Genomic DNA, 507,500 nt, shown 5'->3' with positions numbered 1-507,500 from the left:
GATCTTCCTCTCATGTCCACTTTTTCCTTCCTAAAGATTCACTGGCTTCACAGAATCCCAAGCTGGGAGAATCCTGCCTGCAAGCCAGTGTCACCTGAAGTCCAAAATCTAGAATAAGGGTCTTACCAGAACTGGGTCTAATTTTGAACTTTGCCACATAGGCAAGATTAAGGGAAGGAAATGAGCAATTATTAAGCATCTGGTTTTATGCCAAGTGCTTTACAAATATTAGTAATAATAATAATAATTGCTAACAATTTATATAATACTTACTATATGGGCACCTGAATTTACAATTATCTCTTTGAAGAAAAAATCATAAATAAAAATCACTACTCCTTTTGCTTATTTTTGTCACTCAGAAAACTCCAGGATAAGCTCTCTAATAGAATATAAACTATGGGAATTTTATCTTTGTAATTTCAGCACCTAGTCCAGTGCTTGGCCACATGGGTGGCGTTTAATCAGTGATGGTTAGCTGATTGATGAATTTGTGCTTCATTCTCGAAGACCATGACATCATGGAGGTGATGCCTTGACAAGCACATTAAATGGATTTGAGTGAGGGGGTGCTGTGCTAAGTTACCAGTTTCTCCTCCAGAGCTATCTGGGTCCAGTAAACAGATATAAATCAGGAGGATTGGAGATGACCCTCAATGTGAGGCAATCAGGGCTAAGTGACTTGCCCAAGGTCACATAGTTAGCAAGTATCAAATGTCTGACAGACTTAATTTGAACTCAGATCTTCCTGACTCCAGGACTGGTGCTGTATCCACTGTACCACCTATTTACCCCTAAATTTCTATTATATGAGCAAAACAGTCCTACAGAAGTCCTAAAGATATCGATGTATATTGATAGAGGACAGCCCTTGTTTCACTTCATAGGCATAGATAGCCCAACCTGATAGAAGCATTCCAGTACCCAGAACTAAAGAGCCTTGGGAATAGCAATGTTTCCAGTCCAATGGTAGGAAGCAACTCCAGAAGAGATGCAGCCTGAGCAGCTCCTGTAAGGCTTATAGCCACAGCTGTTGAAAACCTAATGAAGACAACTTCTTGTCACCAAAGTCCTTGATTGGCATTGATTTATATTTCAGCATCATAAAGGGACATGATTTTATCAGTGGAAATGACATTAAACATTAGACATTTTACTGTCTTCTTTGCTATTGTACCCTAAAGACCATAGGACTTTTCCATCTGACCTCAAGCTGAAACTTTCCATATGTCTTGCCTTCCCAGTTAGAATGTCATCTCCCTGAGGGCAGGACTGTCTTATTTTGTATTCCATGTTCTTAATAAATTCTTCATTTATTCATTGAGAGAATGCAGAACATGGAGAATGAATAATTATTTCGGTAATCTTTTCCCTCCAATGAGTCCCTCTACATCAGAGTTGCTGAGGATACTAAAGATGGAATACCCCTTTTGAGATAGGGGATAAGGGTCTTGTTGCAAGGTCTGAATAGATAAATTCACTCTCCAGTGTGACTTGTATTTGTGACTGCTCCTATGTGGATAGGGGTTTGAACTTGTTAGACCTGCCTCAGGGACTCTTTCCTGCTGAGGGAGATGGGAGACATTGCTGGAGAATGGAGAGGTGCCTTTGTAAAGAATGAATTCAAGTGTACTGTAGATTCTGATGGATGGTATATAGCCAGGTCCTTTTAGAGCTCTGGGGAATAAGTATTTTTTATGGTATCAACTATGAACCAGGGGCTTTAAAATTATTATCTCATTCAATCCTCACAACACCCCATTTTTCAGTTGAAGTAACTGAGGCAAAGTGATTTTCTAGGGTCACACCATTAGTGAATGTCTGAGGTTGGATTTTAATTAAGATCTTCCAAATTCTTGGTCTAATGCTCTTTATCCACTGTACTACCTAGCTACTTCTTTGTATTCACTTTAAGCTGGGGAGTCTACGCCTCTCTCTCTCTCTCTCTCTCTCTCTCTCTCTCTCTCTCTCTCTCTCTGTGTCTGTATGTAGGTGATGAGAATGGTTCACTCCTCATTTGTAGTCCCCTTCCTCCTTCAGGCTTTTGCTTATTTATGATTTTCTTTTTCTGCCCTTTTCTTTTCACGTACAAATGCTCTGTTATTAATGGACTCTGACAGCTCTGTCATATGTTTCTGGATAAATATATTGCTATAATTAACTTAGAGTTACAATTTGATTTGAAAGACGCTGGATTCCCCCAAGCTGCTGGGGAATGACGGGGCTGTCACTGGGAAGTTTAGTATGGTGGCCTAGGCTGCTGAGTGACCATGTGGAAACTTGAGTGGCACAGGAAGATAGAACTGGAGAGGCAGTGGACCCAGGATAGGGAAAGGAAGAGAGAAATGAGATCTTCCCAGAGATTGAGACAGACCTGAGGCAAAACTGAGAAGTCATTGTGGAGGGATCTGCTGGGAGGTTGCCTGCTGACTGTGGCTAAGGTGCGTGACCACAGATCCCTGCCTCTGGGGCGATCTGCCTCCAGCCTGTGTCTCCTGTGGGTCTCATTGGTTTTCAACTTGCATCAAATGAAGCCCTCTGCAAGCCAGTCCCCTTAAGCTCTAATTTTGGCTCTGCCGGTTCTTGCATCTCTTTGCTCTGATTGTTCATTTGTCCCTTTGCTCATTTCAAATTTATTTACTCACACTGTGCTCTGTGGAGTTTGTTCCCACTCCACAGGGGCTGATGGAGGATGTGGAGAAGACAACCACCAGGGCCTCATGAGTTAGTTTAATTGGGGAGAGAAAACAAAAACTCTCAATTGGAAATAACTCCTAACCAGGGTCATCAAGCGAGTTAACATGTGAAACACTTTGCCAACCTAAATGTACTATAAAAATGCTATATTGATATAAAGGCAGACTATTCTCTGTGTGACCTGGCATGGCACCTATTCTTCTCTGGAAGGTTGGACTAAGTCCAAGAAGGATGACACTTTCATTGTGAAACTTTGTGGAAAGAAGGGTCAGCCAGCCAGCTTACTTGCCACTAGCTGGTACAATGGATGTTGGACCAGGAAGATCTGAATTCAAATAATTCCTCATCACCTTTTAAGTTAGCAATTTATAACCTCTCCCAGACTCAGTTTCCTTGTCTCTAAAATGGGAATAATACATAATAGTACCTATCTCCTAGGGTGGCTATAAAGCTTGTATGAGATAAAATAGGTAAAGCTTTTTGCAAACTTTACAGTTTTATAGTCAATCAGTTAATAAAGTGCTAAGCATTAGGGATACAAAAGTATATCTCTATTTTTAATTCCTTTCCCTATCATCTGTATTTGTTATTGCTTATATTGTCTTAGTCATATATGACTCTTCTCATTTTGTAGATGAGGAAACCAAGGCAAAGAGAGTTAAGTGACTTGTCTAGGTCAGAGTTTTCTTGGCAAAGATACCAGAATGTTTGCTGTTTCCTTCTCCAGCTCATTTTACAGGTGAAGAAATTGAGGCAAAGAGGGTTAAGTGGCTTGCACAGGGTCACACAACTAATAAGTATCTGAGGCTGGATTTGAACTCAGGAAGATGAATCTTCCTAACTTCAAGCCTAATACTTGATTCACTGCATCACCTCACTGCCCCATCGGTATTTATATCTATATGTGTCTATATATCATCTCTTTCTATTTGTATCATCCATATTTATATCTATCTATATCTCATCTCTATTTCATCATCTTTACCTGTCATCTATGTCTATATTTCATCTCTACTTCTGTCTTTAAATTTATATATATATTTATCTATATATTATCTCTATCATCTATATAGCTATCTAAATTTAGATCTCATCTCTATCTCTGTCGTTTCTATCTCTATTTCATCTTTCTCTAATTATCTCTATCTCTACATTTATCAATAGAAAATTATTATTTTTGCTTGGATTATTTTTATTTATATGCTGTATCTACTTATATATATATTCTGTTAGAATTTAAACTCCTTGCAAATAAGGTCTGTTTTATTAATTGCCATTGAACATGGTAGATGCTTACTTGATTGAATATAAATCAGAACCACTGTCCATAGTGCAGTGGGGCTGCTTCCGAAGGTTGTGAGTACCTGGAAATCTTCAGAGAACCATATGTTGGGGATCTTGCAAGAGAGATTTTTGCTCATCTGGTTTGGACCGGATGGCCCTGGATGGCCTCCTTGGTCCTTTCATCTCCGAGATTCTTTGAGTCAGCTACTAGCTATGGAGCCCTAGGGCATGGCTAGTGGTGGGAGAGGTAATAATAATTTTAATTCTTTGCCTTTTGTCTGAGCTTCCTCCATTTGACAAACTGCTTAAAATTTCTTTCACTTAAGCAAACTGCTTTTCCATCTCCGTGGTACCCGATGGATGGCTGATGAGCCTTCAGCAATGGCCTGTGTCTGGGGATGCCGGAGTTAGAGTTACCTCTGCTTGTCGACTCAGGCCTCCTGCCAGCTGGTTTCTATGTCCCAGCGTTCCAGGTTTAATTTTGCTTTATTTCATCGTTGGGGAAATCAAGCACAGAATCACATTTTGGAATAAAACTGGAGGGGAGGTTAGACTGGGGACTCTTCCCACTTGGCCATTTTTTGTTTTTTGAATTTCAGAACAAGAAAAATGAATAAAGCATCTAACTCCATATGGAAGCCTCCAGCAAGAATTTTAAAGGGTCTCCCAGACCCTTATGACCAGGAGTTCATGAACTTGATTGTAAAAAAAAATTTGCATTTTTGTATTCCCTGAATTTTTGCATTTCCTTTAAAAACCTTATGCTGAGAAAGGGTCCATGAGCTTTGATGATGCTTGTCCCTCATTCTTGAAGAAGACCATGACATCAGAGAGGCGGTGCCATGACAAGCACGTGAATTGGATTTGAGTGAGGGGGTGCTGTGCTAAGCCACTAGCCTCATTTTCTCCTCCAGAGTCATCTCTGTGAACAGATATGAATAGGAGGACTGAAGATGGCCCTGGATGTGAGACAGTCTGGGTTAAGTGACTTGCTCAAGGTCCCACAGCTAGTAAGTGTCTAATGTCTGAGGCTGGATTTGAACTCCCATCCTCCTGATTCCAAAACCAGTGCTCTATCCATTGCACCACCTAGCTGCCATGAGTTTTACTAGATTACCAAAGAAGGTCCAAGATCCAAAGAAGCTTAAGTTTCTTAGCCTAGATTTTAGTGCCTTGCCAAATCACCACTTTTTATTATTACTTTCATTTTTTAATATCTTGAATTTATTTATGATAATGTTGTATCTACCCCACTACCCATCCCCATCCCCATCCCCATCCCCAGGACAATATAAACTTATTGAGGGTAGGGGCTGTATAACTTTTGTAGGCTTGGCACTTAACCAATGTTTGTTGATGGATTGGCAACTGAAAGGAAATACCAGATTTCTTTCAAATTTTTTAAATTCCTCCATAGGCTCAAAGACTTTAACCTAATCATTGCTTTAAAATTTTTTTTTTTTTTGCAAGGCAGTGGGGTTAAGTAACTTTCCCAACAACACAACTAGGTAATTATTATGTGTCTGAGACTGATTTTGAACTCAGGACCTCCTGACTCCATGGCTAGGGCTCTATCCACCTAGCTGCCCCAGCCAATAATTTCTAAGAGAACCTCTTGTCAAGGCAACAAGAATTTATCAAGTACCTACTGTGTGCTAGGCTCTGATGTTTCTGTGAAATACTTTGCTCTCAAGGAGTTCATAATTTAATGGTCATGTTCAATTGAAATTTAACAAAAGGATAAACTTAGGCATGTTTCTTCAAACATTTATTAGCAGGGGCATGCTGCTTGTCAATAAATGGGTCAATGGTTTGTCTCCATTTATGCCAAAGACCTTGAGTAGACAGGTCCCCTTTTCTAAATTTGGGGAGTATAGAACAAAGACCAGAATGGTGTAGAACATTGTGGAATAGAAAACATGCTTGGTTGCAAAGCTGAGGTGCAAGAGAGCAATATGATTAGTTAGAAGTTTGGTATGAGGGGCGGCTAGGTGGCGTAGTGGATAAAGCACCGGCCTTGGAGTTAGGAGTACCTGGGTTCAAATCTGGTCTCAGACACATAATAATTACCTAGCTGTGTGGCCTTGGGCAAGCTACTTAACCCCATTTGCCTTGCAAAAAAAAAAACCTAAAAAAAAAAGAAGTTTGGTATGGGGGCTATCAATAGCCCCTCTTCTTTTCTGAGACTAAAAAGTGTTCTTTGTTTGAATCTAGGTGCAAGGGAGCAAATGAGACATCCATGAAGGATGGCATGGTGGTGTAAAAATATTAGGCATGACTCCCTTGGGTTCACATGCATCCTCCAAGGTCAGTGAAATTTCTTGAGACAAGAATAGATCTGTAATTAGCAGGAAAGGTGAATTTTTAGAGCCAACCCATTATAGGCCAACTAAATTAATGAACTAAATATTACCAGACAAAAGCAGTTACAAGACAAAATCAATTGTTTATAAATAAGATCAATAAGAAAATAATATAGGACCAATTCAATCTTCTCCATGGTGACAACATCCACAATACTAAGTACCAACAAGGTATAGACAGAATAAATTGGAGACACTCTTAGAAAGAATTATCAGTAAGAGGGAATCTGGAAAGGTTAGCAATTTGCTGATTTCTCGATTGGTTTTTAAAGGACTTACAGGTAGCACCAGACAAGCGATTCACACTGACTCTGAACCCACAAAGTACAATGAAGAAGCCATCACTCTGGTGTCTCTCTTCTCAAGGGTATTTCCTACTTTAAATGAGGACTGATTCAAGTTTGTGTCATTGGGATCTGAAGCTTTTCTTTTTTTCTTGAGATGGAGAGATGTGATTTTTGTCCTCCTTTCTCAAGGATCGAAATCAAACTGTACTGGTAGGAGAGGATGCTGATGAAAGGTAGATACTATGGAAAGGAATCTGGTTTGGAATGAGAGGATGTGGATTGAAATCCTGCCTCTGATTCTTACTATCTGTATGATGCTGGAAATTGGTTAACTTCCCTATGCCTCCATTTCTTCATCTGTAAAATGGGAATGCTGGACTAGATGGCCTCTGAAGTATCACTGAATTGATGAATGTATATGATCTCGTGGCCCATAGGAGGATTATGAAACTGCTGCCATTTCTAGCCACAGAAGGAACCCAAGGGGACATGTAGTTAAACCCCTTCATTTTACAAAAGAGGAAAATGAGGCTCATAAAGATGGGAAGAGAGTTGTCCAAAGTTACACAAGCAAGAAGCAGTAGAGACAGGATTTAAATTCTGGTCCTTTGGACCAGCACTATTTTCACAGTATCAGACTGTTCCCCAGGATTCCCTCTACAAGATAGCTAAGAAGTCGTCATTCAACCTGTGGTTGGAGATCTCAAATGAAGAGAAGTCCCACAGCCCACTTTTGAACAACTCTAATTGCAAGGAAAATTTTTTTCTCATTACATATAAACTACAATTGCCTCTTTGGACTCTATTTCTGCTGGAGCTAAGCAAAAAAGAAGGACTGAGTCTTTTCCCTCAAGATCTACATTTAAGTACTTGAATTACATGGAGAGCATGGGTTCTAAGCATTCCTCGGAATTCACAATAGGGGGAACCAAAGTGCTATGGAGATCCAGCATTTATCTTGGAAGTTTGATCTGCATTGGCAGGAAACCTTGAAGTTTTCAAGCCCAAGATGCACTTTTCCCCTCCCTAGTAGCAGGTGTTTTTCCATGAATAATGTGGATCATTGCTCAATTCATCCTACCCCGGCCCCTTTCATTTGATTTCTCTCTGCTCTTTTTCCTCCTCCTAAGGCTTGTTTCTACATATTTGGATAATCAGAGGGAGGTGAGAGACAACATGGTTTAATTCTTCCCATCACCAGTTGGTTTCTTTTGTCAATCCCACCTTCCTTTTTTTCTGCCTTCCCTACATCAATCCATTAACCAATCTATTAATATCTAAGTCTATCTATCATCTGTCTATTCATTCATCTATCTACCTACCTACTTATAATCTACTATCATCTTTCGCCATATCTATCTACCTACCTACCTATTTATCCATCCATCCATCCATCCATCCATGTATACATCTATCTGTCTATCTATACATCCTCAGTGAGGAATTTTGAATTCGTGCTATATGAAGACCAGTCAAAAGACCAGGGAATGTTTTGCCTGGTTAAGAGAAGATTATAGTTCCACACAAGTGCCATCTGGAAGTGAAATTAGATTTATTCAATTTGACTTGGTGGGGCAGGAATGTTTCTGTGTCAGAAATAAGAACAGTGGATTGAAGTTGCAATAGTCTTGATGCAAGGGGGAAAAGCTTACAGACAGCGAGAACTACTTCAAAGTGGGATGTAGTGTCTATGGCTCCAACGTGGATGGGTTCTGTCTCCCTGGAGTTCTTCATACAGAGGCTGGTTGGTCATTTGTTGGGGATGGCCAAGATAGCCCCTGAGCATCCATTTTAACTTTAATATTCTATGTTCATAAAGTCCCTACCAGTTGCCCAGGAGTAGGTTCTGTGTTGAAGAAAATGGAGTAGAAATAAATGATGTAGTCCTGGTTATTATTGCCTTTCAATTCTCAGCTGGCCAAGTTTCACCCCATACTTGCCAAATGATTGGCCACGTGTAAGTGTCCCATCTCTGGATGTTCAAACTAAGTGGATCATGTTTATCGACGAGCTCTTAAATTCCAAATCTGATGTCCTTTTCTCCCATCCTTTTGACTTCTCTGAAGTATGTGACACTGTAGACTCTTTCTCTTAGAGTAGATACTCTCCTATCCCTTGATTTTCCTGATATTGTTCTCTCCTGATGGTCCTTATACCTGCTAGAACTCCTCATTTCCTTTGCTGGATTATGATCATTATTCCGCTTTCTCCTTACTTTTGCTTCCCTCAAATGTCTGCTGCAGTGGCAACTCCTTCAGGATGTTTATCTTGATTTCCCATACTCCCTCTAGAAATAACATATTTTGTATTTACTTTACATGTTTGTACTAATCCCTGACCCTTCCCCTTCCCAGTAGAATGCAGGATCATCTAGAGGAGGGGCTGTTTAATTTTTGTCTGTCTCCCTGGCACCTACCATAGTGTCTTGTGCATAGTAAATATTTAACAAACGTTTGTTGAATTGAATGGAATTGGATTAGAAGCTGTGGTTGATAGTTTGGGAATCATCTCCCTAAAGATCTCCAGTGTCTGGATTCATTTCTGTCTTTACCTGTTCATTTCTCAGTGACTCTATTTTAGGATGCTTCTTAGTAGATTCTGGCTGGGTTTATGGCTCTGTATGTGGTTTGGAAAAGTCTTCCTCATCTCAATGCTTTTTTCCCCAAACAAAAAGAAATGCTAATGCTTTTCTGATGGGCTCCCAGAAGCACTAATGAAATAAACATTGGAAACCACTAATGTCCAAATTCCAAATGCATCATAACAATTTAAGGTTTCCTATCTCTAGATGTCCCCCAGGGGAGCAGAATGCCAGCCCAACTAGCAATTTCATGAGTGATGCTGAGCATCCTCCTGGGGAAGTTTATTTTCTAGGATCATGAATCCTTGTTGAATCCCTTAGGCCCAAAGTGTGGACTGTCATCCATCAAGACGTTCCTGGATACCCTGATAGGAGTGAGTAATGGTAGGGAAAGCAAAATCCAGAAGCCGGGCAGGCTGATGTACAGAGGTGAAAGGTAGAATAAGAGCAAGGAGCAATTCATTTTTGTCTTTCTCTCTTAACACTTCCAAGATTCATTTACATGGCAGTAGAAACATTCCAGATTTGGAGCCAGAGGACCTAGGTTCAAATCCTGTTTTTTTGCCACTGACTTGCCATATGACTTTATATGCCTCTTATCCTCTCTGGGCTTCATTCCTTACTATAAAATTAGGGGCTCTAGATGTTCTCTGAGGTCTCTTTTTGTAAATATAATTTCTTATGTCTCTTTTAATTCTAGTGGCTTCCTTCTGTAATTGCCCCTTGAGGGCAGGGACCATCTTTTTATATCCCCATTGTATAGCATAGTGCCAGGCTTAGAGCAGGTGCTTAATGTTTAATGACTGATTGATTGTAGACTAGGTGAATAGATTTAGGTTAGTTTGGATATAGTTTGGTTGCATGAACAAAGTATTCATGAATGGCCCCCAGTATCCTTTCTAAGACTGAGGTTTTATGATTTTATAAAGTGGAGGCAATGCACTATAAGACAAACAGTATTGCTCTGGAGTCAGAGAAAGTGATTCAAATCCCTGTTCTGTTATTTATTTATTACCTTTGTGATCCTGGACAATTCATTTATCCTCCTTGCCCTCAGTTTCCTTATCTGTAAATAAGGGTTAACAATCTGGAGGACCTTGAATGTCTTGCTTATAGACACTTTGAATCTCTCCCAGAAGCTTGTTGATTCATGAGGTTTGATAGCATAACAGAGCTTAGAAGTTTTCTAGTTCCATGATGGAAAATGCCATTCTCATCCAGAGAAAGAATTATGGAAACTGAATATAGATCAAAGTATACTAATCTCACGTTTCTTTTCTTTCTAGTAGCTTTCCCTCTTTTGTTCTGATTCTTCTTTTCCAACATGTCTAATGTGGAAATACAAATAATATTACGTACCATCTATATCAGATTGCTTGCTGTCTTGGGAAGGGAGCAAAATTTGGAGCTTGGGATCTCATAAAAATGAATGTTGATGGGGTTAATGACCAATCTTAATGGATTTACTCATTCCATCAGTGCAACAATCAGGGACAATTTTGGGGTATCTTCGATGGAGAATACCATCTATATCTAAAGAAAGAATTGTGGAGTTTAAACAAAAACCAAAGCCTGTTTGTTACCTTTAATTTTTTTTAAGGTTTTTTTTTTTTTTTTTGGTAAGGCAATGGGGTTAAATGGCTTGCCCAAGGCCACACAGCTAGGTAATTATTAAGTGTCTGAGACTGGATTTGAACTCAGGTACTCCTGATTCCAGGGCCAGTGCTTTATCCACTACACCACCTAGCCACCCCTACCTTTAATTTAAAAAGTTATTATATAATTTTGCTATCTCTTATATTTTATTTTTCCTTTAGGATATGATTTTTCTCTCAACATATTCAATTTTTTTAAGGTTTTTGCAAGGCAATGGGATTAAATGGTTTGCCCAAGGCCACATAGGTAGTTATTAAGTGTCTGAGGCTGGATTTGAACTCACTCCTGACTCCAGGGCAGGTGCTCTATCTACTGCACCCCAACACATTCAATTTTGATCAATGTATACCATGGAAACAATGTAAAGACTAACAGACTGCCTTCTGTGGGGGGTAGGGGGTGGGGGGGAGGGAAGTGAGATTAGGGGGAAAATTGTAAAATTAAAAAACTAAATTTAAAAAATATTTTTTAAAGTAAAAAATGAAAGTTGAAAACTATTTTTACATGTATTTGGATAAAAACATTAGGTGGGGAAAAAAGAACAGAGAAGATGAAAAAATTAAATAGTAATATATAAGAAAGACCCTCATTTTACAGACGAGGAAAATGAGACCCACAGAAAGTGAAAGGTTGGTCCAGTGTCAGAAATGGGATTTGAACCCAAATGTTTTATTGATGTTTTATTTTTACATGACAGAGATTTCCTACTGGATTGGACTCTTCTGGACTTTTCCATCATGTTCCAAGAACTTCATCAGTCCTGGAAATCAGCCTCATTAGTGCCCTCTGCCCTTGGAACTCCATTGATTAAAAACTAGAGAGCATCTCTCCAAACTTCCATTCATGGAGAGAATCCAGGCCAGTCGTCCCTTCATTTATCTCACAATAACTCTTCTCTGATGTGCACTTTGCTCTCCATCGTTACCCCATGTGGATAACTTCCTCCCACTTTCCCTTCCTTTTGTGTATTATCTTTCTTTACTAAATTATGAATTCCTTGAGGATAGGGTCTTTCTTTTTCATTTTTGTACTCTCAGCACAATGATGGCATATAAAGCAAAAACTGGGACTGAAGCTCAGGCTTCATGGGAGCTAAGGAAGCTAAGAGCTGAAGGTGAGGGGAGGAGATACCTATCTTACTGCATTTTTTCCTATTTATATTACTCTGGTCATTGTATATTTTTCAATAAAAATTTATTAGACATAGTCTATGTGCAAAGTACATAAGCAGAGACAGAAACAACAAAAAATCTCTGCCTTTATAAATCTCATGTTCTGTTTTTTTCCCAAAAGGTACATACCCTTTGATCCAGCAATCCTGCTACTGAGTCTGTATCCCAAAGAGATCACAAAAATTGGAAAAAAAGACTATATGTACAAGAATATTCATAGTAGCTCTTTTTGTGATAACAAAGAATTGGAAATTGAGGGGAATGCTCACAAATTGGGGAATGGTTGAACAAGTTTTGGGATATGAAGATGGAAAACCTGGACTTACATGAATTGATGTTGAGTGATGTGAACAGAACCATGAAAACACTGCACATTCTAGTAGCAACATGGTATGATAAACAACTATGATAGACTTAGATCTTCTTTTTCTTTTTTAATTTAATTTAATTTTTAAAACATTTATTATTTATTTATTCTCATTTTGTACAAATAATGTTTTTATACATTAATAAAATATTCTTGTTTAAGAGTAAACAAAATACCCCCTCTCCCCCAAAAATATAGACTCGCTTGAGTGATAAAGTAAAGGGGAAAGAAAAAAATTAAAATAAAAAAAAATAATGGTAATAATTGTAGGTATGGCCAGTTGGCGCAATGGATGGAGCACTAGCTCTCGAGCCAGGAGCACCTGAGTCCATATCCGGCCCCATACACCCAACAATCACCCAACCGTGTGACATGCAAGCCACCCCAACCCCACTGCCCTGCAAAAACCAAAAAAAGAAAAAAAAAGACCCAAAATAAAGTAAAAATAGTAATAATAGTAGGGGTGACTGGGTGGCGGACAGAGCATTGGTCCTTGAGCCAGGAGCACCTGGGTCCAAATCTGGCCTCAGACACCCAAAGATCACCCTGCTATGTGGCCCCAGGCAGGCTACCCAGTCCCATTTGCCCTGCACCCTCCCCCAAATAATAATAATAAAAAATGTGCTTCAGTCTTTGTTCCAACACCAACAACTCTGTCATGGGTGGATCACATTTTTTATGATAAATCCATCACAAAAGTTACTTCCATATTTTTCCACCGTTGCCATTGCTGATCACAACTCCCTCCTTTTGTATTTCTCCACTACCATGTACTCTATTTTCTCTCTCTCCTTTCACTCTGACTCTACTGTAGGGTAGCTGAGTGGCACAGCAGACAGATCCCTGGCCCTGGGGCCAAGAGGCCCTGAGCCCCACTACCACCCCTTACCCAGCATCCACCCAGCCCTATGGTCCTGGACTGTTCATCCAATCCCAGCCCCTTGCAAGAAGTAAAAAAAAAATGTGTTATATCTGACCACTCTCTCCCCATGGTCCATTCTCTCCTCCATCACTCACATTCCCCCTTCCCCCTGTCCCCCCCTCTCCTTCTTACTCCAGATGTCTATACCCCATTGAGTATATATGCTGTTTCCTCTCCTAGCCACCTCTGATGAGAGTGAAGATTCCCTCATTCCCCCTTGCCTTCCCCCTTCCATATCATTGCAATAGCTCATTGTAATAAAGAAAAATCTTATTATATGAAATATCTTGGCCTATTCCCCCTCTCCTTTTTCTTTCTCCCATTCCATTTCCCTTTTTTCTATTGACTCTATTTTTACACCATATTTTATCTTCAAATTCAGCTTTCTCCTGTGCTTCAATTATAAAAGCTCCTTCTACCTGCTCTATTAAATGAGAAGGATCATATGAGTATTATCAGTGTCATTTTTCTATGCAGGAATACATGCAGTTCATCATCAAGTCCCTCATATTTTCCCCCTCTCCTCCAATCTCCATGCTTCACCTGAGTCCTGTATTTGAAGATCAAACCTTCTGTTCAGCTCTGGCCATTCCAACAGGAACATTTGAAATTCCCCTGGTTCATTGAAAGTCCATCTTTTTCCCTGGAAGAGGACATTCATTTTTGTTGGGTAGTTGATTCTCGGTTGCATTCCAAGCTCTTTTGCCTTCCAGTATATTATATTCCAAGCCCTACAAGCTTTTAATGTAGTTGCTGCTAAGTCCTGTGTGATCCTGACTGCAACTCCACGATATTTGAACTGTGTCCTTCTGGCTGCTTGTAATATTTTCTCTTTGACTTGGGAATTCTGGAACTTGGCTATAATATTCCTAGGGGTTGGTTTTTTGGGATCTCTTTCTCAGGGGGATCGGTGGATTTTCTCCATTTCTATTTTGCCCTCTGCTTCTAGGATATCAGGGCAATTTTCCTGTAGTAATTCTTTGAAAATGATGTCAAGGGGGGGCCGCTAGGTGGCACAGTGGATAAAGCACCGGCCCTGGAGTCAGGAGTACTGGGTTCAAATCTGGTCTTAGGCACTTAATAATTACATAGCTGTGTGGCCTTGGGCAAGCCACTTAACCCCATTTGCCTTGCAAAAACCTAAAAAAAGAAAAAAAAAGTAAATGATGTCAAGGCTCTTTTTCTGATCATGACTTTCAGGTATTCCAATAATTTTTAAGTTATCTTTCCTAAATCTGTTTTCCATATCAGTTGTTTTTTTCAATGAGATGTTTCACATTTTCTTCTAATTTTTCATTCTTTTGGTTTTGAAGTAATGAGTCCTGATTTCTTGTAAATTCATCAATCTCCCTGAGTTCTATTCTTTGTCTGAAGGATTTGTTTTCCTCAGAGAGTTTTCTTATCTCTTTTTCCATCTGGCCAGTTTTGCTTTTTAAAGCATTCTTCTCCTCAGTAACTTTTTAAACTGTTTTATTCATTTGACCTAAGCTGGTTTTTAGCATGCTATTTTCTTCAGCATTTTTTTGATTTCCTTGACTAGGCTGCTGACTTCATTTTCATGTTTTTCCTGCATCTCTCTCCTTTCTTTTCCCAGTTTTTCTTCTAACTCCCTCATTTGATTTTCAAAGTCTTTTTTGAGCTCTGTCATAGCCTGAGCCCAATTTCTGTTTTTCTGTTTTTCTTGGAGTCTTTAGATACAGGAGCTTGTGCTTCCTCATCTTCAGACTGAGTGTATTGATCCTTTTTTTGGGATCATAGATAATGTATTTCTCAATGGTGTTCCTCTTGTTTCTCTGCTTGCTCATTTTCCCAGCTTGAGCCTGGTTTTGGGGTGCTTCCTGAGCTTTTGGGACACTCCCACAAGGGTCTCAGTGTGTGAGGCTCTGTCCAGCCTCCTGGTCTGTGAATGACCATAAGCGCCTCTCCTCTGCCATGGGGCTGAGGTGGGGGGAGCCCTGTTGTTCTATGGGGGGGCCTAGACTGCGATCATGATCTGAATCTGGTCAGAGCCCAGAGTCCTGTTCCAGGGGCAGAGGACAGAGCTCTGCAGTCTCTCTCTCTTCACTCCCCTCCCTAGGTTCAATGGGCTCATGCCCTGGGGGCTCCTGCTTACTGGCTCCGCCTGCTTCTGGTTCCTGCCTTGGCCACCCTGCTGGCTGTGTACCCTGAGGGCTGGGATTCATGTGCTTGTTCTGGCAGAGGTCCCCCCACTGTTCCCCCAATTTGTGCCTGGTGCTTCCCAGGGCGTAACTCAGAGAAACTACCCCCCTGCTGTGAGCCACGGCTCCCAGAGCCCTGGGGCTGCCTCTGAGAGGCTGAAGTTCTTTCGCTCTGATGGGCCACCCCTCTGGTGGACCGCCCCTCAGACCCCGGGGAGCAGAGCCTTTCTGCTCTTTTCCAGTTTACCTTGAGTAGGAGAACTGCCTCACTGGGTCCCTCTGTGGGTTCTGTCTCTTGAAAATTTAGTTAAAGTCCTTAGTTTCGAAGATTTATGAGAGAGTGCCTAAGACAGGATCTTGGCTCTGCCCCCTCTTCTCCTTTTTCTAATAAGGTCCTGTGCTTTTTCTTTTTTTTTTCTTTTTTATTTAAGGCAATGAGGTTAGTGACTTGCCCAAGGTTACACAGCTAGGCAATTGACTTAGTTCTTCTTAGCAATTCCATGGTCCAAGACAATTCTAAAAGATCTCTGATGGAAAATGCCATCCATCTTCAGAGAAAGAACTATGGAAAATGAATGTATATCAAAGCATACTATTTTCACTTTTTAAAATGTTTTTTGTTTTTTCTTCTTGTGACTTTACCCATTTTGCTCTGATTCTTCTTTTTATAGCATGCTAATATGGAAGTATGTGTAAACAATTGTTGGGGGGGAGGAAGGGATACAAGAGAGAAAACTTAACCAAAATGAATGTTGAAAATTAGCTTTCTATGGAAATGGGAAAATAAATAAAATTTTAAAAGAGATCTCATGTTCTCGAGTTGGGGGACAGATGGCAGGTGTTTTAGTAAGCTAGGCAGTATAGTACTAAGGGTACTTGACCAGGGGTGCTGAGTGTGAATCCTGACTCTGACATTAAAGTCTATGTGGCCTTGGCCAAATCACTTCTCTGGGTCTCAATTTTTTCATTTGTAAAAATGAGGGGATTGGGCTAAATGACCTTTAAATTTGATAACCACCTCCCATCTTCTGTTCTGTTTTATGAATTTTCTTTATTCCTAGGGCCATGGTGCAACACTAGGGTGACTTATAGTACCCAGAATTTGGAAGAGTTTATTTAAATTCAACAAAGGCACAGAAATGTCAATACCTTACCTCTACCCAACCCTCACCAAGGTATCAGTATTCTCTCACTTTTTAAATAGTCCTAGAATACTTTGGGCCATTTCTCCTTTGCCCCTTTAGGGTTACAGAATAATAGAAAGAAGCTTAGCTCATTTAGTCCAATCCCCTCATTTTTACAAATGAAGAAACTGAGACCCAGAAAAGGGAATTGACCAAGGTCATATAGACTTTAAGTGACAGAGTCAGGATTCACACTATTATGTTACCCTGGTGGTATACCATGGTCCTAGGAACAAAGAGAGCTCATAAAACAGAGCAGAAGCTGGGAGGTGGTTCTCAACAAGAGGAGTGGGTCATACTTCTCCCAGAAATATTTGAAGATTTTGCTCTGGTATTAGCAGTTTGGTGCCCAAAGAGATCACTTTCTGGATAAGAGCAGCTGAAAACCAAAAATAAAAATATAAAACAAGACAACTTTATTTTGGTAGTTTCTTATATCAAATACATACTCCAAAACTGTATTTGGTGGCATCTTGTCCCCTTAGAGGTTGGATTTCTAAGCAATCACTAATTTGCTTTTTGATCCCTTTCACCCTCAAGCACAGTCGAGTTTGGACTGTTTTGGAGAGTCACAGATGGAAATTGTGAGCAGATGGGATGGATGGCTTTCTTTGAACTCTTGGGTCAGGAACAGACTTGCCTTGGAGATAACGGAGCTCCTATTTCTCCTTCTTCATCATGTTTCTCAGTATCTACAACGAAGCATAATGAACCCTTTCATCATATCAATTCTGGAAATCCAAGATTTCCCAAATACTTTTAGAGAGGAGATGAATTTGTTGACCCGGGTAGTCTCCATGTAGGGACAACTCTCCTGCTTTGCTTTCTATTTTTAGGGAGCTTTTCAGTTAAGCAAAATCCCTTTATCTTTGAACTGGAGGGAATCTCAGAAAAAGATACCTTGTATCAGGAATTCTTAATGTTTTCTATGTCCTGAACCCCTTTGGCAGGCAGCCTGGTGAAGCTTAGGGACCCCATCTTGAAACCGTGTTTTATGAATAATATGAAAATGTTTTGCATGTATAATCTATTTCAGTTTGTTTACCATTCAGGGATGGGGTTGGGAAGGGGGAGAAAAGGAGAATGGGATAGAATCTGGATCTTAAAACTGTAAAAAAATCAAAATGTTAAAAAATAGTTTTTATTGTAATAAGGGAGAAAAAATAAAACATTATTAAAAAATTAAAAAGACCCCAAAATAAAAAAATAAAAGGGATAGTTAGGTGGCACAGTGGATAGAGCACTGGCCCTGAAGGCAGGAGGACCTGAGTTCAAATGTGACCTGAGACACTGTGTGACCTTGGGCAAGTCACTTAACCCTAATTGCTTTGCAAAAAACAAAATATTTTAAAAAAATGTATCAGGCTTTCATTAAGAAATTTAAAAAGAACCATGTTTTAAAATGCATAAAATAAAACACACAAGATTACAAAGGAAGTCAATTATATTGAAATGCAGTTATCATACACTTAAAAACTCATGGGACCTGAGGTTAAGAACCATTAATAGTCCTATCTCTATAACACAGCTGACAAGTTCAAATGCCTTAAGGCAGAGAATAGTTTTCCCCATATCTTTTCAAATCTTCCTTTCTTCAGGCTAAACATTTCATCTTGTTCTCATATGGCATAATCTTGAACCCTTTTACCATTTTATGTATTCTCCACTGGATGCCCTCCTGCTCACCCCAGGGAGCAGAGTGAGGAGCAAGGGGATGGATGTGGCAAAGCTCAATTTTGATCTAAGGTCCCTTTAAACCTCAAATCTCTGTCATTTTTGAGCCTCTTTGCCCTCAAAATGACTCAAAAGAAAGGATGAGGTGGTTGGGCATGGTTGATGGTTGATGAAAGGGCTTGGGTATAGAGGTGACACATGTTGGGGTGGGCTGGAGCCAGCTTAAAGTGACTCAAGATAGCCCACTTGTTAAATTTTCAGTGCTAGCATTTGAAATCAGCTGAGATACAAATCATGGCTTGATTTATTGTGTTGTTGACTCTAGACTTAAGGAAATGATGAAGAAAATGGTATGCAGATTAAATTTAAAGTGAGCCCTGTGTACATTCCATTCTGACTGCATTCCCCCCTCCCCACTTTAGACTCGTTTTTAAATATTTACCAGCATACCTCTTAACATAGGAAGACACCTGGATTAGGGGACTGGGGAGGGGAATCTGGCAGGGACAGTGAATTTGAAACCAGAAGGATGGTGTCCCTAATAGCAGAGTCTTCTGTTTGTTTTGCTTCTTCCCCCCCATTCCCCCCCACCCAGAGAATACAATGTTGACCAAATATCAGTACAGTGTTATTTATTATTGATTAGGCACCCTTTTGAAATGGCATCTGTAATTTCATTATTGCATCCTTCTCACTCTGCATAATTTCTTGGTTGCCTCGGGCTAATGCTATTGACTTGAGAGAAGAAATAAATTGGCATGTTTTTGTGAACAGTAGAAAAATGCATTCTGTTTTTAATAGCATCATTTTTGCCAGCTACTAGGGCAACTTAGAGCCCAGCCTGGGGTACATGATGATGACAATATTTAAAGGGGGACCTTGGCAGAGTGGATGGAGGACCAGTCTTGGGATCAGGAAGACCAAATTTCAAGTCTCAACTCCAATACGTGTTGCTCCTGTGATTCTGGCAGAGCACTTAATTTCTTAGTAGGATTCTTTAAGGCCAAACATTATAAAATAGCTGCAGACCAGCTCTGATTAGAGAAGTCCCTAGATGAAAGAAGTTCCAGTTCAAAAAATGACAATTCACTTAACCCCATCTGTAAAATTGGTATCATATTACCACCTACTTTGCAGAAGTGAGATGATTGTCTGACGTTTCACAAATCTTAAAGTGCCCTATAAAATGCTTATTAAGTTATTGTGATTAATTATTATGTATTTATATTGTTATATGGCACAGTGAATACAGTACTGGCCTAGGAGTCAAGAGGACAGGAGTTTGAATCTGGAGGCAGACACTTGACTTGTACTAGCTGTGTGACCTTGAGCAAGTCACTTAACCCTAACTGCCTCGTATCCTGGGCAATCTCCAGTTGTCTTGATTCATATCTGGCCACTGGAGCCAGATGTCTCTGGAGGAGAAAGTGAGGCTTGTGACTTAGTACAACATCCCCCTCACTCAAATTCAATTCATGTGCTTGTCAAGGTATCAGCTCTCTGATGTCGTGGTCTTCTTTGAAAATGAAGGACAAATGTTATTATATATGCCTACTAATGATAATATATTACATATTACATATGCAATATGCAACCTAATACTATTAGTTATACATATTTATTATAATCAACTATTATGTGAATATATTTTAATTATTATTTTATGTGTAAATATATGCATGTCATTATTTTATATGCATATACTGTTACCATATATAAGTACCTTGTTATACACACTTATTACAGTTGGTTCTTATATATGATTATTACATTATCCTTATATTATATTGCTATATTACATGTAACACATTATTTATGTCTTATTATTATGCTGCTCATTTGTTCAGTCACGTCCAACTTTTTTGTGATCTCATGGACCATAAAAAATTCTCCAGGCCCTTATGACTTGAAGGCTTTATTATTTTGTTATGCCTTTTAACAATGTTATCCATGGGGTTTTCTTTCTGGAGTTGTTTGCCATTCCCTTTTCAGGTTTGGCATAGGCAGAGGTTAAGTGACTTACTCAGGGTCACATAGTAAGTTCCTGAAGTTGGACTGGAACTACTCTTTCTGACTCCAGGCTCAGGACTCTATCTGCTATGCCATCTAACTGCCTCAATATTATTTATTGTATATTTGTTATATATTAATATAAGTAGTTATTAATAGTAGTTATAAGAACAGAGAATTCTGTAGTTGGTGAATACCTAAGGCAAGATTGAAATTTTCCCAACTCCATACCTATATCCACTGGCATCACCTAGCACCTGTCTCTGATTTGTCCTCAATGAATAGCTAAGTATATGGAGGCAGTGATGGATAAGTTTGGCAGACTTCTGCATGTGACAGAAGGAAGCTAGGATCACTTTGGGTGGCATGGGTGGTCTGGAGGAGAAACCTTTTGAGAGGGAAGGGGAGGTGGGTAAGAGGAGGGTTGGGAAAGAGCAGTTCCTGAGTAAATGACTCAATAGAAGTATGCCTAGGTGCTAATTCCAGTTCTACTTACTGGATATAGGGAAACCTTTTTGGGACTCAGTTTTCTTATTTGTAAAATGAAGGGACTAGACTATATCATCTCTAAAGTCTTTCCTAGTCCTTAATCCTGGGATGCTAAGTTTAGAGGAGATTGTTTGATACCCATGCACATGTTCATCCTTTTGTGTGCCCATTGGTTAGAGGGCAAACGTCTTCTCTAAAGGTCAGTGGATGGGAAGTATTATGTCTTGATGGTAGTTTTTGCTGACCTCTTTTGTCTCCTCTCATTTAGTAATTGCAGTGGAATGAGACCTAAGGAAGTTTGCCAGTGATCTCCTAGGCAGGTTTAATAAGCTTAAGCTTTAAATATTGACTCCCAGAAGTCAGGGACATCTTGTCATGTTAATACGTCACCTTAGCCCAAAACAACTCCTACTGAATTTCTGGCTATTTGCCACTGATCCCTGGGTTGGAATGATGATTAAAGCAGTTTGATGACTCTCATTATATTTGTCCATTCTCAGCATAAAAGAAGCAAACTCTTTCTCATTCCTTAGGACACCCCCCCCCTCCATTCTCCCCCCTCCCCCAGTCCCTTTGCTGAATCTCCATCTCCCTTTACTTTTCTTGTGTTGGCTAAACCCAGGTCCACTGGGCCTCCTGGACAGCTGGCTGACTTCCATCAGTGCTGAGCTGCCAGGACTGGGGGAGGGAATGGGTACCAGATGGATTACCTTTGGCAAGAGGAACTTCTGGAGGCAAGAAGAGTTGTGGAAATTGAAATATGCCCCCTAATAATTTCTCGGGTTAAGAAAAAAAACACCTAGCTACGTGATGGATTTGCTGAGCATCTCCAAACTAGGCTGAAAATCTTTTGCCTGAAGGCCTGCATAATTGTAAGTCATATTTATTCGAAGAGCACAGCACTACTCATCAAGCATTGTTGGAATACTAAAGGAATATCTGCTCACTACCAGTGAAAAATAGATTGAATTTAAGAGTCTGGGGACCTGGACTGGAATGCTGACTCTATCACTTATGGCTCAGGTGACCCTGAGTAAGTCACTGCCCCTAACTGGGACTCACCTTCATTTCCTCCAACTTAGATGACCTCTAAGGTCCCTTCAGGTCTATGATTCTAGGGAAGGACTGGTTGAGTAAATGAAGATCTTTTAGTTGGGTGAAAAGAAGTCTTAGGGGGATATGTGACAGTTGTACCCAGTTTTCTGAAAGGTTGTCATAGGGAAGAGGGATTAGATTTGCTATTGGTCCTTCAAAGGGGGGTGGGGATAAAGTAGGAGCAATGGGAAGAAGTTGCAGCTAGTCCTGTATAGACTTGTTGAAAGGAGAAATTTCCTAATAGAGAGAGCTTTCAAAAAGTGGAATAAGTTACTTTGAGATGGAGTAAATTTCCTCCTCAATTAAAATCATTAAGCCAAAATTGGATAACCACTTTGGGGATGGATGTGGGTGGGAGCCATAGATTTCTAATTCATTTACATTGGAGGTCCAAATTGTGTTTGCTAGTAGCTCATAATTTCCTAGAATAAATAAGCCTCACATTTATTCTTTTTTTTAGGTTTTTGCAAGGCAATGGGGTTAGGTGGCTTGCCCAAGGCCACACAGCTAGGTAATTATAAAGTGTCTGAGACTGGATTTGAACCCAGGTACTCCTGACTCCAGGGCCAGTGCTTTATCCACTACGCCACCTAGCCACCCCACACATTTATTCTTTAAATGACTTTTCTTAAGAAATGAGAGATTGTGTTTTGTTAGGAGACAGTTGTGAGTTTTAGTTGCAATTCTTGTCTGAAGATCCGGTGATTTCTTACTCTGGTTTAGGGTTCCAAATGGCATGGTTTATACCCAAAAGACCTGACCAATTACAATTTTCCCAACTAAAGATTTAGACTCACAGATCTTAAAGATTAGAGATTATTTTATTTGAACCTGTTCATTTTATAGATGAGGAAACTGTGGCATACTAAGTGGCAGAAATCGATTTTGAATGCAGGTCCTCCACTTCAAATCTAGGTGTCATGTTTGACTCTTCACTTTCACCTTTCTCCCCCCTCCCTCCACATATCCAGTCAATTGACAGGTTCCATTATTTCCACCTTCATTAACTTTTCTTGTATAGAGCTCCTTTTCTCCTCTTGCACTTTGACCTTGCATGTGTAGGCCCTTATTATTTCCTTCCCTCCAGTCCACCTTTCCATAGAGAATATAGTTTTCTACTTCCTGCTGGATGCATTGTAACTGTGTTTAAACTCAGATTTTCCAGGCTTAGCTTTTTAAAGCTCTCCAGGGGCATGGCCAATCTTTGTTCAGTCAATGGCCAGCTACTCTTCTGAGACAATCATAGAACTCCATCATTCTTAAGCTTGGGCTTATGGATTCCTTTGCCAGGCAATCTGGTGAAGCTAAGGGCCTCTTCTCGGAATCATATTTAAATGAATAAAATAAAACATATAGGATTACAATGGAAACCAAATACAGATGTATTTTTTTTTCCTCAACCAAATTCATGGACCCATGTGAAGAACTCTTGTTATAAAGAGATGACAGAGAGAAGACACTTTTTTTTGGTGTTTTATTTATTTATATATTTAATACATTAGTAGTGGGTCATCTGTAGTCATCCTGTTCGAAGATCTGGCCAACAGACTGAGATTGGCTCCAGAGAATAAAGTGAGACTGGTGACTTTACCCAGCCCTTTCTTTCTTACTTGCAAGTCAGGACATTAATTCCTCCTCTTTGAGAACAAAGAAGCAGCAACAACAATGATAATAACAATGGCAGTAATGTTTAGTAAGCTATGTTATCTGCTCCTCTGTGTGTTTTTATCTTGGATAGTTACTCCTTATTATAGTTACTTCCATTAAAATAGCTTTCCTTTCCCTCCCTTTTATTTTAACCCCTCCCTTTACAATTTTTTATGCCATCAAAGATGCATCTCTAGGTGGAAGGAAGGGTGAATATCTTTGGAAAAGAAGGAAATGTGAAAACAAAAGATTTCTTCCAAGTTTTAAAATAAGTGTCTCAATCCTCAGGAATGAGACCATTCTTGGGGGGACTTGCCACATCTAAGGTACTGGGTTGGGCATCTGTGATTGGCAAAAAACCTTGCTGTGTGCAAGCCTCCAGATGCTGGAATGTTCTGTATTCCTTCCTGTCTATACAACTGAGAAGCAGTTTAGTTTTATTTCCTCAACTCCATCTGTAATGAAATGAAAAAGACCGAGGGAGAGACAGAGGAAATTGGTAGACAGAGGAAATGCTCCACTGACCCATCTTCTTGGCCTCCCATTACCGAGGCTCAAGGTTTTATTGTGCTTAGCCGTCAGTGGTGTGAAGAATGGTACTCAGAAGCTGTGCAGGAAGGGACTTCCATAATAACCTATCAAGGCAGGAGGCTTTCTAAAGGTTGTTGGGGCTTTAGGGGAGAGAGTAATGCTGATTATAAAAGATGTTTTCTCCTTGGAGCCACACTAACCCTTGACTCTGTGGATAAACTGCTCCCTAGAACACTACAGTGGATGGACTCCCTGTCCAGAGCCCTCCTGCCTTGTCCTTTTGTAGACAAAACAAATGTTCAAAAGAAGACATGCGAGAGAAAATATATTATTTATATAACTCACATTTCTATAGTGATTCCAGATTTGCAAAGCACTTTCCATGTATTCTCTCACTTGGTTCCCCCTTCCCCCGCCCCAGTGATCCTGGAAATTGGGTACTAAATCATCCACATTTTATAGATGAGAAACTAAAACTGGGCATTGCTAAGTAATTTGCCTAGGATCACAGTTAATGAATGTCTGAAACAGGATTGGAACTCAAGTCCTACTGACTCCAAGTCCAGGACTCTATTCATTCCATCGCCAATATAGCTTACTTTTACAGAGTGAGAAGGCAGAGGATGGAGATCTGAGTCTAGAGTTAAGAAAGACTCCACAAGGGTGTAGTTGAGTGTCACTCTATCTCCGGTCAAGCTCACGAGTCTTTAGGAAATCTTGACTTAGTAGGAGCTAGTATAGACACTGCTCTGTCTATTGAACTCATGGTAACTATGCAAGGATTATGGGAGAATAGTTTTCTTATTGCTATCACCAGACTCTCCTTTCATCATCACTCACTCCTCCTTTGAGGTTTGTTCAATCTAAATTTGTCAGCCAATCTAGATTCTCATAGCTAATATACACCGAGTCTCTCATTTTTCAGTGAGGGTTGTCTCCTATTTTTCCTCTCCCTCTTCCACCTTGAAGAAGACCCCAGAACCACCATGCTCACCTCTAACCTTGTACAGCATCTGACTCTTTGCCCCAGTATGGGTACCTCCCTCCCTTCCTACTCTCTCCCCACCCTTGGATGGGAATGTAAGTTCCTTGAAGGAAGAGATCATCATTCATTCACCTTACATGTTAATGCTCCTTTATAATCCAAACCTCAGTCTCCTTAATTCACGTTATTGCCATTTCCATTCCAGCCTGCACACAGGGATGACCATACCCATGACGTTGTCATCTGCACAAGTCTTCCATTTCCATTCTCAAGAACTCTGAATTTCCTCTGAATTTCATTGTCTTTTTTTAACTTTCTATTTCTCCCTCTGCTTGACTCTTTCTAACTGTACTTTTGGAAAAAAACAACTTTATTCTTCTCAAAATTTTAAATTAATTTATTTATTACATTTTAAGTTCAGAACTGTCTTCCCCCTTCTTTCCCCATCTAACTGTATTCTTTATCCTCACTTGTAACCACCAGCCCTTCTATTCCCTGGTACTATCTAACCAGACCATCACTTCTGCACTGACTATATTCTATTTTTCTTCCCAATCTTGATCCCTTGGTGAACCAATTCATCACCCAAAGTTCCTCTATGAATCCTAAATCCCTGTTTCCTTGTCCTTATACTTATCATGCCCTGCCTGATCCCAAGCCAGGATTATTTCTACATTAGCTTCCTCCTATCTATCTAGGTGTTGCTGAATAGAGCCAGGACAAATCATGAAACCATCCTAATTGAAAGGTGGCTCAGATCAACCTTTGAAAGGATGCTTAGAAAGTACTTTTCTTGTAATCCAAATACCGCTGTAAAGCATTTGAATAATTAATTATAGATCTTATCTGGTCACATAGCGATCCAGGATGGCAGAGAGACCAACATTTCAGTCATTATTTATAAGGATGATGATGATGAGGTCTGTGATGAACTGGATGGTTTCTGAACCTCTGGCCAGTCTTGAAATTCGGTGATTCTGTGATTTAGAGCCTTTCTTTCTGCTTCCTCTTGTGCCTGATTTGTTCCTGCCTTTCCTCCTCTAATCTCTCCTCACACCCCCTACCCCATTTATTTTTCATCCTCCTGATACTTTTCTGACTACGTATTATCCTGATTTGTTTTCCAATGAACTAACCTGCCATGGTCTTTATTGACCAAAATAACAGGTGTTTTGGACCAAGGAGAAAAAATACAATGCCTGTCCTCAAGGAACTTACAGTTTCAGGAGAGAGGGGAGGGGAGGATGAGAATGAGGATCAGTTTGTGTGTTGGTAAAAATGCTCTGTGGTGAGTCAGGTTAGAATAGCCAGGGAGTGGGCTTGGATCCAGGATCACCTGAATTAAAAATCTGCCTCAGAAACTGGGCAAGTCACTTAACCTCTCTATGCCCCAGTTAGTTCTCCTGTAAAATGGGGAAGGCAATAATAGCACCCAACTCATAGTTTTATGACAACCAAATGAATATATACATATATATACATACATACATTTATCTATTTACACACATATACATATATATATATGTAAAGAAAAAGGATTGTTTTTAATTTTATCTTGGGATCCCCAGCACTAATGATGTATATAATAAATATTATACATAAAAAGATATAGAATGCATACACATATATAGAAAAGACTTTATTTTAGAATCCCTAGCACTATGTATTATATATATATAAAAATATATACTAAGGACATATCTATATATACAAGTGTCTATAAATATGAATATAAAAGGATCTACTTTTCATTTTACCGTACCATCCTCAGCACTATATATATATATATATAAATATGTATATAATGCATTTGCAACATACACATACATATAAAATATGTATTAAAAGGGACTGTTCATTTTATTTTAGCATCCTCACCACTATCTATACATAAAAACATAAATGTGTGTATCCATCCATCCCCCCACCCACCCACCCATCCTTCTACCCATCTATCATCCATTCATCCATCCATCCATCCATCCATCCATCCATCCATCCATCCATCCATTAGCCATCCACCCATCTATCCAGTCAGCCATCTCTCCATCTCTCTCTCTCTCTCTCTCTCTCTCTCTCTCTCTCTCTCTCTCTCTCTCTCTCTCTCTCTCCCTCTCTCTCTCTCTCTCTCTCTCTCCTAGGATCTTATTTGCTTGAGGGAACACCAAGGGTAAGGATGAAACTTAGATCTCCTACTTGCAGGTCTTCTAATTCAGATCCAGGCTCTTTCCTAAAATGGAAGAAATTCCTCATAGCAGACTTCTTACAGGAGGCCTGCACTTTAAGAGAATCCAGTAGCTTCAAATCTCGAGCTATTAAAGTGGATAAATAAAACCAACAATAATAAAAAATATTTATGTAACATTTTAAGATCTGAAAAAACATTTTACATATATTATCACATCTGATCCTCACAGCAGCCCTGGGAAATAGGTATTATTATTTCCATTTTCCAGACAAAGAAACAGACAGAGAAAGGTTAAACGACTTGATGAGTATCACACAGCTAGTTAAGAGTCTGAAGCAAGGCTTGAATACAAGTCTTCTTGACTCCTTCTACTTAGTTGCCTAAGATTAATTTTTCAAAACAGGATATATAGGTCTGGGTCTGGAGTCAGGAAGACCTCAGTGAAATCCAACTTCAGACACTTACTATATGTGTTAACCTTGTCTAGTCACTTCACCTCTGTTTACTTAAGAGTTTCCTCATCTATTTTTTTCCAGTGGATTACTGAATACTTTTATTCTGCACATAGAAGCCACTAAAGGATCTGGCCCGTGGGCTTGTTGGCGCTGCATCACAAGTATATGACTGCACATCAACACTGGGGGTGGGGGTGAGAACAGATCATTCTACCCAGTCACAAGATGAGGTCTTCCATAAAAGAACCAAATGATCAGGTACCAGAAGAAGCAGTGAGAACACAGAAAGGTGGAAGAGAGCGGGGTAGAGTTATGGAGCAGAGCCCTCATCCCCAAAACAAAACTGCTCTACTACTTGGTGCTGCCCATTCTTTGGAGGACTTCTACTGAGGCTTCATGGTCATGGAGCTTACTTGGCCCGAAGGTTTCTGAAGTTCCTTCCAGTGAATTTGGCCTTGCTGCCCAGTTCTTCCTCAATTCTGAGAATTTGGTTATACTTGGCCAAACGCTCAGATCGGCATGGGCCCCAGTCTTGATCTGCCCAGTGCAGATACCCACCACCAGGTCTGCAATGAAGGTATATTCAGTCTCTCCAGAACGATGGGAAACCATTACTCCCCACCTATTGGACTGGGCCAGCTTGCACGCCTGGAGAGATTTGGTCACAGAGCCAATGTGGTTCACTTTGAGCAGGAGGCAATTGCAAGCTTTCTCATTCACAGCCTTTTCAATGCACTTGGGATTGGTCACTGTGAGATCATCCCCTGCAACCTGGATGCCTGCAGTTTCAGTAAAATTCTTCCAAGCTTCCCAATCATCCTGGTCAAAGGGATCTTCAATAGACACCACTGGATAGTCCCGGATAAAGCTCTTGTAAAGGTCCCCAAGCTCGGCAGGTGAGATGTATCTGCTGGGATCATCAGGAGACTTGAAGTCCAAGTCATATTTCCCAGACCAGAAGAATTCAGAGGCAGCAACATCCATGCCAATTACAACTTTGTCAGTATAGCCAGCCTTGCCAATCGCTTCCTTCAGCAGCTCCAGAGCTTCTTTATTCTCCAGGATGTTAGGAGCAAAGACACCTTCATCTCCTACACTGGTGGCATCCTGTCCATATTTCTTCTTAATCACATTCTTCAGGTTGTGGTAGACCTCAGCTCCAATGCGCATGGCCTCCTTGAAGTCTGATGCTCCAACAGGGAGGATCATGAACTCTTGCATTGCTAGCTTGTTACCAGCATGGGAGCCACCATTGATCACATTGAAGGCTGGAACTGGCAGGATGACTTCTTCATTGCCTGCGAGATCAGCAATATGGCAGAACAAGGAGACACCTTTCTCTGCAGCCCCAGCCTTACAAACAGCCAGAGACACTCCCAATATGGCATTTGCTCCAAATTTAGATTTATTCTCAGAACCATCCATCTCTATCATCAATTTGTCAATCTTCTCCTGCTCCACAACATTCAGTTTCTTGCTAATCAGGGTTGGGGCAATAGTTTTATTGATGTGCTTAACCTCTTCTGAGATACCTTTCCCCATATAATGGGTCTTATCATTGTCTCGGAGCTCCAGGGCTTCATGGATGCTAGTAGAAGCCCACTGGGCACAGCAGCTCTGAAGAGACCTTTTGAAGTGTAGCGATCAACTTCAACAGTGGGGTTTCCACAAGAGTCAAAGATCTTTCTTGCAATGATTTTCAAAATCCACGTGTTGAATTTCTGGATGGGGCTGGCTCTGCGGGATTCCAAGGAGAGAGGCCGAGGGATCTTTCCTCATCTATTACAGGGGTATAATAACAACATTTCCTTCTCAGTGCATTATGAGGACCAATTACGTATGAACTACTTGGCACAGATCCCGATAGAGTAGATACTATAGATATGGTAGTTAGTATTTTTATATACCACAGGGACCCTTCATGAATTTAAAGCTAGGGGTAAATCGTCAAAGATGATAGATATTCAACTGTTTTTTTTTTTTTTAGGTTTTTGCAAGGCAAATGGGGTTCAGTGGCTTGCCCAAGGCCACACAGCTAGGTCATGATTAAGTGTCTGAGACCAGATTTGAACCCAGGTACTCCTGACTCCAGGGCTGGTGCTCTATCCACTATGCCACCTAGCTGCTCCTATATTCAACTTTTAAAGGCAAACATCTAGTTCTTTTTTCCCTTCCTTTTTCTCTAATTCCACATAAAAATAATTTTCAACATTTTTTTGTCAGATTTTGAATTCCATATTTTCTCTCTCCCTCCATTCCATCTTCCCTCCCCCAAAGAGGGAGTAATCTGATATAAGTTAGACATGTTAAACATATTTCTATATTAGTCATGTGAAAGAAGAATCAGAACAAAGGGGGAAAACATGAGAAAGAAAAAAGAAAACACAAATTAAAAAATGAAAGTGGTATGCTTTGGTCTACCTTCAAATTCCATAGTTCTTTCTTTGGATATGGATGGCCTTTTCCATCACAAGCTCTTTAGAATTGTCTTTAATCATTGTATTTATTATTATTATTATTATTATTATTGTTTAGGTTTTTGCAAGGCAAATGGGGTTAAGTGGCTTGCCCAAGGCCACACAGCTAGGTCATTATTAAGTGTCTGAGGCTGGATTTGAACTCAGGTACTCCTGACTCCAGGGCTCTATCCACTGCACCACCTGGCCACCCCAGATCAATGTATTATTGAGAAGAACTAAGTCTATCATAGCTACATATTATCGCACAATACTACCGTTGTTGTATACAGTGTTTTCTTGTTTCTGCTCACTTAAATCAGCATCAGTTCATGTAAGTCTTTCCAGTAAACAGGGAGTTCTTACAGTTTTATTTCGCTCTCCCCCTCACTCCCAGACTATAAATGCTCACAAGGTCTGATTCACCTCTGTATTTCACAGATACTAACACCAGTCTTTGCCTACATTGTAGGATGGAGGAAATGATGATTGAAATGAGTTTTTGCTTCCTAATCTTGCTTTTCCTCTTTCTTCTTGCTCCCATTAGACTATAAGTTCCTTGAAGGTAGAGATTGTGTTTTTGTGTCTCCCACCCCCCAGGGCTAGTACAGTTAGCTTAACAAATATTTGTTTGAAGGCAATGTGAGATTCGGGACATCTAGGTGGTGAAGTGAGCTGTCCTGAACACTGCAACTGGAGTCAGGAAGACCTGAGTTCACATAGGATCTCAGGCACTTAATAGCTGTATGGCCCTGGGTAAGTCACTTAACTCTGTTTGCCTAAGTTTCTTCATGTGTAAAATGAACTGGAGAAGGAAATGACAAACCACTCCAGTATCTTTGCTAAGAAAACCCCAAATGGGGTCACGAAGAGTCACAAAGAGTTGAACATGACTGAAACGACTAAAGTAACAACAGTGAAGTGATACTCTGTTCTTACACAGCCATATGGGCCAGCCAAATGAGGGTTAACAATGTGAAACGCAAATTTTGCTTCTCCTCTTCCTCCTCCTCCACCTCCTCCTGTTTGTTCCTTCTCCTCCTCTTTCCCCTTTCTTTCTGTTCTCTCCTATATCACCTCCCCCCTTTCTCTTTGTCCTTCCCCCCAACTCTCTTCCCCCCTCTTCGACTCTTTCTCTGCCTCTCTCATCTCTCCCTTTCTCCCCACCCCCACTCCCTGCCTTTCCTTTCTTCGATATCCAGAGTGCATTTATTGTTTCTTTTTCTTGGCTGTTGACTGGAAAAGGAAGGCCATTTGGATGAGAAATGATCATGACTGACTCCTCCAGACAGACTTCCCAGGTTATGAAATGTTCCCCAGGGGGAATGGCTAGCTTTAGAGCAGACACTTTGAGCAATATTTGGAGAGCAGCAAGTCTTACATTAGAATAAACTCCCTGGATCACAGGGCAGCCCCAACAGGATTGAAAATGACCATACAAAAGGAAGAAGGATGACCACAGGAAGCTGTGATTTTTCCATTTATTCTGATGTTTGCTTTGAGAATGACTTTGTTCTTAGCTGGCCTGTAACTAAAGGGTCCAGGGACATGCTCAAGATTTCTATCTAAATAAAAAATGGGCAGAAAGCAAAATGGAAAAATAAAAAGGAGTCTCTACCTCCCATCTCATGCCCCTTTGCCAGACTGAACAGGGCAGCCTGTTGCCACATCCTCCAGCATTCACTTGCTGGGTTGTCCACTTCCCCCTCAACCCTAAGGAGATTTGAGCCATACACTGGGGACGTGGGTCATATCCTCTTCCAACACCTCTGCATTACAGCCAAACTAACTTCTGGACCACCTATGCTGTCCCTTTTACTATCCCTTCCTGCTAAGCTATTGGCTTAATTTTGCCCTAGATAAAAGAATTCCTGGTTATAACTCTGTGACTGTGGGTGTACACATACCCACACAACTATGTAGGCATACATAATATAATATGTAAGTGTGTCTATACAGAGATAAATATATGCATATCTATATAATATTCATATTTATATGTATTTACAGAAGTATGTCTATATTTATATCCATTTTTATATCTACATCTATAGTATCTCCATATCTATTTTTATCTCTCTGCCTCTATCATAATCCATGTAGTGTTTGTAACTGGACCCAATATCTCACTGAGGCAACTCCTGGATGAGGAAAATCTCTTTACTAGTGTAGTTTGGAACCTTCTCTTTAGCTTAGTCTTAGTCAACTGGAGGCACTGAAAGGTGACTTGTTTACAAAGAGGTCAGAGGTAAGATTTGAATTCAGATCTCCCTGGAAAGACAGTGCTGTGTATTTTACACCATTTATATCATGTTTTTTTTGGCAAACAGCAAATGAAAAGTCTCCATTTTTTTTGCCAAAGCCCCTCTGAGAGATGAGAAACCTTCCTTCCACTGTTTTACTTTGATATGTCTAAAACTGGCCAATGATTCTTTCATTGAGTTTACAATCACAGGGTCTTCCCCTATGGCTGTTGTGGATCAGGACTAAGAAAATGAAGCCCTAAAGTGACATTTCTATCATCTGAGGCAGCTTTGTAAGCATGGTGACCTGGAATCAGGACGACTCAAAATCTAACCTCTTAATAGCTGTAACACTAGCAAGATACTTACTAGCTGTGTGATCCTGGGCAAATCATTTTACCATTGCCTGCCTCGATTCCTTCAATTGTAAAACAAGGAGAGTAATAGCTCCTACCTCCCAGGGTTTTTATGAAGTTCAAATGAAAATTTGACAATATTTCTAAAGTGCTTATCACAGGGACTGGCACATAAGAGATACTTAATAAATCTTTCCTTCAATGTCCTTTATTTTGATGAATTTGAATGACAAAATACAGATTGGCACTATAATGGCTAATGGCATTTACTTTAGAAAAATTGTCTTTAATATACAAAGGGGACAAGAAACAAATTCTTAAGAAATGGAGATTGAGGTGCATGTGTAGGTGAGTAGATAGGTGGGTTGTTGTCCTTTGTGTTCAAAGAGGACCATGTCAACATATACATGATGACATGACTTGCATTTTGTGTTCATTATAGTGAGGGGAGTCACTGCCTTTTCTAGACCTGCTTTACCCCTTGGTCTGATTTGATAAGAAATAGGACTTCTGATGATGTCTGGAGATTGTGCAAATCCTTGGTCTTATGGATATGATTTCCTTCCCATATCATCGAGGCACCACTGTGCTCCAGTAACACTGAGCATAACACGATCTTGGTGATTTACTTCTTCTAAAAAAGGAGAGTTGGGGGAAGAGGAGGAGCATAAAGAATCATCTACGTCCAACACAAACAGCTCCCAAGAATAATAGATTTTGAGCTGGGAGAGACTATGAAGGTCCCTGAGTCCAACACTTGTCACCATTTGGCTCCAATGGGTCATAAGATGAGGAAAGCTCCCCAAGAAGGGAAATGAGTAGGAAGGACCATGAGAGTTTCTGTCTGATGGAAGGTTTTCCTTCTGGTCTGTACTCCTGGCCAGAAGATGAGGAAATGGAAGGTGCAGAGAGGTTATTCTTGGTCCAGGGTCTCACAGCTAGTAAGTGAGGTAGGATTCAAACTCAGGACTTCTGAATTTCAGGTAGAACATTCTGAGTATAACCTGAGTCTGTTGGGACTCTGGTGCATGACCTGACTAGAGTTCTTGCTCTGTAGCCTATATGGCTGTTGTTCTCACTCTGAGATTTCCACGGGTACATGAATGTGGTGACTCGAAGCGGGCTGAATGGGGTGATGGATGAACTATATCTGCTTTTCTCCCACGTAGGGTCCTTGCTGCTTCTCTCTCCTTCTGGTCCGCACCCCTGACCAGAATGTAACTTTCACTCTGGGTAGGTTGGCTAACTTATCAGTCACCATCTGACTCCAGTTGGCCAAAAGATGAGGGCAACTCTGTAGGGAGGAGAATGAATAAGGAGGTCCTTGAGAGTTTCTGTATGATGGAAGTTTTCCCCTTCTGGTCTGAACCCTTATCCAGAATATAACTTTCACTCAGGCTAAGATGGCTAACTTGTCAGTCATCATCTGGCTTCAGTAGGCTATAAGATGAGGGCAGCTCCCCAGGGAGGAGAATGTATAGGAAGGACCTTGAAAGTTTCTGTCTGATGGGAGGTTTAGTTTTCAACATCCTCTTTATCTATATCATATACTAACAGAATGTTGTAGTTTAACAAGCCATCACTTTATCTGGTTATGTAAACTCCTCCCATCTCTCAAATAGAAGGTAGGGACAGGTATGTTTTGTCTTTGTATTCCCAGTTCCTTTGATAACTACTATTGATAAATTGGTCAAAGAATATGAACAGGCAGTTTTCAGGTGAAGAAATTAAAATATGGGATAAAAGTGCTTGTAAGAAGGCTATTCATTCTAACAAAGATGAGAAAGTTAGCTTGATTTTCCTGACTCAGTTTCCTCATTTGTAGAATGGGAATGATATTACATGTGCAACCTCATATGGTGGATAGAGAACCAGTTTTCTGAGACAGAATGACCTGGTTTCAAATCCTTCTTTTGCCACTTTTTGGCTGTGTGATGTAGGGCTAGTTACTGAACTCTTTCTTGTCTCAGAAGTCATTCTTTTAATATTTTTAAGTTGCAGTGGAGGTGATGTCCTGCATTGTCAGAGGGAGTGCTCTATACGGGTCCAAATAAAACAAAAACTGAAGCCACTACAGATCCATCCTTTCCTTTACTACAAAAACCACCTTCAGCTTCAGGATGCCCCATCCCTGATTTCCCTCTGATCTAGCTTTTTTCTGAGAGTCTCTGAGAATTAGCATCTCTCATGTCTCATTTTGCAAAGCGAGCCTACCTTTTAATGACAGCTATTGCCAGGCAAGAAGGGAAGGACGGGGGGGGGGCAGTACAGCCAGGCCTGGCTTTTCCAAGAAGCCCCCCTCCCTGTATGAGGAGGCGCCAGCACTGTGTGTGGCAAGGGGGTGAGGGGGTGGAGGGGATCATTTCCTGGCAAGGGAAGGCACTGCAGAGAACAAAGACCTTCCCTCTGCCTTCCTTCCGAGGAGGGGTGGGGGGTGAGAGGTGAGGCATTGGAGAGCCATGAATATAACTGCCAGTTCAAATTTAAACAGCTGCAGGAAATCAATGCCTGGGATGAGCACTTACTTGACAGTTTGTTTCTCTGAAATGGCCATCATAAATTAGCTTTTTTTGCTCCTTTGCATGTTTTCCTTCAAAGGAGGACTTTCAAGTGTCTGCATGCAGGCTTATCCCTGGAAATGATGGTTGTTTCACTAGTGGGAAGAATGATAGAAAAACAGATGAAAAGCTCCAATCATAACAGAACCAGAAGATGGTGGGGAAGTGAGAAATTTTGGAACCCACGTTTTTAATCTTTTCTGGTTTGAGCCTCTAGGTTCAACTTGGGGTGGGGGGGGAGATTCCTAGAATGGATGGTCCCTTTACCCATACAACTGGGTGATGTCATAATGCATAGAGCATGGAGACTGGAGTCAGAAAGATTTATCTTTCTGAATTCAAATCCCAGACATTGGGCTGTGTGACCCTGGGTAAGTCAAATAACCTTATTTGCCTCAATTTCCTTATCTATAGAATGAGTTGGAGAAGGAAATGGCAAACCACTTTAGTGTCTTTGCCAGGAAAACCCCCAAAGAGGTCTCAAAGAGTTGGACATGACTCAACAACAATATGAAGATTTAGGAATAACTCTTTTGTAAATATTTATTATAATGGGGGCAGTGTGGTGCAGTGAAAAGCTCATGGTCTTTGCCGTAAACAAATGCAGGATTTAAACCTTAGCTGTGTGTCCTCTATGAATGTGACTTCAGGCAAGTCATGTACCCTTTCTAAGCCTCAGTTTGCTTAACAATAAAAGGAGGAAAGGTTAGACCAGATGGCACCTAAGGTCCTTTCAACTTCAGTTTTGTCATCTGGGACAATGATTATAATAGTGACAGCATGAAAGAGTAGTCTTCAAATTTTTAGAATCATGTATCCGTTCAGTGGGACAGCTAGGTGGTACTGTGGATATAGTGGCAAGCCTAGAGTCGGAAAGTCTCAAGTTCAAGCCATACCTCAGACACTTATTAGCTTTGTGACCCTGGGCAAGTCACTTAACCCTGACTGCCTCAGTTTCCTTATCTGTAAAATGAGTTAGAGAAGGAAATGACAAACCACTCTAGTATCTTTGCCAAGAAAACCCCAAATGGGATCATGAAGAGTCAGACATGCCTGAAGATGACTGAATAACAAAGTCCCTATCAGTAAAAAAATACTGAACTATACTCATTACTATTATTTGAAAATATATATACATATATACTTGTTTATGTTCTACAGATATGCTTCTGTATTACTGGTATTTTAAGATTAATTTCAAAAATCCATCTCTTGCTCATGAACATTTCAAAAAATTAAATATTTAAATAAATAAATATTAAATGAAAAATTAAAACCATAAATTTAAATGAGTAAATAAAATAAATAATTAAATATAAAAATAAAAATGACAATAAAAAGATAAAATAACGTTTATTCTTCAGTCAATAGGGGAACATTGGAATTTAGACCTCTATATCAGGAAAATCACTTTGGGTGGTTGAATGGAGGGTGGATTTTAACAGGGAGAGACTTGAGACGAGGCAATCAAGTAGAAGTTTTCGCAATCAATAAGCCAGGTCAGAGATGATAAGGGCCTGGACCAAGGTGATGTTCTTGTGAATGGATATTTTTGAGAAATGCTATTGAAATGACACATAGAAATCGACAACAACTGACTGCATTTGTGGAGTAAGTGAAGTCAGGAGTCAGGGAAGATGCCAACTTTGGCTAACCTGGGTAATTGTGTACTATGACTTGACTGTATTAGGGAAGTTTGGAAGAGAGGCAGGCTGGGGAAGAAAACAAAATATGGGATCTGTGATGATTGCCACTCATTTGTCTTAGCTCATCCTATCACATTCATGCTGTTCCACCTCAAAATGAAAAGAGAGGGGTTGTGTTTATTGGGGGGGGGCAGGGGGGAGGTTGTTATTCCAGATTCCAAGTCCTAATAGAAATGAATCACATCAGGTTGTATAATGAGATCCACATTCAACTTTCTAAGACAGTGATTTCTAGAGCAGGCAGGGACCTTCCTCACCATGAGCTCCCTACACTGGTGAACAGTGGGCTGCCAACAAAGTCTCCATTATTACAACATTTTTCATTTTATAAAGCAGTTTAAGGGATTATCTATTTGATCTTCACAACAATCTGGACTTTGGGACTGGATTTAGATTCTAATTCACCCCAGATACTTCCCAGTTGAGGGACTCTGAACAAGTCCCTTAAGCTTTTAAAGCCTCAGTTTCATCATCTGTAAAATAGGGATAATAGTCACATCTATCTCATAGAGTCCTGTGAGGATCAAATGAGATAACATAAAGTTCTTTGAAAACTTTAAAATGCTTCATAAATGTTATTGTCCTCTTTCCTCCCTCCCCTTCCTTTCTCTTCCTTCCTTCCTTCCTTCCTTCCTTCCTTCCTTCCTTCCTTCCTTCCTTCCTTCCTTCCTTCCTTCCATCTCTTCCTCTCTCTCTCTCTCTCTCTCTCTCTCTCTCTCTCTCTCTCTCTCAATGAGGAAACTGAGGCTCATAAAAGTTCTGTCTAGCTTAGCATCATAAAACTTGTAAGTCTGAAGTTTTTACTTGAACCCAGACCTTCCTGATATTAATAGAAAGTTTCCTGGGTGGGGGGTACTGAGAGTGATTTGTCCATTTTCTTGCATAGATTTTAGGCAGGACTTGAACCCTAAATGAAACCCTTGATTTCAAGGTTAATGTCTACTAACTCTAAAATAGCTATAAGAAACAATTTCAGGTATAAGACATTGGAAGTATAATTGGGTAGTAAGGGAGGCCAGAGAGAAGACACTTCCCCAAGGTCATAGAGGAAGTGCAAGGTAGAACTGATATGCCAACCCCACTCTGCTATCTCCAGATCCATCTCTCTGTCCACCCCACCAGGCCAGCTGTCGCCACAGCTGCTTCTCTGCACTTCAGCCACTTTGTAAAGTCTCTGGCTCATAGAGATGGAAGAGCTAATTCTGGTTTGGTTTTCATCCCGGAGCTTTCTGTCCCTTTAATGCAGCATTAATGATTTAAGTCACACTGCAAAATGAATGCACAGGCCCCTTGGTCACGGTTGAGTTTGCGGCCGCTTTGGCAGCACGCATGTGGAAGGATCCATGCATGGATGCAGGCTCTTGTTAGGGGACAGGGTGAGGGGGGGAAGGGGAGAGGGATTGGTTGGACAAGGGAGAAAAGGATGGAATATTTCCTATCCTGGAGATTTCACCATACCCTTGAAACTCAGAATTGGAAGTAATCCAGACACCATCCAGCCCAACGTGTAGCTGAACATACATCCCCTCCAAGTCATCCATTATCATCTTGAAGGTTTCCAGAGTAAGGTATCCTATCCCACTTTCTGAGAAGTCCCTCATTGAAAGGGAAGCCGTTCCTCTAGTGCTCCCCCATTTTTTGTTTTATTTTCTCTATTTCTACCCTTTCCTCTATCCCTTCCTCTCAATTTCTTAGTTCTAGACTCTGGAATTGAATTTTACTTCTGACATTCACTGCCTGTGTGTCTTTGGATAAGTCACTCTGGAGTTCAATTTTACTTCTAACACTGCCTGTGTGACCTTGGATAAATCACTCACCAAACTTCCTCATCTGTAAAATGAGAGGATTGGACCAGATGAGCTATGCTCCTTTAGAAGCTCGGATCTTATGATTTCTCTCTCCTTAGATCAACCTTTTGAGATTTTTCTCTGGTTTCTCTCAGATCCTGGTTGATATCACACCTTCTTCAAGAAGCTTTTCCCATCCTTCACTTAATTCTGTTTATTATTTCTAAGTTATCCTACCTATAGCTTGCTTGTGCATCATTGTTTTCTTGTTGTCTTTCCCATTTGACTATGTGCATCCTTATAAAGGAGCTGACCATTTCCTCTTTCTATCTCCAACGCTCTATATACTATGGATGTGATTCAAATTTCTCAAGGACAAGGAATTTTTTTTTGTCTTTAGAATACTAAGGCATATTACTACACCTGACCCTTAGTCAGTAGATCCTTAATTAAATGCTAATTGATTGATTAATTATGTTACCTGTCCCTCCCCTCTCCAAGTCTTTTTTCTCCAAGTTATCAGCTTTCTCTAGTGCCTTCCACAATAGGGTTGTGATGTTTGTCTTTCATTCTGGAAGAAACCATGACATCAGGGAGGTGACACCATGATAAGCACATGAATTGGATTTAAGTGAGGGGATGCTATGGTAAGTCACCATCCTTATTTTCTTCTCCAGAGTCATCTTGGTCCAGTGGCCAGATAGGAATCAGGATGACTGGAGATGGTCCTGAATGCAAGATAAGCAGGGTTAAGTGACTTGCCCAAGGTCACACAGCTAGTAAGCATCAAGTGACTGAGACCAGATTCGGACTTCAGTCCTCCTGACTCCAAGGCCAGTGCTCTATTCACCCCCCACTCAAATCTAATTCATGTACTTGTCACTTCCCTGGTGTCATGGTCTTTTTAAGGATAAATGTCATCATTACAGTAGGGTTAAAAGAAGGAAGAATATATATTTTTTTCTCTTGGATGGTTTGGGATGGGTTCATTCATTCTCCCAGAGAAAGACTACTTAAGTGAACCTAGGAGAGGCATGGACATGTTCCTTAGGAAAAAAAAAACAGACAGTAGTCAGAATCCATCAATGAGTCTTGCTCTTCAATTGATTTCAAATTAAATTTTGTTTCTTTCATCCAAGTCAATACTTAGGAACAAGTTCTAATCAGGAGAGCTATTGGGGAGAGTCACTTGCTCAGCACCGTCAATGTGGGCTCCATGTTTGATTTTCTGTACTTGGGCATCTTTTTTCTTTTAATCATGATTTAAAACTTTACCCTGTGCTATTGGAAATGCCATTAATTAGCCCTTTCAACTCTTACAGGAATGCTTAATTATACATTTCTTTTCTTTGGTTTCTCTGCCCAGGGTAAATTCTTTTTCGCCCCCCTCCCTCCCTTCTTCCTTCAGTAGCCCACAAAGTGCGCCACCAGTCAATAGCCAAATTATGAGAAGTGTAATTTCCTTTACAGACTTAATGAGCTGATGAGTAAATAGCTGTCAGGTCATCGGACACAACTATTGATTGTGGTCGCCTGCCCGGCCGGCTCATTTCCCTCCTGCCGAGCATGACAGCCCCATGGTGAATCTTCCATGGAGGGCAGGAGACGCAGGCTTTCCTTCTCTTCACTTAGACTTCTGCCTGGACCCAGTTCTCCAGTCTTCCACTCCCCCTTCAGAGCTGCCAGAGTTTTATGGGCTCCTTCCCTGCCAAGCTCATGCTTATAGATCTGGCTTTGTGGACCAGTTAGAATCAGAGCTTCTTCCCCAGCCCTCGATCCTTGCTCCCAAAGGTTAATATCTAACACAAAATCCTCTAAAGTGGAGAGACCATAAGGTAAGGGACAGACTGGGTTCTTCCACATATGGAGAGAGGACGTGGTCCTTATGGTTTGATAGGAGCTTTTTGGAGGGGCTCATAAGAGAGTAAATGACTTGCCCAAAGTCACACAGCTAGTAAGTGTCTAAGGCAGGATTTGAACTAAGGTTTTCTAGATTCTGAGGCTTAGAGTTTATCCTTTATATCACGTACTCTCCCCAGCCCTTCACACAATCCTCCCCTCTTTCTAACAAGCCTATTATTATTGAGAGTATCAGCATCCTTCCACTGATTCAGGCTTGCAATGTAGGTGTCATGCTTGACCCCTTCCTTTGACTTTCTAATATCTATATATTATCTAACATCCAATCATTTCCCAAGGTTTCTCATTCCTATCTTTGCAACATCTCTCAGATATACTCCCTTCTCTCTTCTGATACTACTGCTGCCCTTTTTTCACTGGAGAGTCGGACTTGGATCAGAAACCTGAACTTAGAAGCAGGAATCCAAGAAAGCTAGAAAGCTGGACTGTGAGTCAGGAACTCAGGAACCCAGAAGAGGTGATCTTGGAATAAGGGATCAGAAAATCTTAACTTAGGGTCAGAAACCTAGGAGAATAGGAGAGTGGGACTTTTAATCAGGAACTCAGGAGAGCTGAAAAGCCAAACTTGGAGTCAGGAACCCAGGAGAGCAATCTTGGAGTCAGGAACTCAGGAAGGCTTGGAAGTCAGGAACCCAGGAGAGTTGATCTTGGAATCAAGAACTCAGGAAGGTCTGGGAATCAGGAAACCAGGAGAACTGATCTTGAAATCAGGAACCCAGGAAAGTTTAGGAGTCAGGAATCCAGGAGAACTGATTTTGGAGTCAGGAGCTCAGGAAAAATTAACTTGGAGTCAGGAACCTAGGAGAATTGGAGAGAGGGACTTATAATCAGGAACCCAGGAATATTGGACTTGGAGTCAGAATTGGGCTTGGAAGCCCCGGGAGTCAGGAACCCAGGAAGAAGAGACATCAAGAACTGAGGGAATTCTCGATTTCTAGTTATAAACAAGAGTTCCTTACAGATGGAGATTGTGACTTGCTGGATTTCTGATGTCTGGATCATTGCAAACACCATTTGGTTGGTCTCCCTGCTTCAAATCTCTCCCCTCTTCTAGTCACTCTACTGCAACATTGATATTCCTAAAGTACAAGACTGGCCATTTCAGCCTTCCCTGCCTCTGTTATTCTATCAAATGCAACGGTTTCTATCACTTTAGGATCAAATATATAATTCTCTGATTGGAGTTCAAAGTTTGTCACTTATCCCCTCTACCCCTGTCTTGACCTCTGTCCTATCTCAAAGACTTATGTGAACCATTTCCACTTAACTGAGGCAAATTCATCTTGAATTGGGGATCTGACTTCAAATACTCCCTTTGATATTTATCATCTAGGTGGGTAAGTCACTTCCTCCTCTCTGAGCCTCAATTTTCTCATCTGTAAAATGAATGAGTTGAATAGACAATCTCCTCCAGCTTTTGATCGATGACCCACTTTTCCTTTGGAATCAATGGTCTGATCTGTAAAATGGGGGTGAGAATTATAGCCTTAAAGAGGTAGAATCATTTCCCCAGAGTTGGGACTATGCTTTGAGGCCTCTCTACCATAAGTGATTCGGCTACTTTAGAGATGGTGGGCATCATCCTCAATGAATTCTGGAAAGTCGTCACAAATCACAAATGGCCATCTTCTGATGTAGGGGGTAGATGTAGAGACATCTAAAATCCATTCAACCTTAGGGGAGCTCAGTGCAACCTCTCATTGGACAGATGCAAAATTTGTAGGGGGAGTTTTCTCATTTGGGAGTGCCTTTGATCAATGATTTTAACAATAGAGGTCTAGTTCCCATCCCTGTCCTTAGTTCTAGGCACTTAATAGACACTTAAATATCATTGAATCAATGTTCTTTGAATGTTTTTTGACTGGTTTGTCTGACCTTGAGTAACATGGAACTTATGACCTAGAGATTGCAGTGTTCTCCCTGTATCTCCTTGGCTGTACTGCCTGTGGGCAACTCAGATCAGGGGTTCTTGACCTTGGATCCATAAATTTGATTTCTAAGAAATTATTTTGATAATTATTTCAATGTAATTGGTTTCTTTGGAATTTCAATATATTTTACGCATTTAAAGAATCTTATTCTGAGAAGAGGGTCAGTGCTTCACTAAACTTCCAGAGAGGGCCATGACACAAAAAATGATAATAATCTCTTATTAGACAGACAGCTCAGAAAAAAAATCTTGCTGACCAACAGGGCCTTGGAGGAGGAAACTTAGTCCTGAACAAGTTTCTAAAAAGTAAATAGTTTGGCTAATCACAATCTTTACTGGACAGGTGCCCAACCTCAGTCACTCAGTCCTTCCCATGAGATCTTTGGATGCTGAGTCCCTCACCTTTGATAGCTGATCTTTCACCTTATCTTTTGGTGGGAGAATTAGCTCCTTCTGAGCTCTTTCTAGTCATTGTGTACTTCTTCATCCTTTTTTCAGCTTCTCTATTTGTGCTGTCTTCCTGGTGCAGTGGATAGAGCATCAGGACTTGAATCAGGACTTGAGTTTAAATCTGGTCTCAGATATTTAGTACTTACTGGCTGTGTGACCTTGGGTATATCACTTACCTTCAATTGCCTCTCTGATTCATATCTGGTCACTGGATCCATATGGCTTTGGAGGAGGAAATGAGACTGGTGATTTAACAAAGTTCTGCCCTCACTCAAATCCAATTTATGTGTATGTCATGGCATCACCTCCCTGAAGTCATGATTCTCTTCAAGAATGAAGGACACATATTAGAATGCAAGCTCTTTGAGGGAAGGGACGGTGTAGTTTGTTTATATTTGCATCCCTAGTGCTGAACACAATGTCTGGCAGATAGAAAGTGCTTAATACTTTCTTTGCTATATCTCTCATCTTTCTTTCTATATCCCTTTTCTTTTTCCCATTTCACCTCTTCCACTTCTCTCTCTCTCCTCTGTCTGCCTCTGTTTCTCCTCTTGCTGTTTCTGTCTGTCTTTGTTTCTTCTCTCTCTCTCTCTCTCTCTCTCTCTCTCTCTCTCTCTCTCTCTCTCCTGTTTCCTTTCTTTCCCTTTCATCTTTTCCTTCCTTCCTTCCTTCCTTCCTTCCTTCCTTCCTTCCTTCCTTCCTTAAGCTGAAGAATCTGGAGAGTAGATAAAGGCAGAGATAAGAAGGAAGTGTTCTACGATAATGAGTCTCTGCTTGAGCAGCTTCTCCCACAAAAATGGAAGATGGTGTGTCAAATTATCAAGTTCAATAGAGGGCAAGTAAAAGAATAATTGGAAACTAATCTGGGGGCCAGCTAGGTGGTGTGGTAGATAGAGCATTTGTCCTGGAGTCAGGAGGACCTGGATTCAAATCCAGTCTCAAACACATAATAATTACCTAGTTGTGTGACCCTGGGCAAGTCACTTAACCCCATTGCCTTGCCAAAAAAAAAAGTAAAAAAAAAAGAAACTAATCTGGAAGAGAAGGTGAAGATCATACTATAGAGAACCTTAACGGATAGATTAAGAAATCTGTATCTCATCTTTAGAGACATTAGGGAGCTCTGGAAGGCTTTTGAGCTGAGGAATGACATGGTCAGAACAGTTATTTAAGAATCTATTAATAGGAAGGAGTTTAGAGCATGAAGAATGGTATTACTCCGTGTGTGTATATACAGTCTTCCCTCCTTGAGAGGCCCTACCTACTTAGCTTCCAGGATCCACCAGAGAAATCACTGGTAAGTCTTCTCCTAGTGCTGTTGGAGCAGCCAGTTTGTCCAGGAACTGGATCAGTTTTGCAGGAGCTCTCTGGGAGTCATCAACACAGCACTGTGGGTCTGCTCAGGATCAACTACATTATAAATCGTAGGGGAGGGTTGGGTTGCTAAAAATTTTTTTTAGCCTTTTTTCAAATGTAGAATTTTTCTAGTTCAGCACTTTCCCTCTGTTTTACATTCATTTAAACAATTTTTGCTATCTACTGACTGTCACCCCCTCCCCAGCTTTTCCTCCAGCACTCTCTCCCTCACAAGCTTCTTGAGTTACATCATGCTGACTCTAGGGTCCAATGCCTTTTTTTTAAAATGTGCCTCTGTATGTATTTCTCTCTAGGACAGTATATACACACAGCAGCACATCTTGGGAATTATTACAGGAGAGATCACAGGAGCATAGATTTAGAGCTGGAAGGGACTTAAAAGTCTAACCGGTCTAATTCCTTCATTTTACAGATGAAGAAACTGAGGCTTAGGGTAGTGGAGTGGCTTGCCTGACATGCCAGATGTCTTCTAGCATGCTGAATCTAGGTTATCTCTGGGGAGTCTTTGAGAAATCTGAAAGGGCAGTATCATGAGACAGTGGAGGGCAGTGTAAGAGGCTGAGAGTCAGCATGGAGGGGGATTGTATAGCCTGAGAGCTGGAAAGTCCTCCTGCCTCATCTAGTCCAACCTGCAGCTGATCCAGGATCCTTTCTGCTACATCCCTGATGAGTAGTCATACAGCCTTAGCTTGAATTCCTCCAGCAATGGAGAACTCATTACCTCCCACAGTAGCTGATTCTACTTGTGGATAGCTCTTATTGCTAACAATTTTTCCTTTACCTTGAGCTGGACTTGAACTTTGGCTCATTCATTTGTATTCTCCCCTCAGAGGCCAAGCAGATCAAGTCTAATCCCTTAGGACAGTTCTTCAAATAATTCATAGGCTCACAATTTTAGAACTGTATGGGGTGTTACACAGATCATTGAATCTAGCCCTTTTACCAATGAGAAAACTGGTCTTATGACTCCAGATCCTGAAGATAGGTCCCACATCTTCCCTGATTTTTCTCTTCTTCAAAATGATTCTTTTTAAAAAATATTTAACTCATTATTAATTTATTTCAAGCATTCTTTTCTTTTTAAATTTTGAGTTTCAATTTTTCTCTCTCCCTTCCCCACCCACTGAGAAGGCAAGCAGTATATCAATAATATATCTGAAATCATGTGGAATATGTTTCTATATTATCCATCTTTCAAAGAAAAATAAAGTGAGAAAATTATATTTTCAATTTGCACTCAGAGTTCATCAGTTTGCTCTCTGGAGGTGGATAGCATTTTTCATCGTGCGTCCTTTAGAATTGTCTTAGATCATTGTACTGATCAGAGTAGCCAAGTCTTTCACAATTGATCATTATCACAACATTGCATGCACAATGATCATGTTTTTCTCACTTCATATAGGTATTGTTTTGTTTTTTTCTAAAATCACACTTTTATCATCTCTTATAGAACAACTGCATTCTATCACAATCATATGCCAGAATTTATTTAGCCATTTCCCAGTTGATGGACATTCTCTCAACTTCCAATTCTTTGCCACCACAATAAGAGCTGCTACTAACATTTTTGTATGTATTGATTTTTTCCTTTTCTCTTTGATTTCTTTGGGATTAAAGTCCTAGTAGTGATATTGTTAGGTCAAAGGTAATGTACAACTTTTATGCACAATTTTCCAGTCCTTTTGGGTATAGTTCCAAATTATTCTTCAGAATGCTTAAACCAGTTAACTACTGCACCAAAAATTCATTTATGTACCTATTTCCCCCTCATTTCCTCTAGCATTTGTAGTTTCTGAGAGGTGTGTGATGTTGCACATCAGACTTAAATTTTAATTTGTACTTCTCTAATCAGTAGTGATTAAGAACATTTTTTTCATATGACTACAGACAGCTTTGATTTTTTCTTTTGAAAACTCCCTGTTTATATCCTTTAACATTTATCAACTGGTCTATACTTGGTATATATTTAAGAAAGACTTTTATCAGAGAAACTCACTGCAAAAATTTTTGATATTCTTTCATTATCTATGGTACCTTTTAGAAAAATGTAGTTTCCTTGATTATCATTTTTAATTAGGTCTATTTTTGCTATAGATTTATCTGAGATCATGAATACCTTTTTTGAAACTTAGCTAAAGTATATTATATTCTGTTCTGGTCCTTTATTTTAACTTGATGTGTTTCTTTCTGTTTCAAGTGTTTTTCTTGTCAACAACTTTTTATTGGATTATGGTTTCTTATCCATTCTACTATCTTTTTCCATTTTAACGGTGAGTTCATCCCATTTATATTCACAGTTTTGATTATTGTATATTTCCTTTCATTCCATTTTCTTCTATTTTTTTTCCTTTTTCTCTCTCTATCTGATCCCTCCTCAAAAGTCTATATTGCTTCTAACCACCACCTCCCTTAATCTACCCTTCCTTTCCTTCATCTGATTCTCATATGAGATAAGTAGTGTTACTCTGGTAAAGCTCACTGAGAAACTCCACAGGAAGGAAGAAAGTATTTATTACCTGCCTAGCATGTTACAGCATTATCTTATTCGGCCCTTTCTACCCAAACTTGATATATAGGTCAAGGGAAGAGAAACTATTTTCTATTTATATAGAAAACTATTTCGATAGTTTTACTTAGCTTACTATGTTTTACTTAGCTTACTTAGTTTACATAGCTTACTATGTGCATTTGACATTGTGACAAATGTTTTTAAAATATCTCATTTGATTCTTACAACAATCTTATGAGGTAGTTTCTATAATTATCTCTACTATATGGTTGTTCAGTTGGTGCCGCTGTGTCCAATGCTTCATGACCCCATTTGGGGTTTTCTTAGCAGAGATATTGGAGTGACTTGCCATTTCCTTCTCCAGTTCATTTTACAGAAGAAGAAATTGAGGCAAACAGGGTGAAGTGACTTGCCCAGGGTCCCACAGCTAGTAAGAGTGTGAAGCCAGATTTGAATTCAGGGAGATCAGTCTTCCTAACTTTAGGTCTGGTGCTCTACTCACTGTACCACTAGCTGCCCAATATCTCTATTTTACAGAACGGAGACAGGCAGAGGTGAAGTGACTTGTCCAGGGTCACACAACTAGTAAATATCTGAGACCAGATTTGAACTAAGATCTTCCTGACTCCAGGCCCATCTTCCCCCGTTCCATCCACTGAGCCACCTCATTGCTTCTAGGCACCTCTAGGAATGGGTGATAATTTCCCAAGCAATTCTGGTAACAGGGTTTGCTCTTAATAAATTTACAGATAGAAGGGAATCTTTGAGGTCATCCAACTAAAGGTCTTTATTTTAGGAGTGAGGAACCTAATTCTCATAGTAAGAGAGTGACTTGTCCAAGGTCTCACAGGTACTAAGTTCTAGAAAAGGGATTTATACAAGGGTTCTCTGACCTCAAATTCAGGCTATTTTCTGCTATAGGCTTGTAATGGTGGATAGACAAAAATGAATAGCACTGGTCCAAGTGTCCATTTAGGCTCCTTCTGGGAAATTCACCAGAAGATTCTTTTAATATATTTGTTCCATTATGACTCAGTTTCTAGCAGTTCCAGGCATTGTTCTGTGTAATCATAGCTCCTATTCCTATCTGAAGTTTTCAAAACACTTCCCATGCATAGCCCAGGATCTCATAGACTGTGCTTAGGAATAGCGTCTCAACAGCTTGGGTTCCTATTTTGCATGGGGTCCTGACCTTCCCAGCTGCTTCTCTCCATTCTTCCCTTATCTGAACCTCTCCTATCCTCAGAGAGGATACTCCTCCCAAAATCAGCAGTCAGGTGAAGGCCACCCCATAGCCAACTTTGTCCCCCTTCCTCCTTTCCTGGAGCAACCTCTTGTCTGGACACAAAAATAGGTTCTAAACTTAATTACAGACTTTCCTGGAAGTTCAAACTGCTGATCTGGCTTCTCTGACAGAATACTGAAGATTTAATTTTCAGATACCTGAGGAACGAGTCAGGAGGCAGTCTCTGTCAGGTATAGGGGGACATCTGAGTTGGGTGAGGGAGGAGGGACAATGGTATCATGTCTCTCCTGCTGGCAGGAGACATCTGAGAAGGCTGAGCAGCGTTTGGATTGGGAGGATGCTCTCAGAAGGAGAGAATGTGTCAGACTCCTATTTTCCAGCATCTCTATAGCTGAATTGGAAGAAGTGCCAGAGGCTAATATAGTTCTACCTGATAGAGAATTTCCACTCTGACTCCAATACCTCCAGGGATGGGAAGTCCACTAACTTTTGGAGAAGCTCATTTCACTTCTGGAAGGCTTTAGATGCTGGAAAGATTTTTCTTATATGGAACTTACATGGAACTCTTAAGAATTGCTTCTACTTCAGCCCTCTGGAAACAACCAGAATATAATCAAATTCTTCTATCTGGCAGCCCTTAAAATACTTGCTTAATAGTGAGCATTTATACACGGTACTTTAAGGTTTACATATTATCTCATTTGATCCTCATGACAACTCTAGGAGGTAGGGGTCATTATTTTCCACATTTTACAGGTAAAGAAACTGAGGCTTAGACATTTACTTGATGTGTGACTCTGGGCAAGTCACTTAACTGCTGTCTGCCTCAGTTTCCTCATCAAGAAAATGAAGATAATAAGAGCAATGAACCCCCAGGGTTGCTGTGAAGATCAAATGAGATAATATTTGTAAACTTTAAAGTTTTTCATAATATTAATTAATTAGTAATAAAATAGTATTGCTATTATTGTCATTGTTGTTATGATTATTGTTATGATGATTATTATTATTCAGCACCCAACTCTACCCACTCCACCACTTAATTGTGTCACGGTCATCAAGTGTCTAAATTCTAACCCAAATCTATTCACATTCAGAACTGGGAAGAACTCTACTCGCCTTGGTGAGTGAGTTATAGTCAGATCCAGTATACTATTGGGGAAGTTCTAAGCTTTCTCTGGTTCTTAAATAATGAGAATTTTCCATCCCAAAGTCTTGTCTCTCTCTCTGGGTACCTGCCCTCATGTTGGTTGGCTAAAGAATGTCATTGGATGAGCTCTCAACTCCTAGAAATGCTACCTCCTTCTTTAGCTTGCTATATTTCATCAAACTGTAATCACTTTACTTTGGAATAATGGAGTAGGTCATTCATGGCAATAGACAGATGTGTCTAATTGGAGAGAGTGTTTTTACGCTTCATAAAATCAAAAAAGTAACAATGCAATATACAATGGGATGTACCATAAATGTCTCCCAGATCCAGGAAGCTTCTAACCAGTCTATAAGTGGTCTCTATAGGAGTTTTAGGGCATAGTTGCAGTTTCTTGGTTTAAAGTTCAGCTACTATTTAGAGTGGCAGGGGCCCCTAGTTCAGGAGGCAACAAAACCGCCACACATAGGAATTAGGAAAACTTCCCAATACAACCAGAGAAGATAAAGATTCACCATGTTACAATAGAAATTCTACTTTCTTCAGCAGAGGATTTGAGTTTTTATGTGACCTGAAGCAAGTCACCCAAAGGAAGACTCCCTAGATCTTCATTTTCCTCATCTGGCCTCTGACATCACCTCCTGCTCCTGACTCTTATGACTCTCTGCACCTCCAGTTGAGTGTCCCAGGGAACTGTCCCATCCTAATACTTTTCATCAATCATTTGGATAAAGGTGTAGGAGGCACACTTAAATCTTGGAATGATGCAGAATGAGGAAGGATGGCAAGCGCACTAGGTAAAAGCACACGATCTAAAAAGATTGTGACAGACTAGATTGTTGGGATAATAATATGAGAGGATTGGAGGGTTGATGTGGAGATCAAGGACGATTTGAACTCATTTGAAGTAGGCACACACATGTCAATTAATGTAAAGTATTTTGCAAACCTTAAAGTGGTCTATAAATATTAGCTATTAGGTCAGAGATAAACTAGAAAATACCCAAAGGCACTTGAATTGAAGGTATATGAGGATTACTTAAAGAAACTGGGGATGGCTACGACAGAGAAGAAAAGATTGGGGGGAGGGGGATAGGACATGATAGCAGCATTCAAATATTGAAGGACTATCATGTGGAAGGATGATTTGATTGGTTTTGTGTAGCCCCAGGATAAGTGGAGGGATGTTACAGAGAAGTCAATTCAAGTTTGATGGAAGAGAAAACTTCCTAGTGAATGGAGCTACCCAATAGTGGGGTGAGCTTCTTGGGGGTGGGGTAAACTCCCCATTGCTCTGGCTCTTCAGAATGAATCTAGATGGCCAGTGATAGTTATATTCTAGTGGGAATTCCTTATCAGTTATGGGTTGGTCCAGATAATCAATGAGGTCTCTCTCAAAGCTAAGATTCTCTGATTTTATGATTCTTTCCCTGGTTCAGAGGGATTTCTTAAGTCTCTGACCTCTTTAATGAGACCTAATGTATGCACAGACCCTGGTACCCTACCATCCCCATGAAGGGAGCTAAAGTTGGTATGTAAATTCTTAGCCCTTATATCATTTTTCCTCTATACAGGTCTTCATCTGCACATAGAGTATAGTCTTAAAAGTGGCCATCATCCCTGAACATCTCCATCATTTCTTGAATCATTCTTGGCTATCTCTGAGGTTTCTCTGGATGGACTGAGCCAGCTGGCAGAGGAAAGTCAGACAGTCTCAAGCTCCCCTCTTCAGTCAGTCAAGTCTTAATAGCAAACATGTTGATAAGATGCTCCTAATCTCCATGACATGTTTTTAGATACTTTGAATTAAATGGACTGTCTTCCTTCCCTGGTGAAGTTCTCCTCAAGCCTGCTTGCTAAATATGAGAGACTCCTTAGGGACTGAGTCATGGCCCACAACTCCCTTTCACTCTACTCCTGGCCTGTGCCAGTTTGCAACCAATCATATAATTCAGTCACCTTGCACAGAATCTTTTCCCTCTTTTCCTTGGGTCACTATGGCATAGAGTTGGATTGGGAAGCTGTATGACCTTGGGCAAATTATTTAACTTTTCTGGGTCTCAGTTCCCCATCTATAAAATGAAGTGGTTTTACCAGCTGATTTCTAAGATCCCTCCCAGTTCTAAATATGTGACCCTATGAGACCCAAATTTCATTTCCTCCCATAATGAATACCAATCTCTCATTTACAGACATAACTCTGACCTCAGAGGATTAGCTCCCTAGTGGTTAATGAAGGTTTGTTTTTAGAGAAGACAAAAGTCTAATTTGAGAAATGAATGAGGACATTGGCTGCTTTCCCTCCCAGTTTAATTAAGAAACAAAACCCAAATGAGAATAGCATGTGTTTCTATTCTAGTCTTATAATAATAGTGCTAAGCAGAATGGAGGCACAGGAACAGGAGCCCTCAGGTGAGAATACTGTCCTCATGTAGAGATTCATAGACCCCATCTAATGTTTCTAGAACTCTCAATATGTAACACAGGACTTCAGGAAAGCCATCATCCTCTGATACCAATCTTACAAGCAGCTTCAGAAAGAGGGAAATATCCCTAATTTCTCCATCTCCTTCTTGGAATGATATTTTTGGAAGCTTATTTCCTACCAGGAGAGACCATTGGAGTGAGAATAAGAAAACCTGAGTTTAATTCCAATTTTTCTAGGTTAGTAGCTCTGTGACCTTGAGCAAATTACTTAAATTTTTATTCAATTCCTACTTCACCTCATTCATTTCAATGAAATAAACATTTAAGAAATGCGAATTGTGCAATGCAGACCTTTGTTATCCATTCTCATTGCCTTTTTCTTGTCCGGAGTCCTCTTATGCTAGCCTTTTCTCCACTTTATCTGGACCATTCTTTTTATTATTATTTTTAAAAAATTTTATTTATTTAAGGCAATAGGATTAAGTGACTTGCCCAAGGTCACATAGCAAGGTAATTATTAAGTGTCTGAGGACAGATCTGAACTCAGGTCCTCCTGACTCCAGGACCATTGTGCTACCTAGCTGCCCTGGGCCATTCTTTATAAGAACTATCATCTAATGTGCTGCAGTGGAAGCATTGATTCACTTTGGTCTTGAACTCCCTGCCTTGAACACAAGACTTGGCAAAACATTTCAGCACTTTAATGTAGCTATCAGCTTACTGATTTGCTTTTCCCCCTTCAAGGATGCAGACTGAAACTCACTCATGTCTGTCCATCTTGTGAGATTCTTCCCATAAATTTCTGTAGGAAGTCTATTTCATATGCCAAGAACTTTTTGTAGATCTCTATAGATTTTCTGTAGATCTCTTAGGCAGTTGGTGGTGCAGGAGAATCCAATCTCAGAAGCTTACTAGCTATGTGACCCTGGACAAGTCACTTAGCCATTGATTCCTCAGTTTCTTTCTTTTTTTAAGTGCTTTAAAAATTTTATTTATTTTTCCAATTATATGTGAAAATTATTTTACATTTTTTTGGTAAAGTTTTCTCCTCTAGGATAGCAAATAATCTCTTATAAGTTCTACATATGCATGTATATGTATGGTGACATCACATATATTTCCATATTAGTCATGCTGTGAAAGAAGAATCATAAAAAAGGAAAAACTATGAGAAGGAAAAAGAAAAAACAGATTTTGAAAGGTGAAACTAATATGCTTTGATCTGCATTCAGATTCCATAGTTTTTTCCTCTGGATGTAGAGGGCATTTTCCATGGCAGGTCAGCCTCAATTTCCAAAACTGTAAAATGGTCTTATGACAATATCTACCTAATGGAGTTATAAAGCTAATCTAATGAGGTATATTTGTAAAGTGCTTCATCTAGTGCTGGAGAGTAAGTATTTTGTAAATTCCTACCTTTTCCCTTCTCTTCTTAACTGTGCATTTTTGGTCAACAAACAAGCACCTGTTAGGTACTGTGTTCCAGGCGGTGTGCTAGGTCCTGGGAATACACAGACAAAGAATGAAAGATTATTTTAACAAATAACAAAACCCTCAGGGAGCTTACATTCTAGGGGGTGTGGAGAAAAGAGATAAAAAGTCAGTATGTGTAGAATAAATACAAAATAGACTCAAAATAGGCTCCATGGACCTGGAGGCAAGAGGACCTGAGTTCAAGTGAACTTGGGCAAGTCATTTAACCTCTACTTGCCTAATCTACAGTGGAAAGAAATGATAAACCACTCCAGTATCTTTGCCAAGAAAACTCAAATGGGGCCATGATAGGTCAGACTGAATGTACAATAGTAGGGTACTAGCAATTGAGTGCAACCAAGAGAGTTTTCCTGTAGAAGGTGATCCTTGAGTTTTATCTTTTTTTTTTTTTTGCAAGGCAGTGGGATTAAGTGACTCACCCAAGGCCACACAGCTAGGGAATTATTAAGTGTCTGAGGTCCGATTTGAATTCAGGTCCTCCTGACTCCAGGGCCAGTGCTCTATCCACTGTGCCACCTAGCTATCCCCCGAGTTTTACCTCGAAGGAAAAGAGGGATTCTAGGAGGGAGAACTTAGACGAGAGGGCATTCCAAAGCATGAAGCTCATCACCTCAAAGACATAGGGTTAGGAGATGCGAGGCCACATTTGAGCAATAGAAAAAAGGCTGCTTTGAACAGGGGGATTTACTGGAAGAGGAGGAAGGTTTAGGAAGGCGGATAGGAGCAACCTTGGAAAGGGCTTTAAAACTAAATGGAGGAATTTTTTTTGTATCAGTGAAGCACATGGACTGTCCCTTTGGCATTCCATGCTCTCCCTGCACGGCCAGGCTTCCTTTTTCTCCCTTTCAGTTTTTTCTCATCAAGCACTCACTGGAGAATTAGAGTTTGTTAACCCCCACCATGCACATCTCCATTTCCTTTTGGGTGAGCTGTAGGATCTTAAGTGACCTTGGAGTCCCGTGCCTCACAAGCAGACCACCTCCCTGGTTTTATCTCCACTAACCTGTGTTCTCCGTTGGTGGCCATAACAACTCTACACTTGACAGTGTTGACAGGTGCATTATGTCTCCAAGAATAAGAGAACAAGGAGAGAGCATGGTAGGCAGCTCCCTGAATCCAGACTCAACACTCTACCTTCTGAGCCACCTCTGATTGATGTCAAGTGTTTCAATCGTGTCTGACTCTTTGTGATGCCATTTGGGGTTTTTCTTGGCAAAGATACGGGAATTGTTTACCATTTCCTTCTCCAGCTCATTTTACAGAGACAGAAACTGAGGCAAACGGGGTGAAGTGCCTCAGGGTCACACAGCTGGTAAGTGTCTGAGTTTGGACAAAACTCAGGTTTTCCTGACCTCCAGCACCAGCACTCTGTCTCTCCACGGTGCCACTTGGTTGCTTCTTGGAAATGCATTGTAATTTATGTGAAATGGAGAGGCAGTGTATTATTTGGCAGCTAGGTGGTGCTGTAGATAGAATGAAAGACTTGGAATCCAGGAATACCTCCAATTTGTCTCATACTCTGGTTGTGAGACCCTAGCCAAGTCATATTCCCTCTTTATATATTTTCTCACCCGTAAAATGGGGATGGTAATAATAGCACCTATTTCCCAGGTTGTTGTGAGGGTGAATGAGGCACTCGATAAATGCTAGTTATCATTACTATTGATATTAGTTTGTACAGGGCAGCTAGGTGGTGCAGTGGTTAAAGCACTGGCCTTGAAAGCAGAGAACCTGAGTTCAAATCTGTGTGACCTTGGGCAAGTCACTTCATTCTGCCTGTCTTTCATCCAGGGCCATCTCCAGTCATCCTGATTTATATCTGACCGCTGGACCCCGATAGCTCTGGAGGAGAAAGTGAGGCTGGTGACTTAGCCCACCCCCACTCAAATGCACAATTCATGTTCTTGTCATAGTATCACTTCCCTGATCCTTTTCGAGAATGAAGGACAAATCACGACAAAAATAACAATGATTTGATATACCTGGCATTCAAAGGACACAGCATTAGAAACAATAGCAACCTTGGCTTGAGCTTGTATGAGTGCTGACCGGTCAATGGCAACAGTCCTTCAAGATTAAATCCTCCCCCATTTCTTAAAAAAATTGGAGGGGCAATCTTCACTGGTCTTGGAAACTTGTAGAATTTCAGACCTCTGGATTTGATGCTTCCTTGAATAGCTATTGGGTTGGTTGAGTTCTGAAAATCTGAAAAAAGGGGGAATTATAGAATTATGGAAATAGAACCTAGAGAGACATCAGAGTCCATCTAGCTCAAATCCCTCATTCAGGTCAGTCAAGGCTTTAGTAAGTTCTTCTTTTGTGGCACTGTGACAAACAAACAACTACAAATGAAAAAAAAAGAGAGACAGTTCCTGCCCTCAGGAGACTTACATTCTATTGGAGGAAAAAAACAAAAAAGGGAATTGGGGAGCAGGATAAATGAGAGGTACTCACTTGGGGGCAGGACCTGAAGAAAAATGAAGGATGAAGGATAGATAACCTGTACCTTCCTTCACAATGGAGATTGTGGGGAGGAATTCACTAATGGGATGAGAAAGATGGAGAGGCAGACAGATGTTCTGGGATGGGAAGGCCAAAGGGGATGAGGGACTCTTCCCTCAAAAAAGGATAAGGGATTTTCCAGGATGAGGACACAGCAGAGACATGATGGCAATCTGTAAGTCAGCACCAGGGTCAAGAAAGAAATGAATGATAAGGGTCTTTTAGTAGTATCTGAACCCAGGACTTCTTGTCTCTAGTCTAAAGTCCCATCCATATGTTTGCCAGACTCCATCTGCATCCCTGCCTTCTGAAGCTCTGGCAGGAGCCAGTGCAGTGGCCAAGAAGTGGGGGAAGTATTGTTTTCTCTGGAACGAGTTGAGCAGTTTCCCATTTTTCATGCTCTTTGGGGGATAGACTTGTCGTTCTCCTTGAAAATAAATTTCCAGGAAGGGACAGGTGAACTTTCCCTGAGTGTCCCTCTGTTGCTCATAAAAAGTCTGGGAACGTCATTACAGCATCTGAGGGAGAGATGATGGATGTGTTCTGCTCTATCTCTGAATCAGGAAGCAGAGGATGAAGCATGGTCTCTCTGATGGGGAAAGAAAAGAACCTTTTGGGCCCATGTGTGGTTTGTCCTGAGGCCTCTCACACCTCACAGTTATCCATTTTAACAAAGAGTTCACCTTCCTCATCACTACTTCCTGGAACTTGCATTTTGAAGCTTTGACTCAGTTTCCAATTTCCCATTTCTTAATTCTCCTAGTACCTTTGCCTGAAATTAATTATTTTTCATTTATTTTGCATATATTTTGATGTGTTATCTAGCCTAGACCCTTCCTTTTACAGAAAAGGAAACTGTGACCTAGGGACACAGAATGACGTATCTAAGGTCATGTCAGTGGCAGAATTTGAATTTAGATTTTCTAATTCTGTATCTAGTTCACTACCCATTGCATTTGACTGCTGTCCATCTCTAAGGGATCTTCTTAGAATCATACTCATATTACCAAGTATTAGAACAGCAATTAGAGTGTGGCATGGAACATAGAGTGCTAGACTCTGACCCAGAAAGTCCTGAGCTTAGTTGCCATGCCACTGGGCAAAGTTGTTTATTCTTTGTGTGTGTGTGTGTGTGTGTGTGTGTGTGTGTGTGTGTGTGCATGCATGTATGTGTAGCAATGGGGGTAAATGACGTGTTCAAGGTTACACAGCTAGTATCAACTGTATGTGGCTGGATTTGAACTCAAGTCATCCTGACTTCAGAACTGATGCTCTATTCACCTAGCTGTCCCTGGGCAAATCATTTCAATTCTCTTAGCCTCAGTTTCCTCATCTTTAAAATAGGGATAATAATGATAGCTACCTCCAGGGATTGTTATGAAATTGGATGCGATATTATTTATCTGTAAATAACTTTGCAAAATTTTACGTGCTACATCATCATCGTTACAATTAACAATAATAATTAGTATTCATATAGCTACTACTATGTCCCAAACAGTGTGCTAAACACTTTACAAATATAGCTCATTTGAGTTAATATACACGTTAGCTATTATTATTGGGGCAGCTAGGTGGTGCCGTAGTGGATCGTGCACTGAGTTGGAATCAGGAAGACTCATTTTTTTTGAGTTCAAATCTAATCTCAGATACTGCTAGCTGTGTGACCCCGAGCAAGTCACTTAACTCTGCCCTAATTTCTTTAAGCTGTAAAATGAGCTGGAGAAGGAAATGGTAAACTACTCCAATCTGTGCCAAGAAGACTCCAAAGGGGGTCATGGAGAGTTGGATACAACTGAAAGGACTGAATAGCAATAAACAACAGAAGTGTTACCTAGCAGAGCCATAATTACATCATTAATAACTCTTGGCATACCATTGGCTTATGGTATATGGCAGTGCTAATGAGAGTCCAAGGATGTAGGGAATGATGTCTTTGGATAGACTCTGGGATGTCAGTTCTATGAGGGGTAGGCAGAGCCCTTATAATGGATCCCATGATCCTGATGTAGGGAAGGATGCTACAAGGCGGGAATAGACTGAGGCTAACTCACTGCAACTTTTGCAGTCTCCCCAACTACTAGTGTTTTCCTCTCTTAGATTAACTTCATCTACCCTTAACTATATCTTCTATGTACCTAGTTATTCACATTGTTTCTCTCATTAGAATATCAGCCCCTTGTGGGCAGGACAGATATGGAACTTTTTTTATTCTTAGTACAGTAACCAGTAATCCAGTAAGCCCTTAATAAATGCTTAATGATTGACTGATTTTGTATAAGAAAGTCCTCAGGATGCCACCTTTGATTGTATTGTGTTTGGCTTTACCTTTCCATGGTAAATCTTTTTACTCAAAGGTGTTGGGGAGGAGTGACACAACACCTTTAGGACAGGGTATACTAAAACTGGGTAAAGGAGCAGGGACAGAAAGCTAAATGACAAAGAGACAATAATCTTAGGATCATCTACAGAGAGGAAATACCCTCCTCAAATGTTTGAGTCCTGCAGTGAGACCCTAGTTGCCTCACCCAACTCATTATATAAATAAGGCTTAGAGATACAGTAATGGATGTGTCCATCTTGGTCTTCCCAACTATTTAGGTGTCACAGGAAACCACTTTTGCTTTATTAACAACAGGACCTGTGGGATTTTTAAAGAGTTTTAATCCACATATGTAGAGAAATACCTTACATTGGACTTCATATAATCACTGATAACCATGCTTTTTTTCACCACATCTATCCTGACGCCATCTGTCTTGGGTCTTGGCATTGACATTGGACCTGCCAATCAAAGGTAGCAAATGTGGCATGAAATATATTGATTGGGTGACATAATTTTCCCTTATGATGACTAGAATGAGCAGACATAAAACTTGTCTTTACTGTAAGTAAGCACAACATTTCCTAAAACAATTACAATTCATTTTCTGATGATAATTAAATTACAGGAAGGTGGAAGGGCTGGGAGTAGCATCTTTTTTTTTTTAACAAGAAAGAAAAATGCTTTTCCCATCTTTTTCTATACTTCTCCCTTAAAATGTGAAACCTAAACATTTCAATAGGTTACAGGAGGATGCATTAGCTGAGAAGTGGGGGCTTTTAAGCTTTCACCCACCCCTAACTCAATAGATTGTTTTTTTTCCATAACCAAGTGGAGTCACTGTGTCTAGAAGATGCCTTTATCTGTCTCTCTCTTTTTATTTTTTTTCTTCATAGTAGATGAAAGGAAAAAATGGAGAATTTTGAATGGAGCATTCAGTTTACTAATGTAGAGGGGGTCAGGTAATGTTCTCTGAGTGGGACAGTCTTTAAAGCACAACATTTAGAGTTGGAGGATCCAAATCTTTCAGATATCTGACCTACTAAGTGATGAACCTTTAAGAAGTCCACTGGGTTTCTGGTTCCTCTCCTATAAAATGAAGGCCTGGAAGAGATGAGCATCCAAGCTGTGTCTCTTGCATTTTTAAGTTTTTGTCTATGTAAGGTCTATGTAAGGTTGCCCTACCCTGTGAAGCAGGACAGACAAGGATTATTAGTTTGGGGAAGCTGAGTGGCACAATGGATTGAGCCTAGTCTGGCGTCAGGAAGACTCATCTTCCTAAGTTTAAATTCAACTTCAGACACTAACTAGCAGGGTGATCCTGGAAAAGTCACTTAACCCTGTTTACCCCAGTTTCCTCATATGCCAAATGAGCTAGATAAAGAAATGACATTTTTCTGTCTTTACAAAGAAATTCTCAAATAGGGTCATGAAGAATCAGACTGAGCTAAATAACAACAAACAGAAACTGAGGTTGTGGGGTTTGGGAGGAAGAAATTGTTTACCCAGTCACATGGTACCAAAGGCAGGATTTGAATTTAAATTTCTCATGATTCCCCTTTTTCATTCTCCTGGTTTTTGGTTTATTTGCAAGGAGTCAGATTTGATATAAGGGAAAAATGGTTTAATGAGAGCTATTAAAAAGTGCTTCTTAGGAGAAAGGCGGGGGACAATGACTGTGGAATGCTGAACTTATTGCCAGATGAATTCATTTGCATTGGTTGATGGAATTCAGAGTCAGAATCACAGAATTTCAGCACTTCTGATGGAAAGCATCTCCAGCCTGCATCTACTCTAATTCATGTCCCATACCATCATACCATTCCCTGATTCATATCCTATAATCATTCCCTCATCATACCTTTTAGTTTCTTATGGAAGATGGTCAAAGTGGGAGGAACACTGTATCCCCTGAAATTCCACCCTCTATTTTTGGATTGCTCTAATTGTTGTGAAATTTTTGCTTCTTCCCAGTTTACATTTTGTCTCTTGACACCTTTTAGTGAGATATGAGGAGGGGAAAATGTATTGAAAGAACAGTAATTAAACAGCCCTCTCCCTCAAGACATTTATATTTTTGGTTCACAGTTTTGAGGAGGCAATTTGGGTTAAGTGATTTGCCCAGTCATATAACTAGTAAAGAAAAAAGTCTAAGGAGCAAACAGAGCAGTGACCCTGGTGTCAGGAGGACCTGAGTTCAAATCCGGCCTCAGACAATAATTACTTGGCTGCGTGACCTTGGGCAAGTCACCTAACCCTATTACCTTGCAAAAAACCAAAAAAAAGGTCTAAGGCCAAATTTGAACTCAGATTCTTCTGACTCCAAGGCTGGTGCTTCATCTATTGAGTCATCTAGCTTCCCCTGATAAAAATTTTTTGAAAAGTGCTAGCAGCATTATATGGACATCTTAAGCATCATTAAAAGAGTGATAGTGTCTGGGTCTAGGGGAGAAGAAAGCCACTAGCTCAGTCAGATCCCAATTAAATTGTTCCTATCATTCTCAGCAGCCCAATTTAGGAAGGTTATGGATAATCTTGAAAGCATCCAGAGGATGCTTCATCTACCAAGATGGTAAAGAGCTCTATGCCACATGAAGTCCAGTGGCAGGAACTTGGCAAATTTAGCTTTGATAAGACTCAGAGCAAACATTATTATCATGTTCCAATAGTCAGAGGACTCAAAAACAGAGAAGAGGTATTGAATTGTTCTGTTTGTCCACAGAGGGTAGAACCTAGAGCAAAGCACTGTGGTACAGGGGAAAGAATGTCGGATTTGAAGTCAAGGACTTGAGTTTGAATCACAACTTGGCCAAATGCTATATGGGTGACCTTTGACAAATTTTAGTTTTTCTGAGACTCACTCCTCAACCTCAATATATGGAGTTTGGTTTGGATGCCCTTGAAAGACTTTTATCTTGAGGGCTGTAATCCATAGTTGAAAGGATCAGATTTAAGTTTGAAAGAGGGGGAGAAAAAGCTTTTTAAAAATTCAAGCTGTCCCAAAGTGGAATGACCTATCTAGGGATGGGGGGGCAGGTTCTGAACTCCTTGTCCCTGGAATTCTTTAGGCACAGGCTAGTTAGCTGGTCACTTTTCTTGTTGAATGTGACATGGTAAAGGGTGGGTTTTTGTTCAGAACCGGACTAGAAGGCTACTGTGGTCATTTCTGATAGTCTGTGTTGCTGAAATGAGTTGTGGTTTTTTCCAGGAAGGGTTGCAGGACAGTGAGTCATCTGTCTGTCCCAGAAATCCCCCCAAATCAATGATTAGAGATGGTGAGGAGCTAATTTCCACAGTGGGCCTGTTTCTGTTCCAGCCAATACCTAAGTGCAGACGTTTCTGGTGGCGTGAGTTTTCATTTCTCCTTGGTACATCTAATTTGTTTCTCTCTGAAATTAATTTCTCTCCACCCAGGAGCGCTTGATCTCATCAAGTTAGGAGACCCACTTAGGAGACTGAATGTGGATTGTCAGCCAAGGATAATTTCTTGAGTAGTTTCACTGAGGACTCCTACCTCCCTCTAAGCTCTTTAAACCCTTTTTCCATTTGCAAGAGGTTTTTGAATTTTAAGACCTTTAAGTAGACTCATTCTCTCTGTTTCATTCTTATCATGCCTGAGTCCTTCCCCTGTCTTATTGTCTACTGAGAAGTAGATTTTTGACATTTAGGGACCCTCCTTCTCTCTTGTCCCCTGCCTATTTCCCCCTTCCATCATCCCTCACTCTTCCCTTTCTTCTCCTTCAGGATTCACCTAAGGTTCCACCTCCAATAAGAAGCCATCCCAGTTTCCCAAGTTTTCAATGATCTCTCCATTCTCCAATTGATCTTGTCTTTAGCAGACAATGTATATAGTTTATTTCTAATTAGCCTACGACAGTCTTTGGAAGCAGGAGCTTTTTTGACTTTTCTCTCTCTACTCAACAGAGGATTGTTACCAGTAGGTATTTAATGACATTACTTGAGGAAAAGAACGACTGAAGAGAAGTGGGCAAAGGTGGCCAACTTCTTTCACTTCTCTAGCCCCCATTGCTCTTGCTTCTTATATAGAATAGATGAGCATGATGGGGAAAGATTAATATAATTTCCTTGCTGTAATGTCATTTGTCTCCTTTTCAGTTTGAGGAAGTCGAGCCCTAGGGAGATTTGCCAAGACAGAGAATATAATAAGACCTAAAAACAAAAATGATTTTCTGACAACAAACTAGATGACAGTTGAATTGAGTTAGACTCAGGGGAAAGAGTAAAGGAGAGAGTAATTCAGAGAAGAGAGAAAGTAGAAGAGCCCAACAGAACGTAGATTCTAACTCAATTCAGTTCACTTCAATTCAATAGGCCTGTAGTATGCCTGGACCGAGACCTGGAAATTGTGTTATTGATGAGGATGCAAAGACAATAATACAGCAATTCCAGAAGATTCCACAGGGAAGAATTTCTCTTAGTTAAGCCTCTATGAATATAGAGATTTATAAAGCCTAGCTGAATGGGAGAACTTCTTAGTCATTGGTTAAGATGTTTAGATTTCTCGGCAGGGGATATGAAGGTGGTATCATAGCTGAGGACCACAGCTAAGGTTACAGTGGAAAATGACAATCTAGGCTGAAAGATTATTCTAGAAGAACTGTAGCTCTCCCTGCAGGGAGTGGCTTATTAACCATAGCATCTTTCAGGTTCATCTATTCTATTTAGTAGCAAGAGCAAGGTCTTGGGCTAGAGAAGGTTGAAGAGGTTGGTCATCTTTTTCCCACTTCTTTTCAGGAGCTGTTTTCCTCAAGTAATGTCATTAAATACCTACTAGGTCTCAAGCCCTATATTGGATAGACTATTAGATGAATCTGAAGGTAGATGGATAATAGATGATCCACTGAACATGATGCCTAATAGGGATAAATTGAGATGCCCATTAGGGAGCATTTCGAACTGGAAACAGGTCCATTAGAGAATGGTATGATGACATTAGATGAACACATCAACAGATTTCTTGCCTCAGGAGTAAGAGATATTCCTTCATTCATGTGTCATTGCCATATATGTACCCAGGACATATTCTATCCACATTCACTCCTCATGTGTGGATACTTTATACATATTTTTTTATCATGCTCACAAATCTCATTGAATATGCAACTATCTATAGGAGAGTCAAGTGAAGGTTTATAGGGAGAATGTTCTATTACTTTATTGTATGGCTTTTTAATTAAATGTTGTCGCCAACTAAATGTGTCCTTTAGCTGAGTAGCAAAAGTAAACACATTGGATTGAGTCTCATGAATTATGATTTGGAGAGCAGTCTCTTAAAATGTCTAGAACTGGAGATAGCTTTCAGGGTGCTCATGGGTAAATAGAACTCTGGGTATGGTAAAATCCTTAAGAAGAATCACTTTTTAGAAGGATTCTGGTTCACAATGGTTCTGTTGATGAGCTCTTGCTTGGATGGGTCTACTGGATAATTGTGAAAGGTCATAAAGGTCATAAAGGTCATAAAGCAGTGACTTGGTTCCCGCCTTCAAGATACTTCAAAGAACTCTGACACTTTGCCACAAATACTTGCTCATTTAGTCAGTATTCTGTTAGGCAATGATAATATTATGATGCTGTTCCCAGGAACCTCCTTTTACCATCATTGGCTCATATTTGGAGCTGGAAGTGAACTTGGAGTTTATAAATTATAGGGAGAAGGAAAAGGGGAAAGGAACAAGTCCAACAAGACCAGAAATTGCTTTAGAATTGCTTAACAAATACTATCTTATTTTATCCTCACAGTTGCCTTGAGAAGTAGCTGCTGTTACTACTTTTATTTTGTAGCTGAAGAAACTAAAGCACTCAGCATTTATGAGATGTGCCCAGAGTTATACAACTAGTAAATATCTGAGGCTGGATTTGAACTCAGGTCTTCCTGACTCCAGCATTCTATCCATTGCCAATAGCTACCTCAAGGGATCCATATATCTGGCAGCTGAAGGTCATCTCATTCAAACCCTTCATTTTAGAGATAGTAGAAAGGGAGGCAGACAAAGATTAAATGATTTTCCCGAGATGAAATTTGAAGCAAGTGGCAGAGTTAAGGTGTGAAGGAAGCCATTCAATTCACTCTCTGGCTGGTCATCCATAAGGGTACTTGTCTGCTGGTTGGAGTGTGGTTAGTGAGATCTTGCCTTAAGAAGATTGTTGCCCAAGGAACAGTTTCTGCTTTCCTAGGAAGCACCATGACCTTAGGATATACACTTCACTCCATCAGCCAGAAACGTCTATGTAACTATTCATGTGTCTTATATCATAGAAAAAAACACTAGACTGGGAGCCAAAACCTGTCTCTGCTACTATATGACCTGATTGACCTTGGCAAATGGAATGAACATTTCTTGAACTTCTATTTCTTCATTTGTAAAATGGAGGGATTGGATTAGGTGATTGTTATCATGCTTTCCAAATCCAACCACTCTCTTCTCCAACTCCTACCTCTTGGCAGATTGGATTATGTTGAGGATCCAAGTGGAGAAGACAGTCCCTGCCTTCAGGAAGATGCATTAACTTATCTTTCTGATCTTATTATATATATTTTATTTATATAATTAAGCATTGCAAGTCTTAGTTCATTTGAACACTGCTTCTGCCAGAAGTTTTTTTTCCATTTCTTCTTAATCATTGTGCATACTCTTTAGTCTACCCTCACTTCATACTATTTATAGTTTGTTTGGTCATAGTTGGTTGAGTGTTGTCTCCCCATTAGACTATCAGCTCCGTGAGAGCAAGGACTGCTTTTCCCTTTCTTTGTGCCCTCAGTGCTTTCAGGGCTTACAGTGCTTGGGCGCATAGTAGGTGATTAATAAATGCTAGTGGATTGACTACTGTGTTTTACTCACACCATGATCCAGCCCGACTAGTTTTTCTTGTTGTTCTTCATAATACTTCTTATATATCCTGGCTGTTCCCTGTGCTTGAAATACTCTCCCTTCTCACCTCTTTTTCTGCAGCCACAATTTTCTTTAAGGCTCAGTTCAAGGATCATCCTTTATCTGCTAGTGACTTCTCCCATCCCCAATCACCTTGTATCTGTTACACAGACACAGACACACACACACACACACACACAATGTTCTCTGACTGAACCATAAGATTCTTTTGAATAATGACTGTTTTCTTCTTTCTTTGTTTTTTCTCTTTTTGTTTCTTTGTTTCTTTGTTTCTTTGTTTCTTTCTCTTTCTTTCTTTCTTTCTTATTTCTTCCTTCCTTCCTTCCTTCCCTCCCTCCCTCTCTCCTTCCTTCCTTCCTCCCTCCCTTCCTTCCTTCCTTCCTTCCTTCCTTCCTTCCTTCCTTCCTTCCTTCCTTCCTTCCTTCCTTCCTCTCTCTTTCTTCCCTTTTATCCTCAGAGCTTGTATATAGTAGGGGTTTAATAGCCATTTGCCACTTCATTGATTGATCCTTCTGCATTTTGGACTTAAGCCCTCCGACCTCTTGTTCTTTCAACTTTTCTGCTATCTTCCCTCCCCCTTCTCCCAATGCCCCCAATGCCACACAGTCCATCTCAGATTTATGACTTCTCCAGAGAGCCCAAGGCCTTACTGCATGCTCCAGATCAGACAGAGAGATCTTTCTTGTTTCTTTTTTTTTTATTAAACTTGCAACCTCTGTAGAGGGTGGGGGTCCTTCTCCCTCATCCCCAGCCCTCATGCTTCTGGGGAACAGTCTGAAATTCAGAGAAGAGTTTGATGTGATATGCCAAAAGACTGTTCATTCCCTGCACACCCAGCTCCCATTCCAAAGAATGTTTCTGTGGGCGACAGTCTGTCTCGACAAGGGCACATGTGGATACAATTCTGTCTCCCTGCTGTCCAAATGCAGCTTCTAATATTCCCTTTTTGACCTCACTGTCTGGATTGTTAGCAAATGGATTTCCCGCACAGCTTCTCCTGTCCTTCCCAGGTCCCCAGAAAGGTTTAGCTTTGGACTTTATCATGTCTTGTTGAGAAAACAGAAAAACCTTGAAGAAAGAGTAGAAGAAAGACCTGTTTCCCCTTCTCTGAAGGGCTCTAAATAAGAAGGAAAAATCATAGATTATATTGTTTTGCATATACTTCCCCTCACTTTCCCCAAACCAGGCTGCTGTATGTTATCTTCAGGGCTCTAAGGGCACTTAGAGAGGTCAGGGCTGTCTCTTCTCTAATGTCATTGGTTCAAACCCCCCTCTTCATTTTAGGTGCCAGTGACAAGCCCCCTAGTTCTATTGAACCACTTGAAATTAATGATATTTTACAAAGGGATGGGTACTTTGAAGAGAACACAAAAACAAAAATTAAAGCATTTTTGTCTGTAAACTTTCCTTGGTCTCTGGGAAGAGTAGATTTTGATTTAGTACACTTACTATGGATCCTGCTGTGGTCTTGTGCTTTTCCCCTTATGCCATACTGTTCTGTGATCGTGGCTTTCTTTTCTCCTGACTCGTGACTCTTCCTCTCCCATTTCTTCCCAGATCGGACTTTGGAGCTAGTCACTGACCACAATAGAGTCATTCATTTACCTGTATTGCCTTCAAAATACCTCCTGAGCAAGGAGACTCTGGGTGCCTCTAGGAGAGTTCTCCAGGTTCCCCTTCTATTTGCTAATATTGTATGTTCAGCCAGTGCACTATTTTCTTCTTTCTTTCTTTCTTTCTTTCTTTCTTTCTTTCTTTCTTTCTTTCTTTCTTTCTTTCTTTCTTTCTTTCTTTCTTTCTTCTTCCTTCCTTCCTTCCTTCCTTCCTTCCTTCCTTCCTTCCTTCCTTCCTTCCTTCCTTCCTTCCTTCCTTCCTTCCTTTCTTCCTTCCTTTCTTTCTTTCTTTCTTTCTTTCTTTCTTTCTTTCTTTCTTTCTTTCTTTCTTTCTTTCTTTCTTTTCCTTTCTTCTTCTTCTTCTTCTTCTTCTTCTTCTTCTTCTTCTTTTCTCTCTCTCTCTCTCTCTCTCTCTCTCTCTCTCTCTCTCTCTCTCTCTCTTTCTTTCCTTTCAAGTTTTCCTTTCCTCGAAGAGAATCCTTCGGCCATATTATGACACTATTCTTGCTAAAAAAAAACTGACTGGACACTTCTCTGCATCTCCCTCATTTCTAGAGAACATTCTATTGTCCTGCTCAGGCTTTTCCCTTCTGTTTTTGAACATTTATTTTCTTTTAAAGTATAAGGGAGAAAAGAATATCTAGATTTTTTTTTGAAGTCAGAATGAGCATTTCCTATGGCTTACACTATAACACTGGTTTCCTGATTGTCCTCTGTATATGACACTTCACTTCCCAAATAAGGGCATTTTTTCTGTCTGTCCCCTGCTCTGGAATGCTTCTTTCATATCTAAGCTAAAATTTCACCTTCTGCTGAAGTCTTTCCCCAACCCTGACCCCTCTCCATGCCAGTGCATCTCCATCTCCAATTTATCTTTTCTACAGTTTGTCCATTTTTATTTATATGTTGTCTCCCCCATCAAACTGAGTTTTCTGATAGCAGGTCAGTTTTTGCTTTTCTTTGCATCCTTAGTGCTTAGTAAAGTGCTCAACATACAGCAGGTGTTTAATTGGCTGATGGACTGCCTGGCTCTGGGAGCTCTCTGCCAGGTCCTTTTGCAGGTTGACTCTGACTTCTGGGGGCTTCTCAGACCCTAGGGCTCTCCTTATACCAAGTCTCCTTCTGTATTCTTTTCCTATTCCCCAAACCTCCCAAGTGGTGTCTCAACACCTTTATAGGTTGGGCTTCAGAGTTACTTGTTTAGTTTCATTTCCTTCTTTTTCTCAAAGTGGTTTTGGATTTGGTATTTGAATCAGATAATTGTCTCTTAGCCCCAGAGAAAAACACGTCTAATACACAGGGACAGAGTTCCCAGATACTCCAAAAATTCTGCATATTGTGGTGGGGGTATTGTCCTCCTTTTTTCTTGGAGAATCTCTATACTTAACATCCATTAAACTAATTGTAGTTATTATCGGTGTAAATTCCCCCAGTGCAGGAAAATAGTCCCCATTACCTATAATTCTTTTGCTTCTTTTTATCTTTATTCTTTTTTCTAAGCTTTTAAGGTGATACCTAGAAGAAGCTTTCTATCTGCCAATTTGTAAGGTTTCTCTTAAAATTACTCTTCGAAGTTCTAGTTAGTGAGTGACAGTATAAATTTTTCCTGGTGATTACTGCTTGAGAATGCCCAGCGTGGTGGGCCCCAGTTAATAAATCTTTATTACTAGTTTTTGCTTTTTCCTGTGCCCTCTGCTTTAACAAGACCAAAGACTGTCAGAGCTGAATGATTTGACTCAGCCTACCACCTGTAATATTTCTTGCCACCCAGTTCTTAGAAGGTCCCATGAAAAATTTCAAATCTGGGAAGGGTGAAGAGGTAGGTTAGTAGAATGCTAAAATAGATGGAGCTCTAAATTTGGAAGGAAATGATCTAAAGTCGATGTGAGAATACCTTGCATTTCTTCCCTCCCTCTAATTTGTGCCTCAAGAAAAACCACTCTGAGTATGAATTGCTTTGTGAGTCAGTATCCTCTCAACTCCTTAGCTCTTGAGTCTCCCCTGGTGTGTTCACTTTACCTATCAACAAGAAAATGCATTAGTTCAAATAAAAAAGCTATTGATTAGCATCGCACATAAAAACGACTAGAATTGGTTTCTACTCACTGCCCGCCATCATGCATGCATAGAATCATTGTCGCATAAGTCATACCACTGTCATAGAGACATGCCAAGTGCTGTATAGTCAGGCTAACTGCATGGAAGACACATTTGGATAGCTATATGGGAGAGTGTCCATAAGGCTGGAGTAATGCATCTTCTACACTATAGAGATCACAACGACCTCTGGAGATCTTGCCTTGTAGTACTGTTCTACTCTCCATTGGTTGGTAGTTCTTTGCTAACTGTGTTCATTGTTGGCTGAGATGACCAGACACTCCATAACCAGTGGAAGTTGGATGCCTACCTAAGGGGGCATCATAAAGTAACTTCCAGTGGATAGTAGCAGTTTGGCAACTTTGGGAATCTGAGTTGTCCTGGCCATTTGTATATTCTTCCCACATGTATTCATCTATACATTTATTCCTTCCATTTGTATGTCCTTGTCACATAGACTCTTGAAAAAAATTTTTTTTTGGTTTTTGCAAGACAATGGGGTTAATTAGCTTGCCCAAGGTCACACAGGTAGGTCATTATTAAGCGTCTGAGGCAGGATTTGAACTCAGGTTCTTCTGACTCCAAAGCTGATGCTCTATCCACTGTACCACCTAATTGGCCCATCACAAAGACTCTTGACATGTTTTCCTTTGCAGATTCCCTGGCCATATATGTGTTCTCTAAGCATTCTTTTGGTATGCTTATGTGTGCATTATCAAATTATCTCCTATGCTGTTTGATTAAATGTCTTTTCTTTTGAACTACTGAACCTGTGACAGGTTGGCAGAAGTAAAACTTTGATAGGTGTTTTTTTTTGGCAAGGCAATAGCTTTAAGTGACTCACCCAAGGTCACTCAGCTAGGAAATTAGTCTAATTTGAACTCAGGTCCTCCTGACTCCAGGGTGAGTGCTCTATCCATTGCATCACCTAGCTGCTCCCGATAGGTGATTTTGAGTAAATATTGAACTAAATAGTTCTTTGAACCTCTTCTAAGTGGGTTCACCTGTGAGTAGGAGCCTGGGTGCCACAAAGACGGAATTCTTGTCCTCAGACGAGTTGAATAAAATTGCCTCATTCCAACTCTGAGATTTTTTTTATTCTAGATTTGAAACCTGTCTCTGCTACACAAGTAGATTTTGGGCAAGTCACTTAATTTCTCTAGAGCTCAATCTCTTTCTAGGTAAAAAGAAAAGGTTGCATGAGACAATCCCTCAAGGTCACTTCTAGCAGTAAACCTATGGATGCAACCCTTTAGGAATGCTGTGGAAGGGAAATGATGGCATTGGAGATGGTGGTAAAAAAAAGGGACTAGAGTTGACTTGTAGAGAGAGAGGGGGGAAATTTAGTTTGTTTTTTTTTTAAGCTTCTTAGCAAGAGTGGCGATGCATCAGATGGATGTAAATGCCTAACATGAAATTATAGTCATGCTGCTGAGCACTGTTGAATAACCAAAACAGATTGGATGAACTCTGACATAAATTCATTCTCTCCAGTCTTAGCTGGTTCCTCACCTTCTACTCAACAGTCCTTCCATTGATCTCTTACTGACTTCTCATTGTTTGTCTTCCATTAGCTGAGTCACATGTCCTCTCTTCTCTAAGTTTCCTTGGAGATGCCTACGTCTTCTACTTTTTGGAGAAGATTGAAACCATCTGACATGCATTCCCTTAATTCTCTGCCTCTCTGTGTTTTTTCTCATGCTTTTTTCCCTTCTGCCTTGTTTCAGAGAAATAAATATCCTTTCTTTGGAGGCACTAATCCATTTAACTATCTGGTCCTGCACTGAGAACCAAGAAAAATCTGGGTTTGAATCCTGCTGCTCTTGATACTCCCTAGCTGTGTGAGCTTAGGCAAATCACCTAAATTCTCTGAATTTTATATCCTCAAGTTTCAAAAGAGGAGGCTGAATTACATGGTCTAGAAGGTATCTTCCAGTTTTGCAACTAGGATAGTATCTTTAGTAACTGCCTGGCAGAATTGTTGTGGGGATCAGAGTCATAAATCTAGAACAAGAAGGAACCCCTAAATACAGTTTATATTACAGATGAACATAATAAGATGTAGAGATGTGAACTGACACATCCAATGTCACACACACACACACACACACACACACACACACACACACACAAAACATCCAAGGTAGGATATGAACTCAGCTCCTTTGATAACTGAGGAATTATTCTTTTCAATGCACCAGTTTCTCAGCTGTTATTAGTGTTAGTACTTTCCTTCTGTCAATGAGTTCTAATTTAACCTATTTTTACCTTGTTTGAATATATTTATTTGCATGTTGTTGATCCTTTTAGACTGTGAACTCCTTGTGAGAAGGGATTTTTTTAAAAAATTTATATTTCTAGTACTTAGTATATTAGATAGTAGGTATTTAATAAATGTTTGCTAACTTGCCTATCTCATTGATTTTCCCAATAACCTTAGGAGGCTATTATTCTCTCTCTCTCTCTCTCTCTCTGAATCCAGACTTTGGAGAGCTGAAATGATCTGTCCAAGTACACAGAATGAGCAATCTGATCTTCCTCACTCCCATCCAGCCCTCTTTTCTATTATCTGATATTGCTTTGAAGTTCACCAGAGTTGGAATTCTCAGGTTTGTCTGTGTGGCCCCACATACATGGGCTAACTTGAAACTATTCTTCTGGGATGGGAAGCGGGAAAACTCCTGGGGGGTGGTGGTGGAGCCAAGATGGCAACAGGAGAGGATCCTCTCTTAGGTGCTCTCTCTTAAAACTTGTAAACTAAGGACTCTAACTAAATTTTTAACAGGCAGAATCCATAGAGGGATCCAGTGAGGCAGTTCTCCAACCCAAGGTAACCTGGAAAAGAGTGGAAAGGCTCCACTCCCTGGGGTTGGAGGGGTAGCCCACCAGAGGGAAGGAACTCCAGCCTCCTGGAGGCAGCCCCAGGGTGCTGGGAGCCACGGCTATCAGCAGTGAGGGCAGTTTCCTGACTACACCCCGGGGAGCACCAGGCACAACTTTGGGGATCAACAGGGGTACCTCTGCCAGAGTGAGCACGTGAAGCCCAGCCCTCAGGGCACACAGCCAGCAGCGCCAAGATCCAGGAACCAGAAGTGGAAGCCAGTAAGTAGGATCCCCCAGGGCATGAATGCTGAGCCTGGGGAAGGGAGTGGAGAGAAAGACTGCTGAACTTTGTCCTCTGTCCCTGGAACAGGACTCTGGGACTCTGACCATATTCAGATCCTGATCACAGTCTAGGACCCCATAGAACAGCAGCCCCCCCCCCCCCCCACCTCAGCCCCATGGCAGAGGGGTGTGCTTGTGGTCATTCACAGACCAGGAGGGAAGACAGAGCCTCACACATGGAGATCCTTGTGGGGGGGGTGTCCCAATAATACTCAAAAGCTCAGGAAGCACCCCAAAACCATGCACAGGATGGAGAAATGAGTAAACAGAGAAAAAAGAGGAACACAGTTGAAAATATATTGTCTATGATTCCAAGAAGGATCAAAACACTCAATCTGAAGATGAGGAAGTACAAGCTCCTGCATGTAAAGACTCCAAGAAAAACAGAAATTGGGCTCAGGCTATGACAGAGCTCAAAAAAGACTTTGAAAATCAAGTGAGGGAGATAGAAGAAAAATTTGGAAAAGAAATGAGAGAGATGCAGGAAAAACATGGAAATCAAGTCAGCAGCTTAGTCAAGGAGATCCAAAAAATGCTGAAGAAAATAACATGTTAAAAACCAGCTTAGGTCAAATGGATAAAACAGTTCAAAAGTTATTGAGGAGAAGAACGCTTTAAAAAGCAAAACTGGCCAGATGGGAAAAGAGATAAGAAAGCTCTCTGAGGAAAACAAAGCCTTCAGATCTAGAATGGAACTGAGGGAGGTTGCTGATTTTACGATAAATCAGGACACGATACTTCAAAACCAAAAGAATGAAAAATTAGAAGAAAATGTGAAACATCTCAATGAAAAAACAATTGATATGGAAAACAGATTCAGGAAAGATAATTTAAAAGTTACTGGAATACCTGAAAGTCATGATCAGGAAAAGAGCCTTGACATCGTTTTCAAAGAATTCCTACAGGAAAATTGCCTAGATATCCTAGAAGCAGAGGGCAAAATAGAAATGGAGAGAATCCACCGATCTCCCTGAGAAAGAGATCCAAAAAAAAAAAAACAACCCCCAGGAATATTATGGCCAAGTTCCAGAACTCTCAAGTCAAAGAGAAAATATTACAAGCAGCCACAAGGACACAATTCAAATATTGTGGAGCTGCAGTCAGGATCACACAGGACTTAGCGGCAACTACATTAAAAGCTCATAGGCCTTGGAATATAATATTTTGCCGGAAGGCAAAAGAGCTTGGAATGTAACCAAGAATCAACTACCCAGCAAAACTGAACATCCTCTTCCAGGGAAAAAGATGGACTTTCAATGAACCAGGGGAATTTCAGATGTTCCTGTTGGAATGGCCAGAGCTGAACAGAAGGTTTGATCTTCAAATACAGGACTCAGGTGAAGCATAGAGATTAGAGGAGAAGGGGAAAATATGAGGGATTTAATGATCATGAACTACATGTATTCCTGCATAGAAAAATGATGCTGATAATACTCATATAAAACTTCTCATTTAACAGAGCAGGTAGAAGGAGCTTTTATAGATGAAGCACAGAAATTTGAATATATAATGTGGTGTAAAATGGAGTTAATAGATAAAAGGGAAATGTAATGGGAGAAAGAAAAAGGAGAGGAGGAATAGGCCAAGATATTTCATATAATAAGATTTTTCTTTATTACAATGAGCTATTGCAAGGATATGGAAGGGGGAGAAGGCAAGGGGGAATGAGGGAATCTTTGCTCTCATCAGAGGTGGCTAGGAAAGGAAACAGCATATATGCTCAATGGGGTATAGACATCTGGAGTAAGAACCAGAGAAGGGGGACAAGGAGAAGGGGGTAATATGAGTGATAGAGGAGAGAATGGACCATGGGGGGAAAGTGGTCAGTTATAACATATTTTCTTTTTTACTTCGTGCAAGGGGCTGGGATTGGATGGCCTGTCCAGGACCATAGGGCCAGGCGGATGCTGGGCCTAAGGGGTGTTATGTGGGCTCAGGGCCTCTTGGCCCCAGGGCCAGGGATCTGTCTACTGTGCCACTCAGCTACCCTACAGCAGAGACAGAGTGAAAGGAGAGAGAAAATATAGTACATGGTAGTGGAGAAGTACAAATGGAGGGAGTTGCGATCAGTAATGGCAACAGTAGAAAAATATGGAAGTAGCTTTTGTGATGGATTTATCATAAAGAATATGCTCCACCCACGACAGAGCTGGTGGTGTTGGAGCACAGACTGAAGCACATTTATTATTATTATTATTTTTTTTGGGGGGGGGGAGTTGCAGGGCAAATGGGGCTGGATGTCCTGCCTGGGGCTGCACAGCTGGGTGATTGTTGGCTGTCTGAGGCTGGATTTGGACCCAGTTGCTCCTGGCTCAGGGGCCAGTGCTCTGTCCACCACCCAGCTGCCCCTAATATTATTATTATTACTATTTTATTTTATTTTGGGTCTTTTTTTTTTTGTTTTTTTCAGGGAAATGGGTTTGGGGTGGCTTGCATGGGGTCACATAGCTGCTTGATTGTTGGGTGTTTGGAGCTGGATTTGGGCTCAGGTGCTCCGTCCACTGAGCAACCTGGCCATACCTACTACTATTATTATTATTATTATTACTTTTTTAATTTTAATTTTAAATTTTTTCTCCCCTTTGCTTTATCGCTCATGTGGGTCTATATTTTTTTGGGGGGGAGGGAGTATTATGTTTGCTCTTAAACAAGAATATTTTAGTAATGTATAAAAAACATTATTTGTACAAAATAAGAATAAATAAATAAATGAGAAAAAAAGGAAAAAACCCTCCTCCCCCAGTCTCATGACTACCAGAACCTTAGAACAGTAGAATTAATTGTGAAATCATTCCTGTCCAACAAACTTCAGCAGCAACCCCCATCTCAATTATGTTGGATAAAAGATGTTTCTTGCCCCAGTAGAGCCATCACTCACTGACAGAAGAAATAAAGTACTTGTCAGAGGGTATTAACACAGATAAGTCATTTAATTTAATTTTAAAATTACCACTGGGTGTTTAAAAGAGCAAATCCAAACAGCAAACACGGAGGCGACTCATACTTCCAATAGCACTTAGCTATATGACTTATCAAGGTTGTCAGTTTAATTGGCTCTGAATTTTCTAGGAATCCATCTCATATCGATAAGGGGGATGGACTTGGCCTATGTGGGAAGAAGAAACAGGCCAAATCAACTGGGTGGCAGGCACAGGTATCCCAGAGGAAGCTATCTCTGGATACTGACTTCCCTTTAGGGATGGAAAGAAGACTTGGAAGAACCATGAAACTCATTATAGTTCCCTGGGGGGGGGGGGGGCGTAGGGAAGGGGACAGAAGATGCTTCCATCTCTTTCTTAAGACATAGTTTCAGACATGGTCTGATCCTTCCTCATGGAATATCTGGGCAGTGAATAGAGCCTTGTACTTTTAAATTTTCAGTCAACTCATCTACAAACATTTATTATACATCTAATATGCTTATTATGCATTGTGTCTTGCTATATTAGACCCTGGGGCTGAACCAGTAATTCCATCAATGTAGGGAACTTACTTTAAAAATGCAGATCAGAGGATAATGTATCTTCAGGTGTCATTTGGGAATGGATGACCCATGTTTTTTAGTATGGATATTACTATATTTGTCATTTATTTGTGACCTTACCTATGATTATTTCTTCCCATTAGAGCTGTCTCACTAATAATTCCATTTGCTCTGGCTCTCCAATTGCTTCTGAACTTTACAGAATGTATAATACAATAAATAACTGCTCATACTTTTTTCCTTTAAAAAATGCATATCAACAACTTGGCTTCAAATTCTAGCTTTAGAGAGTTATCTGGGGAAATGAGAGGCTCAATGATATACTCGTGGTCACCCATCTAGTGTTGGAGGTAGGTTCTGAACTTGGATTTTTATTGACTCCAAGTCCAACACTAGGGATGTTGGGTAGAGATGGTGGAGATATCCCAGGACCTTGAACCTTGAACCCTTGGGAATAACAGTCCCCATTACAGATCCTGAATCCAACTTAGCCTCTGCATCCATAAATGAAGGGACCATCACTTGGAGAAGAGGTGCACCATCATCAACTGCTGACTAGTTCCCCAACATACACACACACACACACACACACACACACACACACACACAAACACACACATGTATAAGCCCACCACCCCCTAGACCTTGGGTCCTGCTTTAAGCCCAACCGTTGCAGTCATTATTTCTGTGGCCATGTGGCATGGTCATTGCTTCTTCAGATGCTGAAACCATAACTACTAAATAGAAGAAAAAGAAATTTCTTGCCACCAAAAGACCTTATAGTACCATCAAAGAGTTCAGCATCAGAAATGGATATGATTTATCAGTGGAAATGATAATAAGGAAATTCTTTATCATCTAGGTTGTTCTTCAGCTTAAAGACCTTAAGAGCAGGGACTGTCTTTCTTTTCTATTTGTATTTACAGGATATTGCATAGTGATCTATCTGCTCATAGTAAGCAGCTAGGTGGCACAGTGGCTAGAACACTGGCCTTGGATTCAGGATGGGTGTTCAAATCTGGCCCCACATATTTGCCACTTACTTGGGCAAGCCACTTAACCTTGCTTGCCTCACATCCTGGGCCATCTCCAGTAGTCCTGATTCACATCTGACCATGGGCCCAAGATGACTCTGGAGAAGAAAGTGAGGTTGGTGACTTAGCACAGCATCCCTCACTCAAATCCATCTCATGTGCTTGTCATGGCATCACCTCCTTGATGTCGTAGTCTTCTTCAAAAATGAAGGACAAACAAGGACAACCTAGCAAGCGGCTAGGTAGTGCCATAGTGCATAGAATGCTGAGCTTGGAACTAGGAAGACTCCTCTTCCTGAGTTCCAATGTGACTTTGGAGACTTACTAGCTGTGTGACCCTGGGCAAGTCACTTATCCCCTTTTACCTCAGTTTTCTCATCTGTAAAAATGAGTTAGAGAAAGAAATGGCAAGTCATTCCTGTATCTTTTTTCCAAGAAAATTCTAAAATGGTCCATGAAGAGTAGGACACAACTAAAATAATCAAACAATTAAAATATTTAACAATTATTTTCTCATCCATCCATCCATCCATCCATCCATCCATCCATCCATCCATCCATCTATCCAGCTTTCCAGTGATCTAAGAGTTGGGCCCAGATTTAGGAAGATTTGAGTTCAAATCTGTCTATATCATCTTGGACAATTTACTTATCACCTGGCCTCAGTTTTCTCAAATGTAAACTAAGTATAATAATAGCAATCACCTCTTAGGGTTGCTGGGGTAATTGGGGTAATATTCGTAAAACATTTGACTCAGTGATTGACATAGACATTTAATAAATGCTGATTCCCTTCTCCTTTCTTCATTTATTGATCCATTCATTTATTCATTCTACAAAGCTAAGATGCCTCTAAGGCATGATGTCATGGAACCATTTGGCAGACTACTGAAGTCAATGGGTTCCTTCTTAGAATAATGCTCATAAATTCATAAAATAAAACACAGGATTACAAAGAAAACCATTGCAGTAAGATGGCCAAGTGGAGAAAGTGCCAGACCTGGAGACAGGAAGACGAGTTCAAGCTCAGCTTTAGATGTTGATTAGCTGTCTGACCTGGGGGTAATCATTATATCTCATTTTCCTCATCCATTAAATGGGATAGCTATAATAGGACCTACTTTCCAGTATTGTTGTGAGGATCAAATGATATGATAATTGTAAAATACTTAGGATAGTGCCAGGTGCACTGCTATAGTGAAAGAGAGTTTATCAAAATATAGGAGATATAATAATAGATATAATATGAAATAAAATTAAATAATATAATATAATATAGTCCATATAATAGTTTATAAAAATATAATATTTCATATATAATACAAAATACTAGACAATACATTATTACATAAAGGAGAGTTTTTCACACATAATATATAATAGATATAATATATGACACATATAATATATCTCATGTAATAGATAACATATTTCATGAAATAAAAGTACATATAATATATACTATATGATGCTATAATTTTATATATAACATAAAACTATGAAAACACAACAAATCCTTGGATCCACGTAAAAGAACTCTTCTCTGAGGGTCTTCTATATCAGATGAGTCTCTAAGTTGCCATGTTTTAGGAGGATCCCTGTGATGGGGCTGCTCTGATGGGTGAACTCAAGGAGGGAGGCAGGATAGGAAGGTCCTAGGTCTGGACTTGACCCTGTCATTTTGGAGTCAGGGTCAGCTCTCTCCCCTTTAGCCCATGGCCTTGACCATCTGCATTCAGATTTCCTGTACCCAGAGGGAAACTGGGCTTCATTTTACCATCTTGTTCCCATTTATCTTTGAAAACACACAAAAATCAATGCTCCAAATTCTTCTTTGGACTGAACTTAAAACTCGCTCCCAGGCAAAACTGGAATTCATTACGGTAGCCTGTCTGTGGAAGTGCTTTGGATTCCCGCTGGCTGCTTCCTCCCTAACAACCTACTTTGCTTTGGAAGCTGCAGTGCTAGTCATTCCTCACATTTCTTCCACTTACTGAAAAATTAGACCATATTTCATCAGGGCCTCCTTTCACAGGACCCTTCCTCCCTTCCCCTTTTTATTACTCCCCTTCCCATGTTAGCATGCACACATGCAGATATGCACCCACACATGCACACAAAATCACAGAATCTTTTCATGATCTTTCCATCTTCCTACACTGATTCATCTACCTCTCAGTTCAATTGACTACAGTTCTACTTAGCTTGACAGGCCCTCTCCATTTTTCTGGATATATAAGATGATGGAATCTGGAGTTGGAGGGGCTCTCAGAGATTTTCCAGCCCAATACTTTTGTTTTATAAATGAAACTATATTTGGGGACTGGGCAAGTCCCTGATCCTTTCTGTGTATCAGTTTTCCATCTGTAAAATGAGAAGACTGGATTAGATGATCTCTAAGGTCCCTCCCAACTCTGTGATGCTATTATTACCCTATCTAGGCCACAATTCTTACTTAGCTTTTAATAACTGGGTAATTCATTACAAACTGAGATTTGGAAAAGACCTTTACTTAAAAAGGTCAAGGTCATCCACCTCATCCAGGCCATCTCTATTCATCCTGTTCTAAATCTTGCCCCTGGACCCAGATGACTCTAGAGAAGAGAATGAGGCTGATGACTTTGTATAGCCCGGTCTCACTTAAATCCAGTTTACTTGCAAATCAAGACATCATCATCCTGAAATCTTTGGTCCTCTTCCAAAATGAAGGACAAACAGCAACATTGAGAATGCCTTAATTTGCTCATCTGAAGTTCCTTGAAATCTTGAATTTGAGAAATTAATAATAATAATGACAATAACTTTGATATAGAGTTTTAAGATTTGCACAACTCTATAATTTGAGAATTAAAATACTCTGGGTGTGTTGTTTTTTCAATTGTTTTTCAGTCATTTTTGTGACTCTTTTTGTGGTTTTCTTGGAAAAAATACTGGAGGGATTTGCCATTTCCTTCTCCAGCTAACTTAAAGTTTAAGGAAACTGAAGTAGACAGTGTTAATGGACTTGCCCAGGGTCACACAATTAAAAAGTATCTGGGGTTGAATTTGAACTTAAGAGTATGAGTCTTCCTGACTCTAGGCCTCATACTTTATAGATTTTTACCACCTAGCTGCCCAATACTAGGAAGTTACTGTTATTTCCATTTTATAGATGAGGAAACCAAGACTGACGAAAATTAAGTGACTTGTCTAGGATCATGTGGTTAGTAAATATTTGAGACAGGATTTGAATTCAGATTTCTTTCTCTATAGAGTGAAAGCCTTATTCATGGGTCACCTAGTTTCCTTGTTAACTAACACAGGCTTGGAGTTCCAAAGAGACAAATTTGGATTTGAAGTCAAGATAATCCTCTTAAAATAGAACTTTCCCAAAGTAGGCTATATTGAGGCTTGAGTTTAGGACTAGTATCCATTGTCTTCTGATCACCAATCCAAGCTTCTTAGCATTGTACCCCCCTCCCCCCTACTTCTCTAACTTTTTCCTGGGAATCCAGGTCGGAGGAGTTTGTGGGAATTCTCTGGAATAAATTATGACTCGTGAAGTCAGACATTAGAGGGGTTGGGGAGGACTAGTTCATCAAAAGCTTGTCATTGGGAGAGAAAGGAAGAGACAGTGAGCTGAATGAGGAAAGAGAGGAGAGGAGGGAACAGGCCTGTTTTTAATGTGCTAATCAAACCCTCCCTCCACTTCCCAAAACCTTTAAGTGGCTCCCTGGTGTCTAATAAGATAAAGTGTTCACCCTGCCCTTTAAGTCCCACCCTCTCTTAATTGGCTTGACCTTATTTTACATCAATCAGTCAATCAACAAACATTCATTAAGTAGCTTCCCTGGGGAAGCAAAGAAAAAAATTTTATAATCTCTACTTTTGGATTGTGCTTCAACATTTTGACCATTTGGATAATTTTGCCCCCCTCTTCTCATCTTGCTTTCTCCTTACTCTTTGTTTTGGCTCCCTTTCTCTCCCATATCAGGCATTTATCCCCCACTTCAACCTCCATTTCACCCATTTAAAACCTTTTTTATTTGAAAAATTATTTTATTCTGAATTTCACAAGCATAAAAACTCCAAATACAAAACAGAGGATAAAAGAGAATTATATGCAAAACCATGACTCTTTATTATGTATATTAAAATATATGATAAATTCAACATACTACTTTCAAAACTGATCTGTTTGTATTTCCTTCCAAATTTGCTTCTCTTCTGTTCTGCTCACATTAGTCAAAGCTTCAGTGATCTGCTTTCCTTTCTTTCCTTCTTTTCATTTTTGGATAATGCCATAGTCAGCTCCCATCTGCCCACTAATCCCTTTATTCTCTTCTCTACCATGAAAAAATAGGGAAACCACAATTCTTGTAACAAAGAGTAAGTAAAATCAATCTATGCCTTCTTTTCCTTTAAAGTCCAATCCTGATGCTACTAGAGAATGTCATTCCTGGGCCATTTTGGTGAAAGCAACCTCTATCCTTTGATTTCTTCCACTATAGTATATGGAATGTGTGCATATTTATAGACAATGCAAAATTTTGTTGACCTGAAAGACAAACATCTAAGAAGTGATATGAAGACACCCTCAAGGTCTCTCTTAAGCACTTTGGAATTGACTGTATGACAGGAAAAAGGGAGACACTAGGCACAGGACCATCTAGCATGGTGGGTCTTCATCAGAGAGGGTTCTGCCTTCTATGAGCAAAATGGAATTGAAGTATCTCAAAAGAAATATGAGATGCACAAATTTAGAGAATCTACCTCAGATGTTCACATGCCCAACCTGTGGTAGAGTATTCCAAATTTCTGAATAAGACACATTTTAATTAGATTCTAACACAGTGGTCATTTTGGTCCTGTTTGAGAACGAAGGACAAAAATGAACTCAGCATGAAGGCAGCTACATGGTTTGATGGATAAATATTAGAGTCAAGAAGACTTGAGTTTGAATCTGACCTCAGGCATTGGTTAGTTTTGTGATTCTGGACAAATATCTAGACCTTTTAGCCTCAGTTTCCCCATTTGTAAAATGGGAATAATGACAGCATCAGCCTCACAGGGTTGTTTTGAAAATCAAATGAGATAAGATATGGAAAATGCTTTCCAAACCAAAAACCCTTCTAGTTACTATTTCTGTTTTGCCTGGACCTGTCCATATTTATGCCATTTCCCCCAATGTTATAGTTATTTGCTTATATATCTTTCTCCAATTAAATAGCAAACTCTTTGAAAGCAGATTTAGGGTTTTATCGACTTATTTCCTATCCCTAGCACAAAGCAGAGGCAGAAGGGTATGGCAGATACAGAGCCGTCATTAGAACCAGGATGACTGGGATTCAAGTCTCACCTCTGACACATACTGGGCAAGATTCCTAATTCCTCAATGCAGTGGACAACTCTCTAAGTTGGAGATAAGATGCTGATCTGTGTTAGCAGAAAGAAATCCTCGTTCAGTGCTTCTCTATACCAAAGGAGACTCAGATCTATTCTCTATTCCAGTATTAAAGACAGAGTCTGACATACAGAAAGCACTTGTAGGTATTGGTGATGTAAAAAATGTTTGTCCTTCAGTTTTGAAGATAAAGGATTCAACAAGTGAATTAGATGTAGAAAGAATCTTAAGTAGTCCTTTGATCCAACTTCCATAGGCTTCAGTGGCTCAGCTGTCCATCTGTGAAAATAGGTCCTTTCATCTCATCACACAGAATGGTAACAAACAAGGGAGATATCCTTGACAAAAACAAGATTTAGACACTTCCTGAAGCCCTGTTAAGAGAATAGGGCTCTAAAAGGGAAACAGGATAAAGTGGATAATGTTAATTTTTCTTTTTCTTTCCTGGGTAAAGACACCAAAATGGAGAGGTCAGGATGAGTGTGGTGGACAGAGACCTGCTTGGAACAAAGTTGAAAAAGAGGAGGAGCTTAAGACTGAAAAGGAGGCTTGGATCCCTCCCCAGCTACAAATGACTTCCGCTTCATTGATATATAGCTATCATGTCTATTTTGTACACAGAGAGAGAAGAGAGTAGCTTGGAATAAGAGCTGGTCTGGAGGTGGAAAGTAGAAAGATTTGGATTCGAATCCTCCCTCTGACTCATGCTGGCTATGGGCGGGTCACTCAACCTCCTAGTGCTCTAGGGCACTCTCTAAGGCTGTAAGTTGTAGAGACGTTGCCCCTACCCCCACCATGGTGGATGGAGTTTCCCAAGTTGGGAGTTGCCAAAACCAAGGAAAACACAGATCTAGTTTTTATTCCTAGATGCACCGAATGATAGACAATGTGGAATTGTAGATAAAAACTCAGAACTGGCCTCTGAGTCATCATCATCAAGAACAACAACAGTAGTAGTAGTAGTAGTGGTGGTGGTAGTAGTAGTGGTAGCAGTAGAAGTAATAATAGTGGTAGTAGTGGTAGTAGTAGTAGTAGTGGTAGTAGTAGTAGTAGTAATAGTGGTAGTAGTAGTGGTAGCAGTAGAAGTAATAATAGTGGTAGTAGTAGTAGTAGTAGTAGTAGCAGTAGTAGTAGTAGTAGTAGTGGTAGTAGTAGTAGTAGTGGTAGTAGTAGTAGTAGTAATAGTGGTAGTAGTAGTGGTAGCAGTAGAAGTAATAATAGTGGTAGTAGTGGTAGTAGTAGTAGTAGTGGTAGTAGTAGTAGTAGTAATAGTGGTAGTAGTAGTGGTAGCAGTAGAAGTAATAATAGTGGTAGTAGTGGTAGTAGTAGTAGTAGTGGTAGCAGTAGAAGTAATAATAGTGGTAGTAGTGGTAGTAGTAGTAGTAGTGGTAGTAGTAGTAGTAGTAATAGTGGTAGTAGTAGTGGTAGCAGTAGAAGTAATAATAGTGGTAGTAGTGGTAGTAGTAGTAGTAGTGGTAGCAGTAGAAGTAATAATAGTGGTAGTAGTAGTGGTAGTAGTAGAAGTAATAATAGTGGTAGTAGTAGTGGTAGTAGTAGTAGTGGTAGCAGTAGAAGTAATAATAGTGGTAGTAGTAGTGGTAGTAGTAGAAGTAATAATAGTGGTAGTAGTAGTGGTGGTAGTAATAGTAGTAGTGGTAGTAATAGTAGTAGTAGTGGTAGTAGTAGTAGTAGTAATAGTAGAAGTAGTAGAAGTAGTAGTAAGTAGTAGTAATGATGGTGATAGTTAACACTTACATAGTACTTTAAAAATCTGAAAAATCTTTTAGGGCAACTAAGTGGTGCGGTGGATACAGAGCAGGCCCTGAGAGTATGGACTTCAGATACTTCTTGGTTTTGTGACCCTGGGCAAGTCACTTAACCTCAATTGCTACCAAAAAAACCCTTTTACAAATATTATAGCATTTTATTCTTTCAACAACCCTGGAAGGTGGGTTCTATCATTAGCCCCATTTTACAGATGAAGACACAGAACCTGACAACAGTTAAATGATTTGCCCAGGATCACATAACAAAAAAATATTTGAGGCAGGTTTCCCAATCTAGTACTCTGACCACTATGCCATTTAGTGCCCAGAAAGACCTAGGTTCAAATTCTGCTTCATACACACCGACACTAGGAGCCTGGGCAGTCACTTATACTCTCTGAACTCGAGAGACCTGCCTGACTAAGTTTCAGAGAGGGCACTCACCTCCATTTTTAGAGGGAGTTGAAATGGCAGGTCTAAACATGCGCATGTTAACAATAATATTTGTTCTTCATTTTTGAAGATGATAACATCAGGGAGGTGATGCCATGACAGTAATGAATTGAATTGGGGGAGGGCTGTGCTAAGTCACCAGCCTCACTTTCTCCTCCAGAGTCATCTGGGTCCAGTGGCCAGATAGGAATCAGATACCTGGAGATAGCCTTAGATGTGGGGTAATCAGGGTTAATTTGCCCAGGGTCACACAGCTAGTAAGAGTCAAATGTTTGAGAGTGGATTTGAACTCCCAGGCTCCTGTCTCAAGGCCAGTGCTCTATCCACTGCACTACTTAGCTGCCGTGTTGCACATGTTATTTTCCTCCACAGAATATGGGCTTTTTGAGATCATTTTTTTAATTGTAATTCCCCAAATCTAGAAAAGTGTCTGGCACACAGTAGGCAATTACTAAATGCTCATTGGTTTATTGGCGTCAGATGGCAGAGTATCTTGATTACCAATATTAAGACTGAGTTTATGCTTTACTCCATAGGCAATGGGCAGTCATTGAAGATTTTTTTTTAGTTAGAGAAGTGGTACTAAATTCTACAAGTCTATGATCATGGCTGTGAACTAGTAAGGTTAGAAGGAGAGTGGAGATAGAATCAAAAGGGCTTGTCAAGTGACTGGATGTGTTTGTTTTGGTCAGATTGTTTCTGGAGCAACCCAGTTCTGAACACTATGATTGAAGAAGAAGGGTGGAGACCACCCAGAGGAGGTAGCCAGGGTGGTGAAAGGCATGAGTGCACCTCATATTAAAAGTGATTGAAGGTCCTGGCATGTTTAGCCTGGAGAAAACTTGAGACAAAACTGGCAGGGAGAGAGAGATAATAACCAGATTCAACTATCTGAAGACCAGTCATATGGAGGGGGGACTAGAATATTCTGTTTGAGACCAAAGGACAGAACCAGGAGCAGAGGAAGGAAGTGACAGAGATCAGTCTAGGCTGGTTTTCAGAAAAACTTTCCTAATAAGTAATGAGCCATCTCAAAGTGGACTGAACTCTCTTGGAAGGCAGTGATCCTTTTTCCTTGGAGGTTTTCAACCAGAGGTTGGAAACTACTTGTCAGGGATCTTAGAGGAGTATTCCTTTTGTGTTTTGTGTTTGTGTTTGAGATTCTTTGCAACTCTCAATTTCTGTGCTTCTGTGAAGGGTAGGGAGGAGTCAAAAGTTGCAATCATAGGTGATTGGGATTAGAGTAGAGAGAATTGGGGGGCTGTTTTTGGTGAGAACACAATGAGTTAGGTTTTTGACATGTTGACTCTGAAGTTACTCCAATTCTCTGATGCCTCATTAACTAATTAATCAATGCACATGCACATCTTCTATGTGCCAGATACTAGGAATACAAAGAGAGAAAATGAAGCAGGGCTTGTCCTTAAAGACCCTGCATTCCACAGAATAAGATGACATGCATTCACAAAGTGTATACAGAACACCGACAAAAATAAAGACAAGGAGGGGCAGCTAGGTGGCGCAGTGGATAAAGCACCAGCCCTGGAGTCAGGAGTACCTGGGTTCAAATCCCATCTCAGACACTTAATAATTACCTAGCTGTGTGGCCTTGGGCAAGCCACTTAACCCCGTTTGCCTTGCAAAAACCTTAAAAAAAAAAAAAAGACAAGGCACTATACGGAGCAGTGGGTAGTGTGCCGACCCTAGGGTCAGGGGGACCTAAGTTCAAATACAGGCTCAGACACTTACTACTTGTGTGATCCTGCACAAACTACTTGAACCTTGTTTGCCTTAATTTCCTCATCTGTAAAATTCACTGCAGTGCCTCTGCCAAGAAAATTCCAAATGGGATCACAAGAGTCAGACACAACTGAATCAACTCCCCAACAGTTTTGGAAAAGACCATACTGGGGAGAGGGGATCTGGAAGTGATTCATAAAGAAGGTGCCAAATGAGCCATCTTAAAGGAAACAAAGGATTTTAAGGGGGGATAGAGATGGAGTAGAAGTGCATTGTCAGTCGAAGTCAATGCAAAGTCCTGGAAGTGACAGATGGAGTCACTGATACATGTGAGGAATAACAAGAAAGTCAGTCACAGGTGACTCTTCGGGATGCCATTTGGGGGTTTTCTTGACAAAAATGCTGGAGTCAATTGTCATTTCCTTTTCCAGCTCATTTTACAGATGGGGAAACTGAGGCAAATGAAAATTTAAGTGACTTGTCTAGGGTCACAAAACTAGTAAGTATCTAAGTGGAAGGCACCCTGTCTAGTGAGGCATAAGCCCTTCTAGGTCCTACAAGGCTGGAGAGGCTTCAATCCTGAGTCCAGCAACAGTCTGCTTGCCTGTTGTCCAGTGGTCAGTCTAGCCAAAGTTTAAGTGGCTCACTTCCCAGTTGGCTGTAGGGAGAGGCATTTCTTCATGCACAGCTGCTCTCTCAGATCATCTATACAGCATAAGAGGGGGTGGTGATCCGTTATCAGTGGAAGGAGCATTCATCCTGATAAAATCACAGATTTTTAAAGCACTGAAATCAGTGTGATGGGCTGGGGAGGGAGCCAAGTGGAGAAGCAGACCTGGTACTCAGGAGAGAAATTCTGAAAACCTCTAAGATTTCATGCTTCTGATTCTGTGAGAGATGGAGATGGGAGAAGGGAGGGATGCTGAGAAATAAAAGGATTCACAACTTCGATGCCAAAGTTTCCAGAGATTTTGACTGACGTGTTTAACTTACAATAGACTAAAAAGAATAGCATGCTATATACAATAAAAAATCTAGATTTAGTAATAATAGCCAATATTTATATAGCATCTCTATGTGACAATCACTCTGTTATTTCAGTTAAGCCTCATAACAATCCTGGGAAGTAGGTCCTATTATTATCTCCATTTCATGAATGAGAAAACTGAGGAAAAGAGAGATATTAAGTGTTTTGTCTAGAACTAGTAAGTAACAAAGCTAGAACCCAAGGGTCTGGATCCACACTCAGTGTTCGTTTCTATTGTACTACCTTGGCTTTGTCTAGGATGCTAATTATTGAAGTGTCCTTCATGTGTCTCCACCCCCTCCAAAGCCATAGATGAGATGAAGAGCATTTCAGCAAAAGCTCATTCAGTAACTTGGGGTGGAACTTTTGCCCCAGTTAAGTTTTGGGCATGGACCTCACAATACAGGGAAATGCTCCCTTGGGCTGAACCCCAATGGACTGCTGCCAATTTAGGAAGACCCTGGGTAAGTTATTCTAGTAGCACATCTCAGCAGTGAACCCTGCTGCCTCATTCTTCCCATGGAGAGCGATAAACAAAATTCCATTTCCTAATCTGACAGCGAAGGGCAAAGTGACTTAGAGAGTTTAATTACTTTTTTTAAAAACCCCTAATGTAGATGGTTGCTATGACAACACAGCCTAGATCTATGGCCTGTGGTTGGTGGTTCAGAAGTAACAGTCTATCCCTGACTCTGGCCTTGGTCCTGTGGCAAGAAATACAGTTCCTGATTTCCAGTCATGTTCCCTTGGAGTGTCTCTAATGCACTCTTCATGGACCTTCTGCACTCTGTGAGCTGGTGGCTACCAAAGAAGAGAGGCAACCTGATTCTCCTAAGATGAATGAGGGATTATATCAACAATATTACTGTTCACCTAGTATCCAATAAATAAAAATTTAACTCAATAAACATTTATTAAGGATGCAACACACAGTGCTATGGTTCTAAGGAAACATAAAAAAGTGACCCAGACTTATCCCTTCAGGGACTTCCCATCTACAGTGGACATATGGCAGGCACATAGTTAAGTTTAATGCATGGTGGACTGTGATGGGGACCAAGGAAAGATTCGGGGGAAGTGTGCTGGGGATATTTAAGGAATGAGGAATTCAGTTGGGGAGAATCAGGGAAGTATAGACACTTAGTTGGACTTCAGAAGAGAGAAAAGTCATGCCAAGTTCAACATGAAGAGGGAAGGCGCTTCAGGTATGGGGTTGGAGGGTGCAAATACAGGGAGACCCCAGATGGTCAGAGAGATTGTGGAGGGATTTGAATAGTAGGCTAAGGAATCCTGAAACATAGGAACATATGAACATAGATCTAGAAGGAAGAGATCTTAGGGATCATCTAGTTCAATCCCTCATTTTTACATAGGGGAAACAGACCCATAGGCCCACCCTGCTTTTGGATTTATTTAGTGTATTATTTTCCGCTACTAGCTTGTAGCCTCCTTGAGGGCAGGAACTGTATTTCTTTTTAATATATATGTATATACATATATAAGTATGTCTATGTGTGTGTGTGTGTGTGTGTGTGTGTATAGGACTTAATATATTGCTTGAGACATAGTGCATATTGGATAATTTATTTATTTTGAGTGGAAGCTACCCTGGCCAGTGAGGCATAAGCCCTTCTAAGGTCCTACAATGTTGGAAAGGCCTCAGTCTTGAGCTCAGCAACAATCTGCTTGCCTGTTGTCCAATGGTCAGTCTAGCCAAGGTTTAAGAGGCTCATCCCCCAGCTGACCGTAGGGTGAGACATCTCTTCATGCAGAACTGCTCTCTCAGATCACATAGTTAAAAAGTGACAAAGCCAGGATTCCAAAGAAATGGCCCCCAAATTTGAACTTTTAATTTGTAACTTGTGAACACCAGAGAGTCACTGAAACCATTAACTGACATGGTACAAGTTGTTCACAGATTATTTTGTCAGCCTTGTGAAGGATGAATGGGAGAACAGAGAGATTGGGGGCTGGTAAGCTGTTACAGTAGTCCGGGAGAGAAGGAATGAGAACCTGGATTAGAATAGTGAGTGAAGAAAGAGAAGAATGGAGATGAATGTGAGAGCTGCTTTGACAGTAGCACATTAGGATTGGCTATTGGTTGGATTTGGGGCATGAGCAGGAGGGAAGAGACCAAGAGGACTCCTAAGTTTTGATTCTGAGTGACTGGGATCATCATGGTGATGCCAATAAAAGAGAAATTCTAAACTGAATATTTGAGTCAAGAGTGGGATGTAGTAACTGAGAAAGCAAATATGATCTCAGGATGCTCTATGAGGAATGCTAACCAGGACTAGCAGGAGATACTTCTGCTTTGCTTCACTGGTCAGATTAAATCTGGAATGTAATGTAGATTTCTAGGTGGCACATTTTAGGAAAGACAAAAATAAGCTGAGGGGAAGCCAGTACAGTGAAGCTAATGCTAGAAATAATATGGATATTAGCTTTTGTTGGGTATTTAAAGACTGTTTTGTGAAAGAGAAATTAGATTTAATTTGCTTGGCCCTAAAGAGCAGATCTAGGAGCAAATTAAATGTTTGGAGGACAGGAGGGAACAAACATTCAATAAATATCGACTATTTACCAGACACTATGCAGTGTATTTTTAAAATGATGTTTATACTTTGTTCTTGAAGAAGACCATGACATTAGGGAGCTGTTGTCATGGCATTGAATTGGATTTGAGCAAGGGGTGCTGTGCTAGGTCACCAAACTCACTTTCTCCTCCAGAGCCATCTGGGTCTAGTGGTCAGCTATGAATCAGGATGACTGGAGATGGCCCTGGATGTGAGGCAATTAGGGCTAAGTGACTTGCCCAAGGTCACACAGCTTGTGTTTGTCAGTGTCTGAGTGTCTGAAGACAGATTTGAACTCAGGACCTCCTGACTCCAGAGTTGGCGCTCTCTTCACTGCGCCACCTAGTTGTTCACTTTCAAATATCCAGCCTAGAGTGCTGTGCTTGGAATCAGGAAGAACTGTGTTCACATCCTGCACTGTGTGATCTTGGTCAAGTCATTTATCCTCTCTGTGCCTCAGTTTCTTTATATGTAAAATGGGAATAATAGATATTATTTGGCAGAGATCAAATGAGATAATATATGTAAAGTTCTTTGCAAACCTTAAATCACTATGTAAATGCTAGCTATTATAATTTAAAAAATATTTTTAGTAATAAGAAATATCTAAAATAAGAGTTCCAGTGCAGCTAGATGGCACAGTGGGTGGATTGAGCACTGGCCCTGGAGTCAAGAGGATCTGAGTTCAAATCCAGCCTCTGACATTTGTAATTACCTAACTGTGTAATCTTGGGTAAGTCACTTAGTTCCATTGCCTTGCAGAAGAAAACAAAACAAAACAAAAAAAGAGTATTGAGTTCCCCCATCACTGTCAGTCTTCAAGTAGGGAATGGAGATTCTAAAGGGAATTCTTGGCCAGGTATGGACTAGATGAGATGGCCACTGAGTGCTTTGAGATTTGATTCTCTTATGAGTGACGGAAACACTCATAAACACATAGCACGGTCTACCTGTGTGGGGTAAGTGTGCAGAGCTTGCTGGTAATAGCAACAATATTAACTCACACCAAATGCATAACAAGAACATTATTAATTTCAAGGACCTGTGATTTTACTGGACCTGGTGTTCCTCCATCGATGCAGAGCACGACCTCTTTATGCCTCAGTAAGCATGCTTCATGAGCTTTTATGGCTAGAAAAATTAATCTCTCATGAGCTTAACTTTCTGGTATTGAACTTCCTCTCATTCCTTGAAGCTGGTCTTAGAACAACATATACAAACTCCCTCGATGGGCTTGTTCTTGGAGCCTTTTCAGTCGGACAGACTTCCAACAGGGACTCAAATGCTTTGACTCCAAGTCATGTACTCAGTTGGTAATAGGGAGCCACTGAAGGCTTTTTGAGCAGAATACTAATGTTGCCAGAGCTGTGAACTAGGAAGATTGTTTGTCAGCTGTGTGAAGGGTGGGAGAAGAGAAACTGGAGGTAGGGAGGTTTTACCATGGTCCAGGGGGGAGAGAGAGAGAGAGAGAGAGAGAGAGATTAAACTAGGTAAGCAGCCAAGAGAGTACTTGGAATCAGGAAGGTGTTCAAATCCTGCTGCAGATACTTCCTAACTGTGTTTAATTGGGCTCTCCCTACTACAGTATGACATATCCATCATACTTCTTTAAAAAGTTTATTTTCTACTCATCCTATCAGCTATTCCAAACCTTCATGCTTTTCCAAGCCCCATACATCATCAACCCTACTCTCAGTTTATGGCCTTATCTCATACTTATTGGAAAAAAAATTGAGGTTATTTTCTGAGAGCTCCCTTTTCTCCTTTCTTCCTCATCTCACATCACTCAGATGTCCTCCTCCACCATTTTCTCTTTCATTCATCTCACATGAAAGGTGACCTTTCTCCTTGTCAAGACAAACCCTTTATCATGCATCCTTGACCCCATTCCATCAGTTTCTCCAGTAGTTTGCCTTTTCATCATTCCTACTGACTCATTTTCAATCCATCTTTGTCTACTGGCTGCTTTCATATTGCCTACAAACATGTCCATGTCTCCCCCATCCTTAAAAAATAAACCTCTCTCAATCCAAACATCCCTGCTAGATATTGTCTTAGGAGTTTTCTCTCAAAATTAATTTCTTTGAGAAACCTGCCTACCATTCATTTCTCTATTATCTCTTTTCTCACTCTTTTTTTTTAAGATTTTTTTTTCAAGGCAGTGGAGTTTAGTGGCTTGCCCAAGGCCTCACAGCTAGGTAATTATTAAGTGTCTGAGGCCGGATTTGAACCCAGGTACTCCTGACTCCAAGGCTGGTGCTCTATTCACTGTACCACCCAGCTGCCCCCTCTCTCACTCTTAAAAAACATCTTCTGTCATATGACTTCTAAAATCATTTTTCAACAGAAACTACTCTTTCTAAGACTATCAATGGTCTCTTAACTGATACATCTAATGACCTTTTCTCAGTCTTCATCCTTTTTGACCATTGATATTGTGGATCACCCCTTTCTCCTCGATACTCTCTTCCCTAAGGTTTCATGACACTGTTCTCTCTTGGTTCTTTGCTTATCTATCTGACTGCTCACAGCTGCCCAAATGATCCTTGTGGAGACCCAACCTTGCCATTCATCTACTCAGCAAACTCTCATGGCTCTCTGTTTTTTCTAAATGATCAAATATAATATTTGACCATTTTAGTCCTTAAAACCTAGCTTCTTCCTCCATTTCCAGTATTCTTACCTTTCACTAGCCTCTACATACTCTAGATCCAAAGTCACTGGTGTTCTTGTTGTTCCTTGCATGTGTTACTCCATTTCTTCACTTTACTTCATACTTTTTAATCAACTGCCTTCCATGCTTGCAATTATTTCTCTAGCTTCCTTCAAGGCACAACTCCACAATTCCATTCTGCAAGAGTTCTCTCTCTGTGTTTCTCTGCCTTTGCCTCCTCTCTCTGTCTCTATCTGTCTCTCCTCTCTCTCTCTCTCTCTCTCTCTCTCTCTCTCTCTTGCACTCTTTCTCTTCTTTCTCTTTCTTTCAACTCTCTGAGTCTGTTTCTCATTCTCATTGTATCTCTGTTTTGTATCTGTCTCTCCTTTTCTTCCTCCTTGATTTTTATGCATTCTCTCTGAGATTATCTCCCATATGCTCTCTCTGTGTATATATATATATATATATATATGTAGAGTTGTAGTTGTTTGCATATCATTAGATTGTGGGCTCTTTGAGAGCAAGGTTCATGTTTTTGTCTTTATTTATATCCTTGGTACTTAGAACTGTGCCTAGCCCTTAGTAAGCCCTTAATAAATAAATAAAATGGCTGACTAACCAATATGTTGACTGAGCGATGGTCCCTGAGGTCCTTTCTAACACTGAGGCTCTGTTATTAAGTTATTCTGAGATTGTGTTCTGCAGCATAGACCTTGAGAACCCTGGGTCACCTCTATTCACAGAATCCGAAAATTTGAGAGTCAGAAGAAATCTAAATGGCCTCTAGTTCAACACACATATGAAGGGAATCTCTATTATAACACATCCAACAAGTGGTCATCATCCAGTCACTGTTTGAAAACCTTCAACGAGGTAGAATCCATTACTGGTTGAGGCAGCCAATTCTCTTTTTGAAAAGCTCTAATTATCAAAAAGTTGTTCCAGATATGAAACTCAAATAGTCTTCTTGGAACTTCCTCCCCACCTCTTGGTTCTGTCCTCTGGGGATAAACAGAACAATGCTAGCACCTCCTCCACAGATTAACTCCTTAGATATTTGAAGCCATCTTCATGTTTCATGAAGCAATTTGGTATTCTTTTCTCAGGGATAAAAATATCTATTTCCCTCTACTAATACTCATATGATATAGACTTAAGGTCCTTCACCACACTTGTTTAATATGTATATATATATATATATACATATTCTTAATTTTTCAGTTTCCTTAAACTGAGTTTCCCAGAATTGAACCTCATACTTCAGAAAAGGTCTGATGAAGTCAGAGTAAAGTGGGTCCCTATCCTACCTACTAGACTCTCTCAATATAAACTCAAGGTCATAGTAGTGGTTGTTGGCCATCACATCATACTGCTGACTCATGAATTTGAAGTCCATTAAAATCACCAGATCCTTCTTAGAAGAGTCACTGAGTCACAATGCCTCTTATCTTTTTAATTTTAATATTTTTAGGTTTTTGCAAGGCAAATGGGTTAAGTGGCTTTCCCAAGGCCATACAACTAGGTAATTATTAAGTGTCTGAGGCTGGATTTGAACTCAGTTACTCCTGACTCCAGAGCCAGTGCTCTATCCACTGCGCCACCTAGCTGCCCCTCTTATCTTTTTTAAAAGATATTTTATTCATTTATTTTTTCAAGTACAAGCAAAAATAGTTTTCAACTTTTTTTTAGGTTTTGAATTTTCTCCCTTCCTCCATCCACTCCCCTTGACAGAAAGCAATCTAATAAAGGTTATACATGTATAGTTATGTTAAATATATTCATATTAGTCATGTTAAGAAGAATCAAATTAATTAACTAATTAATTAATTAAAAGAAGAATCAAATAAAAAAAGGAGGAAATCATTAGAGGGGGACAACATAATACATAAGACAACTTTTAAAAATTGAATATAGTAAGTTTTGTTCTGCATTTAAATGATGCCTCCTTTATTTTATACTTGTGAAGTTGATTTTTTGTACCCATCTAAGATTTTACATTTATCCTTATTAGATTTCGTTTTATTAGATTCATCCCAATATACTAGTATGTCAAGATCCTTTTGGATACATATGTAATCATTTTCTGTCTTAACTTTCCTTCCCAACTTTGCAGTTTCCTTTTCTGGCACATTTTATAGATGAGGAAACTGAGGCAGGCAGGAGTAAGTGACTAGTCTGGGGTCACATAGCCAGTAAGTGTATGAGTCCAGATTATGGCAAATGAGATGAATAAGTATCCCAATTCTGTTTTCATCTAAGTGACTGATAAAAATGTTAATGAACAAAGGGTCAAACTCAGATCCTTTGGAGTAACCTATTGGAGACCTCTTGCCAATCCATGATGTGATACCAGAGGAGGACATCACTGGAGGTGTATGTTGATTAATTAGTGTATAATAAAATCTGATACAAAAGGCAGTATGATATATTGGTAGAAGGCTGCTTTCTGAGTAAATCTGACATGGGTTCAGCTTCCAACCATGACAGACATTGAATTTCATCTAATCTTTTAGTGCCACAGGAAATTTTCTAGGACTATAAATTGTAAAATGATTGATAATCTCCATTGATCATAGATTAAGAGATAGAATGGGATCTCAATGGGTATTTGATACAAACTAATTATAGATGAGAAAACTGAGAGCCAGGGAAATTAAAGGACTTGTTTAAGGTCATACAATTAGAAAGCATCAGAAATAGGATTCTAACCCATGTCTTCTGATCCTGTAATCTTGCTCATAAATGGCTCTTTGTTTATAAAAACAGAGCAAAACATCTCCAAAATTCCTTTTGTATTTGTTATTTAAATTTTTTTTTTTTTAGCTTTTGCTAGGCTATGAGGTTAAGTGACTTTTTCAAACATCTACTATCAAGTATCTGATGCTGGATTTGAACTCAGGTCTTTTGACTGCAGGGCTGGTGTTCTATTCACTATGCTATCTAGCTAACCCAGTTAGGTTTTTTTAAAGCACTGAAATAGGAGTCAGAAAAGATCTAGGTTCAAGAACTACTTATGACCAAATCATTTAATCTCTGTAAGTGTGTTTTCTCATTTGTAAAACAGGTATCACAATATTTGAGATACATATCTAATATAGTACTTTTGTAAGAATGACATGGTATAATGTATGCAAAAAGCTTTGGAATCAACCAATCTATCAACATTTATTAAGCAACTATTAGTGTCATTAGGTGGATAAAGTACTGGACCTGGAGTCAGGAAGACTCCCTGAGTTCAAATCTGGCCTTATTAACACTTATTAGCTGTGTAATCCTGGATAAGTCATTTAATTCAACTTGCCTCAGTTTTATTATTTGTAAAATGAATTGGAGAAGGAAATGGTGAACCATTCCAGCATCTTTGCCAAGAAAACCCCAATTGAACTTTTGAAGAGTTGGATACATTTGGACAATAGGGACATTGGGAAGAGAAAGAGGGATTTTGGGGAATGGCAATGAGTTGTGTCTTTGACATGTTGAATTTAAGATATCCATGGGAAGCCACTTAGAGATGTCCATTAGGTAGTTGGAGATATGAAACTTCATTTCAGTAGATTAGAGGCAGAGGTTTATCTGAGAATCACTTGCATAGAAGTCATAATCAGTCCATGGAAACTGATGAGATCAACAAGTTATAGTATATAGAGGAAGAAGAGATGATGATGATGATGATGATGATGATGATGATGAAGATGTTCTTGGTTTTCAAAGAAAACCATGACATCATGGAGGTGATTCCATGGCATGCATGTGAATTGGATTTGAGTGAGGGAAGCTGTGCTAAGTCACCAGCCCCACTTTCTCCTCCAGAACCATCTGGGTCCAGTAGCCAGATGTGAATCAGGATGACTGGAGATGACCCTTGATGTGAAGCAATCAGGGTTAAGTGACTTGCCCAAGGTCACACAGTGTCTGAGGCCAGAGTCACACTTCTATTCACCTGACTTCAAGGCTCTATCCACTGTACCACCTAACTGCCCGACGGAGAAGAAGAAGGTCCAGAATAGAGGACTGGGGAACATTTGTGGTTAGTAAATATGACTTGGATGAGGACCCAGCAAAGGAGACTGAGGACTGGTTTGACAAGTAGGAGGAGAACCAGAAAAGTGATGCTGTGATCCGTTCATGGTTGCCTAGGTAATTAATAAGTGGCCGAACAGAATTTAAAGCTAGGTTCTAGGCAGCTAGTTGGTGCTATAGTGTACAGAGCTGTAGACCTGGAGTCAGGAAGACTCATCTTCCTGGGGTCAAATCTAACCTCAAGTTACTCATTAACCGTGTGACACTAAATAAGTCACTTAGCTCTCTTGCCTCAGTTCCTTATCTGTAAAGTGAACCAGAGAAGGAAATAGCAAAGCAAAACCAATATTTTTGCCTGCTTCCTCTGGAAATCTTAGATGAGATTTCACATGTTGGGGACTGAGTGGCTTCCTCAGATGGGGTCACAAAGAGTCAGACCTGGCTGAAACAGCTCAACAGCCACAACTTCCTGAAATTCAGTTCTGCCTCACCATTGTTTGTCAAAATGTTGCCCTTTGTAAAACGGGCATTGTCAGGTTTTAAAGCGTTTTTCTGTGCATGGTCAGGACCCCAATCCCATTTTATCTCATTGGATCTAGCTCATCTGCTCAAAGCCAAATGAATATTTATTAAACACGTTATGTGTCAAGCTCTGAGATGTGTGCACAGAAACAAAATAAATAAAAAAACAAAATAAATAACATAAAAAATGAACCCAGGGACTGTCCTCAAGGAGCTTAGAGCTCCCTGCCTATTAAGACATCAAAAGCATCAGGACATCTGACTTCTTTCTCTGTGTTGTCTCCTCTATCTGGTCATCAGCTTGAGCTGTATTAGACTAATACAGAGACAGATGGGATTTTTTTTGGCTTTTTTTGCCTTGTATTTCCTGGAATTGACATTAATGGCATCAAAGGCCAGAGGCTGAGAAAACATAGAGATGAGTGATAGTGCCAGGGGACATCTGAGGATGGGCAAGAGTGGCAGGACAGGAGCTGGGCTGCTGAGAGGGTCCTCAGAGGCCATGATCTCATCAGTGAAATCACCCCTCCTCAGTTTCTGGGTTCTGTTGAAATCAAACCCAGTTTCTGCAGGGGAGATGCCTAATCCTACCTCCACAAATGTATGGGTATATATATGTGTGAAAATAATTCTTGTGGTTGAATCACTTGCTTTCAGTTGAAAGATAGAATAATTGAGAGGATTTTATTGCATTTTGGACCACAAACCTCTGGGTGTTTTCCACTGGTTCTGGTGAGGCTGGACAAGTATACCCAGCTTGCTTCCCCAGGTGGGTGCTGCCAGCCTGTCCTTCAAAAAAGAAACAAATGGACCATGGACATTGATTTCAGTTGGAAGAGATAATCAGGACTCTGGAGAGGAAACACTAGTTTCCATGCTGTTAGAGTTGGCAAGGGTGCTTGGGCCTTGCTTATACTTTGTCAAAACAGTCTAAGAAGCTCATCAAGCTCTGGGGGTACACAGCATATGGGGGATTGGGGGTGTTGCTGGCAGACATTAGGAAGGCCCAACCAGCATCTGTGCATCTCCATAACTGGTGATTTAAAGGCCTGCTTCCTCTGGAAATCTTAGATGAGATTTCACATGTTGGGGACTGAGTGGCTTCCCAGAGGCACATTAGGTAGCAAGTTGGCACCCTGTGGATGATGTCTGTTAGCAGCTGGGTGTGGTCAGGAGGTTAGGCAGGATGGGAAAATGGAACTTAAAGGGCCTTTTGACTGTGTCTGGACCAATTTCCCCAAAGATAATAAGTTAGCACTTATATGAACTATTGAGAAAGTGTGGTTTAATGATTAGAAAGCTAGCCATAGACCTTGGAAGACCTGGTTCAAGTCTGATGTCCAACATATATTGCTTTGTGATTCCCGGGGAAGTAATTTAACCTTACAGTACCCCAAGGCAATTCCCTCAGATGACATTTTGTAGTGAAAATTGTGATTTTCATTGGTAGAAGGAGTTTCCTCACTTTCCAATAAATTGGAAATTGAAGGTCTAGTCTCTATCACTCTTCCTCATGTTGTCTAGAATCCTAGAGAGAGAACTAGAAGGAATCTCAAAGGCCATTTTGCAAAGGAGGAAACTGAGACTCAAGAAAAGAAGTGGTAGCAAGAGGCAGAGCTGGGATTTGAACCCAGGCTTTTCTGACACCAAATGCAATACTTTAATACCTTATTGCCCTATAAGTTCAATTCTTGCATAAAAATAAGAGTTAACATTTATAGAGTGATTTAATATTTAATAAGGTTTTATCTAAAAGACACACAACTGAGGTAGACGTTATTGGTTGTTTGTACCGCTTTTTGCATTTGTGTTCGACTCTCCATTACCCCATTTGGGGTTTTCTTGGCAAAGCTACTTGGATGGTTTGATATTTCCTTCTCCAGCTTATTTCACAAATAAGGAACCTGAGTCAAGGACTCTTAAGTAATTTGTTTAGGGTCACACAGCTAATAAGTGAGCTCGACTGGAACTCAGGAAGATGAGTTTTCCTGACTCCAGTCTAGCTTTCGGTGCACTATGCCCCCGCCTAGAGAAAGTGACAGGAACTTGTTCCAATTGGCCATCCTAACTTTCTTTAGGACAATGTTTAATTGAGGTAGCTTGAAGATTCCCAAGGTGCTCACTATTTAAACAGAAAAAAGAAGAATGGAAGTAGATGTGGTTTAGGGAAGAGAGATTACTGAGCTCCAATTGCAGTTTCCTTTAGCTGTATGATCCTGAGAAAATTAGTCATCTTCTCTGGTCTTTAAATTCTATCTCTCTATGATTTGGATAATTATTTTCATCTTTCTCATGGGGGTTGCTGTGAGTATCAAATCTATCTGAAAGTTTGTCAGCAAGACAAGAGATTAACTCAGATGGCACTACTCAGAGAAGTGGGTGGGAGTTGTAGAGAGATAGTGGTAGAATGTGTATAATGGCAAGTCTTCTTCACAATGACAGCTGTCCCAAAGTGAGCTGGGCCACCTTGGAAAGCAGTGCCTTCTCATAGTGAGTTGGGTCTGACTCGGACCACTCCCTTGCTTGTATCACCCAATAGTTAATTAAAAGAGATTTACTTAGCTACAACATAGAAATGATATAGCCTTCAATTTGGATAGCTGTGCTGCCTCCCTGGCAGCTAGCAGTGGATAGAGTGCCAGTCCAAGAATGAAGAAAACCTGAGTCAAATCCAGTCTCAGTCACTTCCTAACTGTGTTACCCTCAACAAGCTACTTAACCCTGTTTGCCTCCGTTTCCTCACCTGTAAAATGAGCTGGAGAATGAAATGGCAAACCACTCCAGTATCTTTGCAAAGAAAACCCCAAATGGGGTCAGGGAGAGTCAGATATGGGTGAAAACTTACTGAACAACAAAAACGTCAAAGAGACAACATAATGGCTCCTAAGATCCACTGAGTTTCCTTCTCTAGCATTAGGGGATTGTGAATTTAGCTTAGGAAACTTTTGTTTTTTGATTTTTGCAAGGCAATGGGGTTAAGTGACTTGCCCACACAGCTAGGTAATTATTAAGTGTCTGAGGCTGAATTTGAACTCAGGTCCTCCTGACTCCAGGGCTGGTACTCTATCCACTGCACCACCTAGCTGCCCAGGAAACATTTCTAATACCTTGGCAGAAGTTGGACTCTCTTTAAAGTTTTGTAAATATAACTTTATATTTATATCTAACTCTAATTCCTGGTTCTTTGTGGATGAGGAAAACTGTAGTTTACTGGAAACATTTGGGTAATGGAACAGTAGATTGTATTATAGCATATGTGGAGAGATGGGAATTGGGAAGGGAAGTTGGAGAAAGAGCCAATCTTTTCTTGGCACTTCCATCCAGAGGCAGCTAAGTTGAAAGCACTCTTAGATAGAGTGCTAGACTGGAGTCAGAAGACCTGAGTTCAAATCATCTGCCTTTCTGGGTTGTGAGGATTCAATGAAATAATAATTATGAAGACAACACACAGGGTGTCCTTCCTCAGCCTAGGTCTTCCTCTCTGAGATACTTGTAGTGCCAAAGCCACAGTTCCAATCCTCACCTAGCTCCATACTTGTTCCAGCATCTTGAATCCAAATACTCAGAATCTCTTCATTTCTGGATCATGAAGTAGCTTCTCCCTTTGGTACAAGTAGCTTAGAGCATGACCCAGATCTGAATACAATGGCCTTGATTGATTCAAAGAGGGGTGCAGCCCTTGCTCACATTCTGATTCATTCTAACAAGAAGTATTTTCACCTTGCAAAATGGGATGGTTCAACTCATCCTTTGCAAGGGGAGAGGGAAAAGTAGCCTAAGTGCATGGCAAGGGGTGAGATCCATTTTAACTGGATCTTTAAATGATGATGTTTGTCCTTTGTTCTCAAAGAGGACCATGCTATTAAGGAGGTGAGGCCATGACAAGCATATGGATTGGATTTGAGTAAGGGAGGACTGTGCTAAATCACCAGCCTCACTTTCTCCTCCAGAGCCATCTGGGTCCAGAGGCCAGATAGGAATCAGAACAATTAACAGATGGCCCTGGATGTGAAGCAATCAGGGTTAAATGACTTGCCCAAGGTCATACAATAAGTGTTAAATGTCTGATGCTGGATTTGAACTCTTGTCTTCCTGACTCCAAGGTCAGTATTCTAATCACTATGCAATCTAATAGCCTCTAGGCTGAATGACTGTTTGTTGGGGGTAATGAAATATGGAGGAGACATAAAAAACAGAGAGGGAGAAGAAAAGAAAGGAAAAAAGGAAAGAGGGAGAGAGAGGGTGATGGAAAGAGTAAGAGAGAGAGAAAGAGAAGGTGGGAGGGATAGAGGGAAAGGGAGGGAGGGAGGGAGAGAGAGAGAGGGAGAGAGAGAGAGAGAGATTTCTTTGTAGATATGGAGTTAAACAAGATGGCCTTCAAAGACTTTTCCAATAATATTCTATGATTATGAGAAAAAAATTTAAAACCCTATGTTTTATGAATATGAAACTATTATAATCATTTCTCCAGAAAAAGTGGAGAACTGAATAATATTCTGGTCATTGATGGAGCCATTTCATGTGGGTCTACATGCCAGGATGTGTGTGTGTGTGTGTGTGTGTGTGTGTGTGTGTGTGTGTGTGTGTGTGTGTGTGTGTGTGAAGGGGCAACTTGCCAAGGCAGGGAGCTCAATCAGAACTCAGACTGGGATAGAGAGAGGTGGGGCTTCCTGAGCCCCATTAACCTCCCACCTGCCCTTCTCCCCTTCTCTCCTCGAGCAACTGGCACCAGAGTCACATCCCATCCATAATTCATGCTTTGAAACTGAGAAGTGACTGGAATTTTCCATCTGTCTGGATTTTGCCATTTGCTTTTTCTGTGACTACTTCTGCCAGAAGGAGTAAGCATGATAATTTGACTTAATGATAATTCATTAATGAGGAAGATATGACAGCCATTGCCAGTGGCAATTCACTCTTCTGAGGAAGCATTTAGGGACCACCATGTTGAGAGGAGAGATGGCAACTTCTTCTGCTAGGGTAGAAAGGAAAGGCTATTATAGGCTGATAGATCCAGAGCTGGAAGAGACCTTGGTACCTAGATACTTCATGTTTCAGATGAAGAAACTGAGGCCCTGGGATAACCAGCAGTCTCTCAACAACAAGCATTTAGATAATAGAACACTGGAATACAAGATCCCTGAAAACCGGAATGTTTAATTTGTTTCTTGCTATATCCACTGCTTAGGACAGTGCTTATAGTAAGCATAGTAATCTTGCTGATTGATTATTAGTCCCTTAGTAAAGATTTATTGAATGGAATTCAAGTGAAGGCCTAGTTTGGGTTCCATTATTTCTTGGATGGGGTCAGTGGTGCAACAAGTAATGTAGGGTTAGAGTAAGGCAGTTGGGAGAGAAAGGCAGAATGCTGCACCTTCCTTAGAACCAGGGAACTCTTGATGTTAGAGCTGAAAGTCTCTTCCAGCCCCCCCCCCCCCCCCATCTCCCCTTTATATTTGCATCACCTGGGACAGGTACAGAGTAAGTGCTTAATAAACCCTATTGAATTGGCAAAAACCTCCCCAAATCCCCCAAACTTGTTGAATGGTGAAACCTGTTCTAACATGGCTTGTTATGAGAATCAATCTTCTACAAACATTGCATAAATGTCTTCTGCAATTTCCAGTAGATCTGTGAGTTCATTGCTGTGAAGCAGATTGCAACCTATTCCTGCTCACCCATCATGAGAGACTTTTGTCTCCTAAAAATCTGCCTTAAATTCATAAAGGGAACCTTGCATCATTCTGGGGACCACCCTCTCAATATCCTCCTATAACATGGGCATCAATGGTCAGCTCTTATTCCTGTTATTCTCCTCCCCTCCTCTCCCCTTCCTTCCCCTCCCCTCCCCTCCCCTCTTCTCCCCTCCTTTCTCCTTTCTCCTCTCCTCTCCTCTCCTCTCCTCTCCTCTCCTCTCCTCTCCTCTCCTCTCCTCTCCTCTCCTCTCCTCTCCTCTCCTCTCCTCTCCTCTCCTCTCCTCTCCTCCTCCTCTCTCCTCCTCTCCCCTTTCTGCCTCCTAGTCAGGGCTGGAGAAAGAGGTTATCTTGTCTCCTTTTCTTCCCCCACCCCATGGTTCCTGTGGATTTTCTTCCTGATGATAAGCTGGTTTGGAGGGTGTAAGCAAAGACAACCAAGGAAGATCTGGCCATCATGTTTGGCAAATTCCCCTCTCCTTTATCAGTTAGCACTTGAAGATTTATTCCAATATGCTTGGTAATACTTCTTACTCAGCTAGCAGGGATCCATTTTTAGCTCGGCATTATAAAACTCTTCATAACATTATCTCATTTACCTTGCCAGTCTTATTTCTTATGGCTACTCTTCATATATTCTCCATCCCATTCAAACGCCTACTAGCTATCCCCTATAGATGATTTCCATTTCCCAACTCCATGCTTTCATCCAGGGGATCACCTGTGCTTAGAATCCACTCCTTTTTCACCCTTTTCTCAGAATCCTGAGTCTCCTTCAAAGCTTGGGTGTCATCTCCTACATAGGACCTTTTCTGATGCTTGAGATTTTTAGAATGCTCTCCCTCTTGATATTTCTTGATGCAACGGTGTATCTCCTTTGCATTTACTGTGTTCATCTTGTAACTATTTTCCTTTTTCCCCTTCCCTCCTCTAGGTTCTTCCCCAAATAGAATGGAAGCTTCTTGAAGTCCCGAATACTTTAGATTTACAAGCCTAAATTCTTAAGTCTTTGGATCCTTAGCCTTGAGCATGACACCTTGCACATAGTAGAACCTTGATGACTGTGTGCCACATTGAATTGAACCAGGATAGTGAATGTCTTGAGTCCATGTCATATTGGAATCTGTGGAAGGACTTTGGAAGGTTTTGTTCCAAGAAGAGAGCCCTGGGGGGGGGGGGCACGTGATAGCTGGGTCCCAGTGTTTGAAGGACCAGCATGGAAATGAGGTACTAGACTTGTTCTTCTTGACCCCCAAGAGCCAAGAATGGAAGAAGTTGGATTAGACTTGAAGTCAGACAATGCTTCTTACCAAGGAGAACTGCCCATAATGGAAAGGGCTGCCTTGAGAGGACAGGAGTTCACCCTCCTTAGAGGTCTTCAAGGCTGCATGATTGCTTGTTGGGAATGTGGCAGTGGAAATTCTTTTCATCCATGAATTGAACTTTCTGGCTACTGAGATGCCTTCCATTCTCAATTTCTATGATCCTATGAATTTCTCTTAATCCCCACTACTGTGTTCTAGAACATGGAAAAGAAAGAGAACTACTTACATATATTCAGAACATGGGGAGAAAAAGAGTGTCAGGGAGCATTCAGTGCTATGTCTGGTTCATCTGTGATCATGCCAACCAGGGGAGAGCCACTGGGATATTAATGACCCCACTCTGGGCCATGCTGCCTCTGAAGCCATGTGGGATTGCACAATTTATGTCCCCATTTTCCATTCACCGCTGCCAACGATAGAAGACAGATGGTATTTTCAAAGAGATGGTATTGATTTTCCTTCTGCTTCTCAATGAGAGAAGCCATTTATCTCTTTTTAAAGGACGTGGGATCAGAAAGAATCTGCATTGAATATCATAAAGCATGGGTGTTTTGCAAATGAAATAGCATCACAAAAGTCATAGTAGTAAGTATAGGGAGTCTGGCAATGGCAGTGGAGGTGGTGGTAGTGATGACAGTGAAGAGGCAGGTGATAAGAGAAAGGTAATTAAATGACCAAACCCCACTAATGCTTGTTTCCTCATCACAGATGCAAGGTGGTTTTCAGTTTGCCGTTTTCTGAGTCCAGAAAAAACCAAAGATGGAAGACTCACCTTGGAAATCCTTAAGGAATTTCTGTTCCTTGTTTGGAAGCTATTGTTGTTTGTCCTTCATTCTGGAAGAGGACCATGACATCAGGAAGGTGAAGTCATGACTTCTATTTGGAAGCAATTGTGAACTTGGATGCCCTTCCTTTGGGCAGGGTACTTGAGTATTGATTACCTCCTCATCATCCTGAACTGCTTCTCCAAACTTCCTAGCTAAAGCCTTCATTTCCCATAAGTTGCAAGGTTTGGGATTGATTCCACAAATATGTTCCCAAGTGGCCTCTTGTAAATACCCCATCCCCATCCCCACTTTTAGTTTCTTTTTGTGTATTATCTCTCCCCATTTGATGTAATTTCTTTGAGATCAGGTACTGTCTTTCTTTTTTTCCTATTCATATCCCCTGTACTTAAGACTGTACTAATTACACAGCAGGTATTTCAAAAAATGCTTATTTATTAGTGCTGTTCAGTCATTCCAGTCATGTCCATGTCCTTCCTTTATGATCCCATTTGGGGGTTTCTTGGCAAAACTATTGAAGCAGTTTGCTATTTCCTTCTCCGGCTCATTTTACAGATGAGGCAAATAGGGTTGCATTTATTTGTTTTTATTTTTTTTTGCAAGGCAAATGGGGTTAAGTGGCTTGCCCAAGGCCACACAGCCAGGTAATTATTAAGTGTCTGAGACCGGATTTGAACCCAGGTACTCCTGACTCTAGGGTCGGTGCTTTATCTACTACACCACCTAGCTGCCCCTAGGGTTACCTTTAGACATAGGCCTATGAAGTGTCAGAAGTTAAAACTGAACTCATGAGGTTGACTCTTTCTAATTCCAAGTCCAGTGCTCCCTCCACTTTGCACTTAGCTACCCTTTCTGGACTATAACTATGACTAGATACTAGAAAACATAGCTATTTATTATCTAAAATACCTCAGTCAAACTGGTCCCAAAGGCAGGTTCTGTGGCTGATGAGCTGTACTCCATCTGGTGGTGGTGGTAGCAATATGGCAGAGATAGAGTGAACTCAGAGCTTCGCCATAACTGCAAGATATCCTAGGAAGACAGAACTGGAGTAAAAACAAGAAACTTTAGCATTCATTTAGCCCAAATCCTCTAATTTATTTTATTTTTATATTAAATTACTTTTCCAATAAGCAAAAATCTCTTCTTCTTTCATTCCCTCTTCTCTTTGGAAAAAAGAAAAGCCTTGTAATAAATTTCTATAGTCAAAAAGATAAATGCTCATATTGGCCATATCCAGAAATTTGTGTCTCATTCTGCATTCTGAATCCATCAGTTGTCTGTCAAGAAGTGGGTAGCATAACTTTATCATGAAAGCAGTTAGGGCTGCCTGGGGTCAGGGCAGCTAAGAAGTGCTGTGGTTAAAGTACTGGACCTGAAGTTGGAAGGATCTGAGTTCCAATACAGGTTCAGACACTTATCAGATGATTTTTTTTACCCTATTTACTCTAGGTAAATCACTTCACTTCTAACTGCCTTAATTTCCTCAAAATGAGGATCATATCATGTGTATTTCAAGGATGCTGTAAAGATAAATGAAATGACATTTGTAAAGTCCTTTACAAGCCTCAAAGAACCATAGAATTGGTAGTTATCATTTCTCTGAAATTGTGATTGGTCATTGTCTTCTTAAGTATTTAGGTCATTGTCTTCACAGTGATGTTATTGTATAAATTATTCTCCTGGTTTTACTTATTTTACTTTAACCTCTTTATTTTACAGATAAGGATGGTCATACAAGTAAATAAAAGAATACTAGATTTAGAGAACAAAGTCTTGGATTCAAATTCTGCCTCTGACACAATACTGCCTGGGTATCACTTCATATCCCTTACCTAAAGTCAAGTTAAATTATTAAAGCATTTATGAAATATCTACTTGATGCCAGCCACTGTGTTAGGTGATTGGAATACAAAACTGAAAGTGAGACAAGAATTGTCTTCAGGGAGGCGGCTAGCTGGCTCAGTGGATAAAGTACCGGCCTTGGAGTCAGGAGTACCTGGGTTCAAATCCGGTCTCAGACACTTAATAATTACCTAGCTGTGTGGCCTTGGGCAAGTCACTTAATCCCACTGCCTTGCAAAAAAAAACAAATAAAAAAAAGAATTGTCTTCAAGGAGCTTATTTTCCATTTGGACCTCAGCATCTTTTTCTATAAAACAAGGGGATTGGAGTAGATTAGTTTTGAGGTCACTTCCAACTCTAGAGCTTTTATACCATTCCCTAAAATGCATTTCAGAGTTCATCAGGTTAAGTGACTCTTGGAAGAAGCTACCAGACGGAGGAGTAACTGATGGGTTTCTAATCTATACTTTCTCCAAATGTAAGGAATTTGTCAGTAATTGTGTTATCTGATAGTAACTTCACGTTTGGGCTGTAAAGTATTTCCCTCATTGATTTCTTCCAGGTGATCTTCTCTGATTCATCTACCCCTACCCTATATCTCCTTCACTCTACATTCCTCAGTATCTCTTGATTGTATAATTTTTTTATTATCATATTTTTCTTTTCAATTTTCCAGTTGCTTCCTTTGTATTTTCTATTTCCTCAACCTGATGGGGAACACAAAAATAGTCTGAGTCCTTATTTTTATCTCTGTTCCTCCCACTTTGCCTAGTTTGGTCCTCTATGTACAAGATGTATTAAATAAAATACTTGTGTACAATGGATCTGCTAGATGCAAGGCCATGTGGAATAACCAACAGCTAAGAGAAGCAGGGTTAATCAAAACCCAGGACATGTTGTGAGTTCTCTCCAGAACCTCCAGTCATAAATAAAGTTCTATGAAAACCTTTGTTGAGACAGACCTCATAATTCATCTTCATTCTGGTATCTCAGTCATCCATTTAAAATCATCTTTGGCCATTCCACTCAGGGCTGGGCAGAGGAGATGGTCCCCTGGGAAACCAGTGACTAATGGTAGCCTCAGCTCCCAAGAAGAAAGATATTAAAACACCAGCTGGGTCTGGGCTTAAGATTGGGATAGAGTTTTAGCTTTTTAATTTCTCTCCCCCCCCCCACCAGAGTATTTGGAAAGAATGCTCCAAAGTTAGATAGGAAGGAAAGTGAAGGGAAGGAACATTTATTAAATGTTTACTATGTGCTAGGGACTACTCTAAATGCTTTATAAATATTTCATTTGATCCTTAGAACAACCTTAGAGATAGGTGATTCCAAGGTCAAATAGGTATTTTTCATGGTATATTTTCAGGTCTGGCTAGTGAGCTCCTCCTTACTACCTTTATCAGACCCATAGAGGAGAGACTTAAAACCTTGAAATTTGGGTTTTAACCCTACCTCTCACACACTTAGCAGTTGTGTGACCATGAGCAAGTCACCCAACTCCCTTGAACTTCAACTAATAGATAAGTCAATAAGCATTGTTTTTCAGTCATGTCTAAATCTTCCATTTGGGGTTTTCTTGGCAAAGATACTAAAATGGTTTGCTATTTATTTTTTTAATTCATTTTACAGAGGAGGAAACTGAGGCTAGCAGGGTGAAGTTACTTACTCAGAGTCTTATAGAGAGTAAATATCCAAGGCCAAATTTGAACTCAGATCTTCTGACTCCAGAGCTGGTGCTCTAACCACCATTCTACCTATGGGTCAGACTCTACAGTAGATACTTAATATATAAATGAATCTGTTTTCTCATCAGTTTGGGGAATCCCTTCATGGATACAGATCACAACTCATCCCTGCTTGCCCATCCTATGAAATTCTTCTGCATGTTCTTCTCTAAGTTCCCCACAAGCCATTATCCAACTTGCTGAAGGACCTCCTTGATTTCCTCCTGACATTTCAAGGATATTGGGGAGTTAGGGCTGTTTACCTAACATGGACAGGGACAGCCCATCCTTTCTTCCTATAATCCATTTCTTTGATGCCACATTTCACCTCTGTTCTTCAAAATTCACCCTTGATTATGTTACAGCATGACCATATACAACCATACAGCTCTCTATTACCATCTGTGGGATATTCATTTTTATTTTTTAGAGATAGCTGTATTCCATATCTTGCTGTCAAATATCAGGATTATTGTCATTTAAAAGATGGACCATTGTTTCCAGAAGGACCTTGGGGGGGTCATTAAAGGAGTTTTTCAATTTTCCCCAAAACAAATCCCCTGTTCTTTTCCTCCTGCTCTTTTCCAGTCTCAACTCATCCTGCTACACTTTTTTTGTGCTGCATATTCTGTGTTTTTGAGCTCTATAGGTCTATCCAAATACTTTTAATCTTCTGGACAGTAAGTTTTTTTCATCCACTTGGTCTCTCCTGTGTAGTTGGTCAAACTAAACTCTGCTGAGTAGTTACACATCCCTTCTGGGAAGTTCTGCAGGATTCTGGGCCTTGATACATTTAATATAATGTCTTCTGCACATAAGAGCACCTGGAGGTTCTCATCATCCACTATTTCAGAACTGGTGAAGATGTGATTGATTCATCATTGAAGAGACTGCTTATTCCTTTTGTTGTTACCATTCAATTGTTTCAGTCACTTCTAACTCTCTGTGACCTTATTTTGGGGTTTTTCTTGGCAAAGATACCGGACTGATTTACTATTTCCTTCTCCAGTACATTTTATAGATGAAGAAACCAAGGCAAAGTTAAGTGACTTTTCAGGGTGACAGTTTTTTTTAGGTTTTTTTGCAAGGCAAATGGGGTTAAGTGGCTTGCCCAAGGCCACATAGCTAGGTAATTATTAAGTGTCTGAGACCGGATTTGAACCCAGGTACTCCTGACTCCAAGGCTGGTGTTTTATCCACTGCGCCACCTAGCTGCCCCTCAGGGTGACACTGTTAAGAAATGTCTGAGACCAAAATTGAACTCGGGAAGAAGTCTTCCTGATTCCAGGCCCATGCTCTATACACTATGGCACCTCTTACCTGCCTCTTTTAGCAGGAGTTACACCTAATTAATACACCTAATTAGAACAATAAATTAAATTAGGAAGTTACAAGATGGTGGCTTTTTCCATACTTCTGATCTTTCACTTCCCATCCCTACCCTAGAGACAATCCTCCCCCATCTGAACTCTTTCCTGGCCCAGCCCTGCCTTGGTTCTCCAGCATGGTGCAATGGATGTAGTTAGAGAGTCTGGGTTCAAAACCAAGCTCAGATACTTACTAGTTTGACTTTGGGCAAGTTAACATTTCTGGACCATAGTGACCTCATCTGTACAGTAAATTGAATGGACTCTGAGGCTCCTTCCAGTTCTAGGGTTTAGGATCCCATAAGTCTCAGGTGGAAGCTTCCCCAGCAAGGGCAGAGCCTCTCCCAAGGAAGCAGTGTTCTGGAGTCTCTGTCTTGCTTCCACTGGGATCTTGTATTCTGAGTCTTGAGTCTCTTTCTCTCCAAGAGCTTCCATTTTATGCCATATTCCCCCCCCTCCCCTCAATTAATTTCCTAAAAATGGGTTTGAAGGTATTTTTCATGGCACTCACTTCAGGGGCTAGATTTAGAGTTATGACTCTGTTCTTAACTCTGTTTCTATCTTTTTTAGGTTTTAACAAGGCAAATGGGGTTAAGTGACTTGCCCAAGGCCACATGGCTAGGTAATTATTAAGTGTCTGAGGCTGAGTTTGAACTGTCTGAGGTCAGATTTGAACTCAGGTACTCCTGACTCCAGGGCTGGTGCTCTATCCACTGCATCACCTAGCCACCCCTGTTTCAATCTTCTTGTGTGATTTTCAACAAGTCACCATTCCTTCCTGGGCCTCCATAAAACAAGAGGTTGCATTAGATGAACTTCCTGGCATAATATTAAATTTTATTTAACCAAGAGAGTTGGAGGAATATAATTAAAGAAGAACCAAGCTCCAAGTACATCCTGTGTGATTGTTTTTATCCCTCATCTCCCCCTCTTCCACCTATAAAATCATTCAGCTCCAGCTTATTAAGATCATTATCTGGGTCTGGTGATCACACAGTTCCATGTTACACATGATGGGAAGAAAAGTATTTGTACTCCCAACAAGGAGCTATTTCTGGATGACAAATACCATCAACCCAGTGTGCTTTCTCTTTGGGAGGGTCTGCTAATGTGACCACCTGCCAGTGCTTGGACTTTGGGCAAGGGCCTGCTTGCAAGCCTCCTGTTGTCCCAGAGCTGCAGGAGCTTTGAGAGATACTAAATAAAGGCTCATGGAATCAGTCAGCAGGAAAGGACCCTCCCATCTCCTTTATTCCACATCCCTCCCCTCTACTCTGGGCAGAGACCTTTTGCACAGCATCCCAGTTGCTTGCTTGGGTTTCTTCTCTCCTTAATCAAAAATGGAGTCTTCTTACATGATGGCCTTTAGGACATATCCCAAATGGAGGTCTTCCTTTCTTCTTATTCCTTCTCTCCTCTTTAAGCCAGCTAGCTTCTCCTCTGGATGGTTGGTTGGTTATTGTTCTTTGTTCTCAGAAGATCAAATGACATCACTGTGTTGGAGTCAAGGTACATACAATATGTTTGTGGCTGATCAGACCAATATGAGCTAACAAGGCTTCTATGGACCACAGGTTGTATACAAAAATAGTCTGTATGAACATTTGGAGTGGGGATATTTCTAAATTTTTCATATTTTATGTTTCTTTTGAACTCCTTTATTCATGGAGTACAGTGTCATCTTTGATGAGGACAGGCCATGTAGGGTGGTCTCATACCACTGTCTCCCAAGTCTCACCATTGGTTCCAAACTTCTTCAGAGAGACCCTGAGAGTGTCCTTGGATCACTTTTTCTGAGCTCCCTGTGAGTGTTTGCCTTGCATGAGTTCTCTAAAATTGTCCTCTAGGTAGACTTGCGCTTGACATTTGAGCAATGTGACCAGTTCATCACAGCCATTCTCTTTAGTAGCATTTGAAGGTTAAAATACAGATCCAGTTTCTTTTTTTTAAAAAGAAAGATTTTATTTATTTTGAGTTTTATAATTTTTTTCCCTAATCTTGCTTCCCTCCCCTTACCCCACAGAAGGCAGTCTGTTAGTCTTTACATTGTTTCCCGTGGTATACACTGATCCAAATTGAATGTGATGAGAGAGAAATCATACCCTTAAGGAGGAAAAATAAAGTATAAGAGATAGCAAAATTACATAATAAGAACAGTTTTTTTCCTAAATTGAAGGTAATAGTCTTTGGTCTTTGTTCAAAGTCCATAATTCTTTCTCTGGATACAGATGGTATTCTCCATCACAGATAGCCCGAAATTGTCCCTGATTGTTGCACTGATGGAATGAGCAAATCCATCAAGGTTGATCATCACCTCTGGTTCTGCTCATCTCACTCAGCTTCAGTTCATGCAAATCCTTCCAGGCTTCCCTGAATTCCCATCCCTCCTGGTTTCTAATAAGCCATTCCCCAGTTGAAGGACATTCCTTAATTTCCAGTTCTTTGCCACCACAAACAGGGCTGATATGAATATTTTTGTACAAGTTTTTACCATTTTTTATAATCTCTTTGGGGTATAGAGCCAGTGGTGGTATTGCTGGATCAAAGGGTATGCACATGTTTATTGCCCTTTGGGTGTAATTCCAAATTGCTCTCCAGAAAGGTTGGATGAGTTCACAGCTCCACCAACAATTCATTAGTGTCCCAGATTTCCCACATCCCTTCCAACATTGAACATTGTCCTTTATGGTCATATTGGCCACTATGAGAGGTGTGAGGTGGTACCTCAGAGATGCTTTAATTTGCATTTCTCTAACAAGTAGTGATTTAGAGCAATTTTTCATATGACTATGGATCGCTTTGATTTCCTCATCTGTAAATTGCCTTTGCATATCATTTGACCATTTGTCAATTGGGCAATGCATTGTTTTCTTGAAAATTTGACTCAGTTCTCTGTATATTTTAGAAATGATTCCTTTGTCAGAAATACTAGTTATAAAAATTGTTTTCCAGTTTACTACATTTCTTTTGATTTTAGTTATAGTGGTTTTGTCTGTGCAAAAGCTTTTTAATTTAATGTAGTCAAAATTATGCAGTTTGTTTTTATTGATGTTCTTCATCTTTCCCTTGGTCATAAACTGCTTCCCTTTCCATAGATCTGACAGGTAAACTACTCCTTGATTTTCTAGTTTGCTTATAATATTGTTTTTTTATGTCTAAATCCTGTATCCATTTTGATCTTATCTTGATGTAGGGTGTGAGGTGTTGGTCTAATCCAAGTTCCTTCCATACTAACTTCCAGTTTTCCCAACAGTTTTATTGAAGAGAGAGTTCTTATCCCAATAGCTGGACTCTTTGGGCTTATCAAACAGCAGATTACTATAATTATTTCCTGCTATTGCACCTAGTCTATTCCACTGGTCCACCACTCTATTACTTTTTAAAAAATGTTATAAAATTATATTTATATTATTTTTGTACAAATGATTTTTATACATTAATAAAATATTCTTGTTCAAGAGTAAACATAATACCCCTCCCCCAAAATATAGACCCTAATGAGCAATAAAGAAGAAAAAATAAAAATTGAAGTTAAAAAAATAATAATAGGGGCATCTAGGTGGCACAGTGGATGAAGCACCGGTCCTGGAGTCAGGAGCACCCGAGCCCAAATCTGACCCCAGATACCCAACAATCACCCAGCTGTGTGACCCTGGACAAGCCACCCCAACCCCATTGTCCTGCAAAAACCAAAAAAAAAAAAACCCCAAAATAAAATAAAATGATGATAATGATGATGATAATAATGATGATAATAATAATAATAATAATGATGATAATGATGATGATGATGATGATGATGATGATGATGATAGGGGTGGCCAAGCGGCACAGTGGACAGAGCAATGGCCTTGGAGCCAGGAGCACCCGGGCTCAAATCTGGCCTTGGACACTCAACATTCACTCAGGTGTGCAGCCTTGGGCAAGCCACCTAACCCCATCTGCCCCGCAAATGCTCCCCTTCAAATAATAATAATAATAACAATAATAATAATAATAATAATAATAATAATAATAATAATGATAGTGTTCCATCACTACCAGCTCTGTTGCAGGTGGATCACTTTCTTTAGGATAAGTCCATTACAAAAACTACTTCCATATTTTTCCATGTTGCCATTGCTGATCACAGCTCCCTCCATTCGTACTTCCCCACTACCATACACTATGCTTTCTCTCTCCTTTCACTCTGTCCCTCTTCTTAAATGTGCTCCAGGGTAACTGAGTGGTGCAGCAGACTGATCACTGGCCCTGGGGCCAAGGCCCAGCAACCACCCAGCCCTGTGGTCCTGGACAGGCCATCCAATCCCAGCCCCTTGCAAGAAGTAAAAAAGAAAATGTGTTAAATCTGACCACTCCCCATGGTCCTCCATGAGGGTCCTCCACCCTTTCCTCCATCACTCACATCCCCCCATCCCCCCATCCCGCTGTCCCCCTTCTTTCCTTCTTACTCTAGATGTCTATACCCAAGTGAGTATAAATATTGTTTCGTCTTTGAGCCACCTCTGATGAGAGGGAAGCTTTCTTCATTCCCCCTCACCTTCCCCCCTTCCATATCATTGCAATAGCTCATTATAATAAAAAATTTTATTATATGAAATATCTTAGCCTATTCCACCTCTCCTTTCTCTTACTCCCATTACATTTCTCTTTTATCCATTGACTCCATTTTTACAATATATTATATCTTCAAATTCAGCTCTCTCCTGTGCTTCATTTATAAAAGCTCCTTCTACCTGCTCTATTAAATGACAAGTTTCTTATGAGTATTATCAGTATCCTTTTTCTATGCAGGAATACATGCAGTTCATCATCATTAAGACCCTCATATTTTCCCCTTCTCCTCCACTCTCTATGCTTCACCTGAGTCCTGTATTTGAAGATCAAACTTTCTGTTCAACTCTAGCCATTTTAACAGGAACATATGAAATTTCCCTAGTTCATTGAAAGTCTATCTTTTTCCCTGGAAGAGAACGTTCAGTTTTGGTGGGGAATTGATTCTCGGTTGCATTCTGAGCTCTTTTGCCTTCTGGAATATTATATTCCAAGCCCTATGAGCCTTTAATGTAGTTGCTGCTAAGTCCTGTGTGATCCTGACTGCAGCTCCATGATATTTGAATTGTGCCCTTCTGGCTGCTTGTAATACTTTCTCTTTGATTTGGGAGTTCTGGAACTTGGCTATAATGTTCCTGGGGGTTGTTGTTTTTTGGATCTCTTTCTGGGGGAGATCAGTGGATTCTCTCAGTTTCTATTTTGCCCTCTGCTTCTAGGATATCTGGGCAATTTTCCTGTAGGAAATCTTTAAAAATGATGTCAAGGCTCTTTTCCTGATCATGACTTTCAGGTATCCCAATAATTTTTAAATTATCTTTCTTGAATCTGTTTTCCATATCAGTTGTTTTTTCAATGAGATGTTTCACATTTTCTTCTAATTTTTCATTCTTTTGGTTTTGAAGTATTGTATCTTGACTTCTCATAAAGTCAGAAGCTTTCTTCAGCTCCAGTCTAGATCTGAAGGCTTTGTTTTCCTCAGAGAGCTTTCTTATCTCCTTTTCCATCTGGCCCATTATTCTTTTTAATGCATTCTTCTCCTCAACAACTTTTTGACCTGTTTTATCCATTTGACTTAAGCTGGTTTTTAACATGTTATTTTCTTCAGCATTTTTTGCTCTCCTTGACTAAGCTGCCGACTTCTTTTTCATGTTTTTCCTGCATCTCTCTCATTTCTTTCCCCAATTTTTCTTCTATCTCCCTCACTTGATTTTCAAAATTTTTTTTGAGTTCTGTCATAGCTTGAACCCAATTTTTGTTTTTTTTGGAGTTTTTAGATGCAGGAGCTTGTACTTCCTCATCTTCAGATTGAGTATTTTGATCCTTCTTGGAATCATAGACATTGTATTTTCCAATTGGTATTCCTCTTTTTTCTCTGTTTGCTCATTTCCCAGCTTGTGCCTGGTTTTGGGATGCTTCCTGAGCACACAAGGATCTCTGTTTGTGAGGCTCTGTCTTCCCTCCTGGTTTGTGAGTGACCGCAAGTGCACCTCTCTGCCATGGGGCTGAAGTGGGGGGGTGCTGTTCTATGGGGGGTCTAGACTATGATAAGGATCTGAATGTGGTCAGAGCCCAGAGTCCTGTTCCAGGTATAGAGGACAGACTTTGTAAGTCTCTCTCCACTCCCCTACCTAGGTTGAGTACTCAAGGCTCAGTTGCCTGGGGGCTCCTGCTTACCAGTTCAACCTGCTTCCCTTTCCTGGATCTGGGCTGCTATGGCCAGGCTGCTTGCTGAATGCCCTGAGGGCTGGGCTTCACTCTGGCAGAGCCCTCCCCCACCCATCTCCAAATTGTGCCCAGTGCTGGTGGGGGGGGAGGTCAGGAAACTGCCCTTGCTGTCATGAGCTACTGCTCCCAGGCACCCTGGAGCTGCCTCTGGGAGGTTGAACTTCCTTATCTCTGGTGGGCCACCTCTCTAACCCCGTGGAGTGGAGCCTTTCCATTGATTTCTAGGTTACCTTGGGCTGTAGAATTGCCTCACTGGATCCCTCTGTGGGTTCTGGTTCTAGAAAATTTAGTTAGAATCCTTATTTTATGAGTTTTGAAATATTAGAGAGAGGGCAGTTAAGAGAGGCTCTTCTCCTGTTGCCATCTTATCTCTGCCCCCTCACCACTCAATTTCTTAGCCAATACCAGACCCAGACAGTTTTGATGACTGATGGTTTATAATATAATTTTAGATTACAGATCCAGTTTCAATGACAGTGTATGAATTTGAGAAATATAGTGTGACATGGTAGATGACAATGACCAGAGTCAGGTAAACCTGTCTCTGAGACTGATAATCATGTGACTCAGGACAAGTCACTTAACATAGCCTGAAGACCTGCACCTAGTATGAGCTTATTGAATAAAAATACTTCAGGACTTAGTGAGTTTGTAAATTGAAGAGAAGGTGCTAACCTTCATTGGTAGATGGAAGAAATCCCTATTCTGGGGATAAGTGCAGTCCTGATTCTCATCTCAAAAGTGAGATTTACCAAGAAGAATGATGGGATAAACAGGCAATATAATATATTATAAACATCGATATCCAAAGATGGACTGGAACAAATGTGTGATCAAAAAAGGAGAGTTGGATTCATATCAGGACTATGGGATGACCTCTGGACAGTTTGCATGCCATGGTAGCCTCATGATGTTGGGAAAGATGGAAGAAGATCCCCTGCACATTGGATGATCCCTCTACTAAGTGCTAAACATTATCTTATTTGCCCCTCACAACCCTGGGAAGTAGGTGCTATTATCTCCATTTTACAGAGGCAAACTGCAGTTAAATGACTTAGTCAGGATCACACAGATAGTAAATGTCTGAGGCTGAGTTTCATCTTGGGTTGTCCTGCCTCCTCACATTCTATTTCACTGTACCATTAGCTGTCCCAGTGGCTAACCTGGGGAGGTCACATATAAGTTGATATAGGATGAGGAGGCAAATGTTTGAGAGGGATTTGCAGACCTGGAAGACATTTCTAGGTCCATAGAATCACAGAACCATTTCAGCAGTAGCGTAAATGTAAATTCACTTCAATTTAACAAATTACAGGTTATATTTAGGTTAAAAAATCAGCTTTGCAAAGGAAACATTACTAAATGCTGGTTCATTTGAAAAAAAAGATTGTAGGGAAACATTAATTAATCAACATTCAATCAGTCAATAAACTTTCATTAAGTGCCTCATGTATTCCCGACACTGTGCTAGGTCCTGGTTTTAGTGAACTGCTGATATGAGTCTGTCATATGACAGGATCAGACAAGGGCTGGAGTCTGCTTATTGTTCAGTTTTCAATATGAATATTTAAATCTTGGAAATTGGCTGATACAAATTGGGGCTTGATCTGTTGTTTGCTGATTGAGATTTTTTAAAAATGATAGACAAAATATGAATTGTACAGTTTGTATTTAAAAGCATATCGAAGGTATGTTCCCCCTCCTCTGTCCTCCATGAGAGCCGATTGTTAAACATTTACCAGCAGCCCCTTCAGTGTAGTCAAAAAAGCTATTACAATGTCAGACTTGATTGAGGTGACCTTGATGGGGGGAGGTGATGACCAACTGCCATATACCTTGATTAGACTTCACCTGAAATATTGTGGATAATCTAGGACCTACAGTTCAGGAAGGACATTGATAAACTAGATTAGGGGTGGGTCTTTTCTGCCAAGGACCATTTGGATATTTATAATATCATTCACCTGCTATATTTGGTCAAATGTTTAATTAATTTACTCTCAAAGGCCCCTAGATTTATTGAATTTTGAGTCCTGCATATGGTTGCACCAATCCAAATGATTTTATGGGTCTCATGGCCAGACATTCCCCACCCTTGGGTTATGATATGCCATATGAGATTCTGCTGGAGGAATAGGAGATGATTAACCCAGAGAAGAAAGACTCAAAGGAGAGGGAACATGATGGTGTCTAATAATAAATAGTATTTACATTGTACTTTAAAATTTGATAAGTGTTTTACATAAATGTTATCTCATTAGATCCTATGAGTTAGGTGCTATTACTATTAAAAATGAGGAAATTAAGGCTAAAAAAGATCATATGACTTGTTCATAAACAGCTAACAAGTATCTGAGGCTAGAGTTTTGAACTCAGGTATTCCTGATCCAGGTCCCGTACTCTAACCACTTTGCTCTTTAATATTTGAAGAGTCATTTAATGAAGTTGCATATGGGTGGTAGAATGGTTCTAGAGTTGGGAAGACCTAAATTCAAATCTAATCTCAGTTGTGTGACCCTGGGCAACTCACTTATCCCTCAATTTCCTCATCTGTAAAATGAGTTGGAGAAGAGAATGACAAATCACTCCAGTAACTCTGCCAAGAAAACCCCTAATGGGGTCACAGAGATCTGGACATGATTGCATTGACTGAACAACGGCAACCACCAGTCATTAAATGTGTTCAGTTGATCCTAGAGGCAGAAGCAGGCCAACGAAGGGGAACTCTCCACCTTATGAGGTAGCCCATCCTCTTGTTAGAAAGTTCTAATTGTTAGGAAGTTATTCCTGGGATCCTGACCTCTTTGCAATGTTTCCCAATTGGAGAGAGTGGGACCATGGCAGGCTAAATGTGAGACAACAAGAATGGCAGTCTTTTGGAGCATAAATAAACCTTAAATGCTAAGAAGTAACTAGGGCATAATTCCCTATAATGTTGAGCCAGCTGGTACAGTCCCAAGGCTGCAGTGAATTATATTTCATCATAAGGGAGTGGGATGGCTGCAGCCATGGATGAGCTCAGGGAATCTGTGCATGCTGTGGAATCTCTTCTGGACAGTATGATCCCAATTCAGTCTACTGACCTCTGCAGATGCATTAAAAAAGCCAAACAAACATGAATTTCTCTCTTGTTCCAGTAGGAAGACTCAATTTTTTAAAAAGAGTTCTTGCTTTACTGTCTCTTGAGTCACAGGCATGAAAGCTGTATGGAGGGATTAGCTGAATCCCAGGAGGATGGAGGTTGGATTTTCCCATCCCCCAAAGGGGTCCTGTTACCCAAAGGCTCCCAATGTTCTGGGATTTCTTATTAAGAAAGAGGCAGTATAGCAAATGTGCTGTCTTCTTCAACTGGATATCAAGTTCCTGATGTTGGAATGTTTCATTTTTGTCTTTGTAACCTCAGGGAGTTCCACAGAGCTTGGCACATGTTAATCTTAATAATATATAAAATATAATAATATATGGTGTTAATAACTTAATAAGGGGTTTTGAATTGAGTTGTACTGATGGCCCCAGTAGGTTAGAGGAGAAGGAGAGGGTTGACTGTTGAATCATAAATAGATTTCTTTTCTGCTGGGTAGGGTCTAATATGCTATTTTTGTCTTCTATCTTCTATTGCCTCTGTCCTTTTTTGGGAAGTTGATTGATTGTTTGTTGACTGATGGATAAAGTGCAGAAGGCAAAGCCAGGATACCTTTTGTTCACCATTTGCCTCTGGCATCTATTAGCTATGTAACCATGAGTTACAGAAATATTCTGTGGTCATCTGCAAAATTGGTTTGATAATGCCTTTAGCAGCAAAATCACAGGGTTATTATGATAAATGAAATTCTGTCTGCAAAGTGTTTTGTAAACTTTCTAACCTATATAAATGTAAATTATGATTATTTTATCACAGGAAATCAAAAGAAAGGGAAAGAGGTAAGAGGTTGTGGGGCAGCTTGGGTAAAACATGCTTTCTGTGCCCCAGTTTCTCAGTCTGACAAATGGGAACATGTAGCCTTGCCCTGTCTCTCTTTTTTTAAAATTCTTTTTAGGCTTTTGCAAGGCAAATGGGGTTAAGTGGCTTGCCCAAGGCCACACAGCTAGGTAATTATTAAGTGTCTGAGGTCGGATTTGAACTCAGGTCCTCCTGACTCCAGGGCCTGTACTCTATCCAGCCCTGCCTCTCTTACAGAGGTTTCTATGAAGATCTGAGTGATCATGGTTAGGGATAAAGGCTTGGACTGATATGAGAGGTGTCATGGCCAGACTTGCATTTTAGGAAGATAAATATATTATCTGAGTGGAAGATGGACTTGAGTGGGAAAAGGCTTGAGGTAATATGCTATTGAAATAGCCCAGGAGTGAGATGATAAGGACCTGGACCACAGGAGTGGCTGTGTCAGGGAAGGGAAGAGACAATATACCAGAGATGCCATAGAGGTGGAAACAGCAGACATTGGCCACAAATGGGTTATGAAGAGTGAGAGAAGATAGGAAGATGAAGATGGTCCATAAGTTGCAAGCTTAGTTGCCTAGGAGAATGGTGGTACCCTCGATGATAATAGGGAAGTTAGAAAAAGGGAATGATAATGTATCTTTTTGGGCAAAGATAATGAATTTGAATTTGGATACATTGAGGTTATGATTTTATGAGGCATTCAGTTTAAGTTGTTCAATAATACCATTGGAGATGCAAGATTGAAGGTCAAGAAGAAAGTTAGTTGGACAAATATATCTGAGAATCATCTTCACTCAGATGATAGTTGAATCCATAGGAGAAGAGAAGAAGATCCAGGACAGAGCACTATAAGATACCCATAACTTGAATGAAAATCCAGCAGAGGAGATTGAGAAGGAGTTGTTGGAGACATAGGGAAGAGAACCAGGCAAGAGTAGTATCACAGAAACCTAAAGAGAAGAGAATATTAAGAAGAGGGGGATCAATGATGTTCAAAGAGATTCAGAAGGCTAAAGATGTAGAAAAAAGTCATTAGATTTGGTAAATTTGGAGAAAGCAGTTCCAGTTGAATGGTGAGTTTGAAGTCTGACTTCAGTGAGAACGGTATAGAGGCACCTATTACTGCTAGTTTTCTGGAAAGGTTTAGACACAAAAGACAAGGAAGATATGGTACAATAGCTAGCAGGGATGGATAAATGAAGAGGTTTTTTGAGGATGGAGACATGGGTATATTTATAAGATAGGAAACAATAGAAGAGAAGTGAGAGAGTGGGCATGATAGAAGGGAAAATTTCAAAGGTTGAGTCACAGTAGGGCAAAATCTCTAATGGGATCAGGATCAAGGGATTTGAGAGAAGAAGACAGTTTAGAGTTGAATAATTTCACCCAGGGTTTAAAATGGGGAAGAGAAGACAATTTAGCCAGTACAGGCTATATAACGTAGGAAAGAATCAAGGGAGGAGGTTTTTAGGGAAGAGAGAGAGAAAGAAAAAGAAAAAGAGATTGAGAGAAAGAGCAGGAAGGAAGGAGAAGGAGGTAGAGAGGGAGGGAGGGAAACAGAGGAAGAGATAGAGACAGAGACAGAGAGAGACAGACAGGGAGAGATAGAGACAAAGAGACAGAGAGAGTGAGGAACAGAGAGACAAAAAAGGAGAGAGAAACAGAGAAAAAGACAGAAAAACAGAGACAAAGACAAGAGACAGAGGGGGAAGAGAGAGAGAACCAGGTAATGAACTCCTTGAGGAAAGAAGAATGTCATGGAGACGACAACAACCACCAGAATTTGGATTGAGTGTTGAATTTGGATTGAGTGATTCTCAGTGGAGGAGGGGGAGTAAGTGATGGAGGGAGAGGGAAAGACTGGAAGTAGCAATGGGGAACCAGTAGTATTCTATCTTCCCTGTGGGTCTGGAGGGATACAATCAGTGAGGAAAAAGGTGGTTAAGTTGACTGGGTCATTTTGAGGGGATGGGGCTAAAAATGAGGGCCTAAAATGAAAGAAGGAAAGCAAAAGTTTTAAGCTAAAAAGTAATTTATTACCATTGGAGCAGGCATAAATACAGGCAGAGTGGAAAGGATGCAGAGTTCTAGAAGGGGACATTGGTAGGGTTGGACTGAGGGGCATGGGAATAAGGGCTCAGTCAGTGGGGAACCAAGAATGGTGTTTGAACAATGGCATCCAGGGTTCAGAATCACACTGGTACAGGGAAAAAATGATGTGGTAGGCATATGTTGAGGAATGAATTCACATCTGATTCCACTGAGGAATGATTTCAAAAAGCTTGATATTATCTAAAGAGATACAGTCTGGGAATGGGGTATGAATGTGTAGATGGAAACTGGGAATGGGAGAAATGGTTTACTAGTTTGGGGAGGGGCCCAAGGCAACCACTGTAAGTTTTGGTGACTGGAAAGAGTATTTCATGTGCAATCCCACATTACAAGTATTATCTTACTTAATTCTCATGATTATCCTATAGGTATTGTTATTATCTCTATTTTGCAGTTGAGGAAACTGAGGTAAAAAAGATTAAGTGACTTGCCAAAGGTCACTCCGTTGGTAAGTATCTGAGTCTAGATTTGAACTTGGGTCTTCTTGATTCCAGTCCCAGGACTCTATCCACCCTGGATGGTCTGGAAGCCCTCCTGGGGAAGGTATAGACTGGATGCCCAGTCTATTGCCTTGATCCTAATGACAATACTGGGAAGTAGGGACTTCTATTATCTTAATTAAAGGTGAGGAAATTGAGGCAAATAGAGGTTGAGAGATGCTCAGCTTCACATCATCAATAAATATCTGAGCCTGGATTTGACCTCAGGTCTTCAGGATTTTTTGCCCAACTTTGTATTCACTGTGCCACTTCTCTTGAACTGAATAATATTGAACTGACCCCAGAAGAGTTGGGGGTGGGGGTCAGAGCTGGACTTCATCTCTGTCAGATAGCAAGTTGTCTGTAGCCACTGTTTCTGTCCTCCACCTCTCTTTCCTTCCTCTCCACCTATTTCTCTTCCCAGAGGCTTCCCTCTGCTTCCTCCTCACCACCCAGATTTATTTTCTCCAAACTTTAACTTCTTGTTGGTCTTTTTCCGGTTCCCCCAACTCACAGCCTTCTTCCACATCCCTTCTTCCTATGAAGGAGCTCTTATACCCTGGCCAAGGCAGTTGAGCAGTGGTTTCTGTGGCCTGACTGTGTCTCCCCTCACAAAGTGACCTGAAGAATTAGGGTCTTGATTATACAGACCTTGCTAAGACCAGGACCTACAGTCTGATTCCCATATCATGCTGCCATTTTAACAGATGCTAGGTAGTTGACTGCTTTTGACATGTGGATCCAGGTTTGGGTTCAAATTCCGCTTTCCTGCTTGGCTATGTTTGGGCCACGTCACCTCCCCTGGATCACAGCTTCTGCAACTATAAAGTGAAAGATTTACAAGGAGCCCTCTCTGGTCTCTTAGATCTCTAGCCATGATTCTAGAATATACTATGATAGTACAGTAGAAAGAAGACTGGGTCTGAAATCAGAAAACTGGCTTTGAATCCCATCTATTTCACTCACCAAATGATTTTGGGCAAATTCGTTCTCTCTCTGCATCTCAGTTTCCTCATTTGTAAAATAAAGTGGTTAGATTAGATGAGCTTGGAGATCCCTTCCAGCTCTTAACTCCTATCACGCTTAGAATAATGAGCTGACATCATGGAAGACTTTGTACTTGGGTAGAAAGAACATTAGATTTGACATCCAGAGATCTGAGTTCAGATTATGCCTCAGGCATTCCCAACTATGTGACCCTGGGCAAGTCACGTTTTTTTCTTTCTCTTTCTGTAAAATAGGGAAAATAATCCTTGTCTTACCTTTCTCAGAGAAAGTGCTGTGTAAACCTCAAAGCTCTATAGAAATTCTAGTTAATACTGTTCTTAGAGAAGTAAGCAAGTTGCTATTGGAGTTGGGTAACAGGACATGGGTTTGAAACCCAATCTGGCCACTCATTAACTGTAGGACTCTGGACAATTCCCTTTACCTCTCTGAGCCTCAGTTTACTCTTCTGTAAAATGAGAGGGAATAGCTCTAAGGTTCTTTCCTGGCTTTAACAATCCACGATTTTTGTCGATGAGAGCTGTTAACCATTTTCATAAATGTTCTCCACGATAGCCTCTTTTGGTTTTCAATTACTGTCTTTGTTTCATTTTCTGCCAAGGAAATAATAAGAACAAAGGAGATGCCTCTTCCCAGGCTAGTCAGGAATTTTATCTTCCAACTGGGCAGCTGATGTATCAGGAAGGTATTCCTCATGATGGAAGGGGGATAAATCATTGGCTGTCCTGGTCTTTCCTGGGGTTCCTGACATACCCAGCTGTCCTTGGGCCAGATAGCCTGGTCACAGGGACTCTGGAAGTTGGCAGATATCTGTCAATATTAAAGTCAATATTATTGATGATACCCATGTTAAGAAGGATCCTGCTGGTAGAACATTGCTTATATATATCTAGACTCTACAACTTTCTATCTGTGTGATTATGGATAAGTCATTTCCTCTTTCGGAGACTCGGTTTCTCTTGCAAAATGAGGTCCCTTTAAGCTTTACATGTACAATCTTAGGGTCCTACAAATTTGTCACCTTTTCCCATTCTTGAAGAACATCAGCATTTGACCCACTTCAACATGCATTTATTTGGCACCTACTCTGGGTAGGGGAGGAGACGCCAGCAGCAACACCATAGACAAGTGTTGTTGGGTTTTGAACTAAGTTCTAGGGATGTAAAGAAAGGCAAAAACACAGTCTCTGCTTTCCAAGGAGTTTATGTTGTAATAGAGACAGCCTGACACAGTTGTTAAAGTTAGTCTTGGAGTGAGGAAGACCTGGGTTCAAATCCTGAGTCTGGTACATTCTTATGATATGACCTTGGGCAAGTTATTCAAAGCCCGCCCCCCCCCCCCCCCCCCCCGATTCTCTGGGACTCTTAGTGACAGACATTAGGACTTTCATACACTGATGCAGTCAAAGATTTGGAGGCATCCCCAAATGTTCAGGATACCTTTCACTGGGGGTCTATCCTCCTGGAAGGGAATCCACCCTGCCCTCTCCTGTTCCTGATGACGGAGGTGCTGGTCTACTGGTACTAGAAGCCAGTCAGTTGCCATTAGCTATAAATGGAGATTCATCAGGGCAGTGAATATTTTTATTAGGAGAAATTAAATTCCAATACACATTATTTCTAGCAAGAGCCAGGGAAGAAAAAAAATCCAGTTTACTGCCTTTAATCAAAAGCATCTGCTCTGTTAACAGCTTCTCCCAGAGCTCTGGTTATGGGCTTGGTTATGAATGAACTTGTTGAAATAGGCACCATGTACATATTCAGACTTGATTTAGGAGGGAACTATTGGATGAATCGGGTCTCTGATGCTTTGTCTCATTTTTTTCCCCCTGTGGCCATAGATCATAGGATCAATTGGGAAAGAGATGGAATGGAATGAAGTTTTCTAGTTCAATTCCTTCCTTTTCCAGATGAGGAAACTGAGGCCCAGAGGGCTCTGGTAACTTGCACAGGGTCAGGAAGACATGAGTTCAAATCCTGCCTCAGACACGAGTAGCTGTGTGACCCTGGACAAATTGTTAACTTCTCTGTGCTTCATTTCTCTCTGATTCACAGGAACGTTATGATCCTCAATAGGAAATGGTAGATATAAAGTGTATTATAAACTTTTAAAGTGCTATATGTAAATGTTGGTTATTGTTGCTGTTAACGTTGCTGGAGCTATGTGGCTTAGTGGGTAGTGTGTTGGACTTGGGATCCGAAAGATCTGAATTCATAATTCTCTCCTCTCCCCACCCTCCCCCTGACTTATAGTTTTGTTGATGTTGATGGTCAATTATTGCATCTTTGTGACACGCTTTGGCACAGATATTGGAGTGGTTTATCATTTTCTTTTCCTGCTCATTTTATAGATGAGGAAACTGAGACAAGAAGAAATAAATGTCTTGACCAGGATCATACAGCTAGAAAATGTCTGAAGCAGGTTTTGAATTCAGGTCCTCCTGACTCCAGGGCTGATACTTCATCCACTGCTCCACCTCCAACCCTCTATTACTGTGTAAACCTGGGAAAGTCACTTAATCGCTGTTTGCCTCAGTCTCCTCATCTGGAAAATGGGGATAATAATATCACTTTCCTCACAGAATTGTGGTGGAGCATAAAGGAGTTACATGTAAGGTGTTCTGCAAATTTTAAAGCTCGGTATAAGTGTCATCTCTAACAATGTAATCTAACACAAATCCCTTCTATAAACATGCCCTACAATGGCCATCCAGCTTTTGACTAGAGATCTTTAATGAGGGGGAATCCAGGTCACTTTTAGAGAGATCTCATTGTTGGGGAAGTTCTCTTTACATCAAAATGAAATCTTTCTCTCCCTTGCTTCTATTAATGTTTCTTAATTTCCCTCTTTGAGGCCAAGTAGAATAAATCATTTCTTTTCTTAGTAATAGCTCTTTCACTATTTGTAGAAAATTATCAGATTTTCCCTGTTTTCTGCTCTCCAGTGCCATTGACCAATCTTCAAATGACAGTCTCTAGTGCTCCCACCATTTTTGTTGTCTGACTTGGGATGCCCTCAAGCTTGTCAATGTCATTTCTAAAATGTGGTATCCAGAACTGAGGACAATGTTCTTAATGTGCTCTAATAATGGCAGAATGATACTTAGTTTGTTGGACCCCATGCCCACCTGATGGCAACCTAAGAAGTCATGAGCTTTTTGGCAATTAGCTTGAAGTTACATTTCACTAAAGTGTTTCATATAAATTATTGACTGTCAATGGTTGTGAAGTTGACTTTTTTGTCAAAGGTAGGATTTTACATTTGTCCCTGTTTAATTTTATTTTTGATGCGACTTATCTTTCAGATATTTTGGCATCCTGAACCTTGAATTCTCTTGAGATTTTTTTTAATATTCTGAGTCCATCATCCAATGTGGGAGCTATCCCTCCCAGCTTCCTGTCATCTGCAAACTGTATAAGCATGTCATACAGACCAGGGCTAAATACAGATTCTAAGGACTTTCCAATAGAAACCATCCTCTAAGTTGACAGTAGCCCAACAATGACCTCTTTTGGGGTCCAGACATTCAACCATTTTTCTATCCATCTAATTGTGCTATCATCCTCAAATCTGTCATTTTGTCCATAAGGGCAGCCTTGGTCAAATGCTATACCCAAATCCAGACTTGCTATTTCTGTGACATTCTTTGATCTAGTAGTCTTCTTACTCTATTTTCTTGTGTTTTCAATGTTCTAACCACTGGATTCAGCCCTCTGCAGGTGCTTAGTAAACTGTTGTTTTAATAACTGATGTTGAAAGAATAAAACCCATGAGTGTCTTCTATAGTCCATGTGTTAGGTTGGATCATGGTCTCTTGTGACTCATTGGAGTTATAACTGTTTAGCAAACAGTCCCTGGGGATAATTATCTTTGCTTATTTCTAATAGGATAATTGGATCACTGATTTAGAGCTGGAAGCCTCCTTAAAGGTCATCTAGTGCTATCAATTGAGGAATTGCTATAAAAATGATTGCTTATGAATTCAGTAGAATATTACTATGCCCTAAGAACTGCTGAATAGGAATAGTTCAGAGAAGCATGGGAAGACATGCAAACTGACATTGCTGTGGAAGGTGGTCAGCTAGGTGATGCAGTGTTAGAGAACTGGGTTTGGAATCTGGAAGACATCTTTGTGAGTTCAAGTTTGGCCTCAGGCATTTTCTAGCTTTGTGACTCTGGGTAAGTCACTTAGTCCTATTTACCTCAGCTTTCTTATCTGTAAAATGAACTGGGGAAGGAAGTAGGAAATCTGTACCCAGAAGACCCCAAAATGGGGTCATGAAGAAACAAACTTACCTGAATAGCAAAACTCACAGCAGAAAGAGCATTTACTCTGAGTAATAGGATCTGGGTTCCTATTCTGTTGCTGATGCTTCCTATATTACCGTGGGTCTTACTTGGGCCTCAGTTTCCTCATCTGGAAAACGAGGGGAGCTGGCTTCAATGGTCTCTGAGTTCTCTTCTGTCTCTAGAACTAGGATCCAATGATAAGAAGCAGAAGGCTTCTCTGAAGCAGAGTGATTTAAACAGAATGAGGAAAACAATATAGACAATAATCTCGGTTGGTTGGTTGGTTCTTGTCCTTCATTGTCCAACCTGTGGGAGAGCATTCTGAGCTCATATGGGTTTGATCAACCACAGTCAAACATACTGTCATTTGGCTCAAACACAGTTATATCAGTTTGGTCTTCTATAATCTCAGTAGTGTAAATGGGAAGATCTAAAAAAGGGATGACTTGGTTGGGGAGGGGTAGGAAGGGATATGCTTTGAAATGAAAGTGATACAAAAACCAAAGAGGTAAATAATAATTAAAATAAATTTTTAAAAGACCATCTGGTCCAATTCCTCCCTTTTTATTTTGCAGAGGAGGAAACTGAGGACCAAGAAAGGGAAATGTTTGCTCACTTACAGATTATTTTAAATTCATTTCTCTTTCCACTATGCTTTTCATGGAAGTATCAGAGAAATGGATAGGGCCATACCATGCACCACACCCTTACCTTCTCTTCAAGGCAAGCTTTGTGGCCTGGCATAGAGCAGGCTCAGTGAATTTCAAGCTTGGAGGGACTCTACTTCCTGACAGGATGTGAAGTTTATTAAGATTTTGAGAAGCAATTTCCAAGATGTCAGGCAACCTGTCAGGTCTTGTGAGGACATCCAACCAGCCAGCTTTAGCCTGACTGCCAATTGACTTTATGAATCGTAAATAGGGAAGATGAGGGCCCATTTTTACATCAGGTGGAGCTGCAGGTATTTTCGATATTGTCAAAGATGTTTTTAGCACAGATGAAGTACATTTCACGTGACAAATTTATGGAAATTTATTCTTGCCTCATTTAAGAGGCTGCTGGTTAAGGATAACCCTGACCAGTTGCCTAGTCCCCAAGGAGCCAGCCACAGACTGAATGAGAGTTTGGGGTTCATGAGGATCTTTGAAGGTTTCTCTCTTCCTTAATAAAATGAAATTTTATGCCTCAGCTTAGGCATAAGTTCCAGAGAAAGAATATTTTCATATTAAGATCAGCCTGGATCCATATCTTCATGGCAAAGGAAAAGGGCAGAGCTGGGACAGAACATAGTTAGACTCCACAATAGAGACAATTTAGATAAACCAGACCATCTTCTTCACCTAAGGAGTCTGGGCAAGTCACTTAACCCTGTTTGCCTCAGTTTCCTTATCTGCAAAATGAGCTAGAGGAGAAATTGCAAACCACTCCAACATCTTTGTTAAGAACATCCCAAATGGCCTAATGAAGCATCGGACTTAACTGAACACCAAAAATGACAGCAGAAAGAAGACAGGATTAGAATCAAGAGGTAGAAGATATAGAGAAGCAGATAACAGCTTGATACAAAGAAATTTCCTAACAATTAGAAATATTACCCAAGTGGGGGTAGACTGCCTTGAGAGTCAAAGTTCCCTTGCTGGAGGTCTTCATTTAAAATGAAGATTAAATCACTTTTTGTTGTTATTCAGATAAGGATTGCATTGGGTCCCTTTCAAGTCTGTTTTCTGTGACTTAAAAAAAATTGTGCTTTGAGCACTTAACATGATACCTTGCGAATAGCAGGCATTTAGACATATATTTGTTGGACTGAATTGCAATTAATAGGATTCTAATTCATTTACAAGGACTAGAAGGATAAGGAAATTGAGGAAACCGAGGCCTAAATGATTTGCCCAAGGTCATACAGTTAGTTTCTGATTCTGGATTTGAACTCAGGTCTTTCTGTCTCCAGGGCCAGTGCTTCATCTTCTGTGCAATCTAAGTGACCTTGGGCATTAGTTATCTTGCAGTCCTTTGCCACTGACTAGCATAATCCTGGGCTGGTCTCTTATCTTTTTGGAGACTCAGTTTCTTTAGCTATAAAATTGAGAGTTGTAACCTCTAAGGTCCTGTGTAGTTCTAAAATTAAGCCTTTTTTTTCCAGAAAAGAGAGTTATTGCTTTCTTATTTTACTTCTCTGGTCCTCAGTTTACTAGTCTATAAAATCAAAATGATGAATGGTGTTTTCTATGTATGGTTTGAGAACCCTTTGAGGGTTATGCCAATGGGCTAAGGTTTTCATGATAAAAACTTTTAAATGAATAATTATAGAACATGAAAGGGGTTCACAGAACAAAAAAATTAGAAACCACTTAACTAGAAGTCTATAAAATTCCATCCTGTTCTAAATAAGAATAGCTCATGTTCATACATGCTCTTAGTTTTATTAAGTCCTTCATGTGCCTCATTTCATTTGATCCTTATAGCAACCCTAGGAGGTAGCTGTGGTTATTTCCCCCATTTTACAGATGAGAAAGCTGAGACTTGGGTGAAGTGATAGTATCACACAGCTTTATATCATGTAGTATGTATCCAAGCTTGGACTTCTAGACCTTAGGACCAAGACGCTATTTACTATATCATGTTACTTCCCAAGATATTTCTCATAGAGCAAATGGTTCTATGAGTCTCTTTTAGCCTCGGTTTCCCAATCCATAAAATGAGAAGTGGGGGTTCAGACCAGCTGATAATATTCTGACTGGACTTGTGATTTCCCCCAAATAGGACCTTTTTTTTAGCAAAAGATTCAGGAGCCACCATCTTGACTCCACCATGGAAACCTGACTTATTTTCATCAATGTATGTTTGTACTGTTTGAATTTTAGGATTAGAGTTTCCTGGGGACATTGAGAGGTTAAGTGATACACACAACCTGTATGGGTCAGAGGCAGGGTTTGAATCCAGATCTTTCTGATTCCAAAACTGCTTTCTATCTACTATGCCAGGCTGCCTCTGACATTTATACTTTCTTTTAAAGATTACAAAAGTGGCTTTATATATGTTACCTTCTTTGTTCTTCATAGCAATCTTATATTGAAGTCTGATCATATCACCCCTTCCCTGCCACTTCCCTCCCCATTCAATAAACTCCAGCAGCTCTCTATCACCTTCAGGATCAAATATAAAACCATCCATCTGGCAAACCAAAACCCTTTATAATTTGCCCTCCTCTGCCCCTTTCTAGACTTAACATCCTTCCTTTTCCTTCACACACACACATATTCCTTGATATGGTGACACTAGCTGTTCTTTATACATGGTGCTCCTTCTCCTGACACTGAGCTTTTTTATTGACTATCCTCTCTCCTCCTTCCCCACCCCATAACTGGAATACTTTCCTTCCTCACTCATGTCTCCTAAATTCTATAGTTTCCTTCAAGTCTCAGCTAAAGCCTCACTTCCTACAAGACACCTCTGCAGAATTGCCTTAATGTTTAGTGCTTTCCCTCCTAGATTATCTCCAATTTATGTTGTCTCTATATTGCACGTTGTCTACCCCATTAAACTATGAGCTCTTTGAGAGCACAACCTGTTTTTTGCCTTTCATCATGTACCTTTTGCTTAGTACAGTGTCTTAGAGTAGGCACTTAAGAAAAAGTGGTTGTCTTGACCTTAGGTTAGGTTCTACTAGTATTGCTATTCCCATTTTACAGATGAGGACACAGGCTTTAACAGATGGCTTGCTCATGGTCACATAATTAGGATTCTTTCCTCCTCAGATATTGTCATTGAGCTAACCCAATCACCAAAATGTCATAGTGCTCTTCCCCTCCAGACAAATCTCCTCTTTGAGAATCCCCAAGATGGCTCACTTCTCTGTTTGATATGAATAGAGCAGATAACTGTTTTCTTGGGATGGATGATGGCTTCCTGATCCTCACTGGGTAAACATGGAAGGCCATCACACAATTTCCTGCTAAAATTTCCTGTAATTTTTGGCCACTCTGTTTGCTAGATGCTCGTCAATTCTCTTTGCCTTTAAAAAATGAAATCAGAAACCCCAGATGAAGCAATACCTTGCTTCCCCCCACCCCCAGAACAACTCTGTTCCCTTTGTCTTTAAAAAACAAACAAACCTGTCTGGACTTTCAATGTTTTTAGGGATTTATCAGTAGGAAGAGCTTCTGTGGAGTGTTCTTCAGCCTGTTCCATACCTTTGTCTTCTTTCTTCTCTTCCCCCTTTTCTTTTCATATTTGTATTCCGGTTATATTTTTCTCTCCCTTTTCCCATTCCTTGATACTCATTTTCCCATCTGAGAACATGCCCTCAGGATTGTCCCATCCCTTCAGTCTTTGGACTTTCTTACCCCTACTCCACACACAGACACTCATACATATGTGCATTTATATACACATACACACATATATGCATATTCATATACAATCACACATATCTATATCTGGCTCTTTTCCTATCTTATTCCTTCTTTCATGTAGTCTCTGATCTATTTTACACAAGATGCTTCCTGTCTATTTTTTCACCAACTGTCCTGCTTGTCTGGAAAGCTCTCCCTTTTTAACTCTCTTCCTGGCTTCCCCGGCTGTCTTGAAGATTCAGCTCAAATCCCATCTTCTACAGGAAGCCTTCCCAGTCTTGCCAACTTTCAGTGCCTTCTCAGATTACTATCCCTCTTTGTATATAGGTTGTATTTACCTAATTTCATGTGGCTTTTCCCCCATTAGAATGTAAGCTCCTTGAGGGCAGGGACTATATTTTTGCCTTTTTTTTTTATCCTTAGTGCTTAATGCCTGGTGAACAGTGGATATTTAATAAATCTTAGTAGATTGGTGGACATACTCATGTTTATCTATGTGAGTTTAGTTCAGTGTATGTTCAACTGAGTACTTGCCCAACTTGTTCTGATCTGCCTTAAACTGTTATTTCTCCAAAGGGAGTATTTTTCCCTACCCTCCCCTCTCCAAAAAGTGCCACATGCAGACTGGCACTAAATAAAGGCTTTCCCCCCATAATGATGGTCAAATTCTGTCTTTTAATTTGATGCAAAAAAAAAAAAAATCAGCTTTGAATAACCACTGCCCATTGTCCTGGGAATCTGGACATGTGGAAAGTTCTGGAGGAAATCTTTCCATGTCTGCCACACCCAAAGTGCTCTTCCTCCTGGTTAGGGCTGCTGCCCGCAGTGCCCATGTCTGGGAGGGCACACTGTCATTGATGGGTGAGGAGGGGGCAGAACAATTTCCCCAAACATGAGCCCCCTGTATATAGTCACTGACCAATTGCTTCCTGGTCTCAGACTCAAGAAGGGCCAGAGTGGCTGGTGACCTTCTGACTCCTTCTTGCTTGTGTCCTCTGGTCAGAATGAGTATTTGTGTGTGTGTGTGTGTGTGTGTGTGTGTGTGTGTGTGTGTGTGTGTGGACTGATTCATTCATCCCTTAGAAGCAGAGCCTATTCCTCTGTATCTGGTGGCTCAAGAAATCCAAAGAGCAAGAGGAAATTGACTGGATTCCTGGCTCCATCCCTGGGACCCCAGAGGGCGGAGGGGGCCCACAGATGCCATAGCCTTGGAGGATCTGTACCCTGGGATGGGGGCTCTGGATCCCAAACAGACCCCCAGACTGCCACCTTTAAGAGGGACCAGGGTGTAAATTCTACGTGGATTTATTTACATGTTGGGGCATGAACACAAGAAGTCCATACATGCTGAAGAGGTGGCTGCCTCCCAGTGCTGGGTGCTGTCCAAGGTGGCTCAAATTGGAAATAGAGTAGAAAAGGCACATGATTCTTTATCAGAGGAGTTGTGCACCAATCCAGTAATTTAAAGCTGAGGAATCATCTGTCCAAAGAGGGGTCTCTTGGTTTGGTTCCCTTTGGACTCCATATAGGGGCAAGAGGGGTTTCCGTCACTCTACAGGAACATGGCTGATGGGAAGCCCAATGGTTGGTCTTGGGCCAGAGAGAGTGAATGAGACAGCCTCTTCCTTCTTGGTGTCCATGGAAGGAGAGTACAGGATCAGTGGGGACCCCAGGCTTGGTGATCCAATCCTTAGTAAGTCACCCTTGTCTCCTTCCCATAGTTTTTCTCACTACCAGATCTGGGAAGAAAAAAAGTGAGGAGGTTATCCTCTCATGAGGAGCGTGAAAAGGGTCCTCATCAGTGTCGCCCATGTTTGATCCAGTTTCTAATCATCCATTTTTGTCCGGAGCACCTTTGCACTACCAATCGAAGTCCAAAGTTTGCCTCCTTGGACATCTCTACTTCCAGACACCGTCCTGTGTCTCTGCTCACGATGGGGCCATTCTGGGGTGAGGAGAGGAGATAGAAAGGAAATGAGGTTAATGAGGAGGACCTCAGGTGATTCCCTTCCTGAAGGAGGTATATACACATTGTGGTGGTGGTCTCAGCTTCTTGGGAATAAAGGCAAGTATAAATGGATGATTTATGCTATTACTCCCCTGCTTCTCACTCTCTTTAGGATACTATGTTCATAGTCCCATACTTAGGATTCCTTCCACCTCAGAGATTCTCACTAACTCTATTATGAACTAACTTTACCAACAAAATTCCATGGTCCTCTCCCCGCAGATAAACCACTTTCTTGAGAATCTCCAACATGGTTCTTTCCTTCCTGTGTTTGATATGAAGAGTGTAGGTAACTATTTCCACATCTGGAAACTATGAAGAGACCTTGGGGGGGGGGAAGGGAGTCTCCCACCTTAACTCTAATGCTATTATTTATGCTCAATTACACCCTCTTAGACCAGCTATCTTGGATTCATGTTGACCTCAACCATATCAGCTTGGGAACATGGAAAGCTCAGAATATAGGAAATAGACTTGTTCCAATTGGTCCAGATGTCAGAACCAGGAGCAAAGAGACTTGAAGTCAGGAACAATGTCCTCGGGTGGCTAGGTAGCACAGTGGATAGAGCATCAGCTCTGGAGTCAGGAATACCTGACTCAAACACTTAATAATTAGCTAGCTGTATGGCCTTGGGCAAGCCACTTAACCCCATTTGCCTTGCAAAAACCTTAAAAAAAAGGAACAATGTCCTCTCTATGGGAGCTATGCACTTCCCAAAGATGTGTGGGTCTTCTCTCCTTAACTGTCTTCAAAAGAAGTTGGGTAAACACTCATCAGGTATATTACTGGGGGAGGGTGTCCTTTTGTGCATGGGTTAGGTTAGATGACCAATGAGTCCCTTCCAATTTTCAAATTGTAGGATTTCATGATGTTATTATGAGGGGGCATGCCACAGTGGAAAAAGTGCTGGATTGGGGGAGCTCCTAGTGCTCTCCCCCCGACCTCCACCATCTCAACTCTCACCTGAGTGAAGTCCCAGAGCCTCTGGGCAGGACGGGACACATCCTCACATTTCTTCAGGGTGGGTGTCCGACCTTTCCCATCATCGATGAGACACTTGGAATCTGGCAGGAATGCAGTGGAACCAAGGGGTCCCAGCTGGAGCAGACCCTCAGCACTGTAGCGTACCAGCTTGGGGAGGGAAGAATGAGAGAGAGAGAGAGAGAGAGAGAGAGAGAGAGAGAGAGAGAGAGAGAGAGAGAGAGAGAGAGAGATTAAATCCACCCATTGTGAAAAGTCCACCCCAGGGAGGCAGGACCATTTTCCTTTTCTTTCAGTGGATGCCAAATATTACTTGATCACTTCAGAATTAGAGCATCTCAGAGTTAAAAGGGAACTCATAGATCATCTAGTCTAATCTGTCTATGAATAAGACCTATGATTAGTAGGTGAGGGAAATCCCTCTATCAGTGCAAGCTGGCATCTCTCTAATTTCATCTTCAGCAGCAGCAGCAGTACTTACATTTAAATGTTCCAGGTTGAATACTTTATAACTTTATAACTATTATCTCAGTTGATCCTCACAACAATCCTGTTAGTAGGTGCTATTATGCCCATCCTATTGGAAGCCGTTGCAAATAGAGGTTAAGTGACTTGGCACACAACTAAGTGTTTGAGGATAGATTTGAACTCAGCTCTTCCTTTTCCCAGATATAGTACTCTATCCATTGTCACCCATTTAATATTCTTTTTTTCATTTTAAAGATTTCATTTATTTTGAGTTTTACAATTTTCCCCTAATCTTACTTCCCTCCCCCACCCCCCACAGAAGACAATTTGCTAGTCTTTACATTGTTCCCATGGTATACATTGATCCAAATTGAATGTGATGAGAGAAATCATATCCTTAAGGAAGAAAAATAAAGTATAAAAGATAGCAAGATTACACAATAAGATATCAATTTTTTTCAAATTAAAGGTAATAGTCCTTAGTCTTTGTTCAAACTCCACAATTCTTTCTCTGGATACTGATGGTATTCTCTATTGCAGACAGCCCCAAATTGTCCCTGATTATTGCACTGATGGAATGAGTGAGTCCATCAAGGTTGATCATCACCCCCATGTTGCTGTTAGGATGTACAGTGTTTTTCTGGTTCTGCTCATCTTTCTCAGCACCAGTTCATGTAAATCCCTCCAGGCTTCCCTGAATTCCCATCCTTCCTGATTTCTAATAGAACAATAGTGTTCGATGACATACATCTACCACAGTTTGCTAAACCATTCCTCAACTGAAGGACATTTATTTGATTTCCAGTTCTTTGCCACCACAAACAGGGCTGCTATGAATATTTTTGTACAAGTGATGTTTTTACGCTTTTTCATCATCTTTTCAGGGTATATGTCCAGTAGTGGTATTGCTGGATCAAAGAGTATGCACATTTTTTGATGCCCTTTGGGTATAATTCCAAATTGCTCTCCAGAAAGGTTGGATGAGTTTGCAGCTCCACCAACAATGCATTCCCACATCCCTTCCAACATTGATCATTGTCCTTTCTGGTCATATTGGCCACTCCGAGAGGTGTGAGGTGGTACCTCAGAGATACTTTAATTTGCATTTCTCTTATAAGTAATGATTTAGAGCAATTTTTCATATGACTATGGATCACTTTGATTTCTTCATCTGTAAATTGCCTTTGCATATCCTTTGATCATTTGTCAATTGGGGAATGACTTGTTTTTTTAAAAAAATTGACTCAGTTCTCTGTATATTTTAGAAATGAGTCCCTTGTCAAAAATACTAGTTGTAAAGATTGTTTCCCAGTTTACTACATTTCTTTTGGTTACAGTGGTTTTGTCTGTGCAAGAGCTTTCTAATTTAATGTAATTAAAATCATTTAGTTTGTTTTTAGTGATGTTCTCCATCTCTCTTTCTTGGTCATAAACTGCTTCCCTTTCTGTAGATCTGACAGGTAAACTACTTCTTGATCTTCTAGTTTGCTTATAATCTTGTTTTTTATTCTAAATCCTGTATCCATTTGGGTCTTATCTTGGTAAAGGGTGTGAGGTGTTGGTCTAAGAGAAGTTTCTTCCATACTAACTTCCAATTTTCCTAGGAGCTTTTATTGAAGAGAGAGTTTTTCTCCCAATAGCTGTACTCTTTGGGTTTATCAAACAGCAGATTACTATAATCATCTCGTGCTTTTACACCTAGTCTATTCCACTGGTCCACCACTCTATTTCTTAGCCAATACCAGGCAATTTTGATGACTGATGCTTTATAATATAATTTTAGATCAGGTTGGGCTAAGCCACCTTCTTTTGCACTTTTTTTTTCATTGTATCCCTTGAAATTCTCGACTTTTTATTTCTCCATATGAATTTATTTACAACCTTTTCTAGCTCATTAAAGTAATTTTTTGGAATTTTGATTGGCAGAGCACTAAATAGGTAGTTTAGTTTTGGTAGAATTGTCCTTTTTATTATATTAGCTCGACCTATCCATGAGCAGTTGATGTTTGCCCAGTTATTTAATCTGATTTTATTTGTGTGAGAAGTGTTTTGTAATTGTTTTAAAAAAAAGTTTCTTAGCCTGCTTTAACAAATAGATTCCCAAGTATTTTATATTTTCAGCAGTTACTTTGAATGGGATTTCTCTTTCTAGCTTTTCCTGCTGTATCTTGCTAATCATATATAGAAAAGTTGAGGATTTATGAGGGTTTATTTCCTACAACTTTGCTAAAGTTGCTATTTGTTTCCAGTAGTTTTTAGATGATTTTTTGGGATTCTCTAGGTATACCATCATGTCATCTGCAAAGAGTGAGAGTTTTTGCCTCTTCCTTCAATTTTTTTTTCTTCTCTTACTGCTGAAGCTGACATTTCTAATACAATATTGAAAAATAGTGGTGATAATGGGCACCCTTGTTTCACCCCTGCTCTTATTGGGAATGCCTCTAGCCTATCCCCATTGAATAAAATGCTTGTTGATGGTTTCAGATAGATACTGCTTATTATTCTGAGGAACAATCCATTTATTCCTACACTCTCTATTGTTTTTAGTAGGAATGGGTGCTGTATTTTGTCAAAAACTTTTTCAGCATCTACTGATCTAATCATATGATTTCTGATAGGTTTGTTATTGATATAATTAATTATACTAACAGTTTTCCTAATATTGAACCAACCCTGCATTCCTGGGATAAATCCTACTTGGTCATAACTTATTATCTTAGCGATAACTTGTTGTAATTGTTTTGCTAAGATTTTATTTAAGATTTTTGCATCTATATTCATCAGGGAGATAGGTCTATAATTTTCTTTCTCTGTTTTAACTCTTCCTGGTTTAGGTATCAGCACCATATTGGTGTTATAGAAAGAGTTAGGCAGAGTTCCATCTTTACCTGCTTTTCCAAAGAGTTTATATAGAATTGTAACCAATTGTTCCTTAAATGTTTGATAGAATTCACTTGTGAATCCATCAGGACTTAGAGATTTTTTTTCTTAGGGAGTTCAATGATGGCTTGTTGAATTTCTTTTTTCTGAGATAGGTTTGTTTATGTATTTAATGTCCTCCTCATTTAACCTGGGAAACATATTTTTGTAAATATTCATCCATTTCAAATTGTCAAATTTTTTGGCATAGAGTTGGGCAAAATAATTCCAAGTTATTACTTTAATTTCTTCCTCATTGGTGGTGAGTTCACCTTTTTCATTTGTGATACTAGCAATTTGGTTTTCTTCTTTCTTCTTTTTCAATCAAATTGACCAGAGGTTTATCAATTTTATTGATTTTGTCATAAAACCAAGTCTTGGTTTTATTTGTTAATTCAATGGGTTTTTTTGCTTTCGATTTTGTTAATTTCTCCTTTAATTTTTAGAATTTCTAATTTAATATTCAATTGGGGGTTTTTAATTTGTTCTTCCTCTAATTTTTTAGTTGCACATTTAGTTCATTGATTTCCTCTTTCTCTAATTTATTCATGTAAGTATTTAGAGACATACTATATCCCCTGACAGCTGCTTTGAGTGAATACCATAGGTTTTGGTATGTTGTTTCATTTTTATCGTTATCTAGATGAAATAATTAATTCTTTCTATAATTTGTTGTTTGATTCATTCATTTTTTAAAATATGGTTATTCATTTTCCAATTAATTTTGGGTCTATATCTCCCTGATCCAATATTGCATATGATTTTTATTGCATTATGATCTGAGAAAGATGTGTTCACTATTTCTGCTTTTCTGCAATTGATCATTAGGTTCTTATGCCCTAATACAAAAGTCAATTTTTGTGAAAGTGCCATGGAGTGTAGAAAAAAAAGTATTTAATATTCTTTAAAAAATTTTTTCTTGGGCAGCTAGGTGGCGTAGTGGATAAAGCACTGGCCTTGGAGTCAGGAGTATCTGGGTTCAAATCCTGTCTCAGACACTTAATAATTACCTAACTGTGTGGCCTTGGGCAAGCTACTTAACCCCATTTGCCTTGCAAAAACCTAAAAAAAATTTTTTTTCTTAGGGGTGGCTAGGTGGTGCAGTGGATAGAGCACCAGTCCTGGAGTCAGGAGTATCTGAGTTCAAATCCGGTCTCAGACTTAATAATTACCTAGCTGTGTGGCCTTGGGCAAGCCACTTAACCCCATTTGCCTTGCAAAAACCTAAAAAAAATTTTTTTTCTTTGGTAAGGCAGTGGGGTTAAGTGACCTGCCCAAGGTCATACAGCTAGGTAATTATTAAGAGTCTGAGGCTGGATCTGAATTCAGGTCCTACCAACTCCAAGGCTGGTGCTCCATCCCCTGTGCCACCCAGTCGCCCCCCCCATTTAATATTCTTAATGTGTTTCCTAAAATATTGAGAGTTGAAATGACTTGTCCAGGGTCATAAAACTAGTTCATATCAGAGGCAGGAATTGAACTCAGGTCTTCCCAGTTTCCTACCTTCAATTATGTATTCATTATGTCCCCTTTAAAAAAAAACCTGATAGCTAATATATTATATTATATTATATTATATTAATTATATAATTTTTACATATATAATTTTATTTGGTTTTGACAACTTCATGTGGTTTGTGTTATTATTATTATTTCCATCTTCCAGATGAGGATGACTGAGGGTAGTTAAGAGATCTTGCCATTTAAATTAAATCAAAGGTCAATAATTATTGAATAAAAAGAATGACGGTAGGGTAATATGGTAGAAAGAGCAATGGATTGGGATTCAGAAGACCTGAGTCCAATTGTGGTTTTTCTACTTACAATCTGAATGACTTTGAGCTAGTCACTCCTTGGACTCATTTCTAAAATAAGATTAGACTAAATCATCTCTGAGGTCCCTTCCAGCTCTAACATTGTGATCCTCTTAGGTATTTTAAGGTCAATTTTTTTTGCCAGTTTGCAATGCTTGGACAGTTAGTGAATTCTCTCTTTTTTTTATATTTTAATGCTTTGCATTGAGCACCCGGTGTGGTCAATGAGAAGATTACTGGTTCTGGCATCCTAAGACCCTAGTTCAAATATGACTTTTTCTGTTTAGCACCTGAGTGACTTAACATCCACAAGCTGCAGTTCCCCTTTGTAAATAGGTAAAGAAACTAGTTGACTTCTGAGAGTTTGGGAGCTAGGTGGAGTAACAGATTAGTTAGTTGGTCAGTCAGTCAATAAACTGTGTTCATAGGAAAAGAGGAGTATGTTTTGTTGGCTTCCTTTGAATGTCCCAGCACTTTTCACTAGGAAAACATGGAGCCCCATCAGTATGTGAGTCAGACCAGGCCTCTAGGGGACAAGATGTTATCTGGCATCATGTCTTGGCCTTAATAACTCTGCTAGAGGTTATGGAAAGCCACGGCAATATTCACTTTTTATAAGAGCAGGTTATTGCAAAATCAATCAGTGTGACATATACACCCAGGTATCTAAATAATAATAATATTATTATTAATAATAAACATAGGTAGTTTATGAGGTGAGGAACAGGAGATTAATTCAACAGCATCCCCTCCCGCTCAGATCCAGGCATAAGTGATTTAGCCTCCAATCTAATTTGTGTGTGTGTGTGTGTGTGTGTGTGTGTGTGTGTGTGTGTGTGTGTGTATGGTTAGGCAGGTTCAGACTTGCCCAGTATCTTGGTAAGTGCTATCGGCTTTAATTAAAGGCTTCCAAACGGCAGTCATTAATTTTACTGTGTGCTTAAAAATTAACCATGCTTTCCCTGGCTCAGAGCTTTTGACTGAATTGGCTGAATGGCCTAGGATTTTTAGATCCTTGGCTTGGGCTCCATTAGGATAAACCAGTTATCAGATATAGGGCAGTAAGCTGGCACTGTGGGTAAACACCAGGTCTGGTGTCAGGAAGACTCATCTTCTTGAGTTCAAATCCAGCCTCAGACACTAACTAACTGTGTGATCCTGGGCAAGTCACTTAACACCATTTGCCTCAATTTTCTCATCTGTAAAATAAGTTGGAGGAAGAAGTAGCAAACCCCTTCAGTGTCTGCCAAGAAAACCCTAAATGGGGTCACCACGAGTCAGAAATGATTAAACCACAACAACCTTCTGAAATCTTGGCTGGCATATTGGGAATTGAGGTGAAGTAAGGAAAATCTCAGTATAATTTATAATCAGAGGATCTAGGTTTGAATCCCAACACTGCCTCTGGGATTCCTTAATTGTAAAATAAGGGGAAAGGAAGGAAACATGTTTTTATTATCATCTGCTATCAGCAAGAAAAGAATTCTTTGAGACAAAAGTCAGTATCACTGATGGAGAGGTTGAAGTGAAACTGGGATCATCTAGCCCAGCCTTCTCATCTTACAGGTGGGGAAGGGAGGTTTAGGGAAATTAAGCAACTTGTTCAAGGTCACAGAACTAGTGACAAAGTCACTGAACCCAAATTCTGTGACTCTTGAGTCACTCTAGAGTCAGAGAAGTTGGGTTCAAATATCACCTTTGTTTGACCTTGGCCAAGACTTTTTTTCTCTGCAAAACTTTGATAGTGCTTCTAATAGTCAGTCAACAAATACTCATTAAGTGTTTACTACATGTCTGGCATACTGCTAAGTGCTGGTAATAAAAATTCCAAAACAAACAAAATAGTCCCTTGCTTTTAAGGACCTCATAGTTCAAAGTATCAAGCAAAGGATAAGTAAACAACCAGGGAATGGTGGATGAAATTTATTTGTTCCAATGAAGCAGGGAATGTGGAGTGCTCAGAGCTTGGCTAGATATTGAAGATGCCAAGGTCATCCATTGCATCCTGGACATCACCAGCCATCTTGACTTTTTCTTACTGCTGGACGTTGAAGACTCAGGGAGAGAGAGTGTGTTACAATTTCATCCAACTCTGCCTCACTTAAATCCAATTCATAATCAAGTCAAGAATCCCCTGTGATGTCATCGGTCCTCTTCAAACATGAAGGACAAACAACAACACCCAAGATATATGACACTAACATTAAGGAGCACTTGGAAAGCCTTCTTGTAAAAGTTGGGACTTTAGTTGAGCCTTCAGAGAAGTCAAAGAATTTAAGAAGCAGAGATAAGGAGGGAGAGGCTGTTCAATGGCCAGCCAGTGAAACTGTTCAGTCAGAGATAGATTGTTTTGTGGAAAGGATAACGAGGAGGTCACTGTCACTGGATCACTGACAATGTGGGGGAGTATAAGGTGTTAGAAGACTGAAAACATAGGAAGAAGCTAGATTGTGAAGTCAAACATAGGATTTTTAAATTTGATCCTAGAGGTGATAGGGAACCACCTAAGGTTAGTTGTGTTAGTGGAGTGACAGGGTTGGACCTATACTTTGAAAAATCACTTAGAGAAAAAAATGAAGAATGAACTGGAGTGAGAAAACATGAGGTAGGGAGATCAAGTCGAAGGTTACTGCAAGTAGTTTGGGCATAAGGTGAAAAAGGTATGGAACAGGATGGTGGTAATGTCAGAGGACAGAAGGGAGGAATGTACACAAAGATATTACGAAGATCACAGGATTTGACCTGTGATTGGATATAAGGGAGGAGAGAAAGAGAGAGAGAGAGAGAGAGAGAGAGAGAGAGAGAGAGAGAGAGAGAGAGAGAAACTCACAGACCCCACAGATTGAGACAAAGCCAAAGAGGAGATTTTGAGCCTGGGTGATTGGAAGGGTGCTATTACCTTCAACAATAATAGAAAAATTAGAATGTGGGAAGGGTTTGGAGAGAAAGATATTAATTCTGTTTTTGATGTGTGGAATTTAAGATGTTTATAAGACACCCAGTACAAAATATTCAATAGACAATTAAAGATAGGAGACTGGAGGCGAGGAGAGAGGATTGAGCTGGATAAATAGATTTGGGAATCATCTGCATAGAAATGGTAATTATTATTAATGTCACTAGTTAACATTTATTATTTGTCAGGAACTATGCTAAGCACTTTACAATTATTTCTCATTTGATCCTAACAGCTAGGGTAAACTGAGTAAGTTGAGGCAACTAGAGATTTCTTTTAAACAATTTGTCCAGGATCACATAGCCAATAAATGTCTGAAGTTGGATTTGAACTCAGGTCTTCCTGACTCTACACCTAGTGCTCTATCCAATGCACTAGTCGTCCCTAATTGATTCTATGGAAGCCGAGATCACCGAAGAAACAAACAGTATAGAAAGAAAAGAGAACAGAAGGGTAGAGCCCTCATAGGTAAGAGGAAAGAACTGGCTGAAGATATCACAAAAAAAAAGGAGAAGGAATGATCAAGCAGGAGAGAATCAGAAGAGAGCAATGTCATGAAAACCTAAAGAAGAGAGAATCCTGGAGAAAAGGGTGGTTAGCAAGGTCAGAAGCTGCAGAGAGGTCAAGAAAGATGAGGATAGAGAAAAGGCCACTAGAGTTGGTGATTAAAAATTCTGCAAGTTCAAGGGAGATCTTCATCTCAGAGGATGGCTGAACCCTTGTACTCATGAACCATGGAAGACTCCTCACTGGGACCAACTTCAGGGGCTAGAACTTCATGATGAGGTGCTTTTCTGGTTCCTAAGTTCACATGGATAGGGTCTGAGACAGACCTACAAATTCCCCTCCAATTGTGGAAAACATTACTGCAAACTCTAATGACTTGGAGCTAAAGCTAGTCTGGCTTCCATCTGTTCTGGTCTGTAGGGAGAGAGGAAGAGAGTTAAATGCAGAGACTGACTTGCTGGGTTGGTGGAGAAATGTAATTTTCACCCAGAAAATCAGCAATGATTGTGTCTTATTGCTGTTACAAAACAGATTATACATAGCTTTGGAAATGGGCCATTATTTTTACAGTTTACTGAATGTGGTTGCCTGCTCTCTAGGAGTGCATTAAGAATGTAGGTAGGCACTGAGAAAAAAGTTTAGGATTTCTATTCATACTTGTTCTGACCCACAATTCAACTTGATTCAATGCAATCCAACAGGCATGTATTAAACACTTATTATGCATCAGGTACTATCCTAGTCATTGGAGATGTTATTGTTCAGTTGTTTCCAGTTGAGTCAACTCTTCGTGACTCCATTTGGGGTTTTCTTGGCAAAAATACTGGAATGAATTGCCATTTCCTTCTCCAACTCATCTTGCAGATGAGGAAAATGAGGCAAATAGGGTAAAGTGACTTACCCAGGGTCACACAGCTAGTACAGGTCTGAGACCATATTTGATTATTTTTCCTTGGCAAAGCTACTGGAGTGGTTAAGCCATCACCTTCTCTAGCTCATTTTACAGATGAGGACATTGATTTGTGCAGGGTCACACAACTAGACTGTGTTTCTGGGGTCAGGGAAATGAGACTTCCTAACTCCAGGCCCAAATGAACACTTCCCCAGTCCTTTAGGACTTTACAATCTACTTAGAGAAACATTATGGGAATAGATATGAGAGAGTACAAAGCATATACAAAATAAATTCTAAGTAATCCTCTCCCAAGATGAGGGAGAGAAGGGACAGGCCATGTATGCTAACTACTGAGGAAGCTAAATTGACTTCTAGCTTGGAGTCAGAAGACTTGAGTTCCAAACTTGTTTCAGAAACTTCTAGCTGTGTGACCCTGGGCAAGTCACTTAATCTGCCTGCTTTAGTTTGCCTATAAAATGAGGATAGTAAAGGCACTTCTCTTTCTGGATTTTTATGAGAATCAAATGAGATAATATTTATAATGCTCTTTGAAAAGTTATGTGCAGAGCTAGATAAATGCAAGCTATTATTGCTGTGTGATGATAATCAAAGGCTTCATATTGGAAGTGGTCTTCCATGGAGCATGGGATTCTGAGAAGACACGGGATTTCATTCCTGGCATGGAAGATGGTATATTGGTGGGAGAGGGAATATATCATATAAGGGAGAGGGAACAGTTGGGCTGGAATATTTGTATGAAGACTGATAATAGGATGATCATGATGATGATGATGAACCTTCTAAGTATGTCACTTAAAAAGATTAAAACTGTGATTCAATAGGCAAAAGGGTACCTATGAGGAAGCTCCTTCACCAAAGAAGGTTGGCATCTGCTCTGCCAATTTGTTCCTTAGAGAGTTCCCTGAGGGACTGGTGGGAACTCTTGCCTGAAGTCACAAGACAATCTGCAGCAAAGGCAAAGTTTGAAGCCTGTGTTTTCCTGACTCTTGAGTGCAGCTTACTCATTATTAATACGGTGCTACCACTCATGTAGGAGATTCTATTTCACTTAATACTTGCACATTCAATATTGGATTTATTATTGCTAAGAAAATAATAATGCGGCAGCTAAGTGACGCAGTGGATAGAGCATCGACCCTGGAGTCAGGAGTACCTGAGTTCAAATCCAGCCTAAGACACTTAATAATTACCTAGCTGTGTGACCTTGGGCAAGTCACTTAACCCCATTTGCCTTGCAAAAAACCTAAAAATAAAGAAAATAATAATAATAGACCAGCTAGGTGGTACCATAGTGGATAGAGTACAAGGCCTGGAGTCAGCTTCCTGAGTTCAAATCTGGCCTCAGACCCCTACTAGCTGTGTGACTCTGGCCAAGTCACTTCACCCTGTTTACTTTAGTTTTCTCATCTGGAAAATGAGCTGGAAGAAAGTGGCAAACCACTCCAGTACCATTGTCAAAAAGAATCCCAGATGGGGTTATAAAGAGTGGGATGTGACTGAAATAATAACTGACACATAGTGCTTTCAGACTAATTAAGTCCCCTTCCTCCTAATAAAATTATGAGTTCCACTAAGGGATACATATTAAGAGGTATCATGTGTGGTAGAAAAGAGAACCTGGATTTGAATCCCAGCTCTGCTACTTTCTACCTGTGTGACCTTGGACAAATCTCTATCCATCTCTGAGCTTCATTTTACTTATGTGTAAAGAGAGAGAGGGTTGGATCTGATAATCTCCAGGGACTCTTGCAGCTTGAAATGCATGATTTGTCCTAGGCCAAAAACTAAATAGGCCAAGGCAGGGCTAAAACTTCTGTCCTCTGAATCTCAGTGGGATGGTCATTCTGCTTGGTCCAGTTTTGTGATGTAACTAGAAATGCAAGTTCCCAGAGGGTAGGGACTGTTTTGTTTTTTGGCCTTTGCCCCCGCCCCCAATCTCTTATAGTAGGAACATAATAGGAATTTAATAAATACTGGTGATTCATTTTTGTTTGACATTGTTATCCTCATTTAGCAGATGGGAAAACAAAGAACAATACAGAAAGTTGGTATATAGTGAGGGCAGGGATTTAGGTTTCATGACTTTCAATCCAGCTCTTTCCACTAATATGGTATTTCAAGTCAGTCCTGGGATCCCTTTGAGAGAATATATATATATATATATATATATATATATATATATATATATACACATATATGTATATATATACATATATACACATATATATGTATATATATACATATACACACATATATATATATACATAGATATAGATAGAAATAGATATAGATATTTCACATGTCTATCTACCATATCCCTCTGACATTATTGATTACAATAAATATGACTTAAGTCTAGGTGAGAAAAGGACAATATCATAAGTTGAAGGTGTTTACTTAATTCTAGTACATTCCATTTATTGGATCTATAGGACCACACCAGTACAACTAGGGCTTTATCCTAAAGGATAGACATTGTGTGGGTATGCTTTCTCTTTGAGAAGGTTCTCTTCCTCATTCCCTTGCATGGCCCCAAGCCAATGACTCTCTTCAAGGGTTCTGTCATCATCATGTCCCCTTTTCCAGGGAGCCAACCCCCTAAATATGAACAAGTAGTTCAGTAGCTTTCTATCTATAGCCTTGAGGCTTCCAAATAGTCACAATTCCACTTCACAGAGAAATTTCAATCAAGACTGAAATTGAGAACTCAGTCTACATTTTTAAAATGAAGGACCTGCCACCTCTTCAGCATCAGAGTTGAGATGAGACAATGGGGACTGAAGCTCTAAATTGCTATTAGTTTCAAATCAAGGCAGTTGATGGGCCCTTGGACATTTCAAGAATCAGCAGTGATGCTTCAGGGCTTCCATTTTCTAATGAGTGGCTTATATCACACAGCAGAGGAAACCGAGATCCAGAGGCATCTGTCGTATTACACCCGTGGCTGAGCCTTGAGCACCAAGGGACCGACAAGAGGTGATGCTTTTTGAAAAGTGGATTATGAAGTATCTGAGTGATGAAGCTAAAAAGCAAACTAATTTCCCAGCGTATGGCCTAGTTTGGTACTTGGCCCATGGAAGGTATCTGGTTGAATGGACACCAACAATTATGGAAAGTGATTTAGATACAGCCTTTTAGTGTTGGCAAAACAATAAAAAAAGTTTTGATAAATTACATATAATTGCATTTACCATTTGATTCTTACAACAGTTATCCCCATTTCACAGATAAGGAAACCGAGGCAGACATCAGTTAAATGACTTACCCAGGGTAACACAGCTAAGAAGGGTTGAGGCCAAATTTGAATTCAGCTCTCCAGGTCCAGTGTTCTGCTTTACCCACATAAGACGTATAAGGGAGAAGCTGGAAGTCCTGAATGGGATGGGTTAAATTCTATTGCCTACACTATTAGTGCAACAAATATTTATCAAGCCCCTTCAATGTCACAGCTAATGCGATGTAATACCCTGAAAATAAAGTTACTGGGACTCTGCAGCGCCTGCATTCTCATTGGTCATGGAAGCAATAACTGTCTAGGCCTTGGCTGGGTCTAATTTATTAGAGCTAAAAACAGTGTCACGAATGTCCAGAAGAACAATTTGCAAATTAATTTTGTTTCTTTTTTCCAAGGCAAACCCCACATATAAACAAGCTCAACTTTGATTCTAGTCATCAGTAAATAATGGTAATAATAATACCATAATAATAGAGCATTTTAAGATTTAAAAATTCTCTCCCTAGTAAATGCAAGGAATTTTGCCTCTCACCAATTTTTTATGTGTTTTTTTTGATTTGGGAGCTAGGCTTAGCCAAGACATTTGAGTGCTGACAGCTTTGCAAACATCAGCATAACTGCTGAAGGTCCTACTGGTTCTTCCTACTGGGACCTTTTATCTCTTAGCTTTCACACAGGGATTCCAAAACTCAAATGACTGATTTTTTTGCAAAAACAATACTTGCCCTTGATGTGATGGGGTGCCTATGTTTCTCAGAAGCTTGGTTTTCATGATTTAATGACAATTTTGTCAAATAATCTTGATTAGACACCCATGTCGGGCTTACTCCCATTTTCAGAATCAACAATCTGGAGAAAATTAAGACTCATCTCACAGATTTCTACTTGGAGAGAGGTTTAATGAACTGAGCTCTAAAAGCCTCTTGGTCTCTGGGATCATACTGGGAAACCAATCCCAATCTTTGCCAGTAAAATTTATGCACATTTAATCCATACTTAGCCATGAACACTTGAATAGTCTTTGATGCTGAATAAAGTGATAGTATAGGATGGGAGACAAATGACTCTTGCAAAGTCTCTCTTAAGAGTTATTATATTCTTCCAATTCTTTGATACCACAGAGATCAAAGGCAAAGAAAGGCTACAGTCTGTCTATCCATCAGTCTATCTATCATCTCTCTCTCTCTCTCTCTCTCTGTCTTCTAGTCTTTTCTCTACACACACACATAAACACAAACCCATATGAAAAGGTGTAGTTATCTATCTATATAGATATATCTATTTGTGCTTTTGTGAACAAATGACTCTCTAAATGTCTCTATATATCTATATAGAAATGCCTATAATGCACATATATACAAAACTCTCTGCAGTTGTACATATATATATTTATGTATACACAGATAGCTATATCTACATCTACATCTATATCTATATAGATATCTATATATCTATATCAATATTGATATCATCTATATCTATATCTTTATCTATATCCATATCCATATCCATATGCATATCTATATCTAATCTACATCTACATCTATATCTATATCTATATCTACATCTACATCTATATCTATATCTATATCCATATCCATATCCATGCCTATGCCTATATCTATATCTATATCTATATCTATATCTATATCCATATCCATGCCTATGCCTATATCTATATCTATATATATATCTAATCTATATCTATCTCTATATCTATATCTATCTGTATCTGTATCTGTATCTATATCTATATCTATCTATATCTATATCATCGATATCTACATCTACATCTACATCTACATCTACATCTATCTCTATCTCTATATCTATCTATATCTATATCTGTATCTGTATCTGTATCTATATCTATATCTATATCTATCTATATCTATATCTATCTATATCTATATCATCGATATCTACATCTACATCTACATCTACATCTACATCTACATCTATATCTATATCTATCTATATCTATATCTGTATCTGTATCTATATCTATATCATCGATATCTACATCTACATCTACATCTACATCGATATCGATATCTATATCGATATCTATATCGATATCTATATCTATGTCTATCTCTATCTGTATCTGTATCTATATCTATATCTATCTATATCTATATCATCGATATCTACATCTACATCTACATCTACATCTACATCTATATCTATATCTATATCTATCTATATCTATATCTGTATCTGTATCTATATCTATCTATATCTATATCATCGATATCTACATCTACATCTACATCGATATCAATATCGATATCTATATCTATATCTATATCTATCTGTATCTGTATCTGTATCTGTATCTATATCTATATCTATCTATATCTATATCATCGATATCTACATCTACATCTACATCTACATCTACATCTACACCTACATCTACATCTACATCTATATCTATATCTATATCTATATCTATATCTATATCTATATCTATATCTATATCTATATCTATATCTATATCTATATCTATATCTATATCTATATCTATATCTATATCTATATCTATATCTATATCTATATCTATATCTATATCTATATCTATACAGGTACCCAGACACCTATGTATCTATAGATTCATATGCATATATATGTATTCATTCTATGTTTTTGACTTCTGTAGTATAATGTCCATAATGGAATTTTAAGGTTGAAAATGTGAATAGTTTAATAACTTTAAAGAGAGACTTTGTAAGGATCGCTCATCACTCACACTGTCCCTTCATTTGGGATCTATCTATCTATCTATCTATCTATCTATCTATCTATCTATCTATTTATTTTATACATACATATGCTTTAAGTTTATATCAAAATATTCATAGTAGAAGTTTTTCCTGGTAGCATAAAATGGAAAGAAAGTTTAGCACACACTGAAAGGGAATGACTGAATGAATCATGGCAGAGGATGTTATTGTGAACAAGAAACAAAGAATATGAAGAATTCAGAGAAACTTGGGAAGACAAATTTGAACTGATGCAGAGGGAAGAGAGCAGAATTTGTAGAGAAATACATTGAGTACACAATACAAAGTCTGACTGCAACAATGTAAATCCATCCATCCATCCATTCATTCCTCAATCCATCCATCCATCCATCCATCCATCCATCCATCCATCCATCCATCCATCTGTCCATCCACTCGATGTTGAATTCAGATAAAAAGCAGTGAATGACTGAGTGGCATGATGGAAAGAGTGCTTTGGAGTTGGAGGAACTACATTCAAATCAAGGCTGGGTCATTCATTGCCTGTGTGCCCTTGATCATATTACGACTTCTCTCTGGCCCAATTTTCCTTAAAACAACTTCCATTTTAAATCTATTTCTAGATGGTATCTATTATTAGATATCACTTCCCTTCTTGCACTCTACTATCTAACTTAACTTGCCTTCTCTCTGTTCATCCATGCCACTCCATCTTTCTTCCCCATGATGTCTCCTGGATGTTTCCTATGCCTGGAAAGGATTTTTTTCCTTACCACTGCCTCACTGAGGTTCTCTTTTCCTTTAAGACACAGTTCAAGCACTCTCATCTCCATAAACCCTTTCTTGATCCCTTCAACTGCTACTGTTCTTCATCCCTCCCTGACTATTTTGTATATATTTGCATTTATTAACTTTATGTTTACACTATATTTTTAATATGAACTTCTTGTCTACCCCAATAGAATGCAAATAGATGTTTCACTCCTTGTTTAGAACAGTGCCCCATATGCAGTAGGAGCCTAAAAATACTTTAAGAGCTTCTGATTCCTACCAGATTTTAATCTATGATCCCATGAAAGATGAAGAAACATCCTTTTCTTCTCTTGGTAGGGAGATAGGGGGCGATGAGCACTGAATATTGGGTATGCTACTGGATCCTATCATGGTGCAAAATTGTTTCACATACCGATTTTTTTGTGATGGGGAGGGTTCTATAGGCAGGGGTCAAGAATGGAAATACTGGGAAATGCTTGTGTTGTCAAAACAAACAAAAAACTCCAACTGAAAACAAAGGCTGTAATCATTCTTTTACCAAAAGATTATTCATTTATTATAAGGAGAGCTTGAAGGTCCATAGATTTAAAGTTCAAAAATTAAATGAGGTAGCATGTAAAATGGGGTTGTTAGTGCCCAATTTCCCCTTGTGGAATCATCACAACTTGCCAGTCTTAAAGTGATGTATAAATGTTAGCTAATATTATAATATTGTAATAATAGTAAGGATACAACATAATGTAATTATCATGTAAATATCATTTATAATTATCACTATATTATAATATAATTATTACTATGTAATAATATATTATTATATAATACATTATTGCTATATAATATTATTATAAAATCTCCTCTAGCTATATTATATTTATAGCCATTTCTAACTATATCAATACACCTAATATTATATTAATATTGCACTAAATATTAATATTGTATTGTACTATTTAATATAATACTATAACATTCTATTGTTATATATAATGCAATAACTTTATATTGTATCCTTATAATATTACTATATCTAGAAGAGAGGTTACAATTTAACTAACTTAATATCCTTATTTTAAAGATGAACAATGCTGTCCAGAAAAGGGTCATAACTTGACCAAGGTTCTTCAGTAGAACTGCGATATAGATCCAGGTTCTCTGATTCTCAATCTTTTCAGTACCACACAAATCATAGTGATAATTCCAGGATTTCTTCCACTTACTTCCAGCTCTGCTCTTGGGGGAATCAGTCAGAACTTGGAGAATCTCTCACCCCTCTCTTCTCAGCACCCCATGTCCTTCCCCATCTGGAAGGAATGGGCAATGTGCCAATGGCTACTTACATATGCACTCATGGTTCTTCAGAGGATAAACCCTTTCCTATCGCTAAGAGCTGTTTGGCTGCTGACATCCTGCTAAGTGAAAGTAGCTTTTAATCTCCACTTCCTAGCACTCAGGATTCTGCCCAGACTAATTTTCAATCAAGAAAGACAAAGTGTGAGACTGTCCACCTGTTTATAGACCTGCCAAAGGCATCAGCTGTGAAGATGGAGTTTGACAGACTGGCATTAAACACTGGCCATGTTGCCCCTCTGCCCTCCAGGAGTGTTTGAAAAGAAATTTTCTCAGCAGAGCCTTCGACTTAAATAAAAACTGACCAAAATGTGAAGAAAAGGAGAAAAAAACATTCAATGTTTCCCTTTTGCCTGGAGGCATCCATTCCTTGAAGTATGACATTCTTTGCTATGGCTGGTATATGTATGTGTACCTGTGAGAATCCCCTCTGTCTATAACAGAGGTTAAACAGCCTCTGTCTTAAAGTTTTCAGCAAGGGGGACACAGTCCCTTCCCAAGCAGCTCATTCCCCTTTTGTTCATCTCTACATGTTAGGAAAACTTTCCTGATGTCCAGTCTGAATTTTTTCCCAAGCCCCTCTCTTCTCACCTCCTGCTGCTACAGGTGACTAGGTGACTCATTGGCTAGAGCACTGGGCTTGAAGTTAGGAGGAACTGGGTTCAGAAATGGCTTCCTAGTTGTATGGCCCTGGGCAAGTCACTTAACCTGTATCTGCCACAATTTCTTCATCTGTAAAATGGAGATAATAATAATAATAGCAACCTACTTTCCAGAATTGTTATAAGGACTGAAAGAGATAATATTGATTAGGAGATTAATATAGTGCCTAATATATAGTAGGTGCTTAATAAATGCTCAATCCCTTCCTTCCTCTAGATGTATCCTTTGGGGCCAAATGGGACACTGTTATTCTCTTTCCCACACAATAAGCCTTTGAATAATGTAAGAGGACTATCAATTCTCCTTCTACCAGGCTCCCCATGAGGTTTCTCTTCTTCATTCCAAGCAATCACATGTACTATACACATGGCATTCCAGCTAAAGAAGATATACTCTAACTAGGAGGGGCTGATGACTGATTTACCTGATTGGAACAATGCTTGGTATCTGTTGGGAATTTCTTAAATTTATGCAACTCATACCACCGGGCCTTGAAGGTGCAAGGATGAGAACAGAACCACTAGTAATCAATGCTGTGTGAATCTGCCTTTCAAAGAAGCTTCAAACCTTCATCTGGTATGATTTTTAAAAAGACTTGAACCATAGGTTCCTATGGAATCTAATGCTCTCACTTTACAGATAGAAAAAACTGAGGTTCAAAGCAGGTAAGTGACTTACCCAGGGATCAATCACATAGTTTATAGGTGTGTTTGAAACAGGAATTCAACTCTGAGAATCTAGATATAGAACTTTACATACTTTAACATTTTTGCCTTATCTTTTGGTTAGAGAAGATTACAAAATCTTTGCTTTGAAGATGGCTGGGACCTTTGAAGTCATTACTTCCACTCCCCTCAATTTATGATTGAGGAAACTGATTCAGAAAGGTCAAGTAATTTGATCAAGGTCAGGATTCAGATCCAGATACTCCTGGTTCCAAGTCACAATTCCACATTTGCCCACATCCCTCTTTGTCCACTAGAAACCTTCCTCAAGGCAGAAAAATAGCTAGAACCTAAAGTCAGGAAAATTTTCACAAGTGAAAATTCAGTTATTTCAAGTAAGGCTGATCTCAGACCAATGACAGATATTTCCTTTCCTTTTTTAAAAATGTCTCCCAATCCTTAGACTTAGGACTAATGCAGCTATGGCCCTCACACTGAATTAATTGTGTAATGGGTAGGGAAGAAGATACAAGTTTTCCAGCCGTGTAATCATTAATAAACTTAGAGTCAATGAACGACTCCAAGTCATGTTTATCTGCAAAAAATACCCAACTTAGATAAAGCAGCTCTTCTCTGATAGGCTAAGCACCATTCAGGCCACTGTAAAATGCCAATGAGAAAGAGCCAAAGAATGTTCAGTAGGAAGATCTGGTGGATTAATTCTCCCATCAGCCACTCTTGCTCAGGTGGAGATCAGTCTCGGGCAATGAGCACATTCCTCTTTAGGGAGAAATAATGAAGCTTCAGAGAGCCCAGAAGAGACCAGTGAGCCTTCATATGAAATTGGAGTAGCTGAACTCTAAGGGCATTTTGCCCAAAGGAATAATGATTGTATAGAGAGGGGTTTAAGATGCAATAATCCCCCTTATCTTGGAGTTTCCAGCAGAGCAGTTGGAGAGAAGGTTGTTTTATATTTGAAGATGGGCTATGTTCAGAGAGGATGGAGAATATGTTACCTCTTCTCAGCATAGCATGCCTAAGCCTCTGGGTTCTTTGCTTCCAGAGGTAGAGACCTTGAAAGATGAAATGAATGAATGGTTCAAGAGGGAAGAGGCCATGTCTGTTATATATAGCAGGGAGCTTCCAGGAAGACCTTCCCCATGAAATTATTTTTCTTCTTTCCAACTTTATCCCATCCCCAAATCCTAATTGAAGCCCCATGTTTCTCTTAAAGTTTCATCCCATGAGGGCTTTTGCTGGCAAAGTGTTAGAGAATATGTAAAAATCCAGCAAACTCCTACTGAAAGCATCACTTACTCACTTCTCTCCTCATGTGAACTGGCTTGAAAGTGGAGTAACTTGGACAGATTCAAAGCAAGCTATAAAGCTAAGTTCCTTAGTCAATCAATAGCCAACAAACATTTAAGAGCCTACTATGTGTCAGACACTCTGCAAAGGGCCAGGAATAGAAAGAAAGGTCAAAACAACTGAGTCTGCTCTCAAGGAACCCATAATATAATAGGAGAGACACTTTGTCCATGGGAGGGCACTGGAGAGGGGCAGGGCAGTATGATGTGTCTGTGTGTGTGTGTGTGTGTGTGTGTGTTTGTGAATTTGAGCTCATTTTTAAAGGAAGTCAGAGAAGATAGGAGGGAAAAGTGAAGAAAGGTGGATCCTAGACTTGGGGATAGTCAATGAATATGCACATATCCTTCCCTTTTGTACTCTTCCCTTCCTTTCCCTTCCATTCCCTCTCCTTTCCTTTTTCTTTTCCTTTTCCCCTTCCTACAAAAGTTTTCCTTGCCATTATCTTCTTACAGTTTGGGAGATAGTATCATGTGTAAGGAACATGAAATATTGGTAATAAAGAGTAAGGAAATTGGAAACATGGGAAGGAGTCAGACTGTGAAAAATTTTATATCTCCAGTGGAGGATTTTATATTTTATCCTGGAAGTGATGGAGAACCACTAGAATTTTTTGAGTAAGATCATGATGTGGTCCAACTGGTGGCTTAGAAAAATCATATCACTTGTGTGGAGAATGGATTGGAGTGGGAGAAACTTAAGACAGGAAGACCAGCTAGTAGGTCATTGCAATCATTTAGGTGAGAGGAAAGGGGACATAGATGAGAAATGTGAAAGTAGAAATGACATGATTTTGCAATAGATTGGAGAAATGGGTTGAATTTGAGAGAGGAGCTGAAAAAAGACATCAAGATTGCAAGCTTTCATGACTGTGAAAAAGGTAGTGATTTCAGCAGTAAAAGGAAAGTTTCAGATGTGAATGTTTGAAGATAATGTTGAATTTGAGATGCCTACTAGGTGGTTGGTGATATGGCACTAAGGAAAAAAAATAGAGCTGAATATAGTCTTTGGATAGTTTTAAGCTTCAATAATGGAAAACTATGTATAGGTCTGAAAATCATTTGCAAAGAGATGATAGTTCAATCAATGAGAGCTGATGAGATCACCATTAGGGAGAGTAGAGAACAGGTTTAACCTTTTTGGTGTCATGGACCCTGTCAGCGGTCTGAAGAAATCTATGGATTCCTTTTTATAATCAAGTTTTTAAATATATAAAAGACATATGATTACAAATGAAAGCAATTTTATTGAGACACAGTTATCAAAATATGTTTAAAAAACCCAGTGTCACAGATTAAGATCCCCTGTTATAATGGGAAAAGAAAAAATGATCTGAGGTAGATCACTGTATGCCCAAGAAGAGCCAGCTAAGGACACTGAAAAAGAATGGTCAGATAGATGGGAGAGGTCAATGTCACAATAACCCAGATGACAGGGAGTATCCAGGAAGAGGACCAATGGTAGTATCATCTCATAGTTGCTTGCATGTTGACGCTTCCATTAGAATATGAGCTCCTGAAGGTACACACCATGTTTTTGCCTGTCTTTTGTATCCCTGGCCCTTTGAATAGAGCCTGGACAATAAAAGAGCCTAATAAGGGTTTGTGGAGTGACTGTCCAAAGCTGCAGAGAGATTAAGAAGAATGAGAAATGAGAAAAAGTCACTAGATTTGGCAATTAGATCATTAGCAACTTTGGAGAAAGAAGCTTCAGCTGAATGTACTTGGCAGGATTTGGTTTGACAACAAGCCACAGAATGGGGGAGTTTTATGAAAACAAGAAGACTTCAGTCTATCCCAATTGCATTATTATTTATATTGTCTCTTGGAAGAACCTGAAGCATGGAGATTACAGAGGTTCATTCTAACAGAACTTGAACCTGTAACCTTCTGGTTTGTAGAAAAAAATGGCTCCTCTCCTGCTGTAGAATTGTCCACACGAGTTTTGACAGGCTCCATAAATTGGATTTCTTCAAGGGCAGCTCATTTGCATCTAATTTAGCGATTCCATTTTGTTATCACAATCAAAGGCTATTCAGCTAAAATTCACTGGGAAAGTGTCAGTCAAGTATCTCTTAATGAGACCACTAAAGGTGGAAGAAGGGAAGGGAAGTCAGATGCTTCTCTACTTTGTTGTAATAAGGTTTGACCCATCAGTGCAGAGCAGTTAACCACAGTGAGCCCCATTTACGCTCTGCAGACCTCGTCATGTTGCTCTGCAGTGGTACAAATGACGATTCTAAGCCGATCTGTCGGGCTGGACTGTCATTAACCGTCTTGTCTGGGATAAGGTCAGAATCTTTCTCTGTATTTGTTCATTAATGCAGCCTGGATTTAGATAACACGTCAATAGAGTCCAAAAAGACATATGGGGCATGGGGTGGGATATTGAAGTCTTATGCTTAATTTAAATAATATCCAAATCTCATTAAAAATAAGGGCCATTATTGAAAACATGAAGTGGGGGAGGGTTGGGGAAGAAAATTCTTTTTTAAAATCCAGTCACTTGGAAATATTGAAGTCTGTTCATGAATTGGGAACAGTGAGGTCTCTCTCTGTCTCCTAAAAAAATGGAAAATTAGCAAGAAGGACACCAGAGGCAATAAAGCCACAGGGAGCCGGAGCACCCTATTAAAGAAAAATGATAGAACAGGAATGTTCATTAAATTTCAGTCTTGAACCCCCCAGATCAATGTGGGAAGCTGTTGGTTTCTAGGGAAGAGAGAAAGAGAGAGAGAGAGAGAGAGAGAGAGAGAGAGAGAGAGAGAGAATGCTGTGATTGATGCTTACCCCCTCCCCCCAAGAGCAATATGCCCATAGAAATCTTTCTGGGGAGATGTTTTTGAGGGTCATCTGCATGGGCAGGGACCTCCACTTCAGTATGGCTCTTCCCCAAAGGGGTCATATTTTCCTCTAAGGTTTCAACTTTCACTAGGAAAATCATGATGAGAGCATCAAGAGATCTCTTAGGTGTTCCAGCAGACCCACCAAGGACCCCCCCCTCCTCAATTAGTAAATCTATAAACAGAAGAGAAGCAGTAAGGAATGGAAAGGGTTGGGAATTTCTTGCCTTGGGCTTGAATCTGAGCTCTGTCATCTGTATGATCTTACATTTCACCTTGCTGGACCTCAGTTTTCTCATCTGTAAAATGGAGGGGTTGAACTAGATGATCTCTGAGAACCCTTCTGATTTTATATTTCTGGTTCCATGTTTTCTTCTTGTTTTGACCATTGTGTGCAGTGCCCTATGTAAAGGTTCTGGGAAGCACTACACACCTCATACCTGAACAAGAATAGGAAGAAGCCTAGTGCAGTGAAAGAGAATTGGAATCTGGAACCATATTTCAACCATATTTCAAGATTGATTTGTTATTAGAGGAGTGGTCTCACATTTTTAGAGGTGTGGTCCAACAATCCTTGAGGTATGGTCCTACAATCCCAGTTTCTGAGGGATCATTAGTCAACCCTCACTTGAAAACATACATGAGGGGGAGGGAAGCGGGAAGGGGGGAACCCACAGACTACTATGGCAGCCGGTTCTACTTCCCCTAAGTGTTAGGAACTTTTTTCTCAAATCTCAAAGGGCAAATTCTTTCTCATTGTTTCTAATTGTGGCCTCTGAGGACAAGAAGATATGGTCAACTCTTTAAATATTTGAGGACAGTTATTAAGTCACCCCTTTCTTTTTTTCTTTGGACTTACCATCCCATTGTATTTCTTCAACTGCCCCTCACATGCATAATGTTAATGATAAGTCACATTTATAGGGTGTTTCTAAAATGCTTCACAGACATAATCTCATTTGGTATTTGCAACAATCTAGTGCGGCAGGAGCTATAATTGTTATCATCATCATTGTCATCACTATTATTATTATTTGGTTCATATTTGAGGACAAATGGAAACATGGCAGAGTAGATAGAAAATTGAACATGAAGCTGGGATGATGATTCAAGACCCTCCAAGGACACATAACTGACAAGCCCCTTAACTTCTTAGTGCTCCAGAAAGCATCCTAAGACTCTAGTGGGGGCTCAGAGCTTTCACTGTAATACAAGTGACTTGCCACTGTCATGGAGAAGGGAATTTTCTATCACTAAAATACTGCATCTGTTCAATCTGCAATGATAGTATATTCTTTGTTGTTCCCCCTCCGTGCACTGAACCATAAGAAGCTGTTTACCTTATCTAGCCCTAGTTTTGTTTCTACATCACAGCTTGCGTTCATTTTATTGTTAAAACCAAATCCAGACTTCTCCCCAAGGCCAACCTTCAGCCACAGCAGACTGTGCCCATCTCGTGTCCTTTCTTTAATTTCTGCCCTATGGTCCCACTGGCAAATGGGGTGGGTGTGCTTACCTGTGATGACATCCCATGGCAAGGGTATAGGATTGCTCTATCATCATCTTCTGCTCCCTGGTCCAAGCAGTAACCACTGGCCTTGCTGTTTCTCACCTACACCCAGGAGCCAAAGGAGAAATTATATTACTAGCCTGTTCTGTCCTCAGGTCTGAGGCTAAGGATTGGGCATACCAGTGAATGAACGAATTATTGAACAAATAAATGAAAATGCATTCATTGAATACAATGAAATATTGAAATGAAATAAAATGCCTTCTATACATCAAGCACTATACTATTTACTGGAGACAAGAATTCAAAAGTGAGAATGCTCTTGTTTTCAAAGAGCTAATAATATTCTAATTGGGAGGGTCTGTGTATGACAGTATGTATGGGGTAGTAGTGATCATTGAGGAAACAGGAATGGATGAATGGAGTCAGGGCAATCCACTATCATATTTTTGACAATAGCTGTGAGTAGATAGAATGCTGGGCCTGGAGTCAAGAAGACCTGAGTTCAAATCCAGCCTCAGACACTCCCTAGCTGTGTGATCTTGGGCAAATCACCTCATCCTGCTTGCCTCAGTTTCCTCATTTGCAAAAATGAGCTGAAGAAGGAAATGCAAATCATTTCATATTTCTGCCAAGAAAATCCCAAATGAGATCATGAAGAGTTGGACACGACTGAAAAATGACTAAACAACTTCCAGACTCTATTAACTATATCATGTAGCCTCCCAAACTCCAGATCTTACTTAATCTTCCCCAGGAAACCAGTTCCTAAATGTTGTCAATTCTACCTTAAAGAAACTATTGATTTTAAATAGAAAAGCTCCTTGCTTATTCCTCTCATGGTGCTGAAACCAAAAAGAAAAAAAGACCCAGAAAATAAACCAGTAATGGTTTTATGTATTCTGTGCCAGAGAGAGCCAAAATAGATAGTCCTGGGCTTCTAGCAAGGAACCCTTAGGTTCAAATCTTGCCTATGACACACTTAATAGTCTTGTGAACCTGGGTAAGTCCCTTAACCCCCGGGCGCCTCTGGCATCTTCAAAGAGCTCTCTAAATCACTGATAAATTGCAATCTCTATTGGAGAGGTAATCTTTACAAGTGAGAGTCAAAGTCATAGTTCCTCAATGCATGGCAGATTTCTTTAGGACAGAAGTTCTTGATTTGGGATCCACTGAGAATTTGGGGTCTGAATTTGGATGGGGAAAGCAATTCATCTTTATTTTCACTAATTTCTAATTGAGATTTAGCATTTCTTTTAATTATGTAAAAATATTATTCAGGAAAAAGGAATCACAGGCTTTACCAGATATCCAAAGGGTTCATAACACAAAAGTAAATAATAATAATTATTAATAATATCTAGTATATATATATAGTATTTTAAGATTTATGATGCACTTTGCATGTTCTCTCATTTTATACTCACAATCACCATAGAAGTTAAGTGTTATTATCATATCACTTTACAGATGAGGAAACTGAGGCAGAGGTTATGTGACTTACCCAAGGTCACACAATTAGGTGTCATAAACATAAAAAAGGCAAAAAAGAAGGCCAAAAACATTGCTGTAGAGCGTTTATTGTCATTGTGCACATTTCTTAGAAGGAGAAGGGATGTTTTTTACTCCTCTGGGATTGATTTGTTGGCATGTTTGGGGTAACAGGGGCCAGAAAGACAATAAAAATTCATACTCTGGTAGTAGTACTTTCAGATTTAAAAGGTGTTTTTTCTCATACCACCTTGTGAAGGAGGGAGATACTAAAGAAGAAAGGACAGGGAGGGTAACTTTGCCCAAGGGAGGATACATACCAAATATGGGAAGTCAGTTTTTCAGCAAGGTACCTACCTCTCCATAGGTGATGGTATTGTTATAAATCCTCATCTCAGGGTACACGTTCTCCAGATACCACTTGAAACTGCGACACTGGAGCCTCTGACGCAAAGCAAGGCGCTCGGACACATCCCCAAAATCTACGCCTGGGTTCTGTGAAATGGGAATTGAGACACAGGTGTCCTGTATGCTGACCACAAAAGTCACACGATTCCCTTTAACTAGGGTCAAAGACCTGAGACATCATCTCCTTTGACCATTTCTCTTTATAGATGGGTTAAAGTGGCTTGCCCAAATTAAATATTGCCTTGCTAGTCCTCTCATTTCTTGACCTTTTGGTTATTCCTCTCACTCTCTTGGCATTGGACAGATAGGAATGGTGGCTAACCAATTAAGTGGCAAATGTCAACGTTAATTGGCTAATCTTGACATCATCCAAGAGGGATGATTGAGAACTGGAAGGATGCTTCCATTCCCAGCACATGATTTGAAGTGATAACAGGTCTTTTTAATCTATTCCAGTTATTCCAGTTGATATTCATTATTCCCCTCTCTGACCATGTGCTACATACTGTTTCTTCTGGACTGTGGAACTTGATCATCCATGCATGAGGCATGGCTATGAGGTAGAAGGATTGAAAGTTGAATTTTTACACTCACATCAGTGCTACCTGTTCCCTTCTAAGGAATTCCCTTGGCGTATTACATATTTATTTCAACAAGATTGCGAGAGATCAGGACAAAACTCCTCTTTGGAAATTGTCTTTAGAGGTGGCAACATATTCTTTATAAGCTCCCCAGTGATAGCAAATCCTCCTCCAAAGCTGGGATTGATCATTTTGGAACACGGACTCAAATCTGATAAGCAAGGTTCTATCTGAAGACTTTATTGTGGTATGGAAGGATCCTATGAATCAATCAGTAAGAATTTTTTCAGTATCCATTATGTGCTGGGCTACTGTAGACAGATAAAAACAAGTCCCTGCCCTCAGGAAGCTTACATTCTTTTGGGGGAGACAGCATGTACTGATAATAGTTTATACAAGATAGATATTCTTGAAGGCTATGACATCAAGGAACAAGATGTGTTAGGCTCTCCCAGGATGAAAAGGGTTGGAGTATAGTCTTAGAAAATCTAAATCAGCTTTCCTTGGATCAATGTGTGGAGAGACTTGTCACCAGCATGCTGCTTATTTGGTAATGGATTATTTGTCCATGGCAACCCCTGAAACAAAGGTGGGGGTGTTAAGGCTAGACTGATTTTCTTATGTGACTCGTACTAGCTCCTCAAGCCAAGTCCCTAAGAGAAGTAGATTCTACACATATTTTTGACAAAGAGGCACTAATGGAATAAATGTAAAGTTTCTTTGAAAAACAGAACTCACCTGGATGCATATATTCTCATGTGTTCTATGAAAATCTCTCCCTACCTGATTTTAATAAAGGCTAATATTTATATAGTGCTTTACATATTCTTTCATTATTTTTACAACCCTACAAGGTGGCCACTACTACTACTGCTACTACTACTACTACTACTACTACTGCTATTACTACAATAATAATAATAATAATAATTATTATTATTATTGTATTTTACCTATGAGAAAACTGAGACTGGGAAAGATTGAATGCTTTGTCTGAGGTCACACCTAATAAGTGTTTGAGGCAATATTCGAACTCAGATCATCTTGGTTCCAAATCCAGCAGTCTAGCCAGTGCTAGACTGACTGTGCTAGTTAGTTATAGCACAAAATACAAGGTGTGATTAGGATTGCATGATGTGCTTCTCTGAGATCCCCCCTGCCCCTTGCAGAATAGCCGACCACAGGGTTTGACACCAGTAGGGGCTTTCTGAAGGGTGATATCCTTTGAAGACAGATGGCCTCCATTAGAAACCTTCCTTCTCTTCATGGAATGGAGGGGACCCTGGGTTTCCAAAGACTGCTGGTAAAATTCAAGCTCTAGCCAGGTCTAACCAGGATGGGAAGAGTTTGAGTAGAATCTGGTGATGGACAGATGACTTTTGTCCAAAGTGAGAGTCGAGCTCCTAACTCATTTCAGAGAGACTCATTGCTAGGTTTGCCTTAGGGTGATGAATTCTCTGGTCTCAGCAACTCATGAAGCTGACTTTAAGTCATGGAGGGGGTTGCAATCTGCAATAGTAGAGGAAATACCCTCCAAAGCCCCATTTGAAGTATTTACCATATTCCTTAAACAGAAAGGAATTGGATGACAGTGTAATATAACTGAAAGAATGCTAGTTTTAGAGGCAGTAGGGCTAGGGTTCTAATTTTGACTCTGCCATTTAGAAGCTGTGTGGTCTTGGATTCTCTGGGATACTGCAAAATGAAGGAATGGGGCAAGATGACCTCTAAAATCCCTTGCACCCCTCTATCTGTGAGAAACTTTTAGAAGCCTATGACCTATAGGGAGGCAGGATGCCTGCCTAAATGAGTCTCAGCTGAATGAACATCAGTTGCATTGCAGGAGGAGAGGCCCTGTTTAACTGGAAAATTCACTGCAATACAGCATAGACAATGTGGCATTATGAAGAGAGAGCTCAGCTTGGAGTCAGGAAAACTCGGATTCAAATTTTGTCTCTGATCCTTCCTAGTTGTATAACCTTGGGCAAGTCACAATCTCTCTGGCCCCTGAGAAATTCTTATTTACCTATTTAAATAAAATAATACTAAGTCAGAAAATGGAGATGGCCTTGGTTGAAGGAAGTCCAACCCTGAGAGATCCCTCTAAATTTGAGTCACTAACTCTTAAGAAACAAGTACAAAAAAAAATCCTTCATTTTGTTCAGTCATTTTAGTCACGTCTGACTCTTTGGGACTCCATTAGGGTTATTTTGGCAAAGATAATGGAGTGGTTTGCCATGTTCTTCTCTGGTTCATTTTACGGATGAGGAAACTGAGGTAAACTAGGTTAAATGATTGACTGTCACATAGTCAGTAAGTGTCTGAGGCCAGATTTGAACTCAGGAAGATGAGGACTACAGACCTAGAACTCTATCCACTGTGCCACCTCGCTACCCCAAATCCTCAATAAAATGTTTGTCCTTCATTTTTGAAGAAGACCATAACACCATGACAAGCACATGAATTGGATTTGAGTGAGGGCCCTTTGGATTCAGTGTCATATAGGAATCAAGGTGACTGGAGATGACCCTGGATACGAGGCAATTAGAGTTAAGTGACTTGCAAGGTCACACAGCTAGGTAATTATCAAGTGTCTGAGGCCAGATTTCAACTCTCGTCCTCCTGACTCCAAGGCCAGTGCTCTATCCACTGCGCCACCTCCCTGCCCAGTCCTCCATAAAAAATCCATATTTTAGTTACACATGTTTGCAACTTCACAGTGTAGTCTTTGGGAGAGGCATTTCATTGTATGGGTGTACATCAATTCTGTATATTCCTCATAGGGGTTCTGAACATGGGAAGGAGGCTTGAGCTTTGGCTGGTACCTGAAGGGGCAATTCCCAGATTCCTGATCCCTCAGGGTTGACAATTCTCCCAGCTAGGCATGAGCATAAGGACATCTTCTAATAGAGGGCTGGGGAGCCCAGCAGGCCTTAGGCACACAGAACTCGGTGGGTCAGGAATCTTCATTCTTTAAGCACTGTCCGACCAACCAGAGATCATAAATTCCTACTGGAGTATTAATGGGAATGCCACCATGTTATACACTGTCTGAATCAGTCCATTTTATGGCAAACAAGGCTTTATGGGTTCTGCCGCTCTCTCTTTTCCATCTTTGCTCATGGGTGAGGGCAGTTTCTGACTGCATGCCTTTGTCATTTTGTTCGGAAAACTCCCAGAGCCAAAAGCGTGCAGACAAAAGGAAATCATGTTTTCCACTCCTCTTCAGAATTTCCCGGCTAGCTTGTTTGGCATCAAGCAGCCAGAGCTTTGTCCTAGAGTGTGGCTGTATTGATTGCCTCTGCCTCGCCTTTCCTTATGATCCCTATTTTGCTGAGAACAGTAAGAAGACCTCCAGTTCTAACTGGGCTTTGGATTCACTGGCCAGTTCTCTCCAGACTTTCTAAGGGGGGTGAGAAATTGAGGAGTTACTTCAATTGTCTCATCTTTCAGATGCAGAAACTGAGACCTGGAGTAAGTCACACTGGGGATAAGTAGATGAGTCATGTTTAAACATAGGTCTTACAGCGCCATGACATTCTGTCCTGCAAAGGGCAGAGGGACAGAAAAAGGGGAAGAAAAAAAGATGCTATTTTAAATAAAAAGAGTCACCTCACTGCTCTGAGGGCTAATGCTCCTGATTCCAATTTATCATCTGTCTCTTTTCCTCTTTCAATCTCTTTCTCTCTTTTACTCACCATATCTCTTTCTTTATCTCTTCCTATCTATCTTTCTTTCCATCTGTCTCTTCCTTCCTTCCTTTCTCTCTCCTTTCCTTCTTCCCTCCCTCCTTTCCTTCCTCTCTCTTTCTTTCTTTTTCTCTCTTTCCCTCCTTCTCTTCCTCCAACTCTCTCTTCCTTCCTTTCTTTCTTTTCCTTCCTTCCTTCCTTCCTTCCTTCCTTCCTTCCTTCCTTCCTTCCTTCCTTCCTTCCTTCCTTCCTTCCTTCCTTCCTTTCTTTCTTTCTTCCTTCCTTCCTTCCTTCCTAGTTATTTCTATTACATTTTAAATTCTGAACTGTCTTCCTTCTCCACCCTGCACTAGAGAATACCATATTTTTACACACACACACACGAAACTATACTTTACATACTTCTATTTATCGTTTTTTTCTTTATCCATCTGTCCTTTTCTGATTACATCAGTCTCTATCTCATTTTCCTCTTTACATCTGCATCTTTCCTTATCTTTGTCTCTTTCTCTTCTTTTTCTGTCTGTCTCTTCATCTCTATTTCTGTGTTTTGATCAGCATCTTTCCATCTCTACATCTCTCTCTGTCCCTGTCTGTATCTGTTTTTCTCTTACACACACACACACACACACACACACACACACACACACACACACACAGAGACTGATTCTCAGAGTTGAAAGGAAACTCAGGGTTAATTTATATTTACACACATACACATAAAGACATACAATACATGAATACACACACACACCTCTACAAGACAACACATTTTCTGTATATATATCTATATTCTATATTTATATCTATATATATTTCTATATATAGTATGGAAATTCCCTCTACCACATTCATCCCAGATAAGTGGTCATTTATGCTTTGATTGAAGACCTCTAGTTGAGGTATGGCATGGAGAGAGAGGTTCCTACTATTTCCAGAGGATACCTAATCCAGTCTGCAATAGCTTCAATCAAAGTCACACCTAGGATGGAGCAAGTGGGGCTTTGTTTTGGGTGAGAGAATTTAGACAATACAAAATTTTTTTAAAATGTATAACCTCAGAATCTCAACTTAGGATCTCTTTTAGTCTCTACACTAGCACAGGACCATGAACCCAGGAAACACTTAATAAATGATTGTGGATTGGTTAGCTTAAACCAGAAATGATCAAACCATATCTCTATTACTAACACTCACCTCTGAACTTCCGTAACTTATTCCCTCCTCCTCCTCCTCCTCCTCCTCAGTATTATTAAGTATTTTTGAATTATTAACTATTGAATTACAAAGTTGATTTGAAGGCACACTTCATGCTGCTTGCCCTGGGCACCAAAGTTGCTAGTTATAGATAAAAATATTTTCTCTTTATTTTTCATGTTTATTGTTTTCTCACTTCTACCCATTACTTTTAATTCTGGAGTTGGCTGCTCTGAGAGGGCTCTCCAAAATTGAAGATAATTCACTGTTTGCCTTAATTTCCCAGCTGTTGAATGATTAGGACCCTCTGCATTAGTTCTGGTAAATGGAGAAGAAAAGAAGTAGGTGATTGAGATAGTTCCTGGAGGTAACAGAACCCATCTTCAACTCAGCTTGAGGATGGCTTAGATGTTTGATTTGCCTCCCCCTCCCTCAACCCTCTCCATCTTCTGCCTGTCCACTGGGTGCTCACCGTCATGGGGATGTTCCAGGCCATGTACACGTGGGACTTGAAGTCATCCATCCATACTTCTGCGGCTCTGAGGGCATTTCTCTTTGCATAGTAATCAATGTCGTTATTGTAGGGTTTCTTTGTGCGTTCAATATGGGCCACACGGGAACAAGGCAGGACCTCCATGCTTCCCCCACACTGCCAGACCTGGGGAGAGAGGATGGAGACCTGGGTTGTGAACATGGCCAGGAAACCCTGCATCAGGGAGGGTAGAAACCCTTTTTTTTTTTTTTTTTTGTTATACAGTGACCCTACAGTACACTAAGGATGCCAATGAGCTTGCATAGTAGGAAGGAAGCCAGTTGATTCTTTCAGATGTATTATTTGGACTAATTTAGACTTTAATAACTGTTAACCAATGTAACCTAACTCCATTAATTAATAATCATTTATTAAACACCTCTTATGTGCTGAATATTAAAATAAATCCTGGGAATAACATGAAGACAAAAATAAAGATAGTCCCTGCCCTCAAGGAGCTTACAGTCTGTTGGGCAGACCAAATGAATATTGGTAAATATAGTAAAAATGTATAAAACTTCAAGAGGGAATTGAGATCTAGAAGTTTGTTCAAGTGGTTAGTAGAAGAAACAGAATTTGAACCCAGCACTTCAGACTCCAAATCGAGCTGCCTTGACAACATTGTGCTTCTCAGGATGTCGTCACCCCAGCATGTGGATCTCAACCTCATGATTCCCAGGCTTTCTTTGATTCAGAGAAGCCCAGGAGACACTGAACTTCTTTGAGGAAGTGGGCATTATAGCTAGGTTAAACCTAGGTCATGCCCTACCTGCTTCCCAGGAAGAAGTGAGAACAAGAGCCATCTCATATTCTTAAATACTTTCTTGGGGAGAAGATTCTACAATTTTTCTAGCACATTTCTACTAATGTCTAAGAATTCTGGATGCCCACCTCTGATGAGTCATTTCCCCACTCAAAGACCTTTCATAACTTTCTCCTTCCTGTTAAATAAGGTTCAGACTCCCCAGGATAATATATTTTTTTTGGTTTTTTTTTGCAAGACAAACAGGGTTAAGTGGCTTGCCCAAGGCCACACAGCTAGGTCATTATTAAGTGTCTGAGGCCGGATTTGAACCCAGGTACTCCTGACTCCAGGGCTGGTGCTTTATCCACTGCGCCACCTAGTCGCCCCTCCCCAGGATAATATTAAAGTGGCAACAGGGGGCAATGAATTTGGAGTCAGAAAACCTGCTACTAATTACCCCTAGGAATGGCAAAGTTAGTGCATCAGAGAGTTTGAGTTCTCTCACCTGAAGAATGAGGGCACTGGGCTAGATGATCTTGAGATCCCTTCCAGGTTTTAATTCTGTGACCTTCTACAATCAGGCTCCACTGAACCCTAGCAGAGGCAGTGGAGTAAGCAATTTCCTTCTTTCTCCTCAACATAATCATTCTATGACTCAATATTTTTTTTTGCGTTTTTCTATGACTCAATATTTTTTTTTTGCATTTTTCTATGACTCAATATTCCAGACAAACTAGATGCCTCACAATCCCCAAATTCATGTTATCTTTTCCTGTCTTTAAAACTTTGACTCCTCTGGTTCATTCTTCTCAGAATTATTGGGTCCTCATCTTTGCCTGTTGGACCTATGTATCCTATGAAGGCTGGCTGCTAAGTCCCCAGCCTCACTTTCTCCTCTAGAGCCAACTGGATCCAGTGGCCAGATATGAATTAGGATGACTGGAGATGGCCCTGGATGTGAGGCAATTGGGGTGTAGTGACTTGCCCAAGGTCACATGGCTATTAAGTGAGATCAAATTTGAACTCAGGCCTTCCTGTCTTCAGGGCTGGTACTTAACCCACTGTGCCATCTAGAGACCTCCAAGGCACTTAAGAAATGCTTGTTGGGGGCAGCTAGGTGGTGCAGTGGATAAAGCACCAGCCCTGGAGTCAGGAGTATCTGGGTTCAAATCCGGTCTCAGACACTTAATAATTACCTAGCTGTGTGGCCTTGGGCAAGCCACTTAACCCCGTTTGCCTTGCAAAAAAACCTAAAAAAAAAAAAAGAAATGCTTGTTGACTGACTGACTAGTTATTAAATGCTAGCTCTCTGAGATCCTCTAATAGGAACTATATGTCAACAGGAATTTCTTCTGTAATAGATATTTTCTTTTTTTAAAGTTTTTTTGATATTTTCTAATAATGTACTAATATGAACTGCATTAAAGAAAATTAAAAAAAATAAATAAAATTGGGGTTGCTAGGTAGTGCAGTAGATAGCGCACTGGCCCTGGATTCAGAGGACATGAGTTCAAATCCGGCCTCGGACACTTAATAATTACATAGCTGTATGACCTTGGGCAAGTCCCTTAACCCTGCTGCTTTGCAAAAACCAAAAAATAAAAATAAAAATAAAGAAAAAAACACACCACATTCATTCTCTAAGACACATCATCTTTGTTGTTGTTTGGTCATTTTAGTCATGTCTGACTCTTTGTGATCCCATTGGGGTTTTCTTGGCAAAGGTATAGGAATGGCTTGCCATTTCTTTCTCTGGCTCATTTTACAGCTGAAGAAACTGAGGCAAACAGGATTAAGTGACAACTAGTATATGTCTGAGGTCAGATTTGAACCCATCCTGACTCCAGGCTTGGCACCTAGCTGCCCATTATATCATTTTTATGTGGTCCAAATCAATGAATCTTGACCGTATGTTCAAAGGTAATATTTATGTGTATCTGTGTATGCATGCACATCTTTCTAGCAGGCCTGTTAACCCGAGAGCTGTGAGTCAATAATAGCTGACGTTTATATAGCTGTTTCACAACAATCCCATTAACTTGGTACTACAGGTCTTATTTTCCCCATTTTACAGATGAGTTACCCAAGTTCAGAATGATTTGCTCAGGGTCACAGAGTTAATAATGGTCATTACTGGGGGAAAGATTTGAACTCATGTCTGGCCTGACTCTGGGTCCATTGCTCTCTCCAGTACATTATTCTTCTCTTGCCTCTTTCCCTATAGAATAAACAATTTTTGATGTGAAAGGACAATGAATGCAGAATACAGTATCACTATTTCCGACCCAGTTCAACCAGACTGGAATTCTCCCTGCAGTCCGCAACACATTTCTCTTCTCTGCGTGATAGTTAATGACCTTGTAATTTTTTATATATTTTGATACCAGGGACCAATACATTATCTGAGTGGCAGAGTTATTTCCTTCTAAGCTCCCTGGGAGATTGATGCTTATGCAAAACGGAGAATTTAAAAGGCTCTAAAACCAGAGCTTTAAGGGAAACAGTTTAACCCCTCCATAAATTCCTGGCAAACACTGGTAATAATTTTTTCCCTGATGCAACCCATGGGGACCCAGGCACCCAATTCAGAGCAGAACAGGACAAAGGGAAGGAACAGGACAAATGGTCATCTTCAATTTAAGGTAATGTATATTGTACAATGGATTCCATCTTAAATATGATTTTGATTGGAGGACCCTGGATCACTTATCTAGACTCCAAAAGGAACTTAGATATCATCAGGGTATCTCCAGAAGGTTTTTGAGGCCTTAACACTTGGGAGCAGGTTGTTGGGCAGCTGGAGTAATCATCCCCAGGCCTCTTTGCTGAATAGAGGGAGAACTGAGTTACCTATCAAGTGAGAAAATATATAACAAATTAATCTATTATTGATATCTTTTCCATTATATTCTCTTATCTATATTATTTCCTATTATATTCTATTGTTATTCAGTAATTTTTGGTCATTGTTTGACTCTTCATGACCCCATTTGGGATTTTCTTGCCAAAAATACTGGAGACATTTGCCATTTCCTTTTCCAGTACATTTTGCATTTGAGGAAATGAGGTAAATGGAGTGAAGTGACTGGATACTAAGAATGCAAAGACAAAAAAGAATCAGTCCCTGCCCTTGGGAAGTTTACATTCCACTTAATGAACAGTAGGAGGTGGCATGTTGTGGTGAAGAACCACCAACAGACTGCTGTTTATTGGAGAAATGATTAGAGGAGTGTTAGTGGATTCCAATTTTAACCTGAGTCATTAGTAGATCTAACAATCAAGAGTTCTTGGGCTATATTAAGAGATATGAAGTTTTGCTGAAAACTATCTTTGCAAGTAATTGAAAAAATAAAATAAACTAGCATTTTATGAGAGAGAGAGAGAGAGAGAGAGAGAGAGAGAGAGAGAGAAGGGTAATGTACTATGTGCTGGTCAGACTAAAATAAAGTCTTACACTGAGTTGTAGGCATCACATTTTAGGAAGGGTATTGATGCATTGGAGAGTGACTAAAGAAAGGTGATCAAGATGGTGAAGAGCCTTGGAGCTTAGGCAAAGGAAAATAAATGCAAAGACTGTATAGGATGTAAAAGACTGCAAAGGATTTATAGCCTGCAGGACAGAAGATGGGGCTCGAGAGTAAGATTCAAGATTGGATGGGCTGTCCTGAGAAGAATTTGGTTTGCACCACTTTCCCTACTGAGAAGAACCAGTAGCAATGAGGGGTCATTGCAGAAAAGCAAATAGGTTTGATGCAAAGAACATGACAATTGGTGCTGTCCCAAAGTCAAAGTAGCTTCCCTCTCAGTCTTTAAGCCCAAGGCATATGACTTTTTTCAGGCATGTTGTCTTTTTACATAGTTTTGTTTTTAGAGACAGTTTAGAGGAAGCAGCATCCAAGGTCCTCCCAATTCTGAACTTTGATCTGATATCAACTTAAAACTGAAAATTAAATAGAATTTAAACTAAAAACAATAATAATATATTGAAAACATGAATATCTACATTTACTGGAAGGAGATAGGCAGGTGTGAACAGTAGCTTAAATAAGTGATTTTTATTTCTGTTTAGAAGAAGTGGTCCCAATCCATTTTTTCTTCTGCACAGAGCTCAGCATCAAAACTGGGTGTTTGAGAGTGAGATTATGAATTGTAACATCTGACTGCCCTAGGCTCTACTGAGGCATGTTATGAGACAGGCATGTTTGAGATCCAGACAAGGCTGAAGGGGAGTCCTGTTTTCAATTACAGATGCAGAGGAAGCAGCTGCTAATGCAGTGTAGGAAAGAGAGATTTTCAGAGTCATTAGTGACGGTGTGTTTACAGCTAGGAGATGGTTGGATGGACTTCATGAGAACAGGGCTGACAAATGGGGGCTGGATTTTTACTGCAAAATTTATTACTTGCTTATAATTGTCTCTATTGATTTCCTGTGTGGCTGGTTTACTTAACATGAGAGGAAGAGTTAAAAGGCAGAGATCTTGGGTTCAAATTTTATTTCTGCCTCTTACTAGACATTGGATATGGGACAAGACAGTTAACATCTCCAAGGTTCCTCAAGTACAAAATGAAGGCAATGGATGAGATAAGGTTCTTTGAAGTTCTCAAGAGATGCACTCCCTGAGGACAGGGGCTGCTCTTCTCCTTTTCTTGACTCCCATGTCCAGTTACAGAACAGCCAGAACATCCCTCCAGTATAACACTTGGCTTTCTTAAGTTGCTTAGGTCAAGTAGCCAGAGGGTTGGAACTTACCCTCATGGCTTCTGAGTTTATTGAATGGCTCAGGGGCAGCTAGGTGGTACAGTGCAAGAAAGCACTGGGTTTGGAATCAGGAGGACTCATCTTTATGAGTTCAAAGTCAGCCTCATAGACTTCCCACTCTGTGGCAGAAATATACTATGGGGAAGTTAGAACTTAGTTCAGACTATATGTGCTTTGTATTTACTTACTGGTATATCCTCTTGTCACAGTGAATAGAATACAGGACTTGAAACCACAAAGACTCATCTTCCTGAGTTCAAATCCAGCCTCAGATATTTCTGAGTTGTGTGACCCTGGGCAAATCACTTCATCCTGTTTGCCTCAGTTTCCTCATCTGTAAAAAGAGCTGGTGATGAAATGGCAAACGACTCCAATATCTTTGCCAAGAAAATCCCCAAATGGGACCATAAAGTCATATATAACTGGAATGATATAACAAATGCTAGATATAGGGTGGCTAGGTGGCACAGTGGATAGAGCACCAGACCTGGAGTCAGGAGTACCTGAGTTCAAATCCGGCCTCAGACACTTAATAATTACTTAGCTGTGTGGCCTTGGGCAAGCCACTTAACCCCATCTGCCTTGCAAAAACTTAAAAAAACCCCAGAACCAACCAAACAAACAAAAAAACACCCCAAATACCTGGTCTTTGCTTGTGCTTGGAATGTACACCTTCCTCACCTCTACCTCCTAGGATACCATTCTTTCTTCAGGAAAAGGGTCTTCAGGAAACCTCTTCTGATTTCACCAAGGGCTATTATCTTCCTATATAAGTCTCCTTGTTGAACCACTCTATATTTAATTTGTCTATTTTTTTTCTGTTTATACATACATCTTTATTTATCTTCACCATTTCTGTGGTGTTTCCTTTTCATGTATTTGGATCCCCAGTGCCTGGGATATATTAGGAGCTTAATAAATGTTTGTTGATTGTTGACTGATTGATTGGTATCAAACTCAACCTAGAAATAGATCCTGTTGGCTCCTTTTGATCTGGAAAACCACAAATTAATATTCTATTTTAGTTTATTCATATTGTTAAACATTTCCCAATTACATCTCAATCTGGTTCTGGCCTGTGGGCACTGGGAAAGCTTTGCAACCCATATTCTACTCTCTTCCCTCCTCCCAGGGAGTTTGACCCTGGGAAGTAGGACTGTTTAATTTAAAATATGAGGGACCTGAAGCCTAGAAAACAGAAGCATCTTGCCCAAGGTTACAAAGGTAAGAAGTTGCAGCATGGGAATTGGAACCCAAGTCCTTTGTCTATAAATCTAGTGCCTTTCTCACTATAGTGTGGCATCCTTTCCCTCTTGGAATAAAGGCATGGATTTATTGACCTCCTCCATCAGCCCTTCTGTGTTTCTAAGCCATAAGGTAATGGATGTTCAAGCTCAAGATGTTAAACCATGAAGTTATCAATGACTTTTGTTGAGAACTGGGGGGGGGCTGTTTTAAGGACAAGAAAGATTAATTTGGAATTGTTCTCATTATTATTATTATTATTATTATTTTTTATTTTTATTTTTATAGTTCCTGCAATCTCCAAAGATCTTTGATCTAGGCTAAACTGAATGGAAGTTCTGAAAGCTAAAATGAGAGGGAGAGGGGGATTCTCTAGAAGCTGACCCAGGGTCCAAGTTCTTCTGTCCCCTAGTGATGTGTCTTGGAGACCCCCACTGTGTTGGATAAAAGTCTATCTTCTCCCTCACCCCACTGGGAGAAGCAGCAGGTTTGTTAGGCTTGGAAATGAATTTTCATTTTATATCTAATTCACTGGAAAACTCTCAGGAGAAAAGTGCCTTGCTTTGTCTGTAGCCAAGAGAAGCCAATCACCGTATTCAATCAAACCTCAGTATTAGGCAGATATCTTTTCCCCCACTTCTTCCTCCCCTCAAAAATCTAGGAGGTCATTCCTTTTTCCTCCTAGGGAAAAATTCCTAACCCAAAGAGCCAAACTTGTTAACTGAATGGCCCTGATGAGAATCAGTCTGATAAGAATCGTTCTTCTTTCCCATGCCAGGAAAGCAGTTCTTGGTCTCTGTTGGTATTGGAGGAACAGAGGTTATGCCCAAGACCTGAGACAATAAAGGCACCTAGCTTGCTCTCTCTCTCCTCCACTTGACAAAAATGATTTTGCATTTCTATTGTATATACTTTGTTTTTGGTCCATTAAGAGAAAGTAAAGTCTAGTGGATAGTGGATAGTGATGGGCAGTTAGAAGGTACACAAGCCCTGAAGTCAGGAAGACCTGAGTTCAAATCCAGAATCAAACACTTACTAGCTATGTGACCTTGGGCAAGTCATTTAACCTTAGTTGCCTTGCAACCAGTCATCCTGATTCATATCTGGCCACTGGACTCAGATGGAACCTGAGGAGAAAGTGAGGCTGGGGACTTATCACAGCATCCCCTCCTTCAAATTCAGTTCATTTGCTTGTCATGGCATCACTTCTCTGATGTCATGGTCTTCAAGAATAAATGACAAACAGCCTCATCAGTGGATAGAGAATCAACCTTGAAGCCAGGGAAGACTTGAGTTGAGTTTCATCTCTGATGCACACTGGCCGTGGGACCCTGGGTAAGACTCTAACCTCTCCATGCTCTGGAGAACTCTCTACAACCAGAAGTTAAAGAGAAGGAATTGATTGGCTGATTGGATAGGAGTTTCTTTATTGGGGTTTTTGACTATGAGTAAAATTTCAGGTGCAGTCTTTATCTTTATTTTGTATTTGCTTATGTAAATACTTATTTCCTCTCCCCACCATCAATAGAGCATGAGATCCATGAAAGCAGGGTCTTTTTCTTTTCTGTCTGTTTATTTCTGTGTTACAATGCCTATATCACAATGCCCAGTTCTTAGACCTGCAAGGTGCGTTAGGATTTTCTAGTTCAACTCTCTCATTTTATTGGACAGCAAACGGAGGTCCAGAGAGGTTAAATGTGATCCAGGGTTACATGAGTTATAATCAGTAAAAGTCTCTTTTGAACCTACCTTCTTCCTGCTAATTAATGTGGTCATTCCTCTTTAAATAAATACATAGATGAATGGATGAATGTTGACTGCTTCATGGGACCAAGGAAGCAGTTCTCCAAAGGGGAAGCCTATCAATCTCTAGGTCTTTATTATGGAATGGACACCCCATATTCCTTTCCCGGGCTTATTCTGATAAAATCTCAGAATCAGAGGCCTTCGAGTTCATTCTATCCCTTCCCCACTTTACAATTGAGAAAACTGAAGTTGGAAGGGGTTAAATGATTTGCCCAGTTTCACATAGCCATTATCTGAGGTAGGATTTGAACTCAAATCTTCCCAACTCTAAGCCCTTTATTCACTGTACTATAATACTACTTCTAAGAAGATGCTTTACCTTCTCCAAAGAGAAGGAACTTAATAAATACAATACATCAGAACCAGGATGGATATACCATGGGTGCCCACCCATCAAGGACTCATTGACTGAAAGTGATGCTTTCAAGGTCATGCTCTCAAGAACTCTCACTTAGCCCCCCCCCCCCCGCCCCCACAAGACAGTCCTGAGAACTATGTGGAACAGAGGAGGCAGACTGGATTTGGACCTGGAGGATACAGTTCTCTTGCTTACTACCTCCTACCTCTGTGACCCTGGACAAGTGACTTATTCTCTGAGCTTGATTGTAGGTGTTGTGCTTAAAAGCCTTCTACTGTGGGAACGGCCAGGAGCCATGAGTGGATGCTGAGGAAATGCAGTTAGATTGCATGTTGGAGCACAGTTAGGTTGCCTAAGGAGATGGTAGGGTACTCTCCCTTGCACATCTTCAAGCAGAGACTCTCTAAGGAATTCCTATACATGTGTGGGTCAGACTAGAGTCTGAGATTCCACGACAAGAAGCTACAGATTGCTAGAAAGATTTAGAGAGAGTGTGTCCCCCTCTGCACCACATAGACTCTTGTTCTGGTGGAAAAATATCTAGAGAGGCTAAGTATGATGGACATGCTACAAATAGGCTCCATAGACTAAGAAACGAGTGCCTATGAAAATAGTAATTAGGTAATGGCTAAATGAATGAAGAGTTATTTATTAAGTACCCACTACATGGTAGATAGAGATAAGTACTGGAGATGCAATTACCAAAATGAGATACTTCTGCTTTCAAAGAAATTGCTTTCTAATAGAAGAAATCACACATATCAGAGTGAGTGGCAGTTGAATAGGGGCACTTTGGCCTGAGGGGTTACAGAGGTGGTAAGTTGATGAATAAATGAATAAATAAACATTTATTTATTTAGTGCCAACGATATGACAAGTCAGGGCTAGGTAGAATAAATGCATTTACAAAAGGGAGACACTTCTTGTCTTCAGAAAGTTTCCATTCTAATAAAGGAAAATAAGGCAGTTAGATGGTGAAATGTATAGAGTAATGGATCTTGAGTCAGGAAGACTCATGTTCCTGAGTTCAAATCTGGTCTCAGATACTTCCTAGCTGTGTGACCCTGGGCAAGCCACTTAACCCTGTGAGCCTCAGTTTCTGTGTCTGTCAAATGAGCTGAAGAAGGAAATGGCAAACACTGGCATCTTTATCAAGAAAACTCCAAGTGGAGTCACAAAAGTCAGGCACTTAACTGTTGTTAATATAACTGAACAAAAGAAAATAAAAACAATAGTATGATATTCCTGGAGGGGCACTTTCCTTGATCTGGGTAGTTGGTGATTTAAAATTCCTTCTGTGTGCTAGGCACTGTGGATACAAAAATAAGAGTTGGCTTTTTTCCCCTAAATTATAAGCTCTTTGAGGGCAGGGACTGCTTTTGCCTCTTTTTGTATTCCTCTAGCTCTTAGTAGAGTATATAGTAGACACTTAATAAATGTTTATTGCTTGGTTGATCTTAGGAGGAAACAACACATCTAGTGGTTCAGAGGTCTAGGGAGTCAAAGAGAATGTGGACTATGGCAGTTAACTATTCCATTCTTTCTAGGAAAAATGGTTAGTTTTAATTTGGTTATTCAGGCCAAGAGGTAAAAAAGCAGTAAGAGGGACAGTTAGGTTAGGTGGTGCATTGGCCCTGGAGTCAAATATGGCCTCGGATGCTTAATAATTACCTAGCTGTGTGACCTTGGGCAAGTCACTTAACCCCACTGCCTTGCAAAAACAAAAAACAAAAAAAAGCAATATGGATAGGGGCAGAGTAAGTAAGAGTAAGGCAGATGGAAAGGTGCCCTGATAAGGCCTGGGTTCCTTTTGAGTGACTGGATGCAATAGGAGGCAGGGTTGGAGGCTGGCTAGATGTAATTGTTTAGGTGGGTTTTTGCCCATTCGAGTGCCCACCTCCCCTAGGAAGTTCCTGGACTAGGTCAGTCTTGGATATATTTAACTTTAGAGGCAGAGAAATTCCTGCTGCATGTTCTAGGTAATGGTAATTCAGTGAGTGGTGGGAAGCCAGGAGCTGAATGTGCCACTCATTTACTGAGACTTGAGGAATTTATTGCCTAAAGTCAGTCTGCCTATACTGAGACTTTAAAACAGTAGCAGGAAAGCATTCTTTGCTCACATTGTTAATCTGCAAGGGTACGGGTAGCCAGGCGTATGGGCAGCTCGGTCTGGACTCAAGTGTCCAAGACTGTCTCCAAATGGATGGCATCGTTTCAGGGTCAGGATGCTTGCAAGAGGCAGAGAGGATGGGAACAGTAGATGCTATTTCTGGCTCCCTCTGCCTAAATCCCAGAGCTTCTGGCCCAAGGCTGTGAACTTGTTTGTCATGTTCCCTGGCATCTCAGGATCTGCTCTGGGGCTCTGCCGGATGCCCACTGCCCCAGCCCCAGGGAAATTTAGAGGCAATTGGGTTGCTGGGCAGGAACGAAGCTGCTTTATTTCAATGTGGCTCTTGTGTCAGGGAGCCCAGCTGTAAAGATTGATTGCTAGGTTTGACCTGACTTACCAGCTCGCATCATTTCTCTTGTGTGAAAAATACCATTGTTGAATAGACCAGGGCGGAGGAAAGAGTAGTAGGTTTGATAAGAGCAGGGTCTGGAGGGGGTGTGAATGCCAGGCATCCTATGGAATGTTAAACTCACCCCTTCTGACTGTTAACCAGGAAAGGGAATAAACATTTGTTGTTCTGGTGTTTCAGTTGTATCTGGCTCTTTGAGACTCCATTTGTAGTTTTCTTGGCCAAGATATTGGAGTGGTTTGCCATTTCCTTCTCCAGTTCCTTTTACAGCTAAGGAAATGGAGGCAAACGGGATTATGAGACTTTCCAGGTTTATATAACAAGTATGAGTTGGAGGCCAGATTTAAATTCAGGTCTTCCTGACTCCAAGTCCAATTCTGTATGCACTTTGGGATCACTTAGCCTTTAATAAATGATAGTTGATTGACTATTCAAAAATTAGTTAGTTGAAAAGGTACTAAAGATACTTCATTTTGAACTCCTGCAGGTGAGATCAACAGAATCATGAAATTTCCAAGTTGTTATGTCCTTCAGAAGTCATCTAGCAGAACTTGTAGCTGACCAAGACCCCTTTAAATCCGGGACTTCATAACCAGATTAAAATGAACTTGGGAAAAATTTTAACAAGAAAAGTAAAAATACAATATATTTATATGTGGTTTTCTAAAAGAAAATGCAGACACAGGGATCTTTCTGTGGGTTTCGGTGGCCTCTGTTTGTATTTTAATTTGACACTGCTGATCCAACCTCTTTGAATCCTTGAGAAGGAAAACTCTCCTTCCTGAGACAAACCTATTACACTGGTGGATAACTTTAATGATATGGAAGTCTCTCCTCATGTCAAGATTAAGTCTCCCCCTTTGTAACTTCTATTCATTGTTCCATTAAATTCTCTCTCTCTCTCTCTCTCTCTCTCTCTGTGTATGTATATGTATATGTATATGTATATGTATATATATATGTGTATGTATATATATATATATATATATATATATATATATATATATATATGTATATATATTTGTATGGATTCACTTTGCTATGTACCCAATTGTTAACATATTGTCTTTCCCATTGGAACCTAACCTTCTTGAGGGCAAAAGGCGTGTTTTTGCCTTTTTTTAATATTCTCAGATCTTAGCACAGTCCATTGTAAATTGAATCTATATACCAGCAAGCATTTACTAAGTCCATATTACATGCCAGTTGCCATGCTAAGCTCTGGAGCTACAGAAAAAGGGCTAAAAGGAGTCTTTGTTCTCACAGAATAAAGACACATAATAAACATGTTTGTTGATCTGAATTCCTCAATCTGAATTCTTTATGCTATGGTGCTTCTCTGTTCTTCCTTTACAATTTAGAAAAACGAGGGTCAGAGAGATAAAATGACTTGTTTAAAGTAACTTAGCTTATGATGGAGACAGGTTTCATGACTCCTCTCTTTTCATTATACCAACTGCTTTTCAAGATGGCGGTTATTGGTCAATTGGTTTTGATAACACTATTGACTGACCTGATATCGACTGACAATCTGGATAACCAGTGTGACAAGGGACATAACTATGTTGGATTCATAGCTATGTTGGAGTCATTTACCTTTTGTTTTTAATTCTCCAGTGATTTAACACAACAAATTTCCTTGGCAGTAATCTAAAGAGCCCCAGTTTCTTTTGATGCTTTGGAAATATGGACACTCCCAAATACTGAGTGTCTTCCTTTGCAGTTCATAAGAACAACATTTGATATTTCCAAGGGGTTTTAAGGTTGATAAAATGTTTTCTTTAATAATGTGCTATGAGATATACAACATAAATTTTATTAGTCCCATTTTATAGATGAGGGAACTGAGACCAAAGGAGGTTAATTGACTTGTCAATGGTTCCTCAACTAGTATAGATTTAGAACTGGAAGGAACCTAAGAGGCCATTTGGTATAATGCTTTCATTTTACAGATGAAGAAACTAAGACACAGTGAGGATAAAAATGACATTTTATGGGTAAATATTAGAGTTTGGAACTCCAACCTGAATTCCCTGATTCCAAGTCTGATACTCTGCTCACCATGGCCCTTTGAGTTAATAGTACAAGAGTGGAGTGGAGTTCCAGTCAGAACCGAGTATCTCCAAAGAAAGCTCTGTCCAGTGTGTATATAACCCTCCTGCTCACAAAGATGAAGTCAGAATCTCCATCATGTGTCTCTTATTTGAACCATCTTGGCAGGTATGTATGTATATGTGTGTTTGTGAGTGTATATGTGTGTGTGTGTGTGTGTGTGTGTGTGTGTGTGTGTGTGTGTGTGTCTGAAGACCAACTCTGTAGAACATGGCATAAATTTTCACTTTTTTCTATGTGGTGCTGATTGATTTTTATTCTTTTTTCTTATAAAAATTCTTTATTATATGACATATCTCTCTAGAAGGATGGGAGGAAGAATACAGAGGAAAATTTAGATGATGTAAAAACAAAACATTTCAATAACACGGATTTAAAATAAAAGAAATGCTCCATGCCCTCAAGAAGCTTACATTCTTCTAGAGATGGACAACTCCAATCCATCTCTACATAGCTGGTGATGAAATGTCCTCCAGATCTCTTCCCTCTTCCCCTTTAAGGACTTAAAAGCTAGGCTAACCCTCCTGACTTTTTACTAAAGGTGGGGGCTATGGTTATGCCCCCGTCAGAGATTCTCGATTCTGAATGACAGGCTGTTTAATTTTCCTGAATTGCTTCTCTCTTCCCTCTTTTAAAAAAAATTCTTTGTTTTGGAGATGGCTCTCTGAGTAGGAGACTGAGGAAGAGGAGAGATATATTTGGAAATGGAGGAAATATAAAAATATTGATCCTTTTTTTAAATGCTAAGGTGAGGAATTTGTCTTTTACTCTGGGTGTCCATAAAGCATCCATTTACTCATGCCATGGGATGATAAACAGACCCACAATACCAACTCTGGGCTGTCAAAAAGAAACATGAGAAACTGACTATGTGAGAGCGATTTGGTATGTCCCAATTCTGGTCCTGGGGAACATCTTGGATTTGGTTTGACCAGTATTGGCAGCAGAGGGTAAGCACATAGTGATTCAGAACCAGATCTAGGATAGATAAGGGAGAGCACATGGGGGTGGGTGTGAAGCAACTGGAGTATCCTAGCATCATGAATGGAGGACTTCATGACTCTTTGGAGTCATGAAGACCCGAGTTTGTGTTCTTTCTTTGACATATAGTCTATGTGGTCCTGATGAAGTCATTTAACATTTCTCTGCATTGGGCACTTCTCTCAAACTATGAATTACTGAGGAGCTGCCATTCTGCACTGGCAGAAGGAATTTCACTGATGAAATCATAGGTCAAGGAAAGAAAAACATAAATATACAGTTTTAATGTCAAACGATCCTCCTTTCTCTAGAGTTACATAAGGTTTTTCTGAGAGGATGATAGTCACTTATGGAGATATAATTTTCATTTTTTCTTTTCTAATTAAATTCCTTTTTTAATTGTGAACTTATCACCAATAAACATTTCCACATAGAAAAAGAGCAAGAAAGAGGATCACATAAGAAACTGTAAACTTCTATTACAGGAGAAAGCATCTGTAGTGGGTGCCTCTACTCACTCGCCTCACTATCTCTTCCAAACTCTCTGCCAACTGGCTTCATTAATTCACCCAAACTGCTTTTTCTCTCTCTCTTTTTAATTGTCAAATTGAATGGCCCTTTTCAATCTCTATTATTCTTCACCTCTCTGCAGTCTTTGGCAGAGTCAATACCCTTTTCTGGATGTTTTCCCCGTTCTGACAATCCTCTCTGCTAAGTCTCCTCCTCCTCCTCAATCTTCTCGATTAGATCTTCATCATCTAACTGCTGATCTCCTCCAACATTCTGTCTAGGGCAAATATTATTTCTATGCAGATGGTTCAGAGTTATTTAACTTGTATTTTCTTCTGACTTCTGGCCTTGTCTATTTGCACACTTCAAATTGGTTGTCTTGTTGAAACTGGATGTGTCTAAAATTGAACTCATGATCTTTCCCCCAAAACCCTTCCCACTTCTCAACTTTCCTATTGCTTTTGAGAACACTATCATTGTTCCAGTCACTCAGACTTAAAACTTTGTTATCCTTAGCTCCTCATTCATACGTACCCCTCCTCTTCATCCAATAAGATGCTAAGTCTTATTTCTACCTCCATAACATCTCTCAAATACACTCCTGTCTCTTTCCTCTGACACTCTCACAACTTTTGGAGCAGCTCTCAGCACCTCCTTCCTGGACTACTTCAATAGTCTATTCTTTGGGTTGGTCTTCCTGCCTCAGGCCTCTCCTCACTCCAGTCCATCTTGTGCTCAGTTAATTATATGATCTTCCAAAAGTACAAGTCTGAGGAGGAGCCAAGATGGTAGAGAAAAGGCAGGAAATTGCCTAAGCTCATTCTAATTTTCCTGAAACAATTTTAAATCAAGATTCAAAATGAATCTGGGAGTGACAGAACTCACAAGAGGATGAAGTGAGAAAAATTTTCCAACCCAAGATAACTTAGAAGGACTACATGAAAGGTCTATCTCACTGGGGGAAAAGGGTAGAGCAACCCAGCATATGTGGTATCTGGGCAGGTCAATGGGAAGCTCCTGGTCCTAGCACAGATCAGCAACTGAGGCCTCATATCTTGGTTTGGCTAGCTGTACAGCAGCCTAGCTATAGAACAGCAAGCAATACAGTAGGCCAGCTGTAAGGTCTCTAGCCCCAATGTAGCAGATTAGGCTTGACAGGCTTGGCAGACCTGGAGCCCCTGGCACAGCCTTCTATACTAAGCTGAGTGATCACAGCACAACTGTAAACTGCCAGCTGTGGAGGCCCCAGCACAAAAAGTCCCCTGGACCCCAGGACAAGAAGCTTAGGACAATGCCCCTGTACTCCAGAAATCATGAAAAAAAGTCAATATCCTAGAAAAAGAAAACAACTTAAAAAGTAGAATTGGCCATATGGAAAAGGAGGTACAAAACTTACAGAAGAAACCAAATCCTTAAAAGCAGAATTGGCCAAATGGAAAAGGAGAAAATAATCTCTTAAAAATTAGAATTGGGTAAGTTGATACTACTGAATCTATGAAGCTTCAAAAATCTATCAAATGAAAACAAAAGAATGAAAAAAGGGAAGAAAATATAAAATAACTTTTGGAAGAATGACTAATTTGGAAAATAGATACAAAAGCAACAATTTAAGAATTATTGGGCTACCTGAAAGTCATGATCAAAAAAGGACCTGGATAGCATTTTTTTTAAAGAACTTAGCAAGGAAAACTACCCTGACGTTCTAGAACCAGAGGTAAAATAGTAATTGAAAGACTTCACTGATCACCTCCTGAAAGAGATCTTCAAATAAAAACTCCCCAGGAACATTATAGCTAAATTTCAGAACTTTCAGGTTAAGGAGAAAATACTGCAAGCAGTCAGGTGAGAAGTCACAGTCAGGATTACATAAGATTTAGCAACTTCTACATTAAAGGATGAGAAGGTTTGGAATATGTTTTTTTCACATTACCACAATAGTCTTGTTGTAAAAGTAAGCATAATCCCCCCTTTCCCCACAAAGACAGGGAAACCTCAAGAAAAATAAGTGTCCAGGAAAAAAGTACTTAAGTCTGTATTTAGAGACTATGAGTTCTGTCTTTGGGATGGATCACACTCTTTATCATAAATCCATCAGAGAAGTTACTTCAATATTTTTTCCTATAGTTCCTATTGCTAGCTGTATTTCCCTCCATCCTATTCCTCCCCATTCCCATTTATTCTCTTCTTTCTCTCCTTTCACCTTTGTATCTGACCACTCCCTGTGACTTATCTATATATGCTACTTCCCTGCTGTGTCTTATACATGCTCCTTCTAATTGCTTTCTTATTTATAAATGAGAAAGTTAATGAGTTATCAGTATCAACTTCTTTTGCAAGAATACCTGCAGTTCAATATCATTAAATCCCTCATAATTTGTCCTTCACATCCACCCTCTCTATGCTTCATCTGAGTCCTGTACTTGAAGATCTAACTCTCTGTTTAGCTCTCGTAGTTTTAACAGGAAAGTTTGAAAGTCCCCTATTTCATTGAATGTTCATCTTTTCCCCTGAAAGAGTATGTTCAGTTTTGCTGGGTATTTTATTTTTGGTTATAATCCAAGCTCTATTGCCTTCCAGAATATCACATTCTAAGTCCTATGAGTCATTAATGTAGACATTGCTAAATCCTGTGTAATCCTGATTGAAGCTTCATGATATTTGAAATGCTTCTTTCTGGCTGCTTGTAATATTTTCTCCTTGACCTGTGAGTCGAAGAATCTGGTTATACTATTCCTGGGAGTTTTTGTGGTGGGGTATCTCTTTCAGGAAGTGATTGGTGGATTCCCTCAATGTATACTTTACCTTCTGCTTCTAGGATAGCGGGGCAATTTTTCTGGAGAATTTCTTTTTCTGGTCATGACTTTTAGATTATCTAACCTGGATGTTTTCCAGGTCAGTTGTTTTTCCAATGAGATATTTCATATTTTCTTTCAGTTTTTCATTCTTTTGGCTTTTTTTTATTGTTTCTTAATTTCTCACAAAGTCATCAGCTTTCCTTAGGTATTTTCCACATATGAAGGAATTATTTTCTTCAGAGAGCTTTTTTGAAATCTCCTTTTCCATCTGATCAATTCTGCTTTTTAAGGTAGTCTTCCCCTCTTTGACTTTTTGGACTGCTTTTTCCATTTGACCTAAACTGGTTTTTAAGATGTTATTTTCTTCAGTATTTTTTTGTATCTTCTTCATCAAGCTGCTGACTTGGTTTTCCTTCCCAATTTTTCTTCTGCCTTCCTTACTTGATTTTTGAAATCTTTTTGCACTCTTCCAAAGCATGAGACAAATCATATTTTTCTTGGAGGCTTTGGATACAGAATCTCTGTCTTTGTGATCTTCTGAGTGTGCATTTTGATCCTCCGTGGAACTGGAGTACTTGTTTATGGTCAGAGATTCTTTTTCTTCTGTTGTTTGCTCGTTTCCCCAGCCTATGACTTGATTTTAACTCTTTGTTAATGTGGGGCTCTGCTTCCAGGGTAGAGGACACATTTTCCCAAGTTTTTGAGGGTTTTGCAGTTATTTTCAGGGAAACTCCCCCTTCCTCCAGGGACCTCAATTCCTTCAAGGTCTTATGAGAGACTCTGACTGCTCTCCTGGTCTGTGCTCTGTTTTGTGGATAACCACAAGCACTCCCCTCTACCCTGAAACTATGAGGAGAGTCTCTGCTCTGCTATGGCAGTATGGGGCTCAAGACTGCAACCTGGACCTAGGTATGGTCAAAGCAACAGAGTCCTGCCCCAGGGAATAGCAGAAAGACCTCTTCAGTCTTCTCTAACTTCCTTATCATCCCTGGACTGAGCACTCTGGAAGCAGTTGCTGAGTCACTCCACCAGTTTGCTTCTGATTCCAGGGCCAGGGCTGTGCTGAGACCTGAGCTGGCCTGGGCTCCATGCTCACTCTGGTGTGTCAGAAGTTTCCCATTGACCTTCCAAGTTGTTCTTGGTAATCCCTGGGCTGAGAGGTCTGGAAACTGCTGCCATGGACCCAGGAACCTTGCAGGCTGTTCCTGAATGGCTGGAGTCAGTTCACTTTGGCACAGTCATCATGGCCCAGACTGTGCTGTGACCCTTTCCAACCCTGGTGAGACTGACCCTTTTCATGGATCTTCCAAGTTATCTGGGGCCAGAAAATTGCTTCACAAAGTCTTACTGTGGTTTCTGTTACTTCAAAACTTTATTAGAGTCATAATTTAAAGGCATTTGGGTAGTCTGGGGAGAACTTCTGGAATTTCCTGCCTTCACTCTACTACCTTGGCTCCCCCCCCCCCAACCAGGAGCTAGTATTACAATCAAGAATCATCTGCCCAGCAAAACTGAACATAATCTTTCAAGGAAAAATGGACATTAAACAAATCAGGGAACTTTCAAGCATTCCTCATGAAATGACCAGAGCTGAAGAGAAATTTTGATTTTAAGTACAGGACTCAAGAGTAAAGGTAATTAGGAAAGAAAAAAAATAAGTTATATAATAAAGTTAAACTCTTTATATAACTATAGGGGAAGATGATACTTGTAACTCTTAAGAACTGTTTCTTTAGGGGCTTCTAGGTGGTACAGTGGATAGAGCACTGGCTTTGGAGTCAGGAGGACCTGAGTTCAAATCTGACCTCAGACACTTAATAATTGCCTTAGCTATGTGGCCTTGGGCAAGTCACTTAACCCCATTGCCTTGCTAAAAACAAAAAAAACCAAAAAAAGAATTGTTTCTTTACTAGGGCAGTTAAAAGAAGTATGCAAAGACAGAGGGAAGGTATAAAATTACCTTTGTTATAAAAAAAAAGGGTTGAGAAAGAGAATTACATTGGATGAAGAGTAAAAAGGAGAGGCAGAATAGGGAAAATTGAAGAGACACAAAGATCTATTATAGTAGAGGAAAAGAGAGGAGGGAAGTTGAGCATGGTTTGAACTTTATTCCTCATCAAATTTGACCCAAAGAGGGACTGTAATATACACTTAATTTGGTTTAGAAATTTCTTACCTTATAGCAGGGGTGGAGAACATTTTCTGCCTAAGGTCAGTTGGATATTTATAACATCATTCACCTACTATATTTGGTCAAAGATTTAATTCATTCACCCCTCAAAAGCTCCAAGATTTATTGAATTTTGAATCCTGCTTATGGTAGCCATGGCAGAACCAGATAATGGGCCTTATACAGCCCACTACCTAGAGGTTCACTGCCCTTGCCTTATAGGGAAAGAGGAGAGGAGGGGTCTAAGAAAGGGTGGAAATAATAGGGGGAAGGTAAATTGAAGAAGAGGTAGTCACGAAAGTGCAAATTTTCCTATGTCAATCCCCTTCCTCATCCAGTCAACTTTAATGCTTTCCTATTACCTTTAGCATCAAATATAAAATTGTCTAAATCTCAAAGTCCTTTATAACTTGGCCCCTTCCTATTTTTCTAATCTTCTTATACCTTCCTTATTCCCTGCTGTGTACTCTCTATTCCATTGACACCTGCCTCCTTGCTGTTTCTTACAGACAATACTTCATCTCTCAGTTCTGACCATTTTCCTGGATATCCTCCATGCCTACAATTCTCTCTCTTTTCATCTCTATCTTCTGACTTCTCTTGTTCCTTCAAGTCTCTGCTAAAGTTTCACCTTCTGCAATAAGTCTTTCCCAGTGCTCCTTAATTTTCAAGTCTTCTTCCTAAGATTATCCCCATTCTGTTCTCTTTATATCTTTTCTGTACACAATTGTTTACTGTTATTTCCCCAATTAGGTTGTGAGCTCCTTTAGAGCTGGGACTATTTTTTGTCTTTCTTTATATCCCCTGAGCTAAGAATAGTTCATGGAAGATTATAAGCATGTCATAAATCTTTGTCAACTGACTTAAACTCACTGTGACCCAGTTTCCTCATCCATAAAATAAAGGGAAGAGGTCTCTTTGTTCCCTTCCAGCTCAGTTTATGATTCCTTACATAATTATGTATTTCTCCCAATAGAAAATAAGTTCCCTGAGGAGAGGACAAAGACTCTTTAAACTTTTATTTTTGTATTCCTCTCTAGTGCTTGAGACATAGTAAATGCTTAGTAAATGTTTGTTGTTTAGTAACTTAACCATGATCCATCATGAGTGATTAAGTGGGATTTGAATCCATGTCTCCTGATTCCAAGTCCAACATACTATCCATGATGCTATGATACATTGTCTGTCAGGGAATTATCTTGAATGAAAACTCCACATCTATGACATCTCCTCTGTCTCCCTCCTCTTTCCTGTCTTGTTTTCTGTGGCTGCTGCCAGTGTGATCAGAGAGCTGGCTTTCTGGGGCCATTTGAAATAGGATATACAGTAAAAGCAATTACTGTGGGGTCTCTGCCTCTACCCATCACCTGTACTGTACAGAGATCTGGAAAAAAAATGTGCCTATACATCATTTTTATGAAGGCACTTTTCTGGACTCTCAGTTACTTTAATTTTGCCCTGGAGCATCCCTGCCACAAGGAATAGGAAACTCAATCCTCTCATCTGTCTGGTCCTGGATTTTGCAATGATCTCTCTCCATATTCTCTTTCCAGAGGCCTATCGAGTACATATAAAGTCAACAAGCAACCCAGGACTCTGGGGAGCCTCTGTCAGCAGCTGGCCCTTTGTCCCCAAGACCAATATTATAAGAGCATGTTACTGCCCCCACTCTCCTGGCTTTCATTTCTGACATGGAGGCCAAATGACCACTTGCCAGAGAGACAATCATTTTTCAGTTGTGTTGACTCTTTGTGACCCCATTTGGAGTTTTTCTGGCAAAGATATTGGAGTGCTCTGTTATTTCCTCCTCCAGATCATTTTAGAAATGAGGAGACCAGGACAGAGAAGGTGACTTGCCCAGGGGCACACAGCTAGTAAGTGTCTGAAGGTGGATTTGAACCCAGACAGAAGAATCCTGTTTCTCAGACCTGTGCTCTATCCACTATTCCACCTAGTTGACCTTGTCAAAGATAGTATAGTAGCGATTCCTATTCAGGCAAAAGCAAGATCAGATGCCATTTGAGCTCTTTACCAAGTATGAGATCTTGTGATTTCCTGTCGTATATTGTTATATCATTGTGGTATTCTCAGTAAGGGAATTCCTACTATTGTGCCACATCTTAACCCATCTAAATTAGAAAGTTGCAAAGGATAAAAAAAATGTTAAATATCTTCCTCAAGGATAAACACAATAGGTGATAGAGGATTCAGATCCAGATCTTTGTGATTTCAAGTCTGGCACTCTAGCTATGGGATCTTGGAATATTTTTACTCCCTTACCTCTCCCAAATTAAGAAACTTAGCCTCTCCTGGTTTCATTTACCCCTCTGTAAAATCAGGGCATTGGACTGAGCTCCTTTTAACTCTAAATCCTTGACTTTATATTGATTATGCCATATGGATTCTCTTAATTTCATATCTGACCCAATAACCTTTATCTGAAAAACAGCCCAAAATATCTTCTCAAGGTTTTAGTCCTTGTGATTTTCTTTCCACTTCTCTCCAGATTTCACACTCTCTCCCATTTTTTAAAAGTGAAGACAACCCTTTCCATCCTTCCAAGGTCAAAACAAATGCTAGCCTCCTCAGGAAACCACCTCTGTTTAAGTAGGAACAGGGTGATATTTGGTTTTGTATCACATGGACATTATGTTATTACCATTACTGCTGCTACTAGCTATCTACTAGCAAGCTGGCTAGTTTTCACATAGCCCTCTAAATATTTTCAAATTTGATACAACACCCCAGAGATAAAGATGCCATGATTATAGCCATTTTAAGATGCAGAAACTAAGGTAGACAGAGGGTAAATTACTTTTCCAGTATCATATAGCTATGAAGTGTTTGAGGTTGGATTTGAACTGAGATTTTCCTGATTTCTGTTTCAGTTCTCTATCCATTGTGGTACCTAGCTATAGAATGACAAATGTCCCTTGACTTTTTTTCCCCATCTGTCCTTCTGACTCCAATATTTAAATATGAGTCACTCACTCTTCTCTATTTTGTTCCTTTGGGCTGTGAACAGCTCTGCACTGCATATAGGAGACAAGTTATCTTGCATGGAAATTTATTCTAGGAGGGCAAATATGAGGTCATTTGAAACTAGGAACTACAAGACAGGATAAGGATTTTCACAGAATGCGAGAGCCTGAAGGGTTAGACCTATGAAATTATCCAACCCATATTCTTTATTTTTGATGTTGTTCAGGCATTTTTCAGTTGAGTCTAACCCTTTGTGACCTGATTTGGGATTTGCTTAACGGAGATACTGGAGGGGTTTGTTATTTACTTCTCCAGCTATTTTTATAGATGAGGAATCTGAGGTAAACAGGGTTAAGTGACTTGCCCAGGGGCACAAAGCTAGAAATTGTCTGAAGTCAGATTCAACCTCAAGAAATTAAGTTTGCTAGATTCCAGGCCTGGCACTCTATCCACCATGCCACCTAATCTCAGAGATGGAAAGGGACTTGTCCAAGGTCACATAACTACTAAGTGGTAGATTCAGGACTTGAATCCAGAATTTTGAAATCCATCATCAGTCATTTATCTTCTACATAATACTGCTCTATATTTTTGGGAAGTGGGAAACAGTAAAAATGTATGAGAAGAGGACAGTGATGTGGGATAGTCATAGATATTTTACTTAAGTTGTTACATGGTTGTATGGTGGAAAGAACTTTTACTCTGAAGTCAGAGGAATTAGGTTCAACCACCACCTCTAACTTAGACTATTTACGTAATTGAACAAGCCATCTCATTTCCCTGTGCCTCAGTTTCTCTGTAAAATGAAGGGATTGCATTAAGTGGCCTCTAAAGACCTCATCTAGCTCTATATTGATGATTCTATACACACACACACACACACACACACACACACACACAAACACACACACATTTTAAATTATAGGAGTTTTCTATTTGAAGTTTGGCCTAAGCAGGTAAGAGCACATACTTAGAGTGATGAGAGGTCACCAGAAAGAATGATATGATAATTCTTTCATCTTTCTCCCACTAAATATGCTCCCTCAGATGTTCCTAGAATACTATTCCTGGGGGGCATCTAGGTGGCGCAGTGAATAGAGCACGGGCTCTGGAATCAGGAGGACCTGAGTTCAAATCCAATTTCAGACACTTAAGAATTACCTAGCTGTGTGGTCTTGGGCAAGCCACTTAACCCCATTGCCTTGCAAACCCCCCCCCCAAAAAAAAACTAAAAAGAATACTATGCCTGGATGTCTCCTCTAGTCTTAACATATTGTAGCTTATAATATATTTGAGAGAGTACCTAGCAAATCCCTGTAGTAGAATGTAAGCATCCTTTGAGATAGTGTTGCGTTTATTTTTGCATCACCAAAACTAAGCACATAGTAAGCAGTAAATAAATGTTTGTATGATTGACTTCCTGAGAATTAACCTCCATTGGACCAAGTTAAATTCCAGCCTCTGCTCTTCATTTTTATTTTGTCTGAGGAATAGAATTAATTTTGAGAACAGGACAGGGATTCCTGCCAATTAGTATGGCTGGTGGGTCAGGAATAAAGAAACTGTCTTTATGACAGAGGTGACACACTCTTTCAAGATATGAAGTTGTCTGTGTTCTATAACCATGGTATCAGGTACTTTCCAAGTTATCTGTCACAAATAGAATATTTTTTACTCCCTTACCTCCCCCATGAGCCCAATGCCAGTGGTGAGGATAATGCTTCATGGATTCTTTGGTTATTGGAAAGCCCCAGGTTGGAAGATTCAGCATCTCTCAAGTATATGGAAACTATAAGAATCTTAGATCCTAGAACATCAGAAGTGGAAGAGACTTTAGAGGTCATTTAATCTATGTTCTTTGTTGAGTAGATGGAGAAACTGAAGTTAAGAAAAGTTAAGTGAATTACCTCCAGTCATATAGCTTGTAAATATAAATATGTATATAGATGAATGGAAAACCCAGTCTTTTGATTTCCAGTTCAGTGTGATTCTCATCACACCTTATTGCTTCTGCCACATCTGAAACAGGTATTTGCATTGTTTCTTCAGTTCATCATCTGTAGGGAGGAATCATAGGTAGCATAGAATAGTGGATACAGGGCTGGCTTGTGGAAGTTCTGCTTTGATTTAACCTCTCAGAGTCTCCCAATTCTACAAAATAAAATTAGAAATGTTGCCAATCTCTAACGGTGAAGGAAATTTCCACATTAGGAGATCAGTGGACATGACAAACAAAACATGATTTGGAGCTAGAAGGCATATAAGATAGTATAGATTCCAGTCTTCTTTTTACTATGAGGTATCTAATGAGGCATAGAGAGGAAAGTGACTTGCTCAAGGTCAAATAGGTAATAAGTAACCTAACTGAGACTGGAATCCAGGACTTCTGATTATAACTTAGTGCTCTTTACATGATCATGGAGAGCTATGTTTAAAAGTCATTTCATTTCAACACTGGTGTTTGGATATTTCATAGATCATCTCTAGCTAAACACCACAGTTTTGCACATTCATCTCTCTATATGTCCTTTTCCATGTTCATCTGTTTTTTTCACCAGCCAAGGAATACTTCTGATAAATTCTCAGTGGCAATGATTAATCTCTTGGTAGAGTTGGATTCTCTCTGCAACTTTTATATAAACAAGAATTTTTTCTAGGGAAGAGAGCATTTATTTTCTAACTGCCTGTTAGAAAGTGGGCTATGGAAGTGAGACCAGCCTAAGGCAGCAAAATCTGCTCTCATTGACAAAAAAAATTAAAAACCACTTATTTCTATAGCTGTCCCTTCTGCTCCATCTCTGGAATATTTCACCATCAATATGAGCTGCCATGCAATAAGTAGATCTGGAATTTAGAATTGTTATGCCACCTGAACAAATTTTCTTATTTTGAAAAAGGGATGTTAAATAACAGAAAAGCAAGAAAGAGAATTGGGTGTGTGTGTGGGGGAACAGGTGATTTTCTTTTGGGTATCCTTATTGTAGTCTATTGGGATCTCTCCATATAGTGCCACAGAATTGTGACTGCCCCTGGTAGATGGATGACTCTCAGCACTGCAGCAGACACAGGAATATTATGAAACCTTGGAGAAGGAAAGGAACTTCAGGTCATGTTAGCAGTGACTTAATGAATTCAATCTCTGTTCAAGAACATTGCTAACCTAGCAATCTGCATCTCAGATCAACTCTTTCAGAACCGGACAGTTCCCCAGTTCAACGCAGTAACTTGGTGTCAGGGCACTTATAGTGTCTTGAAGAGGGAATACTAAACTGGATATAATGCTAGTTAAGGTATTATTCTTACTGAGTCCTTCATTAACTCTTTATATGACATTGGGTGTGGCCCTTGGTCATTCCATGCTGATATTTATGATTATAGCTGCCTTTGGGATTGGGAGCCTTGAAACCATACTCTAGACTTAAAAGTACAAGCTGCTTGATAAAGACAGGAGAGGTGTGGCATTGTATCCAGGGCACAATGCTTATTCCTCTTGCTAGGATGTGAGTTTAGTCATAGCCTAAACACTGAAAATTTTAATCATGCGGCCCTCCATTGCTGATAGAGCTAAAACACACTCTCTGTTCTAGGGCTAGGCAAATTGACTATTTTCTGTTCCTCTCACACATAATAACATTCTTCATCTTCTTGCTTTTTTGCACAGGCTGGCTCCTATTTTGGAATTATTTTCCAACTTACCTCCAGATTTTGAAGGCTTAATTTTCAAAGGCTTAGTTCAAGTTTCTTGGTTTCCTTTTTGTTGTTAGTATTCTTCATCATGCAATAATTTTACATATACATATAGTATTTATTTCTTTGCTTGCATGTTGTTATCTCTCCAGTTAAATGCCTTGAGAGCAAGGACATTTATTGTCATTCTTGTATAACCAAGTGACTGACATAGAGTAGTCATTTCAACAAATTGAATTGATTTGGTTCAATATTTATATGAAAAAAGAGGGGTGGAGAATGTCTTTAATTTCTTCAGCTCCTTAAAATGCTCAGTCACTCTTTGCCCCTCCAGTGAATATACTTATAAGACCCAAGATTCTTAGAGTCTGTGAATTTTTTTCCTTTTTTTGATAATTATTTTGTAAATCTGATGCACTTCCTCAAAGAATTCATCACACTCACACAAAGGTTAAGCATTCTTGTTTTAGAAAAGGAGAAAAATGATTCCTAGAGGCAGAGGTATAAAGATAGAGAGCATTCCAGGTGTGTGCAAAGATATACCCTGGAGGGGAAATGCATGAATCCCCTGAGCCATCATTGCTGGCAGGAAGTGGTTTAGTGAAAATTTTTTCTTACTCTGAAATGTGTGAGGGAAGAGTTCTTCAACATACATGCAAGGAAGCAGGCCTATCTTAGGTTTCCTGTGCTTGCTATGGTGGCTTTTGCAATCAGGTATGTTCCAAAGAAGGCAAAATAAGGGATAGCTACATTTGTAAAAGGTCTTTATTTATTCAAATCTGTGATAACTTGGCCCTGCAAACTCTATGTCCTGAACTCACAAGATTTTCAAAATAATGGATCATTTAGTGATTATAAGGGGGTAACTAAAGATCCTGAGAGGGTTGAGAAATAATATCCCCAAAAGGGCCAAAGGGGCAAATTCAAGATGGTGGAATACAGGCCAGCACCCACATGAATTCTTCCAACATCCCCCCTCCAAAAATCTTTAAAATAATGGCATCAAATCAAATTTTGGAGTCACAGAACCAATAAAAGGTTAGAGAGAGACACATTTTTTCCTAGCAATTGAAGAGGTCCACAAGATAGGTCTGTAACACTTGAGAAAGCACAGGCTCTGAGAATGAGAGAAACAGTAGAGAGGGTCTTGGGGACAGCTCCAGCAGCAGAAGCTTGCTTTAGGAGCTCTCAGCTCAGAGATAATAAGGGGGTTGGAAAATTGGTCAGAGATTACAGGGGATGCTTTACTAGAACTTGGGGCAGCTGGTACTGTCTGAAAACTTGCTTATAAGCAGTTCTAAGCTCCAGTTCCAGGATGGAGAGGAGTACTTGTAATCAGCCACAATAGATAAAGCCCTATCACAGTCCAGAGCACAGACCATGAGAAGAGTAACCATACCTCTATGCAGGTAATATCACCTTAAAAGCACATAAGACCTTCAGAGCACTAAAACTAATTCTGAAAATAGAAGCACAAAAAAGCCTAAACCTTAGCATAAAGTTCAAAGTGAAGAAATAGAATGGGAAAATGAGCAAACAAGAAAAAGAACTTGACCCTTAAAAAAACCTATTATGGTGACAGAGAAGACCAAGACATAAATATAAAAATGGCCAGAAAGAAAAATGTTAGCTGGATTCAAACCCCAAAAGAATTCTTAAAGAAGCTTTTTTAAATGGTAGAGGGAAAATTGTAAAAAGAAATGAGAGTGATGCAAGAATATTATGAAAATAGAATTAACAGCTTCTTTAAAAAGTCATAAAAATGCTGAAAAAAAATCCATCTAAAAACAGAATTGAGGGGGCAGCTAGGTGGCAGCAGTGGATAGAGCACTGGCCCTGGAGTCAGGAGTATCTGAGTTCAAATTCAGTCTCAGACACTTAATAATTACCTAGCTGTGTGGCCTTGGGCAAGTCACTTAACCCCATTTGCCTTGCAAAACCCTAAAAAACCACAATTGACCTGATGGTAAAAGAGGCACAAAAATTTCCTAAAAAAAGGATAATTAAAAAGCAGAACAAACCAAGAGGAAAGGAAGTACAAAAATTCACTGAGGAAAAGAACTCCTTAAAAAGCAGAGCTGGTCAAATGGAAAAAAGAGGTGTAGAAATTCATTCAAGAAAATATTTAAAAATTATACTTGGGCAAATGGAAACTAATGATTTCATCTAAGGAAACAAAACAAAGTCAAAAGAATGAAAGATAGAAGAATATTAATTATCTCATCAGAAAAATCATTGATTTAGAAAATAGATTGAGAAAAGCTAATTTAGGAAGCCTTTTCCTACCTGAAAGCCATTATAAATAAAAGGATACTAGACTCATATTTCAAGAAATTATCAAGGAAAGCTGTTGATATCTTAGATCCAGAGTGTAAAATAGAGATTGTAAGAATTCACTGATCACCTCCTGAAAGAGATTCCAAAATGAAAACACCCAGAAACATAGTCAAATTTCAGAGTTATCAGGTCAAGGAGAAAATATTTTAAGTAGCCAGAAAGAAACAATTCAAATATCATGGAGCCACAGTCAGGTTCACAAAAAATTAAGCAAATTCCATGTTAAAGATGAAAGGGCTTGGAATATAATATTCCAGAAGGAAAAGGAGATAGAATTACAATCAAGAATAACCTATCAGGGGCGGCTAGGTGGTACAGTGGATAGAGCACCCTGGAGTCAGGAATACCTGAGTTCAAATGTGGCCTCAGACACTTAATAATTACCTAGCTGTGTGGCCTTGGGCAAGCCACTTAACCCCATTGCCTAGCAAAAACCTAAAAAAAAAAAAAGAATAACCTATCCATCAATGAGTATAAATCTTTCCAGGAAAATAAATGGACTCTTATTAAAATATAGGGCTTACAAGTATTTCTGATGAAAATATCAGAGTTAAATAGAAAATGTGACATTCAAATATAAAAACAATCATAATGGACTCAATGGTGTTATATGTTTATATTCCTATATACCAAAATGATACATGTAATTACTAAGAAGTTTAGCATAATTAGGGCAGTTAGGAGTCTGAATAGACTCCTTCTGCATAGACTGCATGGGAGTGAGTTGAGTATGTTGGAAAGAACTCTAAAAAAAGAATATGGGGATAAGAAAAAGGGATGTACTGGGAAGGGGGAAGGGAGGAGTAGAATGCACAAATTTTGTCACATAAAGGAGATACATAAGAAAGAGTTTTTATAGTGGAGAGTAAAATAGGGGAAGTGGTAGACAATGCTTGGCCCTCACTCTTATCAGAACTGGTTTTAAAGGGAAGAATACACACACACACACACACACACACAAACTCTCTCTCTCTCTCTCTCTCTCTCTCTCTCTCTCTATATATATATATATATATATATATATATATATACATTCAAATGAGTATCTTAATCCATCTTAACAAATAGGAAGATAGGAGAAGATATTAAGAGACATTGGGAATGGGTTAATAAGGGGGAGGGAAGATGGGGGAGGAACAGGATAAGAAAAGAGAGAAGAATAGAGGGAAATGGGATGGTGGGAACTATACGGGTAGTGATCATAACTTTGAATGTGAATGAGTTGGAATGGAAGTGGATGGCAGAATGGATTGCAAACCAGAATTCAACAATAGTTTGTAGAAAAGAGACACATTTGGGACAAAAAAACATGTTTAAAGTTGAAATGAAGGGCTAGAGCAGAGTCTATATTCTCCAATTGAGGGGGAAAAGGATGGGGTGACAATCAAAGCAAAAATGAAAATAGGTATAATTAAAAGAGACAATTAAGGAAACTATATATTACTAAATGGAATCATAGACAATAATTTTGTATCAAAAATTTTACAGCAAGCTTCATTTCTCAAACATATCCATCTGAAATTATGTCAAAAGGGCTATAAAAATGTGCACACCCTTTGGTCCAGCAGTAACACTACTATATTTAAACTTCAAAGAGGTCAAAGATAAAAAAGAAAGACCTATATGTATAAAAGTATTTATATAGTTACTATTTTTGAGCTGACAAAAAATTGTAAATTGAGGGGATGCTCTTTAATTCAGAAATGACTGAACAAGTTGTGTAGCATATGATTGTGATAGAGTATAATTGTGCTTTAAGAAATAATGGGGGAGGATGACTTCAGCGAAAAAAACATGTTTCCCTTCTCAATGGATGAAGGAAAGGTGGGAGGGGGAGAATCTGGGCCTCAAAATTTAAAAAAAGAAAAGAATTTTTAAAATATACAAATAAAAAAATTTAAAATACCCTCTTAATTATAAAACTTATTAAAAAAGAACTCTTGGTCTACAACAATGTTTTAATTGCTAGGTGAAACTATAATTTGCTAGGTGAAACTAGGTGAATCTTTGGAAACTTGAGGTTAGGAAATGGATGAGGGTAGCTGCTCATTATTACAATGATCTCAGCTGGGAGTGAACAGAAAAACATCTTATAAAGAAAAAACTTTCAGCTATTTTAGGGAGTAGAGTTGGGCAATTTGGGTTCAAGACTTCAGACAAATCACCTAACTTCTCCAATTTTCAGTTTTCTCATCAATGAGAGCATTGTATGAGCCTTTCATATCCCTTCTCACTCCAAATCTATGATATAACTTGAGTTAAAATCATGACTCTGTTATGTACCATTTTTGTGACCTTGGGTAAATCACTTAACCTCTCTAGATTTCAGTGACCTACTGTGTAAAATAAAGTCATTGAACTAATTGAACTCTGAGGCCCCTTCTAGCTCCCCATCTATGATCTTCAGCGGATTAAAAAAAACTATGAATTTGTCTTGAGTCAGACAGTCATATGGTTGCTTTGCAGTGACTTTAGGGGAAGCAGAAATAATTAGATTCCATCAGTGATCTGCCCTCAGTGTTCAAAGTCTCTCTTATACAATTTGTAAGTGACACAGCTGAGGTTTTAGTAACAACTAATGCCTGGCACTCTAAGTCTCAAATTTATTGGCTCTTTCCACTGGAAGTATGCAACCACATCCACAGTGATTAACTTGGGGCAAAACAGAGAGGCAGTGACAAGACTATTGTTTCAGTATCTCATTTCTCTTATCCAAGTTTAGGGATGAAAAGAATTTTCTATAAATCAGTGTTGGCTTTGTGAAGCAGAGATGGAGTCAGAAAACTCATATTTGGTTGGTATCTATGCCAAAAGATGAGGGAACTTTATACTTTAAATCCCTTTCTTTTTCCTGGTCCTGACTGTCTGGTTCTAGGGGTTAGTCTTACAGGTCTGACAAGGTAGATCGAATGCAATTATGGAATCAGGAAGATGGGGTTATAATTTTCTCTGTGACCATGGGCAAGTAACTGAATCTTTCTGATAATCAGTTTCCTCATCCATAAAAAAGAGGATAATAGGATTTTTCAGGACCTATCTCATGGGATTGTTATAAGACTCAAATGAGATAATGAATGCAAAACACTTTCAAAATTGTAAAGTGGCACATATTAAGCACTTGATAAATTCTTGTGGATTGATCTAGATTGCATCAGTTTTTTTTTAGGCTGCCATTTTTTTCCAGCATGCATCCCTTGAATTTTCCAAGGGTTAGGGTCTCTAGCAATTCTTTCAGCAATGGACAATTCCAGATCCCAGTTACCTGCTTTAATAAAATGGGTCTCAACCACTCATTCATATTATACTTTTCTTTGTCTCTTTGTTACTTTGCACTCAACACTAGGTTTTGATGGATTAAACCCTATACAGAATGTGTGTGTGCGTGTGTGTGTGTGTGTGTGTGTGTGTGTGTGTGTGTGTGTGTGTGTGTGTGAGTGAGAGAGAGAGAGAGAGAGAGAGAGAGAGAGAGAGAGAGAGAGAGAGAGCAGAACATATGAGGGATGGGAGAGGAAGATATGGAGAGGAAAAAGGAGAGAGAGACGGATAGTCAAGACAGAGAAGCAGACAGAGAGATAGAGACTGAGACGGAGTGAAACACATAGACTAGTGGGAAGGAGAGAGAAAGAAATGAAAGGCAGACAGATAGGTGGGAGAAAGAAAGATAATGAATGCAATGGTTCATTCCTATGTATCACTCCATCAGATGAGATATATGTGCCAGAGCAAGTGTGTGATTAACACTTCAGACTGTTCCTGTAAGAAGGTCATTTACAGGAAAGATCATTCACAGACTAGGATTTTAAAATGTAGTTAATTTTAAAAATTTAAACAAAAAACTTTTTTTGTCTGGTCTTTGTCTCCACAGAATCTAGCACAGTGCCAGCTACATACTAGATATAGAATGAATGAATGATTCTTTTCTCAACAATGAGATTTGGGCTACAGTCAATCAACACACATATGTAAATATATAATATATAAAGATACATATATACATATGTGTGTATCAGCTATGTATGTCCTTATTATTTTTGAATTTCTTTTTGGAGGGGAGGCAATTGACTTAAGTGACTTGCCTAAATCACAAAGCTAGTAAATCTAGATTTGAACTCAAGTCCTTCTGACTCCAGGGCAGGTGCTCTATCCACTGTGCTACTTAGTTGCTTCTTATTCTATCATCATTATAGGAAACACTGGAATGACATATCCCAGGATGTTTGATAGCTGTCTTTTAACCTCTTAGACCATGATACAGAATTGCACTCCTTGTTCCTAAAGCCTTCTTTCTCTCTATGGACAAGCAAATAACTCAGAAAATCTGGGTGCCATGACTGCTGATTTGGAAATTCCTCTTTCTCTGGAAAGATAATGATAGGGCATGCTCCCAATCCGCCTTCATTCCCACAGTCACCCTGATGTTGCCACTACCCAATCTGCTCCTTATGAGGATGGGGATCTTTTGTCTGAGATTATCTTTAGGTTTGAGGGTTCATAAAAGGACTACATGGATTGGTCATGAGGAATAATAACAAAGGTAACATGAGAAAATTCAATATTTAATATCAATTCATCCTCTGCTCAATTTTCATGAGGCTTTGTAGAGTTCAAGCAATTACTAACTATAAAGTACAATGAAGAACCCTACCAAGTGTAAGGCACTATAATAGGTCTAGGGAAACAAGACAATACAACAATAAAAACAATCTTGGTCCTCAAGGAGTTAACATTCTGCTGGGAGAAAAGGGTTCAGATATGGTTGGAAGAGATGCTCGCTGAAGATCCTTCCAACTTTGACATGATGAGATACTGTGTAACTGTAGGACTGAGGATGAAAGAATCCAGTGATGGAGCTTTAAATGACAGGGGGAACTGGAACCATAACACAGGTCTCTTGACCCCCATTCTGGCTTTTATTGTGTCCACAATGAAACATACACAAGAGGATGTTTCAACACCAGTTCAGATCCATTTAATAAATCCCTCTCAATCATCAGAATGGAATTCCACTTTCAATCCAGGATGCAATAAGATTTTAGCAATGTGACTTGGGGAATGTTAGATCATAGGGCCAGGAATTTGGAGGTCATTTGATCCAACCTACTTTTTTTTTTTACAGATGAAACTGAGATTCAGAAAGTTCATAAGATCTAGAGTGGGAAGACATCACAGAAGCCTCTTCTGTTTGACCCCATATTTCCCCTCCTATTTTATAGATGGGAAACTGAGGAAAGTAAGATGACTTAGCCAAGGCCACAAAGGTAGTTAGCATCAAAAATAAAACTTTAAATTCAACTTTTTTTAAAAAAAATGTAGAACCATTGCTCTTTTCATATTGTGCCATGCTTACTTTGTCAGGTTGTCACAGGTTTTAAGTTAATCCAAATCCCTCATTTTACAAATGACTTAAGTGTATTTAATGCCTCATTTTCTGGATTTTTGGAAATCAAATGTCAACTTGACTTTCAGATCAAATACCTGCCTCAGAGTATTTGACCAATACCTAAACTCCCCAGTTTCCATACAAATTATTTCTACATTATTCCTGTGCTGCTGTTTCTCTCTCATCATACCACAATGTAGTAACTTCATTCTTTTTTTTTCTGATTTCCAAGGGCAGGACAGCCTGGAAGTATACTTTGGCTATATTTGACCTTAGAAAGATGAGTTTTATTCTCTAATCTCACCCAGATTCAATTCATGAATTTTTGTTAAGAAAAAAAAGTCTGAAAACATTTACACAATTCCAACAAATACTTGAAGTTTAGTCATGGCTTCCATAAACTAGGCTAAGACACTGAAAAATGTCTCTATGTTCATTTCCAACCATTTTCTTATTATTCCTTTTCCTGGAAAGGCTTTGAACTTAGCATATTTTAAAAATAATTTGGGCTGGGATATGATAATTGTCTTCAAATATTTGAAGGATTGGCATATGGAAAAATAATTCTAGATTATTTGCCCCCTAAAGAACTAGGAGCAATGAATAGAAATTGGAAAGAGGCAAATTAAGGTTTGATTTTGGGGAAAACTTTCAAATCATTGGAACTGTCCAAAAAATAGAGTCCATTGTCTCAGAAAGTAGTGTGTTCTTTACTGGAGAACAAATTGATCGTCAAAAAAAATGACCATTTGTCAATTATGTTCTAGAAACTAGAGGGCATTCAATTTTGGTTGATAGCTGAATTAGATGGTTGCTAGGAAACCTAATTTTAATATTCTGTTATTTTATGATTAACATCTCAAATTTGTTACTGATAGGATGCTCAGAGACTGATAAAGGTTTTCCTATCTGCAAAATATGAACTGTCTTTCCCTCCCAACTCCTATTTTGGAAGCAGCACTGTGAAAAGAGGAAGTAGATATGTTTTATTTGGCCTCAGAAGGAAGAATCAGTGGGTGAAAGTCAATTTACACTGGATGTCAGAAAAATTTTTTTCTACCAATTAGAGCTGTCCATAAGTGAAAAAAGTCTGCTTCAAGCATGATGTGTTTTCATTCACTTGCAAAAAAAGTCCAGATAAACTCTTGTTGGTATTGTCAAGTCTTCGTCCACTTTCTGGCTCTGATTCTCTGGTTCTATTATGTGTAGTGAGGCTTGATCTTTTCAACTCCAAGGAACGAGATATTTTGGTGTCCCCGTTTCTGCCCCATTTTCCAGCTTCTTTTAGGTTTTGTCTTCCTGCATTGGATTGTAAGCTCCTCTGAGGGCAAGGAATGACTTTCTTTTTATTTATATCATTATTGCTTAGCATACTACCTCCCACATATTAGGCACCTAATATGTTTACTGAAATGAATTGAATAATATGTTTCTCATTCTTCTAAGAATTAGCTGAAGAAACATACCCCTCTGCAAACTTCCAGGTATTGCTTATAGTTGTTTCCTGATCTGGAATGTCTGTCATGGCAATTCCCCAAAAGATACTGAATAGGAGGTACGTATTCCCCAAAGCATATTTCAGAGCTGCAGATAGAGTAGCATGAGATGAAAGTCCAATTTCTGCTCTCTATAAAGGAATAGTAGTAGTTGTCTTGTGATCTTGAAGAAGACCATGGCAGCAGGAAAGTTATGTCATGATGTACATAAGATTGAGTAAAGTGAGCGGGTTTGTGCAAAGAAGTCACTCTCACTTTCCCAGTGATCTGCTATAGGAAGATCAAGACAGGAGATTTTGACCTTTTAGAGTCAGGTCTTTGGTGATATGGTATCATCAAGTGACAAACTTTTGAGAGAAGGGAAAGCTAATCTGTCACTCAGTGGTTTATTCTAGTCTGCTTTGTACCCATATTCCCCTGCCCTCCCCCCCAGAATCCAAAATCTTTGGTTTCCTGGAAACTGCCCAGTGAGTCATAGTAATAACACATTTGGGAGGAATTTAGTGTTTCACCTTCCAGTCCTTCAATTGGAAAGAAAAAGTTGAGGGAGATGGTGTATTAGGTTTAGAGTTGGCCCATCAGGAAGACCTAGGTTCAAGACCCACCTTTGACACATCCTGGTTTTGTGACAAGTCACATATAAGCAAGTGCCCACAAAACTTTTGGGGACTGTGAATTATAGAGTAGGTGCCAACTTGCATTAGTGGTGAGAGTTTCCTGACCTAGGGGTTCATTGAACTGATGAAATCACAAATAAAAAAGGTGAAGCAACAGAAACTTGCCCTTTCTTTACTTCTCATCCTTGAATCGTAAAAGACTAATAACATATTGAGTTATTTTCCTAAATTCCCAAGTTAGAAATCAATATGACCAGACCATCTGTGCAATTTTCGGAGCTGTCTCTGCTCTTAGCTCAAAGGAAGATAAAGTTCTAGACTCCTTTCTAGGCATTTTCTTTCATGGCTAGGGTTGAGAAATACCAAGTGTAGGTCTTTGATGCCCTAGAAATCATCTCTAGCCAAGAGCCTATTTTTGGACAAAGGGGAAAAAAAAAGAAAACTACTGTCTTAAGTGACCACTTGGGGAGAATTTGTCTATCTACTTAAAGTGGTGGAAAAAAACCCACATTTGATTTTAAAAGAAATATAATCACATGATCAGAAAGTATCAGATCTGGAAGGGATCTTAGAAAACAGAACATCAGAGCTGGGAAAGAACTAAGACTAGAAAATGTCAAGTGAAGCATAGAATGTAAGAGATGGGAGGGATCTTAGAACATGAATGTTAGAACTAGGAGGGAGCTGAGGACACAGAATGGTAGTACCTTGAGGGACCTTAGGATCTAGTCATATCATTTTATAGCCAAGAAAACTGAAGCCTAGAAAGGGACAAAATAAAGTAGGAGGGAGAAAGGGCAATAGTATGTAAGTGACGCCTCTTAATTGCCAGGCACAAGGCTGTGTGTGTGTGTGTGTGTGTGTGTGTGTGTGTGTGTTACTAGGTCTGGACTCACTTTCCATTCTCACATACTTCCTAGCTGTGTGACCCTGTGTAAGTCACTTAATCCTGTTTGCCTCAGTTTCCCCATCTTTAAAATGAGCTGGAGAAGGAAATGACAACATTCCAATATCTCTGTCAAGAAAACTTAAAATGGTAAATAAAGAGTTGGGCATGACTTGAACAACGACAACAAAAAAGGGGAGAATAAAAGCACCTACTTCAGAAGACTGTACAGAGACTCAAAGGAGTTAATGAATGGAAAGTTCTTTGCAAACCTTAATATGCTACAGTTCTTGGCACAGTATTTGATACAGAGGAAATGCTCAGTAAATCTTATTGACTTGATTTGAGCTGCCTCCCTGGAGCAGCTGGTGGCACTCACTCAGTCACTCATTTAACATCTATTAAGCATTTTCTAGGTGCTAACCCTGTTCTAAGCCCCAGAGATGGATAAGAAAATGGACAAAATACAATCCCTGACCTTAGGGAGCTCACAGTCTAATGGAAGTGACCACACACACACACACACACACACACACACACACACACTCACACTCACCAAGTTATATACAGAATAAATAGGAATCAATCCACAGGGAGAAGGCTGTAGAATTAAGAGGGATTGGGGGGGGGAGGTTTCCAGTAGAAGATTAGATTTTAGTAGGTAATTAAAGAACAAGGGAGGTTAATAATTAAAGAAGAAAATCACAATGGATAGAGAACTGAATTGTGTGACCTTGGACAAATCACTTAACTTCTCTCTGCCTCATTTTCCTCAAGAGTAAAATGGAGATCATACTAACACCTACCTCTCAGGATTGTTGTGAGGAAATGAGAAAACAGTTGTAAAAAAGTGCTCTATCCACTGAATCACCCAGTTGCCTGGAGTGGAGGCATAGATGTTTCAGTTTCCTCATTTGTGAGCTGGAGAAGGAAATGGCAAACATCTCTGCCAACAAAGGAAGAGTCAGGAAGAGTTAGACTTGACTGAAAAGGTAAAGAGTGAGGAGAAAAGGAGAGAATGCTCAATACAGAGTTTTGGAGACACCCACAGTTAGTCTGTGATGAGACCACAGCATGGTTTGGATGAAGATCTAGGAAAGTTGCCTGAAATTGGACAGACCATGAGGACCAGGATAGAGCAGTCAAGAAAACCTAGAAAGGCAAGACTATCCAAGAGGAGAAGGTGATTGCCAGTGTCAAAGGTTGCAGAGAGGTGTAGAAGGATGAGAACTGAGAAAAGGCTATTGGATTTGGCAGGTAAGAGATTGTTGGCAACTTTGAAAAGATCATGTTCAATTGAATGATGATGGTGATGAGATCAGAAGCTTAGAGCAAAGTAAGAGAGAAGAAAGTGAGAGGAGAGGAGAACATATGTTGGCAACAGCTTTCTCATGGAGTTAAGGGCAGGAGAGGATTTTAGCTACTGAGAATGGCAAGATCAAAGGAAGGATTGTTTCTTTTTGAGTCTTTATATCTTTTTTTTTTGCAAGGAAAACGGGCTTAAGTGGCTTGCCCAAGGCCACACAGCTAGGTAATTATTAAGTGTCTGAAACCGGATTTGAACCCAGGTACTCCTGACTCCAGGGCTGGTGCTTTATCCACTACGCCACCTAGCCGCCCCTAGTCTTTATATCTTACCCAGTGTCTACTGCAGTTCTTAGAACATAGTAGATACTTGATAAATGAACTGTTTGTGGATTATTTTATCACTATCTGATTTTCTTCTGGAATTTTTATAGAGTAAATTTGATGATGAACAGCGCAACCATTCAGGTACAACGAATGGTAATCAACACCTGCTTAATAATGCTGAGGGACTGGACAGAAAACAGGAATATATTCAATGAACATTTATGGGACAAAACCTGTAGCTAAGATGATGTACTGCATGCTATGAAGTCCACAAAATCAATACTTTACAGTATTGAGTTCTTGCCCATATACGACCAAATCTTGGATTTCAAGGTGGAAGATCTCAGTAGCCCAGTTTGGCTGTTTACTATCTATGTGACCTTGGATAATGGATACCATTATCACTTGGACAAGTCATTTTCCCTCTATGGACCTCAGTTTCTTCATCAGTAAAATAAGGTGGGATGGAATTTGATGATATCTAGAGTATCTTCCTGGCTAATTTCTATGATCTCATTTGAGTCTTGTTGCTGCATTATTGAGTCACATTACTACACCTGTAAAAGAAAACTTCTACCTTCAGCTGTGGAGTTTTCTGCACCCCCAAATATTTTTGGGGTACTAGATACTTAGGATCATTTTAAGACTTGATCACAGAGCACCTGGGATGTTGGATCTCACTAAATAACTATACTCTTGCTCCAGAGACAGAGACATTTTAGTGGGAATCCACAGTAAATGGAATATATGAGAATTCTTTGCTCTATAATGGCATACCAATTTATCATAAATGACTCATTTATAATGAAAACTTAATCCTTAACAATAATCCTAAATGCATAAGGCTCACAATTATTCTAATAAAGAGGATTACAATGGATTACAATCACTACATATACTAAGCCTACCTGGGCCTGCCAGGACAAGAAAGTACATGAACTCTCAATTCCTAGCAGAGAGAGGAAGAGGAGGAGGGAGGAAGGGGAGAGAGAGAGAGAGAGAGAGAGAGAGAGAGAGAGAGAGAGAGAGAGAGAGTGAGTCTAAACCATCAAACCTCTATCTAGGATAGAGAAGATCCAGGAGAACAAAGAGACTGGGAAAACAGCCTACTGAATTCTAAAATTTTCAAGTTCGAAGGGATCTCAGTGGGCTTCTGGTCCAGACCATATCTTAAAAAGGAATCTTGACAATAACATCATTTATAAGTGTTCAACTCTGAGTTACATAGGGAGAAAGCACCATCCTTGGTGACAGCACTTTTTACTTTTATGTACCTTTAAACATTGAACCTGGGCAGCTAAGTGGCACCAAAGGGCTAGTCCTGGAGTTAGGAAGGCTCTTCTTCCTGAGTTCAAATTCAGTCTTAGATACTTACTAATTGGATGACCCTGGGCAAGTCACTTAACTCTAACTGACTTTGTTCCTCATCTGTAAAATGAACCAAAGAAGGAAATGTCAAATCATTCCAGCATTTTTGCCAAAAAACCCCAAATGGGGTCATGAAGAGTCAGACATGATTGAAATGACAACTAATTCCCCAGTCAGAAGACTTGGTCTGCTACTTTCTACTTGTGGAACTATGGACAAGTTCCTTCCTCAGATTGACCTCAAAATGAGGGTGTTTGGCTAGACTTAGGGTTTTTGGCTGTGGCTGTGGGTGTGTTTATGGATCCCTTCTCAGAACTCCATCCTTAAATATATAAAATTAGAAATATATTGAAATAGTTAACAAAATATTTTAAGGAGCCAAGTCCATGGTTAAGAAGCTCTAGATAGTACAATCTCTCAGGCATCATTTGGTTTTTAAACCTCTAATCCTATCAACATGGCACTTCTGAGTGGCAGTATTGTTCAAATATTGTTTAAACAATTGTTCAAATTGTTCAAAGGAAAGAATATTTATTTATTTTTATTTATTTTTTTATAAATTTAATTTTTTTTTAAACAAGGCAATGGGGTTAAAGCGGCTTGACCAAGGTCACACAGATAGGTAATTATTAAGGGTCTGAGATCAGATTTGAGCTCAGGTCTTCCTGAATCCAGGGCCGGTGCTCTCTCTACTGTGCCACCTAGCTTCCCTGGAAAGAATATTTATTAATATTTATTACTTGTAGGTGCAACTAAGTGGCACAGTGGATAGAGTACTCGCCCTGGAGGCAAGAGGACCTGAGTTCATATCCAGCCTCAGACCCTTAATAATTACCTAGCTGTGTGACTTTGGGCAAGCCACTTAACCCCATTGCCTTGCCAAAAAAACCCAATTAAAAACAGATACTTATTGGTTGTAGGGTTGTAGGTAAGCCACTAAACCTGTTTCAGCATCATCTTAAAATGGGCTAATAATAGAGCATGATACTTTCTTCCCCAAATTGCTGGGAGGAATCAAGGAAGCAATGGACATAAAATCTGAAATGCTATGTAAAACTTAGTTATTTTTGTTATAGGACAGTCTTTAAGAATTGGCTAAGATATAGGATAGCAACCCTCACCTTCCTCCCCGCTTTCAACTTCAATTCATAAAATTGGATAGAGTTGACTTGGAATCTGGAATCCTGGTTTTCAATTACCTCTCGGAAATTTACTGTGTGACCATGGACAGTTAGGTCTTGATTAGAGTGAATAATAAATTCCAAGAAGAGGAAGCATTATTTAAATTTGTTCTACACATTTCCATTGCACTGGAACCAATATTTTACATAATTATAACTTTGAATAAATGGAATTGGAATACATGTTTGTTATTAACATTATTCCTTATTCACAACTAATTGGGATCTAACCATAATCTTTCTGTAACTGTAGCAATTGGGTGATAGAGCACTGAGACAGGAAGACTTGAATTCAAATCTAGACTCAGGTACTTAATAGATCAACCCTGGTTTAACCTTTTTGCCTCAATTTCCTCATCTTAAAATGGGGATAATAACAGAACCTACCTCCAAGGATTGTTGTGAGGATCAAATGAAACAATAATTGTAAAGCCCTTAGCCCATTATATTTGCTCATAATGTTATGTAAATGTTAGCAGCAGCTGCTACTACTACCACTATTACTACCACCACCACCACCACTATCACCCCCACGACCACCACTATTACTACTATTACCATTACCATTACCACTACCATTACTATCACTAAATTACTACTACTGCTACTATTACTACTACCATTATTACTACTACTACACCACTACTAACACTACTATTACCACTGCCACTACTTTATCACTAATATTATTACCATTACCATTAAACTATTACTATCACTACTTCTACTACTACCACTATTACTACTCACTAATACTACAACTACCACCATCACCATCACACTACTATTAAAACTACCACTACCACTACCATTACTACCATGAAACTACTACTACTACTACTACTACTACTACTACTACTACTACTACTACTACTTATACTGCTATTACCATCACTACCATCATCAATATTGTCATTGTTAACATTCTTATTATTTTCTGAATCTCAGTTTCCTCATCTGCAAAGTGGGCAAAATATGACCTAAAGTGTATATATATATATATATATATATATATATATATATATATATATATATATATATATATATATATATATATTTCCATACACACAAATATAATTTTATTTTTTCCCAAATATATGGTTAAACAATTTTGAACATTTTATTAAAGTTTTGAGTTCCAAATTCTATCCCTCCCTCCCTCCCTTCTCCAACCCTGAAACAACATATAAAAATCATTTTTTAAAATGTGAAGCACTATATGTCACACAAATTACAAATTATTTGAGAGAGCTGGCTATGAAAGCACCTAATCCCATCAAAGTTGGCATCTGTAAAATGGGAATGATAGTACTTTTAGAACCACCTTCCCAGAATTGTTGAGGCTCAAATGAGATAATGTGTATACAGTGCCCTGCATCCTTTAAAGAATGATAGGAATGTAAGCTATTGCTCATTATTGAATGTAAGCTCCTGGAAGGGATTGCTTCATTCTCTTTGTATCCCTAGCATCTAGCACATTTCCTAATCTATAGGAGGATTTAATCAAGGCTTGTGATTGGTTAGTTATTTCTGCTTTTAGAATCTTATGATTTTTCTTAAATTTTCCATCTTTTTAAAATACAAAGTGCTAGCTTGGGGAAACTGGGTTGAGGCTTGCTGGTGTTTAGAAACCGTGAAGGAAACGCTTTTAATACAGAACCAAATGGTGCTCCATTTCTCTACTAGGAGTAAGATTTTTTTATTTTTTTTTTAACAAGGAAAATCACCTGCTTGATTTCCTCTTGACCTTTATAAAACCTAATAGACAAGACTGATTCATTTTTCACTTAATGGGCTCCAGGTCTTTCCTCATTAGTAGATGAGTGGTTCATCTTCATACCAGCTCAGAAAGATACATTGGCTCTGAGACTCAGAGTTACTCCTCTAATTGGGGTGAATTGATCAGAAAGCCTTCCTGTGTCACCTGAGTTATCGCCTAATCAAAGACAGCATGGAGATGGAATGCTGCCTATTATAGGGTGGGGAGGAGACTCTTCTGGGACCCAGTAATGGGACCCATTGTTTTCTGTCTACTATGAGGAGAGGTGGAATAAAGCAAAGAATCACAGACTTTAGACCTAGAAGGGTCCTCAGAGTCATCCCTTCATTTTAAGATGAGGAAACTGAGGTCCTTGGGAGTATACACAACTTGCCCAAAGTAATCTTAATAATCAGTGACTTTTGACTCTAAGTCTCCCTATCAGTCCATCAACCAACAAAAAAGCTTTTAATTTAGCATTTACTATGGGCTAGATAGTATGTTTCAGAGTTGGTGCTCTTTCCATTGGTCATTGTCATTGCTTTGTTGTTTAGACAACACATTTCAGTCATATCCAACTCTTTGTAGGCCCTTTTGAGTTTGTCATGCCAAAGATACTGGAGTGGTTTGCTATTCTTCTCTGGTTCAATTTACAGATGAGGAAACTGAGATAAATAGGGTTAATTGATTTTACCAAGGTCACCCAGCTGGTCTGAGTTTGAGACTCACTTTGAACTCAGCATGATGAGTCTTTCTGACTCCAGGTCTGGTGCTCTGTGCTCCCTGATACTACATGGCTGCCCCTATATGGCTTTAGGAACATTAATTAAAAGTTTGGAGAGTCCCAGGCTCAATATTCATTCTAGATTTAGAGGTAGAAGAGTCCTTAAGGACCATGTAGTCCAATATCTCTATTTTACATATGAGGAAACTGAGGCAAAGAAAGGTTAGATGAGTTGTTCAAGGACATATAAATTTTGTCATAGAATTAGAATTTAAATTTAAGTTGATGGGGTGGCTAGGTGGCGCAGTGGATAGAGAGCCACTGGCCCTGGAATTAGGAGTACCTGAGTTCAAATCCGACCTCAGACACTTAATAATTACCTAGGTGTGGCCTTGGGCAAGCCACTTAACCCCATTTGCCTTGCAAAAAAAAACTCTAAAAAAAATTTAAGCTGAGGTAGTATTTGAATGAGGTCTTCTAAGGACAAATGTAGGCTTCTTTCTATTATAATAAGCTTCCCCTCCAACTAGCCTGTGATTATCGACATTTGCTGTGTAGGGGCCCAGAGATAGATGAATGGATGGATGATTAAAGGAATGAGTGAATAAACAAGCAAATAAATAAATTATTTTTATTGAATTAGAATTTCTACAACAGTCCTCTTGCATAGTAATTCGGATATTATTTCCATTTTACAAATGGGGAAATTAAGGCTTAGGTAGATAAAAGTGATTTGCTCATGGACACAGAGAGTGCATGCAGAGCTGCAATTGAGAATTTCTATAAATTCAATGGAGGGTGGCTTAGTGATGATGGTGAAGACCAATTCCTAGAGAAAATGACCTGTTATTGCTTTGGGGAGTTGAGGAAGGCAGGTATACTTTAGGAGATATAGTTTGATTATAAATGTCATTTGTGGGGTAGAGGGAAATCATGTGTCCATTGGTCTTCGGGTAAATAAAGGGCTGTAAAGAGTGAGGAGTAGGGACAGAGGTATTTGGACCCCTAAAGGGAGGGAATACATCTCTCCAGATGTTAGATTTGAGGGAAAAGTCCCCCTAGATGGAACTCTAGTAAGCGTCAGAGGGAAAATGTGAAAATGACTTCAGAAGTTTCCATGTCCAGCATTGTCCTATGCTGTCACAGAAATAAAAAGATGCCAATATATTTTTGCCTTTTCCAGCTGAACCAGGCTATCTCATCCTCTGATCAAAAGGTCAACAGGTGATCCTCAGGGAGAGCAGGGAGTGCAGATGCTGCCGGGGTCTGAAGATCAGATAGCTATCCAGGCATGGAAGAGAATGAGAGGGGCTGAAGAGATGACACAAACACTCCATTAAAAAAGCATTTGATTCATTAGAAAAGAGTACAAGAAAGCTGAGTGGTTTGGCAAAGAGGATTCTTATCTTGGCCTGGAGTGGTTTCCACTTATTTACTCATAAGCCTTTCTTGTGAGGGTTGGCTGAGAATCCTCCATATTAAATTTTGAGAAGCAACTAGGTTTGGGGTCATGAAATCCTTGGATTATAAAGACCCTATGACATGGCTAGGATCTCACTGGATTTTAAATCTAGAGCTGAAATGGAAGCTACAGATTACTGAGTCCAGTTCCTCCTTTTATAGATGAGGAAACTGAGACCTCAGAGGGAGGATTTGCACCCAGGTCTTCCTGGATTCCATAAAGTATCACTAAATAAGTTTGTTTTATTCATTATATTTGGATTCAATGATTCCATTTCACAGACTCATAACAAGGTCATTCAAACCAAAGTCTGAAAGCTATTAAAGAGGAAGCCAGTATTTAAACCCAGAATACTAGATTGGAATCTCTTGAGTCAGAAAAGGAGAGCAAATCACTCCAAGATCTTTGGAAAGGAAACCTCAAAAGGGGCAACAGAGTTGGACACGACTGAAATGATTAAACAGCAAAACAACAATGACCAATGGAAAAAGCACCAACTCTGAAACATACTATATAGCACATAGTAAATGTTTAATAAAAGCTCTTTTTGGTGGTTTATAGACTGATAGGAAGATTAGATTCAAAGGACACTATTAATATGACTTTGGACAAGGTATATATGTATGTATATATACATACATATACATATACATATACATATACATATATATATATATGTATATATATATATATATATATATACTTTTTTTAAGATGATTTTTTGGGCTTGGACCATCTTGGACAGAAGCATTCCCAGGCTTAACTGTGTTTGGAAGCACCCAGCCCCTTCCTGCTGTGCAGGCAGCCTCATTTACTGGCCTCTATTACGTAACCAGATTTTATAAACTGCCCTTCTCTAAAGCCCTGTGCTGAAGGAGACATCCATCACCTCCCTCCCTTCATGGCTGCTCTCCTGCATGCCAGAGAAACTTCTAGAGGAGAAATCTCTTAGAGAGTATTTGTTGACTTTCTCCTAGTGAGGGAAAATGTCTCTGGAAGCAAGTTCCCTGATGCAGAAATACCAATGAGAGAAGCAGGTTGTCCTGGTGCCAGTGGCTAGGATGCGCCATGGAAAGCAACAGAGGTGAAGGCATTTTTCAACAGAGATCTTTCCTCGCTTCCTAGGCATGTGGGCAGCTGACAGCTCCCAAGCTGAGTAGTGAAGACTCCTGATATTTAGAAGATAGGGCCAGTCATTTGGCTGGTGCTAAAAATGCATTTAAATGAGTTTCCTGTGGCTTTATTCATTCCTAAGCCCAGCTGAAAATTGTTCTGAGTTAGAATCAGGTAGTTCTGCCCAAAAAACACCATCAACAACCCTGTCTCGGTATGACATGGCCTCGCTCTGTTACCCAGGCTGGCCATAAATCCGTATTATACGCTTTTTTGCAGAGCAGTATTTATCTTGGTGGGTTAGCACCCCCTCAGCCACTGGAGAATTCATTAGCAGCCTGCCATCCTCACCCAGGGAGGCCATAAATTAGAACTCTGCCTCTGGATGGGGAGGGGAAGAACACGTCTGGATTTTCTAGCCCCGCAGGTTGGTTTAATCATAATTCTATAACTGACATCAAAGAGCTTCTGAGGACTTATTGAGATGCTGTCTCCTTGCCCGTGTGTTAAGCTACTGCAGAACAAGGATGGGGATTGCCCATGCAGAGACTTGTGACTTAGGAGAATCAAATGAGCTAATATTTGTAAAGTACTTAGCAGCATTTGGCACACAGTAGGCACTTAATGATTTTTCCCTTACCCTTATTCTCCTTCCCTTAACTCTTGGGGATACTTTATACTTGTCACAGAAGAAAGAACTTTGGTTCTGGGGTCAATGGACCCGAGTTCAAATCTTGGCTATGATGCTTACTTGAAACCTGTATGACCCTGAACATAACAGTGAATCACCTTGATTCTAAGGTTCCTCAGCTATAAAAGATGGTACAGTTGGTAGAGTACCAGCTTTGAAGTCAGGAGGAACTGCATCATCTAAATCTGGCCTCAGACACTTAGTAGCTTGTGACTAGCTCAGGCAAGTCACCTAACCCTGATTGCCTCAAATCCAGGACTATCTCCAGTCATCCTAATTCATATCTGGACCCAGATAGCTCTGGAGGAGAAAGTGAGACTGGTAATTTACCACAGCTTCCCCTCACCCAAATCCAATTCATGTGCTTGTCATGGCATCACCTCCCTGGTGTCATGGTCTTCTTTAAGTTCAAAGGACAAACATCAAATGGAAAGATTAGACTCCATGGCCTCTGTGGTCCCTTCTAGCTCTGGAACTCTATGACTCTATGAACACTGTTTTCATCAAAAATGGTAGCTAAGATCATGCAGAGACTGTCCCCACTATGACAAGAAGGTGACCTTTCAATGCCATCATTGTGCTGAACATGTCCAGTGGTGACATTTCTATGGATGCAGAGTGTCCACGCTACAGGTTGACCTTTTTTAAAATCCATTGTGGTGACAGTAATATAAATCTGTCATGTTCACTGTGTAATAAGGTTGATCTTTCTAGGAACTGATAGCCCAATTATGCATGGGTTGACCATTCCATGAATCCATTGTTTTGACCGTAGACACTGGTGGCCTCTCCAGGAACTCAATAAATCTATTATGTAATGGAATAGTCATTCTAGGAAGATAGTATATCTGTATTTAGGAAAACAGGTTCATTACTCCTATAAATCGAGTAGCAATTGTCTTTTCCTAAAGTGCAGAATTACCCATGTCTCTATTTTCCTCAAGAAGCCTCAATGGCTCCCCTTTCTCTTTACATTAAAATATTCCTCTATGATATTGAAAGTCATCCTAAAGGCTTACATACTGTCTTTCCAGACTGATTGATTACACATTATATTTCTGTAGACTGTTCTCTAGACTCCAGAAAGTAATGGTCTGTTCAGTGTTCTCTATTCACACCATTCTATCTCCCCCTTGTCTGAAGTGGTCTTCCTTCTTCCTTCCAGTTCTTGGATTCTTTTTATACCTTCAAGGTTCCACCTAAGTGCCATCTCTTTTTGAAGCTTTTTCTGATTCTCTTACTTGCTAGTATCTCTCTAACCCCATTAATTGGTATTTGATTTTTTTGTCCAGATTTATCCATGTATAACTTCCTAGAAGAAGGTAAATTAAGATGGTTTTAATTTTTTATTTGCATACTCAGAGTATAACACAGAGGCTTGCATATATTAGGCACTAAATAAATACTTGTCCATTAATTGATTGATTGATTAATTACCAACTCAGTAGGTGGCATTTTGAATTAAGTGCTGCTCACCTCAGGAATAAGCCAAGATCTTTGGCTAGACAACAGTGAATTCCAAACACATTCTTTCCATTCATTAGAGAGGAGAAAGGGACCATGGCTCAGTCACAAAGGCAATTGGCCTGTCATTTTGTTGATCAGTTTTCTTAAAACCTCCAGAATTGTTCATTTTTACAATGTTATGACATAAATTGTCCTCCTGGTTCTGCTCACTTCTCTCTGTATCTGTTCATACAAATCTCAGGTTTCTCTGAAACTTTCCATTGTTTTCTAGAGAGCCATAGCAATCCATTATATTCATAAACCATAACCAACTCCAAAGGAATGACGGCAAATAATACCTACCTCCTGTCAGAGGGTAATGGGCTAAATGGGTTAAATGAAATACACATTTAAGATCTTTATGAGAACTGATTTTCTTTAACTATGTCTGTTTGTTACAAAGTTTTATTTTTTCCATTTTTCTTTTCCAGGAGAAGGGGGAGAAAATAATGCTCGATAACTGAAAACTTTTTAAATGTTTAAAAAACAAAGGCAGTGGGTCATCACTATAACTGAAAACCAGAAATGGCTACATGAGTTGCACCTTTCCCTACCACCACGTTTAAGTTGTCTCCCTCAGTTCTGGCGGTTCAGTGAATTAGCTGAAGGTGGTGATTTTGTGCCAGAGGAAAGTAAGGTCTCCAAATGAATATTAAGGAGAGGGCTGTTCTGCTGACTTGACCTGAAAACCTGCCAAGCTTAACCTCCAAACTTTCCTCCTGTCTCCACTCAATGTAGCACAGTCTTGGGTTTGCAGGGAAGTTCAAGAAGTCTGGGTACAAAGAGAAGTGCCTACAACGTGACCCTACCTCCAGTACTGCAGTGATGAGCACCCCCTCACTTCATCTTCCTCCCAAAGCTAGGCCCCTGAGCAATGGAGCAGATGTGGAGGCCACATACACAATTTTGTACTATTAGATGCAACTTTTACTGATTTCTCAAGGGGCTTGAGTTCACTTCACTTCTATCAATAAACATGTATTAAAGGCTTTCCATGTACAGCTAATGACCCAAGAAGTTCTAAACTTTCTCCAATATGGCTCCAGGAAGTGTGGTGCAATGGCCAAGAAATCAGGACTTTGATTCAGAGGGCCTGCGTTGGAATCTTGGTTCTGCTAGTTCAAATACCTTAGTAAGTCCAAAATGAGGGAACGGGTGGAAATGAACCATACCATCCTTACTGCCTCCAGTGCTAGCCTCCTAGTGCTGTGGGAGAATGTAAAGAATACCGTATCTGGAATCAGAAGATTTGGGTTCAGATCCTTCTTGACACTAACTAGCTGTATGACCCTGAGCAAGGCAGTTCAACTTTCTGAAATTCTATTTTCTAGGGGTTTAGCCTAGATAAAATCCTTTCCAGATGTAAATCTATGAACCATTTATATCGTGGAGACATTATCTGTTGGGAGATCTTTCCTGGCCTCTGTTATATACACCTGTGTGACCTTGAATAACTTATATAACCTCCCTAGGTCTCAGTTTCCTCATCAGTACAATGGGGGCTTTAGACTAAGTAATCATTGAGTTATCCTTCCCATTCTAAATCCTAAATACAAATAAAGGGTAGACATAGAAATAGTGACTGGAGTTCAGAGAAGGAAGGTAGTTCCAGAGGTTATGTAACCTATATAGTAGAATTAGGGAAAGTTCCTAGGAAGAAGCAAGACTTTAAATAGTGTTTATTTCTTTTCTGCTGGTATTCTCCCCCCTTAACAAATATTCCAGAACACTGGTAGCTTTTCTCATCACCCCCTACCAGGTAGTGCTTGGTACATAGTAAGTGCTTAATAAGTGATTATTGATCGACTTAAAGCACTTTCATCATATCTCTGTCCATCCCCATTCAGTAGATTATAAACTTCTAGAGAGCAAGGGCTATTTTGTTTCTGTTTTTATATTTCCATTGCTTTCCATATGGAGCAGAGCAGACACATTGTGAATGCTTACTGAATTCAATGAGTGAGGACTATCATTATAGACATCAGTTATTGTACTCTTGTCTAGACCAGAGCTCAGGTGGCAATAGGACACATGAAGTTAGGGATGGCCAAGGCCCAGAGACTAGATCGACATACTGGCAGAAAATAGGCATTGTCCTTAATACTGCTCAATTCAGTCCAAAGCCATCCCTTACCCTTATGGCCAAGGAAACTGCTACACAAAGGCCAAGGTGGAAGGGAAGGGAAAGAACATTAGCTTGGAATGGAAGGAACTGAAGCTGAATTCCCAGCCATGACACTGCTCATCAGTGCATTCTCAGTCAAGTCAGTTCATCTTTCTGGGATTCAGGAGGTTGGACTAGATGACTTTTATTGTCCTTTCCATTCTAAATCGATAATCCTGTGATAGAATTTCTTCTGTGCTTTGAGATCGAGGGAAAGATAGTCAAAAGCATAATCCATCTACATGTAGGCCTGCTGCCTATATTGAACAGATGTCCCTGGGATGCACCTGGGTTTGAGGAGTAAGTCTATCCCAGGGCTTGAGTCAACTGACACCAGTGGGTCCAAAGGAATCCTTTGCCAACACAATATGAGTCAATCCAAAAAACATTTATTAAGTGTTTTCTGGATGTAAAAACTGTCCTTGGTTCTGTGTGGACACAAATGAAAGTCTCTGATCATTTCTTATTCTCCTTTGGGGGCTGCAGTATGTGGTAGTTAGAGGAGGAAGCAGCATAGCAAAATGGAACGCACATGAGAAAAGTGGCTTTATGCACATTTTCTCATTTGATCCTCACAACTAATATTGTGATAATAGATGATGATGATATTATGATGGCTTGTTTTTTGAAGAAAGCCATGACACTAGGAGATGATGCCATGACAAACAAGAGAATTGGATTTGATTGAGGGACTGTGCTGTCACCAACCTCACTTTCACCTCCAGAGCCATCTGGGTCCAGTGGTCGGATAAGAATTAGGATGACTGGAGATGGCCCCAGATGTGAGGCAATCAGGGTTAAGTGATTGCCCAAGGTCATAGAGCTAGCAAGTGTTAAGTGTCTGAGGCCACATTTGAACTCATGTCCTCCTGACCCTCGGGTTGGTGCACTATCCATTGCACCTAGCTGCCCTACACAATATTAATATAATCATGTATCATTTCTCCCCATTTTATAGAGGTAAAAACTGCATTTGAGAGAGATGTAGTGATTTACTACACAGGTGCTAAGGGTCTGAGTTGAGAATGGAAACCGTGTATGCCTAACTCGGAGTCTAGTTGTCTATCCATTAGATTTTTGGCCTCTATATTAGAACTAGGAATTTTCAGATGCAGGGGTGTGGACTGAGTGTATTTCCTAGCAGCCTACTCATAAGTGTAGAGGCAGGAGGAAGTCTGAGCTCAGGGAACAGTAAATACACCAACTTGGAATGAATGGAGGGGAATTATAGACATCCAGATTAAAAAAAACTGAGGCCAAGTTGGAGAGTCTTGTCTTTTATTCTAGAGGTAAAGGGAGATTATTTTGACAACTATGTGGTGGAGTAATTAGAGGAGGATTTTGGAAGCTGGGAGTTCAATGGTCCATGCAAAAGGGGAGGGGGAAAGGAAAAGAGAAGGAAATAAGCATTTCTAATATATATATATATATATATATACTGGATCTGGCATTATATTAAAATTTTCATGAATATTATTTAATTTGAACTTTACAACAACACTGAGAGGGAGGTGCTATTTGTTTTTCATCACAACTAGGGAAATTGAGGCAAATAGAGGTTAAGTAAGTTGTCCAAGGCCATACTGTCAGCAAATATAGTCACATTTGAATTTAGGTCTTATAAACTGCAGGCCCAACTGTATCATTGTATTATGTTACTGCTTCTAGAGAAAGAAGTGATAAGAACATGGACTGGAAGAGTAGTCATGGAGACAGTTATGTGGTTTGGTGGATAGAGTGCTGATTCTGGAGTCTGTGAGTTCAAATTCAGCCTCAGACCTTGACTAGCTGGGTGAACTTGGGCAAGTCACTTCACTTTTGTCTGCCCCATTTTCCTCATTTGTACAATGGGGATAGCTATATCTTTGCCTCACAAGGGATGTTGTGCGAATCAAATGGGATACTAATTACAAAGTACCTGTCATATAGCAGGTGCTCTAAAAATGTTGGCTATTATTTTTATTGTATAATCGAGAAAGGGACAGCTATGAGGTATGTTGTAGAAGTATAATTGATATGACAGCAATTATTAGACTAGGTTGAGGAATAGAGAGTGAAGACTTGAGTTTGACTTGAGTTCTGAAATTGTGTGAATGGAAGGGTGAAAGAAATTGAATTTTAATTTGGTCATGCTGAGTTTAAAATGTTTGTGGGACATTAGGTGGAGATGTCCTCAGCAACCTGGAGGAATAACATAGTCAAGTCCATTTCTGATTGCAAGGAAATTTCTGAGGCTTTCAAGAGTTAAATTTGACCTCATAAGCATTAACAAGGTATAATGGAATGAAATCTATCCCTCCTAAGTCTCCCTTACTTAAAATGAAACAGGAGAGGCAGAATCAGAGGTAGTGTAGAATCAAATAATAAGGTATATACTCATGTGAGGGAATACATCCAATGGGGAGTAAAACATGACAGAATAACTTGGAGGAGGGAACTTAATTGATTTTGCCATTCAAGTATACTATATACCACTGAGCCAGAAAGAAGAAATAGATGAAGAATCTGGGAAACAGACCCAAGACTGGAGCATAATGATGGGGGACTTCATTGATTCTGACAAACTACCCCACCTTCCTCCTCTCTTCTTGGGAGCCAACACCAGAGGGACATTGGTAAACTGGAGAGTGTAAAGAAAAGGGTAATTAGTATGGCAAGGGTCTTTGGATACATGAGATATTAGGATTAGTCAAATAACTGGCATGAATAGTCTTAAAAAAAGACTGAGGGGATATGATAGCTATATTAAAACATTTGAAGAGTTGACAAGTGGAAGAGAGACCAGTTTTGAGAACAATAGACACAAGGCACAAGGAAGCTGGATGATAAAGACAAAATTACCTACCCATGAAGGCTGTGCCAAGGCAGAATAGACTGCCTGGAAAGGTGCCGAGATACGGTCTTCAAGCAAGAGGCAAGATTACCCCTTATGTGATATATAACAGTAGGGATTTCTTTTTTAAGTGCTAAACCTAATGGATGATGAATCCCTTTAGCTTTCAAGTTCTATGATTGAGAGTCTTCAAAGAGAGACTGAGAAAAACTTGATTATTTGGGGAAAGGCTTCAAAATGCTTTTATTTCCTCCTCTCATCAAGTCTGATAAGAGGCAGCAAGTCCTCCAGACTTCCAGAATGAAAACAGAACAGAGGAAGTTGATAAATGGGAAACTGGGAGATGAGTAAAAAGAGGAGAAAACAAGGACAGATACAAGATATTAAGAAAGATGAAAGCCAGTGAAAGGGACAGAGCTGGCCTTGGGGGAAAGATAAGAAAGAGCTAAGAAGATAAATAAAACAAATCAATTCTCAAGTTATGAGACTTTTTCTTTATCAGGCTGAATCTGAACTTTGTTCTAAAGTGAACTTCAAAAAATAAATTCACAAGGAGATCTAAATTCTAGCATAGTCCTGTCCTTTACTGCTTGGTTTCCTTACCTATGTTTAATAAAAGCACTGAAGACCAGGAAGGTGATAGTTCCACAAACTTCTGTCCTGGTCCCACCACATCTGAAAAATTGCCTTTCAGTTCTGGGTGTCCCATTTCAGAAATGACACTGATAAACTCGATAGCACCAGTCCAATTCCGTCCTATCTGATTCAATCCTGCAATTCCTGATGGCTCTTCTAGCTCTGTGATTCTGTGATCCTGGAATGGGGGTGAAATTGGTGATCTTTAAATCTCCTTCCATGACATTCTAGGTTCCAGTGCCAGTTTCTAATAGAGTGATGTCATTCTGGTCTTCCTTGATAACAAAGGACAAGAACCAATTGACCAACCAATTCATATGACTGATCCTACATTCTGTAGGAGTTTGTTGCCCATGAGGAGAGACAATATGGCCCACAGGAGAGAGAATATTTGACTTGAAGTCAATGCTTTTGTTGTTGTTTAGTCATTTTCAGTCATTTCCAAGTCTTCAAGACCCCATTTGGGCTTTTCTTGGTGGAGATACTGGAATACTTTTCTTTTTCCTTCACCAGCTCATTTTACAGATGAGGAATCTGAGGCAAACAGGGTGAAGTGACTTGTCCAGGGTCACACAGGTCTGAAGATAGATTTGAACACATGTCTTTCTGACTCTGGGCCTAACATCCTATTTACTGTTCCACCTAACTGCTAAATTCAAAGACTGCTTTAGCCACTTAATTGTTATGTGATCATGAAAATCACATTACATCTCAGAGCCTCAGTTTTACAAGCCTATGGATATGTGATTTGCTGTGTCTATCTGGATTCTGGGATGCTGCAATGTATATAGACATAAAGATACCTCAGTCCTACCTTTGAAATAAGAGGTTAGTTAAGCTCAACCTTTTTTGTTGGAGAACAAAAGTTGCTAAGACATTATGGATAGGAAGAAACCATAAAAATATGAGAAGACTTCCATGAAGGGAGGTAGAGGAATAATAATAATTGATATTTTATAACTCTTTAATAGTTTACCCAATCATTGAATGCTCTCAACAACCTTGAAAACTCAGTCAAGGGTAATGTTCTCCATTTTTCAGATAAGAATACTGAGGCTGGGCGATGTTAAATAATTTTTCCAAATACAGCTAATTAAGTCTCAGTCTTCAAGATGCTTGAAGGTAGGTATGTGTTGTACTTTTCTTTATCTTTCCAGTTTTTCATTCTGTGCCTGAGTATTGTTTTTGTTGTTTCCCTGCTTAAGTAAATTTTCCAATATTTCCACCAACCATAAGATGATATCTCTGCCAATTTCAAGTGTAATTGCTTTTTTTTATTTTTGTTGGCCTGATTTTGTGTTTGCTTTCATTGTTGGTTTCTAAGTTTAGGATAAGCAAGTATTTTTACCAAAGCACCCTTTATTTCTATTGAATAGCAGGGCCAGCTTCTTTTCTAGGTTCTGAAGAGCACCCAGTTCTTTTGTAAGGTAATGTTGACTGATCAGACCTCCTTAATTTGGGGGCTGAGTTATATAGAAAAACCTACTAAGCTGTGATATATTAACACTTGGCATTATCTTGCTTTGCCTCTTTGGCAATTCAATTAGTTTATTGTTTCCCTTTCCCTCAATCATAAGACTGCCTGCTGTAGTGAGTATATTCTAGATTTAGAGTTAGAAGGCCTGAGTTCAAATGTGATCTCAAACATTTACTAGTGGTGTAACCCTAGGCAAGACATGTAATCTCTCTCAGTTTCAATTTTCTCATCTGTAAAAACAGGGATAAATATATCAGACATTTACTTGCTGTGTGACCCTAGGCAAATCACTTAATTTACCCCAGCTTCATCTGCAAAAATGGACTGATGTGAGGAACAGAGAAAATACTTGTAAAGTGTTTTGAAAGCTTTATCATGTAGAGGTGATTCTTGAAAATGGAAGGAAATCAGAGATGCCAAAGGTGATGGGAGAGGAGGAAATACATTTCAAGTGTGAGGGACTGAGTATGTAAAGGTATGAGATGTTGGAGACAGGTCATGAAGAGTTTTAAATAACAACCAGAGGAATTTGTATTTGACCTTGGAGATAATAGGAAGCTAATGGAGTTGATTGAGTATCAAGGTCAGTCCTGCACTTTAGGAAAATCACTTCGATAGTTTCATGGAAATGGATTGAGAGCAAAGGAGTTCAATTAGGAACCTCTTGGAGAGAGATGAGAAGGGCTTGCACTAGAGCAGCGGCTCTGGGAGTAGAGAGAAGGGTATGGAAGGGAGAGAAGATACATGCAACTGACTGGATGAAAGCAGGAAGGGAGAATGAGGAATCAGGGATGTCTCAGAAGTCTTGGAAACTAGGTGACTGGAAGAGTGATGGTGTCTTCTACAGAAACAAACATTTGATGGAGGGCTGAGTTTGGGGGAGAGTTAATGAGTTCTATTTTGGACATGCTGTTTCAGATGCAATAGCACTCCCACTTCAAAACCTTCAAGAAGCAGTTGGTTTAGCACAGCTGGAGTTGAGGTGAGAGACTAGATCTAGAAATATTAATAATCATAATAATAGCTTTGTTGTTTGTAGACTACTTCACAAATATTATCTCATACTCACAACCTTGGAAGGGAAGTGCTATTCTTATCTTCATTTTATAACTGAGGAAACAGAAGCAAAGGTTAGGTAACTTGTCCAGGGTCACACAAGCTATCTGAGATCAGATTTGAACTCATATTTTAATGACTCTAGTTTCAGTTTCTTATTTGGAAGCCATCTGCAGAGAGATGATAATTAAATTTATGGGAGTTAATGAAGTAACTTTTGAGGGTATAAAGGTTCTCCTAGGACATGGTCTTGGACAGGGAGATACTAGACTACCTGAAGTTTATCTAATTCTGAGATTCTTATGACCCTATGATCAGGGTAGTTATTCAGTCAGTCAGTCAACAAACATCAATAAAGTTCATACCATGTAAATGACATTGCTTTAAGCACTGGAAAAGGTAAAAAAAACTCCAACAACCCAATCCTTGCCTTTCAGAAGTTTACATTCTAATAGGGAAGACAGCAAGCACATAAATTGGCACATATAAGATATATTTGTCTTTGTCCTTCATCCTCAAAATGAACAATGACATCGTGGAACTGATGCCATGACAGGCAAGTGAATTGGATTTAAGAGATAGGAGACTGTGCAAAGGCACCATGCTTACTTTCTCCTCTGGATCCATCTGGAACTAGTGGTCAGATATAGAATAGAATGAGTGGAGGTGGCCCCGATTTAATGGAGGACGTTGGTAATTTTTAAGTTAAGATCTTTCCCAAGTATGAGTTTGATAAACACTCATTCAGTGATTAAGGATAGTTAACAAAGAGGCAAAGAATAGCCTTTTTTTACCTAATCCCCTCTTCCCCACCAAAATCAGTTTGGGAAGTGAAGACCCACAGGGTTTCTGACCAAAACAAAAATAATTGTTTTTTATATATTCACCTTTTCAATCAGTGATCAAACAATGACTCTGTGGGCTTAGGGTGGGACCTGTTGTTGGCCAGGCAATGAGAGCCAGAGTGTTTTGAGTTTAACGCATGAAAGAAATCTTAAGAAATCTAATCTTTAGACTCCAAGATACAAGATATATATACAGAGCAGATGGAAGGTAATCTCAGAGGAGAAGGTACTAGCAGAGGGGGAGGACTGGGAAAGACCACCTACAGGAGAGGGAATTTGAGAATAGGAATGGAAAAACTACAAGATGGAATATGGATGACATATAGTGCTGGGGCATGAGGGGATGGGGAAGAGTCAAGGCACATTGAGTTTGGAGTCAAGAAGACTTGGGTTTGCCTTCTATTTCCAAGACTTACTAGCTCTGTGGCACTAGGCATGTCACTTGAATTCAGTGAGACTCAGTTTCCTCATCTATAAAATTGATATAATAATAGTAGACTCTTTACAAGAGTTTTTGTGAGGATCAAATGAAATTATATAATATATATATATATATATATATATATATATATATATATGATGCCTCATAAAAGTTGAAATAGTATTATGTTGTTACTCCAAATTTTCACTTTAAGAGCAGGCTACACTGAATTCTTTTCCAACAGGGCATTCTGGCATCCCTAGATTTTCAAAGCCTCTTGATCAGGTGCTGGAAAAGCAATGAACAATAAGGCTTTAATGAAGTAATCAGTAGCTTTTGCAGCTGCTTCTGGAGACCAGATGGTAGGACCCCAGGCATCATGGATTGGAGAAAAACACCCCTTTCGAAAGCAGTCAGGGGGACTGCCTTTGGAGTTTAGCTTTCAAAGATATCCTTTCTACCTTCTGAAGCCATTGAAATGGAGCCACTGGAGAAGAGAGGAGTCCCCATTAAATCAACCCCCTGAGTTGGCCTTGTGTTCAGCTATAAAAGAACTACAGGGTACAGGTATTGGAAGAAAACTCCACTTGAGTCAGAATATTTTGGCTGGCATAAGACTAGGCATTTATGCTAGACACTAACTATTGCTCAGGGAGCTTTGGAATTCCTGGTGAAATCATCCACGTCCTTCTCCTTTTCCATTCATAGTTGCTAAGACTGGACAATTCTACATCTCTCACATCCATTCTCTCTCTCTGTTTTAACCTTTATTGAAATTTTATTTAATTACATGCAACATTGGTCCATTTGCAAGTTTTTGAGTTCCACAATTTTTTTCACATCCATTTTCTTCCCATTTCACTCACCTCTTGCCTCTGCTACTGAAATCTCCAAATGAGTCCCCTTTTCCAGTCTTTTCCCTTTCCAGTTCATTCTGCTGCCAAAGAGATTTACATTGAGGATAAGATTGCTTCTTTTTGTATCTCTAACTCAGCACAGTGTCTTCTCTTTGGTTAAGGATGTCCAATTGATCCTACATGTAGCTTGCTTTGAATGTATTTGTTTGTATGTTTTCTTTCCCATTAGATTATAAGCTCCTTGGGGGCAGCCAGGTGGTGCAGTGGACAGAGCACCAGCCCTGGAGTCAGGAGGACCTGAGTTCAAATGTGACCTCAGACACTTAATACTTAACTGTGTGACCTTGGGCAAGCGACTTAAACCCATTGCCTTGCCAAAACAAAACAAAAAAAGATTGTAAGCAACTTGTGAGCAAGGACTGTCTTTTGTCTCTTTTTGCATCCCTAGCTCTTAGCATAATGCCTGACACACGGTAGGAGCTTAACAAATATTTATTGATTGGCACATATTAGGCACTTAATAGATGTTTATTGACTAGGCCACTCCTCTAATCAAGAAACTTAGTAAGAGATTTCCTATTTTCTGCATGATCAAATACAAACTTCCCTAGGACTTAAAGTGCCACACAATTGGGCTCCAGTCTTCCTTTCCAAGCTGGGTACATCCTTCTTACTCTAAATTTCAATCAAACTGTTCCACTTGCAGCTTCTCCTTATGTGACACTTCATTCTCTCATTTTGCTACCCCTGCACAGGCTGCCTATCTCCCCTTCTCAGTCTTATGCCTCTTCACTCCTTAGTATTCCCATCTCCCTTCAAGGTTCAACTCAAGCTCCACCTTATTCCAGTCATAACTTGAACCCCTCAGCTGTTAGTGATTTTCCCAACCCGGAAAAAAAACCTACCTTGTATTTCCTTTACTTATTTATTTTATCTGTAAACATATTGCTTATCTACCTCCAAAAGAACATATCCAGAATTAGCATTTATAAAAAGTTTACTATACCACTGAGAAAACTGAGGCAGGTAAAGGTTAAATGACTTGCCTAGGGTCACACAGTTAATGTTTAAAGATTGTTAGAATTTTATAAATTTCATAAAACTTTACCTTCAAGGTAATATTTTTTTTAGGGTTTTTTTTTTTTTTTTTTGGTAAGGCAAACGGGGTTAAGTGGCTTGCCCAAGGCCACACAGCTAGGTAATTATTAAGTGTCTGAGACCAGATTTGAACCCAGGTACTCCTGACTCCAGGGCCGCCACCTAGCTGCCCCTACCTTCAAGGTAATATTATTACCTCCAATTTACCAATGAAGAAACTGAGGCACACAAGAACCTTGCCCAGGATCACATAGCTAAAAAGTGACTGAGGCTGGATTGACTTTCTGGACAACCTGATTTCAAGTCTCAGTGTTCTATCCACTGGTCCATGTTGCTGGCTACAGTGCCACTTACAGAGGAGGAAATTGAGGCAGGCAGTGATCAAATGCCTGGGTCACACAGCTAGTACATTTCTGATGAAGAATTTTAACTTGGATTTTTGTGACTCCAGGACACGCTCTCTATCCTTATTTGACTGTAGGCTCCTTGAGAGGAAGGACCTCTCTTTTCCTTTTCTTTGTATCTCCAGCACTTCAAACATTATCTGACTTGTCATAGGCACTTGACAATTGACTATTTCTCCAGCTCCTAATATAAGAATGTAAACTCTCTGAGGGCATCAGTCTCCAATGACGACTACCATTTGCCTAGTAATTTAGGGTTTGCAATGTGTTGAAATAGAAATACTGATCCTTACAACAATCCTGACAGATATTATTATTATTATGTCCCTTTTGCAGACAAGGAAACTGAGGCAGAAAGTGACTTGCCCAATCTGAGGCACGATTTGAAGTATCTTTTTTTTCCTTTTGTCCTTGGATTCTCAACAGATGCTTGTTTAATTGGGAGATTAACCTACTGGCATCTGGCTGGAAGCCCCAGCCCCTTCTTCCCCTCTTGGAGAGCCTGAGACATCTAGTTTGCCTTCCATTGGGGAGGAAGTAATTTCTGGAAGTAAAATTGAACTACTCAGCTTAAAGATAGCATGAGCAGGCATGTTCTGCTTTCTGCCTTATGGTCCAATGCAAGATGCAATTTAATAAAACAATTCCCCAGGAACCTTATTTGGGCACTGTCTCCTGCTTTCTTTTGTATTTATTTCAGTTGATGAGCAGCCCAACAAACACCCTAGATAGATTTAGATTTTGGCAAAAACCTTGATCTGATCTCCACACATTGTTCTTGAAGAAAAAAAATTGGAGTAAAGGCAGTTGTTTTTCAGTCCTGTCCAATTCTTCATGACCCCATTAAAGGTTTTCTTGACAGAGATACTGGAGTGATTTACTATTTTCTTTCCCCTCTTGTTTTATAGAGGAGGAAACCGAAGCAAGCAGGGTTAAACGACTTACCCGGGGTAACACAGGTAAAAGTGTCTGAAGCCAGATTTGGACTCACAAGGGTGAGTTTTCTTAACTCTAAATCCAACATTCTCTCCATTGTGTCACCTATCTGCCCAGTAGAACTTAGTCATAAACATAATTTTCTTTTTTTTAGGTTTTCGCAAGGCAAATGGGGTTAAGTGGCTTGCCCAAGGCCACACAGCTAGGTAATTATTAAGTGTCTGAGACCGGATTTGAACCCAGGTACTCCTGACTCCAGGGCCGCCACCTAGCTTTATCCACTACGCCACCTAGCGCCCTATAAGCACAATTTTCTTAATCCAGAAGTGGGTAGGTGATCAAATGTAAAGGGTAATTATTATCAGTAATCTGATCTCAGCCTTGTAGGCAGTGGGATAAGCCAGAGGCTGGAACTCGGTCCTGTTTTGTCACATTTCTAAGTGATTAGGCTATAAGGTTGGATGATGTTTTATCAGATTGTTGAACTACCACAAACCTGAGAAGGATGACTAACCATCTAGAGAATACTTTTAGGATCCTCAAAGATCTTGAAACTCTAGAGAACTGGTCAAATTATATTAGAGAATGTTATTAAATTAAGAGCTAAATGTAAAGTTTTGTAGTTGGATTAAAAAAATTCAGTTCCACAAATCCAAGGGAGGCATGATTAAACCAACTTGTCCTTCAGTTGTTTCAGTATCATGTCTGATTTTTCATGACCCCTATTTAGAGTTTTCTTGGCAAAGATAATGGAGTGATTTTCCATTTCTTTCTTCGATTAATTTTGCTGATAAAGATACTGAGTCAAACAGGGTGAGGTGACTTACCCAGGGTCACACAGCTATTAAGAGTCAGAGGTCAAATTTAAACTTATTCATGAAACAAGTGGAAACAGAAGCTGCATTCAGAGGAGCATCGAGAGCTTCCAGGAGTCAGGGAATGGTCCAAGTATACTCCGGTTTAATAAGATTGTTATTGGGATTGGTTTGTTGCTAAGTAATTTCTTAGTCACGTCTGACTCCCTGTTACTCCATTAGGGTTTTTTTGGTAGAGATTCTAGAGTGTTTTGCATTTTCTTTCTCTAGCTCATTTTACAGATGAGGAAACTGAGGCAAACAGAATGAAGGTCACCAAACTGGTAAGTATCTGAGATTGGATTTGAACTCACAAAGATGAATCTTCCTGACTCCAGGCCTCTATGTGTTTTGGCACCACCTAGCTGCCAGCTACCTGGATTACTGTATTCGATTCTGAATGCTACTTTTTAAGAAGGACATCAATCATTTAGTGAGTGTCAGAACACTAAACTTTATCTTGAGATAAAGTCAAGCAAAGATCATTTGAAAGAACTGAGACTCCTGAACAATTCAATTCACTTCAATTTTACAAGTCAGGTTTATTTACTATATGCTGGTTAATATTTGCTTATACTAATCACATGGTTGGTGCAGAGGAACAGAGATAAAACTTCAGAATTCCTTCCTTCAAAGAGCTTACATTCTGCTGGGCAGGTGTTCTTAACCTGGGGCTATGGACTAGTTTTTTTTTTTTTTTTTTTTGCAAGGCAGTGGGGTTAAGTGGCTTGCCCAAGGCCACACGGCTAGGTAATTATCAAGTGTCTGAGGCCGCATTTGAACTCAGGTACTCCTGACTCCAGGGCCGGTGCTCCATCCACCTCGCCACCTAGCCACCCCCCTCCTAGATTCTAATAGAACAATAGTGTTCCATCACACACATATAGCACTTAATAATTGCCTAGATGTGTGACCTTGGGCAAGTCACTTAACCCCATTGCCTTAAATAAATTTTTTTAAAAAGAGGGACTCTGTGTGTGTGTGTGTGTGTGTGTGTGTGTGTGTGTGTGAGAGAGAGAGAGAGAGAGAGAGAGAGAGAGAGAGAGAGAGAGAGAGAGAGAAATCAGAACCAGAAGAATTAAATGGTTTTCTTTAAGAGTTCAGATCTGGGGGTGGCTAGGTGGTCCAGTGGATAGAGCACCGGCCCTGGAGTCAGGAGTACCTGGGTTCAAATCCGGCCTCAGACACTTAATAACTACCTAGCCGTGTGGCCTTGCACAAGCCACTTAACCCCATTTGCTTTGCAAAAACCTAAAAAAAAAAAAAGAGTTCAGATCTGTTCTATGTTCCTTGGCCTGTTATCACCATTTATGTCTAAGGAAGTGCTTTTGTTCCTGCTTCTTTAGTAAATATTGCCTAGCATAGCTGAAAAAGTACTATATTAGGAGCCAGGTGTCCTGGGTTCAAATCGAGTCTCTGCCAGATACTCCCTTTTTGTCCTTCCTCTGGGCCTTCATTTCTTCCTGTCTAAACTTGAGCTCCTCAGCCCGGGTGCCTCCGGCTTCTCAGGGTGGTGACTCTGGGCTTCTGGGGATCTGACTGGACCAGCCTCAGGTCTCTCTGCTGGGGGGCCACTGCATCCCAAAGGGGCTTGTGTGCCAGCTCCGTTGTGCCCATGCTGGGCCCTCCAACTCCTCTCAGCAGTAGCAGTTCAAGGTCAAACAGGACTTTAAAATATGAGCACATGTCAGGGTTTGCCAGGGCATTGATCTTGCCTATTTCCCATGAATAAATTAGCCTTGACAGGTGCAGTAAATTGTCGAGGCTACCACGTTCCAACAGTTAATGTTAGAGAAGGACAAGGAAGCAGAGACTTGCGCAGACGGGGCTGTTCATGTCCTTTTAAGTAACAGAGATAAGAGACGAGGAGCTCAAACCATCAGGGTATCCTGCTAAGCAGCAAGTCAGATGGAGCTGAGCTGAAGGGGGGCAGATTTCCTTGTTTGAGACAGTCTGGTTTTGAGTGACTTTGAATCCACCCTTCTTTGGGCCAAATCCTGTCCAAACTGCCCCATCCTCTGCATTGAGAGGCAGGTTCCGAGATAATCAGCCCTGGAGAGAAAGTCTCATTTCTGGGTAGTACCATATTTCCACTGTTCCCTTATTTGTTGATAAGGGTATCGCTTCCCTTTCCCCTGGCAGAGCGAAGGAAACTCTCCCTAGACCAGAGCTCCAAGGGGAAGGTGTACTTGGTCAGGTGACTTACTAAATCCTGGAGACAAAGGGGACTTTGCATTTTTCTGCTGGAGATAAATAACTGGAGCTCTAAAGTGAGTCCAAAATGGACTGGTTTACAAGGTTAGCCCCATACAGGTGAATAACTTAGGATCATAAAAACAAATCAGATTTTTTTCATGAGGCAACAGCAGCTTTTTCCCATGCTTGGACCAAGACAATTCAATGATCATTTATTAAGCACGTACTATATGTTAAGGCTGAGCAGCCTAGAAATATCTTGTAGGTACCATTTTTTGCATATTGTCTCTTCCATTAAACCATGATCTCCTTGAAGGCAGAGACCATGATTTTGCCTCTGTATTCTCCAGCACTTAGCACCATGCCTTAGAGTCATTGTTCAAAGGATGCTTATTGACTGACTGGAGATGCAGAGACAAATTATGTATCTCTATATTTATAACACCCATGTAAATGAGCAAATACAAGGGAGCGGCTCATATGTTTAGGCTACCTGGGCCAACCCCTTCATTTTAAAGATGGAGAAACAGGTAAGTTAGGTAATTTATGCAAGGAAACATAGGTAAGAAGTATCAAAGTTAAGCTTTACACTTAGCTCTTTTCTTTGGTTCCAGAGGCAGACCTTGTTTCATCTGTGCAAAGTCATCTGGAGTGGGTATTCTTTTGTCAATTCATTTAAATGCAGCCTTCTCCATGAAGACTTTCTGAGTTTTCTCCTTAGTTATTATGACTTCCCTGAAATTGCGTTTGCATGTGTCTTCCATATATTTTCCCATATAGATGCCATCTCCTTGCCCTGTGATGAAAAGTAAGCTCCCTGAGGGCAGGCACTCTTTGCCTTTTTGTTTTTATTTTCTTGATGCCTTTCCCAATATCTGGCATACAGATAATGAAATAGAATTGATGTGAAAAAAAATCTGGGAAATGAGGCTGGTGCCAGATTGTGGAGAACCTTGAAGAGGGGAATGGCACATGGGCAGCGGACACAGAAGTCACACTTGACTGACTTTCTCTAGGAGAGCTTTGATATCTTCCAGTCCATTTATCCTTATTGGTTATGGCTGCCTCATGGTGGGGGCTAATAACTAAATAGAGACATTCATCCTCATGACAATATAAAGTACTCATGAATGTATTAAAGGGAAATAAATGACAATAAAAAGAAAATAAACAAAAAAAGAAGTTCAGTTTTTTTTTAGAAACAGAAACAAAGTCTCATTGCCTATACTGTTGGAGGAATGGGTGCCACACAGAATTGTGGAAAGAATGTTGGCTGACTCTGGAGTCATAGGCCCTGGGTTCAAATCCCATATATGATAATTACTTTCTATGTGATCTTGGGTAAGTCATTTCCCTTTTCATCTGTAAAATGAGGGGGCTGGACTAAAAGTGCTCTGGGATCTCTTCTAGTTTCAGATCTCTGACCCTATGAACACAGTCCCCTGATCTAGGGACTCTGACCTATCCTTTCCTTTTCAGAAAATCATTTTCTACAGTGAAGTTAGAGCAATAAGCACATTCAGGCAGGACAAATAGCAAGTGACTTTTTGGGGAAGGGAGGGAAGCTGGAATCTCCATAGGCTTGGAAAACTGGTTCACCAAACTACTACATGAAATAATAATGAGCTCAATTATAGAGTACATTAATGTCTTTTTTTTTTTTTGCTCATTCATTTCAATCATATCCAAATCTTCATGATCCCATTTGAAGTTTTCTTGGCAAAGATTTTAGAGTGGTTTGCCATTTTCTACTCCAGTTCATTGATAGAAGCAGAAACTGAGGCAAACAGGGCTAAGTGACTTGCCCAGGGTCACACAGCTAAGTTTCTAAGGCTGGATTTGAACTCAGATTTTTCTGACTCCAGACCTTATGCTCTGACTACTGTGCATGTTTCCTTCTTTAATATCTACAAAGAATTTTATAAATATCATCTCATTTGGTTCTTACAATAATCCTGGGAGGTAGGTGCTATTATTTTTCTCATTTTACAGATGAGGAAACTGAGGCACATGGGAATACTTGCTCTGCCCAGGGTTACAGAGCTGGTAATCAATTATTAGTAAGGATCCCAGCCTCTCTGCTACTTAATCATCTAGGGTTGAATTTGAACTCAGAGTCCAGTAGTCTACCTGTTATGCTATAGCCTCTAGTAAAAACCAAGTGATTTTCATCTCCATTTTCTATGACATCATCTTCTCAATCACAGCCTAAGCCACAGCCCTTGGTGAACCCAATCAATGACTCTAGGGTACACGGTCATCCTAAAGATCCAAGGTCAAACTTGAAATACATTGGCTCCATCTGTGAATCTGAGGTTCTACCAACTCCTGGGTCTGTCCATGGCAGCTGCTTAAGAGGTTTATGCAGGAAACATTGGAAGGAGGAGAGTTTGAGGACCCTGGTCCCTTCTACCTTGTCTTCCCTTATCTTCCCATACTGTCTAATCAAGTCATCAGACATTATTAAGCTCTAATTATGTGCAAGTATTATGTTAAGGACTGGGGATACAAAGAAAAGCAAAAACACTTTCCTTATGTTCCAGAAACTTACATTCTAATGAGGGAGAAGAGTAACTAATTATATATATATATATATATATATATATATATATATGCATATGTATAATATTTATTAGATGTAACTAGGTATGTTTATGAACGATATGGAGTAGATGGAAGACATTCTGAGAGGGGAAGGCATTAATAGATATGTTGGATACATGAATGGATGGATGCATGGAACCAGCAAAGATGAAATTTCCCAATCTGTAAAAAAAAAATGGTTGACTCAATGACCTCAAAGATCCTTTCCTATTCTAAATTTCTGATCCTTCAACCTTAGGTGAAACCTTATATTTCTTACACTTAAGGGAAAATTCTTAGTCTGATATTGAAACCCTTCCTACTTCCCCCATCCTGACTCCAACTTTGCATTTCCACTGGTCATCCTTTCTGCCTAGAATGCTCTCAGTCCTCACCTCTGCCTCCCCGCTTCTCTGGTTGCCTTCAAATCCCAATTTTCTACAAAAAGTCTTTTCTGATTTCTCCTTAATGCTGGTATTTTCCCTCTGCTGATTTCACACATAGCTTTGCTTATACCAAGTTGCTTGCAAGCTGTCTCCCTCATCAGACTGTGAGTTCCTTGAAAGCAGGTACTGTCTTAGGGCCGCTAGGCGGCGCAGTGGATAGAGCACTATCCACTTAGGACCTGAGTTCAAATCCGACCTCAGACACTTAATGATTACCTAGCTGTGTGGCCTTGGACAAGCCACTTAACCCCATTTGCCTTGCAAAAACTAAAAAAAAAGCAGGTACTGTCTTTTGCCTCTCTTTGTACCACTAGTGGTACAAGATCTTAGTAGTCACTTGATAAATGCATACTGTATGCATTCATATTCTTCTGCAAAGAATAACCCCCCCCCCACCCCTCTCCCAGTCACTCTGATCTCCTGACTGCTTTTGAGTATACAAAAGAACACCTTCAACTCCAAGCTATAATTTAGGCTCAGTTGCAGTCCATGAAATCTTTCTATTTCTCCCCCCTTTCAAATTCTGTCCCTCCATCCAGACTCAGCTCAAGGACTGTCTTCCCCAGGAAGCCTTTGCTTCTTATTTTAGTGCCCTTCTCTGAAGGGCAATTGTAGTATTATAGACATGATCCAGAATCTCTTTATAAGTAACTACTTTTTTCGTGGTCATTAGTACAGTGAAAGCTAAAGTTAGGTCTGAAGTCAGAAGATGTGAATTTGAATCACAGAAATGCTAGAATTATAGAATTCCAGGACTGAGAGTTTATTGACTCTTAGTCCAATCTATTCTCCCCCCCCCAAAATAAGCCTAATTGCAAAATACTTTTTAAAATGGTCCTCCCCTCTTGGCCCAAAGACATCTAGAGAGGTGAAGGAGCACACTAGCCCCTATGGTCATCCCAACTTTAGCATCCACTGACCATTTAATGGATATTTTAGGATCAAATCTGTGATTTCCTTCACCTTGGGGATGGGGGTCCCAATCATAGAGCTCCAAACATCAGCTTCTCTGTAACTTGGAATCATAGATATAGAGCTGGTCATCTTGTACAATCCTTTCATTTTTACAGATGAGGAAACCTAGAAAGAACCTAGAACTTCTAGAAAGGGTAAGCAATTTGCTTAAAGTCATACATTTAACAAGTAACATGGAAGGCACTTAAACCAGGTCTCTCCGATGCTTAGGGGTCTTTCCACCCCTAGCTGGATAATGTGGCACAAATCACTTTAATCTTACTAAGCAGCACGATTCTCATCTGTAATATGGGCATAATAACGCATGTTCTGTGCCTCCCAGAATTATTTCAAGGAATATGTTTTTTTAAACTTTAAAATGATATAAAAATGGGAGTTATTTTGCAAATGATGTATCTCCTCATCCCCCCCCACAAGAGTTCAGTAAATTATTAGAAAGTGTCTTATTGATTGGCTGACAGATCTATCAATAATCTCTTATTATGGTTGCATTATGTAATAGTAAATAATTTCCAATATAAATGTTTGAAGGACATCTGTGATTTCCTGAACCTTGGGGATGGGGAGTCCCAATCATAGAACTCCAAATATCAGCCTCTCTGTAACTTATTAGACAGAAGTAGAATTAGGATATGCAGAGGAGAACTTGTCCAGAGTTACATGGTTAGTCCTCAATCACTCAACAAACATTTATGTATTTTATTTTAGGTTTTTGCAAGGCAATGGGGTTAAATGGCTTGCCCAAGGCCACACAGCTAGGCAATTATTAAGTGTCTGAGATCAGATTTGAACTCGGGTCCTTCTGACTCCAGGGCCAGTGCTTTATCCATTGCGCCACCTAGCCGCCCCACATTTATATATTTCTAAAGTGCTGTCATTATCCTAGGCTCTGGGCATCCTGACAAAAGTAAAACAATTTCTGCCCTCAAGAAGCCTACCATCCAGCTGAGACGACGATACACATTTGCCACAAATATAAACATAATGTTTTCACACACAAACATATATTTGCTCCAGATCTACATCTGTCTGTGTATCTATCTATCTAGAAATACCTGGTTATTTAGATAAATATGGGAGCAAATATACATGTTCATATATGTGTATATATCTGGGAAAGATAACTATCTGGGTAAATAGATGTAGGATATATGCACACATATGTATGTGTGCATCTGTGTATATAAATCACCTTGATGGAGGCAGCTAGGTGGCACAGTGGATAGAGCACAGGCCCTGGAGTCAGGAGGACCCGAGTTCAAATTTGACCTCAGACACTTAATAATTGCCTAGCTGTGTGACCTTGGGCAAGTCACTTAACCCCATTGTCTTAAATAAAAGTTTTAAAAATCACCTTGAATTTATTGTGTGCGTGTAGAAATATAATAAATATATCCATATATATATTTCTTACAATAAATATAAGTTAATTTTTTGAGAAGAAGCACTAAAGGTTGAGGATGATCAGGAAAGGTCTTATGTAAACAGTGACACCTAAGTCTTTTATTTTTTTAGGTTTTTGCAAGGCAATGAGGTTAAGTGGCTTGCCCAAGGCCACACAGCTAAGTCATTATTAAGTGTCTGAGGTCGGATTTGAACTCAGGTCCTCCTGACTCCAGGGCCGGTGTTCTATCCACTGTGCCACCTAGCTGCCCCTGACACCTAAATCTTGAAGAAAATTAGTGACATCAGACTTTCAGATATCAGAAGTCAATGCAAATGCACCAGAGATGGGACCATCCAGTTTGGATGTACCATATGAGAAGTGAAGGATTGAGTTACTTACTGCTAAGGTAGGCTGGGGCCTAGTTAAGAAGGTATTTTTAACAAGCCAGAATAAAATAATTTAAATTGAATCTTTGAATCAGTAACTATAAGGTGCCCACCTCAAGCCCAGGTCTTCCAAACTGCAAGGCCAGGTGTTCTATCTACTTCTCATCACTGTGCCTCTATTAAGATCATTTTCAGTGGGTATAAAAATCCAACCTCAAAGTATTTTTTCACTAGACATGCAAATGTACCAGTTTATTACCGCTCTGATGATCCTGTTATTTAACATGCACCGAACAGCCCACCTAACACAGCTCACAGATGTAGCCACCGATGCACTTTGGATTTTGTGCTGCATTGGTGAAGGCTAATCTGCTATCAGCAAAAAGACCATATGTCACACTCAATAGGCCTCTCATTGTGTCTTGCGTCTTCCTGATCTAAATTGGAAATGGAGAAACGCTTTGCCAGGGGTAGCTGATGCTTCACTAGGATCTCAGAGACTCGAGATTCTGTGCATATATTAAAATGCTGACAGTTTTACTGATTTGCTTGCATTTGCCTTCTTGCGGAAGCTTTTGTCTGTAACTCCAAAGCTTTGTCAAACACAGATCTCGGTTAGGGAGCTGGGTGGGGGGTGGGGGGTGAGAACTCAACTGCTCACTTTTCAGATTACTATTAACTCCTTCAAGACCAAAGTCTGGTGAGTCTCTGGAGGGCAGTATTATATATTAGAAATATCCCTGGGGGTGGCTAGGTGGCACAGTGGATAAAGCACCGGCCCTGGAGTCAGGAGTACCTGGGTTCAAATCCGGTCTCAGACACTTAATAATTACCTAGCTGTGTGGCTCTGGGCAAGCCACTTAACACCATTTGCCTTGCAAAATCCTAAAAAAAAAAAATTCCTGGATCTGGGTGGGTGGGGGGGGGGGCTGAGACCTGAATTTGAGTCATTGGACCAGAGATTAGAACTGGAAGAGGCTTTGGAGACCACTGAGTTGAACTCCCATTTTTATAAAGAGAGAAAAAGAGACCTTAAGGTTAAAAGTCTTGTCCAAGGTCACAGCTAAAATCCCGCCTTCTTTAAGAAGGTTTTTTTGAGAGCTTATTTAATGCTAGCACCTTCCTTTGATATTGAAAATTTATATATATATATATATATATTATATTTCAATCTAATTCACATATTGTTCAGTCATTTTCAGTTGTGTTCCAAGCCTTTGTGACCCCATTTGGAATTTTCTGGCAAAGATACTGGAGTGGTTCTCCGGCTCATTTTACAGATGGGGAGACTGAGGCAACAGGATGAAGCAACTTGCCCAAGATCACACAGCTAGAAGTATCTGAGGGTGGATATGAACTCAGGAAGATAAGGTTTCCCACTCCAGGCCCAACACTGTGCAATATGGAACCACCTAGCAGCCTAATCTATATGTATATTTTGTAGGGATCTAGTTAATGCATGTAAGCAGTTGAGGGCAGTGACTATGCTTTTGCCTTTCTTTGTATTTCCAGAACTAACACAATATCTGGTATAGAGTAAGAGCCTAATAAAGACTTGTTTACTGACTGACAGAGCCAGTAAGCATCTGCATCAGGATTTGAACCCAAGTCTTCCTTCCTTGAAGTTCCTGCTCTTTGCACTAGGGCAGGCCTCCCCTCTCTAAACTATGCTTCTGCTGTTTTTCAGTTTGTATGCCAGTGGACAAATCACTTCATCTCTCTAAAATTCAAGTTGCAAATCCATAAAATGGGGATAATATCTATAGAAGCAACCTCACTCAGGGCTCTTCTGAGGCACAAATAAGTTAATATATTTAATGGGCTTTGCAACCTTTAAAGTATAATATAAATGTCAATGGGGATATGTTAACAATGCCAACCACTCAGGGGGTTTCTGAGAAAAACTCCTTGTAAATCTTAGAGAGCCAATGAGATGGCAGAAGGTGGAGAAATGAGACTTCACTGGCATAGGGCACTTACAGACAAGGAAGTTCCTTCTAACTATACAGGTCAGCACCTTCTTTGCAACTTGAGAGCCGCCAGATGCATTGAGAGATGAAGTCATTTGTTCATGGTCATACAGCCAATCAGAGATGGGAATACAGGGTTTCCATGGGAACTCTTATTATTCCTCACCTCAGTTCTCTCATCCACAGGATCATGGCTTTAGAGACCATCCAGTCCAACCTCCCCATTTTACAGATGAGGAAACAGATGACCAAGAATGTACAGACTTGCCTTAGTTGTTGTCATTTGTTGTTCAGTCACGGAGGAATGTTTTAATTTGGAGAGTCATAGGGATGAAGAATAGATTGACAATGGCACAGATTGACACAGCCTTTCTGGCTGGACTGTCAATATTGATTTAATTAAGCTTCTACAACTGGAAAAGTGGGGAGGTCAGGGTTGGGGGAGGCAGTTTTGGGGGCAAATCTTAAGTAGGCTTGATGTTGGGGCAACTAGGTGGTGCAGTGGATAAAGCACCAGCCCTGGGGTCACAAGGGCCTGAATTCAAATCCAGCCTCAGACACTTAATAATTACCTAGCTGTGAGACCTTGGGCAAGTCACTTAACCCCATTGCCTTGCAAAACCAATAAAAATAAGAAAGTTTAAAAAGAAGGCTTGATGTTTGGCCTGAGGATGCTGTGGCAGAGCTGGGCTGGAGTAAGCCTAGATATAGTAGGTTTTGGGAGACCTTTACCAAACAGACAGTGGTGGCTTCAGGGCAGATCTTGGATTCTGGGGCTTCATCTCTGGTCCTTTCTGAGAGTTGGTTGGTGTGAGGATGAATAGGGAGAAGAATCTATGCAAGTTGGTTCCTCAGGAACAGTTAAGTAAGGATCACATTATCTGAAGCTCCCTGAGGATAGACAGTGTTGTTATTCATGGATTTACCAGAAAATGGTTCTGCCTTAGGAATGAGTCAATATATATATATATATATATATATGTTAGAACACATAGATACACATAAACATACAGGTATATAGCTATCTCTCTGCCTGTCCATCTACCTATCTATCTAGCCTGGAGTCAGGAAGATCCAAGTCCAAATCCAACCTCAGACACTTAGTAGCAGGGTGACCCTAAGCAAGTCACTTAACCCTCAGGAGAAGGAAATGACAGAGTTGCTAAGGAAATTCCAAAATGGGGTCATGAAGAGTAAGATGTGTATGATATAAAATGAGAAATCTGATAGAGTTCCTGATGGTTCTTGCTATTCAAGAAAAGAATCTGTTTAATATTTTTGTCTTTAGGTCTCTACACAATGCCTAATATATTCCTAAACACTTGTAGCTCAATTAGATGATTGAAGGTTTTACCCAGTGAAAGTAGACATTCAGCTTGACTCTAGTAGGAGGAATGAGGGTGCCTGGGGTGGAAGTTTCAGAAAGAAAGATTTAGATTTGTTGTCAGGAGAAACTTCCTTAAAGTGAAAGCTGTTCCATTCCAGTGGAATGGAATAATGGAAAAAGTGAGGTCCCAATGACTCCAGTCTTCAAGCAAAGACTTGAATCTGCTGTAGAGGAAACCCTTGTGCTGAGATGACCCCCAAACCCCTGTTCAAATATGAAAACTGCCTTTCTCTGAAGGTATTCACTTTGTTGTCACTGAGTTGCTTCCATTGGACTCTTCATAATCCCATTTGGAATTTTCTTGGCAATGATATTGGAGTAGTTTGTCACTTCCTTATGGATTTGAACTCAGGTCTTCTTGACTCCAGGGCCAGCACTCTATCCATTGTACTATCTAGCTTTCTGGAAGGCATTAATAGTAACAATAATAATGATAGTAACACTTTAATGTTCGAGAAATGCTTTACAAATATTATCTCATTTGTTCCTCACATCATCTCTGGAAAGTATTAATTAATTAATTATTAATATGCCCATTTTTACAGCTGATAAAATTGAGGCTGAAGTTGCAAGCCACTTGTCATCCCAGGGGATGACCATTTGAAGATGTGTGCTCTCCCTTGGCAAATCCATGCAAGGCCAGGTCAGCTCAGGAGTGTGGAGAAGTCAACACGTCTCCCCAAATTGGGCTGAATGATTTTTTACTAAGAAGAGGGGAAAATAGAAATGTTTTCCTTTAAATATAATAGTTCTTGAAAGGTCTCTGCCTCCTACTTTATCTAAAGTTCCCATTTACATAGGACTGGCCTTTTCTGGCATGAAAATCTCATACAATTCTGCAGTGCTCCAGGGAAGGATTACAAAAACTCTTTAAAGTGGATGAGTAAATACACACTTGTCAATACAAGTCTGCATAACACCATCGGCTCTGGACAGTTCCAGCTTTTCCTCAATAGAGAGTACTGCACCACCTCCATGCATGTTTTATAGTCCAAATCTTGACTGGGCCACCATCTTCCCCTCCTGCCTCCCCAATCTGCCAATGAACATTTTGTAAGTATAATAATAGACCTTACAGTGCCTAGCACATAGGTCATTATTACTGTTATTAGTATATTTGATTGTTAGACAAATTCAGCCGGGGTGGGAGAAGGAAGTGTGGATGGAAATAAGCACTTATTATTTGGGAGCTACTGTAGCTTTGGGGGGCAGGGAATGACTCCATCAGATCTATGCTTTGGCAATATTGATCTGGCAGCTTTGTGAAGAGAGGTGCTCTTGCTACCTGGGGAGGTAGCTCAGTTGTTTCTAGCTGCCGAAGGTAAAACATGCTGGTATAACCCTCTAAATTGTGTTGCCCTGAAATGAAGACTCAGTTATCCCACTTGAGCTACTGTTCTGTGTGTGCCCATTCTCATGCTTGTAGACACACACACTTTCTCTCTCTCTCTCTCTCTCTCTCTCTCTCTCTCTCTCTGTCACACACACACTCTCTCTATCACACACACAACACACACACACACACACAAACACACAAAACTTTCCTCCCCAATATGGAAGAGTTTTCTTTCTGATCTGTCAACAGAACTAAGGCAATGGCCCCCTTCCTTTTAAGTTCTGGGGCAGGAAGCCAAGAAACATTAACCTATCTGTTGCATAGGAAACACAAGGCAAAGTGAGGCTGTTTGTTGCCCAGGTTCCAGGATGAAGGAGAAAATTCCATTCATAAGCCCATAGGTAACTTTGTAGAAAGTGATAATTTCCCCCAACTTCTGGGGAATTGGTCTTATAAGCTAGATTGGTCCTTTATCTTCTACTCTTGGTCCCCTACATGTGGAGTGTATTCAGAAGCAGCAGCCGTGTCGAATGGAAGGTGAGGACTCAGGGATGTGACAGCCACCATGATCAAAGGACCTTGCTTCTTGGCAGCCCTGGCATTGCAGCTTTAGCTGAGGTTTCAGCTTCAAGTTCAGCCCTCTGATCAGTCCTGTGCATATGAGCAAGTGCATGATAGAAAGTGTTCTAGTTTGCAGGCACCATGTAATGTTTACGCCAAATGGGCAGATGCTCTTCTTTGAATGATTTCCAAAGTTCCTTCTTTTGAGAGAGCCTTTAACATCACCCGCAAGCTAAGCTTCCATCAGTGTGGCCATTTCATGCTAGAATACCATCGGATAACGTTTATGATGCTGCTTTTTGATGAAGCACTCCACTCTATTCAAGGTTACCGAGACTTCCAATAGCAGCTCATCCTGTAGAATATACATCATCTTTACAGTGACACCCTTGGTTCCCTCCAACTCATAACGCCATTCAGAGTTCAAAATTACAATGCTGCCTTTCATAGAGCATTCAGCTCACTTGCTTTGGGGTTGTTAGAAGACGATGAAAATGGCTCCAGAAAGAGCATCTGCCCGTTCGTTGTGATAATACATCAGTTCATTGCAATCTCTCTCTGTGTCTGATTATTCACCAGTAAAATTCTGGTTGAGATAGAGTCTCAGACAAGGTTGAGCTCACCCATTCTATTCTTGGCTTCAGGAATTCATCTGCCCCTGAAGCCTACAGCTAGATCTTTTCATGTCTTTTGTAGCCCCCTCCCCAGCTGGCAATGATGAATCTTCATGGTTTATGGAAGCAATATATGCAAGAGGAACAGACCCAATGGCAACAAAACCAGGAGGGGACTGCTGGAGCACCTTTGGGGTATGGGTGATGCTATTTGCAAATGCTTACCCACATCAATTTACCAATAATCTCCACCCCACCCCCACATCAACAGAGAAGCAAGAAAAAAATAACTTCCAGTGCGACAACCTGGCCTGAACTAGAAGGAGAGGGTACAGTTTTTTATACAAGTTTCCAGAAGATGCCTTAGGTGGAAATTATATGCTTATTAGTATAAGCCTAGGAGTAGGAGAGAGCTCTGTCATCGTTAGCTTTCCCAGGGTAGAAAAAATGTACCACTGTAGTTACTACTTATATCTTAGGCAGAATGTGTCCAGATTACCATTGGTTATGGTGGTGTTCTCTTTGGTATACAGGTCTACTGTGCAAAATTGGACGAGAAGTATGCTAGTGTGGACTTGGCTTGATTTCAGTCATTTTTAAGGGGGTGGAGAAATTTACACTTGGATGTTGATATACCAGCAAAAGTAATGTGATAGTAATTCAGAAGTATTCACATCTGGACAAAATGGAGTGTGTGCTCATATGGTGGTGATACAGATTGATTTATATTTGTATATCAACAGATATAAATATCCATGTATTTACACATGGATATCAATGCAGCAGATTGGGGTGGGCTAAGAACATTCTCATGGTATAAGTATATTTATTCATATCTAAGGAGTATGATACTTTATGTATGTGTGTGGGTATATGCGGGGTGGATAGAGGTATATGATTGTGACATGGTTGTATTTCTATATGGATGTGTGAGCAAAAATTGAAGGAGGGAATCCTATTAGAATTTGTGGCCAAGAGGAAAACATGAGGGGCAGCTAGGTGGCATAGTGGATAGAGTGCCAGGTCTGGAGTCAGGAAGACCTGAATTCAAATCCTGACTAGTTATATGACTTTGGGCAAATTACTTTCTCCTGTTTGTCTCAGTTTCCCCTTCTGTAACATGAGCTAGAGAAGAAAATGGTTTCACTCCAGTATCTCTGCCAAGAAAACCTCAAATGGGATCACAAAGACTCAACAAAGAAACAACTAAAATGACTGAAAATAGCATCAAAGAAAGCATGGAGCAAACAAAGGAGTAGGAAAGGACTTAGTTTATTCTGCCCAGCCTCTAATTAGTTGAATAGTTTGCACAAAGAGGCTGCCTATAAGTTATTTTAATAAAGAGCAGTGGATAGTAGGTCACAGGAGACAGAAGATTCAAACCCCATCCCCCATGCCTAGAAACCAGGAGACTGTGATTTTATTTAAATAGACATTTCTTTTCTCTTCTTATGTAAAAAAGGAAGGAATTGAGAGGAGAGGGAGAGAGAGACAGAGACAGAGATTCAGACCAACATGCAGAAACAGAGAGACAGAGAAACACACAGAGAAATAAGAGAGAGACACACACAGACAGAGACAGGAGAAAGACAAAGGTGGGGGTAGAGATAGACAGAGACAAAGAGAAGGACAGAGACAGAGAGAGGGAGAGACAGACAGAGGAAAGAGACAGAGATAAAGAAGTGAGAGACAGAGAAGGAGAGAGAGAGAGAGAGAGAGAGAGAGAGAGAGAGAGAGAGAGAGAGGAGACCCCCCCCCCAGCAAGATTCTGAACTTGCAGGAGAGAGAGGAGTGAGAAGAGAAAGGGAAAAGAGAGAAACCTTTTCTTGTTTGCTCAAAACAACGAAATTAAAACTCAAATCTTTCTCTCCTTCTTAGCTGGCTCCCTCACTACTTACCATCTTGTGATCCACCCAGGAATGAAGGGATTGTCTAAAACCTGTCACAGGATATGGACCAGTAGGGAAGGAAGATACAAGGGATGAGAGAAAATAAAAACAAAAATAAAACTTCTCCTTACCAAGCCTTAATACCACTGCTTACATTATTCTTTCCCCAAGGGAATCACTGATAGTCAGGATTCACATGATATAATCTTTCTCCTTCTTGGGGGATTGTTTATCAGCAAAATCCCTTTGCTTATTCTGGAGCCTCCCATTTGGAAAGATAATTTTCCTCTCTGTAGAGTCTCCCTTTGCTGCTTATTTAAATTCCCTCAAAGTCTGCCCCCTCCAAACACTGAAAGGAAAAATATTTGCTTGTGAGATTACTTGGTCAAGGCAGAAAAGCAATAACTATTTTTATTTTTAAAAAACAGATGGGAAGTAGGTATTCTGGCAGATCTGAGGACACAAAAAGGAGAAGAAAATAAACCCTACCCTCAAGGAACTTATATTCTACTGGAGAGATAAGCATATACATAGATAAATATAATACTAGGAAGGAAGAAAAGCAAAGCAAAAAATAAATGTGACAAAAATACTCTAGGAATATATTAATATTCCATTATATTATATATCATATATAATTGTTACATATTACTTTACATTATAATATATTACATTGTGACATTATATTGCATTTTATTATATCATAGTATGCATACTATATCATATATTATAGTATACTTGGGAATAAGGAGGACAAGAGTTTGAATCCACCCTCAGACACGTGCTACTAACTAGCTGTATGACATTGCAAAAGTCACTTAACTCTGAGAAGGGCATCTCCAGTTATCCTGATTCATATCAGGCCACTGGACCCAGATGACTCTGGAGGAGATAGTGAGCTTGGTGATTTAGCACAGGACCCCTCACTCAAATCCACTCAAGTGCTTGTCATGGCATCAGCTCCCTGATGTCATGGTCTTCTTCAAGAGTGAAGAACAAACATCATCAGCGTGTTATATTATACTATTTACTTTGTACAATATTAAATTATACTATATCATTATATTATATACACTAAATATATTATACTATATAATTAAGATATACTTAGGAATATTGATGTGGCTAAGGGTTAGTTATGGTGAGCTGGAGTTCTCAAAAGTTCACAATTTTGTTCACAAAATTCTCACGATTTTTCACAAGATCTAGTTTAGTCTGTAAAATGCATTAAATGTATTTGCCTCCCCCCATGAATGGCCAACGTGCTCTATGTTTTCCTGCTCACAACAGAAGATTTCTATAGAATACTGTAGTCTTATAAAAAGTATCCCATTCTTTCTCCCATCACAGAGATGGGAAATGAAGGCTAGCAAAAGGATGCTTTAGCTTTCTAAGGTACTGGGTCGAAAGGAGATCTTTTCAGGTTATTACTTCAATTATGGAGATGTGGATGATAAACTGCATTATAGAGATGATCGGTCAACCAATCAATTAATTAACAAGCATTTATTAGGTACTTACTAAATGTGAGATACCATGCTTAAACTGAGGGGACAAAGGAAAAAGAGAGTCCTGGCCTTCAGGGAGTTTATATTCTAATGGAAAAGACAACTTTAATCAACCAATAAGCATTGCTGTGTCAGACTCTAGGGTATGCCCTGGGACTGAAAGGCAGAATTGAAATAGTCTCTGAGCCCATACTCTAAAGGGGATGACAATCCATCTATACATTTCTTCCTAGAAGATTAATATTGAGTAGACAGAAGGTAACCTTTAAGGGACAACCCTCAAGGTTTGCTGCAGAGAGAAGGTGGCATTGGACTGAAGCTTGCAGGAAGCCAGGGGCCATTGTATACCAAACCCTGGGTCATTTTCTACTCTTCCTCAAAGTTTCAGCAGTTGGCTTACAGTCCTTTTCAATTCCCTAGTTTCTGCCCTAAATCCCTGCCCTGTCTATCTGTCTCTGTCTGTCTCTTCTCTGTCGGTCTCTCTCTCTTCTGTCTGTCTCTCTCCATCTCTGTCTGTCTCCCCTGTCTGTCTCTCTCCCCTCTCTCTCTGTCTCTCCCCTCTTTGTCTTTCTCCTGTCTCTGTCTGTGTGTTTCTCTCTCCTCTCTGTCTCTTGTTTCTCTCTGTGTATGTTTCTCTGTCTGACACAATCTGTCTCTGATTCACTCTCCTTTCAAGATTTCAGTTCCTTCCTATTTTTGTATAAGAAGAAAAAAGAAATGTCTATTTTAACAAAATCACAGTCTCCTGGTTTCTAGGCATGGGAGGGGGGTTTGGGGTATGTGTTTCAAGCATAGAAGAAGCAGGCATATGATAATCCCTACCCTGGATGGGGCCTCAAGGATGAGGCAGGATGGTTGTCCAGCTTGGATGCTTTTTCTTTTGCCCTTCCAGGAGTTTGAGAACTGGTTTCTATGATACCTACCAGCTCAAGGTAAGAGGCAGTGAGTGACCAGAGGGCTGCCCTCAGAACCAGGAAGATGTAGGTTTAAGCCCTGCCTCTGACCTATACTGGATGTAGGATACTAATTTCTCAGACCTTCAGGTAGCTTTCCAAAGATTATAAATTGTAGATTTGAATTGGGAAAGAGAATTTCCTTACTGGGGTTTTTCTATATTGAAGCAATCACAAACATGAAAAATCGATACAGACAAAAGAAAAGGAGAAACCAGAGTTTTGAGCTGAATCTTGAAGGAAGCCAGGAATTTGTACAGGGGTGAGAAAAATGAGTATGAAGAGTCTGGGGGGGGCAGTCTATACAAAGACAAGGATATGAAAGATGGAATATCAGATATGAAGACCAGGAAGTAGTCCAGACTTGGAGTTAGGAAAGATCTGGGTTCAATTCCCACTTTTTAAAACACAGTGGACTGTAACTAATTCATTGTATCTGAACCTTAGTTTCAGTATCTGTAAAATGGGGATATTAAGACTTACATTCCTACTCACTGGATAGTTGAAAATAAAGTGATTTCTAAACTTTAAAGAGCCATTAAAATGAGAATTGTCATGCTCCTTCTTCTTCTCTGATATTAGGTTGGTCTTTTTCAATGTGTGTTAACCCTTCCACCATCATTAAGAACAGCCATCATTCTGCCTAAGAATGAGACTGGTGAGGAATGTATAACATGTTTCATATCCCTGATGTGCTGGGAAGTAAATAAACTATAATCCATTAGAAAGAACTATTGATTTTTGTTTCCTGAATGATTTAAGCTTAATAGGTTCATAACTTGGACCCATTACTAAAATGAATTCAGAGACTGTCTTGGCACCACTTTGCTGTGTTTATGAGCTGAGGATGCTCCCCATTAAGTGCATTTGCTCTTGGTATCCCTGGTGTTTTCATGTGGATAGGGAGGAGGCTCCATGGAAACGTTCCTATTGCTGAATGAGTCCTATAGTGTTTTCTGTGTCAGCAGCAACTGTAAGCATGATCTGTCCCAAGACAAGACCCAAGCTCAGAATTTGGAGGTGGGCAGAACTGGTTTGCTGGTCTCACCTACCCACCAGATAACCTGGAGGAGGAAGAGGAAGAGTAACATTTTCAGGTCACAGCTGATCCATACCCTTGACCTCTGCCAGAAGTCAATCAATAAACATTTATTAAACACTAAATCTGAGAAATGCACTGTGCTAAATGCTGGGAATTCAAAGAAAGGTAAAAGATATTCCCAGCTTTCAATGGGAAAGATAATGTGCAAACCACTATGTATACACAAGCTATAGACAGGCTATTCTGGGGATAATCAGCAAAAGGGAACCAAGAGGCAGCAGGGTACCACTTCTACCCCATGCCCAATTCCTGCCTGATAGGGTGAGCAGGCAAGACTAAGACCTAACAACCTTGATTCTCTCTTTTTAAACTATTTAAATATTTTATTTGTTTTCCAATTATGTACAATAGTAGTTTCTGTCTTTTTAGTAAGGTTTTGAATTTTACAATTTTCCCTCCCTCCCCCTTCCCCCCCAATAGAAGGCAGTCTGATCATCTTTACATTGTTTCCATGCTATGTAACAACCTTGATTCTTGACCAAGAAATAATACAAGTTGGAATTTAATTTTTGATCTGCCACTCATTATTACCCCTATAGTTAATAATGTTTTACCATCCATTTCTTTCCCTAAATCCATGTTAATCAATCATTAGCTACATAGGAGAAAACTATTTCCATTACCCATATTCTTTTCTCTCAGTACCCCAATCCTATAAGAGCTGTCCTCTAGAATTCTAGTTCTAATATAATCCTTTCTTCTGGACTTTTCATCTACCAGCCTTCACTGAAACCTGGCTTCCCTTAATAACACTACATCCTTGGTTCTACTCTGCACCACTACTGCATCTTCATCCACACTTACCAACACACTAGTCCTGGAGAGGAAGTTGGGATATACCTTGCTTCCCATTGCCATTTTCAGACTCTACCTTTACTACATCAGTGAGCATCCTCTCTTCATTTGAAGAGCACCATATTTTAAAATTCCTACCAATTTATATTACAGAAGCCATTGTATACCAAACCCTGGGGAAGTTTCTCCTCTTCCTCAAGGCTTCAGCAATTGGCTTACAATCTTTTTCAATTCCCCAGTTTCTGCCCTAATACTCAGGCACTTCATTATTCATGTTGATGCTTCCCTCAATCTCTCCCAACTCCCAGTTCTACAATCTTTTTACATTCCATGTCTTATTCCATTATACTCTGTTCTACCTCAGTCATACATACACGTTCATGGACTGGACCTCACTATTAACCACAAGCTTTCCACTTTTTTTAAATTAAAAAAAACTCTGAAATTCCTGTAACTGACCATAACTTGCCATCATTCCAACTTGCCCTACCTATGCCTTATCCTTCCCAAACTCATTCTTTGCCCTCATTGAGTTCCCAAATCCCTCCATTCTTTAGGACTTTCCCTCAATATTACTTAGGGTCTGATCTTACTTTCTTTTTTCTCCAGTCCTTACTCTATATTCCTCCCCAACACCCATTCTCTTTTTCCCAGAATGAGTTTCTTCTCGACCCTCCATTTTGAAAAGGAACTCAGGTTAGCCTACTTTCAATACCCTCATGTCTCTGTTCTTGACTTAATAGACGTCAAAACCATGCCACTGTATCATATATCTTCATTTCTTTCCCCCCAACTTCCTCTCCCAATTTTCAGCTTTCTTTTGAATGTTATGTTCCTCTATTAGAATGTAATTTCTCTGAGGTCAGGAGTGTGTCCCCCCCTTCTCCCTTCTCTCTCTCTGTCTCTGTCTCTCTCTCTCTCTCTCTCTCTCTCTCTCTCTCTCTCTCTCTCTCTCTCTCTCTCTCTCTCTCTCTCTGTCTGTGTGTTTCTCTCTCTCTCTCTCTCTCATCTGTTTTTTATTTGTATCACCAGTACTTAGCACAGTTCCTGGGACACAGTTAGCATTTAAAAATATTTTACTTCTTCATCTTTCCCTCCCTCCTTTCCTCCCTTCATTATGTTTTCCTCTTTATCTTCTTTCTTTCCTTCCTTTCTTCCTTTCTTTCTTCCTTCCTTCCTTCCTTCCTTCCTTCCTTCCTTCCTTCCTTCTCTTTCTTTCTCTTTCTCTTTTTCTTTCTCTCTCTTTCTCTTTCTTTCTTTCTTTCTTTCTTTCTTTCTTTCTCCCTCCCTTCTTCCTTCCTTCCTTCCTTCCTTCCTTTCTTTCTTTCTTTCTTTCTTTCTTTCTTTCTTTCTTTCTTTCTTTCTTTCTTTCTTTCTTTCTTTCCTTCATTCTTTCTATCAATTCACTTTTACCCTGTCCTTTACCCTTAAATCCTATTCCTCCTTGTTCTAGCAACCCTTTATTCCTTGCCAAATCTCAGCCTTGGATTATTCTCTCCATTAACTGTTCCCCTTCTTCTCCAGTGCTGCTAAAAAAGAGCTAGAGGAAGTCACACAATTGTGCTAATTGGATATATTATGAACTCCTGTTCTCCAACATCAATTGAGTTCTCACCTCTGTGAGACAATCCTTTTGTTTTTCCTAATTGACTTCTTTTATCAGTTCCCACAAAAGCTTTTCACATATCTTTTCTATTGTCTTCCACTTCTCTTTTCTTCCTCTTTCTTTCTCTATCATTTTTATTGCTCTCCTGAAAAATTAAGACTATCTGACAAGAGTTCCCTCTTTTTTCACTCAGCTCATCTCAAATTCCCTTGACATCATTCTAATTCTCTTCTCCTTTTCTTTCATCTCTGACAGATGGCTCTTCTCTTTGACAAAACCATCCCTTCTACACGTATCCTTGATTTCCTTCTTTCTCCTTCCTCTTCCTTTTCTCTTATGCCTTCCTTTCTTTCCTCTCACATCTTAGCCTATTTCTTTCCTTCTCCAAAAGTTCCACTTACCTGGGCAAAATCTTTTTTCCTACGTTTAAGCTTTAAAAAATTCTATGCATTATCCTTATTATTTCTATGATTTTTTGCTTCAGGATCTAATGAATATCCTTCAATATTCTCCACAAATCTCAATAATCTCCCCCTTCATCTTCAACCTCTCCTTAATGACTGTTCCTTCTCTAATACCCTTAAATGTGCCCAATCTCGTTGATCTTTAAAAATCCTTTTCTAGACCCTAACATCCCTTATTTTATCCTTCTAGATCTTCCTTTCCTCTCTCAATCAAAATGCTGGGGGGGGGGGGAACAAAACCTTCCTACACTTGTTGTCTTCACCTCTTCTATCTCTTTTCTGTTAATGAGTTGGAAGGATACACCAAGACCAAGTACAGAAATACTTATGCCAAGGTAATGTGTTCAAGCAAGAAGGCACAAAGCATATAGGGATATGTATACTGACATTGAGTTGTGGACCCATTGTTCTCCCTAGGCTTCTGATACATCAGGTTCTGCAGCTTCCAAAGCACATTGTCACTGGCTCCAAGGGTTCAGTGATTACAATTATATGGTCACTTATCTGGGTTGCCACCTATCCCAAGTAAATCATGGTGTGAGTGATTATCCTCTGGCTGCAGGCAACTAATAATTGCTACCACTTCGATTCAGGCTCTCATTAACTCCTTTTTAAAGTATTTCAACAGCTTTCCAATAGGTCTCCCTGCTTCAAATCTCTCCCCACTTCAGCCCATCTTGCACAAAACTGCCAAAGTGATTTTCTGTAAGCTCTGATTGGACCATGTCATTCTTTCCTCAATCAACTGATGGCTTCTATTGCCTCTAGAATCAAGTATAGTCTTTCTCTCTTGTTTAGCTTTTTTTTTAGGTTTTTGCAAGGCAAATGGAGTTAAGTGGCTTGCCCAAGGCCACACAGCTAGGTCATTATTAAGTGTCTGAGACCGGATTTGAACCCAGGTACTCCTGACTCCAGGGCCGGTGCTTCATCCACTGCGCCACCTAGCCGCCACCTAGCTGCCGCTCCCCCGCCTTGTTTAGCTTTTAAGGTCCTTCATAACTTTGTTCTAAGTTCTCTTTCCAGACCCATTTCTTTCTTTTCCTGCAATCTGTAATCTAGCTAAACACACCACCTTTATGTTCCTCTCATGTGAATTAGTTATCAGAAGGTTAATCAAAACAAAACATATATAAGAGGGTATATATTCAACTCCTCCCTTGGTTTCATTATCTATATGACCACAGGCAAGCCAGTTAACCCTTTGGAACCTCAATTTCCACCTTTATAAAATGGGAGGGGTTAACAAATATATTTTATATATTCCTTTCCCCCAACTGAATGTAAACTGTTGAAGACAGAGGCTATTTAGTTAGGTTTTTTGACTTTCTCTTTAGATCCCCATGCTTAGCCACAGTGCCTGTCCCAAAGTAGACACTCCTTAAATGGTTGCTAAATCTATGAAATTCAAGCCAGATTCCCCAGTTAGTTGTTATGTGAACTGGTAGAATGAATGCTGAGCTGGGAATCAAGAGACCTGATTCTAGATTGTTTTTGCCCTTGACCAAGTTAGCTTTGTGACTAAGTAATCTCCATTCTGAATCCCTTAGGTTCCTCATCAGCAAAAGGAGGGCAGACTAGGTGATCTCTCAAATTCCCTTCCAGCTCCTTCAGGTTAGAATGGATTTATCATGACTTGAAAAAGACACAGAAGCTGGTCTGGCCTCAGCATGTGGTACTTGATTTCTGGAGGAAGTTTGGCTCTCACGTGGACCAGGAGAAACTGGTGGACAAACTACATCACCAACCCTAAACCAGAGAGTTCTTGGAAAGTACCAGGCTCATCAACAAGTGTCTGTCTCTTGAAAATATGCAGCAAGCAGCAGTGATGGCTTCTTCCCATGGATGGCAGGCAATGGCTCTGATCATAGGCTACCCATTTGCTTGATTCGGTGACAGAAATTGCTCAGGAGCCCTTGCTTCCCTTACTCAGCTGCCTTGGAGAGTTTTCTGGTCATGTAGAAAGAATTTCAGACAACTCTGAACCTCCTTGGGGAGGGCAAACACCTGGACCTGACCAGTTTCTTTTGTCTCCATAGGTACAAAGACATCTCAGTCACTTTTTGATTCTGATCTCATTGGCTGGCCCAGATGGCAACTCTGGCTATGTGGCAAGAGGCAGCTAGGTGGCACAGTAGGCTATGAATTAGGAGTCTGGGAGATCTGAGTTCAAATCTTAACTTGGATAATACGAGTTATGTGACTCTGGATATCATCCACCCTTTCCCATCTGCAGTCTCCTCATCTGTAAAATGTTCATAATAAGAGCATCTATCTCCCAAGATTGTTGCTAAGATCAAACGAGAAAGCATAAACAAAGTGTTTTGTGGACTCTACATTAAATGTGAATTATTATTGTGGTTTAATTATCTCATTATTGTCTACCTTGGGTCTGCTGTAACCCCTCCTACCTGAAATTTCCAGCATTCATTATTTCTCTGAAAGTCAAGATAGGATCATTGTTTTCTATTGGAATGAACATGGCACAGTGGAAACAGAATCTGATCTGGGGTCATTAGGCAAGGGTTCAAATATTTCCCATTGAAACTTATTACCTAAATAACTTTGGGCAAGGCAATTAAACTCTCTTGACCACAATTTCCTCATCCACAAAATGAGAGATCCTTACAGCTAGAAGGGACCTTAGAAGGCCAACTCATCTAACCCACTCATTTGAGATATGGAAAGTAAAGTAAAATGACACATGGAAGTGCCTTGCTCAAGGTCACATAGCTAGCACATACCAGAGGTGAGTTTTGAATCTAGCTCTTTTTTGCTTTCAATGGCATCTATAATGAAAGGATCTATAATGAAAAATGCTATCCACCTCTCAAGAGAGAACTGATAAATTCTGAATGCAGATTGAAGCATATTTTTCAACTTTATTTTTCTTGTTTTATTTTTGTCTGTTTTATTTTTTACAACATAGCCAAGATGAAAATATGTTTTGCATGACTTCTCATGCGTAATTGATATCAATTTGCTTGACTTCTCAAGAAGGGGGAAGCCGAAAGGAAGGAAAGAATTTGGAACTCAAAATTTTAAACAAATGAATGTTAAACATTTTTATATGTAACTGGGAATTATTTAATGAAATTAAAAAAACTCTTAAAATGTATAATAAAAAGGTTTTTTTAAGTTGAAAAAGTTTTTTTTGAAGAGTTGATAATTAAACATTTATATTTGCCACCATATCCCTGGATTTATTCAATGATAAAAAAAAAAAAACTAGTCAATGGTAGAGTCAGGATTCACATTCAGATGTTTTTATCATTTATCAGGTTAATTAGTTGTCTCTTTGAAAGTTATAAGTAGTCTCACTTGAGGATTCGGGGGTAGATCCAAGGGATCAAGTCCATGGTTAGAAATGACCAGCTATATCAAGAAAGGGATTTTTTTTTACCTCTTGTCTTCTATCTCTACTAATCTCTCCATCCCATAGCTTTCTCCTCATTCTTCATCCTACTTCTCTGTTCATTTTCTCAGACTGCTAAATAGACCTGAGTCCACAGGTATTCTGAAAGAACCCGGACTAAGAATCCTTAAACCAAAATATTGCATGAAACAATGAAGAGTAAAATGAGCAGAATCAAGAGAATGTTGTAAACAGCAACCATAAATTTTTCTTACTTGGAGGAACTAAGTCATTTGAAGTATTAGAAATACTCAATCAACTACAAAAGACCCAGGAAGCAAGATCTGTCTCCAAAGAAGTGATAAATAGCAGTATGTTTAGAATGCTTTTCTATATACATATATTCATATTTGTGTATAATGGCTGTCAGATGTATAGAATGCTCCCCAATTGAGGAGGAAGAGAAAAATAAAAGAGTGCTCAACAGGGAATAAAAGAAAATTTAGAAGGAAGCATAGAAATCTGAGTAACCTTGGAAATGTTGTAGTATTTCTATAATTTTTCAAAACAGTTAATGTGCAATGTAAATTCATTGTTTTATAGTGAATACTCTTTTTACATTTACTGTGCACATGGAAATGTTGGGGGGGGTTTGTTTCTTTTTATGTATTTAGGTTCAAAATGAATCTTGGAATGGGAAGTCTGGTCTTCACAGTCTTAATGGAACTCATTCACAGGAAAATTTTTTTAAAACTCATAGAAACACATCAGTATATGCCCCACAGCCTACTGAAAATGTCACTGAGATAATCTTCCTTCCCAAATAAAAGAATTCCCTCTGAAGCATTCATGATATTTAGCCTGGGTACATCCTGTGACAGGGAGCTCACTACCTCATAATGTATTGGATTCATTTCTTAACTGTTCTAATTGCTACAAAACCCTTTCACATAGTGATCCAAAATCTAACTCTTTAGTACACCCACACTTTGGGCCCATTCAACCTCCCTAACCCCCTGGACTCAACATCTAGTCCATCTTCCATGTGAGAGCCCTCCCAAAGGGGATTCACATAGAATGACATTCTGGTTCCACTACATATCTTATTTTTCCAAGAATGCATTTCTCTGGGAAGCCTGGATTTTGGACCTGCACTTCAAAGATGGGTCTGGCTAACTCCTGTACTTACCCTCATTCCTAACTCGATGTTTTCTCCACCGTACACTTCCATGCCTGGGTCAAGCAGGCCGATGTCTCCGAAATACTCCCGGTCCACCACAAATGAGCAGCCAATCATGGCAGGAGTCCTAATGGGAAATGGTGAGAAACAGTGGTTGAAAATCCTGGGAAGTCATATTGCTAACAAGTCTCTGAGGCAGGGTTCCTGAGGACAGTGCGGGACCAGGACAACCAGGGCAACAACAAGAAACTAGAGCAGGATTATCCTCAAGAATGCTATTCTTAAAGACCAATGTATATTAGGCAAGAGATCAGTGGAGAAGATTCTGTAAAAAATTTAGTATAGACAGAAAACCCAACAAAATATAACTTGATGGCTAAAATTATGCCTCAAACATCCACTATCTTTTATGGAAAGACAGTATTATGCACCTATTAAAAGTACAGACCTCAAAATATCCAGAACTCAACAAATTAACTACCAAGACAAGATCGTTTTCACAAACCAAACTGTTACCCACAATTACCCACATATAATATTGATTCATAAAAGCAAAAATTAATGCATTTTAACAGATGTTACGATTTCAAATATTCATAACCTCCAAGCTACATAGGATGAAAAGTTTTCAAAGCATGAAAACCTGGCCAGGGAGATCAAAGGCTGGGATCATTGTAGTGGATAGACTGGAATCAAGAAGGCAAGTTCAAATCTTACCTAGGGTGCTTACCAGCTGGGTGACTTTGGGCAAGTTCACGTAACCACTTTGTGCCTTGGTTTTCTCAATTGTAAAATGGGAATAACAGCTCCTACTCCTTAGGGCTTTTGAGATCATCAAATGAGATAATATTTGTAAAGTGATTTGGAAACACTTAAAACACTATACTACTAATTAATATTATTTCTTTTGTCTTGTCTACTATTGGAGTTGCACCGAGGATGCTTCCAGTGAGACTCAAATAATTAGTTTATATCGTAATATTTTAGCATCAGAGAAGTGCCATGGTTGTTGTTGTGGTTGTTTGTCCTACCAGAATGAAAAAGACCATGACATCAGGGAGTGATGTCATGACAAGCCTATGAATTGGATGTGAGTGAGGAGGTGCTGCGCTAAGTCACTAGCCTCACTTTCTCTTCCAGAGTCATCTGGTTCAGTGGACAGAGATGCATCAGGATGACTGGAGGTGACCCTGGATGTGAGTCAATCAAGATTAGGTGACTTGCCCAAGGTCACACAGCTAGCACATGTCTGAGGTCACATTTGAACTCAGGTCCTCTCTGACTGGCAAAGATTCAAATCCTTTCTCTGCCGTGTGACTCTGGGCAAGTCAGATAGTACCATAGTGAGCTGAATCTGGAGTCAGGAAGAATTGAGTTTGAATATTGCCTCAGACACATATTAGCTGTATGACCCTGAGCAAGTCACTTAACTTTTTCTGCCTTGGTTCCTTCAGCTGTAAAAAGGGGACACAAATGCTAGCTACCTCCCAAGGTTGTAGGATAAAGTGAGATAAAATGTGTAAACCTTAAAGTGTTCTATAATCCTAATTGCTATCATCATCATCATCATCATCATTTCTCTTGTTCTGTCTGCTACTGAAGTTGTTCCAAGGATGTTTTCAATAAGCCTACAGGGGATGAGTTTGTATATTGGAAAGCTAGGTTATGAAGTGGGCCTAGAATCAGGAATACATGAGTTCAGTTATGGCTTCAGACACTTCCCTATCTGCAAAATGGGAAGAATAATAATAAGATCTACCTTAAAAGGTTGTTGTTTGGATCAAACGTGTTAAATAGAAGATGCTTTACAAAACTCAAAGTGACATCAAAATGCTGCATACCATTACTCTTATCTAATGACAAAAAGAGATTTTGTCTTGTGGAACACGAAATATAAAGAACTTATAGCAGGATAGTGACTTGTTCTACAATTGTTTGATATGAGATGAGAAAAGTAAGATAATAAAGAAATAAGAATGATACATCAGAAGCCCGAAATACAGTAATAGACATAACAAATTCCCCCCCAATAATAAATATATTTTTCAAAATATCCCAAAGAATTCAACAAAGAAATTGAACTGGAATCATATGATTATCACTGAAAAATGAAGTCACTCACAACTACTGGAATATAACATCGATCCCTAATAATCTAAGAACAATTGGGCTGATTGATGCCTTCACCCCCTTAAATACTCATCATCTCCTAGCTATGTGAAACAGAGAATTTTCAGAATACAGATTGAGGAGAACTAGAAATCAAATCCATGCGGCTACAGAAATAGACACATTTCATTATTCCCATCATCCTGCATGCTACTGGAGATGTACCAAGGATGCTTTCAGGGAGCTTGCAGAAGATGGACTTACACTCATTACTAGTTCTTTTATCCAATTGCAAAGGGGAATTAATTTTGTTATACACCTATGGTGTGGTCCACAGAATATTAAATATCAAAATGTGACTGTAGAATAGCAACTTGTAAGAGGACTGTTTCTATCTGAATGTCCTTGTAAAAGATGAATAAGATGAATGTATAGCAATACAAGTATAATTTTACATGATGCTTTGTGGTTTTCAAAATACTTTACAAATATTATCCCATGTGAGCATCAGGAAACCCTGTGAAGGAGAGACTTTGGACGTAATGGTCACTCCTTTGCAGAGGAGGAAGTTAAGGATGGGACAATTGAAGAGTTTTGCCCTAATTATAGAACAACTGAATTTTTAAAATTATTCAATCCTCATTGAATCAGCAAATTTCAGAGCTGGAAAGACTTCAGTGACAGTGTAGTCCAATGCATAGCTGAATAAAAATAATAATATCTGATATATTCATAGTACTATAAAGTTTGAAAATTGCTCTCATAATAGGAATTAATATTTTTGTAGCCTTTATAGGTTTTCAGGATGCTTTTTACCCTTATTATCTCATTTGAGCCTTCTGATACCTTGGGAGGCAGGTGCTGTTGTTATTCCCACAGTAGATAACCTGGAGTCAGGACCTGAGTTCTAATCTGAACTTGGAGACTTGCTAGCCAAGTGATTCTAGGAAAGTTGGTGAAACCAAGTTGCCTAGGTTTTCTCCTTTATAAATGAGCTGGAGAAGGAAATGGTAAACCACTTCAGCATCTTTGCCAAACAAAACTCCAAATGCGGTCACCAAGAGTCTGGCATGACTGAAATGACTGCATGTTGAGGAAACTGAGATTAAATGACTTCCCCAGAGTCACCAAGTTAGGAAGTGTCTGAGACTGGATTTGAACCCAAGTCTTATGATGACTATCTAGCATTCTACTCTGCCTTCTTTCTACTTATTGAACCGCTTAGCTCATTTGTTCATCTCATCATCCATGTGAGGTAAAATCCCATTTAACAAATGAGGAAATTACCTAGCTGTGTGTCCCTTAGGTAAGTCGCAACCCCATTGCCCTGCAAAAATAAAAATAAAAAATCAAAATGAGGAATCAGAAGCTGATAGAGGTTAAGAGACTAGCCCAGGGTTACATAGCTAGTCAGTGGTGTCTGAGGCAGGATTGGAAGCCAGGTCTCCCCGACTGCAATGCCAGAACTCTTTATCTACTAACCTTTACAAAATCCTTGTCAAGTGGTCATCCAATGTTTATTCAAAGATTTCTAATGATGAGAATCACACTACCACCCAAAGCAGCCTATGCCACTTTGGGACAGTCCTCATTGATAGAAAGTTTTCATTATTTCTGCCTGTACAACTCCCAAACAATCATTAAAGGCAGCGTTTTATAGTGGAAAGTGTAAGCTGAGAAACACCAGGCAAGCCTCTTATCTTCCTTGTGCCTCAGTTTCTACATCTGTAAAATGAAGGAATGGGATTCAAGCAATTTCTGAGATAACTTTGAGTTCTAAATTCTTTAATTTTTATGATCTCTTCTGAATAATTCCAAGGGAAAATATCATTCAAATGCATTGCTAGACCGAGTGAATAACATATAACTGAGGCAACCAGATTTTTAGTGGATACTGGAGCAGGATGCTGGCAGTCTAAAAATGATCCAAACAGGAGGGCCTTCAGTAGCCAAACCAATGATTCGCAATTCAGCTGGTGTTGATGGCCAGCTCATGCCAGGAACATTGGGGTTCTCAGGGTGATGAGGTTGCTAAAAGAACAAAGCTCCATCACTTCCCTGGTTTTTGTGCTGTTCTCTCCTGCCCCAATCTTGTGGTCATTGAGGACATACATTTGTGTTGACCAACTCGTCTTGTAAATTCCCTCATCAATTCTCCACATTAAATCTCTCCATGTTGAAAATAATGGCAGAAAATTGGTCTTGACCATAATTTAGGGAAAGCCATTCTGTACCCGACAACTGGGAAGTCAGGAGTAAATGCCCATCAATTGTCTAAGAATAACAGGGGCATTAAAAAGCGATTACCCTTTTATTTGTGCAAGGATCCAATTTGTTCTGTCATTAGATTTTGGCCGCAAAACTCACACTAATGAAATTTTAATACTGTCTTTGATTTTTAATAGCAGGGTTTTACTGGTTAAGTTATATTTCATCAACATACAACAGGCGTTCCTCTTTTCTTTTTTTTTTTTAATAATCTCAGGGTGATCTCTGATGAATTGAAATGCCAAATCCCCTGCCAAGACTATTACAGCCAGTAATGATTTTTTTATTATTGCTCAGAGCTCCAAAATAAACTTAAAATAAATTCATAAAGCAACGGAGGCTGAATCAGCTGGCACAGCATTTATATGCATCAGAAATACCCACTGTGATTAAAGGGCTGGTAACTGACAGCTCTGGATGACAAGGGCTGATGCCTCATGCCAGTTAGGAAGGTTCAAGGTAGATATAGAGAGTGTTTATCAAGTATGTTCTATGTGCAAGACATTGTGCTTGGTAATGGGGACACGAGAACAAGAAATTTTTCCTATTCTCTAGGAACTTTGATTTTCCTTTTTCCTTTCCTGTTCCTTTTCTTCCCCTTTCTCTTTCCTTTCCCTTTCCCCTTTCCCATTCCTTTCCCTCTCTCTTCTCCTTCCCCCTTTCCCTTTCCTTTTCCCCTTCTCCTTCCCTTTCCTTTCTCTTCCCCTTCCTTTCCTTTTTCTTTTCTTTCCATTTCTTTACCCCCTCTCTTTCCCTTCCCTTCCCTTTCCACTTTCCTTCTCTTTCCTTCCCCTTTCCCTTCCCTTCCCTTCCTTCTCCCTTCCCTTTTCTTTTTTCTTTCCTTTCCTTACCCTTCCCTTTCCACTTTCCCTTTCCCCTTCTATTTTCCTTTTTTTCTTTTCCTTTCCAATTCCTTTTCTCTTTCCCTTTTCTTCCCCTTTTTTCCTTTTTTCCTTACCCTTCCCTTTCTACTTTCTCTTTTCCCTTCTATTTTACCTTTTCCTTTCCCTTTTCTTTCCTTTTTCTTTTCCCTTTCCATTTCCCCTTTTCTCTGTTCCTTCTCTCCAGCTTTGTATACTGTATTTTTCATATAAAGGTGACTTACTAAATGTTTGTTGAATTGAATTAGAAGGCTCAGGAAGGTCCCTGTGGGAGCTATCTGAGTGATGTCTCAGGTTCATTAATAGGACACAAAAGCTTAATGACCTTACAAAGGCTGTGGAGAAAAATCACTGGGTAGGTACTGATAGATTCTGGGTCTCATATTTTGGTTTAGGGCTCTAACCCTTCTTGGGAGGCTATATATCCTTTTTTGCTAAACTGTATTTGGCTTAGAGCCTTAGGTTTCATCCTGTCTCATGTATCTCCCTTTCTCCCTCTTCCCACCCTGTTTCTTTTTCTCCCCATTCTTTGTCTATCTTCTTTCTCTTCTGTCTTTTTCTCTCCATTTTTCTTCTCTCTTCCCTCTTCCCTTCTCCCTCCACTCTTTGTCTTCCTCTGCCTCTCTTCACTCACTCTTTATCTTCTGTTCTCTCTTAGAATGCTTTCCTTTGCATCTCTCTATTCTCTATCTCTTTTTTCTTTCTCTTTGCTTTCCTTTTTTCCTCCTCCTTTCTCCCTCTACTTTTGTCTTCCTTTGCCTCTTCACTCACCTCTTTATCTTCTTCTCTTAGAATGCCTCCCTTTGTGTCTTTCTACTCTTTTTATTTCCCTTTTCTCTTTCTCTCTTTTCCCCTCCTCCTTTCTCTTCTTCCCCTTTCTCTTACATTCTCAATTCACCAAGTGAATAAGGGGGAACCCTAGTTCCTCCTTTGTGCTAAGTAGGATATAGTAATACGAGTAATTTCTACTCTAAAGCAATTTACATTCCTCTTGTGTGGATGATGCAACAGAGATTGATAAATAAATACAACAAAGTTACATAAAATCATTTCAAGTTTGAGAGGTTAGTAACAACTGAGGGAGATGAGGAAAGGTTGCATGAAAGAAGGCAGCAACTGAGCTGTGCTTTAGAGGATGCTTTGGAGGCATTATCTGAAAAGGCAGTAAATTCTAGAAAGAGATGGGAAATAAGGAAGCATAATTTATAGGGAGAAGTAAGGGAGAAGAAAGGATGACTCTATAGTCACAAAGCCAGGTGACTGGAAGGACCTTATACCCTCGACAGACATAAAGAATTAGGGGGTAGGGGTTGTTTGGGGAAAATGTAGCAAGTTCTGTTTCAGAGATGTTGATTTTGAAATGACAGTAAGACTAGGTGGAGATGTTTAGCAGGTAGTTGACAACTGGGTCTGGAATTTAAGATGCTTTAGGGCTAGATATATAGATTTGGGAGTCATCTGTATAGAGACCATGGCTGGAAGCTGGGGAAGTCACCATGGATTAGAATGTAGAAAAATAAGAGAAGGGCCAAGAAAGAACCTCTCTCCTCCTCCCTCTTCCTTCTCTACATTTCCCCTTTCATCCCTCTCTTATATCCTCCTTTCAATGTCTTTTTTTAGGGTTTTGCAAGGCAAATGGGGTTAAGTGGCTTGCCCAAGGCCACACAGTTAGGTAATTATTGGATTTGAATTCAGGTCCTCCTGACTCCAGGGCCGGTGCTCTATCCACTGCGCCACCTAGCTACCCCTCAATGTCTTTTTGAATTTGGTCTTTTGTTCTCATTCTTCTTTCTCATACCATCTCTTTCCCCCTTTATTCCCCCTTTATGTCTCTTTTCCCATCACTCATGTTCTTTCTCACTTTAGCACCCCCTTCTCTCTTCGCTTCTTTCAACTCCTCTTTATCTCTTACCCCTTTCTTTCTCACTCTCTCTCCATCACTCCTTTCTCTCTCCCCCTAATATCCCCTTTTGTCTTCCTCCCCTTTCTTTCTTATTCTTCCCTCTTTCCCTTCACTCCTCCTTTCTCCCTTTTCTTTTCCTTCCCTCACCTTCCCTTTCTCTCTTTCCCCCTCACTGCCTCTTTCCCCAATGTTCCATTTGTCTGTTTCCCCATTCCTCTTCACTTTCCCCTTTCTCTCATCCTTCTCTTCTTCCCTCATCTGCCCTTCCTCTCTTCCCCCTTACTCCCTTCTCTTTCTCCTTACTCTCCCTTCTTCTCCCTTTTCCCTTCACTCCCCTTTTCTTTTTTCCTTCACTCTTTCATCTTTACCTCTTACTCCCCCTTTTTCTCTTCTCTTTTTTCTTCTCCCATTCCCCTTTCTTTCTTTCTCCCTCAATCCTTCTTTCCTCCTAGTGCCCCTTTTCCCTTCTCTCTTGTCCTCTCTTTACCCCTTCACTCCTTACTCCTGATCCCTTACTCTCCCTTTTCCCCCTCATTCCTCTTCACTCCCTTTTTCTCTTCTCCCCCCTTATTCCTTCCTTATTTTCTCTCACTTCCCCCTTTCTTTGTTCCCTCTCTCTTTTCTTTCTCCGTCCTACCTCCCTTCTCTCCTCCCATACTTTCTCTTTCTACCCCCTCCCTGTAAAGGTTAAGGCTGATGTAGTTTCAGTACAAGTCAATGGTAGGAACCAGTCTCCCTTGGGCATGAACAGGTAGTGTTGGCTTTGGCTTTCCCAGGGCCCTTGGGGAGGGATGGTGCAGGCTAGGCTTTTGGCCAAGAGTTTGATAGTGTTTCTTATCTGTGCCTCAGCAGCCTTCACTTATCTAGCCAAGCCAGGGAGCAATCTCGGGATTTGGAGGCAGACATATAGAGGTGAGAAATCTGCAGCCCTAGTTTTATCTTCCAGAAAAACCCTGGAGAGTCACATTCCCCAAACCAGGTCTTGGGGAGGGGGAGGATGAGAAGGAAGGAAGAGCAGACCTTGAGTCCCAGACCAGAATTGTCCTTTCACAGGAGCATTGGAGAATAGAAGGACTCCCCAGCTTTCCAGAACGCTGAGTGCTGTTGGCTCACTAATAAACCAATTATGTTTGCTAACGCTTCAGCCAAAAGGAGAAATTCAAAACTGTCCAGACTGTCAATGGCCTAGTCCTGCAGCAACCCCCTGCCCCCCATAATCTAAAAGGGAAGAAGGAGTTCTTGTTTCCTCTCCCTTTTCATCTTCCTCTTTCCCTCCCTCTCCTTCTTCCTCTTTCTTTCCCCCCTCCTTCCTTCTTCCTTCTTTCTATTTTTCCCTCTTCCTATTTTTCCTTCTCTCTCCTCCTTCTTCCTTTTCTCTAATGCCTTTCTTTCTCTCCTTCCAAATGTTAGTCTATTTCTTTCCTCCTCCTCCTCCTTACTGGGGCAAATCTTTTTTCCTAAGTTCAAGCTTTAAAAGTTCTTTGCATTATCATTTTTTTTTTTTTACTTCAGGACCTAATGAATAGTAATAAAATAAAATCCCTGAAGCCAAAAGGCAAATAGCCTGTTTCAATATAGAGGACTTAAGCCCCAGCTGAAATTCCTACTTTTACAAAGACTAGGGGAGAAGATAGATGAAAATTCAAAGAACAATTCTCCTGGTTATCTCTGCTCCTCAATAAACAAAAAAAAAAACTCTTCATGGGCACAATGACAAACTTAGGACAATTCATTGCATCTTGCATATAGACTTGCCCATATTGTTGAATTATTGCTTGACATCTTTGGGTCAGAGTCTGTGTCTGTACAATGAGAGACAGGCCTAGATTAGGGTTCTTGATGTCCTAGGTTTTGTGTCTTAGGTCCCTTTGACAGTCTGGTGAAGTCTTTGTTTCTCCTCTCAGAATAGTGTTTCCAAATTCACATAACAAAATACATAGAAAACAAAGGATATCTAAATAGTTATCAAAATATGTATTTTAAAAGTTCATGAACCCCAGATCCATTTGGGGTTTTTTGTTTTGTTTTGTTTTTTCTGACAAAGGCACTGAAGTGGTTTGCCATTTCCTTCTCCAGCTCATTGTATAAACCAGGAAAATGAGGCAAATAGAGTTAAGTGATTTGTCCAGGGTCACATAGCTAGTAGAGTTTAAGACTAGAATGGAACACATAAAAAAGGAATTTTCTGATCCCAGACCTGACACTCTATCCACTGTGACATCTAATTGTCTCCAAGTTAGGTGAATTCTAAATTTTCTCCTAGATATAAATGTATTTAACAATAATAAATTCAAAGTCACAGATTTAGAGCTGGAGGGATGAGCTCAGAGCTCATCTGGTCAAACCTCTCATTTTGGAAATTCAGGACAATGAACCCAGAGAAGTCTCTGGCTCACTGTTAAGAGTACTGTACTTGGAGACTGGCTGACAAGAGTTCAAATCCCACTTCTGCTATATGACCTTGAACAAGCCATTTAACTTTTCAGTTTTCTCATTTGTAAAATGGAAATAATAATGGTGTTGACTTCCCAGGGTTGTTGTGAATATCAAATGAGATAATGTACATAAAAAGCTTTCCAAATCTTGGAGCATTGTTTAAATATTAGCTATTATTGTTAAATAAACAGTAGCAGAAGCAAGATTTGGATCTCCACTCTCTGTCTACACACACATGTTCTTTACAATGCCACTCATATGAGGGCAAATCAGCTCTGCTACTAACTTGATGTAGCTTAAAGTTTGGAGGAGTAACTTTGCCTCTCTGGGCCTCAACTAAAATGAATAATAATACTAACTTGTAATTTTTAAGCTGCGCAGGAATATGAGATATTAAATGAATATATTTAAACAAATTTATATTTAATAATACAAAATATATTAAATATATAAATGTATAAAATAACTATGTATATAATATAAAAATATACTATCATAGCTAATCTAACTTGCTGGTGCCAAATACTGGAGATGTGAAACTGATCACTCCATGTCTTAGTATTACCTTCAAAGAATACCATTTTCAGAATTCTATCTTTGGTGCTTTCAGGCTGGTATTAGGGCACAGTAGAAGGTATAATAGGATCCGTGTTTAAATCCTGGTTTTGCCACTTATTACCTATGTGATCTGATTCAATTTATCTCTACTCGGTGGGTCTCAGTTTCCTCATATGTAATACAAGGTTGTTGGAATAGTTAACTTCTGAGGTCCCTCAGATCTGGATCTGTGAAACAGGATGACCTTGATTTATGATTCTGAAAATTTCAGAATCTAACTGCATTATGTAAGCAATAGAAGTAGATTTATTAAAAATACAGTTTTGAAATATCAACGGGAATGAAATTGTAACATTAGCTTCAATAACCTATCCCACAGGGACTGTAGGTTCTATTCTTATATCCTTAAAATGGAATCAAACCTTAAGAGTCTAATAGCTTAACTGTCATTCTAGAGAGATTTAATTGTGATGGCTGAAGAGAGAATGTGAAAAGACCAAGAAAAAGGATTAAGAGAACATTTCCTGAGAGAATGAGCTTTAATCCTTATCTTATAATGAAACAAGAAGAGAATTCTTGAGAAAGAACTCTAATTAGTATCCTGAGGGAAATGAATGGTGGGACTGTGCTTCCAGAATTGAAAAAGCAGTTGTAGTGATGATTAAAAACAATTTTGGCCATGATCTGATGCTCACAGCTAACATATTGTAAATCATTTGTATCTTTGTTGCATGGTTTGCTATACCATTAATAAAATAAAGAATGAAGAATATAATCAATATATTCTTATATTACTCTTAAACATCAATATTCTTGATATTTAAACTTAGGAGATTGGGAGTTTGATTATATATATCATATATTTAGTGTGATTATATTTTAATATATTCAGTGATCTCATATATATTTATTTACACATTTTATGTGTGTATTCAATAATGAACATACATGTTTATATATTATGTATAATATGTGTGTATATTCATACATAGGCACACATATATACAGTGTTCCAAAAGCTATGTGGGTCAATAAAAACATAGTAAACACCATTCATATGAAGATACTGTGCTAAACACTAAGGATTCTAAGACAGACAAGAGCCAGTCTCTGCTTTCAAGAGGCTTGTGGTTTAATGGGGATACAGGAAAATAACTTTGAATATACAAGATATAGACAGAATGAACTGAAGATAAAGTATAACTTATAACTTTAATGGCTTTTTATTTTAATTTGAATAGCTTTATCATTTTAATAGCCTCTATATGAGAAAGAGAGAGAGAGGCTAGGTGATGGCTCCTGAAGCAAAGAGGACTCATCTTCGTGAGTTCAAATCTGACTTCAGACACTTACTATCTGTGTGACCTTGGGTAAATCCCTTAATCCTGTTTGCCTCAGTTTCCTTGTCCATAAAAATGAACTGGAGAAGGAAATGGCAAATCACTTTGATGTTTCTCCAAAAATAATAACAATATGAGAGAGAAAGAAAAACACTTAAGTATTGTGAACTATAGACAAAGAAAGAGAAAGAGAGAGATAGTGGAACAGTGAGATGAAACACAAGGGAAAATGAGTTATCTCCACTTAATTAAAAAAGTAAAATTGCAAAAAGCTCTTGACACACCAGAACTGTGAACTGAATCTAATAAGATGATTTTTAATAGGAAGAAATGCAAGGTTTTATGTTTGAGTTCAAAAGGTCAACTTCCTAAGTACTAAGTAGGAGAGATATGGTTAGACAATAATTTGTCTGAAAAAGATTCCTGGATTTTAATATATTGCAAGCATAACCCTGAATCAACATTAAGAGGCAAAGTATCCAGGAGTAGGTTGGTTTCTTGTTTTCTCCTGCCTCAGTCAGGCTATACCCAGACTTTTGTATCTAGTTCTGGGTTCCGCTCTTTGGGAAGAACACTGATAGACTAAAGAGAATACAGAGGAGGATTTGGGATGGTGAAGGACTTGAAGATCATCTCACATAAGACTTATTGGAAGAAAACTAGGAATGGTTAGCCTGAAGCAGAAGGGGCTTGGGTAGAGTGGGATAGGGGCAGGAAAGAGACTGGATTGCTAACTCTTAAGTGTTTGAAAAACTGTTACTTGTGAGAGGGATTAGATGGGTTCTGTTTGGCCTCAGAAAATAGATCTGAGGAAAATGGAAATTGCAAAAAGGTAAATGTTAAGTTTAATATAATAATAAGATTAAAAAATAACTTGGCATTTATAACATATTCACTTATAATAATGAATTACTATTTATAATTATTAATAAAAGAAAAATGAAAATTATCAAAATAATGTGCAATGATTATAAGAATATATTTATAATATCTAAGATAATAATCATCATAATGTAACATTTATATGTTTTAAGATTTAAAAAACTATAAATTTCACATTTTATTTTTATAATAACCCAGTGATGTAGTTGTTATAACTATCCCCATTTTATAGATGAGGAAATCAAAGGATATGAAATGGCTTGTTCAGGTTACATAGTTAAATGATGTCTAAGGTTGGATTTGAAATCAGATCTTCCCGACTTTGAGCCCAACCCTCTATTTAATGTGCTATCTACTACCTGATGTCAGAAAAGACCTATAAAAATTTTTCTGAAGCAGAATAGGCTACTTTCGGGGGAAGTTTTGAATCTTTGAACTAAGTTAGGATGATCATTTGTAGGATACTTGGGAGGCAGCATAGTGAATAGATAGTGTTGGGCCTGTGGTCACAAAGACTCAAGTCTAGATTATACCTTAGACACTTCTTAACTGTGTGACTCTTTCTGAGAATATCATTTAACTTTGCTTAGCCTCAGTATATGCATCTATAAAATGAGGTTAGTAATAATAATAATAATAAATAATAACAATAATAATAATTAATACCTCCCTCACAAGACTGCTCTGAGATCAAATGAGATACCATATGTGAAGTATGTTCTAACTCTTCAAGCTACAATCATGTTGACTAGTATTATTTACATAGGGAGTAGTGATGACCCCAAGTGTCCCTCCAAACTCGGAGATGTGAACATAAGAGACAGATTCTAGAAGTTAATTCCAAATAGTCTGCCCCTGTCTTCCATCTCTCCCTACCTACTGCTTCTTTCTCTGTTAAAGGCATAACCAAACCTCATCCTCTACCCCCAATCCTCTCTGCTTCATATGAAACATCCCTAATTCTTTCACATAATTCTTAGATGGAATGTCTCTATCCCACCACCACCCCTGACACTAGAGCCAGGTACCTTCATTCTTACTCCTGCCCTCAGCTTTCCTGCTCCCTTTTGTGTAATGCCTTCTTTCATTAGAATGTAAGCTCCTTGAGGGTAGGGACTGGGCTTTTGGCTTCTATTTGTATCCCTGTGCATAGAACAGTGTCTGATTGTTTCTTCCTTCCTACAGCAGAAAGATCTTTACTGATTCTTCCCTCTCTGTCAAGTTTTCATCCTATATCCCTCTCCCCTTTCACAACCAAACTCCTGGAAAAAGCTGCCTCTAACTCATTCCTTCCCCTTCTCTTCTCTTATTTCTCAGCCTTTTGTAATCTAGCTTCTGATCCCCCTCCCTCAGTTGAAACTGCTCTCTCAAGGTTATCAATGAGATTTTAATAGCTAAATCTAACAGGGTTTTTTTTGCCTGTTCTACAGCATTTGACAATGTTCATACTTTTCCTACCCCACTCTCTTCTGAATATCCTCCATCAAATTTTTATGGCATTATGCTCATTTGTTCAGTTATTTCAGTCCAATTCATTGTGATCCCATTTGGAGTTTTCTTGGCAAAGATAAAGTGGTTTACTATTTCCTTCTCTAGTTCATTTTACAGATGAGGAAACTAAGGCAAACTGGATAAAGTGATTTGCTCAGATTCACATAGCTAGTATTTATCTCAGTTTTACTGCTACTCATCTGGCTATTTTTCAGTTTCTTTGCTATTCAATGTCCCAACCCTTGTTTGATGTTGTATCTACCTTCTAAGTCATCTTTGACCTTCACTTCTCTATGTACTCTTTCTTAGGAATATTATTGTCTTCCAAGGGTTTGACTATTAACTCTATGCAGATGATTTTCAAGTCTATCCATCCAAGCCTCATATCTTTCCCTGAGCTTCAGGCCCACATTGATGAGTGCATTTTATATATTTGCTCTGAGTGATTCTATAGAAATCTCAAACATAGCATACCTCCAAACAGAACTTATTATTTACATTCCTCAGATTCATTTCTCTTTCTAATTTCCCTATATCTCTTTTTTTGATAGGGCAAGGTCACCCAGCTGGTAAGTATTAAGGGTCTGAGGTTGGATTTGATCTCAGGTCCTCCTGACTCCAGGGCAGGTGGTCTATCCACTGCACCACCTAGCTACTCCCTTCCCTATATCTCTTAAGGTCATCCTTCTAGTCATTTAGGTTCACAATTTTTGTGTCATCCTTGATTCCTTATTGTCTACATTTTCAATCAGTTGCCAGGTCTTGTCAATTTTGCCTCCACCAAGGTATTTTGCATTTTCCCCTTCCATCTATTCCTATGGTGATCAACCTAATTCAAGTATTTGTCATTCTTCATCTGGAATTTTGTCTCCATGATTCAAGCCTCACTCCTCATGGCTGCACAAGTTGTAGTATAAGATTATAATGGAATACTACTGTGCTATAAGGAATGATGAACAGGCAGACTTCAGAAAAATAGGGAAAGACATATGAACTGATGCAAAGTAAAGTAAGAAGAACAAGGAGATTGCTGTGCACAGTAGTCGCAATACTATAAGATGATCAACTGTGAATGACATAACTCTTCTCAGCAATACAATAATCCAAGACAATTCCAAAGGACTCATGATAAAACATTCCACCTACTACTGCACTGGCCCCCCAGAGTAAGAATTGATTGAGTCAAAGCATACTTTTTTTTTCACTTTCTGTATTTGTGTGTGTGTGTGTGTTCTTTTGTTCTGTCTTTTTTTTCACAACATGACAAATTTGGAATCAGGTTGTGAAGGGCTTGAAGTGTGCAAGAATGGTTTTGCATGATTGATCATATATAATCTATATCAAATTGCTTACCATATCAGGGAGGGAAAATAGAGAAAACTGAAACTAAAATTTTTTTAAATTAATGTTAAAATTATATTTACATGTAACTGGGAAAAAACAAAATATTGTTTTTAAAAAGTCTCTCCCCTCTCCAGTCCATCTTCTACAACAGCCACCAAAATGATATTAATAAAGCACAGAGCCAATCATAAAACTCTCTTGAGTAATCAACAGCTTCTTGTTGTCCCTGGCATGTGAAGCTTTTTATAACCTAATTCCAATCTACCTTTCAATTTTTTTTGTACACAGTACCCTTTGTACACTCTCATTGCTCCTGTGACATGATGGCTCATCTTCCACTTCTATGTCTGGAATGCTCCCTGTTCTCCCCTCTGCCTCATGGAATCCAAAGCTTCCTTGAAGGTTCAGTTCTGGTACCACTTCCTAAATGGAGCCTTTTAAGAAGAGTTCCCAGTTTTTAGACCCCATCCACTCATATATAATTTGCATTTACTCATCTGGATATGTATTATTTTTCCCTAGGTTGATTATAAGCTCTTTGAGGACAATCACTATTTCATTTTTGTCTTTGTAATTCCCTATCAGACATTGTACTAATAGTCAGATGGACTTAAATGTTTATTGAATTCCTTCTCCTTGCCTGGAAACTTCCTGTTCCTCACCAAGACCTTGTTTCTTCCTTAAAATGGGAAAAGGCTCTGTGGACCTGTGGAAGATGATGGCTTCCCTGCTGTCAATCACCAAGTTTTTGCTAAAGTCTGCCAGGTTGGGTACAGTGGATCAAACTCAAGGTCAGAGTCAGGAAGACTCACCTTCCTGAATTCAACTCTGGCCTCAAATACTTACTAGCTGGGTGACCCTGGGCAAGTCACTTGACTCTGCCTAAGTTTCTTCATCTAAAAAAATGAACTGGCATTCCACTCCAGTATCTCTACCAAGAAAACTAGAAATGAGGTCACTAAGAGTCAGACATAAATGAAAAAATGGATACCATTTCTCATTTTCCTTTGTTTGTTATAAGATTTTCAAATATCAAAACCTGCATTTTATGATCAGATAAGTAAGTTCCACTGTGAGAGGAAAAGATAACTTTATTCAAACTCTCCTTCCCCTCTTCCAATAAGCCTTTGGGGGGGGGGTAATCAGCTTACTTCCTTGCCATGAATGAGTTTTCACAGAAGTTTTATTGCAAAGCCAGTAACATTTCAGGCAGCTGAATGGAGCAGGGGATGGAATGCTGGGCCTTGAGACCGGAAGATCTGAGTTCAAATTTTGACTAAGATACCTGCTAGATGTGTATCCCTGAGTAAATCACTTAAGCTTGATTGCCTCCAAAAAAAATTCTGTGAACTCTTAGAAGGCTATCGAATGCCCCACCTGGACTCACCGGATAGGCGCAGACTCATCCCCTCGGTCCAGCCAGTCCTGAGGCGGGATGATGTACATGCACCAGAGACCCCAGTTGTAGCCATGGGCAGCATTGGCGTATTGCTGTACCTCGAAAGTATTGTACTTGATGTTGTCAATGGCGGGCAAGATTATTCTCCTTCGGTCCTCTTTGATGCGGGTTAGGGCTGGCTCTGCCCTGAAAGAAACAAAAGCCCAAGAGGGATCACTTTGGGAGCCCCCAAAACAGACCCCTAAGCCAGGTATATTGTAAAACAGGCTAGATCAGACCATGGCTGCTATCTGTTGTGGCTTCCCCAGAGGGTGATGAAGGAAGGAAGTATACTCTTCCTTTAGGGAGTTTGAAGTTGTGAGATGTCTCTGAGCAGCAACGTAGATAGGAGAGCTGACCAAGAAGACCTGGGTTCGAGTCTTGTTTCTGACACAGGCTGACAGTGTGATTCTGGGTTAAGATTTTCCCAGTACTCTAAGCAATTCAATAAGAAGCTTATCATCTCAAAGTCTAAGATGTTAAGGTTCTGAGCTGTGTGGGAGAAGGGAACTCTTCACCAGAATCTCTAATCACATTTTTCCATGATTTTATCAGTGATGGGAGCTCACACTGGAAAACTACATGGGTAGAAGGAATTTTTATACCAGATATTTCCCTTATCAATGAAGTTATAGTCACTCTCCCTCCTTCCATAAAGAGATGTCTATATATATATATATATATATATAATAAATATTTACCTCATATGCACATATATTTGTAACTATGTATTGTAACTCTTTTTAGGTCTCTGATACATATTCTCAGAATGAAAGAGGAAGGGAAGGATAAAGGGAAGGAGGAAAGGAAGATGATTCCCTAATGGTCTAAGTCATTGTCCTTCCCCTTTTCCGCACTTAGACTATATCCTACTTCTAGGTTCAGAGAGGACAAGCACAAGCCTTTACAGAACCCATGGCACAAGTGGATCCCCTCCCCAATCCTTGATACAGAAAACACTAAACCCTCCTTGAGGATTCTGGCTATCCTCTGGGCTGTATCTTCATTACAAACAAGAGACGTAGGGCTGATAATCTCAGTCAGTATTCCCTCTAACTACATAGAGGTGGGAGAATGACATTTCTATTCTCTCTGACACTATCATTCCCAGCGTAGGCATACTTTACTTAACTCCCTATTATAACACACTATACCATCACTATTCAGCAATTCCCCAACAGGATTGCAGAGCAGAGACACTTGAAGGGAGGGACTCCTTAAGGGAGTCCATTGGACCATTCAGGAAGATGAATCATCTCAGGGCTCTCCTTGCACTTGTGTGATATGTGCATTGGCCTGGACCTACCTGTCTGAAGGCAGATGAGGAGCCAGTCATCCAGTGCCCCACAGTCAGGGAATATGGGCCCATTCCTTTAACTGGCACAACTTAACCCTGAATAACTGGGGAATTCTATGAGTTAGGGCAGTTTTTCCTCACCAGCCAGCCAGCTAGCTCAAGGCAATCATCTCATTAAATTGTCCCCACTTGCCCCTAGCCCTTTCTGCAAATCATACTTGAATACAACATCTTTTCCTGAGGATGGTTACCAGGAAATCAGACTTAATTGGGGGGAGAAATCCAGGTAGCTCCAATGAAGAGTTTTAATTAAGACTCCAGGGCTTAAATTCAAAAGGAGTTCACCCCAAGGCAGTATATAGTTAGCCATCTTCCCTGGCAGATTGAAAATTTCCTCTTTCTCCTTCCTTCCTAAAATCTTGTGTAACCTCTTTCTCAAAACTCATTGGTATGGGACTCTCTCCTTATTGATGGAGATCAATTGTGTGGGGAATTTGTGGGGCAGAGTTGGCAAGAGCTCCAATATTCCTTAGTCAGTCCATTTTTGGGACTCTGCAAGTGTCTAGTCCCTTCTGGCATTTCTGACTTCCTACTTTGAGAAGAAAGATGAACAAGACAAACCTCACTTCAGGTTGCTGAAGTAAAAGACTCAGGGAAAACAAAGGAGGAACTATCATTCTCCATCATGTTCCTATCAGTTTGCAACTTTTTCCTTTGAATGAGATCTTGGACTCTCAGTTATGTTATTTGATATATATTCTCTTATGTTTGCATTCTCTCATTATCAAATTACTTCCAAATTGGATAAATAGATTTCTTTGCTATTTACTATGTGTGTTCATTGTGGAATTGGTGGGAAAGAGAACTAGTCTTGGATAAATCACTTGGCAAATGATAAGACGTTAGATTGAACCCAATCATATTCCCTGGGATAATATTTATTTTATTTTATTTTATTTTTTTAGGTTTTTGCAAGGCAAATGGGGTTAAGTGGCTTGCCCAAGGCCACACAGCTAGGTAATTATTAAGTGTCTGAGACTGGATTTGAACCCAGATACTCCTGACTCCAAGGCCTGTGCTTTATCCACTACACCACCTAGCTGCCCCTCCAGAATAATATTTAAAGAAGAAGATAAAATTTTAGCTTTGTACCCCTTCTCTCTGAGAACAGAGTGGCCTCTGTCCCCAACTACTGATTCTTCTTCCTGGTAATAATGAAAATCTTCTTGGAGAAGTATAGGGGAAGTGGGTGGAGGAAGTCCAGAGAGGTCTACTCTGCTCCCTTTGAATTACACAAAGAAAACTTATTTATCCAAAATGGTAGGAAAATAGAAATCAGAGAAGTTATGTGTAGGAAAATATATATCAGATAATATAGAGTGAAGGAACTCTTCATTGGGAGTGAGATAACTCAATTCAGCCAAGAAAGTGAGTCCAGGATCTCACCAAAAGGGGAAAATCCCCAAAGTCTTGAGTGTAGCAAGATGAGGATAGAGGCATGATGGAGACTTCCAGTTCCTCCCATGTTTTCCCAGAGTCTTTTTCCTTCAGTACCCTGAAGGAGGGTTGGTCTTATCCATCTTCCTTCTTGAAGCTAGAGATGAGAAAAACTAGAAAGGACTAGAAACTTGAAGAGTCCCAAAGTGGACTGAAGAAGACTGGAGCTCTTCCAGTCTCACTAACTCTGCCCAACAAATGCCCTATGGGGAATTAATCTCCACCAATAAGGAGAGAATTCCATACTAATGAACTTTGGAAAAGGGGTTAGAATTATTTTAAAATCCAACCAAGAATTAAATGAGATAATGTGTGCAAAAAACTTTGCCAACTTTAAAGTATGATATAAATGTTTGATATTATCATTTTTCATAAAATTTGGTTTTATATAACATTCATATCCAACAATAGCCCTCCTTCTGTCCTCCTTGCCTTGTAAAAACAGCTCAGTAAAGGAAGCAATGCATCAAGGCTAACATTATAAATGGTGTTTCACACTCATAGTCTCCCACCTGTACAAAAAAGAGAAGAAAGAAGGAAAGAGAGGAAGGAAGGAAGGAAGGAAGGAAGGAAGGAAGGAAGGAAGGAAGGAAGGAAGGAAGGAAGGAAGGAAGGAAAGAAAGAAAGAAAGAAAGAAAGGAAGAAAGAAAGAAAGAAAGAAAGAAAGAAAGAAAGAAAGAAAGAAAGAAAGAAAGAAAAGAAGGAAGGAAGGAAGGAAGGAAGAGAAGGGAAGGAGGAAATAAGGAAGAAGGGAGAAAAAAGGAAAAGGAAGAAGAGAGAAAAAGGAGGAAGGAAGGAAGAAAAAAAGGAAGGAAGGAAAATGTTTCTCCTTTCTCTCCAGTTCCCTTTTTTAAAGCCTCTTATTCCAGGGTCTTGTCACTTTGTTCATGAACTAATGCTCTAACTTACTTATTGGTCTTTTTGCTTCCTGTCTCTCCATTCTTTGATCTCACTCTATTCAGCTGCTAAGGAAATATTCCTGAAATTTAAGTCTCGTTAGGTTACCTTTCTGTTCAAACATCTTCATTAGTTCCCTATTTCCAGATTACAGTACATACCTCTCAGTCTGACATATAAAACTCTCCAGAGTCTGACTCCAGCCCTCCTTTATGGAATAATTTCTCATTACTCCCTGTTTCATGCATTCTCCATTTTAGTCAAATTGACCTATTGGCTTTTCCTGGAATTTGATATTCTTTCTCCCATTTTGTTACCTTCACAAAGAAGGTCTTACAGGTCTGAAATGCACTTAATTATTTACAATTAATTAAATAACAATTAATTTTTAAATAATTTCTTAATAGTACTGGGAGGCAGGTAATGAGTATAGGCCTCAACTTCATTTTGATAAATGGCAGACTGAGGCTCTGAAAGGTTCAATAAATCATGGACTTGGCTTCAGGGATGCTGTGTCTAGAATATATTATGCATAATATCAAAATAATAATTAATTATACATTAATTGATAATAAACATATTTGAATTTATTAAAGCATTAAACATTTTAAAAATACTAAGCTCTGTCTAAGGGCTAAAGTTCCAAATATGATGGTGAAGATATTCTTTGCCCTTAAGTAGCTTATAGCCCAATGGAAGAAACTATATATTATTTACTCACAGATATAGATAAATTACAGGATAATCATTTGTTGCTCTTCAGTGTTGAAGACCATGACATCAGCAATGTGATGCCATGACAAGCATATAAATTGGATTTGAGTGAGGTAGGGGGCAGACTGGGCTAAGTCACCAGCCTCACTTTCTCCTTTAGAGCCATTCAGGGTTAAGTGACTTGCCCAAGGTCATACAACTAATGTGTCAGGTATCTAAGGTTGATTTGAACTCAGTTCCTCCTGCCTCCAGGGCCAGTTCTCTGGTAATTGCACCACCAAGCTGCCCTTTCTCCAAACCTATGAATGTAAAAAGTGTGCATTATTTAAGTGTAAATATGTTATGTACATATCATATGATTTGAGATACATATGTATATGTTGGTGAATTTATGTGTTAGTCTGTGTCTAGAAAGGATATCATAGGTCCCTCTATTCTAACCTTCTGAAATTATAGATGAGGAAACTGAAGCTCAGGGAAATTTGATAATCTTCCCAGGCTTACAAACATAGGAAACAAGGCAAGATTTGAGCCCAGAACCTATGATTCTAAAGCCAACTCTCTTTCTACTGTCTCTTGTTGCTTCTTATTAAAACCTTGGCTATGAATCCTTCTCTGATAAACAGCCAGAAATCAGCTTCTGTTCCTCTTAAATCTTATATCTTTGTACCATGTCTAAGGTACTTCTGAAATTGAACTTGAGGTAATTTGTAGTGTGTAGTGAGTGGATAGAAAGCTAGTGTCAGTCAAAAGGACCTGGGTCTGGTCTCATCTCTGACAAATACTGACTGAATGACCCTGGGCAAGTCTCAACCTCTTTGCCTCAGTTTCCTCAAGTGTAAAAAGGGAGTAATCAGAGGCCCTATCTTCCAGGGTTGTCATGAGGAACAAATGAGGTAAAATTTATAAAGCACTTAACCCATCTGCCCGCTACTTTGCCAAGTTGGCACTTAATAAATGGTTGTTTCTTTCCTTCCTATAGCCAGATTTGTATTGATAGGTCTAGTTCCACACAGAGTTCAGTTCCCCTTTTTTCTAAATTATTTATCTCTGTGTCTTTCAAATGAGATTGAGGGTTCTTTGAAACCAGGACCAATGTGTTACTAGTGGATAGAGAGGGTAGTATGAGAAAATCTTCCACATATTTGAAAGGATTGTCTCATAAGTAAGGGTAACATTTGTTCCATTTAGTCCACAATGTCGATGTGTGGAAGTGAGAGAGGGCGAAAATTGACCTGAAGGTAACAAAAACACCTACCTATCAAACAATCAGAACTTGGTACAAGTGCCTGGCTTGCTTTGAAGGGTGGTGAGCAGCTCCCTCTCAGGAGAGGGTCTTCAAAGTGAGGCTAGGTGACGCTTGGTGAAGATTTGGTAGAGCCCTTGTCAATGAGGTGGCTAGAATATAGGAATCAGGGAAATCTGAGTTTGAATCCAACCTGAGACTCCTGTTTCCTGTGACCCTGGGCAAATCACTTAATCACAGTTTCCTCCTCTGTAAATATGGATAATAAGAGCACCCACCTCACCCTGTGAGGATCAAATGAGATGATGTATAAAGAGCATTTTGCAAAACTTAAAAAGTTCTGTGTAAATTCTAGCTATGGGAGATTCATAGCCAGGGGCAAGTTGAACAAAATGATCTCTTGAGATATCTTTGCACCCTGAGATTCTATGATTATTCAACTGTGTATCTCCCATTCCAAGACCTCAAAATATTTATTATTTGACTAAAAAAGAAAAGGCTGCTGATAGGGATGCACATGTCTAGAATATAGTAGCTTGACAATTTACAATTTTTCTCTTAACAGTCTTGTGAGGCAGGTAATTAGAGCAGGGCTCACCCTCATTTTGATAAATGGCAAACTGAGCTAGCTTTGGCCTTGGGGATATTATCAAGAGCACATTTGGGTTTTAAGGACATTGAAAAACTGGAAAAGGGAAAAGCATAATGGTGAGGGGGGGGGAGTCTTCAGATTGTGCCTCAGTAGGTCTGCTTGAGGATATAGAGCCTAGAGAAGAAAAGATTCAGGGACATGAGAGTTGTCTTCAAGTATGAGACTGGTAGTTCAGGGGATAAAGCTAGAGTAAGGAAGACTTCAGTTCAAATCCAGCTTCGGAATTTCAATCAATCAAATTAAGTGCCTATGCACAGGCACTATGCAAAGCTATGGGGGCTGGGAATACAAAAAGAGGCAAAAAAGTATTCCCAGATCTCAAGGATCTTATCTGCTAGGGGAGATAACATGCAAACAAATGAATACAAAGTACGCAATCCATAGGATAAATAGGAAAAATTAACAGAGGAAGGCACTAGAATTAAGACAAGTTGGAGAAGACTTAGCAGTGTGTCCCTGTGCAAGTCACTTAATCTCTGTCTACCTTAGTTTCCCCGATTGTAAAATAGAGACATTTAAAAAACACCTATCTCCCAGGGTTGTGAGGATCAATTATCCTGATCCATATCTGGCCACTGGACCCAGGAGGCTCTGGAGGAGAAAGGGAGGTTGGTGACTTAGCACAGCATCCCCTCACTCAAATCCAATTCACTTGCTTGTCATGGCATCACCTCCCTGATGTCATGGTCTTCTTTGAGAAAGGACAAATTTCATCAGCAATATAATGTAAATGCTATCCGTTGTTGCTGTTTAATTGTTTCAGTTGTATTCAACTGTTCATGAGGCCATTTGGGGTTTTCTTGGGGAAAAAAAGTTTGCTGTTTCCTACTCTAGCTCATTTTACAGACAAATCGGGTTAAGTGGCATGCCAGGATCACACATCAATATGCATGTGAGGTCAGATTTGAACTGACCTGCTGCACTAGGCCACCTAGTTGCTTTATTGTTATTATTTTTGTTATTTAAGTTCTGTTATATGGGAGAGAGAGTAAATTCATTCTGTCCCATGTCTGAGGTATAGAGGGAAGACATGGTAATAATGCCTGGAAGATCGAAGGGCAAATTTCAGTTGGTTATATAGTAAAAACTTCTTGCTAGTGAAAGCTACCCCAAGGCAGACTAAGAGGTAGTGAGCTCCCCATGATTGGAGGTCTTCAAGCAGAAACCAGATGGTCACTTCTAGAGGGGATTCATGTTCAGGTTCATGTTGGACTCAATGACTCCAGAGCCTCAACTCTAAGATAATGTGAGTGACTGTGCAGATGAAGAAGAAAGAAAAAGGATGAGGGGAGATGGTAGAAGAAAGGAACAGAGGGAGAAGAGGAAAGAGACAGGCTGGAGAGCACAAAGGGAAGATGAGAAAAAGAATTGGAGAGAAAGGGGGAATGGGAGCAACATCCCTGCTTTAGATAAAAAAGCCACTTGAGTCTGCCCTGTGCTTTAGAAGAGGGATGACCCTGATGGGTTGTTTCAGTGACAGACACTTACTTAGTAGCTTCAGAGCTATTTCAGGACACTTCTCTAACTTAATGGCCTCTCTCAGTGTCCAATCACTCACTGCAAACCTCCCTCTTCTGCTGTTTTCTCCCACATTCCATCATCATTGGAGTCACTGTGTGTTTCCTTGAGATTCTGTATGACATTTTCCCCCTTACGGATCACAGCCCCTGCTAGCTCAGATAGGATATTTTGGCCAAGGATTTAGGGATGGGGGCCCCAGGAGGAGAAAGAGAACTATTCAGGCTTTTAGCCAGACTCAACTCCATTCCTTCTATGCCCTCTCTTCATCTTCACCCCTTAGAACCCAAGGCTTCTTTGGAGTTCTTAGAACCCCAGGTTTCTTTGGAGCTCTTAGAACCCCATGTTTCCTTGGAAACTTAGAACTCAGACTTCTTTAAAGCCCTTAGAACCCCATATTTCTTTGGAGTCCTTAGAACCCTGGGTTTCTTTGGAGATCCAGTTCTGGTGCACCTCCAGATCTTTCCTGATTGCTTCACTTCCAGTTTTTACTGTCCTCCATGAAATGAACCAAAAAAGTTCTACTTAAAAGAAATTTCCTTTGTACATATTTTATATTGATGTACACATTCTATACTGCTTTCCTGTAGAATAAAAGTTCTTGGAAGGCAAATACAGTTTTGATTTTGTCTTTGAGAGAGTGTGGTGTAATAGGCAAGGTGCTGATCTTGGAGTAAGTTAACCTGAATTTAAATCCAGTTAAACATTCACTAGTTGCATGGCCTTTGGCAAGTCAGACAGCTTCTCTATGCCTTAGTTTCCTCTTCTGTTAAAATGAGAGGATTGGATTTGAAGGCTTCTAAGTTACTTTCCATTTTTAAATTTGTGAGGTGATACATTCTCTTCAGTCACTTTCTGGGCAAAAGTGGACTCCTTTCTCTCTTTTGCTTCTTTTCTGATTGGAATAAAGGAGGATTAGATCCCTGGTTGTGACAGAAAGTGAAAAACCAAAGAATTATAAACCTTAGGATTTGGAGGGATTCAGAGAAATCAAATCTATCCACCTGACTTCTGACAGAACCAAACAGATCCATCCATTCATCTATCCATTTATTCAGTAACTTACTCATTCATTCATTCATTAGGTATTTCATAAATATACTGAAAATAGGACATTGTCCCAAAATAAAGATAATTCTTCTCAGTCTCACTGCCCACACTCTAGTCTAGAGAAAGAGATGAAAAATTAGCTTGAGGTCAACCAATTCTTGCCCTGACAGCCATAGTCTTACTTCACCTGGGCAAGTCTCTTAATCTTTGTCAACCTCAGTTTCCTTAATTGTAAAATAGAGATAATAAAAACATCTACCTCCCAGGTTGTGGTAAGGATCAAAGGCATGGTATTTGTAAAGTTAATTGCAAAGCACTATGTAAACAACTAGCTATTATTATGTATCTGAAGTTCTATCCTATGGAAGAAAGATTAACTCAGTGGTGGGATTCTGCTGGTTCACACTGGTTCAGCAGAACCAATATCTAATTTTATGTTGAGTTCAACAAAAGGGTGGTTAAGATGGCACTTGTAATCAGGGTTCCCTCTAAGGTGGGCACCTGGGCGGCCGCCCAAACGTGGAAATCACAAATTTACATTCCTTACTCTTTTTTAATGTTCATCAGTGCAATAGCATTTTCGAAGTACCTGTAGTAATGTTCATTCCATCCATAGGTGAAAAAAATTGGTGGAACTATGCCTGTAATATTTATTAATTAATTAATTTCTTAAAACTCATTGTACCTTTGATGAAATACTACATTTTAATTCCCTCATTTTTATTACTTCAGTAAAACAAACAAATAACATAAAGAGAAAAATACCAAACTACCAGGGGGTGACAAGCTATCATTTATTTTCTCTTTGTATCCTCCCCCCAAATTCCCCCAAGATACTGTGAATGAGCTGGTATTTCCTGAATAGTGAAACAAATAGGAAGCTGGGACACAATGAGCCAACAGAGATATAGATTTCAAGGGTTATCTTATAGCCCATTTCAGAAGCCATGGAAGTATAGGAAAGAAGATTTAGACTAGGTAGAATGAGTTTTGGTTCTGCATATGTTCCCATATTGGCTGCTGTGGTCATGTGGCTGCTTTTGCTCCAAAAGGATACATTTGCTTACAGCAAATAATATAATCTAGCTTTGTGTTCATCTTTCATTGCTCTTATTTGAGTATTAAATGCATGAAATATTACACTACCTTTTGGTTTATCTTTTAAAACGGTCATTAGGGCAGAGAACCAATTGTTAATTTCTTTGAATCCCATCACTGGATTAAATGTATTCTATTTAAATGCTGGTTAAGTCCTTTACTCTAGTTAAACAAAATCCTTCATGCTACAATTTAAACCTCCTGTTCTGCACCCTGTCACTGGAGGGGAGGTGATCATCTGCTTAAATATAGCAGGAAAAAAAATCATCAAATCTTGGGATTCCCCTCAACCCCCCCCCGCCATTTACTAATCTAATCTTTCTTCTTCCAAGTTGTGTTCTCTGAGATCTTGATATAGACTCACAGAATCTCAGATTCTCCCCAGTGGATTCCAGAGATCACCTTGTCCTGCCTGGACCTGGATGACACTGTGGACAAGAGTCATCTTCTCTCCACCTCAAGGCTTCCAGTGAAAGGAAACCCCACACCTCCAGAGGCAACTCAATCCATTTTGTAATAGATCTTAGTGTTTGCCTTTCTTCCCTGGTTTTTTCAAGACAGTGGGGTTCCCCAAGGTCACACAGTTAGGTAATTATTAAGTGTCTGAGGCCAGATTTGAACTCAGGGTCTCCTGACTCCGGGGTAGGTGCTCTATCCACTGTGTCACCTAGCCACCCCATAGATCTTAGTGTTTGGAAGGTTTTCTGACCTCAAACTGTCATCTGCTCAACTCTTTTAACCTTAAGTAGAACAAAGTCTAAAACCCCTTCCACATGGAAACCCAGTTCTTTCAACCATTTTTTTCTGTGTCATGGGCTTCTTCACCATTCTGATAGCACTCTACTGTCAAACAGAGAATTGTTAAAGACCTTAGCTCAAAAAGACCAAGGTCTCCCACTACATCTGGAGCCATTCTCTAGTGGTCCTGATCCATATCTGGCCACTGGACCCATATGGCTCCAGAGGAGGAAAGTGAGACTGGTGACTTTGCATAGCTCTCCCTCACTTAAGTCCAATTCACTTACATGTCATAACATCACCTCCCTGTTGTCATGGCCCTCTTCAAAAATGAAGGGACAACAAACAACAAATGACAACACAGTTTTCAACATTCATTATCTTCCCTCTCCTCAGTACAGTGCCACAAAGTAAGAACTACAGGTTTTATAAACCCATTTTCAAAGGAGGAAAACTGATTATTACATAGCTAAGAGCTCATTTGAATGGTAGGCTTCTGGCTCCAAGTTCAGTATTCAGCTGGACTTGGAGCCTAGAAAAGCCATAAAGTTCAGCCAAAAGCGAGAGGGGGAAACAATTATCCAGATTCCACCAGTGGAAGGAGGGTCCCATCACAAGGGTGAACAGATGGTAGTTCTCACAGGGTGCTAAGTATTGTCCCAATATCATCTGATGCTGCCTTCACTTCTTATTTCCAAGTCTGGCATTCCATCCTATCCCCCCTGTCTGATGTGACCTGGGCCTCCTTCCTGGGGACCTTCAGAGAGACTATGTAGATGGACCCAAGAGCCGTTTTGCTTTTTCTGTATCAGTAGCTTTATCAATTCCAAATGGCAAGCCCCTCCTGCAGACTGTGAGGAAAGACATGCAGGTTTCCCCTCTCTTCAAATTGGACAGAGAGCCAGGTTATGAAAAGACTCTCTAGTTTCCAGAGACATCACTTCAGTAGCCCAGCCTTTGTATATGGTGGCTTATTTCTAGGGGGGGCCTGAACTCCTAAAAGAAGATTATACCTATCCCAGATAATTAGAGCAAGAAGGACCTCAGAGACTAACCTAAACTTACTCTACAAATCATACTGGGCACCAAGGTAAGGACATGCTTACATGGTGTTGGACAGATGCCAGCAGCTAGAAAAGTCAGTCACATGTGTAGATATGTCGATGTGACATTTTGTCTGACTGATATGTTTCCCAGTGTCATCTCTGTTGCTTCAGGGAGATTAGAACATCCATGAAGCTAGAATTTTAAGATCTAGATGGATTTTTTCTTTCAATTTTCAAAGCACCCCTATATATCCATTATCATATTTAATTTTCTTGGCTAAGATACTCGAGTGGTTTGCCATTTCCTTCTCCAACTCATTTTACAGATGAGGAAATTGAGGCAAACAAAGTAAAGTAACTTGGCCAGGGTCAGACAGATAGCAATCATCTGAGGTCAAATTTGAATTCATCATCTTGACTCCAGACCAGGAGCTCTAGCCACTGTACCACCTCGCTGCCCTGATGAAATGATATTTCTCTATATAAATAACTTCAGTGGCTCTTCATTGACTCAAAGATAAAATGCAAACTGTTTAGCTTAGCATTTCAATCCTTTCACAAATTGCTTCCTGCCTACCAAGCTAGTTCTATTTCGCAAACCCCCTTTCATGCTATCATCATACTGATTTAATAGAGGAGGAAACTGAGGCACAGAGAAATTAAATCACTTGCCCAGGCTCACACAGCTAGTAAGCAGCAGTGGGGGATTCCAGTGCCTGATTAGTGATGCTTCTATGACTCCAAGGTGCATCCTCATCCACCATTTCACCTACATGCAGAAAAATTCTGGTTCAATTTTGGTCACCCTCAAAGCCCAGAATAATGAGCTCTGCATTGTAGCATGAAGTTCAGGCTGCGAACTGACCTTGTTTGGACTTTGTTTGAAAAAAACAAAAAGTTTGCCCAGGATGTAAAGATGTTTGTCCTTTGTTTTTCAAGGAAGATCATGATCTCAGGGAGGTGATGAATTAGATGTGAGTTAGGGAGTGCTGTGCTAAGTCACCATCCTCACTTTCTCCTCCAGAGCCATCTGGTTCCAGTGGGCAGATATGAATCAGGATGACTGGAGATGGCCCTGGATCCGAAGCAACCAGTGTTAAGTGACTTGCCTGAGGTCACACAGCTAGTAAGAATTTGAGGCTGGATTTTAATTCAGATCAGTTAGATGGCACTCAAGCTATGTGGGATACTATTGTAGTCCATAAATGTGTCTCGATCAATCTCTCTGTTTCAGTCTGCTTCCTATAAAGTTGCTGAATGGTATTTACCTGCCTTGAAGCAATGTGAGGGAGGATTAATTAATTAATGTTTGTAAAGTGCTTCAGAGACCAAAAAGCTTCGTGTAAATGCCAGGCGACTAATGAATCTGGAGCCTCCTGTGCTGCAGCTCCAGGATAAGGGCTCTGTTTGCGGGTGGATAAAAACAGCTTCTCAGTCGCGAAAATTAAAATTACACAATTTTAAAAATTGCATTTTGACATGGAAGATTAACTGCACTCTCTGGGCCCCAGTGCCATCTGCCATCACTGGATTCTGAGGCTTAGGGAAGGAGGAGCTTCCTGGGGCTGAAGAGCCCGGCAAGGGAAATGGAAAGAGGGGAAACTGAGGCTCTCCCCATTGCAAGCATCAGGGCTGGGGAGATGGTCTGCAAAAGAACAAATATGAATAAACCCAATGACTGGGTCAAGACCCTTAGCTTGCAGAGTATTCAATTTGGAGTTGGCTGTGTCTAAAATACACAAAAGGGAAGATAAGTCCCCAAACAAAGGCTTTTCAGAAACCTCTGGACCAAATCCCAGTTACGTTGTGAGAAGCCGACTTCTGATTTTTGTCTTTGATCTCTCTGGCAAAAGAACAGATGCTATTGGAACTAAAAATAATGAATGAAAGCTCAGCTTTCAGAGCCTAGGTCAGGAGGAGTTATTGGCAAATACTCCTGGGCAAAACATTCTCTGAGTCTGAGTCAGCTCCTTGAATCCAAAGGACCAAACACCCAGTTCTTACTGGGTCAATTTGGTTGTCATTCACTTGGGACCCAAGGTCCTTAAACAAGATACTTCACTGATGCTTTTATCCCTTCCTATATTCTTCTTTCTCATCTTTTTTTCTCCTCTTTTTGTACTTTGTCCTCTTCTCCCTTTCACTTCCCTCTTTTTTCTTTCCCTCCTTCCCATTCTTCTTATCCCCCTCTGCATCTTCCTTTTCCACCTCCTTCTATTTCTTCTTTCTCCCTTCCTTTTCTCTCATCTCCCTCCTCTTTATCTTCCTCTTTCTTCTCTTCCTCTGCAGGCTTTTTTTCTTCCTCCCTTTCTTTACTCTCATTCTTTCTTCTCTTCATCCTTCTTTCTTTCTCACCCCTTTCTCTTTTTCCACTTCCCCATTTCTTCCTACTGATCTGCTTCCATATTTTCTTCCTTTTCCTTCCCTTTTCCTTCTTTCCTTTTTCCCTCATTTTTTGCTCTTCCCTTTTCCTTTTCCTGTCTTTTCCCTCTTCTTCTGTCTCCTGATTTTCTATTCTTTCTCTTTTTCTGATTTTTCCCTCTTTTTCTCCCTCTTTCTCCTCTTTCCCTCTCTTCTCCCTTTCTATTTATCCCTCTTCTTTTTCTCTTTTTTTCTTTATCTCTCTCTTCTTTCTCCCTTTCTATTTATCCCCCTTTCTCTTTCTCTTTTTTCTTAATTTTCTTCTCCTTCACTTATCAAAAGGGAAGAAATACTTTTTAGCTGGCAGGGTCTCATTCAGAAGTCTAGTTTCCTGCACTGTCAGTTCTGCAGGTCTGAACAATGACTTCATCTATATTCCAGCTTTTCATTAAAAAAAGCAAAAATCTGATGAGAATCCAACTTTTTTTCCAAGCATGTCAGGGGAAAAAAATTGAAATAAAACAGAGCCAAGGTGTCCATCCCCCTAGTTAAGGTTCCTTTGAGATTAAGAATGAATGGCCTAATAAGTGTGGCTCTAATCCAAGTAAACCCTCCCATCCCTGCTTTGGGGAGGGGAGCTCAGAATAATTTCCTCTCCCAGTGTTTTTGTGTGCTTATACAAGAGGAACAAGACACGATCCTAAAGAGCTTGTATTGTTTGCAGCCGAAGTACAATAACTAGAAATCTCTGGGCAGGTTCCGGCAGCTTCCCTACCTCAGTATGTCTAGAGAGAATTCCATCCCCTGAGCTATTCTGTTCCTCCACTGTTGAGACAATTTTATTTCTGAGTCTATTGGACTACGGAAATGGCCTACAAATGTGATGATACATGCAAGGCCACGTGATCCCTCAGAAGAAGGGCCGGATATTCAGAAATCTTTGGTTCCATCACGAAAGCTTACCAGCCAGTGTTGAATTCCACATGAGCATCAAAGAAACCCACGATGGGTGAGGTTGCTGCTTTCCAGCCCTGGATCCGAGCTCGGATGAGCCCTTCCCTCTTAGTGTTGCGGACTATTTTCACCAGTCCTGGGTATCTCTTATTTACATACTGGTCCAGATTAAATTTCAGCTCCACTGAAAACAGGACAGAGTGACAGGGTTCAAAATGAAAGAAGTGGGAGGGAGCAAATCCATGTTGGTCACTTGTGTTAAAGGGAGAATAAGACAATGAAGTCTAAGCTGATACAATATCATACAATACAATGTGATACAATAGAACACCATGCAACACAATTTTTTTTGTTTTTCATTTAATGCCATACAATATTATAAGCACTGCTTAGGTCCATTATAAGCACAAAATCTGGCAGAGCATAACTAACTTATCATTTTCCCCTAGAAGCTTTTCTGTGTGATGATTTTCTTTTGTTGGTTTTTGCAAAGCAGGAGGGTAAAGTGACTTGCTCAAGGTCACACAGCTAGGTAATTTTTAAGTGTCTGAGGCTGGATTTGAACTCAGATCCTCCTGACTCCAGGACCAGTGCTCTATCCACTGTGCTACCTACCTAGGCTTCTCTAGAAGCCTTTCTAGATTAACCTTAATATTATTTTATTTAGGTTTTTGCAAGGCAAATGGGGTTAAGTGGCTTGCCCAAGGTCACACAGCTAGGTAATTTTTAAATGTCTGAGGCTAGATTTGAACTCAGGTACTCTTGACTCCAGGGCCGGTGCTCTATCCACTGTGTCACCTAGCTGCCCCATAACCTTAATATTATTAAGAGAAATAATGTTGCAAGGCAGAGATTTCACCTGAATAACAAGTTGAATTCAAGCTCTGTCTCCGATACAGGTTGTCTGTGTGACTCTGGACAACTCACTTAGCTTCTCTCTAGGCAACTTCCTAAAACTGTAGTTTTTGGAGAAGATGTCGATCTGCATGAGCAGAGGGAATTTCCTCACCTAGGATTTTCTTATAACAATGAAATCCCAGATCCTGTCCTTATACCTACTAGGAAACTTTACCCTGCATTCCTTCAATACTCTCTTTTTCAGTTTGTAGAATAACATCTAGAAGTCACAGTGAATAGCCTTTTGAACTTGTAGGAAAGACCTGGGTTCAAATTTTACCTCTGACAGTGTCATTTGACCTCTATGTGCTTCAGGCATATTTCTAAGGCTTATTAGGCATAATAACAGCTAATAACACATGTATCTGGAGTTGACCTCAATGGTATTGGAGATCAGGTTATTATTTATAGAAACATAACAAAGATTGTAATGGGTGCCACCAAGAATTCCCATATCCTTTGTGTATGTGGGGAATAATAGCAACTATTAAATGATCTCCCCAAAGTCACACAGCCTTAAAATAAATGACATGAGGCATATTCACTTTTGCATCATTTGATACACATCTAATCTATCTTTCCAAATGGGATATGAGATCCCCAAAGGAAGGAATCATGTCTTCTGAGCCTCCTATCTCCTCCCAGCATGAGTAAGCAAGGACTCAGCCCTGTTTGGGACCCTTAATAAAGGGTCTGTTAATTCACAGAGGATCATGGCTCAATTAGAGTTTGGAAGGGACCTGTCTATTTGAGATTGTGTATTTAAGTCAGAGACACTTTACAGTTAGAGGAATTGTAGGATTTAGAAGTCATATTCTAGGTCATCCAGGCCAGCTATCCCTATTTTTACAGATAACTGAGGCTTATAAAGGTGTGATGACTTACTCAAGGTCAAATAGCTAGCAAGTATCAGAGCTGAAATGTGAGCTTAATTTAATTTACTTAAAATTAATTCAATTTAAGAAACATTTTCACCAGATCCAGATCTCATAATTCCAAATCCAGAGCCATTTAGAAACCATGTTATCAACCTTTTCATTTGATAGAGAAGGAAACTGTGGATCAGAGAAAGACCCACAATCTCTGCCCAAATTTGTTTAATGGCAAGGCTGGCATTAGAACCCAGGTCTCTTGATCCCCAGACCAGGATTCTTTTCCCCATTTTGAAGACATTTCTTGTTTTCATCTCCTGCTCTGTTTAGCTTTCTTTCCTCATATGTCCCAGATGAAGGAAATTCTAAGTCCCTAAGAAGTTCAATGAATGGAAGCCCCACCATAGGACAGAACAGGAATGCACCCAGCTATTACTGAGACTTTCTTCCTGTCCTGAACTCAGTGGCATCTGAGTAGGAAAGATCCTGGGGATCTATAATGTGACTCTACACTCTCTTTTGCTAAGAAAACAAAAAAGCCACTACTTGTTGTCTCAAGACTCACCATTATCACTGTTGTCATCCACCAGGATGATCTCTTTGAGCAGGTGAGATGGGGTGTGGTTGACAACACTGTGGACCGAACGAAGGATAACAGATAGAGCTTCATTGACAAAAATGAAGACCACGGAAATCTGGGGCAGGTCCTCGGAATATATCATGTGTTTGCACCTGAAGAAGACAAGGTGAGGAGGGAAGAAAATTGGGAAAAGGGTAGAGGAGACAAAGGGATAATAGAGCTGAAAGGCACCATAGAGGTCATCTAGTGCAACTCCTTCATTGTACAGAGGAAAAAACTAAGGTTTAGAAAGATTAAATGATTAGTCCAAAGTCACATAGCCTACTTAACCAGGGAATCATATGCATAAAGCTGGAATGGATCTTAGATGAAATCTAGTACAATTCCTTCGTTTCCCAAAGAGTGAAAAATGACACTTGGGAAAAAGTAGTAACTTGTCTAGTCACACAGGTAGCAAGTAGCACTCAGAATTTGAAACCAGATCTTGAAACTCCAAATCCAGTTCTCTTTCTGTTGTACCAGTGGAAGCAGCTGACTATATATGCTTTTTTATACTCCTTCCTCTTAGTCTAAATGATATTCACAATGATCTCTACTCGGCTCTTAAGGGCAGCTAGGTGGCACCATATTGCAAAGAGTGCTGGGCCTAAGTCAAGAAGACTCTTCATGAGTTCAATTTTGACCTCAGACATTTATTGACTGACTTTAGATAAGTCTGCCTCAGTTGCTTCTCCTGTAAAACTGAGCTGGAGAAGGAAATAGTAAGCTACTTCAGTATCTTTGGCAAGAAAATCTCAAATGGGGTTACAAAGAGTAAGACACAGCAGATATAAAACAACTTGGCTTCATGCTTAATACTGGAGAAATGATGATGATGATGATGATGATGATGATGATGATGTCTGTCCATCCTTGAAGAAGACCATAACATCAGGGAGGTGATGCCATGATATCAAAGAGGCAATGCTATAGGACACACATGAACTGAATTTGAGTGGGGGGGGGTTATGCTAAAGCACCAGCCTCACTTTCTCCTCCAAAGCCATCTGGGTCCAGTGGCCAGATTTGGATCAGGACAACTGGAGATGCCCCTGGACACCAGGCAATCAGGCTTAAGTGACTTGCCCAAGGTCACACAGGTAATAAGTATCTGAGGCCAGATTGAACTCAGGTCCTCCTGACTTCTGGGCCAGCACTCTACCCACTGTGCCATCTTTGCTGTCCTTTCTATTGTACTGAGGAAATAAGGGAAGGAAGAATTGTAGTATTCAATCCCAGTCCCCAGGAAACTCATAGTCTAACCAGAGACATACAGCTACTTTAATAATCTGTGATTTTATCATTTTGGATATCCTTTTCACTGACACAGATGGCAACTTCTCTATATCTGAGGAGACAGTCTTGAAAAATTATTTGAGACTAGAAAATTAGTTTTTCTGAGGCCAACCAACTAATGAGTATCTACAAACTTGGCCAAACTGATCTTTCTCTGCAGAGGTAAGGTCTTGGAAGTCATTCTAATTTGGGAAGACCTCCTAAAATATTGGTTCTTTTTGCATAGCCTTTAAGAACTCAGAGACCCTTATGTATCGATCAATAAACATATATTAAGGGACTATTAGGTATTAGACTTGACTTTAGGACACCCTGGCCAAGATCCCCCGAGAGTCCCATACAACTAACGGAGACAAGTCACCCAGCAGGTACCACTGCTGTGTCTTAGGCCAATGAAGTTCTCTGTCCCGGAGACCCCCTGCCCTCTGCCGCCAAAGTGCCCGATGCTGTTCTAAGGGCTGAGGATAGGAGATTTTAAACTGGAAGGGACATGGGGGAGCTCCATGATTTTTACTGATGACGAAACTGAGACACACAGAAGACACAGAGAATCATAGACACCGCCCCCTCCACCAGGCCTGGCACTCTTGGCAGCCCCTCTCCTGGGGGTTGACCCAGAGGTTCAGAGGATAGAGCCCTGAATGCCGACTCCCTTCCCTTCCCTTTCCCTGCAGGCAGGAAGACCGGAGTTCAAATCCAGTCTCAGCCACTTCCTAGCTCTGTCACCCTGGGCAGGTCACGTCCCCTCCGCCTGCCTCGACTTCCTTCGTTGTAAAGAGGAGGGTCTGAGAGCCTCATCTCCCCGTGCTGGGGGAGGCTCGGAGGAGAGGCTACTTGTAAAGCCCTCCATACAGCGCCTGGCGTGCCGTAGGCGCTTAATGATTGCTTGGCCCTTCCCTGCGGGTTGTGTAGACAGGCGGCGCGGGCCGGGCCTCCCGAGGCTGCGGGGTGACCCTGGGCCAGTCCCCCGCCCTCAGCAGCAGAGAAGGCGCCCAGGTGGGCGCAGAGCTCGGGCGGAGCCCAGCCCCAGACAGACTAGCGGCTCCCCGAGGGCCGGCCTGGCTTCCCCGGCGCCTGTGTGCGCTTGCCGGGAGGCGCCCGGCCGGAGAAGGGGCCAGGGCTCCTCCCGGGGTCCGAGCCGGGCGGCGTTTGCAGTCGGGGCCTCCCGGCTCAGCCCGCAGGCCCTCAGCCGGCCCCGGAGCTGCCCGCCCTGGCCCGGCCCCGGGGCTGCCCGCCCTGGCCCGGCCCCGGGGCTGCCCGCCCTGGCCCTCCGGTGTGCGCCCCCCGGCTCGGGGGCTCCCGTCCGACTACCCCGAGGCTGCTCTGCATTCGGAGGGGTTTCCGAGTAGCACTGGGGGGGGGGGGGGTCTGGCCAAAGCTGCTGGGGGAGGAGGAGGGGAAGCGGGGGGTGGGGAACGGAAGGATGCGGGGAAGGAGGAGGCTGAAAAGTCTGGGCCCAGTCCCAGCTGGCCTCCTCTCACCTCCCCAGCAGGACACCCGCAGGTGTCTCCTAAAAATAGCCAGGCACCTGCGGCGTCAGACCGCCCCATCGGCCGGGCCCTCCCTCAGCTACCTGGCAGTCTTTCCAGGGTTTTCATTTGCTCGCTTTTCTCTTTTTCCACAGAGAGCATTAAGCCTGCCTTCTTGGCCCATGAGGACGGCTCTCTCCAACCTACCTGCCCGCAAGGAGCTTCTGAGCCCCCCGCGGTTCAAGGGGGACCACTCCAGGTCCTGCTTTCAGGGTTTGGGCTCCCAGCTCAGCCTGCCCTGGGGATGAGCATGATGGTTTGATGGGAGTACGGGGTTTGGGGTCAGGAGGCTTGAGTCTGAACCCCAGGCCTCTGACAAATTCATTTCCCTTCACAGCAGCAAACTTTTATTAAATACCAACTATGTATCAGACACTGTGTTTGGGATCTGGGGTACAGAGTTAAACATCAAATGGTCCCTGACTTCAAGAATCCCAAGTTCTGGGGTTATGTGTGGGAGAGAAGCCAGAGTTTATGGTGCCTGGGAAAGAGCACTGCCTCTGAACTGGGTTCAAATTTGGCCTCTGGCACTCATTAGCTGTCTGACTGTGGTCAAGTCATGGTGCCACTCTGGATCTCAGTTTTCTTATTTGTATAATCAGCCAATTGAACCACATGGACACTAAGGTTTCTTCCAGTTTTTGGCTTTTTGAACATCTATGTGACAGAAAATGTATGCCAAGGTACCTTCAAGAGGGAAAGAAAGTTAGTCATCGGGTGGGGTGGTGGTTAGCAAAGCCCCTCTTTGTTAGACTTCATGGCCCCTTTAAAATCCCTTCAAGCCTAAAATCTATGATCCTAGACTTTAGTTTTTCTTTTTCATGGAATCTACTTTTGGTACAGGTGATCAAGGACTAGTCATTCTGATTTCTTGTCAAATTTCAGCAGTACAGTTTTTTTCTTTGTTTCTTTCTTTGTTTCTTTCCCTTCTTCTCCTTCTCCTTCTTCTTCTCCTTCTTCTTCTTCTTCTCTTCTTCTTCTTCTCCTCTTCCTCCTCCTTTTGCTCCCTCTCATTCATCTTCTTCATCAATTTCTCCTTTTTTCTTTCATTCTCATCATCTTCATTATCTTCTCCTTCATCCATCATTATTCCTTCCTTCTTTCCTCCTCCCCCTCCTTATCTTCATCCTCTTCTTTCTTTTTCTTGTTGTCATCTTTCTCCTCCTCCTCATCGTCCTTCTCTCCTACTCCTCCCCCTCATGCTTTTTTTTCTCACTCCCATGCTCTATCCATTTAGCTCACTTCCTTTGGAGACTGTTTTTTGGTATATATCAGATTCATATATAGTTGTTTACGTTATCTCTCCCATTAGACTGTGAGCTCCTAGCAAATACAGTTTTTCTTTTGTTTTTCTTTGTATCCTCAGCATTTAACACAGGGTCTGACATATGGTAGGCATGAAAGAAATGCTTATTAACCTGACTGACTTCATATATCCATGGACCAGTTTGGGGTCCTGTGAGTCAAACAATCTCAGTAAATATTTATTGATGATAAAGGAGGATGAATTTGAATGACCCTGTCTGAGGTTATGGTAAAAATGGCTCACTGTAGGAAATGTCAGTGGTTTTTTTCTGAACCTTTCTGGTCAACTTGTGCTCCCTCATCTCTGCATTTCTTTGCTCCTCTGGGACCTCACCTAGAGTACTTAGAACTCACTTGATGTCAGCTCATCAAAGAGTTCACAAACAGTGAATTGTTTGGTCTTATCATTCCACTGAAAATTGAACCTTTTGGAGTCTTATAAAACAGGCCCAAGGCACCGGCTATATCTTTATACTGTAGGATGCTATTTACTTATAGGAGAGAGTTATTAGAGAATAACTGATTAAATGAGGCATTACTTATCAGAGACCTGATAACAGTTGATCATCTGTATCAACGTTAGCATCCCTCTAAACTGGCATGACAAAGATTTCCCTCTTCCTTTCTGACACTCATAGTTGGAGTGTCAGTCAATGAGGAGATGACAATGATGATGATGTTTGTCCACATAATGAGAATTTGGAATTATACACCAAAAAGAGAAGACTATAACATCAGGGAGGTGATGCCATGGCATACATGTGAATTGGATTTGAGTCGATCGATGGTGGGGGAGATGCTGTGCAAAGTAATCAACCTCACTTTCTCCTCCTGAGCCATCTGGGTCCAATGGTCAAATATAGATCAGGACAACTGGAGATGGTTCTGGATGTCAGGCAGTTAGAGTTAAATGACTTGCCCAAGATCACACAGCTAGTAATCGTCTAACTGCCCAATAAGAATGGTTTAATCATCTACTATGTGCTATGTGCAACACCAGAATAAGTGTTGGTGATAGAAAGGAAGGCACACAAACAAATAGTCCCTACTTTCAAGAAGCTCACTGTCAAATGGAAAATATAACATGCAAACACCTAAAATGCATAATATAGTCAGGATGAAAAGGAAACCTTCGATAAGAAGACAATCCCCTTATAGACCAAAATATTTGAAGCAGTATTGTTTGTGATAGCAAACAATTGGAAATAAAACAGATGCCCATCAACAGGGAATAAATAGCCAAACAAATTATGATACATGAATGTAATTGAATAATTCTGGGCTGGAAGAAATAATGGAAATTTGGAATTATACACCAAAAAATCTAAATATCTAAAAATCTTTAGTCAAACAAAACCTGTGTTAGGCTTATACCCACAAGAGATCAAAGAAAGGGGAAAAGGTCCTTTATGTACAAAATTATTTATAGCAACTCTTTTTTTCTGGGGTGGCAAAAAAGCCAATGACTAAGAGAATGTCTACAATTGAGGAATAGTTGGATAAGTTGTGTATATGAGTGGGATGAGGCAGCTAGGTATAACAGTAGATAGAATGCTGAATTTAAATCTGGGCCTCTGCACTAGCTCTGTGACCCTGAGCATGTCGCTTAACTTTCGCCTGTCTTGCCTCTTCTGTTAAAATGTGGATAACAGCACCTACATTCCAGAGTTTTTGTGAGGATCAAATCAGATAATTATAAAATACTTAGCATAGTGCCTGTCACTAGTAAGTACTGTATAAGTGTTAGCTATAATTATTGTTGTAATAATGTAAAAAATGAAGAAATAGATGCATTAAAAGAGTCATAGAAAGACTTATATGAACTGATACAAAGTGAAGTCAGCAGAACCAGAGAAATAATTTATATCATATCAAAATAAAAAAAACAAAAAAATTTTGAAGTCTTTTATAAATCAATGGAGAATGAGAACATTGTTTTTCTTTTGGTTTTTGCAATGCAATGGGGTTAAGTGACTTGACCAAGATCATTTGGCTAGGTATAGTATCTAAGGCTGAATTTGAACTCAGGTCTTCCTGACTCCAGGACTGATGCTTTATCCACTGTGCCACCTAGCTGCTCCCAAGAGAATCATTTTTACATTGATAACCACATTAAATACTAAAGAACTTTGAAAGTTGTAGGAACTATGATTAATTGATTCATGATTCCAAAGGATTGATGAAATAAGCTATCCATTAATAGATAAACATTTTGAATATAGAATGAGCCATATATATGTTTCTATATTTGTAATACATACATAAATATATGAATAAATATATATATATATATACACAGTCACTGAAGGAATTTGTTTTGTTTAACTACATATAAAAATTTTGCTTGTTTTCAATGGTTTGGGGAGTAGGAGGGAGAGAAGAGATTTCTCAATATTTAAAAATAGAGCTGGGGATGCTATAGATAAAAAAATTCAATTTTAGTTGCAGTCACTGTATTATTAGATTTACTAAGGTACTTTTTTGCAAGACACTTCTCATGAATCAAAAAAATCTATAAATGTTTAAAGCATAAAAAAATAAAATGGAACGTAACCCCCCCCCCAAAAAAAAACTTTGGAGGTGGAATTTCAGCTGGGGCTTGAAGGAAGCTAGAGGAACCAGGAGAAATGCCTTAGGAGAACTTGTTTGCATCTAGGACTGGAAGGTGCTATTCTTGTCCATGAATTCCCTCTATAAGGTAACCAACAAGTCATCCCCCCATCTTTGGCTTGAAAGCCCCCAATGTGTGTGTGGGGAGATACGATGTAGAGAAATGCCCCTACCTCCCAAGGAAATCCATTTCATTTTAAGACAGTTCTGGTTAAAGTTTTTGAAGTGGGTCTCTCAGACCCTTGCCTTCTTTCTAATTCTTCCCTCTGAGGTCAAATGGAACATGCCCAGTCTCTTATGGAGCTATTCTCTCAATACTTTAAAGACACTTCATTTCTGACTTAACATGAACTAAAGCTGGGTGAAGTGAGCAGAATAAGAAGACATTGTACACTGGAACAGCAACATCGTGAGATGATCACTATGATAGACTTAACTCTAATCAGCAACCCAATGATCCAAAACAATTGCAAAAGACTTGCAATGGAAAATGTTATCCATAAGCAGAAAAGGAACTATGAAGTCTGAATACAGATCAAAGCACATTATTTTCACTTTTTTTCCTTTTTCTTGGTTTTCCCCTTCTGTTAAGGTTCTTCTTTCATAACATGACTAATGTAAAAATATGTTTAACATGATCACACATGGATAACCTATATTAGATTGCTGTCTTGGGGAGTGGGAAGACAAATCTGGAACTCAAAATCTTACAAAAATGAATGCTGAAAAACTGTCTTAACTTGTAATTGGAAAAAATAAAATGCAATAATAAATGCACAATAGAAACTTCATTTCCAAACTAATGGAAATCACTAGATCTAATAATCTCTTGGAAAGGTCCTTTGGCAAATTTCATTTGCCTTCACAGGTCATCAAGGCATACTAGGCTACATTAAACCAAAAAGTCCTTCAAGAGAAGTCAAAAGGTGAGAATTTCTTATTGATGACCTTGGAAATAGGTGATACAGGTCTGAAGTCAATATTTCTTCTTTTCTGGCCAGGACTTGATGGCTAGAGGGAAAAGACCCAGAGAAAGCAGTCTTTAGATACAAATCTGGGGAGAAGAAAACCCAAATTATGACTTCCAATTAGGAAACCAGGCTCCATCACAAGCGGGACTGCAGCATTGGGCTTCCCAACTGGAACAGACCCAGCATCTATCCTCTAGAGAGATAAACTGCAACAGAAGTAGGGGAGGAGGTAGATGGTGATGCACAAAAAAAATCTCAAGAGATTAGGATTTGGGGAGAAGAAAATGTGGATTTTCACCTAAATCAACTGCATTGACTGATTTGCAAAACAGAATTCTAATTCTAGATACCACAGCATTATATGGACAATGGAAAGCTAGAAGTGTCCAGAGGAAGGCAAGCAGGACAGTGAAATCCTTGAGTCCACATCATGTAAGAACGAGATGAAGAAACTGGGAATGTTTAGTCTGAAGAGGCAGAAATGATAGCTGTCTTCAAGCATTTGAAAGGAAAAGAGAGAAGACTTGTTTTCCTTGGTCCCAGAGGGTAGAACTAGGAACAAAGTTGGGATTGTGAAAAGATGTTAAGAGGTTGATTTAGCTTCAATATCAGTAAAAAAAAAAAAAACCTTTCCAACAATAAAAACTTTCCAAAAGTGGAGTGGAGATAAGGAGTCCCCCCCCCCAGGGGGGATCTTCCAGCAGAAGCTAGGTGCCCATTTGTCAAATATATTATATTGGGGATTCCTTTCTGGTATGTGTTGAATTAGATGGCTGTTGAAATTTCATATTCTATGATTGTGATTCTGTAATGGAGATGAATTTATTAAGGAGTAAATAAAGTTGGGACTGAGCAACATTGGACATTGGGTTGAGTTGGCTGGCATGGTAAATTGAAGACAACAATATGATTGGCCTTGGACTGATGATCAAACCCATCTCAACACTCCTACTCACCATTGATAAGATAATTATGTGCTTTTTCATATAATAAACATTATCTCATGACCGTATCTCATGCTGTCATGAAAATGGTAAGGTTCAAAGATGTTAGCTTTAAGGGACCTACTCATATAGACACTCTGTGATTCTGGCTCTAACTTTATTCTTCCTCCTACCCATTCCATATCTTCTTTTCCTCTTTTACGATGCTAGAGATTCAGAATTGTGCCATTCAATGTGTCACCTCTGCCAGGGCTCTGACATCAATTTTTCCCCAAGTCCTAGAATCACTCCACAGAGGTCACTACAAAGTTTTAGCATGTACTTCATCTTACTGGACATTGTTTAATGAGCTTATCTTCACATGTTGCCTCAATTCTCACTCTCTCCCTTTTACTTAGTCATGGTTCACCTGGGGATGATCTGAAGTTCCAAAATTTATTCTGAAATCCCCCAAGGACCTTCACCCTAAAACATCTCCAACCACTCTCCATAAGCTACGTTCACTCATTCTCTGACTTAGATTATTTGTCTCAGTACCAACTCAATCATTCAAACTAAATATAAAGTTCTCATGAAGTATACTCAATATAATAACAAGCAAATAGAGGTCAGTTTTTTACCATAGATGTGTGAGAAGTTGTTGTGACTCCAGTCTTGGAGACATAGGGAAACTCCAATGGGATAGGTGGGGCTGGAGAGAGAGTAGAAGAAGAGGGAGAAGAAGGATGGAGGAGGGAGGGAGAAGAAAAAGGGTGGGGGAGAGACAGAGAATGAGAAAGACAAAAATAGAGACAGAGACAAAGAGATAAAGAAATACACACAGAGAGACAGTAACAGAGATAAAGATAGAGACAGGAGAGAGAACTGGGAGTATTAATTATGGATGAGAGAAGACTTAGGGTGGGTGGAGCCTTTGAGAATTTGAAAGACTGTCCTAAGGAGAGAGATTAGCATTATTTTGCCTTGTCCCAAGGCCAGATCTGGAGAAATGAGTGGAAGTTATCCAGAGACAGATTGACACTTGGTGCCAGGAAATGCTTCCTACCATGTAGAGCTGCCCCAAAGGAGCCTAGGATGCTTTAGAAGGTGGAAAGTTCTCCCTTAGTGGGGGCCCCCAAGTACAGACTATCTGACCTCTTGGCAGAGGGAATTCCTCTTGGTATGAAATGGACCAGATATTTGGCAAGGTCCCTTCCATCTCTCAAAATCTGTAATGCAGTGAAATGTTGAAATTAGGAACTTCAAAAAATAGTTGTATAGTAAATACCCACAATAACCTTCATCTATATTTCCTCTCTTCTATTCTCTTCCATTTGGGTCAGTCTTTTGTGCCAGAGACTTCAGATGAGAAGAAATCAGTCTTGTCTTGCCAGGGAAGAGAATGGAAATTTTCCCTAGATCAAAATTGAAACCCTCTAAAGAATCCGGGGTGTTATTTCTTTATTTCTTTATTTATGTTTAATGGGAGAAGAAATTATTCTGATTCCAAAAATAAATAAAATAAAATAATTCCATTTTAACCAGCTTTAATAATGACATGTTAACAAGCCAATGTGTCAAGAAACATTCTGAACACAGATTATTAAACAGCCAACTCTCCAACATCCACTATAAGGTACTGTCAGGGCGGGTAGAGGGGCTCTACAGTCGAAGCGTCTCATGAATATAAAGACCTTTTGCTCTACAGTTTGAAGAAATGGTACATAAAGAATCAAAGCTAGGAGGAATAATTGTGAAAAAGAATGTGGTAAAAATAGCTCATACACGTGACTTGGTATCCACCTTTCCCTGCACTCAAGCCATGAGAACTTCAGTCTTTTGCTAAGATTGAAAAGACTTTACGGGAGAGTCAAATGAGGCAGGTTCTTTCATTTGATGAGGTTTTGTAGATACCTATATAGGAGATATCTGAGGAAGCATGAAGGAGGAAGCAGGTGCAACTTTGATTATAGAACTAAGCAAAGAGGGAAAAACCATTGTTTAAATCCAATCTCCTTATTTTAGAGGAGGAAATGAAAGACTAGGAAGGCCTCACTGACTTGCTCAAGGTCACACAAGTAACAACTATGACAGGTGGGATTTGAACTCAGATATTTTGACTCCAGAGGCACTGCTCTTTCTCTGTTCATAGAACTGTCATTTTCAAGCTAGAAGGGACCTCAGAGATCATCTTACTCAATCACTTCATGTTATGGATCTTACAGATGAGGGAGTTGAGGTCCAGGGATGATAAGTGACTTAGGATCATAGACTGACAGTGGGAAGGATCTTCAGTGGTCATCTAGATAAAGTTTGGAGAAACTGAGGCTCAAGAAAGTTAATTGACAAAAGTCATATTGGTAATAGGTGTTAGAAATGAAATTTGAAGATAGATCCTTGATCCAGGATTATTGGCTATGGTCCATACCATCTCCTTCACTTCACTGTACCAAGCTCGATTCAATCCACCAATTGGTACAGCCACTGTCTCTTCAAAATGAGGGAAACTTGTTGACTGGTTCCTGCCATCCTGCACCCCCTCCCTCACTGAAGTGGCTGATATCTCTAAATAGGACAGGGGAGGGCAGGAGTACCACCAGGGACCCTCAGCCATGGTGGCAAAAGGGAGTCCAGGATGGTCTTGCTGGAGGCTACTTTTTGGACTTTACCCATCTTCAGACTGATCTGTCATTAGTTTGATGGTCTCACCCCCTATCTCAGAGCAGTTCAGCAAAGACAAAGAGGACCCTATGGTTATAAAGAATGGCAAGGTTATCTGTTCAGGCTTGTTTCATTATTTTCCCACCTCTGAGATGGTTGGAAATGAAGAAGAATTCTGCCCAAGATTACAGTAAAAAATAATTCACACTCACAAACTGGAAACATTCTTTCTCAGGGACTAGAGGAAAAAAATAAACTTTTTTATTTGTTGTGGGGCTGTTAGGATTGAGTATGGAAGTGAGAAGGCAAGAGATGGGAAGGGCTAATTAACTAGTGAACTGGAAGTTTAAATCTTGGAAGACTACCCTAGAATGACAGTCTTATAAAAAACCTTGACTGTTGAGGGGTGTTTGTGCCTTACCTCCAAACACCCTTTCCAAGCCATATAACATACATTAATAACACTTTTAGAGGAATGAATAATATCTATTTCTCTCTGTTGTGTGTCTCTGGTTCTCTCTCTTTCATTTGTGTGTATGTTTGTGTGTGTGTGTGTGTGTGTGTGTGTGTGTGTGTGTGTGTGTGTGTGTGTAGGAGAAATTTCTGCTCAAAAACCTCCTGGATCTCCCAATTGTTTTTAGGATAGAATTCCAATAGCCCACCTTGACAGTGAAGAAAGATTACTTTGGTAACTGAGCAGAGATTAAACAGGAGAGGGAAGAAACTTAAGTCAAAGAAACTAACCATGAGATAAGAAGGGTTTAAATTAAAACATTGAGCAAGATAGATAGATGAGTAAGTCAATTAATGAAGAGACAGATGGATGAATAGAATTATAGTTGAATTAACAAACAAAGAAGGACTTCCTTGGAAAATTCCAGGATGGAGATTGGTGTGGAAGTCAAGGACAGTGGTGCCTATGTATGAAAAATCCTACATCTCTAGAATGAAACTGAAAGAATGAACTGAAGGCAGTAGAGATGTCAGTGATTCCTAGGTTCTAGACTCTAGTGGTTCTGAGGAAATAAAACTGGAGGGGAAGATGGCATTAGGGTGGAGTAAGAAGCACTGACCCTGTTTGTGTCTTGTTTTATTTTGAAAACAAGTGGAGCTTTGGCTGCTTCTTCCAATGAGTTGCTTATAAAGAATACCTGTAGCCAAGATGGTTTTACAGGCCAACTGGGAAATGAATTAGAGGGGTGACTGCTTTATAGTACACCCACAGCCATGAAGGATGTCCTCCAGGGGATGGAGTGCCAAGGACAAATGGACAAGGGCACACGATATGGCCATCCTGCCATGAGCCATCAGTCATCCTGTGCAGCCACTGTGCCTGGAGAGGGATTATACAATTTAGTATCAGGGCTTTGAGTCTGTGAATTGTAACAGTCCCTGGGACGTTCAAGTGTCAAGTGGACAAATATTTATTAAATGATTCTACTATATGTTAGGCAAGGCAGTTAGCTGATACCGTAGATCGAGTGTAGGACCTGGGGTCAGGAAGATGCCTCTTTGAAAGTCTAAACCCAGCCACAAACACTTACGAGCTGTGTGACACTGGGCAAGTCACCTAACCCTGTTGCCTCAGTTTCCTCATCTATAAAAATGAGCTAGAGAAGAAAATGGTGAACCACTACACTATAATTGCCAAGAAAACCCCAATGGAGTTCATGAAAAGTAATGAAAAGTAAATAACACTTCATAACTCAACAATAACCAAAAAATATGTCAGCCATTATGCTAAGGACTGAGAATATATAGAATGGAGGGGATTGCAGGCCTTGCTCTCAAGGAGCACACCTGTTGTCTAAACAATAACATGTAAACAATTATGTACAAACAAAAGATATATACAGCACAGGATGAACTGGAGATGATTTCAGAGAAGACAAAAGCATGGAGAAGGAGCTGGGAAACCAATTCCTGTCCAAAGTAGAACTGTAACCAAGACTTGAAGGAAACTAAGGAAGTAGGAGGTGAAGATGAGAAAAGGAAAAAAAAAAAGGCATTGGAGACATCCAGAGAAAATGCAAATAAGAGATGAAGAGTGTGGTTCTGTGACCAAAAGTAAGCAGACTGGGTGTCACTGTGTCAAAGTGTATTGAGGGCAATAAAGTATAAGAAGACTAGAGTGGTGTGTGTCTATGTGTGTGTGTGTGTGTGTGTGTGTGTGTGTGCGCGCGCGCGCGCACGCGTGTAAGGTTACAAGGACTTTGAAGGCCAAACAGAGAACTTTATATCTGATCCTGGTGGTAATGGAAACCACCGGAATTTCTTGAGTAGATAGGGATGGGAGCATGTGACATTGTCATACCTGTGCTTTAGGAAGATCACTTTTGATAGCTAGGTGGATAGAGGATGGATTGTAACTGGGAGAGACTTTTAGGCAGGACAAACACTTTTAGTTATTTTTGTGATTGCTTCTGACTCTTTGTGAATTCATTTGGGATTTTCTTGGCAAAGAAATTGAAGAGGTTTACCTTTTCCTTCTCCAACTCATTTTACAGATGAAGGAATTGAGACAAATAGGATTAAGTGACTTGCCCAGGCACAGACAACTTTTACGTATTTTAGGCTAGATTTGAGCGCAGGAAAAGTAGCTTTCCTGACTCCTGGCTGAAGTCAGGATGACTCCATCATCTAGCTGTCCCAGATCAACTAATGGACTAAAAAACCATAAGCAAAGAATGATGAATATCTAAACCAGGGTGGTAAAAGTGTCAGAAGAGAGAAGGGAATATATGTATAGGGTGTTTTGAAGGTAGTAATATCAGGAGTTTCCAACAACTTGTATATGGCAGTTGAGAGAATGAGGAGTAAAGGATGACATCTAAGTTTCCAAGCCTTCATGCCAAAGAAGAAGGTGGTCCCCTTTACAATAATGAGGAAGTTAGAAAGAAGAAAATTTTGGGGGAAAGGAAATTAGTTATCTTAGACATGTTGAGTTTCAGGTATAAATGGGAAATCTAGTTTGATATATCCCATAGAAAACTGAAGATGTGGGAATGGAGGTCAGTTAATGCAAATTAATTAAAATCTTCAATGGTTTTAGGAGAGATACCTGGGGCACTAAGAAGTGAAGAATTTACTTCACATAGTAAAGGGTCCCATAGCCTATATATGTCAGAGGCAGGATTTGAACACAGGTCTTTTCGACTCTGAGAGAAGTTCTCTCCTCTTGAGCTAAATTTAAGTGTTAAGTGAAGTCCAATCTCTGACTCAAAAAGCAATCCAGTTGGACAACTATCCTCTCATTCTTGAAGCTCCATTCAGTGTGAGGATACTTGAACCTCATGAGGCTGCTCCTCATCTCTGCCTCTTAGAATCCTTGACTTCTTTCAATATTTAACTCATATGGGGTGTCTAGGTGGTGCAGTGGATAGAGCACCGGTCTTGGAGCCCGGAGTACCTAAGTTCAAATCCAGCCTCAGACACTTAATAATTGCCTAGCTGTGTGGCCTTGGGCAAGTCACTTAACCCCATTGCCTTGCAAAAACCTAAAAAAAAATTAACTCATACTCATCTTTTTTTTCTGTAGGAGGCTTTTCCCACTTTCCCTGCTGCCCATTCCCTTCCCTTTTGGGGGATGGGGTGGGGTTTTCAAGGCAAAGATGTTTTGCTCACAGCTAGTGAGTATCAAGTGTCTGAGGCTGGATTTGAATTCAGGTCTTTCTGACTCCAGGGCAAATGCCCTATCCACTGCACCACCTAGCTGCTCCTTCTTCCCCTTCTAAAGTTATCTTGTAAAATTATAATTATGGCAGCTAGCATTTATATAATGCTTTTAAAGTTTGCAATGTGTTTTATAAATCTTATCTCATTTAGCCACACAAAATCCCTGGGATATAGGTGCTAAAATAGGTCTCCATTTTAAAGAGGAAACTGAGGCAGACAGAGGTCAAGGGATTTGCCTGGGGTAACATGGTTACTATTGATTTAAAATCTGAACAAGAAAGAGTCTGAGGTACAAAATTTTTGAGTATATTTTATGTCCAAGACTGGTAATTACAACCAAATAAATTCTACTGACACCTTGGTCAGAGGACAAATGACAGATTTACAGAACTCATTTTTATAACAGAAAAAGAGGAATTATAGTTAAGTCACAGAAATCTTGAGAAACTAATTTTGAACAATTCAATTGGACAAGATTGGTCACTTGACATGTGGTTAGGCTAGGTACCTGATGAAGCAAATTGAGTGTATTTTTCTCCAAAAATACACATTGAAGTGTTGGCATGTCAGAGGCATGAGGGGGATTTTCTAGGGGGTGTCATCTATTAAATAGAGTATTCTACTGGATTTGGACCTACGTCTATCACCCTGACTGTCAAAGTGAGATTGCCTTAGAAATCTTGTTCTCTAGCCAGACATTTGAGGCTAGGAATACTGCTTTTATAATACAGATGGATTAACTAACATAATTTCTGCAGTTCTGGAAAGAGGAGCTTCCTTCAGGGAGCTAAAGAAGAACGGGACTTAGCCACTTAAACTAAAAAAGGGAAATTAACCTTTAGAAAAAGCATTATAGTATTTAGCTTAATTCAGTGAATACTTATTCCTACAAAGATATATGTGTATTCTAAATTACCCACTAATAGAATTGCAAGTCTGAAACTGATTTTTAACTCATTTTTTCCTGACTCCATGGTCAGTGTTTTACCCTGTGTTACCTGGCTGTCTACTGGCCTATAAGTATCCTGTATAAATGTGCATGTATGTATTTATGCATGCACGTGTATGTCTAGGATCATCTCCAGTCATCCTGATCCATATTTGGCCACTGGACCCAGATGACTCTGGAGGAGAAAGTGAGGCTGGTGACTTAGCATAGCCCCCCCCCCCCTCAAATCGAATTCATGAGCATGGCATCACCTTCCTGATGTCATGGTCTTCCTCGAGAACGGAGGAAAAACATCATCATGTATCTATTTATATCTATGTTGTCTCCTGTGTTTGAATGGCCATTTCTTGGGGAAAAGGATTATTTTTGCCTTTCTTTTCATCTCTAGGGCTCAGCCCATTGGCTAGCACATTGTTGAGTCATTGTTGTGTCTGACTCTTGGTGATCTCATTTAGGGTTTTCTTGGCAAAGACATTGGAGTGGTTTGTCATTTCCTTCTCCAGTTCATTTTACAGATAAGGAAATAGAGGTAAAAGGGGTGAATGGCTTACCCAGGATCATACAGTTAGCAAGTATCTGAGGTCAGACTGGAACTCAGGAAGATGAGTCTTCCTGAATTCACTCTAACCACTGTACCATGACCCCATGACTATGTGACTAGTACATAGTGCTTAATAAAGACTTGTTGACTAATTGATTGATTCTCTGGGTTAATCTCTCTGACTTTCTTGATGTCTATATTATTGGGTGGCAGCAATTTATCAAACTGCTACAAATCCGTGCTGTCCAGGTTCCAGGAAGACCTGAGTTAATAGAGAACCATTTCTATTTGCATGGAAAAAAACATTTTTTTGTTTGTCTGTTATGCTTTGGAGGCATGAGGTTTGGAGACACGTTGCCACTACTCATGACCAAACTTGCTGATGACCTATCACTTCTGAGAACCAGTCAGACAGTGAGCATTTATTAAGCACCTACTATTTGCCAAGCATGGTGATGCCTTTTATATTAATTAGCATTCATATTGGTGTTATAACAATAAAGAGATACATAAATAGAACTATATCTCCAGATTAATCCCAGTTCCTTTGCAAATTGGAACATGTAGGGTCTGGGTCTTCTCATTCTGTGTTGACAAAGACCTGGGGGCTGAGTGGGTGCCCAGACATGGCCAATTGTGGACTTGTGGTGGTGATAGTCATAGGGTTCCAAGACTCTCCAAGTGGACACACTCCCGATTGTAACATCACTCTGCAGTGGATTCACTTGCCTAATGAATTCATTCATCAGTATTTTACCTGTGTATTGTACATGAGACATGCAGGGAAGAGAAGAAAGATTGAAGAGGAAATGCCTCACTGCTTGACAGATGGACTCCTTGCTAGTGGTCTGAGAAATGGCTGGAGGAGGCCTGGATTTAATGACCTTCAGTCCATTCAGAAATAGGAATTCTTTTTTTTTTAAATTTTCCTTCAGTGTAGGTCATCTGAGTCAATGATCCAGTACCCAGTTCCACCTCCCAGTCCAGTCTTCTTCTCTATTAGAAGAATAAATCAAACAAGTATTTATTGAACATCTCCTATGTGTCAGATGCTGTCCAAGGAAGGAAGCATTTATTAAGTTCCTGTTATGTTCCAGACAATATGTATATATATATATTTAATATTATATTTGATATTTACTATAACCCTTAGAAGGAGGTAATAGCCCCAGTTTATAGTCGAGGAAACTGAAGCAGACAGGGGTAAGTGACTTGCCCTCCTAGTCTAAGAAAAGAATAATAAAATATTAGTGATAGTTGGTATTTATAGAGGACCTTAATGTTTGCTTAACAAAAATTATCTCATGTTATTCTCACAATAATTCTGGGGGGGAGGAATGATTTCCCCCATTTACAGCTGAGAAAACTAAGGCAGATAGTAATGAAATGTCTTGCGTTTCCCTCCCTCCTCAGTCCAAGACCCTGGAGATAAAAAAGGATAATGATAATAGTAGCTGACATTACAAATATCATCCTATTCTCACAACAATCCTAGGATAGAAGTAATAGTATTGGCCCCATTTTATAGATAAGGAAATTGAGGCAGAGAGAGTTAAGTGAATTGCCCAGGGTCATACAGCTAGTATATATTTGAATTCATATTTGAATTCAGGTCCTTCCTGACTCCAAGTCAGTACTTATGAGTACTACTCATGGTGCTACTTAGCTGTCTTTGGAAAAATTATTATATATGAGGCACTGTGCTAAATGAAGAAGATATAAAGAGAAGAGCCAAAACAGTCTTTTCCCTCAGAGAACTCATTTAAATGGGGAAGACAGCATATTTAAATCAGAACATAGAAGATATGGAGAAAAGGTAGCTTTGAAGGCAATGGCACCAGCAACAGGAATATCTGGAAATGCCTCTTTTCCGAAGTTACCCTTAACTAGAGCTTTAAAGAAAGCTGGGGATTCCCAGATTATCATGAACATTTCCAGTCCAATCTGACAAACATTTATTCAGAGGTTGAGAAAAAGCATTCCAGTACTTGGAATAGCCAAGGCAAAGATATGGAGATGAAAGAATTGAAATGACATGTTCAGACTTTTTCTTCTAGAAAGATCACTTTGGATGCTTTATGGAGGATGCATTTGGAAGAAGAAATATTTGAGGAGGAGTGATAATAAGGAGGTGGTTTCAACAACCCAAATGAAAGGAGAAGAGAGGAGAGGAAAAGAGAGGAAAGGAGAGAAAAAGATTTGAAGTGAGAAGTGATGAGACCTGAATGGGTGGTGATTGTGTGAATGACGAGAAGGAAACAAGTATAACGGATACTATGGTGGTAAGGTCAACAAGTCTTAGTAGGTTGATTATGGGTTGAGAGAGAGTGAAGAGATGATAATGACTCCAGTGTTGTGAACCTGGATGACTGGAAGATAGTGATGTCCTTTAAAATAGAGAAGTTAAAGAGAGGTGTGGGATTTTTAGGGGGAGGGGAAGATGATGAGTTTTCTTTTGGACATGTTGAGGTTGAAGTGCTTATGGGTTATTGGGTGGGAATATTCAATAGACAACAGGTGATGTGGGCCCTTTAGCTCAGGAGTAAGATTGAAGATGGATATATAGACCTGGGAGTCTTTTGTGTTGAGATCACAGTTGAACTCAAGCAAACTGATTAAGATTCTCTGTCCAATCTTACAAGTATTCATTAACTGCTTACTATATTTGGGGCACAATGTTAAGCCTCAGGAATACAAAGACAGATAAGTAAACTAGCTCCTGCCTTTATGGAACTTTTCTTCTCTAATTGCTCTCCTAACTTGCCTTGATAATTGGGATTGTTAGCTACAGGAATCAAGACTGAACCTGAGATTTCATTAGGGAACTCTCGACATTGGAGCAAGTAAATTAACCATTCTATACCTCAGTTTCCTGTAAAATAGGGTAAATAATAAAATCTACCTCCCTCAAAACATCTTTGGGAGATAGACATTATTATTATTATCATCTCTACTTTATAGGTAATGAAACATAGGCCACAGAGTGGTTGAGTTACTTGCCCAGTACAATATAATTAGAAAGTGTCTGAGACCTGATTTGAACTTGTCTTCCTATTTCCAGTTCTGCAATTTTTAGTCTAAAAGTGGTAACATGTCTAGGGTCATATAGCCAATAAGTGTCCGAAGCAGAACTTTGATCCAGATCTTGCTAGATCTGGGGCCAGCTCTCTATCCACATGTCAACTAGTATCATCAAAGGCTTTTGTGATTGCAAGAGAGCTAGATAGCTTAGTAGATACAATCCCTGAACTGGAGTCAAGAAGTCCTGAGTTCAAATTAGTCACAGACACTTAGGAGGTCACTTCATCCTGTTTGCCTCAGTTTCCTCATCTGTAAAATGAGTGGAAAAGGAAATGACAAGCCACTCCAGTGCTTCTGCCAAGAAAGCCCCAAACGGGGCCACAAGGCATCTGAACAATTAACAACATACTGGCAAAGTACTCAGTTTACACTTTAACATCTGACCCTCACAACTTTCCAGGTGAGCAGCTATTGAAGCTATGATAAAGGATGAAGAAATGGAGATTAAAGGAAGTTAAGTGACTTTTACAGGGTCACACAGCCCATAAATGTCAGCAGTGGGATTTGAATGCAGATATCTCCTGATTCCAAATCCAACCCTCTTTCTCCTCTAGTCTTCTCTGTTACCTGCCAGGCTTTCCTGGCAACAGAGAGTTAGGAGAAGGAAAACAAACCGTTAAACTGTAGTTCTGGAATAACTCAGTTTAAGAGTAACCACAGGGCTTTTCTTTGAACTTATATAGCACAGTTTCTGTCAGACAGAAAATAAAGCTAGTTTATGGTATTTGGAAGGAATTACAGTTCGGCACAGAGAGAGCTGTTTGGCAAGCCAGCTCATAAAGTACTCTGATTTGTGCTCGGAAGGGGGGCTTCAGGGCCCTTGTGTTTACATCCTAGATCTGGTGTTGAACAAGACACAAGACTTGGGAGGGGTGACTGGGTCAGGGGGAGGAGCAGCCCTCTGATGAGCAGGGTATCACAAGCCTTCCTTCCAGGGGAATACCATAGCTTTCGAACATTCTGAAATTCCAAGACATCAAAACCTATTGGGTTGACTGCGTGTAGGTGTCATTTTAACCAACTCTACTCCATTTCTTTTTCTTTCAGACTTTCCAGGGAATTTGTCAACTTAATTGAATTCAGCGTGCATTTATTGGGTGCTTACTGTTTATAAGGCACTGTTCAAGGACCTGAGGAGAATTCCCTAATTAAAATATGAAATTTCTGAGGGCAAGAAATTGTATTTTTGTCTTAGCACAGTACTTAGCATGTGGTGAGAGTTTAATAAATGATTTTTTATTTCATTCATAAACCCACCTACTCATTCATCCAACTAGATCCCTGAGGGACCTCTGAAATCATCTGGTTCAACCATTTCATTTTACAAATAAAGAAATTGAGGCCTAGGAAAATCAAATGACTTTCCCAAGGACATACAGGTCAATAGAGGTGGAATTTGAACCCAGGTCCAAAAAGCCATAGTGATGTAAATACAAAGATACAATTTGACATAATTTCTATCCTCTAGAAATTTATATTTTAACTGTCAAATTACAATCATTTCTTTTTTTTGGCTCAGTTCAATTTGAATCCATTCAACAAACATTAAATGCCTATTATATGCAACTTGCTAGGCAGAAAAGTTGCAAATACAAAAGAAAAAAATCCTTACCCTTGAGAAGCTTATAGTCTTTGCCAAAGAAATCTACAACATGACATTTCTAAGTCAGAATTCATCTCATTCCTCCCCAAACACATCCCTCTACTGATCTTTCAGTTACCATTGAGAGTGTCCACTGTCTTCATCTCTTAGTTTACCAGAATCAAAATTTTAGTGTCATCCTCAACTTTTCACTCCCATTGATCATTCTACATGTATAATCAGTTGCCAATTCAATCCCTTCTCTCCTCAGATCTCTTGAAGATGTATCCTCTTTTCCATTCATAAGGTCACTACCCTAATTTAAGCCTTCTTTACATTTTCTCTGTACTATTGTAATAACCTCCCAAATGATCTCTCTACCTCAAACATCTGTCCATTCTAATCCATCTTCTGCATAGCTGCCAGAGTTAGTTTTCTAAAGCATGGATCTGACTGTGTCACCCCTCAATCCCCGAACAGTTCTATTGATCCCCATTGCCTCGGGGATCAAATACAAGTAAATATAATTTCTTCTCTATTATTTACAGCTCTTCATAACTGGTCCTTCCCCACTTTTCAAGTTTTCTTGAACATTGCATCCTTTGCTCTTTTGGCTATTTGCTGGTCCACATACACAAAAGTCCATCTACCATGATGACTTTTCATTGGTTGTTTTCCTCATATCAGACAGAATGCATTCCTTTCTTAAATCTGCTCTTGACCTACCAATGCCATCATTAGTCCTACACCCCAAAGACATCAACAAAAGAGAGAAAGAACCCATATATTAAATATATACTTTCTGATTAGACTAAGTTCAGTTTGTTTAGACATTCCTGACTCTTCATGACCCCAATTTGGGATTGTCTTGGCAGAGATACTGGAGTTGTTTGCCATTTTACATATGAGGAAACTAAGACAGAGTAAAGTGACTTGCCCAGGGTCACACAGCTTGTGGGTATCTGAGGCCAGATTTGAAGGAGTCTTCCTGTCTCCTGGACTGGCATTCCTTGCACTATAGCATCACCTAGCTGCCTCAAATTCAAGTGTTACCTTCTGAAGAAAACTTTTTCTGACTCCTCAAAATACTAGTGTGCTATTTCTTAAACCCTCCTTATGGTCATTTTGCATATAATATGCATAATCCTATATGTATACATTTTGTCTCTCCCATTAGAATGTAAACACTTTGAGCACAGGGTCATGTGTCCTATTATTACAAGTACTAAGCACAGTCTCAAATGGTGAATGCTTCCTAAATGATGATCAACTGCAAATTGCTCTCTGTGTGACCTTGGGAAAGTCACTTCCCCTCCTCTGGGTCTCCATTTCCTCATCTGCAAAATGAGTCAATTGGACTAGATGACCTCTAAGATCTCTTCTAGCTCTACATTTATGATTTTATGATTCTCTTAATACTAACTCTTAAATCTATGATCCTACATCAAAGACAGATACTGTCCAATGTACCAGTGTTTTCCTTTAATGATTTCCTGAAATTCAACTGCAAATAGAAATTTCTCTTCCCTGGTCTTTCAATCATTACCGCTTTACTCTATCTTCCCAAGCTATCTTCTCTAGAGAGGAATCCCAGGCCTCAGGAATACATATATATAGAAGTTCCTCAGATATCACATGTTAATTGACCTGGAGAATCAACAGGGTGGTTGATTTATCTTTACCTTTGAGTATCAGAATTTTCTTGCCTAGGAGGGTAGTAAAGCTAATGATGCCATGACATCATTCAGAGGGCCAGAGTGATCTTGAACAACTCCCTTCTCTTTTATGAACCTCAGTTTCTTCATCTATAAAATGAGGGTGTTGGACTAGATGGCCTTCAGTGTTTCCTCCATTTCTAGATCTATGTTCTTTTATTTTATGTCTTTGTATTTTTTTAGGATTCATACCTTTGATATTTCAAGGAATTGTGCAATTCCTTTCATTGATACAGGTTTCAACCCCTTTGTAGCTTAGTAGGTGGGCTTTGACTTCTTATGACCAAAAATTATATCACCCTGTGGGCATCTTGATTTTAAGTATTTCTGAATTTAGTCTCAGAAAATAGACAGTGAACCATTCAATTCAATGCAACAAGCAGTTATTAAATACCTTCTATGTACAAGGTGAGAGATGGGCTGACCCAGTGGATAGTATAGCCATCCATCTGGAAGATGTAAATATAAGTCCATCTCTGTCATAAAGAGGCTGTGTGACATTGGATGAGTCACTTAAATGATGTGTGACTTAGACAACTCTATCAATATGGGAGCTGCTCAGTATTTTTTAACAGGAGGATCTTTCTTATGTGAATTAAATCATGGATCTAGATCCCTTTCATCCACACCCAAACAAAAAATATATGGTCTGGAACTAGGTGCTGAAGATACAGACAGAAATTAAACTCTTTATCGTACATTCCATGCATACGTCCACCACTGAGACTTGAAGCCCTATCATTTGGGGCTGATCTGCCAAAATCAGTATGAACTCCTGACTCCAGCCTCATCTTTACCCACAATGAGACATTGGAGTTGTATCTTGATGTATTTAATCATAGCAAGATTCCAAAATTTCAGTGCTGGAAGAGAGGCCAAAGGCCATCCAGATCAACCAATACTTTAAAAATGTTCTCTACAAAATCAAGACAATACCATCTAGCTACTTTTTGAGAATTTTCACTGAGATGAAACCTAGGAACTCCCAAGTCAACCAATTGCACACTGGGGCAGCTCCAATTATTCGTTATTTTTTCATGAAAACAAGTTTAATATGAATCTTCACACATTTCATCCATTGCTCCTAGTTCTATCCTCTGGGGACAAATAGAAAAAAAAGTGTGATCTCCTTTTCATGGGAGAGTCCAGCTGATATACCCCACTCCTCTGTCCTGTACTTCCCTTCTCCAGAATAGTTATTGCCAGGTCCTTCAGTCAATCTTTTTATGGTATGACTGAGTTCCTCTCCAGCTCAGTTTTTCTCCTCTATATTATCTCAATGGTTTTCCTAAATCAGGACACCTAATACTTGAGATGAGCCCTGACCAGGTATATAGGAAAGTGGAACTTCCTTGGTCCTTAGTTAATTTTTAGTAGGAGGTTGCTGAATAAGTAAATGAATAAATTTGGGAATACTCATGCCCTGCTTGTTCTGAGCACAGAATGTTTAGGATCAGCTGAAATATCTCAGAGAACCCCCCACAAACTTCCTGTCTGAGAAAGTAAAGCTAATTATTGTCAATAATTCTGGCTTTCAATTTGGCTTTGATAGTTCCTGGATCTACTGTGCAAGAGATGAGTCAGGCTTTCTGGAACATGCCTGTGGCAACATATCCTCTTCTTTTCTAAAGGTGTGATGGGAAAATAGATCACTGGGGAAAGCATCAGTTTTCAGATCACCTCTCTCCTTCTGAGATGAATCTTTTCCCCATCACCTTCTTCATACTCTTTCCTGATTGTTAGTCTGCATTGGTTTTATCAATCTGCATGCAGGGGTCTCAGAACTATGGACTCATGCCATGGATTCTGAAAACAAATTCTTTCAAGGGCAACTTCTGAACACATTCTGAACACATTCCTCTCTTGTACCCTGAGAAGTTGAGATATGACTTATCTGATGGCAAGGGGCTTAGATATCTGGTAAGAAAGGAAGTAGACAACTAGGTAGTACAACTGGGCTTGGAATCAGGAAGACTATTTTTATAAGTTCAAATCTAGCCTCAGATGCTGGCTGTTCTACTAAACTCTGTTTGCCTCAGTTTCCTCATCTGTCAAGTGAGCTAGAGAAGGAGATGGCAAACTACTTCACTGTCTTTGCCAAGAAAACTTCAAATGTGGTCACAAAGAGTTTGGCATAATTGAAGTGACCGAACAACAATAGAACTAAGGAATTGGGGTCCTACAGATGACCTCTGATATCCCTTCGGACTCTATAAGCTTATGATTGCTATGATAATCAATTATAGATGAAAGGCACCTAAGAGGTCAACATCAAATCCAATCTACTCATTGTAAAGGTGAGGAAACGGTGGCCTAAAGAGTTTGCCTGACATGCCCAAATTCACAGGTCACAGAGACCCTTTGACCCCAAGTCCAGTACTCTTATTCTCCTTCCTCAATCAATCAACAAGTATTCATTAAGTTCTTACTATTCAAGCACTGTGCTAGGGACTGGGGTGTAGAGAAACATGATAAGTTCCTGCCCTCAAGGAGTTTATAGTCCATCCGAGAAGAGAACATTTAAGGTGGGAAGACTGTGGAAGGAGTGAGTGCAAATTTTGTAGAATGAAAGATCATAAACAACACCAATGACAACGATAATAGTTAACATTTCTATGATGTTTGAGAATTTGTGAAGTGTTTTATAAATAATATCCAATTTGATCCTATAACAGCTCTCATTTAGCAATTTAAGACTCTGGAGAGTCGCTTTACATTTGTAAACTCATTTAATCCTCATAAAACCCTGGAGGAGAGGTGTTATTATTATTCCTAGTTTGCAGATGGGGAAACTGGGGTAAGCAATGATTAAGTCACATGCCCAGAGTAACTTGGGTGGTAAGTATTAAAAGGTTGAATTATAGTAGAATGAAAACTCCTTAGAGACAAAGACTATTTAATTATTGTTCTTGTATTCCCAGTTTTCTCAACTGAAAAACCAGGGAGTTCATTGACATGACTTCTAAAGACCCTTACAATTCTAAAAAATCCATAATAATCTTCTCTTGGGGAACTTTCAGGCTCTAAGGTTCTAGTGTAGTACAGTGGGTGAGAATGTTGGACTATGAAGTCAACTCACAGAACCACAGAACTTCAGGGTTGGAATTGATTGAGAGTCCATTCATTCCAACTTATGCCTGAGGAAGAAAACCCTGCAATGATGATCAGCAAGCAGTCACCCAACAATCTGAGGACCTTTTCCGAGGGAGGACTCATGACTTCCCTAGGAAACTAGTCTACTTTAATACAATTTTTGTGAAGGATTCTCTCCTCCGTTGGAATAAAAATCTATCTCTCGGTGATGTCTCCTGTTTCTCCTAGTGCTGCCATCAGGGACCAAGCTAAGCAAACCTAATCCATCTTCCATATCGCAATCCTTTGAATACTTCCAGACAGGTAGAATTTGTCTTCTTAATTTTCTCATCCTTAGGTGAAACAACCCCAAGTTTTTCAACTGCCTCTCATGACACATGGAATCTAGTTTTCTCACTATCCTGGTGAAGCTCCTAATTTGTCTATATTATTCCTAAAATAAGGCAGCCTTGATTTTAAATTGCGTTCTGAATGTGGTCTGAATAGGGTAGAATTTTTAGACCCTACATTTCTCTTAATGTAACCTAGTTAGCGTTTTTGGGTAGCCATGTCACTCTATTGAGTCGTATTAACCTGGTAGTTCATTGTCCCACTTCAACCCTTAAAGAGCTCTTTCTGGGACATAACTATCCAACCACATTTCTAAAGACCTCATTTGTGATGATGTTGATATTTTGAAACCAAGTGTAAAACTCTATTGTTAAATTTCATCATGCTAAATCTTTTTTTTAAGCCTGTCCACATCTCTTGATCAGACATGGGATGGGTCAAATGGTTCCTTCCACCATAATGATTTATGTTATTATGTAATTCTTTGCATCTTGATTCTTTTTCCATATTTTAGTTTTACAATTACATGAAAAATTTTTTTTAACAAGGCAGTGAGGTTAAGTGATTTGCCCAAGGTCACACAGCAAAGTAATTAATAAGTATTATTAATTTATTATTATTAATAAGTATTATTACTTATTAATAAGTAATTAATAATTTGAATTCAGGTCCTCCTGACTTCAGGGCCAATGCTCTAACCACTGTGACACCTGGCTTATAAAATGTTTTTTGACATGTTTTTTTTTTAAATTTTGAGTTCTAAACTCTCTCTCTTCCTCTTTTCCCCCATCTCTGAGATGACAAGCAATTTTATATAGGTTAGTTGTGTATAGTCATACAAAACATTTTCATATTAGTCATGTTGCTGAAAGAAAACACAGGTAAAGAAAAAAATAAAGAATACTTTGCATCTTATCCCAGCTTCATACTTTATGAAATTTGACAAACATATTTTTATACATTCATAAAATGTTAAATACAAAACATAAAAGACAATTTCCTGAGTCACTCCATTAAAAAATTTCTTTTAAATTTACATCCACCAATTAATGATTACTCTTTGTGACCAGTCATTCAAATGGCTTGAATTTCACATTACTGAAATAACCCATGTCTCTCCTTCTTGTTCTAAAGAATTTCATGAGAGATTTTCTCAGATATTTCCCCTTTGGATTTGTGTTTCCTTCATTGTAGGGAGTGCCTGATAAGGAACTTCTCTCTGACAAAGCATATGTATAGATCTTCAATAACTTCCATTCTTAGAGAGAACTGCTAGTCAAAAAAGGAAATTAAGTTAATCTGGTATAAACAGTTATGAAGCTATGCTGATTTTTATTAATCACTGTTTCCTTTTCTAAATTTTCATAAGTCAACCTTTGGATAATGTGTTCTAGAATTTTGATCAAGAATAAAACTCAAACTCATTGGTATTTGCTGACTTTCCACTTTTCACTTTTTAAAAAAAGAATTGGCTTAACATTTTGCCTTTTTCCAGTATTTTGGCACTTTCCCTATTCCCTTTTGATGGTCAGAATCAGGTCCAGAATAACTATTCTTCTTGCTTCCTGCACCTTTGAAGGATGAAATTATCTTTAAAGTAAGTCAAGCAACAAGCAACTCAACCATCTTAACTCTTCTTTTGGAGTGGAAGGAACTCCAGTAGATATCTAGAAAACTGGAGTCCCTATCAATGCAATTTTACATTTCTGTGAGAGGTTTGGGATCTATTTCCTCTTCCAATTTCTTTTTTATGTCCAGGTAATCAGAAATATCTTTCCCCAATAATATTGCTGCTGTTTCTTCTGTTAATCCTCACCCAGTTGTTTTCCTTCTCAAGTTCCAGAATTTTCCCCAAACAAGAACACCCTTATAAATTGCTATTCTACTCCTTTCCATTGTCTTCTCTTTCATTGTCTTTTGACTCAAGTCTCTCCCCTCTCTAGTCCATCCTTCACACAAGTGAACAAGTGATATTTTTAAGGCATAGATCTAACCTTGTCCTTCCCCTGTTCAAGAAATTCCAGTGTATTCCTATGGTGTCCATGTTCAAACTCTTATTTGGTATTGAAAACTCTTTATAACCTGGCTTCAAACCACCATTCCATAGAAGTTCCACATTCTCTTCTTCATATACTATAACCCAACCAAACTGGTCTCACCTGAGACTTATGTGTCTCCTTCTTCCTGACCTCTGAACCTTTTAGAATTCTGAATTTTTTTCAAATGCACTGTTTACATGACCTTTTCCCTTATCCCTTCCTCTCTCCCAAGTGTCATCTCTTTGAAATTATCTTGTATTCATTTGATGGATATGTTTTGTAGAAACTTGTAATATGTTGTATTCCTTATAGAACACAAGGGTTGGTCTATTCTTGTCTTTCCATGCCCAGCATTAACATACCCTCTGACACATTACTTAACAAATATTTATTGAGTGATTGACTTTGAATATGGGATAACCTTCTTTAGAGGTAATAAAGTAGCACGAACCCAGGAACAAGAAGACCTGAGTTCAAATCCGGCCTAAGACACTTACTAGCACTGTGTCCCTGGGAAAATCATTTAACCTCTCACTGACTCAGTTTCCTCAACTGTAAAATGAGGATAATAATTATACCAACCTCCTATGGTCATTGTAAAGATCAAATGAGATGATATTGGTAAACTTAACTCAGTGCTTGATGATAAATACTTAATTCCTTTCTTTCCTTCTTTCCCTGTCTGACTCAGAGCCTAGCTACAGCAAAGATGTATCTTTAACATCAAAGTTTTCTGATTCTTGTTAAAACCTCCAGGTCACTGTTCTTATTAGCTGTACATGGAGCACGTATAGAGAGGGATCTGAGGCTGTTGGCTTTGTTCTTATAGATTATCTCCCATAAGTCTTCTCTTGTGCTGTTTTCCCTTTGTTGTACCTGCATCCCTCTATGGTATGGGGCTTTAGCAGATTTAGGTGGGTAACTTCCTACTCCCCCCCTCCTTCTCTATTCAGTTTAAATCCCTTTTGATCAGCTTTGCAAGACTCCAGGAAAATATGATTTTGCTACCTCTAGCCAAGAACCCATCATTCCTATATTTTAAGCTGTTGTCCAGAAATCCAAATTCTTTTCTTAGCCAGCTAACTTTTTTCTTCCCAGTGCTGTCACTTTTTAGTCTTGTACCTCCCGTCTTCAATCAGCATCAGTGATGTGCACTACCTGTGGCCCCAAGGAAATTTATTTATTATTTTGAGCAGGATTTCATACTCCATGGTAATATATCTTGGGTACTTTCTGACATATCATTTGTCCTCACATGGACCAAAAAGAATGGACAGTGTTAATGGATGGGTTCAACAGGTCATAAGAATTTCTCTGCATTCAAATTCTGCCTCAGATGCTTATTAGTTATGTGATACTGGGCAACCTCCCTGGGCTGTAGTTTCATCATCTGTAAAATGAAGGAGCTGGACAAAGTGGTCCCAAGGTCTTTTTGAACTCTCTCTCTCTCTATGATTCTAAAATCTGCTAACCCATAGGGGAGGCAATACTCTGGAAAGAAGCAGCATGATGAAGTGGGTAGAATGCTTTACTTGGAGACAGAAAGACTTGGGTTCAAATCTTGCATTTACCAGCTGGGTAAGTCATTTTTTCTCTCCAAGGAATGCATAAAATGGAGATAACCATACCTTGTTTATCTCATCCAGAAAATGAGGCTAGTAATACTTTAGAAGGTTGGAAAGCTTAAAGTTTAATGTTATATAACATAATTTGTACATTCGAAAATTTTCTACAAACATGTATTTTGTTTCTCATTATACCCTTTGTATTCAAGTATCTACTGTCTTAAGGATGTTTGGCTTGGAAACAAGATTACTCAGGACTCAAGAGTGTGTATGTGTGTGTGTGTATGTAGGTGTGTATGTGTCTATGAGCATGAGAGCTGTCTTCAAGTATTTGATGGATTGCTGTGTGAAATATGGATTTGATTTGTTTTGTTGTACCCCAGAGGGTAGGACTAGAAGCAAAGGTGAAAGACCCAAAGAAGAAGACTTAATTTTGACATCAGACAAAATTTCTCAATAGCATAGTTGCTGTTGTTTTGTTGATTTGTTGTGTCTGACTCTTTGTGACCCCATTTGGGATTTTCTTGGCAGAGATATCAGAGTGGTTTGCTATTTCCTTCTCTAGCTCATTTTATGGATGAGGAAACTGAGGCAAATAGGGGTAAGTGACTTGCCCGGGTTCACCCAACTAGTAAGTGTATGAGGTCATATTTGAACTCAAGTTTTCCTGACTCTATGACCGGGGTTCTATCCACTGCACCACCTTGTTGCTCTCCAAATAATGAGAACTTTCCAAAAGTGGAGTCCATAGTAATATATCTTGGGTTCTTTCTGACATGACTTCATCACGCTGCTTCTTTCAAGAATTGAAAGGTTCTCCTTCTTCAGACATCTCTAGGTAGAGACTGAATGAGCACTTGTTGGCTATACTATGGGAATTCTTTTGGGGGGGATTAAGTAATGGGTTGAACAAGAGGACTGCTGAGATCCTGCCTCAGTTTGAAACTCTAGAATTCTGTATCCTGTGAGTTTGTGAACTACTTGAGGGCAGGGACTGTCTTTTGCCTCTTTTTTGCATCCTCAGAGCTTAGCACAGTGACTAGAGCAAAGTAGGCTTCTAATAAATGTGTTATATTAGCAAATACAAGTTATAGACAGATAACCATAATATAGAACAGAATGTAATACAAGCCAAAAGTCATATGTAGAGATGGTGCTTTAGGGAAATTTGAGGAGGTCAAAAATACTTTCAGTTGATGAGGATCAAGGGAGCCTTTAAGAAAAATGAGACACCTAAGACTTGAAAGAAGAGAAGAGTTCTGAATGGTAAAGATCAGGAAGGAATGCATCTTAGAGGTGTAATCTGGCCTGTGTAAATGCATAAAGAAGAAACACCAAGTTGAGATGAGAGAATGGCTAGTTAGGTTGGACTGTAGAGTATGTGGATAGAACTAGCAATGCCAGAAATAGCAAACATGTGTGTGAGTATGCATACATGCACATACAGACACACATATAGACACACACACACATGTATCTTTAAGGTTTGAAAAGCATTTTACATGCTGTTTCATTTGTTCCTTGAGAGGGAGGTGCTCTTATTATCCTCATTTTACTAATGGAAACTTGTTCAAAGTCATGTCTTTAGTATCTAAGACAGGATTGTGAGTTTGGGTCTTCCTGATCCCAAGTCCTGAGCTACACTCACTATCCACCTCACTGGAAGAGATATGCTGTAAAGCTGGAAATGTAAGTTGGGATCTGACAATAGATGGCCTGGGTCTGAGTTCTTACTATCAGATGGAAAGCAAAGAAGCAGAGGGAACTTTGAATAAATCCTTTAATATCTCTGGTACCTACACAATAAGAGCAAAAACCTTCCTCTCCTGCTTTCATGGTGAGGTTCACCAGGATCCAGCAAGATTATATCGGGGAGGAGCAGCAAGGTGGGGAAGTGGACAAGAGCACTGGTTCTGTAGTCAGGAAGACCTCAGATCTGAGCTCAGACACTTAATATTCCCTTAGCTATGTGACCTTGGGCGAGTCACTTAAACCCACTGCCTAGCAAAAAACAAAAGGAAAAAAATCATATTGGGAAAATTCTGAAAAGCTCATAGAATCTGAAGTATCACCCAGTTTCCACCCAAACATGAGATAGTTTACTGCTACCTACTGAGAGATAGATATGACTCCCAATCAGATGAGATGATGCTGAGCATAAGGCTGTGGGGACTTGCACCCCTAACTCCACTCTGGGAGTTCTATGTAGAAAAAGGACATCTTGAAAGGCCAGGGAGAGAAAAAGACTTTTAATCAAAACTTTGAGGGTTCCACTTGCAATCATGTTTGGAATTCTGCTCTATCATTTTTCTAACCTCAGGGACTTGAATTACTAGAAACCATTAAGAGAAAAATTCCTTTATTTGAGGTAAGTTTTTCTATCTCCCCCTCTCTCCCTCAGTCTCTGTCTCTCTATCTCTCTGTCTCTGTCTCTTTCTCTGCCTCTGTCTCTGCTTCTCTCTCTCTCTCTCTCTCTCTCTCTCTCTCTCTCTCTCTCTTTCTCTCTGTCTTTCTGTCTCTGCCTCTCTCTCTCTCTCTCTCTCTCTCTCTCTATTTGTCTCCCTCTGTCTTTCTCTTTCTGTCTCTGTCTCTCTCTCTGTCTCTGTCTCTCTCCGCCGTCGCTGTCTCTCTGTCTCTCTCTCTCTTTGTCTCTCCCCCTCTCCCCCCTCCCCGTCTCTGTCTGTCTCTCAGTTTGAACTGAAAACTTATCTTGTTGGCAGCTAACAAGTTATTTACTTTGGTGTATGTCTTGCTATGTTCTAATCTGTAGCACTCCCCCAATTTCTGTTTGCTTCTCTGCTCAGATAAATGAATTTCGGATGGTTTTTTTAGTAGCTCCTGCAGGCTTGGGATGGGCTAGCTGGAGAGTGGAGGCTAAAAGTATCCTTTAAATGTGACCAGGAATGACTTGACTTGAACCAAAACTGAGGACTTGATCAGTCAGACTGGTGCCTCTAGTCCAGAGATATTTGAGAGTGACAGATGGCTATTATTGTAGCCTATTACTTGTCTTGGAGATTGGAGGAGAGTTCTATCTTGGGTCTTGCCTACCTTTTCTTAGTTATTGTACTTAGGGTATAATCATTGTTTTTATTTTTTTTACTCTATGCAAAGATTTTGTTCATCCTGGTCATCTTCAAGTTATGTCCATATATTTAGATACCCCAAAACTTACATTTTTCTTTTAGGTTCCAGACTGTTTATGATAGAAGGAGCCTTAAAAATCATGAAGTCTGACCTCTTCTGATTGACCCTATTTTACAGATTCTGTGCAAATATAAATCATAAGGATTCTAAGACTCCAGTATCTGTACTGAGCCAAATTTTCCATTTTTATTAATACCTTCTCCACTTTGTAGATAGATGGATATCCTTGAGATCTCACTAATTTAGCTTAGAGGAAAGAACACTGGATGCGGAGTTGAATCTAGCTTCTTTGGGCTTCTCTTTCCTCACTTTTAAAAGGAAGAGGTTGGACCAGATAACCAGTTCTAAATCTATGACCATATGGCTTGGGGAAAGATTGGTATATGCTCTTCTGTAGTATGGTTTCTCTTTACCCTCAACTCAAAAACCTCTTGTGGCAGAACCAGAAGAACCTTATAGAAACTAACAGCAACAACATGGGATGATGATCAACCATGATGGATTTGTTCATTCCATCAGCATAATAATTAGGGACAATTTTAGGGGATCTGTGATAGAGAATCCTATCTGTATCCAGAGAAGAAATTGTGTGAAGACCAAAGCTTATTATCTTCAATTTTTAAAAGTTGTCTTTTGTATTATGTAATTCTGCTGTGTCTAATGTTTTCTTTCTTCTTTTTGGATCTGATTCTTCTCTCCCAATAGGTTCAATTTTGATTGATGCTTATCATAGATACAAATTTAAAGCCCATATCAGATTGCCTTCTGTTGGGGGGAGAGGGGAGGGAAAGGAGGGAGGGAGAAAAGTGTAAAACTCAAAACCTTGCAGAAAAAATGATTGGTAGAAACTACTATTGTGTGTAATTGGAAAACAGATATAATATTTATATAAAAATAATAATTAAAAAAGCCTCTCATGGCTCAGATGAGATCACAGAATCATACACTTAGACCTCACAAGAGACTTGTGAGATTATTTAGATCAGTTTTACAGATGCAGAAGTTGAGGGTCAGAGAGGGACTTACCCCAGATCACACTGGGGTTACTACCTTAATAAAATCTAACTCATGCCAATTCAACAAATACTTAGTAAGCACCTAGTAAGTGTGGAGGGGCACTCCTGGAGAAACAAGGGCAAGTCTCTTGGCCAGGGTCACCCAGCTAGTAAGCTTCTGAGTTCATTTTTGAACTCAAGTCCCCCAACTCCATTGCCGGGGCTTTATCCACTGCACCACCTAGTTGCTCTCTAAAAAAGAAATAAAATAATTCATGTCTTCAAAACCTTATAATTTGTTAAGGCCATACCATAGATATACATCTAAGCAAATATGAAATAATTTCAAGAGAGAGAAAGTTTAATTGACAGCTAGGATTTGAACCCTTGCTGTTGGGGTTCCAGCAATCTTGGAAGTATAGGCTACCTATTTCCACATTATTCACACCCACAACCAGTATATCTATGCTTATTAAAGTTGACAGCCAAGCTGTTTTTAAACTAAACAATTAATATGCAGGAAGATGCTACAAACATGTAACGAGGGGGAAATTACTGCATTTGAATAGAGGATGGTTTTGGGAAAAGGTCATTCATTTTTACGATTCTCTTTAATTTGAGCTTGCCAATCCTCCCCTCGCCCTCCCAGGGGCCAGTCTGAATCGTCAAGATCTATGTGATAGGCTTTGTGGCATAATTAAAGTGGCTGCTTAATTAGAAAAGAGATTCTTATGCTAAACAAAGGGAAATCAATAATGGATCTTGGGGGAGGTGGAGAGGAAAAACTTTAATTTGATATCAGAAATTGCTGAGAGTTGGGGTTCTGACAGCAATCTCCGGCACCTGCAGAAGACCTGGTGCTTCTATCTGACCTGTGGTTTTGTCAGATAGCATCAGGAAGGGGCAGCTAGGTGGCTCAGTAGATAGAGCACCATCCTTGGAGTCAGGAGGACCTGAGTTCAAATCCAGCCTCAGACACTTAATAATGACCTTGCTCTGTGACCTCAGGCAAGTCACTTAACTCCATTGCCTTTCAAAAACAAACAAAAAAGTATCAGGAAGACAGTTACTATGGGAATGCTGGGGTTATTGGGGATTCCCTTGACTTCCAGAACCTGAATCCTCTGATTCACCATTTAAGTCAATCACACCCTATACCCAACAAAGTGAACTCAGTGTGAAAATGAATCTTTATCCAGAAGATCCATGGGATTATAAGAAATGGAAAGGACCATAGGGAATCATCCTTCCAATCTTGTAAGTAGTCTAAACTACACCAGATCAGTCTATATAATGTATCAAACTCAGATAGAAATGGATCCCTGCAGACTGAGTATTGACTTAGAAAACTACAAATTAACATTATCTATGTTGTATTCTTAAATATTTCCCAATTACCTTTTAATCTGGCATGCAGGAGTTCGATGCCTCTGATGTGGGCAATGAGGAGTCATGTAGTCTTTGCTTGAAGGACAATACACTGCCTCACTCCGCTTAAGGACCCATACTAGCCTCTGCTTAGCTACCTAGGGGATTTTTCAAAAAGTCTGGATCTGATTTGCCACCCCCTCCACCTTCCCACCAGGGAATTCCAGTGACTCACTATTACCTCCAAGAGCAATTTATACACTTCTCTGTTTGGAAGTCCTTTGTAACTTGACCTTTCCCTCCCTTTCCACTTCTCATACTTCTCTATAATCTAGCTATAACTGATCTAATTTGGTGTTGAATTGTTTTTCAATCACATCCAACTCTTCATGACCCTATTTCGGTTTTTCTTGACAGAAATACTAGAATGGTTTGCCATTTCCTTCTTCAACTCTTTTTTCCAGATGGGGAAACTAGGGCAGACAGGGTGAAGTGACTTGCTCTGAGTCACACAGCTACTAAATATTCTAAGACTGGATTTGAACTCAGGAAGTTGAGTCTTCCTGACTCTAGGACCACCTAGAAGTTCCTTACTTGTACCACTTATAGTTCATTAATCATCACACACCATCACCCATTCCTGTCTTCCCCCAGGCCCACAATGTCCTGTTCCCTCATCTCTCTTTTAGTTTGCCTTGCTTGCTTCAGATCTCAACTCAGATCCAACCTTCTGTAGGAACCCTTTCCTCATTCCTGCCTGAGGCTAATGCCTTTCTCTTTCAGCTGATTTTCATACATTGTTGGCATTATTGTTCAGTTGTGTCAACTCTATGAACTTTGTCTACTGCATTTTCTTGGCAAAAATACTGGAGTGCTTTGCCATTTTCTTCAGTGACCTTTGAATTCTCTCTAAAGATATGTAGATAGATAAAGGTATAGATATTTTGTATGTACATAATAATTTGCATGTTGTCTCTCCCACTCCCCCAATTTGCTTTTGAATTCCTTGCTATTTAGATGATGTTTTTGCCCTTTTTTGGGGGGGGAAGTATCTCTAGTGCTTTGGTACATTGTCTGCTTAATAAATATTTTCTGACACAGTAATTGATGGAAATTTTCTCTCATATCAAATCCCAGTCTACTTTGTAACATTTCATGAAATGCTTCTAGTTTTATTTTCTGAGGGCAAACAGAACCAAAATTATATATGTTTTACCTGACTGTCTTTCAGTGATCTCAGAGAACTGCCATGTCCCTGCTAAGCCTTCCCTTCTCTAGAATAAATGTCCCCAGTTCCATCAAATGATTCTTATAAATGGTACCACCAATGGTGGATGGATTGTTGAGACTAGAGTCAGAAAATTATTGATGTTTTTTCAGCTGTTTTTTAATCATGTCCAACTTTTCATGATCTTATATGGGGTTTTCTCAGCAAAGATACTGAAATGGTTAGTTATTTTCTTCTCCAGTTCTATTTTACAGATGAGGAAATTGAGGCAGAGTTAAGGGATTAGGGTCAGAAAGACCTGAGTTCACATCCTGCTAGTTAGCTATACTGCACTTTAGAGTTTTCAAAGTCATTTACTAATATGAATTTATTAGTCACCTAATATATAGAAGCAGAGTGGTATAAGCAAAAGAACAACATTCTTTTAAGAATTTGAGGGAATGGGGCAGCTAGGTGATGCAGTGAATAAGAGAACCAGCCCTGGAGCCAGGAGGACCTAAGTTCAAATCTGGCCTCAGACACTTAATAATTACCTAGCTGTGTGACCTTCACATCCTGCTAGTTAGCTATACTTCACTTTAGAGTTTTCAAAGTCATTTACTAATATTATCTTACCCAGTTCAGCATGAATTTATTAGTCACCTAATATATAGAGGCAGAGTGGTATAAGCAAAAGAACAACATTCTTTTAAGAATTTGAGGGAATGGGGCAGCTAGGTGATGCAGTGAATAAGAGAACCAGCCCTGGAGCCAGGAGGACCTAAGTTCAAATCTGGCCTCAGACACTTAATAATTACCTAGCTGTGTGACCTTGGGCAAGTCACTTAACCCCACTGACAAAATGAAAATATTTTAAAATTTAAAAAAAAGAATTTGAGGGAATAAGTCATTTTGACTATTATAAATCCCAAATAACCTACAAAGGACATAAGAAGGAAGACACTATCCTTATCCAGAGAAAGAATTGATGAATAGAAGTTTGACTACTTTACACATATATTTTGCATATATGTATATATAAACACACATGACATTTGTCCTTCATTCTTGAAGAAGGCCACTGACATCAGGGAGGCAATGCCATGACAACCCCCTCAATTGAATTTGAGTGTGTGTTGTGGGGTTGTGCTAGGTCATCAGCCTCATTTTCTTCTCTGCAGCCATCTAGGTCCAGTGGCCAGATATGAATCAGGACGACTGGAGATAGTCCTGGATGTGAGGCAATCAGGTTAAGTGACTAGCCCAAGGTCACACAGCTAGTAAGTGTCTGAGGTTGGATTTGAACTCAGGTTCTCCTGACTCTAGGGCTGGTGCTCTATCCACTGTGCAACTTAAATATACATATATGTTTATTTTTTTTTACATGCTTAAATATTTGTGTCTAATGGTAACCATCTCGGGGGGAAGGAAAAAAAGAAGAAAATAACTTTATTATAGATTTAAAAGGAATAGTAAGTTGTATAAATCAGATTTGTAGCTTCTTGTACAATCATCTCTTTTTTATTATACTATATTATGCCAATGTTTGTTTTATTCCATAAATTAAAAATAAAATCAATAATTTGTTTTAAAAAAAAGAACAGAAACTTTGGGGTCAATGGATCTGGGTTCATCTCCTGACTTTGGCCAAGTCACTTAGTATCAGTTGCTTTATCTGTAAAATGCAGAGTTGGATTGGGCACCCCCTGAAGTTCCTTCTAGATAAAGAATGCCATTTTTTTATAGTTTCTTTTTGAATTCTTATTACTATCATTTAATGATTGGCCATGAGGACTCACACACACTCTACTTACAGAAACACAAAGCTTGGGCCCTTCTCCATGCTCTACCTCAGTTGACATCTTGACTTGACCTCATCCAACCCTCTGTCCCCAGGGAACCCTGTGTGGGACCTCAGCCTGAACTGCTAGTGGACTTCTTGGGTTTCTAAGATGGGCAGTAGCCTCTTGTTTCCTGTTTCTTGCATTGTACCCCATTTAAAACACTTGAGAAACCTTTAAAAATGAGTAAGCTCAGACTGAGAAAGAGAGGGAAGTATTAATTACCCTTCAATTCCCCAGAGATCCAATTCTTTCGCTGCTACGATGAAGTATTTACAGCCACGGAAACCACACTCCTCGGGTGAAAAAGGAGACAGAATTAATGAGTCTCCTCCTCCACTCTAGAATGTGGTGTGTGTGTGTGTGTGTGTGTGTGTGTGTGTGTGTGTTTTAATTTTGATCCTGAGGGTAGAATATTTGACTCCTTTCAACATGAATACATTATCTCATTTACATGATGTTTTCCAAAGACAAACAGTTCTGGGTGGGTCATCAGGGGAGTGCTCCTTTTGGCTGATGGAGAGATGGAGACACTACATTGAATAACCCTGTTGCTACCAAGGTTATTGATCAACTACCTCTGGGCATCAAGCAACCAATCACACACCGATCAGGGAGATGAAAGGTCCTCACTCAGTGGTCACTATTTCATTAAAAAATCTCATGCTGTTGGATGGCTGAGGCTCTTGTGAGCTTTTCTTTTGGTGGGGCATGGAGTGTAAGATACATCCCATCAAGTTTTATTAATTCTTGGCACAGATGATCCTGGAAGTTTTGAAAAAGTTACACCCACCCAAAACATTGAATACGGTTTCTTCCGGGCTTCCCTTATTTAAGAGAATGGTATGGGGCAGCTAGGTGGTGCAGTGGATAGAGCACCAGCCCTGGAGTTCAAATCCAGCTTCAGACACTTAATAATTACCTAGCTGTGTGACCTTGGGCAAGTTACTTAACCCTATTGCCTTGCAAAACACTTCAAAAAAGAGAGAAAGACAGGACACCTTGGTAAATTGAAACTATTTTGGGAGACTGATTCAGAAGGAAGGCTTGAGGAAGATGGCAAGAAAGCATGCCAGTCAATAGTCAATGCCATTCCATTTAGTTCTTCAAATAATTAAATACTTGACCTAAATAGACTCAAGAGAGATATGAATTTAAGTCTTGTCTCCTCTATTTATTACTTGGGAAACCTTAGATAATATGTTTGAGTTCTCCAGACCTCAGCTTATTGTCTGTTAAATAAGAGTAATAATAATAATAATTATTATTATTACTTAAGTAGTGCTTTAAGTTGAGAAAATCATTTTATGTGTTAACTTCACAACATTTTCATCCTTATTTTATAGAAGAGAAAACTGAGGCACAGAGAAACTAAATCACTTGCCCAGAGTAACATAACTCAGAAGTATTTAAGACTGGATTTGAACTCAGGTCTTTTGTCTCCATGATTCTTAATGTCCCTTCCCTTGCAATATAATATCTCTTAAGTATTTTGCAAACCTTAAAGCACATTATAAATGTCATCTGTTATCAACTAGTTCTCATCCCTTTTGTGGGGTCTGCTAAGTGGTACAATGGTTAGAGTGCTGGCTTAGAGTTAAGACAACCTGAATTAAAATCTGACTTCAGACACTAGTTGCATGACCTTGAACAAGTCACTTAAACCTGTTTGCCTTAGTTTCCTCATCTGCTAAATAAGATGGAGGAGGAGATGGCAAAATACTCCAATATCTTTGTCAAGAAAACCCCAAAAGGGGTCAGACTCAGCTGAAATGGCTGAACAACAAGATGGAAATGCTTCCAAGATAGGTTACTAGTCTACTTCTATTCCTTTATGTTGAACATCATATGTACTAGGACTTAGCTGGAGAAAATAAATGCTTTCTTAGTTGAGTAAAAGTATTGTACTTTGGAGGTTGATGGCATCCTTGGAACAGCAGCTATGATGATGGGGCTATTCCCATATGATATGTATTTCCTTCACTATAATTCTAAGAAGATGAAACCAAAAAAACAGCAGTTCAGAGTCTAATAGGCTGGAGCCACACAAATTAGTGCAGAATGTTCAAGATCCAAAGACAAAATTCTCTAGGAAATTTAAGAAGGGAGTTTCCCTTTTCGGCTTTGGCAGGGATGTGGAGGAGCAGGGACTTTGGACTGTGGGGATGGGGGTGATGGGTTCCTAGAAGAGGTGATATCTGAACTGAGCCAGGAAGAAAGAGACAGATATTGAAATATGGAAAGAAGAAGAGTTCAAATCAAGAATGGGAAATGGATTGTAGAATATGAAGAGCTGGGAAGAAACAGGACAAGTAACTAGATAGTCTTATGATTATCACAGGTTAATAATGAATAAATGTTGTAATTGATCATTAATACTATTAATAATAAAGCATGAATTTATTTTGATGAATTTACATTTTTTCTATAGGCAATAGGAAACCATTGATGATATTTGACATGGGAGTGAAATGATCAGATGTGTTTTAGTGAGATTATTTGAGCAGCTGTGTTGAACACTGATTATTGGTTTAAAGCCTAGAGGCAGGGGGACCAGTTGAAGTCCTTTGCTCGTCCTTTACTTGAGAGACAGTTTGGTATTGTATCTGGACATAGGAAGTATTCACCAAGTATTATCCAAGACTTGAACTTAGAAAACTCTACATTCAGATACCAGTTAACTGGACCATGCGATCCTCCAAAGGTCCCAGACAGCCTAGAAGAGATTGCGCTGATCTTATTTTTTAATCTAATTTTGCTTTTTAGAGAAAAAAAACCAAACCTGTCCCCTGTGTGACTAAGGGGAGTCCAGAGAATGCCAACTTGGGATTCATTTTCTAAACTGCATTTTGCAGATTTGGAGTTTTATTGCAGGCACGTGGGCAGCCATTTCAAAAGGATAATTTTCTGTAATTAATTCTGTTTGGCACTAGGAGAGTGTCCTGGGAGCTGCTGCAGCAGGTTCTGCACAGACAGCCTTAATGCTGAAAGGAAGAGACCTGGGCTAAGTAAGAGGCAGGGGACCGAGAAAAGAGTAGTTTCCACAAGCAGGGAGGGAGCCAGGCCTAGGTTAGAGTGGTCAGGCCATAGCCAGAGCTCAGGTCAGCTCTGCTGTCTATTGTTTTCCTCAGAACCAAATTCATTCCCTGCTCCATTTCCACATATTCAATCTCTCACACATCCTAAAATCCTTCTCAGTCTTAATTTTTTTTTACTTCTCTTCTGTAAGCACCAAGCTACTAAAGAATAGAACACAGAACAAGTTTATTGTATATAACAAAGGATAAAGAAAGAACTCATATACAAACCCATAGATTATCAGGAGTCCTTTTCCCTCTGGTGGCCTCATCTTTCCCAGGTATCTATATAGTCACTCAATCACAGATTATTACCCTGAAGCCTCCAAGAACAAAGAACTCAAGATTAATATTGCTGGGGAAGTTGCAAGACTCACTGCTCTATTGAGTCTATCTCTAATGTCTCAAGGTTTCCCAGGGGGTTATATAGTCTTTCTAATCATCTCCCACCCCAACCTCAGAGGGGAAAGAATGCAGTTCTGATAAAGTCAATACCCCTCCTCTAGATCTGTACAAAGCAAAATGACTCCCAGAACAAGGAAAGGTCAAACTCTTTGGATTTATTCCTCCTGTGAATCATTTTTCTTGGTTTCTGTTCCTTTCTGAAGTTCTTGAAGTCAGGTCTCCCTATTGTGCTGACCTTTCTTCCCTCTGTGGTATTCCATTGTCTTGGTCCCACTGTCTCCAACTCTTCCAGGTTCCCCACCTGCCATCTTATATTTTCTTTCTACACTATGTATGGGACTCTTTTTTAATCACCTTGTGACCTTGAAGCTCCATCCACTTTGTTCCCAATGCAATCCATTTCTAAAGGCATGCTAGGGACCACCAAGTGTTACAGTTCTTTGTAAATGATGTGGGCCAGTCCAACATGTCTCCATGATAGTCAGAACATTTCCATCTATTGGTTACTTGGGTCTATATCCCCATTTGGTTGGTTGTTGTCTTTTGTTGTCAAAGAAGACTAAAATGACACCACTATGTTAGAGAGGAGTTACAGTGTGTCCAACTGTGGCTAATCAGACCAATTTGAATTTGAAATATTCTACCATAAACGAGCACAGATAGTCCATGGGAACACATGGGGTAGATAATCTAAACTTATGTATCTCAAGTTTCCCAATTAAATGACCATAGGACCAACCCTTGTTCAACTGGCAAGCTACCTGTCTTTTCTAAGGAATGGTCCCAGACTTTTCTCCTAATAAAGTTAGAATGACTGAATTCCATTTATTCCATCCTTTCTTCAGTATGCAGAAACTATTGTTCTCTCCACATAGGCTCCCAGTTAATGCTTCTTTCTGAGTCTTTTTGAGGAAGTAAAAATTACACTAATATGTGTATGCATATGCTCATATATATATTCTTTGTACATGTGTGGACAGCTAGACGGTACAGTGGATAGAGAACTGGACTTGGAATCAGGAAGCCTCATCTTTATGAGTTCAAATCTGATCTCAGATATTTATTAGCTGTGCAACTCTGGACAAGTCACTTAATCCTCAGTTTCATCATCTGCAAAATGAATTGGAGAAGAAAATGACAAACTACTCCAATAGTTTTCCTGAGAAAATCCCAAATGGCATCAGGAAAATTCAGATATTTCAGAGTCCACCTTCGGTACTTTTTTCACCAAACAATGCTATCCTCAAATATGTTGCCTAAGGGCACACAGCTGATAAGTAGAAAAGCTGAAATTAGAATTCAATTTATTACTATTTGTTCATAAGATGTGCATTGGAGGAAAAGAAAATCAATTTTTGTTCGTCAAAAAAAATGGAAAAAATTGAACACCTATCTTCTGACACTGAGTTCATTATTTTTAGACTATGCTTACTCCTTTGCATAACAGGGTTTATCCTACCTTCCCTAACTAAGTCCTAGAATTTCAGAGAAATCCAAATGAGGTCATGGGCAAAATTGTTCTTTGTAAAGTATAAACACATGAAACAGACTCCTTGGAATAGTACACTCATAGACTGAAAGCTTGTAGGAACTTTGATAACCATCTAGTCAAAGTCACTCATTATACAGATGAGCAAACTGGCCAGGGATATTGTTAGTGCCCAAGGACACATGGGTAGTAAGCATCAGAGGCAAGTTTTGAACTCAACTCCTCTGGCTACAGAGTCAGCATTCTTTTCAACATAACCCTATTCACCCTCTTCTTTGAAAAATGATCCATGAGATTTGGAAACTTGGACAGGATCCCCATGTTGTCAGTGATCCCCAGGACTGTGGTTTTGTCATCACTCAATCTCTCCTGAGCTTTGGGCTCCTGCCCAGGAAACACTGCCAACCAAAGCTCCTCTTTCCTCCCAGTTTCCATCTCCTGGTTCTGGTTTCCAACTATTTAAACCAATGGAAGGAATTTTACTGAACCTGCCTCCCACTCCCTCCCAGAGCCCAGAAACATGCATGGTTAAACTTTATTAAAGTGCTTTTGAACCCGCTTAATAAGGTACTTTATTTGAGTTTCATCTCCCTTAAGGAACCCCAGGGAGGCTTTCAAGCAGGAGATAATTATCAGAAATTAGTGAACGATTCAGACGTGTGGTGAGGAGGTAAGATTCACGGCCATTGCCACTGCATGGTAATCTTATCTTCCTGATTCATGACTCTTTATCATTAAGAGTATAATCATAACTCATGGTTCAGTAGCATTTCAAGGTCCACAAAGTGTTTTCATCACAACTACCCTATAAGGTAGCTGGAATCAATATTACAACCTCCATTTTATAAAAGAAGAAACTGAAGTTCTGAAAGACTAAATGTCTGACCAGTAGATTGGGTATCAAAGGACTTGAGCTTGAATCCCACCTTTGCCACTTAACAATATGATGTTCTTGGACACAGTTTCTCTATGGCCTCATTTTCTCAACTGAAAAATGGACTCTCAGGTCCCTCCTAGCTCTTAATCTAAGACCCTTTGATCTTGCCTTTCCCAGAATTAGACAATCAAAAGATAATTAAGTCAGGTTCCAGGTCTCTTCACTCCAAGTCCAACATTATTATGATTATGATTATGATTATGATTATTATGATACATGGAAAAATTCAAATATTTTGATACTTTGTTGTGTCCATAATCTTATCAGTATCAAGGCATCATTATGGTTCATAGTCCCTCCATTTTACAATTACATTTAAACTTGTGTACAAAAATATGTATGTGTGTATGTATGTATATATAATATGTGTGTATGAGTATAACATATTATATATATATATATTTATAATATATACCTACACATATATAATACATGGGCATTTATGTATGGCATATATACATGGATATTTGTATATACTCAATGTAGTCTTGGGTGTATTAACATCTCAAGGGAAGGCAGGGGTTGGTCATCAAGAAACAATCCTGTTTCTCGACACAGGATTAAAACATCTTTTCTGATGATACTTGTCTAGGATAATGTCTTCAATACGGTTTATTTTGTATAAGCAGAACTATAACTAACATAGGGTAGATGGGGTTCTATCCTGGGGCAACAACATGAAGGGGCATGCTTTCTCCTCTCAGCAATTACCACCCTCCCAATGTCTTCCAGCCCTCATTACTGCCCAGCTAATCATCCCTGGACTTTCCCCTCCAAACCGCACAAGGGTTTACATTAGTAGGCTCACCCAGTCACACTATTCTCTCTGTCACCCATTAAAGTATTTTTGCCCCAGGCAGAAACATTTCTGGATTTGGGTTTTAGAGCAAATCATCTGCTTTGGGAACAAATTGCAACCAATTTGTGCCCACTAGGCAACTTGTCATTATCTTTGATAATTTGGCATTTCACATCTTTTGGAATTGCATTTCATTAGGACTTGCTGCTATTTATTGGGCATGTTGGTATTAAATAATATTTAACAGTTTAATAATTTAATAAAATAACAATTGAATAATTGAATAAAACAACTTAATAATATTTAAAGAACCCATCAAATTAATTATGGCAGTGAACACAATTGAGATTGAACATAAAATTCTCCCTGTATAATCTGCCCATCTCCACCCCTTTTTTTATATACCTTCTCCTCCTGCTCTACTCCCTGCCCTCCATACTCTTTAATTCAGTGACATTGCCTCCCCTCCATACTCTGTGCATTTTCAGTTTGCCAACAGGCCTGGAATTCTCTACTTTCTCATCTCCATCTCTTGGTTTCCTTCAGATCTTAATTAAATTTCCATCTTCTGCAAAAAGTCTTTCCTAATCTGATGTGATCAGCTCAGTCTTCTCTTCCACCTCTTCTATTTTGGACCCAGATTATTCTCATAGTTCCTGGACAAGATACATGTATCAATGGACTAACTTGATGAACTGCGCATTCAACTACATGCCATAGTTGAGTTTACATGATGCATCCACTTTGTTTTTCCAGTGTAGATGTTTATGCTGATGTCTTTTATCGCTATAGATTTGGCCAAGGTTTATAGTGCTAATAAGACTTGGTAGGAATTAGAACAACCCCATTCTTTGGGGGTTTTTTGGACTTACACAGCCCAGCATCATATATAACACTATCAAATATATTTAGAAAATATGCCTTATAACATTTTGCATGATATAACACTGAATGCAGTCACCTGTCATTTTTAGATATTAGATAAGAATGACACAGAATCACAGACTCTGTGGTCATCTAGTCACTCAATATCCTTTACAATATCAACAAGTGATCTTTCAGCAGAGTTGTAAGTAATAATTTTGGCACCTGAGGCAAACTTTGAAAAAATAGAAAAAATAGGCCTTTGAATCAACTTTTTCAGAGAGAGAGAGAGAGAGAGAGAGAGAGAGAGAGAGAGAGAGAGAGTCCAAGACAACAAGGCTCTAGAGAGAGCTAGAAATCCCAAAACATAAAATTCTGGAAGTGGGGAGGAGACCCTAAATACCATAGATCATCCCTTGGAATGATTTCACTGAGGAGGAAAGAATACTGCTGAGCTGATCCAGGATGGTATTTATCAGCTTCCTATTTTCAGTTATTATACTTGCTAACTAAATGCAAAGCTCAATTATTCTTTATCTGCTGACAGAGAGCATAAATGCTGTCTACATCTGCTAAATGTAGGTGCCCTGGATAAAGTTCTGGTCATCATGTCCTAGTTTCAGAGTTAGCCTCTGCTCAAAGATGTCCAAAGATAGGGAGGTCGTGGCCTCTTGGGACCACTCACCTGACTTTGGCACAGTTCTAATTGTCAGCAATGTTACTGCAAGTCTAAATTTTACCCCAAACTCCTAGGTCTATTCTCCAGGGATGAGCAGAACTTTCTATGCTAAGAAATGTTAAGATCTCATTCCTTCAAAACTGATAAACATCCTAACTGATAGACTGTGAAAGAACTGAGATGAATTTAGAAAAAGAAGAGGAAAATAATGTAATTGAAGAATAAAAATAATCATTAAAGAAAACAGAAAGAAGGATGTTCAGAAGGAGAGCTTAGGAATTAGCAAGTTGAATTTATTTTGTACTTTTAAAAATATAACCTATCTAGACACAGTTAAGATAATGGACTGGGGGGGGTGCAGCTAGGTGGCACAGGGAATAAAGCACTGGCCCTGGAGTCAGGAGTACCTGGGTTCAAATCCGGTCTCAGACATTTAATAATTACCTAGCTGTGTGGCCTTGGGTGAGCCACTTTACACCATTTGCCTTGCAAAAGCCTTAAAAAAAAAGATAATAGACTGGGGGGCAACCAGCTGATTTTTCCCAATATTCTTCACATAACCTTATTTTCCCCCCAAAACAACTTTAAAAGTCAAATTTTGGAGCAGCTGAGCCAACAAAAATCAGGGTGAAGCATTTTTCCAGCATTAGAAAATTTAAAAGGTTAGCAAAAGAAATCTAACACCTGGATGAAAACCTGTCCAGAGACCATATATGTAGCAATGTCAATAAAAGCGGCTGCAGCTTTGGAAGCTCTCAACTCAGATATGGTAAGAGGAGTCAGAAAACTGGTCAAAGAGTACACTGGACAAGATACAGGGCCCTTTATGGCACTGGATACAACTGATACTGTAGGGAGCTCTACTGACCACACATGGTTCTAAGTTGCAGTTCCAGGGCAGAGAGGAGTACAGGTGGTCACAAAGGAGCAGGGACCTGGTCACAGTTCCAAAGTATAGAGAAGCATTGTACTTGTGACTTTAGGGGACCAGGGGCCCTTTGTAAATAAAGAACAGAGTGAAGATCAGGAGAGCAATAACCATTCCTCTCCCAGGATCACAGCACCTCGAAAGGACATAAAACTTGCAGAACTTCAGAACTAGCTCTGAAAACAATAGCAGTTAAAAATCTAAAGCTTGGGACAGTGTCTCCACATCCCTAGGTGAAAAAAGCTCAACTTGAACATCAATTTCAAAGACAAGAAATATTCTAGGAAAAATGAACAAATAACAATAAAAAGAATTTGAGCATAGAAAGAAAGTTATTCTGGTGGAAGGAAAGACTGAAGAATAAACTTAGAAGAAAAAATGTGAAGAGGGAAGTTAGGTGGCACAATGGATAGAGTTTGGGAGGACCTGAGTTGGGAGGACCTGAGTTCCAACCCTGACTCAAACACCTAGTTGTGTGACCTTGGGCAAGTCACTTACTCCCATTGCCTTGCAAAAAAAAAAAAACAACCAAAATGTGAAAATAGCTACCAAAAAGCCTCACATAAAATGCTCATTAGACCCAAACACAATAGGAATTCCTGGAAGAGTTAAAGGAAGAGATGTGGCTGGTAAAAGAAAAATGGAGAAGGAAAGGAGAGTGATGCAAAAAAAGTTATGAAAAGAGAATTAATAGTTTGGTAAATGAGGCAAAAAATTCTCTGAGGAAAGGAACTCTTTAAAAAGCAGAATTTGTCAAATGGAAAAGAAAATACAAATGTTCACTGGAGAAAATGATTCCTTAAAAATTAGAACTGGGCAAATGAAAGTTAATAATTCCATAAAACATCAACAATAAAACAACAAAACAAAATAAAAAGAATGAAAAAATAGAAGAAAATGTGAAATATGTCAAACTGATCTGGAAAATAGATCAGGAAGAAATAGTTTTAAGAATTATTGGTTGACTTGAAAGTCATAATTAAAACAAAGAGCCTAGATTAATATTTTAAGAAATTAACAAGAAAAACTGCCCCATTATCTTAGACCCAGAGGGTAAAATAGAGATGGAAAGAATCCATCCTTGGAAAGAGATGCAAAAATGAAAACTCCCAAATTCCAAAACTTTCGTGTCAAGGAGAAGCAGTAAAAAAGAAACAACTCAAATATTATGGAGTCACACATAGAATCACATAAGATTTAGTAACTTCCTCATTAAAGGAGCAGAGGATTTGGAATTTGATATGGAAGGCAAAGGAGCCAGGATTACAATCAAGAATAAACTAACCAACTAAATTGAGTGCAATCATTCTGGGATAAAATTAATATTTAATGAAAGAAAGGACTTTCAAGCATTCCTGATGAAAAGAACAAAGCTGAATAGAAAATTTGGTATTTGAACAGAAGACTAAAAAGTAACATAAATAAGTAAATATAAAAGAGTAACTATAAGGGATTCAATAAGGTTAAACTGCTTACATTCCTCTATGGAAAGATGATACATATAACTATATAGACAGAGGGCAAGTGTATGAGTTGGTTATGTTGGATGTTTTCCAAAGCGCTGGGACAAGGGGGATGGGAGAGGGAGAATGGGGAAACTTTCTCATTTAAAAGAAGTACACATAGAAGACCTTTTACAATGGAAATGGGTATTTATTAAGCAATAGTTGAACCTCATTCTTATGGGAATTGGTTCAAAGAGGGAAGAGTACACACACACACACACACACATATAAAACACAATAGGGAAACATGTGGGGAAGGTAATAAGATAAAAGAGGGGGTGAGAAAAGGAAGAACAAATTAAGGGAAATAGTGGCTAGAAGCAAAATACATTTTTTGAGAAGGGACAAGAGACAGAAATGGAGAGAGACAGACAGAGAGAGAGAGAGAGAGAGAGAGAGAGAGAGAGAGAGAGAGACAGAGAGAGAGACAGACAGACAGACAGACAGAAAGAGACAGAAAGAGACAGAAAGAGGGACAGAGACAGATAGAAAGAAAGAGAGAGAGAGAGAGACAGAGACACAGAGAGAGGGATGAAAATGAAATGGAGATTAATACACAGTAATGAATGTGATTGGGATGAGCTCATCCATAAAATAGAAGCAGATAGCAGAATGGTTTAGAAACCAGAATTCAAAAATGTTGTGTACAAGAGACACACTTGAATAAGAAGGAGGCACAGAGAGTTTCAGATAAAGGGCTCTAGCAGAATCTAATAGACTTCAGTTGAAGTAGAAAAGACAGGGATAACAATCAAGATCTCAGACAAATCTAAAGCAAAAATAGATCCTCTTAGAAGAAATAATAAGAGAAACTATATTATTCTAAAAAAAATTACAGACAATGAAGTTTTTTTACAGCAAGTTTCTCTAATAAAGGTCCTATTTTTCAAATATATACTGAATATAGAACTGAGTCGAATTAATAAAGATATAATTGATAATTAAAACTATCTATAGTCATGAAATCACTATTGATTTGAGAATTGAAAACTAAAACAACTCTTAGATAACACCTCACACCTATCAGAAATGGCAAATGCTAAAGGGGATGAGAGAAAAACAGGTGAACAAATAAACTGATGATGCAATAGTGAAGTGATCCAAGCATTTTAGAGAGCAATTTGGAGCTATGCTCAAAGGGTTATAAAACTGAGAATACACTTTGACACAGCAATACAAATACTAGGTCTGTATGACAAAGAGTTCAGGGAAAAAAGAAAAAGGGCCAAATGAAACATAGATATTTACAGCAGCTCTTTTAGTGATGGCAAAGAATTGGAAATCAAGGGGATACCCTTTAATTGGGGGAATGGCTGAACAAGTCGTGACAATGCGATTATAATGGAATATAACTGTACTATTAAAAATGATAAGGGGCTGCTAGATGGTGTAGTGGATAAAGCACCGGCCCTGGAGTCAGGAGTACCTGGGTTCAAATCCAGTCTCAGACACTTAATAATTACCTAGCTGTGTGGCCTTAGGCAAGCCACTTAACCCTATTTGCCTTGCAAAAACCTAAAAAAAAATGATAGGGGGACTTCTGGCCAAGATGGCGGAGAGAAGACAGGCACAGTTCTAAAGTCTCCTGATCTTTCCCCATCTATGTTATGAAGCAAACCTCTTAACAGAAATCTGATCCACAAAACCCAAAAAAGAAAATTCAGGAGAAGAACATCCACCTCAGGATCTGTCTTCTGCAGTTGTGGTTGAGTCCCCGTGCAGAGGGTGGATCAGCCACAGATCAACCTGATTAGTGGCAGGGTTGGAGCCAGGAAAACCTGAGGGCTTGAGAGACAGATTGTCTTGATCAGTGGCGGGGCTACAGCCTGGTCAACTGTTGGGGTTTGGGTCAGCTAGGGAGCATGAGGCATTGGTGTTGGCACTGTCTGGAGTTTGTCGACTGGGCTGGGGGGAGAGTTCTGGTGTGGGAGAACTGTGGACATCATCCCTGGGCTCCTCTGGTCTGAGGAACTCTGAGTCCACGCCTCCATTTTGACTGAAGCTTCTTCCCAGAACAAACACAATTATAGACTACCTCTGTCCCAGGCTAAGGCCAAGCCGCAGAAGCAGCTCAGCTAACTTTAGGGAGAGGGATGACCTCACCCCAGGGTATAGTTTACCATTAATTGAAGATAAAAATATTTAACAGCTTCAATCACTCCCTCCAGGCCAAGGGAGAAGGCCTCAATCAAGGTCACAGACACTCCAGAGAAAGCAACCAGCACCCCCTAATGGCCAGTTGGAGATATTACACTCAGTGAGTAAAGCCTCGAAAGGATCCCGACACCAAACCTCTGTGAACCAGCCCTTCCCCAATTCAAGGTCTTAGCAAAATGAAGAAAGGTCAGTAGAAAGGAGGATCTATAGAAAAATTCTTGGAAGGAAAAGACCTTAACTGAGAGAGACCTAGAACCTTTGAGGAGAATATGATCTGGTCTCCAGCACAGAAAGACTTCCTTGAAGAAATAAGGAAGCTTAAAAATCAATTGGAAAATTTGGGAAAAGAACCCAAAAGAAGATTAAAACCTTGTAATAAGAAAACAAATCATTGAAAAATACAATTGGACAAATACAAAATGAGAATTATTCTCAGATCCTCAAATGGACAAATATAAAATGAGAATAATTCTCTCAGATCTTCAATTGGGCAAATGTAAAAAGCAAATAATTCTCTCAAAACCTCAATTGGTCAAATGGAAAGCTCTTTCAAAATAGAATTGATCAATTGGAAAAGGAGTTGCAAAAGGTAAATGAAGGAAACTTCTCTATAAAAAAAAGGAATGGAGTTTGCAGAAACTAATGACTTCATGAGACAGTAAGAGACTGTTAAATAAAACCAAAAAATAGAAAAAAAGAGAAGAAAATGTAAAATACCTCATCAGCAAAATCACTGACCTCAAGAATAGATCGAGGAGGAGCAACCTGAGAATTATTGGTCTTACTGAAAACATTGAAGAGAAAAAAAGCCTGGACTTAATATTACAGAATCTAGTGATGGAAAATTGCCCTGATATCATGGAACCAGAGGGCAAAATAGTTATTGAAAGAATACATCAATCCTCTCCAGAAAGAGATACTAAAATGAAAGCACCAAGGAATGTTGTGGTCAAATTCCAGAACTATCAGATAAAAGAGAAAATCCTGCAAGCAGCCAGAAAGAAACACTTTAAATACCAAGGATTCACAGTAAGGATTATGAAGGACCTGGCTGCATCAACATTAAGGGATTGAAGGGCCTGGAACAAGATATTCTGATGAGCAAGGGAGCTTGGAATGCAGCCAAGAATCCACTATCCTGCAAAGCTGAGCCTTCTTTTTCAGGGGAAAAGATGGACATTTAATGAAATGGAAGAATTCCAAAAATTACTGATGAAAAGACTAGAGCTAAATAGAAAATTTGAACATCAAACAGGAGGTTCAAGAGACACATGAAAAGAAAAAAAAAGGGTAAAGAAAAAAAAACTGCTATCCAATAAGATGAAACTGGCTATGTCCCAGCATGGGAAAAAGATTCTCATAACTCTTGAGAACTGTAACTCTAACAGAGAGAATATACCTAGCCAGAAGTGATGGATACTCAGGATTCATTTATGTGACTGCTATGCAGTGGAATTAAACTGGCTATAACCCTACTTGGGAGAAAGGCTCTAATAACTCTCAAGATAGAGACAGCTAGGTTCTGAAATGGATAGAGCACTGGCCCTGGAGTCAGGAATACCTGAGTTCATATCCGGCCTCAGACACTTAATAATTACCTAGCTGTGTGGTCTTGGGCAAGCCACTTAACCCCACTGCCTAGCAAAAGCCTAAAAAAATAAAAAAAAATAAAAATAATAAAAATAATAACTCTCAAGAATTGTAACTCTATTAGATAAATGTACTCAGCTAGAAGTGATGGATACTCAGAATTTTCTGACTCAGAATAATTTAAAAACACCTCCTTAAAAAGGGGAACAGGAAGGAGATGGGAGGAGGAAGGGGATTGAATGGGGTGAATACCATTACATTAAGAGGTACAAAATACCTATGGTAATAAAGGGGAAGAAGGGAGGAGATGAGAAACATCTTAATCTTCTTCTCATCAGACTTGGCTTAAAGTTAGCTTATAAACACACTCAACTTAAAAAAAATCTAACCTTTCAAGTAGTAAAAGGGGGAAAGGGGAAAAGGGGAGGTGGGATGGAGACAGGGAGAGGGAGAAAAAAGAGGAAGTAACAGAAGAAAGGAAAGGGGAAAGGGGAAAGGGGAAATGGGAAAGAAAGGGGAGGGGTGGACATAGGAGGGCAAACACACTGAAGGGGGTAGTATTCAGAAACAAAATACTGGGGAATACGAATAAGGGGAGGTAAGGTAGCATGGAGTGCAATAAAGAGTTAGTAATTATAACTTTGCATGAGAATGGGATAAATTCTCCCTTAAAACATAAGCAAATAGCAGAGTGGATTAAAAAACAGAATCCTACAATATACTGCTTACAAGAAACTCATTTGAAGCAGAGATATACATATAGAATAAAGGTAAAAGGTTGAAGCAAAATATATTTTGCTTCAGCTGAAGTGAAAAAAAGCAGTGGTTGTAATCCTTATCTCAGACAAAGCAGCTGCAAAAGTAGATAGTATTAAAAGAGATAAGGAAGGAAACTTTATCCTCCTAAAAGGTACATAGACAATAAAGTTATTTCAATACTGAATATGTATGCACCCAATGGGATAGCATCCAAATTCTTAGAGGAGAAGCTGAAAGAGCTATAGGAAGACATAGACAGCAAAACTCTACTAGTGGGAGACCTCAACCTCCCACTCTCAGATCTAGATAAATCGAATCATAAAATAAGCATGAAAAAAGTTAAGGAGGTAAATAGATTGTTAGAAAAACTAGATATGATAGACTTATGGAGGAAATAGAATAGAATAGAATAGAATAGAATAGAATAGAATGTACCTTTTTCTCTTCAGTACATGGCACTTATACAAAAATTGACCATGTGTTAGGGCACAAAAACCTAATGATCAACTGCAGAATGGCAGAAATAGTGAATACATAGTTCTCAGATCACAATGCAATAAAAATCATATGCAATATTGGGCCAGGGAGATATAGACCCAGAACTAATTGGAACTAAATAACTTCATTTTAAAGAATGAGTGGATAAAACAACAAATTATAGAAAGAATTATTTCATCCTAGATAATGACAATAATGAAACAACATACCAAAACTTATGGGATTCACTCAAAGCAGCTGTCAGGGGATATATTATATCTTTAAAAGCTTACATGAATAAATTAGAGAAAGAGGAAATCAATGAACTAAATATGCAACTAAATATTAGAGAAAGAACAAATTAAAAATCGCAATTAAATACCAAATTAGAAATTCTAAAAATTAAAAGAGAAATTAATAAAAATGAAAACAAAAAACTATTGAATTAATAAATAAAACCAAGAGTTGGTTTTATAAAAAAACCAATAAAATTGAAAAACTGTTCAATTTGATTAACAAAAAGAAAGAAGAAAACCAAATAGCTAGTATCGAAAATGAATAAAGTGAACTCACCACCAATGAGGAGGAAATTAAAGTAATAATTTGGAATTATTTTGCCCAAGTATATGCCAATAAATTTCAATCTAAGTGAAATGGATGAATATGTTGCCCAGGTTAAATGAAGAGGAGATTAAATTCCTAAACAACCCCATCTCAGGAAAAGAAATTCAACAAGTCATCATTGGACTGCCTAAGAAAAAATCTCCAGGGCCTGATGGATCCACAAATGAATTCTACCAAACATTTAAGGAACAATTGGTTCCATTTCTAAATAAACTCTTTGGAAAAATAGGGGAAGACAGAACTCTGCCTAACTCTTTCTATGAAACCAATATGGTGCTAAGTCAGGAAGAGTTAAAACAGAGAAAGAAAATTGTAGACCAATCTCCATGATGAATATAGATGCAAAAATCTTAAAAAAAAATCTTATCAAAACTATTACAACAAGTTATCACTAGGATAATACATTTTGTCCAAGTAGGATTCATCCCAGGAATGCAGGGTTGGTTCAATATTAGGAAAACTGTTAGTATAATTAATTATATCAACAACAAACTTATCAGAAATTATATGATTATATCAATAGATGCTGAAAAAGTTTTTGACAAAATACAGCACCCATTCCTATTAAAAACACTAGAGAGTGTAGGAATAAATGGACTATTCCTTAGAATAATAAGCAGTATTCATTTGAAACCATCAACAAGCATTTTATTCAATGGGGAGAGGCTAGATCAGGGGTGAAATGTTAGCCTCAGCAATAAGAGAAGAAAAAGAAATTGAAGGAATTAGAATTGGGAAGGAGGAGACAAATCTCTCACTCTTTGCAGATGATATGATGGTATACCTAGAGAATCCCAAGAAATCATCCAAGAAACTAGTGGAAACAATTAGCAATTTTAGCAAAGTTGCAGGATATAAAATAAACCCTCATAAATCCTCAACTTTTCTATGTATGACTAGCAAGATACAGCAGGAAGAGCTAGAAAGAGAAATCCTATTCAAAGTACCCTCAGACAGTGTAAAATACTTGGGAGTCTATTTGCCAAGACAGACTCAGAAACTTTTGAAAATAATTATAAAACACTTCTCACACAAATTAAATCAGATTTAAATAACTGGACAAATGTCAACTACTCATGGATATGTCAAACTAATATAATAAAAAAGACAATTCTGCCAAAACTAAACTACCTGTTTAGTGCCCTACCAATCAAAATTCCAAAAATTACTTCAATGAGTTAGAAAAAGTTGTAAGTAAATTCATATGGAGAAATAAAAAGTCAAGAATTTCCAGGGATTTAATGAAAAAAGTTCAAAAGAAGGTGGCTTAGCCCTACCTGATCTAAAATTATATTATAAAGCATCAGTCATCAAAACTGTCTGATACTGGCTAAGAAATAGAGTGGTGGATCAGTGGAATAGACTAGGTGCAATAGCAGGAAACAATTATAGTAATCTGTTGTTTGATAAACCCAAAGAGTCCAGCTATTGGGATAAAAACTCTCTCTTTGATGAAAACTGCTGGGAAAGTTGGAAGTTAGTATGGAAGAAACTTAGATTAGATCAAAACCTCACACTTTATACCAAGATAAGATCCAAATGGATACAGGATTTAGACATAAAAAACATTACTATAAGTGAACTAAAAGATCAAGGACTAGTTTACCTAGGGAAGCAGTTTATGACTAAGGAAGAGATGGAGAACATCACTAAAAACAAACTAGATGATTTCGATTACATTAAATTTAAAAGCTTTTGCACAGACAAAACCACTATAACCAAGATCAAAAGAAATGCAATAAACTGGGAAACAATCTCTACAACTAATATTTCTGACAAAGGACTCATTTCTAAGATATATAGAGAACTGAGTCAAATTTAAAATAAAAAAGCTGTTCCCCAATTGATAAATGGTCAAAGGATATACAAAGGCAATTTACAGATAAGGAGATCAAAGCAATCCATAGTCATATGAAAAATTGCTCTAAATCATTACTTATTAGAGAAATGCAAATTAAAGCTTCTCTGAGGTACCACCTCACACCTCTCAGACTGGCCAATATGACCAGAAAGGATAATAATCATTGTTGGAAGAGTTGTGGGAAATTTGGGACACTATTACATTGTTGGTGGAGTTGTGAACTCAACCAACATTTCTGGAGAGAAATTTGGAACAACACCCAAAGGGCAACAAAAATGTGCATACCCTTTGATACAGTAATACCACTACTGGGTCTATACCCTGAAGACTTGATGAAAAAAGGGTAAAAAATATCACTTGTACAAAAATATTCATAGCAGTCCTGTTTGTGGTGGCAAAGAATTGGAAATCAAATAAATGTCCTTCAATTGGGGAATGGCTTAGCATAGTTTAAACTGTGGTATATGTATGTCATGGAGCACTGTTGTTCAATTAGAAACCAGGAGGGATGGGAATTCAGGGAAGCCTGGAGGCATTTGCATGAACTGATACTGAGTGAGATGAGCAGAACCAGAAAAACACTGTACACCCTAACATCAACATGGGGGTGATGTTCAATCTTGAAGGACTCTCTCATTCCATCAATGCAACAATTAGGGACAATTTGGGGCTCTCTGCAATGGAGAATGCCATCTGTATCCAGGGAAAGAACTATGGAGTTTGAACAAAGACCAAGGACTATTACATTTAATTCAGAAAAAAACTTTAATCTTATTGTCTGATTTTGCTATCTCTTATACTTTATGTTTCTTCCTTGAGGATATGATTTCTCTCTCATCACGTGCAATTTGGATCAATGTATACCATGGAAACAATGTAACAACTGACAAATTGCCTTCTGTGGGGGGTGGGGGGAGGGAAGTAAGATTAGGGGAAAATTGTAAAACTCAAAATAAATAAAATCTTTAAAAAAAAAGAAAAAATTATAGGGAGGTAGTTTCAGGAAAAAATAACATGGCAAGAACTATATGAACTGATGCATAGTGAAATGAGAAGAAAGGGGAGATCATTATACACAGTAAAATCAATGTTGTAATGATGATCAATTATGAAAGATTTAACTACTCTGACCAATAATAAAATGGTCCAATATAGCTCCAAAGATTCATGATAAAAAATGCTATCCAGCTTCAAAAAGATGGCTAATGAACTGAGAGCAAATTGGAGTATAATTTTGTAACTTTTTATTTTTTTACTTTTTTTGAAATTATAGCTAATTGTTTTGCATGATTTCACTCATATTACTGGTATAATGCTTGCCTTCTCAGTGGATGTTGGAGTGGTTGATAGGATGAAAGAGAATTTGGAACTCAAAATTTACAAAATGAATGCTAAAATAATTTAATACATTTTAAAAGGCAAAAAATATATAAAACCTGTTGGCAAAACAAACTCAAAAATTCATATACAACCTTCTTTTGCTGCTCTTTGCATATAAAATTGGGGAGGTAGATGGTACAGTGACAAGAATGCTAGGTCTGGGGTCAGGAAGATTCATCTTTTGTGAATACAAATTTGACCTCAAATATTTACTAGCTGTCTGACCCTGGGAAAGCCAATTAACCCTCTTTGTCTCTGTTTCCTCATCTATAAAATGAGCTAGAGAAAGAAAAGGCAAAGCACTCCAGCCAAAGTAGCCAAGAAAATCCCTCATGAGGTCACAAAGCCATGACTGAAATGAAGAAACAACACCTTGGAAACTATATCTGTGGTTGTAAAGTTAGAAATAATTCAAAATAAAACAAAAAATTAAATTTAAGAAAAAGAGGCAAATGTGACTGGCTAGATGTGAGAGCTATAATCAGCTCTGGCACAGGGTCAGAACAGTGAGGGATATCAAAAAAGACTTGACAAATTCCCAACACTCAGGAAGCTTACAATTTGTTTGAAGAATAATGTACCAACATAAGAAACAGGCTAAGTAATTCAAGGCCCCCAAATTCAAGGCCAGTAATTAAAGGCCCCAAAAATGGAATGGACAACTTCAATAATTACTTATCCTAATAGAAAATAAGACCTTTGGAGGCAAACACTTTCTTCTCTTTTTTCCTTCCTTCCTTCCTTCCTTCCTTCCTTCCTTCCTTCCTTCCTTCCTTCCTTCCTTCCTCCTTTCTTTACCTCACTCTCTTCCTCTTTCCATCCTTCCTTCCTTCTTCTTTCCTCCCTTTCTCCCTTCTTTACCTCCATCTCTCTTTCCTTCCTTCCCCCTACCTTTCTGCTTCCCTTCCTTTCCCCCTTTTCCTTTCATTGTCATGCATTCTCCCTTTCTTTCTTTTCCCCAGCATCTAGTTCAGAATTCAACACATAGTAGATGTTTAATAAACACTTGTCTGACTGATCATTTAAGGAAATGGAGATAATGGTGTCTGGAGTAGTCAGAGTAGACTTCCAAGAAAAGAGGGACTTGAGCTAGACCTTGAACAATGGGTATAATTTGGTGAAGGAAAAAGTCAATAGAAAAGTATTCCAGCAAGGGAAAATATCATACATAGTGACAGAAATGGGAGAGGACATGGAAGAACTATGGAAACAGAGTTATCTTTCCAGGCTGCCCCACTAGTCTGAGTTCCACCAATTGGTACTGGAAATTCAACTAGTAGAATACCATCTGATATGAAAGCAAGAACCCTTAAGGGCTTATTGCTGTCTGTTATGTCTTTTCTCCCTCCCCCCCTTGGCCCTCCCCAAGCCTGGGAGCAAAGTCTATGATTCCCACTTACTTTTTGGGTCTGTAGTCTGGAATGCTCCTGTCCAGGGAGATCCGATCACTCAGCTGGGCATTGTAACCATACTCTTCATATTTGGTTTCAGACTCATGGCTGTCATCTCGAAGTGTAGCTGCCATGCCACCCTGGCCTAGTCCTCCTGGACCTTCCACCAGACCCATGGGCTTGGCTAGACCTAAAGAGGGAAGACAAGAATGAATCCCAGAAATCAGTACTCTGTCTGCCTTCACCCATTAGAGATGACAAAGGAACAGAACTTTGAAAAAGAGAAAACTAGATAATGTGGTATATGGAGGGAAAGGCAATGGATTTGAAGAAATCTTCTTGCCAGGATCTGTATTTGGATCTGGGCTCTACTCCTCATTACTTGAGTACCCTGGGCAAATCACTATCCTTCGCTGGATCTCAGTTTTCCCATTTATAAAATAAATGGATTGGGTCCAATTACCTCTAAGCTTCCTCCTTCTAGATTTAAGAGACAAAGGAACAAGCATTTATTAATAGCCTACTGCATGCCAGTCACTGTACTGAGCATTTTATTGATATGCCTATGATCAATTTCTACATAGGCATTTAATTTTTTTGAATTTTCAACTAGAAAAGCATTAAGAGAAATATTCATATCCAAAGATTAGAAAATACATAGCCTATTTTAAAGCATTATTAAATTTAATGTAATGATAAAGTGAATATCCAATTTCTAATAATTAGATCCTAATATCTAATAATTTCTAGTCTATAAGTGCCTATAATTTGCAAGATACTAGAGGCTATGACTACAAAGGAAAAAAATGAAAAAGTCCTTGCCTTCAAGGAGTTTACATTTTATCAAGAGAGATAATTTGTTTATAAACACACAGACACACAGACACACAGACACACACACACACACACACACATATATATATATATATATATATATATATATATATATATATATATATGGTAAGATATATTGGGGTTTTTTTAACTGGACCTGGAATTTCATTGGCAAAGGGAACCATCAGTGAGGAAATTCCACTGAACCAGTGTAAATCATGCTCTGGTCTTTGAGAGATGCCTGTGAACACTGTCGGGATCAATAATGTGTCCAGGACCACAAAACCAGTATGTAGCAGAGAACTGAAGAGTTTCAAGTGAAGTCTGAGAAATCTCAAATACCCACTGAAAATGAGAAATTGGGTCCAACCAAAAATATTACATTTTTTCTTAGCCTTGAACATAGGATTCAAGAGACTGATACTGAACAATCCTGTCTCTCATAAGAGACAACAATGTGAATGTTCATTTCTGACTATTAGTGGTGAGCTGAGCACTTTCCAATTCATGTAAAACCATTGAATATCATAGCTAGAAGGGAACTTAGAAAACATCCAGTTCAATTTGGATGCAAGTAAACCATTCTACAATATATCTGTCAACTAGCATTTAGCCTTTGCCTGAAGAGCCCAATACCCTTTGGGACAACTCTTGGTAGGAAGTTTTTTTGATTGTCTAAATCTGCTTCTTTGCATTTTCCACACTTACTTTTAGGTCCATCCTCTCATCCAAGCAGAACAAGGCTAAACACTTTTCTAAATGACAGACTATCAAATACCTGAAAACAGCTATAATATCTCTAACAACTCTTCTCTTTTCCAGTTTAAACACCCCCACCCCGTTTCCTCAAATAGGGTCTCATATGGCATCAACAAAAGACTCCCCCCTCACCATCTTAATTTCCCTCCTTTGGAAAATTTCAAACTGCTCAATATCCTTTTCAAAAATGGACCCCAGGAACTATATGGAATTTTTTAGATTTACATTCAGAATTTTTTAAATGAAAGAGTTGGAAAAGATCTTATATTCACACAGTGGCACACACTGTCTGAAAGAGAGTAAGCAAGAACTCAAATTTCCTAAACACTCTTGAGAAGAAATTTGGGACTAGGGAAGTAATGAGTTGCCTTGTTTAGGCCCTAAAGGAACCATTGTCAGAATGACTACTGGGAGGCAATTCAGGTAACTCATGGAACACTGGCTGAGTAGTTGGAAGGAAGAGGCTGGATGTAAGGAAAAATTGAGCCAAAGATGAATGTCTCTGCTTCCCCACTCCCTCTGTGTATATTTTAACCTTGCAATCAAATCAGATCTGTCACTTACTCCCAGTTTGTAGGATGTTTGCATTTTACCAAGTTCACGGATTTTTTTTCAATGTCCTTCTTCAAATATGCCAGCTGATTCTTCATTTAAATATACACACATCCATACACTGCTTAATGTTTATATGAAGTTTGGGGAGGTTACATTTGGTGGAGAGCAGAATAATTATAGGACATGCAAATCACTCCCACTTCTCATTCATTTTTCGTTTAAATATTGGGAAAATGTAATTACACTATTTTCACATCTGTCTCTATTTGTATTTACATCTTCCATAAAATGAAGCCCCGAGTAATACATTTTCAAATTATGACTGCTACGCAACCTAGACCAGAGAGGAAGGGGAGGAGAAGAGAACAAATTTTCCCTTTGGAGAACTGGGCATCATGAGAATTCCTACTCTGTTGGAAATCACTGTGTAAATTCTTCAGTTATATGTCTCTCAGTGTTATAGTAGTATTTCTAACAAATTGCCTCATCATGGGGTCCAGATTCTTGAAAGTTACATTTGAAGATCTCTGCAATCAACTCCCTCTTTCCTATTCAATGCTGCCTTCTATAACTGAGTATTCCCTCTTTTTCCATCTAGGCTAATCCTCATATTCCCCTTAATTAGATTTTCTACTTCCTTCAAGATTCTGCTTTTGATGTCCCTACTACCTGAAAAACTCCTCCCTTCTTCCCACTTTTAGAAATCTTCCTTCAATTCAGTGCTTTCCCCAACATACAGTAATAATAATGATGAAAGTGAAGATAATGACAAAGGGCAGCTAGGTGGTGCAGTGGATAGAGCACTGGCCTTGGAGTCAGGAGGACAGGAATTTTGAATCTGGCCTTAGACACTTGACTGTGTGATCTTGGGCAAGTCACTTAATCCTGATTATCCCATATCCAGGGCCATCTCCAGTCATTTTGACTCATATGTGGCCACTGTGCCCAGATGATGCTGGAGGAGAAAGTGAGACTGGTGACTTAGTACAGCATACCCTCACTCAAATCCAATTCTTGTGATTGTCATGGTGTTACCTCTTTGATGGCATAGTCTTTTTCAAAAATGAAGGATAAGCATTATAATGACACAATATAATAATTTGAGATTTATAGCCAAATTGGTCTTGCTTTTCCTTGCATATCATATTCCATCTCCTGTCTAATTTGGAGCAGAGTCTAATTTGGACTCTCACTAATTATCCAACATACAAAGACCCTTATTTTTAGTTTGTTGGCTGAGTTTACCTCCAAGGATGGAATCTACCACCAAGCCTCATCCTCTCCCCATATCTTGATTAGAGAAAGTATCCAGAGAAACTTCCACAAACTTCTCATCTGCCTCTTGCCAAAACCTGCTGAATTCTGTAACAATGACTATTAGGTTTTAGTGAGTCTTCATCACACTTTCCTTAAGCAGGTTGACATATTAGAGATTGAACTCCTTTCTGGAAAATGTTAGGTACAGGGAAGAAACTGAACCATCTCTCCAAACATAAGCAATACTGGAATCCCCCAAATCCTGAATCAGGATGGGTTAATATTTTCCTGAGCCTCTGAAAGTACAAACGGATAGAAATGAAATGTTGTATGGTGCCCAAAACTAAACAAAAGCTCATCCAATATGTCTCTAGACTGCACACTCAATAAAATAATCTGTCTTGTCCAGGTATGGTGGCACAAACCTGTAATTCCTGCTATTGGGAAGCAAGAGGCTTATGAATCACTTAAGATTTGGAGTTCAAAGTTGCAGTAGGATTAAACTAATTAGGTGTCTAATAATTTTGATACCAATATAGTGAATTCCCAGGAATAGGGGGCCACCAGACTGCCTAAGAAGGGGGCAAATTAGTCCAACTTGGAAATAAATCAGGTCACAGCTCCCAAGCTGATTAGAAGTGGAATCAAGTCTGTGAGTAACTGCTATAGTTGTAGCTTGTATGAGATAAAACAATGTCACCCAAATTCATAATCCTTCTTATGTACTTTGTACTGGACAACAGTATTGATGAAGTATTATGAAGTAGATGCTTAACCAACCCATTTGAAATGGGAAATTCACCCAACTTCTGCCAGGTATTATCCCACAGAACACTAAATATGTTGCTCACTAGGTTTCTTGGAAGCATTTAAAACTTTGAAATAAATGAATGAATAAGTGAAAAAATAATTAAACATCAGGCCCCAACCTAAGCTTGGGCAATAGCAACACAGTCAATGAAGCAATCCACAAACACTAAATGAGTACCCATAGGAAACAATTGGAAATAATTAGTAGAGGGAAATCACTAGAATTAAAAAAGATTGTGAAAAGTTTCCTGAAGAGGTGGGATTTTCCCAAAGGCAGTGAGAGATGACTCTATGAATAAAGTGCCAGACTTGGAATTAAGAAGGTTCATCTTCAGAGTTCAAATCCAGTCTCAGATACATACTAGCTATGTGATCCTAGTGAGCCACTGACCCTTGTTACCTCAGTTTCATCATCTTTTTGTTGTACTATGTTAGGTGATGAGTAGATCATCAAGAGACAAGTTGGCTATACTGCATTGTCAAAAATTGTAATTGCATTGTGCTGATGACTGGAACATGAGAGACAGGTTAGTCATGCTGTATTGTAATAAATTTGTGGCCAAAATGACCATACTAGTGTTCTTTCTGGCTCTGCTGAAGCACCGTGGTACCTCAGTGATATGGGAGAGACCCTTATCCTAAATGCTAAGGACTCCCACAGCATCCAGGCCATTATCAGAAGTATTATTTCTTAATAGATCGGTCTTGGAGTGACGAAGGTTCTAGAAAAGGCAGTGTGAAGGCTATCTTTGCACAGCATTCCCTTCACTATAATCAACATAATGTGCATGTAATACCATCATTCATTTGATGTCATAGTCTTCTTCAATTATGAAGGACAGCAATCATCACTGCATTGGATTATGGAAATAACTTGTTTTATTCCATAAATTAAAAAAATAAATGAATTAAAAAAGAATAGTGTAAACTTGAATACCTGTGGCAACTTTATGGTATTTATTATGCATACTAAGTAGTTCTTAGATGTATATTTTAATAGGGGAAGACACCACAAACAAGGGGGTGGTGGCCAGGGAGGAGAGTTTTAGACAAGGAAGTCAGAGGTTCCATAAGGGAATTGATTAATATATCCTCTCCAGCAATGGCAGTGCCAACTTGATTACTGTTCTCAGAGCTAGAATTAGAAAACTCTGGCAAAGCTGAACCAACTCTATAAAATAATTACCTAATTTTGCTCAACAAAGAGAGATTATACAAAGGGAATTGCCAAACACATGGACTCTAAGGGCATAGTAAGTCTACAGTGAACATGCCACTAACCACATGTACTATTAGAGAAAACTATTAGCCCTACAAGGAACACAGGAATCCATCAAAATGACTTCTATATAATGAAAATAGAATTTCTATCCACATTCCTAAAATACAGTGCATATATATTCCCGAGAAGAAGGCTTTGAATTATAATTGATACCAGTAATAGGTATACTAGCACCTTACTTCACAAGAGACTTTCCAACTTGTAAAAAGAGAGAGACAAAGAGACAGAGAGACTGAGATAGACATAGAGATACAGAGACACAGAAAGACAGAATCAGAGATACAGAGAGACAGAGATGGAGAGACAGAGTCAAAATCAGAGATAGAGGCAGAGAGGTATAGAGACAGAGGACAGAGGAACAGAAAGAGAGAGAGAGAGAGAGAGAGAGAGAGAGAGAGAGAGAGAGAGAGAGAGAGAGAGAGAGAGGGAGGAGAAGGGAGGGGGAGAGGTGCTAGATGGGGAAAGGGGCAAGGGCAGGTTATTTTACTCCTCCCCCAATAACTAAAAAATATGATGGCACCCAGGAGGCAGAGCTGAAAACATTTCATACTCCAGATGAAGACCTAGTCAAGACTTAAACAACTAATGAACTGTGTTTGTTTTTTAAATATAAATGCATATGTTTAATGAGAATCTTGAAGACTAAGACATATCCAAAGCAACATAATTCAACAGACATTTATTTAGTGTTTGTCAGGTGTATCAGACTGGAGATACAAGGGTATAAGAAGGGATGATTGAGAGAACCCCTGGTTGATTAGATGATTCCCTTAATCAGCTTGATGAGATTACAGAGTAAGGGACCTGTTAGAAGGAGACACCTGTCATGGAACTAGACACCTGCCCAGATCTCTTGCTTGTAGGGTACAAGGACCCTTCTAATTGGTCTGTCTAATTGATGATTAGTGACTATATCCGGGACAGACGTTTGTCAGAGAAAACTTCTCCCTCTAACATCTATAGGAATCAGCTATGGAAATGTATCCCATCACCCCCCTTCTCTCAGATTGGAGAAAAGCAAGTGGAACATTTTCTCCCTGATGTCATTGGTCACTCATAGCAGCATGGCAATAGGAGACAACATACTTGTCCAGAAGAGACTGAGACTGGGGCCTCTAGATCTCCTCATACCTGGCTGTTTTCTTCTACCTGGCTGTATCCTTTTCTGAGCACAGATCTATAACTAATAGCCCTGAAATGTGGGAGTTATTGCAAGGGTAATCCTGAAATAAAGAGGTCCTGAGTTAAAGAGTTGGATACTAATCACCCAGTGGGAGGAAATATCTCCAAGTGGGTGTTCTAAGAGGAGAAATAAATAGATCTTAGAACCTAAGAAGAACCTGGGCAGAAGATGATGACTTTGCTGACTCTTCCAGATAACTCCTATGAACTATTGGGACTGATCTGGTCCAAGATGACTAGTCAATTTATATTCAGCAGATCCACCAAGATTCTTTATCTTTTGGAGAATAATGTGTATGTGATTATGTTTGTTTCAAACTTGTGCTTATTATTTTATGTGAGGCTGTTTGTTTTTATTCATGCATAATTATGATGACTTTGTGCCTTATACACTTTAGAAGAGGGAGTGGGTGGATAATAAAAAACTGTCCTATACCTAATCCCCATATTAAATACTGCAATATACATAAACAGTAGCTTAACTTCAGTTTAAATATTTTTCTAAAGAAATATAGGTGGTACTATTGCTACACCAAAGAAATATTGACTCATTAGGTTTCTTGTCTGGTCCTGACTGCACCTTCCTCAGTTTTAGATGTTCCCTCTTCTATCTTCCTAGGTAATGTTGTAGTTGGCATTTGATAACAACAAATCCCTTTTGGGGGATCCATGGGATTCTGGATAGAACCTAGAATTATAGTCCTAAATAGGGCTAGCCTAGACAAAAATGAGAACAGTGCCTCTCCTCAAAGAACTGACTTTTCTTATTTTCTAAATTCATAAGATGACTCCTTCCTATTTTTCACTCTTCTTACATTTTACTCTCCACCATATATGTTCTCTGTGATCCAATTACTCAAACCTCCTTACTGTCCTTCAAACATAAAATTCGTTCTCTAGACTCTCAGCATTTTCACTGAATATTTCCCATACCTGGAATTCTATCTTTCCTCATCTCCATCTCCTGGCTTTCCTGGAGTGTTTCCCTCAAGTTTCACCTAAAGTTGCACATTATGCAGGAAGCTTTTCTTAATTCTTGTTTATGCAGGAAGCTTTTCTTAATTCTCATTTATGCATTCCTTCTGTTGATTATCCTGTATGTCTCTTTTTTGTACTTAGATATTTGTATGTTCCCTGCCTCATTAGATTGTAAACTTCTGGAAGGAAGGGACTCATTGATTTTCTTATAGCCTCATCACTTAGAATAGTGATTGACACAAATAGATACTTAATGCTTGTTAAATATTGACATGATATTCCACAAGAAAATCAGTTGAAAGAAATGGTAATTTTTAGTTTGAAAAAGAAAAGACTTGGGTGATAATGGTTGGTATATATAATAGCTTCTTTTGTAGAGAGAGGGTCATGAGGAAGAGGAAGGAAATTTCTTTGCCAACTGCAGAAGCATAAATAGAAATATTGAATAGAAGTTTAAGAGAGACAATGTTAGAATTAATGTAAAGGATGGGGAGGAGCCTTCTTAACAAGACTGTGCAAGGTGGAATCACTTTGCCTTAAGAGATGCAAGATTCCTCCTTGGAGGTCTTCAATCAAAGGTTGAATTTTCAGAGTAGATTGTAGAAAGGATTCTAGATGGCCATTCAAATGAGTCAAGTCTATAATTATCTGACTGCAGACACTTAGGTGGGCCATGACAGGAACAATTTTTTCCTGAAATCACTGTCAAAAGCATTCTATATGTACAAGACTCACCCATACTGAAAGTGTTGACCCATCTGCCATCCATCTAACCTAGGGTTGCCTTTCCTCAAAATCCAATATGGCAAAAAGCTTAGAGAGAAAAAATTTGAACATTTCCTATACTACACTGTGTCTCAAAATCTCTACCTCTGTACCAGCCTAATCTTTGTTCAAAATTCACCTGGCATCATCATTATTGGGCATGATGTGGAAAGCTGGCAGGAGTCAGAAACTCATCTGTATCCTTAGTGAGTTAATGGCCCAGAAATCACTTCCCCTCCTTGGAAACTGGGAAAATGGATCATTGTAGCCACAGGTAGGAGGGGTGCTGGTTCATTACTGAATCTTCCTCCCATCCCTATTCCATAATCAGGGTTAACCTTCCAAGGAGAGAAGGACATCTTAGTTTTCAAGGAGGATCCCCAGGGAAGGTGAATCTTTCAAGGCTAGATTATGGTCAGTGGTTCCTAGAGTCATTTGTATATCTGGGACTGTTCAACCACTCTGGAAATTATCTAAGATGTTTACTCCTAATCAATAGCTCCAACAATAACCTTTGCCTAGACCTGGTATTGGGGAGTTATTTATTTACTCAATCTGTCAGCAAGCACAGATTGCTAACTGCTGGGGAAAGAAAAGACAAAAAGGAAATAGTCCTAGTCTACCCAAGGCATTTATATTCTTTGGGAAAGACAAAACTTAAGTTGTTAAGTAAGTAAACACATAAGTAAATAGAAAACAAAAACCAGGTAACTTTTCATAGGAAGCAATAGCAGTCAGGAGGAAAAGATGTAGATGTCTCTTAAGCTAAAGATATGATTTAGGCAAGTAGGTGGCACAGTAGAAACTCAGATGCATGTCTAATCCATGACAAATCACTTCCCTTCTTCCAGTCTCAGTTTTCTCATCTGTTAAATGGGGATAAGTCCCCTTCTAAGGGGACTATGAGAATCAATTGAGATATTTGTAAAGCATTTGTGAACCTTAAAGGGTTATATAACTTCTGCCTACTATTAAGTAAGATGAGCCTTGAAGGAATCTAGGAATTCTAAAAAAGTAGAGATGAGGAGGGAGTAGATTCAAAGCATGGAAAATAGCCTAGGCAAAGGTTCAAACATGGGAGATGAAAGATCTTGTGTGAGAAGCATCAAGAAACCAGTTTGACTGGATCACAGAGTATGTAAAGAGGAATAATATATAATACATCAGAAAAAGTAGGTTGGAATCAAATTCTGAAGGACTCTAAATATCAAAAAGAGAAGTTTGTATTTGACCCTAATGGTTGGGGAAATAGACAACATTGACTGAGTTTCAAATGGTTTTATGGAAAGCACACTTTCCATGGGAATGGGGAATTTGATGTGTGGATTATATGGAATTACAGAGTTAACCCTATTGAGAGTAGTAGCAATCACTACAATATGTGACCCCATAATACCACTGGGTATTATACTAATTTATATAATCTAATCTTAATTGGACTCTCACTGCAGCAAGGCAATCTTTTCCCTCCCTAACTGATTCTGTATCCCAATAGTTCCCAACCTTTTCATCTCTCTTCAAACCTTTCTTCCAGTCTTGCATTTATTTCATATATCTCTGAAAAACTAGAGGCCATTCACTCTAACTTTCTTCTTCATCTTCTCCCATTTCACACTTTCCTGGAATTATTTCTAGCTATCTTATCCTTTACCCCAATCTCTGATGAAGTGATAGCCCATTTCCTTGAATCTCAACTTTCTATATGTATCTTTGATCCCATTCCTTCTCTTGTTAGCAGAAGATACTCCTTATTCTTATCCCTCCTTTCTCTCTCTCTCTCTCTCTCTCTCTCTCTCTCTCTCTCTCTCTCTCTCTCTCTTTCTCTCCTCTTGTTCCTTTTCTCTTTCCAAGTCTTTTCCACCTTTAAAAATAGGAAAACACAAACCAACTAAAAACCACACTCCCTAATTGTCTTCCTGCATATCATTTCTCCATTTTCCTTTCCTTTTTAGCCCCAATATTTAACATTTCATAGAAAACCCTTTATTGTGACATTCTACAAGAAGACAAGTCAAAGGAATTGTAAAAGCTTAGTCTAGAGAAGAAAACTTAGTTAAAAATCTGTCTATATCCAATGCTCTATTTCATCTCCTTGCTCTCTCCTCTATGTCCTTTGCCATCTGGTTTCTGATGTGGTCTGGTTTCTCATCATTCAAGAGTAACTGCTCTCTATGGAAGTTAAAAATGATCACAAATTGAGAAACTTAATATCACTTTCGCTGTCAACATATTCTTTTAGTATTTAGCAGCATATTGATCATCATTCCTTCCCTGATATTCTCTGTTCTTTGGGTTTTGTGACATTGAACGTCAGCTAACATCTTTGAGCCTCAGTTTCTTCATCCATAAAATGAAGGGATAGTACTTGATGGTCTCTAAGGAAACTTTCAGGTCTAATTCTATGACCTGAATTTTATGACTTATGATCCTATGACTCTGAGTCTCCTATATGAGCTCTCATCTCTGGGTTTCATTACACTTTTCATTCTTGGTTCTCCTCCTATCCATCTGGTGGTTACTTTTAATCTCCTTTGTTGAGAGTGCATCACTAAATGTGAGTGCACTATAAGGTTCTATCATTTTTTCTCTCAATGATCTCATCAGCTTCCATGAGTTAAACTATTACCTCCATACAGAACTTCCATATCCATATATCTAGTCCTGATCTTTCTCCTGAGCTATATCATAAATCTCTGAGTGTACATTTCAAAAGGAGGTCCCGTAGACATCTGAAAATCAACATATCTCAACTAAATTCACTAGCTTTCTTCCCATACTCTCCCCTCTTCTGAGATTCTCTGTTATAGTCAAGGGCACCACCATCCTCTTGGTTATCTAAGATCCTAACCTTAAGTTTTTGCTCACACTGACTCAATATATCCAATCAGTTGTTAAAACTCTCTCTCTCTCTCTCTCTCTCTCTCTCTCTCTCTATATATATATATATATATATATATATATATATATATATATACATATATCTTATACATATATTTCTATGCAAGCATATATATAATTTATAACCATGTTGACACACATATTAGGCATAAATCTTCTTTAATCTGTTTTTTTCTTTATATGATCAATGTTTAGCACGATGTCTGATCATGGTAAATGGGGATAGGGGCTAGATTCATGATTTCATTAGTATAGAAAATCTTGGGCACTTTCCCTGTAATTTGTCATCTTATAAAGAAATAAGATGACTTGCATAGGACTGTATAGCCAGTCTCTGTCAGAGATGGGTTTGAACACAGATTTTCTTGAGCCTGAGGTCAGTTCTCCATTACTTATGCCATGTTTATTGATTTATTATTCCAAAGCCAGTATCCTTTCATCTGAAACACAGGGGCCATAGCTCCTCCAGACTTCCACCCTCATTCCAAATCTGTTCTGGGATAGTCAAAGTAGTGGTATTTGCGTGTGTGTGTGTGTGTGTGTGTGTGTGTGTGTGTGTGTGTATTTGTTTATTGAGGAGGGGGCTGAGGTGGCAGCAGCTGAGATCCTTTGGTGTGGCTAGCAATTTAAACCACCACCGAAGATGCTGTTGGATTGAGATAAGAAGCCAAGACTGAATCCCAGCAGGTTGCAGGTATTTTAACCATTTTCTAGGAGTGAGGACGATCTTAAATGGCTCCATAGCTTTTAAAACCCACAGATTTGATTTTATTTTTAAAGAATGTCATCACACATCGGTGCTTCCCTACAGGATTTCCGGAGCTCTTATCTTCCTACTGCTTTCTGGCATCCTTGGGGTTGGTTGGTATTTCATTTCATAAAAGAATGGCTTCTAAAGAGGTAAGATTTCTTTGTGCCACCAGCAAAAGAGGGAAGATAAAGAAAGGCGGGGGCTCATAAAGATTGGCCAGGAATTTATCAGGGAGTTCTAAGGACTCATTAGACTAATAGGGACCCAGTTACCCCTGTTGATGCCTTTTTTCCCCTTAGGAGAAGAATTCTAACGGTGTTTGAGAGACATCCTCTGAAACTCGAAGAGGCAGGCAGCGTCGACTGCATCTCGATCAGCCAAATATTTCAGCAACCATCTGGATTGTTTGGTTTTTCACACCCTATCAGTCAGTCACTCTTTCAGAACTATTCCATGGTTGGAAGTTATAGGATACTATACCCTATGAAGAATGGAGGTGGAGACTCACCCACAGGGAATGGAGAGGTATACAGCAGGTGGAAGCAAGCCACCACACATCTCAAAAGGAGAAATTATGTGGGAGAAGTAAAGCAGTAGATGCCAGAAGAGAAATGGAAATGGAAAAAATATGATCTATTCAGAGACTGCAAGGTGGCACAGTGGATAGTTCACATTTGACTTCAGATTCTTATTAACTGTGGGAGCTTGGGTCCACAGTCACTTAACCTCAGTCTTCCCTTCTGTAAAAAGGGGATAAGAATAGTACCTACCTATAGGATTATTGTGAGGATCAAATGAGATAATGTTTCTACAATGTTTAGCACAATGACTGATGCATGGTAGGTGCTCAATATTTGTTTCCTTCTTTCTTCCCCTAAAGGGAATAAGCGTGTATGTAGTGTCTACCAAGTACCAGGAAGTAGATTGAGTACTTTAAAAATATTATCTCATTTGATCCTCACAATGACTATTATTCTATTTTACAGTTGAGAAAAATGAGGCAGATGGAGGTTAAATGATTTGCCCAGGGTTAAAGAGTTTCTAAGTGTCTGAGGCAGGATTTGAACTCAGATCTTCTATACTTTAGACCTGGCACTCTATCCACTGTGCCACAATATCCAGATAGCAAAAGGACCTTGATTGACAACTTATCAGTTTTGTTGGTCAATTATTCAATCAACAGGATTGATAAAGTCCCTATTAGAGTCCAAGTGTTGATGTTCATTCAATGGGAAAAGAACATAAAAAAAGGTCTTCCTGAACTCCCTACAAATACATAATAACATATGGATGAGAGTCATGTGGGAGAGTAGTAGAGATGGTCCTTAGGAGCATAGACATCAGAGCTGGAAGGGATCTTAAAGGCCATTGAGTACAATACCACTCATTCTTGACCAAGACACAGAGAAGTTGTTTCTTTCCAAGGATCACAGAGCTAGTAAATGTCAAAGTCAGGCTCAACCAACTCCAAGTCCAGTGGTCTACCCGGAGGAAATACCCACTTCAATGGCATTGTACATTTATCACCGTGCTTCAATTAGCCAACAAATAGATCTGGAGAGAACCTATGTAGTGTATTGGTTTCTGTTGGGGTGCCATGTTTTACAAAGTACTTTGATGAGCTTAGGTGCTTACAGAGAGGGATGACCAGAATGGTGAGCAAATATTTCATATAAGAATAGAATGAGGGGGACAGTTAGGTGGCACAGTAGATAGAGCACTGACCCTGGAGTCAGGAGGACCTGAGTTCAGATCTGGCTTCAGACACTTAACAATTACCTAGCTATGTGACCTTGGGCAAATAACTTAATCCCATTGCCTTACAAAAAAAATTAAGAATAGAATGAACTAGAATTGAAAGAATATGTTTACCTCAAAGAAGAAATCTAAGGGGATCATTGTAACTGTTTTCAAGTATCTGACTGACCATAATGTGAAAGACAGATTTAACTTTTTTCTGTTTGACCCCAGAGGACAGAATAAGGACAAAGGGATGGAAATTTATGGGAAACAAGATTTTAATATGAGGTCAGAAAAAAGTATTGTGAACAAACACAAGAACAAGTGAATAAATGAATGAAACAATTTATTAATCACTTACCATGTGCCAGACAATATAATATTGCAATACCAAATACCAAGCAAGATAGTCCTTGTATTTAATATTATAAAGGAGTAATGGCTAAGGAAGAACATCTTGTCTTGAGATGTCATATGGAAAGGCCTAAAGCCAAGGGGAAGTTGAGTCCTAACAAGCGAGTAGTCTGTAGCAAAGTGGAATAGACTTACCTGAGAGATTGTGAGTTCCCCATTATAGGAAGTTCTCAAATAGAAGCTGAGCCCCTACTTGCCTAAGATATGGTCAAAAGCATTCTTAAATCAGGTAGAAACTGGACTGTAGAACATCTAAGTTCCCTTCTTCCTTGAATATCAGAGTATTCTAGGATTTTCTGAGTACCTACTATGTACTGATCATTGACTTTTAGGACTGTGAGGAGAGAGGAAAGTAGATGTCTCTTCTAAGGAAGACAAGATTCATATGCAATGTATAAAGACCAAAACAGCAGAACCACATAGTTCCCATCGCCCATCCCCACACTTCATTTCCATGTTAATGATACAGATGGATATGGATCCAGAAATACTGGGGTTGCATGTGAGAATAGACTTGTGAAGCTAGGTTTGGATGTAAGAAAATACATACATATATGTGGGTGCATACACCTATATGTATGTGTGTATACAATTACAGACTTGAAAAAAAGCATCCATGAGGCACAATAGATTGGATTTAGTCAGGAAGACCAGAGTTCAAGGAATAAGAAAGAGTTAGAATTTCTATAGAATTTTGAAGTTTGCAAAATGGTTTTATATTCATTATCTCATTTGAGTTTCACAATAATCACTGAATGGCTGAGAAAAGTGAGACTAAGAGAGTCTGAGAGCTATTCCCAGTGTCACACAACTCGTAAGTAAGTGTCCAAAGCAAGATTTCAACTCAGAGGAGGTCCAGTCCTTATCTGAGTAAACATTTAGCTGCCTTGATTATTTTGTGATCTTGAACAACTACTTTAACCTCCACCTGCCTCAAGGAACTCTCTGGGACTTAGTTTTGTTGGTGGATGAATCAAACCGGGGGAAGGAATTCCTATATTGAAAGTACCAAAGGTTCAATGGCAACAAAAACAACAAATCACAGTTCCTTCCCTTATTTGTGTATTTCTCAGAATAACATAGACTGGCATCTACATCGAGAACATTACTGCAGTTAAATTCCCTCCTGTGAATACCTTTTACCCGCATCATTATCTCCCCAGTGGGTCTATACCATTTAGCCATACTCCCCCTTCCCCCACCATTACTTTGGTCTTTAGGGACAAAATAAAAAGAATCATATCATCTTTCCTGATTGAAATGTTGACTTCCTGCTCCAGACAGAATCAATACTATTGCACCCCAGAGTAAAATGTAAGTGTGAGGATGGTGAGAAATTCACAAGCATATTTCAGACTTTTCCTATAATAGGGAAGGGAGCTCTCCAGGCAAACCACATGAATTCAAAGAAAGAGAATTTCATTCTTTCTTCTCTCTATATTGTGTGTCTAATTTGTGTATGTATGAAAAATTAGTCCTGGGGCTCAAGATGCACTCACTAGACTGAAAATCTCATCAATCCATCTATCAAAGTGCCATTTATTTAAACTTCAGTAGTCTCATCTATAAAATGGGCATATTAATTGCCCTACAATCCTTACAGGATCATTGTAAAAAAATTGTTGTGAAAACTTGAAGGTACTGTAGACATGGGAGCTCTTATTATGTATTCTAGTTTAATCTCAACCCTCTAGGACTCATCAATTGTTCTTAGATCAAAGGTTTACAACTAAAACCTTAGCTCTACAATTGGGAAGCAGCACTGTGAAAGGGGAAAGACTAGTTGTCAGAGGTCTGATTCCCGTCTCTGTCACCAGCTGAGTGACTTGACCAAATGAGGGGATATATAAATGGTTAATTCTGATATAGGCTTGGAGTGACTGAAATAATATTTTTATATATGAAATAGTCACTAAATAAGTTTAGCTATGTCTATTAAAGCCATGATTAAATTTTTAATAAAGCATTTTTTAAAAGTGTGTGTGGGGGGGATGATACCCAATCTCTAATGTCCTTCTCCTAAATCTATGATACCAAGAAGGTGTTTCTGATCTCTTTTTGCCTCTCTGTGGACTAAAGTCAGATGATCAGTTGTCAGTGAACAATAAATATGCAGCTATCTTCTTTCAGGTACTATACTAAGAATCCAATGAATCAAATCTCTATACTTGAGAAAGAGATTGTGATTCAACTCCTTAATGAGGGATGGGGAGAGGGGAGATGTGAAGTGATAGGCTCCCAGATTTTGAGCTAAAATGAACCTTAAAGGTCATTTTCTCTAACTTCCTCATCTTATAAAGGATGAGATTTAGTGGCTCACCCAGGATCACATAGATGATAAGCAGAAGAACTGGGACTCCAACCCAAGCCAGGCATGGGGGCTTTTGTGCATCTCCAATCTCAGAAGAAGGCTCTCGGCATTGGCAGCTCTTCTGGTGACATTTGGGGAGCAGATGGAATGGCATATGTGGTGGAGAACTGCCCTACCTCCTTCCCTCACCACTCTGTCTCCTTTTATCCCCAACCCTCAGCATTAAACAATAGATGCATTTTTAAATTCAGTCCCCATCAATTTTTTATCCTTAGACCCCATGTGGCATATTGAATGTTCCATGTCCTGAAAAACAGCTGTGACCATATATACCTTGTCAACAGGACCTTCTAAACCCCAATCCCTCTAGTAGGTTTGTTTCTAAGAGAGAACTCCATTGTCATCTACTGTGTTATTTTCTCTTGGGATGCCCCTCTTCTTCCTCCCCAAATGGTTTTGATTACTTCCCCTAAACCAAAAGTACATTTCTTTCTCTGACTGCTGAGAGTTATCGGTGGATAAGATGAAAAGGCAGTACTTCCTTATGGAAGGGAATTATTTCTTGGAAGTCACCACAGGGACTCCACTACTCTTAACTCTAATATTCTTGATCCCATTACCTACACAAATGTGCCTGTTTCACCAAAGATTCTAGACTCAAAATTCTGAAACCAGCCAGACAATGCCACCTTAGGTACCCAGGAAGACCTGGCTTTGAATCCTGCCTCCTGTATTTAAAATGACCCTCAGCAATTCACTTAACTTTTTATTATCAACTTCAGTTTCCTCATCTATAATATTGAGATGGTAATAATAACAGATAGATGGTGCAGTGGATAGAGGATTGAACCTGGGGGTATGGAGACCCGAGTTCAAATCCAGCCTCAGGCACTTACTAGCTGAGCAAGTCACTTCATCCTGTTTGTCTCAATTTCCTCATCTATAAAATGAGCTGGAGGAGGAAATGACAAACCACTCCAGCATCTTTATCAAGGAAACCCCAAATGGGGACATGACAGAACAATGACAACAACTTCATAGAGTTGCTGTGAGGATAAAATGAGATGATTGTAATAACTAACAAAACTATTTAAGTTATATCACTTGATCTTCATAACAATTCTATGAAGGCGGGGTTATTATCATTCTCATTTTACATAAAAGGAAACTGAGACTAAAAGTTAATTGATTTCCCCAGGGTCATAAATCTAAGAAGAAGCTGAGGTAGGATTCAAAGTCAGTTCTGACTGGAAATCTAGTGCTCTATCTACAATACCATTCATGTACATTTATACATCACATTGTTAACCCCGCAGCACTATAAATAAAGTTAATCATTATTATTTTGTCATCATTGTTATTCTAACCATGCTTGAAAGATCCTTCATCTTTCAAGACAAGGTTTGCTTCCCCTCCAGTCAGAGATCTCTGCATTTTACCTGTTGCAGCAAAAGATATACCTTCCATTCTGACTTGTCATATGAATTCACTGGACTATAAACTCTGGGAGGGCAGAAATTCCCTTTCTTTTTTATAGAAACAGTATAAGAAATGTACTCAGGTACTCAGAAATGCTTGTCACAAATTAGCTAGTGGGTCTAAAGCATATGGGGACGTCCGAGAATCATACCGAGATGTCCTAGAATCATAGCTGAGAACTTTACCTTGAAGCATGCTGGACCTAGAGGCATGCCCATAGCAAATACAGGTCCTCCCCATTCTCACACCTTATAGAGTCTAAATAAATATTTGTGGATTGATTGTTTCTATGTGTCTTTCACAGAAACTAAGGCCAGAGTATTAACCTCTTTAAGAGTCAGAAAAGAGTGTAGGAGAAAAGTTAAATCCCTAGTCTTCATTATTGTGTTTAACACATGGATAGGATGGTATGGATTGGGTGAAAAGAATTCAAGCTAAACCTAGATGAAAGTTTAACAGTCATCCAATCCAAGGTACTCATTTGTAGAGATTTAGGGTACAACAATTAAGGCCTTTTCTTATCCACAGTCAGGGGATGAGTAAATAGCCACACCAGGATCAGAACTCAGGTTCTGGAATTTGAAGTGATTTTGTACTGTGCCTTGTCATAATGGAAATGCAGAAGGCTTCCCTTGCTTGATCCTTCTTCATTGTCATTCTTGACCTGAGTCTTCTATGTCCTCATCTATAAAATAAATCAGGGGTGGCTAGGTGGCACAGTGGATAGAGCACTAGCCCTGGAGTCAGGAGGACCTGAGTTCAAATCCAACCTCAAACACTTAATAATTACCTAGCTGTGTGGCCTTGGGCAAGCCACTTAACCCCATTGCCTTGCAAAAAACAAACAAACAAATAAGCAAACAAACAAACAGATAAATGAATGAATGAATGAATAAAATAAAATAAAATAAAAAAAATTGGCTGACTACTGAGTGATTTTCATTGAATCTTCTAGTTCTGAAATCTTATGAGTCTCTCACTATGTTCAAAACCTACATAACCTGGGCATAGCCCTTTCCCTTGACATAGAAAAAAATCACAGATCCAGCAGGTTCCTGACATCCTGGCTAGGAGCAGACAGCTGGCTCAGTACATATATTTGACTTCATTGGTGCTTAGAAACAATGCCCCAAACCATCTGTGAGTGAGACAGGTAATAAAGTATGTTTAATTGTTGGGATAAATCTAATAGGGCACCTGGGAATCAGGGAGGAAGGAGACATACTCCCATACAGATTCCAGTGCTGGGGGTCTTGCATGGGCTTAAGAACCATCCATCTTTTGGCTTCAATGAATTTGCCATCTGCAGAGTCTCTTAATCTAGCTCCTTTGGCTCAGACATGAACTTGTCACATTGAAAATAATGATGACAATATATTTTGTTTAAAAAACAAAGGAGTCAGGTAGTCAGGAAAATACTGGGGTCATCTATGACTCTGCCCTCCCCATCACCCCCATGTCCAGTTAGTTTTGTCTATAATGATAGCATTCTTTCTCCTCACACAGCCTCCAGCCTAGCGCAAACCTCCATCCCTTCTCTGTGTTATTGAAATGGGCTCTTAATTAATCATCCCCCTTCCAGCCTTTTGCTTCCCAATCTATTCTCCACACAGCTTCCAAGTCTCTCTTCTTTCTACTCAGAAATCTCCAGTGTCTCCCCATTGCTTCTAAGATAAAGTACAAAATCCTTAGCCTGGCATTTAAAGTCTTCCATGATCTAACTCCACTCCCCCCCCCCCCCCCAGCTTTCTTTATTTTTTCTTTCCATTCCTTTTGAAATACTCTCCTTCCCGTTCCCATTGGCTTACTACTTGTTCTCTGGGTACAGCATTCCAATTCTAGCCCCCACACCAAGCTGTGGCTAATCTTTCCCCATGACTGGAAAGTGAGCCCTCCTTCCTCTGCCTCAGGATTTCTCTGGGCTGTTTCGCTCCAGAATCACACCTCTCATGGGTCCCTTCTGGATTGCTTCAATTACTCTTCCTTGATTCAGATTCTCATCATTTATCCTCTAAATTATTGAAACAGCTCCCTCATTGATCTCTCTGCCTTAAGTCTTTGCCCACTCTGGGTCTTTCTGAACAATGCCATCCAAATAACTTCCCTCATATTCATCTCAGACCAAATTACTTCCTGACTCAAGTCACTCCAGTAGCACCTAATGCTCAAAAAAAAAAAAATCTAAGCTCCTTATTCAGCTTCAAAATCCCAACATGACCTGAACCACTCTGTCTTTCCAGACTCATTGGATGCTATTCTTCCTGCATTTGGCAATCCAATTCAAATGGCCTTCTCTACTCTCCAGTGTTCTTTCTCTCAAAATTCCTTCTCTCATCTTTTCCTCTTCATAGGCCACCCTCATGATTGCAACACATTCTCTCATGGAGTCCCTGTCTTAGTTAACATGCAGCTCAGGGGCGATTTCAGCTACTTTGTGTGCATATATATATACTTCATATACACTATACACATAAAATATATTTGTATATCTGTATATATATGCATTGTACATATAGTATAATGTATAAATAGCAAGTATTATTCACAGATGTATATACAGATATGGTGTTATATCTGTATGTTATATATGGTATTATAAATATATAAAACTACATCTATAGTCAAACATGTATAATATAAATATGTAAACATACAGCTATAGTCATACCTCTGTATTATAAATAGGTAAGCACACAGCTATATTCATACATGAAATATATAAACATACATCTATAGCCATACAGAAAATATATAAACATACATCTATAGTCATACATGAAATATATAAACCTATATTTATAGTCATACATGTATATTAAAGATGTAAACACACAGCTATATTCATGCATGAAATATATTACATGTACCTATAGTCATATATGTATATTAAAAATATAATCACACAGCCATATACATACATGAAATATATAAACAAGAATTTATATTCATACATGAAATGTACAAACATACATTTATAGTGATATATGTATATTATAAATATGTAAGCATGCAGCTATATTCATACATGAAATATATAAAAATATGGCTATAGTCATACATGAAATATATACCCATACATCTATAGCCATACATGTGTAATATATATATATGTATGTAAACACACAGCTATAGTCATACATGAAATATATAAACATATATCTATAGTCATACACATATATTATAAATAGATAAACCTAAATCTATTTTCATACATGAAAAAACATACAACTATAGTCATGCGTGTGTGTTATAAATATGTAAACATGCAGCTGTATTCATGAATGGACTGATGCAGATGTACTTGACTGCATGTATATATATATATGGATAAGCATGTCTATACATATAATGTATACATAAATACATAGTGAATATAGATACATAGTTCAATGCATATTGGACATAGACATTTATTTACTTTATATTCTCTCCCATTAGAACATAATGTCCTTGAAAGTAGGGCTTGTTCCATTCATTGTATTTGTATCTCAAGTCTTTCATGTAGTAGAGAAGCAATAAATACTTGTTGATTGATTGACGCTTTCTTCGGTTTATCTTACAGAGACTATGGAGACAGTTATTGTTTCTTTAAAAGCCAGATAAGAGTGTTGGGGTTAAAAACTGAGTGAGGTTTTAGAGTTGACAGTTAAGAAACATCATGATTGGGAAGCATCTCTTCCTACTGAGTAAGCAATAAGGTCTGAGTTTGTGATGTCTATGCGTGTATGTCCTGAGATTTTTATGAAAAATGTATCCTACATGTGTTTTCCCCTATGGAGTCTGTGATCCATAAAGATCTAGGAACAATCTTGCTATGAAAAGGCGAGGATAGCATTCTTTCTGGTGAGAGCTCTTTAAAAGCTTTATTTTACAGTGAAATCCTATAAAAATAATTTAATAAAGAGAATTTGATGAAGAATATAGGAAGCACTAGTAGTATAGTGTGTTTTGTTTCGTGTTTCATGGAAGATGGAAAAAAGGACTAATTCTAAAATACATGCGTATAGATATACATTCATATATCAATATTTAAAAGACTTTCGTTATTATTTATAAGTTGAATGATTTGTTTCCAAAGAAGCAAAGAGGCATCAACTATATTTACAGATGACCCTGGCAGTGATGGTTGTCATAGCCAAACTATTCTGAATAGTGATATGTGTTAAATAAATTTTGTGATTTAAATATATATTTAAATATAGCTAAATAAGAGTAATTACTAGTGGAAATGTGGGTCTCTTTAGTTCACTAAAGAATTAATATTTAATGAATTTGAGTAGGAGCTCGAGTTAATTAGTTAATTGAGACAAGATTACAAATTTATTAATGAGAAATAAATTATCCAGCATACCCCTAGATTGCTATAGAGCTTGGGATTCATAAATTAAATATATAGCAATGAGTCAAGTGGCAAGCTAAGGTTGGGTTCCCTGCAGGAGGGTAGAGCCATTCTCCAGAAGTCCTACAATCTGACACGTGTGGGGCACCTTCGGTCAAAACTGTTACACTTTGCAATTTTTTATCTGGATACATGGAAGTTGAGGAGCATGGTAGAGTAGACAGAATACTGGACTTGGAATCGGGAAGACTTGACTCCAAGGTTCAAATACTTCCTAAGACATTTATTGCCTGCATGTCCTTGAACAATCCCTTAAGGGGGAAGGGAAAGAAGATGAAGATGTAAGACATTGTGCTAAGCTTGAAGAAACTGAGGCAAATCAGGGTTATCTGACTTGCCCAGGATTACACAGATAGTGAGGCTAGATTTGAACTCACGTCCTTCTGATTTCTAGTCCAGTGTATAATACGCCTTTCCTCCTAGTTGCCTTTAAACTTGTAAGCTTCTAGTGTAAACTTGTGATTAGGGACTGTCTCCTTTTCAATTTTGTATCCCTAGCCTAGGATAGACTCTTAATACATTTTTGTCAAACTAAATTGAATTTTGTCCAACAAAAGCCTGTGGTTTGGAATAGCCAGCTTTATTGGCCAACACTGACAGTTAGGTTTGGAAATAATTTCCCTCACAGTTGGAGTTTCCGAGAACATGTGAAAATCTTCTGAGTTCCCCTGTCAGGTGAAGATTCTTAAAGGTTACTTGGTGGGGTGAGCCGCCTGATCTCGAGCCACTCTATGATGACCTTGCCCTATATTTACATCAGCTGCTTTCTCTGTTCTGATGAAAAGGCACATTTCCCCTTCTTTGTCCTCTCCTGTGTCCCAATGTGGATAGCATCACTCTCAGGATTGCTGATTGAGAGTCCATCCTGACCCGTCCATGAGAATACTTCCTTGGCTTGTGACTGAGAGCTACAGAAGACTTTTGCTAATAGACCCGGAATAAATCCATCACTTCCCAGGTGCCTGGGTGATCTTCCTGATCCAATAACTCTTGCCTGGATATCCGGGAGGGACCACTTGAGCCCTTTCTACTTTCACCCAGAGCCTCTTCACAAGAACTGGAAACAGGCATCTTACTGGTCATTTAGTCTGTCCTCATTTTATAGATCAGGAAACTGAGGTCCTGGGAGAAGTGACATTCCCAAGGTCACACAGGTAGTAAGTAGCAATGCCAGGATTCAAACCCAGTCCTCCGACTCCAAAAACCAATGCCTTTTTTTAAAACTTTTGTCATGTTTCCTCTCTGTTCTTATGTAGGAATTCCACGTATAACATACCCACCATGCTGGATCCTGTCACTAGTTGGTGCATTCTTCCCAGATGCTCAAAAGTTGGGGGATGGTCTCAGACTGTCCACCTTAATTCTCCTCCTGGCTCTGTTTCTGACTTTCCAAACTCACACACTATTACCCAATGGTTACTTTCCCCCTTTTTTGGTTTCCCTTGTGATATCCCCATTACATTAGGAAGCTCCTTGAAGATGGGATGGTTTTCTTTGACTGTTATTCAGGACCTGGGACAGGGCTTGACACATTAGTGAGAAAACTTAGTAAATTCAAATTGCCTTGCCCTGCTTATTCTTGATTAAATTATCCTCTACCCTTTCCTTATCTGAAAAATTATGAGGATGGAATAGATGACCTCTAAAACCTCTTCCAATTCTAGATTTATGGCTATATATCCCTAAGAGTCAGAACCAAGATTCAAGCCCCAGGGCAGGATACATTTGTGATAGTTTTTTCTCTGGGCAAAGCTAATTGGCCTCTATGGAGTTAAAACCTATGACCTTAGCTTCAATAGCACTATCCTCTACCCAAACAACTCAGCAAAACACCCAAAGGAGGGAGGGCATTTGGGTATAAAGTGGAATTCTTAGAATTGTATCTTGCTTTTAGCCTGACCCCAACTCTCACTTATGTCCTCATTGTAAGACATAGTCAGATTCCCTGGTGTGAGTTCTGCTGGCAAAACTATCCTGTTTCTGATAGGGTGATGTGACCTGGAAAAAGCGAAGTTTACATCTAAGGAAACCACCTATTATAGATTCAGTATCTCCTCCTCATCTTCAAAATCACTGTTTTAATTGTGAGGCCCACTTAATACTTTTTGTGAAAGATCATTTGAAGTCTCTCTCTCCTGCAAGTGGAAGGAATTTGTTTTTGCTAATTACAACACTGCTGAGAAGATGTAGATGATGCTGAAGTAACCAAGAGTAGGTGCAAAAGATATCAATGACCCTATGACATCAACTCAGAACATGGAATAGACCATGACTCCAGAGACAAAGGACTGGGTCTCGAATTCTGATTGTGTCCTTTACTACCTGGGTAACCTTGGGGAAATTGCTTAATATCTCTCATGGCCTCAGTTTTCTTATTTCAAGTGGCCTAATGATGGGGGATGAGGGATTGGGGATGGATTAGATTATTTTCCAACATCCCGTCTACCACTAAACCTATGATTCTATAGAAAGAGTAATTAAAAGGAGAATTATGCAGGTTGAGGACAAAAAACCATGACATTTGGCTTCTGGGCAGCCAGACTAGTAGGTTTGGGTTAAAGTCTAGAGCCTCCACAACCAAAAGAATAGAGAGCAAAGCCATTAGTCATCGTTCAGACTAAAAAATCTACACAACGACAGTAGGGGCAGGGAAGGGATTAGTAGTGGATAGGACATAGTACCATAGTGATGTATTTGGATCTGTACCAATAATCTTGCCCTCTAGTGAAAGAGAGAGAAGGGAAAATGATGCTCTACCTGAGGGAGGGTGACCCTGCCTTAGAGTTGTAAAGCCCTTGCTGGGGAGGCTTCCACCTGAAGTGGAGGAAGCACTGAAGCACTCATCTGGAAGTGTAATGATCATTTCTTTCACATTAATAACCAATAGTTTAATATTGGGAGATTCAGAAGTTTTTCCCTTTTATTTCTCTACTAGGTCAAATTGAGTCCCTGGAGAATAGGGCTGATAATGAGATTGGATTTTAACATTCTCCTATTTCTTGTTCAGACCACAACCCAACTAGGGAATATTAGTTCTGATTAAAGAGTAAAAATAATTTAATCTGGGAGAATTCTGGCTCATTGTGTCCTACTCAGGTTTGGGTGTGTGGAGGGGAGTGGGTTACATTCTTCGTCTGGAGTGTCCAGGATGAGGATGGTCTCAGTGACATATACCCACAGTTCTATCCCCCTAACCACTCATTAGAATAGCACCACCTCTCCTTATAATATTCATTCATTAATTATTAACCAATCAGAGTTGAATGACATTTGTTGGGAATACCCACTCTTCCATAGGCATGTAATCAAAATAGGTCAGCATCTTTGGTTCATAAGAGATGACTAAATGACCAAACTTTTATTATTTAACTGCCATAATAAATAAAATGATTGATTATCCAGAAAATTATGTATTTCAAACTTTTTATACACAATATCCGGTAGTTTCTTAGTTTTAACTAAATATTGTTGCTAACCAGGGATAAGCATTGTCATTCTCAGGCTACTGAAGGACAGGTTCTATCTCTTGACACCCTGAGATGAAGCTCCTTTATCTCTCCTCTGGTGAAGAATAACTTTAAATATGAATTGCTTAGCCCTGTTAATCAGTCAATAAGGTTTAAGTGCTAAACAGTGGAGCTAAAAAGAAAGACAAAAGATAGCCCTTTCCCTATAGAACAATTTCCTTACAGATCATTGCTGCTAAGAAAGTGGTGATCAATATCTATATCATCTATATCTGTTTATACCTTTACTATAATCTTTACCTGTACTTCTATTTATATTATTATATCATTTATAGCATACCTATATGAACTATATTTATATAAACTAAACCTAGATTATCTATATTGAACTCTATATAATCTATACTTATATTATCTATATCATCTACATACTGATACCATCTCTATCTATATAATTCATATATACCTATATATATGCATATATGTCTATATCTATATCTATGTCTATGTCTATGTCTATCTCTATCATGTCTATGTCTATGTTTATGTCTACCTCTATCTTTCTGTCTCTATCTCTATCATCTCATGTCTGTCTATCTTTATGTCTATCTCTATCTATCTCTATCTCTACCTCTACCTCTACCTCTATCTCTATATCTCTATCTCTATCTTTATGTCTATGCCTATGTCTATGTCTATGTCTATGTCTATGTCTATCTCTCTATCTCTATCTCTCTCTCACTATCTCTATGTCTATGTCTATGTCTATCTCTATATCTATATCCTCTGTATCTATATTTCTACATCTATATCTATACAAATACCTATTTGTTATTTTTGTTTGATTGTGTCCAATTCTTTGTGACTCCATTAGCGATTTTTCTTGGTAAAGATACTGAAATAGCTTTTCATTTACTTCTTCGGCTCATTTTACACATGAGGAAACTGGGTTAAGTGACTTGTTCAAGGTCACACAGGTAGTAAGTGTCTGAGGGTGGATCTGAACTCTCAAGGATGAATCTTCTTGACTCCAGGCCTGGCATTTTATCCAACATACCACTTAGCTACCTACCAATACTGAAAGCTCTATCTATATTAAAACCTATATCATCTATATTCATATTCACACCTACACCTATATGTATATCATCTGTATCTATTTCTGTTCCATATTTCTCTGTCTTTAGGACCTTTCCTTCATTCTTTGACTTTCCAGGATATCAGCCTAGTACTAGTAGGGCTATCTCTTATTTAGTTGGGAACAGTCTCTCTCTTTTTAGCCATTCTATTGTGTCTTTTTTCCCCAGAAAAGAGCTGGTGCCAGTTGTCTCCTCCTGCCAGTCTTCCCCCCTCCCATGGATAGGCAACAGTGCTGGTGGCAGTTTCCTTCAGATGTGCTCCCTGTCAGATGCTGTATGTCCATTGGGATGGTCTCTGTGTGCTTTGTACTGGTGTCTTTCCTGGAAATGCCTGGACAGGATGCCTTAGAGTGGGTGTTTGAAGTCTTTCCTCAGATGTAGCTTTCATCTCCTTTTTGCTCCTAGTCTTCAACTGCTCATGTTTAGAGCCCACCTCTGTTTTTCTCTGTTCTAATGATTATTTAGCTTTCTTGGCAAGGAGCTCTCATACAATGTGACTCCCTGAATTGTGTATTCTGTTTCTTTTTTTCCCTTTTCTTACATATGCATGAAGCAGCAGGGTACAGTCGTTTGAGACCCAGCCTTGGGGTCTAAAAGACCTGGATTAAATTCCTACTTCAAACATACATTGGTTGTGTGACCTTGAGCAAATCATTTACCTTCTTAGTGGCCCAGGAAATTTCGATTCTCATTTGATCTCTAATACAACCCCACTTGGTAGGTCATGATATCAATAGCCAGTGTGATTTCATGGTTGTATGAATTCCTTCCAATGATCTGTTCACAACCTGCTTACAGCTTAATGGAGGAGTCCCCAAGGAGACTCGGGGGGAAAGTGATTTGTCTGTGGTCACACAACTAGTTAAGCATTAGAAGTAAGATTCGAAGTCAGGTCTCTCCTGATGCTATGTCAAGAGTTCTTTCCACTATACTGGTAAAGTATTTATTAGCCATGTGACCCTAGGCAAGTCACTTAACTTCTATGTTTTCAGTTTCTTTTCTTTTTTGTAAAATGGGGGTAATAATAGAGCCTATATTTGTATATACTTTGGCAATCGTAAAGCACTATATAAATACTAGCTATTATGTAGTAGAAATAACAGCAGAAGTAGCAGTAGTGGTAGTAGTAGTAGTAGTAGAAGTAGTAGTAATAGTAAAAGGAGGAGGAAGAGGAGTAGAAGCAGTTATAGTAGTAGAAGTATATTAGTAGTGGTAGTAGTAGCAGTATTAGTAGTAGTAGTAGTAGTGGTAGTAATAATAGTAGAAATGGTAGAAGTAGTAGCAATGGTAGTAGTAGTAGTAGTAGTAGTAGTAGTAGTAGTAGTAGTAGTAGTAGTAGTGTAGCCTGCATAGATATCTATAATATTAAGGGAGTTTGAAAATGGAATGGAGCCAGAGGACCAGGATACAAAAAATTGCTTCTGTCCTTTCACTTATTACCTATGTGACCTTGAGAAAAATCACTTATGTTTCCTGAGATTTAGCTTCCTCATCTATAAAATGTGTAGATTATGGAAATGTTCTGCATGATTGCACATATATGACCTATATCAGATTGCTCACTGACTTAGGGAGGAGGTAGTAAGAAAAGCAGGGACAGGATTTGGAACTCAAAACTTAAAAAAAGTTTGAATGTTAAAAATTGTTTTTATATGTAATGGGGAAGAAGGAGACATTATAAAAATGAGCAGGTTAGAATCAACAATGTTGAAGGTTCCTTCTGGCTCCATGATTCTATCATAAGTACAAAATAGAGTATGATGAGTGAGCAAGAGAAAAATCTAAATAAACTACTATTATGGTCTGAGGGAGGAACACAGCCACTCTTCCTTAGGTAGGAGGAGGAATCAAGGAAATGCTTCATGATGAAGTGAAATTGAAACCAGACCTTGAAAAGAAGGTTAGCATGTTGATAAGAAGAGAAACATATTTGTTTGTTTGTGTGTGTGTGTGTGTGTGTGTGTGTGTGTGTGTGTGTGTGTGTGTGTGAAGGATGGAGGGAGAGGCATTCCAGGTACAGAAGATGGGATATCATCTTACATAAATGAGTAGATTGTATATTCCATGAGGAGCACTTTCATTTTTTAATTACCTTTGCATTTCCCTGAGTCATTAATGCAGGATTTGGGTAGAAAAGGAGCTTAACAATGACTGGAAATGAATGAATGAAATAATAACAAAAGATCAGCAGACTTTGCGGTGTTTATCACTTTCATTATACATTTGTCTCTTCACAATTCCCACCTATTGTTTCAGCACTGCTCCCTGAGGTCAAACTGAACAAATCTAGTCACTTCACATGATATTTATCTCTCACATTTTCTGTTCTAAGGGCTCTCCCTTAGAACCCTGACATTCTAGGTTCTAAAGGCCCTCTCAACTCTAATATTCTATGTTCAAAGGAATGTCCATCTCTTTCATTCTGGGTTCTGAAGCCCCCACTCCCCCACCCCGGCTCTGGTATTGTGTTCTAAGGGCCCTCCCAGCTCTGACTCCTGTGCTCTAAAGCCCCCCCCCCCAGTCTGATATTCTGGGTTCTTAGAACCTTTCCAGTTCTGATATTTTGCACCCTAGGGCCCCACCTAGTACTGAAATCATGTGTTCAAAAAGACCCTTCCAGTTCTGATTTTCTGTATCCTAGGGCTCCTGTCAGCTCTGATAACTTGTGTTATATCCAATTTGCATTCTTATTCAACCCTTTCCTCCTCCATCTTTCCATGACCATTAATTTTCATGGAAAGTGAGTCTCTTGTTTCTAAATCATTTTTTCCCACTATCTTCTAAGTATATGCTTAAGATCGACTGGATGCCTAGGAAGCCCTGGGCCCTCTTTGATTGCTTCAGAAAAGCCTTTCTCTAAATAGTTTGGAGGGTCCCGCCAGGTCAGGAGCCAGCAGACCTAAAAAGAAAAGGGCTCAGCTGGATTCAAATGCCAAGACTCAGCAATGCCCATTGAGTGACAACATTTCCAAATGAAATTTCTCTCCCCCCAGGGGGGCTGGAAATCATAGGAAATACATGGAGAATTCTAAACTGTAAATAGCTACAAATGTCTGTCTGAAAGTGAAAGGAGGCAGACCCCAGGGGGGCACAGCAATCCACCTCACGGTTTTCACCCAGAGCCTTATTGAAAGCTTGTAATACAGCAGTCCATAGCAGCCTGCAGTGAGAGGGGTTTTGGAAATCACCCCACCAGTGATTTCTCAGAGTGATTATCGAGAGACTTAAGCTATGTCCCAGCTGAGGAATGCATGATTCATTGGAGAATACAGAATTGAGAATAGATGGAGAATGAGCTCGCAGAATTTAAATGTAGTCTGCCAGAGGTAGAAGGAATTTTAGAGACAGTCTGGTCATTTATATAAATGAACCTGAAGCTCAGAGATGAAGAGCGATATGTCCAAAGCCATATAGCGATAGTTCTTGAACCCATGCATTTTTCGGGTAAATGCATATTTTTACTCTAATAAAGATTTTAATAAGACAGGATACTATACAAATTGGCAGCTTAGAAATTGAATACTGTGGTTTGTTACAATGATGCAGGTCATTTTCTTTTGACAATGAACTCAATTTTTTTGCCATAATAGATGCTTCTTGGAGAAAATTCATCTTGAAGAATGACTTTGACTTGGTTGGGAATATCTCCGTTAAAGATATTGTTATGGAGCAACTAGAAGGCACAGTGGATAGACCCCATGGCCCTGAAGTCAGGAGGACCTGAGTCTCCATCTGGCCTTAGACTCTTACTAGCGGTGTGACCCTAAGGAGGTCACTTAACTCTGCCTTAAAAAAAAATAAGGAAAGACATTGTTAGTGATAGACGGTAGAGTTAGAATGGAACTTGGATTACATATTTTCTGGTGTGGAAATTTGTATAACCTTTTTCATTTCTATGATGGTTCAATTTCATGAACACTATTATATTAAAAGCATTTTAGGAATTGTGTTAGTTAGAAAACAAACTAGCCTTACTATTTTACCTGGGATAAATAATAGAACAAAATGTCTAATAAGGACAGGTATGTCACAAATAAAAAGGATATATTTAGAAATTTGAATAATCCTCAAAGCTCATTTATGCAAAAAGATTCCATCTCCTCCCCAGGCAAATACTTAAATAGAAATTAAAAGTAGAAAATAGGTTTCATTTCCTGTCTCTCCCTACCCAAAGAAAAACTATTCAAATTAGCAAGGAATCGAAAGAGAATGAAGAAATATTTACCTGAAAAGAGGTAAGATGCATATCTCTGGACTCCCCATTCATATTATTGAAATATCCCAGAATCTCAGAGTTGGGGTTATTTAAATCCAGTCCATACCTGACCCAGAATCCCCTCTATTACTTTTCTGACAAGTAGTCATCTTTGTTTGAAGACAATCCAGTGATGGGAAACTCACTACCTATCATGCAAGCCCATTCTCACTTTAGATAGCTTGAATTGTTAGGAAGTTTTTCCTTAAATTGAATTTAAATTTTTTCTTGATTTCAACCCACCTTCTCCAACTTCTGCCTCTGGGATTAAGAGGAACAAAATGAACATCTCTTCTATGGGATGGCTTTTCTTTTTTTATTATTATTATTTTTTATTTATCTGAGGCAATGGGGCTAAGTGACTTTCCCAAGGGTACACAGCTACACATTTATTAAGTATCTGAGGCCAAATTTGAACTCAGGTCCTCCTGACTCCCGGGCCAATGCTCTATCCACTGCACCACCCCAGAATGGCTTTTCAAATATAGGAAGTTAGCTACAATGTCCCCTTAAATATCCTGCTTATCCTCTTTGGCACATATTCTATCTTGTAACTATCCCTCCCAAAATGTGACACTCTTAGATTCCTATGCAATATTCCAGTTGTGATCTGAGCAAGGGGATTAACATTTCTGTCCTTCTGGACACTTTGCTTTCTTAATGTAATAGCAGCTTCCCTGCCCCCCCCCCCCATCAGTGCACCATATGGTACTGTTGACTCATAATGAGCTTGCAGTCCATTTCACCCATTTTCAGGTAAACCACCTTCTAGTTACACTTCTGCCATATTGTAGTTTTCAGGTTGATATTTTGGTACACAAGTGTAAAATAGCACATTATTTCTATTAAAGCTTGTTTTTGAAAATGTATTTGTTCTTATTATTTTTATAGTCATCATTTTCAGACTTCCCTCCTCATTTCTCCACCAGTAAATCTTCCCTTGCAACAAAAAAAAGAATAGTCAAGCAAAAGTCAGCTCTCCCACTGAGCACTCGAGGTCACATTCCATACCCATAAGTCCTCCATTCTATCACATCACAACAGATCTTGTCCATCCTTTGTTCATCAAACTTCTTTTGATTCCTGACTCAAGCATATGGATTTGTTTGGTCCTCATCACCATGAATAACCATGCCTAGCAGTAAACCCATGAAGCCTCCCACCACCCACACTTCCCTCTGTATACCACTGAGGTGTACATTATGGGCCTGAGTAAACTTAGAATCTGAGGCAATACAGCAGTATAATGAGGTCTATAGTTGGAACATTGCAGAGTGTTGGAGTTGGAATTAGGAAATTTTGTTGTTGTTCAATTGCGTCAAACTCTTTGTGACCCCCCTTTGGGATTTTCTTGGCAAAGATACTACAGTGGTTTGCCATTTCCTATTCCAGCTTATATATAGATGAGGAACTGAGGCAAATACAGTAAGTGACTTGCCCAGGGTCACCCGGTAATAGGGATCTGAGGCAAGATTTGAACTCTAATATCATCTATATCAGTACCAATACCTATTTGTTTTTTGTTGTTGTTTGGTTGTGCCCAATTCTTTGTGACTCCATTTGGGATTTTCTTGGCAGAGATACTGGAGTAATTTGCCATTTACTTCTTCAGTTCATTTTATAGATTGGAAAACTGAGGCAAACAGAGTTAAGTGACCTGTTCAAGGTCACACAGCTAATAAGTGTCTGAGGCTGGATCTAAACTCACAAGGATGAATCTTCCTGACTCCAGTCCTGGCAATTTATACAATAGACCACTTAGCTGCCTGCCAATAACTATAGCTCTATCTATATTAAAACATATCTCAAAGATATATCTATATCTTTATTTGCAATGGGATTTGGAATCTAGCCTCAAATACTTGAAATGTACCAGCTGAGTGACCTTGAGCAAAAAACTTAACCCTGATTGCCTCGTATCCAGGACCATTCCAGTCGTCCTGATTCATTTCTGAACACGGGCTCCAGATAGACCTGGAGGAGAAAGTGAGGCTGGTGGCACTCCCTTCACTCAAATCAAATTCATGTACTTGTCATGGCATCATGGAGTCATGGTCTTCTTTCAGGAAGAAAGATAAATATAATCGTGAATAGTAGTAATAGTAGTAGTAGTAGTAGTAGTAGTAGTAGTAACAATGACCAATATGAACAGCATATGAAAAAGCAGAGATATCACCTTGCTGACACAAAGGACTATATATTCAAAGCTATGGTTTTCCAGTTGTAATGTATAGGATGTGACTTGAATTATAAGGAAAGCTGATTATCACAGAATCAATGTTTTCTAATTGTAGTGATGGAGAAGAGTTTTGAGAGTCCTTTGGACAAGAAGGAGGTCAAACCAGTCAATATTTAAAGAAATTAATTCAGAATATTCACTGGAAGATCAAATGCTGAAGTTGAAGCTTGGTCACTTTGACCACTTCTTAAGAAGATGGGACTAATTGGAAAAGACCCAGACGCTAGGAAAGATAGAAGGCAAAAGGAAAACAAGAATAGCAGAAAATGAGACTGGATAGATGAATTTGGACAGATTTTAAGAGAAGGTGATTATTCGAGGACCTGGTACATTAGAGTCCATGAGGTCATGAAGAGTCAGACATGACTAAATGACTGAACAACTAACAAGTAGTAATGGTGTACTAGTAGTAATGTTGGTAGCCGTAGTTGTATTTGCTTACAAGAGTTATAGAACGGATGAACATCAGTTGAAGAAGACAAGCAGTAGATAAAGGTTTCTTGCCGAAGGCAGGGTCTGAGTTGAATCTTGAAGGGAATCAGAGAAACCAAGAAAGAGAAAAAATGGGCCAGTTTACACAAAGGCAAGAAGGTGAGAGATTGAGGCTCATGTTGAAGGAGCTGCTAGGAATGATATACTCGGGTTGTAGAGTATGTGGATGTGAGTCAAGGGAAGGTGTTAGATTATAAAGAGCTTTAATGATTAATGAGTAGCTCATATTAAATCCTGGGGAGGAGCGCTGAGGTTCATGGAGTAGTAAGGATTTATTGATTCATCTCTGCGTAATCCCATAGCTTTGCTCACTCCTTTTTACTTACCTGGTGCATAGTGGGGACAGCTAGGTGGTACAATGAATAGAGCACTGGTCTTGGAGTCAGGAGGACAGGAGCTTGAAACCAGCCTCAGACAATTGCTACCCACTAGCTAGCTGTGTGACTTTGGGCAAGTCTCTTAACCCTGACTGCCTCGCATTCAGGACCATCTCCAGGAGTCCTGATTCATAAGGCATATGATCACTAGACCCAGATGGCTCAAGAAGAGAAAGGAGGTTGGTGACTTAGCTCAGATCCCCCCCTCCCTCAAAGGCAATTCATAAGCTTGTTATGGCATCACCTCACTGATGTTGTGGTCTTCTTTAAGAATGAAGGGCAAAACATCATCATCATCATCATTCTCTCCTCTCCTGCCTAAAGCCCAGGCCAGGAAGAAGCAATATAATATGGTAGAAAGAACTTTGGCCATTAATAGTCAAAAACCTTGCAACTTATCAGTTCTGTGGCTTAGTTCAAATGATTTTACAACTATTGATTCTAGTTTTCATTTGTGAAATGAAGTGGGGGAGGGGAGGGATAGCAGTATCTAAGAATTTGGAGAAGACAGAAGCCATATTGATCTGAGGAGGATGAGAAGACTTCCTGGAGGAAGGGGCTTTTGAAAGTTGGGTAGAATACAGATAGACAGAAGAGAAGAAGACAGAAGAGAAAGAGAAAGAAATTCTAAGCAAGGTGAGAGACAAGGTAACTAGAGATTGCTGATATACAAAAGTAAATAAATTTTTACTTAGCTGTGTGGCCTTGGGCAAGCCACTTAACCCCATTGCCTTGCAAAAAAACACGTAAAAAAAGTAAACAAGCAAACAAACAAAAAATCAACTCAGTAAAAACATCCAAAGGAGAGAGGGACCTGGTTGGAAAGAGCCAGAGACCTATTGGTCAGTGGTGAGTTAAGGAGATTAGGTTGGACAGAATGGATTGTGGAGGGCCTTGAAAGTCTCCATCTAGAAAAGTAAAGGAAACACAAAGACGATACTTTGAAAACAAGTCCATAGATCTTGGGGATGAAAGAACCCTTAGCAAATATATGACATGTCCCTGTCATCTTGCAGAAGAGGAAGCTGAGGCTCAGAAAAAAGAAAGTGTTTGGGGCAGCTATGTGGCACAATGAATAGAGTGCTGGCCTTGGAGTCAGGAGGACCTGAGTTCAAATCCAGCCTCAGACACTTAATAATTTCCTAGCTGTGTGACCTTGGGAAAGTCACTTAACTCCCATTGCCTTGCGACCTCCCCCCCAAAAAAAAAACAAACAAAAAGAAAAAGGAAATGATTTTTCCAAGTACACTACAGAGCCAGGATTTGAATCCATGCCTTTGAGAATGAGAACCGTGTGTGTGTGTGTGTGTGTGTGTGTGTGTGTGTGTGTGTGTGTGTGAGAGAGAGAGAGAGAGAGAGAGAGAGAGAGAGAGAGAGAGAGGAAAAGATCAAAGGAGATGATCTACTTCCAGCCTTGTTCTTCATCTTGGACATGCCTTCTACCAAAGACCCTCTCTCGTGATTGATAAGTCCCTACCCAACCTACCTACCATTTTTCAGGAAGAACTCTTGAGTTTCTTCACCTCCTTGATAGCACTTCAGTTCCCTCCTCTTGTCCCCCACCCCTGGCATATCTTCACCAATTAGAATGCAGGCTTCTTTAGGATAGCAACTGTCTTTTTTTTTTTTTTTTTGCCTATATTTATATTCCCAGAGCTTAGCACACACATTAAGTAGGTACCTAATAAATGTTTGTTCCCTTATTCATAAGGGTCATTTGAAAGAGCTGGGGATGTTTACCTCTGAGAAGAGATTTATTTGGGGGGGGGGGGGGAAGGAAGATCATGATAACAGTTTTAAGTATTGGGTAGGTTTCTAATGGAAAAGAGAATTAGATTTTTCCTTCTATACCCCCAGAGAGTAAAACCAGGAGAGACTTTTAGGTTTGGTTTAAGGAAAGATTTTATAACAATCAGGGAAAGCCAGGGTAGAAGGGATTCTCCATTATTGAAGGTCTTTAAGCAAAGACTGGATGACTTCTTGGGGATATTGTAGAGAGTTCACTCATTCAGGGTCAGTTTGAACTAGCTGGTCTCTGAAGTTCCTTCCATTCCAATTAATTGGTAATTAATAAACATTTATTAAGTTCCTACTGTTTGACAGGCACTGTCCAAGCATTGGGGTAAATGGCAGAAGGCAACACCTGTCCTCAAGAAAGTTGCAATCCACTGAGTCAGTCAGCAAGGATTTATTAGGTGGTAGCTCCCATTCTAATGGAAGAGATGACATATAAAATAACTGTATTTAGATGATTTATACAAAGTGAAGTAAAGGAAATTCTAGAGAGTAGTCATTAGGAATGGCAAAGGAGAGAAGGAGGAAGCCAGAAAGACCTTTTGCAGAAGGCAGGATTTAAGCTGAGCCTAGAAGGAAACTAGACAAGGTAAAAATGAAGAGGAAGAGGAAGAGCAATTCAGGAATAGGGGATAACAAAGACTTGGAGGTGAAGAGTCCCTGATCCACCCCACCATTTTGCATAAGGACATTACCTGATGCACATAGACACACATACAAACACATGAATATACATATATGTATTATATATATGAGATATTTAATAAAAACTGTTCTTAATAAAGTATGTTCTTTTTTTTTTTTTTTAGGTTTTTGCAAGGCAAACAGGGTTAAGTGGCTTGCCCAAGGCCACACAGCTAGATCATTATTAAGTGTCTGAGACCAGATTTGAACCCAGGTACTCCTGACTCCAGGGCCAGTACTTTATCCACTGTGCCACCTAGCCGCCCCTAAAGTATGTTCTTAATAAAAACCAGTATAGTTGAGTCATAGAGAACTCATGAAGGGAAGTCAAGTGAAAGGGAGATGACAAAAAAAGTAGGAAGGGTGCAGATTATGAATAGCTTTAAATGCCAAACAGGTCCCTATATTTTTTATCCTGGAGATCATAGGAGTGGAGTTTATCGGGCAGGGGGATGGGGGGGTGAAGTGAAGCAATACCTGGTCAGACTTGCAGTTTTGAAAAATCACTTTGGCAGCTGAGGGGTGGATAGATGAGAGCAGAGAGACTTGTGGTTGGGAGATCAACTAGAGAACTGCTATAATAGTCTAGGAAAAGAGAGATGAGGACCTGAACCAGAGTGAGATTCTGAGCACTTAATAAATGTTTGCTGGATTTAATTGAGTCCTGCAACTGAGTCATTTTGGGGGGAATAAAAATTCAGAATTATTGCAGCCATCCAATAGAACCCAAGCCAAGAAAATTACTTCCCTGGCCACATACCCCAGGGCCTGAGCGCCCATTGGATGAGGTCCAATGTCCCTGTTGATGAACACCCACTCCTTCCACTTCAATATCCCCTCTTAGCTTTACTTTCCACTTAGCCAGCCTACTCTTTCCCACAAATAATACCTGAGGTCTGTGGGCAGCTGTGATTTTTCTACTTCAAGTGAAGGCGGCTTTCAGTTACCGGGTTCTCTTTAGTCACTGATTCCAATCTGGCACAGCAACTTCAACCAAAATGTGCTTTGAGAAAAGAAAACAGGCCAGGCGTTGCCAGAACCCACTGGGAGGGGAGCAGAGCACCTGGCAATCTGAATGGGGGAGGTGAGGTATGGAAGGAGCCCTTGACAGAGAATGAAAAGCAAGCAGAGAGGTGAAAAATGACTTGGACCACTCAATTGCCAAGCTCTTTTCCCCATCTCTTGTTGGAGTGCTATCCTGATGTCTCCTCTCTCCCCAACCCTCCTCACCTAAAAGACTATAGAATTTAGGAGAGCCTTTAGCAGAACAGCAGAGGAAGACTTGAGGATCTATGGATCAGTAGCTTCTGAGCCCCCATTGTGATAGACTCATTGGATGATAGCACAGGGAGAGTATCCTCAGACTGTAAGGAGAGACCCATAGCCTTTAATAATAGCACTTAAATCTCTGCAGGTTTGATTGTCTAACTACAGCATAAGGTTAGAGAAATGAAATGAGTGCCAGATTTGAAGAAAGAAGAGTTGGGTTAAAACCCTGCCCTTCCCCCCCCACTATCTAGGTGACCTTAGGCAAATCTTTGAGTGTCTGCAAGCCTTAGTTTCCACATCTGTAAAATACACAGATTGAAATAAATGTTCTATTGAGTCTCTTCTAGCTTTAATTTATGAACCTTAGTTGAGAGGTTGAAAGATAGGGACAAATCAGAAGACTCATTTGTCTCTGTGTTCCCATGTCCTTGACTAATCCACCTCAGTCAATGAAAACCACAGGCAACATGAAATCTCTTCCCCACACACACACACATACTCCATTCAGCTCTCTCTCTCCACCCTGTCTAAATGTAGACCCGTTTAATGGACCTGGCTATTAATTTTGATGATTGCAGAGTGAAGATAAAAATGAGAGACCCTGGTTTGCCTTCACTGATAATGTCTCTCTTTGCTTCAGTTTTATCTACTCTCTCCAAAAATAACAGCTAATTTCATTATGGACAGATCTTTTAAAATCCCCTAGGGACTCAGACCAATAACGGATTGTCAATAGCAAGAAAGACTGACTGCCCTTCTGAAACTATGAAGTCATGAATATTTCTTGGACCCGGCAATACCTGTAATATATATTCTCCCTGAGACTAATATAGTGTTTGATAAATCTTCATGCATAATACTTGTGTTCAACTTATATGAATATTTATGGAACCAAAGCAAGGGAGATAAGGAATAACTGGAAATATTGGCCAGAAATGTATTTTCAGGCCTCTTCAAGGGTTCACATCTTAAGGCACATCTAGAATTCACTCTAGGGTAGAGTTGATTCTTTGCAATAGTAAAACACCTCAATCTGCCACAAATTAGAGTTTAATGACCCTTAGTGGAAGCTCCTTCTACCCAGAATCAATGAATAAAACTTGGTTATGACATAGGATTCATAGAATGAGAATAGGACTCTCACTTATGTCCTCTACTGTCAGTAGCCCCCAGGATAATGGGCTGTCGGCATGCTGGGATCTGAGGACAGTTTGATTTCTTTGTTTTCTTCCATTCTGCTACAGCTTAGGTCAGCACAAATGGTAACTCTAGTGTCCTATAGGTAAACATTGCTCCTGCCTCGTCCAAGAGGAATCTATATGCACCAATAGACTTAGAAAATGGGGAGAAATAAAAAGTTGGTTTCATTGGACCCATACTAAGAATCATTACAAAAGCATTGCCGTATAGTAGATGATAGAAGGAAGTCATGTATCAAATTCCAGCCGTGACCCTGGATCATTATGGAATGATCTGTCCAATGGGAAGCAGAGAGAGAAACACTAAGGAGAAATATGAACATTATAGATAGATAGAGATAGAGAGATAGATATATAGATTATATAGATATAGATATAGATATAGATATAGATATAGATATAGATATAGATATAGATATAGATATAGATATAGATACAGATATAGATATAGATATAGATACAGATATAGATATAGATATAGATATAGATATGAGAGAGAGAGAATTTTAAGGATAATGACCCCTTGTACAAGAGCCTAATTCCTGAAAATGATGATTGTCCTCCATTTTTCAAAGAAAACCATGACATCAGGGAACTGATGCCATGATAGGTAAGCAAATTGGATTTGAGTGCGGAGGTGCTGTGCTAAGTCACCAGCCTCATTTTCTCCTCTAGTGGCCAGATATGAGTCAGGATGACATTCATGTATATCTAATTCATACTCAAGAAAAGAACTTCCAGGAACCAGTAGTTTTATCAAATGTATGTCCTAAATGAGTACCTCACTACCATTATACTCCATAGTTGAGCCTACTCTTCTCATAGTGATGTGCAATTAGGGAAGAGTCTACTCCAGCCTTGGGGGTGACTGTTTAAAACTAGCTATTTATACATAACATCTTTTTTTTTAGTTTTTTGCAAGGCAAATGGGGTTAAGTGGCTTGGCAAGCCCACACAGCTAGGTAATTATTAAGTGTCTGAGACAGGATTTGAACCCAGGTACTCCTGACTCCAAGGCCAGTGCTTTATCCACTGTGCCACCTAGCCACCCCTATACATAACATCTTAGCAAATATATCCCCTATGCCTAAAATCTAATATATGTCTTCTGGCTCGCTTAAATGAGAAGAACACAGGTTGGGGTTCATAAGTGACTATAAAACATTTCAGCCCCTGAAGGTTAAACCTAGAACCATGAGAAGACTAGTAGTAGTAGTAGCAGCTGCCATCTGGGGATTCAGCTAGTCAAGGTGAGTAGCACTTGGGGGTTTGGCTAGGGAAGGGGAAGAGTGATTTAGCTATAATGCCACAAAGGTAATCATTCACACTTTGCTGTGATCTCTTGATGTTTTTTTCTGAGTATTCTCACCATCATATTCATCTTCTGGTTTAGATAAGATTCAAAAGAAAGTATTTTGTGAGGAGTCAGGAAGAGCTAAATATAAATTCTGCTTCTAGCCAATGCTTGCTGTGTGACCCACCCTGGGTAAGTCGTTTAACCTCAATGCTCTAGAAAACTTTCTAAGACTAGAAGTGACCAACCTGCATTGATTAAGAGTTTTCTCACCTGAGCATTTCGTACCATAATGGCCCAGACCCTTTATTTTGAAATGTACATATTGTCTCCCCAATTATAATGTAAGCACATTAATGGTACATTTTTGCAATGGATAGAATCAGGAACGTTTAAATCTTGCTTCAGATACTCATCAGTTCTGTCATCTTGGGCAAGTCATTTCACCTAGGTCTGTCTCAGTTTCCTTGATTGTAAAATGGGGATAATAACATCACCTCCTTCCTAAGGATTTGTGAAGATTAAAAAGAGATAAAAAAATAAATGTCAGTTTTTATTAGTAGTATTATCAGAACTACAACAATAAACTACTATTGCTACTACTCCTACTCCTACTCCTCCTACTCCTACTACTATTACTCCTACTACCACCACTACTACTACTACCCCACCACCACTACTACTACTACTACTACTACCACTACTGCTACTACTACTACTACTACTACCACTACCACTATTATTACCACTACTACCATCATCTTTCTATCTCCTGTACCTCATATTTTAATGATTATGAATTGATTAATTCTAACACATTGCAAATATATGCATGCATCTTTTGGAATGATCTGTCCAATGGGAAGCAGAGAGAGAAAACACTTATGCATCTTATGCTACTGCTTTTCTGTATTGTTTCTCATTTTTTTATTTCCTACTAGTCCATTTTTTATTTCCTACTAGGTCCTTGCATATAATATAAAGGCTTACCATTTCAAATTTCTTCTTCCCACAACCTGAAGACAACACAGATTTAGGACTAAAAGAGACCTTCGAGGTTATCTGGTCCAGTTCCTTCATTTTGCACCTAACAAAGTAGAGGTTAAGTGACTTACCTAGGGTCATATAACTGGGAAGTGTCTGAGATAGCACTGGACATGATCAAGTCTTCCTAACTCTGGGTCCAGTGCCCTAAACATTATGAAGCACAACTCTTCTCCTCTATCAGTTAGTCACATAATAACAAGTCTTTACCAAACCTTTCAGCGTTTGTTCAGCCCAGGCCTCTACCCACTCAATGTTAGATAAGATAAAGGAAGCAAGGATCCCTGGCCTCCAGATGCTAGTTAGGAGGTAGTTTTGCATGGTTTGACTTTAAAGCCCATCTTCTTAGAAACTATGTGACCTTGGGAAAGTTATTTTAAACTCACTAGCCTCAGTTTCCTTGTCTATAAAATGGAACATGTCCCTCCCTCAAGTCTCAAAGGAGATAATTTACACCTAAATTCATGCAGATATTATTATTGAGGAGAAAAGACATATACATGGAATATTAAGATTTTACATAATATATATATAATATACAATAATAGGAAGAAAGTAAAACATGAAAGCTTTCCTCTAATAAAACCTATATAATATAAAAAAAAAAAACAGAGATCCAAGAAATAAATACAGGAATAGAAAAGAAAGTAGAGAAAGACCTCCTGGTGCTTGATTTTCTTGGGGTCCTGATTTCCACAGACATATCAGTACTCCACACTGGACTCATGTGTCAAACCTCTCATGGTTTTCTACCTGCTGCTTCTCTTGTCACTGAACCCAAAGATGGATAGGACCTAAGTCTGCCATTAACAGTCAGTAAAAATCCCACTTCCTTAGTGATCACTCTATTGTTTAGGGTTTTTTTGTCCCTGGCTCTATCTTTCTTTGGCTAGGCAATTTGGTTAAGTGACTTGTCCAGGATCACAGATATCAAATATCTGAAGTCAGATCTGAACTCTCGCAAAATCAGTAAAAATAGAACCAGTATCAGCTCTCTTCTCTTTCCCACCCCCAACTCCTCAAAAATAATTGAAAAAACAATGAAGAAAAGGAGCAGAAAATAACTGACTCCAGGGTCAACATTCTAACCACTGTGCCACTTAGCAGCAGCGCCACCTCCCCCCCCCCCCGACTTCTTTTAGGGTCAGGGACTGTGATCCTAGCAGGACTTGAACTCGCAAAACAGACCCAGCTGAGGTTATCTCCGCCAGGACTCATCACACAAGGCAGCCTGCCAAGCCTAGGGGCTAGGGCCTTCAGCCTCCTCTGACTGGGGTTTTCAGCCTCTCTTTATTTGACTAAAGTCATAGCTGGCATCCCATTCCAGGGCTGCTCTTATGTGACATGTGAGACATAAGCTGGGTGGCAGAGTGTACAATGTGTTTGACTTAGAGTCTGTAAGTCCTGTGTTCAAATTCTGATATAGTAGCTAGCCATGTGACCCTGAATAAGTCACTTTATTGCCTTTATTTTCAGGTTTTTCATCTATTAAATGGGGAAAATAATGGAATATACTTACAGGATTGTTATGAGGATCAATGGATAGAATAAAGGATACAATAAAGCAGAGTGTTGGTATGTTCTATTACTACTACTACTACTACTACTACTACTACTACTACTACTACTACTGCTGCTGCTGCTACTGCTACCACCCTCTCTATACTTTATTTCCTGACCTCCAGAGAGGGGCTGCCTGTCTGTCACTGATGAGATGCAGACTTGCTGAGACCTGAGATGAGGCCATGAGCAAACAGGAGGGGAATGGTCAGAGAAAAACTCCAGTGGAAGTGGGTAGAAGAGGAGGGGAAGGTCTCTGATGGTTGATCTATGTCACTTTGGCAGAAACTGCAATTTTTGGCTTCCCACTCCCTTGTCACCTCGCTTCTGGCTGCAATAAATTAATGCTAAAGGTGTCTGAGTCAGACAAAAATCAGCCAAAATATAACCAGCATCAGTTCTCCTCCCTTCCCCACCCCTAACTCCTCAATTTAAAAAAAAAACAGAGAAGAATAGGAGCAGAAAATAAACTTTTCTTTTAATTAGTCAGATAATGTGTCAGATTTACATTATCAGCTACAAGGGAGGATTGATCTCAAGCTCTGCTAGGTTTTTTTAAGGTTTTTCTAAATCTATCTGGCAGCCCAGTGCAGACCTAAGGCAGGCCAGTTTTATTGCATAAGCCAGTTGGGAGGGCAACCTTCATCTGGCAGTTTTGTTCTGAGCCCAGGGATTGGTCCCAGGTCTCTTTTTTTTTCCAAGCTCATATTTCTGGGCTCCATCCAACGCAGGAAGAAGCTGCCTCTGTGAGCCCTGAGGAAGAGTGGGAGGATTATTCCGATGAAATCAACTCAAACTTCAGAGAAGATAGCGTCCCTGGATTCCCATCTGATGGGAGAACAGCCCCCACTTACCTCCACAGCCAGCTGGGCTAACAGCTTGGTCCATTGGATGGTGATCAGACTGGATGGGGGGGGGGGAGGAGACATGACTTCATGTATTTAAAAGGTTAATGTGGAAGAGGGACCAGATTTATTCCATGTCCCTAAAGGATGTGACTAGAAGCAAAAGGTAGAAGTTGCAGAGAGATTTAGTCTTGGTGACAGGGATAATAATAATAATAATAATAATAATGATGATGATGATGATGATGATGATGATGATAAAAATATCCATTTCAAGTTCAAAAATGCTTTACAAATATTATCTCATTTGCTTCTCACAACTGCCCTGGGAGGTAGTTGCTATTACTAACTCCATTTTACAGATAAGTTAAGCTGAGGCAAAAAGAGATTAAAGGACTTGAACAGGATCATACAGTTAAGGAAGGGTCTGAGTCTAAATTTGAACTCAGTTTTTTCTGATTCCTAACCCAGTGTTCCATCCAGGGTACCATCTAACTTCTTCTTCAAACAAAGGAATGGTTCAGGGGATAGAGCACTGGCTCTAGAGTTAGAAGGACCTGAGTTCAAATCTAGCCTCAGATACTTGATTCTCACCAGCATTGTGACTTTGGACAAGTCACTTAATTTCATTGTCTTACAAAAACCAAGGGGAAAAAAAGTAGGAATAGCAGATAGGAACTTTTTCCTCACTTAATATTGCAAAGGAAAAGGGATTTCTGTATGGACTAGATGGTGTCTGAAGTTCTTTATCCCCTTGATGGTGAGTCTCTTGATGATGATGATGATGATGATGATGATGATGATGTTTGTCCTTCATTCTTTTTTTTTAGTTTTTTTCAAGGCAAATGGGGTTAAGTGGTTTGCCTAAGGCCACACAACTAGGTAATTATTAAATGTCTGAGACCAGATTTGAACCCAGGTACTCCCGACTCCAGGGCTGGTGCTTTATCCACTGAGCCACCTAGCCGTGCCTTGTCCTTCATTCTTGAAGAAGACCATGACATTAAAGAAGTGATGCTAAGCCACCATGTAAATTGGATTTGAATAAAGGGGTGCTGTGCTATGCTACCAGACTCACTTTCTCTTCCAGAGTCATCTGGGACCAGTGGCCGGGTATGAGCCAGGACAATTGGAGATGGTCCTAGATGCAATCAGAGTAAAACCAAGATCACATAGCTAGTGAGGATCTGAGGCTGGAGCTGACCTCAAGTCCTCCTGTCTTCAGGGCTGGCACTCTATGCACTGCACCATCCCAATGTGATTCTATTATAGAGAAAGGAACTGACAAATGCTCCCAGACCTGGTCCAACTTGGCCTGGGAGATTCACTTCAGTCTTATTTCTCTTCTCCTTTCCCTCCACCCCTCCAAGATCAAGAATTGGACTGGCTGGGGGAGGGGCATGGGGGGGAGTCTGCTATCTCACACACATGCCTCCACTCATCTCTTTTGGCTCTGAATCACTCACTGCCATGTGTCAGACAGTGGCTGCACAGGAAGCCAATTTGACTGAATTCAGTTACAAACAAAAATAACCATTGAATTCAATAATAGCAATCAGATTTTATCCATTTTTATACATACAGAGAAAGAGAGAATGCAAGCTCTGTCGGGTCCTACCATACTGGAAAAACTTCAAGCAGGGGCCTGGTGACAGACTTGATGTCTGTCATCTGAGACCCATCCTCCCTAAATCTGGAGACACTCATTTCTGGGTGGGCGGCATACGGAGAATGGAATTTTCAGGCTCAACAACTCTATAAGACCAGCCTCTAAAGGGTAGAATTTTTAACTTTTTTTATATATCTAATAAAGCTTACAACCCCCTTCTCAAAATAAGGTTTGTAAATTCATTAAATAAAGCACATGGAATTATGTAGGGAACCAATTAGACTGAAATATAGTTAACAAAATATTTTTAAAAACAAATTTACCAATCCCAGGTAAAGAATCCCTGTGGATAACTTCAAAGGCCTCTTTTAGCCCTAAATTCTCTAAAATTTATTTAATCTATTGGTGTTTCTAAATTTCTTACCCTATTAGACATAACTTTATAAAGTCAAGATCTCTCGCTGTCCAAGGCCATCTCCAGTCATCCTCAAATATCTGACCACTAGACCCATGGCAGAATGAAGGACAAACAGCAATAACAGCAACCACAATTTATCCTGTTCTCTACCACAGGTGGTGTTCCTAGCCTCTTCCTTCTTCCTTCTTCCTCTCCAAGCTTCCTGCTGATTAGACTAAGAAAGTGTTCTTTCTATCAAAAAGAAATGCTCTCTTGGGGCATGCCCAAGAGGGAAGGGGCTGTGGCTTTGAGAACTACTTCTGGAAATTAAGTCAGCCCCACTCCTCATATCTACTTCCCAGTATTTTCTCCATTATTAGTCTATTTGACATTCATTATAGACCTACAATTAAATCCCCCATTCTTCCTTGGAGCTCTCCTTTTAAATGTTCCAAATTCTCCAAAATTAGAGGATTCATTGGCTTGAGACTGGAGAGGCAACACATCATAGTTGTTGGAGTCAGGAAGACTTGGGTTTGAATCCTGCCTTAGACCTAGTTCCATGCCCCTCAAGCGAAGCCCCTCTCTGTCTCAGTTTCTCATTTGGACTTGATAACCACGAATGTCATTTCTACTTCTTAATCTATATTCTCATGAGCTCAGGCTAAATGTTTGACTGGACCTCTTCATCTAATTCCTTTGCAGGGTCTTCTCAGTTTGGTACCATTCTTGCATGTACTTTAAAAAAAATTATTTAAGGCAATTGGTTAAAGTGGCTTGCCCAAGGTCATGCAGCAAGTTAATATTTAAGTATCTGAGGTTGGATTTGAACTCAGGTCCTCCTGACTCCAGGTCCAGTGTTCTATCCACTATGCCACTTGGCTGCCCCTCTTTCATATGCTTTTAAATTAATCCGGGGGTACCTAACTCTCTAAGGAACCTATGAATATATTTCAGGAAGTCTATAGATTTGTTTTCTTTGTCATATTTCATTAACTCTATTTTTTAAATTTTAAAAAATCTTTTAAGTTAAAATATTATTTTTTGATCAATAAAAATTGATTCTCCTACCTCCCTACTCCATTGGCAAAAAAAAAAAAATCCTGGTAGCAAATATGCATATTCAAGCAAAACAAATTCTCTCATTGACTTTGCTCAAAAATATGTTTTATTCAGCACTCTTAAATCCATAACCTCTCTATAGAAGATTCATAGCTTGCTTCATCATCAGTCTTCAGTTTTTCTTTGTAACCTCTATATTTTATTCAAATTTTTTTAAAAAATCAAAAATTTTAAAAATTGTAATTAAATTAATTAAATTTTTAAAGATTTAAAAACATTATAAAGAAAGTTTCACCAGTTTGCCAAAGTGTTGTTTGGCAAAAGAAAGTTAGACACCCCTGAATCTGGGAGAAAGGATTACCTGGGACCAAGGGTATGGGAATAGGGTATTTGAGATTCATAGATGTATTGAGCAGGTAAAGGAGCATCATTGGTTTTCCAATGGAGATTGCTGAAAAGGGATTTGAGTTGGTCCTTTCACTTCTAAAATCTCATTATTTCCCTGGAGTTCAGCCATGTCCTCAATGCCTGAAATTGCATTTCTTTAAAGAAAAAAGAATATGGATACTAGACTTGCCACTACCTTTATTTACAGAAAAATAAAATATTATTGACTCAAGCATCTAAATTTCCCCCTCACTGAGCTGCAGGTCTGGCCTAGTCTGAAGCCCTTGGTCCAAATCATCAACAAACAGGCCCTGCCCCCTGCCCACATTCTCACTGCCAAATACATTCAGACTCATGAGTGGCACAGTTGTAATCACTGGGGAAATCTGACCCAGAAAGAAATGGAAAAGTGAGAAAAGGAAATTGCTACTAGTGGGTAAGATAAGATAAATAAAAACTGGCAGCCAGACTCTTTCTCTCTCTGAACACAGAACCAGACTCTCTCCAGGTGCCTGTCTGAACCCCTCCTCCCTGTGCCACCTTTGAGCCAGTCACTTAGATTTTGTTGTCCCTCAGTTTTCCCATCCATAACAGGAAATGATTTCTACATAGTCTCTGAGGTTCCCTCCAGTCCTAGGATGATGGCCCTATGATCTTTCTCTTTAAGAACTCTAAATGTTAGACATCTTTTTAAAAAAAATAAATTTTAAGGGCAGCTAGGTGGTGCAGTGGATAGAGCACCAGCCCTGGAGTCAGGAGGACCTGAGTTCAAATCCAACCTCAGACACTTAATAATTGCCTAGCTGTGTGGCCTTGGGCAAGCCACTTAACCCCATTTGCCTTGCAAAAAAAAACAAACTAAAAAAATTTTTTATTGATATACTTTGTTTTTACATAATCTACATTTCTTCTATGAGGCAAGACCCATCTAACTTCAGAGCTAAATGGGACTTTGGGGACCATTCGGTCCAACCTTCTTCTCTAGTGTAAGAATAATTTCTACAATAGTTATAGACTGACCTCTACTTAAATACTTTCAGTATTGGGGAGCTCATTAGCTAGTGAAGAAGTCTATTTCATTGAGAGATGGTTTTGGGGGCAATTGGGTGGCACAGTGGATAGAGCACTGGCCCTGGAGTCAGAAGTACCTGAATTCAAATCTGGCCTCAGACACTTAATAATAACCTAGCTATATGACCTTGGGCGAGTCACTTAACCCCATTACCTTATAAAAACAAAACCAAAAACAACAACCAAAAAAAAAAAGATAGATGGCTTTGGATGTTAGAGGTGTCTTATGTTCAGTTGAACTTAAATTGTACCTTCTCCATGAACTCTTTCTGGCTTTCCCCTCTCTTTTATTCCAGCTACTAATATCTTCCTTCTAAAAATGGCTATGCGTTTATTGTGTATATATATTTTAAAGGCATAACTCTATATGTACATCTTTCCTACTGGAATAAAATATAAGTTCATTGAGGGGAAGACTAATTCTATTTTGTCTTTGCTTCTCATTGTGCAACTAGTTGGAGCTCTATTGATTTATTGATTGAGACAAAATCTATCGCTCTCTGAGCTTACAACTATAACCAGGGCTCTGTCAAGAGCTCAGAATTTAAAGAACACTATAGTGTAGAGGGCTTAGCATTAAGAAGAAAGAAAAATTAATGAAAATTGAAAGCATCAGCTCCCCCCTTTCTCCTATTTGAGTTGCAATCTATTAACCCTACTGTCAAATCTTGGAAATCACAGAATGACATCTACTTGACTAGTCTCTTGGGAATTGGAAAGATTCATTTTTATCAAGATTAGTCAATATTCTTTATTTTACTCAACTGTTATGTATGTGGTCTTTATCCCTAATTGAACTGTCCATGTACATATGTGCTTCATGTATGACTATGTAAGGCAGCTATGGTATAGAAGCAAGAAATCAAGGTTTAAATTCTGGCTTTTTCATTTAGTATTTGCATTACTGTAAACAAATCCCTTCCCTTGGACTCTGTTTTCCTCATCGGCAAAATGAGAGATTGTTTCAATTCAAAGCCTTCTATTTATTCTCATCTGTGAAATGGAATCATAGAGTTACAAAGGTCAGGAGTTGATCGCATTCATTTTTAAGTCAAATCAGTCTGTCACCAGAATCATTGAGTACTAGTGTTGGGTATTTTGGATTTTTATTATTATTAATTAATTAACTAATTCATTAATAATTAATTTTAAAAGTACACTATTTCTCTCAATTAATCAATTATTCTCATCTCAGTTCACCAAATATGTATTTAATGAACTGGAGGAACCTTTCCCTACTCATCAGCAGTTGCTCATTTCTTTCAATATGTCAACCCCCCCAACATCTAGTAGAATTCACTCAATGTTAAAGTAACTGACTATACAATTTGTCAATAAATGTAAAAAATAAAAATATATTTAATAATTGTTTAACTGTGAAAAAGATACTATCACAATAACTACAAATGACTTATTTTTGGTAGCCCAGTTCTACCATTCAGTTCACTTAAGATGCCAAACAAAATCTCTTTTCAAGAATTCTTCTCACCCTCTTCACAAGATAAAAGTTAAAAGTTACTATTAAAAAGAAAACCTCTTTATGTTCTTTCTCCTGCCTTTCCAGCTTTTCCTCTCTGATGCAGGAAAATAGTCTCTTAAGCCTCTCTTAAGTCATCAGTCTTAATAATCTTTTTTCAACTTCACTCTTCATAAAAATTATCTTTACCTGACTTTATAAAATAGAAGACAGTTCTACATAGATCTAAAATTTTCATCACCCCCTTTTCTGTGTTATCTCCTTAATTTTTCTCCAAACTCCTCCTTTAATTCTCTTAGGTCTCAAAAAACCTGCCAGCCTCAACTGCCAAATCTTAGGCAGTCCATTTGACTCTTAAAGTCACAAGTACAGAAACCATCATACAGCAACTATGGTCTCTATAGGAGAGGTTGTTGAAACATATATTATATCTCCATTATGTCAAGAAAAAATTTCAGTCCTATGAAAATCATCTGAGGGTATATAAAAATACACATTAATATTAAATTCAATACACTTATAAATTACCACTTGACAGGCTATTTTAAATAATGAGAAAAAGAATACAGAACTATCAATAGCAATTCCAATAACTATTGGAGCCAATAACTAGAGAATCATAATACATGCAAAACATATCAAGAAGTGCAAAAAACAACATTACATATAATTCAATAATGAATTCTATGAAGCTGAACGAACAACTGTGTCTCTTTTTTCTCCTACAACATCATTTAGCCTATTTATCGGTTGGATGGTTCTAATTCTATTGTGACCAATGGATCTTGCCTCATGTTTTCCTAGGTTGGTTGATGTTATAAGCTTGCTACTGGTAGTTTTAAAATGTGTGACTTGTCTTTTTTTATCCTGGGAAATTGTACAACTGAGATTCTAGGCAAGAAATATACTCCCTTTGCCCTCCACAGGGTCCTCCTTGGTCTGAGACAAAGTAATTGGTTTTCTATGTGGTATCTGCTTTACTCAAAGCAGTATCTTTCTTGGACATTCTCTATCCCATTGAGGAAACAAACTAGAGTTCAACATTCTTGAATTCCTGTACGAACATAGTTTGGGGATATGTAGGTGGCACAATGGATAGGGTTCCAAGATCTGAAATCTGGCAGACCTGAAAACAAATCTAGCCCCAGACACTTACTAGCTATGTGGACTTAAAGTCACAACCTCTGTCTACCTCAGTTTTCTCATTTGTAAAATGGAGCTAAAAGCACCTAGTTCTCAGAGTGATTAGGACCAAATGAGATAACAATTGTACTGTACACTGTCTAGCACAGAAATTTTATCAATTATTGCTAACATCTTCATCATTATCATCGAAAACAGTTCTGCTTTTGAGATTGTATCTAATTTTTTTTTTGAGACTAGACCTCATGCTTATCTAATTCAGCCACCGTAAAGAGTTTTGATTCCACTACTGATCAGCCAGGAAACTAACTTATTCTGTTTTTCTGACTGGTCCCATTTCACCCCTCCTTAGGAAGCCTGTTGGCTCTCCACTCCTCATATGTGTTCACCATATTAGTGTGCAGCTTAGTGTGGGCATCTGATCAGCTCTAGTGTTACTGAAGCTCATATCTCCCAAACTCAAGAAATACTCCAGTCTTAGCCTTGAAGTAGACAATGTAGGTATGAACTATCTTGCCCTGATGGTTATATCTTGATGACTGTATTCTTCAAATTACTGTGATTTAAGATGAGATCAGGGTTAGTATTTTCTAGCTTCTTGATGGCTTCCATCCCTGGTTCCACCCACCCCATGTTGATTATTTGAAATTCTATTTTTCACTCACACCAACTTTACTTTCCTCTTCTGAATGCATTTATTCTTCGATAAATCAAATAAAAATAAAAAAACTAAATAAAATTAAAATAAAGCAATTCAACAATCCCTCTTCATCTAAGCCACAATCACAAGAGAAAATAATTCTACTTCTTTCCTTGTAGACTGTGCTGGTGGTAATCATGATCATATAAAAGATTGTTTATTGTTTTCCTGGTATTCTTCAAAAATGGGGTCATTTTGTCTTATATAAGTATTCTGCATTGGAATGACAGCAACTTTCATCTTACCATCTTGTTTGTCAATTTAGTTTTGGTTCTCTTGAGTCAAGGAAATCAGAGTTCAAATTTGATTTCAAACATTTCATAGCTGTGTGACCCTGGACAAGTCACTTGTCGTGTTGGCCTAGCTGCAAGCTAGGCAGTTCAATGGATAGAGCATTAGGTTCAGTCCGGAGTTAAGACCCAGGTTCAAATTCAACCTCAGACATATCTGACTCTGAGCAAGTCACTTAACTTCTGTTTGCTTTAATCTACTGGATAAGGAAAAGGCAAACCACTCTAGTATCTTGGTAAAGAAAAACCCATGGACATTATGGTCTACAGGGTCATGACTAAAGAGCAAAATTTTCCAAACTTCATGAGAATACTGGGAATGCAAAACAAAACAAAACAAAACAAAAAACAAAAGCCCCAAATTAATGAATGAAACAATCCCTCCTTCCATGGAACTCAATGATATTTGTCCTTCATTGTCCAAAAGGATCATGACATTAGGGGAGGCGATGCCATGACAATCATGTGAAATGGATTTGAGTGAGGGTGTGCTGTGCTAAGTCACCAGCTTCACTCTCTCCTCCAGATCCATCTGGGTCCAGTGGCCAGATAAGAATCAGGATAACTGGAGATGGTCCTGGATGTGAGGCAATCAGGGTTAAGTGACTTGACCAAAGTCACATAGCTACTAAGGCTGGATTTGAACTGCCATCCCCTTGACTCCAAGGCCAGTGCTCTATCCATGGAACTTATATCCCAGGACAAGAATTAATTAATATATAGAAAATAAGTGTAAAGGGAATAAACACATGTCCCAAAAATCTTATTGCAGTTCTAAGTTTTATTAATGCAGCAAACTTATAAAAGTTTTTTTGAAAATTTAACACTGAAATTTATTTTACAATTTTATAGTTTTGTGAATTTTGAATAATAAATTTTAAAATTTAATTTAACAAGATATAGCACCCTAACATTCTGCATTGTCTATACACGAGTTTCTACCTGACATCATACTGACAGAACCATAGAGTATATTTTTCATGCTTGGCCACCTTGGTCACCTGATCTGTCTTTATTAGACCATTTTTATGGGGATCATGTTAAAAATGTGTATACATCAAACCCTGTTCTCTGAACCTAATCTTAATCTTAATGTTACTATTCCACATAAAAGGTGAAGCCAAGATGGCAGTAGGAGAAGAGCCTCTCTGAGGTGCTCTCTTCAAAATATTTCCAAAACCTTAAAATTATGACTCTAACTAAATTTTTGAGAGACAGAACCCACAGAAAGATCCAGTGAGGCAATTCTCCAGCCCAAGGTAACCTGGAAAATAGTGGAAAAACCTGTTCCATGGGCTTGGAGGGGTGGCCATGCCAGAGCAAAGGAATTTCAGCCACCTGGGAATAGCCCCAGGGTGCATGGGAATAGCTCCAGGGCTCCTGGGAACAGCCCCAGAACACCTGGGAGAGGATACTCCCAGCAGCAGAAGCAGTTTCCTGACCTGCACCCCAGGGAGCACCAAGCACAACTTGGAAGATCAGCAGGGAGACCTCTGCCAGAGCAAGCATGAAGTGGCACTCAGCACAGCAGCCATGGCAAACCAGATCCAGAAAATGAAAGCAGGCCTGTGCTGCTGCCCGGGAGGAGCCTCCAGGAAGCTGCTCCTTGAGTGCTCAGCCCACCGAAGGTTAAGGGAGTGGAAGGAGACACCTGAGGTCTGTCATCTGTCCCTGGAACAGGACTCTGGGGCTCTTACCACATTCAGACCCTGGTCCCAGTCTAGACCCCCATAGAGCAGGGACCCCTCCCCTCACAGCCTGGTGGCAGAGGGGTGAGCTTGTGGTCATTCACAGACCAGGAGAGTAGTCAGAGCCTCACAAATTGAGGTCCTTGTGGGGGTGTCCCAATAATACTCAAAAGCTGAGGAAGCGTCCCAAAACCAGGCACAGACTGGGGAAATGAGTAAACAGAAAAAAAAGAACTTGACCATAGACAATTACTTTAGTCCCATGGAGGATCTAAATACTCAATCTGAAGATGATAAAGTCTAAGCTTCTGCATCTAAAGACTCCAAGAAATATAGAAGTTGGGCTCGGGCAATGACAGAGATCAAAAAAGATTTTGAAAATCAAGTAAGGCAGCTAGAAGAAAAATTGGGAAAAGAAGTGAGAGAGATGCAGGAAAAACATGAAAACAAAGTCAGCAGCTTAGTCAAGGAGATCCAAAAAAAATGCTGAAGAGAATAACGTTAAAAAAATAGCTTAGGTCAAATGGATAAAACACTTCAAAAAGTTATTGAGGAGGGGCGGCTGGGTGGCACAGTGGATAAAGCACCGGCTCTGGAGTCAGGAGTACCTGGGTTCAAATCCAGTCTCAGACACTTAATAATTACCTAGCTGTGTGGCCTTGGGCAAGCCACTTAACCCCATTGCCTTTCAAAAACCTTTAAAAAAAAGAAGTTATTGAGGAGAAGAATGCTTTAAAAATCAGAATTGACCAGATGGAAAAAGAGATAAGAAAGCTATCTGAGGAAAACAAATCCTTCAGATGTAGAATGGAGCTAAAGGAAGCTGATGACTTTGTGAGAAATTGAGACACAATAGTTCAACACCAAAAGAATGAAAAATTAGAAGAAAATGTGAAATATCTCATTGAAAAAACAACTGATTTGGAAAACAGATTCAGGAAAGATAATATAAAAATTATTGGGATACCTGAAAGTCATGATCAGGAAAAGATCCTTGACCTCAATTTTTAAAAATTCCTACAGGAAAATTTCGCTGATATTCTAGAAGCAGAGGGCAAAATAGAAATTGAGAGAATCCACCAATCTCCCCAAAAAGAGATTCCCCCTCCCAAACAAAACAACTGAGGAATATTATAGCCAAGTTCCATAACTCCAAAGTCAAAGAGAAAATATTACAAGCAGCCAGAAGGGCACAATTCAAATATCATGGAGCTGAAGTCAGGATCATATAGGACTTAGCAACATCTACATTATGGGCTTGTACAGCTTGGAATATAATATTCCAGAAGGCAAAGGAGCTTGGGATGCAACCAAGAATCAACTACCCAGCAAAACTAGGGGAAAGATCCTCTTCCAGGGGAAGAGATGGACTTTTATTGAAACAAGGGAATTTCAAATGTTCCTGTTGAAACGACCAGAGCTGAACATGTAGTTTGACTGTCAAGTATGGGACTCAGGTGAAGTATAGAGAGGGTGGATGAGAAGGATAAATTATTAGGGATTTAATAATGATGAACTGCATGTATTCCTGCATGGGAAGATGATACTGATAATACTCATATGAACCTCATTTAATAGAGCAGGTAGAAGGAGCTTTTATAGATGAGGCAAAGGAGAGAGTTGAATTTGAAGATATAATATATTGTAAAAATGGAGTCAATGGGTGAAAGGGAAATTATAGGGAGTAAGAGAAAGGAGTAGGCTAAGATATTTCATATAAAAGATATTTCATGGAGCTTTTGCAATGGTATGGAAGGGGGAAGGGGGAAATGAGGGAACCTTCATTCTCATCAGAAATGGCTCAGAGAGGAAGCAGCATACACACTTAATAGGGTATGGACATCTAGAGGGTAAAGGAAAGAAGGGGGACAGGGAAGGGAGGGGGTGTGGGTGATAGTGGAGAGGGTAGATCATAGGAGAGGATAGTCAGATATAACACATTTTCTTTTTTACTTTTTGCAAGATGCTGGGATTGGGTGGCCTGTCTGGGACCATGGGATTAGGTGGTTGCTGGGTCTCTGGGGTGGGATCCTCTTGGGTCCTCTTGGCCCCAGGGCCAGTGCTCTGTCTGCTGTGCCACTCAGCTGCCCCACAGCATATTTTTGAAGAGGGACAGAGTGGAAGGAGAGAGAAAAATATAATAGATGGTAGTGGGGAGGAATGGATGGAGGGAATTACAACTGTGGAAAAATATGGAAGTAACTTTTTTTCTTTTTTAAAAATTTTATTTATTTAAGACAATGGGGTTAAGAGTGACTTGCCCAAGGTCACACAGGTAGGTAATTATTAAGTATCTGAGGCCAGATTTGAACCCAGGTCCTCCTGACTACAGGGCTGGTGCTCTATTCACTGGGCCACTGAGCTGCCCTCTTGGAAGTAACTTCTATGATGGATTTATGATAAAGAAAGTGATCCACCTAAGACAGAGCTGATGTATCAGAGCTGATGGTATCAGAAGAGACTGAAACACATTTTTTTCTTTTTCTTTTACTTTATTTCTTATGGGGTTTTATATTTTGTGGGGGAGGGGGTATTATGTTTACTCTTAAACAAGAATATTTTAGTAATGTGTAAATAAAAAAATACATAAAACCTTTAAAAAAAAAGATTCCACATATAACCCTTTCAATCTCTGAAGAAAAACTGATGAAAGTCTTCCCAGCATCCAAAAATCACCTAGAGTGATGTATAGCACAAGACAGGGATTATATTGAATGTACTAAGAAATATACTGCTATATTAAACTATATGTAATTATCCTTACAAGTGTGGTTGTGAAGTTTGTAGCATTTATTGTTCTAAAGATATTACAGCTTAAAAGTACACTAAGACTTTTGGAACAGCCTGTAAAAACAATAGAGGATAGTTTGGCAATGAGGTCACTAGCGGATGGAGGAGATTAAGGAAGACTTCTTGTAAGAGGAGGGTGCCTGAACTATGTCTAGAGGGAATCCAAAAGGTAGAGGGAGTAGATTCCAGACTTGTTGGTTGTTCACTGCAAAAGCAATGGAGGAGGAGCAATGAGGAGCCAGTTTGTCTGGACCCTAATACATGAAAAGAGAGTAGCACATTATGAGGTTGCAAAGATGGGTTTGGGTTAGGTTGTGAGAGGTTTTAAAAAACTAAAGACAGGCTTATTATAAGAAAAGTTCTTTGTAGAGATTTTAATGATATAGTGTTGTTGTTCAGTTATTTTTCAATCCTGTCTGACCCTTTTTGACCCCATTTGGATTTTCTTGGCAGGGATACTGGAGTTGTTTGTCATTTCTTTCTCAAATTCATTTTACAAATGAGGAAACTGAGGTAAGCAGTATTAAGTGACTTGCCCAAGGTCACACAACTAGTAAGTATCTGAAGCCACATTTGAACTCAGGTCTGTGCTTCCACAAATTTTATGCACATGCATACACACACACACATACACACACACACACACATATATACATATATACACATAGAAACAAATATATATAGACACATACTTATGTGTATCTATATATGTGTATGTGAATATGTATATATGCCTATCTATACATACACATAAACAGCTACATAGATAACACATATAGTACTCATAAACTAACTATATGAGCAATTATTATTACATATTCACCAACAATCTCCTCTAATATTTCTTCATGGTAAGGAATTGACTTGAGGTAATTTTTTTCATTTTAAATTATAACTGTATATTTTTTTCAAAATGTATTTAATATTGGGGCAGCTAGGTGGTGCAATAAAATACAATGTTTGTCCTTCATTTTCAGAGAAGATCACAGCATTGGGGGAGTGATACCATGACAAGCAAATGAATTGGATTTGAGTGAGAGAGTGCTATGCTAAGTCACCAGCCTCACTTTCTCCTCTGGTGCCATCTGGGTCCAGTGGCCAGATATGAATCAGCCGACTTGAGATGGCCTAAGATTGAGGCAATCAGGGTAAAGTGACTTGGTCAAGGTCACAGAGTTAGTACAATTCAAGTATCTGAGGTCAAATGAGAACTCCTGTCCTCCTAACTCCAAGGCCAGTGTTCTATCCATTGCACCACCTAGAGTACCAGCCCTGGAATCAGTAGGACTTGAGTTCAAAACTGACCTCAAACAGTCTGGGCAAGTCACTTAACCCCATTGCCCCACCAAAAAGAAGAAAGAAAGAAAGAAAGAAAGAAAGAAAGAAAGAAAGAAAGAAAGAAAGAAAGAAAGAAAGAAAGAAAGAAAGAAAGAAAGAGAGAAAGAGAGAAAGAGAAAGAGAGAGAGAAAGAAAGAGAAAGAGAAAGAGAGAAAGAAAGAAAGAGAGAAAGAGAGAAAGACAAAAGAGAGAAAGAAAGGAAGGAAGGAAGAAAGAAAGAAAGAAAGAAAGAAAGAAAGAAAGAAAGAAAGAAAGAAAGAAAGAAGAAAGGAAGGAAGAAAGGAAGAAAGAAAGAGAAAGAAAGGAAGGAAGGAAGGAAGGAAGGAAGGAAGAAAAAGGAAGGAAGGAAGGAAGAAAAAGGAAGGAAGGAAGGAAGGAAGAAAAAGAAAATTTATTGAATATTGAATTTTGTTTATTGACCTATAAATAGCATTTTCATTTCATTTATCCCTTTGTATACTGAAAATCTGGCAGTGTCTGGCACACTATAAGTGATTAATAAATGCATGTTGATCAACTGATACCTTTTGTCTTTTTATCACCTTCATCTTAAAATATGTTCCTCTCCTCTCCCCCACCCAATGACCCACCTCTTGTAACCAAGAATTTTTAAAAAGAAAGGGAAAAGAGCAATTCAGCAAAACTGGACAACACATCAACCAAGTTTGACAACATAATGCAATGTTTTATATTCCTGGTCTCCAATCTATGCAAAGAAAAAAGGAGGTATACTATCTTAGCTCTTCTCTGATAGCAAGCCTAGACTTGAACTTTGCCATTCAAAAAGAAACAGAGAAATTCCAGAGATGTAGCTTTGAAATCAATGCCTTTTAAGATTCCTTCCAATTTGGTGGTTCTGTAGCATTTGGACTTAGAAAACCTCGATTTAAATTTGCTGCCATTGACTTGCTGTGTGACCTTATTTCCTCTCTCTGAGGGCCACTTCCTGGTCTTTAAATTGAATCATAATGACCAAAATATTCAACTTATAGAAACCAATATTTCCTTGGAATTTCTAAAACTACATGAATAGGAGAGTATCATAGCAGAATGGATAGAGTTCTGGACCTCAAGAGGACATGAGTTCATATACTAACTCAAATAATAGTAGCTTACTAATGTGACCCTGGATAAGTGACAACCTCTATCTGCCTCAATTTCCTCATCTGTAAAATAAGGAGAATAATAACATTTATCTCCCAGAGTTGCTGTGAGGGTCAAATGAGATAAGATTCGTAAAGAACTCTGCAAATCTTCAATCATTATATAAATGCCATTATCCCCCCTCATCTGTGGGCTGAGTCAGAATTAGTGTGCAGCTATAACTGTTCACTGGGGCTCAAAAGATTTAACGTGCATTTCTATTCTGGGGAAAAAATATGGGATTGAGAATATCTCATGTGTTCAATGAAGGATAAAATACAAGTTTATTACCTGTCCTATACAGTCCTACATAATCTAGCTTCCACTTACCTTTCTGATTTTATTTCATGTTCTTGCCTTTCACATATCTGCTGCTCCAAATTAGCCTTCTATTTGTTCTATATTGCCAAGGATCTGCTGGTAAATATTTAACAACCAGCTCTCTGGGCAGGAGTGAGATGGAAAGACTGTGTACAGAACACATTGTAAAAGTTTCATATGCCTTATTAGAATTTCTCCATCGCTTTCAATAGAAAGTATAGCAGAATAATAAACAGAAATAATAAATCAAGCCATGGTTTGTAGCATTTGCTAATTTTTCAAAGTGCACGTGCTCATACTAAAGATTTAGCAGTTGGTTCTCATTGAGCTGTCTCAGAACTCTCTTGTAGCCAACACTGTATTTTCCACCTCCGTGTCTTTCTTCAGGCAGTCCCCAGGCTAGGAATGTACTCCTTTCTCTTCTTCTTATAGAGTTCCTGACCTCCTAGAGGTCACCTCCTACATGAAATCTTTCTAGATCTCTCCAATTAGAAACATTCTTTCCTTAAATTACTTTGCAATGTCTTTCACTTACTTGGAGAGAGGGATGGGGAAGAGAGAGCTGGGAGAGAAGGAAAAAGAAAGAGAGGCAGGGAGGGGGAGGGGAAGGGGAGGGGGAGGGGAAGGGGGAGGGGAGGGGGAGGGAGAGGGGAGGGAGAGGGGGAAAAAATTAGAGTTCTTCTGAAAAAAAATCTAAGCTCCTTGAAGGCAAGTGGCATTTTTGTCTTTGAATCTTCAGCACCCAGGACAATGACTTGTGTTTAGTAGGTACTTAATAAGTGTTTTTCTTTAATTGAGCTGAATTAAATGGAAGGAAAGTTCAAGGAGGATACAGCAAAATGGTTTTGGATTTGGAGTCAGAAAACCTGGGCTAAATCTGTATGACTTTAGGGAAATAATTTCTCCCCAGACTCAGTCCCTTAGCTCCAAACTGAAGGACCAGATGCCTTTTAAGTTCCTTCCAGCTCTTGAAGCTATAATCCTATGATCTGCATATTTCTAAATACTGATCTCTTTCCTACCAGTTAGATAACCCAGGATCCTTTAAGACCTCATCAGCATCTGTTCCATGCAATGGGCAGAACATGGACTGGACATCAGGAGATCTCTGCTCCATCTCTGCCACAAACTGACTTGTCCTCTATGAAATTCATGTTCCTTATCTGTCAAATGGGTATAATCAACCTATCCCAAAGAGAGTTTGGTAAGGTAGTGGATAGGAAAGTGCTTTCAAAATATCAATTGTATGCAAATATAAAATAATGTTGTCTGAGTCTAGTTTTCCAAGGCAATGTGGTATAGGAGAGAGTTCTAGACTTGAAAAATGGGAGGTCTGGGATCAATTCCTGACTTTTTAAACTATGCGATTCTGGGTAAGTCACTTAAACTTTCTTTGCCTCAGCTGCCTTGTATGAAAAATGGAATAATGGTAAGTCACATTCATAAGCCCTTAGGTTTTGAAAAGCATTTTTATGGACATTACATCTCATTTGTGCCCCATGGCAGCCCTATGAGATAGATGCCAACATTTTTCCTGAAGGGTTTTCTTTGTATTTCCTAGCATTTAGCATGGCTTCTATAGGGTAATATAGCTAGTGGGTATCTGAGATTAGATTTGAACTCAGGAAGATGAGTCTTCTTGACTCCAGGTCCAGTACTCAATCCAGTGCTCCACCTAGCTGCTCATTAGACAAATAGGAAGTGCCTAATAAAACTCTATTGTTTGACTAATTGACTAGTCCAAGGTCATGCAGCAACAGTATACAAGGAATGATTTAGGCACATATCTATTTGACTCCAAGTACTGTACTCTATGTCACCAACAGATATTGGGGAGCAGTGAAGAGAGTACTGGATCTGAAATTTTAAAAATCCAGATTTGAAATTCAACACAGACTCTTCCTACCTGAGTAAACTAACACAAATCTTTTAACTTCTGTAGGTCCCAGCTATAAAGTGAGGGGAATGATGAATAATGTCCAAGTCCCCTTGGGCTCTGAATCTCTAATCCTATGAGAGGAAGGGGATATTAATACCTTAACATGAGATAGAAGCATCAGTTAGTATTACTTGGGTGGCATGATATGGTCAATCCCCTCTAATGAAGAGGATTTTGTGAGTTTGCTCTGACAACACAGTGTGGAAACTGAGTATTACATAATTCTGCCTTTGTTATCTCCTTGGCCAGGAACCTGCACACTGGTTGGAGCATGACATCTCCCATTTCCAAAATGCTTTGGAGAAATCATTATCTATTTCCATGGGACCAGCTTGGAAATCCATTTCTCACAATTCCCTGCCAGCGTGGGAACGGTAAGCTACTTGCAAGCTCTCCAGTATGACTCCTCTGGGGATATGGTGGCAGGGGGGACCTATGGGATGGGTGTGTGGTGGGATATAAAGTTGATTTTCTAGGAAAGCAGTTCAATGACACATCACAATGGCTCCACTCTTTCTCTCTCTTTCTCTCTCTCTCTCTCTTTTTGCCTCTACACTGTGAGATAAATGCATCTCTTAAGTACCTTTTAAACCATCCAGCAAATGAGTTTTTACATTCTGGGAATGATAATTAAGATTGGAAATTGTTGAGAGTCGGTTAACACAGATGATCCTCAAAGGCAGACTTTCCAAGGAAGCCCCAAGTTTTGACAGTCTGAAGTCCCACATAGTTGGAGTAAAGCTCAAGATGACAGTAATGGTCATCATAAATTCAGTGGCCATCCCCATAGGCTACAAAATCCTCTTGGAAAGTCTGTTTTCTCTTGTACTTTGAAATAAGAGAGAACTATGACAAAGCCAGTCCTGGGATTTGAGATTCAAAAAATCTCAGAGTGAAAAGGGACCTCAGAGGCCATCTGGTTCTATCTATAACTGACCAGCAATTCCCAACAGAACATCCAAAAATGGGAGTGTTTTCTTAAAGTAATGGATTAGATATTACCTACCAAGGCAGCCCTCTTCCGATTTGGAAAGCTCTAATTATTAGAAAGTCTCTGAAATGCTCAATCATTGCTCCTCCTTCAGCCCTCAAGGGTCACATGGAACAGGATAATCCCTCTTCAAGGAGACAAAGACAACCCTTCCAGTCTTTGAATGTCATTATCTCGGGCTTCTCAAGGTGCAAAACTATAGAATCTCAGCAATGAAAGGAACTTGAAAGTTCATTTGTAGCCTAGCCACCTGCAAGAAGAGGGCTCTGCAATAGTAAGATACAATAATTGAAAGAACTGCTAAGCATAGTGGTCATAGGAGATCCTCAGAATAGCCGAGTTGGGAGGGTCCTCAGAGCTCATCAAGACCAATCTGAGGCCAAGATGGCGGAAAGAAGACAGGCACAGTTCTAAAGTCTCCTGATCTCTTCCCCATCTATTACATGAAACAAACCTCTTAAAAGAAATCTGAACCAGGAAACCCAGAAAGAAAAGCCAGGAGAGGAAAATCTACCTCAGGATTTGTTTCCCGCAGCAGCCTTGGTTGAGTACCAGCAGGTGAGTCTGAGCTCCCAGGGAAGATCAGCCAGACCAACAGCTGAATTGGAACCGGGAGTCTGAGGGCCCGAGAGCCGGACCTGCTGGAGCAGCGGTGGGGCTGGACGAAGGGGGCTTGGGTCCGCAGGGAAGCAGAGGCGCTGGTGTTGGGGCTGTCCCCCTGGAGCTTGGGGAAGGGGCTGTGGGGAGAGGTCTGGTGCAGGACAGCTGCGGACACCATCCCTGGGCTCCTCAAGTCTGAGAAACTCTGAGCCCACGCCTCCATTGCACTGAGGCCTTCTCCCAAACAAATGCAAATTATTTCTGCCTCAGGCCCAGGGGTGTGAGCAAAAGAACCAGCCCAGCTGAGGAATCACCTCAGGCCAGGGTAAAGCCCACCATTGATTGAAGGCAAAAGAATTCAATAGCTCCAATTCCCTCCCTCAAGCAAAGGGAGAAGGCCTCACAACCAAGGTCACAGACACCCCAGAGAGGGCAACCAGTTCCTCCTACTGGCCAGCCAGAGAAACTGCACTCAGTAAAGCCTTTAGAGATCCCAAGCCCAGGTGAACCAGCCCCACCCAACTCAAGGTCTTAGCATAATGAAGAAGGGTCAGCAGAAAGGTGGATCCATAGAAAAATTCCTGGAAGGGAAAGACCCCAACCCAGAGAGACCTGGAACCTCTGAGGAGAATACCATCTGGTCTCCAGCACAGAAAGACTTCCTTGAAGAAATAAGGAAGGAGTTTAAAAATCAACTGGAAAATTTGGGGGAGACAATTAATACCATGCAAAATGAGAATAATTCTCTCAGATCCTCAAATGAGCAAATGCAAAAAGAAATTAATTCTCTCAAAACCTCAATTGGTCAAATGGAAAGCTCTTTCAAAAGTAGAGTCGACCAATTGGAAAAGGTTAATGAAGAAAACTCCTCCCCCCAAAAAATAATGGAGTCTACAGAAACTAATGACTCCACGAGACAGCAAGAGTCAGTTAAACAAAATAAAAAAATAGAAAAAATAGAAGCAAATGTGAAATACCTCATCAACAAAACCACTGACCTCGAGAACAGATCGAGGAGGGGAAACCTGAAAATTATAGGACTTCCTGAAAACATTGAAGAGAAAAAAAGCCTGGACTTAATATTACAGGATCTAGTGATGGAAAACTGCCCTGACATCATGGAATCGGAGGGCAAAGTAGTTATTGAAAGAGTACATCGATCCCCACCAGAAAAAGATCCTAAAAGGAAAACACCAAGGAATGTTGTGGCCAAACTCCAGAACTATCAGATAAAAGAGAAAATCCTGCAAGCAGCCAGAAAGAAACAATTTAAATATCAAGGAGCCACAGTAAGGATCACGCAGGACCTGGCTGCATCAACTTTAAGGGATCTAAGGGCCTGGGACGAGATATTTCAAAGAGCATGGGAGCTTGGAATGCAGCCAAGAATCTACTTTCTTGCAAAGCTGAGCCTTGTCTTCCAGGGAAAAAGATGGACATTTAACGAAATGGAAGAATTCCAAAAATTTCTGATGAAAAGACCAGAGCTAAACAGAAAATTTGGATATCAAACAGGAGGTTCAAGAGACACATGAAAAGGTAAAAAAAAAAAGCGGTGGGGGGCGGTAAAAGGAAAAAAATGCAATCCAGCAAGTTGAAACTGCTATATCCCAGCATGGGGGGTGGGGGTAGAGACTCTCATAAATCCTGAGAATCCTGAGAAATGTAACTCTAACAGAGAGAATATACCTAGCCAGAAATGCTGGACATCCATGACCTATCCATGAGACTGATATCTAATGGGATGTAACTGGCTTTAACTCCACCGGGGAGAAAGACTCTAATAACTCTCAGGAATTTGGACTCTATTCAACAGAATATACTGAACTAGAAGGGTCAGACACTCAGAATTCTCTATGAGTTAGATAGAATGATCTAAAAAAAATACACTACCTCCCTAAAAAGGGGGACAGGAAAGAGACGGGAGGAGGGAGGGGATTGAATGGGACAAATCTCATTACACTAAGAGGTACAAAAAACCTATGGTAATAGAGGGGAAGAAGGGAGTAGAAGAGAAACACCTGAATCTTCTTCTCATCAGACTTGGCTTAAAGTCAACCTACACATACTCAGTTAACTTATAAAACATCTAACCTTTCAAGAAGTAAAAGGGGAAAAAGGGAGGGAGGACAGAGAAAGGGAAGGGGAGTGGAGGAAATAAGGGGAAATAAAAAAGGAAGGGAAGGGAACAGGGAAAGGGGAAAGAAAGGGGAGGGAGAGATATAGGAGGGCAAACACACTGAAGGGGGTGGTATTCAAAAACAAAATACTGGGGAATATGGATAAAGGGGGGGGAAGGGGGAAAATACAAATAGAGGGAAGATAGCACAGAGGGCAATAAAGAATTAGTAATCATAACCTTAAATGTGAATGGGATGAACTCTCCCTTAAAACGTAAGCAAATAGCAGAGTGGATTAAAAACCACAATCCTACAATATGCTGCTTACAAGAAACTCATTTGAAGCAGAGAGATACAATAGAGTAAAGGTAAAAGGTTGGAGCAAAATATATTTTGCTTCAGCTGAAGTAAAAAAAGCAGGGGTAGCAATCCTTATCTCAGACAAAGCAGCAGCAAAAATAGATAGCGTTAAAAGAGATAAGGAAGGAAACTTTATCCTCCTAAAAGGTACCATAAACAATAAAGTCATTTCAATATTGAATATATATGCACCCAAATTCTTAGAGGAGAAGCTGAAAGAATTACAGGAAGACATAGACAGCAAAACTCTACTAGCAGGAGACCTCAACCTCCCACTATCAGATCTAGATAAATCAAATCATAAAACAAACAAGAAAGAAATTAGGGAGGTAAATAGATTGTTAGAAAAATTAGATATGGCAGAGTTATGGAGGAAACTGAATGGGAATAGGAAGGAATATACCTTTTTCTCTGCAGTACATGGAACTTATACAAAAATTGACCATGTACTAGGACATAAAAACCTAATGATCAACTGCAGAAAGGCAGAAATAGTGAATATATCTTTCTCAGATCACAATGCAATAAAAGTCATATGCAATACTGGGCCAAGGAGATATAGACTCAGAGCAAATTGGAAACTGAATAACCTCATCTTAAAAAATGAGTGTACCAAAAAACAAATTATAGAAAGAATTAACCATTTTATCCTAGATAATGATAATAATGAAACAACATACCAAAACCTATAGGATTCATTCAAAGCAACTCTCAGGGGATATATTATAGCTCTAAATGCTTATATGAATAAATTGGAGAAAGAGGAAATCAATGAACTAAACATGCAACTAAAAAAATTAGAGAAAGAACAAATCAAAAATCCCCAAATACCAAATTAGAAATTTTAAAAATCAAAGGAGAAATTAATAAAATTGAAAGCAAAAAAAAACTATTGAATTAATAAATAAAACCAAAAGTTGGTATTATGAAAAAACCAATAAAATTGATAAACCTCTGGTCAATTTGATTAAAAAAAAAGAAAGAAGAAAACCAAATTGCTAGTATTATAAATGAAAAAAGTGAACTCACCACCAATGAGGAGGAAATTAAAGTAATAATTCGAAATTATTTTGCCCAACTTTATGCCAATAAATTTGATAATCTAAGTGAAATGGATGAATATTTACAAAAATATAAGTTGCCCAGGTTAAATGAAGAAGAGATTAAATACCTGAACAACCCTATCTCAGAAAAAGAAATTCAACAAGCCATTAGTGAACTCCCTAAAAAAAAATCTCCAGGGCCTGATGGATTCACAAGTGAATTCTACCAAACATTTAAGGAACAATTGGTTCCAATCCTATATAAACTCTTTGGAAAAATAGGGAAAGATGGAACTCTGCCTAACTCTTTCTATGAAACCAATATGGTACTGCTACCTAAACCAGGAAGAGTTAAAACAGAGAAAGAAAATTATAGACCTATTTCCCTCATGAATATAGATGCAAAAATCCTAAATAAAATCTTAGCAAAACGACTACAACAAGTCATCACTAGGATAATACATTATGATCAAGTAGGATTTATTCCAGGAATGCAGGGTTGGTTCAATATTAGGAAAACTGTTAGTATACTCAATTATATCAATAACAAACCTATCAGAAACCATATGATCATATCAATAGATGCTGAAAAAGCTTTTGGCAAAATATAGCATCCATTCCTATTAAAAACACTAGAGAGTGTAGGAATAAATGGACTGTTCCTTAAAATAATGAGCAGTATCTATCTGAAACCATCAAGAAGCATTATACTCAATGGGGAGAGGCTAGAGGCATTCCCAATAAGATCAGGGGTTAAACAAGGTTGCCCATTATCACCACTACTATTCAATATTATATTAGAAATGTTAGCATCAGCAATTAGAGAAGAAAAAGAAATTAAAGGAATTAGAATTGGGAAGGAAGAGACAAAACTCTCACTATTCGCAGATGACATGATGGTCTACCTAGAGAATCCCAAGAAATCATCTAAAAAAACTACTGGAAACAATTAGCAATTTTAGCAAAGTTGCAGGTTATAAAATAAACCCCCATAAATCCTCAACTTTCCTATATATGACTAGAAAGAAACAGCAGGAAGAGCTAGAAAGAGAAATTCCATTCAAAGTACCCTCAGACAGTGTAAAATACTTGGGAGTCTATTTGCCAAGACAGACTCAGAATTTTTTTGAAAACAATTATAAAACACTTCTCACACAAATTAAATCAGATTTAAATAACTGGGCAAATATCAACTGCTCATGGATAGGTAGAGCTAATATAATAAAAATGACAATTCTACCAAAACTAAACTATTTGTTTAGTGCCCTACCAATCAAAATTCCAAAAAATTACTTTAATGAGCTAGAAAAAATTGTAAGTAAATTCATATGGAGAAATAAAAAGTCAAGAATTGCCAGGAGCTTAATGAAAAAAATGCAAATGAAGGTGGCTTAGCACTACCAGATCTAAAATTATATTATAAAGCATCAGTCATCAAAACTGTTTGGTATTGGCTAAGAAATAGAGTGGTGGACCAGTGGAATAGACTAGGTGTAAAAGCAGAAGAGGATTATAGTAATGCTGTTTGATAAACCCAAAGAGTCAGGCCACTGGGATAAAAACTCCCTCTGATAAAAACTGCTGGGATAATTGGAAGTTAGTATGGAAGAAACTTAGATTAGACCAACACTTCACACCCTTTACCAAGATAAGATACAAATGGTTACAGGACATAGACATAAAAAACAATACTACAAGCAAATTAGAAGATCAAGGACTAGTCTACCTGTCAGATCTATGGAAAGGGGAACAGTTTATGACTAAGGAAGAGTCGGAGAACATCACCAACAACCAATTAGATGATTTCGATTACAATAAATTAATAAGCTTTTGCACAGACAAAACCAATGTAACCAAGATCAAAAGAAAAGTAGTAAATTGGGAAACCATCTTTACAACTAATGATTCTGACAAAGGACTCGTTTCTAAAATATACAGAGAACTGAGTCATATTTTTAAAACAAAAAGCCATTCCCCAATTGACAAATGGTCAAAGGATATGCAAAGGCAATTTACAGATGAGGAGATCAAAGCAATCCATAGCCATATGAAAAAATGCTCTAAATCATTAATTATTAGAGAAATGCAAATTAAAGCTTCGTTGAGGTACCACCTCACACCTCTCAGATTGGCCAGTATGACCAGGAAGGATAATGATCATTGTTGGAAGGGATGTGGGAAATCTGGGACACTATTACACTGTTGGTGGAGCTGTGAACTCATCCAACCCTTCTGGAGAGCTATCTGGAACTATGCCCAAAGGGCAACAAAAATGTGCATACCCTTTGACCCAGCAATACCACTACTGGGTCTATACCCTGAAGAGATGAGGAAAAAGGGTAAAAACATTACTTGTACAAAAATATTTATAGCAGCCCTGTTTGTGGTGGCAAAGAATTGGAAATCAAGTAAATGTCCTTCAATTGGGGAATGGTTTAGCAAACTGTGGTATATGTATGTCATGGAATACTATTGTTCTATTAGAAATCAGGAGGGACAGGATTTCAGGGAAACCTGGAGGGATTTGCATGAACTGATGCTGAATGAGATGAGCAGAACCAGAAAAATACTGTACACCCTAACAGCAACATGGGAGTGATGTTCAACCTTGAAGGACTTGCTCATTCCATCAGCGCAACAATTGGGAACAATTTTTGGCTGTCTGCAAAGGAGAGTACCATCTGTATCCAGATAAGGAGCTGTGTAGTTTGAACAAAGTACAAGGACTATTCCCTTTAATTCGGAAAAAAAAAACCCAGATGTCTTATGGTTTGATCTGCTTACCTCTGAGAATTCTGTTCTCTTTAAGGATATGATTTCTCTCTCATCACACCCAATTTGGATCGAGGTACAACATGGAAACAAAGTAAAGACTGACACAGTGCTATCTGTGGGGTGGGGGGTGGGGGGAGGGAAGCAAGATTGGGGGAAAACTGTAAAACTCAAATAATATCTTTAATAAAAATTTAAAAAAAAAGACCAATCTGAGGTTGGCCAAGAATCTTCTCTCCAGCAGCCCTGGCAAATTTTTCAGCCTCTGCTTAAAGATCTCCAGTTAAGGGGAACTATCTCCCAAGGCAACCTATTCCATTTTGTTCCTAAGTTTTTCTTCTCATCAATTCTAAATCAACCTCTCCTTTCTTGCAAAGGGGTCTTTTATTCATCAGGTAAAGTATCGCTGTTCCTTGCCATCTCAACAGAATCTTAGAATTCTGAGGACATCAGTTATGTAAATGCAGAAAGATTTATTTTTACCCAGTTTCTTGTGAACAAAGGATAAAGTACCCTTTCAAAAATAGCACCAAGCCTTTGGGATATGCAGATGGCCCAGGAGAATTGTACAAGTCATCTCTTTGCTTTTGCCCTCCATAGAAGGGAAGGGAATTATGGGTGGTGTAGTAGTGTGGGGAGAAATCTGAATTTTTGAGAGAGAGGAACTACTTGAATCTGCTGTTTATTCCATGTGTCCTTGGATACAACACTAGACCTCAGTGTCCTCATCTGCAAAATGAGGCTGATAGGCAAGACAGCTAATCTATATCTATGATCCCATGACCTTAATTTTAAATCCATGATCCTTTGAATCAATTTTTAGGAACATCAATGTTCATTTTTTTGGTAGCCTCCAAATGGACCCTTCTATGTCAAGTTCACTTCCTCCATTCAAAGGTCACACTGGAAAATATCTATTTAAGTCTAACCTTCAAGTAACTTGAAACTTTTGAACCCAGAAAAAGCAGGCAATCAAACCAGGACCACCAGTGGGGAGAACAGGCAGATGCTTTCTTTCTGGGGGAAGGCAGAGACCCAGAGATTCTGCTTCCCATGGTTGGAGACCCCTAAGATGTTGGTGGGAAGATGCTATACCACCAGGACCTTGGGCAAATTACTTCCTTAGTCTAAGCCTGCAGGTTCTTCCTTCATACAATAGGAATCAGGCCATCTGGTACCTACCTATTTTATCTCAGAATTCATAATAGCTATGTGCCAGTGATACTTGTTTCTTCACACTTGGAATCCAAGGAGATTACTGGGTGGGTGGAATTAGTTCCCTTTTAGCCAACAGCTTTGGGGGAGGGAGATGAAAGAGGACTTAAAGTTGCTCCCCCCCCAAAAAAAAAACCCTTCAAAATATCACATCAGAGCTAGAAGGGACCTCAGAGGTCAGTTAGCCCAAACTCCCCATTTTGCAGATAGAAAAAATATATCCTAGTGGATAAAGCACTGGCCCTGGAGTCAGGAGTACCTGGGTTCAAATCCAGTCTCAGACACTTAATAATTACCTAGCTGTGTGGCCTTGGGCAAGCCACTTAATCCCATTTGCCTTGCAAAAACCTAAATAAAATAAAATAAAATAAAAAGTATATCCAAGGGTTGTTCAATGTTACACAGGCAGTCAATAAATGAGGTGGGATTTGAAGTCTCATCCTCTGACTCTGAAGTCAATTATCTCTCCTTTGTAGCATGTTTCAGAACCTTCATTTTATAAGAAAAGAAACTGGGGGCTTAAGATGGGAAAGAATTCAGCCTGAAATCACAGAGAAAGACTTATATAGCCCTTATTGAACTGAGACTGAGCTGATGTGGGATAATTGGTAGCCAAATCTCAAGAGTTTACTATGAGGCCAGCATCCTTATTTTACAGAAAGGGAGACAAAGGTGCAGGGTTCTTGGCAGAACAGGGAATAGAAAGGACCATGACCCTTTCAGAGCAGCAGCCCCCAGCCTCCTGACTAGGACAAGCAGTGAGCAGGGTCCACAGAGAGGGCAGATGCTATTCATAGTCCCATGTCAAGCTCATCACTCCACTTCCCTTGGCAGGAAAGTTTGAGAAACTACCAGGGGCAATCACTTTAAGGAACAAAAGGCTCCCAGGAACAGGAGAAGTAGAGGAAAGGATGATTCTTCAGCAAGGACTCAGGGTCTGACACCCTCTTCTATTTCATTCCTTCTGAAGTTCCTTCTCCAAAATCCTTCCAACAAAATAACCAGTGTTGCAAAGCAGTCCCTAGCTTGTAGACTTCAGGAAATATGTCCCCCTTCTACCAAATCACCTAGTTAGTGCTGTGAATAGAATGCTGGAAGTCAAAAAAACCTGAATTCAAATCCTCTCATACACTTACTGGCTGTGTGATCCTAGTCAATCATTTAATTGCTCTCTGCCTCAGTTTCCTCATCTATAAAATAGAGCTAATAGTAGCACCTATATCTCTAAGGGTTGTTGTGAGGAAAAATGAAATAAGACTTGAAAAGCACTTCAGCAAACTTTAAAGCTCTATGTAAATGCTAGCCCTTATTATTATTATTATTATTATTATTATTATTATTATTAGTTGTAGTAGTAGTAGTTGTAGTAGTAGTAGTTGTAGTAGTAGTAGTAGTAGTAGTAGTAGTAGTAGTAGTAGTAGTAGTAGTAGTAGTAGTAAGATAAAGCTCTTCTCCTGACTCTTAAAGCAGAAAGAGTAGCCATTCTAAAGTCAAAGATTAAGGATTCAAATCTTTTCTCTTAGTCCTTGGGTTACTCCAAGCAAGTTATTTCTCCTTTGGCCCTCAGTTTTTTGGTCTGTAAAAATGAGGGAATTGCACTTCATGGTCTCTATGGTCTTTGAGGTCATGTTCAGTTTTAGGTTTAAGAACCTGTGAGCCCACTCCCAGGACTCTAGGATATGGGAGAGTTTGAAAAGTTGGGAGAGGCAAAAATTCTAGAATGAGAAAAGATTCCAAGGAGAAGGGAAGCAAAATCAACCCCCATTCCCCAAAGGATGAACTACCAACCAGGTCTGAGATGTGGTCTCCTTTCTGTGTTTTGAGTGGTCAGTGCTTGAACATCACGGAACCTGTCTGATGGCACCTTAATCAGAATTATGCCTCCTTCCCTGCATCAGGCTTTGCCAGCTAATTGAAACCTCAGCACTCTCTCCTGGCTGAGAAACTGGAGCTTGGGGTCTGGGCGATCACTGGTAGTTCTTTTAACCTGTACAGATTGTAACTCCTCTCCAATGAGACACAGTTTTCTGGAGTCAACAGAATTAATCAATCTTGTGATAAGCTTCTTGGCATGTACCCACATCTTTCCCTAGACAGGGTCCCACAGTGCAAAGTATTCACAGCTCTGAATGATTTAGCCCTCATATGGCAATGCCTTTGAGACTCTGAGATCATTTTGGTACCATGAGGAAGTTTCAGAGACTTATCTGACAGTGAATCATTCATTTACTTAAGGAAAAGCTCAAAGAGGTCCCAATTCAAATGACCAATTATAAGTAACAATGGTCTCCTGAAGCCAAGGGCAATGTCCCCACTTATTAGTGTGACTCTACTGATTGAAGTAGAGAAATGGGGGGGACACTATTGGTAGAATGGAGAAAAGCACACATCATCTTACTTGGGTGCCTAGAACTTGGGGAGGCTGAGGAGAGGTTTGTTGAGTGAGATTAGAAAGTAAATCCCAAAACTCTTTATCTTGGTGTTGATTACTAGGAGTCCAGCATAATGGATAGAGTACTGGACTTGGAGTTGGAAAAAATCTGGTTACAATTACCACCCCAGATTCCTACTAGTTATGTGACTGTGCCCTAGTCACTTCATCTCTCTGGGCCTCCATTTCCTCAACTAGAAATGACAGGGTTGGAGCTAATGGCCTTATAGTTATTCCCAACTTAAATCTATGATCTTATGAATCAGTGGAGAGAGACAATGGAAACAATGAAGGCAATTGCAGTAGTATGGTCTTCTGCCCTTCTCATTCTCAAGGAACCAAAGGTTATGCCCTAATGAGAACTTAATTAGTTTTTAATATCTATAGGAAATCAATAGCAAAAACATCAATTGTAATATCAGTAGAGAAACGGGTGGTGAGAATTAGTATCTCTTATCAAAGTCATTTCATAAGAGTTTCCAAGAAGCATTGAGAGAGTCATTCCTCTGGTATAGTGAACTTGAGGACAAGATAAATCTGGGTTTGAATGAATGAATTTTTTCAAAGTATTTATTAAGCACCTTACAACGTGTGAAACTCTGGACTAAGTACTGGGAATAAAAACAGAAAAGTAAGACAATCCCTGCTCTCAAGAAGCTCACATTCTTAGGTTGGAATCTTGGACTTTCTAGCTGTGTGATTACAGATAAGTCATATAAGCTCTTTGGTCCCATCTGCGATGCCTTGCCTCATTCCATTTGCCTTCTCTTCTTTTCTCTATTCAGGGAACCATCTCCTTGATATCTGGCCTGCTTTTCAGTTTGCCTACTTCTATTGTTTCTTCCATTAGAATGTAAACTTCCTGAGGGCAAGACTGTTTTTTTGCTTATATTTGTATTGTCATTATTTAATCACAGAATTTTAAATGCTCAATAAATGGTCTAGCTCCATCTATTTAATTATCTATATCTATCTAATAATCTATCAGTCTCTATGTGCCTAATAATTGATCAGTTTCTACCTGTTCATCTAATTATCTCTTCATGTCTCTCTAATAATCAATGTCTATCTAAGAATCTATTGATCTCTGTCTAGCTAACAATTTATAAGAGTCTATCATCTATCTATCTATCTATCTATCTATCTATCTATCTATCTATCTATCTTCCTTATTTGGGGAAATCCTGACCCTATCTCCACCCCATTCCTCATATTCCTTTAGTTTATTTAGACATTATACAGACATCTATTGGATGATCTGCTCCTAGCATTTATAACTAGAAGGGGCCTGACAACATTCTCATTTTTTTAATTATATAAATATTTTGTCTTCCAATTATATACAATGATATTTTCTACCTATCATTTCTGTAAGGTTTTGAATTTTACAATTTCCTCCCCCCCTTCCCCCCCCCCATAGAAGGCTGTCTGATAACCTTACATTGTTTCCATGCTATGCATTGATCAAAATTGAATGTGCTGGGGCTGCTAGGTGGCATAGTGGATAAAGCACCAGTCCTGGAGTCAGGAGGACCTGAGCTCAAATCTGACCTCAGATATGATTGCCTAGCTGTGTGGCCTTAGGCAAGCAACTTGACCCCATTACCTTGCAAAAAAAACCCTTAAAAATTGAATGTGTTGAGAGGAAAAAACATATCCTTGGGAAAGAAATATAATATTAGAGATAGCAAAATTATGTAGTACATAAGACAACTTTTTTAAAAAAAATTGAAGGTAATAATCCTTGGTCTTCATTTAAACTCCACAGCTCCTTCTCTGGGTACAGATGGTATTCTCCATCAGAGATTCCCTAAAATTGTCCCTGATTATTGTACTGATGGAATGAGCAAGTCCATTAAGGTTGATCATCATCCCCATGTTGCTGTTAAGGTGTACAATGTTCTTCTGGTTTTGCTCATCTCGTTCAGCCTCAATTCATGCAAGTTTTTCCAAGCTTTTCTGAAATCCCATCCCTCCTAGATTCTTTTTTTTAAGTTTTTTTTTTGCAAGGCAATGGAGTTAAGTGGCTTGCCCAAGGCCACACAGCTAGGTAATTATTAAGTGTCTGAGGATGGATTTGAACTCAGTTACTCCTGACTCCAGGACTGGTGCTCTATCCACTGCACCACCTAGCTGCCCCCCTCCTAGATTCTAACAATAGTGTTCCATCACACACACACACACAGCACAATTTGTTCAGCCATTTCCCCAATTTATGGATATCCCCTCAATTTCCAATTTTTTGCCACTATAAATAGAGCTGCTATGAATATTTTTGTACATGTGGGTTTTTTGTTTTGTTTTGTTTTTTCAGGGTGATGGGGTTAAGTGATTTGCCCAAGATCACACAGCTAGGCAATTATTAATTGTCTGAGGCTGGATTTGAATTCAGGTCCTCCTGACTCTAGGGCTAGTGCTCTATCCACTGAACTACCTAGCTGCCCCTACTTGTGGGGTTTTTACCCTTTTTTCATGATCTCTTCAAGATATAGACCCAGTAATGGTATTACTGGATCAAAGGGTATGCACACTTTTATTGCCCTTTGGTCATAATTCCAAATTGCTCTCTGGAAAGGTTGGATGGGTTTACAGCTCCATCAACAAACATCCTCATTCACAGAGAGGGAAAGTATCAAAAGGTTGTGAAAGGTTGTACATGATAGAGGATCTCTTTGGGTGAAGGCAAAATAGAAAACTGTTTGTAATTAACTATATCGTCTATCCAAATGGCTATCTATCTAACGATAATCAATCAGCTGTTATTTATCAATCACCCACTATGTGTCAGGACTATGATAGGCTCTGGGGTTATAATGATAGACATGAAACAAGCCTGCCTACATGAAACTTAGAGTCTACCAGTAGATACAACATGCACAAATAAACATAATTAAAATAAGTTCAGACATAACATATATATATATATATATATATATATATATATATATACCAAATAAATACAAATATATTTTAAGAAGGCACTAGCAGCTAGGTGGAATCAGAATGGAAGACACAGAATAAGATTTAGGGGTGCCCTAAAGAGCTAGCTTGCCCCAAAGGGACAAGAATTACCACTGACCTTTTCCCTTCCCATAATGGCCTATGAATATATGAGTGAATTGACACTCCTGTAACTGTAAAGGAGGGAGGTCCTTTTGTGGAAGGTTCAATGATATTTCTAAGGTGAGAGAGAGAGACAGAGAGAGAGAGAGAGAGAGAAGGTATGCTGGCACAGCTAACTGATACTCCATGCATGCCCACACATGTAATCTTGTTGTGATAGTCACATGAGATAATGTACACAGGACCATAGATCTAGAGATCAGGGCCATCAAATCCAAATCTCTGAGTTTACATATGAAGAAACTGAGACCCAGAGATGAACAGTAACTTGCCCGTGGCAAGTAAACAGCAGAGGTAGCTTAAACTCAAATCCTTTGTCCAGTCAGCCTTCTTTTCCCTACACCTTCAAGTGCCATGCAAATGAGATAAAATTTGTAAAGCATTTAACACAGTATCTGGGACAGAGTAGACATTTAATAAATGTTGATTCCCTTTCTGCCTCCCTCCCACACAAATGCCAGTTTTTATTATAACAATTGGAGCCCTGAGCTATTTTCTTTATGATGACACCTTGGGATTCTTAAATTCTGATGACCAGCCAGGAGAAAAAAGACTGAAAAAAATTAGGCCTTGGAAGGCTTACATGGGGGAAGGATGAAGGCAAAGATTGATAAAGTGTATATGGAACTACTCCATGTCCTTGGCTAAGCAATTAAGAGAATGAAATTCCCTTAGGTATATGGAAAACTTTCCAATGAAGTTGACTTCTGATCCCAAGTCAAATAAATTGAAAATCTTTTCAGAGATTAACTTCTCACAGAAAACTGACAAGGAAACTCCTTAAGGATCAGGCATATTTACCTTTTTTACAAACAAAATAATCTCTAAGGATAGTCAGCAAGATGACCACTACAGGACTATAAACTCAGTAGGTAATCTATAAGAATCTATAGACGGACTGGTGATGAAAATCAAAAGCCTTCCCCATTTGGAGAAGTCCTGACCCTATGGCCACCCAGTTCCTCATATCTTCTTAGACACTATTTTTAGACATTTATTTAGATATTATTTAGACATTATCTCTTTGTTAGATGGCCTGTTCATAGCATTTAGAATTGAAAGGGACTGAGAGTATTTTTATTTTACAGAGGGGGAAGCCTCAAAGAGGTTGTGACAATATTGTACAAGTAATAAAAATAAAGCCAGCTTTCAATATTGGATTTTCCAATGTAGAAATTAACTACAGATTTTGACCCATTCTATATCCAGATTATTCTCTGGAGTTCTTTCAAGTCATACTCTACCAGCCCCCAACCAGATGAGCCTTCTCCTTTCCCTAATCCTTTTCTGCTACTCCTTTTTCTTCTGTCTCCATTTCTTTTCCCTCTCTCCCTTCTTGTATCTTGGGGTCCCATAAACTCTGAGATTTCAGGATTCATTGCTTCTGCGTGGATGCCCAGAACCGAATAATATTCATTAATGGCTCCAACTTGGAAGAAGGGCTCTAAAGGATTACAGGAATCTGTACTTGATCCTGGACTAATTAATATTTTCAATAATGAGTTGGATAAAGGCAGAAATATCATGTCCATCAAATTTACAGGTGACACAAAGCTTGGAGGAACATGTTGGCTGACAGAATCGGAATCTAAAAAGATCTCAACAAGCCATAAAGTGGGGCCAAATAGAATAAAATGAAATTGAATAGAGACAAATTTAAAGGCATGCATTTAGATTGAAATGAAAATGCCTTCTTATTTTCAAGATAGGGAAAAAAGTATGGTTAAATAGTGATTCATCTGGAAAAAACTAGGAATTTCTTGATGTGGATTAATAGTGCAATAAAGAAACCTCAAAACTGATGAGGTCTTAGTCTGAATTGAGAGGCATAGAAAAAGGGAGTTTTCGGGAAAAGGGAGATGGTAGTCCTATTGTATTATGTACTAGCCAGACAAACTTTGGAATATTATGCTCTATTCTGAGCACCAAATTTTAGGAAAAGTATCGATCAGTTAAAGGATGGCAACCTTAGAATAATGAAGGGCCTCATGCTCATGATACATAAAGGTCATTTGCAGTAATATTTAGCCTAGATAAGCCTCAAGGGGATAGTCTTCCAATGTTTGAAGGGTTGTCATATGAAACCAGGATTAGAATTATTCAGTTTGACCATGGAGGAAAGAATTAGGAACAATGGGTGGAAGTTGCTAAAGGAAGATTTAGGCAATGTCAGGGAAAAACTTCCGAGTGCTCAGGGCTGCCCCAAAGGGAATAGACTACCTTGGGAAGGAAGAGTTTTGGCATTATTGTACCTGGTTGGATGTACCTGATGAGGATGTCACAGAGAGGATTTTTCTTCAGGTCCCAGTCAGATTACACAGCCTCAAACACACTCTTCATTTAGAAAGAAATTGTTGAATTGGGTCAACTGCCTCCATGAGTTTCTGGCTGGTTGTTGGCTTCCTGCCTTGGCTGGCACTATTCAGGAGTTTGGGGTCCCTTTCTTCTAATTATAGCATTAGTGGCAGCCTTACCCCCTATAATGTTCTTCTCTAGAGTTTCCCAATAGGACTCTGCTACTTACCAGATAAGTGACCTTGGATAAGTCACTTCTCCTTATTGGTGTCTGAGCATTTTTATTTGTAAAATGAACCATTGGACTAAATCCTGGGTGGGTAGCATAGGTCTGCAGGCCAAATGGAGCACAATTGGCCTAACTTCAGGATACAGTCTGACATTTTTAGCAAAAATATTTTTATTTCACTAGATAACATTAGGTTATCAAAAAGACTGTTATAACCTGTATTAAGTTTAAATGATCTTTCTTAATCCTAGCAGATTGGTTAACAGTTGTGTAAAAAAAATGCCACTCATACATGCATATATATATATATATATATATATATATATATATGTATATATACATATATATATATTGTATGTATATATACATATATATATATATATATATATATATATATATATATATATATATATATTATATATATATATTATGTGGTCCACTACTGAACAATTTTCTCTTCCCAGTGATGATATATTCTGTGGTTCATTTTCCCTTCTCTTATATTCAATAAATTATGTTCAAATAAATAAATTAAGTTCAATTAGCAAATGGGGATCACAAATGTTGCAGCTTCTTCTAGTCTAATCCCTTCATTTTACAGAAGAAATAGTCATAGAACTTTCTTGAGGTCACAGGGTTACAGGGACAGTGAAGGTAGGATTCAAACTCAAGTTAACTTCAAATTTAGTGATTTTTTTTTTTTACAGTGCCACAACTATTCCAATACTCATACAAATCTAGCTTTCAGGATTATTGAGAAGAAAGGTCTTTGTGAATCTTTCAGGGATATAGAACTCAGACAATCAATTAGCATTTATAAAATACTTCCTATGTCTTGGACAATGTGCTAAGTGCATACAAAGTAAAAACAAATTCTAAGGTTTGCTGAGTTTGTGGATTTAACCAGGAGGAAGGTTCTCAAATGTCTGAATTTTATTGCCTTTTGGTGATAGGTCCTGGTTAATATTGGGGCAGAGGGAAGGAGCAAAAGGTTTGTCTCATTGTCTGGTTGGGAATCCCCAGCCATGACACAGAAGAATCAAAAGTTAAAATGAAGCAGAGATGTGAGAAATCTAGTGCATTATTCAATGGAGCTCCTAGAGAGCAGGGACTGATTTTGCCTTTCTTTGTATCTTTAGCCTTTGGAGCAATGTCTTGCCTATTGTAGGTGCTTGTTGAATATTTGGTGGCCTGGAAATTAATATTCTCATCTTCTTTTTAGTCCACAGAAATATCTTATTGGTTTGGTCTACTCTATTCACCCACAACCACACTGAACATGCAATCTGCAAGTTTTTTGCCCCACATGCATACAAAGGTAGCATGAACTAATGAAGTAATCCTAATAACATCTAGCATTTACATCATACTTCATGGTTTGTAAATCACTTTACTAAGTTGTGATCCTCACAATAATCCTGTGAATGGATGCTATTATTGTGAGATAGCTTACATTGCAAGTTGCTGCCTTAAACATTTAGGCTTGATATCAGTAAAAGACTTCCTAACAAGGAGTTATTTACAAATGGAAAGGGCTACAATGGAAACTAGTGGGCCGACATTTATTAGAACTCTTAAGATAAGTTGGATGGCCCCTTTCTGGGTCTGTTGTATTATTTCTCTGATATGAGTTGGGCATATCTTTGAGATGAGCAAGGACAGGCCACTCTACCCTTTGGACAAAATTGATGACATTGGAAATTGGGAGAGCCTTTTCTGCTATCTTCTTCAAATAGCTCACATTTACAGTTTATTTAAAATAGCCCTCAAAAGAATACTTGTATAGAATTATATTTCTATTTTTTACAAATGAGAAACCTGAGACAGGAAGCTGAAATGAGATTATCTAGTTAATAAATGGAAAAGATAGGACTCTATCTGACTTTGAGTCCATTGCCATTCCTACCACACCAGACTTCCTAGATCAATATGCCCTTCTCTAGTCATAATTCTCCTATATCCTTATTGGAATGTAAGCTCCTTGAAGGACAAAGCTATTTCTCTTTTTTCTAGGACATAGTAAGTGCAAAACTACTGCTTTTCATTGATTTGCTCTTTAATTGAATAACTGTCTGACTCATTCATTCATTCATTCATTCATTCATTCATTTGTTCATATCACACTCATCATCCCAAGGAAAACTTCTCTCACACTGAAAGAGCTAGAGTCTTCCTGGACACCAGCTTTCTCCAAGAAAGGTTTCTAACAGAGAAGATACTAAGAAGGAAAATAAACAAGGAATGGTATTTCTTTCCTACTCTTTTAGGTCTAAGATTCGACCCACTTAAAAGTACTTCGGGAAACCCTAAGGTTGTGATTTCCTCCTTACTGATTCCAAAAATTCTATAAATTTGGCAGCCCTGACTCCTCTAAGAAGTCCTCCATGACTAAGACAATTAACATCAGATTTCTTTTTTCCCTGACCTCTAATAACCACACTTTTCCCATATTAAATTGTAAGCTTCCTTGTGGTGCTTTCGCTGCATTAATCTCAATTATCCAGTCATATACTGTGGGTGCCTTGATGGCAGCTATGACATCAATAAGTTTGAAGGGACTGTGGTGACTTTCTAGTTCACCCCTTTATTTTACAAATGATGAATCTGAGACTCAAGGAGTCTGTGAGTTACAGGATCCCCTCTAAGAAAGGATCCAAAACAAGATCTTCCTGACTCCAAGTTCATAGTTCTCTCATAGGAACATGGATTTAAAGTTGGAAGGAAACCTTAGTGTTCAGTTGGATCAACCCTTACATTATGCAGATTAGGAGAAAAATGGCCAGGAGACTAAAAAGGAACTTGTCCATGGCAAATAGGTAGTAAGGGGAAAAAATCAGGTTTGAACTTAGGTCATTTGATTCTAAATCCAGCATCCTTTTCATTAAACTGTACTAAATCAAGGACTCACAGGTTTTTAAAAGTTGAATCAAGGGGTAGCTAGGTGGTGCAGTGGATAGAGCACCAGCCCTGGAGTCAGGAGGACCTGAGTTTAAATACAACCTCATTTGCTTAATAATTACCTAGCTGTGTGGCCTTGGGCAAGTCACTTAACCCACCCCATTTGCCTTGCAAAAAAATGAATAAAAAAATCTATTTCCTAGATGGTGTGTGAGTACTGTTTTTTAGTCCTTTCTCTCTGTGTGTGTGGGTGTGTACTGTGTCTTTATTCTTTTCTATGTTTTTATGCTTTTCTGTTGTGAAGAATATCTTGGCATATATGAAAACTTCCTTCATTGACTTCTTGTATGTATATGCCCATGAGATCTCTGGATCAATGGGTATGTATTTTAGTAGCTTTAAGGCATTCCAAATTGCTTTCTAGAATGACTGGACCAATTCACAGCTCTACCAACAGGGTATGCTTGTCTTCATATGGATGCTCTAATAATATTTCGAGCCTTTGAGATTCCTGCTAATTTTCAGAGTGTCAGAGGAAATCCGAGACTAACATACATCTCTCTTATTATTAGTTACATGGAGTAATCTTTGCTATTATTTTTAATAGTTTGTAATTCTTTTGAAAACTTTCCTTCCATATCTTTTATTAAACTATTTATTGGGGGAATGACTCATTGTCTTAAATATTTATCTTGATTTTTTTAAATGCATTTGATAATCGAATTTTATTAAGATATTCATTGGGTTTTGCAGACACTACCACTGGAGTCTTGTCTGCTACATATCAATGCCACTGACACTATTTCCACTGTCTCCTCCACTATTGCCCCCACTCCAGCCATTCATGGCCAAGTCCAACCCATAATGTACTCCGACCTCACTATTGATAGATTTGCTTTCCAGCTAGGTGCAGACTCTAATTGAAAGACCATAGTTCTCTGAACACTGAAAAGAATGGATTTGGTAACAAGAGATCTTGATTTTACAGAGTCATTACTGGGTTTATGTGCTAGCATGATGATTTCACACACCATAATGTAACTAGTGACTAGTCTATCTATTGAGAAAAAAAGTGTGGATGAGGCTTCATTCTGAAGTTCACTAGCACTCACATTTTGTCTAGGATACACCCAACTATCAGTTTTCCACAAATAGATAATAGATAATAAAAGTTGTTAATATTGATTAGTTAGATGGAAAGAATGTGATGATCTTTGGCTAGGTGAAAGAAGACATGAATATTATGGAAACCATAGAATATTTTGATCCCAGTATGGCAAGACCAGGGAGAAAAAATAATCATTGCTGTCTTCAGACAATTCTCATAAGTTTTGTTTTTTGAAGTGTTGGTCTTTTTTTTTTGTTTTTGCAAGGTAGTGGAGTTAAGTGACTTGCCCAGGGTCATACAGCTAGGTAATTATTAAGTGTCTGAGGTTGGATTTGAACTCAGGTCCTCCTGACTCCAGGGCCAGTACTCTATCCTGAAATGTTGGTCTTAAGCACAAAATAATTCCCCTGTAGCTAGGGAGAAAACTTTCCCATTCCCACTCTGGTCTATTGTCAAAACCTGTAATTCTTTGTGTTCTCACTTGTTTCAATTCTCTTTGGATTTCATTTCCCCCTTTCTTCCACATCTCAGAATTAAGATGAGCATTATGAATTTTTTAAAATGAAGTGAACAAAAACAAAAGATAGTCAATGAAAAAAATTTCTTAAACAGGTTTTCCTTTATAGCTTAGCTGCATTGATTTTGTTCATGTAAGAGCATTTCAGCTTTATGTAACAAGGATGATCTGTTTTATCTTTTGAGATCCCTTCTTCCCTCATGTCATTTAGTATTTCCCCATACATAGCTATGATAGGTGGTAATATCCATTTTCTTCTATGTTTAATGATGTGAATTTTTATATTTAGGTCATTTTTTCTTTTAGGGCTTAAAGGAGGTGGAAATGCAATTGTTGCACCATTATGGGATGTGAATGTGATCTTCCCCACAAAGGTTTCATCCTGGTTGAGGTAAGTCAAGGTATAGGTGACCCTAAAGGCATAGGTGCCCCTAATGAAGGGAACTGAGAGAAGAGAGCTCTACCTGTTTGCTTCCTTAATACTTTTTACAGAGTAACCATCCAAACAATTACCTGAATTCTTATGATTTCTTAAAAGAAGCCCTATGTGCTTACTAAAGAAAGAAAAGATTTTGCTGCTCCCTCACTCTTGTACAATGCCAATAGTTTCTTCTTATTAGGAAAATAGAGCCAAATATCTGGGAGTTTTTTGTCATCATACACCTTGGGTCCCTATCACCTTGAAGAATGAGGGAGGGAAGCCCTTAGCAGCCGAGCACCAGTTATCATGATGTTATACAACCCCAGCATGTTGCCAATGTTTTTATATAATCCTCTAGTTCTCCCCATAAAACAGCTCATAACATCCTGGCAAATAGATTTCAATGGAGCTGCATGCTCTTACAGGGATGTGCTGTTCTGCGGTGATGAGTCACATTGATGAAATAGCCAAGATTAAGCTTCGACTCAACTTTTCCCTGTTTCCCCTATCCTCTTTTTCTTTCTCTCCCCCCCCCCCAACCTGGAGGAATAGGACAGAAGAGCCATAAGGCTCATTGCTAAATCACTTCAAAAGGAAAATCACGAGTTGTGTGTATGATGAGAAAGAGCTTATGAAATAAGGATGATGCCCTATGCTCTCTCAAAGAGAATTTTGGAAGACCACATAAAGATTTAAACAGCCCAGCATGCAGGTATGGGGGGTATTTCAGAGATCTGAGTGAAAATCCTGTTCTAAGACTTCTGGGTAAATGAGCCCACCAAGAGTTCCTGCCCTGACTTAACTAGAAACACCAAGGATTCCTGCCCAGTCCTAACCAGGACAGCAGGGGTTCTTAATATTTTTGCTGTGCATCATGGACCACTTTGACAGTCTGGCAAAGCTTATGGACAGTATTTCAGAATAATATTCTTAAATGTATAAAACAAAATACATAGGGATATGAAGGAAACAGCATATTGGAATACAGTTATCAAAATAGTTCGGGTTTTTTTTTATTTAGTTCATAGATTTTAAGGTAAGAGCCTCTGTTCTGAGGTTTCCAGTACCCTTAGCAGAACCAATAAGGTTTCAAGTCCCTGCCCTCTAGTGGCCCAGTAAAAATTCTGACCCCTTCCCTAATCAGATTCACTAAATGGGTCCATTAAAGGTTCTAGAACTATTTTAACTAGACTCACCCACAGTTCCTGCCTTTCTCTACCTGGACCCATATAAATTCCCATCCAACTGTTACCCAGGGTTACTACCCTGGCCAAACTGAACCCACTGAAGGTTCCTACAGAGGTTTAGTGATTTCCAATAAAGATTTCTCTATAGGTCAAATAAAATCCTTCAAGGGCTTCTGCTTTGACTTAATTAGTCACAGGGTAGGTTTTTGTCTTATCTAAATATATCCAACATGAGTTCTTGCCTTGGCCTTCCTAGACCCTTTAATACAGGAGCTCTAGACCTTAAAGGAATTATAAAGAGATTTGATAGGATCCATGGAATTAAAAAAAAAACCTGAGAATTTTTTCTTTAGAACTAATTTCTTTATATTTTTATATATTTTATTTTATACAGTTAAAGATATTATTCTGAGAAGGGGTCCCTAGACTCCACCAATCAGCCAAATGAGTTCATGAAACAAAGAGGGTTAAAAATCCTGCCCTAAGTGGTCCTGCTCTCCCCTTCAGAAGGAAATGCAATATATGTAGATGGTAGATTCAAAATCTGATTTCTCCACAAGAGTGTATGACCTTGAGCAAACAACTTCATCTTTGTGGGCCTTTGTTTTCTGATCTGCAAAAGGAGGGGGGGGGGGGGTTGAACTAGATAGCCTCTGAGTTCTCTTCCAGCTGTAAGAATAGGATCCTCTATTTCCTGGGCTCCAACAGAGAAAGTATCATGGCAAGTTCTAGATTAGAAGTCTCTGCCTCCCCAGGGGGAGCTCTGAGACAGGCTCCCTCCTACATGGCTCTGTTGCTATTACTGCATGGGGGGAAACTTGCAGGTAGCAGACTGATTGTGTATAAACAAAAGACAGCCCTTTTCAGTCTTTCCAGAGCTGTCACTATAGAAAACTACTAATAGTACACACACACACACACACACACACACACACACACACACACACACACCCCACAACTTTCTTTCTTCTCTGATGCCTCAGTGCATCTCAGAAGCAGTAGCCTAGCCCACCTCCAGCACCAAATCTATGCCAGGGTCCCTTTCCTTTCCTGCAGTACAAAGTGGAGGAAGTTCAGGTTTCCATCATATGGCCTTCCTTAGGTGTGAATTACAGTGACACTAATATAGATTTATCTTCCAGACTGAAGTTCCCCTGACCAATCGATGGAAGAAAGTTCAATGTCATTTTAAAGCCGAGTTTAGAATGGATGTTTCAAGGGCCCTGGAGCTTCAAGCCACTACTACCAAAGTAGCTTCATCTCGGGGCCTGCCTGAAAGTAATAATGTGCCAATCACCCACTCCGAAGCTGTGACTTTCAGTTTGCTCTCCTCATAGTCAACCAGGAGTCGCCAGGCTTCGAGCATTTTTTATTGAAGGTTTTCCCGATATGGCTCACGGAGAGGGCAGTTTGCAAAGGGATGGGGAAGGAGCCTACGGCCATGGAGAGCAGCATTTTCATTTGGGGGGGGGGGGGAAATCAAAGTGAATTCGAAGACCAGTTCTAAACCCGGGCAGCCCGAAAAGCGATGGCTGCCTGGCCTCTCCGTTCCGTTGGCGTGGCTCTGAACCGGCTCTCCTTCCCTTTTTGTTTCGCTCCCCCTCTTCCACTTCCCGACTTCATCCTTTCTTTTCAAGGAAGGGAAGAAGAGAGTAACTTGTTTCCCAGCCTTTCGCCTTTCAGCTGCTGACCAGGAAACAGCCCCTTCCTTCCCCAGACAACGTCATTCCCTGCTGGGAAGACTCTAAGGGAACCGTCTCAAAAGTTCAGACAAGATGCCAATTTGGAGTAAGCCCTGTCTCAATATTTATTGAGTAAATCGATGAAGGGTGCACATCCCAAGCAGAGCCCTGACAGGCGCAGAAGCTAGGAAGCCAGGTCCTCCGTCCACCCACACCCCTTCCCAGAGGAGGATTCCCCGGGTTGGGAAGGGCTCCAAAGGCCGAGGGAAGTCTGCTGTTGCTCCCCTCGGACAGAGACCCGACCCCACCAATGCCCTGGGAGCCGCCCCTGGTTCCTCTTCCCCAAGAACACGGGCGGGACAGTGCTCCCGCGCCCCCTCGGGGTGACGGGGGGCTCTCCGCGGGCGCCCAGCCCCCTCCCCGTGCCTCCCTGCCGCCGGCCTCACCATTGAGCTGGTTGTAGACCACCTCCTCCAGGTGGTCGAGGCGTTGCAGGATAGCCTCCCGGTCCAGGATCACCCCCGCCCTGGCGTGCCGGCTGCGCACCCGGCGGTCGGCGCTGCGCACGATCTGCACCAGCTCCTGGGAGCGGTCCTGCAGCCGGCAGTACACGGAGAAGAGGATGATGCCCACGAACACCAGGATGTTCACCGTCAGCAAAGTTTTGATTTTCCTGGCCACCGCCATGAACGCGGCTGGGGCGGGCGGGGGCCGCTTCAGCCGCGGGGCATGCCCGCCCGGCCAGCCGCCCCGGGCACCATGGGCAGGCGCCGGAGCCCGCGCCGCGCCCGCCGCCCGCGGGGGAGCCCGGACGCGCCGGGCCGGGGCCGGGCCGGGAGCTGTCCGCTTCAGCACCGCGGCTCCGCGCCGCTCCGGCCCCCGCCTCTGGCCCTCGGCCGCGGGCGGCGCCGCTACAGCCGCCGGGCCGCCCGGCCGCCGCTGCCCGGCCCCGAGCTCAGGGCGCGGGGCGCAGCGCGGGGCGCAGCCGGCATCCTCCGGAGGGGCGCAGCCTAGCCCGCAGCCCCGGGGAGAGCAGGACCACCGGGGCGGGGGCCCGAGGCCGGGCAGCGGGGCGCGGGGCGGGCCCGGGGCCACTGGGCTGCGCGGAAGCCTCCGGGGCCGGGCGGGCCGGGGCCGGGGCCGGGGCCGAAGGGAGAGCAGCGAGGGCGAGGCGGCGGGCTGGCCGGCTCCGCGCGCTCTCAGCCTCTGCCGGCTCCAGCCCGCCCCACGGCCACGGCGCCGATGCGGAGTGACGCGGCAGCTCGGCACTCATCAGCATGCACACGGCGGAGCCCCTCGGCCTCGGCCTCCTCCCAGTCCCCGCCCCTCCCCGGCCCGGCCCGGCCCTGCCCGCGGGGTTCCCGGGGGCACCCGGGCGGCCGGGCGGGCCTGGGCGGGGGGCGAGGCCGGCCCCAGCCCGGTGCAGCGAGTTCCCGCCGCTCTGCTGCCCGTGGACGGTGCGGGCTGGACACGCTCAGCCGGGCTTCTGAAGCCAAAGGCATCTAAGGACGTGGGAAACACCCTCCCGGGCAGCCAGCCCCCGGTCCTGCCCGTCCTGCCTCCAGCACCCGGAGAGCTCCAGGTGAGGGGCACGTCTGGCCTGCCCTGAGGCTCAAGGGACAAAAGGGAAGAGGCGAGACCAGTCTGTGCCAGGGCCTTTCGCGACCCTAGCCCCCTTGCCTCCTCCCCTTCAGCGTGGTTGCAGCCCCGTCTGTGGGGTGTATGCGAGTCTGTGGGGGACTTAGGTAGTCACATGCTTCTGTCCGGCCCCTCAACCCCCTGTCCCATCCCTCACTTGTCTGGGACGTCTTTGAATAATCCCGAGAGAAAGATACCCCCTCGAGAGGTACCTCTATGTGCGACCTTATTCTGGGGAGAGGAGGAGTGAGATGGAGTCCGGCAGGGACCTGCCCCCGGAACTTACTCTAGGAATCAACAGCACTGGATCTAGGCAAAGGGCAAAGTTGCCCATGTTGAGGACACAACAGAGTACCTGAAGCTGCAACTAAACCCCAAGTTCCTTCCTCTCAGCCTCAGGAAGGAAATGGAGGAGCTTTGGTTAACGGAAATGTCATTCCCTGCTTCTCCTCTTCCTAAGAATATAGAGAAATGACTTTATTATAAGGACCCCCCCCCCCAAATGGTTTCCTCCCAGTAATATGTTGGAACCCTCAACTGCCTGAAGTATTCATTAGGGATGGGGGGGGGGGCACACTGTTTCCATTCCACTGATGCTTTCTACATTGACAAATTGTGTTTCCTAATACTCTCCTCAGGAAATATCCATTTGTTTCCTCTTCTTTTTAATACGCTGACTGCCCAAATCCGTCTTGTTAGATGTGTTTAAATAATTCAGACTATTGTTGCAATATCCATTGATGTGGGCATGACCAACTGAAGAAGCAGCTTTCCATTGTTATCATCAGTACTCAAGGGATCAACGCAAACATAGCAATCCTATTTAAACTCAGAATTGAAAGAACAAAAATTCTACCTGTCTTATATCAGACTTTTATTAGATGTGATGCTATTTGGAGGTAGGGCTGAATTAGCAAGTATGTACATCAGGGTTCTGTGGGTTCAGGATAGTATTCATTAGTATTTATGTAACATGATAAGATTTGCAAACTTAAGCCTCAGAACAAACCTGGGAGCTAAGTGCTACCAGTACCCCAATTTTGTAAATGAGGGACCCCAGGCTGACAGACATTAATAGTCACATAGCCATCAAGTCTGTGTAACAAGATTTGAACTGTCTCCCCTAGTCTTCTCACTGGGAGTCCAGGCTCACAAACCAGTTGACCAGGGTAAATATTTGTGAAGTTAATTCCATGATTGTAATCAACTGAGTGGGAAAGTATTGACTAAATCTATCTTCTTCCTGAGAAATGGAATGTGTATAGGCAGGGTGAGAGAAATTTAATTATATTATCACTTACTGGCAGATACAACTGACCAAAGAAGGCAGGGCGTATTTGTCTTGAACAAACAAATGGCTGGAGTTGACGAAAGAAATTTGGACATTAACCTCTATTGGATCTTTAGCTTTAAGACAAATACATGCAAGTCTGTCAAATACCTCTCTATGCTGAACCTTGTTTTTTCTATGACTGTTCTTGTAGTCTAATTATACAGGAATTCTACAGCATGAGCAGAAACTTTCCTGATCTTTTCAACTCAGTGCTTTTCTCTCTTTTGAAACAACTCTGTATAACATTGCATATGCTGTGTTTTTTCATCTACTTACATGTTATTTGAGTCAGCATAGCACAGGGGATAGGAGCTCACCTCAGAGTCAGGAAGGTGAGGATTCAAGTTCTCACTTTAACACATCTTATCTATGTAATGCAAAGTAAGTCAGTGTCTAGCAATTTCTCTAAGAACATAAGTTGAGGGGCAGCTAGGTGGTGCAGTGGATAGAGCACTGGCCTTGGAGTCAGGAGTACCTGAGTTCAAATCCAGCCTCAGACACTTAATAATTACCTAGTTGTATGGCCTTGGGCAAGTCACTTAACCCCATTGCCTTGCAAAAACTTTAAAAAAAGAACATAAGTTGGATAGATGGTGCTAACCTGAAGTGGCAGAGTGAAATTCATCACTGGGAAAGGGATAGGGAAATTTTGGGTCCAGTCTCCATCTCTATTCATGTCTTATATCCCTTCACTTGAAAATAAATTCCTAGAAGTCAGGGATTTAGTTTCTCTTTATTTTCCCAATATCTAACATGGGTATAAGCTAGTCGGGGGGCTACTTATATATTCTTTGTTTATTTGGGGGAAGCGTGATTTCATTAGTATAGGAGAATCTGTGAGACTGGCACATAATAAACACTTAAAATATATATATATATATATATATGATATATATATATGATATATATATAGATATATATATATATATGTATATATATTTGTTGACTTCCTGATATCCAGGGATTATGCGACTTCTCCAGGGCCACAAAGCCTATACTTGTCAAAGATAGGTTTTGAACTCATGTCTTTCTGACTCCAAGCTGTCCCTCTTTCCATAACTATAATGTCTCTCATCTTGAACAAGATAATTCAGTGCTATGGTCTCTAATAGACATATGGTCACATTATACTATGCCTCTTACATTTTTATTTGTGAAGGATTTTCTCCCTGTCACTTCCCAGTCACTTCACATGCTTACATCTTTGATTGACGGTAGTAACCAGGGTGCCACCCAACCCCCTAGGCCCATTGTAGTTGTAGGTGTGGTATTCTGAACAAAAAATAAGGGATATATTTTCCATTTTGTAGTTAGGGAATACCAAAAATAAAATAACTAGGGAACATGCTGTGAATAAGATCACATAGATTTGGAGTTGGAAAGAATCTTATAGGTTATCTATTCCTACTTCATCAAACCATTTATAGATGAGGATGCTGGATCCCAGAGAGTTTAGCACGCAAATCCCCATTTCCAAGTATCTGATTAGCCTTCTCAAGCTAGGATCATTAGAGGATTATAGTCAAGAGGGAAGAGAAGGAAGAGTCCACTGACCCAAGAGCTGATCCTCAAGTAGAATTTTTAGATTCTAGAGATAGAGCTGAAGGGACCCTAGAGGTCACCAAGTCCTACCCCCTCAATTTACAGAAGAGGAAAAATGAATCATAGGGAGTCTAAAGTCTTTCTCAGGTACACTCAGCTAGTAGTGTCTAAGGCATGATTTGAAACCAAGTCTTTCCAACCCCAAACCCAGTGCTCTATCCACTATGGTTGCTCAAATAATTTGAAGAAAGAGACAAGGAATTCATATAGTCAGTGCTGGTGGTCTGAATCACCTTGGTAAAAAAAAGGAAAGAATAATGTGAAAAGAGAATCCCCAACTCTTTGGAGCAATACACTTCAAAGTCTTCGGTCTCATAAATCCAAGACAATCAGGTTTCTCTTTCTTGATGACAGGGAACTAAATTTGATTACTGGTGAATCCAACAATTAAATGACCTAGATCTGGTTATCAATTTAGAAATTACTGAAGCCAGCTCCAAAGTTTCATTGTAGCCTACAGGAAACTCTAGGTTCTTAAAGGCTATGCTAATAGAGCTCAAACTTTTATCATATCAAGATGGAAAATCTTTGAATTTCAAAATGATGATAGACTGTGCATCTGTTGACCAAGTACATAAATAAGAGGGAAGAGATCCTAAGCAGTAGCTGATCAATCAATCAAAAAGCATTTATTAAGCATCTAATATGAAACAGAAACTGCTAAATTTGGGGGAATTTTATATATATGTATTTATATATAGGCATATATATATATATATATATATATATATGTGAATATGATTATTCCTACCTCAAGAAATTTGTATTTGTCTCCAAGGAGACCTACACATGTATAGGCATATAGAGAATAAATAAAAGGTAGGTAAATACAAGGCAATTAGAGGCAGGAGGACTAGCAGTTTCAGGGATAAGAAAAGACTTTGAGTAGTGAATGATTCTGCTGAGTCTAAAAAGAAGTGAAGAATTCTATAGAATGGAGTTAAGGAAGGAAAACATCCTAGACTTAAAGGAATAGGCAGTGTGAAGGTATGGAGAAAAAGAGTGCCATGTATGAGGAACAGAGGAAAGACCAATATGACTAGGCCAAGGCATGTGTGAAGAGGGGAAATAGTGCATTAGAAGGTGGGAAAAAGAGGTTTGGGTCAGGCTGTGAAGTTTTAAATGCCAAACAAAAGAGTTTATATTTTTTTCTAAAGGTGATGGGAAACTATTTATTGGATAGTGGACTGTACTTAAGGAGAATTTCTTTAGAAGTTTGTACTGACTGCGGATTAAAGATGGAGGAAATTTGAACAAGGAGACTTCAAGAGATGATGAGAGTCCAGACTAAAGTGGTGGCTGTGTGAGTAGTAAGAAGAAGATGAATATTAGAAAGATACCATGGAGGCAGAAATGGCAAAATTTGGCAACTAATTGGGGCAGGGCGATGGAAGAGGAAAGAGTCAAGTAGCATGCTGAGTATATCAACTTGGGGGATTGGACTAATGTTGATGCCTTCACAGAAAGGGAAGTTATATGGCATAGCTACGCTTGGAGGAGAAGGCCTGAGTATAAATCCTATTTTGATCATTTACTAGCTATGCCACTGAGCAAATTATTTAACCTTTCTGAGTCTCAGTTGCCTCAACTGAACCTCAAAGAGTTATTTGAATCAAATAAGACAGTAGATGAAGCAAATATGAGAGCTTTATGCAAATACTAGCTATTAGTATTTTCTGTTCTAATTGTTCATTTTTCAAATAAGGAAACTGAGGTTCAGAAAGACTATATGACTTGCCCTAGGTCACATAGATAGAAAGAAACAGAGGAGTAATTTGAATTCCAAACCAGGTCCAAACTCTCCAGACACAGTGGTACTAAGGCACATTTTAGTGTTACTGTCAGTAAAATGAACTGGGCCACAGAGGAAGGGATCAAGGATGGGAAGGATAGAAACCAAGGTCAAATGACAGATACTACAAGCAGACCTTCCATTCTATAGAAGCAAAGAACCTTGGGTAGACACTAAAGAGAAATTTGCTGCCTCCCAGTGTTCTTAAATTTCCAGTGTTTTGTCTCCCAGTTTGAGGTGGGTTTTGGGGATATGTGTGCTTTTAAATGAAAATAATTGTATTTCAAAAGTGGATTGAAAACAGTAAGTGCTTCTCACTCCTTTTCCCACCCTGCTTATGATATGGAATCTGAAAATTTCTTCCTTTCTTCAAATTATGAACCCTTAGCTCATACCCAGGCCCTGGGGTGGACACATTCACAAGTTTACAAATACAATTAGACAACCTCATCAGTGGCAGGCCGCCCATAATAGTCAACAAATTAATAGCCCTCCCCTACTGGCCTCCCCAGTGACAGAATGCAAAACACATTCAGCAGCTGTACCACAGCATCAGGCAGGACTCCCAGCTCCCAATGACTTCTTTCTAAAAACCTCATTTTCCTTTTATTATAATGGAAATGAAATCTGTATCTATTTCAGATTGGCTTGAACATTTGCAATCTGCATTCATCTCTCCTTTGCCCCAACAGGTCCCCTACAAGAAAAAAATTCCTCTCTATCCTCAGGAGAATATAAACTCCATGAAGGTAGGGTCAGTGTACTTCCAATGACCAGGGCATTGCCATTTACATTTTAGAGGCATTTAATAAATGCTGACCTGAAGTAAATTGAATGTTACCATCCCTCTCCAGGTCAAAAAGGTAAAAAGATCATGATTTCCATTCCAAAACCTTCCAAGTCAAATCAATGCATTTATAAATAGCCTACTAAGTGACAGACATAGTGCTAAGTGCTAGGGACCAGACAGAGATAGCATTTCATCTGGAAAAAAAAAAGATCTGGGGCAGTTTGTGGGCTCTAGGTTAAATATGAATCAAAATTTGTCATGCAGTAGTTGAAAAGTTAATATAATCTTAGACTGTACTGAGAAGGATAGAGTCCAGGACTAGAGAGGTGATGGAACCTTTGGACTCTGTCCTGGTCAGACGTCTGTATCATGATGTTCAGTTCTTGGCACCATAGTTTAAGAAAGACATTGATAAGTATCTGGAAGAGGACAGCTAGGATGGCAAAGATCCATGCCATATAAAGAATAGATAAAGAATTGGAGGATGCTCAATCCAGAGAAAAGAAGATGTAGTGGGAATGAGACAACTGACTCCAAATATCTGAAGAGCTACTGTGGAAGAGAAAATCAAATTGCTTTGCTTGTCCTTGGAGGCAGAAATTGGAATAATAGGTAGAAACTAAAGAAATAGATTTAAGTTCCATGTAAAGAAGAGAAATTTTTAAAAAAAAGAAAAAAACTTCCTGATAATTAAAGGAAGGATTTTTTTTGGAAGCAATTAAGGTTGTGTCTTGCCCAGAATCAACCAGCTAGTAAGTGTCTGAGGTCAGATTTGAACTCAGGTTCTGCCTCAACCAGTGCTCTATCCACTATGCAACCTAACAGCCCCTTAATGTAATGATTCCTAATCTTTGTTTCATGGAACTGTCTGTTGATTATCTCAGATTTACCCTGTGTATATTTTGCTTGTATGTAGTTGGTTACATGTTGTCTTTCCCACTAGCTTGTGAGCTCCTCAAAGGCAAGAAGTGTCTTCTACCTTTCCCTGTATTTTCAGTCTTGGAACAGTATTTCACATAAAATAGGCAGTCAATGCTTATGGATTGATTTTTAGTAGTCTGGTTGAAATTTCTGGACCCCTTCTGAGAATAAGGTTTTTAATTGCATGATGATGTTTGTCCTTTGTTCTCAAAGAAGACCGTGACATCAGGGAGGTGATACCAAGACAAGCACTTGAATTGCATTTAGGTGAGGGGGGGATGCTGTGCTAAGTGACCAACCTCACTTTCTCCTCCAGTGCCATCTGGGTCCAAAGGCCAGATATGAATCAGGACAACTGGCGATGGCCCTGGATGAGAGGCAATCAGTTAAGTGACTCGTCCAAGATCACACAGCTAGTGTCAATTGTCTGAGACTGGATTCTAATTCCCATCCTCCTGACTCCAAGGTCAGAGTTCTATCAACTACATCACCTAACTACCATTTAATTAATTGCATTTAGATAAAAATATATAGGATTAAAAAGGACACCACTTATGTTGAAATACAATTACCAAAATATTTTTAGAAAAAAACAAGTTCATGATCCCCATGTTAAGAACCCTTTGACTTGGAGTTATCCCAAAGTGGAATGGGCTGTGAGAAAGTTGGTGGATTGCCCGCCTCAGTGGCGATTAAGAGAGAAGTCATATGACCACATACTGAAGATGCTGTGGAGGAAGTCCTTGTTTTGGTACAGGTAACACTAGATGTCATCTGACATCCTACCAATTCTTGGATTCTAGAATTCGAGGAGGATTTTAAGATGCAAGATGAGTCAGTTGGAGTTTTGCATTTGGGGAAGTTACTGTTTCTCACTAGGAGGTATAACTCTTTCCGCTCTGGTGTCAAATAATAGTCTTAACTCTCTCCAGTCACCTACACAGACAATTCAGATGTGATCAGCCTATGAAAATAAGCACAATAGGAATACTAACAAGATAGAGGCTCCAAGAAATTGCTCAGTTTTTCTTGTATGAATATGGCTCTGCTGTCTTTTGCTCCTTTTAATCTCCTCAAGCTTTTATTATCCTTTCCAGAGACTAGGATCACTGTCCTCCCTACTAATGTCCCTTGGGTGAGGGGCTTTTAGTGTCAGTAGCTTGTAAAAAGGTTTGTCAGGAATGCTGGCTAATTCTTAAGCTGAGCCAAGTGTTAAATGACAGCGTTGTGAACATACTTGCAGGAGGCAATGGATCCACAGTCTGCCTCTTTGAGTACTAGCTCTGGGGCTCAGTGATAGGGAGCCCACCAGGGAAAATGAGAATATTCAGGTTTGAGGCAATAAAGTGTAAGTTACTTCTTTTCTTTCTAAGTGGGGGGAAGGAGGAAAAGAGTCAATGGGGGAAGGAAGATGAGAATAGAAGGAAAGAGAAAAGGAAAGGAAATAGGGAAGGATAGGGAAGAAAATGGAAAGGAGGGGGGAAGTAGGACAAGGGAAGAGGAAGGGAAAACACAAAGAGGGAAGGAAAGGGGCAAAGTAGGGATGGAAAGAGGAAAAGAGAAAGGAAAGGAAGACATGGAAAGAAGATAAGACTTGGGAGGGCAGGGCAGGGCAGGGCAGGGCAGGGCAGGGGAGGGGAGGGGAGGGGAGGGAAGAAAAAGAAGGGAAAGGGGTCCTGATCACTGTCATCATCCATATGAAGCTCTCTAAGATGAAGATGTGAGTTCAAATCCTAGATCTACCACTTAGTAGTTGTACAACCTTGGGTAAATCATTTAAACTCTCTGTGCTTCATATTCCTCATCTATAAAATGAAGGGGTTGGACAAGATGGTCTTACTGCAGTTAAGTCTATGATCCTCATCTTTGAGAACTGCATTCACCTTCAGTTTGACCAAGGTCCAGACATCCAAGAAGCTACATATAATTATCCAAACCCCACATTTGTGCATGTGCACACAGATGTATCTGAACATATATAGACATTTGTATTCATTCATCTTCCTGTTGGAGAGGTCAGTATGTATAAGAAAGGGGCATCTTGGAAAAGCATGCACTAGAGTAGAGTTAGGCAAAAAAAGCTTTAGACCTTCAAAATATGATGCAATGAAAATATCTGAGGACTGAAAATCAGGAGATCAAGTTTGCCTCTTAACTGTGTGTCTTGGACACCTTGTTTCACTTCATAGAGCCTCAGTTTATCCATATTTAAAAAGAGGGAGTTGAACTAGATAAATTCTAAGTAATCTCTGATATTCTAAATTCTAAGAGCCTTCCATCTCTGACATTCTTGATTCTAAGGATCCTTCTAGCTCTGATATTTTGGGTTCCAAGTGTCCTCCCAACTCTAACATTCTTTCTCTAAGGGTCCTCCCAGCTCTGAAATTCTGGGTTCTGGACACTTCCCAGCCCTGACATTCCTGTTCTAAGGATAATTCCAGTTCTGACATCCTGTGTCTTAAAGAATCTTCCAGTTCTGACATTACATGTTCTAAGAGTTTTCCCAATTCTGACTTTGAAGATTTCTATGCCACTTAAGAGAACATGAGTTCCTTAAGAGGAGAAAGAAAAACACTTTGTCTTTCGTTTCTTAGAGTTTTCTTTGTCTGCCTCTGGGTACAGTCTAATCTTTGTAGATCTTGGGAATTGAACAAATTTCATGATCTGAAAGTTAGAGGTGGTCAGGAGAGGGTTTGGGAGTATAATCACATACTTCCAGGATCTAATCCCTTCCATTCTGCCCTTCCTCTCATACAGCCTCATCTTTCCCCCATGTCATTCTCTGTCCAGTTTTCCTGTGCTTCTTCTGTCCCCTTTTCCCTCCCACTTCTGGTGCTGAGAACTGTAATCAAACCAATACTGCAATTGGCTTTTGAAAAGACCTGTGATTTGATTGCTCTATTGCTCCACCCACCATCTCTGTAGCTTATTCCTAAGTCCCTACATTGGTGTCATTCTCTATTTTCTCCAGAATAGTAAGACCCTTGAGGGCAGGGACTGTGTCTCTTTTCAATTTCTATCTCTAGGGCTTAGTGGAGCCTTAGTAAGCACTCTAATAAATTCTTTGCTTTCATTCATTCATTCATTCATGGTACTAGGTGAACACTTTTGGTGGCAAAATGGATAGACTTATAAACCTGGCATCAAGTTCTAGCCACTTAATAGCTGTATGAACTGAGCCTGTTTTTCTCCATCTATAAATGGGAATAACAATATATTGAAGCATGGCATACTGTTTTAGTAGCTTAAAATAGCACTAAGACTTTTGGGACACCTGCTATAATTCCAGTTCAGTGCAATGAATATCAAGGACTTTCTCTATGCTAAGGACTGTGTTGAATGCTTGGAATACAAAAATAAAAATATTCTAGGATCACAAGATCTTGTATTTAGTGCTTATCAATATCTTATTAGAAATCTGATTCAATTCTTTCTTTTTACAGGAAGCTGCATCCCAAAGAGTTAAGGGACTTACCCTAGGTCATGTAGGTAGAAAATTGAAGGATTGGTATTCACTCTGACTTGAAATTCTCAACTCTTTCCACCACACTAAGTTCTAACAAATCAAAATTATAGATGAAATATCCTAACAGAGGTGATGAACTTAAGATGTAGATGACATACATTTTTGGAAGTGACTGATGAGGGAATTTTCTATGCTTGTGGCTACATCATACTTTGAGGGTTATTTTTTTTTTCGTTTGAAAGAGAAAAAAGAATGGGGGAAGGGAAAAATAAAATATTTGTTATTTGAAAAAATGAAGTTGAAATTATTTTTTTTTCTGTTTTTTAAGGGACCTGCCCAAGGTCACACAGATAAGTGAGTAGTGTCTGAGACCAGATTTGAACTCAGGTCTTCCTGACTCCAGGGCCAGTACTCTATCCACTGTGTCACCCAGCTAACCCCTAAAATGACTTTTAAAAGTAAATAGTTCTCCAAAGTTCAAGGACTATTCCATTTAATTTAGAAAAAAACAGATATCTTATTGTCTGATCTTGCTATCTCTTATACTTTATGTTTCTTCCCTTAAGGATATGATTTTTCTCTCATCCCACTCAATTTGGATCAATGTATACCATGGAAACAATGTAAAGACTGACAGATTGCTTTCTGTGGGGGTAGGGTGGGGGGAGGGATGTAAGATTGGGGAAAAAATGTAAAACTCAAAATAAATAAAATCTTTTTTTAAAAAAAAAGGAAATAGTTCTCTCTAAAAAGCTAACAAAATTGATTGTTTGTTGTTTGTCCTTCATGCCTGAAGAAGACCAAAATGACATCACTATGTTAGAGTCAAGATACTGTGTGACTGACTGGCTGATCAGACCAAGATGAATTCAAAAGGCTCTACCACAGGTTGCACTTAAAAAGTCTATATGAACATTTAGAATAGAGATGTCTCTAAATTTGTACATCTCACTTTTCTTTTGAGCTATTGCAATTCTTTTTTTTTTGTTCATAGGGCAAGCACCTTCTTTGATGTGGGTGCATCATATTGGATGATACCGTGCCATTTTCTCCCATGTCTCCCAATTGATAGCAAATTTCTTTGAAGAGATCTTGAGAGAATCCTTGTATTATTTTTTCTGAATAACATGTGAATACCTGCCTGTATGAGTTCTCCATAAAAGAGTCTTTCAGGCAGACCTACATTTGCCTAAATATATTCAAGCATCATGGTCAGCCCATTGGAGTTGTATTCTTCAGAAGAGTTTGAATGCTTGTCAGTTTAGATCAAGAAAGGATCTTATTGTCTGGCATCTTACCCTGCTAGGTGATTTTCAGAATCTTCCTAAGACAATTCAAATGGAAGTGATTCAATTTCCTGGCTTGGCACTGGTATATTGTCTTGATTTCAAAGATTTACAACAAGGAAGTAAGCTCTGTAGACCTCCAATTTGGTAGGTAGCCTAAAAACCTCTTCTTTCCACTCTTCCTTTTGTAACCTTCCCTGAGCTAAATCTGGCAATACATGCGACCACATCATCATTTATCAAAGATGATATTGCTGATTGTGCATGTATAATCTATGTCAGAGTACTTGTTCTCTTGGGGAGAAAGAAGGGAGGAAAAGGAGAGAGGGAGAAAAATGTGGAACCCAAAATCTTACAAAAATGAATGTTGAAAATTAACTTTACATGCAATTTAAATTTTAAAAAAGATGATATCTCATTCTCAAAGACTGGGAGGAGAGTCACATCATTGTAAAAATAGGGATAGAAGGAGAGATGCTTGGTATGGTACAAGGCAAAGAACAATTGGACCCAGGTTCAAATCCTTACTCTGTCAGTTAAAACATATCTCTTCCCCTTTGGTTCTCAGTTTCCTCATATGTAAAATGAATGGACTGAATTTAATGGCCTCTAAGTTTCTTTCCAGCCCTAAATTTAGGAAACAATCCTTACTTAACATCCTTGTTTAATTCTCTATCTTCCTTAGCCTCTATCTACTTCAGTTTCCTACAGTGCAAAATGGGTATAATAGCATCTATCATCTAGGTTTGTTATAAGGATCAAATGGGAGAATACCTGTGCTTTGGACCTAAATAAATTCTTGTTCCCTTGTCCCACATAAAAAGGAAGGAAATCAGATTCAGCCCAGATGCTGAACATGTCCCTGGAGGAAGATTTCACTATCCCCATGGCAGGGGCTCGGTCTGATTTTAAACAACGGAAGTAATGAGATTTTAGGGTGTGTGTATTTTCAAACAGCAACTGGCACCTTTGGAATCGCCTCAGACATTTCAGAAAACAGACTTGACACTGACATTATTAGCAGGCTTGTTTCATGTAATCACACCCGTCTGGAGAGTCTTGGCTCCCCGCCCCTGAGCCCGGAGCTGGAATTACCCGTCTGTACTCAAACGGGGGAGGATCTTTCACTCAGACAAAGGGCACACATGTTTAAATGACTATTTCAGGGTTTTCTTTCTTCTGGCAGAGGGGGAAAATAGATCACTTCCCTCTCCTTTCTCTTAAAAGAATTTCCAAAAAAAACCATGTGGTTTTCATTCATCAGCAATAGATCTTCTGCGTTGGCAAACCAAACTCAATGGATGTTCTAAGAGTAGGAGAGTCTGAGGTATTCAGGGAAAAAATACAAAAACCAAAGATGCACTCAAAAGATTTATAAAAGTAGCAGAGGCATTTTGAGCTATCTTTGGGGAAACTAGCCCCAAATTAAGTTAAATCAACAATCTATAGCTGTTTTTGAAGTTTCTCTTCTTGGTTTGAGACATTGAAGAATAGTCCCATTGGAAGACTTAAGAGTCAAGAGCCTTCCAATGATTCCATTTATAAGGACCCATGAGAATAGTCCTTTCCCCACAAAAACAATTAATGAGACTTTAGCTACATAAATGATAATAGTACTTTATGATCTGGTGTGGGTAGCTAGGTGGTATAGAGGATGGAGAGCTAGGCCTGAAGATAGGGCAAGTCATCTTCCTGAGTTCAATCTAACCATAGATACTTTCTAGCTGGACAAGACACTTAACACTTTTGGCTCATTTGTGAATGGAGAATCTTTTTTTTAGTTGTTTTTTTTTTTTTGCAAGGCAATGGGGTTAAGTGGCTTGCCCAAGGCCACACAGCTAGGTAATTATTAAGTGTCTGAGGCTGGATTTGAACTCAGATACTCCTGACTCCAGGGCCGGTGCTCTATCCACTGTGACACCTAGCCGCCCTGTGAATGGAGAATCTTAACCAAGAAAATCCAAAATTGGGTCTTGAAGCATTGGACACAACTGAAACTACTGGACAACAACAGTAAATGTTATAGCGGAGAGTTGGCTTCAAAGTTGGATTCAAGTCTTGCATCTTTTGACAGACAGATAAGTCCTTAAGATTATATATCACATAATCAGGGACAATTTTAGGGTATCTGTGATGGAGAATACCATCTGTATCCAGAGAAAGAACTGTGGAGTTTAAACAAAAAGCAAAGACTATTACTTTAATTTAAAAAAAAAACTATCTTATGTACTATAGAATTCTCTACAGAATATCTCAAATATTTTATTTTTCCTCAAAAAACATTATATATTGCAGAAGAGTTGCTAATTCATGATGATAGATGGGATTTCCTCATTAAGAATATAGACTCATAGAACTGGATGAGACCTCAGAATCAAGTGAAGCCAACAAGCATTTATTAAGTGCTTATTGTATGCCAGTCTAAGTACTAGGGCCACAAAGACAGGTAATAAATAAATTAAATATATTTTTAAAAAATATGCAACATGCAAACAACTATTTAAACAGATATATAATAAATGGGAAATAATCACAAAGAGAAGACTTGTATTAAGGTGGATGAAGAGATGATTCCTATAGAATTGAGATCAGAAGCAATCCAAGAAAGGTCTTCACAATTTTTGACTTGGAACTTAGGGGGATTCTAAGGCCTACATAAGACCAGAAAATTACAAACTCTTGAGAGCAGGGACAATCTTTTGCCTTTTTTACATCTGTAGGATTTAGAACAGTGCATGCTTAATAAATGTAGATACTTAATAAATCTTGATCAAAAGACTGACTGACCTCCCAAAGTATTGCATATTCTAAAATTGACCCCAAAGACTTTACCTAAAGACTTCCTAGTGAGGCTGAACCCATCACATTCTGAAATAGCCCAGACCTCTTGCAATCTCTCTAATTACTGTGGATTTCCCTCCCTTTTATTGAACTCTTTGTAACTTCCACCCAATCTCCTAATTCTTCCCTGTGTCACCAAGCAGAATAATTTGAATCCCCCTTCCAATTAGGAACTTTTAAATACTTGAAGTGAGCTAGAAGTCTCCTCCTCCTCCTTGGTTGCTTCACCTGATCCTTCTTCCAAGGCTTAATCTCTAGGCTTAATCATCATCATCCCCATTCAACCATTTTTTGGGTTCCCTTCAATTTAGTAAAGTCTTTTTTGGAATGGAGGACCTAGAATTAAAAACATTTTAATCTAGATAATATGGTCTGACCTCAGTAGAGTATAGCAAGACCATTACTCTCCACTCTTAGACATGATGTGCCTCTGAACTCTATGAGCTAGCTCCACTGATCTCCACAGTAATGATGTTTGTCCTCCATTTTTGAAGAAAACCCATGACTTGGAGGTGATACCATGACATGCACATTAATTGGTTTTGAGTGAGAGGTTGCTTTGCTAAGTCACTTTCTTCTCCAGAGTCATCTGAGTCCAGTGCCCAGATATGAATTGAGATGACTGAATGTGGTCCTGGATGCAAGGCAATCAGGGTTAGGTGACTTGCCCAAGGTCACATAGCTACTCGGTGTATAAGACTGGATTTGTTCCTCCTAACTTCAGAGCTAGCATTCTTGGCATGGAGCCAAGACTCTCCAGATGGGTGTGATTACATGAAACAAGCCTGCTAATAAAGTCAGTGTCAAGTTTGTTTTCTGAAATGTGCCATTTAACTACCTCATACTAGGTCTCCAAAATATATTTTAGATGATACTGAATCTGTCATCCACTAAAATTTCCAATTCTTTTTCAGATGGACCACTGTCCAGCTTTAGCTCTTTCTTGATAGCTTTATGAAATTGATTTCTTAGACCCATGTGTAAGCCTTTAATTGATCCCTATTGAATGTCATCTTATTAGAATCAAATCAATTTTCTAACCTGTCAAGATCCTATAATTCTTATTCTGGAAAAATACATTTTGTTTTTCTTTTTACCAGACAATGGGGTTAAGTGACTTGCCCAAGGTCACACAACTAGGTAATTATTAAGTGTCTGAGGTCACATTTGAACTCAGGTCCTCCTGACTCCAGGGCCAGTGCTCTATCCACTGCGCCACCTAGCAGCCCTCTGGAAAAATACATTTTGGAAGCAAGCTTTGCTTAAATATGAGTATGTGAGAGGGTTTAATTTTAATTTTTATTCTTCAATGGGAACCAGAGTGGAAAGGAGAGAAAATAAATACCTGGTAATTGGGGAAAACAGCAAAATTAAATTTTAAAAATCTCATTTTGCCATCTAAAGCATTAGCTATTTGTCACAGCTTTGTGTTAACTCCCAATGTGATAGGCACATTCATTGTTCCTTGCCATCAAGTCCTCACCATTGAGGACTGTTTTATATTTGACTTTGTATTCCCAATGCTCACTACAGGGTCTGGCAACACAGGAGCCACTTAACAATTGCTTGGTAATTGATTGATCCAAATCAGCGATAAAAAGTTTATAGAAAGCTTAACAAAAGGCCTCCAAGAGCTTTCCCACCTGGGGTTGGAAGCCAGTATGGATGGAGGTGGGAAGGCTAATTGATTACCGTGTAAATTAGGGCCAAAATAAAGTCTTCAGTAGTTCTTTGCTTAGTGAGATTCTTTGTGGTTTAGACTCATGGTTCTCACAGACTTAGCAAAATAGAACTCTGTTCATAAACTGCTGACTCCATGTGGGGTGTGCCATGAAACATTTAGGTCAAAAAGAATCATTCAAAGGGAAGATCATGATTCCGGCAACACATCCTTGGAGGAGACACTTCCATCCCCAAATGGGACAGTGGAAAGTTATTGAAGAAGCATTGAAATGAACCAAAAGGCATGGCACGTGAACATAATGGAATATTACTGGGCTTTAAGAAATGACAAATTTCTTTTTCTTCAAAAAACCTACTATGTTCCAGTCCCTGAAGAAAGACATAAAAGCAAACCTGATCATAAGGAACTTGCAGTTGAATCAGAGAGATAATGTTGTAAATAACTGTGTGTGAATAACTAGGTTATAAAAAATTGGGGCTCGCCTCTAGGAAGGTATTAATGAAAAGTATAGAAGTACGCATGGAGGGGGTTGACAAGTTTAGTGCCTGTTACTGGGGAGACAGACCAGTGAATCTCTAAAGTTTGGAAGGGACATCAGGCAAGGAGGGAGCTGACCAAAGTTGGAGTTTTTATGTCAATCAGCAGTGGGATCAGATTCCCTGAGTCTATTCTTCTAGGTTGGGTGAGATAGACCCAGTCTCAAAAAGAAATTCAAAATAAAACAAACAAAACAAAGTTAGCAAATCTAGGGGGGGAAAAAAAAAATATATATATATATATATATATATATATATGTATATAATGACTACAATATTGCAAATGAAAAGAACATTTTTTAAAAAAATCTGAACCAAGGATGGGTGGACTAGGTGTTCTCCAAGGTTATAGGCTCTTAAATGTAAAAGGACACAGAGACCAGCTAATCCAAACCCTTCATTTTATAACTAAAGAAACTAAGACCCAGAGAGTTAAAAATGCCCCTTCAATGTCAAGAAGATAAAGTGACAAGGTTTTAATCTAGGACCTATCATCCCCAAACCATGTCTTTTTTTCCCCCTCAACCACATTTCCAGCTCTGAACATCTAGGAGTGTGGGCAGACTTTATTCAGGGTGACTACCAATGGAAGCCCCAAAAGAAGTCTTCTTCACTGTTGAAATGAGATTCGTCAGTTCCCAACCAAGGATGAAGGAGAGATGTCATCAGCTAGTACTTACTGGCAATGTTTCTGAATCAAAAGGAAGCAAGAGGGACCATAGAGCTATCTCATGATGCATAGCCTTCTCAGAAGTGAACTAGCAAAATGACCATAATATAATCATTAAAATAGAAAGATTGAAAAATAATTAATCATAACAAGAAAAGAGTAAAAACAAACAAATATAAAATGATACGTTAAGGTTTACAATACACCTGACATTTGCTATCTTATTTGAGTCTCACAACACCACTGATGGCTCACATTTCCTCTTTTGCTTTACACACACACCCACTCCCACCAACCCCCCCACCTGAACAACAATAATTGAAAAGAAGATTTCCTCTTCCAACCCTTCTATTATTTTCAGATGAGTAAACCATACTTCAGAGAGATAAATATGCAAAAATTATGTACAAATAAGATAGACATGATAAATGTCTCAAATAAGTGCTGCTGCTGTTTAGTCAATTGGTTGTGTCTGACTTTTCCCAAACCCATCTGGGGTTTTCTTGGCAAAGATACTGGAGTGGTTTGCCATTTCCTTCTCCCAAATTATTTTGCAGATGAGGAAACTGAGGCAGATAGGGTTAAGTGACTTGGCCAGGATTACTCAGCTATTCAGTATCTAATGCCAGATTTGAAATCAGATCTTCCTAACTCCAGGTTCAGTGCTCTATTCACTGTATCTCCTAGCTGTACAAATAAGCAGCCTTGAACCCGGGTCCCCTGCCTCCTACTGTCACCTCTTGAGTATTTTTTGCCCCTAATTTGCTGCGGGAACTTAAAAAGTTCCCTTCCTGTCTTTCAATCATGGATTCCTGCTCTAAAAAATGGGAGAGTTGACCTGGAAAACAATGCATTACTTGGTTCCTTCCAGTTCCTTCTAGTTGTGACTTTCTGTGTGTCCTATAGACCTATGCCTCAAGGAAGTCAATGGCAGTTGGTCTCTCAAGATATGCAAGTCAGAATACTCTGGTCCTTTAGCAAATGACAGTGTCCCCAAAATCTCCCTTACCGCTCTGTCGCTGTGCTTGGAATACCCCCAATAGAACTTCATTGTCATCTACCAAGGTAAGTCTAGGATCCCTTTTTATGCTATTTACATTCACTCCCATTTCATCCATGAGTTTTAGATTTGGGAACTTCCAAAAGGTCACATAGTTGGGAAACTTTGGAGCTAGAATTTGAATCCAGTCCTTTTGGTCCTTTGCTATGTCATATTCTCATTTTTAAGCAAAAACAAATAAACAGACTTGGTTTGTTTATCATTATAGGAGAACCAAAGGTTCCAAATCTGCCTGTTGGGTAGATAACAAAAAAATTGGAGAGATTTCACCTCACAGCGCCTCCACTTTTGGTTTTTTTGTGGGGAGAGACCAAAGAAGGAGGATGATCCTATTTAGCTACACTTGAAAAATGGAAAATTTCTGTCTTATCTGCATAGTCTAGGGTGCCCTGTACTCCTCCAGAGAATATATTTCTTTTACACTCCAAGGGTTCTTGGGACAGTCTTTGGAATTCAAGTTAGACATTTTTGTTAGGAAAAAGTAGGGTATTTCAAGGTACGAAAATCTCAAAGTTGGTAGGAACCTCAATAGCCTCCTAATTCAATCTATATCAAAAAAAGGAATTCTTTTAATGACATACCAGACAAATAGTCATGCACCATTAAGGGAAGTGTTCCCTTCTACTCTCTTTCTCTCTCTTCCCTCTCTCTCTCTCTCTCTCTCTCTCTCTCTCTCTCTCTCTCTCTCTCTCTCTCTCTCTGTGTTTATCTCTCTGTCTCTATATCTGTTTTTGTCATTCTGTCTCTCTGCAAACAAGTGATTATCCAGCATAGAGAATGAAGGCTTCCCTTAAGGGATTTCCACTTTGGAACAGCTCTCTTCTCTCTTTCTCTCTCTCTCTTTGTCCTCTCTATCTCTGTCTCTGTCTGTCTCTCTGCTTCTGTCTCTATCACTCTTTATCACTTCCTCAAAATTGCTTCCTTTGGTCCTCTTTGATTTTTCCAGTCATGTAATCAGCAAAGTGTTAAGACTTTCCAAATAATGTTTGCCCTCCTAGCTAGAGGGCTTAAAACAACAGAAAAAGATAACCTTAAATCTGTGAGTCTCATAATCAGCAAGGGACCTGGTCATTAAGCACTACAATACCATCATAATGACAGGAGGGAGATGGAGGAAGCAGATTTAGTGCCAGGACAATCCTCTGCCGGGAATGTGTAAATTCATTTAATCATCTTTAATTGTGTGTAACTCCAATGTCAATTCATGCATAAAGATGAAATAAACAGTCTGGGTCTCTACAGTGCAGGGCATAGGAGAAGACCTAGAATATACTCAAAGGGGATGATCAATCACAAGAGAGAGAGAGAGAGAGGTGACCCTAGAACAGAAGTTCTTAATCTAGCATCCATAGACCTCAAGGGGGTTGGTGAATAAATTTTGAGGGGTCTGTGAACTTGGATTAGAAAAATTATTTTTATTCCTTATCCTCCTTTATTCATACTTGCCTAACTGAAATTTAGCATTTTTTTCAATTAGGTATAAAAAAAAGACATGATTCTGAGGAGGCTTCACCAGATTGCCAAAGGGGTCTATGACACAAAAAATGTTAAGGACCTAAGCCCTAGAGAGAGATGTTCTAGAAGGGTCAGGCATCCAGAAAGATCTGAGCTCTCTTAGCCCATTCCCATGGTGAAGGAGCAGAAATGAGTCAGGTCTCAAATGGTGGACCCAAGTTCATGGGGAGAATGCAGACTTTAAAGTGAAGTCCATTAAATGGTGAGGGATTAAAGTCTTGGAATGTTCAGGATCAGATGGGGCTGGGTTTTACTCCTAACTCTGCTACTTCCTATCTATACAACCTTGAAATAGGGCTGTTCCATTCCACAGATTTCAGTTTCTTCATCTACACAGTAAAGTCATTGGACTAAATGAGCTTTGTGATCCACCCTATGATATTAAAGAATAAGACTTTTTCTTTTTGCTAGTGCTATTCAGTCATTTTTTACTTTTGTCCAACTCTTTGTGACCCCATTTGGGGTTTTCTTGGCAAAGCTACTGGTGTAGTTTGCCACTTCCTTCTCCAGCAAACTTAACACACTAGAAACTGAGACATACAGGGGTAAGTGACTTGTTCCAAACTATTAAATTTGGATTTGAAGTCAGATCTGAACTCAGAAAAGATGAGTCTTTCTGATTCCAGATCTGGCACTCTATCTACTCTGCCACCTAATTATCAAGACAGGGATTTCCTGTCCCTAATGGGAGCTCTCTGGGGTAGCTCCAACCCTACAATGGCAAGGCCAGAGAGCTCTGAACTCTAAAGAAGCTTCCAAACTGGCTCATCTCCCTTCGGTCCTTGTGGCTGTATGTAGGGGTTGAGTGAGGAAGTATAAACTTAAAAAAAAACAGAGAGCACAGAAAAGGGGACACGAGAAAAAGCAAAATAAAGTAAGCCATGGAAAGGCAACTAAGCTTTGCTTAACAGGGATTAGAGGTTTTTGTGGATTTTTATGAGACAAAGATCCAACAAAGTTTTTGGTTAAAGTCAATATGAAAAGATGGAAAAGCAGAGAGCATGTGGGATGGTACTCTTATGGTAAACCTAAGCTGGGAAATTTTGGCATAATCTAGATTGCCTTGTAACTTGGCAGATTTCTAACAGACTTCAACCTGACCTGAGAATTTAGCAAATCTCCCTGTTAGTTATGGAGAAAAGACAGAGAAATTGTTCACATGTTGAAAAATAGTTTACTATCTCCTCATAAACACTATTAGGAGGTAGCTTGCCCATCCATTTCCTCTGGAGGTACAGAGATTGTATTCATTTGTATATGAGTGGTCGAGAATCACTCTATTACTTCCTTTCAACTATTGTTTTCATTATTATTATGTCTTAATTAAACATCTTTGTTGATGAATCACCACTTCCCTACTTCGTTTTTTGGCTTAGAGAGAATGTTGTATTTAATGGGAACTCAGGTTGTGATTTTCATAACTACATAATTTACAGAACTTTTAGAAGGGGGAATACATTGTCTTCTGAAGCAAGCCATCTCACATTTGAGGATCTAAACAGGTGGTTCTTATCGCTAGGAAGTTTTTCCCTTACTTGGAGCCTAAATGTACCACTGAATTTTCTACCCCATTGCCTCTAGATTTGTCCTCTGGACCCATTCAGAACCACCATATGCTTCTTCCCTCCAGATATTTGAAGGCAGCTATTATCTCTCCTTTACATTTTCATTTCTTCAGGTCAATCCCCAATATGGCCATGATATGAAATAAATGTCTAGTTCCTCTTTTCTGGACACACTCCAATTTTTTCACATCTTACCTTTGAACACAATATAAAAATATTCCAAATGAAAACTGTCTAGAGAAGAAAACCATCAGTTGTCATGTTCTGAATATCATTCTTCTTGATATAATCTAAGATTTCATTAACTTTTTTGGTCACCATATCATGTTGTTAGCTATTACTGAACTTTCAGTCCATCAAAACCCTTATGTATTTTTTCATGAGAAATGTCATTTTATCCTATGTCTACCATCCCGCACTTATGCAGTTGATTGTTTGAACCCTTGCTAAAACTTTTACATTGATCTTTCTGTATTCTTTCAGACCATCCTTTCAGCCCTTTGCTGATTCATATACTATGTATCTTCACATTTTGCAGAAACAATCTAAACATCATGAGTCTATACCATCATTCATTTTCTAGTCAGAGATATGTCTGAAATTGTATTACATTTAGAAGAAATTTAAGTTGTTACAATTAGAGCAGAATTTTTAGGATTATCAAAAATCAATTGAAAAGCATGAAGGTATTAGATAAAAAAGTCCCCCCCACCCTTATCAAAGAAAAATTTCTTCTAGTTTTAGTTATTTTTTATTTAAATTTATTTATTTAAACAACATGCAAAAATAGATTCCAGCATTCATTTTTGTAAAAATTTTGAATTCCACATTTTTCTTCCTTCCTCCTTTCCCTCTCCCTACCCTTAACTGTGAGTATCCCGATATAGATTATAGATGTATAACTATGTTAAACACATTTCCAAATTAGTGATGTTGTTCAAGATAAATCAGAACAAAAGGAAACTAGAAACTATAAGCAGGTTAAAAAATCCCATAAACTAACTATAGTTATTGGGGAGTATAATAAACATGCAGAAAGGGATCCAATGCAAAGTGTCATTAATACCATAGTGAGAAGGGGCAGTTAGGTAGCATAGTGAATAGAGCCTTGGTCCTGGAGTCAGGAGGACCTGAGTTTAAATCCCGCCTCTGATATTTAATAATGACTTAGCTATGTGACCTTGGGCAAGTCACTTAACCCCACTGTTTTGCAATAAAACAAAAAAAAATAATACCACAGTGAGAAAGAGAAGTTATTTAGTAGTTTCTTTTTAAAATATCAGAAAAACACTTCCAAACAAAAGATTTGTATTCTTTTATTTATTTTGTTGTTGTGTTGTTGTTTTATTATTTTTGCAAGGCAATAGGAGTAGGTGACTTGCCCAAGATCACACAGCTAGGTCATTATTAAGTGTCTGAGGCCAGATTTAAACCCAGGTTCTCCTGACTCCAGGGCCAGTGCTCTATCCATTGTACCACCTAGCTGCCTCTATCTATTCTTATTTAAGAAATCACACAATGAAACATGGTCATCCTCTGGTTATCTTGGTGTAGCTTTAATTTAAAACAGGGAAATTATCACTCTCTAGACCAGTTGGCCTTTTGTTTGGAGGGGGAGTGGTAGGGATCGTGAGAGTCAGAAGTTGGTAGAAATGATTCCTCTCCAGGTATGGGTTGTACTAAATGAAGAGTAGTGACTTGCCCTCCAACTCAGAACTAGAAATGCTTTGATTCAGGAACTTCCTGCCTCACTTTATCCCATTTTTCATTGGGAGTTGACAAGAAAGGACTGCAAATGGCTCCCCAGCTTGCTCTCTCTTAGTTGTTACTGAACCAGATTATTCAAATAAATGTCATAGGTTGCGTCTCTCATCAGTAGTCTTAAGTGAGAATGGCCTCTTCTCTAATCTTCCAAGTCACAGAGCTCAAGGAAGGGACTTTTTGTATTTGCAGTTAATGCTTGGGCTGTATTTCCATTAGCATTCAGTACTATAAGTTATTAGTTGAGAGCAGCTATATTTGTATCCTCCCCAGTTTCCACATATAATGTTAATATTTTCATTGTCTTCTAAATACTCTATTTACTTAAAAAATCTGTACTAACACAAGAATATTTTTATATTTCCACATAGTTGGAAATACAAATTCCTTTTCTTTACGTTCTTGTTGATTCATCCATCCATTCATTTATTGATACATTCAGTGTCTCCCAAAGTTGAAAGGAACCTCAAGGGAACCTTTATAATTGAACCTGTACTTGAACAAAAGTTTCCATTACAATATATCCAAAGGGCCATCCAGTCCTTCTTTCAAGTGAAGGGAAACTCCCTTACTCTTGAAGTAATCAATTCCATTTTTGAATATTTCTGATTGCCTTACATCCAGGGTTATCTCCAGTCATCCTGATTCATATCTGGCCACTGGACTCAGATGGCTGTAGCACAGCTCCCCTCACTCAAATTCAATTCATGTGCTCGTCATGGCATTGCCTTCCCTGATGTCACGATCTTCTTTGAGAAAGAAAGACAAAAACAGCATTTCCAGTGGTTAGGAATTACCACACACACTCAAATCTATTTCACTTCAATTTCCCCTTGTAGACCCAATATGAAGACCCCCAACTAAATCTTCTCTTCTCCAGAAACAATATTCATAGTTGTTCTCATCTGTCTGTGTGGGCTAGGATCTATGGACTGCTTACTATCCTGATCACCCTGCTTTTCAATGTCACAAGGATTTAAAAGAGTCTAAAGAGATAAAGTTAAATCCTAGAGTTAATTTACATTACAAGGACATTTAATCATTCTAAGCTAAATAATAATTATTGTTAGTATAATTATATCTCACACATTAATTGTATATTATGAATTAATTACATATAATATAATTATAATTAATATTGATGTTATATTAAATATTAATAATGATAAACTAAAAGTCATTAAGAAATTATTGACAAAAGTCTACCTCCAAAATCAGCCATCATGGTGCAATTTCAAAAAACACTGAGGTTGGACTCATGGGGCTTAACTCCCTTTGTGACCTTGGGTAAATCACTTTCTCTGGAACTTCTCCTCTATGAAATATGAGGTTTAGGCTAGATGACCTTTAAGGTCTAAATCTCTGTTTCTAAATGGCTCTTCCTGGTCAATGTTGGAGCTATGAAGAATCATCATTCCATCAGTAGACTATCATCATTTTGTACAGGACTATTACAATAATCTGCTGATTGTTCTTCTTGCCTTAGGTCTCTCTCCTCTCCAGTTCACCCTTCACTCAACTACCAAATCAAATTTTCCTAAAGTACAGATCATGTCACTCTCCCCACCCTTTCCATTAACTCTATTGGCTCTTTATCACCTCCAGAATCAAATATATCATCATCTATTTGGCTTTTAAAACCCTTCATAACCTCCTTCCTGCCTACCTTTTCAGGCTTCTTACATCTTGCTTCTCTTGTACTCTTCTAACTAATGACACTAATTTCCTTTTGTTCCTTTAATAGACTGCTTAAGCTCTCAATTTGGAGTGTTTTCCTTGGCTTTCTCTCATACCTGAAAGGCTCTCCTTCTCATCTTCTCAGCTGGCTTCCTTGACTTCCTTCAATCTCTGTTAAAGCCCCACCTTCCGCAACAAGCCTTTCCCAGTCCTTCTTAATCTAAGTGTCTTCACTCTGAGATTATCCCCAATTTGCCATCTAGAAATCCAATTTGTACAAGTTGTCTGTAGGTTGTCTACCTGTTTGTCAATGAGTTGCCTGAGAACAAGGTTTTTTCCTTTCCTTTGGATCTCCATTAGTTAATATAGACTTTGGGCATGTATATAATAGGCACTTAATATATGCTCCACCAAAAAATAAATAAATGAATGCTTTACCAACCTATGTATTCCATTTATCTGTAGGCTTAAGTACCTCTTCCCATATATAACCTATCTGTAACCTTCCAATTTCTTTTTTTTAAGTTTTGCAAGATAATCGTCTACAGCTAAAAAAAGTACTAAGTGTCTGAGGTCACATTTGAACTCAGGTCCTCCTGACTCCAGGGCTGGTGCTCTATTCATCACCTTGCTGTCCCTCTCTAATTTCTGGTGCCTTCTCTCCAAAATTATTTTGTGTATATTTTATATTTAATTTTCCTATATACATGTTGTTTCCCTTCTGTAAAATGTTAACTCCATGTGGGAAGGAATGTTTTAATTATGATTTGTTTCCTTAGCACCCACTATAGTACCTGAGAAGTATTAAATGCTTAATAAAAAAAATCAAAATATCAGGGAAGTTAGGTGGTGCGAAGGATAGCTCTGGGGTCAGGAAGACCTGAGTTCAAGTTTGAAGTCAAACACTTAATACTTGTTTAGCTGTGTGACCTTGGGCAAGACATTTAACCCCATTGCCTTGCAAATTTTTTTTAAAAAGCATCAAATGCCTAAAGAATGCTTGCTGAATTAGTGAATAAACTTAATAAATAAATACATTAGTGAATAAATTTAATGTTTAGTATAAGAGTTTAGGTCTGAGAACAGAATAGGAGAATGCTTAGTTTACTAAACATGTATAGTAACCATGTGATTAATGCAATAATGTCAATCACACACTGGTACATGTTTTTTTTTGGCAAGGCAATAGGGTTAAATGACTTGCCCAAGGTCACACAGTCAGGTAATTAAGGGTCTGAGGTCAAATTTGAACTCAGGTCCTCCTGACTCCAGGGCCAGTGCTCTCTATTCACTGAGCCATTTAGCTGCCTGGGGTATTGTTGGAAACTGTTGTGTATGGGAGTATTGTGAATTATCTTCACCTGGTGTCCTTGAACACCAGAGTTTTGTCTTGCTAAGTGCCACAGAAGTGGAAGTGGATTAGAGACTGGAAAGGTATTTAAGCACTGGTGTTTTGGTGAATAAATGGAGCGCTTGGAGATCTTGGTGGAGTACTTGTCTCCTTTGTAATCCTTGTTTCCCACCCCTCCATGCTTCCTTGGGGAAGATTGAGTGGGTCAAGAAGTGGGACTCCACAAGGTATGTGTCTTTAAATGCTTCTCATGAATTTTTTTCCTCCCTATTTATCAGCATCCTGGCAAAGATGGAGTTAACCCGGCTCTGGAAAACATCTCTTCCTCTTCCTTATCTGTAATTCAAACAGCTGCTCCCCTTACTCAATGAACATACAAACAAAAACTTGATGGGAATCAGAAACTTGAGTTTCTCTGAATTTAGCAATTAGCAAATTGAATTATAAAGTTCAGACAGACCACTTGCCACCCTCCCTTCTGCCCAGAACATGTGATTAAATACAAACATTTCCTGGGAAGGCACAGGTTGGTACAAATTTTTGTGGACTTGTGCATTAAGTGAGTTTTTCTGCATAAAGGATTTTTCAATAGCAGATAGAAGAATGTGAGCCATTGTCCAGATGGAGGATGGCTGGTTGGTCTATCATTTTGGGTTTACTCGAATTCTTTATGGGGATAATTGTGGTAAATAGAGAACTGATTGAATTTGCATTTAAATAGTTTGTCTATCCATTGGACTACACTGAATCCACCTAGAAGGCCCCTATTGTGGAAGCTACGTTTGATGAGGGGATTTGGAGTCAGATGAATTATTATTAGCCCTCTGATTCATTGTCCTTATCTGCTGTCTATTCTAAATAATAGTAATAGCAACAACAACAGTAGCTACCATTTATAGAATACATTGTGATTATCAAAACTTTCTCTAAAAACCCTCTTTCCTAGCCTATCTGGGACCCTCCTCTCCATTCACCAAGGAACTAGTCAAGGTCAGACCATCATCATCATCATCTCTTGGCCTGGACTGTGGAAATAACCTCCAACATGTCTCTCTGCTTCTAGTCTCTCCTTCCTTCAATTCATTCTCCATTCACTTACCAAAATAGTATTCTGAAAATGCCATTCTGACCATGTCATAATTCCAGTTCAAAAATTTTCAATGATTCTCTGTTGAGTCTACAGTCAGATACAGACTCCTCATTCTGACATTTAAAGACCTGAACAAGGTAGGTCCTACCCCTTTCTATCTTGACTTCTTTCCTTTCCACTTGCTATGTTCCAGACAAAGTAATCTTCAAGCAGTTTCCTAAACTGGACATTCCATCTCTCACCTTGAGGCATTTCGCAGGTTGTGTTCTCCTGTGCTTAGAAGGAACTTTTCTCCTTACCTCTTCCTTTTCTCAGCACAACTCATGAAATCTTTCCATATCCCCCAGATGTTAGTGTTTTCTCTCTTATCTCTTTCCATGTTTTTTAACCTCAGTGAAATGTAAGTTCCTTGAATAAAATCATAGGAGCATAGATTTAGAGTTTAATCAAAGCCAGCCTCTCATTTTATAGATGAGGAAACTGAGATCCAGGGAAGTTCAATGATCCATCTGAGATTGTGTGAACAGGGACCAATTTTTTGGTCTTTATATTCCCTATACCTAGGACAGCACATTGCACACAGTAAGTGTTTAATAAATGCATGTTGAATTTAGCTAAATTAGAGAGGAAGTCCTACCTCCATAGAGTTGGTCTTCAGGGAGTCTGATCCTATTCTCTTCTATGGTTTCTTGACTCATGAGCCAAAGACTGTATATAGTATTTGGGGACCCAGACATGGAGTTTTTCAATCAGTGTGAATCATTTGGCCACATACCCAGACTGCAATTATACTTATGGGGAATATCATAGATCTGGCCATCTACAAATTTTGCTGTTACCTTCAGATCTGAAAGATTATGAAACTGGAGAGGATACCTCCTTAAAGTAGCACAAAACTGCTTGGAGACATAATTCTGATTTCCTCTGCTGACTGGGTATTATTTGAATATGTGAGTTATGGCACAACATGGGGCATGAATGTTGCTGCCTCTGGAAGAGGTTGTTGAAGCTAGTACCTCAAGTGAGTGGCAGCTGATAATAGAGAATATATATCCTTGTTCAACAGAGCCCACCTTCCCCCTGGGCCAGTGCAAACCAAGACAAATTCTGTGATCTGTGTTCTCTGAGACCCAGGTGACCTTGGGAAACAAGAAAGGAAGATTTTTCTTTTGCCTATTTTGTAATTCTTTTCATTTTCCCACTCAGGTCTCTTGCTTAGTTACATATCTCCTTTCTGTAATGGATTTTTTTGTGTGATTTCCAAAATTGGTTTAAGCAGTTTTAACATGGAGAAGCCAGCATGGCATAGCAAAGAAAGGGTTTGCATAGAAAGAGAAAGATTTGGATTCAAGTGATGCATACATTTCATTTCTCCCTAACTTCCATCACCAGTTGCAGAGGCTTTCTCTTTTAACTCTGTAAGTCCAGAAGCTATAGTTCACTTGCAATTTGTGGCAGTAGACAGCATTCTTACACCAAGAGTTCTAACACTAACAAAACCACAGAATTTGATGTATTAACATAGGGACTTATTTTATGGGCTCTGTGGGAGTGCCCTGCAGTGATGACATCATAGGTCTGGATCCCCCCCCCCAAAAAAGTGCACCCTAAGACAGAATTTAATATGTCATGATAAAAATAAGTGAATACAAATATGTCAAGGGGGAGAATATGACCCTTATCATTTAACAGATGTCTTCCTTCCAATATGAGGAGTGAAATCAGAGCATTTCCAGATGTTCTTATTTTGAAACTTTTGAAAGCATCATTGTGGGCACTTCCTTTACAAGAGTAGATTATAAGTCATCCAAGTCTTCTCTGCTTCTTGCCTATCTCCTGTACCTATGAAACTACACATGGAAGCAGGATTTCTTTTCCTCCCCACCTCAGAATGAGGGTTCACTCTGCCATGCACTGGTATGCCTTCTTAAAGAGATAAAGAAATAGTAAACTGGTCTCATAGTTTGCTTTGATGTGGCATGGAGAAAGAAATTTAAGCAACATGAATCTGTCTCCTTGGATCTTTGCTAAACAATCCTCTTGAATTACTCATGAGACAGGTTGCTCAGTAAATAGAGCATTGGACCTGGAGTCAGGAGATCCTGGGGTCAAATTCAGCCTCAGACTTTAAGCTGTGTGACCCTAGATAAGTTATTTAACCTCTGGCTGCCTCAGTTTTTTTTTTATCTCTCAAATGGAGGTAATAACAGTACCTACCTCACACGATAGTTATGAAGATCAAATGAGATAAAAGTTGTAAAGTGTCTTAATAATGTGTCTGGCACATAGTAGGCATTTAATAGATGTGTACTTCCTTTTCTTCCCTACAAGCAAGATATTGGTATGCATAGCCACCTTCTTGGAAGAGATGCTCCTTGATTGTTTCCAAAGGTGGATGCCCCAGAATCTCAAGTCAACTGACAAATATCAAACTGAGCAGGGTCTGTCCCATCCACCCAAATAGATTTGAGTCTCTATCCAAGCTTTCTTAGGGCTCATTTTTGTCTTTACTGTTTTGATTGAGCAAAACTGCTCATAATCTTCCATTCTCCTGCTCCATAATGTTTTGCAAATAAGCTCATATTGTAAGCTGTTGTTGCCCTTGGCTGCCATGTTTCTTCATTTGGCAAGAACATAAAGTATTTTCTGGCTGAAGCTTTTCTGAGTTCTTTTGACTTTATATGAAAATGATTTTACATATACATATATATATATTATTTAAACTCATCCAAGAAACAGTGATAGAGTTAATCACTTTCTTCTCCGCATTCTCCTTGTCCTTTTCTTCCTCCTCTTCCCTTCTTGTTTTTCCCACCTCCCTTTCCACTTCTTCTTCTTCTTTTTTCTTTCTCCTCCTCCCCCTCCCCCTCTTCCCTCCTCCTTCATTTTCTTCTCCTCATCCTCATTCCGTCTCTCCTTCTTCTTCTCTTTCTTTAGAAATAGCCAGTGCAGAAACTTGTATCAATGCACAGCAATAACTCATCTGTAACTTAACAGTTACACAAAGTTGCTTAGAGAAGATAAATGACTCTCTCATGATCTTAAAGTTAGTATGTACCAGCAACAAAACTTGTACCAAAGGTCACACACAGGCGGTAGATGACAAGGGAGGGGTTTGAATCCATGCTTTCCTCACTCTAGATCCAGTGCCTTATCTTTGTTATCTCTATATGGTTATATAAAAATGAATATCAACAAAGATTTTTAATTGCAAAGAAATTTTGACACCCCAATTCAGGTAAGAACTCAAAGACCCAAGGAAAGATGAATATAGATGAATATAGATACCAATGTTATTACTCCCTCACCACACACACACACACACACACACACACACACACACACACACACACACACACACCACCACACACTTCTCTATTGCACAAATGAAGTTAAACACAAGGCCAGTATTACATATAGACAGAGTATAAAATCACTTAGGAGGCTTTTGAGTAAATTCCCTCCCTTACCCCATCTGACCACCACCATTCAAATGCATTTCTCCTATTCACTCCTGAAATGTTACCATTAGAAAAGGATTTCAACAATTCACTTCAACATCTACTTTGAAGGACTTCATACAATATGACTATTATATTTTGTGGGTCTCTGCTCAGTTATTTTCCTATTTCTTGATCAATGATTTGAGAATTTAAGTGATCACTCTGGTGTAAATGATGAAGATGTTTCCATTGGAAGGAACTGCTTTAGGAAGTACCCTTCTATAGTAAAAGTGTTGGATTTATCCAGTAAGGAATCTGGGATTCACGTTCCATTTTGATACATGACTTGGGTGAGTCACTTATGATCTGTAGATCTTAATTTCCTCATTTGTAAATGAGGGGGCTGGACTATAGGGTCAAGAAAATCCAAGTGTCTAGTTACAAATGCTCAACACAAAAGTAGAAGCTTAATAAATGGGTTTTTTTTTTATTGTTAGGTCTTTTTGTTTTACCTACTGTGTCCTTTAATACCTTTAGTATTTTTATTTCTTTGGTGTGACAATTCCTTCCATGCCATAGGAGATTGTCTTCATGAATATCAGTGACCAAAATAACCAACCGGGTTTGTGATAGCTGGTGATGAACCTCTTTGCACTTAGATTTAATACTCCACTGAAGGATGCACAAAACCTCATTGCAGGGTTCTACTCAAAGCTTTTTCAGTTTGGTTGAATTCACAATAGGATCAGAATAAGATCTGCAAGGAACCTCCAAGGGTCCACTGCGTCCAATTTCTTCATTTGCCATGTAATGGCACTGAGACCCCAGAAGAGGTACATGATTTGTCCAGTCACATAGTTAGCAAACGTCTCGGATGGTATGGGCATCCTGATCTTTGTGACTCTAAATCTTATGCTCCATCCATCATGTTCTCCACTAACCATGTGCCTTCAAGCTCCCAGGGTCACTTCCATAATACAAAAATACTGACATGGCTATAGTTCTGTATGGTTTGCAAAGCATTTTTACATTCTAGAGCTTGCTGTCAATGACCTACAAATAATGTTTTAAGAGTCATTTTTTCCTTTCTTTTTAGTCAAAAAAGGGCTGGTGGGCAGAGAAGCCCAACCCTCCCAAAATACTATGGGAAAATTATTTCTCTGAAAAGTTTGTTTTGGAACTGGTCACGAGTTTTTTTTTTTCCCATGAGTGACTGGTGAGGGGTGGAGGAGTTCCATGACTCCCAGGGGGTGCAGGTAGTAACATTCCTTTATCCCTGATGGTGTTGTAATTTCTGCTTTTGCAGTGCCATCATTAGAGCCAGGGGATCAATGTGGCCTCTCCCAGTCTGAATTCTCCAGGACTCTCAGATGGGGATCACTTTGGTTGCAGCCGTTGGGTTCTACACAAACTACCTAATTACATCCGCAAATCCATCTCCTTCGTCTTTCCCGGAGTTCTCTGCAACTTAGATTCCTCTACCCAACTCCCCAAAGAGACGCCACATTGCAAAGTAATCATGCACAAAGATTTATGACAGTCATTTGTATACATGAGTCTGCTCGCAGACATCCGTGGTTCCTCTTCTGTCTTCCCGTTTTATTTAGTGTGAAGAAGCAAGCTGTTCCCAAATCACATTTATACATTTTTCATAAATCAAACGTCACTGATAGCATTTCCTGACGGTGCTTGCTAGACCCAAGTATGCTGGGTGCCATCATTAGTGTGCTCTTGGATCCATTCCCTTTAATAGAAACGTGGTGTATGATAACATTATTACTGAAGGTTGGTGGGTGTTCTCCCAGCTAGTCCAAGACATTCTTCAACATTGTCATGAGAGGGGCAGGATTGGGGGTCGCAGGGAGGGAGTAGCTTGAAAAGCTCACATCTGAATGTGGGCATGTTAAGTCCTTTCAGGAGAATGGAAGTTCACTGAGGGCTCTTTGAGCTCAATTCTGGTCTTTTTATCTCCATAGTTTAGCACAGTGCTTGGGACAGAGCAAACACAATCTATATTTTTGTCAGATTGAACTGGTTTTATGTAATTCCTTATGAACCAGAGCAGTTATTCCTCCAATAAGATAGAGATTATGATTCTTGAAAATAATGATTTGGTTGGTATTTGACAATTTCTCTGTTTCTTTAGAAACTGGCCTCCTGGCTGATCCCTGTGTACATTCTATCTCCCACCTTTCTGACTGCAAAAGAGGGAAGACTGATCATCCCTGCCTTGAAGAATCCCTGTTTTTTAAATTTTATTCATTTAAGGCAATGAGGTTAAGTGACTTGTCCAAGGTCACATAGCTAGGCCAAATTTGAACACAGGTCCTCCTGACTCCCAAGGTCGGTGCTAGCTGCCCTGCTCAATTGTTTTTCAGTTGCATTTGATTTTGTGTAACCCCTTTGAGTTTTCTTGGCAAAGATACTGAAAGAGTTTTCCTTTTCCTTCTCCAGCTCATTTTATGGATGAGTAAACTGAGGCAAGCAGAATTAAGTGACTTACCTAGGGACAACTAACTTATGAGTACCTGAGAACAGAGACTTGAACTCATGAAGATGAGTCTTCCTGATTTTAGGCTAGGCACTCTATCCATTGTACCATCTAACTGCCCTATAGAATCCCTGGAATCCCTTTCAAAGAATGGCTCAAGTGCCACCCTCTTGTATTCGACCTTACCTGATCCCTCCCAAAGCCTTCCTTCTTGAAATGATTCTATAGTTCTTTTAGGCTTCTGAATAACATTTCCTCTCAATAGGTTTGTTCCTCCCACATCCTTCTTCAGTGAATGGTGGTTATCCCTTGGGGAACAGCAGTAGGAAGTGATGACAGATGTCAGAAGAACTGGATCAAGATTGCAGAAGGATGATGGGGGGAAAAATGTGTTTCCTTCCTGGAATTGGTTGTGTCTATTTACTCCGTTCCATGATAAACAAACTGAGACCACAAGTAGGCAAGGATCCCTGCCAGTGCCCTGATAGGGAAAGTATTGAAAGTATAAGCCAACATGAGTTCTAGTCTTTACCCAAATTTTGAATCCTATAGGAAGATAAAATTCCAGGTCTAGGATTTTTAGGCCTTTATCTAAAGATTACTGGAAACAAACTCATGTATCCAATGGACCTACCTTTTTCCTGATCTTGGGGGAAGTAACTGAGAACAAAATTGACTTGAGCTTTACATTTCCTAGAGGTCCCAAGCTTGGAGCATTTTCCATACAGGGATTTCAAGGGATTGGGAAAGCAATAGACTCACAGATGCAAGGTAAATATTTTAATATTAATTGTTTTCTTATTGTTTTAATATTGTTTATTGCCTATTAATTCGATGCTAAGATTAAAAATTCTTCCTGGGCTATCTATACCAACATGTTCTGTATCTAGGGAAGTCTATTAAGCCAAGTACAAATGAGGCTAGGGTTCACTGAAATATAGCAAATTCAGTAAAGAGATGTATGTACTTCCTAAGAGGAAAGGGAGATCGTAGTTGATTTCTAAATAATCAAATACAAGTTATATGCCCTAAATTCAAGATTTTTTTTTATTTATTTAAGTCAATGGGGTTAAATCTTACCCAAGATCATACAGCTAGGTAATTAAGTGTCTGAGGCTGAATTTGAACTCAGATCCTCCTGACTCCAGGGCTGGTACTGTATCCATTGTACCACTGAGTTGCCCCCTAAGATTCTTAATCTTTTATGTCATAGACTCTTTTGGTAGATTGGTAAAACCTATGGGTTTTTTCTCAGAATAATGTTTTCAAATGCATAAAAGAAAATACGACTAAATAAAATAAATTTCAAAGGAAACCAATTATATTGAAATAGTTATATAGAAACATATGCATGCTAGATATGTCATTGACTATCTACATATATTAGTGAATAATTTATAACTCAATATACCTAATGTGTTGCTTTGCATATATTGCATATATGGATGATATAGACACATCTATGTGTGTGTGTTCAATATGTATTGTATAAGTAGCACCTAGGTGATACACTGGAGCACCAGCCTTAGAATCAGGAGGACCTGAGTTCAAATCTGACCTAAGACATTTGACACAAACTAGCTGTGTGACCTTGAGCAAGTCACTTACCCTGATTGCCTGACATCCAGGCCCATTTCCAGTCATCTTGATCCACATCTGGCCACTGGAACCAGATGACTCTGAAGGAGAAAGTGAAACTGGTCACTTAGCACAGCACCTTCACTCAAATCCAATTGACATGCTTGTCATGTATCACCCCCCGCCCCGATCTCATGGCCTTCTTCAAGAATGAAGGACAAGCATCATCATTATTTGCTATATGTACATAATATACACATACATCTTTATATACACAAGTTCAACAACCACAGGTTAAGAATCCCTACCCTAGACAATGACATGCTCTACCCCACAGAAAGATGAAGAGTTTAGAGACAGAAAGTTGTTGGTACTTTCACTCACTAAGATGAGCATGGGATTCCCAGGGTCTCTTTGCTCAATAGCATTAGATGAGAGACTAACAATTTCACCTGGTTATTAAACTTCTGTGTTTACATATTATACCACCCCAGAGCAATGTAAGTCACTTGAGGGTAGGAATCACTTCATTTTGTCTTTCTATCCTCAACATTTAAGTGTAGTCCCTTGCCCATGTACTTCTGTTCAGTCACGTCCAACTTTTTGTGATGCTGTATGAGGTTTTCTTGGCAGTGATACTAGAATGGCCTCCTTCTCCATTGGATTAAGTGATTTGCCCAGGATCAGATAGTTAGTGCTTGAATCTGAATTTGAACTCAGGTCTTTCTCTCTACAGCTTTATTCATTGAGTCATCTAGCTGACCCTCATAGCCGATGCATAATAAAGGTTGAATATGATTGATTTTAATGCCAGTTCTAAATTCACTGACTTGAAAAAGTAGCTTAGCTTGCTAGAACCAATGTTAGCAATCAGGTCTATGAATAAATCATTACATTCCCGATAGAATTCTGTGCTGGTTATCCAGGGAGATGTAAGTAATGCACGATACAGAGACTTTCCTCAGGTTCCCAGCTCCCAGTTCATTCCCCTAAGAGCTTATTTTTTGTCTTTTTTTTATTTGTTGATCTATTTAACCATTCACTCTTTCACTTACATATACACATATGTGTATATGTGTTACTGACAATGTCTAGGTAAGTTTTATGACAGGACAATCCTTCTCTATGAATTTTCATCTCTCATTCAAAAAGTCTCTCTAAACCAACCTCTTTTGAGTTCTTCTCTTCACGTGTTTCTCTAAAACCTCTTTCTGAACTCATTACAATAATCTGAAGTCAAATCCCTGAACTGTGGAGTCACATCTCCTTAGTTAGTAACAGTCAAGACATGGATGTTCTCTCTAAAAAAAAAAATCACCCAAGGATTGGACTGAAGTAAAGTCACTTCTCCATATTACTCAGGGCATAGTACAGTGTTGACATGTAGTAAGTGATTAATAAATACTTATTAATTGATTAGTAAGAGGAAGCCTAGAGTAATTGAAAATAGCATGGGTTAAGTCAGAAAACCTGGGTTCAAATCTCATTTTTATTCCCTATTTGTAGGTCCCTTCCAAATCTGGGACCTTAGTTTCTACAGCTGTGAAATGAAAGGTCCCTTCCAGATTTAAATTCTATGATAATTTCTAGGGTCTATGCCTCCAGGAAACGGTCTAGCTGAAAAGATAACATGCTTGGAATGTGGTCTGCTTCAGACATGGCAGAGAATGAGAGTAGTTTATAGGAGGTGGGGGAGTTTCCTTTTTTTTAATTGATATTTTATTTTTCCAAATACATGTTATGAAAGTTTTTTCTAAATTCATCCATATGAATATGTATATTTTTAAGTTAAAAAATTCCACCCTCCCTTCCCAGCCCCTTCCCCTCAGAGACATACAGTCAGGTTAGCATTGTACATACATATTTTTGATAAACATGTCTATAGATTAGTCATTTTTGGCATGCGGAATTAGGATTAAGGGAAAGAGATACCTAAGAGATAATTTTTATAGTGTTCATCAGAATCCGAAGGGTTTTTTTAATTTGTTTTTCTTCCTCTGGATGGGGGGGATAGCATTGTCCTTATCTAGTCTAATACAGTTGTACTGGATTGTGAGTGGAGCTGCATCCCTCAAGGCTGATCATCTCACAATGTTGTTAATGTGTACAATGTTCTCTTGGTTCTGCTCCCTTTGCTCAGCATCAGATCCTATAAGTCATTCCATGCTTCTCTAGAGTCTGACCATTTATGGTTTCTTAGATCAATAATATTCCATACTATTCATGTACCATAACTTGTTTAGCCATTCCCCAATTGATGGGCATCCCCTCAATTTTCAATTCTTTGCCTCTACAAAAAAGAGCTACTATGAATATTTTGGAACATATAGGACTTTTTTAATGATTTCTTCTGGACATGGGCCTAGAATTGGAATTGCTGGGTCAAAGGAAATGAACATTTTTATTTCTTTTTGGGCATAGTTCCATATTGCTCTCCAGAATAGTTGGATTCATTTACAACTCCACCAGCAATGCACCAATGACCCAATCCTCCCACAACCTCTCCAACATTGACCATTTTCCTTTTTTTTCATCTTAGGTATGAGGTGATACCTCATGGTTGTTTTAATTTGCATTTCTCTAATCAAGAATGGTTTGGAGCATTTTTTCATATATATATATATGTGTGTGTGTGTGTGTGTGTGTGTGTGTGTGTGTGTGTGTATGTATATGTATATACATCTTTAATTCCTTCATTTGAAAACTGTCTATTGATTTCCCTTGACCATTTATCAATTGGGGAAAGACTTGTAATGGGTGGGGGAGTTTCTAATGAGGTAATAGAAGATGAACGCTTCCCCACAACTAGTCTCAAGTGGCTTCTTCTTAGGAAAAGAAGAAGGGAAAGGAAAGTAAACAAAAGAGAAGTAGAAATTCAAGAAAGACAGGATCCAGTACAAAGTTGGAATGCTGAGGTGAGTATGCCCATCAAGACTGTTTTACAATTTTATCACAACTTTCATTATAACCCAAGTCAGAAGGAAGAGGGTCAGAATAGCAAAGAAAAAAAATGATGGGGTGGATTTGTAGGAAGGCAAATTGCTTGGGTGTTAATGATTCAATATTCATTTTTTACTGCTAAGAATTGATTTTCATTCTAGAGAAACATAGAATGACAGACTTGGAAAGGACCTCTGAGGCTGTCTAGTTCAACCCCTGCCTGAATGATTCAATTCAGTTTAATGCACATTTTAAAAAATATATATATTTTGAAGCTATTATTTATTTATTTTTAACATCCATTTCTTTTTAAATTTTGAGTTCCCAAATTCTCTCTGTTCCTCCCACCCACTGAGAAGGCAAGCAACAGGATTTCAATTACACATGTAAAATCATGCAAAGCATATTTCCATATTAGCCATATTGCAAAAAAAAGCAAGAAAAGAAAAGTTAGAAAATTATAGTTCAGTCTGTATTCAGAGTTCATCAGCTGTCTCTAGAAATGGATAGCATTTTTCCATCATGAATTCTTTGGAATTGTCTTAGATCATTGTATTGATCAGAGTAGCCAAGTCTTTCATAATTGATCATCATTACAACTTAATGCACATTGATGAATTGTGCGTTCATCATCATTAATTGTCTGTTCATATTATTGTGTGCCCATCACTGAATTAAGTGCCAGGGGTAAAAATAGGAAAATAAAACAAGTCATGGAATCCATGGGTCCTGCATTCTGAGAATAAGGTGAGGAAGGAGGGGGAAAGGTGGAGGAAGGGTGACATCTTCAATAATAATAATTATTATTATTATTATTTATGGATCATTTTAAAGGAAACAAGGTGACTTACATGTCATCTCATTTGAATTTCATGGCAACTCTGTGATAAGTAAATTCAAAATATATCAAAGGATTAAAAATAGTTATAGAGGGGCAGTGGATAGAGCACTGGCCTTGTAGTTAGGGGAATCTAAGTTCAAATATGACCTCAGACACTTAGTGTGTGACCTTGGGCAAGTCACTTAACCCCATTGCCTTGCAACCAAAAAAAATTAGCTATAGAGCTCAGAGAAAACTTCAGAGGTCATTTACTCCAACACCTGCATTTTACAGATAAGGAACCTGAGGGTTGGTAAAGAGATTTTCCCAAGTTCATACCTGAATTAATCAGGGGCAGGTTTTGAATCTAGTTCAGTGCCCATTTTGCTGTACCCTTTCAGTAATTTGGGAGGAGTAGAGGAAGTATCTACAATTAGGGGAATCAAGGAAGGTCTCCTGGAGGAAGAGGGACTTGAACTGAACCTTCAATGGACCTAGAGATTCTAAAAGGAGAAAGTGAGTAGGGAATTCATTCTCAACATGAGGGGATGGTCTATGCCAAGGTCCAGAGTTGAGGACAGAATGGTGTGAGCCAGGTTGCCAGGTCAATTTGGATGAAAATAGAGGACATGAGGGAGGAAAATGGGCAAAGATCTGCAAAAATAAATTGAAGCCAGATTGCAACAGTACTTAAATGTCAAACAATTGTATTTGCCTTAAAGGTAAAAAGGTAGCTTCTTGGGTAAAAGTGTGATGTGTACTGACCTAGTATATTTAGAAATATCCATTAAGCAGCTGAGAGAACACCAAGATGAATATCATGGAAGCCAAGGAGAAAGGATGCTATCGCAATGACCCAGATAGGAAGTGATCAAAATCTGTATTAGGGAACCATGCAGGGAAGGGGCTGGAATGTAAGAAGGGAGGCAGTGGAGAGTGTAGGGAAAAGGGAGCTGGTTTTGGAATCAGAGAACATACATTTGAATCCCAGCTCTGATTATTTCCTATCTGTGTAACCATGAGTGAGTCCTTTAACTTTTCTTAACCTTCAAGTAAGAAGAGATGTCTGGAGTCCCTTCCAGCCCTGAATCTATGATCTCCTCTACAATGTACCTGGCAGGTGGTCATCTCCATCAAGGAGCATAGATGGAGAAGATCTAGACAGAATTTGTGCATATCCTTAGTCAGAGGGTTCTCATTTTAGGTTTATAGATGACCTTGAACATTTTCACATATTTGGGGAACTAATAGATCTTATTCAAGATTTCTTTTTGGTTTTCTGTTCTAACTAAATGTTATTTTTTTTTTTTGCATTGTGAACGAAATTCATCCAAGCAAGCAGGTGGTTTCATTCTATGTGAGGTTTCCAGGGTCGAAGCAATCAATCAATCAATGCATGTTAAGTGCCTACTATGTGCCAAACACAACGCTTAAGTCCTAGGACACACAAAAAAGGTAAAAACAATCTCTGCCCTCAAAGAGTTTACAATATAATGTAATGAGCTAAAAGAGTAAGAAAATCCCTCTTAGTGTAAGTGATTGTTTTCCTTTGTTTTCAGAGAGGACCAGTAGCACTAGAATGATGTCTTGATTTCTGCAGAAATTGAATTAAGCGAGACAGAGTTGCACAAAGTTGCCAGCCTCACTCTCTCTCCTACAGTCACTGAAGTCCAGTGGCAAGACAAAAGTGAAGGTAACTGGCAATGACCCAGAATACAGCTGTGTCGAGGGCTTCAGGACAAAAATATATTCTACAGACATAGATTGAAGCTCTTTGAAACCATAGGTCTTTCTTTGCTTTTTTTTTTTTTTATCCCTCCCTTTCTTGTTTCCTCCCTCCCTTTCTTGTTTCCTCCCTCCCTTTCTTGTTTCCTCCCTTCCTCCCTTCCTCTTCTTTCATTCTCATGTGCCCAGCACATGGTACAATTCCTCTCAAACAGTAAGTATGTTTTAAATATTTTTTACTGATAGTTAAAAAAAAAGAAATACAGAAATTTGAACCAAAAAATAGAGGGTAATTTTGCATTGCTGTTGATGTTGCTTTTTTCCTGATCTTTCATGTGCTTGGGAGACCAAATTCTCTTGGGTGGGGGGAATTGAGGAAGATCATGAAGCCTCCAGCTGTAGACAGTCCTTTGCACTTTGAAAAGGAACTCTTAAACATGATTTGTAAGGTAATACAAGTGGGCATCCAGGAATGACCAGAAGTTAATGGGGACCTTAAAATTCTGAATTATAATATGACATTATAGCAATAGGCACAAAGTGCCAGCTCCTGAGAGCCAACTGTTAAATGTTCAATCTAGCATTTACTTCTCAGAAATCTATGAAAGCTACAAATCATGGTTTAATTTACCGTTTTGTTGATTGTTGTCTTAAAAAATCAAAGGAGAAAATGATAATAATTCAGTTTAAAGTTAAAAGTTTATAGGTACATTTTTGAAACCAGTTTACCCAAGAAACTAGCATATCCTTGCTCTTAAAGATTCTGGGTTCAAATGGGCCATGTCAGATCCCAAGAGGGTCATTTTCTTTTTTGTACCATTGATTCTTCCTGGAGTTGCTCCAGGAAAATCTCCTATAGTCAAATTATAACTTGTGTTTACATTTTGTTAAATGTACGCATCAGGACCCCCTAAATCTTATTCAGATACTAAAGATAGCACATGTATATTGAATATTGAGTGGATTTTTCTTTTATCCCAAACAAAAAAATGCATGTTTTGCAAAGGATTCCCAGGAACCATTAACTTGATACAGAGATCAATAAGACATTTAAATGTCCCTCAACTATTCCTGAGAAAGAATTAAACTTGAGATTGCCATGTGACATTTAGTGATTCCTCATTCCCAGATTCCTAGAATTCACCCAAGACTCATAGATTTAGACTCCCAGAAAGTAAGCATAATTATTATATAATCAATTTTTAAGCATTTATCAAATACCTACTATGTACCAGCCACTGTGCTAGGTGCTGGGTGATACAAAAAAGAGGCAAAAGCCAGTCCCTGCTCTCAAGGATCACAAAATCTAATGGTGAAGACTATAAACAAATGTATACAAATAAATATAACTAATTCCCCCTCCCACAAGGAGCTAAATTGTGTAATTTCACCAGATTGTTTGGGGCACTCATCAAATTGACCAGGGAAACTCTTGGTCAACAAATTGTATTTAATGCTTTTCAGAAGCACACTTCAAATTCTATGAAATAATGCAAAGCAAAGTGAACAAAATCAGGGGACCAATTAACACATTAATAGCAATACCACAAAGACAAACAACTTTGAAAGACATACACTCTGATCAACACAACAGAGCTAACCACAGTTGCAAAGGACTCATGAGGAATGCTACCCCCATCCAGCTAAAGGAGTGATGATTTCATGGTACAAATTGAAACATAGTCTTCTTTCTCCTTTGTTCTTTTCTTTCTTTAATTTTTTTTGGACATGGGCTAATATATGAATTTGTTTTGCATGACTACATATTTATAATTAGTTTTCTTTTTCTTGTTTCCTCGATGGACAAGGGAGGGGAAGTGGGAAGGAGAGAATTTGGAACTAAAATTAAAATGAATTTTAATTTTTTTTAAAAGAAGCACATTGCAGTTTTCTGGACTTCAGGGAGGAAACAACAACAGGTAAGGATGAGGCATGATGAATGTGAATGGTACTAATGTGAATTTTATGGGCCTGGTATAACTTTTAAAAATATTTAGATATAAACAAGAGAGAAATGACGAGGAATCTCCCCTGAAACTATTTTTGAAGTTGTTCCTAAACCATAAACTATAGTATCCCTCTGGAAACCAATGAGATGAGTATATGAGAGAGAATTTCAAAGGTCACTTGAAAAACTTAATCTTAGCAGGTTTGGTTCTGGGTCTTAAGGTCATAGATAGGATGCTTAATCACAGAGATATTTCCTGACCAGGACTGATTTTGCTATTAGAAATAAGTCACCTAAAATAACATATAATGACCTTATTAACAACATTTTCCTTCCAATGAATCAGCTGCCAGAGGAGTGGGGTTGATCATATGGGTTTTTCAGACCGTCTGCAAGCTCCAGCCTGGGTCTGTGCCAGGCTCATACTACTCTATAATTTAATCTAATTGATCAATTAAATCTAAATAATTTTTAAACAAGCTGTAATAAGAGTTATATAATTCCCGTACTCCGTATCATTTTTTTAACAGCTTCATCAGTGGGAATTGCTCTCTAAAAGGCATGGGGGGAGCCCACTGCTTGTGGATTTATCGCTTATATGTCTGGAACTGGAAAGAGGACATCAAGATAAAACCTGGTATTTTACAGATGGGGAAACTGAAACTTATAGAGGTTAAGTAACTTGCCCAAGATCACACAGCTAATAATTGTCTGTGGCCAGGTTTTTCTGACTTCAATTCTAGCTCTATATCTAGTACATGGAATGGTGTGCTGAATAAATGCTTGTGGATTGACTACCCACTGCCTTGACTGATAGAAGAAGATGGGGAAGAAAATTTGCCTCCTGGAGTTTTCTGTTTTGGGTCAGAGTAAAGCCTGTTTGGAGATGATCAGAACAACAATGTAGTAGCTGACATTTATTCAACCCTGTGTGTACCTCAATCACTCATAATTATGGACCCGAGAAGTAAGATACTTTCAGCATTTTATCTCCATTTTGTAGATGGAGAAATAGGATTACAGAGGTTCACTGACCTGAGCCTATAAGTGAAAGTCAATAAACATTTACACAATGCTTGCTATGTATCAGGAATAGGAGGAATAAAAATCCAAGCAGAAAGACAGACCCTGCCTTCAAGGGTCTTACATTCTAATAAGAAAAACAGCATCATGGATAGAGTTTTGGACTTGTCAGAAAGATCTAAATTCAGATCTGACCTTAGACACTACCTTAGCTGGATGACAATGGGTGAACCATTAAACTTTTCTCACTCTCAGTTCTAGAGATTTTTAACATGGGGGGGGATGAAAGGCAATGGGGTTAAGTGACTTGCCCAAGGTCACACAGCTAGGTAATTTTAGAATTTGAACTCAGGTTCTCCTGGCTCCAGGGATGGTACTCTATCCATAGTTCTAGGAATATTAATAGCATGTATCTCATAGAATTTTGGGGAGAATCAAATGAGGTAACATATATATATGTGTGTGTGTGTGTGTGTGTGTGTGTATGATGCTTTTTTTAAACTTTAAAGCACCACATAAATGCTGGTTATCAACATAAGCATCTTCATTGTTGGACTCCACATTTTAAAAATGTACTGACAAGTTGGGGGGGGGGGGTGAGTATCCTAAGTGAAATGACCAGATTGGGCTTAGGTCACACTCAATGAGAACAAACTAATAAAATGTTGGTTGGATTAGAATACCTCCATGTTTATGGAGGGATACATAAGCTGTTTTCAAGTCTCTGAAGGACTTCCAAATGGAATTCCTCTTTTTTGGCCTCAAAAGGCAGATTACTATTAGTAATGCTCTAACTAGAAAAATTGAAGCTTGAGATGGGGGTGGGGATTCTAATAATGAGGGCTGTCCAAAAGTAAATGGACTACCTTGTTAAGAATTGGGGATGTCCTCACTGGAGGCCAATAAGAAGAAGATGGTTGATCATTTCTCATTCAGGGGAATCTATACTATTGAGTAGGCTCTCATACAATCATGGTCACCAGGGTGGTTCCTCTCTAGATTCTGGGAACTACCCACATAACCAACCACAAAACTATCAAATGGCAGAAGTATGATTGGAACCAAGCTCTCTTCTAATTCCAAACCCATTACTCCTTCCTTCCATACTATACTCCTTTCTGAATCTTTTCCACGTGTATGGAAGTATTTGGTCTTCACTAGAGCAAGGATTCATTATTTGCTCCAACTTTAAACTGCCTCATCGGACCAATATCATCACTAATCTGCTACTCTCTTATCTCAATTTTCCCAATTACTAACCAAATTCTAGTTTTATTTGTTTTAGTTTAGCTTTTTTTTTTTTAATGGACTTTCATTTTATCGCTGTGTCATCAACCACTGGGGTATTTCTTTCTCAGAAAAATTAAATGAGAAGTCTCTATCCTAAGTTTCATACCAAAAAGTTGCTGTACTCTTTGCATCTGCTGGCCAGGTCAATCAGTGTCCTTAAACCAGGAAACCCTAATATGTTGAACCCTAGGGAGGGACAGATACATTCAGAGAAGGAGTTAAATGTTGATATCAGAGGCTAAGATAAAGAGAATCTGCAAATGTTGGCCTTCATCTTTTAGAAATGATAAATCTCTATTAATATCCTTTATTTCAATTCTATTCATTAAATGTTTAAATATCTATGATGATTTTAAACTATACTGCAAAGCAAGCTTCATCAAAATTATTTCATGCTGTTTAAAAAAAGAGCTCTATCAGTAGAAGATGAAGTACAGAAGCAAAACAATCTAGTAGCCTAATTTCTAATAAATCCAAAGACCTGAGTTTTTAGGGTAAAAATTCACTATATAACAAAAACTGGAAAATAGCCTGGCAGAAACTAGCATCCACAGTATATCAAGGTAATCTTTAAATGAATACATGACAATGTGGACTTACATTAGAATGTCAAAGAAAAAATATCTTTTAGATCTATGGGTAAAGAAAAGTTTACAGCCAAATGAGAGATGGATAAAGAGGACCAAATGAGGATTTTTAATTATATAAAATTTAAAAAGTTTATACAAAAAATAACAGTAGCTAAACTTAGAAATAAAGCAAATAAACAGGAAAATTTCTTTGTAGCAAGTTTTGATGATAAGGGTCTTATACTCAATATTTAAAAGGAATAGACTCATCCTTAAGAATGAGATCCATTCTCCCATTAATAAATAGTCAAAGGATATGGTCAAAGACAGTTTTCAAATGAAGCCATTCAACCTAATAACTTTATGAAAAAATACTTCAAATCACTGTTAGAACTTTGGAGTTGTTTTAATTTAACTTTTTCTATCTCATACCTATTAGATTGGCCAAGTGGATAAAAATGGAAGCAAGATGAGCATTGGAGGGAGTTTGGAGAAATAGGCACACCGATGTATTGATGGAATTATTACTTAGTTCAGCCTCTCTAGAAAGCAATTTAGAATGAAGTTCCTATTATTAAACTGTACATACCTTTTGACCTAATGATATCACTACTAGGCTTATACTCCAAAAGTATTAAAGAAAGTAGAAGGGGCAGTTAGGTGGCACAGTGGATAGAGCACTGGCTCTAGAGGCAGGAGGATCTGAGTTCAAATCTGACCTCAGATGCTTGATACTTACTAGTTATGTGAACTTGGACAAGTCAATTAACCCCATTACCTTGCTGGGGGGAGAGGGGAGAAAGTGGTAAAGGACTCATAAAACAAACAATATTTATAGTAGCTCTTTTTGTTGTTGGAATGAAGTACTGGAAGCATAGGCAGGAGGTGTTGCCTATCAATTGTGAAATGATAGTATATGAATGAAATTGGATAATTATATGAAATAAAAAATGACAAGGAGAATGGTTTAGGAGAAACCTGGGAAAACTTATATGAAGTGATGCAGAGTAAAATGAGCAGAACCAGAAGAACAATTTATATTACAACATTGTAGAGACAAAAACTTTGGAAGTTGTAAGAACTTAGATTAGTGCAATGACTAGTGCTATTCTAGAGGATCAATAGAGAAGCATATTTTTCACCACCTGTCAAAGAGAAATTATTCTCAGAATAAAACATATTTTGGGGACATGATGGATGTGGGACTTTTTTTTTGCTCAGCTACTTATTTGTCATAATGGGTTTTTTTTTATTTTTTCTTACTAATATTTTGGTTGTAGTAGGCAGTGGGGGGAGGGGAAGAAAATTTATTCTTGTTAAATGGGGGGAAAAAGATTGAATTTTTTCCCTAAAAAATTTCATGTGTCATGCACAAGATCCTATGCTAGGCTCTTAAAAAAGGAAATAGTCTTTGCCTTTGAAGAACTAAAATTCTATTGTGTGATGCTCCCTATGAACATAGAACCTATAAACTAGAAGGTGATAGCCTCCTCATTTTAAAAATGAGGAAATTGAGGCAGGGAAAGAATGAGTGAATTGCCCAAGGTTATACAAATAGCAAGTGGCACAACCAACAAGGGATCCAGGTCCTCTGTGTCTGAACTCAATGCTCCCCTCTCACCACTGTACTATGGGGAAAAAAAAGAAGGACAAATATAAGAAAGGAAGCAGTAACAACTAAGGGGGTTACTTTAGACTTTGTTAAAGGTCTCATTTATAAAACAAATTGAATTCCCCAATTGAAAATTGGTCAAAGGATATGACCAGGTGATTTTCAAAGCAAGAATTTAAAGCTATATACAATCTTATGAAAAAGTGTTTGAAATAATTATTGATTAGAGAAATGCAAATTAAAACAACTATGAGGCACTACCCCACATCTATCAGATTAGCTAAGATGACAAAAAAGGAAAATGATCAATGTTGGAGAGGTTGTGGGAAGATTGGAACACTGATGTACTGTGGAGTTGTGAACTAATCCAATCATTCTGGAGAGCAATATGGAAGTATGATCAATGAGCAATAAAATCAATCATATCTTTTTGACCCAGCAATGCCAATACTAGACCTATATCCAAAAGAAATCATAAAAAAATGGGAAAAGTACCACATGTTTAAAAATATTTGTAGTAGTTCTTTTTGTAGTGGTAAAGAATTGGAAATTGAGGGATGCTCATCAATTGGGGAATGGCTGAACAAGTTGTGGTATTTGAAAGTTATGATGTACTATTGTTCTTTATGAAAACATGAATAGTCTAACTTTAGAAAAAATGGAAATAATTACATGAACTGATGCTGAGAGAAGGAATAGAATCAAGAGATCATTGCAGACATTAACAGCAACATTGTGAGTTGATCAATTATGATGGCTGCAGCTCCTCTCAGCAGTTCAGAGAGCTAGGATAACCCAGGGAGACCAGGGAGACAATGCCATCCACATCCAAAGGAAAACAAAAACAAAAACAAAAAACCAGCAGAATCTGAATAGATATTGTGTTCACGTTTTTAAAACTGCTCTTATGTTTTTTCTTCCTATCTCATGGTTTTCTTTCTTTTCCCTTAGTCCTAATTCCTCATATACAAAATGATAAACATGGAAGCATGTTAAACATAAATGTGCATGCACATCTTTTACCAGACTGTTCACCACTGAGGGGATGGAGGTGGGAAGGGAGGTGGTAGAAAAATGTGTAATTTATAAATATGCAAATGGATGAATGTTTAAAAACTTTCATAATGTATAATTGGAATTTTTTGCTATGTTCAACATTGACCAAAGAAGGTAGAATAGTACCAGTTCCCAGACAAAATTCTTATTGGGGCAAGAAAAAGATTCTTACAAGAACCTGCCACCATCTCCAAGTGAAGTGGGTTCTCTAGCATCCTTCTGAGTAAAGTATATGGTATTGAGATGAAAATGGTACATGTTTAAGAAAACCCTGCTATAGACTCTGGGTGGCACCTCACCTACACTTTGAGAGTACCTAGAGATTCTACTAAATAGTGAGAGGGGAGGAAATTATAGGAAGGACTAATGGAGTAACACCCTGTGCCAAGGAGAAAAGCAGGACAGGGTCCAAGCATAAGAAACAGTTTGGAGGCCAGTTTGTTTACCTAGAATGGAGAATACATGGAGGGGAGAAATATGAGAAAAAAACTGGAAAGGTAAATGGCACCCAAGTTCTTTGGGTAAGATTTGTGTACTCATGTAAGACAGGTTTATTACAAATGGGTTTTCTAAATGGAATTGTGTAGATCACAGGAGGAATGGCTAAATTTAATATGAGATCTTGGCTACATCTGAAGAGAGGAGCCTAGGGTAGTACTGCACTACCATGATAGATAGTAGGGTCAGGGGAAGGTAGTCCCCAGGAACATACTGCAAGGCTGGGCATTCTTTCCTTCAGTCTTCAAGAAGGGGTACCAAACTAAAATTATATCTATCTGTCCTCTTAAATAAATATTTCCTGGTATAAGATTATGCATTTGGGGGGGTTCAAAAGAGAATCCATTACTTTGATTGACTTTTCTTTCTCTGCTCTCAAGAGTCTCCTTGTCTTCTTTACCCCAAGGACATGGGTTTGAAATGCTAGTGAAAATCTCCCTTGAGTAGCATATGCTAAGACACCCATGGCTTTTCTGTCAGAGCAGCAGGAAGCTGCTCATTAATTTTTCATTAGTGTAAACAGTCCCACCAGCTCCAATTATCAGGCTTATTTTATAGCAGGATTTTCTTAAACATGTGCCATTTTCATCTCAGTACCATATACTTTGCTCAGAAGGATGCTAGAGTACCCACTTCACTTGGAGATGGAGGCAGGTTCTAGTAAGAATCTCTTTTTTTGTCTCATTTAGGATTTTATCTGGGACCTGGCTACCATTCTACCTTCTCTGACCAATGTTGAATGAAGCAAGAAGTCAATCAGTCTCAAATTCTAAGAACCTTCGAAACTGAGATAACATTTTTCTTATAAAATGTTAAGGGAGCCTCAAGCTAGGAAGATTCCTTCTTCCCCCTTTCCTTATAGTCTTTCACACTGTAACCTCTTCTGAGGATTATAGGATCAAAGACCTAAAGCCAGAGGAGACCTTAGAGATCATCTAAGGTCAACATCCATATTTTCCAGAAGAGAGAGAGAGAGAGAGAGAGAGAGAGAGAGAGAGAGAGAGAGAGAGAGAGAGAGAGAGAGAAAGTGATTTGTCCAAGTAGTAAGACTTAGAGGAAGGATTTGAACCAAAGTTCTCTGATTTTTCCATTCTACCATGCATTGGTAGGAAACTTTAAGGTAATTTAATCCAATCCCTACCCTTTACTATCATAAAAACAGGTCCAGAGGAGGGAAATTGATTGATCCAAGGTCACACAGGTAGTAAGTAGCAGTGCTGGGAGTGAGTTTACAGTGTGGCTCAATGGGAAACATTCACAGAAAAACAGAATATTGAATTTAGACCTGGGAGGCAATTTAGACAGTTACTGTGTGGCAGACATCATGATGAAGTGCTGTATCGTCCAATTCTCCCATTTATAAATGTGAAAAATAAGGTTCAGTTTCTGAGCCAGAAAGGAGTCTCAGAGAGTCAAAAGGATTTACCTGAGGTTACCCAAATCCAATGCTCCTTTCTTTTTGCCAAATTGCCCATGGTGACTAGGTGGCAGTTTAGCACCTGACTTTCTTCCCCTGGGCTAGTACTTAGATACTGTAGCTCCTTGGATCTCTTCTCCCAAATCTCCCTATCCACTTCTACCACTTTTGGAGGTTGGTCCCACACCATCTCTTACCTTTCATTCTTAAAGCAGGCAGACATAATGAGGCCATTCCCAAGCCCAACGCCCCAAGCATGTGCTGTCTCTAAGCTGGAGAAGCAATTACAGGTCTCAGCTAAGGCAACTTGTTAATAGCTTAGAAATCTCCTGGTCCTGGGGACATCATGGCAGGCACATGGGGACTGGGGAGGGGGAGAAACAAAGGAAAGATTAGCTAGTTTAGACCTAGATGAGGACGTAGGAAACATCAGTTTTCAGGAAACTCTGGTTTTTGCCCAAAGCAGTTATTCATTAGTGGTGCAGAGCAGTATTGGGACATGAAGGCTCACCGCTCCTGTCGAGTCCTGGTGAAAGACAAGACCCTGAAGAATTGTGCAGTGTTCTAGCCAAGAAACCTGAAAAATTCTGCTCTGGAAATTGCCAGTCAAGGCTAATGGAGGGTGGAAGGAGGGAGGAAGCAAGAGAAAAGATGGGCAAAGGAAGAAGAAAGATAAAAATGACTTAGGGTGGAAGGAAAATACTGCCTGCTCCTGATGGGGCTCAGAGGGGGAAAAACTTGGGGAGTAGAGATAAAGTCTACCAAGTGTCAAAGAACTCTGGCCTAGAACAGTCTTGAGGTAGACAATGAGGTGAAGAGTCTTGACCTAAGTAAAATCTAGGGTGGGTGGAGACTTTGCAGAGAAACTCTGACTTCCTGTATATGTCAAATCAGCATGGGCCCTGAATCCAAAGTTTTTCTCCCATATAAGATTCCAGAGTCACAAACATGAAGGTTGGTTGCTTCAACATGACTCTGTCAGAAGACTCTATGAACAACACCCAGAATCCCTTTAGCCTAGCTTAGTTATCTCTAAGCTTTCCTAAAGCATTGTTCTTTGACATCAAAAATCAACAGTACTACTTAGTAGAGAGGACCTACTATTTTACCATTTGTGTGATCTTGAGTAATCTTTCTCAATACTTAACCATTTCCCTGTCAATCAAACATTTATCATCCTCTGTCTACCCATCTATCTGTCTGTCCATCTATCTGTCTGTCCATCTATCTTTTTCTATCTCAATGTCCATCCATTTATCTGTCAGTCAATCATCTATATGATGTCTTCCATCAAATTAAAGTTTACAGACCTAAATCTAGAAAGGACTTAGAGGTCATGTATTCTAACCCTTTCTTTGAATGGATAAGGAAACCCAAGCTAAGGAAAGTTATTTGCCTGAAAAGTAACTGTCAGGAGTAGGATTTGAATCTAGGTCTTCTTTCCCTAATTTTTAATTTTTTTATTTCCATTATACCACACTGCTTCAGTTAGATGTCACCTACATCTGTGATAGTCTAGAAATTTGTCAGATAGAAAGGTAGACTAAGTCTTACCCAAAGGTCACATAGCTAGAATTTGGTTGTATTTGAACTCAGGTCTTCCAGATTCCAGACAGAGCCCTTTCTCTATTCTTACACTTAAATGTCTCTCTGTCTCTATATCTATTTATTTATCTAATTGTCTTTCAGTTAATCATCAGTCATCATCTGTCTACCTATCATTTAGCTACTGATCTAGGTACCTATCTCTCTAGCTATCTATCTCTCTATTTCTCTCTATCCATTTATCTATCTATCATCTCTCTTTCTATCCATCTGTCTATATCTATCAGCCTCTGACTCTTTGTCTATCTCTAAATTTATCCATTTACCTAATTATCAAACACTTATCAATCTATTGATTAAGTTCTCTCTATTCTATATCCCTTTTTCTATTAATTATCTATCATCATCTCTTTTGATCTCTTTTTATCTGACCATCTTCTATTATACTTCTGATTCTCTAATTGTCAGTCAAACATTTATCTATCTATCTGTTTTTCACTATACCTATGTCCATTCATTTATCTATCAATCTTCCAGTCATCTTTTATTTCTGTCTTTATGTCTGTACATTTATCTATCTTTATCTCTATTCATTTATCTAATTGTTAACCATTTATCATCATATATGTATATATATGAACACATATCTGTCTGTTTATATATATATATGTATATGTACATATAGACAGATGGATAGATAGCAAATAATCTGCACCCACATCAAGGGCATCCTTGATAATAACAAAGAGACAAATGACATTTGGGAACCATATTTCACACTAGAACATATCTTTGCTATTATGCAATTAAAATTGATAAAAATGTAAATGATACATACAGTGGTATATAGTTTGTTGAATTTAAAAATACATTTGATTTGGCATGGCAAAATTCCACCTTAAATGCCCTCCATAAGGCAGTTCATCTAAATCAATCAAAAATAGATGACTTTACTTGCCAATCTTGATCATTAATATCAGGTGAGAAATTAAGTGGGGAGGCGAAGCCTCAGCAGGTGTGGAATTGAAGTAGGCTCTCTCCCCCACACACAGCAGAGGAACTCATCAGAGTAATAATAAGATTAAAGAAAATCAATGAAGAAATGTATGATTGAAAAATAAGATGAACTGGTCATGTGACAACAGCAAGGGATAACCATATGCACCATGGGAATCCATCCATGCAATGTCAACAGAAAGGAAGAATGCCCTCAAGCATAGCGGATGGACTGCTTATACTGGATTTATGAGCAGACACAGATCATTGGGCATAAATGAGTTGTGTATGATATGTAGTCCATCAGAGGTTGTTATAATCCCCGCCCCTCCTAGATTGTTTTCCTTATCATTGTGTCTCCAGTACCCAATTTCCCTCTAGTAGGCACTTAATAAATGTTCAAGGAATTGACTTTAATTGAAGTTGACCATTTGGGATCCTGGATAATCAGAAACTGTCTTAATAGAAACAAACTGATGACTTTTGCCTGTGAACTTGCTCCAAATTGTTTTTCTAATTTGATGAAATCTGGGAACTTAATTCTACTGTATGAGATACAGCCCCCAAATTCCCTGATACATATTCCCTGGATCTGGGGAAGTGCTCCGGGAAATGTTCTTCAGATAACAATGTGGAATACTGAACCTTTCCAATGAGATTCACATTGCTAAATGATATGAATGTAGGACAGAGACATATTAAAAATATACACAGAAGAAAACTTAAAGTTTAGAAGAGAGTAAAAACAGGGAGATTTTGTTACTCCTTTGTTAAATTTCATAGCTATTTTGAAAGAAAACATTATGCCTCAGAAGCTCCCAGATACATATACAATTCTCTTTTCTATTCTTTTTGTATGTTGAAATGATTGCGGGTTGAATTTTTATGATTAAGTTCATAATTATTAAAAATTTAAAAATAACAATAAAAAATAAATGACAGAGACAGATGCTATATTTATAAAGAGCCTCTTTGGATCAGTATCTTTCTGAGTCTCCTGAGACCTATAGTGTCCCTCTGCCATACATGAGAGTGTGTGTATATTTAGAAAAGACATTAGGAGAATATTCTTTTCTTCTTGTTGGATCATCTCACTCTCACTCTTCTTTCACATGGAATATTGTCAGCTCTCATTTTTTCTCTCTTCTTCCAACATGATGAGCTCTCTACAAGAGGATAGCCCTCTGACACATGAGAAGTCCTGGTGACCTCTAGTTTAGCTTCTGGCAGATGAGGCTTTGAGTAATCCTGCTGGATTGATCTTTGGGACCTTCTCTGGGTGTGGATCAAACTTTCAAACTGTTCTCAAAAACAAAATAATTCTTCCTCACGTTCCCCCCACCCCCAGAGGCCCTAGGATTCCAGGCAAAACAGCAAAGGAAGAGTGGAGGCTGGAGACTATGAAAGGCAGGGAAGGAGATTTGCTAACTGGACCATCACTTTCACTGTGTCTCATTTCAACTCCTTACCCTGAAGGAAGGAAGTGCAGAGTACTGGGAGTCACTGGGTGAGATACTTGGTTTAGATTAATCACAGTTCCTTCTTTTATGGAACATAATCTATAATAGAACTATTTGTTAAGTATATTGGAGAGGTGCCAACAAATGACAACAGAGGAAAAACTTGTAATTGGCCATAGGGAGGTTTGTGAGAAGAGGTAACCCAAGAATTGGTCCTCGAAGGCTGGGTAAGAATTCAGCCACTGAAGAGGCAGAGGGAAGGCATCCCAGCCTTAGGGAAGAGCATGGTCAAAGTTACAAAAGGAAAAGATTACAAAATAAGGAAAAGCTTAAAAGGTTGTAGTATCTGATAAAAGTATAAAAAGTATTGAAGGAGAATATTGGGGCTAAAATGAGGGAGACAAGGGTGAGGATTGAGGAGATCCTTGAATGGTGAGCACAAAAACTTAAATTTTTTCTTGAGAGCAATAGGGAGTTAATACAGAATTTTTGAGGTGGAAAAAATGGTATGATCCAATTTGTCCATTATGGACTGTATACAGAGGATAAAGAATTTAGAACAGGAGACCCTTGTTTGAATTCCTGACCTACCCACATCCTATCTGTGTGTCCTTGGACAAGTCTATAGTATCATAGGATCATAGATTTAGAGCTGAGGGCTTTATCAAAAGTCAGCCAGTCAGAATCACACACACACACACACACACACACTCTCACTTTACAGATGAGAAAAATGAGACCCATAGTCACACAATGGCAAAGTTAGGCTAGAAGCCCAACTCCCTGACCCCAAGTACATCTCTGCCTCTAAAGTACCCCATAGGCTCCCTATTACTCTCTACCATCTGTAAATAATCTCTGAGATCCCCTCCAATCCAATCTAATCCAATGCCATTTATCAGTTAGGCACTGCGGTGGTTAGAGCACTTGGTGTGGAGTCAAGAAGCCTTGAGCTCAAATCTCAGAAACTGGCCATATGACCTCAGACAAGTCACTTAAAACCTCTGCCTGCCCATTTCCTCAATTGTACAAAGGTCATAATCATAATAGCACCTACATCCCAGATTTGATTCCAGAAGATCAAATGAGATCATATTTGTAAAGTGCTTAGCACAGATACTGGTACATCACAGATGCTCAATAAATGATTCTTCCTGCTCTCCCTTCCCTTTCTAATCCAATCTCAACTAATCCAATTCAAGATGAATTTATTAAGTAATTACTATAGATATGGCACTGTGCGAAGCATTGGTGATTCAAGGACAAAAGGAAAAGCAGTCCCAGCCTTCAAAGAGCTTATATTCTCTGGGGGCAAGACAGAATGCTCTCTCTCTCTCTCTCTCTCTCTCTCTCTCTCTCTCTCTCTCTCTCTCTCTCTCTTCCTTCCTCCCTCTCCCCTTTTCATATCTACCTTTCTCTTTCCTTCTCTCTCTTCTTTCTCTCCCTCCCCTTCTCTTTTCCTCTTTCTCTTTTTTCTCTCTCTCTCCCCCTCACTTTCTCTTCTGCCTCTTTTTCTCTTCTCTCCCTCTTCCCCTCTTTCCTTCCCTCCCTCCTTTTCTCTTTCCCTCTCTCCCTCTTTTTTCCTCCCTCCCTCTTCACTTCTTTACCTCCCTCTATTTTTCTTTCCCTTCCTCCCTCTCTCTTCTCTCTTTCTCACTCCTCCCTCTCTTTCTCCTCTTTCCTCTCCCTCTCCCATCCTCTCACAGAAACAGATAGGTAGATAGATGGATGTGTATGTGTTTGTATGTATGTATCTATAGAAATAGGTCTAGATGTATGTGTGTATGGATGTATATATAATGCAGCACATATACCTAAACAAGAACACATTAATTTTAAAGAGAGGGCAGATGCCTTTAGGGGAATCAGTAAAGATTTTTCTGAGTCTTGAAGGAAGCTGGGAATTCTAAGAGGCTTAAATAAGGAAGGGGTTTACTCCAGGTGAGGGAGGCAGCCCAAGCAAAGACAAGGAGGTGGGAGATGGAGAACAGAACTTGGGGAGTAGGAAGGAAAGGGAGTAGGAACCCTGAGTAATAAGATAGCATCTTCCCTTTCTCTTCTTCTTCCAGCATACTGGGCACAGAAGCTGCTGAATAAACGTTGAATTGAATTAAACTGAAAGGTACTTAAGGAACATCTACTCTGTGCAAAGCCTGGGGCTGGTCCTCGATGAGACACCCAGATTAAATGCCATGGTCTCTGCCCTTGCTCATTTAGATTTGTTGAGAGTGAAATAGAAAATGTTCCATTCACCAGCTTCTTAAATTAAGAGAAGAGAACAAAAAAAAAGTAAAGACCAGAAGCATGAAGTACAGAATGTTCCAAAAGTCTTAGAGCAACTATTAGAGCTGAACCCTGAATTGGGACTTTTGGGACCCCCTGTCTATTTCAGTTCTGTGTTGTTTGTTTGTTTTCCTTGATAGAAGGGGGCAATTGTGAAAGGGGAAGGAAAAGGAGAAGGGAAAGGGCAGAGAGAAAGAAATGGAAAGAGAGTCATGTTTCTCTCTTTGTCTCTCTCCTTTCCTTCTACTCCTCCACTATCTCCCTCCTCTCTCCGTGTCTCTCTGACTCTCTCTCTCCCTCCTTTCCTCTCTGTACCTTTTCCTCCTGCTCTCCTACTCTCTCTGTCAGATTCTGTCTGTCTGTTTCTTTCTTCCTTCCCAATTCTCCCTTCTCCTTTATCTCCCTATTTCTCCCTCTCTCCCTCCTCTCTCTCTGCCTTTTTTTCTCCTTGCCTTCCTCCCCCCCCTTCTATCTTTTCCTCATTTTCTTGCTCTTATTTTTCCTCTATACTGGATCTTCTGTTCTCTGTCTGACTCTCTCCCTCTCCCTCCTTCCCTCTCCTTCTCTTGTTCTCTTTCTGTCTTTTTCTCTGCCTATATCTCTTTGTCCCTCTCTGTCTCTGTCTCTGTGTCTTTCTGTGCCTCCGTCTGTCGCTTTCTCTCTCCACTGCTTCTTCTCTCCCTTTTGTAATGCTTCCATCCTCCTTTTCCTTCTACATCCCTTCCTCCTTCTTATATGTGAGACAGCTCACAGTTACACTCAATAAACCTTTGCTGAGAAAATAACTTAGAGAAAGGTATCCATTAAATTGAACTCAATTGAACAAGCATTTATTAAGGTCCTACTGTGTTTGGCAAGGATTTCAGCTAAGTATTGGAACAAGAGTCTCTGTCCTCAAGTACCTGTGAGTGATACCTCTCATTGTGAAATAATCAAATGAATATAATCTCTATGATTTGGAAGTTCTCACCAATAATGGAGGATAAAAACCTGTCTGTGTCTGCCCGTCCTGTGCTCTTCTAGTTCATGCCTTCTCATCAGTTAATTTTGGAGGGTCCATGGAGGCATACTTCGCTCCTCTCTTAACATGGCTTGGATATCAGATGAGCCTCTTGGCCATCCTCCTTTCATCCCTTATTCCCATCACATTACTGGGCTATCTTTTCTTCCCATCATACATCTCCTTGATAACACCTGTGTGCTTGTTCTTCCTTAAAGTTCCTCATTGATTCTATGGTAATGCATGATCTCACTCCCTGTGCATCTCTCACTTGTCTTCCATGGGACATTCATTTTTAATTCTTTGGAGACTGTTCTATTCTAGGCATTGTTGTGAGAGAGTAACCCCATTGGGATGTTGGTATTAAAAAAGATAAGTCTTTGTTTCTTCAGAAAGCTTGTAGGCAGATAAGCACAAATACGTGTGAATGCACAAAACATGCACAGACAAGTAAATTCAAAATCCATAAAATTCATACAATATAATTTCAGAGAGGAGAGAGAAGTAACAATGATATGTGGTGTTATTCAGTGTTTCAGTCATGTCCAACTTTTTTGTGATGCCATTTGGAGTTTTTTTTTTCCCCTCCTCATTGACCTTGTGGACTGCTTTTGTCATTTGACCTAAACTGGTTTTTAACATGCTATTTTATTCAGTATTTTTTTGTAATTCTTTCACTAAGTTGCTGACTTGGTTTTCATGATTTTCCTGCATTGCTCTCATTTCTCTCCCAAATTTGTCCTCTGTCTCCCTCACTTGATTTTCAAAATCTTTTTGAATTCTTCCATAGCATGGTACCAATTCCTATTTTTCTTGGAGGCTTTGGATACAGAAACTTTGACTTTGTCATCCTCTAAATGTGCATTTTTTTGAAAAAAAAGAAAATATATTTTATTCACTTGAGCTGGATTTTTTTTAATTTGGCATAGTTCTAATCCAAAGATCTCACCAAGCTATTTACAATTTTGAATTTACAATTATGTATGTATGTATTTATGTATGCATGCCTTTTTGACAACAGGGTACCATTCTTGAGCAGCAATACATATTTTAAAATATAAAGATGCAGTATCATTTCTCTGATATAAACCTACTTTCTTGTTTAAGCCAAGTTTTCAAGGAATTCTGTAATCTAACAGGAAATAACTTTATTTCTATTAATTTCATGTGCACATAATTATCAAATTCTAGTACATTAAAAATATTTGTAAATGCCCATAAACTGTACAAAATTAACATCCAGAATTTTTAAAAGTGTTCAGAACTACCCTCCCTCCCCCCAAAATATATAAAATCTAGGTTACAATGTCAACAATGCATGCACAAAATCCTAGAATGTTTTCCAAAGTTTGAATTCTAATCCTGTCTGGACAGTGCATCTAATAACAATTTGGGAAACAGTGTATAAATTTATTAAATTCTTATTTTTCATGCCTTTAACTATTCAGAGCTTTCTATAAATAAGGTAAAACAAAACTAAAAAGAATGAAAATAGGAACAATTTTGTCCAAATCAAAATGTTTTGCAAAAATTGTTCTAATCAAAGAATTTACAAGGGATCATGAAGAATCATTTCCTTTGTACATGGCTTGGCCAATGTGATCCCAACATTATTTGCAGCTAAATGTGCATTTTGATCCTCTATGGGATCAAAGTAATTGTTTATGGTCAGATTCTTTTTCTTCTATAGTTTGCTCACTTCCCCAGTCTTTGACCTGATTCTAATGACTTTCCCAAGCTTTTAAAGGGTTTTAGGATCCCCCTCTCCCAGGAATTCAATTTCTTCAGGGTCTTATGAGAGGCTCTGACTGCTCTCCTGGCCTGTGCTCTGGTCTGTGGATGACCACAAGCACGCCTCTGCCCTGGAGCTATTGAAGAGGTTCCCTCTCTGCTCCTCTATGGCAGTATGAGGTCCCAGACTGCAACCTGGATACAAATATGGGCCAAGCAACAGAGTCCTGCCCCAAGGATAGCAGAGAAACTTCTGCATCTAACCTGACCCACCATCTAAGGGCTGATGGCTCTGGAAGCAGCTGCTCAGTGGTTCTGCAGGTCTGATTCTGGTTCATGGCATAGAGCTATGCTGAGGCCCGGCTGGTGCAGCAAGGTTTTCCTGCTGGCCTTCCAAGATGTCCTTAGAGATCCCTGGACTGAGAGGTCTGGAAACAACCCTTGTTGCCATGGCTCCATGTTCTGGAAGGGGTGTTCTGGAAGACTGGGGTTGGTTTGCTCTGTACTACCTGGGCTGTGCTACAGTCCTTTCCAACACCAGTGGAACAGACCCTCCTGGATCTTCCAGGTTATCTTTGGACTGGAAAATTTCACTCAGTATTTCTGTGTATTCTACCAGTAGAATTTGGTTAGAGTCATAATTTTAAGGCATTTGGAGTGGTCTGGAGGAGAGCTTCTGGGAATTCCTGCCTCCATTCTACTACCTTGGATCTACTCCCCCCATTTGAAGTTTTCTTGATAAAAATACTGGGAGTGATTTGCCATTTCCTTCTCCAGCTCATCTTGCAGATAAGGAAAGTGAAGCAAACAGGATTAAATGACTTACCCAGAGTCACACAGCTAGCAAGTGTCAGAGTGCAATTGGAACTCAGGTTTTCCTGATACCGAACCCATCCCTCTCTCCACTGCACCCTGTAGCTGCTCCTGAACAATGATTTGGGGGGAGAGAAGAAGAATTAGAAAAATTCTCTGCTTCTGATACTAACTCACCCTGTGTCTTTGGGTAAATTACTTAAACACTCCTACCTCTGGTTTCCTCATCTTTAAAATGGGGATAATAGCACCTTTTCTATAGGATTGTTCCTAGGACTAAAGGAGATAAGCACTTTGTAAACCTTCAAAAGTTCTATAAATGCTAGTTATATTAGTCAGTTAGAATATCTAGGTAGCACAGTGGATTGAATACTGGGTATAGTGACAGGATGGCTGAATATGTCTTTTTAAATATCTATTTGGCAGCTGTGAAAAAGATGGATTGGACATGGAAGAGACTGGTGGCAGACAGAGTAATACTTCACACTTCTATAATGTTTTAAGGTTCATAAAACATTTTCTTCACACTCTATGAGGTGTAGAGTGTAAGTTTCCTTATCTCCAGCTTACAGATGAGGATGACTCATTTCAGTCATTTTCAGTCATGTCTGACTGTTTGTGACCCTATTGGGGGTTTTGTGGCAAAGATACTGGAATGGTTGGCCACTTCCATTTTATAGATAAGGAAAATGAGGCAAATTCAGGTAAGTGACTTGTCCAGGATCATAAAGCTAATTAAGTATCAAAGGCTGGATGTACTCAGGTCCTGTTTCCCTTCTGTCACCTGTCAACTGAGAATTAGATAGAATGACTTGCCTGAATGACTCAGTATAATTGTTAGACTCAATCAACCAGCAAACTTTTATTAAGCATCTATGATTTGTCAGGCATTGTTTAAAGAGTCAGGGATTCAAAGAGAAATGGTGAGACAGTCCCTTTTCTCAAGGAACTTAGATTCTAATGAGGGGAATATGTAGATAGATTAGATAATTAGATAAATAGATGAAAGATAGATGATAGATAGATAGATTAGATAGATTAGATAGCAATAGAAAGTGTATATGGAGAGAGAGAGAGAGAGAAAGATACAAAATTAGTGCAAGATTGCTGTTTGTCCTTCATTCTTGAAGAGAACCATGATATTAGGAAAGTGATACCATGACTTGCAAATGAATTGGATTTAAGTGAGGGGGGATGTGCAAAGTCACCAGTTTCACCCTCTCCTCCAGAACCATCTGGGTCCAGTGACCAGATATGGATCAGAGCAACTGGAGATGACCCTGGACAGTGGGAGGCCCTGACTTTTTTGAGCTAAGGTTTTCCCAGGTATCAGTTTGACAGAGGCAAGACCCATTCAGTGATAAAGTCTAGGTAAGAAATGTGACAAAAAAATGACCTCTTTTGTTATTTACATTCAGTCTGAGCAATCAGGTCCAAATACAGATCCCTTGGTTTGGGCTGGGACTTATTGTTAGCCAATCTATTAGAGTCAATGATCTGAGTTTAAGATATGGTCCTTAAGAAAGAATCAAGTCCATAAACCTCAAGATACAAGGTAATTTGAAGAGGAAAATATGAAGAAATGGGCATTAGGAGAGGCTCAGTAAAGAAATTGAATGTATATCTTCTGATTACAAGTCTTATGTTCTTTCGACCACAATATTTTAAAAAGAGATCACAGAGAGCCCCTATTTTCATGAACCAATCTGCTCATCTTGTGGTCTTTCTGAATATTTCTGCTGAAAATTTTTAAAGGTCGAGTACATTTTTGCAACCCTACAAATTAGTTTATAATTTTGTTCTATGAGAAGAAAAAAATGGTCCTTGGGATGAAGTCCATGGGTTGGAAGTACCCTATCTCTGACATGCAGCATCCCTTTGAATCAAATCCCCCTTCCTCTAAAATAGCAGCAGAAATCAATAAGGAAGCTCTTAAATACCTCTGACCATATAATTTTTGCCTGCCTCCTCCCAGATTTCTTTGTATCCATTTTATATGATATCTGCTACTCTATACACATGTAGCCCCCCCCCCCCACCAATAGAATGGAAGCTTCCTGGGGGTAAGGGCTATTGAATTGTCTTCTTTATCTCCCCAATACCTAGCACAGATCTTGACTCCTAATCTCGGTAAATGTCTGTTTAATGTAATCAAATCCCATTTTGGTGGGGTCTGTAAGGATAAGATGCCTCTAGTATTACCTTTTGTTCTACTGCAAATGCAGTTAAAACCACAGTAGCACAATGATTGTTATCATTATAAACTGCCCCAAGAACTTCTTCCCCCACATGAATTGGGCCATGAGGGATCAACAGCATAGCATTCTATCCAAGGGCACCTGCTTTTCAAAGCACCAATTTGATCTCTTTCCTTATTACAGACATTCAGGTCCTTGAACATTTCAAAAGCTGCACATGCAGAGATATCATGCGTTTTTATTTTTTCCTCAATCCAATAGAGAAGGAAAAAAGGGAGAAATGAATAACTGAACAAAGGGAAGGAAGGAAGGAAGGAAGGAAGGAAGGAAGGAAGGAAGGAAGGAAGGAAGAAAGGAAGGATGGAAGGAAGGAAGGAAGGAAGGAAGGAAGGAAGGAAGGAAGGAAGGAAGGAAGGAAGGAAGGAAGGAAGGAAGGAAGGAAGGAAGGGAGGGAGGGAGGGAGGGGAGGGAGGGAGGAAGGGGAGGGAAAAAGGGAGGAAAAGAGGGAGGAAAGACAGACAGAAAGAAATATCCTGTTTTAGGAGTAGACTGAGAATGCAGCAGTATTTCAGGCATCACTTCAAGTCTCTTGTAATGTGCCAGATTATCATCCCTCCATATTAGTTAAGACGAGTTTGGAGAAAAGGGAAGGATTGCTGAAAATTGGCTTTTAAATCTGGCTTCCCTTGAGAAAGATGGTCATGCTCTGGGGTCTGTGGTATTACTCGATAAGCGATGATTAAAACAGTAATCCTGAATTGTAATCAGAAAGCAGTCAAGGCTCTGAAATTACTTTTTGCTAAGCTTTTCTCCCCTCTCAAGCACAGCCCTGAATCGCCAGAGATAATACAGACATGACCGCTGTTCCAATTTCATTTAGAAATGTTGGATCTATTAGCTTACAGTTTGGAAAGGTTCTATCCTCTTCTATTTATCTTGAAAGTCTCCTAGAAGGTGTGGCCAGCCAGACAAGGAGGACAGAGGGAATTATCTCTGATATTCCCCATTCTGGACAGCCACTCTGCTCCTGAAACCCATCCTTGCTTCCTGCCTAAGACTTTTACATGTAATCCCAGACAGCACTGGGCAAGGGCAGCCTTCAACTCAGCTGAGGGCAGTCAGAAGGCCTAGCCAGCCAGGCTTCCTAACCTCCTCCAGGCCAAATTGAGAGCCTTGCTTCATGGAAAACTTTTCTATTTCATTCCAAGAAAAAAACTAATCTAGAAGAGATTTTGAATGGGTTGAAATCTCCTGCTCTGGCTGTGACTGGACAGGAGACAAGTTGCTCCCAGAATGAGCGATTCACGCATTCTGCAGTGTCCACTAAACTGTCAGCTTCTCAAGTCTAGATTTTTTTCTTTATATCTTCAGTGTCCAGCAAGGAGCCTGGCACATAGTAGGCTCTCCTTAAATACTTGTTCACTGAATTGGATTACTATATGGCTGTTATTAAGGCAGATGCCCATGTCTAAATAAAAGTCTAACATATCTAATTTGGAATGTCTAAATATGTCTAAATAAATTGTGTGGGATGTCTAAATAAACTGGCACTTGAATTCAATAGAATATAATTCCTCTATAAGAAATATCCAATTAACAAATATTTTTGAAGTTACCTACTATGTGCCAGAGACTGTACTAGCTACTGATGATATATGTACAAACAATGAAAAAAAAATATCCATTCAGAATGAGCTTGCAGTCTATTGAGGGATATAAAGCTACATATAAAATAGAGATAGCTTAAGGGAAAAGTTAATAAATTCAAATATAAAAAAGTAGAAAACACGAGGTGGTTTTAGAGGGAGGATACCAGCAGTTGGGAAGAATGAAAGGCTTCATGCAGAAGATGGTGCCTGGACTATATCTTAAAGAAAATGGCATTGGGGGGTGGCTGGGAGGCACAGTGGATAGAGCACTGGACCTGGAGTCAGGAGTACCTGAGCTCAAATCTGGCCTCAGATGCTTAATAATTACCTAGCTGTGTGGCCTTGGGCAAGCCACTTAACCCCACTGCCTTGAAAAAAACCTAAAAAAAAAAAAAAGAAAAAAAGAAAATGGCATTGAAGCTATGGCAACTGGACAATGCAAAAGCACCTAGATGGGGGTGTTAAGTGTTTTTATTGATGCCCCACTTCAAATGAGATACGTAAAATATGGTTCAGAATGATTAGGTCTTCCCTCCCTAATCCAAGACCCTTTTTCTAATCAGCACTAAGGACAGTGATATTAGCTGTCTCCACACTTGGAAGCTATTCTCCTGGGTAAACCCATTCTCCTGGGGTTGACAGCAACCTGGGTCATGAATTTGTGTTCACTATTGCAAAGGGTGGGGGAAAAGAGAAGGAATTATAAAAGAAAATACTTCGTGGTAGTGGAACTTTTCATATTAGGTGACTTCTTGAGGATCATATGAATTAATAACTATTTAATATTGAATCTCAAATGCCAGGATTAAAATGTTTATAGGAACTCCAAGCCAGACTTATGATTGACAGTTGTAAATCCAATTAAGTTTACCTTTGGTCCACAGCATTCCTATAGGGGCCACTTTTTCTCTACAATGAAGTAGGCACAGAACTTCTATATTTCTAGGGACCCAAAACCTTAGCCCTTTTTTATATTCCCTCCTTCCCAAAATGCTCAATTTCACAAAAGGTTTAGGTATAATATCTTAATACATGATCCCCTCCTAGGTAGATCTGAATATTTTGGTGGAATATCAGGTACCAGTGATAGATTCCAAGGGGATATTTTGAAAAGTCTGGAAGCCTAACCAAATCCCTCAAGGCAAAGCACAATATAATAGTGCTGATATGTGCCATAACAGAACAGAGCAAGAAAGGTAACTAGTCTATCAAATATTCTTCCACCAAAACTTCCACCAAATAAGTATCTGCTCTTTTCCTGCCAAGGGGTACACATTACGCAGGATCATTAGCTAAATTTCAGATTGGATTGGGAGGAGAGAAGTAGGATAGGATAGATGAAGACTAATCAGGAGACAGAGACCAGAAATATCCAGAAGAACAAGGAGAGTCCCAAGAATAGACCAGGAAGAACAGGATTTCTATTGTAAAATATTTGAAGGGCTATCTTTAAAAGCTCAAGAGATTGAAGTTATTAATACAATAACTAGCATTTACATAGCACTTTTAAAACTTGCAAAGCATTTTCCAAATATTATCTCACTTGTTTCCTCACAACAACATGGGGAGATAGGTGCAATTCTGATCTCTATTTTACAAGTGAATAAACTGAGACTGAGAGAGGTTAAGTGATTTGCCTAGGGTCACACCACTAGCAAGTATCTGAATTGAAGCTTAGATCTTTGTGACTGTAGGTCCAGCATGCTATCCCCTATATCACTCAATGAACTCCTTGGTGGTAGAAGGCAGAACATGGGTGTGGAGAGGTTGCAGAGAGACAGATAAATAGTTTCAAAAAAAAAAAACCAAAATGTAGATTTTCTTTTGGCAGGGGAGGCAAGCAGTGGATAGAGGTAGAGGAGAGAAAGATATAAATTTGATATAAGAAAAAAGAAATTCACAGTCATCAGAGTTTTCCACAAGTGAAAAAGGATATCTGCAGAGGTGATGTATTCTGTGTCACTGGATGTCTTCAAAAAGAGGAAGATGGACCACTTGTTAGAATAGGTTAGAAGGGATTCTTATTCACTTTCAGGCTGGACTAATATTTAAGGGTCCAAGCTGGTTTATGTGGCCATGGAGGTCCTTCACAACTTTGAAATCCTTTGATTCTGAAGACAACAATGAAAAATAGAAGGATGATGAGGTTGGGAGGGGACAGAGGAGAAGACCAGGAAAATTACAATCTCTGGGGGGCCACAAGGGAGTTCAAGTATCTGTGCATGTTTTGACCTCAAGGATTCATGATCCATTCCCCACTGAAGGAAAAAAAATTCAACATCTTCTATTTCAGAGTTAATCTCTCCGTGTTTTAAGGTCAGTCAAGGAGATTTGGACTTAACCTCCCAGACTCATGCATGGGCCTTGAGGAGCTTATAATTCCTCTGTAGCTTTTCATAGCAAAAAACTGAGGAGGAAGACTTCCTACTGAATGGTGAGTCACCACCACTCCTATGTAACTGAGAATATTCAAACTTCCTGGGGAGTGGGAAGTGGAGCTTCCTCCTGTTTTGGACCCACCATCTGGTCAAAGATGACTTGGATCTGTCAGTGTTTACTTTTTTAAAACTTTAAATTCCTGGGGGTCTGAGATGAGAAGCTGCTGTGTGTGCAAATTAAAGACTTCCCTTCTTATGTTTCAGGGACATACAACAGCTTGCTTCTCATTTTTTTCTTCTTCTTTCTTTAAAAAAAGAAAAAAATCTATCATTTTTTGCCAAGATATCACCCTCCCTCACCTAGGAGTCATAGCTGGCATTGTTTCTTCTTGAAAACTAAAGAGAAAATGGGTTGGCACAAGAAGGAAATATTAAAGGAGTTGGGATACAACAAAAACTAGTGGGGCATCACATTTAGAACCCTTTTACATGATGCCAGTTTGAACCATGGGAAATCTACAAATGCCAAACCAAACTAAGAACTCAGAGACTAAAAGCAGGGAAAAAGTCTAGGTGAGAGGAACATGAGGAGGATATCCAGGTGGTTGTTACTCAGCTGTCTCTACCTGTCAGACTCTTTGTGACCCCCATTTAGGGTTTTCTTGGAAGAGATACTGGAGTGGTTTTCCATTCTGTAGCTCATTTGAAGGATGAAGAAACTGAGGTAAACAGGATTAAGTAACTTGCCCTAGGGTCACATGGATTTTGTTGTTGAGTTTGTCTGATTCTTTGTGACCCCATTTGGGATTTTCTTGGGCAAAGATCCTCAAGAAGAGGAGTTTTCCTTACTCCAGTCCTGGTGATGTTCTATGTACCATATAGTGCCAACTAGCTACCCCAGGGTACAGTTGAAGAACTAGGAAATGGGGGGAGAGAGAGAGGAAGAGTTAGGGAAAAGATCCAAGCCAGGAAGGAGGTGGTAAGACCCAGAAGTGATGGGAAGGTCAGTGGTGAAATCTTTCTTATTCTCTGAGAATCTAGAGCAGTGAGACCTAGGGAGAAGGAAGTGATTATCTTTCCGGCAGCTACACAGAGGAAATAAACTCTACTTCTGAGCACAAAGGGCTTTAGGAGATCAGTGTGATCAATATCATTCAATGAAGGTTTTTAGTTCTTAGATTCATATCCCTAGAAGAGAGACAGTGTGGATATCAAATGCTAAACCTGGAGTCAGTAAGATCTGACTCCATCTCCCACATTTAATAGCTGTGTGATCATGGATTAGCCTTTTGTGGAATCTCCAAGGCTAACCATGCTCCATTAGGAAGGAATGAGTGCTTGATGACTGACTTCACCGAATTGAGCCTCAGTTTCCCTCAACTGTAATTTGGACCTGTTAATTGCTCCCTCACCAGATGGTCCCTCAAATGAGCTACTCTATAGAAATTCCTGTGCCATTAGATAGCACTTTAGGGGCAGCAGAGTAGTACAATGAATAGAAATCAGATACTTGCTAGCTGTGCAAATCTGGGCACATCATTTTAACCTGTTTGCCTCAGTTTCCTCATCTGTACAATGAACTGGAGAAGGAAATGCAAACCACTTCAGTATTTTTGCCAAGAAAACCCCAAATAGGGGCAGCTAGGTGGCGTAGTGGATAAAGCACCGGCCCTGAAGTCAGGAGTACCTGGGTTCAAATCTGATCTCAGACACTTAATAATTACCTAGCTGCGTGGCCTTGGGCAAGCCACTTAACCCTGTTTGCCTTGCAAAAAAAAAAACACTAAAAAAAACCCCTAAATGGTGTCACAGAGAGTCAGATACAACTGAACAACAACAAACAAGAAGAGTTTAACATTTGCAAAGCAATTTATAATTATGAATTAGTTTGATCCATTAAGCAGTTGGAAATTCAGGGAACAAAGGGAAATGACGCCAATATTAGAATCTGAGGAGGGAAGCCAGGAAGCTACAGAAAGAGGAAAGGGCTGAAATTTTAGTAAAGAGGTCAACTTGGGAGCCTCATTGTTGTTTAGTCATGTCCTATTCTTTATTAGCCCATTGCGGGTTTTCTTGACAGAGGAACTGGAGGGATTTGCTTTTTTGTTCTCAAATTCATTCCATAGATGAGGAAACTGAGGCAAACTGGGCTAAGTGACTTGCCTAGGGTCAAACAGCTAAGAAGCACCTGAGGCTGAATTTTAATTCATGAATATGAGTCTTTCTGGTGCCAGGCACTGTACTCTGTTTCCTGCATCTTTGATCTCTAAATCCAGTTTTGTTTTGTTTTGTTTTGCTTTTAACCTGCCCCAGGGAGTTTTGGGGAATCGAATGGACACAGATTGTTAAAATGTGCAACACTGAGATATCCCAAGACACTGAAAACATTGAATCCCAACAATATTGTGAACTGAAAGTATGGTGGCGAGGGAGAAAAGTGAAAAAATCACTTTTTGAGGGAAACTGGAATGATTCCAAAATTTTGAGACAACTGAGAATGGGTAATATAACAGCCTATAGGTCTGGAGGACACAAGTCAGTGAGGTTTAGGTGGTATAAGTGGAGAAGTTGGCCAGGATCATTTCCACGTTTCAGAGCTAGTTCCTCCAGGAAATGATTAGTCTTTCTAAAGGTCAATGCTATCTCTAAGACATTTCTCTAAATAATTACATATAAATGGAGCCTCATGACATCATTGGAAAAGGATAGATTTTCCTAAAGCATGCCTGTGCAATCCCAAAAGGTTTAATACAAAAGTCTGTTAGAGTTCATTTTTTTTTCCCCCTAAGTAACTACTATTTTCAAGATATAGAAAGATAAAAATGCCATAGGGAAATAGACTTTATTATGTCCCTATAGGTGCTAGGCATTGTGATAAAAACACTTTGCAAATATTTTCTCACTTGATCCTTACAACAACTCTGGGAGGGAGTTGCTATCACCATTTTACAGTTGGGGAAACTGATGCAGATGGTGGTTACACAATCAGTAAGTGTCAGAGGAGGAGTGTGAACTCTGATCTTCCTATTGCTAGGCCCAGTGATCTAGCTATAGAATTATGTATTTGCTTCTAGCCATAGAGACAAATAAGATCATAGCTTCAGAGCTGGAAGGGACTTCAAAATCCATTCAGAATCCTTTCATTTTTTTAGCTGAAGAAACTGAGGGCCCTTGGAGATTGAAGGACTAAGTTGAGGTTACATAGACAATAAACATTTATTAAACACCTAGTATCTGCCCTTGCTTTAACTTCACTTTCCTTCCCTTTTCTTGCATTTTACTTGGCCTCTCTCTAAGTTTTAAAATTTTAATTTATTTTATTCTGAACTTAATCAATTAGATTTTTAAAAAGCCTTTGACAAAATACAGCATCCATTCCTATTAAAAACACTAGGGAGTATAGAATTCAAGGGAGTTTTCCTTAAAATGAAAAGCAGTATCTATCTAAAACCATCAGCAAGCATTATATGAAATGAGGATAAACTAACAGGCTTTGTAAAAAGATCAGAGGTGAAACAAGGATATCCATTATCACCACTAATATTCAATATTGTATTAGAAATGTTAGCTTTAACAATAAGAACTACCTCACATCTATCAGATTGACTAAAATGACACAAAAGGAAAATGATAAATGTTGGAGAGGATGTGGGAAAATTGGGACACTGAAACACTGTTAATGGAGTTGTGAACTGAGCTAGCATTCTGAAGATTAATTGGGAACTATGCCCAAATGGCAATAAAGCTGTGCATTCCCTTTGATCCCAGCAATATCATGACTATGATCTCCCAAAGAGAACGTAAAAATGGGGCAAGTCTCACATGTTCAAAAATATTTATAGCAGCTCTTTGTGTAGTGGCAAAGAATTGGAAATTGAGGGAATGTACATCAATTGGAGAACAGGTGAACAAATTATGATATTTGAATGTTATGGATTACTATTGTTCTATAAGAAATCATGAGCAGGGGCTTTAGAAAAGCCTGGAAAGTCTTTCATGAATTTATGCAGAGTGAAGTGAACAGATCCAAGAGAACATTATACATATTAACC

General features: G+C 39.4%; 1 protein-coding gene, 1 long non-coding RNA gene and 1 pseudogene across 2 annotated transcripts; all 3 read right to left on the bottom strand.

Moving 5' to 3' along the window:
* Nucleotides 1–28,155: 28,155 nt before the first annotated feature.
* On the bottom strand, nucleotides 28,156–29,241 carry LOC141497696 (alpha-enolase pseudogene; annotated as a pseudogene).
* A 104,383-nt stretch (nucleotides 29,242–133,624) lies between these two features.
* On the bottom strand, nucleotides 133,625–437,094 carry GALNT9 (polypeptide N-acetylgalactosaminyltransferase 9). The gene is made up of 11 exons (XM_074200460.1): nucleotides 436,854–437,094; nucleotides 349,998–350,178; nucleotides 290,590–290,756; nucleotides 288,265–288,439; nucleotides 273,137–273,334; nucleotides 256,547–256,664; nucleotides 167,386–167,571; nucleotides 161,396–161,533; nucleotides 159,554–159,649; nucleotides 134,799–134,966; nucleotides 133,625–133,771 (listed from the first exon to the last, which is right to left on the bottom strand). The coding sequence occupies exons 1-11, from the start codon at nucleotides 437,092–437,094 to the stop codon at nucleotides 133,625–133,627; spliced, it is 1,815 nt and encodes a 604-aa protein (XP_074056561.1).
* Nucleotides 303,050–313,910, bottom strand: LOC141497695 (uncharacterized). The gene is made up of 3 exons (XR_012471412.1): nucleotides 313,876–313,910; nucleotides 307,861–308,099; nucleotides 303,050–303,271 (listed from the first exon to the last, which is right to left on the bottom strand). It is a non-coding gene; the product is annotated as an uncharacterized LOC141497695 (long non-coding RNA).
* Nucleotides 437,095–507,500: the final 70,406 nt, after the last annotated feature.

Source organism: Macrotis lagotis, chromosome X, assembly GCF_037893015.1.
Source record: "Macrotis lagotis isolate mMagLag1 chromosome X, bilby.v1.9.chrom.fasta, whole genome shotgun sequence".
In the NCBI taxonomy this organism is placed as follows: Eukaryota; Metazoa; Chordata; class Mammalia; order Peramelemorphia; family Peramelidae; genus Macrotis; species Macrotis lagotis.
The sequence above is the reverse complement of the archived record's forward strand: the minus strand, read 5'-3'. Positions and strand labels throughout refer to the sequence as shown.

What these genes read in the sequence shown, in the direction of transcription:
- GALNT9 (XM_074200460.1), bottom strand. Translation starts at nt 437,094, where the DNA reads ATGGCGGTGGCCAGGAAAATCAAAACTTTGCTGACGGTGAACATCCTG. An exon ending in CCAGACTACAGACCCAAAAA is followed by an intron (nt 290,757 to 349,997) that starts GTAAGTGGGAAT and finishes TGTCTTCTTCAG; the next exon opens with GTGCAAACACATGATATATT. An exon ending in ACATCGAGTTAGGAATGAGG is followed by an intron (nt 167,572 to 256,546) that starts GTAAGTACAGGA and finishes CTCTCTCCCCAG; the next exon opens with GTCTGGCAGTGTGGGGGAAG.